The sequence below is a fragment of the Heloderma suspectum genome, chromosome 2, assembly GCF_057233095.1.
Source record: "Heloderma suspectum isolate Gila_16-S chromosome 2, 16-S_ref, whole genome shotgun sequence".
NCBI lineage: Eukaryota > Metazoa > Chordata > Lepidosauria > Squamata > Helodermatidae > Heloderma > Heloderma suspectum.
In genome coordinates, this window is record NC_139459.1 from 11,547,182 (window position 1) to 12,123,897 (window position 576,716).

General features: G+C 46.3%; 2 protein-coding genes and 1 long non-coding RNA gene across 3 annotated transcripts; 1 reads left to right on the top strand and 2 right to left on the bottom strand.

The window, feature by feature from the left end:
• Positions 1–8,531: 8,531 nt before the first annotated feature.
• Positions 8,532–418,550, bottom strand: RIT2 (Ras like without CAAX 2). Its single transcript, XM_084832009.1, has 5 exons — positions 418,448–418,550; positions 305,782–305,838; positions 213,956–214,029; positions 173,921–174,112; positions 8,532–8,786 (listed from the first exon to the last, which is right to left on the bottom strand). The coding sequence occupies exons 1-5, from the start codon at positions 418,548–418,550 to the stop codon at positions 8,559–8,561; spliced, it is 654 nt and encodes a 217-aa protein (XP_084688135.1). The 3' UTR covers positions 8,532–8,558.
• Positions 111,999–162,906, top strand: LOC146351915 (uncharacterized). The gene is made up of 4 exons (XR_014787335.1): positions 111,999–112,177; positions 146,070–146,255; positions 160,183–160,290; positions 161,842–162,906. It is a non-coding gene; the product is annotated as an uncharacterized LOC146351915 (long non-coding RNA).
• An 86,938-nt stretch (positions 418,551–505,488) lies between the features above and the next one.
• SYT4 (synaptotagmin 4) lies at positions 505,489–519,504 on the bottom strand. The gene is made up of 4 exons (XM_084832010.1): positions 519,471–519,504; positions 515,272–516,086; positions 508,852–508,972; positions 505,489–505,796 (listed from the first exon to the last, which is right to left on the bottom strand). Exons 1-4 carry the CDS (start codon positions 519,502–519,504, stop codon positions 505,489–505,491), a joined length of 1,278 nt encoding a protein of 425 aa, XP_084688136.1.
• Between the last annotated feature and the right edge of the window lie 57,212 nt (positions 519,505–576,716).

Sequence of the window (576,716 nt, forward strand, 5' to 3'; positions counted from 1 at the left end):
TTCCTGATGTTCAGCCAGAATCTGGCTTCCTGTCACTTGAGCCCATTATTCCATGTCCTGCCTTCTGGGATGAGCAAGAAGAGATCCTGGCCTTCCTATCTGTGGCAACCTTTCAAGTACTTGAAAAGCGCTATCATATCTCCCCTCAGTCTTCTCTTCTCAAGGCTAAACATGCCCAAGTTCTTTCAGTCTCTCTTCATAGGGCTTTGTTTCCAGTCCCTTGATCATCTTCATTGCCCTCCTCTGAACCCTCTCCAGCTTGTCTGCATCCTTCTTAAAGTGTGGTGCCCAGAACTGGACACAGTACTCCAGATGAGGCCTAACCAGTGCTGAGTAGAGGAGAACTAGTACTTCTTAGGATTTGGAAGCTATGCTTCCATTAATGCAGCCCCAAACAGCATTTGCCTTTTTTGCAGCCACATCACATTGTTGGCTCATATTCAGCTTGTGATCAACAACAATTCCAAGCTCTTTCTAGCTTGTAGAGTTGTTGAGCCAAGTATCCCCCAGCTTATAACTGTGCATTTGGTTTCTTTTTCCTAGGTGCAGAATTTGGCATTTCTCGCTATTCAATTTCATTCTGTTGTTTTCTGCCCAGTGCTCCAATCTACCTATCAAGATCACTTTGTATTTTGTTTCTGTCTTCCAAGGCATTAGCTATCCCGCCCAATTTTGTGTCATCCGCAGATTTGATCAGCATCCCCTGCACCTCCTCCTCATTAATACAAATGTTGAAGAGCACTGGGCCCAGAACTGAGCCCTGCGGTACCCCACTCATTACCTCTCCCCAGTTTGAGAAGATCTCATTGAGAAGCACTCTTTGAGTCCAATTCTGTAGCCAACTGTGGATCCACTGGATCATTGTTTCATCTAGCCCACTTTGAGCTAGTTTGCTCATCAGGATATCATGGGGCACTTTATCGAAAGCTTTGCTGAAGTCAAGGTATATTATGTCCACAGCATCCCATGGTCCATAAGGGAGGCGACCTGATTCAAAAATGAGATCAGATTCATTTGGCAGGATTTGTTCTTGACAAATCCATGTTGGCTTCGAGTAATCACTGCATTGTTTTCAAGGTGCTTACAGATGGATTGCTTTATCACCTGCTCCAGAATTTTCCCAGGGATTGATGTCAGACTGACTGGTCTGTAGTTCCCAGGTTCCTCCTTTTACCCTTTCTGAAGATAGGGACAACATTAGCCCTCCAGTCATCTGGCACTTCCCATCCTCCATGATTTCTCAAAGGGAATAGACAGTGGTTCTGAGAGTTCTTCTGCCAGTTCCTTTATTGCTCTAGGATGAAGTTCATCTGGCACTGGAGATTTGAACTCGGGATGGACGAAAGTCCCTTACCTGGTCCCGCAGCTGTTTTTGGTGGGGAGGGGTTCTCCCCCTGAAATTCTTGGTGGGGGGGAGGCGCCACACCCCCCCCCCCGGCGAAATTCAGGCCTGGGGGGAGCGCCTCGCCTCTTCGGCCGTGAAAGAAAAAAGTTATGTAAAAAAAAAAAAACGTGATAGGTTATGTAACGATTTACATAGCCTATCATGGCTGACTTTGAAAATCTAGCCGTGATAGGCCACGTAAATCGTTACGTAGCCTATCACGTTTTTTGTTTTGTTTGTTTTTTACTTTACTGGGAAATGGTGGCGGCGGCAGCCAGTGGGAAGACCGGTCGCTGCCGCTGCAACGCCGCCGCAATGCCACCAAACACCGCCGAAATGCCGCCAGGACCCGCCGCCGAGAGGGACATTTGCACAAGGTAAGTCCCATCCTGGGGGGGGGGGGCGGGCGGGTGTCGGAGAATTTCCTAGGGATGTACGAAAGTCACTTACCTGGCCTCGCAGCTTTTCGAGGTGGGGGGGAGGCGCTTCGCTGCTCCCCCCGTGAAGTTCAGGCCGGGGGGGGAGGCTTCCTGCCTCGTCCAGCCGAAATTCAGGCCGGGGGGGAGGCTTCCCGCCTTGCCCAGCCGAAATTCAGGCCGGGGAGGAGGCACCTCACCTCGCCTGGCCGTGAAATTAAAAGTAAAAAAAAAACAAAAGAACACCCCCTAGATCTGCAAAGTCAGCCGTGATAGGCTATGTAAATCGTCACGTAGCCTATCACGGGTGACTTAAAAAAAAAAAAAAAAGTGCGTACGCAAATGGCGGCCCCCATAGGGAGCTGCCATTCGCGTTCCTTATTTGGTCGCTGTAGTCTACATAAAGATTTACGTAGACTACGGCAAAAATAAGGGTAACGCTATTTGCGTTGCCCTTATTTTCGCTGTAGTCTACGTAAATCTTTATGTAGACTACAGGGACCAAATAAGGAACGCGAATGGCGGCTCCCTATGGGGGCCGCCATTTGCGTACGCGCTTTTTTTTTTTAAGTCACCCGTGATAGGCTACGTGATGATTAACGAAGCCTATCACGGCTGACTTTGCAAATCTAGCCATGATAGGCTACGTTAATCGTTACGTAGCCTATCACAGGGGCGTTTTTTGTTTTTTTTTTACTTTTCTTGTAATGGCGGCGGCGGCAGCCGGTCAAAAGACCGGCTGCCGCCCCCGCCCCTGACGAAGACCTGCCGAACTGCCGCCGGGACCCGCCGCCGGGAGCGACATTCGTGAAAGGTAAGTCCCATTCCGGGGGGGGGGGCGGGGGGCGGAGAATTTCTCCCCGAACAACCTTCGGAGGACCGAATGCATTGGCACTCAGCCTCCTAAAGTTTCGGGGAGAAATTCTCCCCCATCCCTAGAATTTCCCCACCAATTTCGGGGGGCCGAATGCATTGGCATTAGGCCTCCCAGAGATTCGTGGAGAAATTCTCCGACATCCCTAATTTGAACTCATTCAAAGTAATTAAGTGTTCCTTGGCCATATGCCTATCAATCTCAAGCTGCAATCCTCCCCCTTCAGCCTGTACTCTGCCTTTGCCAGGGGGGCCTTTGTCCCTCTTTTGGGAGAAGACTGAGCCAAAGTAGGAACTATGCACTTCTGTCTTTTCTTTGTCATCTGTTATCATTTTGCCATCCTTATTTAATAGTTGAACCACCATTTCTTTCCTCTGTCTTTTACTATCCATGTATCTGAACAAAGCCTTTTTGTTGCTTTTAGCATCCTCCACTAACCTCAGCTCGTTCTCAGCTTTAGCCTTCCTGACACCATCTAGGGATGGCGGAGAATTCTGCCACGGATTTCAGTGAGGCCAAATGCACTGGCATTCAGCCCCCTGAAACCCGTGGCAGAACGGCCTCCCCCCGCCCCCCCCGGAATCCCCCCCGGGACGATGCTTAACTGGGGTGGATGTTCTGGTGGCAGTGGCTCTGGCAGCGGCTCCAGTCACGGTGGCAGCATCTGGTCTCTTAGCCGGCTGTTGCAGACTCAAATGGCGGCCGCCATAGTGGCTGCCATTTGTGTCCGGCCAGGCTGCTGTGATAGGCTACGTAAGTATTTACGTAGCCTATCACAGCAAAGGAGCCACGCAAATGGTGGTCACCATGCCATTTGCATAGCTGCCTTTGCAATACTTACGTAGCCTATCATGGCAAGCTAAAAAAAAAAAAACGCCTACGCAAATGGCGGCGGCTACTGCGGCCACCATTTGCATTCCCTTTTTTTTGCTGCTTTAGCCTACGTAAATATTTACGTAAGCTATTACAGCGAAAAATGGGGACGCAAATAGCGTAGTGGGCGCTATTTGTGTTCCCCTTTTTTTCGCTGTAATAGTTTATGTAAATATTTACGTAGGCTAAAACGGCGGGAAAAAAAGCAACGCAAATAGCACCCGCTACGCTATTTGCATTCCCCTTTTTTTTGCCGTAATAGCTTACGTAAATATTTACATAGGCTAAACAGCGAAAAAAAGGGAACGCAAATGATGGCCACCATAACTGCCGCCATTTGCGTACACTGTGTTGTTGTTTTTCCGGGAGGCTGCCCAGTGGCTGGATGTCCGGCTGCAGGTGTCCCCGGCTGGCAGCTCTGCGGAACCTCCGCGGAGTGGAGCCAGCCAGATTAGGATTTCGGGGGGAGGTGTTGAGTGCTTCCCCCCCATTGCGAATCACCCCATTGAAAAGGTAAGTGACTTTCGTACATCCCTAACACCATCCCTGCAATTATGTGCTACCTGCCTGTACACTTCCTTTGTTGCCTGGCCTTCCCCCCACTTCCTACACATGTCCTTTTTTGTTTTCAGGTCATCTCTAATCTTTTTTTGAAGCCACATTGGCTTCTTCTCTTGTCTTACACCTTTTTTTCTTGTTGGAATTGTGCCTTTAGAATTGTCTTTTTTTTAAACTCCCACCCATCTTGGACTCCTTTTCTCATTAGAGTCGCTAATGCTAAGACCTTACTTATCATTGTTCTGAGTTTATTAAAATTGGCTTTCCTAAAATCCAGGGTATGGGTTTGGCTATACTCAGCTTTTGCTTAATTTAGAACCAAGAACTCAAGTATAACATGGTCGCTTTCCCCCAGAGTTCCTGTAACTGCTACTTTATCCACTAAGTCATCTCTGTTGGTTAGGATCAAGTCAAGGATAGCCGATCCTCTAGTTCCTTCCTCTACTTTCTGTAGGAGGAAGTTCTCTGCCACACAAGTCAGGAATTTCCTGGAGGGGCCATGTTTTGCAGAATTTGTCTCCCAACAAATATTGCTGAAATTGAAGTCCCCCATTACTGCTACATCATGCTTCCTTGAAACCTTGGCAATTTGCTTTTCAAAAGTTCCATCCTCGTCTTCTCCTTCATTGGGTGGCCTATCAACCTATTACACCTATCAACCTTCACCATTGCATTGCCTATGCTGTTTAGGGCTGATGGGAGTTGTAGGCCAAAGCATCCAGAGGGACACCAGTTGCCCACCCCTGCTCTATAAACTCATCATCAAGGGATGAGCTAGCTGCATGTGTGAAACAGCTACCACAGACTGAAGACTGAAGATAAGGGTTTTCACATCATCTCACATCACATAAAACAGAAGGGCTTGTTTCCAAAGAACTGTATTTTGGCTGTGAAGGTGGTGGTGGGAACTTCCTTCATATCTGGGGTTGGTCTGGAGAAATTCAGACAAAAGCTGCCCACAAACGGGGGACTTGCATTTTGGAGACACCACCAGAGGTGTCTTCTTTTTCTTTCTTTTGTTCTAAGTTTGAATGAAATGGCAGAAGAACTGCCAAAATGGGTCCAGCTGTTTGGACAATTTTAGCTTGGCAGACCCATTTTGTTGGGGAGATGAGTACTGCTAGCTCCAAATGCTATCATCAACAGAGGCCCTTCTCACTAGCCCACCACCAAGAATCATTAGGCTGGTGAGTACAAAGAAGAGGACCTTTTCAGTGGTCCCCCCAGATCTCTAGAATCAGCTTCCACCAGAGCTTCCTCAGGCCCCTCCTTTGCAGGACTTCAGGAAAGCTTTGAAGATGCACCTGTTTTCACAGGCCTTCCCATAATGTCTTGGGCTGCTGGTTTCATTGGTAATTTCTGTTTGTCTTGATTTTTATTGGTAACCTGCTTGTATGGATTTTTACTGAATGTGTGGTTATTGATTTTTATTGTATCCACTTTATGTGTGTTTATATTGTATGACACCTTGAGAGGGTTCCACCCTTAAAGTCCCCCCCCCAATAAATTTAAATAAATACATACATAAATAAACATGCTGGTTTTGGGGTGACCAAGGAAATGGCCAGAGATGTTTGTAGAAGGGGGATATGTCTTTCTTCCCCCACATTCCCCTCCCCCAAAGGAATGTGTCGGTGATCTCTGTAACAGCAAGCAGCCTGTCAGTTTGGAGCAATGAGACAACAGAGTCAGTTTGAGGAAGAGTCGGTGTTGACAAGTTTCAGATGATCGGAAGGTGCTGAACCCACTCCCAGGAATCCAGGTTGGGAGGGGAGTGTCAGTGCACTTTGGGACATCTGTTGGAGGGGTTTAAGCTGTGAACCTCCAGCTATGCTCAACTCATACATTTGTAAATAAACAGATATACTACAAAATATCAGTGAGCCTCCAAAGACCTGAACCCAGGTAAGCTCTGGACCCCCTGAAATCTCTCACTGTTCAGAGGATTGGGTTGTGCACAAAACTCTCTTTTTTTGCTTTCTTTTCTTTTTCTGTAAAACAGTTCTTGCCACTGCTTCCCCACAGTAGCAGTGGTCCTCCACCATCTGGGCCCACCTCACCCCACAAAGCTTCTCAGGGAGGATGCCATGTTGCAGCGTCCTTCCTGCAATGCATTGTGGGGTAGGATGGCCCCAGAAGCAGGATTCCTGCCAACACGGGGAAGCAGTGGCAAAACCTGTTTTAAAGAAGAAAGAAATCAAAGAAAGAAAGAAAAAGGAATAAGCCCCCAATTCCTACTATCTTCTAAATATGCAAGCCCCTACACTCAAAGAAAAGTGCCCCTGAAACTCAGCAGAAGTTCTTCACCCCACTTGTTTTCCAAGGGGGGGTGGAAGATGATGTCTCATCTAGTGAAGGACAAACCCCCCACTTTCTGGTCCAGGGGTTTTCGTAGAGGGGCCCTCCATGCTGCTTAGGGTCCCTCAAAATCCTTGGGAACTGCTCCGCATCCAGGGCAGTTTGTGGAGCAGCTCTCTGGCCCCCTATACAAGGCGATACGCTAATGGCAACTGCCATTAGCCTATCATGGGGAAAAATACAGCCATAAATGGCTGCAATTAGGTCAAAGTCAGGGCTTTACGGCAGCAAGTGGTGTCCAATACACTATTTACGTCTGTATTTTTCCCCGCAATAGGCTAGTGTATCGCAGGAAAAATTAGCATATTGGATGCCACTTGTGGCCATAAAGCACTGATTTAGACCTAATTGCAGCCATTTATGGCTGTATTTAGGTCAAAATCAGTGCTTTACAGCCACAAGTGGTGTACGATACATCATTTTCATCGGTATTTTTCCCAGTGATAGACTAATGGCAGCTGCCTTTAGAGTATTGCCTTGTATTGTATAGGGAGCCAGAGATCCACTCCACATGAAATCCTCCAGAGCTGGTGGTAAGTGATGCCATTCCACCAAGGAATCCAGAGCTTGGATTCTCTGGAATCTGGCCTCATTTGAGTCCATGGAAGAGTTCTTTGCCATCTCTAGTCTCATCATGCCTGCTGATTAAAAAAGAAGTGCTGGTGCTACATCCCTGGGAGCCCTGGCTCCGTTATACCACTGCTGTTCATTTCCCCACTTACCACTGCAGCCCTTCATGCCCTTTGGATAATTTGCCCCTGAGGAATAGGGCACCATCCAGAATGTCATTCAGGAGTGCAGTGCCAGGGTGGAAAGCAGGAATAACTCACTCGCCCCTTGTATTACTCTCATCCAAGTAGTAATCTGGATCCCAGCAAATACTTTTCACTGAAGGCGTGGTCAAACTGTGGGTCATTGAGTGCCGTGCTAGCAAAAATAGATATGGAGACCCACACACAGCACATATGTAACTGCTGGCAGTGCACGCTTCTTGTGCTTGTTGAGTTCTAGACTGTAGAAATGCCCTTTGCATTTAGTTTGCATTTCATATCAGTCTCTACAAGGTCTTATAATATGCTTTATAACAGGGGTGCAGAATCTATTTCAGCCTGGGGGCTGAATTTCATTTTGGGAAAGATCTAGGGGGCCACATTCCAGTGATGGGCGGGACTGAAGACAGTGCTCCAACCTTTGACCCAGCGGTCCAAGCTCCCCACCTCTTCCCCCTCCCCTGAACAGCTGGCACAAAGGCAACCTCAGAGAGGAGGGAAAGGGGGAGGTTCTGAGGGCATCGAGGGGAGGCTGGAGAAGCGGGGATACAAGCTATCCCTAATCCTCCCCAGCATTCTTCTCTCCCACTCCACAGAGCCCTAGCTAGATGGGAGCATCTGAGAGCATCTCTACACCAGCCTAAAATCCCCCGTTTAAAATGGGGCTTTCTGCCTCTGTTTTAAATCATGACGATTCCCTTTACATGTGCTTCCTCCCCCCTTTCCCCCCTTATCTGAGTCTTCCATCTGTTTCATTATACAGCTGCTAGATGGCACTGTGGCCTAGATCCTCTTATTGTGGCTTTTCCTTTTTCACAAGGGAACTGAAGTGGAACACAAGTGTGGCAATTTGATAACTCATTATCTTCAATCTTTAAAACAAATGGAATAAAGGTCATGTAGTACGGGAGATGCCCTGGAGGTTCACGACGTCATCTAAAGGGCCCACAAACTTCCATGAGTAACCAATCTTAAGAGCAGGATAAAAACTCCACATGAAGAAGCCCTGACTCTTACTGACAGGCATCTGGATAGCTCTTACTGGCAGTAATGAAGCCTTAGGAGAAGCATTTTATTCTTTTAGAAGAGTATCCCCCACCACTCCCTGTTAAAATATTAAATACATTTCAACCTTCTCTTTACTAACACATTAAGAGGGACCATTTCTCATCTTGCACATACCTCACCCAAAGTTAGAAGACTGACCATGTGTGAAAGGAACCCTGGAAAATAAGACCACATAAGATGATGCCTTTTGGAATCGCAAAGGGCAGTAAGCTCTGAGCAATTCCCAAACAGTGCAGATTACTGTATGGGGAGTACCATCAAGATGGGCTTTCCCTTTTCTTCTTCAAAGATCCTTTCAGTTTCTGCCACAGACTGTCTTTGCTTTTCGACTTCCCCTCCGCCTGAGGCACAGACTTCTCCCTCTTGCGGATTTCCCTCACTAGTTTGTGGAAGACATCATCAATGTAGAAATGCAAGGCGGCAGAAGTCTCAAAGAAGGGGCAGGCATACTCCTTGGCCAAGTTCATGCCTTCTTCTCTGGAGACCTACAAGAAAAAAATAGAGAGGCTCTTTTAACTGTACCAAGCACCAGAAAGGCATTGACCATGGGCCTAGCCGGGTCAGATCCCAACAAATGCCATTAAAATATGCATACTATGCCAGTGGCCCATTTATAATTGTGATGGGTAGGGATGGACTGACTCACCTCCGCCCGGTCCCTTCAGGTGGTTGCTGAACTGCAGTTGCAGCCCACCTATGCGAGTCATGCTGCAGGAGCTACAGGACAGCTTGGCAACTGCCCAAAAAGCACTGCGAGGCCATCTGTCCCCTTACCAAGCTGCAATTGTGTGCAAAATCGTGGCTCTCGGTTACTTCCGCATATCTAAAGTTGCATCTATGGCTGCCCTATGTAAAGGGCCCTTTACGCCTGTGAACTTGAGTCATTGCCCCTTTAAGGCAGCCACAGATGCACTTTTAGATATGCAGAAGTAACCAAGCTGCAATTATGTGCACAACTGCAGCTCAGTAAGGGGCCGGCCGGCTTCACAGTGCTTCCCACCAGTCACTGAGCAGGCAAGCGAGCCCCCAACGTCCAGGTGAGCAGGGTGTCCATTGGACTCCACCCCCTGCTTGGTGTCTGGACTCATGCACCACCCCTACTTATGGGCTGTTCATACCTTGACACTTAACATTTATATAGTGTTTTTAGAGTGTATCTCATAAAAACCTTGGAAATACATTGTGTGTGTGTGTGTGTGTGTGTGTGTGTAAAAGACATAGCCCAGCTATTTCATTTATTTTTCATTCCAGTGAGCTATTTGATAACTAAGCCTATACAGATCTACATTTTACATTGTATAACTACGCCTATGCACACACTATGTCACATGCATTCTTCCACCTCTCTCAGTTCCCTTTGTCTGTTTTTTTTTTTTTTAATTGTTAGCACCTTGCAGCAGGGACCTCTTCATTACTTATTAAAATGCCAGGCACATTGATAATGGCATGTAAATGAATGAATGAATTATTGGAACTCAGGCCATGGTCTCAAGGCACCTGTGGAAGCAACCTCAGGGCTGGAGCACTGCCCAGATTTAGCGTGGGGAGGGGGGGAATCACCCAGAAATGCTATTAGGATCAGGGATAGACAAATCTGTTAGTTTCACTTTATCACACATCATCGTCACCATCATCGTCGTTATTATAGATTTCAAGTTATTTCTCTGAAGACTGTGAATAAAATTTGCGAATTTTGAAAAATTCTTGAACTGAAACAAATTTTTCACCCAGTTAGACAGGCCAAATTCAATAGAAATGGCTCTTCCAAGCATGGAGAGGACCATATCGTACCTGCCTGCCATGTAGTTGTTAAAGATATGGATACTGTCCTTACAAAAAAGAGGAAGCAAACCCAATTCAGCATTAACATGGTAGAATATATGGGGATTCAAACCAGGACTTTTTAGAGTAAGCCCCTTGAAGCCCTGGGCCTGGATGGATCTGTCTCTTTTAGTTTCTGGGACATGATAGAGGTGTGCAAAATTACGCATGGTGTGGAGGAACTGGATAGGGAGACCTTTTCTCCCTCTCTCATAATACTAGAATCCAATGGGGTCATCCAATGAAGCTGAGTGGTGGGAGATTCTGGACAGATAAAAGGAAGGACTCCTTCACACAGTGCGTAGTTAAACTATGGAATTTGCTACCACAAGATGCAATGATGGACATCATTGCTTTAAAAGGGGATTAGATAAATTTGTGGGTTGATGGCTATGTATCACCTCCGGAATCAGAGGCAGTATGCCTCTGTATACCAGTTGCTGGGAAGCACGACTGGGAGGGGGGTATTGCACCCATGACTGAGATGTGTAGTTCCCACAGGCAGCTGGTTGGCCACTGTGTGAGTAGAATGCTAGATTAGATAGGCCTTTGGTCTGATTTAGCATGGATCTTCTTATGCCCTTATGTCCACTCTCAGGGGAAATGAGCTACTATCCTCAGTTAGGGATGTTGGATCATTCTGTTAGAGGGTGGAGCTCAGTGAATTTTTGACCTCTTGGCCCCCAGACCCCGGCTTGATTATCTGCAAGTTGGCCCAACTCGGCGAGAGACAAGTCAGGCCAACTCATAGATTTTGGGGGTGGGTTTTTTGTGCAAATCATGATCAAAATGGCAGCTGTAAATAGCACAATTTGTGCAAAACTGTGCCCCAAATGGTCTAATTTGCACAAATTGGACCATCTCCACCTGCAATTTTGTCCCGATTGTGCTATTTACAGCAGCCATTTTGCTCAAATCGGCCCCTGATTTTGTGCAAACCCCCCCCCCCATAACATTCCTGGGTTTCAGGGATTGGCATGAGGCTCAGTTCACAAATGCAAGCCAAGCTGGGTTTGTCACAAAGATCCATCAGGCCCTAAATGTTCTAGGTTTCCCCACAATGGACAGCCCTATCCTCAGTCCAGAACAGAATTGCCTGGTTAACCAGCAATGCGGCTTCCCATTGGTTCCCCATAAACAACTATGGCTGCCTCGTAGACATTTTTGTCTGTGGAGCCAGTCTCCTAATGGATTCCCTGTGTTGAATTTCACCCCAAGCTTCCTGTCCTGCCCCTAGTGTTGCAACTCCTGCATCTTAAACCTTGAGACTTAGACAGTGAAATGTTAAAATTGTGGATGGTCCTGGTGGATAGGGACAGATCCTGGCTGTGCCTAGAGGTTCAGGGAGGGAGCCCCATGGAAGTACAGGTGGAGCTAAGAGCAAAAATACTCAAGTGAAACAGAAAATTCCCTACTTATTCCTAGGGATGTACGAACCCCCCACTGTCCGGTTTGAGGGGAGGGGCCCACTGCGGGGCAATTCGGGCAGCTTGGTGGCTTGTGGAGTCCTCCAGAGACCTGCCACATCCGCCAGAGTTGGTGGAGCAGCTCTCGGCTTTCCTCCAAAATGTGATACTTTACTGGCAGCTGTCATTAGCTTACTGCAGGAAAATTACACCTGTAAATAGCATATTTCACGCCATTTGTGGCTGTGAAGCACTTTTATCTAAATTGCTACTGTTTATGGCTGTATTTAGGTAAAGGTAAGTGCTTTATGGCTGCAAATGGTGTACAATATGCGATTTATGGCTGTAACTTTCCTGCAATAAGCTAATGGTAACCACCATTAGCATATCAAGTTTTTTAGGAAGCTGGAGAACTGCCCCTCAGGAACTCCTGCAGACTTGGAAGTAAGTGCAGATCATCTGCAGTGGACTCCGGAGCCGGAGGTTGGATTATTTTGAATCCAAACTCATTTGAGTCTGTGACGGATTTCTCCAGCATCCCAACTTATTCCTTAATGCTGCTTATTCAGAAATTGAACACTTTCCCATCAGCCTGAGACCTGGCAACTTTACCTGTCTCTTGCTTGTTGCTTGGCCCAGCCTACACTCAGCTCCAGCTGCTAGATTGTCTCTCCATGCTTCAGCCTCTTCCCTTTCTCTAGATCCAGCTCATTATACCACAGGGTGTTGCTGTTTATTCACTCAGTTGCTTCCGACTCCTCGTGACTTCATGGACCAGCCCACGCCAGAGCTTCCTGTCAGCTGTCGCCACCCCCAGCTCCCCCAAGGTTGAGTCCTTCACCTCCAGAATATCATCCATCAATCTTTCCCTTGGTCGACCCCTCTTCCTTTTTCCTTCCACTTTCCCTAGCAATACCACAGGGTAGAATTCAAGAATGAGATTACGCCTACTGCTTCACTGCTGGTAATCTTAAACTAGAGATCTTAATGATATATGGCAGGATACACATGTTTTAAATAAAATAAAATAAAGTAAGTAAGTAAATAAATAAATATATAAATAAATAAAAGTCCCGTCCAGATGAACTTGATTCTGTCTAGGCCAACTTTGTCATGCCTGGAAACAAACTTCTAGTTCTACTGACACCATTGTTGTTTTTTCAAACCTTGTACTAGAACAGGGGTTAGCTGCACATGGACCATGTGCAACCTCCCAAGGTGTTACATGTGACCTCCATGGATTGCCCTGTTTGCTGCAGAAATACTGCTGAGCACCCAACTATTGTGATCTTTGCCAAATTTTCTAGGCTGTCGCTGCTGGCAAAAGGATATTTTGTTGGGGAACAGGGCTCATGGGGATGACTCTCCTCATACGTCCTGTTTCCGAACAGAATTGGGTCCCCACCAGTCTGCCAAACAACTGTTGGGCCAGTGGGAGAGATGCTGCTGAGAAATAGGGCATGTTGGGATGAGAATGCTGGAAAAGAAGGTGCACAAGGAAAGTAACCCCCATGTGACTTCTTCCATGGCATGACCATTGGGAAGAGGGCCAGGGAAAAGCCTCTCCCTCCTCCCAGTGAATATGAGCAGCATTGCCAAGATGGGACCAAAGTTAATGCCTATCCCACTGAACAAATCTGTGTGGATGTGATGCATGCATGCACACCACCCAACACCACATTCGACCCCGACCCAAAGGAAGCTGTCCAACCCTGTTCTAGAAGCAGAGAGTATGGGGAAAATGCTTCCACTTTCGGTACGTATTGGTAGCCCCATGACCTCATAAAGCAAAGAAATATTTATTGGCTCCCGAGCTGCATTTTTTTAACCCCATTAAAATTCTGCTTGTGACTTTTGCCAGCCTCCCCTCAGAAAATTACAAGTGAGATTAAATGGAACGCTGACAGCGCATGGAGGCAATGATGGATGACATGCCATCTTTAAAGACAGCTAGCGCTATGCTAAGGTCAGCTGCCGCACACCAAAAGGACACAAAGGAGAGGGGGGGAAATGCCAAGTGTGGGGTGCAGCTTGTCAGGCACCGCCACTCTCTGGGTCTCACTTGACAGGACTTTTCAGTTTTCTGCATCACCTGGGGAAGAAGCAAGCAAACAAACACATCAATACCCTAACTGGGGTTTTGGGATATATCGTTGACTAAGAAACCCTTTTCCATGCCCAATTGCTCCCCTAGTGTGTTTACATCGCCTTCAAACTTTGCTGGAACAGCCTCAAACTCACATCTGAAGTGTGTTTTGGCTTGGAGACTTATCATTAAGTAAAGCAGCTAAATCAGTCTGGCACATTTGGAAGCTGGTCTCTCAAGCAGGCAAGCAATAAATCTCGCCCTACACACCACACACCTGCAGCCGCAGCAATCAGTGCTCTCGGCCTGAGACAGGCTGCCCGTCATTAAAGGCAAAGAGGTTGCCATGACAAGAATCTGTAGGCCACAGGTGGAATGATAATCAGTACAAAGCTTCTCTTAAAGTTTATCTTTCAGCCTGGCTGCCTTTCATTAGCTATAAAACTTCTCTGGTTAACTTCCTTTCATTTATTGTTTAGATCTATATCTTCCTTCACCCTGGAATGGAGAGCGAAATTTTGGCAGGATTTAGATTAGGATAATGTATCTCCCACAGCTGGGCTGAGTTAGGGATTGGAAAGAAACTAGTTTGGGTTGCATTTTAATGTGCTTACCTAATGTCCCACTCTCAAATCACTAAGTGTACCGAAGCTCATTATACGTACCTTTGAAATCTGCACTTTAAAAAAAAAATGCAATGGAGTTTCCAATCAATAGATGTGTTAAAAATGAATATATCAGCAAAAAGAAATGTTCAAATATGCATTATATTTGGAAAACCAGATGTAATAAATGTGAATATTAGGCAGAACTATATACATAAATGCATGTGTTAGGAGAGATGCACACAAAAATGATTATGAATTTTCATGCAAACTTTTTTTAAAAAAATAAAAATCTCAGTGTTTAGAACAAACCACAGTTAAGACTGGAGAAATTATCAAAGATTGATATGAACTGAATTTAAGCTTGGAAAAGTGAGAAGCTGAGAGAAGCCAACATTGACAGATTCATCCATCTCTACGTTGAATATTCCACACTCAGCTTCCGTGGGACTATTTGTTCTCCATGAAAGGGGGAGGGCATATCTGGTCATTTTTTAGGGAGGGGGCGGTTCTAAGACCTTTCTTATAATTCTGTTTCCCCAAAGGATCAAATCAATCTTAGGGAGGGGAAGTTTTGCTCCTCCTCCATGAAATCACCACTACCACCACCACCTAAGCTGGGTCAGATACATCTGGTGCAGCTTCAGCAGATCAGCAGTGGGCAACTAGGAGGTAATTCAGGGCATATTAGAAGCCAGGATTAATTCTCCTATAATGGACAAGGGTTTTGCTCCTTTCACTTCTCCAGAACAGGCAGTCCTTCAGTTTTTTGGTCCTTTATTTATTTTTAAATGTTCCTGATTTTTAGATCTTAGCACTGCTGTCAGTTTTACTTTGGTTTTATTCTGTAGCTGCCTTTTTATTTTCTGTTTTTATCTTTTTATTTTACACAAATACCCACACACACAAACATCTACCAAGAGAGCTTAAGCTAGTGGCTGGCTTAGACATGTAAGAAGTAAGAAGTAACTAAATAAAGACAGATATTACAGATATGGATATTCCCCAGTAAAATGCAGTGATGGCAAATGATTTACTCATTGATTTCTTCCTGCTCTGCAACTAATCCTAGCTCCCTTTACACTTACCTGTGGCAATGTAGTTTGAGCTTCCTTCCCTGTTTGTGCAACAGCCAAGCAATGCTTTGTCCCTTCGGGGTGTCCATCATTGCATGTTATGTCAACATGAAATAGCGCCCAAAGACATGGGCAGATATTATTTCACACAACCTCAGAAGAGATGCGTGAGAAACCATAGAGGTAAATGTAAAAGAGCTGGCAAAGTTCATATCCATAAGAAAGTTAACAATCCAAATGTGGCCCACAAAAGAAGTTTGGGTGTACTCCTAGATTTAGCCCTAAACCTGGATGCCCAGGTTGAGGTTGTGGCCAGGAGTGTTTGCACAGCTGAGGCTAATTCACCAACTGTGCCCAGTTCTGGAGATATCTGCTTGGGCAGCAGTGGTGACATATACCTTAGTGACATCCTGTTTGGACGACTGTAGCACACTCGACAAAGGGCTGCCTTTGAAAAGTGTTTTGAAACTTCAGTTGGCCCAGAATGCTGCAGCCAGACTACAGGGGCTGGTAATAGGGAATCACATAACTCCCTTGTTGCCACAGTTTCATTGGCTACTGCTATGTTTCCTGGTGCAATTCGGAGTGACTATGACTATAAAGCCCTATGCTGTTTGGGACCTGACTGTTTGAAAGACTAGATTCTCCTATATGAGTCTGCCCGGGTTGTCAGATCCAAGGGAAAAGCAGCCCATCTCTTTGCTCCACCATTATAAAAGGCATACTTGGTAGGAACACACACAAGGAATGAGCAATCAGTATCGCTGTGTGCTTGCGTGCCTGTGTGCATGCCCCCAAGCCAGCATCACCTATGGCCCTTGGGGGCTGAAAAGGTTGCTCATCCCTGTGTTAGAGGATTTTGGATAGAAGGGTGGAGAAAGACTCTGCTTGTGGTCCAGAGGGCTTCTATCAATCTTATAGGGATAGGCAGCCTCCTCTGAACTTGGAGGCAACCTCCTATCCAATGCAGGGCAGGAGAAGCACGGAGGGGATTGTTCCCTCCGCACTTTTCCTGCCCTGCATTTGCAGCTAGACAGCCTATTTCAGCTGTCTAGCTGCAGGAAGGCAGAGCAGGGGAGGAAGCTGCCGGACAATGCATAGGATGTGTCATACTGGCATTTCCACCTTCCCTGCCCCGGAATGCCCCCCAGAATGCCCTGTTTTGGCTGCTCCGGGCTCCTCTTCTGAGCGGGGAGCACAGGGCCATTCCATGCTGCATGCAAGGCAGTGTAGAAGTGGGGGGAGATTGATGTCAGGGTGGAAACTGAGCCCATAGAGCCCCAGGGCAGTTCTGATTCTGAGGAAGAGCAACAACCCATGGGAGAGGAGCTCGCTCATTGCTCACAGGCACAGCGGCAGGGAGAGATTCCTCCTGCCTGCATTCCTGAGAGGGATAGTGACCCTGGCAGTGAGAGAGCGGGGGAGGGGTCTTGCTGGATGCTCAGCGCAGACACAGGGAGCGGCGCCAGATGGAGGGCACCGAGAGGAGGCGCTCTGCTCGCTTGGCGCTAAAACAACAGTCGCGTCCCGAGGACCCAAGGGTAAGAGGGAGGACCTTTCCATAGCTCTTAAGTTCAGAGTCTTCCCACCCTCCTCCTTCAAATGGGGACCAACTGCCTTACCTGGATCTTAGGCTACTCTGCTAACTACCCCAGTGCAGTTCCTTGCTTAGTCACTGGTGATTAGCATCTGAAAGAGTCATTAAGTTGTAAAAGGAATAAAGCCTTGGAAAGAATCATTTTCTTCTGTGTCTTGAGTTGGCTATTGGAGGGGACTGTAAGAGGCGGCTAGGGCGCTCCTGACAATCAGTTCTCCAGGAACCGACTTCTGAGCATGGGCTCTGAGGTCAGTTCCTGGAAACCCAGATATCCTATGTCCATCTAGCCACTGACTAGCAGCCATAGGATTGTTCCCTCCAAGAAGTAAACAATAATTTTCTAGATGGATGACTTGCCTAAGCATCTTCATATGTTCAAAAAATATCCACACTATCACTCTCTCACCTTGAAGTCCCTACCTCTTACCCTTTCCTAGCTACACAGGACCAAACTCCACCAACCATTTTACCAAAACTAAAACAACCCTTCTGTCAAGAATGGACCCCTTTCCTAAAACAGGTGGATATTTGTATCAAAAAGGAGGATGATCTGTAACTCTCAATTGATCTGCAACCCAAGGAAATAGTATCCCTCCAACTGTCAGCTACATGCATCAAGAATCATAGACTGAGCACTGTTAATCTATATAGACTTGGTGTTAAGGAGACCACTAAATCAATCTACACTTAAACACGGCAAAGATTAGAGAAACCCAGACACATCTTGTGTCTTGGCTCAGAAGTGACACTTTCTTACACCTCACATTTTATTCCTCAAAGCTTCTTCTTGTCGAGGGCAGGATTGATGGGGGAGTTTAAGGCAATATTATACTAAAAAAATGTTTCAGGAACAATGGCCCAAGGGCTCAAACACATAAGACACTCTGATCTTGTAGCATCCCTCAGTAATTCTGTGTATAACACGGACTGTGAAGATTTCAGCATCAATCTTCAAGGAGAGTGATTAAGGGTCAATTTTCCCCCAAAAGCATTTTGCACATTTTCAAAATTATCTGTAATCTATAAAGCTGTACTGATTGCAATGCCTTCACCAACATTATTGATGATTGGAAAGGTTTGCAAAAATACTTTAAAACTATCTCTCAACATGCACACCTATGACGAAGTAAACAAGGGATTGGATAATATGGCTATGATCATTCTTCTACATGGGATGAGAGTACCTTAGCTTCCAGATGCTTTTAGATAAAATTCAGGAACAAACTGCGCGATCTGATCCCATGTGAATTAAATTTTCTATGTCTAGGTGCGAAGGTTTGAGGATGACAGAGGCAAATGGGGAAAGAGTCAGGTTTAGAGGCCTGGGGTTTTTGATGGGTGGGGGTATCCCTGAGAGGAGTAATTTCATTTTCCCATTTAAGTGTAAGTTTCATTTCCCCAATTAAGTTCCATTTCTTCAGGTTTGGAACAGTACTTTTGGTTTTGAGAGAAGAGTGCATATAAAGAGAGAGTCAGAGCAGAGAGAGCAGAGTCAGAAGACCAGAGAAGGAAGGAGCAGTCTAGAGGAGTCTAAGTACAGCTAGGGTAAAGGAACTTGCATTTGGCAACTTTTATTTATTATTTTTTTCTTTTAAGGCCTTTTGTATCACTCAGTTCTACTGTGTAAATACCTTTAGTTGTGATTTGCTAGCTTTAATTTACCAGTAAACTGTTGTGGTTAAACCCAAGTGTATGGTGTGTCATTCACCCCACATCTACCGCCTAAACCCCATGTTATTAGAAAGGGAAAGTTTAAAAGAAAGAAGGTGGGACTCTTAAGGAGGCAAGAGATCCTCAGGGGGTCAAGGTCATAAGGGGAACCCTGACAATAGGCCAAATTTGAATACCTTCACATGGATAGCTAGTGGTACTGGAGGCTAAGCAGCTGAATCAGGTGGGCAAGGGAGGTAAGAAGACATATTCTCACTTCCGCTCCCTGCCTTGCATAGGGGAGCCATTGGAGCCAAACATATGATCATGAGTATATGTGAAACCAACCATTGATATTTTTGCCTTCCCACAATCATTACATGCTGAGGACAGTTATCTGCAAAAGAAGATATATGTTGTTCTGTGCTTTGCTTCCAAATTATTGTTGCATGGTGTATATTGTTTTCTGCAGCATCCTCACCTATTCATTAAAAGCAAAGGCAGTGCAATGCAGTTCTGAATCACAGGAGTGCATTTGCATGAGTGGCTGGCTTAGGGTGCAATCCTATTCAGATAGGCAGCCACCTCCAAACTTGGAGGTGACCGCCTATCCAATGCAGAAGCACAGAGGAGATCGTTCCCTATGCACTTCTCCTGCCCTGCATTTTCAGCTAGACAGCCAATTGTGGCTGTAGGGCTGAGCAAGGCAGGAGTCTGCTGTCCGACACATTGGATGTGTCGGACCAGCATTTCTGCCTTCCCCACCCCAGAGCGCCCCCAGGAATGCCCGTTTTAGGCCACTCCTCACTCCTCTTGCGAGCGCGGGGCTTGGGGCTGCTCCGTGCTGCCTGTCAGGCAGCATGGAGGTGGGGGGAGGTCGGTTCTCTGGGAATGGACCTCCGAGTGTGGGCTCCAAGTCAGTTCCCAGAAAACCAGGTGTCCTGTGGCCGTTTAGCCACTGTCTAGAGGCCATAGGATTGCTCCATCCATTGGCTATCATCTGCCTTTTTTTGTGGTTTTACTTAAACAAAAATGACCACACATCTAAAAATAATTGTTTTCGAACATGGTACTTGTTCAAGACACTTGTCTGAAACTACATATGTGTAGTTTTTGCATTGGGAACAGTAACAAAGAATCATATTTGCAGGATCAATAGAACAGTCATGAGGTAACAGAAGAAATGTTTCCCCTTACTAAACTATTTAATTTAATTTTCTGCCACAAAGCAAGTTATATCAAGTCTTACTTAAAGATCTGCTACTGACAGATGACGGGGGTGGGGTGCGGGGGGATAAACACACTATGCACAGTATCCAATGGTGTCCCAGCACTAGTGTTGCACTAATGTAAACTGATGCTTCTGTAACAGAACCAGCACAATGGCAAATCACCGTTTTTCACATTCTACTAGTTACATTGTGCAAACAATGGTTTACACTAACACAATATTGTTAGTGCAAGTGGGGGCACACCACTGGATCCTTCCCTATGAGGGGCGCACTTTCATGTGAGTTTGTGTGGGGTTTTCCACATTGATCAGATGGACTTATTTATATGCCACATGGTCCATGGTGGTTGTCTCCCTATTTCCTCTTGTGGAAGAGGGTGGCAGGCATTCTTGCCCCTTTGATACCACCACCATATAGGCAACCCTAGGATAGGGGCTGAATGGGAAACCCCTGCATGACCAGTCGACCACCCAAAATGAAGCTACAGTATGAGGACCTAGCAGTAGTATGAAGGCCAGTGTCTCCCAATGCTGCCCGAGGGGCAGCCTCAGGCCCAAGTTCTCTTAAGAACATAACATCATTAGAAGATCCCTGCTGGATCAGACCAAGGTCCATCTAGTCCAGCATTCTGTTCACACAGTGGCCAACCAGCTGTCGGCCAGGAAACCACAAGTAGGACATGAGTGCAACAGCACCCTCCCACCCATGTTCCCCAGCAACTGGTGTATGTAGGCCCACTGCCTCTGGTACTGGAGGTAGCACATAGTCATCTAGACTAGTAGCCACTGATAGCCTTTTCCTCCAGGAAAATGTCTAACCCCCTTTTAAAGCTACCCAAATTGGCGACCATCACTACATTCTGTGGTAGCAAATTCCATAGTTTAACTATGAGCTGTGTGAAAAGTCCTTCATTTTATCTGCCCTGAATCTGCCCACCAATTAGCTTCATGGGATGACCCCAGGTTCTAGTATTTTCAGAGAGGGAGAAAAATGTCTGCTTATCCACATTTTCCACACCATACATAATTTTCACACCTTTATCATGTCTCCCCTTATCTTCCTTTTTTCCCAAGCTAAACACTCCCAGCTGTTGTAACCCTCTATCATAGGGGAGATGATCCAACCCCTGGATCATTTCAGTTGCTCTTTTCTGCACTTTTTCCAGTATCTTATTTTAGGTGTGGTGACCAGAACTTTACACAATATTCCAAGTGTAGTCTAACCATAGATTTGTATAGGGGCAGTATGATGTTGGCAGTTTTATTCTCAATTCCTTTTCTAATTATGCCTAACATGGATAGGGATGTGTAAAATCCGCTCCATCTGTGTTTCGCGGATTGTCAGGTGCCTTTTCTTCCATCGTCCACCCACGCATGCATGCATGCATGCATATATATATATATATATATATATTTATATATGTCATGCGGAAAAATATGCAAATAATTACGTACATATTTATGTAAGTATTTACATAATTTACCTCAGTAGGTAACATTTCGTATATTGTCCCCCATTCCATTCAACATTTCCTCAGCAGAAACTTAAGTATTTTACTATGAATATATATGTGTACATTTTGGGAAAGGGAAAAAAAAATCATCCTAAATTCCACGGACTCTGTGCGGCCTGAGGGGTGTGCTCTGCAGTAGATTCCGCAAGTCAGATTCTTAGAAATCCAAGCTCATTTTCATCCTTCTTGAATTTATCCAGCATCTCTAAACATGGAGTTCGCCTTTTTTACAGTGGCCACAAACTGGGCTGACATTTCCATCAAGTTGTCCACCACAACCCCAATGTCTCTTTCTTGGTTGGTCATTGCTACTTCAGATCCCATCAGGCTATACTTGAAGCTGGGATTTTTTGCCCCAATGTACATCACTTTACACTTGCTTACATTGAACTGTGTTTGCCATTTAGATGCCCATTCCCCTAGTTTGGAGAGATCCTTTTGGAGCTCTTCACAATCCCTTCTTGTTTTAACCAGCCTAAATAATTTGGTGTCATCTGCAAACTTGGCCACTTCTCTGCTAGCTCCTAATTCCAGATCATTTTTGAACATGTTGAAAAGCATTGCCTCTTGCCACCTTAGGTGGGAGAAAACACACACCGCTGCCACCACATCATGCCCCCTGCCCCCGCCACAACATAGGCAACCTCTTTTCCCCTGTCACACATTCCCCTTCCCCTTACCTTTGCTGCTGCTGCCATGTCAGCTCTTCCAGCTGTGGGACTCTTGTGAGAACTCAGGCAGGTTTCACAAGAACTCACCCAGCTTAGTCTTACGAGACACTCCTGAACTCCCAGGAGAGCCCTGCAGTTGCTGCTTCTAGCTGTGCAGGGGCAAAGATGAAGGCATGTGGCAAAGGAATCAGAGAACAGGTGGCTGCTCTAGAGAGCCCCACCAGCTGCACTCTCACTGCAGCAAATGCCACAGCATGAGAGCAGCTGGAGGGTCCTTCCAGAGCATCCACTGGAGGTGGTGAGGCAGAGGTCATGGTGGGCTCTCATGGCAGAGGCAGGGAACAGCACAATTCACCACTCCTTCTGCTCTGCCACTTGATATGTGAGTCTCACACTGCTTCATGATAGGGTTGGCCCTGCAGAAGGGCCCTTTGCTCCAGCTTCAATGACCTGCTTCTTTGGCATAGCAGATCATAAGGTCAGGACATAGGAAACCTAACAAATCCATGTTTGTATGTCACTATATTCACCAGAGAACCACCCAATTAATGCCTTATTAAAGGTAATTGGATTGACTTGGTAGTGAACCGAGTTCTTCCCCCTACAAAAATAATGTCCTTTGAGGTGGGCTTTTAAAACTTCCCATTTACTTCTCTGAACCAGTTTGGGGTAAAACAACAACAACAACACCAGCAACAACCTTTCCCAACATGTCTATTCCATATGCCTAAGGCAAACATTTACTTCCACCAAGTGTAAGCCCTTAAGATCAGTTACAGTAGTCATTTGGATCCCGGCCATTATATATAAAGCTTCAGTTTCATAGAGGTCCTCATTAATATGCATCCTTTGTTGATACTGAACATATGCAGAATACAGGAGAGCATGGAAAAGGATTTAGAAGTAGAGAGCAATGGGAAAAATTAATGTGAAAGTGGGGGAAACGATGATATTAAGGAGTGTTATTTTTTGTAAAATAAATGCAATACATAATTTAATTTTGGGATTTTTCAAAATGTCAGAGTTTATTGAGAAGGTTTCCCCATCGCATTAAGTGCAGCAACACTTGAGGAGTGTGTTCATTAAACTAATGTCATTGATTTCTCCCGTGATGCCGCTAGTTAAAGCAAAATGCCACACATTTTGAGAGAAATTGGCAGATAAAGATGAATGGGTGGTGCACTCAGGTTATCCTTCTCAGCCCCCTTTTTTATTTTAGTATTTTGGCAAAGTGTGTGAAAATAAGAGCACATACTTCAAATACGTATGTTGAGGACACATCCTCATAAATGTCCATTCCAGTGCATTTGAAGTTGCAGTGGAAATCTGAAGGCAGGTTTCACAACAGTAATGAGTTGAAATTAATGGGAAGAGGGAAGTTCTAAACTAGAACCCACTGAAAGGGCCTTCTCAATCATACTAAGTGGAGAAGGAGCTGTTTTCCTGTGACTTCATCAAATGACACCCATTGTTTCAATCACATGGCTTCTTTTGTATTGTTGATGTTGTTGTTCAGTCGTTAAGTCGTGTCCGACTCTTTGTGACCCCATGGACCATAGCACACCAGGCTTTCCTGTCCTCTGCTCTCTCCTGGAGTGTGCTCAAGTTCATATTCATTGTATCGATGATGCTATCTAGCCATCTCATCCTTTCCCATCCCCTTCTCCTTTTGCCTTCAATCCTTCCCAGCATCAGGGGCTTTTCCAGTGATTTTTCTCTTCGCATTTGGTGGCCAAAATATTTGAGCTTCAACTTCAGTATCTGTCCTTCCAATCACATGAGCAGTCAGGGTTGATTTCCTTTAGGATTGACTGATTTGACCTCCTTGCAGTACAGGGAACTCGTAAGAGTTTTCATAGAATCATATAATAGTAGGGTTGGAAGGGGCCTACAAGAACATCGAGTCCAACCCCCTGCTCAATGCAGGAATCCAAGTCAGAGCATCCCTGACAGATGGCTGTCCAGCCTCGTCTTGAATGCCTCCAGTGTGGGAGAGCCCACCACCTCCCTAGAGAATTGGTTCCATTGTCGTATTGCTCTAACAGTCAGGACGTTTTTCCTGATGTTCAGACGGAATCTGGCTTCCTGTCACTTGAGCCCATTATTCCGTGTCCTGCACTCTGGGATGATCAAGAAGAGATCCTGGCCTTCCTCTCTGTGACAACATTTCAAGTACTTGAAGAGTGCTATCATATCTCTCCTCAGTCTTCTCTTCTCAAGGCTGAACGTGCCCAGTTCTTTCAGTCTCTCTTCATAGGGTTTTGTTTCCAGTCCCCTGATCATTTTTGTTGCCCTCCTCTGAATCCTCTCCAGTTTGTCTGCATCCTTCTTAAAGTGTGGTGCCCAGAACTGGACACAGTACTCCAGATGAGGACTAACCAGTGCTGAGTAGAGGGGAACTAATACTTCCCGGGATTTGGAAGCTGTGCTTCTATTAATGCAGCCCAAAAGAGCATTTGCCTTTTTTGCAGCCACATCACAATGTTGGCTCATATTGTTGGCTCTTCTCTAGCACCACAGTTCGAAAGCATCAATTCTTCAGCGCTCAGACTTCCTTATAGTCCAGTTCTCACAGCCATATGTTACTACTCAGAAAACCATAGCTTTGATTATGTGGACCTTTGTTGGCAAGGTGACGTCTCTACTTCTTACTATGCTGTCTAGGTTGACCATAGCTTTCCTCCCAAGGAGCAAGCGTCTTTTAATTTCATGGCTATAGTCACCATCTGCAGTGATCTTGGAGCCCAAGAAAGTAAAATCTGTCACTGCTTCCCTTTCTTCCCCTTCTATATGCCAGGAAGTGATGGGGCCAGATGCCATGATCTTCGTTTTTTTAATGTTGAGTTTCAAACCAGCTTTTGCAGCCTCCACTTTCACCCTCAAAAAGAGGCTCTTTAGATCCTCTTCACTTTCTGCCATTAGGGTGGTATCGTCTGCATATCTGAGGTTGTCGATAATTCTCCCACCAATCTTAATTCCGAACTGTGATTCATCCAACCCGGCGTTTCTCATGATGTACTCTGCATATAAGTTAAATAAGCAGGGCAACAATATGAAGCCTTGTCGTCCTCCTTTCCCAATTTTGATCCAATCGGTTGTTCCATGTCCGGTTCTTACTGTTGCTTCTTGACCCTCGTACAGGTTTCTCAGGGGACAGGTAAGGTGGTCTGGTACTCCCATCTCTTTCAGAATTTGCCACAGTTTGTTGTGATCCACACAATCAAAGGCTTTAGCGTAGTCAATGAAGCAGAAATAGACATTTTTCTGGAATTCTCTTGCTTTCTCCATGATCCAGCGATGTTGGCGATTTGATCTCTAGTTCCTCTGCCTCTTCGAAACCCAGCTTGTACTTCCAGTAGTTCTCGGTTCACATACTGCTGAAGCCTAGCTTGTAGGATTTTGAGCATAACCTTGCTGGCATGTGAAATGAGAGCAATTGTATGGTAGTTTGAACACTCTTTGGCGTTGCCCTTCTTTGGAATTGGAATGTAAACTGACCTTTTCCAGTCTTGTGGCCACTGCTGAGTGTTCCAAATGTGTTGGCATATTGAGTGCAGCACTTTAACAGCATCATCTTTTAGGATTTTAAATAGCTCAGCTGGAATACTGTCATCTCCGCTAGCTTTGTTGTTACTAATGCTTCCTAAGGCCCACTTGACTTCACTCTCGAGGATGTCCGGCTCAAGTTCAGTGACCGCACTATCATGGCTATCAGGGCCATTCAGATCTTTCCTGTATAGTTCTTCTGTGTATTCTTGCCACCTCTTCTTAATCTCATCTGCTTCTGTTAGGTCCCTGCCTTCTTTGTCCTTTATCATGCCCGTCTTTGCACAAAATGTTCCCTTGATATCTCCAACTTTCTTGAAGAGATCTCTAGTCTTTCCCATTCTATTGTTTTCCTCGATTTCTTTGCCTTGTTCATTTAAGAAGGCCTTCTTGTCTCTCTTTGCTATTCTCTGGAACTCTGCATTCAGTTGGGTATATCTTCCCCTTTCTCCTTTGCTTTTCACTTCCCTTCCTTCCTCAGCTACTTGTAAAGCCTCATCAGACAGCCACTTTGCTTTCTTGCATTTCTTTTTCTTTGGGATGGATTTCGTTGCTGCCTCCTGAACAATGTTACGGACTGCCGTCCATAGTTCCTCAGGCATTCTGTCTATCAGGTCTAATCCCTTAAATCTATTCCTCACCTCCACTGTATATTCATAAGGGATATGATTTAGGTCATACCTGAATGGTTTAGTGGTTTTCCCTACATTCTTTAATTTAAGCCGAAATTTTGCAACAAGAAGCTCATGATCTGAGCCACAGTCAGCTCCAGGTCTTTTTTTTACTGACTGTATAGAGCTTCTCCATCTTTGGCTGCAAAGTACATATTCCATCTGATTTCGATATTGACCATCTGGTGACGTCCATGTGTAGAGTCGCCTCTTGTGCTGTTGGAAAAGGGTGTTTGCTATGATCAGCATGTTCTCTTGGCAAAACTCTATTAGCTTTTGTCCTGCTTCATTTTGTACACCAAGGCCATGCCTGCCTGTTATCCCGGTGATTTCTTGACTTCCTACTTTAGCATTCCAATCCCCTATGATGAAGAGGACATCTTTTTTGGGTGTTAGTTCTAGAAGGTGTTGTAGGTCTTCATAGAACCTATCAACCTCAGCTTCTTTGGCCTCAGTGGTTGGGGCATAGACTTGAATTACTGTGATGTTGAATGGTTTGCCTTGGATTCGTACTGAGATCATTCTGTCATTTTTGAGATTGTCCTCCAGTGCTGCTTTTCCCACCCTTTTGTTGACTATGAGTGCTACTCCATTTCTTCTAAGGGATTCTTGCCCACAGTAGTAGATATAATGGTCACCTGAATTAAATTCGCCCATGCTTGTCCATTTTAGTTCGCTGCTTCCCAAGATGTCAATGTTCAATCTTGCCATCTCATGTTTGACCACCTCCAGCTTACCTTGATTCATTGATCTGACATTCGAGGTTCCTAAACAATAGTTTTCTTTACAGCCTCGGATTTTCTTTTCACCACCAGACACATCCACAGCTGAGTGTCCTTTCGGCTTTGGCCCAGCTGCTTCACTCTTTCTGGCGCTACTTGGAAATTCCCTCTGCTTTTCCCCAGTAGTATATTGGACACTTTCTGACCTTAGGGGTCATCTTCCGGTGTCATATATTTTAGCCTTGTGATACATTCCATGGGGTTTTCTTGGCAAGAATACTGGAGTGGGTTGCCATTTCCTTCTCCAGTGGACCACATTTTTTCAGAACTCTCTGTCATGACCTGTTTGTCTTGGGTGGCCCTGCACGGCATAGCTTATGGCTTCACTGAGTTACGCAAGCCCCTTCACCACAACAAAGCAGTGATCCATGAAGAGGCTTATGTATTGTACTTGTGATGAAATGGTATTTTGTTTTGCTGTTTAATTGTATGTTTGAATGTTTGTTTGCATGGTTGATGTGTTTTAACATATCCTTTCTCCTAAAGGAAGAGGGCCTTTTCTGCTGCGGCACCCCACCTGTGGAATGAGCTCCCTAGAGAGGGTTGCCTGGCACCTACATTGTACTCCTTCTGGTGCCAGGTGAATACCTTTTTAATTCTCCCAGTATTTTATCATTTTAGCTTCCTAGTCTTTTAGCTCTGGTGTTTTAAATCTGTAATTTAAATCTCCACATTGCTGGTAGGTCTTATTATTCTGGTCACACTGTTATATTGTGGTTTTAAGCTTTCATATTTTACATTGTTTTATGCTGCGTTTTGTGGTTTTAATTTTTGTGAACCGCCCAGAGAGCTTCGGCTATTGGGCAGTATAGAAATAAACAAATAAACAAACAAACAAAGGCTATGCTAAGTTGGTTGGAGGTGGGAGTTAGAATGTTCAGATTTTAAATGGTGTCTCCTGATCAGCCACTCCTTTTTCAGTTGGGGGAGTGAGGAAATAACAGGCAGTTGGCTTGGCTTTTCTTTAGAGGCTGAGATAGGGATTGGCTTTCTGAGGGGTAGGATTAGGGCACCGGGCATTGTGGGTGGTTAGGTTCCCCTGGGAGGTGGAGGGAGGTATAATTATTATGTTGTAGCTTCATTATTAGAAGGGGGAGATTGGTAAGGAATTAACTAAAATGAAAGAAAAAATAAACTTGAAACAATAGTTTTACCACATGAAACTCAGACTACATTGAAACTTCTGACAGCTTGTAAATAAAGTTTCATTTTTGATTTGTTCTTTCAAACCGCAGCATTCTGGGTCTCATTTGTTACCAGAAAAAGGGTTCGATGAAATTGTGAAAGAAATCAGCCTTAGTCTGTGAATTTACATCTATCTCCCCCCCCCCTCTCTCTCTCTCACACACACACACTGAAGGTTCTCTTCTCATGAGGAGGAGTTTGGTGGCAGCATCCTAAAAAGTTTATAAAAAAAGTTTTTCTACTAAAACAAACACAACAATAATGGCTGCTAGGGTTATAGTTCATGTATTCCTTCCACACACACTCGCTGTAAGGTATTACTTCAAAGAAGAGGTTGGGAGAATATAGAGATACTGAAATTCAGGAGCTAAAGTCAGTACATGGTGTTGTAAAAATATGTATGAGGAGTGGTGATGATATAATGATCACAGGTGCGGGGAGGTTGATACGTCACAACACTTCTCATTGGCTTCCTCTCACTTCTTGTCTTCACAGTAAGTGTCTTGTTCTCACTTTTGAATGGTTTTGTTCCATAATACCTATCTTCTCTTCATCCTCTATATCAGAGGTGGGGAACTGCAGGCCCATGGGCCAAATTCCTCCCAGCTGGTTTTCCTGACTTTTGCACAGTTTTCTCCCCATTCTAAAAGGTTGAAATGCCTTGCAGATGGCTTGGTTACTGGCAATAAAAGCATCAAGCTAAAATATGTGGGGATTTGGGGTGTTTGGAGCCCCATATCCTCCCCACCCCTTTTGCTTTTGACCCCATCCACCACTCATTTGTGGCCCCCAAGAGCTTCCCCAAAATTGAATACTGCCCTCAGGCTAAAAGAGATTCAGCACCGCTGCTCTACACGCTTGCACCATCCCTCTTTCCTACTGCTGTGCCACTTCCCTTCCTCAATTTTCCCAGGCTGAGCAACAACGGCCCTTCCCTAATTGTGCTGCCACATTTACAGGCAGCTGGCAGCAACGTGGGGAAGGGGTAATTTTGGAAACGTACAGGCAGCTGGCAGCAAAGTGGGGAAGGGGTAATTTTGGAAATTTTCAGGAGAGTGAAATGTACCAGTAGTCTCTGTGGCCAGTGGCCATCATTTTATTTTGTTTTATCATTTCCTTTGCCAAGCAATCCTGTGACTTCAGAACTGTACCATGTGATTCGCCCACAATAAAATGGGCAGCATCAGCAAAAACATAAAATAAAGGGTTTGGGAGCAGTTTGGGGGGATCCCCCCCCATTTGAACTGAAAGTTAGATTAAATTCTTGCACTCAGAATCTCCTAAAGAAACACATATACTTCACCCTGGCTTTCCCTAGCTAACCCTTTTACTTCCTTTTCTTGTGAGGTTTGGCTGTTGTTGTTTCCCCCCCCCAGTGTTGCTATTGAACTTGTCCCAACTCCCACCAAGTGGTGCTCAGGGAGCAGGGTGGTAGCCCCCTCTAGATTCTCCAGCATCCTCAGATTTGGAGGAAAGTAGGTTCTCAGAACCCAGGGTCCGTCTCCTCCATCCCCAGTGCATTAGCAGTGGCTTGAAGGGGCACCAGGTAAGCTCCCTCCTGGCCTTCTCCCACCTTTTAAAGAGAGCAAAGCAATCAATGCAGGTATGGTTGCTGATCTACATCACTTACATTTTAAGAACTAAGAAGAGCCCTGCTGGATCAGACCAAGGGTCCATCTAGTCCAGCATTCTGTTCACACAGTGGCCAACCACTGTCGACCAGGAACCCACAAGCAGGGCATGAGTGCAACAGCGCCCTCCCACCCATGTTCCCCAGCATCTGGTGCACACAGGCTCACTGCCTCCAGTACTGGAGGTAGCACATAGCCATCAAGCCTAGTAGCCACTGATAGCCTTCTCCTTCAGGAATTATTTCAACATACTGGACCTCACTCTTAGAGTAGAAAATGCAACAGTGTGTTGTTGTTTTTAATGAAATAAATACAAAACACCAAACCTTTCTTACCTTGAGTTTTCCTGCAACAAATCCAGTTTAGGAATGTGGAAAACTCTCTTTTGGCTTTCTTAGAAGTTTGCCACATGTTTTCCCTAAGGAGGAACCTCCACATTCATTGCCAGTTTGCTTTATGTGACATCTGGTAACGGTCTAGGGATGCTCACACGCGCACATGTGAGGCCAGTTTAGGAGTGTGGGAGGACATGGCCCTGACCCTGTAGCCAAAGCCTGCTAATGCCCTCAGCCCCACACACTACAGCAGGGGTATCAAACCCCCCCTGAAGGAGCAGGTTCGTAGCTTGGGGGTCCTCCTGGAGCCATCCCTGAAGGAGCCATCTTTGTCTCTTGAGGCTCAAGCAGCCTCAGCGACAACGGAGTGCCTTCTACCAATTTTGGTTGGTGTCCCAGCTACACCCCTATCTGGACAGGGATAATCTGGCTTCAGTTGTCTATGCTCTGGTAACCTCCAAGTTAGATGACTGTAATGCTCTCTATGTGGGGCTGCCTTGGAAGATGGTACGGAAACTGCAGCTTGTGCAAAATGTGGCAGCTAGACTGATAATGGGGACCAGAAGGTCTGAACATATAAGACCGATTCTGGCCTGCTTGCACTGGCTGCCTATATGCTTCCAAGCCCAAGTCAAAGTGCTGGTTTCAACCCATAAATCCTTACATGGCTGGGGACCACAGTACCTGACAGCACGCTTCTCCCGGCACGAACTGACCCATATACTACTGTCTACATCTAGGGCCCTCCTCCGGGAGCCTCTTCTGAGGGAGGCTTGGCCTTCTCGGTGGTGGCTCCCCATGTATGGAATAATCTCCCTGATGAGGCCCACCTGGCACCAACATTGTCATCCTTTCTGTGCCAGGTTAAAACTGCCCTCTTTTCTCAGGCATTTGGCAGCATATAAAGGAGTCTCTTTGACTGTCTCTGGGTGATTGTTTTAAACTGTCTTAAATATATGTTGTTGTTGTGTGTGTTACTTGTTTTATGTCATTACATGAATGGTTTTTATATTTTATATAATATCAGAGAAGCTCTAGGGGGGCAAAATCCACTGGTGGGCAGGGCTGAAGGCAACAGTCGTGGAGCCAAAATTCCAAAAATGCCAATTTTTATTTTAGCTTAGGACTCTTATTGCCACTAACTAACCGTTAGGAGAAACATTATTTCAACCTTTTAGAATGGGGGAAAATGCACAAAAAACTGGGAAGCCACCAGAGGAGTATCAGTGACAGTGGGGTTGGGACAGGGGATGAGGGCATGGCCTTCTGGGGAACCCCAGAGGGCCAGGTTTGGCCCACAAGCCTGAGGTTCAACACCCCTGTACTAAGGTTTCCAGAAGAAAAGAAATTGGTTGTATCATTTCGTGCATTGGAGATCCAGTGTGCCTGTTGGAACAGTCCTCATTTATCCACTTCCCAATATGACTTTTTTCTCAGGGGTGAGGTGGGCATGGGCTGCTTTGAGGAAGGAAGGGATGGCTCCCTGCCAGTTTCCTTCACCACTCCCCCTCTAAAATGCCTAGAGTGCCAAGGTATACCTACCCCAGTCCCTCCAGCTGTCTTTTTTTAGTCAGCTCCTTCTTTTCCTCCCCCTAGTATCCAAGGAAAGACCCTGTTAAGAGTGCTGTCCATGTATTAGCATAGACCTTCTGGCTTGGCACATGCCAGGTCTAGCTTTGATACCATGTAATCATCCATCCAGACAGATTGGGTGATGGAGCCGTGGGAGAACCAGAAGCAGTTTCCTAAGAAATTTCAGGAGACTTATTGAAACTCATAGGGCTTTCCTTGGAATTGGTTTTGGTTTGGTTTGATTTGGTTTTGTCCAAGGACGAGGAGGAATTCCTAAATTTGCCTCAAATGTTGTTTTGCAGGACTAAGTGGACCTTTGGTCTGATAGGAATCCTGAATATTAGCAAACATTTATTTCAGCACCAATTAGAATTGTGAAGTGTTGAAGGCTGAAGGCTGAAGGCTGAAGGCTTCCGGTGGTGCCCACGAGAGAATGAATGAACTGATTTGTCTGTTTGTTGCAAGGAGAAAGCAAGTTGGATGCAAGGGATGGGCGGAGGGGGAAAGAGCTTTGAATGACAAGGTTTTGTGTGCTGGCTTCAAGTCAACACCTGCCAAATTATGTGCTTCTGATCTCTTCAGAGTCACCTGCAGTTGGGGAGATCACAGAAAAGCTCAGGGCAATCTGTCAGCAACCAGGCTGTCACATTTTCCAGCATTAGTGCTCTGAATTCCCACAGAAATAGACTGTTTCAGCATAGGCACTTCTTCGGTAACACGAAAGCTCCACATGCTACACACAAGCTGTGGCAAATACCATGCATGGCACGAACCCTGTGATTCTCACGTGACTTAGTACTCAGACAACACTTCAGAGCATGCAAAGTACTTCACATACCCTAGGGGTGGGCACAGCCCTCAGCCTAATTTGAAAAGCCTTCTGCATGTGATCTGTTCAGCACCCTCTGGCAAGAGCCATCTGTCATTTTCCTAGTGGCCTGCTGCATAAAAGGAAGAAGAAGAGAAAGGAAAGTGGGTGGCAGAAAGAGGGAGAAACAGTGGAGAAACACAGAAAAAGGAGTGACCCACTCAATTTTGGTTCTGTCCCACTGCAGGCTTTGGGCCCATGTATGACTGGCATAAGGCCCCAAACACATTACTTATGAGGAAATACAGCCATTGACAGGGGAAACAGGGGAGGGTGAGATATGATAGAGCTCTTCAAGTACCTAAAAGGTTGTCACAGAGAGGAAGGCCAGAATCTCTTCTCCACCAGAGTGCAGGACACAGAATAATGGGCTCAAGTGACAGGAAGCCAGATTCCGGCTGAACATCAGGGAAAATTTCCTGACTGTTAGAGCAATACGACAATGGAACCCATTCCCTAGGGAGATGGTGGGCTCTCCCACACTGGAGGCATTCAAGATGAGGCTGGACAGCCATCTGTCAGGGATGCTCTGACTTGGATTCCTGCATTGAGCAGGGGGTTGGACTTGATGGTCTTATAGGCCCCTCCCAACCCTACTAGTCTATGATTCTATGATTCTCTATATTGGGTAGACAGCTACCTCAGCAATTATTAAAACTAGAGTTGTGTCCAAATGGCCTCTGAAAGTTGTCTGCCCTGTTGGAGGGCAATTAGGGATGCCCAGCATCGGGAAACCTGGCCCTTTTGGGGCTGGATGGAGATCCCCAGAGACCCTGGCTTGGCTTGCATTTGTGAGCCGAGCCACAGGCTCCCTGCCAGAACTCACAAGTTCCCCGCTGCAGTGGCCGCTGTGCACAACTTGTCTCTCTTTCTCCCTGCCGGGGCAGGGTCCCAGAAGGGAGAAGGAGACTCTTGCACACAGTGACCAGTGGTGACAGGAAGAGCAGCACCATGGCTGCTTCCCTCCCTCCCTGCCACCACCACCGCCATTGCCCGCTGGCTACCCTGCACAACTCTCTCTCAAGAGTTGTGTAGAGCGGCCGGCAGTGTCAGCAGCGGCAGAAGCCCATGAGCTGGCCCGACTCGGTGCAGGCGGAGTTGGGTCAGCTCACAGACAAGCAAGCCAGAAACCCAGGGGCCAAGCCACCAAAAGCTCAGCAGACTTGACCTGGTGGATGGATTCTTCAGACATCCTTAGGGACAATTTCACCCATTTTCTCTAGGGTGAGGAGAAATTCTTCAACAGTTTTCCACCACTGGCAGCGGTTGTAGCACAACTTCCTCCTTTCTTCTCCTTGGTTTTTTTTTTTTTTTTTTTTTGGCAGGGATGGATGCATGAGAAATTGGTTTTTTTCTTGTAAAACATGCAAGCATGTTGTATGAAATTAGTTTTTTCTTGTAAAACATGCAAGGGCTCTGGATAGGGGCGAATGCTCCTTCCTTGTTCTCCTTGACCTCTCAATGGCTTTTTATACCATTGACCACAGTATCCTCCTGGACTGTCTGGAGGGGTTAGGCATTGGAGACACCATATTGCGGTGGTTCCGGTCCTTCCTCTCCGGCAGGTACCAGAGGGTAGCACTGGGAGAGGAGGTTTCGGACCTGTGGCTGCTCACTTGTGGGGTGCCACAGGGATCCATCCTCTCCCCCATGCTATTTAACATCTATATGAAGCTGCTGGAGGCTATCATCAGGAGGTATGGGGTCCAGTGTCATCAATATGCGGATGACACGCAGCTCTACCTCTCCTTCAAATCTTCACCAAGGTTGGCCGTAATGTCTAGAGATGGTGAGTGGCTGGATGGGGAGGAATAAGCTGAAGCTGAACCCTGACAAGACCAAGGTACTTTTGGTGGGAGACAAGAGGAGGTTGGGGGATGTTGACCTGGGGTACGGCTACTCTTTACAGACCAGGTCCACAGCCTGGGGGTCATTTTAACTCCCAGCTGTCCATTGAGGCTCAGGTGTCAGCTGTGAGCCAGATAGCGCTGTACCAACTCCATCTGATATGGTGGCTGCGCCCCTACCTTCCCGACCATCTGCTCCCATTGGTAATACATGCTCTGGTCTCCTCTCATTTAGACTACTGTAATGCGCTCTACGTGGGGTTACCCTTGAAGACAGTTTGGAAGCTGCAGCTGGTACAGAATGCAATGGCTCACCTGGTTACAGGCAGCTGCCGGCAAGATCACATCACTCCAGTGCTGAAGGAGTTGCACTGGTTACCAGTTGTGTTTTCCAGGCCAAATTCAAGGTGTTGGTTTTGACCTTTAAAACCCTATGTGGTTCCGGCCCAGCCTATCTTAAGGATGTCCTCCAGCAACACCAGAGAGGCCGCTTAACAAGATCAGCCTCGGATGGCCTTCTCTCTGTCCCATCAGCCAGGACAGCTAGACTGGTGGGGACGAGGGAGAGGGCCTTTTCTGTGGTGGCCCCCACTCTGTGGAACTCCCTCCCTAGGGAACTCCGCCATGCCCCCTCTTTAATGAGGTTCCGCCATGCATTAAAAACGTGGTTGTTCAGGCAGGCATTTGGGGTGGGTTGGGGTATTTTTTTATGATGTTTTTAATGTAGAATTTTATTGTTTTAACTGTTTTGATGCTGTACATCGCCCAGAGTGGCTGGGTGACCAGCCAGATGGGCGATTAATAAATTTAATAAATGAATGAATGAATAAATAAATAAATAAGCATGCCACACTTGAAGCCCTGAAAGTGAGCACGAGCACGTGTCCACCTTTTTCTTTCTTTTTTTGCAAAATGCCAAACATAAGTTTACATTCATCTCGTTCCTGATTCTCAGTTTGATTTGTGCAGATTTCCTAATTTTGTGGAAATTCCCTGAGTAGCCTGAATCAGCCCTGCATTAGTCTATTGAGGAAATTTGTGAAAATTTGGGGAGATTTGCCCAAGTTTCGGGAGATCTGCACAAATCTCCCCTTTTATCACTGCTCAGCTTGTGCAAATATCCTGAGAGAAGCGGCAAGATGAGATTTGGAGAATCCTAGCGATTTCAGACATTGTTCATGAGCCCCAAATTTTCTTCACTTCTGATTTTCTTTTTGAAAGCAAATTGAATGAGAATGGTCAAAAATGATATGGAAGACATTTTCAGCAGTAATTAAAACACCACTCTAAGATAAGGCAGTGCCCTGGCATTGCTAGAGCTGATAATTCCTTGGTTTGGAATACCAGTTCCACATCTTGAAATGATTATGACCCCCGAGTTCTTCTCCAGCTCAGATTTTAAACATGGAGTATGAGCAGAAGGATCAGAGACCCTTGCTCATCCGATGAAGCCACTGGGAGCATAATAGGTTAGGTTCTGATTTTGGACTCTGATTGGTTCAAGAGAAATCAAGATATTGCCCATTGTGCGTGCGGGGGAGATATTCAGTTTTCCAAGCCCAACAATGAATGAATCAAACTGTGTGTGTGGGGTGTGTGTCTGTGTCTGTCTGTCACTAATAAATGTCCCCATGTTACAGATGGGTGGGTGGTGGTTAGAGAGATGAACTTGTCTAAGCCAACTGAGGTTATAGGTCAGATGTCATTTGAATTGGGGACTTACAGAGTCCGAGTCATTCTTTCCACTACTGTATACATTCAGAACTCATCTCCCCCCCGCCCCCGCTCTGGACTCCGTGTGTGTAAGGCATGCATGCAGTGAAAATGACAGAATTAATTAGACAGCACCGTCTTTGTGTGCCTTTTATCAGAAAACTTTTCATCATTACAGTGCTTTCTCCCCCCTCCCACTGCCGCCCACCCATTGCTTTGTGTTATCTCCATAGCATGCTCTGCAACAGCCTGCTTTGATTTGTCGCATTTTTTTTCCTTTTCAAACGCTGAAAGAGAGAGAGCCCAAGGAGAAAAGGAAAGAATACACACATATACACACACACACACACACACACACACTACTGGAGGAAGTGATGCGTATCTCCCAGGTACATTTGCTCTTCTCTGTAGCCAGCAAAATTTGGGAGCACTTGGCATTTCCTGTTATAAGTCAATGTATTTATCAGATGAAAGAGACATCAAAGGGCCTTTTGTGTGCCACTGAAATACTATCATGCCAGTGACATCTTTGTTCCCGAGAAGGAATCCACTGTCAAGAGTTTTATACTACCCCTCGCAACTTCAGTTTCCAGACCTGCTGATATTCCTTTGACATCCTTGTGGACCTGTACACTTCTTTTGTCTGAATGCATGCACTTTTTTTCCCCAGCTAACCACCTCCTTTCTGTTGCAGCTATGCTGATATTAATACAACACATTTGCTTTGATGCTGAAGCATCAGTGGCTTTTGGGATGCACAAAACCTACCATATTATTTCTGTGAATATTTTTGCCTCACCAAAATGTGGCAAGGCAGATGCGCGTGCATGTGCATGTGCGTGCGTGTGCGTGTTTAACTAAGAATGAGCTGAACGTTGTCAAATAAGAACTTTTGGGCTTTGGTGTATGTATCTTGTGTATATGTGTGTGTGTGTGTGTGTGTGTGTGTGAGGGGGGTATTGCTGGGGGCCTTTATTTCTTTGGAATGTTGAGGGGATTACCCTTGGTAGCAAAATATGTTTCCCTTTTTATCTTAGGGTCAAACTACACATGGCATTAAATGCATATTGCATCTATTTTTATTTTTTATTATTAAATTTATTAATCGCCCATCTGGCCGGTCACCCAGCCACTCTGGGCGATGTACAGTGTATAATAAAACAGTTTAAAACAATAAAATTCTACAATAAAAACCTTTTCTAAAATACCCTAACCCACCCCAAATGCCTGCCTGAACAACCACATTTTTAATGCACGGCGGAAGCTCATTAAAGAGGGGGCATGGCGGAGTTCCCTAGGGAGGGAGTTCCACAGAGTGGGGGCCACCACAGAAAAGGCCCTCTCCCTCGTCCCCACCAGTCTAGCTGTCCTGGCTGATGGGACAGAGAGAAGGCCATCCGAGGCTGATGTTGTTAAGCGGCCTGTCTGGTGTTGCTGGAGGCGCTCCTTGAGATAGGGATCTAATACGTAAGTTGTTGTTGTTATTGTTGTTCTTATCTGATGTAAGTTGCCTTAGCTGGGGGGGGGTACTGATAATTAGCAGGCACACTACAGCTGTGATGGAGGAATTTAACCCTCTTCTCCCCTGTTCAAATCCTGAGGGATAGCCCTCTTCTGAATCCGGTATTTGCTTTGGGTTTACATTTCCTCTGCATGCCTGCTCTGATCCAATTAATTATCATCCCGCCCCTCACCACACACACACATAAACATGCTATCTGATAGAATTTGTGTGATGCACAGACACTTTTAATTCGTGTCCAGTAGTTTGGCCCAGAAATGCACATTAGCTTTCCCTTCTGCGACACAGGCTCTCAATGGATTCCAGGGAATGGCCACTGCCATTTTGTTTTCTAGAATGCTCCAGATGCAGGGGCATTCTGGGGGCATTCTGGGAGAGAAAAAAAGGCTGTCTCTAGCTGATGGCAAGGAGAAACTCTGCTACCACATGTGGCTGAGCCAATATAAAGGGCCATTGTGCCACCAAAATGGCAAGCCCTCTGAGATATCTAAGGACTGTCCCCGACCACACACACACACGTGGAAAAATGCCACCTCCACCCCATTCAGTGCCTGCAAACATGGTCGTTAATTGGGATTTTCAACCAGTACAGATGAGGGGAGTGGAACCATCCACCTCCTAGGAGCATAGGAAGGCCCCTTACACTGGGTATGACCACTGGTCTATATTGCTGCATATGTTCAACACTGGCCATGGCTCTCCAGGGTTTCAGGCAGGAGTCTGTCCAGCCCTACCTGGAGATGCTGAGGATCAGATCTGCAACCTTTGGCATGCAAAGCATCTGCTAGTGCTTCTAGGGAAGGATGTACAAGAATTTCAGTTCAGTTCATTTAATATCAGAACTTGCCCTGTTCACACCCCTGAACATGAATGCAATCGCATTTGGCGGGCAAAGCTCACATATCCCTGAACTTGTGATCGTGTTTACAAAATGAGTTCATTAGAAAAATGCACACTTTTACAAATGCACACCTTAAGAATTTGGAAAAGGGGGGGGAAAGGCATTTTCTTGCCTTAGTCAACGGGAGGAAAATATGCATCTGGGCGCACGCTTTAAAACAGCAGCAGCAGCAGCAGCAACACAGAAACAGCTTACATTCAGGAACAGGAATGAGGCAAGCTCTGAGAAGAACCTTGACAAAGTTGAGCCTTGCTGATTCTTTCTTTCCTGCTACTAACCTCCTTGTGCTGCATTCGCCTTGGACATGTTTCTTCTGGTATTGGAAGTGAGCTGGAAGACGTGATGCCAATGTGGCAGTACAAGGAAGACAGCTGAGCTACAATCTTTCTCTTCTGACATATAGTTTTCTAGGAGCAATGTGTGTGTGTGTGAGAGAGAGAGAGAGAGAGAGAGAGAGAGATGGAGAGACAGAGACAGAGAGCACGCACATGGACCTAGTTTGAAATGGTACAGTCCAGACACGGGTTTACTACCTCCTATGCTTTTTCTCAGAACTAGACCAAGATCTAACTCAAACTTTGCACTTTTATCCCCAAAGGTCTATGTAAGCAGTTCTGGTTGTTTTCTTGACTTGAGATGATTTGTTGAAGGAAATAACTGACATGTCAGTTCTTTCATGTACAATACAGGACAAGGGATTTGGGATTTGTAGTTTACAGCATCACTGATTTCCACCACGACTGAGAAACACCCACGGTCGCATATCAGCGCAAGTAACTCTGGTAACAACTGAAATTCAATAAAGCGTATGGCATTATTATTTGTTGCCCTTTTATTATGGAAAAGCATTTCACAGTGTGAGATATAACCTGATTTATACCCTGTCATTTATCAAGAAAACATCTTGCTATTACACCTTGTTAACCAGCGAAAAAAATACCCTTCTTTCAGCATTATGAGAGGTAAGGCATGATAAATAATAACAGGGGAAATAATTGTCAAGTCATTTACAAATTGATACGTTGTGAAAATATGATGCCTTGATGGTTTCTGCTAGAAAACATGTATGCAGTAGTAATCCCCAAACTTGCACGGCTTTTTGCCTACAATACATTATAAAATGGGCTGAGAAAATGTGTAAAAAAAAAAAATCTAAATTCAGAATAATTCACATGAGTAAAATATTGTTCTGAAGCATTCAAGAAAAATCACAAGGAAGGATCCATGGCAGCTGACTATGAGATGGACCCAGATACTGCCATCCATGGACAGAAGGGCTCTGTTAACAGAAGGTGTGTCCATTTAATTTTCAGAAAATCCCCCCTTCTTCCTCACTGTAGCCTCCCCCATTCAGCTTGGCTACCCAAGCCTGTGTGTAGCATTTTGCGGAAGCTAGAGGGACTCCTGTGGGGAAGAGACGTGGGGAAATCTGCTTCAGCCAGCTCAGTTGCACATGTCTAAATCTGGATCCAACCTTATTTCAGTAGGGTTTTGCTCGTGTTGTTTTTGCTTTTCTGTCCCATAGTAACATGTCAACAGAACCTCCACAAAATGTCTTGCATATCCTTACTTTTAGGAAATGAGGGCATAAATGAATACACATCTGAAGATGAATGAATTCAAATGCAATTGCTAACCACTGCTCCAGTGGGATGCACTGTTAGAGATACATCTCCAGGCTCAAGCCCTGCTAGCTTCTGCATCAGTGTGGGCTTCCAGCCTCCAATATTTTGTAAATTTGTGTATTTATTTATTTATTTATTTATTTATTTAAAACATTTGTATCCCGCCCTACATCATTAAGATCGCAGGGTGGCATACAGATAAAATCATTGTAAACAGTATAAAACAAACAAAATTAAACAGCTAAAAACATATTAAACCATTAAACAAACTAATACCAATTAACATCTAAAACAAGAAAACAGTTAAAACAGTGTGCAACTTTAGGGAATGTATTTAGCCCTCAAAGCCTCAAAGGCTTTGGTAAAAAGCCATATTTTTACATGGCGCCGAACTGAAACCAATGTACTCTCCAACTGGGCCTCCAAGGGGAGGGCATTCCACAACTGGGGTGCCACAGTAGAGAAGTGCCTTGCCACACAATGGGACATCATAGAGGGGTTCAGTCCCTCCTCCAGGACATTCCATTCTTTTATGCCTCCTGACCCATTTTTCATCCCTGCCTCTCTGAGGCAGTCAGCATTCTGTGCATACTAAGCAAGCTCATTGGGCTTTTCTCTGTCTCTCTCCCCCCCCCCTTCTTCTTTTTTGAGGCAGAAGGTTTCCTAAAGATTTTTTGTATGTCAGAAAACATTAAGAGCCCTGCTGGATCAGACCAGAGCCCTATTCAGTCCAGCACCCTGTTTCCCCCAGCGGCCAACCAAATGTCTTTGGGAAGCTCACAAGAAGAATGTGAGAGCTGCTGATCCTGGAGTAAGTATACAGCTGTGATGGCAAATAGTTGGTTCCCCAAAGGCTGCTGATACCTCCCTCTTGCGTGTTGATGATGATGCCAATTTGGCTAAATGAGTAGAGCAATGTCACTTGAGGAACTGAGATCACTATCAGTATACATGATTAAAGTTAATCCAGTTATAGTAAAGTGGATAAAACTTGACAACCATTTTATTTCATGGGGTGGTATCCAACTTGGAGAGGCGGATTGGGGGCCTCTCTTGAAACCCCCCTAGAGCAGATGGGGGGGGCATGAGGAGGCTGTAAAGGGAGGCAGAAAGCCTGTCTGCCAGCAGTTCCCTCCTTTTGGTGGAACAACACAACTGGATACAACTCATCATCCACACATGTGAAAGTACAGCATCTGTGTCAGAAACTGAATCGACTAGTTGACCGTGGCACACAGAGCTGAAATTGGACTGGAGACTGCATTTTCCTATGGAACTTCAACAATTAAATATGACTTCAGTTGTCTATGGTGCCTAGGCATTCGGTTTCTGGGACCCGAGGTCAGAGCCAGGACTCTGACCTCAGTTCCTATAAATTCACTCCTCCCCTCCCCCTTGTAGCCAGCAGGGTTCTCTCCGTGCTGGATACATCTCTGCACTTGGAAACAGAGCGTGGAGATGGGGAAAAAGGGGCAGTCCTGGGGGTGGGGAGGGGAGGAGACCATAGAAGCTGCTTTATGTATCTTCTTATTGGGTCTCAAGGCCCCTTCCACCCCTCCCTGAAGCCATGCTTAGACAGGTGAAATCACCCACCTCGGCAAAAATGCAGAGCATCCCATCCGTGCTCCAGCCACCCTGCATAGGATAGTCAGTAGCCTCCAATTGCAGAGGCTGGCGATTATCCAGATGGGATTTATTTATTTATTGCATTTATACCCCGCCTTTTTTCCTCTTGCAAGGAACCCAAGGCAGCTTACATTATCCTCCTCCTCTCCATTTTATCCTCACAACAACAACCCTGCGAGGTGGGTTGGGCTGAGAGTGTGTGACTGGCCCAAAGTCACCCAGTGAGCTTCCATGGCCGAGTGGGGACTAGAACCCGGATCTCCCAGCTCCTAGTCCAACACTCTTGCCACAGATAAATTCTATGGCCAGTAGACATTGTCTGGAAGGACATAGGGTACTTGGGCTTTACCCCTCCAAGGCGGTTCCCCACTTGGATTTCCCATCCTCCACAACCATTACCACTCCCAGCTAGGGATGTCAATGGAATCCATCCAGGAGGTCAAGTCCGTCGAGCTTTTGGTGGCTTCCTCCACCCCTGGACTCCACGTCACTTGTCTATGAGCTAGCCTGACTTGACCTGTGTGAGTTGGGTAGCTCGCAGACTTCCGCTCCTGACACCAACATCCACAAACCCCTCATACTCTCTTGACTGATGCCGACACTGGTGAGGAGAGTGTGAAGGGTTTGTGCATGATGGTGGCAGTGCCAGCATGGGTGGCAATAGCAGGAGTCCCTGGCATCACCGCCCGCTGCTGCCAGCATTGCCACCACCGTGAGCAAACCAGTTGCACTCTCCTTGCTGGCACCGGCAAGGAGAGTGTGAGGGGTTTGCGCACAGTGGCGGTGGGCAGCGATGGCAAAAGTCCCCACTGCCATCACCTGCCACCCACTCCTGCTGCCATATGCGCAGCCCTCACGCTCTCCTCACCGACACTGGAAGGCAAGGAAAGCCAGAGGGGATTGTGCACTGCGACACTGGGTGGAGATGGCAGGATTCCCCACTGCTGCCACATGCCACTGACAGCACCACCACCACCATGTGCAAGCTCCTCATTGTCTCCTTGCTGACACAGGCCAGGAAAGAGGTGGGCAGCAATGGAAGGAGCCCTTGCCACCCCCACCTGCCACCACCCCCACCATGCACAAATCCCTTGCGCTCTCCCTGCTGACACTGACAAGAAGAGCATGAGGGGTTTGCACATGGTGGCAGTAGCAGGGGGTTTTCCCCCTTTTGTGGAAGTGCTGTTTTCTGCAAAACTATGGGCTTGCAAAGGCGAGCCAAGCTGGGGGAGCCATGGGGGTTCGTCGGGCCCTTAAAGGGCTGGATTTAGCTGCGATGGACATTCCTACTTCCAGCTGCTACAGGAAAGCTCTGTGATGGCTCCCTCTCCTGAGGTTGGTGTCATGACCACAGGAAGGGAGGAAATTGGCATTTGGGCACAGAACTCTGGATCTGCCACATTCAGGAGCCTTTCAGTTCCTGTCAGATCCAGAGCCAGGTAGGTGAGCTAGGTGAGTCCAGGCACTGGCCTATCTCAAAATGCAAAAAAAACGAAGAGAGTTTGGAGAGGCTTTAAATACCCATGCCTCTCCTCCTGCCTGGCTCTTGCTGGCAGGACTTAGGATACACAGAGGGCCTCAAGGTCAGAGCCCTCCATTTAGTGAGTATCAGTCCTGTTAGATTGCATCTTCAAGGAAGTTCATGAAAGGAAGGAAGCTTGTCATCCCCTACTCCTCCTGCACCAGCCTGTGTCCCCCCAAGAACCTCTCTGACAGATGGGGGGCCTTCCTTAACAATGGAAGATGGAGCAGGGGTGAGGATTGCTGGGGATAGGAGAAGATGGGAAATGTTCCTTCTCTGAACTTCCTTAAGTGAACTTAGGTCCCAAGCCCAATTTGGGGCAAATCTCCTAACACAGCCATCTGATCTCACATTGTTCAGGAGCCCCCCCCCCCCAGACCTGAACCTCCAGGGTGGCTTTTGAGGAAGTGCAGCTGGGTGTGGAGATGGGGCACTTTCCTTGAGAACTTCCTTAGGTGATCTTTGGATCCAAGCCACTGAATGGAGGGGGCTGAGGATCATGAGTATTCTCCAAATTTGGAACCTGGATATTGATATGTGAACCATGGAAGGACCTCCCTATTGCACGGATAGCTAGGCCCATCATAGTGTGTCTGGTATAGGGGATGGATGGACTCATCTCCGTCCGGGGCTGTCAGTCGCTTGCCAAGCCACTGCCCACACATGCTTGCAGCACCATGCGAGCTCCTCAATGGTTCGGTGAGCAACCAACAAGTACTGCAGACCCACCTGCTGCTTCCCCAAGCTGCCATTTTGCACAACAGTGGTGCCTCTGGCATTTCTGGGAAGGAAATGTTGTATAGATAGTGGCCATAAAAGTTGATCTACTCAACATTACAGGCATGAATGGCCCATTCACGCCTGCAATGTTGCTTAGATCGCCCTTTACGGCTGCAATCTATGCAACATTTCCTTCCTGGAAATGCCAGACATGCCACTGTTGTGCAAAATGGCTGCTTGAGGAGGGAGCGGGTGGACTGCTGGAGCAGTGCTCACAGGCAGGTCCAGTGAGTGCTACATGGTCTTCGAATGAGGGTCCAGGGGGCTGAATGTGTGTGTGGGGAGCCCATTGGATTCCACCCTCATACCAGGCACCCACAACATCCCTAGTCCAGTAGAAGATCCTCCTCGAGGGCCAGGGGAATCTCAGTAGTGTCTGTGTGGAGTGCCCCTTCTCATGCCTGCAGCTCTGCCCAGGAAAGAGAGCATGGATTGTGTCCTCAGTAATCTTCTGAGTTATCAAGCTTTTCTCCAACAAATGGTTTCCAGAAGTCCCTAGCTTGTATGAAGACGTAGGGCTCTCCAGAAAAAGGCTGCTTTCATTTCATGGCTTATAGAATGGTCAATATCTCTAATTTCAAGGTTCTTGTTGATGTTGCCATTTTGCTGTCTATGTCCCCCAATGAGAATGCCCATGCTCCTCAGCATGGGAAATGTGGGTTAAAAAACATACACAATACAGTCTAAAATCTCACATTAGATGAGTGACTGAGATGCTCCATGCCATTCCAATGCACCCCGCCCTTGGCCGCCTTGGCCCCCTGGACCCCCATTAGTGGACCACACAGGACTGACTGAACCCATCCCTTTTACCAGCTGGTTCGCCAGCTACAGCCTCACCTGGACAGGGATAGCTTGGCCACAGTGGTACAGCTTGTGGCTGGTCCAGAAGCTGGAGCTAGTGCAGAATGCAGCAGCTTGGCTCTTGTTGGGAGCTGCCCTTTTTCAGCATTAACTCCTTTGCTGAGGGAACCGCACTGGCTGCCTATTCACTACCAGGCCAGGTTTAAGGTTTTAGCACTAGTGTGCAAAGCCCTAACCAACTTGAGACCAGGGTACCTGAGAGAGGCCTTCTCCCTTTCCAAGCAGCCTGGTTACTGAGGTCATCACAGGGCATGCTCCTGGTGGTTATACGTGGACCTGTGGCCCAATTGGAGTCCACCAGGAGAAAAGCCTTCAGTGTGTTGGCCCCCTTCCTATGGAACTCCCTGCCCCTGGAGGTCAGGCAGGCACCAACATTGTGTTGTTCCCAATACCTCCTGAAAACAGGACTGTTCCAGGAGGCATTCTTTAACTGACCAGTCATTTTTTCTATTGGCATTGTTTTTTAAAAGCATAATTTTTATATGGTGTTTTAATCTTCTTTTACTATTATTCTATTACTATTTTACCTTTTATGTCCATGGATCCAAAATCTGTTTTAGATATGGAGTGGTATACAAATATTGCAAACAAACAAACAAACAAATACATACATACATACATACATACATTCCTGTGTGTTCTTGCTGAGGAAGCATTAGGACCGGGCTGTGGTGTGTCTATATTGATAATGAAATAGCACATTAATAAAGGGGGAAAGCAAGACAGAGAGTTAATCGAGCCCTGACATTTACAAAGATCTCAGAATGACAACTATTCTCTTGGTTGTTCATTATTGTTATTTAGTGCAAAATACTAAGCTGAGCCCTGGAAGTTTATTAAATAAGAATCTCCTCTATATTATTGCTTTCCTCTAAGATAATCCATTTTTAGATGTGCATCGCTGGCGTAATGCTGCAATTTATCCCACTTAGGTCAATTTTGAAACTTCTTTTCCTTTAGATATCTCTTACAGTCTTGCCTACTAAATCTCTCTTTTGCCTGCTTTACATAAATATGTTTTTATCCGCCGGCCACATCCGAACTCACAATCCTTTGCATTATTTATACAGTAGGTCCTCCTCAATATTTGTTGTTGGAGGGGTGTGTGTGTGTGTGTTTTCCCAACTTCTGTCTCTTTGACACACCCTAGAGTCACATGAAACATAACCCAAGTTAGGCTATGCGAGTGCATAGGAAATGGCCTGTTGGTTGCAGGGAGATCAAACTAGCTCACCACAAGAAACTGAGGTCACCAGGGATGGTGCTGCAGTAGGATAAACCATGCATTCCATGCCTAATACTGGATGGGCAAGCTCGACTGAGATCAAAAACTTACAGATCAGGGCAGTTAGTTACTCCTGAGAACTGCCTCATTGAGGCTCATCTCATTAAGCATTCTGTAAGATATCCTTCTGTATTAGTAGGGTTGGCAGAGAATTTCTCCCCGAAACTTCGGGGGGCCGAGCGCCAACGTGTTCGGCTCCCTGAACAAGTTTCGGGGAGAAATTCTCTGCACCCCCCCACCACCCGCACCCCCCCCGGGACGGGACTTACCTTTGCCAAATGTCCCTCCCGGCGGCGGGTCCTGGCGGCGGTTCGTCGGGTCTTCGTCAGGGGCGGGGGCGGCAGCCGATCTTTCGACCGGCTGCCGCCACCGCCATTCCAATAAAACTAAAAAAAAACCAACGCCCCCGTGATAGGCTACGTGACGATTAACGTAGCCTATCATGGCTAGATTTGCAAAGTCAGCCGTGATAGGCTACATAAATCGTCACGTAGCCTATCACGGGGGCGTTTTTTTTTTTTTAACTTTTAATTTCGCGGCCGGGCGAGGCGAGGCGCCTCCTCCCCGGCCTGAATTTCGGCTGGGCGAGGCGGGAAGCCTCCCCCCCGGCCTGAACTTCGGGGGGAGAGCAGCGAAGCGCCTCCCCCCCACCGCGAAAAGCTGCGAGACCAGGTAAGTGGGTTTCGTGCACCCCTATGTATTAGCTATGACAATGAACAAGTGGGACCTGGAGTAAAATGTTAAAGTGTGCTCCTGTTGAGGGTGCCAGTGAACCAGCTTTTCATCTATCTATCTATCTATCTATCTATCTATCTATCTATCTATCTTTCTATCATCTATCTGTCTACTGTCTTGCACAACACAAAAATACTGTATTGTGCAGTAGTACAATCTATATTGTACTATTGCAAACCTCGGGATTACCCCAAGCCCACTGATGCCTCCCTGTTGTGCATAGATGGTGGCATTTTGGTTACATAAGTATCAGCACTCAGAAAAACAGATTTGCTATTTGCATATAGGGATGTCTATTGGTAGACCTATCCTTTATTGGGTAGACTTATCCTGAATTTGCCTACCAGACAGGATTTTATACATTGTGACAGACAAGTTCATGGAAACTAAAGGGGCAACACTTTGCATGCTTAGGTGGAAAAAAGTCCTACAACTCCCAGCATTCCCCAGTCAACCATACTGACTGGGGAATGCTGGGAGTTGTGGGAGGGTTTTCCCCCCCCCGTCTAAACATGCATAGGATTGCACCCTTAGTATATCAACAGGTATCAGTTCTGATAGCTAAATGCAATGGATTGAAAGGCCATGTACCACTGAATCCCAGTAGGTGTGGAATAAACAACTGGAGAGGGCTTTTACTGTCATACCTTCTTATGTTCTTGATCCCTCAACACTTCAGAGAAACAATCATAAGAATGTAAGAACCAAGAAGAGCTCTGCTGGATCAAACTTGGGATGTTGGAGAAATCCGCCACAGATGCTTTGGAATCCGCCCCCCCGGAGTCCGTGGAGGAATGGACTACCCACCACACCACCCCCTGAAATCCCCCTCGGATGGACCCTACCTGGTGGTGGATGCTCTGGGTTGGGTCGTCCTTCTTCCGCAGCTGGCCTGCGGAACGAAATGGCTGCCATCGTAGCGGCTGCCATTTGTGTCCCTGCCCGTGGCCATGATTGGCTACGTAAATATTTACATAGCCTATCACGGCAAAGAGAAGGGATGCAAATGGTGCCTGTTACACCATTTGCATTTCCTGCTCTTTTCGTGATAGGCTACGTAAATACTTATGTAGCCTATCACGAAAACAGCAGGGACGCAAATGGTGTAATGGGTGCCATTTGCGTCCCTCCTCTTTGCTGTGATAGGCTACGTAAATACTTATGTAACCTAATATGACCTAAGGCAGGAATGCAAATGGCAGCTGGCGTAGCAGCTGACATTTGAATCCACAGTGCAGCAGTAGAAGGTGGAAGTCCAGCTGCGGCTGGCCCCGGATGGATCGCCTCCACCCCCCAGCGGATGCCCCTACTGGAACCAGGTAAGGGATTCATACATCCCTAGATCTAACCAAGGGTCCATCTAGTCCAGCATTCCTTTCACACAGTGGCCAACCAGATGCCCTTGGGAAGCCCACAAGCAGAACATGAGTGTAATAACAGCCTCCCACTCAAGTTCCATAGCAAATGGTATACAGAACCTATGAATGGACCCTGTTTTTCACCTGAACAATCATACAAATAAGTGTCCAATGTGAATGTTTGGAGAAGAAGCTCAGTCAAGTTTCCTATTCTTGAAATACAAAATGATGGCATTATTTTGGGTGGGGCTTGGCAGCAAAGCCCAGATCAGTTACACAATCATACAAAAACTGATCTAATGTAATCCATGGGACAGCAGGGCCCACCTACCCATTCACTGAATGGTTGAACCCATCTCCCAGGTCCACACCCTTAAGCAGTCTACCAAAGAAGACCACTGAGGTTCCTGTCATAGCTCACTGATAGATTTCTCTTTTATAGTTCATGTTCATCAGAGCCTGCAGGATATGCCTGACAAATCTTCTTTCTCCCCCCTCCCCTCCCCTCTCCTCCCCAGAAAAATTCAATTGTCCTGAATGAAATTTGAAAATAAATGTCTTCATTTGAGACCCAGTGATGCAGATCATCACATAGTTTATGGCTCCACTAATGGCCATCACCTCGGGCAGTGGAATGCCAGAAGACTGCAGAGCATGGCCCATATTAATTGTCCTATAAACCATCCTTTGTTTTGTCTGACTGCTGAAAATTAAGGGCTGGGTTACCCTGCCATGCTGTCTCTACTGGTGCTAAATTTTGTACTACACTTACCGAAATGTTAATGGGTCATCTGTGAAAAAGTTGCTGCGGGTTATTTCTGAAGTTCCCATCCACACATGTATACACAGAATCTGTTCTTATGTATGGGGTAGATAGTGTGAGCAACTACGTAACTACTGTGCAGTTGGATATTTCCACGTTCACCATGTTAGCAACAGTTGTTTTAAGAGGGATACATATCCTGCAGGAAATGGATACAACAGAGCAGGGGCCATGAGCCTGTGGTCCTCCGGCCACACGTGGACTACAGCTTAATTTTATGCAAGTTTGGGGGCAGAGGGAAAGAACCAGGGTGGGAGGGGAAATGTGGGAGGGGGGAAACAGATGAAGCAATTGAAGTGGTGGTGGGGGGAAGCACTCTTCAAGTGACCAGTTCAGACTTCTCTCATGGAAAAGAAGAACAGGCTGTGGGGACCCAAAATGGGGGGAATGATGTTGGGATGCAAGAGAACATAAAAACATAAGAAGAGCCCTGCTGGATCGGACCAAGGGAGGTAGACTGGCATTCTGTTCACACAGTGGCCAACCACCTGCCCACAGGAAACCTACACACAGGGCATGAGCGCAACAGCACCCTCCCACCCATGTTCCCTAGCAACTGGTGTACGTAGGCTCACTGCCTCTGGTACTGGAAGTAGCACATAGCCACCAAGACTAGGGAGCCCTCTGCAAATGATTTGGCTTCTGACAAGAGGGATATGCTCCTGTCAGGTCCCTTGGTTCTCCCCATTGGCAATCACACACTCCAAGGCACCAGGCTTCAGGCTCACTACTTTATTAGTTAACTACCAGGTTCCTTACAAATGCAAATCCTCAGAGACTGTCAGACTACAAAGGAAAACAGCACTCCACATAATTACAAATATCAATAGAGGAGCCAAGTGGGATTGTAGGGATGTACGAAAGTCAGTTACCTTTTCGAAGGGTGACATTCGTGGTGGGTGGGAGGTGCTCCGTCCCTCCCCCCGAAATTCTCCCCGGCCTGCTCCGCTCTGCAGCAACTCCACAGAGTCGCCGGCTGGGGCCACCTGCAGCCAGACATCCAGCCGCTGGGCAGCCTGCACAGGGACGCAAATGGCGGCCGCCATAGCAGCCGCCATTTGTGTTCCCTTTTTTTTTTGTTGTGATAGGTTACGTACATATTTACGTAACCTATTACAGCAAAAGACAGGGGCGTAAATGGCAGCCACTACGCCATTTGCGCCCCTGTCCTTTGCCGTGATGGGCTACATAAATATTTACGTAGCCTATTACAGCAAAAATAAAGGGAACGCAAATGGCGGCGGCTACGGCGGCTGCCATTTGCGTTCCCTTTTTTTGCCGTGATAAGCTATGTAAATATTTACGTAGCCTATCACGGCCTCCACAGGGACACAAATGGTGTCCCTGCATTAGCCGTGATAGGCTATGTAAGTATTTATGTAGCCTATCACAGCTATATTGAAGAAGCAAATGGCAGCCACAGATGCAGCCACCATTTGCAAAGCAGCGTGAATGGCAGCAGGTAGGTGCTCCGTTTCGCGTACCTTTCGCGGGGTGGGGGGGTGGGGGGCTTTGTTCCGCCATGGATTTCGGGGGGCCAAATGCACTGGTATTTGGCCTCACCGAGATCCGTGGCGGAATTCTCTGACATCCCTAAGTAGGAATCAGAGACATTGCAGCAGTTTGAACAAGAACTTGCCAGCCAGAATAACTTAGGGGGGAATGCCCCTCCCTTAGAGTTGTGCCCCCCTATGTAGGCTATCATGCATAGTCAACTGCGTGGAACATCAGAGCTCCACCTCTAACTTTTCCCACTTCACTCTGCGCCAGACTCTGGCATCTCTCAGGTCGCACCCTGCACTCTCCTCCTCCTCTTCCGAGACTTGGGTTCTCACGGGGGAGGAAAGGGAAGGGCCTTCAGGTCAAGCCATCTGCAAGCCAAGTTCCTGAGAAGAATGTCTCTCCATATCTAAGCTCATTAGGGAGGAAACCTCCCCCAGTTCTGGCTGTTCCAATCTGAATCTGAGCTGCCAACTATCTCCACATGCTCAGAATCATTCCTGACAGCTCCTACTCCACCAACAGCCTACTTGGCAGGGATGAAAAGGGAGGGAGGGGTGAGGTGGCAGAAAGTCAGATCAAAAGATTGACCCTCCCTTGTGCTCCAGTTCTGCTCACTGCTGACATGCAGTCCACAACAGATTACTCCCAAGTAGGGATGGATTCTGTCTAGTGTAGTGTTTGCACTTGTTTAAGCACAAGTTCTTTCCTTCCCATTTCCACATCAGTTTGCGAGCGCGCACACACGCACACACGCACACACTTTTGTGGGCAGTTTTGCAAGCACAGGAAATAGTATGCGTATTTGTATGTATTTCAATATGGTGGTGGACCATAATAAACTGATTTGGATTGGTATACATTTCCCACCTACCATATGCATTTTTGCAAGCAATTTCCCTTAATGTGTGCCCTTCGGAATGCTTCCTACCCTAATGTATGCATTGTTGTACACCTTTTTTGATCAGAGAATGGAATCACAAAATACAGGAGAGTGTAAAATGCAAAGGATAATTGCAATCCAGTTTGCATATTAATTCGGGGAGTGTAAATTGCATCAGCTCATATTCAAATGAGAACCAAATGAATTTCTCCCCTGTCTCCACCCGAGAGAGAATGCAGAAAAAAAGGGATCCCTATTCCCACAGTAGAGGGAGGCAGTCCCCCTCTATTCCTTCTGAGTTTGGAATTGGATGGGCTAACCCTCCCACTCCACTCACTGCTCACCACTCGCCAGACCCATGTTTCTTACCTGACCCTTTTCAACATGCTGGGCAAGTTGCTGGTCAGGCTGTGGTTGCCCAGGAAGTGGTGTGCAACTCCTCTTCTTCCTGTGAGCTGCCATTTTGCATAGAAATCATGGGTAAGCGACTTATGTAAATCATGCTTTCTGAAAAAAGGTGGCCATAAATAGCACAATTCATGCAAAATTACAGGGCAAGTGTGGGGATCTATGGACTGACATCCAGGGGTCCAAGCTGGCAAGAAATTGCTGAGCTTGAGCCCCAACTGGATACCCTCCAACATCCCTACTTCACAGTGCTTATATCTGGAAAGTGGAGTCAAATTCATTTGTACGCACATGCACGCACACACACACACACACACATGCAGGCACACACACATACACACACAATGCGGATAGTGTACAAATCTGAACCTGTAGGAGAGCAAGTAATAGTTCCACTTTAGAAGCTATGGCATATCCATGCTCCTCAAATACGCAAATGCTATGTGGAATTGCATTTATTATGTGGGTTAATCCTTTGCTCTGCCCAAATCTTTCAAAGTTTTTGCTCATTCCTAGTTCCTAATGATACCTTGCGGATACATTATGAAACAATCACACCATGTGGTGAGATCAGCTCTCAACTATGCATCCAAAAGTGGTTGCATCGAGATACGGTGCTGGAAAAATTAAGACTAAGCATATGCCAAATTAATTTAAAATAGTGTAATGGCTTAGTTTAATTTTAGTTCTGTTCATTTGTGTTTATTATTTTAAATTGTTTTGTAGTTTGAGAGCTTATGTTCTTATTAGCTTCGATGGCTTTAAAATAAGATTAGAGAAATTCACAGAGTAGAAGCTATCAATGGATATTAATCCTGATGCTCCATGGAACCTCCATCTTAACAGACAATAGTGGGGATCACATGACCCCCCATATGTTGAAAGAACACATGAGGCAGGCCATGGGGCCATTCAGGCTACCCCCCCCCCACTGACAGTGCATGCCATTGCCACATCTCCTGCCTCCAGCACTGGAGATTCTTCCCCAAAGTCCACACATTAAGATGGCATGGGGAAGGATTCTAAACTCATACTGATATGCATGCACAGAATTCTTCCATGCAAGGCAGGATACTGATTGGGCCAGGTCTCAGTCCCCCTTTATGTGGTGGATCTCTATGCATGTGTGTTCCTTTCCAATGTGTTTTGAACGTGCAGAAGGCAGAGCTGCTGACTGCAGCAGGGTCAGGGCGGGCCCACACAGCCCCAATGAATGGCATGGCAATAGGGGTGCACGAAAGTCCCTTACCTGTCCTCGAAGCTTTTCACGGTGGAGGGGAGGCACTTCGCTGCTCCCCCTGCGAAGTTCAGGCCGGGGGGGGGGAGGCTTCCCGCCTCGCCCAGCTGAAATTCAGGCCGGGGGGGAGGCTTCCCACCTCGCCCAGCCGAAATTCAAGCTGGGGAGGAGGTGCCTCGCCTCACCTGGCTGCGAACTAAAAAGTTAAAAAAAAAAAAAAACGCGCCCGTGATAGGCTACGTGACGATTAAGGTAGCCTATCACGGCTAGATCTGCAAAGTCATCCGTGATAGGCTACGTCAATCGTCACGTAGCCTATCACGGGTGACTTTAAAAAAAAAAAAAAGCGCATACACAAATGGCGGCCCCCATAGGGAGCCGCCATTCCCATTCCTCATTTGGTCGCTGTAGTCTACGTAAATCTTTACGTAGACTACGGCGAAAATAAGGGCAACGCAAATACCGTTGCCCTTATTTTCGCCGTAGTCTACGTAAAGATTTATGTAGACTACAGCGACCAAATAAGGAACGGGAATGGCAGCTCCCTATGGGGGCCGCCATTATCCGTACGCGCTTTTTTTTTTTTAAAGTCACCCGTGATAGGCTACGTGACGATTTACGTAGCCTATCACGTCTGACTTTGCAAATCTAGCCATGATAGGCTACGTTAATCGTCACGTAGCCTATCACGGGGGCGTGGGTTTTTTTTATTGGAATGGCAGCGGCAGCAGCCGGTCAAAAGACCGGCTGCCACTCCTGCCCCGGATGAAGACCTGCCGAACCGCCCACCGGACCCGCCGCCAGGAGGGACATTTGCCAAAGGTAAGTCCCGTCCTGGGGGGGGTGCGGGGGGCAGGGGGGGTGCGGAGAATTTTCCCCGAAACTTGTTCGGATGGCCGAACACGTTGGCGCTCGGCCCCCCAAAGTTTCGGGGAGAAATTCTCCGCCAACCCTACATGGCAATTGAGCCAGTTACCTAGGGAGGCCTTCAAGACGAGGCTGGACAGCCACCTGTCAGGGATGCTCTGACTTGGATTCCTGTATTGAGCAGGGGGTTGGACTCGATGGCCTTGTAGGTAGGGATGGATGAAAGTCCCTTACCTTATCCTGCAGCTTGCTTCGCGGTGGGGGGGAGGTGCTCCATTCCTCCCCCTGAAATTCTGGCCAGCGGGGAGGCGCCCCGTCCCTCCAGCCGCGAATCCTGCTGTCCTGCTGGGACACAAATGGCGGAAACCGTAGCCACCGCAATTTGTGTCCCTGCAGTCAGCCGTGATAGGCTACGTAAATCCTTACGTAGCCTATCACGGCTGACTTTGGGGAGGGGAAGCACGTACGCAAATGGTGGCGCCCATGGGCGCCACCATTTGCATTCCTTATTTGGGCACGTGTAGTCTACGTAAACATTTACGTAGACTATGGCAAAAATAAGGGCAACGCTATTTGCGTTGCCCTTATTTTCGCCGTAGTCTACGTTAGGGATGGGGGAGAATTTCTCCCCGAAACTTCGGGAGGCCGAGTGCCAACGCATTCGGCCACCCGAAATCGTCAGTGAAATTCTCCGCCACCCCCCGCCACCCCCCGGGATGGGACTTACCTTTCACGAATGTCCCTCCTGGTGGCGGGTTCCGGCAGTGGTTCATCGGGTCTTCGTCAGGGCCAGGGGCAGCAGCCGGTCTTTCGACCGGCTGCCACCGCTGCCATTACAAGGAAAGTAAAAAAAACACGCCGTGATAGTCTACATAACGATTAACATAGCCTATCACAGCTAGATCTCCAAAGTCAGCCGTGATAGGCTACATTAATCGTCACGTAGCCTATCACGGGTGACTTTGGGGGAAAAAAAGCGCGTACGCAAATGGCAGCCCCCATAGGGCGCCACCATTTGCATTCCTTATTTGGTCCCTGTAGTCTACGTAAAGATTTACGTAGACTACGGTGAAAATAAGGGCAACGCAAATAGCGTTGCTCTTATTTTCACTGTAGTCTGTGGAAATCTTTACGTAGACTACAGGGACCAAATAAGGAACGCAAATGGCGGCCCCCTATGGGGGCCGCCATTTGCGTACGCACTTTTTTTTTTTCAAAGTCACCCGTGATAGGCTACGTGATGATTTACGTAGCCTATCATGACTGACTTTGGAAATCTAGCCGTGATAGGCTACATTAATCGTTACGTAGCGTTTCACGGGGGTGTGTTTTAGTTTTCGCGGCCGGGTAGACGGGGCGCTTCTACCCGGCCTGAATTTCGCTGGCGAGGGATGGGGTGCCTCCCCCCCGGCCTGAATTTTGGCCGGGCGTGGCGGGGCGCCTCCCCCCCACATGAACTTTGGGGGGAGAACTGAAGCGCCTCCCCCCCACCGCAAAGCAAGCTTCGAGGACAGGTAAAGGACTTTTGTCCATCCCTAGTCTATGTAAATGTTTATGTAGACTACACATGCCCAAATAAGGAATGCAAATGGCGGCGCCCATGGGCGCCGCCATTTGTGTATGCGCTTCCCCCCCCCCCCCAAGTCAGCCATGGTAGGCTACGTAAGGATTTACGTAGCCTATCACGGTGTTTTTTGAAAATCTAGCTGTGATAGACTACGTAAATCTTTACGTAGCCTATCATGTTTGTTGTTGTTGTTGTTGTTGTTTTTACTGGGAAATGGCGGCGGCGGCGGCAGCTGGTCAGAAGACCGGCCGCCACCGCTGCCGCTGCACCACCGCCGGGAGCCGCCAGCGCCAGGGACATTCGGGAAAGATAAGTCCCATCCCAGGGGAGGGCGGGGGGCGGAGAATTTCTCCACCAATTTCGGGGGGCCGAATGCGTTGGCATTCGGCCTCCCAGAGATTCGTGGAGAAATTCTCCGACATCCCTACATAGTGTCTGCATAGAAATGTGTGTGCATTTTCATATACCTTTATCCTAATGTACGTATATTTGTATGCAATTTCCTTTAATATACACACTTTTCAGAAGCAATTTCCTTAATATATGCCTTTTTGAATACAGTTTTCCCTAACACACACACACACATACACACACACACACAATATGTGTTTAAAAATATTATTGTAGAACTGCATTGCAAAATTTGGTGAACTGCAAAAATAGAAGGAAACTTGTGTTCTGGTTCATGTAGGGATTGGTGAAAATTTTGTTTGTTTGGTTTTCATTAGAATTTACTCAAATTCTCAAATTTATCCATATTTGGGACAAAAAGAACTTGAGATTAAACAAATTGGAATGTGGAAGAAACTGAAACCGACACATTCATTCATCCAGGCCCAGAGCTTTTAATGCTTTGCTCTTGAAGGTCTGTATTCAACCATATGAGTGCTAAATTGGCCTGCCTCCTCTTTTTTTTTTGGGGGGGAGGATCTCCTTATCTTTAACAGCTATATGGCAGACAGGCACAACACGGTCATCTCCATGCTAGGAAGGCCTATACCTGCTGACGTTGGCTAGTGAAGATGAGTGCTAATTTCATTTCAGTTCAATTTTTATAAGAACTTACCAAAATTTGTGAAGTTCTTTATTTACAGGAGAAATAGAAGTTGACAGATTCACCCATCCCTGGTTGCCTATTAATTCAAGAAGTGCAAATTATGTCACCTCATATTAAAAGGTGAGCAAAATGAATTTCTCCCCCATCTCTAGTTGTAGTAGCTAAAATGGTAGAGTAGGATCAAAAAAGCCTGCATCCCAATTTCCACTCAGCCAAGAAGTTCACTGAGTGGCCTTGACAGAGTTGTTCTAGACAGCTTACCTCACACAGCTGTGGGGGAATAAAATGGGTAGAGATGGTCATCATGGGGAAATCCAGCCCTTTGGAGGCTCACCAGATTTCCCTGGATCCCCTGGCTCAGCTTTGCAATTTGCAGAAATTAAGTATATTACAGCCACAGTTTGCACAAATTACAACCAAAATTTGTGTAACTTATGCAAATTATGACCACAATTTGTGTAAATGTACAATTTGTGTAAATGCACAAAGGGGGCACCTGAAAATCTGTGAGTTGGTCTGACTTGATAAAGATCAAGTTGGGGAGGCTGGGGGGCCAAGCTGCTGAAAGCTCGGGGAACTTGACAGAAGGATCATCCGACATCCCTAAAAATGGCAGCATGGGGTGGAAAGATGGGAGAGAGAGACCATATGTGTTTCATTGAAGGAAGAATGGGATAAAAATGCAAAATAAATAAATAATTGATTATAAATTCCATGTATTTTTTTTTTAAAAAAAATGAGCTCCAGGTGGCTGTGTGCCATATGAATGGAATTGAACTGAAACATATAAAAGCATGCTCCTTCATTCCCCCAGTTTGTAATTCTACTTCCCTAACAAGTACATCTCAAAAAGAACTGAGCATGTTTTCGCAGGAAATTATTTGTTGTGGCTTTTGCATTATCTGACCTCTCTGATAAATGTCATGTCTAATCTAGGAAAGGCATGCTCATTAGTGTCTCTGACTTGGCTTCAGAAATTGCTGCTTATACCAGCTGCCCAAATCAGTGGAAAGCATTGTTTTGTTAGCACATTAAAATGAATGTGGGTAAAACAGTTCTATCCACATATCACGAACTAAAGGAGCAACCTGGGGCACCGAACTGGAGACCTGAATGCATCCGTGAAGGGTTTGGAACATGGTGATGCTGCAAATGGGTGATTGGTTTTGCACATGGACAGTTTGCAATTGAGTAGGGATGTACGAAAGGGACTTACCTTGTCCCGCAGCTTTTTTCGCGATGGGGGGGAGGCGCTTCGCTTCTCCCCCCGAAGTTCATGCGACGGGGGGGTGTCTTCCCGCCTCGCCCGGCCGAAATTCAGGCCGGGGGGGAGGCTTCCCGCCTCGCCCTGCCGAAATTCAGGCCGGGGAGAAGTGCCCCGTCTCCCCGGCCGCGAACTTCAAAAGAAAAGTAAAAAAAAAAAAAAACCCGTGATAGGCTACGTAACGATTTACGTAGCCTATCACGGCTAGATCTGCAAAGTCAGCCATGATAGGCTACGTGAATAGTCACGTAGCCTATCACGGGTGACTTTGAAAAAAAAAAAGTGCGTACGCAAATGGCGGCCCCCATAGGGAGCCGCCATTCGCGTTCCTTATTTGGTCGCTGTAGTCTACGTAAATCTTTATGTAGACTACGGCGAAAATAAGGGCAACGCTATTTGCATTTCGTGAAAAAATGCAAATAGCATTTTGCGTTTTGCGTTTGCTCCCTATGGGGGCCGCCATTTGCGTACGCGCTTTTTTTTTTTCAAAGTCACCCGTGATAGGCTACGTGACGATTAACGTAGCCTATCACGGCTGACTTTGCAAATCTAGCCATGATAGGCTATGTTAATCGTTATGTAGCCTATCACAGGGGCATTTTTTTTGTTACTTTTTTTGTAATGGCGGCGGAGGCAGCCGGTCGAAAGACCGGCTGCCGCCCCCGCCCCTGACGAAGACCTGCCGAACTGCCGCCGGGACCCGCCGCCGGGAGCAACATTTGTAAAAGGTAAGTCCCATCCCGGGGTGAGGGGCGGGGGAGAATTTCTCCCCGAACATTCGGAGGACCGAATGCGTTGGCACTCAGCCCCCCGAAGATTCGGGGAGAAATTCTTCCCCATCCCTACAATTGAGTACACAGGTGGCTGCATGAAATATCACCCACTTGGTACACAGCAGTCATGTAGACCATGACAACTGGTGATCCTTCACCACATGCATGCACATGTCCTGATTCCACAAGAGAAATCACCTCTCTTGGTTATTAGACTGAGAGAGCAGCAGATGTCTACAAAGACAGGGCAGCTCCATGCCCCTCATTCCTCTCCTGCCACTGTCTCCTTGAAGGATCCAGAGCTAGCCCATCTAGCCCTGGTTTGTCTCTGCTGACCAGCAGTAATTCTGGAACATTCTCCCTGAAGACTTTCCTTCCTTGCCAACTGCCCCTTCATGACCTTGCATCAACTTGTGCCCTCGCTGTTGCGGGTGGGGGGGGGAGGATGGGACAAGGGCGAAGGCCATTGGCCTTCACCCCTGGCATCACTGAGGGACAGGTCAAGACGGCCGCTATTTAGGCCACGCTGCCCTGCTGCCTCCTCATTCCGGCCATTTCAGCTGGCATTTCTTGCGCCCTCTTTGTCAGTGTCAGCGTCAGCGCAGTGTCAGCATCCTCCGTCTTCCGTCCTCGACTTCTACCAACACTCGGCGGCAGTGGTGCGGTGGCGGCAGCACGGCAGCAGCGGCATTCCTGGGACGAGGCAGCTACTCAGCAGCGTGATTTGCTCCCCTCTCCCCCGCAGCACAAGCGCAAGGCTTCTCGCACCTCCTTCCCTTTCCTTTACCCGCTTGGGTTGCTGCGGCATTTCAGGCCCCCCTCAGCTGATTTCAGGAGGGGCAAAGTCTCTTGTCTTGCTCCTTGCGCACTTCCTGTAGGATTAGCATTATGCCAGTTTTGTGTGTGTGTGTGTGGCGGTCTCCATTTGGCTTCCCGGTGCTTCCAGGTTAGGGAAGTACGAAAGTCACTTACCTTTTCACGAAATGTGATTCGAGGTGGGGGGGAGGCGCTCCGTCCCTCCCCCTAAAATTCTGGCTGGGGGGGAGGCGCTCCGTCCCTCCCCCCCCGAATCCTGGCCGGATTCATAGCAAATAGATGCTACGCTATTCGTAGCAAATAGATGCTACGCTATTTGCGTTCCCCTTATTTTCGCCATAGTCTACGTAAATGTTTACATAGACTAGATGTGCCAAAATAAGGAATGCAAATGGCAGCGCCCATGGGCACCGCCATTTGCGTATGCGGGATTTTTGTTTTGTTTTGTTTTTACTCAGCCGTGATAGGCTACGTAAACATTTACGTAGCCTATCACGGTATTTTTTAAAAATATAGCCGTGATAGGCTACGTAAATCTTTACATAGCCTATCACGTTTGTTTGTTTTTTACTGGAAATGGCGGTGGTGGCAGCCGGTCGGAAGACCGGCCGCTGCCGCCGCACTGCCGCCACCGCCAGGAAGATTCGCCCAAGGTAAGTCCCGTCCCGGGGGGGGGGGCGGGGGGGTAGCAAACCATTTTGCCACCGATTTTGGGGGGCCGAATGCGCTGGCATTCAGCCTCCCCGAGATTCGTGGCGAAATTCTCTGACATCCCTATTCCGGGTAGCCATTAACAAGGGGAGGGAAGGGAAAGTGTTCCCATGCCTTGTTGTTGTTCAGTCGTTCAGTTATGTCCGACACTTCGTGACCCCTTGGACCATAGCACGCCAGGCCTTCCTGTCCTCCGCTCTCTCCCAGAGCATGCTCAAGTCCATATTCATTGCATCGGTGATGCTATCCAGCCATCTCATCCTATGCCGTCCCCTTCTCCTTTTGCCTTCAGTCTTTCCCAGCATCAGGGTCTTTTCCAGAGAGTTTTTATCTTTGCATTAGGTGGCCAAAATATTTGAGCTTCAGCCTCTGTATCTGTCTTTCCAATGAGCAGTCAGGGTTGATTTCTTTGAGGATTGACTGATTTAACCACCTTGCAGAGTCTTCTCCAGCACCACAGTTCAAAAGCATCGATTCTTCAGCACTCAGCCTTCCTTATAGTCCAGCTCTCACAACCATACATTACTACTGGGAAAACCATAGTTTGATTAGATGGACCTTTGTCCGCAAGGTGATGTCTCTGCTTCTTACTATGCTGTCTAGGTTTACCATATCTTTCCTCCCAAGGAGCAAGCGTCTTTTAATTTCATGGCTACAGTCACCTTCTGTGGTGATCTTGGAGCCCAAGAAAATAAAACCTGTCACTGCTTCCATTTCTTCCCCTTCTATATGCCAGGAAGTGATGGGGCCAGATGCCATGATCTTAGCTTTTTTAATGTTGAGTTTCAAACCAGCTTTTGCACTCTCCTCTTTCACCCTCAACAAGAGGCTCTTTAGATCCTCTTCGCTTTCTGCCTTTAGGGTGGTATCATCTGCGTATCTGAGGTTGTTGATAATTCTCCCGGCAATCTTAATTCCGAACTGTGATTCATCCAACCCGGCATTTATCATGATGTACTCTGCATATAAATTAAATAAGCAGGGCAACAATATACAGCCTTGCCATACTCCTTTCCCAATTTTGAACCAATCGGTTGTTCCATGTCTGGTTCTTACTGTTGCTTCTTGACCCTCGTACAGGTTTCTCAGGAGACAGGTAAGGTGTTCTGGTACTCCCATCTCTTTATGAATTTTCCACAGTTTGTTGTGATCCACACAATCAAAGGCTTTAGCGTAGTCAATGAAGCAGAAATAGATGTTTTTCTGGAATTCTCTTGCTTTCTCCATGATCCAGCGAATGTTGGCAATTTGATCTGTAGTTCCTCTGTCTCTTTGAAACCCTGCCTCCCCCGTTTTCACCTCCGTAGGCTGTTTATCTGCAGCTGCCTGCAGCATGCCACCGGCTGCTCCCTGCCTTTCGTCCCCGGAGTACACTTGGGATTTTCCTGGGCTTTTTTAGCTCTCTGCCACCCCCTGGTGGCCTGTTGTGCCTTGAACCCCCTTTGCTATATAAAGAAAGAAAGGGGGGGAACACAAGGGGGAAAAATGGGGGGTTGAGGGGAGCTATTGTAAGGCGGAAGGCATTGCCTAGGAAGTTAATAGGGTGCGATTTAATAATAATAATAATAATATACATTAAATAAATATATAATAATATTACCAATAATTAAATAAATAAGAATTATATAAATAAAGAAATGGGAAACACTCCAAATATATACATACATAAATTTCTTGAAGGGAAGTAGGGTTAGCACATTTCATCCAGGGTTCCATTCTAAAGTTGGTTAGCACATTTCCCAACACACAGCGATGCCACCCAAGAAGGGTTCGGGAGGTAAAAAAGTCAAAGGCAAAGTTGCTTGCCCCCTGGCCGAAGCCCCCTGCCCCCCAGCTAAGTGCCATTTCCGTAGGGCTGACTCTTCTTCATCCGACAATTAGGATCAAGACATGGCCCTCATTCTGGCCAGACTGGAGGCTGCTGAGCGGGACTTAGGGATCCCTGCATTAACCACCCCTGCCAGGCTGGCTCCCCAGACTTCGGGTTCAAGGGTTACTAGAGGGCAAGCTCACAAGGATCTATTGCTATCTATTTCAGAGAGGCTGGAAGCAATCGAGGCTTCCAGGGCGGTCGTCACTGGGCAAACAGCATTTGCACCGGCCTCAGAGCCCACATGCTCACTTTCGGAGCAGCCCCTTCCGGTGCAAGGGTCACTGGCACCCGTCTCACTGGCTCCTGCAGTTTTGGACTGCAGCCAGATACCTGACATTGCAAACAACCTTGGTCCAGGTGAGGTTCCTGTACCTGGGGGGTTAGTGCCACCAACTGGCTGGAACCAATTCCCGCCATACGGGTGTTTCCCCATTATGGCAGGGATGAGTTGGCCTTTTCACACACCAGCAGGGGGCATCCAGGGTGCCCTCCTCCAGGTGTATCACCCCATTGCTTCAGCCCTGGTTACACACTCCCGGCGCTAAGCCATGCCGCAATGGGTGGGGCCGCCATTATGGTGGGCATCCCTGCGTCTGCCCGACCCCATGGGGCCCCTGTCCCTGCTCCGAACCCCGCTGGTGGGGTTGATGGGGGGGAGCACCCATGGCCCCTTTGGCTGCTGAGCCTCCTTTGGCTGGCAACGGGGTGGCTCCTCAGCACACCCCATCTGCCATTGCTGCTTGTGCAGCTGTGTGGCATGGCTAGGGATGTACGAAAGTCACTTGCCTTTTCGCAGCTTTGCTTCATGGTGGTGGGGAGGCGCTTTGCTTCTCCCCTTGAAATTCAGGCCGGGGGGGAGGTGCCCCACCTCGCCCGGCCGAAATTCCGGCCGGGGGGGCGTCCCGCCTTGCCCGCCCAAAGTTCAGGCCGGGGAGACGCACCCCGTCTCCCCGGCCGCGAACTACGAAAGTAAAAAAACAAAACAAAAACCCAGTGATAGGCTATGTAACGATTTATGCAGCCTATCACAGCTAGATTTGCAAAGTCAGCTGTGATAGGCTACGTTAATCGTTACATAGCCTATCACGGGTGACTTTGAAAAAAAAAAGCACATACGCAAATGGCAGCCCTCATGGGGCGCCGCCATTTGCGTTCCTTATTTGGTCTCTGTAGTCTACATAAAGAATTTCACTGCCGATTTCGGGGGGCCGAATGCGTTGGTGCTCGGCCCCCCCAAAGATTCGGGGAGAAATTTTCCGCCATCCCTAGGCATGGCCCCATAGGCAAGAGCTCTGAGGAGCTTAGGGTGGGCGGCAAGGACCCTTATGCCCAGGTAGAGAAAGGGGAAATCCCATCCAGGGGTACATCCACTCCCCTGGGAAATCACCTATTTCTGGCAACAAAAGAGAAAATACTCCAGGGAGAATTCATTGATGTCTTTTCCCTGTTATTCCGAGAGTCTGAAACAAAGGAGGGGGAGAAATCTGGCGATAGAGATCAGGAGAGGGTCAGGCATAAGAAGGTGTCATGCACTTGGGCAAACTGGCTGCCCAGCTTCTTAATCTATATGGGTGTCATTCAGCAAAAGCACCTAGCGATTGGGTCTTCACTAAGTATTTGGATATTATATATAGGGCCTATACCTAATATGAGGGTGGAGCCTGGCTGGCCTTTGATGAATCCTTTCATATGCGGGCGGCATTTGACCCCACATTGCACTGGAACGCCAAAGTTCAGGATCTTTGGCTACAGTTTATGACCCCTGCCAGGCCGGGTTTTGGCGAGCAATCTGATAGTGGGCACATATTAGCTAAGCCAACGCCCACCTCAGCCCCTAAGATTTCAGCCCTAAGAAACCCATGCAGATTTCACCATGTGTGCTCCATCTTTGGGGGACAACATGCCTTCATTGGCTGCCCAAAGGCCAAAGGTCAGCGGGGCCCAAATCGGGAATGGCAGGGTGGTAGGAAGTCCATTGGCAGCGCACAACCACTGCCAAAAGCGGCCCAGTCCAATTAAGTTGGGGCTGCTACGGCGCCTTTTGAAGCGCTACCCGCTCCAGGAGGATGCCCGCTACTTGGAAGAAGGATTTCCCCTGGGTTTCAGGATTATGTTTCCGGGCCAACTCAGAATCAAAAATCTATTGCAGGTTTCGAACAGCTAGTCTTAGATAAGATCAAGAAGGAAGTGGCCGCGGGGCAGGTCATTGGTCCATTTGATTCCCCCCCTTTCCCCGACCTCAGGGTCTCCCCTTTGGGCATTGCGCCTAAAAAGGCCGCAGGTGAATACCGGTTGATCCACAACTTGTCCTTCCCCAGGGGGGAGTCCGTAAACGACACCATTCCTGAGCACCTGTGCTCTGTTCACTACACACCATTTGACACAGCAGTATCCATGGTGAAGGCACCGGACCCTGGGACCCTCATGGGGAAATGCGACATTAAATCCACATTCCGCCTCATGCCAATTTTCCCTGATGACTTCGACCTTTTGCAATTCAGTTTTTCTGGTCAGTTTTATGTCGACAGGGCCCTACCCATGGGATGTTCTGTGTCCTGTGCTATGTTTGAGAAGTTCAGATCCTTTTTGGAATGGGCTCTGATTGATAAAACCGGGTCCCATAGCGTCGTGCACTACCTTGACGACTTCCTATTTGCGGGTCCATCTGGCACCCCTCAGTGTACACGGCTAATGAGGGAATTTTCCGCCCTTGCAAATGGGCTGGGTGTATCTTTGGCGGGGGAAAAATCTGAGGGCCCTTTCCCCACTATTAAGTTTTTGGACATAGAACTGGACTCTGTGAATCAGCTGTGTAGGTTCCTGGCCGACAAAAATTACAGGCCCTAAAGGACAGGATTCTGCACATGCTTCATTCTAAGAAAGTCACGCTGTTGTAATTGCAGGAAGTTGTTGGGCACCTTAATTTTGCCTGTCGGGTAGTTAGCCCTGGCAGGTCCTTCCTTAGACGCCTTTGTAACGCCATGCGGGGCCTGCACTTGCTGCACCATCGCATTCGGGTATCATCAGCCATGAAAGATGATCTTTTGTGTGGCTGCATTTCCTTAACACATTCAATGGCGTTTCCTTCTGGAGGAAGGAGTTACTATTGGAAGCAGAACTACAGATACATTCCAATTCATCTGGGGCCCTAGGCTTTGGGGTTCTGTTTCGCGATCAATGGTGCCACACACGTTGGCGAGTGGTTTGCGCTAGGCATGGGAAGAGACCTTACCTTCTTAGAGTTCTTTCCGATATATGTTGCCGTGCACCTGTGGCAGCTTGCTAATTCTGTTGTGCATTTCTGGTGCGACAACCAAGCCACCATCCAGGTCATTAATTCTTCGTCATCGCACAACAATAGGGTCATGGCCTTGCTTTGGGCCTTCACTCTGCAGTGTCTCCGGTATAATATTTTATTCCGTGCAAGGCACATTCCCGGCATGGATAATGCCTTGGCTGATGCATTGTCACGTAACCAGGTGCAGCGTTTCTGAGAAATGGCCCCCTAGGCACGTGCTACACTGGACACCATGCCAGCCACTCTTTGGGAAGTTGGCTGGAAGAGGCAGAACAGGCCACCCTGCAGACCTTAGCTCCTAGCACGAGAGCCGGTTACGCCAGGTCAGGTAGGGAGTTCTTTTCATTCCGGGTGGCCGCACATCTCCCACAGTGGCGGCCAATACCGGTTTATCACTTAATGCAGTTTTGCGTGGATGCCCACAGGGAGGGTCTAACGGCCCAGACCATTGGGGGTAGGCTTGCTGCACTTGCCTTCTGGTCTAAAATGAAGGGTGTAGCAGATAACACTGTGGACTTTGGGTCCGGTGGATCCTTCAGGGCTGGTCCAGGGGGTCCCCGGTGCCTCCTGACCCTAGACACCCTCTGTCACCAGACATGGCTGGGCTTTGCGGGATCTGTGGCCTTCCTTGTGCAAATCTTCTCATGAGGCCACTTTGTTTCATGCTGCGGCTCTTACAGCATTCTTTGGGGCATTCAGGATATCGGAGTTGGTGGTGTCTGCTAGGGGTGACCTGTCGGGACAAGACTTGCAGTTTAATGACTTACAGTTTTCTCAGCAGGGGGCCCGTATTCGGCTTAGGAGGTCCAAGACTGAGCGGGGGGGAGGGGCGTCAGTGTGTCCCTGTTTCCAGCCACTGTGCCGCACCTCTGTCCGGTCACTGCATTGAGGGACTTCCTCAAGGTTCGGGGAAATCTGCTCAGCCCCCTTTTTTGCCATAGTGACTCCTCTCCTTTAACCAAATATCAATTTTGGGCAATCACACAGTGAGCATTAAAGGTGCTGGGTTTGGGTGCTCTTTGCTTCAGCACACATTCCTTCTGGATTGGGGCCATCTCTGGGGTTCACATCAGACAAAGTGCATTCGGTCAGCAGGTGGCGCTCCAAGGCGTATCGGGCATACGTGAGGCCACTGCCGGGCCTTTAGCCTGTGTGGACGTTTCCGTTCATTGCTTTTCTTGTTCTTCTAGATGGCTGGAGTGTGAGTGATCCACTGAAGGTGCTCCTTTGCGGGCACAGCATGGTTTTCTGGGCCTGTCGGAGGGCCTCCTCCAGCTGTGGATCCCAGCTAGGGCTCAGCCGCTACCCCACCGTTCAGTGGTTGGGCAGATGTGGGATGCGCTGTTATTCCAGCAAGGGCTGATGAAGGTTCCCCACAGATTCTAGTGCTGCACGTAGGAGGGAACCATCTAGGCCTGCTGAAAGGCAAGGCCCTGATTCTTCAAGCTTGGGAGGACTTGCGGCTGATTTGGCGTCACTGGCTGGGAATCACCATTATCTGGTTCAACCTGCTGCCCAGAGTGGCCTGGAGGGATGGCTTGGATCCTTGTGCCATGCATAGGGCCCATAAGAAGGCCAACATAGAGATCAGGAACTTTCTAGTCAAACAGGGCAACCAGACCATCACCCACCCTGACATTTCTCCTGTACGGGGGATGCTCTACAGAGTGGATGGTGTTCATCTCACCCAAATAGGCAATGATGTCTTTTTGGCCGATCTACAAAGGGGCATTTGGGAGTGTTTACTGTGCAGGTGGGGGGAGGGTGAGTAAGCAGAGGCTTGTCGCCCTCCTGCGGCAGCTCCAGGCAGGCTCTCCGCTGGGCGAGTGCACAGGTGAGCATTCGTAGGCACCGTTTCAGGTGACTGGTAAGGCCAGAGGCTTCCGGCTCTGGATTTTGTGGCCTCAGTTGGGTGATACGGCTTACTTTTGAGGCCAACCCTCCTCACCGACTCGGGTCCTGTGGCTCGAGGAGGGGTGACAGGGGAAGGTCTCCCAGCCCAGAACTGGGTATGTCCGATTGGTGGGCGAGGGTGAACGCCTCGCCACAGACAATTAATGCCTCACTCTACACCTGTCATGTTGGTCTTGTTGGTGGTGTGCCCGCTGGTGCTTTCTTCGCAGATTGTAATCTGTCAATGAATGTGGCCCTGTTTTATCCCAAATCGATTGGTGTCATCTCGTCATTTCTCCCCCTGTCCACTTGCAAAACCATGCATAAAGCTGCTTTATACCAAGTCAGACCATTGGCCAATCTAGTTCTAGTATTGCCTGCTCAGACTGGCAGCAGCCCTCCAAAGTCAGAGGATAACAAAGAAATGCCAGAGGTTGAACCTCACAGGAAGCTGCCTTAACCACACCACATGAGACTAATATTATAGAATAGCTATGTTAGCCTTCTCTTTACACATTCAAGGGTGACATGTAGCACACACACATATAGACTAACTGATTTAGTTGCTCAGGTAGTTTAATAAATTAGCATGAGCTTATGTGGGTTACAACCCACTTCGTCAGATGCTGTAAGTGGAATAGGGAGCTTTGAGTCTGAAAAAGACAGTTACATCTGCAGCAAGCATTCCTTTCTGGTAAAGCAACAGTTACAAACCACAAGGTGCTCTAAGAGTCTCTATAATGTGCATAGAAACCACTATCCCTATTGAGTCCCTGATTAACACAATACAATTGCTATTTAACTATTTTGCCCCATGCTTTCTACTATATGGGTGGTGGCTCTTCTGGGTCTCAGGTAGGGATGTACGAAAGGGACTTACCTTGTCCCACAGCTTCTCCCCCTGAAGTTCATGCGAGCAGGGGGTGTCTTCCCGCCTCGCCTGGCTGAAATTCAGGCCGGGGAGAAGTGCCCTGTCTCCCCGGCCGCGAACTTCAGCAGAAAAGTAAAAAAAAAAAAAAAAAGCCCCGTGATAGGCTATGTGACAATTTACGTAGCCTATCACGGCTAGATCTGCAAAGTCAGCCATGATAGGCTACGTTAATCGTCACGTAGCCTATCACAGGTGACTTAAAAAAAAAAAAAAAAGCGCGTACACAAATGGCGGCCCCCATAGGGAGCCGCCATTTGCGTTCCTTATTTGGTCGCTGTAGTCTACGTAAAGATTTACGTAGACTACGGCGAAAATAAGGGCAACGCAAATAGCGTTGTCTATCACGGCCTATCACGGCTAGACTTTGCAAATCTAGCCGTGATAGGTTACATTAATCATCACGTAGCCTATCACGGGGGCGTTTTTTTTTTACTTTTCTTGGAATGGCGGCGGCGGCAGCCGGTCGAAAGACCGGCTGCCGCCCCCGCCCCTGTCGAAGCCCTGCTGAACCGCCGCTGCTACCCGCCACCGGGAGCGACATTCGGGGAAGTTAAGTCCCATCCCAGGGGGGGGGGCGGGGGGAGAATTTCTCCCCAAAACTACTTCAGGGGGCCGAATACATCGGCACACGGCCCCCCGAAGTTTCGGCGAGAAATTCTCTGACACCCCTAGTCTCAGGTAGAGGTCTTCCCCATTACCTGCTACCTAACCTGACTCTTTTAACTGGGGATGTCAGGGATCAATCCTGGGACCTTCTGCATATAAAGCAAGTACTCTTCCACTGAACTATGGTCCCTCATCCTCCAACCACAAAGTTTTGTAGGAGCTGACTATCTATATAAGACCATTTTAATCATGCATTATTACTGGGCATATGGAGTTTCCTGAAACCAAGTCCATCCATTTGTCTAGCCTTGTGTTGTGTTGTTATATAGCTGTCTGGGGTCTCAGGCAGAGATCTTTCTTCTACTACCTAACCATTCAACTGGAGATGTTCAGCTGAACTTGCACCCTTCTGCATGCAAATCTTGCACTTTACTACCTAACTACCCTCCCTGAAGACTTTCCTTTCCTGTCAAATTTCCCTTCATAATTTTGCTTCAACTTAAACATGCATGAAACAACTTTACACCAAGTCAGTCTATTGACCAACCTAGTCTGGTATTCTCTGGTCTGATTGTTCTTCCCATCCATGTTCATGCTATTATATAATGTTAGCTTCTGAGAGTATGTGGGACGTAACATGTTTTTCAACTCAAGTCCTTAAATAGTTGAATCAATGTGATCAGAAGACACGAGACAAACTGTGTTCTTGAAGGAAAAGCTTCATGATGCTCAGATGTCCAGACACTGTAGTGGCTTAGAGGTCCATCTTATAAATACGCCACCTTGGCAGAGTAACATAATGTGTTTCATTGATAAAATACAACTATGATCAGAACAGATTTTTCCCACTTAAATATTTCATGAATGTCAATAGGACAAGAGCAAAGTTGTATTTCTGAGAATATTAAAATTTATAATGCAAAGTTGCCAATTTAATGCTAGAGTTATGAGCAGATGGTTTAATAAAAGAAAGAACAATGCAGAAAAAAACCCTAAAAAACCTAACACCATGTGAGGATTCTTACAGCCATCAGCAAAGGTTAAGCTTTAAAGTCTCCGCAAACAAGAAAATCAGTGTGCATCTGAACACAAATAAAACAGAGGCTGCTGGATCTAGGGATGTATGATTAATTTCATATTTGCTTTCAAAACATGCGAGCATGCCGCATTCAAATTTTCAACTTGTTGAACACGTGCTCACATTCATCTCACCACACACACACAAATGGTAGAGAACCTGTGAATTTTGCAAAGTGTCCTTTTATTTCGGGGGTGGGGGGAGGAAAAAATCCTAATTTGTGCAAATTTCTCAGTAGAATGGATCAGGCCCACTTTAGTGTCTGGAGCAAATTTGTGCAAATGTTGGGAGATTTGCACACATTCCGGGAGATTTGCACAAATCTCCCATTCAATCACTGCTCAATGATCATATGGAGTTGGACCCAGTGGTCTTATATGCCCCTTCCAACTCCACTATTCTATGATTCTATGATTTGCACAAGGTTTCTATTTGGTCAAAGCGAGCAGCAAAGGCAAATGGAAATTGGGCACAAGATGAATGGCAAGATAATGTTCAGAGAACCCTAACGAGCTCAAGCATCACTTGTTGGCCCATCCCTAGCTGGATGATCCCAGAAAGGACATTCTGCAGTCTAGGGACCAACAGATGGAAGGCCTTTTCTCTCATGCCCACCCACCATACCTCTAGTAATGACCCATAATGGAGAAGAGCCTCCAAAAAAGACCTTATAGTTTGGTCAGAGTCATGTAGTATACTATATCTCCACTTATTCTACTGTGGGAATAATACAACTAGTGGTGTGCTGAAAAATGTCTCGACATTTTTTGACCATTCTTATTCAATTGGATAGAAAAAAATGCTTTTGAAAATCAATCCAAAGGAGTAGAAATTTCAGAGAAATTTTCATGGGCTGGGTTCAGGGTTCTTGTGCTTACCTTACTTACAAGGTGGCCATAAGTAAGGTACAGTAAGTAAGGTAAAAAAAAAAAAAAGGGGGGGAGCAAAATGGCTGATGCTAGCTGGAAGAGGCCAGGGTGAGTGTGGGGAGTGTCCGGGAGGATGCCTGTGACTGGTGCCTCCTCCTGCTGCTGCTGCCAGGGTGACTGTTAAGGACAGCTAACCAGTCAGCCAAGTCCAAGCTGTTCCTAGCCACTCACTCAGCTACAGGGCACTCGTTGGCCAGGCCCATCAGTGCCCTGGAGTTTGGTGAGCAGAGGCCAGGGGGCCAAGTGTGAGGGATTTCGCCAGCCTTCCAGACTACGTTGAGTGTTTGCAACATCCCTAGCATCCTCATCCTGTCTTTCACTGTACAATCATCTCTCCAGCAGCCTGTAGCCACCTCAGCTTCCTACACTTCAATTAAAGTGCAGGGGCAGGAGGAAACATCATGAGGCAATTCTTCCCATAGGGCTTTTTCAGTCTGAAGAGCAGAGGAGAGATGTGTAATGAAAATTAAACACACACACACACACACACAGAGCACCCTCAGGAACTTCACAGTGATTAGGTAAGATCAAAAACACCACTAAAAGAAATGCAAACTATAAATGCCCCAAGGATGAGGCAAAATAATAAAATAAAATGATAGCCTTATTCATGGGGGAAGAAAACTTTAAGGAATTTGGAGGACAGATTTTGGCACAGCATTAGTACCACCTCTTCCATGGAGCTGGACATAACAGTAACCCCATCACACTTGCCTTCAGGTATTTAGTGGTAGTATAAGCAAAGAATCATAGAATCGTAGAATAGTAGGGTTGGAACGGGCCTACAAGGCCATCGAGTCCAACCCCCTGCTCAATGCAGGAATCCAAGTCAGACCATCCCTGACAGGTGGCTGTCCAGCCTCATCTTGAATGCCTCCAGTGTGGGAGAGCCCACCAGCTCCCTAGGTAATTGGTTCCATTGTTGTATTGCTCTAACAGTCAGGATGTTTTTCCTGATGTTCAGCCAGAATCTGGCTTCCTGTAACTTCAGCCCATTATTCCATGTCCTGCATTGTGGGATGATCGAGAAGAGATCCTGGCCTTCCTCTCTGTGACAACCTTTCAAGTACTTGGAGTGCTATCCTATCTCCCCTCAGTCTTCTCTTCTCAAGGCTAAACACGCCCAGTTCTTTCATTCTCTCCTCATAGGGCTTTGTTTCCAGTCCCCTGATCATCTTTGTTGCCCTCCTCTGAACCCTCTCCAGTTTGTCTGCATCATTCTTAAAGTGCAGTGCCCAGAACTGGACACAGTACTCCAGATGAGGCCTAACCAGTGCTGAGTAGAGGGGAACTAGTACTTCCCAGGATTTGGAAGCTATGCTTCTATATTAACGCAACCCCAAATAGCATTTGTAGACAAGACGCATCCACAGTCACCCCTCTGAACTATAATATGTGGTAGATTGATGACTACAGCTGAACCAAATTTTCTCTGAAGTCATTTCCCCCCCCACAAAACTTCTAAAAATTTGCTTTTCTCCCAGCTCCCCTCAAATAAAGGACCACTTTGCAGAATTTTCTCCAAATTTTCTGCACCAGTTTTTTTTTTGGGGGGGGGGGTGCTTTCCCCTGCCAATTGTGAGTTTTACATTTGAGAAACTGATGAGAATTTCTCCACCACCTGGAGAATTTTGGTGAAATTGTTCCTCCAGTTTCTCTGCCCAGAGAATTTGGTGGAGAATTTCAAGAGGCCATTTGCACACAACTCTAAATAAAAATATCCAGAGGTCCACTTCATGCCATCTCTTTTGAAGAACACATACTCATGTGTTCCATGACAGCCTTCTCTAGGAATCTTGGTCTCAGACTTAACATGTATCAACACTGACCTTCCCAAACTATGCAGTAGCATCCTAATACTTATGTTACCCTGATCTGCTACTGAATGAACCTCAAGTATCTGTATATATAAAATATTCTGATTATTTCCACCATTAATAGTTTTAGAGGTCCACCTGCTCCTATTGTAGCCCAAAGTTACTCAAGGTGTGGCTAATTAATTGATGGATACAATTTAAGAGAAGTAAGTGACCAATTCACTGAGAATAGGAGCCTGCATGATTCTTGGCTTGCTGAGACCCACTGAATGGAAATAAATTTCTGTGCAAATCAAACAGGAGCTGCAGTGGTGGGCCTGAAGACGTCATTTGGAATTGACTCTTGTTTGGTGAAAAAAGGCAATGGTCGCCGTGGCTGTTTGTGGCAAAAAAGAAGCAGCAGCAAAGTACTGGGAATGAAGCAGGAAAGCCTCAAGGAGAGATAATAGGTCAAGGAATCAAGATCTAGAAACAACATAGATTACTTGTTGCTCAAGGTATAGTTTGGAAAGTTACCAGGATATAATATATTGAGCTTGAATGAGCAGGAAGCCTTGACTAGAGAGAAAGAGAGAGGTGGATAGAGCTCAGATGAAGATATCTAAGATGAAATAGCGTTAAGGCTGCAGCAGTACTATATCCACTTACCTGATAGGGATGTCGGAGAAATCCACAATGGAACCAAATGAGTTTGGTTTTTCATGACTCTGACCTGTGGGTTCTGCAGCAGACTAGCTTCTCCTATATCAGGGAGATTCCATGTGAACCCATTTTCTAACTTTCCAGAATTTTGTGCAAATTTTGTCATAGAAAAATATGCATTAAAAAAAACTCTCAAAAAATGTGTATTTCCCCCATACGCTAAAGTGTAAAAATGTGCATTTGGGGGAATTTGTACACTTTTGTGTGTGCAAAATTGTGCAATTGCACATTTGCACAAGTATGAATTTCTGCAAATTCGGAAACAAAAAAATAAGTTTTCTTCGATGGGTGGAAAATGGAACAAAAGGCGCCTGACAATCTGTGAAACATAAATGGAATGGGTTTTACACAATTTGTACATGCCTACCTGGGTCTAACTCAATGGGACTTACTTAACACATTTGGACATATTTCTGAGTAAACATGTACAGAATTGCTCTGTAAGTAACGATTTATTTTGTTTATTACGTTTCTATAGTGCCCATTAGCTGAAGCTCTATGGACAGTTCACAAAATGCACTTCAAACCATAAACTAAAATAACATACTAAAGCATAATATAAAAATAGTAAGTTTAAAACAGAATAAAACCAAAGTAGGGACCAAAATAACAGCCAGCACCTGAGCAAAGACCTAAAGACACACTAAATGCAGTTCATTGGTTTGTTTGTTTTTTTAACTAGCTGAAAGGCTAAAAAGCCTGCAGAAATAATTTTAAGAAGTCTTTACCAGATGCCTGAAAGACTACAATGTAGGTACCAAATGAGCCTCTCTTGGGAGGGCATTCCACAGCTGGGCTGCCACCACTCAAAAAAGCCCTCTCCTTAGTAGCCATCTGCCCCTCATCTCATTCAGCAGGGGCATCCAGAGAAGCAATTTGTGGTTGCTGATGAGAAATTGGTAAGCTTAGAGTTAGTGACCACTTGATATGCCCATGCATGGATGGGAAGCAGGGATGGACACATTAGCTCCACCCACATTCTCATTGTACTCTACCAATCGAGGGTGACTGTGTGCAGGAAACCCTCAAGGTTCAAAATTACAGGGAGCACACAGTTGCCCACCACATTTAGAGGATGATGAGAATGGTGCCAGAGGGGGCAGAGCTGGTGTACTTGTCCCCACTCACCCTCCTCACGGGTAGAGCTTACACACATGGGAAATATCTAAAAAGGGCTCGAGGGCACAGTCTTATGCATGTTTAGACAGAAATAAGTCCTACAAATCCCAGCATCCCCAAGCCAGCTAAGTTCTAGAGTAGTGAGTCATGAGAGTATGCTGATACAATGTATGCTTTGCTTTTTTATTATTTTTTACCATCTTTAAACAAATCAGTTATGGAAAAGGTTGCTACCATTCTCCCCTCCCCCCCCCAAAAAAAAAATCCACCCAGGGAAACTTTAACACACAGAAATGTGGCGGGTGAAGCTTCTTCTATCATTTAATCTCCATGCCAGTAAAACAAACAAACACTCCACCTGTGTTATTTCTGTGTATCAGGCTTAGGGATGGGCAAACTCATTGGGGTCCAAACCACCATTTTGTGGGAAAATGATGGCTCATCCTTGTTCGTAAACTTCCATCTGATCTAACCACAGCCGTAAAGGAGCCATTTATGCAAGATTAAAGGCGTAAATGGTCCATTTACACCTGTAATCTTGTGTAAATGTCTCCTTTATTGATGCCATTTGTGTAGATGGATGTTTAAAAACAAGGATGAACTGCCATTTTTTCTACAAAATGGCGCCTCAGGGAGGAAGTGGGCAGCCGTGCACTCACCCAGCTTGGTGCACACCAAGCCAGGTAAGCAGAGGGGATTCACAGTATGGGGGGCCAAGCTGGAGATTTCTTTCTGGGCTTTGAGCCCCAGCCAAATGCCAGTGACATCCCTAATCAGGCTGGCTTAGAAGTGCAGTAGCCAGACCAGTAAAAAATAAATAAAAATTCCCTGAATTTTCAATTTCCTGAAAAATGGAGAATAGAACAAAACAATGCTTTTCATCACTCAAAACAATTTTAAAACCACTGAGATTACAGAAAACACTCCCACTGCAACGGGCCTGTACCTGGTACATGCACTAATTAGCTTTATTATGATATATAAAATATTTGTAAACCATTATTTGGTGGAAATAATCACATTTATGTCAATAAAAAGTCTTTTCAAACAATTATTTGTCCACTCTGAGCAGTTGCCACATTAAAACAACAACAACAACACCCTGAGTTGAGACAAAGAAAGAGCCAAATGGAAGCTACAGACTGAATTGAAGCCAAAACTGAAGGGAGCCATCTGGTAGTATTGCCCCCGGGAACCCGAAAACTACAGATTTAGCTTTATGAGAGGAATTACATTTTATCTCCTTTTGGGGAGGGTGAAATGTGAAACAGTTGCACCAAAGTAATATTGTCTTCTGGATCGTCTTTACTTGCTACTAAAAAAAAAATAAAAAAATAGACCAATTCTAAGGAAGTTAGCTCAAAAATATAATAGATACTGCCAAAGCTTTGCAAATCCTGATACTCCCCACTCCACTCCACTCTACTCCACTCCTCCCCACTCCACTCTACTCCCACCCAGAAACAAACAAAACAACCATTGGTTTGAATAAGTTGTGATAACAAGGATTGTATTAATATTTGGGGAATGTTGCACATAAGGTCATTTACACAATTTGCCCTAGTCAGGGAAGTGAAACAGTAGCTGTGTCACAAAAGCTCATTCACTGTAGGCAAACACTATATCTAGATAGCAAAATAGCTCTTGCTATTATTATACTTAAGCATATGATTTCTTATGGGGTTGATATGTTAAGGGATTTACGTTCCATGGTATGAAGGCATTCAAGCGGTGATTAATGGGGGTGACACATGGATGCAAATTCATGGGCTCTGTATCTAGCCTTCCCAACTTTTCTGTTTGCTGTGCTCCTGTGTCAACAGCACTCTAACACATGGACATGGAACAGGTGAAGCCTTTCCTAACATGATGGTAAATGGTGGGTACATCTTCTTAAGTTATGTGAGAAGCATGAAGCCAAGTGATGGTTTTGTCATGATGTCTGAGCCAACACCATCTGGCAAACTGTGGTTTTACAAGTGGTCACTAAATCAGGATTTAAAATCATGTTTTTTATTGGGATGAACTGTGGTTTGGCATTATGTATGAACTGAAAACTAAGGATGGGCAAATCTGTCAATATTGATCTCTTCAGTTTCTCATTTTTCCAATCTTAAGTTTGGTTCATCTTGAACTTTGGGAATTTCTCCATCATGAGTTGGTTTGAAAATTGGTTTGAAGTTTGCATGAAAATTCATATGCACTTCTGTGCACATTTCTCCTAATACATGCATTTGGTATGCATGTTGGCCTAATATACAAATCTTTTGCAAGAAATTTTCCCAATGTAATGCATTTCTAACATTATTTCCCCCCCCCCAATATATGCATTTTTGTATATATGTTTTTGATTGTCAAACTCAAACTCCATTGCAAAATTTGGGGAAGTGTGAATGTCGGAGGATAATTGAGTTTTGGTTCACATGGTGGTTCAAAAGTGCTAAATTAGGTAAGTTCGCATTAAAATGTGGACTGAGCTAATTTCTCCTCCATATGTACTGACAGTCCGTAGTCTGGGATAACGCTCCACCTCCTTGAGACCATTGTTTGGGACAGCATCTGAGGGGGAAGAGGGAAACCTTATAACCCATGCGTTCTCTGTACATCTGAAACACCAATCATGGTTAGGAATCTAAGCTATAGAAAGTACAAACCATGGATTGGGATTGTCTAAACCAACCCTTGTCTTGCCAATTGATTTTTTTAAAATGGGCAATGGTTCTTTGTGGATGTTCAGAGGCAAAGAACACACCAATGGATGAAGGAAAGAAGTTTATTTAGCCAAAATAGGCCAATAGAGCAAGAAAATGCAGGACAATACATTCAGAGCATAAAAATCATACGTTATTTCAGTCACAAGCAACCCTGTACTCTTAAGATCAACAAATTAGAAAAGTGCAGTGACAAACGGCTCCAATGGCCTAGCCTGTAGGACCTGTCTGGCTCAGCCCACGGTGGGGTTCTGAGCCTCAAACCTTCTTCAGAGATCTATAGTGGGCTCTTTCTCAGTGGGCTCTTTCTCCCCACCTCCCATTGGTAGAAATGAACTAGCCCTCATCACTGGCAGGCAGCTAAGCCAGGTCGTGATAGCAACCTACAGCTGACTTGGGGTTTCTTACATTAAAAATAACACTGATAGGGATGGACGAGCACCCCCCATCTGGGTTCTCTGGGCACCTGCTCAGCCCCTGCCCCCACTTGCTGACCCCCCGGGATGCACTCAAGGCCTCCTCTGTGCTCAGTAAGCAGCCCACAACTTACCAGCCCACAGCCCAGGCCAGTGAGCCTCTGTCCCAATTGCCATGTTTTTAAAAAAACATGGTGATTGGAAGCCCATGCCCCTAGACTTATCCATGCAAAGTAGCCCTGTGACTCTAGAGTATATGGGCGATTCACAGTGCTTTTTGCGTATAAGTCTATGTGGGCGCTGGCTGCCGATCGCCATGTTTTTTAAAAACATGGTGATTGGGACAGAGACAGATGGGCCTGGGTAAGTTGCAGGCTGTTTATCGAATGCAGGAGGGTGGTCCAGGGAACAGCAAGTGGGGGGAGGGCTCGGTGGGCCCAGCTTGGGGGGCACGGGCACTGGCAGTCTGACAGATTTGCAGACTGAAACGGGTGCCCGTGCCATCCCTAAACACTGACTTTTTCCCAGGCAGACAGCTGAAGCTGGAGGCTGGGCTAATAGCATACAGTTGACGGGGCATAACACATAAGGTCTATCAGCCCTGGATTAGAAATCCAGGCACGTAGGCCAGCTAGGCTCTCATGTGCATTTGGGGCATAGACAGGAACCATTGTGATGCTCCACTAGCTCCTTGATATATAGTGGTCTTCTATGTTTCCACCACAACCCTATATCCCATGGGGTTGCTGTTTAAGACATATTACCAGGGCCATGGCGAAAGCAGTGGTCAAGCTGCATCACTTGGGAAGCTGTTTGGGTTGAAGTGGATTCTCATGCTGATTTCAACTTCACAAATTCACATTTTGAAAGTAGGGTTGCAAACCAGAGATGGGTCTGGACCAGGGGTAGTCACCTGACACCTTTCTTGGTGCCTGCCAAGGTGTCCTACCCCTCCCACTTTAATAACAACAACAACAACAACAACAACACATTTTCTTACAAGCAGGTGGGATTGCTATGAAATAGGTTTCTGTTAGTGCTGAAAACTGTGGGTTCAGATTAATTATTTAGTGTGTTGGGGCTCTGATCCCACCTCTGCCTTGTACTCAGTCTTTTGGGCCAGTTACTTGTCCTTTGCCATGACTCTCCTGGCAGCCATTTTCTGTTGGTGCCCAGGACAGATTCTCAAATTTCCAAGAGTGGGCACAGCCCATAAAGTTTGCCTACCTCTGGTCTGGATTATTTCTGACACCAGTTCCATGGGTTTGTGGAGGTTGGCATTGCTTAGGAATGTGCAAATCAGCAAAACTCGACTTTGCCAAAATTCTCTGAATTCCACCCTGAAGCTCATTCTGACTCGAATCCATATCAGATTTCAAGCTTTGTAGGGTTTTTTTTCCCTGATGAAAATCCTTGCATATTTCTGTGCACATTTTTCCAAATACACACAACAATTGTGTATATTTTGAAATGCATGCATTTTGAAATGCACACATGCTGTTCAACCCCCCCTTTTTTCATCTGCAAACATTATTGCAAGTTCAGAAATGTATGGACTTCTACCACAGACTGCATCTGAGTCTATATTTTGTCTGGAAGGTGTGAACTGGGTAAAATCCTGATCCAAAATTAACAGAAACAAATTTCTCATAGAGCCCTAGCACTGCTACACTTCCCTGCCTTCCTGTGCAGAGACAGATGAAGTGTCAGCTTCTAGTGTATCTCTACAGCAGTGTCCCCCCACCTGGTGTCCTCAAGGCATTTGCAAATGAAATGGACTTTAAGCTGCAGATTGAAGGGTGATATGTTGGGCAAGGGACACTAGATAACCTGGAACGCTCTGCAGAAATCATTGGAACAACTGGTATGAACAGCACAGCCAGAGCAAAAAATAGCACTCTCACATTACCCTGTGAAAATAAGTGGGTGAAGCTGATTAGCACAGCAACCTGTTAGCTGAAAAAGTCTGTTCATGTTATGAAATCAACAATGGGGGGGGGGAGCCTTTGCCTGAGGAATTTGATTATTTGGCTACAGTTTTTTCCCCTGGATAGAAGGCTTGCTGCAATTGGGGACAGTTGTGTGATGGAGTTTAAAAACAAAACATGATAACTGCTCAAGAGAGTCACTGGAGTGGAGGAGACAGGGTAGACAAATTGAATGCCTCAAGGATTTTGTGGCACACAATCATCAGAAAAACACAACAAAGATGTGCTTGTTTGCCAATGAACCTTTTCTGGGGTGTCCCCCTCACACAAATGTATCTATTTTGGAAAAATCAGCACCCAAAATTGTGTGGAGATCCTCCATTGATATGGAGGCTCTTCTCTTCAGCACATCACCCTGCATGCCTCCAGGGTAGGGATGAGCGAACAAGCAAGGATTCAGATTGCCAGGAATTCCTGAACTTCGGCTTGCTGCTTTTCTCATGTCTGACTCCCATTCACATTTGGGATCACCATTCAGTCTGCACAAATGGGAAAATGGTGCCAATTGAATTGAGCAGCGAACAAATTTGAAATTTGTGCAACTTTTCTCTGTTTGATTTGTGCAAATTTCCAAAAGTTACACAAATCCCCACAATGTATTCAAGTTTCCTAAATTTCCTTCACAGATTAAAGCTGGGGTGATTCAGTCTATGGGGGAAATTTGCACAAATTTTAAAATTTGGGAAAACTGTACCATTTGCATACATTTAAGGAATGTGTACAAATTGAACACAAGCACATGTTTGGCAATGTATGAATATTTTCGACAAACACATGGTTGCAATTGCAGCAGAAGTTGTGAACAGGGCATGCTTGCATGTCTTGTAAGTAAAAACAAAAATTTGCATAATCCTTACTAATGGTAGCAATGTACGAACTAGGGATGTACGAAAGTCACTTACGTTTTCGTGGATGTGATTCGCGGTGGGGGGGAGGTACTCCGTCCCTCACCCCCGAATCCTTGATGGGGGAGAGGTGATCCGGTCCTCCCCCCTGGAATCCTGCCTGGCTGGCTCTGCTCCGCGGCAGCTCCGCAGAGCAGCTGGCCAGGGCCGTTTGCAGCCAGAGTTCCAGCTGTGGACGGGCTGCTGTGGACGCAAATGGTGGCCTTTGCCGAATGTCCCTCCTGGCAGCGGGTCCGGCCGGCAGTTCGGCGGGTGTTCGTGTGGGGCGGGAGCGGCAGCCGGTCTTTCGACCAGCTGCCGCCGCCGCCATTCCAATAAAAGAATGCCCACCCAGCCCCTGCCCCTGCTCACTGGTGCCTGGACCATGCTCGAGCCCCTGCACTCTGTGAGCAGCCCACGCTCACTCTGGTGGCCTTGTCGAGCTTGACGGTTGCCATTTTTTGAAAAATAAAATGGCACTGCAAAATGCACATATTTGTGTATGTGCAAAAAAACATGCAGATTTGCATGTGTGCAAAAATGCACATGTACAAAAATGCATATTTTTGTGCATATGCAAATACGCACATTTTTGCGATTACCATTTTATTTCTCAAAAAATGGTGACCATGAAGCTCAACAAGGACTCCAGGATGAGTGCAGGCCATTTGCCAAGCATGGGCAAGGGGTGATCAGGGGCAGGGGCTCAGCAAGCAGGGGGCTCAAAGGGTGGGTAGGCAGGGGCATTTCCACTGGATTCCTGGATGAAATTTGGTGCTCACACCATCCCTAACTACAGGGCAAACATAGGAGGAAGTGTGGGTAGTGCACTCCCTCTCCCCACATGTTTAGCCTACTCAGATTCGTAACACTTGAATTGGGTTCATCGCTTCCCAAATTGTGTGGGGCACCATCCATCATGCTCCAGAAAAGTAGGGATGGCGGAGAATTTCTCCCCGAATCTTCGGGAGGCCGAATGCCAACGCATTCGGCCCCCCGAAATTGGCAGTGAAATTCTCCGCCACCCCCCGCCACCCCCCCGGGATGGGACTTACCTTTGGCGAATGTCCCTCCTGGCGGCGGGTCCCGGAGGCTTTTCGGCGGCATATCGTCGTGTTCGGCGGCTGGTCTTCCGACCGGCTGCCGCCGCCGCCGCCATTACAAAGTAAGGTAAAAAAAAAAAAAACCCGTGATAGGCTACGTAACGATTAACGTAGCCTATCACGGCTAGATTTCCAAAGTCAGCCGTGATAGGCTACGTTAATCGTTACGTAGCCTATCACGGATGACTTTGGAAAAAAAAAAGCATGTACGCAAATGGTGGTGCCCCATGGGCGCCACCATTTGCATTCCTTATTTGGTCCCGGTAGTCTACGTAAAGATTTACGTAGACTACGGCGAAAATAAGGGTAACATAGCGTTGCCCTTATTTTCGCCGTAGTCTACATAAACCTTTACATAGACTACCGGGACCAAATAAGGAATGCAAATGGCGGCGCCCATGGGGCGCCACCATTTGCATACGTGCTTTTTTTTTTTCCAAAGTCACCCGTGATAGGCTACGTAACAATTAACGTAGCCTATCACGGCTGACTTTGGAAATCTAGCCATGATAGGCTGCGTAAATCATTACGTAGCCTATCACTTTTTTTTTCCCCCACTTTTTCTTTCGCGGCCGGGGAGACGGGGCGCTTCTCCCCAGCCTGAATTTCGGTCAGGCGAGGCAGGGTGCCACCCCCCCCAGCCTGAATTTCAGCTGGGCAAGGCGGGGCGCCTCCCCCCCACTGCGAAGCAAGCTGCGGGACCAGGTAAGTCCCTTTCGTACATCCCTACAGAAATGGTTAATCATTTGTGCACTGTTCTCTCAGCTTTTATGTGATCTATTCTACAGCAGTAAATATTCCTGTTGTAACTTTATTCCAATATGGTCCAATCAAGTTCTCTTAATCAAGGATAACTTCTCTAAGTGAAGCTACTTGCCACACCAATTTTCGATGCTATGATACCTTACTTGAGTCTGTAGTACGGATGGCTGGAATGCTTACCTGCCATTCCGGGGGGGGGGGGGGTTCTGCAGGGGTGGAGGCGATCCGTTCCTTCCCCCTGGAATCCTCTTCGGCTGGCTCCACTCCACGGCAATTCCACAGAGCTGCCGGCCGGCTCCAAAGCCCCAGCGATACGGCCACCATTGCTATATCACTGGGGTAGGTAAGGTGAGTCTCCGGACATAAATGGCATCCCAGATGCCATTTGCAGTCATAAAGGCCTTAGTTTAAGGTAAATGCAGCCGTACATGGCTGCATTTGCCTTAAATTAAGGCCTTTACGGCTGCAAATGGCATCGTGGACGCCATTTGCATCCGGAGACTCACCTTACCTACCCCAATGATACAGCAATGGTGGCCGTATCGCTGGGGCTTTGGAGCTGGTGGCAGGGAGGATCCTCCAGTGAGGACTTTGCCCTTCAGGCGAAGGTAGGGGATCCTCTACGGACTTCGCAGAGCCAGATTCAATAGAATCCGGCCTCATTGGGGACCGTGGAGGATTTCTCCAACATCCCTAGTCTGTAAATCGGGATATGGGTTCTGTGTAGGCTGACCATATTTCCTTGAGGCAAAAATGGGATATTGGGATGACAAAAATGGGATGGGGTTATGTAATATTCCGTATTCATGAAAAAGTAAGACGATAAAAAATATATTAGAGAAAGAATTTCTATGGGTGGAATGATGGTAGAAATAACAGTAAGACTCACCCTTCTGGCTCCCACACGCTGAATGGGGCTTAGCGACCGCCTCTTGAATTCCCTGCTACTACAGACAAGCAAGGGGGCGGCGTCTGATCGTCGCTAGCTCAAAAGCCTGGCCCTGGCTGGATAAAGGAAATGGAACTTCCTCTTTCGTCACACTAGCAGTTTTACTGCATGCATTGATTAGCATAGAGCCTTATGATAAACGCGTTCAGTTTTTCACAAAAAAATAAAAATGGGAGAAAATTGACATTTATATTAAAACACCAGTACAGTCAGGAAATATGAAAAAAAACGGTACTGCTCCATTTAAAACGGTGCGCTTGGTCACCCCTAGTTCTGTGGCTATTATCCCTCAGACCAAACTTTTTGTTCTTACATTTGTTAAGATTATCCCATTCCATCCTTTTGAGCCTGGTCTAAAGGATGCATAAAATATATATGACAAATCCAAAGCATTTGAGCAGGGGGAAGATAATAACTGACATTTCAATTTACTAATACATGGCTATAAATCAAGTAATTTTATATTGCTGCAGATTTATTCCTCTGAATAACCCATCAGAAGCAGTACAGTTTTAATAATGATATTCACATTAAATTACTTTCCAAGGCTAACCTCCAGCTAAAACTACTTTTTCAGATGCACATTTTTTTATTAGACAGAGAGAGAGAGAAAGAGAGAAAAAATTAAATGAAGATGAAAAGTGAAACATACCACCAACTTTTGAGTACTCCTTGACGAGTATGTGTGTCTCTGAAAAGAATGCTGTTAAGTCCCAATTGTCTATGAAGTGCTTTCCTTGGAAAAAGACCATTGTTGGTTCCCAAAATCAGAGCTGAGCAGGAAGTTCTTAAAACAATTTTTCCAACTTGAATTTGGGTGTCAGGGGAAGAGAAACCCAAATTGCACTGCCTCAAATCAACCTTTTTCTGCTGCTGTTTCTGCTACCTGCTCATGAGAACATTTCTGTCCAGAAGATTCCAAAGCAAGAGAAAGAAACAAAGTGACAGCTCTTATTCTGATATGATTTCAGGTCAATACCATTAGAGTGAGGGCCAAACAGGAATCAATGTTTCCTTCCTTCCTTGGATGTGAACAGAAATAAAAGAAAATGGATCCCAGCAACATGGTAGAGAGTGAACGCTACTAGTGGTAAATGAAGCAAAGAGTTGTCAAAGTCTGCATTCCCATCCACAGCCATATTTGCAACCCAAGAAAGGGGTGGTGAAGTGAGGGAGACATTTCAGCTCAAAACAAGCAAGCAAGGAAACAAACAAAAACAGCTGGACAGCTACACCTTGTAACTTGAAAGTCCATCCTAATACAACTATGGTTGTTTCACATAAACAAGGGGTGGCTTTCTAAACTTTGTGCTCAGGCTGCAGTCCTATATGCACTTATCTCAGAGTAAGCTTAATTCATCCCAGCGGGACATGCTTCTGAGTAGATATGTATAGGATTGCCCTTTAAGACTGTTAGAAGTCTGATGTGTTTCAAAGAGACCTGTGGCTGTGTGTATACCACAGTTCCAGGGAGCAATAAAATGCACAACATGTGGTAGGGTTGAGCACATCTCACAAACATTTTCACCCCCTGCTCTGATGCCTGGTGTGGTCCCTTGGCTCTGGCTCCCTGGTACAACTCCTGATTCCTGACTCCTGTCTGATCAGTGTTTGTATCTCAGCAGTGACACTGCCATCCTTCGGAATTGGCTTCATGCTAATACTTGTGCTTGCTATAGGAACTCTGATTGGTTTGGATCACTTGGATAAGGAAGATGACCAGCAGAAAAAAATGGTGACAAAACAGCAGCAGAAAGGGGAAACAACTCCTGGAAACAGAGGGAAAAATATAATAATGTTACAGTGAAGGGATTTATCCCCCAGGAAGCTTGGGATGGTGCAGGCATCTGATTGGGTCCAGAAGTCTGGTGGACTCCCCCCCCCATGCCCCCTGAGCCATGCCAGCTGATTACAGGTGTAAATAGTCCATTTACGCCTGTAACCTTGTATATGTGGGCCATTCACAGCACCATTTTGCATACAACTAGATGTGTGCATATTTGTGATTGCCAGTTTTTGCAAAATGGTGCTTTCAGATGGGTCCCAGGTGAGTCTGGGTGGCTGGATGAGCAGAGGAGAGCTCAAGCATGGGTCCAGGGGTGTGTGCGTGAGGGCAGGGGCTGGGCAGACACCCAGAGAGCCCAGATGGGGGGGGGCCATTCATCCCTACTAGAAACATTCTAAATCCCACAAATTTCACTCCATTTTTTTCAGGGTTTCTATTCTGTGAAGCCCTATACTATGGTAGTGTGATGCAAAATTCAACTGCCAGAAAAAACTCATCTTTCTTTTGTTTGCTAAATCCTCATTTTCAAAACTCTCTGTGTTGGAAGCAGCCCCTCTTTGCAGGATCAGGGCTCCAAGGCACCAGTTTGAACATCTTTTCAGGAGTCAGCCAAATGGCTGGACAAATCCACAGACCAACAGTGTGAGTAATACAACTCTAAGGAGTGCAAAGGATATTTGCTAGTAGAGACACAACATCCAAGATCACAGATTTGCTAGTATAAACACAATGTATCATATTTTGAGGCATTTTTTTCCAGTGGGTACTTCGAAGTACTGTTTATTTCACTGCATCCTTTGTCCAGTTAAATATGTCCCTGTGCATTGAATAGGAAGGAAGCCTGCTGACACTGTAGTGGATGCTATGAATCTGAAAAAAAGCACTTCTGACATGTCCGACATAAATTAGTCATATAAAAGGCATCATTGCTAAACTGTCTGAACATAAAACAAAGTTCACTTAATATTACTGAATGAGCTGGCCTGATAAGAGTCCTCTAGCTGTCCTTATTCCATCAGTAACTGAAAGCAGGAAAAGAATTATGGTGGGGAGAGTAGCACAAAGCATTATGTTTCTCAGCCGAGCAGAACCTAGCGGTCCAAACTTAGGATTCAATCCATCACTTCCCAAAGTTCTTTGAAGTTCGTAGGCTGTTTTGCTGTAATAAAAGTTGTTCAATGGATTAACTTGTCATTATGGCTGCACCATTGTTTGCATTGAAGCACGGGCAGTCAAGATGATGCCCATGGGCACCAATATGACTCCAGACACCTTCCTTTGGTGTCCACCAATATGCCTTACACCTCCCAATTTTCATTTTAACAATATTATTTTTACATTTTCTTACTGGCAGCTGAGATTGCTTCAAAGTGAAGTGGGAGCCTCCAGCTGCTGCCATCTTAATTTCCCATGAAAGTCCTATTTGGCCTAATCAATGGATTGCCACTTTAGCATCTGTATCTGAAGCATCTAGGGATCTCTGGTTATGCCTTATTAGGCAAAAACTATGTTTTGTACCTATCAGATGCCACAATGTCTCTTTAAAAAGGACTTGTCTAAGTTGGATAATTGCTGGAGGTATAACGCAGCCAATGCTTCTTTCAGCCATATTTTTTGGCAATGCCCAATAGTTGCCTCTTTGGGGGGAAAGGTTATTATATGGATAAGCTTTGTAGTGGAACATGCTTTAATCTTTACTATGAGCATGCCCTCTTGAATTATCTACATGTTTCCTGGAAGTTAACACACAGTCAGCACAAACTGATTGTCCACACCCTTTTGACAGCTAAAAGACTGATATTACAGCATTGGAAGGATAAACACTCACCTTCTATAATACCCTGGATTGAAGACCTCACAACACTTTCAACATGTGAACTGGTGGCATATACATGAGTTGTATCACCTAGAAACAGAATGCGAATACGTGTGCACCAGTGTAGCTGTTGGTACAACAATGTCCTTTTGCAGACATTCATCACCAGAGAATCATGCCAGTTGTCTCTAAGGAGGATGTGATCAAATATCCACACTCTGCTTTGAGACACCACCTCATATCATGTAACCAGGAATGCATATCGGGAAAGATTCCCTTTACATCATTCAAATCCAGACTTTTAAGAGCAAAGCCCTGGGCCTTGGTGGACGAATCTGACAGTTCTGGTTTCTCCAGAACTTCTGGTTTAATTTGATTAAAAAACAACAACTGTCAAATTCCTTTTTATCCCAAATATAAAGGACATATGAGACATGGAAAAAAATATGTTTAATTGGGGGGGAGATAGATAGATAGATAGATAGATAGATAGATAGATAGATAGATAGATAGATAGATTCAAAATCCAAACTGAAAAAAAATTCTTATTCATCCCTAGGCAGAACCACTCTGAGATATGTTGTGACTCTACTTCTGACTGATCTAACAAAATAGGGAGTAGGGATATCAGAGAAATCTGGTTGCGGGGTGGAGCTCAATGAGTTTTCATCAGCTTGCCCCCCCCCCATACTCTGTCCTGACTTCAACCAGCTGCCCAAATTGTTGTTCCACAATGAATTGGGCCAGCTTGAGAAATTTCTGTATTTTAAAAAAATTGTGGAAATAGACATTTGTGCAACTTTCTGCAGCAATTCGCATAAATTTTGCAAATTGTGGTTGCAATTTGCACAAATCACTTATTTCTGCATTTTTATTTTTATTTTTTTTAAAGGAAAAGGTCCCCAGAATTCAGAGAATACATATGGCTCAGCTCACAAATGCAAACTGAGTCAGGTGTGCTGTGGAAGTCCAGCAAGCCCCCAAAGGACTGGATTTCCTGGTGACAGACATCCCTAACGCACAGCCATCCATTGCAATAATCCAATACATACTAGAAATTGAAAGAGGCATTTAAAAGAGGCATCAGCTGAGAAACGTATGTAAAAGCCAACGTGACAGTGCTTGTACACAACTTTTAATATTTCATGGCATATCAAAGAGGCCTGTGGTAAAAATAAGTCAATTCCAAAACTGAAAATGAGAAAAACAAAATCCCAATGAACACAAATTAACAAAAATCGAGAAGGGCAAGGCCATACTATTGACCTTAGTTGACCCCCATTAGAGGGTAATTACTACATGATCAATATGCCTTATGAATAACTATGGACACAAGTAATCAATGGAAAGTGATAAAAGAAAAAGTAATCAATAAACATTAGAGTCTAGAAGGCAAAGGAAGAGCGCAAACTATCGCCTTCTAAGAGATGCTGAGATTTTGGGCTTTGGAAAGGGCTGCACACAACTTTGGGCAATCTTTTATTTAACCAGGGGAGGGGCCATAGCTCAGTGATAGAGCACCTGCTTTCCAGGCAGAAGGTCTCAGGTTTGATCCTCAGCACTCCTGTCTGAAACCCGGATATCCACTGCCAGTCAGTGCCGACAATGCTAGGTTAGATGGACCAATGGTCTCACTCAGTATAAGGCAGCTTCCTATGTCCCTTCCCCTGCTCCTATTTCTGCTTGGATTAGTTCAAAATTAGCTAACCTATTCCCTCCAAGAAATGGGCAATTGTTCATCTTATTCCAAGACAGCTGAAGATATATCAGGCCCCATTCCCCCCCCAAGTATATAATGGGGGTGTGATCCCTTCCCTTCCTCCCCCCAAAAGCCTCCAGACAGCCACTCCATTGTGAGATTGGGCTTCCAGGTATTTGAGGATAGGATCACAAGTCATCAAGTCTCATAATCCTAACCAAGGAATTGTAACGCTCAGGCACAGTTCTAGTCATCAGACAGCCACGGGTCTCCTCTTGACAGGATCTTGCTGTCCTACTCTTGCCCGGAGGTTTGTTGTTTATTCATTCTGTTGCTTCCGACTCTTCATGACTTCATGGACCAGCCCACGCCAGAGCTTCCTGTCGGCCGTCACCACCCCCAGCTCCCCCAAGGTCAAGTCTGTCACCTCCGGAATATCATCCATCCATCTTGCCCTTGGTCGGCCCCTCTTCCTTTTGCCTTCCACTTTCCCTAGCATCAGCATCTTCTCCAGAGTATCCTGTCTTCTAACTCAAAAAGACTGGCATGGTCCAAGATTGTGACAAGTATAGAGTAGGAAGAGGTATCTTGTGTGTCCAACATCTTTAAGGGCTTTCTAGGTGAAGAGAGCAATCCTATGGCCCCTAGACAGTGTTGGGGGAGGGTAGGATTGTATGGTTTGCTAGCTCTGAGGTCAAAGACAGGGCTCCCACATCAGAGCCAGGAAACCACACTGCCTGCCCATAATCCCTCCCCCCTTGTAGCCAGCACAGAGACAACCATGCTGGCTACCTGTCTGTGGTCAGAAACCTGAATGTGGAGATGGGGAAAAGGGGTCGCTCCTGGGGGTGGGGAAGGGAGGAGGCCAGGGAAGCTGCCTTGTACAGCTTCCTACGCTCACCCCAGCCTCCATCCCTCCCACTCTGACGTGCCGTGGCTAGACAGATGAAATCGCTCAACTAGCAAAAATGTAGGCTGGCTGGAGCACAGAGGCAGGGATCATCTCATTGCTCTGGCTGCCCTGCATTAGGGTCCTTGGCAGCCTCTGACCTCAGAGGCTGCCGACTATGGAGACGGGGTGTCCCTAAAACATTTTGTGCAGGAAGCCAATTCGAATGATGGAGCAGAGCACTGGTGTTATTATTACTATTTTTCTTTATCGCTATTATATTCATTCTTAAATAATGGGGCAATGAACTATCAGTGTCCCGTGCCTATTAGGTTGTGGCACCCTGAACAATCTTGCCAGCCCATTAAGTTGTTGTTGTTAACATCACCAAATACATCACCAAATACATCACCACATCTGTTCTTTGAGCTGCTGGCTAAGCTGTTGTATGCACACTGTCTCCATTAACGTGCACTGTGTATAAATAAATTGGCAGTGTGCCTCAGAGGCCTATCACCCAGAGAGAGAGAGAGAGAGAGAGAGTCTTCTGATGGTCTTACCTTATTCAGCTTCACAATGTCCTTGTGACTGTTAGTACTTCCATTTTACAGATGAGGAATGGAGGCTTAGAAGGTAACTTGGACAAGACACCCACTGAGTCTATAACTGAGTGTAAGGATGGTGCGGGAGCTTGATTGGGTCTGGGAGTCCATCAGACTCCCCCCACCGCCCATGCCCCTGAACTTGGCTTGGTGAGCCATGGCCCCACCCACCAAGGGACCGAGTAGCTGGGTCTTGCTTGGGCTGTCCTCTCATGCCCCCACAGCCACCCATCCTCCATGTGAGCCTCTAATTTAATCTAAGATGGGGCTCTGTCATGAATGAACTGCTCACTGAGCCCTCCAAGGGCTCCCGCTTCCTGGCTCGTGCTGGTGGGCAGCAACGGCACCTCCTTGAGTTCCCACCAAGCTTGGTGAGTCCATCCATCCCTAAGTGAATGGAATTTTAGTGAAGGTCTCCATCTCCAAACCCAAAGATGTCCTAGTCTGATGGCCAATGTTCTTTTCACTTGACAGCACCAGCTCTTAAATGTCACTATTTCTTCTGCTTCCCTTCTCATCCACTCAGAGCCTTTTTGTGATTAATCTGCTATTGCAATCCATCACTTTGCATCTGGACATGAAGAGCAGAATGACACTCGTTTCTGAATAATTTTGCCCCTGGGAATTCATATCACTCTGTCCCACCATTACCCACATTATCTAAATTGCTTTAACATGTTTGTGCACAACTAATGGATAATATTGTAAGAAATAATGCTTTGACATGACATTAATCTAGTTGCAGGTCTTCCATCCCATAATGAATGCAATAATGGCCTTTACGCATCATTTGTTTATATCACTGCACAAGGTGCAATTGGCAAATCATTTTGTGAGACTGACAATACCTTTAGTTTGAGTTAGCTGGTTGTGATTTTTGCTCAACACCTATTGAAACTTATAACCATACTCTCTGTTCAGTGATTCTGGAATAGCATAAAATTGCCTCAGTAACCCTGAAAACTGGAGTCTGTTTATTTATTTCCTTTTATATTTGATTTATCATCCAAGTTATCTGTTTATATTTTGAATGTATTATAGCTTGACTGGAGTTGCACAATGATTTTGATAAATTATTATACTTATTTCTAATTTCCTGTTCAAATAAATAAATAAATTGCTTCAAGAACCCATCCTGCAACTGTCCACACAAAACACCTCCGAGTGCAGCCTGTTAATTTCAATGAGACACAACTAATGATGTTAGGATTGTATTAAATTTTGTTCCCATCAGTCTCCAGATGACCAGAATCTTTCTGAATTGTAATTGTTGCACATTGGTAATCCTAACCATGAGCCCAACTGTTCCTAGTGAACGTCCTGTCCCTCCCTCCACAGGATGTTTTTGACCATCATCAGGTACTTTGCCCCAATCCTGCTGCACCTCTATCTACGTGGTGAAGAAACACAGACATTGCCAACATCGAGTGTGCCTGAAGGGCTGTCAAAGAGATCTAGAAACCTTTGATTTTCATCTTCTCCTTGCCTTCCCATCAAATCTCAACAAAACTGGCAAGAACTAAAGGTCACCCAATTCATCTCATGGGCTCCAGCTGACCCGTACCAGCCAGAGGCAGAAATCTTCAGACTGTGCTGTTTCCAGGTGATATTACTGCACAACACAGGTCAGTTTATTGATTTTTAAAAATGCAGAATTGGGATGGAATGAGACCTAAAAAACCAGACAATCTCAGCAAGACCAAGACTGACAGATCCATCTATCCCTATTCACAACATCACTGGTTTTCCCCAATCATTGCTGTTCTGGTGAATTCATTGAGGATTAGTGCATACGCTGCACTCTTTCCAGAAATTTCCAACTCCACTAAAGTTATTATGGTGTCTTCACATCTTTAAATGTTACTGCATGCAATATTAAGCCAGTTATATTATGATGAGTGCATAAGTGTGTGACCCTTTCCTATAATCTGGCAACTCACCCTCTTTGAATTAAAACTGGGGGTGATAATTTTTCCTTACATGCATGAGAGGTGGGAGGGAAGGTTAAAAAGTGAAAGGAAAATTGCATCATACAAAAGAAGAGCTGAAATGTCCTTGGCACACTCATATTTCACCAAACAGATCAGGTGACAAAATCCCACGATAATTCACTCACCATGACAAAACCCATAATGAGAACAGAAAATTGGGCCAATTCATTCATTCACCTGACATACATTGCAACTCCTAAGATGGTGGAGTTGCAAAAGGGATGAGTTACAGCAGGGAATTAACCCACTCATGTAATAATCTCACATAGTTTTTGACAGGGCTGTGTGTATGTCATACCAAAATAAAAATAAATTCTGCAATCCCAATTCTGCACACATGAAAAAAATGGAATTTGGAAACCTGGATAAATTATTCAGATAGAACAATTTGCATACTATCTCTTATTTTTGCATAGATTAATCTGCATTTTTTCATAATTGACTTTGTTTTTTGTAATCATGGGCAGAGGCAATGAATTATACAGGACAATGATATCCTTCCACACTGGAAATCTTATCCATCCATCCATCCATCCATATGACTTTGTACAGATTTCATCAGATATTGTCAAAACACTTACAAGCATACCTTTTCAATCTCAGGGTCTAGAAACTTGCTTGTTTTATTATTATTTTTTAAGTGAGCTTCTCAAACTCATGACTTCTGCACCCAATGAGACACTGTGTACTTTTTATGTGCTTCTCTAAAATTGAGACATGCACACGAGCCCTGAAGAGATCTTTCTTTTGGCTAGGGCCAAGTTCATGCATAAAGAAGTGGTGAAGCTGTTCCTGGACTGTACCACTTCAGATTGCAACTGGAGGATCACATATTTGAAAGCTTTCCTAAGGGGGGGCATTGTATAACGATGACAATGACATCTCTCGCAGTCGAATCTAGGCTGGAATTTTCTTCTTGACTTCTAGCTTTCTATGTGCAGGGTGCTTTTCTACCTTTCTTTCTTTCTTTCTTTTCTATGGAGGGGGACATGGATTTAGTTCAAACTGCCTACAAATGGTGATTAGCACTGTAACACTAATGACATCAACAATCCATTTGGCATTGCACATGTGACAATGCATTATGGGGAACAATGCATTATGGGGGAAAATGGTGGCCTGGGCCATTGGTAGCAGCTCCATTGGCTCTTCTGCTAGCTGAGTAATTAAGGGCACAATTCTATGGATGTTCAGTCAGAAAAAAAGTCTTATAAGCCCTTTCCAGCCCTACTATACTATGAGTCTATGATTCATCCCTCCAGTCAGCCATGCTGGCCGGGGCACGCTGGGAATGGTAGGACTTTTTTCTATCCAAACATGCATAGGATCACATCCTTATTTTAATTAGAGATGTATGGACTGTGTAAAATTCCGTCCCATCAGTGTCTCGCAGATTGTTGGGTGCATTTCATTCTGCAGTCCACTCATTGAGGGAATCTGATTTTTCTTCTAGTTCCCAAATTTGTGCAAATCAAATTCACAGGTGCACACATTTGCATGTGCAAAAATGTGCAAATTCCCATAAAATGTGCATTTCCAGCATTAGCAGATGAGGGGAAAGTGCATTTTGGCTGTTTGCTTGCTTGCTTGTTTGTTTTTAATGTTTTGTATTTTTCTGTGACGAAATTTGCAGACAATTTGGGAAAGTTAGAAAACCTGTCGGCAAGTCCGTGGAATCTGCCCAACAGTGGTAAAGTCCGTCCACTGTGGAATCCGTGGGTCCCTTTCATGAAAATCTGAACTCATCTGGTTCCATTGCAGATTTCTCCAACATCCCTAATGGCTTGTCTAATGCAGGGGTGGGGGAAATCAGGAGGTCAGATTCAGTCTTGGAGAAGGTCTAGAGGGCCAGATCCCAGTAGTGAGTGGGGGTGAAGACAAAAGTGGGTGGGGCCAAAGCTTAAAAGTGCTTTTAAAACTTAAAGTGGGGAAGCTTCAAGGTGCTTAAAAAAACTTAGCATGTACACACACCATTCATGCTTACTCAGAAGTTATGGTGCATTAAGAGTCATAACTCTATGTGCACGTGCGCGCACACACACACATCTCTACTCAGACGAAAGGTACATCAAGCAACAATCAGAGGCACAAAGAGATGGTATACATGTCTACTTGGAAGTAAGCAACAGCAGCCATAGAGTAATGCATTTGCTCTGCAGAAGTAAGCCACAATTAAAAGAATGAGCACAGAAAGGTAAGCGCACAGAAAGCAAAGTGGAGTACTTTAAATTCTAGGCAGCAAAGTTCTCCCCACTACAAGCTTGCTCATAATCATGTGCAGAAGCATAGCTGTAGAGTTCGTACATGTGTTTTTTAAAAAGCATTCTTCACAGCTTTAGAAATTGTACCTATGATGGCACAAGGTTTTACTTGCTATGAATTATTTGAAGTATTTCAAAATGTCCCCAGGAAAAAAAACACAAAAACAAAAACAAGCACTTCTTAACAAGTGAATGGACACAGGAGGCCTTGATGAACTTGAATATTGATGGTATCACTGGGTTGCTCCGGAAAGGCCCGAGGTTGCCTGAAGTCAGCGGGTTGCAGGAACATAGTCACGTTTAGCCCCACATGCTCTGGCTTCTTCCAAAGTTTTTTAGAGGGACATGAAGTTAGCAAGACAAAACAAGCCAGAACATGTGGGAAAGATCAGGACGCATTCTAGTCAGTATACATCAATGGGCAAAGAAAGGAACAAAGAAGAAAACAAAGGGGAAAATGAAGCCCTGGTCCAAATGGCACTGTGCACATCAAAGCAGAAAAGTAAGGGGAGGGGGTGTAATGATGGGAAGGGGGCATCCCCACCCTGGAAAGATTGGGCGGGGGGTTCAGTTGGGAACCACAATGAGTAGATGAGGCCTGTGGACCATTGTTTGAACACCCCTGGTCTAATGTCATAAGCGATCTCTCCCTTTCACCCCTTGCTTTCCCCCACAAAAGTGGTTGCGAGAAGCTCTGACTCAGATCTATAGCAATATTATAATACATGGATAATAATCCCCAATTCTTCCCAACCTCAGCATAGTTTATATACATGAGAAACCTACCACAAAATATAAATATGTTCCTAACTCTTTTTATTGTTGGCCCAAATGAGGGTCCTTCTACTAGATAGATTTGTCGGTTATAGCTGCTTTGTAATCACAGGTAGAAAAACTCCAGTGAGGGGGTGGAAGGCACCAAGAAGCCATGGAATGACCTCTGCCACCACATGTCACATTGCATCAAATTGGCTATTGCTGTGCCATGCACTGACAGTACATTACGTGATGAGATTTGACATAATTTGGAGGAAAATATGGAGAGAAAATATAACCTTTCCTGACATGCATTACATTAAAGCATCAATAGCTTGAAGAACTGATAACACTTCTATCTTTTTGGGGGAATTAGGCTCCAGAGAAGGACTCTTAGGGAGTGGGTGAATACAGATGCTGGGTGAAAGGTGTCCCCCAGGGTAATAAGGCAGATATTCTATTCACTTTCAAGGATACTTCCTGGATTGCAATTTTTATTTGATTTTATCCGCAGCATTTCCCACCACTGTTAAGATCTCACCAGATGCACATTAATGCAAACAGCTTGATTCACATCTGCTTTAGCACGGGATTAGGTCTATATGGAAATTTCACATCGGTCATATTTCATGCTGAAATTCAACACATAAAATGCAAGAGGAATTTTCAGAGAATGCTCTACTGAGAGGCAAACTATCCATTAAAAAAAAAAAGGATGTGAAAAGTATCACTTCAGGTTGCTGGTTGTGGGAGGAGTTGGAGGCACGTTGAATGTTCCCACTTGCCAAAGTTCCCTGAATATAGAAAATCAGCACATCAGGGAAAAACTAAGGGTGGATTATTCTCTCTGACATGATTTCTTTGAGAAATCATGGAGGATGGGTGTCCTCCACTTGTATCTTGGAAGAACCAGCTCTCACTTTAGCCTTCTCTGATATCCCAGTTGTGTCTCCTTGGACTACTTCTATAACCCCATCATTGCACATTGTCTTGGATGACTCCATGTTAAGACAAGACTTCCATGTAGAATTGCCTGGTTTGGGATGCTGCCAGGAATGTCAAAATCCAGGAGCCTTGCTCACTCCCCACCTCAAATTTAACCCACTAGAGTGGCTAGTCCCTATGGCATGTGCTTCACAGCCATTGACAGCAAAAGTAAAGCTTTGAGTGGCTGGCTGGCAGCACCACACAGAAATGTGATTGGGCTGGAACTGCTGCAAGAAGCCACTTCATTGGTTAGAAGTGTCCCCTGGAGAATCTTGGCAGCGCAAAGCATAATTAATACACTACTGGTGCAAAGCTGGAGCAGGGCCCAGATGTGGTTGGCTGTTTGGCCCCAGTTTGTGTGATTACAATATAAATTGTCAACAGGCAGCTGCTAGAAAAGCAAGAGCCAACTCCAGGGCCCGTTGCTTCATTGCAGAGAGATTAAGCATGTAGGGGAAGAACCTTAGGACAGAGCACCATATGGGGGCCCTCAAGGTACAATGGGTGAGTCCAGTTCTTGCCACAAGAACCATATAGAGTAATAAAGGAAGTGGCAGAAGAACTCTCAGAACCACTGTCTATTATCTTTGAGAAATCATGAAGGACAGGTGAAGTGCCAGATGACTGGAGGAGGGCTAATGTTGTCCCTATCTTCAAAAAGGGTAAAAGGAGGAACCTGGTAGGGATGGCGGAGAATTTCTCCCCGAAACTTTGGGGGGCCGAGCGCCAACGTGTTTGGCCCCCCGAACAAGTTTCGGGGAGAAATTCTCCGCACCCCCCGCCCCCACACCCCCCCGGGACGGGACTTACCTTTGCCGAATGTCCCTCCCGGCAGCGGGTCCGGCCGGCGGTTCGGCGGGTGTTCGTGCAGGGCGGGAGCGGCAGCCGGTCTTTCGACCGGCTGCCGCTGCCGCCATTGCAATAAAAGAAAAAAAAAACGCCCCCTGATAGGCTACGTGACGATTAACGTAGCCTATCATGGCTAGATTTGCAAAGTCATCCGTGATAGGCTACGTGACTATTTACGTAGCCTATCACGGGTGACTTTAATTTTTTTTTTAAAAAAGCGCGTACGGATAATGGCGGCCCCCATAGGGAGCCGCCATTCCCATTCCTTATTTGGTCGCTGTAGTCTACGTAAATATTTACGTAGACTACGGCGAAAATAAGGGCAATGCTATTTGCGTTGCCCTTATTTTTGCCGTAGTCTATGTAAATCTTTATGTAGACTACAGCGACCAAATAAGGAACGCGAATGGCGGCTCCCTATGGGGGCCGCTATTAGCGGACGCGCTTTTTTTTTTTTTTTAAGTCACCCGTGATAGGCTACGTGACGATTAACGTAGCCTATCATGGCTGAATTGCAGATCTAGCCGTGATAGGCTATGTTAATCGTCACGTAGCCTATCACGGGGGCGTTTTTTTTTTTTTTTAAGACTTTGGAGTTCGCGGCCGGGCGAGGTGGGAAGCCTCCTCCCTGGCCTGAATTTCGGCCGGGGCAAGGCGGGAAGCCTCCCCCCCCCGGTCTGAACTTCACGGGGGGAGCAGCGAAGCGCCTCCCCCCACCGTGAACAAGCTTCGACGACAGGTAAGTGACTTTCGTCTACCCCTAGAACCTGGGAACTACAGACCAGTCAGTCTGACATCAATCCCTGGGAAAATTCTGGAGCAGATGATAAAGCAATCAGTCTGTAAGCACCTTGAAAACAATGCAGTAATTACTCGAAGCCAACATGGATTTGTCAAGAACAAATCCTGCCAGACAAATCTGATCTCATTTTTTGATCAAGTAACTTCCCTTGTGGACTGTGGGAATGCTGTCGACATCATATACCTCGACTTCAGCAAAGCTTTCGACAAAGTGCCCCATGATCTCCTGATGAGCAAACTAGCTCAAAGTGGGCTAGATGACACAACGATCATGTGGATCCACAGTTGGCTGCAGAATCGGACTCAAAGAGTGCTTATCAGTGGGATCTTCTCAAACTGGGGAGAGATAATGAGTGGGGTACCACAGGGCTCAGTCCTGGGCCCAGTGCTCTTCAACATTTTTATTAAGAACTTGGAGGAGGAGGTGCAGGGAATGCTGATCAAATTTGCAGATGACACAAAATTGGGCAGGATAGGTAATACCTTGGAAGACAGAAACAAAATTCAAAGTGATTGTGATAGACCGGAGCGCTGGGCAGAAAACAACAGAATGACATTTAATAGGGAAAAATGCCAAGTTCTGCACCTAGGAAAAAGAAACCAAATGCACAGTTACAAGATGGGGGATACGTGGCTCAACAACACTACAAGCGAGAAGGATCTTGGAATTCTTGTTGATCACAAGCTGAATAGGAGCCAGCAATGTGATGTGACTGCAAAAAAGGCAAATGCTATTTTGGGCTGCAATAATAGAAGCATAGCTTCCAAATCCTGGGAAGTACTAGTTCCCCTCTACTCAGCACTGATTAGGCCTCATCTGGAGTACTGTGTCCAATTCTGGGCACCACACTTTAAGAACGTTGCAGACAAGCTGGAGAGGGTTCAGAGGAGGGCAACAAAGATGATCAGGTGACTGGAAACAAAGCCCTGTGAGGAGAGATGGAAAGAACTGGGCGTGTTTAGCCTTGAGAGGAGAAGACTGAGTGAAGATAGGATAGCACTCTTCAAGTACTTGAAAGGCTGTCACAGAGAGGAAGGCCAGGATCTCTTCTTGATCATCCCAGAGTGCAGGACACGGAATAATGGGCTCAAGTTACAGGAAGCCATATTCTGGCGGAACGTCAGGAAAAACATCCTGACTGTTAGAGCAATATGACAATAGAACCAATGAGCTAGGGAGGTGGTGGGCTCTCCCACACTGGAGGCATTCAAGACGAGGCTGGACAGCCATCTGTCAGGGATGCTCTGACCTGGATTCCTGCATTGAGCAGGGGGTTGGACTCGAAGGCCTTGTAGGCCCCTTCCAACCCTACTATTCTATGATTCTATGATAGTTTGCTATTGGCACTGAGTTTTTGACCTGGGGTAGCATTTGAATATGCAATCTTCTATGTAACTGCTGATGGGAGTCGAGCAGATAAAGTTGCCTTCAGAATACATTTGTGCATGCAGGTACATGTACAGTATGTGCCTGGGAACAAGTACAGAGGGTGTTAATATTTTTTAACCCTTTCAGAGTCAAGGTGAAATGCTGGGACATCTTACATAGGCCTTCAAGGGGCCAAAATAGTTCCCATCATCCTGGAGGTTTAGGCAAGTGACCTCATAGTCACTCCATGCAGGCCTGCCACACCATAAACACTGATCATGTCCCAGGAACATCCAAAGCATCACTGAACTCAGTGCTTGTCCTGTTATGCACCATAACCTCTTTCTGCTCTTCTCCATCATTCATAAGTATCATAAAGTGGAAATTGGATGACAGGAAGGTTCCAATCCATACCGGGAAGATTTAGGGTACGGAAATTCTTCCTCACACACTGATGACATCATTGGACATGTAAAGAGGCTTAGTAAGTAATCATATGTAACCCAGAAAAACTGCACTGATTTTCAGATATTCAATGTACATTTGGTTAATTAATCATCTCCCCCCCATAATAATTACAAATAAGACTGGGAAGGAGTACATATCGCTAATAAAAAAAAGAACAGATTACTACTTTGTCTTAACTGCTTCCCTATTGTCTTACAGATAGCTCACTATAGAGAAAGGCCATACCTCACTGTTAGAGCACATACTTTCAGCTTTGCATGCTAAAAGTCCAGAGTTACTACCTGGCACCTCCAATTAAAAGGATTTCAGAGAACCTAGCTGTGAAATACCTCTCCCTTCGTCTGGGAACTGGGAAATGCCACTAGAAGATAGAGTTACATTGGACTACTTCCTGGAGTAGTGAAGAAGGAGATGGAGATGGAGATGGAGATGGAGATGGAGAAGGAGAAGGAGAAGGGGAAGGGGAAGGGGAAGGGGAAGGGGAAGGGGAAGGGGAAGGGGAAGGGGAAGGGAGGGAAGGAAGGAAGGAAGGAAGGAAGGAAGGGGAAGCATGGCTTTCTCGAATATAAAGATTAATGTGTTCAATATAGGGATGTATGAAAGTCAATTACCTTTTTGACGGGGTGATTCGCGATGGGGGGGAGGCGCTCCGCACCTCTCCCCAAAATCCTAATCCGGCTGGCTCTGCTCCGCGGAGATTCCGCAGAGCCGCTGGCCAGGGCCGCCCGCAGCTGGACATCCGGCCGCTGGGAAGCCTTCTGGGAAAAAATAAAAACTGTGTATGCAAATGGCGGCGGCTACGGCGACCGCCATTTGCGTTCCCTTTTTATAGCTGTTTTAGCCTATGTAAATATTTACATAAGCTATTACAGTGAAAAAAAGGGGAACGCAAATACGGTAGTGGGCGCCATTTGCGTTCCTTTTTTTCCCGCCGTTTTAGCCTACGTAAATATTTACATAAGCTATTATGGCGGGGGAAAAAAGGAATGCAAATTGTGCCCACTAGGCTATTTGTGTTCCCCTTTTTTTCACCGTAATAGCTTATGTAAATATTTATGTAGGCTAAAATGGCAAAAAAAAGGGAATGCAAATGGCGGCCACTGTAGCCGCCGCCATTTGCATACGTTGTTTTGTTTTGTTTTTGCTTGCTGTGATAGGCTACGTAAGTATTTACGTAGCCTATCAAGGCAAAGGCAGCTATGCAAATGGCATGGTGGCTGCCATTTGAGTCCGCAGCAGCCAGCCAAGAGACCAGCTGCTGCTGCTGCTGCCGCCGCTGAAGCCGCCACCACCGGAACATCCGCCCCAGGTAAGCTTCGTCCCGGGGGGGATTCTGAGGGGGAGTGGGGGGTAGGAGGCTGTTCAGCCATGGGTTTCGGGGGGCTGAATGCCAGTGCATTTGGCCTCACTGAAATCCGTGGCGGAATTCTCCGCCATCTCTAGTTCAATTAGGGATGTACAAAAGTCACTTACCTGGTCTCACAGCTTGCTTTGCGGTGGGGGGGAGGCACTTCGCTTCTCCCCCTGAAGTTCAGGCCGGGGGGGGAGGCTTTCTGCCTCACCCAGCCGAAATTCAGGCCGGGGGGGAGGATTCCTGCCTCGCCTGGCCGAAATTCAGGCCGGGGAGAAGCGCTCCGTCTCCCCGGCCGCGAACTTCAAAAGAAAAGTAAAAAAAAAAAAGCCCCGTGATAGGCTACGTAATGATTTACGTAGCCTATCATGGCTAGATCTGCAAAGTCACCCGTGATAGGCTATGTTAATCGTCACGTAGCCTATAACGGGTGACTTAAAAAAAAAAAAGCGCGAACGCAAATGGCGGCCCCCATAGGGAGCTGCCATTCGCGTTCCTTATTTGGTCCCTGTAGTCTACGTAAAGATTTACGTAGACTACGGCGAAAATAAGGGCAACGCAAATCTTGGTGAGGCCGAATGCCAGTGCATTCGGCCTCACCAAGATCCGTGGCGGAATTCTCAGACATCCCTAGCCCAAAGGACACTCAGCTGTGGATTTGTCTGGTGGTGAAAAGAAAGTCTGATGCTGTAAAGAACAATATTGTTTAGGAACCTGGATTGTAAGATCAATGAATCAAGGTAAGCTGGAGGGGGTCAAACATGAGATGGCAAGATTGAACATCGACATTTTGGGAATCAGCGAACTCAAATGGACAAGCATGGGCGAATTTAATTCAGGTGACCATTATATCTACTACTGTGGGCAAGAATCCCTTCGAAGAAATGGAGCAGGAATCATAATCAACAAAAGGGTGGGAAAAGCAGTACAAAGGCAAACCATTCAACATCACAGTAATTCAAGTCTATGCTCCAACCACTGAGGCCAAAGGAGCTGAGGTTGATCGGTTTAATGAAGACCTACAACATCTTCTAGAACTAACACCCAAAAAAGATGTCCTCTTCATCATAGGGGATTGGAATGCTAAAGTAGGAAGTCAAGAAATCACCAGGATAACAGGCAAGCATGGCCTTGGTGTGCAAAATGAAGCAGGACAAAAGCTAATAAAGTTTTGCCAAGAGAACACGCTGATCATAGCAAACATGCTTTTCCAACAGCACAAGAGGTGACTCTACACATGGACATCACCAGATGGTCAATATAGAAATCAGATTGATTATGTCCTTTGCAGCCAAAGATGGAGAAGCTCCATACAGTCAGTAAAAACAAGACCTGGAGCTGACTGTGGCTCAGATCATGAGCTGCTTCTTGCAAAATTTTGGCTTAAATTGAAGAATGTATGGAAAACCACTAAACCATTCAGGTATGACCTAAATCATATCCCATATGAATATACAGTGGAGGTGATGAATAGATTTAAGGGATTAGAGCTGATAGGCAGAGTGCCTGAGGAACTATGGACGGAGGTCCGTAACATTGTTCAGGAGGCAGCAACGAAATCCATCCCAAAGAAATGCAAGAAAGCGAAGTGGCTGTCTGATGAGGCTTTACAAGTAGCTGAGGAAAGAAGGGAAGCGAAAAGCAAGGGAGAAAGGGGAAGATATATCCAACTGAATGCAGAGTTCCAGAGAATAGCAAGGAGAGACAAGAAGGCCTTCTTAAATGAACAAGGCAAAGAAATCGAGGAAAACAATAGAATGGGAAAGACTAGAGATCTCTTCAAGAAAATCGGAGATCTCAAGGGAACGTTTTGTGCAAAGACGGGCATGATAAAGGACAAAGAAGGCAGGGACCTAACGGAAGCAGATGAGATTAAGAAGAGGTGGCAAGAATACACAGAAGAGCTATACAGGAAAGATCGTAATGTCCCTGATAGCCATGATAATGTGGTCACTGAACTTGAGCCGGACATCCTCGAGAGTGAAGTCAAGTGGGCCTTAGGAAGCATTAGTAACAACAAAGCCAGTGGAGATGACAGTATTCCAGCTGAGCTATTTAAAATCCTAAAAGATGATGCTGTTAAAGTGCTGCACTCAATATGCCAACACATTTGGAACACTCAGCAGTGGCCACAAGACTAGAAAAGTTCAGTTTACCAATTCCAAAGAAGGGCAATGCCAAAGAGTGTTCAAACTACCGTACAATTGCGCTCATTTCACATGCCAGCAAGGTTATGCTCAAAATCCTACAAGCTAGGCTTCAGCAGTATGTGAACCGAGAACTACTGGAAGTACAAGCTGGGTTTCGAAGAGGCAGAGGAACTAGAGATCAAATCGCCAATGTTCGCTGGATCATGGAGAAAGCAAGAGAATTCCAGAAAAACGTCTATTTCTGCTTCATTGACTACGCTAAATCCTTTGATTGTGTGGATCACAACAAACTGTGGCAAATTCTTCAAGAGATGGGGGTAGCAGACCACCTTACCTGTCTCCTGAGAACCCTCTACAACGGACAAGAAGCAACAGTAAGAACCGGACATGGAACAACCGATTGGTTCAAAATTGGAAAAGGAGTATGACAAGACTGCATATTGTCACCCTGCTTATTTAATTTATATGCATAGTACATCATGAGAAATGCCAGGTTGGATGAATCACAGTTCGGAATTAAGATTGCCGGGAGAATTATCAACAACCTCAGATACGCAGACGATACCACCCTAATGGCAGAAAGCAAAGATGATGTAACGAGCCTCTTGTTGAGGGTGAAAGAGGAGAGTGCAAAAGCTGGTTTGAAACTCAACATTAAAAAAATGAAGATCATGGCATCTGGCCCCATCACTTCCTGGCATATGGAAGGGGAAGAAATGGAAGCAGTGACAGATTTTATTTTCTTGGGCTCCAAGATCACCGCAGACGGTGACTGTAGCCATGAAATTAAAAGACACTTGCTCCTTGGGAGGAAAGCTATGGCAAACCTAGACAGCATAGTAAGAAGCAGAGACATCACCTTGCTGACAAAGTCCGTCTAATCAAAGCTATGGTTTTCCCAGTAGCAACGTATGGCTGTGAGAGCTGGACTATAAGGAAGGCTGAGTGCTGAAGAACTGATGCCTTCGAACTGTGGTGCTGGAGAAGACTCTTACGAGTCCCCTGGACTGCAAGGAGTTCAAATCAGTCCATCCTAAAGGAAATCAACCCTGAGTGCTCATTGGAAGGACAGATACTGAAGCTGAAGCTCAAATATTTTGGCCACCTAATGCGAAGAGAAAAGTCACTGGAAAAGACCCTGATGCTGGGAAAGACTGAAGGCAAAAGGAGAAGGGGACAGCAGAGGATGAGATGGCTAGATAGCATAATGGATGCAATGAATATGAACTTGAGCACACTCCGGGAGAGAGCGGAGGACAGGAAGGCTTGGCGTGCTATGGTCCATGGGGTCACGAAGAGTCGGACACAACTTAACGACTGAACAACAACAACATTTGCTAAGCCCTGTGCTTGCTAGATTTGATCGGCTTTATTCATCCACTTCTGCTAACTCTATTGATGAACCAACTCAGTCTCATAGAGTTTTATATGTTTATAAAGGCTGGGCATGAAGACAATAGCATCTCCCATTCTTGCTCCCTGGGAAGTGATAGTCAGAGGAATACTGCCTTTAAATCTGGGGATATATATATAGATAAATGAGTGAATGAATGAGTGATGGAATGAATACCAGCCAACACATGGGATGAGGTCCAAGAAAAATTAGTGGCAATTAAGACCCTTTAAAATCAATGGGATTTGCATTTGTCATGAGTAAGTCATATTCTCTTGCTTTCAAAAGGGCTTATGGTGCAATCCTATGCATGTTTAGACAGAAAAATGTCCTACATCTCCCAGCATTCCCCATCCAGCATGGTTAGCTGTGGAATGCTGGGAGTTATAAGACTTTTTCTGTCTAAACATGCATAGGATTGAATCTTAAGTCATCGTAACTAACTTTGGTTGATTGTGCACATGAACTCTCTTTTGCCATTTATTTCCTGTATGATGCAGTCTTTGAAATATGTAGGTTGCACTAATGTTGTCTATAAGAGAATGAGTGTTACTTAATGATAAGACCCAGGTTAAGCTCTACATTAAGATGCAGATAGAGATTGTGTGTGGTATTAGACAATCAATGTCCCCCACATGGATTCTAATTAATATTATGGCTGAAGGGGAAATGTAACTCATAAAACGTATTCATCCAAGTTCTCACTGCCTCGGAGCTGAACAAATAAATGTGGCTGAAATTCCATCATCAAAATACTTCAGGCACTTTCAGCCACTTGCTTTTGCCATAAAAAAGAAGAGCCATTTACTTCATTCCATTTTGAATGTAGTTGCTGTGAGAGGTTGGTTGCCCTGAAGTCTTTATCCCTTGGACAGCAGAGCAGTTTGCTGGCTCTGTTGCCACAAAATAGCTTCAAAATCAGAAATCATTCAACAGAATTTCTGGGAGAGCCAACTTTATTTGAGCAAATAAAATCGGAGTTAGAGAACGGGAGATGCAGATCACAGTTGAGTCAAAAGCTGCCTCTGTGGCATAAAGTACAATCCTGTACATGTTTACTCAGAATTAAGTCCCACTGAGTTCAATGGCACTTACTCCCTGATGAGTGTCCATTGGACTGCAGCCTTAGAGCACAAATGATGTGCTCTAAGCTTCTCAACTCCATAAGTAACGTTCACAGCAAATTTTGGCTAACGTAAGATTCTAAAGCACATTTGGAGGTTTCTGCTTGGGCTGCAGAAGAAGTGATGTGGGAAGAAGCACCATGGACTAACAACAAAGAAGGGGGAGGCAAGCTCCAGAGCTTAAAAAAGCAAAACTTACTGTGTTCTACACATTTCGGAATGCCTCCTCCTTCAGGAGCTGTTAAAACCATTCAGTCTCTTGTTCTAAAATGAACAGTAATTCTTTTCTTTGGATGCTTGCACATGCTACTCCTAAAGTAATAGGATTTAGAAGCAGTGTGTGCAAGCATCCAGAGGAAAGAACACCTGTTCATTTTAAAGTAAGAGACTGAACGGCTTTAAACAGATCCTGAAGAAGAAGACATTCCGAAACGTGTAGAGTTAAAAAAAAAAAAAATGCTTTTGTGAACACCGGAGCCTGCCTCCCCCTTCTTTGTGGTTTCTGCTTGGGGCAAACATCTGGGGAAAAAAATCAAGCCAACCAGAGTCATTTCATTATGTTGAGTGAAATTCTTCAGGAATCTCAGTGCACCTCTGCTCCTAAGATACATTATCAGCTGCTCCCTACTCATGGGGGATAGAATCACACAGTGTCACCAATAAGTGTTGGGTTTTACAGTTACCAAGAAAAAATCAAGTATCTATTTGAAGAGTACCAGCAACTGTACCAAGTCCACAGTTACCATTGTGGTGTGCAAGATGCCAAAAATCTAGCTTATCCAACAAGATATGGCCATTGTTGTAGTGGAACCAGGGTTCACAGGGAGACACCACCAGCACTCTTTTATTAGCAGGGTATTGACATCATCTGCCAGCCACCTCCCCTTAGACTTCTTGGTTCCCTCTAAGCTTAGCTGCAATTCTTTAAGGCCCTTCTCATTTGCCCATCTGTGAGAGCAGTCAGGTGGGTGATCACATGTGAGAGGGCCTTCTCTGCAGTGGCCCCACACCTTTGGAAGAAGCTCCCATCAGAGGTCCGCCATGCTCTGTCATTGCAGACTTTTAGGAATGCCTTGAAAACATAGTATTTTACCTTGGCCTTCTTGTGATATGATTGCTATTGTTGCTGGTACTGCTGTTTGTTTGTTTCTATACTGCCCAATGGGACCGTGGTGGCTTAGTGGTTAAGATGCTGAACTGCAGACTGGAAGGTCAGCAGGTCAGCAGTTCAAGACCCGAGTGCCGCGTGACGGAGTGGGCTCCCATCTTCGGTCCCAGCTTCTGCCAACCTAGCAGTTCGAAAGCAAGAAATTGCAAGTAGATAAATAGGTACCGCCTTGGCGGGAAAGGTAACAGCGTTCCGTGCACCTCGGTGTTCAGTCATGCCGGCCACATGACCACGGAAGCATCTTCGGACAGTGCTGGCTCTTCGGCTTAGAAACGAGGATGAGCACCGCACCCTAGAGTCGGACACGATTGGTTGGGGACACCTTTTTATACCACCCAATAGCTGAAGAACTATTGTAAATAAATAAATAAAAATAAGAACCTCTCTGAAATGGGATTTGGCCATCAAGCTGAAAGAGCTTCAACACCCCTGGCTGAAATGATTGTCATAGGAAGTCACACCCCAACTTGCCAAACATTATGAGAATTGTCTAGGGATGGCGGAGAATTCTGCCATGGATTTTAGTGAGGCCGAATGCACTGGCATTCAGCCCCCTGAAACCCGTGGTGGAACGGCCTCCCACCCCCACCCCCCCAAGGAATCCCCCCCGGGACGAAGCTTACCTGGGGCAGATGTTCCGGTGGCAGCAGCTCCTGCAGCGGTGGTGCGGCGGCGGCTGGTCTCTCGGCCAGCTGCTGTGGACTCAAATGGCAGCTGCCATAGCGGCCACCATTTGCATCTGGCCAGGCTGCCATGATAGGCTATGTAAGTATTTACATAGCCTATCACTGCAAAGGCAGCCACACAAATGGCGGCCACCATGCCATTTGCATAGCTGCCTTTGCCGTAATAGGCTACAAAAATACTTAGTAGCCTATCACATCAAGCTAAAAAACAACAACAGCGTATGCAAATGGCAGCGGCTACGGTGGCCGCCATTTGCGGTCCTTTTTTTTCGCCGTAATAGCTTACGTAAATATTTACGTAGGCTAAAACGGCGGGAAAAAAAGGAACACAAATAGTGCCCACTACGCTATTTGCGTTCCCCTTTTTTTCACCGTAATAGCTTATGTAAATATTTACATAGGCTAAAACAGCTAAAAAAAGGGAACGCAAATGGCGGCCACCATAGCCGCCGCCATTTGCGTACACTGTTGTTTTTTTTCCCGGAAGGCTGCCCAGCAGCCGGATGTCTGGCTGTGAGCAGACCCGGCCAGCGGCTCTGTGGAATCTCCATGGGGTGGAGCCGGCTGGATTAGGATTTTGGGGGGAGGGGCAGAGCCCCTCCCCCCTACTGCGAATCACCCCATTGAAAAAGTGACTTTCATACATCCCTAGAATTGTCCCTAAGTGGCACATATAAAATACGTATATAAAAAGCACACAAACAGGAAGGATTTTGCAGGTGGTGGTGGGGGGAGATGAGCGTAAAGCCATTGGCATTTCTGGGTGGCACCACCAGAGAGGGGAGGGGCTTACCAGTCATTTTCGGCTGAGGGGACCCTCCCTTCTTCCTCTTCAATGTACTGCTCCCTCCCACCCACCCTGTATGCAGTGTGGGTTATACTGGTCATCCTTTTGGGGGCTGAGTAGGAATTTTTGGATCATACTAGGATTGGCTTTGTCAATGCGTCTTTTTGCCTACTTCACACTGTAAGTGGGGTTTGGGAGTTTATTTTAGGGATGTCAGAGAATTTTGCCACGAATCTCGGGGAGGCATTCGAAATCGGTGGCGGAACGGTCTGCCCCCCCACCCCCCCCGGGATGGGACTTACCTTGGGCGGAACTTCCTGGCGGCAGCGGCTCTGGTGGTGGTTCGGCAGCAGTGCGGCGGCAGTGCAGCGGCGGTGTGGTGGCGGGGCGGCGGCGGCGGCTGCGGCGGCCGGTCTTCCGACCGGCTGCCACCGCCACCATTTCCAGTAAAAAAACCAAAAAAACAAAAAAACGTGATAGGCTACGTAAAGATTTATGTAGCCTATCACAGCTAGATTTTTAAAGAAGACCGTGATAGGCTACGTAAATGTTTACGTTGCCTATCACAGTTGATTTAAAAGAAGAAGAAAAACGCGCATACGCAAATGGTGCCTATGGGCACCTCCATTTGCGTTCCTTATTTTGGCACGTCTTAGTCTATGTAAACATTTACGTAGACTAAGACGGTGAAAATAAGGGGAATGCAAATAGCATAGATGCGCCAAAAAACGTGCCAAAAGACGTGCCAAAAAAATAGCGTAGACGCGCCAAAAAGACGTGCCAAAAAAAGGAACGCAAATGGCGGCGCCCATGGGCACCGCCATTTGCATACGCATTTTTTTTCTTCTTTTAAATCAGCTTTGATAGGCTATGTAAACATTTACGTAGCCTATCATGGCTGTCTGCAGGGACGCAAACAGCAGCGGCTATGGCCGCCGCCATTTGCGTCCCTGCTAGCCAGCGGCCAGATGTCCGGCCGCTGGCTGTGCCAGCCGGTGGCTCCACAGAATCCCTGTGGAGTGGAGCCGGCCGGCCAGAATTTCGGGGGGGAGGGACAGAGCGCCTCCCCCCCCACGAATGTCATCCGTTGAAAAGGTAAGTGACTTTCGTACATCCCTAGTTTAGGTTGCTTCAGTTTTATTTAATCACTTAGGCTGATTGGACACATTTAAATAGGTGGTTATGTGCAGGCACCTTTGGTGGGTTATAGGGTTGGTAAACATTTGGACCACCATTTCAGGTGACTCATAAGGCCTGAAGCTTCCAGCTCAGGGTTTTGCGACCCCAGATGGAAGATCGGGATTATCTTTGAGGCCAACTCTCCTCCCCCACTCAAGAGTTTTGTGGCCCAAGGGATATGTGTGACAGTTTTCTCTGTCTGAAAACTGGAGAGTCCTGAGGGGTGGTGATCAAAGATGCCACTCTATGGGCATCAAATGTCTCAAAGTCAACCAGTACAATGCAAGGTTACTCTGGCTTAGAGAACATGCCCGCTTAGTTTCCCTTTCGCAAATCAGAGCATTGTCAATAAATGTGGCCCAAAGTTTATATCAACTACTTGTGTCTCGACTCTTTCTCCTCCCCGCCCTTTCACCCACAAATTGCTTTGGCAACCTTACTTCTGGCAATCCTATTATAATATTTGAATACATTTCTTCCATTCAGTCTTTGCGTCAGTATTTTTAAACATCGGGTATAATTGTAATTTCTATCAATTATATAAGGCTTTTCTCCTCTCTCTCTCTCTCTCTCTCTCTCTCTCTCATTCATTCAATAGAGAAAAGCTTCAAGCTTTCTTATTACCATTGTGAAAGAGGGCCATGAAATATTAAAGAGATGCCTCACTTCATATTTGGGTGGCTGGCTGGCTGGCTCCCCCCGCCCTTATTTAATGAACACAATTGCCTCAAATGATGGTTCTGAAATATTGACGGTATTAATTATAGAGGAACATACCAAAAAACTGCTCATCTGTAACTGAGAAAACACACAATGCCCCTAGTTTGCTTAGGAAACAGGGGCCTGCACACAGAGGCCTCAAAGCAACTGAGTAGGGGACCAAAGAGGTGGCCTATTTTTTGTCAGCTCCAGCATGGCTCCACCCCAAACAGCTGATTGGTTCTCCCTGGCATGGCCTAATTATACATGCTTCCAGAGGATGCTTGGGCTGGTATTTAGGCCATTATCTAATTTAGGCTTTGTTTATGTGCTTCATGCAGCTTCCATTATAAAATGTACAGTACTTTGCAATTGTTTTACAAGGGGTTGGCAGCAGGTTGTTTTCAGAATGCTTTGGGGAGGCATAGAATCATAGCATAGTAGGGTTGGAAGGGGCCAACAAGGTCATCGAGTCCAACCCCCTGCTCACTGCAGGAATCCAAGTCAGAGCATCCCTGACAGATGGCTGTCCAGCCTTGTCTTGAATGCCTCCAATGTGGGAGAGCCCACTACCTCCCTAGGTCATTGGTTCCATTGTTGTGTTGCTCTAACAGTCAGGAAGGTTTTCAAGTTACAGGAATCTGGCTTCCTGTAACTTGAGCCCATTATTCCGTGTCCTGCACTCTGGGATGAGCGAGAAGAGATCCTGGCCTTCCTCTCTGTGACAGCCTTTCAAGCAAACTAGCTGAAAGTGGGCTAGATGAAACTACGATCCGCTGGATCCACAGTTGGCTACAGAATCGGACTCAAAGAGTGCTTATCAATGGGACCTTCCCAAACTGGGGAGAGGTAACGAGTGGGGTACCGCAGGGCTAAGTCCTGGGCCCAGTGCTCTTCAACATTTTTATTAATGACTTGGAGGAGGAGGTGCAGGGAATGCTGATCAAATTTGCAGATGACACAAAATTGGTCGGGATAGCTAATACTTTGGAAGACAGAAACAAAATTCAAAGTGATCTGGATAGACTGGAGCACTGGGCAGAAAACAACATAATGACATTTAAAAGGGATAAATGCCACGTTCTGCACCTAGGAAAAAGAAACCAAAGGCACAGTTACAAGATGGGGGATACGTAGGGATGGCGGAGAATTTCTCCCCGAAACTTCAGGGGGCCGAGCGCCAACATGTTCGGCCCCCCGAACAAGTTTCGGGGAGAAATCCTCCGCCCCCCCGGCCCCCCGCCCCCCCCGGGACAGGACTTACGTTCCCTGAATGTCCCTCCCGGCGGCGGGTCCGGCTGGCGGTTTGTCGGGTGTTCGAGCGGAGCGGGAGCGGCAGCCGGTCTTTCGACCGGCTGCCGCCCCCGCCATTGTAATAAAATAAAATAAAAAATCCCCTGATAGGCTACGTGACTATTCACGTAGCCTATCACGGCTAGATTTGCAAAGTCAGCCGTGATAGGCTACGTGAATCGTCACGTAGCCTATCACGGGTGACTTAAAAAAAAAAAAGTGTGTATGGATAATGGCGGCCCCCATAAGAAGCCGCCATTCCCATTCCTTATTTGGTGGCTGTAGTCTACGTAAATGTTTACGTAGACTACGGCGAAAATAAGGGCAATGCTATTTGCGTTGCCCTTATTTTCGCCGTAGTCTACGTAAAGATTTATGTAGACTACAGCAACTAAATAAGGAACGCGAATGGCGGCTCCCTATGGGGGCCGCCATTCGCGTACGCGCTTTTTGTTTTTTTTTAAAGTCACCCGTGATAGGCTACGTGATGATTTATGTAGCCTATCACGGCTGACTTTGCAGATCTAGCCATGATAGGCTACGTGAATCGTCACGTAGCCTATCAGGGGGCGGTTTTTTGTGTTTTTTTTTACTTCCGCGTTCGTGGCCGGGCGAGGCGTGGCGCCTCCTCCCCGGCCTGAATTTCGGCCAGGCGAGGCAGGAAGCCTCCTCCCCAGCCTGAATTTCGGCTGGGCGAGGCGGGAAGCCTCTCCCCCCGGCCTGAACTTCCCGGGGGGAGCAGCGAAGCGCTCCCCCCCACAGCGAACAAGCTGCGAGAAAAGGTAAGTGACTTTCGTCCACCCCTAGGGATACGTAGCTCAACCACACTACAAGCAAGAAAGATCTTGGAATTGTTGTCAATCACAAGCTGAATATAAGGCAACAATGTGATGTGGCTGCAAAAAAGGCAAATGCTATTTTGGGCTGCATTAATAGAAGCATAGCTTCTAAATCCCGGGAAGTACTAGTTCCCCTCTAATCAGCACTGGTTAGTCCTCATCTGGAGTACTGTGTCCAGTTCTGGGCACCACACTTTAAGAAGGATGCAGACAAACTGGAGAGGGTTCAGGAGGGCAACAAAGATGATCAGAGGAGAGTGGAAACCAAGCCCTATGAATAGAGACTGAAAGAACTGGACATGTTTAGCCTTGAGAAGAGAAGACTGAGGGGAGATATGATAACACTCTTCAAGTACTTGAAAGCTTGTCACAGAGAAGAAGGCCAGGATCTCTTCTTGATCATCCCAGAGTGCAGGACACAGAATAATGGGCTCAAGTTACAGGAAGCCAGGTTCCAGCTGAACATCAGGAAAAACTTCCTGACTGTTTTAGAGCAATATGACAATGGAACCAATTCCCTGGGGAGGTGGTGGGCTCTCCCACACTGGAGGCATTCAAGAGATGAGGCTGGATAGCCATCTGTCAGGGATGCTCTGATTTGGATTCCTGCTTTGAGCAGGGGGTTGGACTCGATGGCCTTGTAGGCCCCTTCCAGCCCTACTATTCTATGATTCTATGAGTCTATAAGTACTTGAAGAGCGCTATCCTATCTTCCCTCAGTCTTCTCTCCTCAAGGCTAAACATGCCCAGTTCTTTCAGTCTCTCTTCACAGGGCTTGGTTTCCAGTCCCCTCATCATCTTTGTTGCCCTCCTCTGAACCCTCTCCAGTTTGTCTGCATCCTTCCTAAAATGTGGTGCCTAGAACTGGACACAGTACTCCAGATGAGGCCTAACCAGTGCTGAGTAGAGGGGAACTGGTACTTCCCAGGATTTGGAAGCTATGATTCTATTAATCATAATAGCCCAAAAGAGCATTTGCCTTTTTTGCAGCCGCATCATATTGTTATTGAGGCAGGTGTAGGCCTCACTTATGTTCTCAAAAGCGAGGGGCTGGGCCCTGTCTGGGTGGGGATGGCGCAGGCGCCCTACTCAGTCCAGGAGTTTGGAGGACCCTCCTCTGCCTGCACCCCTGAGCCATGCCTACTGAGCCCCTGACCCTGCTTGACTCCCCTGTGTTCGCTGAGTAGGGGTGGATGAAAGTCACTTACCTGTCCTCGAAGATTTCCCGCGGTGGGGGGGAGGCGCTTCGTTGCTCCCTCCACGAAGTTCAGGCCGGGGGGGGGAGGCTTCCCGCCTCACCCGGCCGAAATTCAGGCTGGGGGGGGAGGCTTCCCGCCTCACTTGGCCACGAACTAAGCAGTTAAAAAAAAAAAACGCCGCCGTGATAGGCTACGTGATGATTAACGTAGCCTATCACGGCTAGATCTGCAAAGTCAGCCGTGATAGGCTACGTAAATCGCCACGTAGCCTATCACGGGTGACTTTAAAAAAAAAAAGTGCGTACGCAAATGGCGGCCCCCATAGGGAGCCGCCATTCGCATTCCTTATTTGGTCACTGTAGTCTACGTAAATGTTTACGTAGACTACAGCGACCAAATAAGGAACGCGAATGGCGGCTCCCTATGGGGGCCGCCATTATCCGTACGTGCTTTTTTTTTTTTTAAAGTCACCCGTGATAGGCTAAGTTGCCCTTATTTTCACCGTAGCCTACGTAAACATTTACGTAGACTACAGCGACCAAATAAGGAACGCGAATGGCGGCTCCCTATGGGGGCCGCCATTATCCGTACGTGCTTTTTTTTTTTTTTTAAAGTCACCCGTGATAGGCTAAGTGACGATTTACGTAGCCTATCATGGCTGACTTTGTGGATCTAGCCGTGATAGGCTACGTTAATCGTCACGTAGCCTATCACGGGGGCGTTTTTTTTTTCTTTTATTGCAATGGCGGCGGCAGCAGCCAGTCGGAAGATCGGCTGCCGCCCCCGCCCCTGACGAACACCCGCCGAACCGCCGGCTGGACCCGCCGCCGGGAGGGACATTCGGCAAAGGTAAGTCCCGTTCTGGGGGGGGGTGCGGGGGGCAGGGGGGGTGTAGAGAATTTCTCCCCAAAACTTGTTCGGGGGGCCGAACACGTTGGCGCTCGGCGCCCCGAAGTTTCGGGGAGAAATTCTGCGCCATCCCTGTCGCTGAGCCACCAGCGCTCCCCTGGGACCTATCCATGAGCACCATGGCAACGTGAATGGCTCATATATGCAAGATTAGAGCATATGACCTGTAATTGCAGGTCCTGGAGAGTGCAAGTGGGGGCAGGAGCTTGGCAGTGGCCTGAGAACCCAGACACCTGTCCATCCCTAGTTCTATATGTTCTTAGAGGTATTTTGATTTATTATGCAACTACTTTGTTACTTTTATATCTCATCCTTTTTCTAAGGAATTTGAGACAACATACATAAGTTTCCCTCCTTGTACATGAGGTTCCCTTCATTGTTCTTACAACAATCCTGTGAGGTAAGGTTAGGCTAAGAAATGGTGACTGGCTCAAGGTCATCAAATGAGCTTTATGACTGAGTGGGAATTTGAATCCAGGTCTTTCTGTTCCAGCACTCTAACCACTACACCTTACTGTCTCCCAATATTATTTCCTATCTTGTTCTTTAAAGATGGATGTCTGGCCAAGAATGGGAGGGGTGGTGCTAAATGGGCATGGATAAGAGAGAAGTGGCGTTACAAGAACAAGTTATTTTGGCAAGTGAAATGTAGATAACATGATTCTGAATCCTTGGTGTTTTCAGCTCCTGTGAAATCTTTTATGGAGTTCCAGCTGGTCATCCCCTCACCTATTATTTTCGAAAAGGGGGGGTATGTCCCTGACACATCTAGCTGGCTGACTGCATTCTCCTTCCTTTCTGAAAAATAATCACTGAACGCTGAAAGAGTGCCAAAGAAATTCCAATTACTGTATTGACGATAACGCTGGTGGAAGGCTTTGAATAATTAACTGATTATTGTGTACAGGGGCTTCATTGGGATTTGTAATGTGCAAAAGTTTTTTTCAATTATTTAACCACATAATGTGGAAAAAAGAGAGCAAGACTGAAAAGCAAATTGAAAATCCCATTAGCTTGCTCCATCTTTTCTGATGTGCCAGGTTAAGAACCTTTTGTATTTGAATGCACTGGAAGACAAGATAACTTTGAGGGAAAGTTGCCAAATAAATACAGCTGCCTTTCATCTTACTAGGCTAAATGACAAGATGTCTTTCTTGGATCAGGGAATCATGATTTTGCCCAGCATTATTTGTGCCAACAGCCCTCTCACAACCTCTTGGTTTCCCTGCGAAAGAGACCATCATTTTTCCATCTCTTGGGCAGGGACATCAAGAATTTCTGAGAAATTTCTCAGGATGCAGGGCTTCAAGGCTTACCTTCCTGTAAGGAAGTGGCTAAGGCAGGTGTATTTATGCTCTTTATTTATGTGTGTGCTCTTTATTTTACAACTTTGATCCCAATCTCTCCTTGCAGCCTCTCCAGCTGTTTGTGCTTCCTGGGAAGTGCCCTAGAGGTCTTAACCAGGACTTCCTCCCTTGCAACTTTCCAGTGCTTCTGCCTGCTAAGGCCCTGGAAGCTGAGGGAGTTGTGATTGTTGTTAAAAGTCAGAAGAAGAAGAAGAAGAACTCCTAGCTCAGCTTTCAAGCAGTGAACAGGCCAGAAAGCTGCAAATGAAGAATTCCTGGTTAAGTCCTCTAAAGGTTTTTTTGGAAATCTCAAGCAGCTGAAGAGACTGCAATGCGAAAATGGAATAAAACTGGTAAATTAAAGGGTGGGCACACCACCACCTCCACTAACTCCTTACAGTAAGATAAACCAGTAAGATAAGATAGAAAATTTCTCCAGAAATTCTCAGGTGCAATTGCTTTCAACCCTTTCCCTCCCTTCCCTACCCCACCAATGAATAGTAAAAAGTGAATAGGTTAAAAAAAAAATCAGCACGGTCCTATTGGTGAGAAACTTACAGAGTATGGAGGCAAGAGTGTATCCCTTTTTAATCACTGGTATGTAGCCATCACTGTGTTGTGTGTTAATGTATCCCATAAATAAATTTTAAGTAAATAACTCTTCTTTACAGCATTTGATATCCCAATCTTCAATCCAGTAAATAGCTTAAAATATAACTCTCTCTCTCTCTCTCTCTCTCTCTCTCTGTCTGTCTGTGTGTGTATGTGTGTGTGTACACACACACAGAGGTGTACACACACAGAGGTGTACAAAGAATCATAGAATAGTAGGGCTGGAAGGGGTCTACAAGGCCATCAGATCCAACCGCCTGCTTGATGCAGGAATCCAAGTCAGAGCATCCCCAAAAGATGGCTGTCCAGCCTCATCTTGAATGCCTCCAGTGTGGGAGAGCCCACTACTTCCCGAGGTCATTGGTTCCATCGCCCTATTGCTCTAACAGTCAGGAATTTTCTCCTGATGTTCAGCTGGAACCTGGCTTCCTGTCACTTGAGCCCATTATTCTGTGTCCTGCTTTCTGGGATGATTGAGATGAGATCCTGGCCTTCCTCTCTGTGACAGCCTTTCAAGTACTTGAAGAACGCTGTCCTATCTCCCCTCAGTCTTCTCTTCTCAAAGCTAAACATGCTCAGTTCTTTCAGTACCTCTTCATAGGGCTTTGTTTCCAGTCTCCTGATCATCTTCGTTGCCCTCCTCTGAACCCTCTCCAGCTTGTCTGCATCTTTCTTCAAGTGCGGTGCCCAGAACTGGACACAGTACTCCAGAAGAGGCCTAACCAGTGCTGAGTAGAGGGGAACTAGTACTAGTCAGGATTTGGAAGCTATGCTTCTATTAATGCAGCCCAAAGTAGCATTTGCATTTTTTGCAGCCACATCACATTGTTGGCTCATATTCAGCTTGTGATCAACAACAATTCCAAGATCCTTCTCGCTTGTAGAGTTGTTGAGCCACGTATCCCCCATCTTGTAACTGTGCATTTGGTTTATTTTTACTAGGTGTGGAACTTGGCATTTATCCCTGTTAAATGTCATTCTGTTGTTTTCTGCCCAGTACTCTGGTCTATCACAATCACTTTGAATTTTGTTTCTGTCTTCCAAGGTATTACCTATCCTGCCCAATTTTGTGTCATCTGCAAATTTGATCAGCATCCCCTGCACCTCCTCATCCAAGTCATTAATAAAAATGTTGAAGAGCCCTGGGCCCTGGACTGAGCCCTGCGGTACCCCTCTTGTTACCTCTCCCCAGTATGAGAAGATCCCATTGATAAGCAGTCTTTGAGTCCGATTCTGTAGGTTCTGTGGATCCATCGGATCGTTGTTTCATCTAGCCCACTTTGAGCTAGTCTGCTCATCAAGATATCATGCGGCACTTTGTTGAAAGCTTTGCTGAACTTGAGGTATATTATGACTACAGCATTCCCACAGTCCACAAGGGAGGTGACCTGATCCAAAAATGAGATCAGATTCATCTGGCAGGATTTGTTCTTGACAAATCCATGTTGGCTTTGAGTAATCGCTGCATTGTTTTCAAGATGGTTACAGATGGATTGCTTTATCATCTGCCTATCAATCTCAAGCTGCAATCCTGCCCCTTCAGTCTGTACTTTGCCTTTGCCAGGGGGGTCATAGAACCTGTTTTGGGAGAAGACCGAGCCAAAGTAGGAATTGAGCACTTCTGCCTTTTTTTTTGTCATCTGTTATCATTTTGCCATCCTTTTTTAATAGCTGAACCACCACTTTTTTCCTCTGTCTTTTACTATGCACATAGCTGAAGAAAGCTTTTTTGTTGCTTTTAGCATCCCTTGCTAACTGCAGCTAGGGATGTGCGAAGGTCACTTACATTTTTGAAGGGGGTGGGCGGGAGGCGCTCTGCACCTTCCTCCGAAATCCTAACCCGGCCAGCTCCGCTCTGTGGCAACTCCGCGGAGCCGCCAGCTGGGTGCAGTCGCAGGCGTGTGGAGCCTGCGGACACAAATGTGCCATTTGCACCCCTGTCTTTCACCGCCATAGCCACTGCCATTTGCATCCCCTATTTTAAATATTTACATAGCCTATCACGGCCTCCACAGGGACGTAAATGGCAGACGTGGCTGCTGTTCGCAAAGCAAGGCACCAGTTAAGTGCTCTGTTTTGCACACCTTTCGCGGGGTGGTGGGGCGGGGGGCTTCGTTCCGCCACAGATTTTGGGGGGCCGAATACACTGGCATTTGGCCTCACTGAGATCCATGATGGAATTCTCTGACATCCCTAACCACAGCCTAGGGATGTACAAAAGTCACTTACCTTTTACGAAATTTGATTTGCGATGGGGGGGAAGCGCTCCGTCCCTCCCCCCGAAATTCTGACCGGGGGGAGGCGCCCCGTCCCTCCCGCTGCGAATCCTGGCCGGCCGGGTCTGCAAATGGCGGCGGCTGTAGCCGCCGCCATTTGCGTCTCTGCAGTCAGCCATGATAGGCTACGTAAATGTTTACGTAGCCTATCACGGCTGAGTTAAAAAAACAACAACTGCGCGTACGCAAATGGCGGCGCCCATGGGTGCCGTCATTTGCGTTCCTTATTTTGGCACGTCTAGTCTACGTAAACATTTACGTAGACTACGGCGAAAATAAGGGGAACGCAAATAGTGTAGACGCTACGCTATTTGCATTCCCCTTATTTTCGCCGTAGTCTACATAAATGTTTATGTAGACTAGACGTGCCAAAATAAAGAACGCAAATGGCGGCGCCCATGGGCGCCGCCATTTGCGTACGCGCGTTTGTTTGTTTTTTAACTCAGCCGTGATAGGCTACGTAAACATTTACGTAGCCTATCACGGTATTTTTTAAAAATCTAGCCATGATAGGCTACGTAAATCTTTACGTAGCTTATCATGTGTTTTGTTTTGTTTTTTAACTTGAAAATGGCAGCGGCAGCAGCCAGTTGGAAGACTGGCCGCCGCCGCCGAACTGCCGCCGAACTGCCGCCGCCGCCGCCAGGGAGATTCGCTGAAGGTAAGTCCTGTCCCGGGGGGGGGTAGGGGGGCAGACCGTCTCGCCACCAATTTCGGGGGGCCGAATGCGCTGGCATTCAGCCTCCCTGAGATTCGTGGCGAAATTCTCTGACATCCCTAACCGCAGCTCATTCTCAGCTTTAGCCTTCCTGATGCCATCCCTGCAATTCTGTGCTACCTACCTGTACTCTTCCTTTGTTGCTTGGCCTTCTTTCCACTTCCTATATGTGTCATTTTTTTTGTTTTCAGGTCATCTCTAAGATTTTTGTGATGCCACATTGGCTTCTCCTGTTATCTTCCACCTTTTTTTCTTGTTGGAATTGTCTGTAATTGTCGTTGTATTGTGCCTTTAGAATTTCCTTTTTTAAAAGCTCCCACCCATCTTGGACTCCTTTTCTTGTTAGAGTCACTTGTCATGGGACCTTGCTTATCCTTGTTCTGAGTTTATTAAAATCAGCTTTCCTAAAATCCAAGGTACGCGTTTGGCTACACTTGGCTTTTGCTTCATTTAGAACCAAGAACTCAAGTATAACATGGTCGCTTTCCCCCAGAGTTCCTGTAACTGCTACTTTATCCACTAAGTCATCTCTGTTGGTCAGGATCAAATCAAGGATAGCCGCTCCTCTAGTTCCTTCTTCTAGTTTCTGTAGGAGGAAGATATCCACTACACAAGTCAGGAAGTTCCTGGAGGGGCCATGTTTTGCAGAATTTGTCTCCCAACAAATATTGCTGAAATTGAAGTCCCCCATTACTGCTACATCATGCTTCCTTGGAACATTGGCTATTTGCTTTTCAAAAGTTTCATCCTCGTCTTGATTGGGTGGCTGGTAGTAGACTCTGACCACCATGTTCCTTTTATTCTTTGCTGCTTTTATTTTAACCCAGATTCTCTTGATGGGTCTACCAAGCTCCTCCTCCTGTATTTCTGTGCAGAGATATGTATTTTTGACATACAGTGCAACCCCGCCTCCCTTTCTGTTCCTCCTGTTCTTTTTCAACAAGTTATATCCTTCAATTGCTGTATTCCAGTCATGAGAGTCATCCCACCAAGTCTCAGTTACACCTATGAAGTCATAATTTCCCTCTTGTATTAAGAGTTCAAGTTTGTTCTGTTTGTTTCCCATACTCTGGGCATTAGTATATAGATGTTGAAAGCCATGCGCTTCATGGTCTGGCTTTCTTCCTACATGTTTGTGTAGACTATTATTGGGTGCAATTAGAGCTGTTCTCTCGTTGTGGTGCATGAGCCTACGTCCATTGTTACCCCCAACTTCATGTCTCCCTTCCCCACAGCATTCAGTTTAAAGCCCTCCTGATGAAGTTCTTCATGCTGTGGCCAAACACATTCTTCCCATCCTTTGTGAGGTGCAACCCTTGCCAACAGCCCATCTTCCAGGAAGTATAGCCCGTGGTCCCAGAATCCAAATCTCTCATGCCAGCACCACCTTCATAGCCAGTCATTCACCCGGAGTATTTTTTTTTCCCCCTTTCGATCCCTCTTCTAACTACTGGAAGGATGGATGAGAAAACTATCTTGACCCCAAAGTTCTTGAGTTTCCTTCCCAAAGCTTCAAAGTCTGAGGTGATTTCTTTGTAGCTCTGCTTGGCAGTATCATTTGTTCCCACATGGATGAGAAGAAAGGGGTACCAGTCAGTGGGCTTTATGAGTGCAGGCAACCCTTCAGTCACATCTCTATAGGGGTGTACAAATTAGTTACCCCATTCTGGGTGGGGCCATCCACTGGGGCGGGAGGCGGTCCGTCCCTCCCCCCTGGAATCCTCCCTGGCTGACTCCGCTCCACAGCAAGCCCATGGAGCCTCCAGCCGAGCCCGCCCGCAGTGGCCACAAATAGCCAAGTACACTAGAGGAGCTGGACACCTCTAGATGAACCCAAGGAGCTTTCAGTTGCTGATCCTTTGTTTAAGGTGAAGGTTAAATGTAGGGATGTACAAAAGTCACTTACCTTTTTGAAGGGTGACATTCATGGTGGGGGGGAGGCGCTCCGTCCCTCCCCACGAAATTCTTTCTGGCTGGCTCTGCTTTGCAGAGATTCCACAGAGCCGATGGCCGGGGCTGCCCACAGCCGGACATCTGGCCGCTGGGCAGCCTGCAGGGATGCAAATAGCGGCTGCTGTAGCCGCTGCCATTTGCGTCCCTGTATTTTGCCATGATAGGCTACGTAAATACTTAGGCAACTTAGTTAAATACCTAACTAAATACTTAGATAAATACTTTTAGCAAAAAAACAAAACAGCGAACGCAAATGGTGGCGGCTACAGCGGCCGCCATTTGCATTCCCTTTTTTTTTTTTGCCGTGATAGGTTATGTAAATCTTTACGTAGCCTATTATGGCAAGAAAAAAAAAAGGGAATGCAAATAGTGGCCACTACGCCATTTGCACCCCTCTCTTTTGCTGTAATAGCCTACGTAAATATTTACGTAAGCTATCATGGCCCCCCCCAAAAGGAACGCAAATGGCAGCCGCCGTAGCCGCCGCCATTTGCGTTCCCTTTTTTTTGCCATGATAGGCTATGTAAATACTTAGGCAACCTATCACGGCTTCTGCAGGGACGCAAATGGTGTAAGTATTTATGCCATTTCATATTTACGCCAAGTATTTACCTAGCTGTGATAGGCTACGTAAGTATTTACATAGCCTATCATGGCTATAGTGATGAAGCGAATGGTGGCTGTGGACGCGGCCACCATTCGCAAGTCAACGCAAATGGCAGCAGGTAGGTGTCCTGTTTCACACGTCTTTCACTGGGTGGAGGGCGGGGGGGCTTTGTTCCACCATGGATTTCGGGGGGCCGAATGCACTGGCATTCGGCTTCACCGAGATCCATGGCGGAATTCTCTGACATCCCTAGTTAAATGTATTCAGCATGTTGAAGGAGCCAATCACTCTTGGAGATGGACAAATTTGTCAATTTTGGTTTGGTTTCTCTCGATTTCTCAGTTTTCAGCACTTCAGTTCAACTTGTTCCAAACATTGAGATTTTTCTAATCTTGTGTTTGATTTGTCCTGAAGGTTGATTCTTTTTTTTAGGTTGGCATTAAAATATATATTCATCTCTGCTGTGTTTCTTCTAATACAGGCAATTTTGTATAGAATTGTATCTAATATACACATTTTGGCAAGCATTTTTTTTTAAAAATAACTTTTTTAACCATTATTTTCAACAATACATGCATTTCTATGTGCACTTTCCCTGAATATACTCAATTATGCATGCTTTTTATTATTTGATAACTCTTTTGCAGAATTCTGAGAAGTTCAAATTTCGGTTTCAGTTCGTATATCCATTTGAAAATGTAAAATTAGGTCAGTTCTAACCAAACAAATTTTCCCCGTATCCCTACTCACTTGCTTCCTAAAGAGAAGCTACTTCAAGGAACAAGGAATGACACTGGAAACCTGTTAACAACATGTCTTCCTGCCAACCCAAACAAAACAAGGGTGTGTGCTGCAAAGTAATTAGAAACAGAAACAGACACCTGCTTATATTATGGCCAAATCAAAATGGAAGAATAGTCTCCCCCTTTTTGTTCTGGAAGCAAAAATCATGGTGAATGCAAGCAGTCTGACCTTTGGTGAACTGATGTCATTTCCTCTCTGATAGTTATCAAGTTTGAAGTAGGAAGAGCTTGACTTCAAATAACAAGTGTGAAATAAGGCCTATTACTGTAGCACGGCTTTCTCCCTCCACAAGAGAGACTGATGGTAACAAATTATAAATCAACATAACCCCCTGCTCTTGCCTCTGAATTATTGAGTGGGAAACTAAAACCTTGGAGAGGCTTAAGCAATCTATCAGTCGCTAAGCTTGTGTTGGAAAATTAGCTCGTGATATGTAATGATCTTTCCTATACATTTTAATTCCTTTTAACTGTTTAAATAGAATTTGAGTAATAGCTTCTTAATGTTCACTATAGAAGGTAACTAAATCTTTAATGGACTCTCATTGCAGCCAACTTAATATCATAATTTAATTGAAGATTCAACATGCATGCATGCACACACTGAGAGGAATAACAGCTATATTTTCCTAACCTTGCTTTCTTTAATATTTAGATTTATGGAGGGAGCAATCCTATGGCTATTAGACAGTGGCTAGATGGCTATAGGATATCTGGTTTTCCAGGAACAGACCTCTCCCCACTTCCACACTGCCTTAGAGGCAGCGCGGAACAGCCCCATCCTCACAAGAGGAGTGAGGAGCGGCCAAAAAAGGGCATTCCAGGGGGCATTCTGGGGTGGGGATGGCGGAAATGCTTGTATGACACATCTTATGTGTCATCTGGCAGCCTCATCCCGCACTCAGCCCTCCTGTGGCTCAACAGCTGCAATTGGCTTTCTAGCCAAAAATGCAGGGCAGGAGAAGCCTGGAGGGACTGATCCCCTCCAGGCTTCTCCTGCCTTGCTTTGGATAGGCAGTCACCTCCAAATTTGGAGGTGGCCGCCTGTCTGAATAGGATTGCACCCTTTGTTGTTGTTGTTCAGTTGTTCAGTCATGTCGGACTCTTCCTGACCCCATGGACCATAGCACGCCAGGCCTTCCTGTCTTGCGCTCTCTCCCGGAGTGCTCAAGTTCATATTCATTGCATCGGTGATGCTATCTAGCCATCTCATCCTCTGCTGTCCCCTTCTCCTTTTGCCTTCAGTCTTTCCCAGCATCAGGGTCTTTTCCAGAGAGTTTTCTCTTCGCATTAGGTGGCCAAAATATTTGAGCTTCAGCTTCAGTATCTGTCCTTCCAATGAGCACTCAGGGTTGATTTCCTTTAGGATGGACTGATTTGACCTCCTTGCAGTCCAGGGGACTTGTAAGAGTCTTCTCCAGCACCACAGTTCGAAAGCATCAATTCTTCGGCGCTCAGCCTTCCTTATAGTCCAGCTCTCACAGCCATACATTACTACTGGGAAAACCATAGCTTTGATTAGACGGACCTTTGTCGGCAAGGTGATGTCTCTGCTTCTTACTATGCTGTCTAGGTTCGCCATAGCTTTCCTCCCAAGGAGCAAGCGTCTTTTAATTTCATGGCTACAGTCACCGTCTGCGGTGATCTTGCACCCTTAGGTAAAGGTAAACACACTTAGCTAAAGGTAACACACCCTGGAACTGTAGGGATTTTTGTTGTTGTGTTCTTACACAATGTTTATTTTTATATATGTCTGAAGTAGACTTTTTTTTCTAAAAAGGACTATTAGTTCTCTCTCTCTCTGAGTTCTTCATTTGAATTCCATAAATCACCATCAAATAACTATTCCAGGAGGCAATATAGCGAGTAAAGCCATAGAAGACCCACTGAAAGTGTACCAGTTTTAGGATGCTTTTCCAAAATGGTTCAAGCACAAGAAACCACCCTCACAATACACCAATCACTGCTGTTTATAGTAAGGAAGCATCTACTCTACATTAATCCCATAAGTAATAATTAGAGGATTGCATTTAATTGAAGAACATCCTTTGGTGAGAATATATGTAAGCCTCTAAGCATTAGGGAACTTTATAGAAGTAGATCTCTGTGAAACTGGAAGGTTGAAAGACCATGGGTACACACTATGTGGGTTGATCTGTTACTTGGGATGGGTGAGTTTGCTATCAGAAAGGGAACTTGATTGGCTGGACTTTTGGCCCTTTCCGATTCTGTTTCAATTATGAACAGGATGCCAAAGAAGACAGTGTGAGTCAAATCTTCTTTCCATCCACTCATCTATCTTGAGGTCCTATAGAATTTCACCTAAATGGGAATGTTAAGGTGAATCTGAAGTTCCCTTATTTGGCAGAGTATCAAAGGAATGGAGGAAAGGAAAATGTTTCAACAAGAATAGCAAAACAAAAGACAAAACAGAACACATGGATGGTATGAGGAACATGATCTGTACCTCCCTAACTTAGGGAAGGGATGTTGCTCAGTGGTACAGCAGTGGTTCAATTGCTGGCACGTCCATGTAGGCCTGGGGGGGGGGGCTGCCTGAGGGTACTTCCAGGCAAGGCCTTTATCCTGCCATCACCCGGTCACATTCACAAAATTTTGCAGGGTCCATACAATGGCATCTTCCAGTCATAGCCCTCCCATATTTTCCTGTCACTTCTTCCATCTTCTTTCTTACTGTGGTTGGCCCATCGAGGGGGAAAAAGAGGATGAAAAAGCTGCGCAATGCCTTCTGAATGGTAGTGCTAGGTGGCCTCTGTGTGAAAGCACCCTGAAACCCTGGTGTCTGCCAGTCAGTGTTGACAATACTGAGCTAGATGGGCCAATGGTCTGACTTGTTATAAGGCGCCTTCCTAGGCCCCTAAATTGCCACTGAGTTCACCTAAAGCAAAATGCCAGGCCAAATTAGAGATTAATCTGAGGAATTTTAAGAGAAGCCAAGAAGAGGAAGAAGAATTGCAATTAGAAAAGCAATACTTACATCCTTCCTTACTCTAATGTTAAACAGGTAGAAGAAAGAAACAACATCTCTCTTTCTGCTGTTTTACCCCATTTCTTCCTACCAATAGCTTAATTACACCTATCTGACCTTTGTTTAACCTCTCTCATGTGTAACGTCTAAGCTGATTGTAACAGACAGAAAATTATGAAGCAACAAACTGTGAAGTAATGGAGTGAAAAATGTGAGTTACGAATTAATGGATTGGAAACTAACCAGCTGTGAGCTAGGTCAATTGCATATCTCAAGCCATTGTTTGGACATCATTGATGTGATCTGAATTTCAGACTTGACTTCACACCTGGGAATGGGGGAGATCCGTCAGATAGTCACATTGCTTCAAATAATTAAACTGAACTCTAACAAATACAAAGCAAAAAGAGACACATTTTAAGATAACCATGGTCCCTAGAGTGCTATACCTACATCTACATCATCTATACCTACGTATCTTCTACGAATTGTCATAAAAACTACAAAATTGAAGGTCATCAGAAAAAAAACAAACAAAAAACATGCTACCCAATGTGTTCTACTACACTTATAAAGCCTTTCCCTCTCCCTTTGAAGAGCTCAATGCTGATGAATCTATTAATTTTGGTTTCTTTCAATTCCCCATTTTTTTTCCAATCTTGAATTGGAAATACAGGATTTCCTCTCAAATAAACCCTGTTTTCCTTAGGACTAATATTGCTTGATTCTATGAGCATTTAGATTATACTCAATCTGCAAAGCTCAGGTGAGCTATAAACAGCCAATTGCAGTGCAATCCTACACATATCTACTCAGAAGTAAGTCTCATTGAGTTAAACTGAGAGTTACTCCCAGATAAGTGTATATAGGATTACAGCCTTAATGTATTTCTGATGGACCTATGGCCCGATTGGAGTCCATCAGGACAAGAGCCTTCAATGTGGTGGCCCCCTTTCTGGAACTCCCTGCCCCTGTTGGCCAGGCAAGTTCCAACACTATGTTGGTTGTGGCGCCTCCTGAAAACAGTTCTGTTCCAGGAAGCATTCCTTAAAGGACCAGCCATGGTTTATATTGACATTCTGGTTTTAATGTGGTGTTTTAGGGAGCAATCCTATCCAGATAGGTGGCCACTGAACTTGGAGGCGACCACCTATCCAAAGTAGGGCAGGAGAAGCATGGAGGGGATCATTCCCTCTGCGGTTCTCCTGCCCTGCTTTTTCAGCTAGACAGCTGATTGTGGCTGTCTAGCTATGAGAGGATGGAGCAGGGAAGGAGGCTGCTGTACGACACATAGGATGTGTTGTACAGGCAGTTCCACCCTCCCCACCCCGGAAAGCCCCCAGCTATGCCCCTTTTCAACCACTCTGCACTCCCCTTGAGAGCATGGAGGATGGGGCTTCTCCGCGCTGCCTTGGAAGCAGCGCAGAAGTGGAGGGAGGTCAGTTCTCCAGGAACCAACCTCAGAGTGCAGGCTCCGAGGTCGGTTCCCAGAAAACAACATATCCAATGGCTATCTAGCCACTGTCTAGTGGCCATAGGATTGCTCCCTTGATTTTTTATCTATTTTACTAATGTACCTCTTATATTCACCACTCTGGAATCTGTTTTAGGTGGGGAGAGGTATACAAATGTTGTAAATAAATAAAGTAAAATAAATAAATTAAGCTCAATAAGTGCTGTCCCCTCTGCTCATCCACTAGACTGTCAGCATGAAGCCCAAATACCAAACTGTTACATTTTTGAAAGACTTATTTATGTTTAGCCATCTCCAAGTTCTTGCTCTAATTCATGGACATTTAATTTTAGATCTGTCAGCTATGTCTGTGCAAACACCTTACTTCTTCCCTGCTTCAGAGAGGGAAGAAAACTCTTTTTATTCTATTTTCCCCCCCTCGAAATTAGCCCTCTGGTTCCAATTCATCACTTGCTTTCATAGACAAATGGGATTTTTGCCTTCCATTTGATTAGCCTTAACTATTTGCTGCCATTCAAGTTTATGACCGTGCCATAAAAGACGGCTTAATAGGCCACTAGTCCAGGATGAGGAAATTATCCCGTTACTGAAGCACTGAGGATATCAAATTAGCAGCTCTATGGATTTCCTCACTTGACATCTGTGTGCAACTTTTCACAGACCAAAGTGTTTTGAACAGGGAAGATCAGTTTTACACACCAATCCTAAACTCACTGGCTTGGAAATAAGGGAAGGGAAGAGCAGAACCAAGTGATTCCTTTTTGAAAACTTTTGCTAGAGAGTGAAATTGATTCATTCCACATTCAACTTTGCAGAATGCTGCTCAAATCTGAGTCCATTCCAAAGATGTTCAGGAGATTTGGTGTGGCTAAGTCTCATTGTGCACACACCAGGACCTCTCAGCCTAAAATCCTGCATTCATTTATTTATTTATTTATTTATTTATTATTGCATTTATATCCCGCCTTTATTCCTCTTGCAAGGAACCCAAGGCGGCTTACATTATCCTCCTCCTCTCCATTTTATCCTCACAACAACAACCCTGTGAGGTAGGTTGGGCTGAGAGTGTGTGACTGGCCCAAAGTCACCCAGTGAGCTTCCATGGCCAAGTGGGGACTAGAACCCGGATCTCCCAGCTCCCAGTCCAACACTCTTGCCACTACACCACACTGGCTCTCAATTAAGGCTTTTGGGGCTGTTTACTTCAAACCTTACAGCTGTGACAACCAAAACAAAAAGACATAGGACACTTTGTCAGTTTTTGGAGGTAGGCAATTCTGTTAGAAAATTTCACCCTCTCATATTGGCTATCTAGACTGCTCAATCTCTGATCAGGAGATTAAAGAGGCTGTAATGAAACTTAAACCTGGAAAGTCAAGCGCAGTTCAGGGTTTGGGAATTCATCGAGCAACCACCGCCCATGACCCCCAAACTGCGCCCGACAAGACGCTGTCCTTGTTCGCCCCCCACTCGTGCCTGCTCACGCTCCAAAGTACTCACCGCAAACACGTTCGGTGAGTGCTGCCATTTTCGCGCCTTTGCTTTCTAGGAAAAACAGGAAGTTAAAAAAATGTGCATATTCAAATATGTGCAGTTTGGAGCTGGGAAAGCTAAATAAGCACAATATTAGAGGGATTATACCTCTAATATTGCACTTATTTAGCTTTCCCAGCTCCGAACTGCATATTTGAATATGTACATTTTTAAATTCCTGTTTTTCCTAGAAAGCAAAGGCGTGAAAATGGTGGTGGTCACCGAACGGGTTCGCAGTGAGTGTGGGGAATTCACCAAACTCGTGGGTGGCTCGAGAACAGGTTTTGGGGGGGAAGCGAGCAGGGACGCTGCTTCGGCAAGTGCACGGAGAACCGAACTAGGGTGAGTTCTTACATCCCTAATTTAAAATGGGGCTTTCTGCTGCCACTTTAAATGGGGGATCACAACGGACTCCCTTAACCTGTGGTTCCTTTCCCCCCTCCCCTTTCCCTCCTCCCCTTTCCCTCCCCTTCTCCCCCTTATCTGAGTCTTTCATATGTTTCATTGATCTCTCTCCTCTTCTTGTGTCTTTCCTTTTTCACGGAGGGAACTCAAGCAGAACACAAGATATTGATGTCTCATTATCTCCGATCTATTTAAACCTGGAATAAAGGTCATTTAGTGCAGGAGATACCCTGGAGGTTCATGACGTCATCTAAAGGGCCTGCAAACTTCTGTGAATGAGCAATTTCAATAGCAGGATAAAAGCTCCATGTGAAGCAACCCAAGGTGAAAGCTGAAATGCTCCCACCTCAATTTTACCACTCCATGGGCAGAGAGCCTTTCAGCAATTCTGGAGGTAGGGATGGCAGGTGCCCATTTTGGTGGGCACATAGACTTATGCGCAAAAAGCACTGCGGATCACCCATATACCTTAGTTTCATGGTGCTATTTTGCGTATAAGTCTATGGGCAAGCTCTGCCGATCGCCATTTTTTTAAAACAACAACAATATGGTGATAGGGACAGAGACGAACAGGCCAGGGTAAGTTGCAGGCTGCTTACTGACCATGGAGGAGGGCTTGACTGCAGCCCAGAGGGCCAGCGAATGGGGGAAAGATCAGCTGGTACCGCTTCTTCATCCGCTTCTGAACTCGGAGTCAACCACCTATCCAAAGCAGAGCAGGAGAAGCACGGAGGGGATCATTACCTCTGCACTTCTCCTGTCCTGCTTTTTTGACTAGACAGCCAATTGTGGAGCATGGAGAGGGGAAAGAGGCTGCTATACAACACATGGGATGTGTTGTACAGGCAGCTATGCTTTCCCCGCCCCAGCCATGCCCCTTTGCAGCAGCTCCTCATTCCTCTTGTGAGCACGAAGGATGGGGCTGTTCCACGCTGCTCCTGAGGCAGCATGGAATTGGGGGAACATTGGTTTTCCAGGAATCAACCTCAGAGCACAGGCTCTGAGGTTGGTTCCTGGAAAACAGCAAATCCTATGGCTGTCTAGCCACTGTCTAGTGGCCATAGGATTGCTTCCTCTGAAAACTAGAAAGAAAAATCAGGGAGAAAGGTGATACCCCAGCCTGCTTTCTGCTATACTATTGTTGGGTTGTTGTTCTTTGAATATGGATGGATTTGTTTTTTTCTCTTCTTCTTCTTGGAGGAGCAGTCAAATATTTTATGTATGCATGTATGTATGTATGTATGTATTTTATACCCCATCTTTCCACCAAAAAAAAATGGCACACATGGCAGCTAATGAAATACAGGTTAGAAACTGAAGTCCATATCAGATTGCAAACTCCGCCCCCCCCCCGCCGCGCCACATAAAAATCAACCTGCATTTTTTGGGCATATTTTTCCAAATGTACGCATTAATTATTTGCATCTTTGAAATGTACACATTAATTATGAGCATCTTTGAAATGTAGGCATTCTTCTCCCATGAATTAAAGTGTATTTGTGCACATTTTTCAAAAGTGCACATTTTTCATGCACATTTTTCAAATGCATGCATGCTGCTGAGTGCACTTTTTTTTAGGCCCATGAATCACATTGCAAGCTCAGAAATGTATGGACTTGACTGCAGATTGTGTCTGAGTCTGTGTTCAGCCGATAAAATGTGAACTGGGGAAATCCTTATCAAAAACAAACTGAAACAACTTTCTCATACATGCCTAAATAAAAAACAACATGTTTTGGATGCAGGTGAATTGCACTTTAGCACTAGTTGCACTTAAGGCGCAAGATCAGAGAAAAGACTTACAAGGGAACGGATTGTGTCCCTCATCCAGAGGAGTCACTGCCACACATCTTTCCCCTACCATACCCTGTTCAGCAGGGAGAAAGGGAGCAGATCCCTCCTTCCAGACCACACAAACTGGAGAGAGTTCAGAGGAGGGCAACTAAGATGATCAGGGGACTGGAAACAAAGCCCTATGAAGAGAGACTGAAAGAACTGGGCATGTTTAGCCTTGAGAAGAGAAGACTGAGGGGAGATAGGATAGCACTCATCAAGTACTTGAAAGGCTGTCACAGAGAGGAAGGCCAGGATCTCTTCTCCATCATCCCAGAGTGCAGTACATGGAATAATGGGCCCAAGTAACAGGAAGCCAGATTCTGGCTGAACATCAGGAAAAACGTCCTGACTATTAGAGCAATACGACAATGGAACCAATGACCAAGGGAGGTGGTGGGCTCTCCCACACTGGAGGCGTTCAAGACGGGGCTGGACAGCCACTTGTCAGAGATGCTTTGACTTGGATTCCTGCATTGAGCAGCAGGTTGGAGTCAATGATCTTGTAGGCCCCTTCCAACCCTACTATTCTATAATTCTATACCTAGGGAGTAGGGGACGGAAACATCTGTCAGCTTTGTTTTCTCCTACATCCATTTAAATTAATTAATTAATTAAATCTCAAGGTGGTTTTTTTTTCTATTCTGTATAGGAAGACATTTGTGAATTTTGGTAAATTCTTATAAAAAGCAACAAGCTGAAATTAAATTTTCACCCATCTGCACCAGGTAATTCAATAGGTCTAGCTATTCTTAATGTAGATAGGACCATGTTTTACCTGCCCGCCCTGTAGCTGTAAATGAGGAGGTTCCTGCTTGGGGGTGGGGGATTTATTTATTTTTTTATTTCATTATTAAATTTATTAATTGCCCATCTGGCTGGTCACCCAGCCACTCTGGGCGATGTACAGCGTACAATAAAACAGTTTAAAAAATAAAATTCTACAATAAAAACATTTTCTAAAATACCCTAACCCACCCCAAATGCCTGCCTGAACAACCACGTTTTTAATGCACAACAGAAGCTCATTAAAGAGGGGGCATGGCGGAGTTCCCTAGGGAAGGAGTTCCACAGAGTGGGGGCCACCACAGAAAAGGCCCTCTCCCTCGTCCCCACCAGTCTAGCTGTCCTGGCTGATGGGACAGAGAGAAGGCCATCCAAGGCTGATCTTGTTAAGCGGCCTGTCTGGTGCTGCTGGAGGCGCTCCTTAAGATAGGCTTGGCTGGAACCAATTCTGTACCATAAACATGTTTGAATAAAGCAGGGATTCAAAGCCCGACTTCGAAGAGCTAAGCACCCAAAGCTTTAGGTCTGGAAGTGGTGATCCATCAAGCAAGAACTGCAAATCTCTTAAAAGGCATTAGCTTCTTTAAAAAATATTCCCACCCCCCACCCCATTCCCCACTTTGATCAGCAGCTGATTGCAAATCTATCCCTCATGTCTCTACTCCATCAGCCTTGGCTGACATTTTGGTCAGAATGTGTTTGTTCCTTATATTCATATGTGCTGAAAACAAATAATGGATGGTTGGAATTAATCAATGAGTTCATTAATCACCATTTAAAATGTGTGTGTGGGGGGGGCGTTGGGGTTGGGATGGGAATCAGATTTTTCATCACAGTGATCACCCATGAAAGAGGGGGTTTGTTTGTTTTACTGCTGGTGGACCTGTTGGAACCAATCTCTCTCTCTCTCTCTTAATTGAGGCAGCAAAGTATTGATGGGTTTTCAAACTGTAACTGATTTGTCTGTATTACATTACTAGGAGAAACCACTGTCTTCCTATGAGGGTCTCAAAATATCACCCATGTTCAGATAGTGTGGTGTAGTGGCCAGAGTGTTGGACTGGGAATCAGGAGATCTGGGTTCTAGTCCCCACTTGGCCATGGAAGCTCACTGGATGACTTTGGGCCAGTCACAGACTCTTGGCCCAACCCACCTCATGGGGTTGTTGTTGTGAGGATACAATGGAGGAGGTTTATGTACGCTGTCTTGAGTTCCTTAAGGAGGAAAAAAGGTGGGATATAAATGTAATAAATAAAAATAATAATAAATAAATATTGCATTTAAAATTGCTGTTTCATCAATTAATTAGTTAAAGCAAGTCAGTTAAAATAATAGTAGGAAACATGGATGATTTGATCCTCCAGAGCTACTTTTGCAAATCTATAATGTCAGTATGAATTACATGCGTATAATACGTGTCAGAATTTGTTGTTAACTCGCCTGCCTGCTTTTCTCTTTATTTCTTGTCCCCGCTCCCCGAGCCCCTACAAGCCATTTCTGGAAGGTGAACTGCCATGGGATTTATTGCAATTGAAATTCGTAGAGGATTTTGGAGGGCCTTGGTTAGCCAATCGTGTTTGGAAGTGCTGCTAAACATTTGAGTGCTAAACAAAGCTCACTGGGCAACCTTAGACTAGAAGTGGGGAATCTTTGGCTCTCCAGAGTTACTCAACTCCAACTCCTATCAGCCCCAGTCAACATGGCAAACTATCAGCAATGATGGGAGTTGTCATCCAGCAATATCTGGGAGGCCACATGCTCCCCAACCCTGCCTTGGGCCAATAACCAGGGCTGGCCCGAGACATTTCACTTCCTGAGGCAAAGGATAAAATGGTGCTCCCTTCCCATTCCACATACAGAAGCCAGCTGGAGAGGTAGTTGAATCACTGTCTGTGGGGTAGTGTCCTCTGCCACACTTGAGGACCCCAAGCTAAATTATGGATTGCAGGACAGAGGTTCTAAAGCCCCACAACTCTTTCCTCTAACACCACACTGCTGACCCCCCCATCCTCAGCATCTGGTGCCCCTGGCAGCTGCCTCACTCTGCCAAATAGTAGGGCTGGCCCTGTCAATCACCAACTCTCAACTTTACCTACCTCAGTTCTGAGGTTGTTGTAAGGTTAAAACAGGAAGACGAAGAACTATATATGGCACCTTGAGCTGTTTGGAAGAAAGGTGGGATTCTATCTATCTATCTATCTATCTATCTATCTATCTATCTAATCACAACTGTGACCCATAGTTGGGTGGCTGATGTCAGGTAAGGAATCTACATGTGTTTAACCAGCTAGCTTTGGCCAAAGGAAAGCAGCTGAGAAACCTGAAAGATCAAACATGGCAGCCTGACAGGTCAGAGTAGTCATGTGATAGCCCAACACCGATAAAGGGTTCCGGGTCAAGCTTGCTCATCATTCTCAGCAACTAAGTGTAGCTGCTCCTTATGCTGGCCACAGATTGTCTACTCCCTTATCCCCAGTTTCATAGTCTCACATGGGAGGAGATACATTTTCCACTTTGGAAAATGTATTTTTCCAAAGGTTTTTGGCCCATGCACTTTTTAAAATTGCTTCATCTCTAGGTTCCTGGTACAGTTCAGTTATTACCTTTCCGATGTACTCTTCTAATATACCAGCCTTCCCCAACCTGGTGCCCTCCAGATGTGATGGAATACAACTCCCATCATCCTCATCCAGCACTGCCAGTGGTGATGTTGGCTAGGATGCTGGTAGTTGTTGTCTAGATAACTGGAGAGCACTGGATTGAGGGAGGCTGCTATATCCAATACTTGAAAATAAGTGCCATTGAAACGAATGGAGATTTTTTCCAAGTACTCTGTTTAGGATGGGGTGATTATCCACTGCCCCATTTCATTGCATTAATTTCCTTGATAATACATTAGAGTATCCCCAGTGATACCTCTTCCTACAGATTTTGGATGAGGCTTTCATTGCTTGATAGCTTTGCAGCCATCATTTGCTGCTTTGATCATCAAATGAAAATGACCACAGCTCATTCCCATCCCATTTTGCTTTCATGCCACACACTTCATGAAACAAAAACCCCAGACACCCTATTTATATGGTTCTGAAACTTGCTAATTAAATTACAAGAATGAAATAGGTTTTTGCACGATATTAAAAAATCCAGCACTCTCATTTAAGTGAAAGGCGGGGGGGGGGGGAACTATCAAAGAACCCTGTTAGAGGTCTCCCATTGTCCTCTACATGCACTCATTTTAATAACATCCTCTTCTCCTTACTGTCAGTTCTTGGATGATAAGCAATTATTTTCTTCCTGTAGACATCCTACATGAAAAGTGTCCTGCTGTTTGGACAAAAATATCACACATTTGCCATCCAACAGGAATAAAATGAGTTCAAGTTTTTAATTTAGGATAGAGAACATGCAACAAAACTTCTGCTTGGAGTGGATGTAAGATTGTACTTGGGCTTTCAACTTTTTAATGCAACAGTGACAAAAAGAGTAGCCCATAGCTGGATCTTTCCGAACTTGCTGAAACATAGGTCAGGGCAAGACCTCTGCCACAATGCAACCATCCCATCCAAACCACTCCATTCTGACCACATTTTACATCTGAAAAAGGGCTTGTTTCCCAGCTTTGCCTGTTGCTCATGAGCAAGCTGCAGCCTGTTAGGGTGACTTAGCAAACCCTTTGAGAAATCCAGGCAGGCCTTGCATCAGATGACAAACCACTAAGAAGGTGGCTTAGGTCAGGGTCAGGCAAAATTCCGGCTTGTGAGACCGACTTTGTTTTTTTTTTTTTTACTGGAACTTTTTGATCCACCAATTGGAGTCAATTGCAAAACAGTGGCTCAGAGAGCCAACATACTGTGAGAGTTAAGGAACAGGGATGGGTGAGCATTTCGTTTCCATTTGGCTTTGAGAAGAATTTATTACAATTTTCAAAGTTCTCCATACTCAAGACAAAAAGAACTTGAGATTTTTTAAAAAATGATAATACTTAAAAAAGAAAGAAAGAAATAATGTGAATCCAAAACTGACAGATTCATCCATCCCGGCCCTGGGCTGTAAGAGCTTTGCTCTTAAAAGTCTGGGACTGAAGCCCCGTCTATTCAGCTATTTCAGTGCTGAATTAGGGTTGCTACCTCTTGTTTTTTTCTGAGAAACCCCTCAGCTTTAACAGCGATATGGCAGGCAGGTACATCATAGTCCTGTGGTGCACATAGGGATGTTGTGGGAGTCCGGGTAGGGGGTGAATTTGGCAGACCCCCCCCACTCGGCCTCCTGGACTCCAGTCCATGGATGATGTCACTTACCCACCCCTGCTCTGCTTTGTGTCTGAGCCACTGCACTGTCCTCAGGCACCCGGGGCATGGTGTGTGGGTCCCTGACCTCTCAGTGAGCCAGCATTTTGCATAAAAATCACAGCTCGTTTTTTTTAAAGGCCTTTTTCATGAATGGCGGCCATAAAGTGTCCATTTATGCAAGATTACAGGTTTACATGGTCCATTCATGCCTGTAATATAAAGGCCTTTTACGAAAAAATGCAAGCTGCCATTGTCTTGCAAAATGGCAGTTTGCTGAGTGGTCATGTGGTTGCATGTAGCTCCCCGAGCCCCCCACGGACCACACGATGGTGTGTCCAGGGAGCCAAGCAGGAGCAGGCAGATGGCAGGGGTTTGGTGAGCAGCACATGGCATGGATGGAGGTGAGTCCGTCCATCCCTAGGTGTAGATGTTAAAGGGAGAAAGAAGGAAAGAGAAAAAGAAAGGGAAAGAAGGAAAGAAAGAAAAAGAAAAGAAAAGAAAGAAACAGAAAAAAGAAACTTACATGGAAGTTGTGAAAACAAAAGGAAAAAAGAAAGAAAGGGTGGGAAGGAAGGAAGGAAAGAAGGAAAGAAGGAAAGAGAGAAAGAGAAGAAAGAAAAAAATAGAAAAAGGAACTTACATGGAAGTTGTAAAAGCAAAATTGTATGAAATGTGGTCTAGGATTAGAAGCCCAATTTCATCCTTGCCTTTATTGTTGTTTGTATTTTAAAACATTTATACCCTGCCTTTTCTCTTGGGAGCTCGAGGCATCTGACAATAAAGTCATAAATATAACAATGAAAAGCATCCTTACAGTTTAAAACAGAACCCACTACAGGTTAAACAGTAACAGAAACCCCCCAGATGGTAGCAGAATAATAAACTATAACAGATGTCAAAATATTTAAAATGTAAAGAAAAAGAAAAAGCAAAGACTGATGAAGAGCGCAGTCCTATTCCAATGATTGTAAGCCCCTGAACCTGCAGGTTTGCACTCAGTCATCCTATGCAGGGTGGGCGGAGCGGCAGAGGTGATCTTCGCATCGTCATCATCCTCGCGTCCTGCATTTTTGCTAGATGTGCTTCCCCCCCCCCGTTTGTTGAAAGTGTTTTGGAGGGGGAGGGAAGGAGGCTGGAGAGGCCTCAGGAGAGCTCATAGTCTGGCCTCTCCAGTCTCCTCCCCTCCCCACCCCACCCACCAAAATGCCCCCTTTCCTTCCTCTCCAAGATTGCGCTCCTGACTTCAGAGAGGCAGCCAGCATGATACTGTCCATGCTGGCTGTGAGGGGGAAGGTGGATGGATCTCGGCTTTCCACCTCCAACTTCAGAGTGCTATCTCTGACCTCGGATCTGGGAATCCAAAGTATCCGATGGCCCCTCAAACGCTGCCAAGGGGCCAAAGGATTGCTCCCTACAACAGCAGGTTCAGAATGACATCGTAAATGCCTTCCCAAAATGGATGGTCTTCACCAGATTCCAGAAGGTCATGAGGAAGTGAGACAGCCCTCACATGGAAGGGCATTCCAGAGCCTACATACAGCCACTGAGAATGCCCTCTCCGTAGGCCCAAGAAAGCATATTTCGGGGGCATATCTTGTTGGGATATCGAAGAGGGCCTCTGGAGGTCATCTCAGCTGCTGTGCAGGCTCACATGAGAGGATGTAGCCCTTGAGCTCTCCAGGTCCTAAAACAGGGGTGGACTACATATTGCCCATGGGCCACACCTGGCCCTCCACTGCTAAAGAGCCAATTGTCCTACTGCCCCCCACTGCTTCTACACCACCAAATTTTAGTGACAAGCCACCACTTTGGGCTTTTAAAAGGAGACTCTTTTTCTTCCCTGCCACATCACTATAATGTGGTTGTTTAGTGGCAGTGGGGGTGCATCTCCTGGTGAGGTCTGGCAGGGAATGCTGTCCCCCAACCCCTGAATGTTGCCCAACCCTGTCTTAAAATGTCATTACCACCCAAACCTGTCTTAAAATGTAATTACCAGGACTTTGTTTTGTAACCAGGTGCAGGAACAAAACGAAAGCTGGTGCAGCAACAGAACGAAAGTCAGTGCAGGGACAGAATGAAAGCTGGTTCAGATGTTTCAAAAAGGAGTTGCATGCACCCTATATATGACCCCTATTAACAATTGGACTACTAAATTCTGGACCAGCTGTAGTTTCCAAATACTCAGAATGAGAAAGCAACTCCTTTTCTGTCCTTTGACATCCCACTGGGATCCAAGCCACCAAACTTAATCTGAATAGAAGCTTGCTTGAGGGTTTCAGACAGTTCAGCTAAGTGCCTCTTTCTATTCCTCATCTTAATGGTCTCCCGTGCATCATTATTTACCTATCGTCATGAGTGTTAATGGTGCTGAACACCAGACCATTTTTGCTGGACAAATAGTGCTGTTCACAGTCGAAAGGCACAATGTGAAAATGATACAGTACAGCTCCTCTTGGAGCAGATGCAGAATTGTGTATGGTCAGCTGAGTGCAAATGAGGCATGAGGTGGTAGTTGTTCAAAAATGGATTTTTAAAATAGGCTTGTTTTATTTGCAGGAAGGGAACTTGGTGCAGATTGGCTGACAGGCTCTTCCAGAGCTGCACATTTCCCATGCTTGGAAATGAAAAGACAATCTCTCTGTTGAGGAGAGGGGAGGGCTAACAACCCAGAAGTGGAGCATGAAACACTTATGCAAGAGACCAGTAATGTGTGTGTGTGTGTGTGTGTGTGTGTGTGTGTTTAAATGTGGGCAGCATTTGCTTTGACTGCAGTCCTATGCAGAATTATTTGGGAGTAAGCCCCATTGAGTCAACATGCTTCTGAGTAGGCATGTTTAGGACTGTGCTGTTAGTCCTCATTGAGTTCAATAGGAGAGACTGTCTGATGGATCAATTTGAATTCTACTATAGCCATCCTCCTCTCAGTTTCAGGTTGGGTTACAAAAGCAGAACTCAGTAAAATCTAATTCAGCGTCCAACGGATAAACCTTGCTTTCCTTATCTACAGATATTAATGAGTAGGGATGTCTGAGAAATTCATTTCAGTTCATTTTTTTATCAGGGTTTACTCTGTTCGTACCTTCCAGATCAAACATTGACCTGGATGCAGTCTGCGGTTGAAGTCTGTCAGTTTGTGAGCTTGCACTGTGATTTTATTTATTTATTTTATTAAATTTATCAGTCGCCCATCTGGCCGGTCACCCAGCCACTCTGGGTGATGTACAGAGTGTACAATATTACAGTTTAAAACAATAAAATTCTACAGTAAAAGTATCATATTTCTAAAAATACCCTAACCCACCCCAAATGCCTGCCTGAACAACCACGTTTTTAATGTGCGGTGGAAGCTCATTAAAGAGGGGGCATGGCGGAGTTCTCTAGGAAGGGAGTTCTACAGAGTGGGGGCCACCACAGAGAAGGCCCTCTCCCTCCTCCCCACCAGTCTAGCTGTCCTGGCTGATGGGACAGAGTGAAGGCCATCACATGATTCATGTGATAGTTGGTTTTTTGTACTATTCTTTCCTAGATCCAAGGACACTGATGAATGATGGGAAAGAATATGCAGATCTAGGGAACTGCTGAACTCTCTGGAATGCTGGGACACTATTACTATATCTTCCCCCTCAGGACAGAGAGAAAATGATTCCCTCTCTATTTCACTTTGGTTTCTCTCCCCACCCCCTTTCCTCCAGTGAAAGATTGTGTTTAAATAAATCAGTTTATTCCCTCCTCCCAGTTGCCACCTTCTGCAATACCACTTCCTGCTCCTACAATACTGCATGAAAGGAATTAATTTCCTCTTCATTCATTCTCAAGTAAATACCCAGGGGGAAATTGCCTAATAACCCAGAAAATTCTTGTGAAGAAGTAGTATGTGACAGTATAATTAAAGATTATACCACACAGTTATGGCTGTCTGGACAGTCTAGGATTTATTTATTTAAAATGCATTTATCCTGCTTTCTTAGCATGTACTCAAAGCAGACCATCAGAAAAGTCCCTGTAGGAAGGAAATGGCAACCCACTCCAGTATTCTTGCCAAGAAAACCCCATGGAACGTATCACAAGGCTAAAAGAGATGACGCCGGAAGATGAGCCCCTCAGGTCGGAAGGTGTCCAATATGCTACTGGGGAAGAGCAGAGGGTATTTCCAAGTAGCGCCAGAAAGAGTGAAGCGGCTGGGCCAAACCCGAAAGGACACTCAGCTGTGGATGTGTCTGGCGGTGAAAAGAAAATCCGATGCTGTAAAGAACAATATTGTTTAGGAACCTGGAATGTCAGATCAATGAATCAAGGTAAGCTGGAGGTGGTCAAACATGAGATGGCAAGATTGAACATCGACATCTTGGGAATCAGCGAACTAAAATGGACAGGCATGGGTGAATTTAATTCAGATGACCATCATATCTACTATTGTGGGCAAGAATCCCTTAGAAGAAATGGAGTAGCACTCATAGTCAACAAAAGGGTGGGAAAAGCAGTACTGGGGTACAATCTTAAAAATGATAGAATGATCTCAGTACGAATCCAAGGCAAACCATTCAACATCACAGTAATTCAAGTCTATGCCCCAACCACTGAGGCCGAAGAAGCTGAGGTTGATCGGTTCTATGAAGACCTACAACACCTTCTAGAACTAACACCAAAAAAAGATGTCCTCTTCATCATAGGGGATTGGAATGCTAAAGTAGGAAGTCAAGAAATCACCGGGATAACAGGCAGGCATGGCCTTGGTGTACAAAATGAAGCAGGACAAAAGCTAATAGAGTTTTGCCAAGAGAACATGCTGATCATAGCAAACACTCTTTTCCAACAGCACAAGAGGCGACTCTACACATGGACGTCACCAGATGGTCAATATCGAAATCAGATTGATTATGTCCTTTTCAGCCAAAGATGGAGAAGCTCCATACAGTCAGTAAAAACAAGACCTGGAGCTGACTGTGGCTCAGATCATGAGCTGCTTCTTGCAAAATTTCGGCTTAAATTGAAGAACGTCGGGAAAACCACTAAACCTTTCAGGTATGACCTAAATCATATCCCTGATGAATATACAGTGGAGGTGAGGAATAGATTTCAGGGATTAGACCTGATAGACAGAGTGCCTGAGGAACTATGGACGGAGGTCCGTAACATTGTTCAGGAGGCAGCAACGAAATCCATCCCAAAGAAAAAGAAATGCAAGAAAGCAAAGTGGCTGTCTGATGAGGCTTTACAAGTAGCTGAGGAAAGAAGGGAAGCGAAAAGCAAGGGAGAAAGGGGAAGATATACCCAACTGAATGCAGAGTTCCAGAGAATAGCAAGGAGAGACAAGAAGGCCTTCTTAAATGAACAATGCAAAGAAATCGAGGAAAACAACAGAATGGGAAAGACTAGAGATCTCTTCAAGAAAATTGGAGATCTCAAGGGAACGTTTTGTGCAAAGACGGGCATGATAAAGGACAAAGAAGGCAGGGACCTAACAGAAGCAGATGAGATTAAGAAGAGGTGGCAAGAATACACAGAAGAACTATACAGGAAAGATCTGAATGTCCCTGATAGCCATGATAGTGCGGTCACTGAACTTGAGCCGGACATCCTGGAGAGTGAAGTCAAGTGGGCCTTAGGAAGCATTAGTAACAACAAAGCTAGCGGAGATGACAGTATTCCAGCCGAGCTATTTAAAATCCTAAAAGATGATGCTGTTAAAGTGCTGCATTCAATATGCCAACAAATCTGGAACACTCAACAATGGCCACAAGACTGGAAAAGGTCAGTTTACATTCCAATTCCAAAGAAGGGCAACGCCAAAGAGTGTTCAAACTACCGCACCATTGCGCTCATTTCACATGCCAGCAAGGTGATGCTCAAAATCCTACAAGCTAGGCTTCAGCAGTATGCGAACCGAGAACTACCGGAAGTACAAGCTGGGTTTCGAAGAGGCAGAGGAACTAGAGATCAAATCGCCAACATTCGCTGCATCATGGAGAAAGCAAGAGAATTCCAGAAAAACGTCTATTTCTGCTTCATTGACTACGCTAAAGCCTTTGATTGTGTGGATCACAACAAACTGTGGCAAATTCTGAAAGTGATGGGAGTACCAGACCACCTTACCTGTCTCCTGAGAAACCTGTACGAGGGTCAAGAAGCAACAGTGAGAACCAGACATGGAACAACCGATTGGTTCAAAATTGGGAAAGGAGTACGACAAGGCTGCATATTGTCACCCTGCTTATTTAACTTATATGCAGAGTACATCATGAGAAATGCTGGGTTGGATGAATCAGAGGTCGGAATTAAGATTGCCGGGAGAATTATCAACAACCTCCGATATGCAGACGATACCACCCTAATGGCAGAAAGCGAAGAGGATCTCAAGAGCCTCTTGTTGAGGGTGAAAGAGGAGAGTGCAAAAGCTGGTTTGAAACTCAACATTAAAAAAACTAAGATCATGGCATCTGGCCCCATCACTTCCTGGCATATAGAAGGGGAAGAAATGGAAGCAGTGACAGATTTTACTTTCTTGGGCTCCAAGATCACCGCAGACGGTGACTGTAGCCATGAAATTAAAAGACGCTTGCTCCTTGGGAGGAAAGCTATGGCCAACCTAGACAGCATAGTAAGAAGCAGAGACATCACCTTGCCGACAAAGGTCCATCTAATCAAAGCTATGGTTTTCCCAGTAGTAATGTATGGCTGTGAGAGCTGGACTATAAGGAAGGCTGAGCGCCGAAGAATTGATGCTTTCGAACTGTGGTGCTGGAGAAGACTCTTACGAGTCCCCTGGACTGCAAGGAGGTCAAATCAGTCCATCCTAAAGGAAATCAACCCTGAGTGCTCATTGGAAGGACAGATACTGAAGCTGAAGCTCCAATATTTTGGCCACCTAATGCGAAGAGAAAACTCCCTGGAAAAGACCCTGATGCTGGGAAAGACTGAAGGCAAAAGGAGAAGGGGACGGCAGAGGATGAGATGGCTAGATAGCATCACGGATGCAATGAATATGAACTTGAGCACACTCCGGGAGAGAGCGCAGGACAGGAAGGCCTGGCGTGCTATGGTCTATGGGGTCACGAAGAGTCGGACACGACTGAACGACTGAACAACAACAACAAGGAAGAAGTCCCAAAGAGCTGTCAAAACAATGGAGGGTTTACCGCATGTGAAGGAACAGATCTGTCCTCCATTTTTATATGTAGTTTGGCATTACAATATTATAGAGTTAAATCTTTGTGTGTGTCGTGTGTGTGTGTGTGTGTGCGCACGCGCTAGTCAGTTTCAACCAAAGGTTAATAGTCTATAGGTCAAAAATATTTAGTGAGAATGTAGAGGCCAGGGAGTTTGCTCAAGAAGCCAGGAGGTTATAGAGTTCAACAAAAGGTCAGAGGAAGATAGAGAAAAAAGGGGTTCCCATTCAGAAAATAGTAGAAACATAGTCTGCAGAAATAAACACGAACCTGTCCTCCTGATGGGCTGGAACTGAGGAGAGAAAAGAATTAATTTTAAGAGATAAATTCCAAGGTAAAAAAGCAGATGGGTAGAGAAGCAGAAAGGAAGGAAGGAAGGAAGGAAGGAAGGAAGGAAGGAAGGAAGGAAGGAAGGCAGGCAGGCAGGCAGGCAAGCAAGCCAGCCAGATTCTTAGAGAAAAGAAAGACTCAGAGTTGCTAGAATGGGAGAAATGACTGAGAGAGCTGGACCAATGGCAGCAAGATATTGCTTGGAAGGGACCTGGATAAAACAGGGACACAGATTAGCTGGGTGTATTTATCCCTGGTTGTTTTATCATCCTATAGCTCATAAGGTTCTTATGGTCTGGATTTAGTATCCAGATTTTAGATTTCAGAACTCCCCCCCCCCCTATTTACATTTTTCTCCATTAAAATTTAAACTTCATTAGTTGAAACTCAGTGGTCTGTATGTTGTTGTTGTTGTTGTTGATGTTGTTGTTGGGTTACCTACCCCACATCTAATAGCCAACCCCCACACTGCCTAAAGTAGATACCTGCGAATCAGAGTTTCAAGGCAGGTTTGGTGGAGGCATCGGGGGGAGGGGATTTCTATCTAGTGCCAGCAGAGAAGGCTACAGGAAGGGAATGGGAAGTGGAGTGAGTGTACTCTCTTCTGCTTGTCCTTCCTTCCACTCACAGAACAGGGCACTGCTGGTCCATGACACAGCCATTCTGGAATTCAAGCAAAGAGGCAGAATTGCTCAGTCCCACAGTGCTTAAACATACAATGACTTCTGGAGGGGTATCCATGTTAGTACTGTTGCAACAAAACAACGACAATCAACAGTCTTGTGGTATGTTAAAGACTAACAGATTTATTGTGTCAAAGATTTTGTGGATCACCCATCAGATGCATGGACACTTGCCCTCAGTTGTCAGTAATACAGCCCACATGCAATCTTGTTCCTGAGCAAATGGTATTCAATGGCATACTGAATCTAGCCGGATTCCTGCTGTGCTAATGCACCTTTCCTGTAATGGACAGAGATGGTACTATGGCTTTGTCAGCCCAGACAGACCAGGCCTCTTGAGGAACCTATGGGGCCCTAGGGATGCCAGAGAAATCTGTTTGTAGGGGCGAAGCTTGGTGAGTTTTTGCCAGCCCCCCCCCCCACGCTCTGACTCCGACTTGCTCAATCAGAAGCTGACTCATCTCGGTGTGTGATGCATTGGGCCAGCTCACAGTTTGGTAGGGATGTACAAAAGTTCCGCCATGGATCTCGGGGAGGCCGAATGCCAGCACATTCAGCCCCCCGAAATTGGTGGCGGAACAGCCTGCCCCCCCGCCCCCCCCCCCGGGATGAGACTTACCTTGGGCGGATCTTCCTGGCAGCAGCGGCTGCGGTGGTGGTTCGGAGGCGGCGGCTGCGGTGGCCGGTCTTCTGACCGGCTGCTGCCACCGCCATTTCCCGTAAAAAAAAAAAAGTGATAGGCTACTAGGGATGTACGAAAGTCACTTACCTTTTTGCAGCTTGGCTTCGCGGTGGGGGGGAGGCGCTTCGCTTCTCCCCCTGAAGTTCAGGCGAGGGGGGAGAGGCTTCCCGCCTCATCCAGCCGAAATTCAGGCCGGGGGGGAGGCTTCCTGCCTCGCCCGGCTGAAATTCAGGCCGGGGAGAAGTGCCCCGTCTCCCCGGCCGCGAAACAAAAAGTAAAAAAAAAAGACCCCATGATAGGCTATGTGATGATTTACGTAGCCTATCACGGCTAGATTTCCAAAGTCAGCCATGATAGGCTACGTAAATTGTCACGTAGCCTATCACGGGTGACTTTGGAAAAAAAAAAAGTGCGTACGCAAATGGCGGCTCCCATGGGGACCGCCATTTGCCTTCCTTATTTTGACACATCTAGTCTACGTAAAGATTTACGTAGACTACGGCGAAAATAAGGGCACGCTATTTGCAAATAGCGTTGCCCTTATTTTCGCCGTAGTCTACGTACATCTTTATGTAGACTACCCGGGACCAAATAAGGAACGCAAATGGCGGCACCCGTGGGCGCTGCCATTTGCGTACGCACTTTTTTTTCCCCAAAGTCACCCGTGATAGGCTACATAACGATTAGCATAGCCTATCACAGCTGCCTTTGGAAATCTAGCCATGATAGGCTACGTTAATCATTACGTAGCCTATCACGGGTGTTTTTTTTTCCCATTCACGTTTTCTTTTGCGGCCGGGGAGACGGGGCGCTTCTCCCCAGCCTGAATTTCGGCCGGGCAAGGCGGGGCGCCTCCCCCCTGGACTGAATTTCAGCCAGACGAGGCGGGGCGCCTCCCCCCCGGCCTGAACTTCGGGGGGAGAACCTAAGCGCCTCCCCCCCACCGCGAAGCAAGCTGCGGGACCAGGTAAGTGACTTTCGTACATCACTACTCACAGATAGGGCTCAGTATTGGCAGGGGTTGTAGCACAGCTTCTGTCTTTTCTCCTAAGGGTTTTTGGTTTCTTGCACTGCTTCTGTAGGTGGCAACAGCATCAACAGTGGTGAGGCTTCCACTTTTTTGAGGCAGAATTTTGCATTTCTTTCGGTGGTATTTTTGAGCTTGCCTAATCACTGTGAGGTGTCCAAGTGTGCTGTGTGTGTTTCCTCTCTCTATTACACATCTTTTCCTTGCACTGCAGCCTCCCAGGCCACCTATACTTTCTGGAGTGAGAAGGCCCCATGGCAGGAATTGCCTCATGATGTCCTCCTCATGATGGCTTTCACTGAAGTGTGGGAAGCTGAGGAGGCTACAGGCTGCCACAGAGATTATTGTACAATGGAAGACAGGACACTCACGCACACCCCTCAGCCACCTCACAAGGAAGGTAAGCCCAAGAACCCCAAACCCAAGCAATGAGAATTTCTCCAAAATTTCTCCTCCTTTGATTTTATTTTCAAAAGCAATTTATTTTCTATCAAGTTGAATGAGAATGGTCAGAAAAAATGTGGGAGAAATTTTCGACATAGCAGTAGCACTGGCCTCTTTGTGGCTGTTAAGGATGAGGAGGCTGTCAGAAAAAAATAGGTGGCAACCTTAACTCAGCACCACAAGTATGGTTGAGTATTCAGGGATTCAAACCTAGACTTTTAAGATCTAAGTACTCAAAGCCCTCTGCTTGGATTGATGAATCTGGCCGTTTCTCTTTTTCCTGCATTGGAGGGAAAATTAAAAAAAAAAAAAATCATCTCAAGTTCTTTTTCGCTTATTTTTATGAAAAAATCTCATCAAAGAAATGAACTGAACAAAAGTGAACTGACCCCTACCAGGCACCCAGGATTCAGTTTTACAGGGATGTGCTAAATGGTTGTGAACATGGTATTAACAATGCAAAGTTTGATGAGGCCAAACCACGTAATTGGTGGCAATACCAGTCTTCTTGGTATCTTGGGTTGCAGGGACAAAAGAAAAGGGAAAGAACAGTTGATGCAGAGAGACACAAGCTAAAAGTTGTGCTTTTTATTGACTGCAGTTGCAAATTAAAACCTTAGCTATTGCCTTGGTAAAGAAAGAAAGAGAGAAAGAGAGAGAGAGAGAGAGAGAGAGACTAGATTTAGTAAGATTAAAACACTGCTAGGAAAGTTTCTTGTTGGTGCTTGAAAAACAACATATGGCATCACCATCTCTTGTTATTTATCCAATTCCTCTGGAAAGATCATGATCAATATTGTCTTCTGGGTAATTTGATTCTGGTTATTGATATGGATCACTGCTTGTAAAATATGAGGGGGGGAAAGAAACTTCTTTTTGAAATAAATTTTATTTTGAAATAAAGATAAAAAGAATACAGGCAACAAAAAGAGAAACTACACATAACAATACAAGATCACTAATTTAGGAGAAACTCAATTATTGCTGTCCTTAGTATATCATGGATGAGTTTGGGGGACAATTATAGAAAACAGACTAAGGAGAAGCTCTAACTATTGGGTATAATACAAAACAACAACAAAACAAAACACTATTTAACAGGGTGCACCAGCAGAAAGCGAAGAGGATCTCAAGAGCCTCTTGTTGAGGGTGAAAGAGGAGAGTGCAAAAGCTGGTTTGAAACTCAACATTAAAAAAACGAAGATCATGGCATCTGGCCCTATCACTTCCTGGCATATAGAAGGGGAAGAAATGGAAGCAGTGACAGATTTTACTTTCTTGGGCTCCAAGATCACCGCAGACGGTGACTGTAGCCATGAAATTAAAAGACGCTTGCTCCTTGGGAGGAAAGCTATGGCAAACCTAGACAGCATAGTAAGAAGCAGAGACATCACCTTGCCGAAAAAGGTCCGTCTAATCAAAGCTATGGTTTTCCCAGTAGTAATGTATGGCTGTGAGAGCTGGACTATAAGGAAGGCTGAGCGCCGAAGAATTGATGCTTTCGAACTGTGGTGCTGGAGAAGACTCTTACGAGTCCCCTGGACTGCAAGGAGGTCAAATCAGTCCATCCTAAAGGAAATCAACCCTGAGTGCTCATTGGAAGGACAGATACTGAAGCTGAAGCTCCAATATTTTGGCCACCTAATGCGAAGAGAAAACTCTCTGGAAAAGACCCTGATGCTGGGAAAGACTGAAGGCAAAAGGAGAAGGGGACGGCAGAGGATGAGATGGCTAGATAGCATCACTGATGCAATGAATATGAACTTGAGCACGCTCCGGGAGAGAGCGCAGGACAGGAAGGCCTGGCGTGTGATGGTCCATGGGGTCACGAAGAGTTGGACACGACTGAACGACTGAACAACAACAACCAGCAAAGAAAAAAAAGGCATATATTTGCATAACATTTTGCAAAGGATAATTTATATGTATAGAATATTTGCAAATTTGGAAATGATTACTATAATTTAAATAAATATATATATATATCACCATAGTGAGGCAGGTGATGACCCATATGCCTACTCAACGTGCTGTCCAAGTATTACTAACAGTTGATGGGCAACTTCAAGATACCTACTCTCCTTTTTTATGGCTCTTTTTAAATCTTCAAACTGGATTTAGATTGGACAGCCCTTCAAAGTGAGGACACCCTCAAATAAAGGAGTGTTCTCTGACAACCTTCCAAATAAAGGATTGCAAAGTAGGATGCATGGCTTTCCTTCTTAGTGAGAGAGCTTGGAAGTGTACATTACATAGCCACACTATAGTCCAATTTTTGATTGGAATTTGATCTGAAGCTTGAAGGGTGTTTCCATATAGGAGATCAATGGAAAATGTGGCACCATTACAACCTTTTAAAAATGGGATTCCTTGTTTGCTGCACTTACTAAGTCTGTATAGATGGCCTTCTCTGTGATTGCACCCCAGTTATGGAATGCCTTCCCCTGAGAGGCTCACCTGGCACCTGGATTTTTTTCTAGGTGTCAGATCTTCCAGGCTTTTAAAGAGCCCTTTAATGGCTTTTAAATGGCTTTTGAGAGTTTGTTATGTTTCGTGTTTAATTTTCTTCTTTCATCTTTGTTATGTGTTTCATACTGTGATAGTATTTTTTTTTAAATCACATTTGTCAACCTTTTCTGTATACCACCTAGATAATGTTGGTTATGGAGCAGCATAGAAAAGTAAATAAATAAATGTGCTGTCTCAGCTTTTTTATTAATTCATTGCTGTTTAGAAAGTTGCTTGGGAGACATCCAGTGATGTGCTATACATAACATTGTTTAAGGAGGTTTTTATGCAGGAATCCGGGATAATTAGGTTCAAAACAATGAAGAAGCATAGCTTTAGGAGTTATCTGTGTTCTAATGTGGATAAATTCCTGGAAGTAATCAGCAACTATGTTCCAGTACTCCCAAAGGAATTTGTTCAATATAGTTTTGCACTTTGTACAGTCTAATGTCTTGTGCTGTACAGAAAATTCTGTACGCTTTTTCATTGGCCATTCTCAAAGAGGTTTGGGGTGAATCAAATCATTCTAAATCCAAAATCATGTGAGAGTAGGGATGGAAGAACTTACCTATGATGGCTCTGTGTGCCACTCACTCAGCTCCTGCCACTTGCCCATCCCCAGCAGGTATGCAGGGCTGGCTGCCGGATGGCCTGGTGGGCACCCAGCAAGAACTTGCAGCATGCCATTCACCCACGAGCTGCCACTTCGCAAAAAAAACCACAGGTGAGCTTTTTTATGTAAATCAACATTTTACGCAAAATGGCAACCATAAATAGGCAAATTACACAAGCTTGCAGGTGTAAGTGGCCCATTCTCACCTGCTATTTTGCGCAAATGACCTATTTACAGTCACCATTTTGCATAAAATGGCAATTTACATTAAAAGCGTACTCGTGTTTTTTGGCAAAATGGCAGCTCGTGGGTAAGCAGGGATCCCCACATGTGTCCAACTTGGTGCATCCTGAGTTGGACAAGCATGGGGGTCTGGCGCCTGGCATCCCAGGGGCCAAGCAGTAGGATATCCACTGGACTCCACTCCCTTCCTGGATTTCTGTGACATCTCTGTGCAAGGGTTAAATAATTTTCTCTAAAATCTTTCCAGGGACAGGTCCTGCCATTTAGCTGTGGGTTTTGTGCTATTTTTGTAGCTTTGCAACAAGAGTCCCCCACAGCTGCTTTTAACCATTCCTCCCATAGGGTTTTTCATATCAGGAAGCACAGGCAGGCTGGGATGCTGCCAAGCAATGGAGAGACATGTAATGAATGAAAGAAAGAAAGAAAGAAAGAAAGAAAGAAAGAAAGAAAGCAAGCCCACACACAACATCTTCAGCCACCTCACAGTGAGCTCAGAAACACCACCAAATTAAATCTGAAATAAATGATGAAATGCCCTGGGAATGAGGCAGAGCAGTAGAAGGCCCTTTCATGGGGGAAGACAATTTTCAAGAAATTGGAGGACAGTTCTTGGCACGCACAACACCAGCTCTACCTCATCCCTGGAGCGGGACACAACACTGCCTCATACATCTTCATCAGAGATAAGATATATCCGCCATTGCCCGTCAAAAATGTAACACTGGAAGACCCTGGGAAGGTGCGGAACCCTGCAGCTTCTGTAGTTCCTCAGGTAGAACTGAACTGAAGAAGAAATTTCTCAGAAGACATTGTTCTCAGAAATCTTCTGAGATATTTCCTTTCCTGATGTGGAATTCGGAGTGAGCAGTGAAGTGGCCAAGTTTGCGGTTGACACCAAATTATGTAGGGTGGTTAAAACAAAAAGGGATTGTGAAGAGCTCCAAAAAAAGGAACTCTCCAATCTGGAAGAAAGGGCATCTAAATGGCAAATGTTGTTCAATGTAAGCAAGTGTAAAGTGATCCATGTTGGGGCAAAAAATCCTAACTTCAAGTACAGCCTGATGGGATCTGTGCTAGTGGTCACTGACCAGAAAAGAGATCTTGGGGTTGTGGTGGACAGCTCAGTGAAGAAGATGTCAACCCAGTGTGCAGCCGCTGTGAAAAAGGCAAACTCCATGTTAGGCATAATTAGAAAAGGAATTGAGAATAAAACTGCCAACATCATACTGCCCCTATACAAATCTATGGTGCAGCCACACTTGGACTACTGTGTACAGTTCTGGTCACCACACCTCAAAAAAGATATTGTAGAGCCAGAAAAGGTGCCGAAAAAGGCAACTAAAATGAATAAATGATACAGGTGCTGGAGCATCTCCTGTATGAGAGAAGGTCACCACAGCTGGGATTGTTTAGCTTGGAAAAAAAGAGGGTAAGGGGAGACATGATAGAGGTGTACAAAATGATGCATGGTGTGGAGAATGGGGAAAGGGAGACCTTTTCTCCCTCTCTCATAATACTAGAATCCAATGGGTTCATCCCATGAAGCTGATTTGTGGGAGATTCAGGACAGAGAAAAGGAAGTACTTCTGCACACAGCACATAGTTTAACCATGGAATTCGCTACCACAGGATGCAGCGATGGCCACCACTTTGGATGGCTTTAAAAGGGTGTTGGACAAATTTCTGGAGGAAAAGGCTACCAATGACTACTAGTCTTGATGGCTATGTGCTACCTCTAGTACCAGAGGCAGTGAGCCTATGTACACCACTTGCTGGGTAACATGAGTGGGAGAGTTCTGTTGCGCTCCTGCCCTGCTTGTGGGTTCCTGGTCAACAGCTGCTTGTGGGTTCCCGGTCGACAGCTGGTTGGCCACTGTGTGAACAGAATGCTGGACTAGATGGACCCTGGTCTGATCCAGCATGGCTCTGCTTATGTTCTTATGTTTTTTCTTAAATTCCAAAAACTGAGAGGCCACTTTGCAGAATGTTCTTCACCATTTTGTGGGGTGGACTCTTCCCCTCCCCCCACCCCCCAAATGACATTAGGTATGAGGTATTATGGCAATTAAAAAAAAAATGTGGGCCAGGCTGCCAACACTTTTGAAACTGATGCATTTACAGGTGCAGCACAACCCCCCAAAAAAACTTTTAAGAAAAAAACAGAGAGAAGCTTTCCCACAATGCCTGCCAATAGTGAGCCCTACTTGTGAGAAACTGTTGGAGAATTTCTCCTCCCGCTGGAGACATTTAGTAAAGTGTTCACCCAATTTCTCTGTCCACCAATAGGGTGGAGAATTTGGAGAGGCCATTTGTGCACAGCTCCAGTAAATGTTGAAGCGCAGGCGCTCCTCATGACAGTCCACATAGCCACAACCACAAAGAGAGACCAAAAAATCAGGTAGCTGTGTTGATCCATATCAACAAGCCAGTTCCAGCAGTATTCATCTTCACCGGAAGCAGGTCTGTTGTAAAGCATACGGGTCTTAATTGCCCATTCAAGTCCACACCACCTCTAAACGTTGTGTGCTACAACAGGGAAAAGCATATTCTTGTTGGGATAATTCATTTCCCCCAGCTCCTATGAGGATTGCAGCTAACTCAGATGGAACAGGAAAGCCCAAGGGGGTGGCAGATGATTTCAGCATCCCTGCCAATAATAACAACAACAACAACAATAACGATGACGACGACGATGATGATGCTAATGCTGTGTCCCTGTGAGCCCTGGGTCCTGCAGATAAACCTTATGCCTGCCTCAGAATAGGGATGTTGGAGAAATTCACAATGGAACCAAATGAGCTTGGATTTTGGTGGATCCAACCTGTGGATTCCACAGCGGATCAACTTTTCCCCTATCAGGTGGGGAACCATTTTTCTAACTTTCCTGATTTTGTGCAAATGTCTTTGTAAAAAAAAAAAAATGCAATTAAAAAACCCCAGCCAAAATGTGCTTTTCCCCACAGGCTAAAGTGTGAAAATGCACATTTGGGGGGATTTTGCACATTTGGGGGGTATTTGCGCATTATTGCATTAGCACAAAAGTGCATTTGCGCTAATTCGGGCACTTAAAAAAAATCAGTTCTGTCAATGAGCAGACTGCGGAATGAAATGCACCGGACAATTCATGAAACATAGATGGAATGGATTCTACACAATCGGTACATGCCTACTTCAATTCATACCCACTAGGGCATGCCTGCTAGGTGTACCCTGGTTGGTGTTATTGTATTTTTAAATATTTACACTGCTGCTGGTTTTTACTTTGGTTTTACACTGTAGTTTAGTACTTTTAAAAGTTTTGTATTATATTTTACTGTGCTGTATTTTATGGTGTTAATTGTTGTGAGCTGCCCAGAGAGCTTCGGCTATTGGGCAGTATAGAAATGCAATGAATAAAATAAATACAAAAAATAATAAATAAATGGACATATTGTTCCAGCATCACTGCAATCTGGAAACCAGGTCTACCTATGAGAAGAAGAAAAGAAGTCAATGTCCTGGCCTGGTCACAAACTAGTAACTTTGGAATTAATGGCATGTGGGATAGTGTGGGATATGAAAGGTATATCTGTGGTGTTGGGTCTGTGGTGGTCCATTCACACATGCATGTCACCACTTGGTGCTGAATTCATCAAGTGCTATGCACATGTGAACCAGGCTGGAGAGGATGCTTAAGTGATCTGGAAAGGAAACCCTGGTGAAACATATCGAGAAGTCAATCAAGTGTGGATATATATTAACTGTTCTGAAAAACGTAAAATGATGATACTGAAAAAAGAATGGTAATAACTGTTCCCTCCATCTGCTGAGGGTAGGGCAAGAATTAACAACAGTAGATTTGTGATGAAAATGAAAATGTTACAGAAACACATAAAATCCACATTTTTCATGCATAATTTTCGCAACTGAAATACTTAATTATGGTGAATATTAGGAAACATGTCACATCAGTAAAGAAATAATAATTCTTAGCAACAGTTATTATGCACCTTTTATGTTCAAAACAATTACCTTTGATATCTGATTAAACTGTTATGCTAGACTGATCTACACAAGGAAATGTCAAAAGACATATTGCTTGTATCAGTCATAACTACATTAAAATGAGAACAAGAGAGATCCAAACAGGAATATTCCTGTTTTGGAAGGTAGATGGATTAAAGTCTAATTAGCATGTGTTATCTCTGAGTGATACAATGTCTACACCTGTAAACTCTGATTGTGCATTAGAACAGGACATGTTTGAACATTAAAGATGGCAGTTCCACTGTGAAGACACTGAATGGAACAGCATTATAGAATAGATTGTTTGGCATATCAGTCCCTATCAGTATTAGTAGAAATGGCATTGAATTCCACATTATGGGGAACCAAGGGTGTCATGCTATAGGCTTGAGTCAAAGGGGGGGGGGTGAAAGGAGAGCCAAAGTTGTACCCTTAAGCTTGCCCAACTTGCTGCCTGTTTTTCAGTGTGACCCTTGGTAGCCACTGTTCCCCCAACAGAATCCCCCTTGAGACAGTGCTACATGATGACATAGTCTCATTCCAAGTGGTATTTTTGAAAATAAAAATGGCAGCCATTCTGATGAGTGTTGCATAAATTCCTCTCCTTCCCCTCCCCCATCCCCAATCCCCTGGTCTCCAAGAATTACTGAAATGTCCTATTTTCACAGTCCATGAATAAGTCTGTGAAGTTTGGGGTGAGGGAGGTTAGGTCTGAAAACTTTTCAGAATGGATCTAGGACCTGACATGTTATGGAGGGTTCCAGCTTCATTCCAGATACAACTGGAGGCTTCCAGCATGATGAGGGAGTGGTGAAAACTGATCCCTCTGCTTGGGCCTTGAGGATGTGGGTGTATTGGCCCCAGGCCTGTAACCAAGTCACCTGTAGTGGTAAAGGGGCCTAGAGATCCATAATGTTTTGCTTAGGTTCATTATATGTGAAATTTTATTTATTTATTTATTTATTTATTCATTCATTCATTCATTCATTTCATTTCATTTCTATGCTGCCCAATAGCCAAAGCTCTCTGGGCGGTTCACAAAAATTAAAACCAAACAGCACATAATAAAACAATTTAAAATATATAGAACATTAAAACCACAATATAACAATACAACCACAATAAAACCTAGCAGCAGTGCAGGAGTTTAAAATATAGATTTAAAACAGCAAAGCTAGAAGTTTAGAAAGCTAAAATGCTAAAATGCCTGGGAAAATAAAAAGGTCTTCACCTGGCGCCGAAAGGAATACAATGTAGGTGCCAGGCGAACCTCACCAGGGAGCTCATTCCAGAGCCGGAGTGCCACAGCAGAAAAAGCCCTCCTCCTAGTAGCCACGCGCCTCACTTCCTTTGGCAGGGGCTCACGGAGAAGGGCCGCTGCTGCTGATCTTAAGGTCCAGGCAGACACATATGGGAGGAGGCGATCCTTCAGGTAACCTGGCCCCAAGCCGTTAAGGGCTTTAAATGTTATACCAGCACTTTGAATCGGGCCCGGAAACGGACTGGCAGCCAGTGCAGCTGGAAAAGTACTGGTGTAATATGAGCTCGCAGGCCAGTCCCTGTTGACAATCTTGCTGCCCTATTTTGGACCAGCTGAAGTTTCCGGACCGTTTTCAAAGGCAGCCCCACGTATAACGCATTGCAGTAATCCAGACAAGAAGTTATCAGAGCATGGATAACTGTAGCTAGGCTATCTCTGTCCAGATAAGGGCGTAGTTGGTATACCAGCCTAAGCTGATAAAAAGTGCTCCATGCCACTGAGTTCACCTGTGCCTCAAGTAACAGTTCTGGATCCAAGAGCACCCCCAAACTATGAACGTTTTCCTTTAGGGGGAGTGCAACCCCCTCCAGAACAGGTTAAACATCACCTAGCCGGGCAGACGAACAACCCACTAACAGTACCTCCATCTTGTCTGGATTGAGTTTCAGTTTATTGGCCCTCATCCAGTCCATTACTATGCCCAGGCACTGATTCAGAACAGCCACTGCCTCACCTGGTTTTGATGAGAAAGAGAGGTAGAGCTGAGTGTCATCCACGTATTGATGGCACCTCAGCCCACACCTCCGGATAACCTCCCCCAGCAGTTTCATGTAGATGTTAAACAGCATAAGGGATAAAATAGAGCCCTGTGGAACCCCATGGCACAATTGCCATGGCACAGAGCAATAATCCCCCAGCACCACCATCTGGAATTGGCCATCCAAGTAGGAGCGGAACCACTGTAGTGCAGTGCCTCCAACTCCCAACCCAGACAACCTATCCAGAAGGATACCATGGTCGATGGTATCAAAAGCCTCTGAGAGGTCCAGGAGAATCAACAGGGTCACAGTCCCCCTGTCCCTCTCCCAGCAGAGGTCATCCCACAGGGCGACCAAGGGAGTTTCCTTTCCAAAACCAGGCCTGAAGCCCGATTGAAATGGATCTAGATAATCCATTTCATTCAACAGTGCCTGGAGCTGTCCTACAACCACCCGCTCAAGCACCTTGCCCAGGAAGGAGATGTTGGCCACTGGTCTATAATTATTAACATCCTCTGGGTCCAGTTTAGGCTTTTTCAGGAGTGGTCTAATTACCACCTCTCTTAAAGCGGCAGGCACCACTCCTTTTCCTTGCTGGTGGGCCTCTGAGCATGTGAGATGAGTCAAAGGTCGATACCGCGGCCTCAGCACATTCCATGCTAACGAAGGCTAGTATCTTATCAGGGCCTAGGATGTGCCTGAGAAATGAGGCACTGTTTCTGCCGAGGTACAGGTGTCTGTGCTGGGAAAAGTCTGATTGTTTTCCTTCTGAACGTACACTGTTAGCCTATGCTGGCAAACATAGCTATGCTGGCAAAGTTGCAGATGAACACTAATTAACACTTGCTGCTGTCATGCTGCCTCACTGCTGACATGTCTGGTATAAAACCCATCTTACCCCTTGGCTCTGGGTTCAGAGAAGCTGTCTGATCCAACCGTTGGGTACTAGGGATGTACGAAAGTCACTTACCTTTTTGCGGATTGTGTTCACGGTGGGGGGGGAAGGCGCTCCGTCCCTCCCCCTGGAATCTTCGATGGGGGGGGAGGCGATCCGGTCCTCCCCCCTGGAATCCTGCCTGGCCGGCTCCGCTCTGCTCCGCAGCCGGCCAGGCCCATCCACAGCCGGAGTTCCGGCCGCAGACAGGCTGCTGTGGAGGCAAATGGCGTCCGCCTTAGTGGCCGCCATTTGTGTCCAGCCAGGCAGCCGTGATAGGCTACATAAGTATTTACGTAGCCTATCACAGCTGGGCAAGAAACAACAACAACAACAATGGTGTACACAAATGGCGGCGGCTATGGCAGCCACCACTTGCATTCCCTATTTTTCTCCGTTTTAGTCTACGTAAATATTTACGTAGGCTATTACGGTGAAAAAAAAGGGGAAAGCAAATAGCATAGTGGGCGCTATTTGCGTTCCTTTTTTTCACTAATAGCTTACGTAAATATTTACTTAGGCTAAAACGACGAATAAAAAAGGAACTCAAATAGCGCCCACTACGCTATTTGCATTCCCCTTTTTTTCACCGTAATAGTCTATGTAAATATTTACATAGACTAAAACGGTGAAAAATAGGGAACGCAAATAGTAGCCGCTGTAGCCGCCACCATTTGCATACGCCATTTTGTTTTTTTGGTTTTTTGCCCAGCTGTGATAGGCTATGTAAATTAGGGGTGGACGAAAGTCACTTACCTGTCGTCAAAGGCCGTTTGCGGTGGGGGGGAGCGCTTCGCTGCTCCCCCCGTGAAGTTCAGGCCGGGGGGGGAGGCTTCCCGCCTCGCCCGGCCGAAATTCAGGCCGGGGGGGGGGAGGCTTCCCACCTCGCCCGGCTAAAATTCAGGCCGGGGAGGAGGCGCCTCGCCTCGCCCGGCCGCGAATGTGAAAGTTAAAAAAAAAAAAAAAGCCCCCTGATAGGCTACGTGACGATTCACGTAGCCTATCACGGCTAGATCTGCAAAGTCAGCCGTGATAGGCTACGTGAATCGTCACGTAGCCTATCATGGGTGACTTTAAAAAAAAAGCGCGTACACGAATGGCGGCCCCCATAGGGAGCCGCCATTCGTGTTCCTTATTTAGTCGCTGTAGTCTACGTAAATGTTTACATAGACTACGGCGAAAATAAGGGCAATGCAAATAGCGTTGCCCTTATTTTCGTCGTAGTCTACGTAAACATTTACGTAGACTACAGCGACCAAATAAGGAACGGGAATGGCGGCTCCCTATGGGGGCCGCCATTATCCGTACACTCTCTTTTTTTTTTTTTTAAGTCACCCGTGATAGGCTACGTGACGATTCACGTAGCCTATCACGGCTGACTTTGCAAATCTAGCCATGATAGGCTACGTTAATCGTCACGTAGCCTATCAGGGGGCATTTTTTTTTTTCTTTCATTGCAATGGCGGCGGCGGCAGCCGGTCGAAAGACCGGCTGCCGCTCCCGCCTCGCTCGAACACCCGCCGAACCGCCGGCCGGACCATCCACCGGGAGGGACATTTGGTGAAGGTAAGTCCCGTCCTGGGGGGGGGGTGCGGGGGGCAGGGGGGGTGCGGAGGATTTCTCCACGAAACTTGTTCGGGGGGCCGAACACGTTGGCGCTCGGCCCCCCAAAGTTTCGGGGAGAAATTCTCCGCCATCCCTAATGTAAATACTTACATAGCCTATCACGGCAAAGGCCTTGATGCAAATGTCGGCCGCAGCAGCCGGTTGAAAGACCAGCCACCGCCACCGCTGCTGGAGCTGCCGCCATCTGGAACATCCGCCCCAGGTAAGCCTTGTCCCGAGGGGAATCCGCGGGGGAGCAGGGGGTGGCAGGCTGTTCCGCCATGGATTTCGGGGGGCCGAATGCCAGTGCATTTGGCCTCTCTGAAATCCGTGGCGGATTTCTCTGCCATCCCTATTGGGTACACCTGTGTGCTGTAAGTACTCAATAAAATCTCCTTGTAAGACAACCTGGGTCTGGCTTATCATTATCTCGGCACCTCCAAACCTTAGCAGCCCATGGCCAGGACAATACAGTAGGCCATCCAGAGGAACATCTCAGAGTATTTCCTGTCCTGTGCTAGAAAGCCTTGATTGGTTGAATGGATAGTTATTGAAGTGGATATAGGCAGCTCCTGAAGGAGACTTCTTCTCCAAAACGTTCGGTGAGCACACATTAAACAGGTACTTTTGTCACTTGTTTTTCTGCTGTGTGCTAGAATCTCACCATCTCTGATGCAGCAAGGGTCCCTCATTTTCATCTCTTGCACAGAACTCTCTAGCACAGAACTCTCACTCCATCTAACAAAAGTGTTGTGAGGCTAAAATAGGAGTGTTTTGTGCAATCCTAAACCAACTTCCATGGAAGTAAGCCCCATTGAATTCAATAGGACCAGTGATGCTACCAAATTTCATAATTTTTAACTTCATCACGCAAAACTCATCTGTTCATAATGTTCACCTTTGTAGCAACCCTGGATCAATGTATTACAAATTTGCTACTAAGTTTGGAATTGACTGCGAGCTTTGGAGCATGCACAGTAAAGTAGTACACAGATCTCCCCCCCCAATTCAGTCATCCTACCATATAGACTCTGCCCCCCTCCAGCCTTACTTGAAGCAGTCTCATTAGCTTCTTCCCTCATTGTTTCTGTGACCACAGCTCTGAGGAGGGCAAGCCTGTGGGTCTATCTCTATACCAGGAATTGGTGTCGGTGAGTAAACATCACATGACATCATTACAAGGCAGACAATGTGAAAACAACCAATAAGAAAGGGGACACATACTATGGTGGAGCATGACATCATACCACGTGATTGCGACTTACAGCATGTGCTAAGACACGTAAATATGGAATAAGATTTTGTACTAAAGGAGATCTCTTGTCCAAGGTCACATGGAGAAATTTGTGACTAAGTAAATAAGAAATTCATTGGGGAAACATTCACCCATTGCTAAATAGTATTTACTTCTGAGTAAACATGGTTAGGATTGCACTGTTAGAGAAAGGTCAACATACAAATTTAGCAAATAAAATATATACTTCATGCATTAAAAATGACAAAAGGTTAAGTTATTAGACTAGAATTAAGGTTTGTTTACCCTCTCATGAGAGAAAAATGGGTTAGTTTACATGACTGAAACTTCTTGTCATTATAACTTCTATGCAGCCAAGCAGTGGATTAAGGAAAGAATTCAAGATGTTGAAAGAAGAGGTCTGATGACTGATATCTGATTCTTGACACGTCTGTTCACCATTGGCTCTGGGGATGAACATTCCTAATCCCTGTGAATCCTTTGTATCTGCGGTTTTTAGTGGTCCTGGAATATAGAAGAGATTTTCCCAGCACCACCTGCCTCTGGCCACGTTTAATGTAGCCAGGTTGTAAGGTACTGAATGGTATTTATTTTTTAGGAATTCCAATGGAACTAAGATTTGTTCCTGTAATTCTAGGGAGATTAACTTTATTCCTGATGCTATTTTATTGTAGCTAGCTACTGTAAATGTTTCTTTGCAGATGTCCCTGCTCAATACAGAGATATCGGAAGGCAGGACCAGCCCAGGGATACAATGTCAGGGGTGAGACCCCACTTCGCCATGGGAGTGTTCTCCACATGAGTAGTATGTGAGTAGGGTTTCTTTCTTTATAATGAGTTTTTCCTCTTTGATGCCCTAGAGGATCCAGTTGCTAAAGAGGTCCTTCTGACTTTAGGGTCCTCATGTTGTCCCACCATTGGTGCTATGTTGCATCTTAGGCCGAGGAGGCTTTAATTATGCCTGCTCTGCCTCCAGGCATAGCTGCTGTGTACATGTATGGTTTTAATTTTTGTGAACTGCCCAGAGAACTTCAGCTATTGGGTGGTATAGAAACAAACAAACAAACAAACAAACAAATGAGAGGCTTCCTACTCCCTTCTCATCCTTCTGGACCTTCCTTTCTTCTTTGTCTGACCTTTGCCTCTCTGGAAGGGTTAGGACTAGGTCACCCACAGTTGCAATTTACCATTAGCACACTGCCACTATCTCTATTTTTGGCAGGGTCAGGCCAAATGGAGCAGTACCATGTGGTCCCTCTGGCTATGCTTCTACAGAGTCCCAGAATACAACTTCATAAACTTTGGAGAGCCACTGATGCTGTGGTCTCTGATATGGTGTCCATGAACACCTCTCTTGGTGTTCACCAGGCTCTCTGCCCTCCAGCACCATCTTTATTTGGTTTCAAAAGAGTGGTTTTGCCTTCTCATTAGGTTCTTTTCTTTTAGTCTCGCCAGTTTGTCTAGCAAAATGAGTGTTTTGTGACCTCTCATACACAGCATGGCAGCCATTTTATGAATGGGCAGGCCCCTCATGGCAGCCATTTTGTGAGAGCACCCACAATACATCTCTCAAAAATCCAAATGTGCCCACCAACTAAACCCCTGTAGCGTTGGTATCTACAGCTCAGCTGTAGCACACATGTTTTGCATGCAAGAGGCCCCAGGTTTAATTCCTGATATTTCTAGCTAGAAGCTCATGATGTAGAAGATAACTATCTGAGAATGCTGGAGAGTAGACAATGCAAGGAAATATGGACAAATCACCTTACTGCTATGAGAGAGCACTGGACTATAGCATTTGGCAGGACAACCATTATTCTATCACAGTTTCATTGTTTATGCCACAGGATTTTGGAGTTCCATATTAATGCCATAGATTAGAACCGAGAGATTTAAGGGACTAAAGAGACATTGAGCATTTATTTTTGGCAAGAAACAATATGTATCTCCAAGGTTCACCCTATTTTTACATGATAGAAATGGGACTGCAAATTCAGAGGTTTCTCTACCAGATGTTCAGGGAGCTGAGTTTATCTAGATAATGTCACTGAGGCAGCAAAAATAACTGCTTATGTTAGCAGAGACTTCACAAATGAAAAATAAGAGAATCAAGGAGAGGTGATACTCCATGATGTACAGAAGGACGGTTGGGGAAAGGGTGTCTTATCTGAGTTTCCTCAAATGTAATTTGCTTCCTTCAACATTTACATCAGTAAAAAAGAGATTTGTCTTGAAATCTGCTGCAAATTGACTCAAAGGGGGTTTAACTGAAGGGCAAAATGTTAACTGATTCCTTCAAAACTCATACCCTGTAACATTTCATAAAGACAAATAAATGCACTCATTTTATACCAATGCAGAAGGGCTCCATGGTAGAACAGCTCATCTGATGTACTGCATACAACGTTGGACTTTGATATGAGTTTGAATCCCCTCTAGACTGCTTCCTTGACTGATTCCTGGTGTGAGTACTTCTGGACATAGATTTGACTCTCCTTCTGCATGCTCCTTGTCTGCTGTGTTGCTTTGGAACCTTTCTGCCTATGGCCTGGACTGTTGAGACCTTGCCTTTTGCCTGATCCCTGTTTGTGCTGACCACCTTGGAACTCCTGAACCCTTGAACCTGCAACTGCTAGGCTCAGGCTCTGGAAATGTGACACCTCCCGTCATCACCTGGGGACTTCCTCCAGACACCCCTTTCATTTGAGGTGTGGTGGATGGTGACTGGAGAAGAGAGCTTTTTTAGTGGTAGCTCCCCGCCAATAGAATGTCTTCTTGAAGGCAGCAGACTTGGAACCCGCATTGATATCTTTTTGGCATCACATAAAAACCACAGCGTACTTTGTGGTGGTGCGAGTGGAAAAGAGACAGTTCTTTTCCACTCGCATCTTCATCATCTTCATCATCATCATCATCATCGTCGTCGTCATTGCTGCCACTGCAATCTTGTGGGAATATGAAAGAAGACCAGATTTGGGTCTGGGGTCTGAGGTTTTACACACCTGAGATAGGCCTCTGACCCAGCAAGCCTTTACTTACGTTCTTGGTTTATTGTGTCCCATCATCTTCAAATATGTTCTGAGTCATTACCTTTCCTCCCCAAATATGGTGATTTTCTGCCTGGTTGCATGATCTTTGCTGATCCTTCGGGGACACTTCATATGTGTTCTGGCATTGTTTTTAGCCATGCAATCTTTGTTCTAATTAAAGATCGCAATTTAATTAATAAGAAGAGATGAGAGCCAAAGGCTTTCCAAAATACGTATTCCGAATGAGTGGTAAAGATGATAATGTGCCTATTTCTTTCCCTGATCTATTTGTAAGATAGATCATACCATTGTTGACCTCTATTTGATCCAATCTTAAAAATGATAAATCTTTGTATTGCATTGTAAAATGAAAGAAAAAAAATCTAATTAAATGTTAATAATAAAAAACAAAAAACAAAAAAGATATATCCTGCTTATCTACCCAGAAGGTGCAGGAACTCAAGAACGGAGAAAAGCCAGTCCATCTTTTGAACTGTGGCAATTATCTCCTTTCTTGAAAAGAATATTAAGAAGATTAGACAATTCCCTGAGCTGAAACAATAGTGTTTCCTTCTTTTATAATGGATAATTTAAATATGTATGTAATTGCACTCTAAGCAACTTACTCATGTTCCTAATTTGGGCCTAATTAAGAATGTCAACATGCTTAAGTATTGAAACCATGAGATAATGTTTTCTTGGAAAGCAGCAAGGACCAATTTTCAATGCAATTCACTTAGGCTCCAACTTTTTCAACTGAGTGTTAGGGATGGCGGAGAAATCCGCTACATACTCCAATGAGGCTGGATTCTAAAGAATTCTAAAGAATCCCCCCTCCTGGAGTCTGTGGCAGAACAGACTGCCCCCCCACCCCCCCACCCCGCAAAGCCTGGTCAAGACGGACCCTACCTGGCGCCAGCCGGTCCGTCCTCCTCATTCTGCAGCCGGCCGCTGCCAGGCTGCGGCCACAAATGGCATCTGGCGTCACGGATGCCATTTGTGTCCCTGCCCTTTTCCATGATTATCTACATAAATATTTATGTAGCCAACTGAAGTCCGGCTGCGGGCGGCCCCGGCCGGTAGGGATGCACGAATCCCTTACCTTGCTCCGCTGAGGGGCATCCACAGTGGGGGGGAGGCGCTCCGTCCCTCCCCCCGGAATCCATGATGGGGGGGAAGGCACTCCATCTCTCCCCCTGGAATCCTGGGAAAAAATCCCCCCCCCACACCGTGATCGGCCATATAAATACTTAGGTAACCTATCATGGCAGGGGGGAAAAAAACCCAGCGTACGCAAATGGCGGTAGCCGCAGGCATTTGCGTACACTGGGGTTTTTCCCCCTGCCGTGATAGGCTACGCAAATATTTACGTAGCCTATCATGGCTCAACACAGGGATGCAAATGGCGGCGGCTACGCCTTTTGTGGGTTGGGGGGGTGGGGGCTTTTTTCCGCGATGGATTTCGGGGGGCTGAATGCACTGGCATTTGGTCTCACCAAGATCCGTTGTGGAATTCTCTGACATCCCTACCATCTGGGGAGAATTCTGGGCGGAGAGACGGATCACCTCCCCTCCCCCAGCGGACCCTCCCACTGAGAGCGGAATGGTAAGTGGGGTTCGTACACCCCTACAGTGAGTGTAGATGTGGCGTGGGGGGAAATATAGGTGAAATCCAACATCGCATAAGCTGAAGCCTGCTTGCTCAATGATTATTTCCCTTCCCCTCCTTCCCTTTGCAGCCTTTTGTCCCCCATCAAAAGCTTTCCCAGAGGGTTGGGGGAACAACTGAACATTGTGGTCTGTGTCTTTGGGGGCTGTGGACAGAGGAGATAATTGCCTAATATGGGGGGGAGGATGTTGCAAAGCCTGCACAGGTTTACGGACTTCTGCAATTCTCCCCTTCTGCTGCTCTCCCTTGAACTAGCATTTATATTAGTGGCATTTCTCATCAAGGAATCGTATCTTCTACTGAGTGAGACCACTGATTCATCTAGTTCAGCACTGATTAATTTGGTTGGGAGGGCTCTTCTGTTTTTCCTGTCACCTGCTGGCTGAGGTCCTTTGACTGGGGATCTCATGGGTTGAACTAGGGATGCTTCCTAAATGTGTAAATAAATAAATACTATCCCAGCAAGATTGCTTTTTTGCAGCCTTTGTTTGATGCAGATGTGCATAACACACACCCCTTTCAGATGTTACACTAAATCACAGTTTAGTATTATGTGAGTGCACAGGCATAAGCTCACCTGGGCTCACCTGTTCACTCACCCCCCTCAGTTCCTCCAGTGCATACATGTGGAAATGGAGGGTGCAATCCTATCGGGATAGGTGGCTGCCTCCAAACTCGGAATTGGAATTATCCAATGCAGGGCAGGAGCAGCGTGGAGGGGATCTTCCCCTCTGAGCTTCAGCTGCCCTGCATTCGCGGCTAGACAGCTGATTTTGGCTGTCTATCTGCGGGAAGTTGGAGCGCAGGGGGGCAGTGCGGACAACAGACAACACATAGGAAGCATTGGAAGGGCGCTTCTGCCCTCCTCGCCCCGGCCCACCCCCAGGAACGCCCCATTTTTCTGCTCCGTGCTGCTCTTATGAATGCAGAGTGCAAGGCCAATCCACGCTACTTACTAGGCAGCCTGGGAGGGGGTGAAGGGCGGTTTATCCTAACCACAGTTTTTGAATGTAGACTGTGCAAACTATAGGGATGTACGAAAGTCACTTACCTGTTTGTGGATTATGCTGATGCTGTGGGGGAGGCGCTCCGTCCCTCCCCCTGAAATTCTGGCTGGGGGGGAGGCGCTCCATCCCTCCCCCCCGAATCCTGGCCGGCTGGCTCCGCTTCGCAGGAATTCTGCGGAGCCGCTGGCTGGCTCTGCCGGCGGCCAGACATCCGGCCGTTTGCGTCCCTGCAGTCAGCCATGATAGGCTACATAAATGTTTATGTAGCCTATCATGGCTGATTAAAAAAGAAAAAAAATGCACGTATGCAAATGGCGGCGCCCATGGGCGCCGCCATTTGCATTCCTTATTTTGGCTCATCTTAGTCTACGTAAACTAAGCATCTATGCTATTTGCATTCCCCTTATTTTTGCCATAGTCTACGTAAATGTTTACGTAGACTAAGACGTGCCAAAATAAGGAATGCAAATGGCGGCGCCCATGGGCGCCGCCATTTGCATACGTGCGTTTTGTTTTTTTGTTTTTTAATCAGCGTGTTTTGTTTTTTAAACATTTACGTAGCCTATCACGGTGTTTTTTTTAAATTTAGCTGTGATAGGCTACATAAATCTTTACATAGCCTATCATGTTTGTTTTTTTTTAACTTGGAAATGGCGGCAGTGGCAGCCGGTCGGAAGGCCGGCCGCCACAGCCGCCACCACCGCACCGCCGCCGGAGCCGCCGCTGGAGCCGCTGCCTCCAGGAAGATCCGCCCCAGGTAAGTCCCATCCTGGGGAGGCGGGGGGGGCGTTCCGCCACTGATTTCGGGGGGCCGAATGCGCTGGCATTCGGCCTCCCCGAGATCTGTGGTGGAACTTTTGTACATCCCTAAAACTGCACTTACTTAAAAACAGGAAGCAGATGCTTCCAATCATAGAATCACAGAGTCATAGAATAGTAGGGTTGGAGAGGGCCTACAAGGCCATCGAGTCCAACCCCCTGCTCGATGCAGGAATCCAAGTCAGAGCATCCCTGACAGATGGCTGTCCAATCTCCTTCTTCCAGCTGTGCCCTGACTAGGGAGGGAATGAGCACATGAGCATTAGGTTTGAAATGGGCCATAGAACTGAAGGACCAGAAACTGAAGTGAACTGTGCATGCTCTAATTTGGGAATTTATTTTAAGAAATTATCTTAAGCCCTATGCCTGCTCATGTGTAGGGCAAAAGTATGGAGGGGGACAGCCATTCACAGAAGCCCCACCGCTAATGTCCTGTGTGCTCAAATACCAGTTAGACTTTTGCATGTTGAGCACAAAGGTTTGTAAAGGGCTCTGTCAGCATGTTCAGCTGAATGTGCTTACAGATATGCTGTGATGGCATACCGTGCTTTATCCAGGTTTCTGAACATGGAACCTCCACCAGGGCATTCAGCTAAATGCTCTCACAAAGCCCTTCACAGGCCTTCATGCTCAACATGTCCTGGTGTAACTGGTAGCTGAGTGCATGGGATTGTTGGTGGCGAGGCTCATGTGCAGGCCCACATCCCCCTCCACACTTTTGGCTTACGCACAAGTGGGCAAATGCCTGCATAGGATTTCAGCTAAACTGGAATCCAGGATAGGTGTAATGCAGCACAGAATGAACCTATGGAACAATAGAGGAGTAGAATGTGCATAATCCAACATTATCTCTAGACTGCACCTGGGAATTATTGTGTGCGAAGCATGCATACAAAGTATATGCTTGACCAATGAGCTATGCCCAACCCCCCCCATGTATTTGTACATCATCCAGTCAATGAAAGTTATTTGCATATTATCAAAAACATTGCAAAACACCACTAAGTCTTCTTTGGTGATGGTGTACATGGTTCTCCGTGCAAATTCTTTGCAGTCATTTACTCAAGTTTTCCAGAGGTAGCAAACAGAGCTTATTCTTTCTCAGCCTTTTAAATTCCAATTTATCTTAAGACAGTGAAAAGATACACCCCACATTCCAGGGATAACAACATGACATACTTAAAACCAACAAGACATACTTAAAGAAGCAGCAATGATGATTTTAAAGGGGCTATCAGAAAGGTGAAACATTATTTCAAACTAATAAGCTTGCTTGTTGTAGTGAAGTTCCCCCTGATGTGTCATTTTAATTGCAGATTAGTCTTGTTCCTGTACCACCACAGATAGATTTGCAAGTCAGACGACATACATCATTAATTGTGTTGTGGAGGGGGACTGCATATCAAATAGTGGCTTTGTCTGACCCAACTCGTACAGCCTGTCTGACTGTTATGAAATTGTTGTCAATCGGAAAACAATGCCAAGGAACACTGGAGCTGAGATTATACCCCCTGCCCCTCTCCAGACACTGTAAATAATATTACAATATATGGTACATGCAAGAATCTTACAGCAGCATTCAGACCTGGAGGATGAAGATACTGGTATTAGCAAGAGCACTTTAATTGAGTTGGATTTTTTAAAAAGAAACAACCCCCCTCCTGTATGAATGTTTCAGCAGCCAGTTATAGTGGTTTGTGACACAGCCGATCAAGTGGTTATTTGACATGACCCCTTAGTCCCATATCCCACTGTAGACTTCTGAAAAATCTAAGTAAATGTAACCAAGACAAATGCATTTTCTTCCCCTTTCAACTCCAGCCTCGATATCCCCTCCTGTTTTCCCTGTTGTTTCTGCAGTGTTTTATCTTAGACTGCATGTTCCTTGGGGCAGGGACCTGTCCTCTGTTAAGTGCCATGCCCATTAATGGTGTGACAGTATTTTTATAATGAAGTATTTGATTGTTTGGTAACGGGTTGGGTCCAAAGAATGCTGAGTAGAAGACAATTAGTGCTGTTCCTTAAAGCCTTGCAGCATATCTTGCAGAGAAAAGCAATTTTTTATTGGGGATATGTTATAGTATGAAACATGCTGATGAATAAGGTAGATGCAAGTAGGGATGCTGGAGAAATTCAAGATGGACTAAAATGAGTTCAGATTTCTAAGAATCCGACCTGCGTACACAATCTGCTGCAGACCAACTGAGTGGAGTACGTGGACTTCAGGATGATTTTCTTTCTTTTTAAAAAAACTTTCCTAAAATTTATGCACATTTATTTGTAGGAAAATACACATGTTTCTGCTAAGGAAAAGTTGAATGGAATGGGGGACTATATGCTAAATGTTACATACTAAGGTAAATTATGCAGGAAGTACTTCTTCATGCAGCACATAGTTAAACTATGGAACTCACTACCACAGGATACATACATTCAGTTCCTTCAGATACTTTGGTCTGCCTCTGAGGATCATAGGGTGGAGCCAAATGTTTGGCAGCATACTGAAGCCACAGCCCTCTTCTCTGGAAGTCCTGCTCACCTCCCTCCCCCTTGTCAGGGGTGTTTCTGAGCACAGGGAGTGGATAGCAGTTCAGATTCTAAAGAACCACCAGACATGGGGGAGGTGTTTTCCCAGGCTAGTCCAGATATGAGTAGGCCTACTTCTTAGGTTACAAAGATCTAGGGTTGGTGGAGAATTTCTCCCCGAAACTTCGGGGGGCCAAGCGCCAACGTGTTCGGCCGCCCGAACAAGTTTCAGGGATAAATTCTCCGCCCCCCCGCCCCCGCACCCCCCCCGGGATGGGACTTACCTTTGGCGAATGTCCCTCTCGGCCGCGGGTCTGGCCGGTGGTTCGTCGGGTCTTCGTCTGGGGCGGGAGTGGCAGCCGGTCTTTCGACCGGCTGCCGCCACCGCCATTCCAATCAAAGAAAAAAAAAATGCCCCCGTGAAAGGCTACGTGATGATTAACGTAGCCTATCATGGCTAGATTTGCAAAGTCAGCTGTGATAGGCTACGTAAATCGTCACGTAGCCTATCACGGGTGACTTAAAAAAAAAAAACATGTACGGATTATGGCGGCCCCCATAGGGAGCCGCCATTCCCATTCCTTATTTGGTCGCCGTAGTCTACGTAAAGATTTACGTAGACTACAGGGACCAAATAAGGAACGCGAATAAGGAACCCCTATGGGGGCCGCCATTTGCGTACGCGCTTTTTTTTTTTTAACGTCACCCATGATAGGCTACGTGACGATTAACGTAGCCTATCACGGCTGACTTTGCAGATCTAGCCGTGATAGGCTACGTTAATCGTCACGTAGCCTATCACGGGGGCGTTTTTTTTTTTTTTAACTTTTTAGTTCGCGGCCGGGCGAGGTGAGGCGCCTCCTCCCCAGCCTGAATTTTGGCCGGGTGAGGCAGGAAGCCTCCCCCCCGCCTGAATTTCAGCTGGGCGAGGCGGGAAGCCTCCCCCCCCAGCCTGAACTTCGCGGGGGGAGCAGCGAAGCGCCTCCCCCCCACCGTGAAAAGCTTCGAGGACAGGTAAGTGACTTTCGTCCATCCCTACAAACATCCAGATGGCTGAGCTTGAGGGTCCCTCCTCACACACACACACACCTGTGAGAGGCAGTGAACAGGAGGAGGTGGGGTTTGGGGAGAATGACCTAATAGATGCCAGATGCAGGTGCAGAGCAAAGAGAGAGAAGGCAGGGGCAGAACTTAGACGGTCTACCCAATTGGCCTTGCATGAAAAATGGCACTTAGAGGCCTCACGACAAGAGAGGGACCTCCCCCCCTTAAGTTAGGCTAGCGAGACATCCTCCTTCTTTAAAGGGCAGGCAACTTTCATAAATTCCATTTGGATCCCCTGAAGGCATTCCTTTGTAGACTGAGAGTCTCTGAGAATTTGCATCTGTATGACCCTGTGAAGTAATAGATTAAAAGCTGTAAACCGAAACCTCTCATCTGTGTATGTTTGGGCGTTGAAGTAAAGTGGGGGCTAAGGGAATCCTGGCACTCCTGCTCAACACACCTCTGAGATTCCATCAGTCATTTCTCACATGTTTACAACCTAGCCTTAAGGATGTAGTGATGGAGAAGATTATAAATGGCTACTAGTCCTGTTGGCTATGTGCTACCTCCAGTACCAGAGGCACTGAGCCTATGTACTCCAGTTGCTGGGGAACATGGGTGGGAGGGTGCTGTTGTGCCTATGCCCTACTTGTGGGTTCCCGGTTGACAGCTGGTTGGTCACTGCATGAACAAAATGCTGGACTAGGTGGACGTTTGGTCTGATCCAGCAGGGCTCTTCTTATGTTCGTATGTAAATTTTTATGAAACCTCTTACATAATCATTTGCGTATTTTTCTGAATGACAAAAAAAGCAAATTTGTATCCATGTGTGAGCGGATGATGGAACAAAAGGTGCCTGACAATCTGCGAAACACAGACGGGGCAGATTTTACACAGTCCGTACATCCGTAGATGCAAGCTGTGGGCCATAAAAAGGTCCTGAGAAAGAGCTTGTGGAAATGGAAGAACGAGTGTGGAAAATGGGGGTTGGTTTTGTCCTGCAACACTCTTCTGCTATGTAAGGAACAGTCCTTCATTGAAAAGCAGTAAGAAACAGGACTCTTTGGGAACCAAGCCACTAAATATTATTACTTAAATTACGCCATCCATGTTCATCAACCTGCACAGCTTATGATATGGTACACAATGGTAGGAGAAACCACATATCTCAATGACAGAGCACATCCTTTCCATCCTTTCCATGCAAAAGATCATAGAATCATAGAATAGTAGGGTTGGAAAGGGCCTACAAGTCCATTGAGTCCAACCCCCTGATCAATGCAGGAATCCAAGTCAGATCTGAGCTTATGTCTCTGGCATCTCCTGTGGTCACAGGACTGACAGAAGTAAAGGCTTACTGGCAGAAAGAGTTTTAAGCTACAATATGCTGGTATTTTTGGAATTTTTGGTCCTGCTCCTTTTGCCTTAGGCCCTGCCCACCACTAGAATGCAGCCACTGAGAGCTTCTCTGAAACTGAATTTCGGAGAAACGGAAGGAGGGCTGAAGGAGGTTAGACATCCCTGCTTTAAAGTAAGATGCAGTGATGACTTTAAAGTTAAAGTTTTCATGGAAGACCAAGCTATCAATGACTACCAGTATAGCTGTATGGGCTGTGTAAAATCCATTCAGTCAGTGTTTCGCAGATTGTCGGGTGACTTTTGTTCCATGGTCCATTCACAGGCAGATGTAAACTTTTCCTTCGTCATGTGGAAAAATACACAAATAATTCCATAAGAGTGTTTGCAACAATTTACATAGTTTTTCTTAGTATGTAAGATTTAGCATCTTGTCCCCCATTCCATTCAACTTTTCCTCAGAAGAAATATGCATATTTTCCTATGAATAAATATGTATAAATTTCAGGAAAGGAAAAAAAACCCTGAAAGTCCATCGACTCTGTGCGACCTGAGGAAGTCATTCTGCAACAGATTCTGCAGGTCAGATTCTTAGAAATCCAACCTCATTTTAGTCCATTTCAGATTTCTCCAGCATCCCTAATTACATCCCAGTATTAAGGCAGCCACTTATGAGGTAGCCAGTTTTCCCTGTGTATATGTACCAGTCTTAGAAGAAACATGTGTATTTTCCTACAAATAAATATGTGTAAATTTTGGGAAAGTAAACACACACACACACAAACACATCAAAAAGTCCACGGACTCCATGCAGCCAGAGGGGTTCTCTCCACAGCGGATTCCGCATGTCGGATTCTGAGAAATCTGTAGGGACGTCAGAGAATTTCTCCATGAATCTCGGGGAGGCCGAATGCCAGCGCATTCGGCCCCCCAAAATTGGTGGAAAAACGGTCGGGATGGGACTTACCTTGCTCGAATGTCCCTGGCGGCGGCGGCTCTGGTGGAGGTTCGGCGGCGGTTCAGCAGTGGTTCGACGGTGGCTGCCGGTCTTCCGACCAGCGGCCGCCGCCGCCATTTCCAAGTAAAACAAACAAACATAACGTGATAGGCTACGTAAAGATTTACGTAGCCTATCATGGCTAGATTTTTAAAAAACACCATGATAGGCTACGTAAATGTTTACGTAGCCTATCACGGCTGACTTTGAAAAAAAAAAAAGCGCATACGCAAATGGCGGTGCCCATGCGCCGCCATTTGCGTACGCGCTTTTTTCTTTTTTTTTAAAGTCAGCCGTGATAGGCTATGTAAACATTTACGTAGCCTATCACGGCTGACTGCAGGGACGCAAACGGTGGCGGCTATGGCTGCCGCCATTTGCATCCTGGCAGGAGACGAGGTTTCACGGCTGGAGGGACGGGGTGCCTCCCCCCGGCCAGAATTTCAGCGGGGAGGGATGGGGCGCCTCCCCCCCAACGCGAAGCAAGCTTCGGGATCAGGTAAGGGACTTTCGTCCATCCCTAGAAATCTGAGCTCATTTTAGTTCATCTTAGGTTTCTCCAGAATCCCTAGCTACTAGTCATGATGGCTACATGCTACCTCCAGGATCGAATCCTTTAATACTAATTTCTGGGCAACAAGACGAGGGCTATTGCCATAACAAGTCCTGCTAATGGGCTCCCTAGGGGCATCTGGGAAACAGGATGTTAGACTATACAGACCTTTGGTCTGATCCAGCAGGGATAGCTGAAGGAGGAGGAGGAGGTGGAGGAGGGGGATTAAATGAGGGGATCCATGTAGGGCTGTACAGATCATGTAAAATCTGTTCCGTCCATATTTCATGGGTTGTCAGGCACCTTTCATTCTGTTTTCTGCCCATCAATGGAATCTGATTTTTTTTTTTTTAGGTTCCAAATTTGTGCAAATTTGCATGTTCCGAAATGCACAAATTCCCACAAAATATGCAAATCCCCCCATACATATTGTCGTGTTTTGGCCTATGGAGGAAATGCAGATTTAAATGCATATTTTTCTATGGCGAAATTTGCGCAAAATTCCTGAAGGTTAGAAAACCAGTCCATAAGTCCACAGAATCTGCCCAACAGGGGGAAAGCTGGTCTGCTGTGGAATCTACACATCAGATTTATAACAATCTGAACTTATTTGGTTTCATTGCAGATTTCTCCTACATCCCTAGGTCCATGTCACCTAGAGGAGAGAGTCGAGTGTTGGGGAAGCTGGGCCAAGAGATAAGGCAGCGGAAGCACATGAATTGAAAAACAGAGGTCTATGGAATTAATGGCTTATGGAGACACGGAGCTGAAGAAAGTTGAAATTAGGTATGGGGCAAACACCTTGCAAATAGCCGAGGGATAGGAGGGGAGGGAAGTTAACTCTTGGTGGGAAAGACATTTTGAGGGACTGTAGTCTCCGGAGGCAATGAGGTACAGGGTTGCTAGATCTAAAATACCCTGGCATAAATACCCTCCACTGGAATGCCCCCCACCCCCGAGCGTCTTCAGACTGGAATTTGGCCCACAGGCTGAAACTGGTTTAACACCCCTGGTTTAGAGTCACGCTGACATGGCTGCTGGGCATTTATGGGAAAGGGGGCGGTCTGCCAGTTTCAGCTTCTACTATCACTGAGCATTGTGACCTAGAAACCCTAAGCAGGCAACTAAGGCAAGTGAGCAATATGGATTTGGGAAGGCTAGTAGAGTTTTAGAACTGAAGGCTACCTAATAAATTGAACTCTAATTTAAAAACTCTTGGATTAAGGCTGAGGAAAGGGGACTGTCTTGCATCAAAAACGCTGCATGTTGTTTTGGGCTCATCCCACCTAGAGGAAGTGTTGCATTGCACACACTCACTAGAGAATAGCTCAGGATATAGCCCAGCTTCATTTATTTATTTATTTATTTCATTTCTATACCACCCAACAGCCGAAGCCCTCTTTAAATGAAGCTCATTTAAAAGGCAACACTTTGCTTACCTGCCTAAACTCCTTGAGATCGATTTTGTTCCCCACCAACACCAAGGGTATGTTGTAGGTGTGCCGGACGCGATAAATGAGCTCCTTGAATTCCGCAGCTTCTTGAAAGGACTGGCGGTCCGTGATGGAATAGCAAATAATGAAGCCTTCTCCACCTCGCATATATTGGTCTCTCATGGCCGTGAATTCTGCCTGCAGAGTAACATTGAGATGCTATATAATTTAGTAAGCAAAATAAATGGCCTATAAAGAGCAGAGCTGCTGAGACTGTGTTTCTCAGGTCATTTCTTTTTCTTTTCTAGTTTGTTTGTTTGTTTGTTTCTCTTTGAAAAGTGAGTTTGTTCACAGGTTTAACTAGCACAAAACCCAACTTTCCCTTTTATTATTCACAAAGCATCTCCCAGTGATCCATGACCTACCTTTCCCTTGAATTGTTTTTTTGTTCTTTTTTCTTAGAGTAAATAATGCAGAATTGTTAATTAAAAAGAAAAAAAAAGAAATTAGCATTCTGCCATTTCTCACTTATCTTTAAGGATATACATATATTTTCTTTCTCTTTTCAAATCATGCAAACATGTCCTGTTTGCAATACTCAACACAAACGTGAGCAGGAGGAGCGCTTTGGGGGCGGCAGCAGGGGGAAGTAATGTTTGCTAATTACTTGTTTGCAATTGCATTCGAGCACTATGTTTGTTTTTAAATGTACATTTTTTTTGTAGGGATGTACAAAAGTCACTTACCTTCTCATGAAATTCATTCGAGGTGGGGGGGAGGTGCTCCGTCCCTCCCCCTGAAATTCTGGCTGGGGGGGAGGCGCTCCGTCCCTCCCCCCAAAATTCTGGCCGGGGGGGCACTACGTCCCTCCCCCAAAAAATTCTGGATGGGGGGGCGCTCCGTCCCTCCCCCCCGAAATTCTGGATGGGGCGGGAGGCGCTCCGTCCCTCCCCCCCCAATCCTGGTAGGCCGGCTGCGCAAATGACGGTGGCTGTAGCCACCGCCGTTTGCATCCCTGCAGTCAGCTGTGATAGGCTACGTAAATGTTTACGTAGCCTATCACAGCTGAGTAAAACACAAACAAATGCACGTACGCAAGTGGCGGCACCCATGGGCACCGCCATTTGCGTTCCTTATTTTTGCACGTCTAGTCTATGTAAACATTTACGTAGACTACGGCGAAAATAAGGGGAACATAAATAGCGTAGACGCTACGCTATTTGCGTTCCCCTTATTTTCGTCATAGTCTATGTAAATGTTTACGTAGACTAGATGTGCCAAAATAAGGAACGCAAATAGCGGCGCCCATGGGCGCTGCCATTTGTGTACGCGCATGTTTTTTTTTTTAATCAGCTGTAATAGGCTACGTAAACATTTACGTAGCCTATCACGGTATTTTTTAAAAATCTAGCCATGATAGGCTACGTAAATCTTTACATAGCCTAACGCTTTTTTTTTTTTTACCGGAAATGGCGGCGGCAGCAGCCGGTTGGAAGAACAGCCGCCGCCGCCACAATGCCGCCACCGCCACAATGCCACCGCAACGCCGCTGGAGCCGCCGCCGCCGCCAGGAGGATTCGCCCCAGGTAAGCCCCGTCCCGGGGGGACGGGGGCGTGGCAGACCGTTTCGCCACCGATTTCGGGGGGCCGACTGCGCTGGCATTCGGCCTCCCTGAGATTCGTGGCGAAATTCTCTGACATCCCTAATTTTTAGATGCAGATTTTTACGCTTTAGGGTGCAATCATGTCCACATAGGTGGCCTCGTCCTGACTCGGAGATGACCGCCTATCCATTGCAGGGTAAGGATGTACAAAACTCACTTACCTTTTCACGGATTGATTCGCGGTGGGGGGGGAGGCGCTCCGCCCCTCCCCCCGGAATCCTCGACGGGGAGGAGGCGATCTGCTCCTCCCCCCTGGAATCCTGCCCGGCTGGCTTCACTCCGTGGTGGCTCCGCAGAGCAGCCAGCCAAGGCTGTCCACAGCCAGATTTCCGGCTGCGGACGGGCTGCTGTGAACGCAAATGGCGGCCGCCGTAGCGGCCGCCATTTGCATCCAGCCAGGATGCTGTGATAGGCTACATAAGTATTTATGTAGCCTATCATGGCAACCTCCCACAAAAAAAGGCGTATACAAATGGCAGTGGCTATGGCAGCCGCCATTTGCATCCCCTATTTTTCACCATCCTAGCCTAAATAAATATTTACGTAGGCTATTACGGCGAAAAAAAGGGGGAATGCAAATAGCATAGTGGGCGCTATTTGTGTTCCTTTTTTTTTCGCCCTAATAGCCTACGTAAATATTTTTGTAGGCTAGGAAGGCGAAAAATAGGGAACGCAAATGGCGGCTGCTGTAACCGCTGCCATTTGTGTATGCTGGGTTTTTTGGGGGGTTAGCTGTGATAGGCTACATAAATACTTACGTAGCCTATCACAGCTGCAAGGTCACCAATGGTGGCCTCAGCAGCCCGGCTGCGGCCGGCCAGGAGACCAGCCGCCAGAACCACCGCCGCCACATCCGCCACATCCGCCAGATCCACCAGATCCGCCACATCCGCCACATCCGCCACATCTGCCACATCTGCCACATCCGCCCCAGGTAAGTTCCATTCCGGGGGGATTCTGCAGGGGGGCGGGGGCAGGAGGCCGTTCAGCCATGAATTCCGGAATCACTGGAATCCGTGGCGGAATTCTGTGCCATCCCTAATGCAGGGCAGGAGAAGCATGGAGGGAATTGTTCCCTCTGCACTCCTTCTGCCCTGCATTTTTGGCTAGACAGCCAATTGTGGCTGTCTAGCCACAGGAGGGCTGAGCAGGACATTGGATGTGTCGTACAGGCGTTTCTGCCCACCCCACCTTGGAACATGCCCAGACACGCCCCTTTTTGGCCACTCCACACTCCTCTTGTGAGCACGGAAGACGGGGCAGCGCAGAAGTGGGGGGAGGTCAGTTCCCAGAAAAGAAGGTATCCTATGGCCATCTAGCCACTGTCTAGCGGCCATAGGATTGCTCCCTCCATCAATGGGGGAAAAGTGTATTTGAACAAGCTGAAAAAATAGGTCAAAAACTAGGGATGTATGAAAGTCACTTACCTTTTCGAAGGGTGACATTCATGGTGGGGGGGAGGCGCTCCGTCCCTCCACCCGAAATTCTGGCCGGGGGGAGAGGCGCTCCGTCCCTCCCCCCCCTGAATCCTGGCTGGCCGGCTCCGCTCCGCAGGGATTCTGCGGAGCCGCCGGCTGGCTCCGCCAGCGGCCGGTCATGTGGCTGCTGGCTAGCAGGGATGCAAATGGCGGCGGCCATAGCCACCGCCGTTTGCGTCCCTGTAGTCAGCCGTGATAGGCTATGTAAATGTTTATGTAGCCTATCATGGCTGATTTAAAAGAAAAAAAACGCGCGTACGCAAATGGCGGCGCCCATGGGAACTGCCATTTGCGTTCCTTATTTTGGCACGTCTTCGTCTACGTAAACATTTACGTAAACTAAGACGGCGGAAATAAGGGGAACGCAAATAGCGTAGCATCTACGCTATTTGCGTTCCCCTTATTTTCGCCGTCTTAGTCTACGTAAATGTTTACATAGACTAAGACGTGCCAAAATAAGGAACGCCAATGGCGGCGCCCATGGGCACCGCCATTTGTAGGGATGGGGGAGAATTTCTCCCCGAAACTTAGGGGGGGCCGAGTGCCAACGCATTCAGTCCTCCGAAGGTTGTTCGGGGTGAAATTCTCCGCCCCCCCGGCCCCCCCTGGGATGGGACTTACCTTTCCCGAATATCCCTCCTGGCGGCGGGTCCCGGCAGCGGTTCGGCAGGTCTTCGTCAGGGGCGGGGGCGGCAGCCGGTCTTTTGACCGGCTGCCTCTGCCACCATTACAAGAAAAGTAAAAAAAAAACAAAAACGCCCCTGTGATAGGCTACGTAACGATTAACGTAGCCTATCACGGCTAGATTTGCAAAGTCAGCCGTGATAGGCTACGTTAATCGTCACGTAGCCTATAACGGGTGAGTTAAAAAAAAAAAAAAAAGCACGTACAGCTAATGGCGGCCCCCATAGGGAGCCGCCATTCGCGTTCCTTATTTGGTCCCTGTAGTCTACGTAAAGATTTACGTAGACTATGGCGAATATAAGGACAACGCAAATAGCATTGTTTTTTTTTTTTTCCTTTTGAAGTTCGCGGCCGGGGAGATAGGGCACTTCTCCCTGGCCTGAATTTCAGCCGGGCGAGGCGGGAAGCCTCCTCCCCCCGGCCTGAACTTCAGGGGGAGCAGAGAAGTGCCTCCCCCTTACCGCGAAGCAAGCTGCGAGACCAGGTAAGTGACTTTCGTGCATCCCTAGCCATTTGCGTACGCACGTTTTTTTCTTTTTCTTTTAAATCAGCCGTGATAGGCTACGTAAACATTTACGTGGCCTATCACGGTGTTTTTTTAAAAAATCTAGCCGTGATAGGCTACTTAAATCTTTACATAGCCTGTCACGTTTTGTTTTTGTTTTTTTAACTGGAAATGGCGGCGGCACTAGTTGGTCGTAAGACCGGCCGCTTCAGCTGCCGCCGCCAAACCACTGGCGGAGCCGCCGCCGGAGCCGCCGGAGCCGCCGCGAGGGAGATCCGCCCAAGGTAAGTCCCATCCTGGGGGGGCGAGGGGGGCAGACCATTCCGCCACCGATTTCGGGGGGCCGAATGCACTGGCATTTGGCCTCCCCGAGATCCATGGCAGAATTCTATGATATCCCTATCAAAAACAAAAATAGAAGTGAGCCCAAATGAGCTTTGACTTGATTTCCAGAGAATTTAGGCAAGCTTGAAAATTGTTGGCTTTCCCATCCCTATTTATCTTTTGCTTCTTGCTTTTCTTCTTTTTTCTTTTTTTTCAAGATGTTTATCTCCACAGTAGATTTTGGGAAGGTAACCAGAATAGTCTGGATGATTCCTTGTCATAGACAAACCTGGAGGTCCTTTGAGAGCATATAAACGTACGAAGCTGTCTCAACCTGTATCAGACCTTTGTCCATTCTGGTCCAGTGATATCTACTCAGATTGGATCTCCGAGGACAGCTGGGCCGAAATTTTCACCCCCACATTTTTTGACCATTCGGGGGTGGGAGTAAAGAATGAAATGAAATTGCCTAGAAAACTGGGAAAGGCACGATACATTTGTGAGACATTTCTGAGCAGGGTGGGGGAAGCCATGGATACTTTTTTTTTTCTTTTTTTAACCCTCCACATGGAGGGGGTGGAATTTCAGCATGGAATGGGAGGGGAGAAGCTTAAATCATTCCTGCCAAATCAGGGCAAAGCATGCTTACACAGAAGTAAGCAGAACATTCAGTTTGGACCTCACAGACAGCACCTTAGAGAAACTCAGGAACGTTCCTCTCCTTGATTCGAGGCAGGGAATCGCAGTGGGGATTTTTCCCAGCTGTGAGGAGTCATCAAGAAGGCTTTTTAATAGGCATTCTTTAATATTTTAATATGTTAAAGACAGAAAATAAATAACACCCTCAACCACCTCATCCTAATAAGTAAGCTAAGCCCACCCCACCCCACCCCACCCCACCCCACTCCACCCCACCCCACTCCACTTCGCTCTCACCAAAAATAAATTTATCCTGCTCTCCCAAAAGCCATGGGTGGGTACCCCCTTTGTCAAGCAGGCAAATGGACCTGCAAAAATCTGGGTGGCGTTTTGGCCCAGTACTGCTCGAAAGTCACAGGGCAGGAGCCCTGCTACCTGCCATCTCTCTGTGAATAGAGAAGTGACAGACAGAACCTGAGTCACTCTGCATGCAAAGCATTTGGTCTCCTACCTTGACCTCTTCCTGAGCCATAGCTCAAACTGCGGATGTTTTATTGTAGCGCTTTCTAGCATGACTGGAAGTCCAGATTATAGTCGGGCTTAGACCCAATTTACTGTTATCATCATTAGCAGTGTGAGTTCTTTCCCTGGCAATTTGGTGACATTATGCAAGAAAATATGCAACCATTATCTTCCCCCCAACCAGGCTCATTTCCCCCCAATTAGGTTCCTTGCAGGGATTTTGTATGCAATTCTTAATATGCAAGGGGAGTAAAAGACAGAAATGCACATTCTTTGATTCCTCTGTTGTATACAAAACCAGGGTAATTAAACACACACACACACACACCAGGAAAGGGTTGATTTTTCCCATTGCTGAATTGAGGAGTTTAATCATTATTTCTAATTGTGGGGGCTTAGTTTTTACTAAGTTCTAATTAGCCCTAGTTCTAATGTGTTCTGTTTAAGCCAGCAAGTCCTGTTGTTGCAGGGGCACTAAGTGAGGGCCTCGTGTCACGGGGGTCACTCGAGGTCTGGTTCACAATGAGACTTGGGGCAAGTTCTATCCAGTGAATTCTGGTCAAGCAAGAGTCAGGGGTAGGATCCAGTGGTGCCCTACCACTGGTGATGAGCACCACTATTTCCAGGTGGGCATGCAGGTGACACTGGTGGCAGCAGTGCACGTGCAGCCCCTACGACCAGTGGCGACGATGAAGTGCTTCCAGGGGTGCAAGTCCCCAAATGACTGGAAACTCAAGTTTCTGGAAGGTGGGACCTGCCCCTTCCAGACACTTGCATTTCCAGTCATTTGGGGGGCTTCCCTCCAGAAGTGCTATATCACTGCCAATGGCAGTAGGAGCTGTGTGCATGCTGCTGTTGCCGTGCCCAGACATGCACACCAGGATCCAGTGGTGCACGCCACCAGCAGTAGGGCACCATTGGATCCTACTCCAGGTTTCCCAGAGAGACAAGGAATAGAGCAGCACTGCAGAGAGCTCCAAGTGCTGCTGGGGCTGGAAGCCAGACCAGCTTTTCCAACAAGCAGCAGATTGTGACTGAGCCTTAGGTATGGTTATGGTGTCCTTTAGGCTGGTTAGCCCTGCCTACCTATTGACTGGTGCCTTTTCCCTTAAAAAGACCTGGTCTGTTTCAGCAGCCTCAACCTGTGAGGACCCAGAAGTGGCATGGTGGAATCTTCAGGCTAGAGTCCTCCAACCTGGAACATGGCAATGCAACCTCCTCCTGACCCAGAGGATGAGGCTTTCCTTGACTGCTAGAACCTCAGGAGGTGGAAACCTCATAACATTCCCTTCTGTAATGCAGCTCTATCCCTGAGCCATTAACTCAGAAGCCTCATCCTCTGAGGACAAGGGGTTGGAGTCCTAAACGATGACATACTGTGTGAACCAGTAGAGCAGCATTTCTAGGGGGGATTTGGAGGGTAATGGGGAGTGCTCAGCCCATTCCTTGCAGTTACTCCTTTGAGTACCCCACCCCACCCAACTGTTTCCAGCCAGGTCTGAGATCGGAAATAAGCCTGGCTTGGGTGGGGTGGGATGGGGGGACTGAGAGAGGATTGCAGGGGGAATCTTTGAGTGGGGGAAAGGTTAAGCATTCTCCTCCCACCTGCCAAGTCAAATGCTTCTTACCTGAGCATAACCACTAAATGGCAAACATATGTTTACTACGGTAACATGTAGTTCTATCCTCAGTATGGAAATGGGGGGCTGGGAACCTCATCTGCTTTTGTTTACAAGTAGTACAAACATGTGATCTCATGTACATGGGGAAAGTTCCAGTGCTGTGAACCATTTCAGTCCTTGCGTTCTGAGAACACACCTCTTTAAGAACACCGATTACTCTGCAAGGGCTATATTTTGAATTTTCCAGTGCAGGACTTCCTTTATTTTATTTCTTACAAACAAAGGACAACAACCAATGGTCTTTTACTAATTAACCAAAATACAACATTCGTGGCAGGAAACGGTCAGAAGACATTACAGTCAGGATGCACGGAACGTGAGTAGAATCACAGACTCATAGAATTCTGCCATGGATGCTGCATTTTGCAACATGCCACAATCATATTCTGCACTCTGGGATGATTGAGAAGAGATGCTAGCCTTCCTCTCTGTGACAACCTTTCAAGTACTTGAAGAGTGCTATCATATCATACCTCAGTCTTGTCTTCTCAAGGCTAAACATGCCCAGTTCTTTCAGTCTCTCTTCAGAGGGCTTTGTTTCCAATCCCCTGATAATCTTTGTTGCCCTCCTCTGAACCCTCTCCAGCTTGTCTGCATCCTTCTTACAGTATGGTGCCCAGAACTGGACACAGTACTCCAGATGAGGCCTAACCAGTGCTGAGTAGAGGGGAACTAGTACTTCCCAGGATTTGGAAGCTATACTTCTATGAATGCAGCCCAAAATAGCATTTGCCTTTTTTGCAGCCACATCACATTGTTGGCTTATATTCACCTTGTGATCTACAACAATTCCATGATCCTTCTTGCTTGTAGTGTTGTTGAGCCAAGTATCTCCCATCTTGTAACTGTGCATTTGGTTTCTTTTTCCTAGGTGCAGAACTTGGCATTTATCCCTATTAAATGTCATTCTGTTGTTTTCTGCCCAGCGCTCCAGTATATCAAGTTAACTTTGAATTGTGTTTCTGACTGTCTTCCAAAGTATTAGCTATCCCACCCAATTTTGTGTCATCTGCAAATTTGATCAGCATTCCCTGCATCTCCTCCAAGTCATTAATAAAAATGTTGAAGAGCAGGACTGAGCCCTGTGGTACCCCACTCGTTATCTCTCCCCAGTTTGAGAAGATCCCATTGATAAGCACTCTTTTGAGTCCAATTCTGTAGCAACTGTGGATCCACTTGATAGTTGTTTCATCTAGCCCATTTTTAGCTAGTTTGCTCATCGGGCTATCATGGGGCACTTTGTCAGAAGCTTTGCTGAATTTGAGGTATATGATGTCCACAGCATTCCCACAGTCCACAAGGGAGGTTACCTGATCCAAAAATGAGATCAGATTCGTCTGGCAGGATTTGTTCTTGACAAATCCATGTTGGCTTTGAGTCATCACGACATTGTTTTCAAGGTGCTTACAGACTGATTGCTTTATCATCTGCTCCAGAATTTTTCCAGGGATTGATGTCACACTGACTGGTCTCTAGTTGCCAGGTTCCTCCTTTTTACCTTTTTTGAAGTTAGGGACAACATTAGCCCTCCTCAAGTCATCTGGCACTTCACCCGTCCACCATGATTTCTCAAAGTAACATTGTTATCTCATGTACACATGAACTACATGAAATGTAATGTTGAAAATGCTAAATGATAGGCAGTGGAATAGAGAAGGGCCCAGACAGAGGCATCGTGTAAGGCTTCACTTTTAAAGCATCATCAATACAATGGGACTGAGTGCGGACGGGGGAGGAAAGTGTCTGGATTGGGTCTGGCCAAATTTGTGTTTTCAGTGTCTGGAGACCAGACATTGGACTAGAGATCAGAAAATTCCACCCCTATCAGATGGTCAAAATTATTTCAAAAGTTAGAAGCACCCAGGGCTTAACAAATATATAGACCATACAGTACATATTCAGTTAATAATATGAGGTTATCAACTGGGGATGCAAAAGAACAAATATGGGTCATAGACGATCCCCTCAAGAATCAGTTGGTGGTGTTCCGGTATTTCAAGAATGCAAAAAAGATAGCAAATGAATATAAAGAGGGTCTCTTTGTTTCCTTCCTTTACAAGTGAAATGGTAGGCTTGTATTTTTGGTTTTTTTTACCATACGTTTAGTAAAATGTGATAAGCCGTGAGGGGGAAAGAATGCAGAAACAGCTGCTACTGTGCCTTTGCACAGACATGGACATATATATTTGTTGTTGTTGTTGTTGTTGTTCAGTCGTTCAGTCATGTCCGACTCTTTGCTACCCCTGGGCTAGATTTAGGAATGGGTAATCTGTAAATTTTGGCTGTGTTCAATTTCTCATTTTTCTGACCTTAAATTCGGTCGGGCCCAATTCCACATCGATGTACCCATTTTATTTTTTTAAATACATTTATGTGTGCACGTGGAAATTCATATGCATTTTCGTGGAGACTTTTCCTCAATGTGTGCATTCTTTGCAAGCTGTTTCCCCTATAATGATGTATTTTTGTGCATTATCTACACCAATGTGGGCATTTTTCTATGTACTTTCTCTGGTGTGCCCATTTTCATATTTATTTATTTATTTATTTATTTTAATAGAGAATTGTAGCATTAAGTTTGGTAAAGTGCTAAATTCTCAAATCATCTCTTGTCTGGTTTGCTCATCATCTGGCAGGTGCAAATTCTCTATCTTTGCATAAAAAATTCAGATGGGACAACTTTATATTCAATCCCTAGCTAGATTACAGATGAATACAGTGGAACATGTTCATATGGCATGATCCAATGAAATGAAGTTTAAGCACAGACTGATAGGAACAAGCATCAGATCCTAAGGCATGATTGACACATCCATTATCATTGGTGCTTCTGTATTGGCAAATGCTTCCTTGCCTTGGCATGGCTATGTCACATTAGGACATCATGATGCTGCTTTGGTGGGGAATGAAAGGAAGAGTTGGGTTCCTCCCCTACAGCAACCATGCCCATCAGAGAGGTATAAACTGGCACAGACATATACGTTGCAGGGTACCTTCCAGATTCCCTGACAAGGAAGGTAAGACCAGCTGTGGATGTGTCTGGTGGTGAAAAGAAAATCCGATGCTGTAAAGAACAATATTGTTTAGGAACCTGGAATGTAAGATCAATGAATCAAGGTAAGCTGGAGGTGGTCAAACATGAGATGGCAAGATTGAACATCGACATCTTGGGAATCAGCAAACTAAAATGGACAGGCATGTTCAGGAGGCAGCAACTCAATCCATCCCAAAGAAAAAGAAATGCAAGAAAGTCAAGTGGCTGTCTGAGGAGGCTTTACAAGTAGCTGAAGAAAGAAGGGAAGTGAAAAGCAAGGGAGAAAGGGAAAGATATATACAACTGAATGCAGAGTTCCAGAGAATAGCAAGGAGAGACAAGAAGGCCTTCTTAAATGAACAAGGCAAAGAAATCGAGGAAAACAATAGAATGGGAAAGATTAGAGATCTCTTCAAGAAAATTGGAGATCTCAAGGGATCGTTTTGTGCAAAGATGGGCATGATCAAGGACAAAGAAGGCAGGGACCTAACAGAAGCAGATGAGATTAAGAAGAGGTAGAAAGAATACACAGAAGAACTATACAGGAAAGATCTGAATGGCCCTGATAGCCATGATAGCGTGGTCACTGAACTTGAGCCGAACATCCTCAAGAGTGAAGTCAAGGGGGCCTTAGGAAGCATTACTAACAACAAAGCTAGCGGAGATGACAGCATTTCAGCTGAGCTATTTAAAATCCTAAAAGATGATGCTGTTAAAGTGCTGCACTCAATATACCAACAAATTTGGAACACTCAATAGTGGCCACAAGACTGGAAAAGGTCAGTTTACATTCCAATTCCAAAGAAGGGCAAAGCCAAAGACTGTTCAAACTACCACACAATTGTGCCCATTCCACATGCCAGCAAGGTGATGCTCGAAATCCTACAAGCTAGGCTTCAGCAGTATGCGAACCGAGAACTACCGGAAGTACAAGCTGGGTTTCGAAGAGGCAGAGGAACTAGAGATCAAATTGCCAACTTTCGCTGGATCATGGAGAAAGCAAGAGAATTCCAGAAAAAATGTCTATTTCTGCTTCATTGACTACACTAAAGCCTTTGATTGTGTGGATCACAACAAACTGTGGCAAATTCTTAAAGTGATGGGAGTACCAGACCACCTTACCTGTCTCCTGAGAAACCTGTACGAGGGTCAAGAAGCAACAGTAAGAACCAGAGATGGAACAACTGAGTGGTTCAAAATTGGGAAAGGAGTACGACAAGGCTGCATATTGTCACCCTGCTTATTCAACTTACATGCAGAGTACATCATAAGAAACACCGGGTTGGATGAATCACAGGTTGGAATTAAGATCGCTGGGACAATTATCAACAACCTCTGATATGCAGACGATACCACCCTAATGACAGAAAGCGAAGAGGATCTCAAGAGCCTCTTGTTGAGGGTGAAAGAGGAGAGTGCAAAAGCTGGTTTGAAACTCAACATTAAAAAAAACTAAGGTCATGGCATCTGGCCCCATCACCTCCTTGCATATAGAAGGGGAAGAAATGGAAGCAGTGACAGATTTTACTTTCTTGGGCTCCAAGATCACCGCAGATGGTGACTGTAGCCATGAAATTAAAAGACGCTTGCTCCTTGGGAGGAAAGCTATGGCAAACCTAGACAGCATAGTAAGAAGCAGAGACATCACCTTGCCGACAAAGGTCCGTCTAATCAATGCTATGGTTTTCCCAGTAGTAATGTATGGCTGTGAGAGCTGGACTATAAGGAAGGCTGAGCGCCGAAGAATTGATGCTTTCGAACTGTGGTGCTGGAGAAGACTCTTATGAGTCCCCTGGACTGCAAGGAGGTCAACTCAGTCAATCCTAAAGGAAATCAACCCTGAGTGCTCATTGGAAGGACAGATACTGAAGCTGAAGCTCCAATATTTTGGCCACCTAATGCGAAGAGAAAACTCACTGGAAAAGACCCTGATGCTGGGAGAGACTGAAGGCAAAAGGAGAAGGGGACGGCAGAGGATGAGATGGCTAGATAGCATCGCGGATGCAATGAATATGAACTTGAGCACGCTCCGGGAGAGAGCGCAGGACAGGAAGGTCTGGCGTGCTATGGTCCATGAGGTCACAAAGAGTCGGACACGACTGAACGACTGAACAACAACAACAAAATACATACTGCTTCAGCGGGAAAGGTAATAGCGTTCCGTGCACCTCGGTGTTCAGTCATGCCTTTTTACTTTTTTACCTTTTTACCTCATTAAGAGTCCCACTTTCCTTCTTTTACCTTCCCCTTCCCATAACGTGGGGTTTAGGCTGTAGGTGTGGAGTGATTGACACTCTAGACACAAGTTTAACCACAACAGTTTACTGGTAAATTAAAGCAAGCAAATTACAACTAAAGGCTGTACTCAACACAATGGAGCTGAGTGATTAAGAGAAAATAAAAGTTGCAAAACATAAGTTCTTTTACCCCAGCTGTACTTAGACTTCTCCGTACTGCTTCTTCCTGCTCTTGCTTCAGGCTCTGGTCTTCCTCTTTCTGGTCTTACTGGTTGTCTTGCTCTCTTTTTATACCCTTCTCCCTCAAAACTGAAAGTTCTGCTTCAAACTTTAATAATAAATGAAACTTAACCTGGGAAATGAAATTATTCCTCTGAGGGATACCCCTCCCAACTGAGAAACCCAGGCCTCTAAGCCTGACCCTTTCCCCCTTTGCCTTTGTAGGCCTCAAATCTTCACAATATTCATCAGAACAGAAATTGCTGAAGTTCTGGAAGAATTTGTTTCAATCAGAATTTCTGGAGACCCAGGATGTTCACAGATGTTAAAAGATTATTACTAGAAATGGACACCTCTAGTGTCATTCATCTTTGGGGGGGGGACTAGATTAATTACCCCAACTTCCACCAGAGATGAACCCAGTTTTCCCCAAGTTAATTCTGAATATACCTGGCATGCAGAAGATTCAACCCTGTGTGTGTGTGTGTGTACTTGCATCTGTGCGTGCATGTGTGTGCGTGAAGGGGATCTCCTTGCACCTCATCTCCTGTCTGACATGCGCTGGAACTCCTTCAGTCGCACTCCTCTGCACCATTCTGTGAGGTGGAGGTGGCAGAGAAGGTCCCATCCCTTCCTTGCCATGTCTAGACATATAGAATGGGAGGCTTAACATTCATTCATTCATTTTTAAAATATTTGTTCCTCAGACAGACGAGGTATTAGGTTGGCAAGTTCCTGATTGCCTGCTTTGGTGTGAAGGTCACACAAGTTGAAGGCCTTTAGCCTATCAGCAACACAAAGTCCCTGATGCTACATGGAGGATGATGGTGCCAGAGTCTCCCAACCATCTGAGATTCTTAGGCTCTTTTTATTAGACCAGAAGGTTGTAAATACAGAATCTGCACTGGCATGTTTATATGCAGACACCATCTGTGTGAAAGAACGAAATCTGTGTGGGTTGGTGGTTGCTAGGGCAAGCAAGGCAGAAATAGCACTCAGCAAACATGATTTCAGTTTTGTTTTTCTTCCTCTTAACAAAGTTACAAAGGCAGAGAACAAAAGGGAGAAAAAAAAAAAGAAACGGAAAGAGCAGGCAGCAGGTGGTATCAAGGACATAGGCTAGTTCATGCCATCTGTTCCTGGGGTGGAAGGTTGAAGAATTGGTCATAGGAATCTTCCAAGAAAGGACCAGACAGACAACTGTTCTACGATCTCCATCGGATCTCTTCCAATTCTAAGATTCATTGAGTTCATTCCAGTTCTAAAAATCCTGCCTCCTGTGGAGCCTATTCCTATCTACATTTACTCAAATGTAATCCTACTAAATTTAATGGGCTACCATGAGCACCATTGTTTTTGGTAGAAAGGTGGGGCATAAATAAAATAAACGGGGGGGGAAGTTACTCCCAAGTAAACATGTACAGGATCTGGATCTGGAGCCTTAATCTGGATAGGGATGGAGGAATCTGTCTATATTATTTACTTAAGCATTTATTTGATTTCTATCCTGCCTTTCCAACAAAAATGCTGCTCAGTGCTGCTAACAATAACATCCAGATTAAAATCAAAATATTAATGAAAACATAATGTTACAATTGAATACATTAACATACAGTTAAAACACAGTAATAAAAGAAATAATCAACACCAACCAATCAAAGCTCACTTCAGTAACAGACCAGTTTATATGCTGCCTGAATAAAAATATCTTTGCCTGCTGGTGGAAGAACAGTATCTATTTCTGCTGGTCCTTGTCACATGCTATGCCATTTCTGCCTTACTCTGTGATTTCCCCACTCTAAAATATGTATCTAAATCCACTGTAAACTATGCAGTTAAAGCGGTATAGTTCTAACAGATAATATAATATTCTGGATCCTTGCAACGTGTTCTTGCAACAAAGCTGAAATGACGTTGGAGAATTCAGTCTGAGAACACAACATAATTGCATTGTAAGCAAAAGCAGGGCATGATGGGAAATGTAGTTTAGGGCTCTTGTTCTCTTTTAAGAATATGGTGCCAAACAGGTCAGACTCATAAGAGCTGAATTGGTATCCAGTGGAGGCTGGCAGCTTTGATTTCGGTGGGGCTGTGAATCCATTCTGGGAAATAGTCAGAACCAGTCAGAACTCTAAAGGAGATATCTAAGGTGCTGAACCCTATCCCCAAAATAGGTTCAGCAGCTTGGAAAGCTTCTTTAGAGTTCTGGATGAAGGCCAGGATCTCTTCTCGGTCATCCCAGAATGCAGAACGTGGAATAATGGGTTCATGTTACAGGAAGCCAGATTCTAGCTGAACATCAGGAAAAACTTGCTGACTGTTAGAGCAATACGACAATGGAACCAATTCCCTGGGGAGGTAGTGGGCTCTCCCGCACTGGAGGCATTCAAGACAGCCACTTGTCAGGGATGCTTTGACTTGGATTCCTGCATTGAGCAGGGGGTTGGACTTGCTGGTCTTGCAGGCCCCTTCCAGCCCTACTATTCTATGATTCTATGGTTTGATGAATCTCTGTCCCCCCAAAATCAGAGCCACCAGCCTCTGCTTCTCATGGCTAACAGGTCTTTTGTTGGCTACCATCCATTAATTGTCAAACATTTTAACAGTTCGATCTAATATATGTCTGCCATCGAGTTCAATTAGATGTAGTTCCAAGTAAGTATATATCGGCCTTAAAAAGCCATATATGCCAGTGGCCTTCACATCATCCATTGGCACTGAACCTCAGAATTTAATTATGTGTTGGGTGAATTAGTTAAATTTGCCGGGACCTAATGCCCATCAACATGGTTGGATTGAGGGAAAAAGTTGGTGAGGGACTGAAAAATCATTCTGCAGAAGTGGATACAAACTCAGCAACTTGAGAACGGTACCTGATGCAGGAATTCAGCCTGTTCAACTGAGAGCTGCAAGGGTGTGTGTGTGTGTGTGTGTAGATATTGGAGAAATCTGAGGTGGATTCAATTTCAAATGACTTCATTTCTATTAATCTGACCCATGGATTCCACAACAGACCAGTATTTTCCAAGTCACAGAAATTCCTTTTTTAAAAATATTTTTTATTTAATTTATCTTTATAAATGATATAATACCAAACATACCAACAACCTGATCGATACTAGAATTTCCCAACAATACAAACAATATTCTGATGAGGACACCATAATAACAAAAAAAAGAAGGGGAAAAAAAGGGGAGGAAGGCAAAGGGAGGAGGAAAGGAGGTGAAGAAACAGGAAGAAGATTCTTTCCCCTTCCCCCTCCCTCCCCCTCCCCCTTAAAGAATTAAATTTAAACTCCAATACCCCCAGCCTCTGATGCCATTCTGTTTTACAAACTACATCTATAACCTTAATAATCTTACAGTTTAATAAACAACCTTTACATATCATATCATCAATCTTATATCCAAGAAACAGGTCTACAGTTCATTCCCAGTAGCCTAGATTATTACTAAAAATAACAATAATAATAATTAAAAAGAATATAGTGTTATATAATAATAAAACTTAAAATAAACCTTCAACATTCAGTAATATATTTTATATTTTATACTAGATATATCAGTACACATTTTACCCTCAAACAATTAATTTAAATACAGCATACCATATCTATTTTGAAATAAAAAATATAAAGAAAAACAAGAAAAAACAAAAGATGAAAGAGAATATGTCCGACTCTTTGTGACCCCATGGACCATCACACGCCAGGCCTTCCTGTCCTGCGCTCTCTCCCAGAGAGTGCTCAAGTCCATATTCATTACATCGGTGATGCTATCTAGCCATCTCATCCTCTGCCGTCCCCTTCTCCTTTTGCCTTCAATTTTTCCCAGCATCAGGGTCTTTTCCAGGGAGTTTTCTCTTCGCATTAGGTGGCCAAAATATTGGAGCTTCAGCTTCAGTATCTGTCCTTCCAATGAGCACTCAGGGTTGATTTCCTTTAGGATTGACTGATTTGATCTCCTTGCAGTCCAGGGGACTCATAAGAGTCTTGTCCAGCACCACAGTTTGAAAGCATCAATTCTTTGGCACTCAGCCTTCCTTATAGTCCAGCTCTCACAGCCATACATTACTACTGGGAAAACCATAGCTTTGATTAGACGGACCTTTGTCGGCAAGGTGATGTCTCTGCTTCTTACTATGCTGTCTAGGTTTGCCATAGCTTTCCTCCCAAGGAGCAAGCGTCTTTTAATTTCATGGCTACAGTCACCATCTGCGGTGATCTTGGAGCCCAAGAAAGTAAAATCTGTCACTGCTTCCATTTCTTCCCCTTCTATATGCCAGGAAGTGATGGGGCCAGATGCCATGATCTTCGTTTTTTTAATGTTGAGTTTCAAACCAGCTTTTGCACTCTCCTCTTTCACCCTCAACAAGAGGCTCTTGAGATCCTCTTCGCTTTCTGCCATTAGGGTGGTATCGTCTGCATATCTGAGGTTGTTGATAATTCTCCCAGCAATCTTAATTCTGACCTCTGATTCATCCAACCCGGCGTTTCTCATGATGTACTCTGCATATAAGTTAAATAAGCAGGGTGACAATATGCAGCCTTGTCGTACTCCTTTCCCAATTTTGAACCAATCGGTTGTTCCATGTCTGGTTCTTACTGTTGCTTCTTGACCCTCATACAGGTTTCTCAGGAGACAGGTAAGGTGGTCTGGTATTCCCATCACTTTAAGAATTTGCCAGAGGTTGTTGTGATCCACACAATCCAAGGCTTTAGCGTAGGCAATGAAGCAGAAATAGCAGAGCAGAGCCAGTGGCAGAGCCAGTGTGGTGTAGTGGTGAGAGTGACGGACTGGGAGCCGGGAGATCCGGGTTCTAGTCCCCACTTGGCCATGGAAGCTCACTGGGTGACTTTGGGCCAGTCACAGACTCTCAGCCCAACCTACCTCACAGGGTTGTTGTTGTGAGGATACAACGGTGAGGAGGAGGATAATGTAAGCCGCCTTGAGTTCCTTGCGAGAGGGAGAAAGGCGGGGTATAAATGCAATAAATAAATAAATAAATAAATAAATAAATAGACGTTTTTCTGGAATTCTCTTGCTTTCTCCATGATCCAGCGAAAGTTGGCGATTTGATCTCTAGTTCCTCTGCCTCTTCGAAACCCCGTTGTACTTCCGGTAGTTCTCGGTTCGCATAATGCTGAAGCCTAGCTTGTAGGATTTTGAGCATCACCTTGCTGGCATGTGAAATGAGCGCAATTGTGCGGTAGTTTGAACAGTCTTTGGCATTGCCCTTCTTTGGAATTGGAATGTAAACTGACCTTTTCCAGTCTTGCGGCCATTGTTGAGTGTTCCAAATATGTGGGCATATTGAATGCAGCACTTTAACAGCATCATCTTCCAGGATTTTAAATAGCTCAGCTGGAATACTGTCACCTCCGCTAGCTTTGTTGTTACTAATGCTTCCTAAGGCCCTCTAGGATGTCTGGCTCATGTTCAGTGACCGCACTCTCATGGCTATCAGGGACATTAAGATCTTTCCTGTATAGTTCTTCTGTGTATTCTTTCCACCTCTTCTTAATCTCATCTGCTTCTGTTAGGTCCCTGCCTTCTTTGTCCTTGATCATGCTGGTCTTTGCACAAAACGTTCCCTTGAGATCTCCGATTTTCTTGAAGAGATCTCTAGTCTTTCCCATTCTGTTGTTTTCCTCGATTTCTTTGCATTGTTCATTTAAGAAGGCCTTCTTGTCTCTCCTTGCTATTCTCTGGAATTCTGCATTCAGTTGGATATATCTTCCCCTTTCTCCCTTGCTTTTCGCTTCCCTTCTTTCCTCAGCGACTTGTAAAGCCTCATCAGACAGCCACTTGGCTTTCTTGCACTTCTTTTTCTTTGGGATGGATTTCGTTGCTGCCTCCTGAACAATGTTACGGACCTCCATCCATAGTTCCTCAGGCACTCTGTCTATCAGGTCTAATCCCTTAAATTTATTCCTCACCTCCACTGTATATTCAAAAGGGATATGATTTAGGTCATACCTGAATGGTTTAGTGGTTTTCCCTATGTTCTTCAATTTAAGCCAAAATTTTTCAAGAAGCAGCTCATGATCTGAGCCACAGTCAGCTCCAGGTCTTGTTTTTACTGACCGTACAGAGCTTCTCCATCTTTGGCTGCAAAGGACATAATCAATCTGATTTCGATATTGACCATCTGGGGATGTCCATGTGTAGAGTCATCTCTTGTGCTGTTGGAAAAGAGTGTTTGCTATGATCAGCATGTTCTCTTGGCAAAACTCTATTAGCTTTTGTCCTGCTTCATTTTGTACACCACGGCCATGCCTGCCTGTTATCCCGGTGATTTCTTGACTTCCTACTTTAGCATTCCAATCCCCTATGATGAAGAAGACATCTTTTTTTGGTGTTAGTTCTAGAAGGTGTTGTAGGTCTTCATAGAACTGATCAACCTCAGCTTCTTTGGCCTCAGTGGTTGGGGCATAGACTTGAATTACTGTGATGTTGAATGGTTTGCCTTGGATTCGTACTGAGATCATTCTATCATTTTTAAGATTGTACCCCAGTACTGCTTTTCCCTCCCTTTTGTTGACTATGAGTGCTACTCCATTTCTTCTAAGGGATTCTTGCCCACAGTAGTAGATACAATGGTCACCGGAATTAAATTTGTCCATGCCTGTCCGTTTATATAATCATTTATTTTCTGACCTAACCTGGATCATGTAGACTAAACACAAACAGTTAACAAAGTTTGTTTAAAGATTCCAGTTCATGGGGTTGTAACAGGAATCTCACGCATTTTTACATTCAGCCATGCCTCCACCATTTCATGATTTATAAACTTCTTCATGTGACCTTCAGACATGATGCAAAGTGTAGCAGGATATTTTAAGTAATATTGTAAGTCCATTTGTTTTGCCATATTTTTTGCTTTGATAAATTGCCTTCTTTTATTCTCCACCTCTCTGATGTAATCTGGAAACAACATAACTTTATATTGTTTCCACGAAAGCTTCCACCCTCTCTTGCCAAACTCAGGATATAATTTTTTTTGGAGAATTTTGCAAATTGGACTATGATAGTATAGTCAGTCCCTCTCGCATTTGGCACACGAAATGCCTCCTCAATATCAAGTAAATAAACAGATGGGATAGGGAGTATCTCATGCAAAAGTTTATCCACAAATATAGGCAATTTTACATCATTAGACAGATTTTTAATCCCAATAATATGTACACTGGATCTTCTCATGAAGGCCTCGAGTTGAGAAATTCTGTCAGAGGTATTTTTAAAACAAATTTGTGTCCAAGTTTCATTCACCCCTACTCGGTCTTCTAGCTCGTTAATTCTCGTCTCCATTTTTTGCCATGATGCATTAATTAAATTGACAGCTCCTTGCAAGGGGGTGATGGAATTTTGGATTAAATCCAACCTTCTGGCTTGCTCCATAAATTGTGAAGATCAAGTTTTTAGCAGAGTAACTATTTCCCCTATATCTTCTGTTTTCAAAACTTTTGACACCGGAGGTATGGGGGGAGTTGGTGGTGAAGCCATCCCCTTTTTTCTCCTCAGTGCATTCATGTTTCTCTCAAACAAATCTTACAGGTCCTCAGATGTTCTCAGATGTTGTTAATATTTCTTAAATCATCCCACCGGAGTGGTTGATATTTCTTGTGGTGTAGTGGCTAGACTGTTGGACTGGGAGCCGGGAGATCCAGGTTCTAGTCCCCACTCGGCCATGGAAGCTCACTGGGTGACTTTGGGCCAGCCACACACACTCAGCCCAACCTACCTCACAGGGTTGTTGTTGTGAGGATAAAATGGAGAGGAGGAGGATAATGTAAGCCGCCTTGGGTTCCTTGCAAGAGGAAAAAAGGTGGGATATAAATGTAATAAATAAATAAATAAATAAATATAATATTATGGAACTAGGAATGCACGAAAGCCACTTACCTGGTCTCGCAGCTTTTCGCGGTGGGGGGGAGGCGCTTCGCTGCTCTCCCCCCGAAGTTCAGGCCGGGGCGGGGAGGCTTTCTGCCTCGCCCGGCCAAAATTCAGGCCGGGGGGGAGGCTTCCCGCCTCGCCCGGCCAAAATTCAGGCCGGGGAGGAGGCGCCTCGCCTCGCCCGGCCGCGAAATAAAAAGTTTTTTAAAAAAATGCCCCCGTGATAGGCTACGTAATGATTAACGTAGCCTATCACGGCTAGATCTGCAAAGTCAGCCATGATAGGCTACGTAAATCGTCACGTAGCCTATCATGGGTGACTTAAAAAAAAAAAAAGCGCGTACAGCTAATGGCGGCCCCCATAGGGAGCCACCATTCGCGTTCCTTATTTGGTCGCTGTAGTCTACGTAATCTTTATGTAGACTACAGCGACCAAATAAGGAACGTGAATGGCGGCTCCCTATGGGGGCCGCCATTAGCCGTACGCGCTTTTTTTTTTTAAGTCACCCGTGATAGGCTACGTGACGATTTACGTAGCCTATCACGGCTGACTTTGCAAATCTAGCTGTGATAGGCTACATTAATCGCCACATAGCCTATCACGGGGGCGTTTTTTTTTTTTTTACTTTTATTGGAATGGCGGTGGCGGCAGCCGGTTGAAAGACCGGCTGCCGTCCCTGCCCCTGACGAAGACCCGACGAACCGCCGCTGGGACCTGCCGCCGGGAGGGACATTTGGGAAAGGTAAGTCCCGTCCCGGGGGGGGGTGCGGGGGGCGGGGGAGTGTGGAGGATTTCTCCCCGAAACTTGTTCGTGGGGCCGAACACGTTGGCGCTCGGCCCCCCGAAGTTTCGGGGAGAAATTCTCCACCATCCCTATATGGAACACATCAGGCCTGTTTTCTCCTATGAAATAATAGGAGTCTCATCACAGGTTTTTGCATTGGTAAAGATCTGGGGAGGTAATCCTGGAATCCGGCCCCCCCACTATCTTGAGGGGGGTACGTTTCTCCAAGATTTTGTCCAGATGCCGCCTTTTAAAAAGCTGTTTGAGAAAGCTCCCATGGGAGGACCTGTGGGAAGCTGCCAGAGCGACATCGGTTCCAACCAGAAGCTCCAAGTCACACAAATTCCATGGATTTGTGGACTTAAAAAAAAAACAACTTTCCGGAATTGTACACAAAGTTAGTCATATAAAAGTACAAACATTACTGGAAAAGATACCAGTATATATACATATTTAAAAGACATACACATGCAACGTTGTCTACATCTCTGTTCTCCCTTCAGCTTCTGCTGTGTAGCACTCTTTGTGTGTGTGCATGCATTCTGCTCATTGATTGTATACTCAGCTAAGGAAAAAAAAAAAAAAGGAAAATGTTACGTTCCAGCATCTTTTACGTAAATTGTGGTGCATAATTTTCCAAAAGGGGAAAAAAAATCTGATTCCATCAATGAGTGGCTGACAGAATGAAGAACACCTGACAATCTATGAAACACAGATGGAACACATTAAACAAAATCCTTGCATCGCTAGGCAGGCGTACACACACAAGTCTTTCCCCCAAAAACCTGTCCCTGCCCACTCACCCTTGACTTTCCTGAGTTGGCTAGGGATGTTGCAGGCACCCGACTGGGTCCAAGAGACTGCTCCCCCTGAGTACCCCCTCCAACCCAGCTTGGCAAGCCCCCACCCCTGCCTACTCAGTCGTGTGAGCAGTCAGGAGTTGCCAGACATGTCTGGGAGTGCCCTGCAGCCATCTGTCCTCCATTTGAGCTGCCATTTTTGTATATCTAATTTTGCATACTACTTACGTTTGGTTCAATGCAAGTAGAGGCCTCTATGTGACTAAGGACTCTAATAAAGCAGGGTTAATTAATGAACAATCAGAGAGGTGCACAAATAGTCTCTTAAAAGTATTCACCCTATTCATGGACAGAAAAATTGGAACAACCATTTCACCATTTTTTTTCAGGGACAGGAAAAAAAAAATCCCACAGTTTCTTGGTGGTGGGACCCACCATTTAGAAGTGGTAGTGGTACCACACCTTTCATTTTCTTTCCTAAAGTTTTTTTTTAATGTTTGCTGTTTCTGCAAGGCTCAACAGCAGCAACCTTGTCTGCAACCTGTCCTCTATTTTGCATCCTCTGCAAGGTGCTGGGCCTCATGTCATTCCAGGCCATTGTGCAGGAGAGAGGGAATGTTGGTTATTACAATAAATAGATAGATAGAGTGAATAATATCTGGAGAAAGTTCTGAAAATTAGCCCTCTTTTTATGGAGCTGGGGAGGGGGAGCTGGGGAAAAGGAAAATCTCAGAGGTTTTCTCTGGGAAAAAAAAAAGTGTTCTAAAAAGTTTCATCTCAGTTCTAAAATAAATGGTGTGGTTCCATCCAGACTTTCCATTCACCCTCTTAAAGAGGGACACCGGTGCTTCTTTGCACTTGCAGTAAAACAGTGCTGTGGAACAATGCCCTGCTTTGCATATTTTGCCTTTTGTATTTATGCAAATAGCTTTTTCCATAAGGAGAAACACCTTGATCATTTTCTCAAAGATGCAGTCATTGAAGCAAGATTCACTGTAAAATCTCCCTTTCTCTCTGTCTTTCTCTCTGTACTTTTTTGTTTTAAATCCAGCTTCATTTGGTTTACTGCGTGCCATAAAATATGTGCTCCCTTCTCATTTGCATGCAGGATAGTATATAACACGGATTTTCACCTTAAATCACAAAATGCATCATTAATGGTAAAGGGAAAGAATTAATAGCTCAGTCATTATGTTTTAGGGAAGAGCAGAAAGGAGAAGGACCGTGAAGAGATCCTTGATAGTGTGAAGGTGATGGCTATAGCTGGCAAGTAGCATGTCACTGGAGACTTGTGAAGCCCTTCACCCTTTAACACTGAAATGCCTGCTCAGGGGGCAATTCAGGGGGCAATTCTAAGTGCCCCAGGTGGGCTGCCAAGGAGCCATGAGGTGATGCAAATGTTCCTTTCCGCAGGCAGAGAGGGAGGTCCATGTTATCCTCATTTGAATGTGGCCCTTTTTTGCAGAAAAAAGGTTCCCTAACCCTGGGGTAAAGATTGTGCAGACCTAGGTGGATTCATGGTCTGACTCCAAATAAGGCAGCTTTCAATCTCCCTAATTTGCTCCAGCCCAAATTCTGCACCAAGAACAGCAGAATTGTGTCTATGCATATACATGGGGGGGGGGATGTCTGTGCAAATTCTGCAACAATATTAGGGATGTCAGAGAATTCCGCAACGGATCTCAGTGAGGCCAAATGCCAGTGCATTCGGCCCCCCGAAATCCGTCGCGGAACAAAGCCCCTGCCCCCCCACCCCACGAAAGGCGTGTGGGACGAAGTCCCTGCCGCCCCCACCCCACGAAAGGCACGCGAAATGGAGCACTTACCTGCTCCCGCTCGCGCTGCTTTGCGAATGGCAGCCATCCTGCGGCCGCCATTCGCTTCTTCTTCATACCATTGATAGGCTAGGTTAATACTTACGTAGCCTATCACGGCCTCCGCAGGGACACCATTTGCCATGGTATTTACATAAGTATTTACGTAGCCTATCACGGCAGGGGGGGGAAAAACCAGCGTACGCAAATGGCGGCAGCTACCGCCATTTGTGTATGCTGGGGTTTTTCCCTCTGCTGTGATAGGCTACGTAAATATTTACATAGCCTATCACAGCTCAATACAGGGATGCAAATGGTTGCAGCTATGACAGCCGCCATTTGAGTCCCTGCAGGGCTGCCCAGCGGCCGGATGTCCGGCTGCAGGTGGCTGGAAACGGCCGGCGGCTCCACGGCTTGGCTGCAGAGCGGAGCCGGCCAGGCAGGATTCTGGGGGGGAGGACCAGATCACCTCCCCTCCTGTCGAGGATTCCGGGGGGAGGGACAGAGCGCCTCCCCCCCAAAATGGATTGCCCGGCGCGGAGTCAGGTAGGTGTTTCGTACATCCCTAAACAAAATATTTACCATTTACATAGCTTATTCTAGCATTGCTAGTCCTGTCTCCTTTGGAAATCGTATTTGACCTTTTTTTTCCATTTCCTTCTGAAATGTCATTAGGGCATGTAGTTGAAGAAGAAAGATCTGTTGCTCAAGAAATTCTGAGATTATCAGATTCTGTGGCTATTATCTGTAGCTATACTGTGGTTATTTTGCCTTTTTCTGAATTTCTTTCTCTGTTTTTCTAAGGTCAGGACATACACTCAGCTCTGAGCAATGAAACTCAAACAAACAAAGAAAAAGACATCCCACTTGTTCTCCACAGTACACATATCCATGATGGAAAATATAATAGTCTGCGTTTGCATTTTCCCTTTTCCCGGGAAGGATTACTTGAGCATCCTCCCGGTGTTGCACTAATGGTATGCTGCTACAACAATATGTTCTCATTAGCTGTTGCTTGGCTCCTTACAATAGCAGAAAAAGAAAATCTATCTCAACTACAAATTGCAAAGGGACAAAAAAAAAAAATCTACATCTCAAGTAAGATGGGTGGGTACGAATTACAGAGTTGTATGAATGCACTTCTTTAATAAGGTCCACATCTTTGCTAACCTTGCCTTATGATGAGATGAAAATGTGATCCAAGGTTCAAATTGGGACCGGCCAAGCAAAACCAGTGTGGTGTAGTGGCTGGAGTGCTGGACTGGGAGTCAGGAAATCTGGGTTCTAGTCCCCACTAGGCCATGGAAACTCACTGTGTGACTTTGGGACAGTCACAGACCCTCAGCCAGGGGTGTACAGACTGGGTAAAATCCACTCTGTCCGTGTTTTACAGATTGTCAGGTGCCTTTTGTTCTGTTGTCCACTCGCAGATGAATGAATGCGAATATTATTATTTTTTGTCATGTGGAAAAATATGCAAATAATTACGTATTTATGTAGGTATTTATATAATTTGCCTTTTGTTGTTGTTTATTCGGTCAGTCGCTTCTGACTCTTCATGACTTCATGGACCAGCCCACGCCAGAGCTTCCTGTCAGCCATCGCCACCCCCAGCTCCCCCAAGGTCGAGTCCATCACCTCCAGAATATCATCCATCCACCTTGCCCTTGGTCGGCCCCTCTTCCTTTTGCCTTCCACTTTCCCTAGCATCAGCATCTTCTCCAGGATATCCTGTCTTCTCATGATGTGGCCAAAGTACTTCAGTTTTGCCTTTCATATCATCCCCTCAAGTGAGCAGTCTGGCTTTCTTTCCTGGAGTATGGACTGGTTTGATCTTCTTGCAGTCCAAGGCACTCTCCAAATTTTTCTCCAGCACCACAGTGCAAAAGCATATATCTTCCTTCGCTCAGCCTTCCTTATGGTCCAGCTCTCACAGCCATAGGTTACTACGGGGAATACCATTGCTTTAACTATGCGGACTTTTGTTGTCAGTGTGATGTCTCTGCTCTTCACTATTTTATCAAGATTTGTCATTGCTCTCTTCCCAAGAAGTAAACGTCTTCTGATTTCCTGGCTGCAGTCAGCATCTGCAGTAATCTTTGCGCCTAGGAATATGAAGTCTGTCACTGCCTCCATGTTTTCTCCCTCTACTTGCCAGTTATCAATCAAGCTGGTTGCCATAATCTTGGGGTTTTTTTAGGTTTAACTGCAACCCAGCTTTTAGGGGATAGGATGACTGAAAACCTTGGGAGGGAATCTGTGTACTACTTTGCTGTGTATGCTCCAAAGCTTGCAATCAATTCCAAACTTATAACATATTCATACTGCATCTATCCAGGCTCACTACAAAGGTGAGGATCATGAATGGACAAGTTTTGACCTACAAGCCAACTAATTGTAAAAATCATCATCTTCACTCCTGGTAACCCCCTTGGTCAGCTACTTGCATGACTGCATCACAAACAATCTACCTTATGAGGGTCCCCAGTGTCCTCAATGTGACCTATTCACATTATTGGATTTTGCAGATAAAATTACTCAGAACTGCACCAACTTGGATGCCATATTTTCACCGAGTCAGAGATGGATGCAGCTAGGACACCAACCTAAGGATGTAAGCATGCTTTTTGGAGGACTGAAGCATACCACCTGTATCATAGATCCATGCTCATCTTGGCTTTAAAAACATGCCAGGACAGGACTAGCTGTCTGGATCTCAGAGGTAATAAATACTTCTTTGAGCAAAGCCATGGGGCCTCCTGTCCCTAATGAGGCAGGACTTAGGCTCAGACTGAAAGAGCCAGTTCTACAGTCTGTGGTAAAAACTGCCCTGTGGCTAATCTTCCATTTATTAGGAAGTTTCTGGAATGGGTGATGGCCTTCCAAAGCCAGGTAGTCTTCAAGGATATTACTTATTTGGATCCATTCCAATCCAGGTTCAGACCTGGTTTGGAGAGGGAAAGAGCCTTCGTCATAGGGTGGTATGGATTTTTTTTTAATCCATTCCATCTGTATTTCATGGATTGTCAGTCTTCTTTCATTCAGTCACCCACTCATAGATGGAATCACCTCCCCCACTTGGAAAAGTATCCCAAAGTGTCCAAAAATACATGAAAATTAGCATATTTTCCAGTAACTTTTGTTTTCATATGCCTAAATTTGCGTACAGTTCCTGAAAGTTTTTTTTTAAAAGTCCAAAAGTCTTTGGAATCTGCGTGATGCACAGTGAAATCCATGTGTCAAATTCATAGAAATTTGAAGTTCCTTGAATCCATTTCATATTTCTCCAATATCCCTGACATGGTCACTCTGGTGAATGACTTATGCTGGGGAACAGTCAGGGAGAATGTGACCCTGTTAGTTCTCCTGGACCTCTCAATGGCTTTCCTTACTATCAGCAATGGTATTTTTCTGAATTGCCTGCCTGGGCTGGTTTTGGGCGCATGGTGCTATGATGGTTCTGATCCTACCTGGCTGGTCAGAAGGTGGTGCTGGGGGATGTCTCCTCTGCCTGACGACCTTTGGCCTGTAGGGTACCTCAACGTTCTCTGACTTTGTTTTCCACCTGCTAATCCTAGGGAGGCTGTGGAATTCCTGAATAAGTGCTTAGAGGGGTTTTGGAGATGAGAGTAATCAAGCTGAAGGTTAATCCAGGCAAGATGGAAGTACATTAGGTAGGGCAATTCTGGATGGAGGGAATCAACTGATATTGTATGGAGTTACACTTCCCCTGAAGGACCAGATCTGTAGTATGAGTGGCCATCTAGACTCATCACTGACTGTGAAAGCACAGGTAGCAAGACAAGAGTGCCTTTTGCCAACATTGATTTGGACCCTATCTAGGGAAAGCGGATCCAGTTTCAGTTATACATGCTCTAGTTCCATCCAAATTGAACTACTGTAATGCACTCTACACAGGGCTGACTTCAAAGAAAACTCTGAAACCTCAGCTGGTACAGAATGCAGCCACTCGCATCCTTGCACAAGTAGACAATCAGATTATAATACACCTATTCTGCACCAACTGCACTGGTTGGCAGTGTATTTCCAGGCCCAATTCAAATTACTGGTTTTGATCTTTAAAACTCTAAAAAGTTTGGGTCCATCCAGGTTATTTGAAGGACCACCCAGAGTACAGGTCCTACACCCATATGAACCTGTCCATATCTTAAAATACTCCTCAAAGGTCCTACTTACTGGCCTACTTGTAAGATGAGCATGGTTGGTGGGCTCTTAAGAGAGTGGTGGCTCCTACCCTATGAAATTCCCATCTGAGAGATACTCAGCTCAGCTGGCTCTATCTGTAGCTGCTTTTAAAAGGGCTTTACTTGTTACTTCTGGCTTTTAATTGAAAAGGTTTTGTGGTATTTGATGCTGTTAGATATTTGAAATTGTATTTTATCTAACTGTCTTATTTTAACTTTTAAGGTACTTTTCTAATTTGATACTGAAACTTGCTGTTTTTGTAATGTAAGCCTCCTTGGAAAGGCTACAGTCTTAAAGGGTGTCTAGAAATATATCCAATAAGAATATAAAACAGGAATAAATAAACAGGTTCAGTTCATGTAGACCCCAAAATTCTGAACTGGGTGAGCTTGTTTTCAGATCTCCCCTTTTCTGAATCTCACTAGGAAGGATTCAAACCCCCTCCCCTTGCACTCCAAGAATCTGTGTGTGTCTAGTCACATCAAATGCCCCCATTCTTATGTATATATGTAGAGTTCCTCCATGCAAGAAAGGATCCTGATTGGACCAGGATCTGCCCTCATGGGGAGGAGCTCTAAGTGCATACCGGAATGCATGGACAGCAGCGTTGGCTGCCTGGTATGTTGGAGGTGGGAAGTAGAGCCAGTCCACATAGTCCTGCAAATTATCCTAGTACCGTCACTAATTGCTTAAGAAAATTAAGCACAGAAACCACCCACTGCATAGGAATGTTCCCATTTTTAAGGGAGCAATCCTCTGTGAGGATAGGCAGCCACCTCTGTCTGGACTCAAAGGCAACTGACTATCCAGTGCACAGGAGGAGAAGCATGGAGGGGATCCTTTCCTCCACACTCCAGCTGCCCTGCATTTGTGTCTGGACAGCCAACCGTGGCTGTCAAGCCATAGGACGTCAGAGCGTAGGATGGGGAAGCCAGAGGATGCACAGGAAGTGTCATACCAACTCTTCCACACTCCACTCCCCACCCTGCCTCTGGGAACATCCCCTTTTGCCCTGCTTTGCACTGCTCTTAGGAGCACAGGGCCTGGGTATGATCCACACTGCCCACAAAGCGGCAGGGGAGGGGGCGGAGAGGAGGTTCTCTGGGAACTGACCTCAGAGCGTGGGCCCCAAGGTCAGTTCCTGGAAACTGACCAACCTTATGGCTGTCTATCTGCTGTCTAGTGACCATAGGATTGTGCCCTAAATTACTTTTATTTAAAATATGTATACCCCATCTTTCTTCAAGGAGCCCATGCATCCCAGCTGTGAGCTTTTCTCTCTCTCCATCTCAATCTCTCCCTCCCCATTTTTTTTTAATCTGATGGGTTTTTTTTTAAAACAAACAAGCAAACAAACAAACATATGTGCTCTTAAGGAATGATCCACTGTTGGTCACTATTAGGTATATATTTCTCTTCCACCTCCACCTTTGATTCTCTTGAAAATAAATTTCAAGAGAAATTTGAAATAAAATACATTTCAAACAGATTTTAATATGATTTGATTTAATTCTACTGTATTATATTTATGTACAATTGCCAAACTATCAATGGGTGATAAGTGGTGTGCTATATAAAGAAAATTACCATTTAAGTAAAATATTACAATTATTCTTAGTCAATGTTGGAGGTTTAATGAATGAGTGGAGATAAATAAACAGCAAACAAACAAACAATGAATGCTACTTTCACTGCAGCAGTGAAATGATATTTTCCACTAATCATAGACCAGAATAAGGAAAGAACAGCAGTAGGGTTGGCGGAGAATTTCTCCCCGAAACTTCGGGGGGCAGAGCGCCAACGTGTTCGGCCCCCCGAACAAGTTTCGGGGAGAAATTCTCCGCACCCCCCTGCCCCCTGCACCCCCCCCCGGGATGGGACTTACCTTTGCCGAATGTCCCTCCCAGCGGCGGGTCCGGCCGGCGGTTCGGCGGGTCTTTGTCCGGGGCAGGAGCGGCAGCCGGTCTTTTGACCGGCTGCCGCCGCCGCCATTCCAATCAAAGAAAAAAAAAAACGCCCCTGTGATAGGCTACGTGACGATTAAAGTAGCCTATCACGGCTAGATTTGCAAAGTCAGCCATGATAGGCTACATAAATCGTCACGTAGTCTATCACGGGTGACTTAAAAAAAAAAAAAAAAGCGCGTACGGATAATGGCGGCCCCCATAGGGAGCTGCCATTCCCGTTCCTTATTTGGTCGCTGTAGTCTACGTAAATCTTTACATAGACTATGGCGAAAATAAGGGCAACGCTATTTGCATTGCCCTTATTTTCGCCGTAGTCTACGTAAAGATTTACGTAGACTACAGCGACCAAATAAGGAACGGGAATGGCGGCTCCCTATGGGGGCCGCCATTTGCATATGTGCTTTTTTTTTTTTTAAGTCACCCGTGATAGGCTACGTGACGATTCACGTAGCCTATCACGGCTGACTTTGCAGATCTAGCCATGATAGGCTACGTTAATCGTCACGTAGCCTATCACGGGGCCTTTTTTCTAAAAAAAAACCTTTTTATTTCGCGGCCGGGCGAGGCAAGGAGCCTCCTCCCCGGCCTGAATTTCGGCCGGGCGAGGTGGGAAGCCTCCCCCCCGGCCTGAATTTTGGCCGGGTGAGGCGGGAAGCCTCCCCCCCGGCCTGAACTTCGCGGGGGGAGCAGTGAAGCGCCTCCCCCCCACCGCGAAAAGCTTCGAGGACAGGTAAGGGACTTTCGTGCACTCCTAAACAGCAGTCCTTGGAAAGAATGCAGTATGCGGGAAAACAGTGCGTGAAGATTATAATTTTCTTCTTAGATGAACAAGCTTTAAAAAGCCCATTAACATATAATTACTGCCCCAAATGTAATGTCCTGAACAACCACAAAAGCTTGATTTAAAATCAAGGTTTACATTGATTGTGGAATACACACACACACACGCACACGCACACACACACACAGAGTGGCCCAAAAGTAGGTATACAGTATAGTTTATTTGCATTTTATTACATTGTTTATTACATTTACATTTGTTTAACACTGTTTAATCTCGTAAGCGCTTGAAATGTATTCCATTACATGACGTTTATTACATTTACACTCACTCTTCCCAACTGTCATTCTGACTCCACCCACACAACTTCTACTCACACATTCTCTCCCCCTCCCATCAACATTCTGAACAACTGTATACCTACTTTTGGGCCACCAGGTGTGTGTGTGTGTGTGTGTGTGTGTGTGTATCACTGTCTTGTGGTGAAGAGGCTTGCGTAACTCAGTGAAGCCATAAGCTATGCCGTGCAGGGCCACCCAAGATGGACAGGTCATGGCGGAGAGTTCTGACAAAATGTGGTCCACTGGAGAAGGAAATGGCAACCCACTCCAGTATTCTTGCCAAGAAAACCCCATGGTTTATCACAAGGCTAAAAGATATGACGCCGGAAGATGAGCCCCTCAGGTCGGAAGGTGTCCAATATACTACTGGGGAAGATCAGAGGGAATTTCCAAGTAGCGCCAGAAAGAGTGAAGCCAATCCTTTTGGCGGGGCCAAAGCCGAAAGGACACTCAGCTGTGGATGTGTCTGGTGGTGAAAAGAAAGTCCGATGCTGTAAAGAACAATATTGTTTAGGAACCTGGAATGTAAGGTCAACGAATCAAGGTAAGCTGGAGGTGGTCAAACATGAGATGGCAAGATTGAACATCGACATCTTGGGAATTAGCAAACTAAAATGGACAGGCATGGACAAATTTAATTCCGGTGACCATTGTATCTACTACTGTGGGCAAGAATCCCTTAGAAGAAATGGAGTAGCACTCATAGTCAACAAAAGGGTGGGAAAAGCAGTACTGGGGTACAATCTTAAAAATGATAGAATGATCTCAGTACAAATCCAAGGCAAACCATTCAACATCACAGTAATTCAAGTCTATGCCCCAACCACTGAGGCTGAAGAAGTTGAGGTTGACCAGTTCTATGAAGACCTACAACAACTTCTAGAACTAACACCAAAAAAAGATGTCCTTTTCATCATAGGAGATTGGAATGCTAAAGTAGGAAGTCAAGAAATCACCGGGATAACAGGCAAGCATGGCCTTGGTGTACAAATTGAAGCAGGACAAAGGCTAATAGAGTTTTGTGTTTTGTCAAGAGAACACGCTGATCATAGCAAACACTCTTTTCCAACAGCACAAGAGGCGACTCTACACATGGACATCACCAGATGGTCAATATCGAAATCAGATTGATTATGTACTTTGTAGCCAAAGATGGAGAAGCTCCATACAGTCAGTAAAAACAAGACCTGGAGCTGACTGTGGCTCAGATAGGGATGGCGGAGAATTTCTCCCTGAAACTTCGGGGGGCCGAGCGCCAACGTGTTTGGCCCCCCGAACAAGTTTCGGGGAGAAATCCTCCACACGCCCCCCGCCCCCCCCCCCGGGACGGGACTTACCTTCCCTGAATGTCCCTCCCGGCGGCGGGTCCAGCCGGCGGTTCGTCGGGTCTTCATCCGGGGTGGGAGCGGAAGCCAGTCTTTCGACCGGCTGCCGCCGCCGCCATTGCAATAAAAGGAAAAAAACCAAAAAACGTCCCCTGATAGGCTACGTGACGATTCACATAGCCTATCATGGCTAGATTTGCAAAGTCAGCCGTGATAGGCTACGTGAATCATCACGTAGCCTATCACGGGTGACTTAAAAAAAAAAAAGTGTGTACGGATAATGGCAGCCCCCATAGGGAGCCGCCATTCCCGTTCCTTATTTGGTCGCTGTAGTCTACGTAAATGTTTACGTAGACTACGGCAAAAATAAGGGCAACGCTTTTTTTTTTTTTTAAAGTCACCCGTGATAGGCTACGTGACGATTGACGTAGCCTTCCACGGCTGACTTTGCAGATCTAGCCGTGATAGGCTACGTGAATCGTCACGTAGCCTATCAGGGGGCATTTCTTTTCTTTTTTTTTACTTTCGCGTTCGCGGCCGGGTGAGGCGAGGCGCCTCCTCCCCGGCCTGAATTTCGGCCGGGCGAGGCGGGAAGCCTCCCCCCCAGCCTGAACTTCGCGGGGGGAGCAGCGAAGCGCTCCCCCCCACCGCGAACAAGCTGCGAGAAAAGGTAAGTGACTTTCGTCCACCCCTAGGCTCAGATCATGAGCTGCTTCTTGCAAAATTTCAGCTTAAATTGAAGAACGTCGGGAAAACCACTAAACCATTCAGGTATGACCTAAATCATATCCCTTTTGAATATACAGTGGAGGTGACAAATAGATTTAAGGGATTAGACCTGATAGACAGAGTGCCTGAGGAACTATGGACAGAGGTCCGTAACATTGTTCAGGAGGCAGCAACTCAATCCATCCCAAAGAAAAAGAAAGGCAAGAAAGCCAAGTGGCTGTCTGATGAGGCTTTACAAGTAGCTGAGGAAAGAAGGGAAGTGAAAAGCAAAGGAGAAAGGGGAAGATATAACCAACTGAAAGCAGAGTTCCAGAGAATATCAAGGAGAGACAAAAAGGCCTTCTGAAATGAACAATGCAAAGAAATCGAGGAAAACAACAGAATGGGAAAGACGAGAGATCTTTTCAAGAAAATTGGAGATCTCAAGGGAACGTTTTGTGCAAAGACGGGCATGATAAAGGACAAAGAAGGCAGGGACCTAACAGAAGCAGATGAGATTAAGAAGAGGTGGCAAGAATACACAGAAGAATTATACAGGAAAGATCTGAATGTCCCTGATAGCCATGATAGTGTGGTCACTGAACTTGAGCCGGACATCCTAGAGAGTGAAGTCTAGTGGGCCTTAGGAAGCATTAGTGATAACTGCAGACAGTGACTGTAGCCATGGAATTAAAAGACACTTGCTCCTTGGGAGGAAAGCTATGGCAAACCTAGACAGCATAGTAAGAAGCAGAGATCACCTTGCCAACAAAGGTCCACATAATCAAAGCTATGGTTTTCCCAGTAGTAACATATGGCTGTGAGAGCTGGACTATAAGGAAGGCTGAGCGCCGAAGAATTGATGCTTTCGAACTGTGGTGCTGGAGAAGACTCTTACGAGTCCCCTGGACTGCAAGGAGATCAAATCAGTCAATCCTAAAGGAAATCGACCCTGACTGCTCATTGGAAGGACAGATCCTGAAGGTGAAGCTCAAATATTTTGGCCACCAAATGCGAAGAGAAAACTCCCTGGAAAAGACCCTGATGTTGGGAAAGATTGAAGACAAAAGGAGAAGGGGACGGCAGAGAATGAGATGGCTAGATAGCATCACCGATGCAATGAATATGAACTTGAGCACGCTCCGGGAGAGAGCGGAGGACAGGAAGGCCTGGCGTGCTATGGTCCATGGGGTCACAAAGAGTAGGTCACGACTTAACGACTGAGCAACAACATACATATACATATACATATACGTATGTATGTATGTATGTATGTATGTCTATACATGCATAGAAGATCAGTGACATCAGAATAAGGATGCTTGGTGTGCAGAAAAGCATGCAATGAAGAGCTTGTTGGTGCATTTTGGTACATGTTATAGCCAATAACTCCAGTCTTCTTGGATAGCTGAGTTCCAATCTGTACCATGGATAATGTGTGGCCCTCCAGATATTTTACCCTGCAACTCCCGTCAGCCCTAGCCAGCATAGCTAAGGGTGGAGGCTGATGAGAGTTGTAGGCCAAAACATCTGGAGGGCCACACGTTGCCCACCCCTGCTACAGATGCTCATCCCAGGGGGTGACACAAAAACACAGAGACTCAAATACATATGAAAATTGCACAAAAACACAAGCCACACCACCAGCTGTCTCTGGAAACTCTACCAAAGCCCACTAAGCAGGGGCTGTGCTGGTGATGATGCCCACATGTCATCAATAAATGGAGGTAGCCAATGAGTTCAGGTGCACCAGGGGTCTCCACTATAGCGGGGGCCCCACTGGTGGAAAGCTCTTGACTTTAATGGGATGGGCGGAAATAGCCACCCATAAGAACATATGAAGAGTGATGCTGGATCAGACCAAGGGCCCATCTAGTCCAGCATTCTGTTCACACAGTGGCCAACCAGCTGTTGACGAAGAACCGAGAAGCAGGGCATGAGCGCAACAGCATCCTCCCACCCATGTTCATAGCCATCAAAACTAGTAGTCATTGATAGACTTTTCCTCCAGAAATTTGTCCAACCCCCTTTTAAAGCCATCCAAATAGGTGGCCATCATTACATCCTGTGGTAGCAAATTCCATAGTTCAAATATGCACTGTGTGAAGAAGTCCTTCTTTTTCTCTATCCTCAATCTCCCACCAATCAGCTTCATGGGATGACCCCTTTGGGTTCTAGTATTTTGTGAGAGGGAGAAAAATGTCTGCTTATCCACATTCTCTGCACCATGCATAATTTTGTAAACCTCTATCATGTCTCCCCTCACCCTCCTTTTTTCCAAGCTAAACAATCCCAGCTGTGGTGACCTTCTCTCATACGAGAGATGATCCAGCCCCTTGATCATTTTAGTTGCCCTTCTCTGCACTTTTTCCAGCTCTACAATCTCTTTTTTAGGTGTGGTGACCAGAACTGTACACAGTATTCCAAGAGTGGTCACACCATAGATTTGTATAGGGGCATTATGATGTTGGCAGTTTTATTCTCAATTCTTTTTCTAATTATGCCTACCATGGAGTTTGCCTTTTTTTTTACAGAGGCCGCACCCTGAGTTGACCTCTTCACTGAGCTGTCCAACACAACCCCAACACTGATGATCACCCCAGCTATGTCACTCTGACAGGGCATAGGATATGAGGTAGCTCAAATGTTTGTTTGTTTGTTTATTTATTTATTTATTTCATTTCTATACCACCCAATAGCCAAAGCTGTCTGGGCGGTTCACAAAAATTAAAACCAAACAGCACACAATAAAACAATATAAAATATATAGAACATTAAAACCACAATATAACAATGGAACCACAATAAAACCTAGCAGCAGTGCAGGAGCTTAAAATACAGATTTAAAACAGCAAAGCTAAAAGCTCAGAAAGCTAAAATGCTAAAATGCCTGGGAGAATAAAAAGGTCTTCACCTGGCGCCGAAAGGAATACAATGTGGGTGCCAGGCGAACCTCGCTAGGAAGCTCATTCCAGAGCCGGGGTGCCACAGCAGAAAAGGCCCTCCTCCTAGTAGCCACCCGCCTCACTTCCTTTGGCAGGGGCTCATGGAGGAGGGCTGCTGACGATGATCTTAAGGTCTGGGCAGGCACAGCAAGAGGGAGGGCAGGCACATGTTCAGTTACAGCACCACACCACAAAGATCGTATAGACCCCACACAGGAAAACAACAACTCAGGAATAGGATGTATGGCACGGGGCTATATCTCTCTGCAAGTTTCTGATTATTCTGTATGTTTCTGTAATAGCTCTTCTTACTCAATTTACAAAAACTGTTGCATTTTTTCTAATCAGCAATAATAGAACATATGAACTCTTAATAGAATTCTTCTGAGTGCAGAGCACAGTGCCGTTCCATGCTCCAAGGCAGCATGGAAGGAGGGGAAGGTCGGTTCTCTGGGAACCTATCTCAGAGTTCGGGCTCTGAGGTCGATTCCCAGAAACCCACATATCCTATGGCTGTCTAGCCACTGTCTAGTGGCCATAGGATTGCCCCCGTAATCAATTTAAATGTGTCTCAGTTTGAAGCCTGTGGTAGCATCATTGACCACTAGGTGTCAGACGTCCCTAACCAGCACAAAACTTTGTAGTTCATACAGTTTGCAACTTGGGGAGGTAGTCCAAGGGGCACAGTCCTATGCCTGCCCTCCCTCTTGCTGTGGGGCAGAGCCCCTCAGGGGAATGGAGTGGCGGGAGTCCTCCCTGAAGGGGCTTGTAGGGGCGTACCATGGCAGGGGTCATCTCTAGGGGTTCCAGCAGCCCTGGCACTTCCCAAAGAGTTCAGATTGCACTTAGCCATTAAGAAACTAGAAATGATACGTAAACCCACACACTTGGCAGGAAGCCCTGTTGAATACACTGGAACTTACTTCTGAATAGGCATATGTCGGATTGCACTTTTAGTCACTTTAGATGCCAGTAGTACCAACTATTGTCATGCATACTTACCTCACTAGACATACTATTAAAGATAAAGATCAATTGCATTTATTTGCTAACACATCTTTGAGAACTGGAATTCAAAATGGTTAATTAGCATCGCTGAACATGAGTCCATGTAGTCAGCACCAGACAGATTCAATAATGTTCAATTTCAGGGAATATGATGCTTCAAAGGAAAAGAATCCTAGGTTTCTCTCAGTGAATTAATAAAGTCCACCTTCTGCTTCTATTTCCTTAGACAAAAGCAAGTCTCTCTGGACTCTGAAATTGATTTTCCACAATAGCTAGGTGCATTTTCAGACACTCTCTTCTCTGCTTGTTCTTCCCTCCATTCTGCTCTTTAAGTGCTTTGGTGATTGCCCCTTGGCATTTACCAAAGTGCCATCTTGGCAGCCATCACTGTTGTTATAATGCAGAAACTGCACATTCCTGAAGCTAACTGTCAGGGTGCTGCTCTGTTTTCTGATGGACATCCCAACCTATGGTGAAGGGGCCAACCATTGTGCTGCAGCCAGGAAGGGGGTGGGAGGTTAAAATAGGGATGCGGAAAAAAAATGTTCAGTTCATATTTTAATGCAAACCTCTCTGATTTTGCACTTTCAAACCATGATGAGAAACGAAACTGAATTGTCATTTGAACTTGACAGATCTCTAAATTTTGCAATGAAATCCCCCTCCCCCACCCAGAAATGTGTATAAATATGCATCTATTAGGATAAATGACATTTAGGGCACAGTCCTATTGGGATAGACGGCCGCTTCCAAACTTGGAGGTGACCACCTATCCAATAGGGGTGCACGAAAGTCACTTACCTGGTCTCGCAGCTTTTCGCAGTGGGGGGGAGGCACTTCGCTGCTCTCCCCCCGAAGTTCAGGCCGGGGGGGAGGCTTCCCGCCTCGCCCGGCCGAAATTCAGGCCGGGGGGGAGGCTTCCTGCCTCGCCCGGCCGAAATTCAGGCCGGGGAGGAGGCACCTCGCCTCGCCCAGCCGCGAAATTAAAAGTTAAAAAAAAAAACTGCCCCCGTGATAGGCTATGTGACGATTAACGTAGCCTATCACGGCTACATCTGCAAAGTCAGCCGTGATAGGCTAAGTAAATCGTCATGTAGCCTATCATGGCTGACTTTAAAAAAAAAAAAGCGCGTACGCAAATGGCGGCCCCCATAAGGAGCCGCCATTCGCGTTCCTTATTTGGTCGCTGTAGTCTACGTAAATCTTTACGTAGACTACGGTGAAAATAAGGGCAATGCAAATAGCGTTGCCCTTATTTTCGCCGTAGTCTACGTAATCTTTATGTAGACTACAGCGACCAAATAAGGAACGTGAATGGCGGCTCCCTATGGGGGCCGCCATTATCCGTACGCGCTTTTTTTTTTTTTAAGTCACCCGTGATAGGCTATTTGACGATTTACGTAGTCTATCACGGCTGACTTTGCAAATCTAGCCGTGATAGGCTACGTTAATCGTCACATAGCCTATCACGGGGGCAGTTTTCTTTTTCTTTTATTGGAATGGCGGCGGCGGCAGCCGGTCGAAAGACTGGCTGCCGCTCCCGCCCCGGATGAAGACCCGACGAACCGCCGGCTGGACCCGCCGCCAGGAGGGACATTCGGGAAAGGTAAGTCCTGTCCCGGGGGGGTGCGGGGTGCGGGGGGGTGCGGAGAATTTCTCCCCGAAACTTGTTTGCTGAACACGTTGGCGCTCGGCTCCCCGAAGTTTCGGGGAGAAATTCTCCCCCATCCCTACTATCCAATGCAGGGCAGGAGCAGTGCAGAGGGGATCTTCCCCTCCTCGCTTCAGCCACCCTGCATTCATGGCTAGACAGCCGATTTCAGCTGTCTATCCATGGGAAGTCAGAGCAGGGGGAGGGATGCTGGATGAGTGGACAACACATAGAAAGCATCAGAACGGCACTTCTGCCCTCCCTGCCCCAGCCCACCTCCAAGAATGCCCTGTTTTTGCCACTCCGTGCTCCTCTTACGAGAGGGAGGGGGTGGAGGTTGGAACCAACCTATCCTATGGCTGTCTAGCTGCTGATTGGCAGCTATAGGATTGCACCCTTAAACATGTTTTCAGGAAAATTGCTTGTAAAAAAGGTGTCTATTAGGTAAAAGTGCATGCCAAAATGCATGTATTAGGAGAACTGTGCAGAATAACGCTCATGACTTGTGATGTGAAGGGTTGTTTGTGCTGTTTTGGTTTTGGTCTTTAAATCTCAACGTTCATGATGAACTTGGAGAAATTCTCCAAGTTTGGGATGAATCTGATTCCCACTGGGAAAAATGAGAAATGCAGATAACCCAACACTGACAGATTTCTCAATCACAATTAAAAAGGCTATAGAGGAGGGGATGGTCTCATGTAACAGAACCTCTGTCCCTAACATGCTCTCTCTCACTTCCACTCACATTGTTAAAACTTTTGGGGGTTCCCTTGAAATTTACAGTTTCATTGGCAGCTCAGGTCGTTCATACAGAGAAACTACTCACTTGTCCAGCAGTATCCAGAATGTCCAAATATGCAGGTTCATCATCTATTCGTACTTGTGTTTTATAAGCATCCTCTGGGTAGGGTGTGGGGGAAGCATAAGAGAAAGAAAATAAACATGATGGGCAGGATTCTATAAATTCTAAGCTAAAGGGGGAAACGAAACAAAATTCAGTGGCAATGCAGCTTTACATTCTGTGACAAGAAAAGAGGAATTCCACAATCTTTGTGAATTATGCATATTAAGAAAAATGCATCATTTGCCTTCCTTTGCTTAATTTCTTCTGCTTCTACTGAGAGTGGAGCAGGTATAGGCACTATACTGTACACTGACTTTGACGTCAACATTTGAAGATTGAAAACCTTATGCAGATACTCTGGTTCCTGAGAATAAATGAGGCATTGCCCAGACAGTTTCTGGGTTATTTCTACTTCGACAGCACAGGCTTAAATAATCACTTACAGATCAGGAAACTCCATCTGATTTATATATATATATATATATATATATATATATATATATATACACACACACACACACACACACACGCACACACAGAGTCAGGGTGATAGCTACAGACCTTTCGGGGGGGGGTCAAAGGCAAACAAGGCATGACGGCTGTTGCACTCCACCTCAAATGGCTACAGAAGTAGTTGCTTGACCATCCATGTGAAGCTGTCCTATAGGATAGAAGGGTCCTATAGTCTAAGCCTGTGCACTGAGGCAGGTTTGAAGGTTCACATCAAAAAAACTCAGCCCTAATATTTTAGACTCCTCTGTGGTTTCAAACGTTCTACCTTCAGAAACATGCCCCCTCCACCTGTCCATGCATTCATTGAATGTGTGAGAGAGGATTGGGTCCCTGCCAACTAGCCATTCTTACTGACATTGTGTTGTTGTTGTTTTTTACAATGGAGTAATCTTTATTGTACAGAAACAAAAGCCATGAGGATGAAATAATATGGAATAAAATACCATTGTATAATATCAGCAATATACAAAGAGCTACTAGCAGAACATAAGTGTATATTAGGGCTGTGCATGGACCTCTCGCTCTGACTTAGAAGCTGCTTTGGGGCTTCCAAGGAGGGCCCAATTCGGCTAAGGCTAAGTCAGGGGCCTACGAAGCCAAAGAGGGATTCGGACATCCGAATCCCCCTTCGCCCCTACCCAACACGCTGTGCAGCCCCCAGCTTCTTACCTGGGTCCTTGTTCCATGAGGGGGGGGTGCCACCGCCAGGGGAGCCACGGCTGCTGGTGCCACCAGGGGAGCCACTGCCGGGGCTGCTAGGGAAATTGCTGCCCATCGCAGCCTGCCAACCGCTGACGGGCACAAGGGCAGGAGTCGCCCTCCAACTACGCTCTCCCCTTCCTTGGAAGGAGGGGCAGGCATCTGGTTAGAGGCTAACTCCTGCCAATGGGGGAAGCAGCTGCCACTGCCACCACCAGCTCCTAGGCCCCCTGGATGCACCCCAGCAGCCATCTTGTTCTGGGGAATGGGGGGAGCCATTTCCCCCTGCTTTTATGCCATGGCTGTGCCCATGAGTGGCAGATGCACGATTTTTCTGGTCCAGTCCATGGAGGAAGATGTGCTCTGTGATTGGATGGTGGTCTGGGGGATTTGCTCTGCAAAAATTGTATGAAATCAAGAGGACTGCTTTTTGATTCTATGGATCCTTCTCTTACCCAGTCCCCAAAGCATGCACTTTCTTCTCAGCTGCATTCTGCCAAAGGAGAGTGGGAAGGGTGAAGGCTTCCTCTGCCATGCCTGGCAGAGACTGGGGCAGTTGCTCCCAGTGGCCACAGCAGAGTTAGGATAGGACTGGAGCAGAGAGAGGAATGCCATGGAGCTTCCCCCTCAGCTCCTGTCCCATACTGCTGCTGCCCCTGCCGCCACCACCATTACACAGAACGGCAGCTTGTCAGGGCAGTGTGTTCAAGCTGTGGTCACTATCCCGAATCTCTGCTGCAGGTTTCTTTGAAGTGCCAAACAACCCTGATTCAGAAGAATCACCCGCTCAGCCTCTCTACAGCTGGATACACACCTTACCTGGCAGGCAGGCAGGCTGGAAGAGGTTATGTTTTAAAAATCTGCTTTTATTTATTTCTAGCACACCCTGAACGAGTACTTTGAATGCATTACACCCAGTGGGTGCTGCTCTGAGTGCAGCAACAGTCTGATTTTCTCCTTGAAAACTGGGGCTGAGTCTGAGAAAGACTGTGGGGAAGGGGGCATTGTCGTCGTCTCTGACATTTCTGCTTATCGGACTGCTCCAATGCCTCCGAGATGAGTAAAACCTGGAGGAATGAGGGGATGAGCACAAGTAAAAGGAAGAGGGCCAGTCCTTTCTGGAGAAGAAGGAATGTTTGGGCAAACGGGCTCCACTGAGCCAGTGTGCGTTTAAGGGAAAGCTCAGAGTCAGGTAGAGGCAGGCAGGTGGAAGCTGGAAGACAGACCCCCACGTGCGCTGGATGGTGCAAACAAGCTATAGCCACCAAGCCCAGCTATTCCACCCAGGCATGGGGCACGGGGCAGGCAGGCGACCTGGTTGATCCCACAAGGCTTGTGTGAAAGATAAGCCATGCATACACATGGCCATTACAGTGAAACTGGGAAAGGCTCGTTAAATCCGTTACGGTTTGAGAGCCAGCGTGGTGTAGTGGCAAGAATGTTGGACTGGGAGTCAGGAGATCCAGGTTCTAGTCCCCACTCGGCCACGGAAGCTCACTGGGTGACTTTGGGCCAGTCACAGCCTCTCAGCCCAACCCACCTCACAGGGTTGTTGCTGTGAGGATAAAATGGAGAAGGAAGATTGTGTAAGCTGCCTTGGGTTCCTTAAGGAGGAAAAAAGGTGGGATATAAATGTAATAAATACATAAATGGTACCTTTGGGTGGGGCGGGGCAGGCAGGTGGATGTGCTGAGGTTTATATCAGATTGTGGTAATGAAAATGTGATGCCCTTCCTGACTCAGAGAATGACAGAAACTAACCAAAATAAAGAGAAACAGCAGGCTGAGTGAGTTTGCCGCTCAGTTGCTTGAGGGCTGGAGGGAGAGGTAGCCCCGCCGGTGACCCAGGGAGTTGACGACGAATAACAATACAGGACTCTTTTGAGGCCCACTAATGGGAAGGAATGACTACACTTCCCTTAAAGTAACATCCCTGGGAGGACAATTCTGATGCCAAGGGAGCTGTGGGGGAAAACAAATCAATTATGGACAGTATGACCGGCCATGACTACAAAGGAGGGAATGTAATAAGAGGAGATTAAAATGCAGTAATGAGATGGCCCTGTCTGGATGAGTACATGGTAAATCCTTTAACAAAAGTCCATGGGAGGGCAATTCTGTGGCCAGGGAGGCAGTGGGGGTTGGTAATGCTTATTTATTGTTTTCTTATTCTTCTTTTTCTGCTCATGAAGCCTATATTATAGGTCCTGCCATTAAACATTCCGTACTCTGAATACTGAATGTAATGCAGAGATGGCAGTGGGTACCTGGGTTGCGCTTTGGCCAATAAAGAAGATTGAGTGTGAGACCTCCCACCCTTAGTCTGCAGAGCAGAAGGCTCTCTCAAGTGGGTATACAGGTGAGGAGACATGGGCAAGAAAAGGACAGCAGTGCCTCAAAAGCCAACAGTGCCTTGCCCACTGGGGGATCTGATGCTTGTCAAGGGAAGCATGACGGACAGTACCTTGCCCACCGCGCAGCAGACTCTTGGCAGCAGAAAGTGCTGGCTCTCGGGAACAGTTTAAGTTGATAGTCATAATGGCTGTCTTATCGATATAATCTTTGTGGTTTCTGCTCCTGTTACATGTACTAGAGTTGCCCCAGTTAAAAAGGTCATAGTTCTTTCCTTATATAACTTGCAGTGTTAACACCAAGCTGGGACTGGGTAACTGGGAGAGCAGTGGCTTGCCCACCAGAACATCTGAATCTTGGTAAGGGAAGCAGGACAGACAGTGCCTTGCCCACTCAAAGTTATTCTTGAGATGGGACTAGTAGCCCAACAGGGCATATTCTTGCTGGAAGACCCGCCTGTGGTCAGGCAGTTGGACATGGAAATAAACCAAGGCCAAGACCTTCAGGATTGCACTTACACAGGGGAACACCCTGAGGGGTGACTGCAGCTCTTGGGCCCAACACCAAGAGCAAACAAAGGAGCAAAACAGAAAGAAAACTGACTTCAAGCCAAAGGGAAGAAGGAGGGGATTAACACTGCATTGTTCACTGGGACTTGAAACTGGAGAATGAAGCACTCTCTTATTGCCTCAGTAATTAGGGGTGTATGAAAGTCCCCTTACTTGGCTCTGCCAGGTTCTGCTGGGGGGGGGAGGTGCTCCGTGCCTCCCCCCCCCCCAGAATCCTGGCTGGCCAGCTCCGCTCCGCAGGGATTCCACAGAGCCGCCGGCTAGCTCCGCCAGCAGCTGGACATCCAGCCACTGGCTAGCAGGGACGCAAACGGCGGCAGCCATATCCACCGCCGTTTGCGTCCCTGTAGTCAGCCGTGATAGGCTACGTAAAGACTGACATAGCCTATCACGTTTGGCTTAAAAAACAACAACAACGCACGTATGCAAATGGCGGCGGCTACGGCCGCCACCATTTGTGTTCCTTATTTTTGGCCGTCTTAGTCTACGTAAATATTTACGTAGACTAAGACAGCGAAAATAAGGGGGAACGCAAATAGCACCCGCTACGCTATTTGCGTTCCCCTTATTTTCGCCATCGTGGTCTACGTAAATATTTATGTAGACTAAGACGGCCAAAAATAAGGAACGCAAATGGCAGCGGCCATAGCCGCCGCCATTTGCGTACGCTTTTTTTTTAAAGCCAGACGTGATACACTACGTAAGTCTTTACGTAGCCTATCACGTCTTGTAAAAAAACCCCAAAAAACAAAGCAACAAGAAGACTGCAAATGGCAGCGGTGGCAGCTGGTCGGAAGACCAGCCGCCGCTGCCGCTGCTGCCAGAGCCACCGCCGCCCGGAAGATCTGCCCCAGGTAAGTCTCATCCCAGGGGGATCTGCGGGGGGGCGGGGGGGGCAGGCCGTTCCGCCACAGATTTCAGGGGGCCGAATGCACTGGCATTTAGCTCACTGAGATCCGTGGTGGAATTCTCTGCCATCCCTATCAGTAATGCAGGAATCTACTGTTTTGAAACAAAAAAACCACCAACTCAAGGTGGGGACATTGACATTAGAATACCACCACCACCACCAACAACAACAACAACAGAGTCTGTTCTCTGGAGACTCTTTCCCTGAGGGCGGAAGACAACACAGCCTGCCTGTCAGGAGGGCCCATCCACATACCAGACCCATGACATCTCAGGAGAATTGGAGGGAGACATAGAGATGCTATGGCATCCCCTTACATTCAGAGCTAGCTTCTGTCACTGAGCGCAGAGAATGACATAATTAAGTATGGAGGAGGACGATATACTCTGATACATGCAGATACTTGCTGATACAGACATGATAGCATCATCCCCTTGGGTAAAACCATTGTTGGGTTAGTGTACTGGAGCTCAGCAAAATGGTAATACCAAAAACAGTACAAATAACTCCTAGTTATCACAATTGCAAGAATAACTGGAATGCCACATCTGACTCAAAGAAAGACAAAGGAAAGCAGCTCAAAGAAGGAGAAACAGCTCAGTTAGTGTGCTTGTGTGTGCAGGTGACTCACCTGAGGGATTGAGCGTGGGGTAGCCTAGCAGGGGCAGGTTGACTGTGAGGAAGACCACCTGCTCCACTAAGACAGCGTCCAAGCAGGAATGGTGGGGTGTCACCACAACACCCTCCATGGAGAACACCCTTGGGACATGGTGGGTGGGTAGCTGAGTCTTTCCCTGGCCACAGAAGCCAAGGCCAGCCAAAATAGGCTGCAGGGTGACCAGTAGGCCATAGGGTCTGTGGAACGCCTCCCCCCCCCCCACCAATCACCCTGTCAAAAAGGTAAGTGACTTTCGTACATCCCTACACACAGTGAAGTGTTATTGGAATAGGAAGGTAACTAATATATACTATGTGTCTCTAGGGATGGACAAAAGGGACTTACCTTGTCCCGCAGCTTGCTTCGCGGTGGGGGGGAGGCACTTCAGTTCTCCCCCCAAAGTTCAGGTGAGGGGGGGAGGCGCCCCGCCCCACCTGGCCGAAATCCAGGCCGGGGGGGGAGGCGCCCCATCCCTCGCCAGTGAAATTCAGGCCAGGGAGGAGCGCCCCGTCTTCCCGGCCGCGAAAAAAAATGTAAAAACAAAAACAAAAACACACACCCGTGATAGGCTACGTAACGATTTGCGTGGCCTATCACGGCTAGATTTCCAAAGTCAGCCATGATAGGCTACGTAAATTGTCACGTAGCCTATCACGGGTGACTTTGGAAAAAAAAAGCGCGTACGCAAATGGCGGCACCCATGGGCACTGCCATTTGCGTTCTTTATTTTGGCACGTCTAGTCTACGTAAAGATTTACGTAGACTACAGCGAAAATAAGGGCAACGCAAATAGTGTTCCCTTATTTTTGCCATAGTCTACGTAAATCTTTACGTAGACTGTTGTTGTTGTTGTTGTTCAGTCGTTCAGTCGTGCCCGACTCTTCGTGACCCCATGGACCATAGCACGCCAGGCCTTCCTGTCCTGCGCTCTCTCCCGGAGCGTGCTCAAGTTCATATTCATTGCATCCGTGATGCTATCTAGCCATCTCATCCTCTGCCGTCCCCTTCTCCTTTTGCCTTCAGTCTTTCCCAGCATCAGGGTCTTTTCCAGGGAGTTTTCTCTTCGCATTAGGTGGCCAAAATATTGGAGCTTCAGCTTCATTATCTGTCCTTCCAATGAGCACTCAGGGTTGATTTCCTTTAGGATGGACTGATTTGACCTCCTTGCAGTCCAGGGCACTCGTAAGAGTCTTCTCCAGCACCACAGTTCGAAAGCATCAATTCTTCGGCGCTCAGCCTTCCTTATAGTCCAGCTCTCACAGCCATACATTACTACTGGGAAAACCATAGCTTTGATTAGATGGACCTTTGTCGGCAAGGTGATGTCTCTGCTTCTTACTATGCTGTCTAGGTTGGCCATAGCTTTCCTCCCAAGGAGCAAACGTCTTTTACTTTCATGGCTACAGTCACCATCTGCGGTGATCTTGGAACCCAAGAAAGTAAAATCTGTCACTGCTTCCATTTCTTCCCCTTCCATATGCCAGGAAGTGATGGGGCCAGATGCCATGATCTTCGTTTTTTTAATGTTGAGTTTCAAACCAGCTTTTGCACTCTCCTCTTTCACCCTCAACAAGAGGCTCTTTAGATCCTCTTCGCTTTCTGCCATTAGGGTGGTATCGTCTGCATATCGGAGGTTGTTGATAATTCTCCCAGCAATCTTAATTCCGACCTCTGATTCATCCAACCCGGCATTTCTCATGATGTAATCTGCATATAAGTTAAATAAGCAGGGTGACAATATGCAGCCTTGTCGTACTCCTTTCCCAATTTTGAACCAATCGGTTGTTCCATGTCTGGTTCTTACTGTTGCTTCTTGACCCTCGTACAGGTTTCTCAGGAGACAGGTAAGGTGGTCTGGTACTCCCATCACTTTCAGAATTTGCCACAGTTTGTTGTGATCCACACAATCAAAGGCTTTAGCATAGTCAATGAAGCAGAAATAGACGTTTTTCTGGAATTCTCTTGCTTTCTCCATGATGCAGCGAATGTTGGCGATTTGATCTCTAGTTCCTCTGCCTCTTCTATACCCAGCTTGTACTTCCGGTAATTCTCGGTTCGCATACTGCTGAAGCCTAGCTTGTAGGATTTTGAGCATCACCTTGCTGGCATGTCAAATGAGCGCAATTGTGCGGTAGTTTGAACACTCTTTGGCGTTGCCCTTCTTTGGAATTGGAATGTAAACTGACCTTTTCCAGTCTTGTGGCCACTGTTGAGTGTTCCAGATTTGTTGGCATATTGAATGCAGCACTTTAACAGCATCATCTTTTAGGATTTTAAATAGCTCGGCTGGAATACTGTCATCTCCGCTAGCTTTGTTGTTACTAATGCTTCCTAAGGCCCACTTGACTTCACTCTCTAGGATGTCCGGCTCAAGTTCAGTGACCGCACTATCATGGCTATCAGGGACATTCAGATCTTTCCTGTATTGTTCTTCTGTGTATTCTTGCCACCTCTTCTTAATCTCATCTGCTTCTGTTAGGTCCCTGCCTTCTTTGTCCTTTATCATGCCCGTCTTTGCACAAAACGTTCCCTTGAGATCTCCAATTTTCTTGAAGAGATCTCTAGTCTTTCCCATTCTGTTGTTTTCCTCCATTTCTTTGCATTGTTCATTTAAGAAGGCCTTCTTTCTCTCCTTGCTATTCTCTGGAACTCTGCATTCAGTTGGGTATATCTTCCCCTTTCTCCCTTGCTTTTCGCTTCCCTTCTTTCGTGAGCTACTTGTAAAGCCTCATCAGACAGCCACTTTGGTTTCTTGCATTTCTTTTTCTTTGGGATGGATTGAGTTGCTGCCTCCTGAACAATGTTACGGACCTCCGTCCATAGTTCCTCAGGCACTCTGTCTATCAGGTCTAATCCCTGAAATCTATTCCTCACCTCCACTGTATATTCATCAGGGATATGATTTAGGTCATACCTGAACGGTTTAGTGGTTTTCCCGACGTTCTTCAATTTAAGCCGAAATTTTGCAAGAAGCAGCTCATGATCTGAGCCACAGTCAGCTCCAGGTCTTGTTTTTACTGACTGTATGGAGCTTCTCCATCTTTGGCTGCAAAGGACATAATCAATCTGATTTCGATATTGACCATCTGGTGATGTCCATATGTAGAGTCGCCTCTTGTGCTGTTGGAAAAGAGTGTTTGCTATGATCAGCATGTTCTCTTGGCAAAACTCTATTAGCTTTTGTCCTGCTTCATTTTGTACACCACGGCCATGCCTGCCTGTTATCCCGGTGATTTCTTGACTTCCTACTTTAGCATTCCAATCCCCTAAGATGAAGAAGACATCTTTTTTTGGTGTTAGTTCTAGAAGGTGTTGTAGGTCTTCATAGAACCGATCAACCTCAGCTTCTTCGGCCTCAGTGGTTGGGTCATAGACTTGAATTACTGTGATGTTGAATGGTTTGCCTTGGATTCGTACTGAGATCATTCTATCATTTTTAAGATTGTACCCCAGTACTGCTTTTCCCACCCTTTTGTTGACTATGAGTGCTACTCCATTTCTTCTAAGGGATTCTTGCCCACAATAGTAGATATGATAGTCACCTGAATTAAATTCGCCCATGCCTGTCCATTTGAGTTCGCTGATTCCCAAGATGTCGATGTTCAATCTTGCCATCTCATGTTTGACCACCTCCAGCTTACCTTGATTCATTGATGTGACATTCCAGGTTCCTAAACAATATTGTTCTTTACAGCATCGGATTTTCTTTTCAGCACCAGACACATCCACAGCTGAGTGTCCTTTCGGGTTTGGCCCAGCCGCTTCACTCTTTCTGGCGCTACTTGGAAATACCCTCTGCTCTTCCCCAGTAGCATATTGGACACCTTCCGACCTGAGGGGCTCATCTTCCGGCGTCATCTCGTTTAGCCTTGTGATACATTCCATGGGGTTTTCTTGGCAAGAATACTGGAGTGGGTTGCCATTTCCTTCTCCAGTGGACCACATTTTGTCAGAACTCTCTGCCATGACCTGTCCGTCTTGGGTGGCCCTTCACGGCATAGCTTATGGCTTCATTGAGTTACGCAAGCCCCTTCGCCACAACAAGGCAGTGATCCATGAAGGGGTTACGTAGACTACCCCTGTCCAAATAAGGAACGCAAATAAGGAACGCAAATGGTGGTGCCCTTGGGGTGCCGCCATTTGCGTATGTGCTTTTTTTTTTCCCCCAAAGTCACCCGTGATAGGCTACGTGATGATTCACGTAGCCTATCACGGCTGACTTTGGAAATCTAGACGTAATAGGCTATGTAAATCGTCACGTAGCCTATCACAGGTGTGTGTGTGTTTTTACTGTACTTTTTTATTTTGTAATGGCGGCGGTGGCAGCCAGTCGGGAGACCAGCCGTCGCCTCCACCCCTGCCAAAATGCCGCCGAACCACTGCCGGGACCAGCCACCGAGGGGGACAATCGCCGAAGTTAAGTCCCATCCCGGGGGGGGGGGCGGGGGGCCGGTGGAGAATTTTCCCAACACTTTCAGGGGGCCGAATGCGTCGGCACTCTGCCTCATGAAGATTCGTGGGGAAATTCTCCGCCACCCCTATGTGTCTCATGCTTTTTCCACACTGCCTTGAAATTTGAATTTCTAGTGTTGGTGTAACTACAACTAAGCATGCACACATACATGTGCACAGACTCACAAGTGATAAAGAAAGGCAGAGCTACCTAAGCATATGATGGGTGTCTTTAATTTATTGTTTTGTATTTCATGTTTTTTTTATGAAAAGCAGGTTAACTTTAAGAAATACAGGATGACAGTGCAGGCGATAAGAGCCAAGAGCAAGCGAACAACAATAATAGTAGTAGTAGTAACAAAAACAACAACAACCTTCTTTAATTTCTATTTGGGGAGGATCAACACAGAGAAGAAACAGATGTAGGGATGTACGAAAGTCACTTACCTTTCTGCGGATTATGTTAATGGTGGGGGGGAGGTGTTCCGTCCCTCCCCCCGGAATCCTTGACGGGGGGAGGCGATCCATTCCTCCCCCCTGGAATCCTTGAAAGCCAGCTGTGCTCTGCAGCTGCTCTGTGGAGCAGCTGGCCAGGCCCAGGCCAGGGCCATCCACAGCCAGATTTCCGGCCGCAGAGGGCTTTGGGTAAGGAAAAACAACAACAACGTGTACGCAAATGGTGGCGGCTACGGCCGCCGCCATTTGTGTTCCTTATTTTTCTTCGTCTTAGTCTATGCAAATATTTCTGTAGACCTGTAGGCCATTTGCGTACACCTTTTTTTTTTTTACCCAGACGTTTAGGCTACGTAAAAACTTACGTAGCCTACCACATCTGGGGAAAAAAAAAGTGTATGCAAATGGTGGCAGCTACAGCTGCCGCCATTTGTGTTCCTTATTTTTCTTCGTCTTAGTCTATGCAAATATTTCTGTAGACCTGTAGGCCATTTGCGTACACCTTTTTTTTTTTACCCAGACGTTTAGGCTACGTAAAAACTTACGTAGCCTACCACATCTGGGGAAAAAAAAAGTGTATGCAAATGGTGGCAGCTACAGCTGCCTCCATTTGTGTTCCTTATTTTTCTTCGTCTTTTTTTTTTTTTTTTACAGAGACGTGATAGGCTACGTAAAAACATATGTAGCCTATCACTTCTGTGTAAAAAAAAGAAAAAGAAAAAGATAAGACTGCAAATGGCAGTGGCGGCGGCCAAAGCTGCTGCCGAAACCGCCTCCGGAGCCGCTGCCGCCCGGAACATCCGCCCAAGGTAAGTCTTGTCCCCGGGGGTAATCCGTGGGGGGGCGGGGGGCAGGCCGTTCTGCCACAGATTTCGGGAGGCCGAATGCACTGGCATTCGGCCTCACCGAGATCCATGGCGGAATTCTCTGACATCCCTACACAGATGGTTTTCTTCATCACGGGTGTGGGGGGACAACCAAACACTACACACATAGGCTGCTATAATATGTCTTTCTTTAGGGATTTAGAAAGCAAGAAAAAACTAAATGCTTGAATATGACTTAAAAGGGGTGCGGGGGGGGGCATGCCCAGAAATCAACGTTTGCTTTTAAAAATTGAGATAAGACTGGGTTTTTAAAAAACTAAAAGGGACAGAGTTGACAGACAAAAAAACACACACAAGGAAATAGAATGAAGAAACCAGAAATGGGGGGGTCGATCTTACAACAGACACAGCCTTTTCTGGAGTCCAAGCAACATAAACAAACACAGGAATGCCTGGGTAGTGGGGACCGTAGCAGCAACAAGTGAGGGAAAGTTATGCTTATTTGAAAAAAATGGAAGGGAGAGATGAATATGTCTAATACAAATAATGAACGAGTTGGAGGTAGAAAGAAATAGGTGAAGGAGGCTGGAAAGGGTGCTGCAAAGACACCATCCCAAAGGGGGTGGACAAGCAAAGGAGCAAGGGAATGATCCCACTGCAACCAAGCTGTTCTTTTTTAATTTAAACATTGAGGAAAGCCTAATGGTGATCAAAAACGAAGAAATAGAAGGAACAACTCCAAGGAATGTGCATGCATGTGCGGACACACCCACACCCACTAACATCTACCCATACACCAACCCTCTCCCAAAGACACGGCTAGTGTAATAACCTAATGCAGCCTTTTGTTGAAGTATATATACCCCCTTCTCCACCACACTCTCTGATTGGAAACTGCTGGAGTCAGTTCTGGCGGAGAGTTCCTGTTCACCAATGCACACTCCGTCCTCCTCCTGCTCTCGCCTTCCCACCTCCCGCTGCCTCCCTGTGTCCACTGGCCTGCCCCCTCCCTCCTCTCTCCTCCTGCCCCTCTGTGTGAGCTTTCAGAAGTTGGTTGGTACATTTAGTTGATAGACACATGCCTGCGCTCACATTCAGAGCTTCTAACAGGGCATGCCTGCATGCTTTCTGACCAAAAATGAATTTTTCATAACCCCTATATGGTGCCCAGTGATCCACAAATGCAGTTTGAAACAGCACACACAAGACACAGGATTATGACCTCAGGTGTGATCCATGCTGTCTTTCTGGGAGGTTTTTGTTTGAATGTATGGGTGGTCATCCTTTGGTCCTCCAGACATTTTATGCTACAGCTCCCACCAGTTCTAGCCACCATAGCCAATGGTGGGGGTGGCATGAAGGGAGGGCTATAAGTTGCCCATCACTGTTTTAATGGACATATTCTATTTTAACTAGGGATGTCAGAGAATTTTGCCACGAATCTTGGGGAGGCTGAAAGCCAGCGCATTCGGCCCCCCGAAATTGGTGGCAAAACGGTCTGCCCCCCCGCCCCCCCCGGGACGGGACTTACCTTGGGCGAATCTTCCTGGTGGCGGTGGCTCCGGTGGCAGTTCGGTGGCAGTTCGGAGGAGGAGGTGGCTGCGGCGGCCGGTCTTCCAACCGGCTGCCACCGCTGCCATTTCCAGTAAAAGAAAAAACACGTGATAGGCTACGTAAAGATTTACATAGCCTATCACGGCTAGATTTTTAAAGAATACTGTGATAGGCTACGTAAATGTTTACGTAGCCTATCTACACTATTTGCATTCCCCTTATTTTCGCCATCTTAGTCTATGTAAATGTTTACGTAGACTAAGACGTGTCAAAATAAGGAACGCAAATGGCAGTGCCCATGGGTGCGTACGCGCGTGTGTGTTTTTCTTCTTTTAAATCAGCCGTGATAGGCTATGTAAACATTTACGTAGCCTATCACGGCTGACTGCAGGGAGGGACGCAAACGGCGGTGGCTACGGCCGCCGCCATTTGTGGACCCGGCCGGCCAGGATTCGGGGGGATGGAGGGATGGAGCACCTGCCCCCCCGACCAGAATTTCGGGGGAAGGGACGGAGCACCTCCCCCCCACCTCAAATCAATTTCGTTAAAAGGTAAGTAACTTTCATACATCCCTAGTTTTTTAACGAAATTTGATGAGAGGGGAGGAGGAGGAGATGCTTAATGCATACCGCCCCCAATGTGAGGATGCCAACGTATTTTTATTTTATTTTATTTTATTTTTATAATAGGTTTATAACCTCAAGGTACAGATGGCCTTAACTGTGTAGTTCTGCACTTGAGTGTAGCTTTTCCCAGAAATTTTGTGTCTATGTGTGTGTGTGTGAGGGGCAGATACAGATGAAGACCATAATGTGTGAAGGAGTAGGGAAGGGTTAACTCTTTTCCTCGTCTGTAGTCCCAGTCCAGATTGGCCCTCCTATGCCTGCAGTTTGCATTGCGCAGAAGAGTCCACATTCACAGAATCATAGAATCATAGAATAGCAGGGTTGGAAGGAGCCTATAAGACCATCCAGTCCAACCCCCTGCTCAATGCAGGTATCCAAGTCAGAGCATCCCTGACAGATGGCTGTCCAGCCTTGTCTTGAATGCCTCCAGTGTGGGAGAGCCCACCACCTACCTAGGTAATTGGTTCCATTGTCATACTGCTCCAACAGTCAGGACATTTTTCTTGATGTTTAGCCGGATTCTGGCTTCCTGTCACTTGAGCCCATGATTCCGTGTTCTGCACTCTGGGATGATCAAGAAGAGATCCTGTCCTTCCTCTCTCTGACAACCTTTCAAGTACTTGGAGCGCTATTCTATCTCCCCTCAGTCTTCTCTTCTCAAGGCTAAACATGCCCAGTTCTTTCTGTCTCTCCTCATAGGGCTTTGTTTGCAGTCCCCTGATCATCTTTGTTGCCCTCCTCTGAACCCTCTCCAGCTTGTCTGCATCCTTCTTAAAGTGCAGTGCCCAGAACTGGGCACAGTACTCCCGATGAGACCTAACTAGTGCTGAGTAGAGAAGAACTACTACTTCCTGGGATTTGGAAGCTATGCTTCTATTAATACAGCCCAAAATAGCATTTGCCTTCTTTGCAGCCACATCACATTGTTGGCTTGTATTCAGCTTGTGATCGGAATATTCTTTGTAGTAGGACCATTTGTGCAATGCAAATGTCAGGCTAAGGGGGCCTTCTCTGTATCAGAATGCAGTAGAGGGGAGGGTGCTGATCTGCACTGACAATTTATGGGGCTGGAGAGACAAATGCACTAAAGAATAGATATAATGTGGTTAATGTATGTGCAGTTTGACACTCAGTCTATTCTGTTTGTAAGCTTAGTAAAATCTGTGGGTGCATGCATGCTTGTGTGTGTGTGTGTGCATGTCCGTCTATCTGTCTATCTGTCTATCTGTCTATCTGTATTAGGGATGTTGTGGGATTCCAAAAGGGGAGAGGAGTCTGGCAGACTTCCCCCCACTCAGGCCCCTGACCCTATTCATTGAGCCACCACCACTTACCTGACTTGTTTGCTGGGTGCTCACACAGTCTGCAAGTGCCCCACAGCCACCCATCCATTTAGCAAGCCACCATTTTGTGTAAAAATGGTGGCTTGGGTTTCTCCGTAAATGTAACGTTTAATAAATAGCCTCTTTACAGCAGCTATTTACAGAACATTACTTTTACAGAGAAATCCAAGCCACCATTTTTACACAAAAAGGTGGCTTGCAAAGGGGATGGATGGCCTTGCAGCACTTGCTGGGTGGTCGCTGAGCCATCCAGGGGCTTGTGCAGCATGGCGAGGGGGCAGTGGCAGTGCAGCTAGCAGGTGGCGGTGGCACAGTGAGCGGGCTGTGGTGGTGTGGCGACCACCCAGCGACCATGGATGGAGGTGAGTCCATCCATCCCATATGTGTGTCTCTCTGTGTGTATTAGGGATGGCATGGGCGCCCAATTCAGTCTGGGAATCTGTTAGGGATGGCGGAGAATTTCTCCCCGAAACTTCGGGGGGCTGAGCGCCAACGTGTTCGGCCCCCCGAACAAGTTTCGGGGAGAAATTCTCCACACACCCCGCACCCTGCACCCCCCCGGGACGGGACTTACCTTTGCTGAATGTCCCTCCCGGCGGCGGGTCTGGCGGGTGGTTCGGCGCGTGTTCGTCTAGGGTGGGAGCGGCAGCCGGTCTTTTGACCGGCTGCTGCCCCTGCCATTCCAATAAAAGAAAAAAAAAACAAACGCCCCCATGATAGGCTACGTGACGATTAACGTAGCCTATCACGGCTAGATCTGCAAAGTCAGCCGTGATAGGCTACGTAAATCGTCACGTAGCCTATCACGGGTGACTTTAAAAAAAAAAAGCGCGTACGGATAATGGCGGCCCCCATAGGGAGCCGCCATTCCCATTTTTTATTTGGTCGCCGTAGTCTACGTAAATCTTTACGTAGACTACAGCGACCAAATAAGGAACGCGAATGGCGGCTCCCTATGGGGGCCGCCATTTGCGTACGTGCTTTTTTTTTTTTTTAAGTCACCCGTGATAGGCTACATGACTATTTACGTAGCCCATCACGGCTGACTTTGCAGATCTAGCTGTGATAGGCTACGTTAATCGTCACGTAGCCTATCATGGGGGCGTGTTTTTTTAAAAAAAAAACTTTGGAGTTCGCGGCCGGGCGAGGCGAGGCGCCTCCTCCCCGGCCTGAATTTCAGCCGGGCGAGGCGGGAAGCCTCCCCCCGAGCCTGAATTTCAGCCGGGCGAGGTGGGAAGCCTCCCCCCCGGCCTGAACTTCACGGGGGAAGCAGCGAAGCACCTCCCCCCACCGCGAACAAGCTTCGAGGACAGGTAAGTGACTTTCGTCCACCCCTAGAATCTGGTGGACCTGTTCCTGTCCGCACCTACTCACCCTGCTCACTGAGCCCCTGCTCGCCCCCTGCCTGTGCTCAGCGACTGGCCTGCAATCACCCCGGCAGCCTTGTCAAGCTTTGCAGTCACCATTTTCTGAGAAATAAAATGGTGATCACAAAAATACGCAAAGTCGCGCACATGCGGAAATGCACATTTTGCGAATGCGCATATGTATGAAAATGTGTATTTTATGAAAAATGCACATTTTCATACACACACTAATGTGTGCCTTCACAAGAATGTGCATTTCACACATGAGGATATGCACATTTGCAAAATTGCACATTTTCACGCATACAAAAACTTGCATTTTTGCGATCGCCATTTTATTTTGTTTTAGAAATGCCGACTGCAGAGCTAGACAAGGCCACTGGGCTGTGTGCGAGCTGCTTGCTGACAGTGGGTGGGGGTCAAGTGCAGTCCGAAGACTGGCAAGCCAGGGCAGGGGTTGGGCAGGAGTCTGGAGTACCCGGATAGGGGTGAGTCCTGAAATCCCTAATATATATGTTGTTGTTCAGTTGTTAAGTCAGTTGTGGTATCTGTCCTTTTTCTGTATAGAAATAAATACATAAATAAATAAATAAATAAATAAATAAATAAATAAATCTCATCCTCTGCCATCCCCTTCTCCTTTTGCCTTCAGTCTTTCCCAGCATCAGGGTCTTTTCCAGAGAGTTTTCTCTTCACATTAGGTGGCCAAAATAATTCAGCTTCAGCTTCAGTATCTTTCCTTCCAATGAGCACTCAGGGTGGATTTCCTTTAGGATGGACTGATTTGACCTCCTTGCTGTCGAGGGGACTCGTAAGAGTCTTCTCCAGCACCACAGTTGCTGGAGAACTGAGAACACCACACGAAGGCATCAATTCTTTGGCGCTCAGCCTTCCTTACAGTCCAGCTCTCACAGCCATACGTTGCTACTGGGAAAACCATAGTTTTGATTATACGAACCTTTGTCGGCAAGGTGATGTCTCTGCTTCTTACTATGCTGTCTAGGTTTGCCATAGCTTTCCTCCCAAGGAGCAAGCATCTTTTAATTTCATGGCTACAGTCACTGTCTGCTGTGATCTTGGAGCCCAAGAAAATAAAATCTGTCACTGCTTCCATTTCTTCCCCTTCTATATGCCAGGAAGTGATGGGGTCAGAGGCCATGATCTTCGTTTTTTTAATGTTGGGTTTCAGACCAGCTTTTGCACTTTCCACTTTCACCCTCAACAAGAGGTTCTTTAGATCCTCTTTGCTTTCTGCCATTAGGGTGGTATCATCTGCGTATCTGAGGTTGTTGATAATTCTCCCAGCAATCTTAACTCCAACTTGTGATTCATCTAACCCAGTGTTTCTCATGATGTACTCTGCATATAATTTAAATAAGCAGGGCAACAATATGCAGCCTTGTCGTACTCCTTTCAGTTGGATATATCTTCCCCTTTCTCCCTTGCTTTTCGCTACCCTTCTTTCCTCAGCTACTTGTAAAGCCTCATCAGACAGCCACTTTGCTTTCTTGCATTTCTTTTTCTTTGGGATGAACTAATATATATAGTCCTGGCATATAGAAGGGGAAGAAATGGAAGCAGTGACAGATTTTACTTTATTGGGCTCCAAGATCACGGCAGGCAGTGACTGCAGGCATGAAATTAAAAGACGCTTGCTCCTTGGGAGGAAAGCTATGGCACACCTAGACAGCATAGTAAGAAGCAGAGACATCACCTTGCCGACAAAGGCCCATTTAATCAAAGCTATGGTTTTCCCAGTAGCAACGTATGGCTGTGAGAGCTGGACTATAAGGACGGCTGAGTGCCAAAGAATTGATGCCTTCCAACTGTGGTGCTGGAGAAGACTCTTACGAGTCCCCTGGACTGCAAGGAGGTCAAATCAGTCCATCCTAAAGGAAATCCACCCTGACTGCTCAATGGAAGGACTGATACCGAAGCTGAAGCTCAAATATTTTGGCCACCAAATGCGAAGAGAAAACTCCCTGGAAAAGACCCTGATGCTGGGAAAGATCGAAGGCAAAAGGAGAAGGGGATGGCAGAGGATGAGATGGCTAGATAGCATCACCGATGCAATGAATATGAATTTGAACACACCCCGGGAGAGAGTGGAGGACAGGAAGGCCTGGCGTGCTATATGGTCCATGGGGTCACAAAGAGTCGGACACGACTTAACGACTGAACAACAACAATATATATAGGGATCCCTAATATATATCTCTAATATATATGTTTCAAAACATTAAAAACATATTTTTGTTGGCCCTCCCTCATAGTGGTACGCCACCTTCCTCCCCTGAATCCCAGTGGAAAATAAGGCCAGCTAATATGTGTATAGATCATTTTGCTCCAATGTATGTTTCATGCCCTGGCTCGTTATTCATATTTTCTTGTTAAGGTTAAATGGAGCTGAAGCATCAGACAATATTTATACTGCAACAAGGGCTCGAAATTATCTGTGTTGTTTAATTGAATAACAATGCAAGGCAGGCAGTATTTTACGGTGACGGATAGCATGCCTCGGTTGTGCAGTGAGCTGTGAGGTGAGAAGAAGGATTCCCCCCCCCCCAAAAAAAAAGAGAGCTTCCAACCATCTGCCTGGGAAAGACTATTTTATTATCAGCAGAAGCATATGCCCAGCCAGGTCCTGCAATCCGATCTGGCAAGCCCTCTTGGCACCTCAGCTGTTACTGGAGCTGCCTGATATAGGATGTTGCCAGTGCCAGTCATGGAAGTTGCTGGATTTAGAACATTCACAAAAACAGTGTCCAATAGAGCCGTTGTTCGGGGAATGACCATAGATGAGTGGCAGTGCATATGCACTACATAAGGAAGATCCCATTTCCACACATTTCCCATTTAAAGGATCTCAGATAACTGTTAGGGATAGATGAATTCGTCAATTTTTGTTTCTCTTACTTTCTTGTTTTTCCAGTCTTCACGTTGGTTTATCTCAAGATTTGAGAATTTCTCCACTCTTAAGTGTGGGTTGTCCTGAATTTGGATTTTTTTTTTTTAAGTTTGTATGAAAATGCCTAAGAATTTTTGTGTACCTTTTCCCTAACATGCATGCATTTTTGTATGCATGTTTGCCTAATATACACATTTTTGCAAGCATTTTCTTCATTTAATGCATTTTTGAATGCTATTTTCTCTAATATACCAATTTTTACCCCATGCTTTGACTGGCAAACTCCACTGTAGCATTTCAGTGTCTGCCAGTTTTGAAAGATGACTGGATTTCAGCTCACATGGAGGTTCAGAAGTGTGAAATTAGGTTAGTTTGCATTAAAATGTGAAGTGAACACATTTCTCCACCATCCTTAATAGCAGTGTGGGAGAAAGACCCAGGGTCTGAGATCTTGGAGAGTCACTGCCAGCCAGGGTGAATACTGTCTGATTGTATTTGATCCTGTGGTTTGAACAGATATACTACAGTTTCATATGTTCATCTGATCCATCTGTACAGCACCATGTACGTTGTTTGTGCTGCATGAATAATAGGCAGTATCCAATGCTGCCCATTTGCCAGCAGGTCCCGCTGCCACTCCCCTTCCACAAGCAGCCAGTCTCACCAATTCTGTTGCACGAGCGGTGCAGATTTAGTGCTTCCAGGGGCAAGCCCCGGAATGAGTGGAAACATTAATTTCTAGAATGGGGTAGGTTGGAGGAGGTTCCTTATGCAAGCTCTGCTAACCTGCCCCATTGCAGAAACATCTTTTTCCCTTCATTTTAGGCTGCTCCTGGAAGCACTAAACTGGGTTCTGCAAATGGTTTTGTCTAGGGATGGCGGAGAATTTCTCCACGAATCTTCAGGAGGCTGAGTGCCGACACATTCGGCCCCCCAAAAGTGTTGGGGAAATTCTCCGCCGGCCCACGGCCCCCCCCCGGGATGGGACTTACCTTCGGCAAATGTCCCTCTTGGCGGTGGGTCCCGGCGGCGTTTCGGCAGCGTTTCAGTGGGGGCAGGGGCGGCGGCCGGTCTACCGACCGGCTGCCGCCGCCACCATTACAAAATAAAAATGTAAAAACAAAAACAAAAACCACACACCCATGATAGGCTACGTGACGATTTACGTAGCCTATCATGGCTAGATTTCCTTGCCTCGCCTGGCCGCGAAATTAAAAGTTAAAAAAAAAAAACCGCCCCCATGATAGGCTACGTGACGATTAACGTAGCCTATCACGGCTAGATCTGCAAAGTCAGCCATGATAGGCTACGTAAATCGTCATGTAGCCTATCACGGGTGACGTAAAAAAAAAAAAAGCGCGTACGCAAATGGCGGCCCCCATAGGGAGCTGCCATTCGCGTTCCTTATTTGGTCGCCGTAGTCTACGTAAATGTTTACGTAGACTACGGCGAAAATAAGGGCAACGCAAATAGCGTTGCCCTTATTTTCGCCGTAGTCTACGTAATCTTTACGTAGACTACAGCGACCAAATAAGGAACGGGAATGGCGGCTCCTTATGGGGGCCGCCATTATCCGTACGCGCTTTTTTGTTTTGTTTTTTAAAGTCACCCGTGATAGGCTACGTGACAATTGACGTAGCCTATCACGGCTGACTTTGCAAATCTAGCCATGATAGGCTACGTTAATCGTCACATAGCCTATCATGGGGGCGGCTTTTTTTTTTTTTAGTTTTATTGGAATGGCGGCGGCGGCAGCCGGTCGAAAGATCGGCTGCCGCCCCCGCCCCTGACGAAGACCTGACGAACCGCCGCCGGGACCCGCCGTCAGGAGGGACATTCGGGAAAGGTAAGTCCCGTCCCGGGCGGGGTGCAGGGAGCGGGGGGGTGCGGAGAATTTCTCCCTGAAACTTGTTCGGGGGGCCAAACACATTGGTGCTTGGCCCCCTGAAGTTTCGGGGAGAAATTCTCCGCCAACCCTAGTTTTGTCCCCCGCTGGCAGACAGGCAACATTGGATACTGCCCATCATGCATGTAGCACAGTAGGGATAGATGGATCCCGCCCCCCGGTCTGGATACTCCGACCACCCACCCAGCCACTACCCCCGCTCATGCACCCCCAGACCTGCTTACATCCCCCATACTCACAGAGCCCCAGCATCTACTTGGAGCTGTTCCTCCGTGGCCATTGCTCCCATGGTCACAATTTTTTTTCCACAAAATGGCGACTCAGGAACTTCTCTAATGTAATATTGTGCACATAGCAGCCGTAAAGGCCCCATCTATGCAATATTAGAGGAGTAAATGGCCCACCACTTGCAGAATGGAATCAGCGGAGCTCGCCTCTCCACTGGATACTAGCCAATAACAAGACAGTCACACCAAATGTTCCCTCCATTCCCCCTTATTCACGCATTAGCTTTCCACATAGCAAAGACATGAATAGGGCTATAATGAAATGGATAACGCCACAACACCCCATAGCTAAAGTACCCAGTCCTGTTTGGCTACATAATGACAGCACAAAGAACAAATAAACCCAAATGGGAGTGCCGACAATGGTTCCTGGAGCATGTAGAGCAATACGACAATGGAACCAATGACCTAGGGAGGTGGTGGGCTCTCCCGCACTGGAGGCATTGAAGATGAGGCTGGACAGCCATCTGTTGGGGATGCTAACTTGGATTCCTGCATTGAGCAGGGGGGTGGACTCGATGGTCTTGTAGGCCCCTTCCAGCCCTACTATTCTATGATTCTATGATTCTGTCCAATCAGGAATCAAGTAGTGCACAGCATGATGATGTGATGCTACATAGCCAGTTTGATTTGGCTATAGTACTGTTGCCAATCATCTAACGAGCACTAACTTACAGTTGAGGCTGAAGTATTTCAGTTTCTTTAAACATCCCCATGGCAATATAAGAGTCTAGTATAAGAGACTGAGTACTTCTGTTCTGGTCACTATGTTTAGCTAGTACACTTTACTGTTGCTACGATTTAACCCTCACCTTTTTCAGATGGACAGAATCAAATTAATGCCAGGTTATCATGTACAAAATCCCTCTTCCTCTCCAAAACACCCAGCTCTGGCAATCAAGCAGGATTAAGTGGTGCCTATTATACAATACTGTTTTCATTATTGATTTTCATTCTAAGCTCATTAGCATTCCATAGTGCAAGCTCTTGAAGATGTTGATGGAGCAAAACAGCCCATCCTCATTTGCTCCGTATCTCTGCTCTTTAGCTTATACCACATTTAGCTAGTTAATTAGAATTCTCCATGAAGAGCTTTGATTAGGTACGTTTTAGCATCTCTTAGGAGTCAGGGCAGGGCATCAGCACAGCACAGTGCATGGCCAACCAGCTCACATTATGCCAGTACCTTTCCAGCTGCACTGGCTGCCAGTCCATTTCTGGGCCTGATTCGAAGTGCCAGTATTAACATTCAAAGCCCTTAATGGCTTGGGGCCAGGTTATCTCAAGGATCACCTCCTCCCATACGCGTAACGCGCCTTCCCGGACCCTAAGATCATCCTCAGCGGTCCTTCTCCATCAGCCCCTGCCAAAGGATATGAGACTGGTGGCACCCCAGTCTTTTCTGATGGTCTTTTCTGCTGTGGCACCCCAGTTGTAGCATGAGCTCCCTACAGACGGTCACCTGGCACCTACGCTGTACTCCTTCCGGTGCCAGTTGAAGACCTTTTTATTCTCCCAGTATTTTAGCATTTTAGCTTCCTAGTCTTTTAGCTTTGGTGTTTTAAATCTGTATTTTAAATCTCTCCATCGCTGCTAGGTTTTATTCTGGTTGTACTGTTATGTTGTGGTTTTAAGCTTTCATATTTGATGTTGGTTTATGCTGTGCTTTGTGATGTTAATTTTTGTGAACTGCCCAGAGAGCATTGGCTATTGGGCAGTGTAGAAATAAATAAATAAATAAATAAATAAATAAATAAATAAATCTTTCCCCAGTGCAATCCTCATGCAAGTGTCACATTACATGAAACTTTGTGTAACATACCATGGGGAAGGGCAATAGCTCAGCAGTCTAGTACCTGCTTTGTGTGTGGAAAGTCTGAGATTCAATCCTTGGCTGCTCTAACTAAAGGGAGCAGGGAGCAGGTGATGGGAAAGACCTCTGACTGAGACCTTGGAGAGCTGTTGCCCATCAGAATAGACAATAATGGGCTAGGTGGGCAGTCAGCTATGTGATCTCTTACTGTACCACCAGGCACATCAGTTAGGGATGGATGAATGTGTCAGTTTCACTTTGTCCCACCTTTGGATTTTGTTTTGTTTTGTTTTAAATCTTAAGTCCTTTCCATCTCAAGTACGAGGGGAAACAATCATTTGGGTCAATCCTTATCAAAACTGAACTGAAACAAAATTGACTTCACACCTTCCCTAATTTCAGCCAGCTTCCTTCCATGTTGCCTCCTTGCTGCCTTTCACTCAAGATACTGACCTGCCCCTGAGCTTCAGGGCCTAATAACTGTCAACAGATCAGAAAACAACAACAACAACAACAACAATGACAACACCTTGGACTAGCCAATCTTTGTATAAAAGTCTTTTGTGTAAAATCCACAACATGTGGGACTTCTTGTCACAATACTTTTTGTGTAATATTTGCATTTTTTCAGCACCATCATTTTCTGCATCATGCACATGCTTGAACTGTGTAATCTGCACATGCGGCATGCCCACAAAAGAGCCAGGGTGTTCCCCAGTCCACCATCAAACATGCTGCTATGGAAGACACTGTGGTGTGCACATGCATGCTTGTTCCATAGCTAAACCTAGAGGATTTGGAGCCCTGGGAGTGGACTAAGTCAGAGGTCACCAACGCAGAACCCACTTGGGATGTGCGAACCCACCCCTGTCCAGGGTCGGCGGGGTCCCGCTGAAGCTCTGCCCCAACTTGAGCCTCCCCAGGCCTGCACTCGAGCCCCCACAAAGTCAATGAGCCGCCTGCATGCACCCTGGGTCCTGTCCACAAGCCCCTGCCACTTTGTCAAGCTTTTTTAAAAAGAAAGGAAAAGGGAACTAATTAAAATGCATGTTTTATTTTTCATTTAAATATGCACACATTCAGGCTGGGAAAGCTTGATCTATGCAATATTAAAGGCATAATGCCTCTAATATTATGTAGATCAAGCTTTCCCAGCCCAAATGTGTGCATATTTAAATATGCACATTTTTTATTACCTCCCTTTTTTTGTAAAGACCTCGGGAAAATGGCAGGCACTGGGTCTGGATGAGGGTAGGGAGTGTCTGGGATGGTGTGAGCAGGGGTGAGCAAGGCCAAGGGCTCAGCGGGCATGGTCTGGGGGTGCAGGCAGGGGGAGCACAACAGACTCCCGGACCTCGTCAGGCATCCACACCATCCCTAGTACCCACAAGTACCATCACACCCAAGAGGGCCAGACAAGACTCAAGGACTCAATCCAGGACAAGGACTCAATCCAGTCAAGATGGAGGTACTGTTAGTGGGTGGTTCGTCTGCCCAGCTAGGTGATATTCAACCTGTTCTAGAGGGGTTGCACTCCCCCTAAAGGATCACGTTTGTAGTTTGAGGGTGCTCTTGGATCCAGAACTGTCACTGGAGGCACAGGTGAACTCAGTGGCACAGAGCACTTTTTTATACCAACTACACCCTTATCTGGACTAGGGATGTACGAAAGTCACTTACCTTTTCAAAAGGTGACATTTGTGGTGGGGGGGAGATGCTCCATCCCTCCCCCCGAAATTCTCTCCAGCCAGCTCCATTCCACGGTGATTCCACGGAGCTGCTGGCCGGGGCTGCCTGCAGCTGGACATCCGGCCACTGGGCAGCCTGCAGGGATGCAAACGGCGTCCCTGTATTTGCATCCCTGTATTTTGCCATGATAGGCTATGTAAATATTTACGTAGACTATCACGGCAAACAAACAAACAAACAAACAGCAAATGCAAATGGCGGCGGCTACAGTGGCCACCATTTGCGTTCCCTTTTTTTTTTTGGCCGTGATAGGCTACGTAAATATTTACATAGCCTATTACAGCAAAAGAGATGGGAGCAAATGGTGGCCACTACTCCATTTGCGCCCCTCTCTTTTGCCATAATAGCCTACGTAAGTATTTATGTAGGCTATCACGGCCAAAAAAAAGGGAACGCAAATGGTGGCTGCCGTAGCCGCTGCCATTTGCGTTCCCTTTTTTTTGCTGTGATAGGCTACATAAATACTTACATAGCCTATCAGGGCAGCCTGGAAGGACGCAAATGGCGGCCACTACGACGGCCGCCATTTGCGGCCACAGCAGCCAGCCAAGAGACCAGCCGCCGCTGCTGCCTCCGGAGCTGCCTCCACCCCAGGTAAGCTTCATCCTGGGGGGATTCCACAGGGTGGCAGCGGGTGGGAGGCTGGTCAATGCATTCAGCCTCACTGAAATCCGTGGCGGAATTCTCCGCCATCCCTAATCTGGACAGAGATAGCCTAGCTACAGTGATCCATGCTCTGATAATGTCTTGTCTGGATTAGTCCAATGCATTATACATAGGGCTGCCTTTGAAAATGGTCCGGAAACTTCAGCTGGTCCAAAAGGGCAGCAAGATTCTTAATAGGGACTGGCCAGTGAGCTCATATTATGCCAGTACTTTTTCAGTTGCGCTGGCTGCCAGTCCATTTCTGGGCCTGATTCAAAATGCTGGTATTAACATTTAAAGCCCTTAACAGCTTGGGGCCAGGTTATCTGAAGGATCGCCTCCTCCCGTATGTGCCTGCCTGGTCCTTAAGATCATCCTCAGCAGCCCTCCTCTGTGAACCCCTGCCAAAGGAAGTGAGGTGGGTAGCTACCAGGAGGAGGGCTTTTTCTGCTTTGGCACCCTGGCTGTGGAATGAGCTCCCTAGTGAAGTTCACCTGGCACCTACATTATATTCCTTTTGGTGCCAGGTGAAGATCTTTTTATTTTCCCAGGCATTTTAGATTTCTAGACTTTTAGCTTTGCTGTTTTAAATCTGTATTTAAATTTCTGCACTGCTGCTAGGTTTTATTGTGGTTGTATAGTTATACTGTGGTTTTAATGTTCTATATATTTTATATTGTTTTATTGTGTGCCATTTGGTTTTAACTTTTGTGAACCACCCAGAGAGCTTCGGCTATTGGGCAGTATAGAAATGAAATGAAATGAATGAATGAATAAATAAATAAATAAATAAATAAGTAAATGAGCCTCCAATGGTGCTGCAAACCTCTTCATTCCCGGTCCCTCCAATATATGTATATATATTATTTTCTTAAAAAAAAACTGCACCATAATTTGCAGAAATTGGGGTTTATGGCAGGGAGAGAGAAAAAAAGAACAAGTTCCCACATTTGGAGAGAAAAAAAACCCAGCTTGTCTTCCAAAGGCAAGTCAAACCAGGGGTGCCATGGTAATCCATCGGGCCCTAAAAAGGCCGTATTTACCTGGAATGGACATCCCTAGAACAAAGGGAGAAAGGTCTGTGTGGCTTAAAGCAGATTGGGTGGGTCCAAGAAGCAATTTCCTTCTTGTCTTCCTTTGTTATTGTTGTTGTTCAGTTGTTCAGTCGTGTCCGACTCTTCGGGACCCCATGGACCATAGCACGCCAGGCCTTCCTGTCCTGCGCTCTCTCCCGGAGCGTGCTTAAGTTCATATTCATTGCATCAGTGATGCTATCTAGCCATCATTTTTGTGAACTGCCCAGAGAGCTTCGGCTATTGGGCGGTATAGAAATAAATAAATAAATAAATAAATAAATAAATAAATCTCATCCTCTGCCATCCCCTTCTCCTTTTGCCTTCAGTCTTTCCCAGCATCAGGGTCTTTTCCAGAGAGTTTTGTCTTCACATTAGGTGGCCAAAATATTTCAGCTTCAGCTTCAGTATCTGTCCTTCCAATGAGCACTCAGGGTTGATTTCCTTTAGGATGGACTGATTTGACCTCCTTGCAGTCCAGGGGACTCGTAAGAGTCTTCTCCAGCACCACAGTTCGAAAGCATCAATTCTTTGGTGCTCAGCCTTCCTTATAGTCCAGCTCTCACAGCCATACATTACTACTGGGAAAACCATAGCTTTGATTAGATGGACCTTTGTTGGCAAGGTGATGTCTCTGCTTCTTACTTTGCTGTCTAGGTTTGCCATAGCTTTCCTCCCAAGGAGCAAGCGTCTTTTAATTTCATGGCTACAGTCACTGTCTGCGGTGATCTTGGAGCCCAAGAAAGTAAAATCTGTCACTGCTTCCATTTCTTCCCCTTCTATATGCCAGGAAGTGATAGGGCCAGATGCCATGATCTTCGTTTTTTTAATGTTGAGTTTCAAACCAGCTTTTGCACTTTCGTCTTTCACCCTCAACAAGAGGCTCTTGAGATCCTCTTTGCTTTCTGCCATTAGGGTGGTATCGTCTGCATATCTGAGGTTGTTGATAGTTGTCCCAGCAATCTTAATTTCGAGCTGTGAGTCATCCAACCCGGCGTTTCTCATGATGTACTCTGCATATAAGTTAAATAAGCAGGGTGACAATATGCAGCCTTGTCGTACTCCTTTCCCAATTTTGAACCAATCGGTTGTTCCATCTCTGGTTCTTACTGTTGCTTCTTGACCCTCGTACAGGTTTCTCAGGAGACAGGTAAGGTGGTCTGGTACTCCCATCACATTAAGAATTTGCCACAGTTTGTTGTGATTCACACAATCAAATGCTTTAGCATAGTCAATGAAGCAGAAATCGAAGTTTTTCTGGAATTCTCTTGCTTTCTCCATGATGCAGCAAATGTTGGCGATTTGATCTCTAGTTCCTCTGCCTCTTCGAAACCCAGCTTGTACTTCCGGTAGTTCTCGATTTGCATACTGCTGAAGCCTAGCTTGTAGGAGCATCACCTTGCTGGCATGTGAAATGAGTGCAATTGTGCGGTAGTTTGAACACTCTTTGGCGTTGCCCTTCTTTGGAATTGGAATGTAAACTGACCTTTTCCAGTCTTGTGGCCATTGTTGAGTGTTCCAAATTTGTTGGCATATTGAAAGCAGCACTTTAACAGCATCATCTTCTAGGATTTTAAATAGCTCGGCTGGAATACTGTCATCTCCACTAGCTTTGTTGTTACTAATGCTTCCTAAGGCCCACTTGACTTCACTCTCTAGGATGTCCGGCTCAAGTTCAGTGACCGCACTATCATGGCTATCAGGGACATTCAGATCTTTCCCATATAGTTCTTCTGTGTATTCTTGCCACCTCTTCTTAATCTCATCTGCTTCTGTTAGGTCCCTGCCTTCTTTGTCCTTTATCATGCCCGTCTTTGCACAAAATGTTCCCTTGAGATCTCCGATTTTCTTGAAGAGATCTCTAGTCTTTCCCATTCTGTTGTTTTCCTCGATTTCTTTACATTGTTCATTTAAGAAGGCCGTCTTTCTCTCCTTGCTATTCTCTGGAACTCTGCATTCAGTTGGATATATCTTCCCCTTTCTCCCTTGCTTTTCGCTTCCCTTCTTTCCTCAGCTACTTGTAAAGCCTCATCAGACAGCCACTTGGCTTTCTTGCATTTTTTTTTCTTTGGGATGGATTTCGTTGCTGCCTCCTGAACAATGTTACAGACCTCTGTCCATAGTTCCTCAGGCACTCTGTCTATCAGGTCTAATCCCTGAAATCTATTCCTCACCTCCACTGTATATTCATAAGGAATATGATTTAGGTCATATCTGAATGGTTTAGTGGTTTTCCCTACGTTCTTCAATTTAAGCCGAAATTTTGCAAGAAGCAGCTCATGATCTGAGCCACAGTCAGCTCCAGGTCTTGTTTTTACTGACTGTATGGAGCTTCTCCATCTTTGGCTGCAAAGGACATAATCAATCTGATTTCAATATTGACCATCTGGTGACGTCCATGTGTAGAGTCGCCTCTTGTGCTGTTGGAAAAGAGTGTTTGCTATGATCAGCATGTTCTCTTGGCAAAACTCTATTAGCTTTTGTCCTGCTTCATTTTGTACACCAAGGCCATGCCTGCCTGTTCTCCCGGTGATTTCTTGACTTCCTACTTTAGCATTCCAATCCCCTAAGATGAAGAGGACATCTTTTTTTGGTGTTAGTTCTAGAAGGTGTTGTAGGTCTTCATAGAACCTATCAACCTCAGCTTCTTCGGCCTCAGTGGTTGGGGCATAGACTTGAATTACTGTGATGTTGAATGGTTTGCCTTGGATTCGTACTGAGATCATTCTATCATTTTTAAGATTTTACTCCAGTACTGCTTTTCCCACCCTTTTGTTGACTATGAGTGCTACTCCATTTCTTCTAAGGGATTGTTGCCCACAATAGTAGATATGATGGTCACCTGAATTAAATTCGCCCATGCCTGTCCATTTTAGTTTGCTGATTCCCAAGATGTCGATGTTCAATCTTGCCATCTCATGTTTGACCACCTCCAGTTTACCTTGATTCATTGATCTGACATTCCAGGTTCCTAAACAATATTGTTCTTTACAGCATCGGATTTTCTTTTCACTACCAGACACATCCACAGCTGAGTGTCCTTTCGGCTTTGGCCCAGCCGCTTCACTCTTTCTGGCACTACTTGGAAATTCCCTCTGATCTTCCCCAGTAGTATATTGGACACCTTCCGACCTGAGGGGCTCATCTTCCGGCGTCATATCTTTTAGCCTTGTGATACGTTCCATGGGGTTTTCTTGGCAAGAATACTGGAGTGGGTTGCCATTTCCTTCTCCAGTGGACCACATTTTGTCAGAACTCTCCACCATGACCTGTCCGTCTTGGGTGGCCCTGCACGCCATAGCTTATGGCTTCACTGAGTTATGCAAGCCCCTTTGCCACAACAATGCAGTGATCCATGAAGGGGCCGTCATCCTTACTGAACAGCTTATCAGTGGCAGGTTCACAAACAGTAAGTAATAAAACCTGATGCCCCAACATTCAAAAAAGTTTTGTTTGAATTAAACATTTGCATAATTTGTGCAAATTACAGCTATTATTTCTACAAATTTTGACTGTGACAGCCATAATTTGTGTAACTTGAGGAAATCACAGCCATTATGTCCACAAATTGCAACTGTAATTTCTGGAGTTTACAGTGTGTGTGTGTGTGTGTGTGTGTGTTGGGAGGGGAAGTGCCCACCCTGCCACTCCACAACCTTCCCTGCTGCTGTCAGCCCCCAGCCTGGAGAGAGCCCCTATGTCGGAAAGGTAAGGAAGTCAGCTTTTTGGACCGGGGGCTGGTGGCAGCAAGGGGAGAAGGATGGTTGTGTGGTGGTGCCAGTGGCGGTAGTAGTGAGTTGCCAGCGACAGGGTGGCATGAGAGTGCCATGGGAGTGCTCCCCCATACTGGTGGGAGCTCCCTGCCACCCTGCTGCAGCTACCACACTGCCACTGCCAAGCAACCATTCCTCTCTCCCTGCCTGTGTTGGCACTAGCAAGGAGACAGCAAGTGCTGCACTCTGGCAGCATGGTGGTAGCAGTGGCAGAGTGAAAGGGGAGGAGTGGGGGGGGGAGTTCCCAGCCTGCAGCATGAAATCCTCCCTCTCTCCCTGCCACCATCAGACCCCAGCTGTGAGAGCCTCCATGCATCTGAAAGGTAAGGTGGTGGGCTTTTCTGGCTGGGACCTGACTGTCAGGGTGGACACTGAGCCCATAGAATCCCAGAGTAGTTCTGATTCTGAGGAAGAGCAGCTGCTCCTGGGAGAGGAGCGCACTCCTCTTTCCCAGGGCCAACAGCTGACGGAGATTCCTCCCACCGGCATTCCTAGCTTAGATAGCAGTCCTGGGAGTGACAAAGCGTGGGAAGCAGACTTGGTGGATGCACGACACCGACGCAGAGAGCGGCACCAAATGGAGGGCGCAGAAAGGAGGCATGGTGCCCGGTTGGCGCACAAACAACGGCTGCACCCAGAGGATCCAAGGGAAAAGGGGAGGGACTCTCCCTAGTCCTTAAGTTCAGGGGTCTGCCAATAGTTCCCTTTCAAATGGGGACCAACTCTTCCAACGTAGGGCATAGGTACTGTGCTGCTCAGATCTAGTTGCTAACGGTAGAGTTGTTAAGTTGTAAAAGAAGAATAAAGCTTTGAAAGGAATCCCTTTGTCTGTGTCTGGACTTGGCTACTGGATTAGACTAAGAGAGGCCTCCAAGGAGCCCTTGACAGCAACAATGGCAGGGGGAGAAAGATGGCTGTGTGGCAGCAGCGCTCCCCTCCCCTCTATGACACCCTCCTCGCACCCTGCTGCCACCGTGCAATGCCCCCTCTGTCCTTGGTACCAGGAGGGACAGAAGGAGCATTGTACAGTGGTGGTGGCACTGGCACAATGGTGGCAGCAGCGTGGGAGGGCACTGGTCCCTCCCACTAGGGGTGCACGAAACCCACTTACCTGGTCTCGCAGCTTTTCGTGGTGGGGGGGAGGCGCTTCGCTGCTCTCCCCCCGAAGTTCAGGCCAGGGGGGGAGGCTTCCCGCCTCGCCCGGCCGAAATTCAGGCTGGGGGGGAGGCCTCCCACCTCGCCCGGCTGAAATTCAGGCCGGGGAGGAGGCGCCTCGCCTCGCCCAGCCGCGAAATTAAGGTTTTTTTTTTTAAAAAAAACGCCCCCGTGATAGGCTACGTGACGATTAACGTAGCCTATCATGGCTAGATCTGCAAAGTCAGCCATGATAGGCTATGTAAATCATCACATAGCCTATCACGGGTGACTTAAAAAAAAAAAAAAAGCGCGTACGCAAATGGCGGCCCCTATAGGGAGCCGCCATTCGCGTTCCTTATTTGGTCGCTGTAGTCTACGTAAATCTTTACGTAGACTACGGCGAAAATCAGGGCAACGCAAATAGCGTAGCCCTTATTTTCGCCGTAGTCTACGTAAATCTTTACGTAGACTACAGCGACCAAATAAGGAACGGGAATGGCGGCTCCCTATAGGGGCCGCCATTTGCGTACGCGCTTTTTTTTAAAAAAAAAATTTAAAGTCACCCGTGATAGGCTACGTGACGATTTATGTAGCCTATCATGTCTGACTTTGCAAATCTAGCTGTGATAGGCTACGTTAATCGTCACGTAGCCTATCACGGGGGCGTTGTTTTTTTTTTAGTTTTATTGGAATGGCGGCGGCGGCAGCCAGTCTTCAGTACAGGCTGAAGGGGCAGGATTGCAGCTTGAGATCGACAGGCATATGGTCAAGGAACACCTCATTACTTTGAATGAGTTCAAATCTCCAGGGCCAGATGAACTGCATCCTAGAGTAATAAAGGAACTGGCAGAAGAACTCTCAGAACCGCTGTCTATTCTCTTTGAGAAATCATGGTGGATGGGGGAAGTGCCAGATGATTGGAGGAGGGCTAATGTGGTCCCTACCTTCAAAAAGGGTAAAAAGGAGGAACTGGGAACTACAGACCAGTCAATCTGACATCAATCCCTGGGAAAATTCTGGAGCAGATCATAAAGCAATACATCTGGAAGCACCTTGACAACAATGCCGTGATTACTCGAAGCCAACGTGGATTTGTCAAAAACAAGTCCTGCCAGACAAATCTGATCTCATTTTTTGATCAAGTAACCTCCCTTGTAGACTGTGGGAATGCTGTTGACATCATATACCTCGACTTCAGCAAAGCTTTCGCCAAAGTGCCCCATCATATCCTGATGAGCAAACTAACTCAAAGTGGGCTAGATGAAACAATGATCCGGTGGATCCACAGTTGGCTACAGAATCGGACTCAAAGAGTGCTTATCAATGGGACCTTCTCAAACTGGGGAGAGGTAATGAGTGGGGTACCACAGGGCTCAGTCCTGGGCCCAGTGCTCTTCAACATTTTTATTAATGACTTGGAGGAGGAGGTGCAGGGAATGCTGATCAAATTTGCACATGACATAAAATTGGGCGGGATAGCTAATACTTTGGAAGACAGAAACAAAATTCAAAGTGATCTGGATAGACTGGAGCACTGGGCAGAAAACAACAGAATGGCATTTAATAGGGACAAATGCCAAGTTCTGCACCTAGGAAAAAGAAACCAAATGCAGAGGTACAAAATGGGGGATACGTGGCTCAACCACACTACAAGCGAGAAGGGTCTTGGAATTGTTGTCGATGACAAGCTGAATATGAGCAAACAACGTGATGTGGCTGCAAATAAGGCAAATGCTATTTTGGGCTGCATTCATAGAAGCATCGCTTCCAAATCCCGGGAAGTACTAGTTCCCCTCTACTCAGCACTGGTTAGGCCTCATCTGGAGTACTGTGTCCAGTTCTGGGCACCAGACTTTAAGAAGGATGCAGACAAACTGGAGAGGGTTCAGAGGAGGGCAACAAAGATGATCAGGGGACTGGAAACAAAGCCCTATGAAGAGAGACTGAAAGAACTGGGCATGTTTAGCCTTGAGAAGAGAAGACTGAGGGGAGATATGATAGCACTCTTCAAGTACTTGACGGGTTGTCACAGAGAAGAAGGCCAGGATCTCTTCTTGATCATCCCAGAGTTCAGGACATGGAATAATGGGCTCAAGTTACAGGAAGCCAGATTCCGGCTGAACATCAGGAAAAACTTCCTGACTGTAACAGCATTACGACAATGGAACCAATTACCTGTTGAGGTAGTGGGCTCTCCCACACTGGAGGCCTTCAAGACGAGGCTGGACAGCCATTTGTCAGGGATGCTCTGACTTGGATTACTGCATTGAGCAGGGGGTTGGACTCGATGGCCTTGTAGGCCCCTTCCAACCCTACTATTCTATGATTCTATGATTCTATGAAATAGATATTTTTCTGAAACTCCCTGGCTTTCTCCATTATCCAGCGGATATTGGCAATTTGCTCTCTAGTTCCTCTGCCTTTTTGAAACCCAGCTTGTACATCTGGTAATTCTCGTTCCATGAATTGCTGGAGTCGACCTTGCAAGATCTTGAGCATTGCCTTACTGGCATGTGAAATAAGTGCCACTGTTTGATAGTTTGAACATTCTTTGGTGCTTCCCTTTTTTGGTCTGGGGATATAAGTTGATTTTTTCCAATCTGTTGGCCATTCTTGTGTTTTCCAAATTTGCTGGCATATGGCATGCATCACCTTGACAGCATCATCTTGCAAGATTTTATACAGTTCAGCTGGGATACCGTCATCTCCTGCTGCCTTGTTATTAGCAATGCTTCTTAAGGCCCATTCAACCTCACTCTTCAGGATGTCTGGCTCTAGCTCACTGACCACACTGTCAAATCTATCCCCGATATTATTATTCTTACTATACAGATCTTCCGTATATGTTTGCCACCTTTTCTTGATCTCTTTTGCTTCTGTTAGGTCCTTTCCATCTTTGGCATCATACCCATTTTTGCCTGGAATTTACCTCCGATGTTTCTAATTTTCTGGAAGAGGTCTCTTTTCCTTCCTATTCTATTATCTTCTTCCACGTCCGTGCATTACTTGTTTAAAAATAATTCCTTATCTCTTCTGGCTAACCTCTGGAATTTTGCATGTAATTGGGCATATCTCCCCCTATCAATGTTGCCTTTTGCTTTCCTTCTTTCTTGGGCTGCTTCCAGTGTCTCAGCAGACAGCCATCTTGCCTTCTTGGTTTTCTTTTTCTTTGGGATGTTTTTTGTTGCCACCTCCTGAACAATGTTGCAAACTTATGTCCATAGTTCTTCTGGGACCCTATCTACTACATCTAGTCCCTTAAATCTATTCTTCACCTCCGCTGCATATTCATGAGGAATATTAGTGAGCTCATATCTAACTGATCTGTGGGTCTTCCCTATTCTCTTTAGTCTGATTAAATAATATTAAATAATATTAAATAATAATTTAATATTATTAAATTGTGTAATAAGAAGTTTGTGATTTGAACTACAATCAGCTCCAGGTCTTATTTTTACCGACTGCATAGATGCCCGCCACCTTTGGCCTCTCATAGAATCATAGAATAGTAGGGTTGGAAGGGTCCTACAAGGCCATCAAGTCCAACCACCTGCTCAATGCAAGAATCCAAGTCAGAGCATCCCTGACAGATGGCTGTCCAGCCTCATCTTCAATGCCTTCAGTGTGGGAGAGCCCACCACTTCCCTAGGTAATTGGTTCCATTGTCGTATTGCTCTAACAATCAGGAAGTTTGTCCTGATGTTCAGCCAGAAACTGGCTTCCTGTAACTTGAGCCCATTATTCTGTGTCCTGCAGTCTGGGATGATGGAGAAGATATCCTGGCCTTCCTCTCTGTGACAGCCTTTCAAGTACTTGAAAAGTGCTATCCTATCTCCCCTCAGTCTTCTCTTCTCAAGGCTAAATGTGTCCAGTTCTTTCAGTCTCTCCTCAGAGGGCTTTGTTTCCAGTCCCCTGATGATCTTTGTCACCCTCCTCTGAACCCTTTCCCGTTTGTCTGCAGCCTTCTTGAAATGCGGTGCCCATAACTGGACACAGTACTCCAGATGAGGCCTAACCAGTGCTGAGTAGAGGGGAACTAGTACTTCCCAGGATTTGGAAGCTATGCTTCTATGAATGCAGCCCAAAATATCATTGGCCTTTTTTGCAGCCATGTCACATTGTTAGCTTATATTCAGCTTGTGATTGACAACAATTCCAAGATCTTTCTCACGTGTAGTGTTGTTGAGCCATGTATCTCCCCCATCTTGTAACTGTGCATTTGCTTTCTTTTTCCTAGGTGCAGAATTTGGCATTTATCCCTATTAAATGTAATTCTGTTGTTTTCTGCCCAGAGCTCCAGTCTATCCAGATCACTTTGAATTTTGTTTCTGTCTTCCAAAGTATTAGCTATCCCATCCAATTTTATGTCATGTGCAAATTTGATCAGCATTCCCTGCACCTCCTCCTCCAAGTCATTAATAAAAATGTTGAAGAGCACTGGGCCCAGGACTGAGCCCTGTGGTACCACACTCATTACCTCTCCCCAGTTTGAGAAGGTCCCATTGACAAGCACTCTTTGGTTCCGATTCTGTAGCCAACTGTGGATCCACCGGATCGTTGTTTTATCTAGCCCACTTTGAGCTAGTTTGCTCATCAGGAGATCATGGGGCACTTTGTCGAAAGCTTTGCTGAAGTCCAGGTATATGATGTCTACAGAATTCCCATGTTCCACAAGGGAGGTTACTTGATGAAAAAATGAGATCAGATTCGTCTGGCAGGATTTGTTCCTGGCAAATCCATGTTGGCTTCGAGAAATCACGGCATTGTTGTCAAGGTGCTTCCAGATGGATTCCTTTATGATCTGCTCCAGAATTTTCCCAGGGATTGATGTCAGATTGACTGGTCTGTAGTTCCCAGTTCCTCCTTTTTACCCTTTTTGAAGGTAGGGACCACATTAGCCCTCTTTCACTCATCTGGGATTTCACCCATCCTCCATGATTTCTCAAAGAGAATAGACAGCGGTTCTGAGAGTTCTTCTGTAAGGATGCACGAAAGTCCCTTACCTGGTCCCACAGCTGTGTTCAGGGGGGGGGGAAGCACTCCGTTTCTCCCCCCAAAATTCTTGGTGGGGGGGAGGCGCCCCATCCCTCACCACCGAAATTCAGGCCGGGGGGAAGCGCCCCGTCCCCCCGGCTGCGAAATAAAAAAGTAAATTGGAAAAAAAACCGTGATAGGCTACGTAACTATTTATGTAGCCTATCACGGCTACATTTTCAAAGTCAGCCGTGATACGCTATGTAAATCTTTACGTAGCCTATCACGGCTGACTTTGAAAAAAAAAACCACCTGTACGCAAATGGCTGCGCCCATGGGCGCCGCCATTTGCGTTCCTTATTTGGGCACGGGTATTCTATGTAAGTCAAGTGGGCCTTAGGAAGCATTACTAACAACAAAGCTAGCGGAGATGACAGTATTCCAGCCGAGCTATTTAAAATCCTAAAAGATGATGCTGTTAAAGTGCTGCATTCAATATGCCAACAAATCTGGAACACTCAACAGTGGCCACAAGACTGGAAAAGGTCAGTTTACATTCCAATTCCAAAGAAGGGCAATGCCAAAGAGTGTTCAAACTACCGCACAATTGCGCTCATTTCACATGCCAGCAAGGTGATGCTCAAAATCCTACAAGCTAGGCTTCAGCAGTATGTGAACCGAGAACTACCGGAAGTACAAGCTGGGTTTCGAAGAGGCAGAGGAACTAGAGATCAAATCGCCAACATTCGCTGCATCATGGAGAAAGCAAGAGAATTCCAGAAAAACGTCTATTTCTGATAGATCATGGCATCTGGCCCCATCACGTCCTGGCATATAGAAGGGGAAGAAATGGAAGCAGTGACAGATTTTACTTTCTTGGGCTCCAAGATCACCGCAGATGGTGACTGTAGCCATGAAATTAAAAGACGCTTGCTCCTTGGGAGGAAAGCTATGGCAAAGCTAGACAGCATAGTAAGAAGCAGAGACATCACCTTGCCGACAAAGGTCCGTCTAATCAAAGCTATGATTTTCCCAGTAGTAATGTATGGCTGTGAGAGCTGGACTATAAGGAAGGCTGAGCGCCGAAGAATTGATGCTTTCTAACTGTGGTGCTGGAGAAGACTCTTACGAGTCCCCTGGACTGCAAGGAGGTCAAATCAGTCCATCCTAAAGGAAATCAACCCTGAGTGCTCATTGGAAGGACAGATAATGAAGCTGAAGCTCCAATATTTTGGCCACCTAATGCGAAGAGAAAACTCCCTGGAAAAGACCCTGATGCTGGGAAAGACTGAAGGCAAAAGGAGAAGGGGACGGCAGAAGATGAGATGGCTAGATAGCATCACAGATGTAATGAATATGAACTTGAGCATGCTCTGGGAGAGAGCGCAGGACAGGAAGGCCTGGCGTGCTATGGTCCATGGGGTCACGAAGAGTCGGACACGACTGAACGACTGAACAACAACAATTCTACGTAAAGATTTACATAGACTACGGCAAAAATAAGGGCAATGCATAGCCCATGGATGCCCTCATTTGCATACGGGTTGTGTGTGTGTGTTTTTTTTCAAAGTCAGCCATGATAGGCTACTTTGAAAATCCAGCCATGATAGGCTACGTAAATCGTTACGTAGCCTATAACTTTTTTTTTTTCACTTCACTGGAAAATGGCGGCGGCCGGTAGGAAGACCGGTTGCCGCCCCTGCCGCCGCCAAAACGCCGCCGGGACCCGCCGCCGAGAGGGACATTCAACAGAGGTAAGTCCCATCCCAGAGGGGGTGGGGGGGCGGAGAATTTCCTCAACAATTTGGGGGGGCCGAATGCATTGGCATTCGGCCTCCCAGAGATTCGTGGAGAAATTCTCTGCCATCCCTATTCTGCCAGTTGCTTTATTACTGTAGGATGCAGTTCATCTGGCCCTGGAGATTTGAACTCATTCAAAGGAATTTGGTGTTCCTTGACCATATGCCTATCGATCTCAAGCTGCAATCCTCCCCCTTCAGTCTGTACTTTGCCTTTGCCAGGGGGGTCATAGACCCTCTTTTGGGAGAAGACTGAGCCAAAGTAGGAATTGAGCACCTCTGCCTTTTCTCTGTCATCTGTTATCATTTGCTATCCTTATTTAATAGCTGAACAACCATTTCTTTCCTCTGCCTTTTACTATGCAAGTATCTGAACAAAGCCTTTTTGTTGCTTTAGCATCCCTCACTAACCTCAGCTCATTCTCAGCTTTAGCCTTCCTGACACCATCCTGCAATTCTGTGTTACCTGCCTGTACTCTTCCTTTGTTATTTGGCCTTCTTTCCACTTCCTATATGTGTCCTTTTTTGTTTTCAGATCATCCCTAAGCTTTTTGTGAAGCCACATTGGCTTATTCTTTTGTCTTCCACCTTTTCTTCTTGTTGGAATTGTTTGTAATTGTGCCTTGAGAATTTCCTTTTTTAAAAGCTCCCACCCATCTTGGACTCCTTTTCTCGCTAGCATCGCTTGCCATGGGACCTTACTGATCATTGTTCTAAGTTTATTAAAACCAGCTTTCCTAAAATCCAGGGTACGTGTTTGACTACACTCAGCTTTTGCTTCCCTTAGAACCAAGAACTGAAGCACAACATGGTCGCTTTCCCCCAGAGTTCCTGTAACTGCTACTTTATCCTGTCTCCCTGCTTGTGTTGGCACTGGCAAGGACAGAGGGAGCATTGTGCCCTGCCTGCTCCCTCTCTCCCTACTAGTGCTGTCCCTGCCGGTACCATGGCACTCCCTTCCTACCCTGTGACCACCGCTACCACCATGTAGAGGTAGGAAATCTGCCAGCTGGCCCAACTCGCTGCAGATGAAGTTAGGCAAGCTGGCACATGTTGGTCGGAGTCCAGAGGGCCGAGCCAGCAAAGGTTTGCTGAGCTCCACCCCTCAAATGGGTTCCTCTGACATCTCTATTTTGCTCTCTCTATCTCTCCATTCCCAGGCTCTAACCTTGCTCTTTCTCTCCCACTCCCCCATGTATCTTGCTCTTTCTCTCCAATTCCAGGCTCTAGCCATGCTATTTCTCTTCACCCAACACCTTTCTTCACTCTTTTTCTCTCTTCCGCATTCCTAGCCTTCTTCTTTGTCTCCCTTTCTAGTCCCTAGCCTTGCTCTTTTTCTCCCACTCACCCATGTATCTTGCTGTTTCTCCCAGCCTCTAGCCTTGCTCTTTCTCTCCCCACAACCTCTTTACCTCACTGTTTTTCCCTCCTCTGAGGCTCCAACCAGCTCATTCTCTTCCTTCGACCCCCTTTGCCTTGCTATTTCCCTCTCCCTCCCAGCCTAGTAGCCTCACTATTTTTCTACCTCCAACCTCTTTTAACTAGCCAGGTTCCCACAGCAGCTATTGCGTGACTAGCAACATTCTCCATGGGATCCATTTTGTGGTGGTGCTCACAGCAGTTTCTCAAATTCCCAAATGTGCCCATGGGTCCAAAAAGGTTGGGGACCCATGGCCCAGGTGGTCAGCTGTAAGGAATCCAGCAAATGGGAATTTCTCTAAGATTTTCTTCTCCTCTGAATTTCTGTTTGAAAGCTTTCTTCTTCTTCTCCCCCCCCCCCATATCAAACTGAAAGAGATTGAGAATGGTGGAAAAAATGTGGGAGACATTTTTCAAGCTCAATGAAAATGTTGAGGAAATGTGGAGCTGTATGAAAATGGCAAATTCCACATTGGGGATCATTAGGAATTGAAAATGAAACTGCCAACATCATAATGCCCTTATAGCAAGCTATGGCACAACCACGCCTGGAGTCCTGTGTATCTCTAGTCACTGCTCCTGGAAAAGGATACTATAGAGCTAGAAAAGGTGCAGACAATCATAGAATCATAGAAAAGTAGGGTTGGAAGGGGCCTACAAGGCCATCAAGTCCAAGTCAGAGCATCCCCACCTTGTCTTGAACACCTCCAGTGTGGGAGAGCCCACCACCTCCCTTGGTCATTGGTTCCATTGTCGTATTGCTCTGACAGTCAGGACGTTTTCCCTGATGTTCAGCTGGAATCTGGCTTCCTGTAACTTGAGCCCATTATTCCGTGTCCTGCACTCTGGGATGATCAAGAAGAGATCCTGGCCTTCCTCTCTGTGATAACCTTTCAAATGCTTGAAGAGCGCTATCATGTCTCCCCTCAGTCTTCCTTCTCAAGGCTAAACATGCCCAGTTATTTCCGTCTCTCCTCAACCAAAAAGGGCAACCAAAATGATCAAGGGGGTGGAACAACTTCCCTACGAGGAGAAGTTACAATATCCGGGACTGTTTAGGTTAGGAAAAGGAAAAACAAACTGTGAGTAAGAGTGGACATGATGCATGTATAAAAAATCATGTACCATGTGGAGAAAGTGGGTAGGGATAAGGGCTCCCCCCGCCTCTGTTCTCATAACATTAGAAACTATGGTCATCTAATGGAGTTGAATGCAAGAGATTAAAGACAAATAAAAGGAACTATGACTTCACCTAGCATATAAACTACAGAATTTGCTACCATAAATGTTAGTGATGGCCATCAACTTGGGTGGCTTTAAAGGGGGATTAGACTAATTCATGGAAGATAATACTACAAATGGCCACTAGTCATGATGGCTGTATGATACCTCCAGTAGCAGAGGCAGCACAAGAGGCATCTCAACACAATTTGCTGGGGAGCAAGAGTAAGAAGATGCCATTCCTGCCTGCACTCTTATGCTTCAAAGAACAGCTGCTCAGTAGCAGAAACAGAAATAAAGCATTTGCTATTAGTTGTGGTCCCACCAGTCTCCATCACCTGACCTGTCCCAGGATCTAGCCCTGGGCCCCAATCATATTCCAGAAAAGTTGTAATAAAAAGTTGGCAGTTCTATGCTATAGTGCACACACATGTAGACTGCATGTATGAGATACTATTTGTACAAATGGGTTGGGAGTCAGTCCATTATAAACACTTTCATAGCATACTCTGGGCCCATATGAACTTTGTTGTTGTTGTTCAGTCGTGTCCGACTCTTCGTGACCCCATGGACCATAGCACGCCAGGCCTTCCTGTCCTGCGCTCTCTCCCGGAGCGTGCTCAAGTTCATATTCATTGCATCGGTGATGCTATCTGGCCATCTCATCCTCTGCCGTCCCCTTCTCCTTTTGCCTTCAGTCTTTCCCAGCATCAGGGTCTTTTCCAGGGAGTTTTCTCTTCGCAGATATGAGAATCTGCGCATATGATCTCTTCGCATATGAACTTGCCAAGGCCCTAAGATTGACCATGGAGGCCCTGCTCGCCAGTAAAACCTATTAGCTTGGTGGGCACAGGACCTTTTCTGTGGTGGTCCCATTGCTATGTGCATGGCTCACTCCCTGACATTTTTTAAATGGGCCTGAAAGATCTGGATGATGCAATCTGCTTCTAAATGAATGTATGCCCATTTTTATTGTATAAATGCAAATTTTATTTTAAATCTCTTATTTTAAATATATTAGGCTACTGTTTCCATTAGTTCCATTTATACAACTAATGTTTCCATTAGTTGCATTTATACAATTTAAAATATCATATATTTTACTGTTTTTTATTTGTTTTATTCTTGTAAAGCACCTTGAGGAGGCTTTGCCTCAAAAGACAATGTCGATCATCGACAAACCAGCATAACGATGATACTCAGCTTTATTCCTCCATTACATCTGAATCAGGAGAGGGTGTGCATAACCTAGACCGATACTTAGATACAGTGGTGGGGTGGATGAGGACCAAAAAGCTGAAGCCAAATATAGATGAAATGGAGGCACTGTGGGTAAGTGGTTCCTGAAGTTTACCTGTTCCAGCTGGGGCTGCATTCCCACTGAAAGAATGGGTACACAGTTTGGGGGTGCTCCTAGATGCTTCATTGTCATTAGAAACCCAAGTGACTTCTGTGTCTTGGAGCGCTTTTGACCAACTTTGGGTGGTAAATAAACTGCACCCATTCCTGGGCAAGAATAGCTTAACTAGTGTGATCCATGCATTGCCAATTGGTCACCTCGACAATGGACTACTGTAATGCTCTCTATGTGGGACTGCCCTTGAGGCTGGTTCAGAAGATGCAGTTAGTGCAGAATGCAGCAGCAATGTTGTTGAATGGAGGGCCTTGCCGTGTGCACGTAATACCTCCGCTGAAATGCTGCATTGGCTGTCAGTTTGCTACCGAGTTAAGTTCAAGGTATTATTATTTATTTATTATTTATTTATTATTAAATGTATTAATCTCCCATCTGGCTGGTCACCCAGCCACTCTGGGCGATGTACAACATACAATAAAAACAGTTTAAAACAATACAAGTCTACAATAAAAACATTTTCTAAAATACCCTAACCCACTCCAAATGCCTGCCTGAACAACAACGTTTTTAATGCACGACGGAAGCTCATTAAAGAGGGGGCATGACAGAGTTCCCTAGGGAGGGAGTTCCACAGAGTGGGGGCCACCACAGAAAAGGCATATATTATTATTGACATATCAAGCCCAGAACAACGTAGGACCAGGTTACCAGAAAAAATTATCTCCTCCTATATAGACCCATTGGAACACTACAGTCTTCAGGGGAGACCTTGCTATGTGCGTGCCACACTGTCCTTGGGAACTGAGGCTGTTTTAGAGCGGCCCCAGTCAGTTGTGTGCTGGTTGCTGACAGAAGATTAGGAAGGCAACGAACGTCAGGTCAGTTGCTGTGGGGACTGGAATTCCAAAGCATAGGATGTATCAGTAGAGTGGTCAAGAAGTGTGCCGAAGTCAAAAGTCCAAGAAGAGATAACTGTCTGAAGAATAACAGGGAGTAGGCAATTAAAGGAGGTTGTAGATGGTCTGGGTCATAAATCAGGTATTCCAGAAGAAGCAAGGAAACAAGGTGATGTAGAAACAAAGCTAGGCACAGATTATTGTTTCTAGCCAAGATGACACATCCTCGCAAGGCTTTTTAAGGCTGCATGTTCCTGACTCCACCCAGCCTGCAGCTGCAACTGATCAAGGACCTCCTCCTGAGAAGACCTTGACTCAGGCCAAGAACTGCTCCTGCTTGGTGGCAGCTGAGCAAGCTTCTTCAATTGACATCTCTCCTGAGGAGTTATGGGGGAGTTATCCCCCTTATGGGAGGATCCTGCTCCTGCTCAGACTCTGAGCTCTCTGGTGAAATGTGAGATGGACTTAACTGTTCATTGGCAGTCTGGCAGGGTGCCTCCTGGATCTCCTCTGCTGCTTCCTCTTCCTTATCTGACAATGAATCTCCAAGGCTAGGGATGGCACACACCCTGCAGAGTCCAACCTTTTTGCCTTATCTGTGGTGGCACCATTCCTTTGGAATTACCTCCCTTCTGCAGTATGTCAGGCACCAACAATCATGTGCTTTCAACCATCTCTCTTTCTCTTTCTCTTTCCCTGGCTTTTCCCAACCATTAAATTATCTATATACTGTTATGCTTTTAATGATGTATTGTTTTGTATGTTGTGAACTGCTTTAGGATATTTAAATATATCAGGAAGCAGTATAGAAATTTCCCTAAAATAAATAATTGCATAAATATTTTTAAATAAAATAATCAATAAATATTGACATGAGGGAGCATCCATTCATGTATTCCTCACCTGCATTTTGATGGGGCCATATAACACCATGTGTTTATCCTGTAGATCAGTTTAGGGTCTTTTTTCAGCCCAAGGACAGAATTCCACTCTGGGAAAGGTTTTGGAGGGCACATTCCATCTGTGCAGGGGTCCAAAGGCAAAGTGGGTGGGCCAAAGTGTGATCCTTACCAATTTTAAATCTACTCTGAAGTGAGGACAAGCATCTGTATGTCTACTCAAAAGTAAGCAGGGCTGAATCACTTGGCAGAACTTTCAAATAGCATCCCAAATACAAAGCCTCTGCATGTCTGCTCAGAAGGAAGCATGGGTTGCATTTCTACTCACAAGTAAGCAGGACAAGCCTTTCCAGGAAAGGCGCATGCCATCTGTGCATGTGTGCTCAGAAGGAAAATGAGCTGCGTTTCTACTCACAAGTAAGCAGGACAAGCCTTTCCAGGAAAGGTGCATGCCATCTGTGCATGTGTGCTCAGAAGGAAACATGAGCTGCATTTCTACTCACAAGTAAGCAGGACAAGCCTTTCCAGGAAAGGTGCATGCCATCTGTGCATGTGTGCTCAGAAGGAAACATGAGCTGCATTTCTACTCACAAGTAAGCAGGACAAGCCTTTCCAGGAAAGGTGCATGCCATCTGTGCATGTGTGCTCAGAAGGAAGCATAAGCTGCATTTCTACTCACAAGTAAGCAGGACAAGCCTTTCCAGGAAAGGCGCATGCCATCTGTGCATGTGTGCTCAGAAGGAAGCATGGGCTGCATTTCTGCATTTCACAAGCAAGCGGGACAAGCCTTTCCATGAGAAGGCTAAAAAATGAAGGGGGCCGAATCACTCAGCAGCTTCCTCCACTGTCACCACCTGCTCTCTCACTCACAGCGGAACACTCTTATGTCTGATCAGCAGCTGATCATAAGAAGAGAAGTTACCCACTGTCTGAGCTCAGAGCAGCACTTCTAGTGGCAACACTTCCCATGCAAAAATGCTAGGGAAAATTGTGGGGAGGGTGGAGGACAAATCAAAGGTTAGAAGGGGAAGGTTTTTGAAAGTGTGTTTCCACTGGCAAGGGCTTCACGGGCCAGATTAGAGAGCCCCCGAGACTGGATTTGGGCCAGGGGGTGGAGGTTCCCCACGCCTGCTCTAGGGAGTAGTGATTTTAATGTGATGAACTTTAAATACAGAAAATGTCCACATCTGTCTAAATATAAGAGAACCGGCCTCTGATGATTTCCAATAACCCTTACTATGTGTTGCAATATATGTTGATCATTACACAAATTGATCCTCATTAATGTTATGGCAACTATATAAATGCAAATCAAGCTTGGGATGGGAATAGCTTTCTTCCTGCTATCTATATAGGTTTGTACTTGCATTTACTGCTCAATCGCTCAGAAGTTAATTCCCTTTGAAAAGCAAATTGTACCATTGGATATTATATTAAAATTAATTAAGTCCTTGTAATTCAATAGGTACCACACACAGCTGAAGTGCTTAAGTCCCTGATAAGGAAACAATACACATGCAAATAAAGAAAACAACTTACCAAGCAGTATCCAGAGTAATTCTTTTTAAAAAATATACTGACACTGCTCTAATTCTAAATCTTTCTCTCAGATTGTAAAGGCCTGACATGCGCTTCTTTCAGATTTGCTTGGGGCATACTCCATTTCAGCAGGCCTTAACAAGACATTCCCTGTGGCATTTTCCTTCTAAAAATATCAAACTGATTTTGTACTTTGAAATTCTTCTGGCAGGTTTCAGTTATTTAAGGTAACCTGGAGTACTGTGAATGGTCTCTCACCCAAGAACTGGGTGGCCAGACACCTAGAAAAAATAATATTTATTTATTTATTTTCTTAATTGCCCATCTGGCAAGTTCATGGCCGAAGGCCCCGCCACATCTGCTGCATCCGCTGCAGGTAAGCTTTGTCCTGGGGGGTTCCACCAGGAGGACGTTTCGCCACAGATTCCAGGGGGCCGAATACCAGTGCATTTGGCCTCACTGGAATCCGTGGCAGAATTCTCCGCCATCCCTAATCACTGCCTCCTTGATTGCTGATGGCATCATCCCTTCCTCAAGGGAGGCATACCCACCACCCTGATCCCCTCATCCAGCCTCTCTCTGCAGCTCATAATGAGCCAAGATGGGCAAGGATCAAACAAGCAGGTGGTTGGCCTTACAGATGAAAGCACCTTCACGATTTCATCAGAAGGAAGAAGTTGGAACTGATCCCACAAAAGTGGTTTGCCACAGACCACCTCTTGCCGCTATTTGCGTTGCCCTTATTTTCACCGTAGTCTACGTAAATCTTTACGTAGACTACAGGGACCAAATAAGGAACGCAAATGGCAGCTCCCTATGGGGGCCGCCATTTGCGTATGCGCTTTTTTTTTTCTTTTCAAAGTCACCCGTGATAGGCTACGTGACAATTAATGTAGCCTATCACGGCTGACTTTGCAAATCTAGCCATGACAGGCTACGTTAATCGTTACGTAGCCTATCACAGGGGTGGTTTGTTTTTTTTTTTTTTTTTCACGGCTGGGTAGACGGGGCGCTTCTACCTGGCCTGACTTTCGCCGGCGAGGGATGGGGCGCCTCCTGCCCGGCCTGAATTTCGGCCAGGCAAGGCGGGAAGACACCCCCCCCTTGCATGAACTTCGGGGGGAGAAGCGAAGCGCCTCCCCCCCACCGCAAAAAAAGCTGCTGGACAAGGTAAGTCCCTTTCGTACATCCCTAGTCTTAGTCTACGTAAATATTTATGTAGACTAAGACGGCCAAAAATAAGGAACGCAAATGGCAGTGGCTGTAGTCGCCACCATTTGCATACACTTTTTTTTTAATGCCAGACGTGATAGGCTATGCAAGTCTTTACGTAGCCTATCACGTCCTGGAAAAAAAAAAAGCGATGAGACTGCAAATGGCGGCGGTGGCAGCCGGTCGGAAGACCAGCCACTGTCGCCGCCGCTGCTGAAGCTGCTGCCGAAGTTGCCACCACCTGTAAGATCCGCTCCAGTTAAGTCTCATCCTGGGGGGGATCCGCGGGGCATGGGGGTGGCAGGCCATTCCGCCACAGATTTCGGGGTGCCGAATGCACTGGCATTCGGCCTCACTGAGATCAGTGGCAGAATTCTCTGCCATCCCTACCGACCAGGCTCCTGACCACTTGGAACAGCCTTCTGGGACAGCACTCTGCAGATGTGATAGAGGCAGCATAATATTCCTTTTTTGCTGCCTTCACTGCCACGTGGTAGGCTGAAGATACAGCTCTAGCCCATGTTTGATCATCTTTGGAGTGAGACTTCTGCCACCAGCGCTCTAGCCATCTCACCTCCTGTTTCAGAGCTCGTAACCATGGATTGAACCATGGTGCAGTCCGAGCCCTGTTCAGGGGGAGAGGGCATTTCGGAGCCACCCGATCTAATGCCCCAGTGATTGCAGCATTCCATCCACCCATCAGGGTCTCAACTGAGTGGCCATTTGCGTGCTCCAGAGAATCCCCAAGCACGTTCAGGAATCGATCAGGATGCATAAGATGCATGGGGTGGGCCATTTAATAGAACTGTCCCTTGATATGTGGGAATCTATTTCCAACCTTTCAAATATAATACCCATTAGAGTTGGGGAAGGTGAGAATCTGCAACTTGTCATGGGTGGGGGAAAGCAGAAAAAAACATCCAGAGTCAGTCTTGTGTCTAGTGAACCTTGAATACTAATTCTGACTCCATACAACTCTTGGTAGCATGAGAACATGGTAAGGATGTTAATACAGCTAGGGATGGTGGGGGAATTTTGTTTGGTGCACATTTTTAAGTGACCTGACCTATTTCTAACTTCTCAGACTAATATATGGATCAGATGTCAATTATCCTTTGGATGGTACACTGCTTCAAATTTTGCAATGTACTTCTCAACTCAAAAAGCACATACAAAACATGATTTAACTTCAAAAGTTGCATACCAAAAAGGCACGCATTAGGCAAACTTGTGTACAAAATGTTGTGGCTGTGCAGGGATTCCTCAATCCAACTCGGAAGCCGTTTTGCGCCCGATCTGGCTGGGGCAGATTCGGGGGGGGGCTGACCCTTCTCAGCCCCAAATCCAAAGCAGGTTCCCCCCCATGCCACCCCCAGCTAATTATTGGGCCACCACCACCTCTTCCACCACTGCCTTCTCCAGTAAGACATGGGCCAGTAAGACATGGTCCTTCCCACATACCCATTGGAATTCTCACCCATCTGCACAGGCCAAATTTGTTTCAGTCCATTTTTGTTAAGCATTTACCAAAAATCATTAATGTCTTCATAGTCAGGATAGAAATAATTTGAGATTTAAGAACATTTAATGCAGAACATAGCAAATCTGACAAATGGGTTCATGCCTACCCTACATACATTGCAGTTTGAATTAGTACGGTGACATCTGTCACATAATCTGCTAGCCCATGCAAGGGGCGCTGAGACGGCTCAGGACTGTAGCATGTGGAGAGGGGCTTTAAATCTTTCTCCCCAATATGCTCTCAAGCAGAGTCACTCCCACCCCTTTCTCCTACAATGGGAGCACACAGACACACACCCATACACACCCACACACCCATACACACACACATCAACTGATGCCAGCATGAGCTTTCCTCCAACTGTAAAGAGCAGGCCACAGGAGGATTGTGATCACAACTGTGATGGAGGAAAAGCTTAACACTCCCCCCCCATGCCATGGTCCCAATCTGGCTCAGGCCACTTCACACTGGCTACTTCAAAACACACACACACACACACAAGTTCACGATGACAATTGTCATGTGACAATGTGAAAATGTCACACCTAGTTTGACCCCTGAGGAACTAGTTCAGATGAAGCGTTTTAGCTGGAGTGAGCTAAAACTGGGATGCAGCCTTAGAGCACAATCCTATGGGGATAGTTGGCTGCCTCTGAACTCAGAGGCAACCGACTATCCAATGCAGGTCAGGCGGAGCACGGAGGGAATCTTCTCCTCCATGATCTGGCTGCCCTGCATTTGTGGCAAGACAGCCAGTTTTGGCTGTCTAGCTGGAGCAGTTCAGAGCAGGGGGTTGGGGAAGCCGAACGGTGCATAGGAAGCATTGTACCAACACTGCTGCTGTCCCCTCCTCTCCTTGCCTCCAGGAACATCCCCCCTTCCCCCAATCCATGCTGCTTTTCTGAGCACCGGGGATGAACCTTCAAGGCAGAGAGGGATGGGGCAGTAGCCAGTTTTCTGGGAACCAACCTTGGAGCACAGGCTCCAAGGTCGGTTCCCGAAAACTGAAACATCCTATGGCCTTCTAGCAGCCGTCTAATGGCCATAGGATTGCGCCCTTAGGGGCTGAAGCTGTGGCTGTTTGGGAATCTGATGCAGAGGCAGAGGTTTTCTTGCCTGGTTTCTGGAGTTCCCTGGCTTCCAAAAGGTTCTGCAAATAAAGCACATCATAGAGAAACCCCACAAGTTTCTACAGCATTAGTTTCTATACCCAGTAGTGTTGCCCCTAAGACTCATCCCTCTTTGAAGTGGGGAACACACAACAGTAGGATTTGCGTAACAGACATTGTGCATTCTCAAGTTAGCTTTATATCTGGAGGCCAAAGGATGGCTAGATCACAGCAGAATGATCAAACACTTACAAATTGCAGGCCTACACCTCTCTCCTAAGTGCAGCTTACACAGAATGTAGGCCACCTTTCTCAAAGCTGGTTCCCCCCAGATGTGTTGGACTGGATGCATTGCACTGGCTGAGAATGATGGGAATTGCGGTCCAACAGATCTGGAGAGCACCAGCTTGGGAAAGGCTGGAATGGACCAGGAACCTGTCTTTTAAAGAGACAGCGATAATTGCATTTTAATGAGCTCCATTCAGATGTGCACAATTCTAAGATAAGGGATAATTGCATTAAAATGCAATTATCCCTTATATTAGAATTGTGCACATCTGAATGGAGTTCCTCTGAGCATGTGCAAAGAAAACTCAGACTGATAATTCCCCAGCCCCAGCATACACTTTGGAATATGGGAAAGGATTCCTGGTATCAAAGAAGTCCCTGACATGCAGGGAATGCCCCTTCGGGCATGTCATCTTTCTTCTTATAAATGAAGGACAGTGGTCCCATCCAGCTGTAGTAACACAGAGGTAGTTACATGTTGGCCCAAGTGTGCTACAGTGACTTGACTTGAGTGCCAGGGAGACTTGGGTTCAAATTTTCATTCTGCCTTGATGATCACCGAGAGACCTTGGGTCAGTGAGTCATTCTTTCTCTCAGCCTAAGAGACCTAGCAAGGTTGTTGTGAAAGCAAAATGGAGGGGAAGGGAGAATATGCATGCTACCTGCAGGAAGGGTATGAAAAAAATGTAATAGATAGATTTGCAGAAACCAGCTTCCTTGCATGCAACTCACTGACTGGATTAGGACGTATTAATCCACTGAAGGAGATAGGAGGGGAAGGGCTGACCAACGTATCTTATCACATTCAAGACAACACCTCATGGACACATTAACAGGACCATTGAGGTTGCACCGCATCTAACAGAAACAATCTAAATTAGTAAAATAAACTGAAGTGGACCACCATCTGAAGGGATGCTCACTTGGTACCACCTCACCTTTCAGGTACCAGTCAAAGTCTGTCCAGTTTATCTGTCTGAGCCTTTGGTGGTTAAAGGTTTGGTTGCTGATTATCTTGACTCGGGGGGGGGGGGGGAGATGTCGTTATTTGATTGTGTTTGGTTATTGCTCTGTAATTGTACTGCTGCTTTAAATTCTGTTTGCTCCTATGTGTCAACTATACTGCTGTTTTCAATTATTACCTGATGCTTCTCATGATCAATTTCACTCTGCTTTAAATTGTCTTGATCTGCTGTCTATTATAGTGTTGGTTTTGCACTAGTGTTTTTCTTTTATGATGGAGTGATGATTTTTTATGGATCTGTCTAAACTGCTTTGTATGCCATGCTTTGGCAGAAAGGTAGAACAGAATTTTGAATATGGTTCAAAATGTTCCTCTTCCAAAATGTAGGCACCTGAACTGATGGGATCTGGTGTGTGTGTGTGTGTGTGTAAATCAGTGCAGAATAGCCAGAATATAAATACTAGGGATGTACGAAAGTGACTTACCTTTCCGCGGCTTATGTTGATGGTGGGGGGGAGGCGTTCCGTCCCTCCCCCCGGAATCCTGGCCGGGTGGGAGGTGCTCCATCCCTCCCCCCCGGAATCCTGGCCGGCCGGCTGTGCTCTACAGCAATTCTGCGGAGCCGCCGGCCGGTTCCTCCAGCAGCTGGACATCCGGCCGCTGGCTAGCAGGGACGCAAATGGCGGCAGCCATAGCCACCGCCATTTGCGTCCCTGCAGTCAGCTGTGATAGGCTACGTAAATGTTTACGTAGCCTATCACGGCTGATTTTAAAAAAACAAAAACGCACGTACGCAAATGGCGGCGGCCATGGCCACCGCCATTTGGGTTCCTTATTTTGGCACGTCATAGTCTACGTAAACATTTACGTAGACTAAGACGGCAAAAATAAGGGGAACGCAAATAGCGTAGCATCTACGCTATTTGCATTCCCCTTATTTTCTCCCTCTTAGTCTACGTAAATGTTTACGTAGACTAAGACGTGCCAAAATAAGGAATGCAAATGGCCGTGGCCATGGCTGCCGCCATTTGCGTACGCACGTGTTTTTTTTTTAAGTCAGCCGTGATAGGCTACGTAACAATTTACGTAGTTTTTTTGAAATCTAGCCATCATAGGCTATGTAAAACTTTACGTAGCCAATCACTTTTTTTTTTTTAACCTGGAAATGGCGGCGGAGGCAGCCGGTTGGAAGACTGGCCGCCACATCCGCCGCCACCAAACTGCCGCCGGAGCCGCCGCCAGAGCTGCCGCCGCCAGGAAGATCCACCGAAGGTAAATCTCGTCCCGGAGGATGGGGGGGCAGGCCGTTCCACCACCGATTTCGGGGGGCCAAATGCACTGGCATTTGGCCTCCCCATGATCTGTGGCGGAACCTTCGTACATCCCTAATAAATACAGGCATCCTAACTAGGGATGTTAGAGAATTCTGCCGCGAATCCCAGGGGGGCCGAATTCCAGTGAATTCGGCCCCACGGAATCTGTGGCAGAAAGGAGCAACCCGCCCCGTCACCCCATGAAAGCCCCCCGGAACGGAGCCTACCTGATGGCTGCTCCGACTGTGGCTTCAGCTCCGGCAGTGACTCCAGCGGCGGCGGCTCCAGCCGCTGCCGGGCTGCTGCAGATGCAAATGGCGTCCTGAGTAGGGGATGCCATTTGCGTCCCTATGGTAGCCCGTGATAGGCTATGTAAATATTTAAATTCTTTATTTAAAAAAATATTTTAATAAAGTCATTAGGCATCATAGGCTACGTAAATATTTACATAGTTTATCACGGAGAAAACGGGAACGCAAATGTCGTAGGGGATGCCGTTTGCGTCCCTGCTTTATAAATATTTACGTAGCCCATCACGGGCTACCATAGGGACGCAAATGGCGTCCCCTACTCAGGATGCCATTTGCGTCCACAGCAGCCCGGTAGCAGCTGGAGGCCCCACTGTGGGTTGGCCCGGCCGGTGGCTCTGCCGCCTGGCCGTGGAGCAGAGCTGGCCGGGCAGGATTCCGGGGGGGAGGAACGGATCGCCTCCCCCCCATCAAGGATTTAGGGGGGAGGGATGGAGCACCTTCCCCCCACCACGGATGTCCCTGGACGAAACCAGGTAAGTGTTTCGTACATCCCTAATACTAACATGTTTTCATTAAACTGTAGATAGGTAGATAGATAGATTCATACCTTGTACTTATAAGTTGTTCAATAGACTTTACACTCATTGGCATAAAATTCGATCTTGGGAGCAGCATTCTTTTAGATATGGATGAATTTGTCTATTTCAGTTTCTCTCAGTTTCTACTTTATTCCAATCTTAAATTTGGTTCATCCAAATTTTGAGACTTTTTTAAAAGTTCACATTAACATCCATATACATTTCTGTGCAAATTTCTCCCAATCCATGCATTTTTCAAGCAGATTTGCCTACCATACACGTTTTTGCAAGCAGATTTCCTAATAAAATGCATTTTTGAACATTATTTTCACTAATATAAACACATTTGTCACACTCCACAGAAGTTTTATATGGTCTTTTTATGACCTTTATATGGTTTGGAAAACTCCACCATAAAATCTGGAGAAGTTCCAGTTTTGAAGGATCACTGGGGTTTAGTCTGCATAATCATCCAGAAGTGTGATATTAGGTAAGTCCACATGAAATTGTGAACCAAATTAATTTCTTTCTTATATAGCAGTTGGATATAATGGCCCTGTTCAGATGCACATGCATCCAACCATGATGCAGGGTCATTATACCACTGTGCACTAACCACTGTGAGAGCGTAGAATCATAAAATCAGAGAATCAGAGAACAGTGGGGTTGGAAGGGGCCTCTAAGACCACTGAGTACAACCCCCTGCTCAATGCAGGAATCCAAGTCAGAGCATCCCTGACAGATGGCTCCCACATGTAGGGATGTCAGAGAATTCCGCAACGGATCTCGGTGAGGCTGAATGCCAGTGCATTCGGCCCCCCAAAATCCATCGCGGAACGAAGCCCCCAGCCCCCGAACCCACGAAAGGCACACTAAATGGAGCACTTACCTGCTTCCATCCGCGCTGCTTTGCTTTGCGGCCGCCATTCACTTCCTTTTCCTAGCCATGATAGGCTATGTAAATACTTACGTAGCCTATCCCGGCTAATGCAGGGACACCATTTGCATCCCTGCGGAGGCTGTGAGAGGCTACATAAGTATTTACGTAGCCTATCACGGCAGGGGGAAAAAGCCCAGCGTATGCAAATGGTGGCCATTTGTGTACGCTGGGTTTTTTTCCCCCTGCCGTGATAGGCTATGTAAATATTTACGTAGCCCATCACAGCTAAATACAGGGACGCAAATGCCAGCAGCTATGACAGCCGCCATTTGCGTCCCTGCAGGGCTGCCCAGCAGCCAGATGTCTGGCTGCGGGCGGCCAGAGCCGGCTGGTGGCTACGCGGCTTGGCCGGGGAGCGGAGCCGGCCGGGCAGGATTCCAGGAGGGAGGACTGGATCACCTCCCCCCCTGTTGAGGATTCCGCGGGGAGGGACGGAGCGCCTCCCCACCACCGTGGAAACAGAATGGAACGGAAGGTAAGTGTTCCGTCTAGGGATGTATGAAAGTCACTTACCTTTTCGAAGGGTGACATTCGTGGGGGGGGGGGAGGCGCTCCGTCCCTCCCCCCCAAAATTCTGGCTGGCCAGCTTTGCTCCGCAGGGATTCTGCAGAGCCGCCGGTCGGCTCTGCCAGCGGCCGGACATCCGGCCGCTGGCTAGCAGGGACACAAATGGCGGCGGCCGTAGCTGCCGCCGTTTGCATCCCTGCAGTCAGCCGTGATAGGCTACGTAAATGTTTACGTAGCCTATCACAGCTGAGTTAAAAGAAAACAACAACAATGCATGTACGCAAAGGAAGCACCCACAGGCGCCGCCATTTGCATTCCTTATTTTGGCATGTCTTAGTCTACGTAAACATTTACGTAGACTAAGACGGCGAAAATAAGGGGAACGCAAATAGCGTAGCGTCTACGCTATTTGCGTTCCCCTTATTTTCACCGCCTTCTACGTAAATGTTTACGTAGACTAAGTCGTGCCAAAATAAGGAACGCAAATGGCGGCGCCCATGGGCGCCGCCATTTGTGTATGCGTGTTTGTTTGTTTTTTCTTAAATCAGCCGTGATAGGCTACATAAACATTTATGTAGCCTATCATGGTGTTTTTTAAAAAATCTAGCCGTGATAGGCTATGTAAATCTTTATGTAGCCTATCACTTTTTTTTTTTTTAAGTGGAAATGGTGGCGGCTGGTGGGAAGACCGGCCGCCGCAGCTGCCACCTCTGAACCACCACCGAACTGCCGCCGAAGCTGCCACCACCGCCAGGAAGATCCGCCCAAGGTAAGTCCCGTCCTGTGGGGGGCGGGGGGCAGACAGTTCCACCACCTATTTCGGGGGGGCGAATGCGCTGGCATTCGGCCTCCCCGAGATTCGTGGTGGAATTCTATGACATCCCTAGTTCCGTCCATCCCTAGGCACACGTTCAGCAAACCATGGCCGCAGTGTGTTTAGCCTAACCACTCTCTAACCACTCTCCTACCTGCAGTCCTTCAACTGCTCCATCATGTATTCCAGCAGCCTCAACAGCTCACATGACCATTACAGAAGCAAAAATTGTGCAAAAATTGCCATATCGCTAAAATGTGCATTTGCACATATGCATATTTGTGCAAAATTGCTGCATATGGCATTTTAGTGATATATGGGGATAATGCATGTTTTAGCAATATACAACAATTTGAGGCAAATGTGCGTTTTAGTGATACGGATTTTTTTGCACAATCCTTCTGCAGTTTTCTTTTTCTTTCTTTTTTTTTTTTTTTGCTTCTTTCTGTAAGAGGATCAGAAAGAAGGAAGAAAATGGCTGCCAACAGCCGACAGCAGCACTGCTCCTGTAACAGCCATGTTTGCCCTCTCTTGCCTCGGAGCTCCATGGAAGCATTCTGTTAACATGGGGCCTGTTTGGAAGTCCTGCTAAGCCATGGTTAGCACCACTAACCATCTTGCAGCTGGTAGTTAGCAGGGATGTCATGAGCAGAGGACTTAGTCTGGGAGGCCAGCGAATTCCCCCGCACCCAGACCCCAGGATCACACTCCCCAAGCTTCAAGGTTCTGATGCACCCAGAGGACAAACATCCTGGAGCTGGGCGAGCAGCCAGGAACAGTTGCCGTGCCCACCCCATGGCAAGAGCGGCTGGGGTGTGCACCACGCCTCCTCCTGCCCAGTTTCCTTGACAGCTGACTGGGCAGAATGGGGCCTCAGCCAGAGCCCCAGCCACCAGCTGTCTCCTGCTCCTGGCTAGTGGCTCACGGCTGGGCCATGCATGCTGACAGAAGGGCTTGACTGCTGGAGTCCTCAGTGGGGTGTCTGGGGACATGTAGCCCATATGCACACTTGGGTGTATGGGCTATTCACAGCCCCCTTTTGCATATATAGAAATATGCACTTTTTTTGCGATTGGCTTAAATGCCTGTAATCTTGCATATATGTGCTATGCACAGCCCCTTTTGCATTGATACAAACATGTACATTTTCGTGATCGCCATTTAAGGTGATCATGAAAATGTGCATATTTCATGAGTGACATTTTTTCCTTAAAATGGAGCCTGCGGCCCTCGCCGACTGCTCCCGGGTGAATGCAGGTGGCTTGGTGAGCATGAGGGGAAGTTGGGGGAGTGCTGGTCCAAGGGGTATGGGAGTGGGGGTAGGGGCTGGGTAGGAACCAGGGAAAACTGGGCAGGGGGTGCCCATCCATCCCTAGTGGTTAGTGAATGTGGTTTGTCTGTGGTTAATAAACCACCATGGTTGGTTCTGACCCCCATTGAGATGTTATGCTAAGCCACCATGGTTAGCTCTAAAATGCTAACCATCATGGCTTAGTGTGACATCTGAACTGGCTCAGTATCCTGTGCATGTATCTCCCTTATCTTACACATAAAAGGGCTGTGTTGAACTCCTCTCCCCAACTTTACAAACCCATCAACAGGCCATCATGTGTGTGTTTGTGTGTGTGTGGGGGGACTTTCACAATTACTTTGCTGATGCCTGCAAAAAGGGGGCAGCCGTGAAACCTACAGCAAGCAGCAGAGCTGTTTCTGGGGGCCATCACGTGGCAATCACAAATTTTATTTCCCAGAATCTCCTCTCAGTAATATTTCATCATGAATTAACATTCTGAGATTGGTTTGGGGTGGTTGGGGGGTAGGGATGCATGGCTGCCATATTTCCCCCCAAAAAACTGAGGCATGTGCTAATATTTTTTTTCTTCCTCTAAGGGATCTCTCAGTGATTAAAAGAAAAGAAAAGTGGGTAAAGGGTTCCAAAGTAGATACAGATACTGTGGAAAAGTTGTTTTTTACTACCAGTTGCCTCAAGAAATGAAGGTAAAAAACAGGGAACCCCAAAAGGTTGGATCAGATTGCAGAGATTCCAGACCAGTTACTCTTAAACCATGAGGGATGTCCAGTGAAATTTTCACAAACTGAGGGAAACAAAAACAGTTCTTTTTATGGGAAAAAGAGTGAGTTTCCTCCAAAAAGAGAGGGGGAAAAAATCATACAAAGGAAATCCTCCTAAGAAGGAGATGGAGATTCTTACATGGAAGGAAAGAGTGTGCCATGATTGTGGTCAAAAAGGTCATTTCGAAAAAGAGTGACCCATGTCGAAAACACTCTTCGATAGTAAACCTGCTCACCAGACAAAATAGTGAGTGGCAGTGAAAAATGAAACAGAAGTTACTCAGAAGGTTAAACAAACTTGTTCATATGTAATAACACTGAGGAGGTAAATACAATGTGTAGAGAACTTCTTCAAGTGAAAGGCAATACAGTATTGGGGATATTAGGCACTGGTTCATCAGTGATCTTAATAAGACCTGATTTGGTTTCTAAGAGCGATATAGTATCTGGAAAAGCATCTGTAGTTTTGGAAATACTAGGGATGTACGAATCCCTTACCTGGCTCCACGTCAGGGCATCTGCAGTGGGGGGGAGGTGCTCCATCCTTTCCCCCGGAATCCTCCCCAGCTGGCTCCACTCTGCAGCGGCTCCATGGAGCTGTCGGCCGGGGCTGGCCGCAGCCGGAGTTCCAGTCGTGGCCGGGCTGCTGGCTGCGGCTGCAAATGGCGGCCGTTGTAGCGGCTTCCATTTACGTCCTTGCAAGCAGCCGTGATAGGCTATGTAAGTATTTACGTAGCCTATCAAGGCAAAGAGCAGGGACATTAAATAGATAGAATTAAATAGATGCTATTTAACATCTATGTGAAAGTCCCCCCACACACACACACACACAAACACATACACGATGTCCTCCTCGACCTTTCAGTGGCTTTTGATACCATTGACCACGGTATCCTCCTGGACCGCCTGGAGGGGTTGGCCATTGGAGACACCGTATTGCGGTGGTTCTGGTCCTTCTTCTCCGGCAGGTACCAGAGGGTAGCACTGGGAGAGGAGGTTTTGGACCCGTGGCCGCTCACTTGTGGGGTGCCACAGGGTTCCATCCTCTCCCCGATGCTATTTAAAATCTATGTGAAGCCGCTGGGGACTATCATCAGGAGGTTTGGGGTGCGGTGTCATCAATATGCGGATGTCACGCAGCTCTACCTCTCGTTCAAATCTTCACCAAGGCTGGCCGTAGAATCCCTGTCCAAATGTCTGGAGATGGTGAGTGGCTGGATGGGGAGGAATAAGCTGAAGCTGAACCCTGACAAGACCAAGGAACTTTCGGTGGGAGACAAGGGGAGGCTGGGGGATGGTGACCTGGTGTTGAATGGGGTACAGCTACCCTTGAAAGACCAGATCCGCAGCCTGGGGGCCATTTTGGACTCTCAGCTGTCCATGGAGACTCAAGTGTCAGCTGTGAGCCAGACAGCGCTGTATCAAATCCATCTGATACGGTGGCTGCACCCCTTCCTTCCTGACCATCTGCTCCCATCGGTAGTACATGCCCTGGTCTTCTCTCGTTTAGACTACTGTAATGCACTGTACGTGGGGTTTCCCTTGAAGATGGTTCAGAAGCTGCAGCTGGTACAGAACGTGGCGGCTCACCTGATTAAAGGCAGCCGCCGGCGAGATCACATCACTCCAGTGCTGAAGGAATTGCACTGGTTACCAGTTGTTTTCTGGGCCAAATTCAAGGTGTTGGTTTTGACCTTTAAAACCCTATGCGGTTCCGGCCCAGCCTATCTCAAGGAGGTCCTCCAGCAACACCAGACAGGCCGCTTAACAAGATGAGTCTCGGATGGCCTTCTCTCTGTCCCATCAGCCAGGACAGCTAGACTGGTGGGGACGAGGGAGAGGGCCTTTTCTGCGGTGGCCCCCACTCTGTGGAACTCCCTCCCTAGGGAACTCCACCATGCCCCCACTTTAATGAGCTTCCACCGTGCATTAAAAACGTGGTTGTTCAGGCAGGCATTTGGGGTGGGTTAGGGTATTTTAGAAAAGGTTTTTATTGTAGAATTTTATTGTTTTATATTGTTTTATTATACACTGTACAACGCCCAGAGTGACTAGGTGACCAGCCAGATGGGTGATTAATAAATTTAATAATACATAAATAAAATACGTAAGTATTTACGTAGCCTATCACGGTAAAGGCAGCCATGCAAATGGCGGCCGATACTCCATTTGCATGGCTGCCTTTACCGTGATAGGCTATGTAAATACTTACATAGCCTATCACGGCAAAGAGCAGGGGCTCAAATGGCGTAGCGGCCACCATTTGCATCTCCGCTCTTTGCCATGATAGGCTACGTAAATACTTACATAGCCTATCACAGCTGCAAGAACACAAATGGCGGCCCCAGCAGCCTGGCCGCGGCCAGCCGGGAGAACAGCCAGAGCCGGCGGCGGCAGCAGAGCTGCTGACGGAGCCGCCACTGCCTCCACCACCGCCGCATCCGCATCTGTCCCAGGTAGGTTCCATCCTGGGGGGATTCCACAGGGTGGTGGAGGGCGGGAGGCCGTTCCACCACGGATTCCACCACGGAATCTGCCACAGATTCTTTAGAATCTGGCCTCACTGGAATCCGTGGCGGAATTCTCTGACATCCCTAGGAAATACCTTTGAAGTTTGGGAAAGACATTTTGATATCCTGATAGGTAGACTCTCAATAGGATAAAGAGGATTCTGTGAAGTGCTGGGGAAAGTTTGAACTCCACAGGTGGAAGGAAAGGAGAGGAAGTGGAAGGAGGGATTGCCAAGTGGTTAGGGGTGATTCTCAACATTTGTTGGGGTGGGGGTTGCCATAGTGTAGAGGCACACACTCTTACGGAGATGTTTTCCACATATGGTAGCCAATGGAATGCAAATCTGGTAGTGACCACACACAAAAAAGGGATGGTTAGTCACCTCCACCCAAAAATAAAGAATTCAAGACAAGAGTGTTCAGCTCAGCCTTACTTTTAAAATAGAACCTGGACATTAAGGGAAGAGTCCTTGGTATCCAATATCATATACCTCGACTTCAGCAAAGCTTTCGACAAAGTGCCCCATGATATCCCGATGAGCAAACTAGCTCAAAGTGGGCTAGATGAAACAATGATCCGGTGGATCCACAGTTGGCTACAGAATCGGACTCAAAGAGTGCTTATCAATGGGACCTTCTCAAACTGGGGAGAGGTAATGAGTGGGGTACTGCAGGGCTCAGTCCTGGGCCCAGTGCTCTTCAACATTTTGATGAATGACTTGGAGGAGGAGGTGCAGAGAATGCTGATCAAATTTGCATATGACACAAAATTGAGTGGGATAGCTAATACTTTGGAAGACAGAAACAAAATTCAAAGTGATCTGGATAGATTGGAACGCTGGGCAGAAAACAACAGAATGACATTGAATAGGGAGAAATGCCAAGTTCTGCACCTAGGAAAAAGAAACCAAATGCACAGTTACAAGATGGGGGATACGTGGCTCAACCACACGACAAGCGAGGAGGATCTTGGAATTGTTGTCGATCACAAGCTGAATATGAGCCAACGATGTGAAGTGGCTGCAAAAAAGGCAAATGCTATTTTGGGCTGCATTATTAGAAGCATAGCTTCCAAATCCCGGGAAGTACTAGTTCCCCCCTACTCAGCACTGGTTAGGCCTCATCTGGAGTGTTGTGTCCAGTTCTGGGTGCCACACTTGAAGAAGGATGCAGACAAGCTGGAGAGGGTTCAGAGGAGGGCAACAAAGATGATCAGGGGACTGGAAACAAAGCCCTATGAAGAGAGACTGAAAGAACTGGGCATGTTTAGCCTTGAGAAGAGAAGACTGAGGGGAGATATGATAGCACTCTTCAAGTACTTGAAAGGTTGTCACAGAGAGGAAGGACAGGATCTCTTCTCGATCCTTCCAGAGTGCAGGACACAGAATAATGTGATTCCTCCATTGAGCAGGGGGTTGGACTTGATGGCCTTGTAGGCCCCTTCCAACCCTACTATTCTATGATTCTATGATCCCTGATGTTTCCCTGAGGGCCCTTTGTGGCTATCTCTGCTCTTTTCCCAAGACATTTCCATAGCGCTCTCTCTCTCTCTCTCTCTCTCTCTCTCTCTCACACACACACACACACACACACCATATTTGCCACCCTCTGCAGTTTTAGAGATGTCAGAGGAATCCGTTTGGGTGGTGGAGGATCACAGCCAGCTCTAAGAGGGCTGGATTCTCATATGACAGACATCCCTAGACAGTTATCTTTTCTGCCTCTATATTTGGACTCAATGTGGGAAAGGAGTAAGAAAAATCTTTATTTAGTTTATTTACTGGAAACTCTTCTCAATATAAGGGTAGGCATGGCTTTAATTGATCTCCCTGAGATGATAGTAAGTGAATCATTGCCACCTTAATCTCCACTCGGTAGAAAAATGATAGGGTTGAAAGTGGAATGAAATTGCTACCTGCTATTCTCGTGCACAGAAGGAAGCGGTTCTGATTAACTAGGAAAGCCTTGCTCACGTACCCCTTTGAAGTGAATGACACATTCTCTGCTTCTGAGGAAATGTGACTCTGGCAAGATTAATTATTATTATTAAAGTCTGTGTGGCAAGTGGGTTCATACTGTGTATGTTAGAAATGACTCATGTTTTGAGGGGAGGGGAGCATGTTTTCATATCTTCTATTTTCCTTTGAAGAGTTTCTTCCTAGAAGCATAATAGACCCTGGCAGCTTAAATCCCATCCACTCTGGTGCCACACTTTAAGAACGATGTAGACAAATAGAAAGAGATTCTTAGGAGGGCAAGAAATAGGGATGTCAGAGAATTTCGCCACGAATGCCAGCGCATTTGGCCCCCCGAAATCGGTTGCAAAACGGTATGCCCCCCCGTCCCCCCCAGGTTAGGACTTACCTTGGGCGAATCTTCCTGACAGCGGTGGCTCCAGCGGCGGCGTGGCAGCGGTGCGGCGGTGGCCGGACTTCCAACCGGCTGCCGCTGCCGCCATTTCCAGTAAAAAAAAAAAACCACGAATCAATTTTGTAAAACGGTAAGTGACTTTTGTACATCCCTAGCAAGAATGGTGGTCAGGGCACTAATTCCCTCCCTAGACTAAATCATGGCTGATTCAGTTTACTGTGGAAATTTGCACAAATTAGGAAATTTGGGCAAATTGAACTGGGAGTCAAGAACGAGATGAATGCAAGGATAGGTCTGACAATTTACAAATGCTTCTGGTGGACACATTGTTTGCACTCATGTTCGGAGTGACATTCTCATGCATCCCTAGGCAGGCTTACGGAAACCAAGTCCTATAGGGAAAGATTGAAGGAACCGGGTCTGTTTAGGCTGATAAAGGAAAGGGGAGGACCTGAAGAGCTGTCACATGGAAGAGGGCAGAGATTGCTGCCCCAGAGGAAAAGATTAACTCTAACGGACTGACATTACATGAAGGTAGATTTCAGTTGAAGATAAGAGCAGTTCAACAGTTGAACCAATTACCTGGACAGATGGTGGGCTCTCTGCCTTGCTGGAGGTTTGAAAGCAGAGACTGGACAACCATCTTTTGTGGGTGCTGTAGTTGCAGCCATCTGGATTTCCTACATCCAGCAGGTGGTTGGACTGGATGGCCTTTAATGCCCCCTCTGCCAGTGCTTATGATTCTACTTTTCTTCCCCACCAATACAGCAAGAACATCCAGAGTGCAGCCTCAGCCATGGAGCACAGGTAGGGAAAGGAAACCATGGACTCCCAGCCCACCTTGGCAAAAGGAGGAAGACATTTGATTTATCAGCCCTATTGTGTCATGATCTAATTGCCAGATATCTGTGCAGACTGTAACCAGAACCCCACGGATGCTGCAGGACGTTCCCAAACTTCATCCCTTGCCTTATGCAAACTTCAGTTTCTCTGGAGCACCCCTCCTTATGTCTCTGTACTTACACCCCCATGATATGTGATCTTTGCATCTCCAGCTCTTCAACTTTCCTCTGCCCAATGATCTCCCATAAATGACTGTGCCCATTCTCCTCCATGACCCTTATGCTTGGCTCTGCTTCCCTGAATACCCCATTGTAGCCTGATTATTATGGTGCTTTGTCTCTCCTGTCAGCTGTTTCTCCATCCTTCCTATGCACAAGGAACTCTGGGATGGGTAGTTCTTGAGAGAGCATGCTACAAAAAGAAGCACTCTGTCTCTCAAATTGCAAGTCCTAGTTTGACTACACAAACACACACTCTCTCTGTTCTAAGGAAGGGCAGCAAAGCTCTGTTCAGAATGTTGCTTTTTCTGCTCAAGCTCTGCTTTTGATTTGGCTCCAGCAAATCCATCAAGATCTGGACAAAAGGTGTTTAGATACAGGGACATGCATGTCCGTACATATCTTCAAGCATGATCTTAGCCTCAAATTGTTTCCTGATGGTAATGGAGTACCAGCCTGGACAATCCCATCCCCATCCCTGGATCTCTAGGTCCTGGTCAATTCCACCACCACCCCTTCACCAGGCCTCCCCATACTTGGGCCCTGGTTGTGTGAGCTTGTGAAGGTTTCAGGACTACAAAGGCAAGGTAAGAAGGTCAGACTTGGAGGCCTGAGTTTCCCAGTTGGGAAGAGTATCCCTGAGAGGAGGAGTTTCATTTCCCTGATTAATTTTCAGTTTTATTTCCCCAGTTGCTTCATTTCTTCAGATTTGAAGCATTATTTCCGGGTTTGGGGGAGGAGGTTATAAAAAGAGACAGTCAGAAACGCCAGAGCAGTATAAGTAGGGATGTACGAAAGGTACTTACCTTTCGCGGATTATGCTGATGGTGGGGGGGAGGTGTTCCGTCCCTCCCCCCGGAATCCTGGCCGGGGGAGGAGGCGCTCCGTTCCTCCCCCCCCCCGGAATCCTGGCCGGCCGGCTGTGGTCCGCAGCGATTCTGTGGAGCTGCTGGCCGGTTCCGCCAGCAGCCGGACATCCGGCCACTGGCTAGCAGGGACGCAAATGGCGGCGGCAGTAGCCTCCGCCGTTTGCGTCCCTGCAGTCAGCCATGATAGGCTACGTAAATGTTTACGTAGCCTATCACGGCTGATTTAAAACAAAAAACAAAAAAGCGCGCGTACGCAAATGGCGGCGCCCATGGGTGCCGCCATTTGCGTTCCTTATTTTGGCACATCTTAGTCTACATAAATGTTTACGTAGACTAAGACGGCGAAAATAAGGGGAACGCAAATAGCGTAGCGTCTATGCTATTTGCATTCCCCTTATTTTCGCCGTCTTAGTCTACGTAAACATTTACGTAGACTAAGACGTGCCAAAATAAGGAACGCAAATGGCGGCGCCCTTGGGCGCCACCATTTGTGTACGCGCGTTGTTGTTTTTTTAGTCAGCCGTGATAGGCTACGTAAAGATTTATGTAGCCTATCACGGTGTTTTTTTAAAAATCTAGCCATGATAGGCTACGTAAATCTTTATGTAGCCTGTCACGTTTCGTTTTTGTTTTTTTAAACTGGGAAATGGCGGCGGCCGCCGAACCACCGCCACCGAACCGCCACTGAACCGCCACCGGGGCCGCCGCCACCAGGAAGATCTGCCCCAGGTAAGTCTCATCCCGTGGGGGGGGGGAGACCGTTCTGCCACCGATTTCGGGGGGCCGAATGCGCTGGCATTTGGCCTCCCCGAGATCCGTGGCAGAATTCTCTGACATCCCTAAGTATAAGCAGAGTCAGGAACAGCACAGCCTGAAGAAGGAGCAGGAAGAAGCAGCCCAGAGAAGTCTAGGTACAGCTGGGATAAAGGAACTTGTGTTTTAAAACTTTAATTTCCTCTTAATGCCTTTTGTGTCACTCAGCTGTACTTTGTAAATACATTTAGTTGTGATTTGCTTGCTTTAATTTACCGGTCAACTGTTGTGGTTAAACGCTGTGTCTGAAGTGCTAATAACCCCCCATTTACAGTCTAAACCCCACATTATTGGAAAGGGGGAGGTAAAAGAAGGAAATTGGGGCTCTTGAGGAGGCAAGCAATCCTTAAGGAGCTGCTCAGGGGATCCAGGTCAATGATGGAACCCTGACAGAGCTACACCACATCTCTATGCTAACATGGACCCTCCATGTTAAAAGGCAGTGCGGGTGGGTGAACAAGCAATGCTCAAGCTCATCAAGATTCTCTGAACTTCAGCCTGCTGCTCATCTCTCCTTGATTTACACCTTTTTTTTTTGCTCTTCATTTTGCATGCATAGGAAAATTGCACAAAATGAACTGCTATCAAACATGGAAGTTGTGCAATTTTTTTTTCCAAGTTTGCTAACCTTTCCAAATGTGCTCACATTTCTCTCATCGACCAAAGAGTGGGTGATTTAAAAGTTGTGCATTTTGAGAAAGCTGTGCATTTTTCAAGTACATATTTTGCCTTTCAGGGAAAAAACAAACGAACACCCCCCCCCCCCCCGCCCCGGCTCAGCTCACAAATGCAAGCTGAGCCAGGTGGGTAGCAGGAATCTGTTGGGCCCCAAAAGGTATGCATTTTCGAACAACGGGCATCCCTAGTGAACACCAATGCAAATTCAGGAATTTGCAAACATTTTTGAAGGAAATGTTGTCGTTCAGTCGTTCAGTCGTGTCCGACTCTTCATATTTGGGATTGTGAATGGAGCATTTCTGAGTGATTTGCAAACTGAAATGAAATTCTCATACATCTCCAAGAGGCAGCATGCCTCCAAATATCTGATGCTAGGGAGAGCAAACAGGATGATGGTCAGACCCTTCATGAGCTTCCCAGTAGCATCTGGCCAGCCACTTTGGAATTAGCACACTGGATTGATATGATCCAGCAAAGTAAATCTGAGGAGTGGGCATGCTGCCCCAGTGTATGTGAGAGGACAATCAGCACCACTGGAATCACTCACACCTGCAACAGTGTAGGGATATTTTGAGGCCGGGTATGCCTTGCTCTGGCTGATGTAAAGAACTCCATACATTAAAAACCTTGGAGCGCATGATTAATGATGACACTTGATGGACTGTGTCTCTTGTGCTCCAGTAGCTTTTTCATTCCTTAAGCACTTCAGGCATGAATGATCAGTGCTGACATGCAATTGTATTTCTGAGCCAAGAGGGATGGGTGAAGTGCCCCCAAAGGAAAGTTACCAATTAACCCTTCACCTTGATGCAGTTCTGTTGGAAACAAGACTGAAAAGGGAGGGAGGGAGAGAGAGCTACAAGAAGAAGATCTAGGAATAAGCCAGACGTCTTCTATTATTTCCCACAAATATTTTCTTATTGTCAAAGAAGGGGCACTGCATAATTCAGGGCAGTTACCTGGAGGCAGGGGAGCAGATACACCAAATTTGCTCATGTGTTCGGTCCTAGGATTAGTGCACAGAGTTCCCTATTCATATGAAGAACCATCCCATGCATGTTTACTCAGAAGTGAATCCTGCTGTGTTCAATGCAGTTTACTTCAGGTAAGTGTGCATAGGATCACAGCTTTATTTTTATTTTATTTCATTTCATTTTTATATGAAAGCACATATATGTACATCCTTAATACTTAATAATATAATACTTAATAATATAATAAAATTTATATTATTTTATTATATATAAATTTATATTATATTTTATTATATTATTATATTATTTTATATAATATAAATATTATATTTATATTATTTTCCCATATAAAAAAATTATTCAGTCAAAGCTAGGAGAAGTAAGGAGAGAAGCAGCTTAAGTGAGCATAAGTGACCATTCTGAACATGAACCAGCTCACAGATGCTCATTAGAATGAGGACATTATTGATGTAATTACGTATTTATTTTATAGGTGACAAGAAATGCCTTTTAACAGGTAAGAATGATATGCCGTCTGCATCCCTAATTTAGAGTTATTGTGCCTAACAATGTTAGGGATGTACGAATTGTGGACCTTCCGTGCCGCTTGACTTCTGCAGTTTGCGGCCAGTGCTCCGTTCCGTTGTTCGCAAGCCCCCGGAATTCTCCTCTTTTTTTTTTCTGCTCTGAAAATTACAAAGGTAAATCCATACCAAGAGCCGTAATTCTGCATAACTTCCGTAAGAAAGGCTATTTTTCGTAGATATTTACGTATTTTTTCCCCTGCCCTGAGACGTGCAGTAATTACTTTCAGCCAAAACACTTCCTCCTCCTCGGGGCTTCCCAAAACAAGGCTGCCCTAGGTGTGCCTGAGCAATGCACTCTTGGTTTAAAGCAACGCTGTTGAAAGAAAGAAAGAAAGAAAGAAAGAAAGAAAGAAAGAAAGAAAGAACCTTTTAAAATGACCATGCTGGTCTGGAGCCCTGCACAAGTATTTTTCCCCCTGCTAGGCTTTCTATTTCCACATCCAGCCTTGTTGGTGACATGGTGAGGCTAAAATGGAGAGGAGAACCAACTCTGTGCATGTCTACTCAGAAGTAAGTCTTACTTAGTTCAATGCAACTTACTCCTACACATGTCAGCACCCCACTTGCCCCCAGCTCAGCTTTGTATTTCCACATCCAGCTCATTAGCAGACCTCCTGTTAGTTATCTCTAACTAACAGGTGACTTTGGGCTGGACTCTAACCACTAGATCATACTTCTGTTATGAAACTCATGAAGAAAAAGAGACAGTATAATGGAAAGTTCTTTCTGAAGCAGTCACACTTCACTTGTACAAATGCAGCATGAAGGGAAAGATCAGCAACCTTCTCTTTGTTTGAATAAAAAGCACACTCTGCACATGCTCAGGGAATGGACAAAATGAGGAATAAACATACCAGGGAATATGAGGAACTATATTCTTCCATTATGTGTGTGTGTGTGGGGGGAATCTCCCTCAATCCAGCTGTTCCCTGAAAAAAAAAAACCCTTCACCCAAGGGTCTTCTGAGATAACAAAAATAAATCCCAAAGTCCATGGACTCCATGGGGCCTGATGACGTCACTCCATAGTAGTTTCTGCAGGTCAGATTCTTAGAAATCTGAGCTCATTTTAGTTCATCTAGAATTTCTCCAGCACCTAGGGATGGCAGAGAATTCCGCCATTCTTAGAATCCCCCCCCCCAGAGTCCATGGCAGAATGGACCACCCCAGGCCTTCCTGTCCTGCGCTCTCTCCCAGAGCGTGCTCAAGTTCATATTCATTGCATTTGTGATGCTGTCTAGCCATCTCATCCTCTGCCGTCCCCTTCTCCTTTTGCCTTCAGTCTTTCCCAGCATCAGGGTCTTTTCCAGAGAGTTTTCTCTTCGCATTAGGTGGCCAAAATATTTCAGCTTCAGCTTCAGTATCTGTCCTTGGCTGGATACAAGTACATAATAAACTCCAATAACCAAATGAATGAAGTACATAATAAACTCCCACCACCCAGTGAAGTCCAACCCGGCCAGATACTACCCGGCACCACCAGCTCCGGATCCAGCCAGGTCTATCCGCTGCCCCGTGCGGATGCAAAATGGCATCCGTCATAGCGGACACCATTTGCATCCTTCCTTTTTTGCTGTGATAGGCTACGTAAAGATTTACATAGCCTATCACGGCCAAAGGGAGGCATGCAAATGGCGTTTGCTATGCCATTTGCATGCCTTCCTTTTCACCATGATAGGCTATGTAAATCTTTATGTAGCCTATCATGGCTAAGGAAGGCACGCAAATGGTGTCCACTATGCCAGAAGCCATTTGCGTGACAGCGGCTGGAAGGCAGCCTGCGGACGGGCCTGGCCAGAGGATCCATGGACTCGCAGCAAAGTGGAGCCAGCCGGGAAGGATTCTGGGGGGAGAGACAGATCACCTCCCCCCCAGCAGATTCCCCAGACCGGATGGGTGAGTGGGGTTTGTACACCCCAGCACCACCTCTAACACACACACACACACACACACACACACACACACACACCTTTCTCTGCATATGAATTGGGTGGAGAAATCTGAGAGGCCATTTGTGCACAACTTTACTTTAAAGCTGGGACCAAGATACCTAAAGAACCACCTTCTGTTAGGGGCTCTGCTTGTGTGCCCACCAGTTAAAGCAATGGGCAGGGCTTTCTCAGTGGTGGCCCTTCCATCATGGATTTACCATTGTGCTTCTTTGTGACTTGCACCATCCATGCAGGCCTTTAAGAAAACTTTAAAACTTATTTGTTCTACTGACCTTTTTTTGAGTAGGCACTGAGTACATGTATTCCCCTCTCAGCAACCTCAGACGTGGATTAACTTTCTCCATTTGGTTATTGGAGTTTATTATGTACTTGTATCTGGCCAAGGACAGATACTGAAGCTGAAGCTGAAATATTTTGGCCACCTAATGCGAAGAGAAAACTCTCTGGAAAAGACCCTGATGCTGGGAAAGACTGAAGGCAAAAGGAGAAGGGGACGGCAGAGGATGAGATGGCTAGATAGCATCACCAATGCAATGAATATGGACTTGATAGGGATGGCGGAGAATTTCTCCCCGAAACTTCGGGGGGCCGAGCGCCAACGTGTTCGGCCCCCCGAACAAGTTTCGGGGAGAAATCCTCCGCCCCCCCGCCCCCCGCCTCCCCCCCGGGACGGGACTTACCTTCCCTGAATGTCCCTCCCGGCGGCGGGTCCGGCTGGCGGTTCGTCCGGTGTTCGAGCGGGGCGGGAGCGGCAGCCGGTCTTTTGACCGGCTGCCGCCCCCGCCATTGCAATGAAAGAAAAAAAAAAAACACGTCCCCTGATAGGCTACGTGACGATTCACGTAGCCTATCACGGCAAGGTTTGCAAAGTCAACCGTGATAGGCTACGTGAATCGTCACGTAGCCTATCACGGGTGACTTTAAAAAAAAAAAGCGCGTACGCGAATGGCGGCCCCCATAGGGAGCCGCCATTCGCGTTCCTTATTTAGTTGCTGTAGTCCACGTCAATGTTTACGTAGACTACGGCGAAAATAAGGGCAACGCAAATAGCGTTGCCCTTATTTTCGCCGTAGTCTACGTAAACATTGACGTAGACTACAGCAACTAAATAAGGAACGCGAATGGCGGCTCCCTATGGGGGCCGCCATTCGCGTACGCGCTTTTTTTTTTTTTTTAAAGTCACCCGTGATAGGCTACGTGATGATTCACGTAGCCTATCACGGCTGACTTTCCAGATCTAGCCGTGATAGGCTACGCGAATCATCACGTAGCCTATCAGGGGACGTGTTTTTTTTTTTTTTTTTACTTTCGAGTTCGCGGCCGGGCGAGGCGGGAAGCCTCCTCCCCGGCCTGAATTTCGGCCGGGCAAGGCGGGAAGCCTCCCCCCCCGGCCTGAATTTCGGCCGGGCGAGGCGGGAAGCCTCCCCCCCCCGGCCAGAACTTCGCGGGGGGAGCAGCGAAGCGCTCCCCCCCACCGCGAAAAAGCTTCGGCGAAAGGTAAGGGACTTTCGTCCACCCCTAGGACTTGAGCACGCTGCGGGAGAGAGCGCAGGACAGGAAGGCCTGGCATGCTATGGTGCATGGGGTCACGAAGAGTCGGACATGACTGAGTGACTGAATAACAAATCCAGCCCCATTCTTGTTTTTAAGCTACCTTGTGAAGGTGTGTATCTCTGAAAAGTGGGATATAAACTAGGGGTGCACGAATGTCACTTACCTGGTCTCGCAGCTTGCTTTGCAGTGGGGGGGAGGCGCTTCGCTGCTCCCCCCGAAGTTCAGGCCGGGGGGGGAGGCTTCCCTCCTCACCCGGCCGAAATTCAGGCCGGGGGGGAGGCTTCCCGCCTCGCCTGGCCGAAATTCAGGCCGGGGAGAAGCGCCCCGTCTCCCCGGCCATGAACTTCAAAAGAAAAACAAACAAACAACGCCCCTGTGATAGGCTACGTAATGATTTACGTAGCCTATCATGGCTAGATCTGCAAAGTCAGCCGTGATAGGCTACGTTAATCGTCACGTAGCCTATCACGGGTGACTTTGGGGAAAAAAAAGTGCGTACGCAAATGGTGGCCCCCATAGGGAGCCGCCATTCGTGTTCCTTATTTGGTCCCTGTAGTCTACCTAAAGATTTACATAGACTACAGTGAAAATTAGGGCAACGCTATTTGTGTTGTCCTTATTTTCGCCGTAGTCTACGTAAATCTATACATAGACTACAGGGACCAAATAAGGAACGCGAATGGTGGCTCCCTATGGGGGCCGCCATTAGCCGTACGCGCTTTTTTTTTTTTTTAAAGTCACCCGTGAAAGGCTACGTGACGATTAACATAGCCTATCATGGCTGACTTTGCAAATCTAGCCATGATAGGCTACGTTAATCATTACGTAGCCTATCACAGGGGCGTTTTTTTTTTTTTAACTTTTCTTGTAATGGCGGCGGCGGCAGCCGGTCAAAAGACCGGCTGCCGCCCCCGCCCCTGACGAAGACCTGCCGAACCGCCGCCGGGACCCGCCGCCGGGAGGGACATTCGTGAAAGGTAAGTCCCATCCCGGGGGGGTGCGGGGGGCGGGGGGGGTGGAGAAGTTCTCCCCGAACAACCTTCGGAGGACCGAATGCATTGGCGCTTGGCCCCCCGAAGTTTCGGGGAGAAATTCTCCCCCATCCCTAATATAAACACATTGAATAGATCAACTGAATACATTTGCAAATGATGCTTTGACCCTGTTCAGTTCCTTATTTTTTCTTATCTAGCTCATCATTCTAACTCCCCTTCATTCTGAGCTAGGGCTGGCCTAAAATGGCCCTGCTTGGCACCTGGTGGGAAGTGCTGTGGGGCCATCCATCCCCTTACTGAACTGCAATCCTGCACAGAATCATGGCTCAGTTACTTCCACACATTTAAAGTTGAGTCTATGGCCACCTTAAAGGGGCAATGACTTGAGATTACAGCATAAAGGGCCTTTAAATATGCAGAAGTAACCTGAGCCAGGATTTCGATAAGGGGTCAGATGGCCCTGCAGCACTTTTTACGTGATGATCACTGAGCTGTCCTGCAGCTTTCTCCTCACAGCTCACATGGGCGGGCAGCAAAGACGGTTTGTTGACTGCCTGAAGGGAGCAGACGGAGGTGTGTCTGTCCATCCCTATGCTTCACCTTGAAGTTCGGACCGCCTCACTCCCATTTTCTACTGCAGTCTGTTTTCCTTGTCATTTGTTAAGTGGAAAAATTCACATTTTGGTGTGCATGTTTTGAAAGTGAACACGCACACACATCTTGCAAATGAGATTGCACAAACTCGGGACTGCGTGAGCTTTCCCCCCCCAATGGCGCTCTCTTTCACATTCACATCCAGGGTTGCAGACATGGCAAATCTGAGTTAAAAATACAACAAAATGAAATGGTTGCACATCCCTCGTCATATAATGAAGTAAGGCTGCTGGTGGTGGGGAAACCACTTCTCCACAGTGGGTAAAGCCAATAAGGGCTAGACTAGAGTTTCAACAGAATATCAGGGGGAAAAAATAATAATAATCAAGAAGTAGGTTCTGGTTGGGAAGAATGCCTAAGTTTCAGTTGTGAACTTCAAAGCTTCCAAGATCATGCCTTAATTAGAAAAAAAAAACCTTGCGGAGAAGCCCCGATCCTGCGAGCATACCGCCTGAATTTTTTTAAAAAAACATCCGGAGCGGGGGATAGGAGGGGGTAAAACTTAGTCTCATTTGAAGGGATACAACAACCCCCTTCTCAGTGCAGGAAGCCTGATTCCCAGGCGGTGACCCATCCAAGTACTGGCCGGGACTGACCCTGCTTAGCTCCCAAGATCAGACAAGCGTGCGCACATCCAGCCCTTTGCTTGTTGCTGAGGAAACAGGTTGCTGAGGAAGCTATGCAATTGGTAGCCGGAAGAAGACATGGGGCCGTCAAGAGCTGTGATTGGACAGGAGGGAAATAAGAGAGCTTCGGCTATTGGGCGGTATAGAAATAAATAAATAAATAAATAAATAATACAAACACCGCCGCATATGGACAGGTGGGGGAGGGGACTACAACTGGATATGGTAGCGAAGGCGGAAAATCAGAGCACGTTAAGGGGAAATACCGGGATATTAGTATATTGAAAGCGGGAGCACGGAAGTGGGAAATTCCTGTTCCAGTTCGAGGCGGCTACTGCTGCATAGCGTGAAAGGTGGGCAGTAAAACCTCATTGGAAGCGAAAAAAGGCGGTAAGTGTAGATCCAGCCTTGAATGCCAAACTTGTATAAGAGAGATAAAGGATCAAGAAGACATACTGAGGAACCAAACCAAACAGGCATTCTGTTTTTTTTTGGTAGGCGTACAGTAAAGACATGAAAAATGACTACATAGCCAGCTTTGGCAGCAATACTAACTTTTTGTAAAGTTGGCCATGTATTCCACTTTTCTCGAAACTCCCAACATTGGTTCAAACTCCAATTCCAATTGCATTTTGAGTCACCCCTATTCCTGTATGTTCTTGCAGAAAAGAAGAGAGATGTGTGAGTGGAGAAGGATGCTTGAAAGGGCTAAGAGTTCTGGCCCCGTGGTTTATCTACTCTTATTCTGGTGTCCTAGCCATCTACCTAGTACCCTGAATTCCTTCTTGGGGTAGCAGAAGTCACACCTACCAAATGGACCTCATTGTTGGGTGAAAGAGTGTTAATTTGAGGTCATTCACAATCAACAATCAGGGACTAAATCCATTACCTAATGGTGATTCAGCATAGGGGAACCCTGGGGATGGTCAACACAGAAGCATAAGTAGTCCAAGTATTTGGAGTTGCTGGGGATACAACGAGCAGGGATGGGCAACTCTGGGGGGAGGAGGGGGCTTTCAACCTCAGAGACCTCTCTGAGGGCCAGATGCCACATTTCAGCAGCAAAACACTCTGGAGGGCAGGGAAAGGACAAGTTTATCATGTTTTCAAGAATGGGGGTCTACTTGTGGCCCCAGGCCACACGTTGCTCATCCCTGACATACGGAATCAGGAATATCATATTTTGTGATAATGGGTTCTACAATCAAATTGTTTTTATGTGTGTATGCCTCAGTTTATTTTCAGTTTTCTGGGGGACACATTGGATGCTGATCTTCACTTTGCTCTCTTTCTAGTTTTATCATATATCCTCTCACTTCCAGCTTTCCTCTTTAAGTAAACAATCTTGTCAATCTTTCTTCAGTGTGAGTGCTTCTGCTTAATCTCTTTTTTTGTTGTTGTACTCTCTTGTTTCAATTACCCTCCAGCCCTGCAATTTCATTTTGAAAATGCAGTGACCTATGCTGCACAGAATGCACCAGTTAAGACACTGAGAGAATAAGGCACATTCCCAATGAGAGGAGCCAGGAATAACAGATAACAGTGGTGGTGTTTTGGAACATGAATTACCAGGTGCACCATTATTTCCCCCCACAATTGTATCACAAGTCATTCATATTGATGGCTTCCAAAACCCAACCTGGACAGCTTTATGGTAACATGCATTCCAGCTTTGTTTCCTATTTAGCAGAGACAGGTAAACATATTTCCTGGTACCTATTCCTGGTAAATCATTGTCTCTGATTCAGTTCAGAAGGAGATTTTGGGAGATGCATACATTTTAAAATGTGTTCATATTGGCACAAATGCATCAGCATGGACAAGCCACACTGCTTTTCTATCTCCCTCTAAACTGCCAATCCAGATACTAAGTCCCGCTGAATGTGCTTGAGTTGTAGCTATCCTATAGTCCATGCAGCCAGATCTATTGTGAGACTAAGGATTCCTGGGGTTGGATAATCATCTGAAGTCCATTTTTGCCCCGTGTCCTCCAGGGTCCCCAAACACTACCCTATGCTGTTTCCATGTGGATTTTTTTTTTTTTTTTTAAAGAAAAGGTGTATGAAAATCTGAATTTTTAAAGCAATTGAAGTATATATTATGCACTTAAGAGGTGGTGGTCCAAGGATTGCCCTTTAATGTTTTGTTCTTTCTTATACAGCTTAAAGCTGGTTGGACCAGCTGGAAAGCTTGGTGCCTGTGCATGTGTTGAAAAATGTTTCAGGTAGTGGCCACATGACATAATATACCATCACTTCTTGAGTAATTGTAACCCCTCAAGAAGAAGAGGAGGAGGAGGAGGAAGAAGAAGAGGAGGAGGATGACGAAGAAGAGGAGGACGAGGAGGAGGAGGCTGGCCCCATCTACCAAATGGGATATTCACTAGGAATGGCTTGAGCAGCCACTTCTGCTGCGCGCCTGCGTGCGGCTGCACGAACCCCTGGAGGGCTTGGAGAGCTGTCTGGGAGCACACCACAGCTGCCCACTCCTCCATGCAAGCTGCCATCTTTTACACAAGATGGAACACAGGAACATAGGAAGCTGCCTCATACTGAATCAGACCTTTGGTCCATCTATCCCAGTATTGTCGACACTGACTGGCAGCAGCTCTCGAGGGTTTCAGGTAGGGATGGCGGAGAATTTCTCCACAAATCTCTGGGAGGCCAAATGCCAACGCATTCAGCCCCCCAAAGTTGTTGGTGAAATTCTCCGCCCCCCCACCCCCCCCCGGGATGGGACTTACCTCCTTCGAATGTCCCTCCCGGCGGCGGGTCCCGGCGGCATTTCGGCGGGGGCGGCGGCCAGTCTTCCGACCGGCTGCCACCGCCGCCATTACAAAGTTAATGTAAAAAACAAAACAAAAACATGATAGGCTACGTAACGATTTACGTAGCCTATCATGGCTGACTTTGGAAATCTAGCTGTGATAGGCTACGTAAATTGTTATGTAGCCTATCACATGTGTGTGTTGTTGTTTTTTTTACATTTACTTTTTTATTTCGCGGCCGGGGAGATGGGGCGCTCCTCCCCAGCCTGAGTTTCGGCGGCGAGGGATGGGGCGCCTCCCCCCCTGGCCTGAACTTCGGGGGGAGAACCGAAACACCTCCCCCCCACCGCGAAGCAAGCTGCGGGACCAGGTAAGGGACTTTCGTCCATCCTTAGTTTCAGGCAGGATTCTTTCCACACCCTACCTGGAGAACCCAGGGCTCGAACCTGGGACCTTCGGCATGCAAAGCATAAGCTCTATCCCATTGAGCCATGGCCCCTGGACATTGAGCTATATTTCCGTATATTTACTGTTGCGCATAACAGTGGCTGTAAAGGGTCATTTTTACAACAAATAGAGCCCCATCTCGCATAAAAGATGGCGGTGTGAGGACAGGCGGCTGTCAGGCATGAGCAGATGGGTCCAGTAAGTTCCAGCCATGCATGTGGCTTGGCAGGCAGGGGTGGCAGCTCACCAGGTTGGATTCGGGGGTGGGGAGGCAAGTGGCAGGGGGGAGTCTAATATTCACCTGTATGCACATCCTAACAGGGTCTACTTCCACCTGGCAGTCCCATCCATCTAACTTCAAGGGATCTGGAATGGATCCCAGAGAGGACTAATGATAGGGCATCATTTTAATATTTTGGATTGCCAAAAATGTCTGAAGATGGCCCTCAATATTGTTCTCCTGATGACCCTGACTGTCCCAGTGCTTCCTAGCTGGCACAACCTCCTCATGCTGTTTTACATTCTTAAAACCACCCAGCTGCTTTGCTGTCTAATTCGCATGCTTCTGTATTCATTTCCAAATTAGTCGCATGGCTCCTCAGTGTTTTGGAGCCTGTCCAGTTTGTTCCTCCTCCTCCTTATCTCTGCCTGTCTACCTATGTCAATGCCCAGCAATATTGCCGGGTAACTGCTCTGTGTGTAACATCATTTGCACTCCATTTGTTCCAGAAGAAGATTGCTTCCACTGGTGCTTGGAAATGGTTTCAATTGCCCAGTGTAATTAAATATGAAATGTACAATGAAAATCGTTGTGTGTGTGTGTGTGTGTTTTCCAAGGGTCATCCTTTGAAATTTTGCCTGCATATGGTCTAGTAAATCATGCAAGGAACATTTCTTCTACTAAGACCACCCCTCCCATCACACGTCTGCTAAATAAAACACAGCCTGCCTAGATATTATTAATGAGAAATGCTGTGGAAAATATGTTGCAAACATGCATATTTATTGGGCAAAACCAATAGTCCGTCTAACAATATTGCTTATTACAGCTGTAATGAGTTAAAAAGGGTCCTTCAGTACTTGGTACAATAATGGAAATTGGCATTGCTTATATTTCATCACATACCTCAAAATAAAGTGTTTCTAGAATGGGATGTACTTTGTAGCACTGTTAGTTTCACTCTTTCCAGCATCCGTTCTTTCCTTTTCTTTTTAATGTCAAGTTCTTTCTCTCCCAAATATAAGCTTTGCATTAGTTTTTTGTTTGTTTGTTCTTTGTTTGTTTTGGTAAAGTCTTGGTTTACATTGTTGAACACATGGGGTTCAACCCCAGACTTTTAACTAGGGCTGTGCATGCCCCCTCCGCTTCACTTCAGATGCCAATTCAGACCTTCTGAATCAGTCCACTTCACTTTGGACTGATTCGGACCCAATCCACTTCACTTCTGATTCGAAGCGAGGTTTGGATATCCCAAGTATTAGGAAGTGATGTTTTCCCATTGACTTGCATTGAAAAACAGCGTTCTGATCAGCACCAGTCAGCAAGCCACCATTTAATTTCCCACAATGTCCTAGAGCAGTGCTATGTCAGGGGTATTGTGGGAAACTGAAATGGTGGCTCCCAGGCTGAGTCTAGGGATGGACGGAACACTTACCTTCTGTTCTGTTCTGTTTCCGTTGGGGGGGGAGGCGATCCGGTCCTCCCCCCTGGAATCCTGCCTGGCCGGCTCCGCTCCGCGGCCAAGCCGCCGAGCCACCAGCCGGCTCCGGCCACCCGCAGCTGGACATCCAGCTGCTGGGCAGCCCTGCAGGGATGCAAATGGCAGCTGTTGTAGCCACCACCATTTGCGACCCTGTATTTAGCCATGATAGGCTATGTAAATATTTATGTAGCCTATCTCGGCAGGGGGGGAAAAAAAACAGCGTATGCAAATGGCGGTAGCCACCGCCATTTGTGTACACTGGGTTTTTTCCCCCCGCTGTGATAGGCTACGTAAATACTTACGTAGCCTATCACGGCCTCCGCAGGGATGCAAATGGCATCCCTGCATTAGCCATGATAGGCTACATAAGTATTTACATAGCCTATCACAGCTATGAAGAGGAAGCGAATGGCGGCCGCAGGATGGCCGCCATTCGCAAAGCAGCGCGGATGGGAGCAAGCAAGTGCTCCATTTTGCGCAGCTTTTGTGGGTTGGGGGCAGCGGAGACTTCGCCCTGCACGCCTTTCGTGGGTTGGGGGGGCAGGGGCTTTGTTCTGCGATGGATTTCGGGGGGCCAAATGCACTGGCATTTGGCCTCACCGAGATCCGTTGCAGAATTCTCTGACATCCCTAGCTGAGTCTGCCTGGTGTGGATAAGAGCACTGGGAAAACCATCTAAAAGGGGCACATGGCAGACATCAATACTAGGCCCTGCTGAGAAGTTGGCCAGCAAGATGCCATAAGATGTCATAGGCTGATTAGGGATTTTAAAAGGATGGCAATTTACCAGGGACAGACAGAGAAAAAACAGAACTGTCAGTGGTATACAGTGGATGTCGGGGTGTGTGAAATAGCAGACACCCTAAACCCCAGGAGAAGTTCAAACTGCTGCTATGTGAGTTTCAACTTTTTTTTTCTTTGCCAATTCATTGACAAAAAAGAGTACTATATAATAATATTCCAAACCCTGCATAAAATTGGAGATAACATTCAAGGAACGCTAATGCAAATTTGCCTGCTTTGCATAATTCCAATCACAGATTTTTGTCTGTGATCCCAAATTTGGGATATTTTGCTACAGAACGTTGACTTCATGGTTATATTTAGGATACAGTCAAGCAACGGGGGAACGGTAGATGGAAGTATTAGTCATATTTTTGGCAATGCAAAGAAATCAAATCTTAATTACTTATGGGGGGAAAATAGACTGCTGCTGAAAATCAACGTATTTGTTTTGCAAGAAGCACCTTGAGACATTTTTGTCATTCTATTCGCATCTAGGCTTGCCAGGTCTCTGTTGGTATGGATGTTATTTTATATTGCCTCACTTTTTCTTGTTGAAATGAAAAATTCTGGTACAAGAACAAGGGTGAACCCTCTGGGTCTGGGGGTATAGCCTGGAACAGATCTAGGGGTAGAACAGTGGTGGTGGGAAGGTTCCAGTGATATGGGGGAGGCCTAGAGATGCAGCCCAGGAATTTTGGGCAGACGGGGGGGGGGGTAGATCCCAGCATTTAAAGGCAGGCCTAGTGGTGGATCCTTGTGCTAACCTGTTTATTCACCTAAGGCATCCTATCCAATAGCTGCAAAATGAGGCAGCTGTGCTGCTGAACAGTGCACAGTACTGGGATAATATTATTAGTGCTGTGCTGGAAACACAGGGTAATGAAGCTGATTGGTGGGAGATTCAGGACAGATAAAAGGAGGTTTATCACCCAGCACACAGTTAAACTATGGAATTTCCTACCACAGGGTGTAGCAAAGGCCACCAATTTGGATGGCTTTAAAAAGGGGTTAGATGAATTCCTGGAGGAAAAGGCTATCAGTGGCTACTAGTCTTGATGGCTATGTGCTACTTCCAGTACCAGAGGCAGTGAGCTGATGTACACCAGTTGCTGGGGAACATGGGTGGGAGGGTGCTGTTGCGCTCATGCCCTGCTTGTGGGTTCCCAGTCAACAGCTGGTTGGCCACTGTGTGAACAGAATGCTGGACTAGATGGACCCTTGGTCTGATCCAGCAGAGCTGTTCTTCTGTTCTTGTGACTAAATATATCCAGTTCTTTCAACCCTTTCACACACGACTTGTTTTGCATACCCCTGGTTTGGTGCCCCCATAATAAAAGTTCAGAGAAATTAGGAGGTGGCTAAGGATGTACGTTTTTTTAATGTACTATCATCTCTATGGCAGTCGATAGTGTCCCCGGCTTCCCACACTTCGATTCAAGTCCAGAGGAAGACATAATGACATAATGAGGGGAAGGAGCTTGTGGGAAAAAAGACCAGCTGCACCAGGTGGACACTGAGCCTGTTTCTGCCCCTGGCCCCAAAACAGGTACTTAAGGCGTGGCTGCCAGAGTCAGCACCTCGGCATCGCGCCAAGTGCAATGCTAAGCCAAGTGTTGATGCTACGTGCGACGCTAAGTGCTAAGCGTCACACTTGCATGGAGGAGCATATGAAGACCCACTCATCACATCTCCAGAGATACCAGCAGAGGGCAGCAGCTTTAAAGACAAGGAAGAAAGGGGCAAACACAGATCTTATCTGTTCCTTCTTAGCTGCTGCTCGCTTTTATATTCTTTTATACTTTTTATATTTTACATCTTAACATTTTAATATGAGCCTGGGAAGTCCATCGAGCAACTCAGGGGTCGGGAAGGTGCCACCATAACCGTGGTTACAGGTAGGGGAAGGTATAGCATTGGGGGATTAACAGGCCAGCTGAGGAGAAGAGGGGCTAGACACCTTATGGCTACCCCCTCCTCTGGTTCTTCCCCCAACCGGATGGTTCCTGGTTAGGGATGTACGAAAGTCACTTACCGCTTCGCGGATCTGCTTTGCCGTGGGGGGGAGGTGCTCCGTCCCTCCCTCCGGAATCCTCGATGGGGGGGGAGGCGCTCCATCCCTCCCCCCGGAGTCCTGCCCAGCTGGCTCCACTCCGTGGGGATTCCGTGGAACTGCCGGCCGGCTCCGCCCGCAGCCGGAAATCCGGCCACAGGGCAGCAGGGACGCAAATGGCGGCAGCCGTAGCTGCCGCCGTTTGCATCCGTGTACTTAACCATGATAGGCTACATAAATATTTACATAGCCTATCACAGCAAAGTAAAAAGAACACATACGCAAGTGGTGGCGGCTACAGCGGCCGCCATTTGCGTTCCCTATTTTTCGCCGTTCTAGCCTAAGTAAATATTTACATAGGCTAGAATGGCAAAAAACAGCAAACGCAAATGGCAGCCACCATAGCCACCACCATTTGCGTACGCTGCACCCGGCCACGGCCGGCCAGGAGACCAGCCGCCACCACCACACTCGCCACCGCCACCACTTCGCCGCACCTGCCGCTGCTGCACCCACCGCGGCTGCCACCCCGCCGCACCCACCACACCCACCGCCGCACCTGCAACTGCCGCACCCACCGCCACCACCTCGCCACCACTGCCCCTGCCGCCACTGCCGACCCGCCACGTTCCCTTTTTGCGTTCCCTTTTTTGTGTTCCCCCTTTTTTTTTTTGCCGTAATAGGCTACGTAAATATTTACGTAACCTATCATGGCAAAAAAAAAAAAAAAGGGTACGCAAATGGTGGCTGCCGTAGCCGCCAGCATTTGCGTTCGCTGTTGTTGTTGTTTTTTCCGTGATAGGCTATGTAAATACTTACATAGCCTATCACGGCAAAATACAGGGACTCAAATGGCAGCGGCTATGGCAGCCACCATTTGCGTCCCTGCAGGCTGCCCACCGGTTCGATGTCTGGCTGCGGGCGGCCCCGGCTGGTGGCTCCACGGAATGTCCGTGGAGCGGAGCCAGCTGGAGAGAAGTTTGGGGGGAGGGACGGAGCGCCACCCCCCCCCCCACTGCGAATGTCACCCTTAGAAAAGGTAAGTGACTTTCGTACATCCCTAGGTGGGGGACCTATTAAAATGGTCTGCCCTCAGAGGCTAATGGATTCTGATGGATTCCACAGGGCTCGGGGATTTTTGTGCTGGTATGGCTGGTGCTCCTGTCGAAGCCCAGGTCGCTCTGTGGAATGCAGAGATTAGGGATGTATGAAAGTCACTCACCTTTTTGCAGATGTGATTTGCGGTGGGGGGAGGCTGCGCCATAGGGGCCGCCATTTGTGTCCTGTGAGGCTGCCGTGATAGGCTACATAAGTATTTACGTAGCCTATCACGGCAAAGAGCAGGGACGCAAATGGCAGCCGCTACGCCATTTGCGCCGCTGCTCTATCCATGATAGCCTAAGTAAGTATTTACTTAGCCCATCACGGTAAAGGCAGCTACGCAAATGGTGGCCACTATGCCATTTGCGTAGCTGCCTTTACTGGGATAGGCTACGTAAATACTTATGCAGCCTATCACGGAAAGAGCAGCGGCGCAAACAGCATAGCAGCCTCCATTTGCTTCGCTGCTCTTTGTCGTGATAGGCTACATAAATACTTATGTAGCCTATCACGGCAGCCTCGCAAGACGCAAATGGCAGCCACGGCAGCCAGTCAAAAGTAGGGATGTACGAAAGGCACTTACCTTTCACGGATTATGTTTATGGTTGGCGGGGAGGCGTTCCATCCCTCCACCCAGAATCCTTGCCGGAGGGGAGGTGCTCCGTTCCTCCCTCCCCCGGAATCCTGGCTGGCTGGCTGTGCTCCGCAGCAATTCTGCGGAGCCGCCGGCCGGCTCCGCCAGCAGCCGGACATCCGGCCACTGGCAATCAGGGATACAAATGGCGGCAGCAGTCAGCCATTTGTGTCTCTGCAGTCAGCCGTGATAGGCTACGTAAATGTTTACGCAGCCTATCACGGCTAACTTAAAACAACAACAACAATACATCTACGCTATTTGCGTTCCCCTTATTTTCACCGTCTTAGTCTACGTAAATGTTTACATAGACTAAGACATGCCAAAATAAGGAAAGCACATGGCGGCGGCCATGGCCGCCGCCATTTGCGTATGCACATTTTTTGTTTTTTTTTTAAGTCAGCCGTAATAGGCTACGTAAACATTTACGTAGGCTATCACGGTTTTTAAAAAAAACCTAGCCGTGATAGGCTACGTAAATCTTTACGTAGCCTATCACGTTTTTTTGTTTTGTTTTTTTAAACTGGACATGGCGGCGGCGGCAGCCGGTCGGAAGACTGGCCACCGCAGCCACCGCCGCCGAATTCCACCAGAGCCACCACCGGAGCCGCCGCCGCCAGGAAGATCCGCCCAAGGTAAGTCTCGTCCTGGGGGGGGGCGGGGGAGCCGCAGGCCGTTCCGCCACTGATTTTGGGGGGCCGAATGCGCTGGCATTCGGCCTCCCTGAGATCCGTGGCGGAATTTTCGTACATCCCTAGTCAAAAGACCAGGCGCCGCTGCTGCCGCCGCCGCTGCAGCCGCAGCCAGGGTCCCAGGTAAGTTTCGTTCCGGGGCTGTTCCGTGAGGTGGCAGGGGGTGGGAGGCCATTCCGCCATGGGTTTCGGCGGGCTGAATGCCAGTGCATTCTGCCTCACTGAAATCCGTGTTGGAATTTTCCGCCATCCCTAGCAGAGATCACTCGGGTGGTTGACATGATTGCGCCCAAGTGCCTTCTCCCTCTGAGCAGAGCCCAGCGAGCTCCTTGATATACACCTGAGCTGAGAGCAATGAAGCAAGAAGGGAGATGGCTTGAACGCAGGTGGGGGAAAACTTGTGCCGAGTCTGGCCAAGCACAGATTAGAGCTCATTATCGAGCCTACTCTGTGGCAGTGAGGGTGGCAAAAAGACAGTTGTTTTCCACCAGCACTGCATCTTCTCAGTGTTGCCCAGTGGAGCTTTTTGGAGTGGTTTGTTGCCTGTTACTTTCTGGGCCAGGGAGAGAGACTGTGGAACCCTGACAAGTTTGCGCGGCACTTTGAAGATAAAGTCACTCAGATTCGTCATGAATTGGACACCACGATTAATGCAGTTCCATTGGTAGAGGCGTTCAAAGCACTGTCTAGTCCAGTTTTATTGGATGAGTTTCGGTTCTTGAGGCCTGAGGATGCAGACAAAGTTCTTGGCCAAGTCTGATGGACCACTTGTGCGCTTGACCCTTGCCCTTTGTGGCTTATTAAATCACACAAGGAGGGGATGTCCGGCTGGGTCCAGGAGGTTGTAAATTCCTCCTTGACAGAGGGAGTGGTGCTGACCTCTTTAAAAGAGCCAGTAATCAGACCACTCCTGAAAAAGCCTAAACTAGACCCAGAGGTTGTTAATAATTATAGGCCAGTGCCCAACGTCTCCTTCCTCAGCAAGGTGCTTGAGTGGGTGGTTGCAGGCCAGCTCCAGGCACTCTTGAATGAAATGGATTATCTAGATCCATTTCAATTGGGCTTCAGGCCTGGTTTTGGAACAGAAACTGCCTTGGTCACCCTGTGGGATGACCTCTTTCAGGAGAGGGACAGGAGGAGTGTGACCCTGTTGATTCTCCTGCACCTCCCAGTAGCTTTCGATACCATCGATCATGGTATCCTTCTGGATAGGATGTCTGGGTTGGGAGTTGGAGACACTGCACTACAGTGGTTCTGCTCCTACTTGGATGGCTGATTCCAGAAGGTGGTGCTGGGGGATTATTGCTCTGTGTCATGGCAATTATGCCATGGGGTTCCATGGAGCTAGGGATGATGGAGAATTCCCACACGGATTTCAGTGAGGCCGAATGCACTGGCATTCGGCCCCCTGAAACCCGTGGTGGAATGGCCTCCCCCCCCTGCCCCCCCCCATGGATCCCCCCTGGGACAAAGCTTACCTGGGGCGGATGTTCCAGAGGTGGTGGCTTCGGTGGCGGCGGCAGCAGCTGGTCTCTCGGCTGGCTGCTGCGGACTCAAATGACGGCTGCCATAGCAGCCGCCATTTGCATCCGGCCAGGCTGCCGTGATAGGTTACGTAAGTATTTACATAGCCTATCATGGCAAAGGCAGCCACGCAAATGGCAGCCACCACGCCATTTCCATAGCTGCCTTTGCCGTGATAGGCTACGTCAATACTTACGTAGCCTATCACAGCAAGCTAAAAAAAAAAAAACAGCATACACAAATGGCAGCAGCTACGGCGGCTGCCATTTGTTTTCCCTTTTTTTTTTTTGCTGTTTTAGCCTACATAAATATTTACGTAAGTTATTATGGCAAAAAAAAAAGGGGGGACGCAAATAGTGTAGTTGGAGCTATTTGCGGTTCCCTTCTTTTTCGCCATAATTGCCTAGGTAAATATTTACGTAGGATAAAATGGTGAAAAATAGGGAAAAATAGGGCCGCCATAGCCGCCACCATTTGTGTACACCGTTTTTTTTGGGGGGGGCATGCCATGATAGGCTACGTAAATACTTATATAGCCTATCACGGCAGCCTGGAAGGATGCAAATGGTGGCCGCTATGGTGGCCGCCATTTGTGTCCGCAGCGGCCCATCCATGGCCAGAAGTCCGGCTGCGGCCGGCCCTGGACAGCTGCTCCGCGGAGCCGCTGTGGAGCAGAGCTGGCCGGGCAGGATTCTGGGGGGGAGGACCAGATCGCCTCCCCCCATTGAGGATTGCAGGGGGAGGGATGGAGCGCCTTCCTACCCCCCAGCGGATGTCCCGACCGGAACCAGGTAAGTGATTCGTACATCCCTAGATGACACCCAGCTCTACCTCTCTTTCTCATCAAACCCAGGTGAGGCAGTGGCTGTTCTGAATCCATGCATGGGCATGGTAATGGACTGGATGAAGGCCAATAAACTGAAACTCAATGCAGACAAGACGGAGGTACTGTTAGTGGGTGGTTCGTCTGCCTGGCTAGGTGATATTCAACCTGTTCTGGAGGGGGTTGCACTCTGTCTAAAGAATCATGTTCGTAGTTTGGGGGTGCTCTTGGACCCAGAACTGTCCCATGAGGCACAGGTGAACTCAGTGGCATGGAGCACGTTTTATCATCTTAGGCTGGTATATCAACTACACCCTCATCTGGACAGAGATAGCCTAGCTACGGTTATCCATGCTCTGATAAGTTCTCGTCTGGATTACTGCAATGCATTATATGTGGGGCTGCCTTTGAAAACAGTCCGGAAACTTCAGCTGGTCCAAAATAGGGCTGCAAGATTGTTAACAGGGACTGGCCTGTGAGATCACATTATGCCAGTAGTTTTCCAGCTACACTGGCTGCCAGTCCATTTCTGGGCCTGATTCAAAGTGCTGGTATTAACATTCAAAGCCCTACATGGCTTGGGGGCAGGTTATCCAAAGGATTGCCTCCTCTCATATGTACCCACCCGGTCCTTAAGATCATCCTCAGCACCCTTCTCTGTGAGCCCCTGCCAAAGGAAGTGAGGCAGGTAGCTACTAGGAGGAGGGCCTTTTCTGCTGTGGCACCCTGGCTGTGGAATTCGCTCCCTAGTGAGGTTCGCCTGGCACCTACATTGTATTCCTTCCAGTGCCAGGTGAAGGCCTTTTTATTTCCTCAGGGATTTTAGATTTTCAGCTTCATAGACGTTTAGCTTGGTTGTTTTAAATTTGTATTTTAAATAGGGATGTCAGAGAATTCTGCAACGGCTCTCGGTGAGGTCGAATGCCAGTGCATTCAGCCCCCTGAAATCCACCGCGGAATGAAGCCCCTGCCCCCCACCCCACGAAAGCCACACGGGATGAAGTCCCCGCCGCCCCCAACCCACAAAGGCATGCAAAACAGGGCACTTACCTGCTCCCGTCCACGCTGCTTTGAGAATGGTGGCAGTCCCGTGGCCGCCATTCACTTCCTCTTCTCTTCATAGCTGTGATAGGCTACATAAATACTTACGTAGCCTATCACGGCTAATGCAGGGACACCATTTGCGTCCCTGCGGAGGCCGTGATAGGCTACGTAAGTATTTACGTAGCCTATCATGGCAGGGGGAAAAACCCAGCATACGTAAATGGTGGCTATCGCCATTTGTGTATGCTGGGTTTTTTTCCCCCTGCTGTGATAGGCTACGTAAATATTTACGTAGCCTATCACAGCTCAATACAGGGACGCAAATGGTGGTGGCTACGACAGCCGCCATTTGTGTCCCTGCAGGGCTGCCCAGTGGCCAGATGTCCGGCTGCGGGGGGCTGGAGCCGGCCGGTGGCTCCACGGCTTGGCCACGGAGCAGAGCCGGCTAGGCAGGATTCTGGAGGGGAGGACCGGATTGCCTCCCCCCCCGTCGAGGATTCCGGGGGGAGGGATGGAGCACCTCCCCCCCCCCACCGCAGAAACAGAATGGAACGGAAGGTAAGTGTTCCGTCCATCCCTAATTTTAAATCCCTGCATTGCTGCTAGGTTTTATTCTGGTTGAATTCTGGTTGTATTGTTATACTGTGGTTTTAATGTTTTATATATTTTATATTGTTTTATTGTGTGCTTTTTGGTTTTCATTTTGGTGAACTGCTCAGAGAGCTTCAGCTATTGGGTGGTATAGAAATGAAATGAATAAATAAATATATAATTCCTCCCATAGATTTTTTCCAGTTCAGAAAGTGCAGGTGGTCTGGGAGTAGGGATGTACGAAAGTCACTTACCTGGTCTCGCAGCTTGCTTCGCGGTGTGGGGGAGGCGCTTTGCTTCTCCCCCCGAAGTTCAGGCCGGGGGGGAGGCTTCCCGCCTGGCCCAGCCAAAATTCAGGCCGGGGAGAAGCGCCCCGTCTCCCCGGCCGCGAACTTCAACAGAAAAGTAAAACAAAAAACAAAAACGCCCTGTGATAGGCTACGTGATGATTTACGTAGCCTATCACTGCTAGATCTGCAAAGTCAGCTGTGATAGGCTACATTAATCGTTATGTAGCCTATCACGGGTGAGTTTGGGAAAAAAAAAAAGCACGTACGCAAATGGCGGCGCCCATGGGCGCCGCCATTTGCGTTCCTTGTTTGGGCAGGGGTAGTCTACGTAAAGATTTACGTAGACTATGGCGAAAATAAGGGCAACACAAATAGCATAGCCCTTATTTTCGCCGTAGTCTACGTAATCTTTACGTAGACCACAGCGACTAAATAAGGAACGCAAATGGTGCCTCCCTATGTGGGCCGCCATTAGCCGTATGCGCTTTTTTTTTTTTAAGTCACCCATGAAAGGCTACGTGACGATTTACGTAGCCTATCACGGCTGACTTTGCAAATCTAGCCGTGATAGGCTACGTTAATCATCACGTACCCTATCATGGGGGCGTTGTTGTTTTTTTACTTTTCTTGGAATGGTGGCTGCTGCCCCCACCCCTGTCGAAGCCCTGCCGAACCGCCGCTGCGACCCGCCACCGGGAGTGACATTCGGGAAAGGTAAGTCCCATCCTGGGGCGGGGGGCGGGGGGCGGGGTGTGTGTGGAGAATTTCTCCCCGAAACTACTTCAGGGCGCCGAATACGTTGGCACTCGGCCCCCCCGAAGTTTCGGTGAGAAATTCTCTGACACCCCTATCTGGGAGGCTGCAGAGCAATGGAGAGATGTGTAATAGAAAACAAACGCTCAGCTTCCTCGGCCACCTCACAATGACTTAGTAAGCTCCAATACACTACCAAAATAAACTATACCACACCCTGAAAATGAGACAGAACAATGGAAGCCTCTTTCATGAGAGAATACAACTCTCAGGAAATTGGATGGCAGATTTTGGCACAGCGTTCCCTGTGGATGTAACACTGCCCCCTCACACCTACATTGTGGAGAGTGCAAAATGGGGACTAACCTGCCCCCACTGGGGGCTAGTTGATGCTGTTGGCAACTTGTTGCCCCTTGCAGTGGCAGCAAAAAAACAAACAAAAAAACCTTAGAAAAAGAGATGCTGTGCTACAAGCCAAGCCAGTGTTGAGCCCTATCTGTGAGAAACTGTGGACATTTTTTCCTCCCACTGGAGAAATTCAGTGAACCCTCCCTTTCTCTGCCCACAAGTAGGGTGGATACTTTTGAGAGGCTATCTGCACACACCTCTAAATAGTACAGCTTCCTTGAAAAACCTTCCCTGCTGGCAAATTGCTTTCTAGACTTAAATCTAATTATTGGTCCTAACCTTTAAAGCTCTGTGTGGCTTGAGACCTGGCTATCTAAAAGGGCAATCCTATGGCTGCTAGTCAGTGGCTGGATGGCCATAGGATAGGTCAGTTCCCAGGAACTGACCTCAGAGCCTGTGGTCCGAGGTCAGTTCCCTGAGAACCGACCCGCACCCCCTCCCGCACTGCCTCGTAGGCAGTGTGGAATAGCCCTGTGCTCCACACTCGGAAGAGGAGCGTGGGGTGGTGAAAACGGGGTGTTCCTGTGGGTGGGCTGGAGCAGGGAGGGCGGAAGTGCCATTCCGATGCTTCCCATGTGTCATCCGCCCCCCCCCACTCCAACTTCCCGTGGCTAGACAGCCAAAATCTGCTGCTCCTGTCCTGCATTGGGTAGGTGGTTGGCTCGGAGTTCCGAGGCAGCCAACTATCCCAAGAGGACTGCACCCTCTGGGATAGACTGTCTCGGTCTGATCCTGGCAGAGTACTAAGATGGGCAGGAGAAGCCCTTTTGAGGGTGGCTTTACCGTCAGAGACCTGTTTGTTGGGCACATGTGAAAGCACTTTCTCCTGTGTTGCCCCCAAACTATGGAGAGCATTCCCTCAAGAAGTACAAATGGCCCCCACTCTCTTGGCCTTTAGGGAGGGTAGAAAAAATGTATCTTTTCCATTTAGCCCTTTAAAATGTGTTGTTTTATTGCGGGGGGGGGAGTTAGTGTTCTGGTTTTTATTGCTTTAAATGATTGTATACTGCTTTATGGTTTTTCAGTATATTATAGAATCATAGAATCACAGAACAGTAGGGTCGGAAGGGGCCAATAAGACAATCAAGTCCAACCCCCTGCTCAATGCAGGAATCTAAGTCAGAGCATCCCTGACAAATGGCTGTCCAGCCTCATCTTGAATGCCTCCAGTGTGGGAGAAACCAACACCTCCCTAGGGAATTGGTTCCATTGTTGTGTTGCTCTAACAGTAAGGAAGTTTTTCCTGATGTTCAGCTGGAATCTGGCTTCCTGTCACTTGAGCCCATTAGTCTGTGTCCTGCACCCTGGGATGAGTGAGAAGAGATCCTGGCCTTCCTCTCTGTGACAACCTTTCAAGTCCTTGAAGAGCACTATCCTATCTCCCCTCAGTCTTCTTTTCTCAAGACTAAACATGCTCAGTTCTTTCAGTCCCTCCTCATAGGGTCTTGTTTCCAGGCCTCTGATAATCTTTGTTGCCTTTCTCTGAACCCTCTCCAGTTTGTCTGCATCCTTCTAAAAATGTGGTGCCCAGAACTGGACACAGTACTCCAGATGAAGCCTAACCAGTGCTGAGTAGAGGGGAACTAGTACTTCATGAGATTTGGAAGCTATACTTCTATTAATGCAGCCCAAAATAGCATTGGCCTTTTTTGCAGCCACATCATATTGTTGGCTCATATTCAGCTTGTGCTCTCCAACAATTCCACAATCCTTCTCCCTTGTAGTATTGTTGAGCCAGTTATCACCCATCTTGTAACTGTGCCTTTGGTTTCTTTTTCCTAAGTGCAGAACTCGGCATTTATCCCTATTAAATGCCATTCTGTTGTTTTCTGCCCAGCACTCCAGCCTATCAAGATCACTTTGAATTCTCTTTCTGTCTTCCAGGGTATTAGCTATCCCACCAAATTTTGTGTCATCTACAAATTTGATTGGCATTCCCTGCACCTCCTCCTCCAAGTGATTAATACAAATGTTGAAGAGCGCTGGACCCAGGACTGAGCCCTGCAGTACTCTGCTCATTACCTCTCCCCAGTTTGAGAAGATCCCTAGACAAGGTGATATATGCTTGTAAATAAATAAACAAACAAACAAACAAACAGAAAAATAAATCTCTTTTTAAAAAATAACACATGAAAGGGGAACAATTCAGTGCGCTTCTTCTTGCTTTTCTAATTATTGATGCAAAAGCAGAAATCACAGCCCTCTTCTCCCCTCCCTCCACTCCCAATTTCAGTTGGGTCGGTGGCAGCCCTATTCCCACCAGGATTTCTTTCCCCTGCTCTGGAGAGTGAAAGATACAGAAACAGTTAAAGCCAGAAGAAAGCCATGCCATGAAATGCTGTTCCCAAACTTCTGTCGTTCATTGTTTTCAAGCTATCACCTTTTATAGCCAGATAAATGTTTGCTCTCAGCCATCTGTCAGCACAGAATGCTCAGCAATGTTAATCCCAAGTGATGGATGTGCCCTGTGGACATGGAGAAGGGTACCCCTGGGGTCATTACTCACTGTTCCCTTTTAAAGGTGATACTAAGAATTTATAATGATGCCCAGTCTCTCCGGGATCAAGTGGAAGGGCCTGATGGACAACAACATCCACTGCTCCGGTTTCAATGAAACGTCATTGTAATGGCAATCGCAAACTAATAATTCAGAAGATGCAAAAGACATGGGGTTACAATTTGCATTGCCCTTTCCTTTCTAGCAGAATAGGCAAGGCTCTCCTATCTCACATTTCCATAGGAGGGCGGAAAAAAGGGCAAAATGCGGTAAATGCCAATGGCATCATATTCAAATGTCTGAGAATCTTGGACTTTAACATGAAAGCAAGTTTCTACCCTTATGCTTGTTGAAAATGTCTGTGCAGTGACTGCTGACATCTCTGGTGGGGTGGCTGAAAAAGATTTCCAGGACTTGAAGTTGGGATCCTCCATAGCTCCTGCCCTTCTCCCTGACTGGAAAACCAAGATCAATTAATTACACTTTTTTTTCTTTTTTTCCCTTCTTTTTTTTTTAAAAAATACAATCATTTGTGCAAAAGAAGAGAAATGCTGAATTTCCACAATTCATGCAGGTTGCATATTCCAGTTTCCTGTGGCACCGAATCTGGGTGCAGAATTGTGATTTTTAAAAACAGAAGAGACATTGCCTTGACCTTAAGGTGGCTTTACATCATGGTGGGCAACCTGTAACCCATGGACTTGATCTGCCCAATGGGTATTGCCCAAATGACCAAAAACAACAACAACAACAACAAGTTAACTTACCTATGGTGGGATCATGGTAGTCAGGGAACCGATGGCTTGTGAACTGCATTGTCATTGCTGGGAAGACATAAAGGGAAAGAAGTAATGATAGCGAGATGTCATTTGGGAAAGCGAACACTATGTTATCCCCCATTGGGAATAAAGACAGGAGACAAGAAATGGAGTAAAATCAGCACACCTTTATTGTATAATAGAATCTGCAAAGAGGTGGAGAACTAATCTTTGGTGGGGGGGGGGCTGAATTGCTTCCCACTAAGGCATCTGTGGCCTAGATGATGTCAGTGACATCACCCTACCCATTTTCACTTTTGCCATGCTAAGGAGAGGCACAGAGTTCTGTGCCTCTCAGCATCGGGAAAGGGATTTGGCTCATTGGCTGGCACTGGGAGGAGCAGGAATCCCACCCAGCACGGAGTGGGTTGATTGCCTCCTTCACATCTTGCCATCCCCTTGGAGGTGGTGAGAGGCCCACTAAGGAAGACTCAGCCGGCACTGAGAACAGTGGCCACTCTTCCTAGTTCTGGCAGTGTCCCCAGGCACCCACATCCCAGGTGTTCTCTCTGATCTCAGATTGGAGATAAGTGTTGGGAAACCTCCAGGGGGCAGTGTTTGGATATCAAGCCCCACCCCCTGGGGGAAACCAAGGAGGCTCCCTGAGCCAGACTGAGGAAGCCAGGAGACTGGATTAGGCCTGCAGGCTGGGGGTTCTGTGCCCCTGCCTTAGCCTCATCGCTAACAGACCTTGAGTGCAGGACCCTGTCTTTCAGGTAAGAATGGGAAGGTTGTTGCTGATGATGTCAATCTGCAGGGTGGGTTGGATGAGCTGCGCTTTGTCATGTGGATGCCTCCAGCAGCTCACTGAGGTTGTTGTTGTTCAGTCGTTAAGTCGTGTCCGACTCTTCGTGACCCCATGGACAATAGCACACCAGGACTTCCTGTCCTCCGCTCTCTCCCGGAATGTGCTCAAGTTCATATTCATTGCATCGGTGATGCTATCTAGCCATCTCATCCTCTGCCGTCCCCTTCTCCTTTTGCCTTCAATCTTTCCCAGCATCAGGGTCTTTTCCAGGGAGTTTTCTCTTCGCATTAGGTGGCCAAAATATTGGAGCTTCAGCTTCAGTATCTGTCCTTCCAATGAGCAGTCAGGGTTGATTTCCTTTAGGATGGACTGATTTGACCTCCTTGCAGTCCAGGGGACTCGTAAGAGTCTTCTCCAGCACCACAACTCGAAAGCATCAATTCTTCGGCGCTCAGCCTTCCTTATAGTCCAGCTCTCACAGCCATATGTTGCTACTGGGAAAACCATAGCTTTGATTATATGAATATTTGTCGGCAAGGAGATGTGATGAGAGCCAGTGTGGTGTAGTGGTGAGAGTGTTGGACTGGGAGCTGGGAGATCCAGGTTCTAGTCCCCACTCGGCCATGGAAGCTCACTGGGTGACTTTGGGCCTGTCACAGACTCTCAGCCCAACCCACCTCACAGGGTTGTGGTGAGGATAAATGGAGGAGGACGATGTACACCGCCTTGGGTTCCTTAAGGAGGAAAAAAGGCGGGATATAAATGTAATGAATATATAAATGTAATGAATAACAAAATGTCTCTGCCTCTTACTATGCTGTCTAGGTTTGCCATAGCTTTCCTCCCAAGGAGCAAGCGTCTTTTAATTTCATGGCTACAGTCACTGTCTTCCGTGATCTTGGAGCCCAAGAAAATACAATCTGTCACCTCTTCCATTTCTTCCCCTTCTATATGCCAGGAAATGAAGGGGCCAGATGCCATGATCTTCGTTTTTTTTAATGTTGAGTTTCAAACCAGCTTTTGCACTCTCCACTTTCACCCTCAACAAGAGGCTCTTTAGATCCTCTTCGCTTTCTGCCATTAGGGTGGTATCGTCTGCGTATCTGAGGTTGTTGATAATTCTCCCGGCAATCTTAATTCCGACCTGTGATTCATCCAACCCAGCGTTCCTCATGATGTACTCTGCATATAAGTTAAATAAGCAGGGCAAAAATATACAGCCTTATCGTACGCCTTTCCCAATTTTGAACCCATCGGTTGTTCCATGTCCGGTTCTTACTGTTGCTTCTTGACCCTCGTACAGGTTTCTCAGGAGACAGGTAAGGTGGTCTGGTACTCCCAAATCTTTAAGAATTTGCCACAGTTTGCTGTGATCCACACAATCAAAGGCTTTAGTGTAGTCAATGAAGCAGAAATGAAGACGTTTTTCTGGAATTCTCTTGCTTTCTTCATGAACCAGTGAATGTTGGCGATTTGATTTCTAGTTCCTCTGCCTCTGCGAAACCCAGCTTGTACTTCCGGTAATTCTTGGTTCACATACTGCTGAAGCCTAGCTTGTAGGATTTTGAGCATCACCTTGCTGGCATGTGAAATAAGCACAATTGTATGGTAGTTTGAACACTCTTTGGCATTGCCTTTCTTCGGAATTGGAATGTAAATAGCGTTGCCCTTATTTTCGCCGTAGTCTACGTAAATCTTTACGTAGACTACAGCGACCAAATAAGGAACAGGAATGGCAGATCCCTATGGGGGCCACCATTATCCGTACGCACTTTTTTTTTTTTTTAAAGTCACCCGTGATAGGCTACGTGACGATTTACGTAGCCTATCATGGCTGACTTTGCAAATCTAGCTGTGATAGGCTACGTTAATCGTCACGTAGCCTATCATGGGGGCGGTTTTTTTTTCTTTGATTGCAATGGCGGCGGTGGCAGCCGGTCGAAAGGCCGGCTGCCGCTCCCGCCCTGCACAAACACCCGCCGAACCGCTGGCCGGACCCGCCGCCGGGAGGGACATTCGGCAAAGGTAAGTCCCGTCCCGGGGGGGCGCGGGGGGTGGGGGGGTGCAGAGAATTTCTCCCTGAAGCTTGTTCGGGGGGCCGAACACATTGGCGCTCGGCCCCCCGAAGTTTCAGGGAGAAATTCTCCGCCATCCCTATAAATAGCTCAGCTGGAATACTGTCATCTCCTCCTGCTGTGCTGTTAGTAATGCTTCCTAAGGCCCAATTGACTTCACTGTCTAGGATGTCCGGCTCAAGTTCAGTGCCCGCACTATCATGGCTATCAGGGACACTACGATCTTTCCTGTGCAGTTCTTCTCTGTATTCTTTCCACCTCTTCTTAATCTCATCTGCTTCTGTTAGGTCCCTGCCTTCTTTGTCCTTTATCATGCCCGTCTTTGCACAAAATGTTCCCTTGAGATCTCCGATTTTCTTGAAGAGATCTCTGATCTTTCCCATTCTGTTGTTTTCCTCGATTTCTTTGCATTGTTCATTTAAGAAGGCCTTCTTGTCTCTCCTTGCTATTCTCTGGAACTCTGCATTCTGTTGGGTATATCTTCCCCTTTCTCCCTTGCTTTTCGCTTCCCTTCTTTCCTCAGCTACTTGTAAAGCCTCATCAGACAGCCACTTTGCTTTCTTGCATTTCTTTTTCTTTGGGATGGATTTCGTTGCTGCCTCCTGAACAATGTTACCGACCTCCATCCATATTTTGTCAGGCACTCTGTCTATCAGGTCTAATCCCTTAAATCTGTTCCTCACCTCCACTGTATATTCATAAGGGATATGATTTAGGTCATACCTGAATGGTTTAGTGGTTTTCCCGACGTTCTTCAATTTAAGCCGAAATTTTGCAAGAAGCAGCTCATGATCTGAGCCACAGTCAGCTCCAGGTCTTGTTTTTACTGACTGTATAGAGCTTCTGCATCTTTGGCTGCAAAGGACATAATCAATCTGATTTCGATATTGACCATCTGGTGATGTCCATGTGTAGAGTCACCTCTTGTGCTGATGGAAAAGAGTGTTTGCTATGATCAGCATGTTCTCTTGGCAAAACTTTATTAGCCTTTGTGTTGCTTCATTTTGCACACCAAGGCCATGCTTGCCTGTTATCCTGTTGATTTCTTGATTTCCTACTTTAGCATTCCAATCCCCTATGATGAAAAGGACATCTTTTTTTGGTGTTAGTTCTAGAAGGTGTTGTAGGTCTTCATAAAACTGATCAACCTCAGCTTCTTCGGCATCAGTGGTTGGGGCATAGACTTGAATGACTGTGATGTTGAATGGTTTGCCTTGGATTCGTACTGAGATCATTCTATCATTTTTGAGATTGTACTCCAGTACTGCTTTTCCCACCCTTTTGTTGACTATGAGTGCTACTCCATTTCTTCTAAGAGATTCTTGCCCACAGTAGTAGATATAATGGTCACCTGAATTAAATTATCCCTTGCTTGTCCATTTTAGTTCGCTGATTCCCAAGATGTTGATATTCAATCTTTCCATCTCATGTTTGACCACTTCCAGCTTACCTTGATTCATTGATCTGACATTCCAGGTTCCTAAACAATATTGTTCTTTACAGCATCAGATTTTCTTTTCACCACCAGACACATCCACAGCTCAGTGTCCTTTCGTCTTTGGCCCAGCCGCTTCTCTCTTTCTGGTGCTACTTGGAAATTCCCTCTGCTCTTCCCCAGTAGTATATTGGACACCTTCTGACCTGAGGGGCTCATCTTCCGGCATCATATCTTTTAGCATTGTGATACATTCCATGGGGTTTTCTTGGCAAGAATACTGGAGTGGGTTGCCACTTCCTTCTCCAGTGGACCACATTTTGTCAGATCTCTCCACCATGACCTGTCTGTCTTGGGTGACCCTGCACGGTATAGCATATGGCTTCACTGAGTTACACAAGCCCCTTCGCCACAACAAGGCAGTGATCCATGAAGGGGTGCTCACTGAGGTAGCCAACTCTTAAGCCTCTGCCAGCCTGCACTGTATCCACCTGTCATGCCAAGAATACTGAAGCCAATTAGACCAAACAGATGCCTATAGTAGATACCCTGTCCTTTTTGCAGCAAACCCCTACTTAGCCATGGGAAACCAGCAACTAGGGATGTGTGAACCCGTCCCTGTCCAGGTCCTCCGGGAGCCTGCCCAGCCCATACCCCCACTTGCCAGTCCTCGGACGATGCTCGAGCCCCTCCCATGCTTGGCAAGCAACCCACACTCACCCTTGCAGCCTCATCACGCTCCACAGTCACCAGTTTTTGAACACTAAACTGGCGATCGCAAAAATGCATATGTTTGCATATGCGCGGAAATGCAAATCTCTGTGAATGTGCATATTTGCGTATGTATGAAATCGTACACTGTCACAATAATGTGCATTTCACGCATATGCAAATATGTGCATTTTTGCGACTGCGATTTCATTTTTCAAAAAATAGCCATTTTGGAGCTCAGCGAGGCTGCCGGGGTGAGTTTGGGCCGCTTACTGAGTGCAGGCAGGGGTGAACTGAGGAACTTGTCCCTCAGCTAGCCACTGGGATGGGGCCCCAGAGTCTTCATTTATGAAAGATCAAAACTACAACACAGTCCTAGGAATGTTTTCTTCCCAAGTAAGTATGTTTACATTGCAGTTTCAACAGATAATTCCATGCAGGAAAGGGAACTGCTTATTTAGAACACACCCAGCCTAGAAATAAAACAAACATCAGGACAAAATCCTCAGCCTAATTCTTCTTACTCTACATTTGCTTCCAATATTCTGCAATGTATTGCATTTGCGATGAGACAAACTCTGACCTTGAGCTGATATCATAATGCAGAATATTCATGAATATTCCAGCTTCCCAGGGCATGTTGCTGCCTGAAGTCCACCTAGAGAGTGGAACACCATTTGTGAGGTGGCTGAAGATTGGAGGGAGGTATCCTCAAGAGTTAGGGAAGCTAAAAGGCCAAGGGGTCCAGTAGGAAGATGGCTAGATGGAAGGGAGTGGCCAGTGGGATGAGCCATTTCTAATTTAAAATTAATTGCAGAGTTAATGCTACTTGATTGCAACCTTTCCTTATTGGATCATATCTCAGAGCATGAAGCGTTAACCAGCTGATCAAAAAGGTTATAGATGATCAAGATTAAACATTTATTGCTATGTAAATAAATGATTGCATCTGCATTGTGGGCAAATATAAATGTTAAGGCTCCTCATTATAAATTCATAGTAGCTCTGCAAGATAAGTATTTAAAGAAACTCATTTATAATACAGGTATCATCACGGATGAGCAAAAAAAAAAAAATCTACCTGGCCCTTCATTCTTGCTCTCTATCTTATCTGGTCTCTGTTTTCTTTTCTTATCCTGGGCTTCTTCTTTGATACTTTCTCAATGACATTTGTTGTTTATTCGGTCAGTCGCTTCCGACTCTTCGTGACTTCATGGACCAGCCCACGCCAGAGCTTCCTGTTGGCCGTCTCCACCCCCAGCTCCCCCAAGGTCGAGTCCGTCACCTCCAGAATATCATCCATCCATCTTGCCCTTGGCCGGCCTCTCTTCCTTTTGCCTTCCACTTTCCCTAGCATCAGCATCTTCTCCAGGGATGCCCACTGCCATCTCAATGACATACTGACTTGTTTTAGCCAACTTTTACCAGATTTACTGTGCATATCCCTGCCCCCAATTGAATTCAATAGGGTTTACTCCCACATAAGTGGGTATAGGATTGCAACCTGAAAAGCTTAAGTGGATGCATTTGGTGGTGCTTCAGGAAGGAATGTACTGGGCCATATACTAGAGATGCTTGAGGAATTAGGTCTCAGTGATTTCTAATACAAAAAGAACAGAATAATGTGCAGATCTAAACTTGTTATCCAGTGGCTTTGCACCTCCCAAATGTCCTGATGCAGCTGGCATATTTTGAGAGAGAATGCATTTAAAATATTCAATCAAATGTGACTTTATGCGGGGGTTTTCTTTAAATCACAAATTAATATAGAAATGGGACACAATGGGACATCCATGCAAAAGTGACACAGATCGGAAATAGACTGATTTGACCATCACGATATACAATGAACTTCTTAGCTATTGTGTTCACTTAGCGAATAATCACCACAACTGGAACCCCAAAATCTGGGGTAGAATTCAATGACAATACATCCCCCACCCCTCATCTTCCTATTGATCACAAACCTGGCCCCAGTTCATTTTTTGTTCTGTGAGAAAGAGGGAGATTAAATGCAAAGAGGGAGATTAAATGAATACCTTAAATAGGACCAAGTAAGTTTCACCATGTAATTTTCAACGTGGCAAACCAAGTTTCACAGGACTCTGGATGTTGGGGCACCTTCTCTACAGCAGAAGGCTGGTGCATTTAGTGTTTGTTTGCTTCTCTTAAAATAATGCATGCAGATAAGCAAACAGTTGCTGAACCCAGATTTAATTTAACAGCCATTTTATGGCCCTCCGATGCTATGGAAAGGGGGGAGATAGCTGACTAACTCCACACCCTTCTTGTGGCCTTTGGAAATGGGATGCTGGACTTGAGGGGCTTTTGGCCTGATCCAGGAGGTCTCTTTTATGGTAAGCAAAAATAGCATAAAGGGAGAAAAGGATTGCCTGATAGAGGGCATGGCATTTGTCTGCAGTTCGATAGTATGGTAATGGAGGAATCTCTTGCTGATGGTGTGCCTTTTGGACTCCTCAGAATAATAAGCCTGAGTGCAAAACTGCACCTATAGATAAATTAGAGACACTTATATCTGAATTATGTGCACAGAAGAAGAGGCACTGTATTAAAATGAGGCTTTAAAACTAGAATGAGTAAATGAAAGACATGGGTAAGGCTGGAACTGAAATAAATACATGCAGATGCAGAAGATAATTATTGTAATATTGTACCAAAGGAGGTGGGGAGCCAAGATTCCAATTGAATTGTTGTTATTTCCTAAAATCTAGAATTGCAAGTCATCATATAGATACTTAATGAATTTTTATCAGGCTTTGAAGAGCTCTCTGTTTAGAAGGCATGGGCTAATTGCATGTCACCCAATGGAAATAGAAAGATAATTATTTCTGATGATGGGGCAACTTCTTTAGCTGTTGTATGGCTGATGATTTGTTGATGGTCTGAAGCATATGTGGAAAGAAACATTTAGCTTTGCTTTCCAGCACTGGCTGCCAAATTCACATTGTGCAACAAGAAAGCCAACGTTCTGCAATCCAACTGGGGAAAAGAAGTGCAGGATAGGAACAATATAGGAAAAACATGGAACTTTTTAGTTCTGCTCATTTCCACAAAATGTTTTCTCCTTTGGTACAGCATGTGCTTTGACTACAGAAAGTTCCAGGTTAAATCCAAAGAAGTGTCCATTACATTTTAATTAATTCAGTTAATAGACTCAGGTAGCAGGTGATGAGACAGACCATTCTTAGACTCAGCACAGTTGCTGCCAGTCAAAGTAGTCAATATTGGCTTAGATGGTGAATCATAGAATCATAGAATAGTAGGGCTGGAAGGGGCCTACAAGGCCATCGAGTCCAACCCCCTGCTCAATGCAGGAATCCAAGTCAGAGCATCCCCGACAGATGGCTGTTCAGCCTCGTCTTGAACGCCTCCAGTGTGGGAGAGCCCACCACCTCCCCAGGGAATTGGTTCCATTGTCGTATTGCTCTTACAGTCAGGAAGTTTTTCCTGATGTTCAGCCATAATCTGGCTTCCTATCACTTGAGCCCATTATTCCATGTCCTGCACTCTGGGATGATCAAGAAGAGATCCTGGCCTTCTTCTCTGTGACAACCTTTCAAGTACTTGAAGAGTGCTATCATATCTCCCCTCAGTCTTCTCTTCTCAAGGCTAAACATGCCCAGTTCTTTCAGTCTCTCTTCATAGGGCTTTGTTTCCAGTCCCCTGATCATCTTTGTTGCCCTCCTCTGAACCCTCTCCAGTTTGTCTGCATCCTTCTTAAAGTGTGGTGCCCAGAACTGGACACAGTACTCCAGATGAGGCCTAACCAGTGCTGAGTAGAGGGGAACTAGTACTTCCCGGGATTTGGAAGCGATGCTTCTATGAATGCAGCCCAAAATAGCATTTGCCTTTTTTGCAGCCACATCACATTGTTGTGTCATATTCAGCTTGTGATCGACAACAATTCCAAGATCCTTCTCGCTTGTCGTGTGGTTGAGCCACGTATCCCCCATCTTGTAACTGTGCATTTGGTTTCATTTTCCTAGGTGCAGAACTTGGCATTTATCCCTATTAAATGCCATTCTGTTGTTTTTCGCCCAGCGCTCCAGTCTATCCAGATCACTTTGAATTTTGTGTCTGTCTTCCAAAGTACTAGCTATCCCGCCCAATTTTGTGTCATATGCAAATTTGATCAGCATTCCCTGCACCTCCTCCTCCAAGTCATTCATAAAAACGTTGAAGAGCACTGGGCCCAGGACTGAGCCTGGCGGTACCCCACTCATTACCTCTCCCCAGTTTGAGAAGGTCCCATTGATAAGCACTCTTTGAGTCCGATTCTGTAGCCAACTGTGGATGCACCGGATCGTTGTTTCATCTAGCCCACTTTGAGCTAGTTTGCTCATTAGGATATCATGGGGCACTTTGTCGAAAGCTTTGCTGAAGTCGAGGTATATGATGTCTACAGCATTCCCACCGTCTACAAGGGAGGTTAACAAACAGTCTGACCTTCAGTAAAGCAGCTTTCTATGTATGTTCTTGGCATGTGGTATTTGGAGATGTACTGTCTTGGAACATGGAGTTTCCATTTAGGAATATTTTAATAAGAGTAAACCATTAATGCAGAAGGTAGGCATGCTGCTGTTGAGCCACAACAACAAATACAATTGTTGGAGCCTCTGGAAGGACAGAAATGAAATAGAGTTAAATACATGGCAGAGGCGTGGGTGGAGAACCATACTGGTTGTGACTAGTTACAATAAAAACAAAAACAAAAAACTAGGGATGTCAGAGAATTCCGCCACGGATCTCGGTGAGGCTGAATGCCAGTGCATTCGGTCCCCTGAACTCCATGGCGGAATGGTGGCTGCTGCCGCCGCCATTTCCAGTCTTGTTAAAAAAAAAAGAAAAAAAAGACATGATAGGCTACGTAAAGATTTACGTAGCCTATCATGGCTGGGTTAAAAAAAAAAAACACGACGTGATAGGCTACAGAAATCTTTACGTAGCCTATCATGGCTGGGTGGGTTTAAAAAACAAACAAACCGCATACGCAAATGGTGGTGGCTACAGCCACCGCCATTTGCGTTCCTTATTTTTGGCCATCATAGTCTACGTAAATATTTACATAGACTATGACGGCGAAAATAAAGGGGAACGCAAATAGCGTAGCGGGCGCTATTTGCGTCCCTTTTTGATTTGCCGTTTTAGCCTACGTAAAGATTTACGTAGGCCAAAACGGTGAATAAAAAAGGGACACAAATAGCGCCTGCTACGCTATTTGTGTTCCCCTTTGTTTTTGCTGTCATAGTCTATGTAAATATTTACGTAGATTCAGATGGCCAAAAATAAGGAACGCAAATGGCGGCAGCTGTAGCCGCCACCATTTGCGTACGCAGTTGTTGTTTTTTCCCCCAGAGCCCTCCGCAGCCGGAAATCCAGCTACGGACGGCTCTGGGCTGGGCTGGGCCTGGCTGGCTGCTCCACGGAGCTGCCGCAGAGCACAGCTGGCCATCGAGGATTCCGGGGGGGAGGACTGGATCACCTCCCCCCCGTCAAGGATTCCGGGAGGAGGGACGGAACGCCTCCCCCCCCACCATCAACATAATCCGCGAAAGGTAAGTCACTTTCGTACATCCCTACAAAATCCTGTGTGTCCTCCTTGAAGCAATTAGACACCATAATGCACAATCCATCACTATTGAAATCACAATGGAACTGCAATAATATAATATCCCAGATATGAAATGTTAAACCTTGAAAGAAATATCATAATTGAGTGGCTATTAGGTACAGGGCTTCAGCTATTGGGCAACACAGAATAGTGAGGAATAAATAACTTGTTCATTGGTGCCATCACACTTATGGGATGCTCTCCTGCTCTCCTCTGAAAGGCTCACCTGCTTGTAGTTCCTTCAGCACCAGGAGAAGACCATATCCATCCATATCTATCTATCTATCTATCTATCTATCTATCTATCTATCTATCTATCTATCTATCATCTCCAGGTTTTTCAACATTAAAACCTTTTAGCAATTCATTGTCATCAACATCATCTCTCTGGGCAGTTGACAACAGTTTATATATCCTTGGATACTTGCGGTTTTTAAGATTTTTGTGACATTTTGGGACTGCTGTGTACTGTGCTGTTTGGATGCTGTCTTCTGTCATTGCTTTGATGTTGTATTAGGGCCAAGCTAAACATTCAGCTAATCATGATGGTGGGGGTATTCATTCATCATAGTTTCATTTCCTTGTGTGTAAGTGCACACAGCCTCAATTTGGATTGGTACCACAGCTCTCTGAGAGGGGTAGGTTAAACCTCCCCCCACCCATTTTCCCCAAATCCCCCCCCCCCGGTGTGTATTTTTTAAAATTGAGTCTGTTTTACTTCTTTTACCTCCCCTCACCCATCGGTTTCACCCTCCATTCTGGATCACCATGGTACTGCTCCAAATGAGAGCCATGTGTACTTGCACAAAGTAAAGAAAACTATCACACATGGCTCCACAATTTGTGATCGGCCAAACATTTTGTTTGGCCCTTAGATGTTATGGTTTTATGGTCTTACTTTGTATTGTAAGCCACCCAGAAAAAGCTTTTTTGGGGGGGAGGGGGGGATACTTGTCATAAATAAATAAATAAATAAATAAATAAATAAGCAAGCAAGCAAGCACATCCAACTTCTAGGTAATACGTGTGGGCTATGTTCAACAAATCAGAATGTAAGAACAGTCCTGCTGAATCAGAACAAACTTCCACAACCCAGCACCCTGTCTCTCCCCCCCCCCCCGCCACAAAAAAAAATCCCTCTGGAGGAAAACACCGAAACAGGGAATAAAGCTAACAGTAGGGATGCACAGATTTTGTTAAATCTGTGGCTTGTCAGCTGTCTTTCATTCTGTTGTCTGCTCATTGATGGAATCAGGTTTTACAAATGCATATTTGCACAATTCCCCACCGCCACCCCAAGTAAAAAAAAGAAAAAAAAACTCCACAGAATCTGCATGACAGAGAAAAATCCAGTCCACTGCAGAATCCTGAAGTTGGATTCACAGAAATCCAATCTCATTTTGGGGCAGGGGAGTGGATTTCTCCAGAATCCCTAGCTAACAGTCCATAAATCCTCAGAATATATTCAGAGGTAAACTTCCTCCAGACATGGAGGCTTGACTTAGCTCTCATGGGTGTCCAAAACTGTATGCAGTATTGCAACACAGAATACACATAGGAAATAAATCCATACTAATTCTGCAAAACAAAACAAATCACCACCTGGCCATGCAGAAAAGCTCTGTATGTCTGGGAGAACACTCTACCATGTTTTTGCACATTTTTGTGTTTTAAAACTGCATAAAATATTTGGGATTCCTGCTGCTTCTGTTTCCTAGACACCTGAGCTTTGCAATCTTCTAAGCAATCACAGCTGCTGACTTCAGAGAGCCCCAAGGTTGAAATCCCAAAGGCTATCCCTCCACTTTAGAAATTTATCAAATGTGCTTATAGCTAACCAGGTGGGAGTTCATGCCTTAACTTTCTGATGGACTTCTTTCCAGTTCACGATGATTCTTCTCTTGACCATCGATTTCCTATCACATGGACTTTGTGCAATAACCACGTGCATATATATAATAAATGATGGCTACCAAAAGGCACAACTAGTCTCTCTTTGTGAGCTCTCCATGGTACCTGAAACTTTATTGATTGTGAGGGGGCAGTTTGTACTACAAGGGATAGCAATAAAGCGAAGAAGACAGATGAGGTGCATTTGAATGATGTGAGAAGGCAGCAACAGTCTGTATATCCATACCCTGCTGTCATAGAATCTGAGGCTGGATCTACACATGCAGAAAAATGAATGAGATAGAAGATGCCTAATGGACTGTACCATTTCATCTGTGTGTGTATGGGGGGTGGGTGCACACAATTTTTAATACTTCCACATTAAATCCCCCACATTAAAAACAGCTCCACGCACCTCTTGAAATTTTCTACCTTATTTGAGGGCACAAGGGGGGGGGGGTTCACAGAATTTCTCCAGGGGAGGATAAATTCTCCAATGTCAGGATGGGGTTTACCATTAGCAATGGCAGTAGCACAGCTTCTTTCCTTTCTCCTCAGGTTTTTTGTTGCTGTTGCAACTCCATTGACAGCCTGGCCACCATTTTGCATCCCCACAATTCCCCAGACCTAGAGCTGATCCAAGGCAGTGGGGAGGGGGCAGGGGCATCTACCTTTGTGCAAGCACACATGACTCTCATTTGGAGCAGTACCACGGTTAAACCCATGGGTGAGGGGAGGTAAAAGAGGTCACCCCCCCCCCGTGGAGAATATTTGGAGAAAATTCTGCAAAGAGGCCTTCTTTTTTTCTAGTGGGGTGACCAAAAGAAAAACAAAACAAAACATTTATTAGAAAAATGTCCTCTGAGAAATTTTGGCTGAACTCTAGCTCTAGTAGGTGTTTTGTTTTTTAAAGAAAAGAACACTAAAAAATCATATTCCTTAGGGATGCCATGGAAAGCTGTGGGGGGAGTGGAGTCCAGCAGACATTCACCCACTTGGTCCACTGGACACAAGTCCACAGACCCCCAAGCTTGTCCAATGTTGGCCCCAGAAGCACTAGTTCTCCATTCCTCAAATGGTGGGTGTAGCTTGTGGGAAAGAATGGATGAGACACAACACAATCCGTAGGGGAGGGGGGTGAGCATCCCATTGGCTGCTGCTCTATAACTCCCCACTTCATTTCATTGAAAGTTTGAATCCACCCTATGGTACTTCCTTCCAAACAAATTCCCATCTCCCTCCTCCTCTTCCTCCTCCTCCTCCTCCTGCTATTGGTATAACCGAGTCAAAAGTTCTCTATACACATGTTTCAGCTTAAACTTTTAGGAAGTGGAGGAATGAAAACTATCACAAAATAAGGATGCTCAAGGATTTTGGTCGGCCCATATTTTAAGTGAATTGGAGTAATTTACACTTCCTGTGATAATATACAGATTGAAAAGCAGTCATCCTTTCAGTTTTCTCCCGTTTCCAAATTTTGTGATCCAGTGCTCAGTTCGAAAGACATACCAAGATGTGTGCAAGAAATCCATATTGTAGGATACCAAGCTTACAAAAATGTGCATTTTGTGGAAAATATATGTTTAAAATAACGTACATTTCCATCCACCTTTTTTTAGAAAACAAGAACAACCAAGACTGATGCAGAAACAGAACGGAACAAACTTATGAATGAAACATGAAACTCACATGGACTGGAAATATAGTGATCTGACCATCTCTACACTGAAACTGTTATACCGGTCACACCTTTTTGGCCACTGCCTGTATGCTCATGTTGGCACCAAGTAGGGCTGTGCACAGCCCCCAAACCCACTCTGGAGGCCAATTCAGAGGTCCTGAATCAGCCCCAAACCATCTTGGCCTGCTCTGGAACTGGGGTGCCCCACTTCGGGCTCCAAATCCAAAGATCTGGAGGCCCGAAGTACCCCCTCCTGCCACCACCAGGCAAACCCCACCACTGCACCCCCATGCCGCTTCCACTGCACCCCCACTACCACCGTGCCTCCTTCCGCCACCAAGCCATATGAGACACACACACCCGCTCCTTACCTGGACCTGTCAGGAGCACGTGCAGCCATTAGTCTTTGCAAAGGAGTCACTTAAAAAAAAAAAAGGTGACTTCTCTTACTAGAAGAAGAGTCACTATTTGAAAGAAAATGGATACTCCCTCCAAGATGGTGATGGCTGCGGGTGCTCCCCGGGGGTCCAGGTAAGGAGTGTGGGCCTTGCATGGCTGGGCGGGGTGGCTGTCCAGATCAGGCCAAAGTACCCTTAAGCACTTCAGAGTGATCAAGCCCATTTTGGAGCACTTTGGCCTGATCCTGACCCACTCTGGAACTGCACTGCTTTGGTCCAAAGTGCCCTGATCCACTTCAGGGTTTTAGATTTAGACCAAAGCTGTGCACAGCCCTAGCACCAAGTGGGCACCATTTTTTCCTCTGCCAGCCAGCAAGGAGAATATAATTGCTGCTGCCTCTGGTTCAACTAACATTTGTCCTTCCCAATTTTCCCTCCTAATTTTGCTGCCAGCGAATATGGTGGTGAAATGGGAGGAAGTTTTTGGCTTCAGGATAGAGGAATCTCAGCAATCTAAATGCAGTTGAATTTGCTGCTGCTAAGCTCTAATAAAATAGAGCAGTCATTGTTTTTTCTCAGCCTTTCTGCCTTCCAGAGACCTCTTCAGTACTGACTGACTGCTATACCAAACCTATCCTTCTGTACATTATGGAAGACGTTATGGCATGTTTTAGAGCATGCACTTACATCATGTACGGCCTATGCCTGTTGGTCCTCATCATTGCCATGTGTACAATGTGCTCTCAAACGCAACCAGCTAGGGATGGACAGATCAGTCACTTTCAGTTTCTCTCAGTTCCTCCCCCCCACCCCCAAATCTTAGGTTTGGGTCATCTCAGACTTTGAAATTATATCCAGTCTTAAGTTAATTTCATTCCAAATGTTGAGCCCTTTTCAAAAAAAAAATTCAGTTTGCATGAAAATTCCTAAACATTGTTGTGCACATTTCTCTGAATGCCTGCACTTTTCTATACAAGTTTTGCCTAATATACACATTTTTGCAAACACCTTTCCTAACACAATGCATTTTTGAACATTATCTTACCTAGTATATGCATTTGTGTACACATTTTTTGATTGGGGAACTCCATTGCAAAATTCAGAGAATTGCAATATCCGAACATTAATTGAATTTTGGTTCGCAAAGTTGTTCAAAAGTGCGAAACTAGGTAAGTTCCATTTGAAATGTGAACTGAAAGAATTTGTGCCCCATCCCTACACCTAACTGTAGTAGACATACGTTGTAAGGAAAGGTTTACAGTAATAGGGAAGTTGTCTTTCAGAGAACCTTGTTCACCAGTAATGATATTCTCGTTGATGAACTCATGAGAAGTTGCTACAATACCCCAGTTTTCCCTGGAACACAGTTTAAAGACCATTCACAGGGCCTCTTATATTTGGAGAGAGGAAAGGGTAAATTATGCCCCCACCCCTCCTGTGGGGAAAGACACTGTCAATCCTCGACAAGGTTCAGGCTCCAGGTTGTTGGATTCCAGGACCCATGAGGAGGGGAGCTGGCAATTGGCTGTGCAGTCCAAAACAGCAAAGCTCAGAAATGAAAAGGGCTGAGGTAGAGATGTGCAAACCAGCAAAACTCAAGCTCACCCAAGTTGTCTGAATTCCATCTCAACACAAGCCCGGAGATTTTTCTTTCTCTTTTCTTTTGTTTTCACATGAAAATCTGAGTGTATTGGCATGCGTATTTTTCCAAATGTACACCTCAGCTGTGTGCACCTTTGAAATATACACATTCTTCCCCCATTGATTAAAGTGTATTTGTGTGTATGTGTGTGTGTGTCAGGGTGGACACTGAGCCCATAGAATCCCAGAGTAGTTCTGATTCGGAGGAAGAGCAGTCGCTCCTGGGAGAGGAGCGTGCCCCTTTTTCCCAGGGCCCGCAGCTGACAGAGATTCCTCCCACCAACATTCCTAGATTAGAAAGCAGTCCAGGGAGTGACCCAGCACCGATAGCAGACTGGTTGGATGCGCGGCGCAGACGCAGAGAGCGGCGCCAAATGGAGAGCGTGGAAAGGAGGCGTAGCGCCCGGTTGGCGCTCAAAGAACGGTTGCGCCCAGAGGATCCAAGGGAAAAGGGGAGGGATTCTCCCTAGTCCTTATATTCAGGGATCTGCCAGTAATTGCCTTTCAAACAGGGACCAACTGTTCCAACTCAGGGCATAGGGATGCTGCTGCTCAGATCTAGTTGCTACCTGTAGAGTTGTTAAGTTATAAAAGAAGAATAAAGCTTTGAAAAGAATCCCTTTGTCTGCATCTGGACTTGGCTACTGGATTAGACTGAGAGAGCCCACCAAGGAGCCCTTGACAGTGCGTTTTCAAAAGTACACATTTCTTCATGTGCATTTTTCAAATGCCTGCTGTTGAACATATTTTTTCAGGTCCATGAATCACAAAGAATATCTGTCACTGGGAAATCCAGCTGTTTGGGGGGGGGTCACCGGATTTTTGCAGTGCCCCCAACACAGCTTGCATTTGTGAGCTAAGCCATAGATTTCTTCCCAAGATTTGGGAACTTTGGTTTAAAACAAACAAAAAAATGCATCAATAGCAATTTATGCAAATTCTGGCCATGATTTCCCTAATTTGCACCAATTGCTGCTTCAATTTGGGCATATTTCTATTTACGCATATTTAAAGAAAACCAAAACTCTGCAGACTGGCCCAGCTCAATGCACATCAAGTCAGGCCAGATCACAGGAAAATGAGCCAAAGTCTGGGGTGGGGAGGAGCTGATGAAAGCTCAGTGAGCTCCACCCCCGGGTGGATTCTGCCAACATCCCTACAGATGACATTGCAAGCTTGGAAATGTGTGGGCTTTGACCACAGATTGTGTCCAAGTCTGTGTTTTGTCTGGAAAGTGCAAACTCAGCTGGGTAAAATCCTGATCAAAAATGAACTGAAATGGATTTCTCATACTTCATTATGATTAGCCAGACACAAGTGAGTAATCCACAACAGGGAAGAATTGAGTCCAGAGCAACCATCAGTGATAAGGGAGCAGAACCTTATGCAGACAGTGTCTTTGCTTGGGCCAAGGGACTCATTCTGAGATTAGGGTTTTATAGGGCATGGAGGATCATGTGAATTGGTCCTTGGGGTCAGCTCACTGAATGCTCAGGCAGGCTGATACTGCAGTGGAAATAGAGGACTCCTGGCACAAAAGGGGAGGTAAAGCACTAAAGTCTGAGTGCTGGGAGCTCTGGTTTGAGAAGTGCATGGCACCTTACACAGCCAGCATTGGGGAACTGGGGACTAAATGGGACATCCCCACCTTTTCTGCCTAGCTCAAAATATAGATGGAGGAATCTAGCATTTTGTGGGGATCACTAGGAAAGCAACTATGGCCTTGCTTTATGAACTTTCTCTTTTATCTGAGCAAGACACAGGAGGCTGGAATGAGTCCCATTAAGGAGAAAGAATAAAGGAAGACCAGTCTCGATCTCTTTAGAAATGCAGCCTGGCTGGGGTGTGTGTGTGTGTGTGTGTGTGTGTGTGTGTGTGTCATTGTCCAGTTCACCTACTGATCTTTGAGAGGTACCATTATGGTTTTAAAGGCCACCACTGATCAAAATGACCTTGTTTTATTTCTCTGGAGGCAAGACCATGACAACAGCAATATAGTGACCTCTAACACCATAAAGCACTTTTTAGATCAAGATAGATTAAATGCTGTTTTCTGCAAGATTTCCCTCCTCTTTGTTCTGCCCTGCAAAGAGGTCTCATTTAGATATTGTAAACCAGAGAGATGCTTCTCAGCTTAGAAATTTGATAAAATAAGTCGCAATTACACCATAAAAGTGGCTCATTTAGAACAAGTTATGAAACTATTTTCTCTGTTGGTGAAGAATTGGTGTGATGTTTTCCCATACCATAGAATCTCCCACCCCACCCTGACAGTAGTATAGACAGAACTGACAGAAATAAATACACACACAAAAATGGAATATTAATGGAAACAGACTTCACCTTTCCCATCACAAACACTTCTCTCCATGTACTTCAGGCTCAGAGTAGATAATTTATACCAAAAAAATCAACATGAAAATCAATCTGCACTAAGAAATGAACCCTCTCCCTCTGTCAGACATTAGCCCAAACAGAAAAGCATTCCAATGCTTTTCAGAGGGCTTAAGGTAGGCCCTTCTGTAAATCTCCATAGGAAAGTATCTCCACACTGAGAGTACATCTCAATTTCTTCTTGTCACATGGATGGAAAATGATCAAGGAGGTATCAGAATTTGGCCTTCGCTAACTCAGGCCTATACTCCAGCTGGCCCAGTCCTGTCTGTTCTGACTGGCAATGACTCCCAAAGTTCTGAGATACAGGTCTCCTTTCCAAGCTCTGTTCTTTCCAAGCTCTTGACAGAGATGCCAAGGACTGAACCTGAGACCCCCTGGATGCAAAATATTGACTTGCGTCATTTCCACGTCCTCCATCATTCTCCTAGACTTAAGTTGAGCACCATCATCATACATGTAAGGTAGCTGCAGCAGCAGCCAGAGAGAGAGAGAGAGAGAGAGAGAGAGAGAGAGAGAGAGAGAGAGAGAGAGAGATGGTGCAACTGTTTACAAGTTCATTCTAGAAAGAATTAGGGAAGTTGGAGGAATCCATTGGGGGGATGGAGCTCAGCAAGCTTTTGACAGCTTGACCCCCTGGACTCCAGTTAAACATCCAGCAGCTGGCCCGACTCAGGCCACAGCGAGTTGGGTCAGGTGGCAGATTTTCCACTGCTGCCATGTGCACCCTTCCTGCTGTTCTTGCTGATGTCAACACCAGCAAGGAGAGTGCACAGTGGTGGCAGGGAGAGAGGAAATGTGAGGGGTACACACAGCGGCGGTGAGCAGGGAGGTGTCAGCATTGGCAGGAAGAACGGGAGGGGTGTGCATGGTGGTGGTAGTGGCAAAAGCAGAAAATCCTCTCTCCGTGCCACCACTGCTGCTGTGCACACCCCTCCCACTCTTCCTGCTGATGTTGACACTGGCAAGGAGAGCGGGAGGGGTGAGTGTGGTGGTGGCGGGAACTTTTTCTCTTTTGCTGTGGTGTTCCACAAAGTACAGCCATAATTTGCTGAAATTACAGTAGTAATTTGCAGAACACCACAGTTCCACAAAAGAGAAAAAAAAAGTTCCTGGATTTTGGGAACGAACCCCTGGCTCTCCTCACAAAGGCAAAGCAAGCTGGGGGCATTGTGGGAATCCATAGGGCCCTAAAAGGGCCAGATTTTCCCAGGATGGACATTCCTAGAAAAGGATAAGAAGGCCATCTATAGTGGAAGGTGAACAAATGTTCAAATTGGAGCATCTGTCATGTGAGTATGTCTTGGGTCTTAAACCACTAGTATTCAGTCTCTAGTATTAATGTTGTTACTTCTATGCTCCATCCCCTTCATCACCAATGAAATCCTAAATCCTAACTTGATGCGAGACCATTTCCATGACTACAGATGCCTGCTGGTGGGTTTGCTTGCCCATTTTGTTTCCTCAGTAATTCCTTCAACTATTTATATTTTTCCAATATTTCCCCGTCTTCCATCCCTACAGTATAATATAAGTTCTTTCTTTCTTTCTTTCTTTCTTTCTTTCTTTCTTTCAGGAGAAGATGTCCCCTGTCTTGTCATTGTTCTGTGGCTTGGCTCTTCCCCACAACCTACTCTGTCTGCCTTCTGATTTAACTTGGAGAACATATTTATGGCCTGGAAAAAAGAAAAAGAAAAAAGTCCTGTTTGCACAGCATTTTTAGTCAATGTGCATGTGCTCTTTTGTACATCAGCCTGCAAGGAAAACTTTTGCAAGCTGCATGTGCTGCTGTCTGAATGGAGTCCAATCATAGAATCATAGAACAGTAGGGTTGGAAGGAGCCTATAAGACCATCGAGTCCAACCCCCTGCTCAATGCAGGGATCCAAGTCAGAGCATCCCTGACAGGTGGGTGTCCAGCCTCGTCTTGAATGCCTCCAGTGTGGGAGAACCCACCACCTCCCTTGGTCATTGGTTCCATTGTCGTATTGCTCTAACAGTCAGGAAGGTTTCCCTAATGTTCAGCCAGAATCCAGCTTCCTGTCACTTGAGCCCATTATTCCATGTCCTGCACTCTGGAATGATCGAGAAGAGATACCGGCCTTCGCCTCTGTGACAACCTTTCAAGTACTTGAAGAGTGCTGTCCTATCTCCCCTCAGTCTTCCCTTCTCAAGGCTAAGTATGCCCAATTCTTTCAGTCTCTCTTCATAGGGCTTTGTTTCCAGTCCCCTGATCATCTTCATTGCCCTTCTCTGAACTCTCTCCAGTTATAATAATCAAAAAGCCCTGAAGGATAGCTTCACAAACAAGGTCAGATATTTTGGTACCCCCAAGTCCAGGGTGAAATCAGATGTGGAAAACTGGAGGCTCTTAAGGCTGAAAAAAAGTATATACATACTTGAGGTATAACATTTCCTTAAAAAAAAAAAAACCACGTGAAGGCTACAGGTTTATGGCTCCAGTGGTCTCACGCTGGGGGCTATGGCAGTGGATGGCTTTAGATGTGTCATAATTGTGCCACTTTTCCAGAGGATGGTTGGTACATCTGACTTGTTCTCAGCTGCACTGCATTGCCACCACTGCAGATGGACAGGAGGGGCATTGCAGCTATCAGCTCTGAAGGACCAGGGAACAGACAGGGTCAACAGCAGTCCACTTGGCCCTATAACGTTGCTGACACCATCTTGCTTACTCAGGACAAGCCATCCATTCATTTCACAGACCTCCCTTTCTCCCTCTTCCCTGCTCAACATTGCTTCCAGACCACCATCTCTGGCAACAAGAGCTCTGATCATCTTTTTAACAGCTAATTCATCCCAGTGTTTAAATACAAACCTCTAATTTCCTAACAGGATTTCATATAATTTCATATCATACTATCTTTTCATGTTCTGAATAGGTTTATCGCTCTTTTGGGGAATAGTAAACAAAGTCTTTATAGGAAATGCAAGCAGTTATTTGGTCCCCAGGCTGCCTCCCATATTAAATTACTCTCTTGGTTTCAAGCAATGATGAAACAGCTGTGACAGGCAATGACAAACCCTTTGAATGGGAGCAGAGCCGCTTCTCTACAGAGCTGAATGTAGGGATGGCGGAGAATTTCTCCCCGAAACTTCGGGGGGCCGAGCGCCAAAGTGTTCGGCCCCCCAAACAAGTTTCGGGGATAAATTCTCCGCACCCCCCCACCCCCCGCAGCCCCCCCAGGACGGGATTTACCTTTGGCGAATGTCTCTCCCGGCGGCGGGTCCGGCCGGCAGTTCGGCGGGTGTTCGTCCGGGGCGGGAGCGGCAGCCGGTCTTTCGACCGGCTGCCGCCGCCGCTATTCCAATCAAAGAAAAAAAAAACGCCCCCGTGATAGGCTACGTGACAATTAACGTAGCCTATCATGGCTATATTTGCAAAGTCAGCCGTGATAGGCTACATAAATCGTCACGTAGCCTATCACGGGTGACTTAAAAAATAAAATAAAAGCGCGTACGGATAATGGTGGCCCCCATAGGGAGCCGCCATTCCCGTTCCTTATTTGGTCGCTGTAGTCTATTAAAGATTACGTAGACTACGGCGAAAATAAGGGCAACGCTATTTGCGTTGCCCTTATTTTCGCCGTAGTCTACGTAATCTTTACGTAGACTACAGCGACCAAATAAGGAACGCGAATGGCGGCTCCCTATGGGGGCTGCCATTTGCGTACGCGCTTTTTTTTTTTAAGTCACCCGTGATAGGCTACGTGACGATTAACGTAGCCTATCACGGGGGCGTTTTTTTTAAAAAAAAAACTTTTGAATTCGTGGTCGGGCGAGGCGAGGCGCCTCCTCCCCGGCCTGAATTTCGGCCGAGCGAGGTGGGAAGCCTCCCCCCCGGCCTGAATTTCGGCCGGGTGAGGCGGGAAGCCTCCCCCCCCGGCCTGAACTTCGCGGGGGGAGCAGAGAAGCGCCTCCCCCCCACCGCGAACAAGCTTCGAGGACAGGTAAGTGACTTTCGTCCACCCCTAGCTGAATGGCAACATGCACTCTGCAGACTGGGGGAGGGGGGATCATGGGAAGTGTCAGGCCGCTGAATACCATCATATAATCTCAATACAGAAATCGTACTTCTGTTTAAAAAGTGTGTGGTGTAGTGGCAAGAATGTTGGACTGGGACTTGGGAGATCCGGGTTCTAGTCCCCACTCGGCCACGGAAGCTCACTGGGTGACTTTGGTCCAGTCACAGACTCTCAGCCCAACCCACCTCACAGGGTTGTTGTTGTGAGGATAAAATGGAGAGGAGGAGGATAATGTAAGCCGCCTTGGGTTCCTTGCAAGAGGAAAGAAGGCGGGGTATAAATGCAATAAATAAAATAAATGAAAAATGCTCCTTTGGACATGTTGCAACATCTGTTGGAACTTTGAAGGGAAGGTTTGAAAGATCAGGTCAACAAGGTTTAGATTACTATATGGTAGGAATCTTTACTGGAGCATGGGCTTAAAAACATCTTTACCCCTCAGGATTGTTTCTTCCCATATGAACTTGTTGCTCCCTGAGATTTTCAAGGTAGGTATGACATTCCTGCCTATTTCCAGTGAGAATTCCCCTTCTCTAAATCATCCAAGCAGGAAACACCTTCCCCACACACAATGACACTGCCACCGGGACCTTTAAGGCTCAGGTCCAACTCTTTACTCTGTTCCCAAACTGTGAGGTCACACTTGTTTATATTACCACTGGTATTGTTTCCTTTATTTCCTCTCCCTTACATAGCCAAGAGCAAAAGGTGTAGGATTTGGTTCAACAAATAAACTTTATTAATTACAGCAAATATTATTATTATTATTATTATTATTATTATTATTATTATTAAAATATTTCTTGGCTGCCTTTCAGTGCAGAAGCCCACCCAAGGCAGCTTACAGCACTAAGATACATAAAAACAGTTAAAATATTAAAAGTGATTTTAAAAAGCCAACAATAAAACCGGCAACAACGTTAACAGCCTTTGTACAGTAAATAAGCCACTCTTAATGGTACTATTAATGTATATTCTCTTATGCACAGTACTCTAGATCACACTCTCAAACAATCACTTCACAAATCACCACAGACCTCTCTCACACTTCTAAAATCTTAACACATCAGCCCCCTCTCTCTGATCACTGTCTCTGTTCTAAACGTGGTCTAACACAGCCCACAGTTTATATAGCACACACACTTCACCCGCCTTCACTCATTCAGCCAATCATCACACATCTGCAAATCCACCATTCTTCCTGCCACTCATCCTACTCTAACCCTAGAGATACTCAGCGTAAACACAGACTTATAACAGGAATACATTATTATATGCAAGAGATCCATATATGCAGATGTGTAACGTCACAGTAGGCGTTTCTCTGTGACAGAGAGAGAACCTTTTCTGTGGCAGCACTCAGTGGGTTGGATCCATCATCGCTGCTCCACCAGGAGAAGGATACTGCCCACAGAATGGGACTTCCACATCCTCTCCTCCCCGCTAGAACGCTGGCTTTCTGGAGCAGATTTGGAAGGCACATTGGGGGTTGCAGGGGGAGGAGAGGATGTGGGAGTCGTGTTCTGCCAGTGATAACCTTCTGCAGGCAGAATGAAGATGCTACATCCACATCAGACTATGAAACTCTCTGCCACTATAGCTTCAAGTTTCTATAGCTTCAAGTTTGTGAAGCTATAGAAAGACTCACGTGCCCCCCTCAGTCTTCATGTTTTGTCAGTTAGTCAAGAGATTTCTGTTCTGATAGGTTTTGGCCTGCCAGGTTGAAGAATATTTAGTGGATTATTCTCTGCTGTGATATTCTTTCATCTTCAGCATTTGTTTCTGTTTAATGGTTGAGTGGTTTGCTGTTTATTTGATTTTTATGAATTCTTTGTCATTTTTAATTTACTATAAGCCATGCTGAATATTGCTACTCAGGCAAGGAGGGAGGGAGAAAGATAAAGATGAGAGGGAGAGGGAGAGGGAGAGGGAGAGGGAGAGGGAGGGAGAGAGAGAGGGGGGAGAGAGGGAGAGGGAGAGGGAGAGAGAGAGAGAGAGAATCACTGCTTTGCTGAATCCCAAAATTCATTCTGAGGTAGCCCACTTTAATATCTGTTGGCTTCTGCTGCTTCCCTCTTTTGATCCTTGGAGATACTTCATCCTGGGTTCTCCTGCCTCATCAAAGGATGGACAAATGAGTCTATCTTGGTTCACTTCACTTTCACTCATAAGTTAATTCAGTCCTGTTTCCACATCACACACACACACACACACACACACACGTCTGTCTGTCTGTCTATCATCTATCAGAGTACTGCAAATTTACACTTAAAAGTACATTTCAATATGCATCTCTATATGTACTAGCTCTCAAAATACATATTTTTATGCATTTTGATACATTTTATAACTAAGAACTGTGTATCGACACTGAGAGACATCTCCAATCTTCTTGGATAGCTACGTTCTGATGTGCACATTACTCTAAAGCAGGGGTGGACAATGTTGGTCCTCCCGATGTTTTGGACTACAGCTCCCATCAGCTGTAGCTGGCATAGCCAATGACGAGGGACACTGGGAGTAGGACTGGTGCAGGTGCCCAATTCTGTCTGGGAATCGGGTGGAGCTCCCCTGCCTGCATGCCGAGTCATGCTTGTCGAGCTCTTGCCCCCGCTCGCCCCCCTGTCTGCACATGCTGAGCCACCTGCACTTACCTGGGCAGCCTCGCACTTGGGCGTTTTAATTTTTAGCATTAAAAATTGTGATCACAAAAATGCGCATATTTGCATATTAAAAAACGTGGCCTTGAATGGCCAATATATGCAATATTACAGGCAAGCAAACACCTGTAATCTTGCATATATGGGCGATGCACAGCCCCATTTTCCATATATGCAAATATGCACATTTTTATAATCACCATCACCCCCTCCCCCCCAATGATGATCACAGAGCTTGACGAGGCCACCCGGATGAGTGTGTTTGGCAAATGGCGGGGAGCTCAAGCATGGGTCCAGGAGTGCAGGAGTGGGGTAGGGGCTGGTGGGTGCCTGGAGAACCCAGATGGGGGGCATCTCTAAATGGCAGTCGCAGGCCAAAACATCTGGAGGACCACAAGTCGATTATCCCTGGTTGAAGTGGTGCTGATCAGGAAATTTCATATAGGAATTTGCAAACACTGAATTCCTTAAGCATCCCTACACATTTGTCATGCAAAACTAGAAGGAAACAGACCCAGGTGCAATCCCTGTCACTTGTGATACTGTTAAACTATCTCATATGGAAGGTACTGGTGACGGTCTGGAGAAATGCACCAAGAGAAATGTTATGACTAATAATCCATTGCTTCAATTCTGCACATCACAGCTCTATTTTTGGGGCAGGGCATTACATTATTTTGGATTTATTCAAATAATCCTATTTCTAACAGCAACATTCATAAATGTTGAATTCATAAAAAACATAAGAAGAGTCTTGCTAGATCAGACCTAGGTTCATTTAGTCCAGCATTCTGTATTTGACTCCCCCACCACCTCAAACTGTGCAGGGCAGGGAAAAGAAATACAGCAGCCACAAAAAAAGCCTTTAGCAAAATCTAACCGTGTAGGGTGGGGGGTGGGGAGCATTCAAACAATGATGGTTGGTGTGAGAATAGTGGTACAGAAAAGCATCCCTACATTCAACTGTGAAATACTGGAGGTTATGCATTAGCTAGCTACTGGTTTTTCTTCTGATAAAGAGCTTCTATTATATTTACGGTTCAGATACAATAAAATAGCTACTTATCCCTTCATCCACCCCATTCTGCTTCCCACAAAAGGGCGTTTGCATGGCCTCACAGATATATGTGCTCTGTTTGGATGAAATATTGACTAAAGAAACAATGGTTGGATGTATTCTAGGGTGAAAGGGAGCATTTCAAGCACCATGGAGGTGATTCATTTGTAGCTTTTATGTGTGGCTGAAAAGGTCAGAAATCTACAAATGCTGAAAGACAAAAAGTTAGTTCAGATTTTTTTTTATTTTTTCTTTTACCGGATGGAATCAGCACATTATTCAGTTTAGTATCATTTATGTAAATAGCACACGTTACAGTCATTCATCTGATGAGCACAGAGGAAACACATCTATCTATCTATCTATCTATCTATCTATCTATCTTCATCTTCATCATCATCATCATCATCTGTCTTAGGGATGTCCATCATAGGAAAATCTGGCCCTTTTAGGCCCCAGCAGATTCTCATGATGCGCATATCATGCTCACCTTGCCTTTGTTCAGCTTTCCTTTGCAAACTGATCCAGGACCCCACCCCACCCCCCTGTACATACATTTATGGAAGGAAACAAAGAAAAAGAAAAGAAAAAAGTTCCTGCCACCACTGTTGGGTAACCAACGCTCTAGCTCTCCACTGGAGCCCGCAAGGAGGATCAGTTTCGCCATGGTGTCAGTGGTGTCATGGTAGCCAAAGTGGTGGCAGGAGAGTGAGAGGGGAGCACCTTGGCTCTCTCCTCTCATCCTCCCATAACCGCTGCCAGACCACCATCATGAGCTACCGTCATCCCTCTCTCCCTGCCGGGGTTGGCCCCAATAGAGAGAGAGGGACAACATCTGTGCTGTAGCATGGCAGCAGGGGTGGGAGGGTGAGAAGGGAGTGTCATGGTGATCCCTCCTCATCCCCCCCCACTGTGCTGTGCCCCCCCCATAGCCATCATCTTTCTCCCTCTGCCTGGGCCAACTGCAATGGAATCAAATGTGGTTTGGATTTCTACAAATCTGACACATGGATCCTGCAGCGGAACTGCTTTTCCCAAGTCGCACAGATTCCATGGACTTGCGGACAATTTATTTATTTATTTATTTTTACCTGCCGGATGTTTATACAAATTTAGTCAAAGAAAAAAATGTAAAACATTAAAAAAAACCCCAGCCCCCAAATGTGCATGTCCCCCACAGGGCAAAGAATGAAAATATACATTTGGGGGGAATTTGAGCATTGGGGGGGATTTGCGCATTTTTGCAAATGCAAATTTGTGCAAGTGTGAATATTCACAAATGCAAATTTGTGTAAATTTGGGAAATTGAAAAAAAAATCTGATTCTGTCAATGAGAGGATGAAGGAACAAAAGGCACCTGACCATCTGTGAAACACAGATGTAATGGGTAGGGATGTCACAGAATTCCACCACAGATCCCTGAGAGGCCGAATTCCAGTGAATTCGCCCCCCCGGAATCTGTGGCGGAACAGAGCAACCCACCCCACCACCCCAGGAAAGCCCCACGAAATGGAGCCTACCTGGCTGTGGATCCAGCGGTGGCAGTGGATCTGGCAGCGGTGATGGCTCTGGCCGCTACCGGGCTGCTATTTGTGTCCCTTCGCTGAGCCATAGTAGGCTATGTAAATATTTACGTAGCCTATCACGGCAAAGAGCGGGAATGCAAATGTGTCCACTGTGCCATTTGTGTCCCCATTCTTTGCTGTGATAGGCTACGTAAATATTTACATAGCCTATCACAACTCAGCGAAGGGATGCAAATGACGGCCGCCACACAGGCCACCATTTGCTTCTGCAGACCTGCCGCAGCCAGATGTCCAGCTGTGGATGCACCCAGCTGGCGGCTCCACAGAGTCGCCGCAGAGCAGAGCCGGCCAGGGAGGATTCCGGGGGGGAGGGATGGAGCGCCTCCCCACCCACCATGGATGCCACTTACAAAACATGTAAGTGGTTTTGTACATCCCTAGTAATGGGTTTTACAAAAAACATACATTGCTACCTAAGAGTCCCACTTGCTTCAGGGGGAAATATTATAGTACTTAACTCTCCCATTGAAAACAACTCATTTAGTACAAAGATAAGATGCCCTTCCCAGTTTTTCTTCCTGATTAGTGGACAGGAAGATGGAAGGGGCATCTTGGAAAAAATGTTTCACACACTGACCACTGCTTCCAGATCTCCACTCTTGGAAGATCCCATCTGAGTGATGCTTCATCAGCCAGTCATCCCAATTAGAGGAGTTCTGATGGTGATGCATTTCTAAGAATGTTGTCCCTGAAATATGCCAAGGGATTTCCCCTTCCTCAGCATTCCCAGACTTTTGAGTGAAGCATTCTCTGGCAGGAACATTCAGCTCTGTATTACTTCGAAGTGGCTTCATTTTGTCTGAGTCATGACAATGATGTTTACCAAAGTAAGGGACAAAAATAGCTATGAACATACGGAAAATCATAATTAATCAAAATTATGATTCGGGAACACGTACCTTCCATTCCATTCTGTTTCGGCTGGGGGGGAGGCACTCCGTCCCTCCCCCTGTAATCCTTGACAAGGGGGGAGGCGATCTGGTCCTCCCCCCCAGAATCCTGCCTGGCCAGCTCCGCTCCGCAGCCAAGCCATGGAGCCGCCGGCTGGCTCCAGCTGCCCGCAGCCGGACATCCGGCCGCTGGGCAGCCCTGCAGGGATGCAAATGGCGGCTGTCGTAGCCACCACCATTTGCATCCCTGTATTTAGCGGTGATAGGCTACATAAATATTTATGTAGCCTATCATGGCAGGGGGAAAAAAACCCAGCATATGCAAATGGCGGTGGCTACCACCATTTGCGTACGCTGTTTTTTTCCCCCCCTGCCGTGATAGGCTACGTAAATACTTACGTAGCCTATCACAGCCTCTGCAGGGACACAAATGGCGTCCCTGCATTAGCCGTGATAGGCTAAGTAAGTATTTACATAGCCTATCATGGCTATGAAGAGGAAGTGAATGGCGGGCGCAGCACAGCTGCCATTCGCAAAACAATGCAGATGGGAGCAGGTAAGTGCTCCGTTTTGCGTGACTTTTGTGGGTTGGGGGAGGTGGGGACTTCGTCCCACGTGCCTTTCATGGGTTGGGGGTGGGGGCTTCGTTCTATGATGGATTTCAGGGAGGCGAATGCACTGGCATTCAGCCTCACTGAGATCCATCGTGGAATTCTCTGACATCCCTAATTATGATAAGTTTCTCCCTGTGACAAAACTAGACAGGGTGCCAACTGTGGCTTTCTTCTGAAAATCGCAACCCTATATCAGGTTCCATCTGTTCTCCCCATAACTAGTAGTTATGGAAACACATGACAAGACATCATCATGTTATAGGTTTCCTTCCTCCTGATCCATTGGTGGTTCATGCTAGGGCAGATGGAGGAAAGCACATAACCTGAAGATGTCACACCATGCATTTTTATTACTGGGTGCTCTTGTGGACAGACGTGTCCATCTGTCATTCTTGTCATGACAAGATTGTCATTTTCAATGCAGGTCCCATGTCTTTGGAAAGTTCCAGTCCCATTCTCAGAGCGGGGTGTCTCTCAGGTCAAAAGCAGCATGAGAAACTCAAGTAGCAACATGGTAGTAAGGAGGATTGGGGCCAGGTGTCCTACAGGTCCCCAGTTAGCCAACTCTTTAGGCTAACTCAGCCCCAGCGAAAGAAAGCTTCAGGTCACAGGGAAAATGCGTCATAAAAAGGGTAAAGCCATTTGTGTTCTTCTGCCTCCATTTCCAATTTACAAATTTCTTTTCGTAATTATTTTCGTAAAATCTGCTGATTCATAGACAAAAAAAAAAAAGGGTCCATGTGAGCTCCGGTCCGGGTTGACTGGGCCGCTCTGTTCCGAGGAGGATTCCACAGACCGGATTTGTCAGAATTTGATCCCATTTAAAATTCTTGTGGAATTCTCTGACATTCCTACAGTTTGCTCAAGTTATACAAACACTTGATGTCAAACAAATTTAGGGATGGACAGATCCAGCTCCGTCCAGTCCCTTCTGGCAGTTGCCAAGGCACTGTTGCTGCCTGCCCATGCCAGCCACGTTGTGGGAGTGAAAGGATGGCTCAGCAACTGCCTGAGAAGTGCTGTGAGGCAGGCTGGCCCCCACCAAGCTGCAATCGTGCACACAATCACAGCTCTTGGTGACTTCCATATAACTAAAGTTGTGTCTATGGCTGCCTTAACGGGGCCATGTCTCAAGATTACAGGCATAAAGGACTGAGCAGGCAAGTGAGGCCCCCGCAGCCCATTGAGTGGGGTCAAGGTGGCCTGGGGGAGGGGGAGTTAGTTGGACTCTATCCCCTGCTTAGACTCCTGCAACATCCCTAATCAAAATTCCTTAGACATTTCTGTTAAAGCAGAATTTCTCTTTTGGTAAAACCTGGTGATGAGCAATAGGAAATATATGAAATACCACACAGAAATTTTGGCTGTTTTTGGCTTGTCAAACCACTCTTGCCTTCCTTACATGTTTGTCTGAAAAGGTACCCTCTAAGTAGGTGTGTGTGTGTGTGTGTGTGTGTGTGTGTATATATATATATATATATATATATATATATATAAAGTTTCAGTTCATTTTTTATCAGAATTTACTGAGTTTGCATGTTCTGGGCGGAACACAGACTCAGACACAATCTGAGATCAAGGTCTATACATTTCTGAGCTTGCACTTTGAGGACCCCCCCAAATTTGAGGATTTGAGGACCCCTCCCAATGCATTTGACAGCATAGGGATGTCAGAGAGTTTCTCCACGAATCTCCGGGAGGCCGAATGCCAACGCAATGTGGAGAAATGGTCCGCCACCCCCGGGATGGGATTTAACTTGGTCGAATGTCCCTGGCGGCGGCGGCTCCCGGCGGCAGTGCGGCAGCGGTGCAGCAGCGGCGGCGGCCGGTCTTCCAACCGGCTGCCGCCGCCGCCATTTCCAAGTGTAAAACAACAACAACAACAACAAACGTGATAGGCTACGTAAAGATTTACTTAGCCTATCATGGCTAGATTTTCAAAAAACACCGTGATAGGCTACGTAAATGTTTATGTAGCCTATCACAGCTGACTTTGGAGGAAAAAAAAGCGTGTACGCAAATGGCGGCACCCATGGGCACTGCCATTTGCGTTCCTTATTTGGGCACGTGTAGTCTACATAAACATTTACGTAGACTACGGCGAAAATAAGGGCAACGCTATTTGCATTGCCCTTATTTTCGCCGTACTCTACGTAAATGTCTACGTAGACTACACATGCCCAAATAAGGAATGCAAATGGCAGCGCCCATGGGCACCACCATTTGCCTACGCACTTTTTTTCCCCCCCAAAGTCAGCTGTGATAGGCTATGTAAACATTTATGTAGCCTATCATGGCTGACTGCAGGGATGCAAACGGCGGTGGCTACGGCCGCCGCCATTTGTGACCCGGCAGGAGAAGAGGATTCGCGGCCAGAGGGACGGGGCGCCTCCCCCCTGGCCAGAATTTCGGTGGGGAGGGATGGGGCACCTCCCCCCGGCCCAGAATTTCAGGGGGAGGAATGGAGCGCCTCCCCCCCACCGCAAAGCAGGCTGCGGGACCAGGTAAGGGACTTTCGTCCATCCCTATGACAGCATGCATACATTTGAAAAATGTTCATGAAAAAAGTGTGTACTTTTGAAAAATGTGCATGAATACGCTTTAATCAATGGGAGGAGAATAGGTACAGTTCATAGATGTGCAACATTGATGTATAAATTTTTAAAAAATACACACAAAATATGTATCCATTTTCATGCAAAAAGAAAAAAAAGCTTGTGAAATAATCAGGAATGGCGCAGGAGCCTGATTCAGTCCAGGAATCCATTAGAACAGCTCCTTCCTGCACCCATGAGCCCTGCTCGCTGAGCCCGTGCCCCTGCTTGCCCCCTGCCTGTGCTTGGTGAATGGCCTGCACTCACCCCGGAGGACTCATTGAGGTTCGCGGTCTCCATTTTTGAGAAATGAAATGGCGATGGCAAAAATGCACAGATTTGCCTATGCGTGAAAAAACACATTTTTCAAAAATGCACATTTTTGCACACACACAAATGTGCACCTTCACAAAAAATGTGCATTTCACTCATGAGAATATGTGCATTAGCAAAAAATGTGCATTTTCACACAGACAAAAAGATGTGCATTTTTGCCATCACCATTTTATTTTTCAATAAGATGAAAAATAAAATGGTGATGGCTGCTTGAAGAGGCTGCTAGGGTGAGTGCAGGATGCTTTGTGAGCATGGGAGGGACTCAAGCGTGGTCCGGGTACCGGTGAACGGGGGCAGGGGCTGGGAGGGCATCCAGAGAACCCGGACGGGGGTGAGTTTGCACATCCCTAAAAGTGATATGGACTTAGGTCAGAATGAGCTTTGACATGAAATTTGGAGAACATCAGTGAGCTTGAGATTTGCTGATTACCACATCCTTACCCCCATATTTGTTTTGGATTCCGTTTTTGGCCAAATTCCTGTGTAGAGGCTACCAATCAAGTTTGCCCTTGACAGCAAATAGAACCCCATTGCCTCTTGTTTTGCTATTTTAAATAGTCTGTGGACAACAAGAGCACCAACAACTTGGCTTCTGCTTGAATGGCAAAGGTGCAACCAACAGAAGGTATGACTGAACAAGTGAGATATAAATCACCCGTGTAAGGGGGAAGAAGACGAAGGACAAGAATGCTTTATTATGGGATTAAAAAGACTTTGAGTGCACACTTTATAGGCAAGTGAAGTAACAAGTGGCAAAACAACATGAAATGTTTATGCAGGCCTGTGGAATCTGGCTCTTTGCCTCTCCCCCTTTTCTGTCTTGCCTTAATTTACTGTTCTAATCAACAGACTTATTTTCTGCCCTCTCGGAGGCTCCTATCCTCCTCATGGGCGGGAGTAAATCACACACAGATCCAACCCTTTGGCTGCACCAATATGAAACACTATACATACAATGAGTTACTGCAAATAAGGCAAGGGCCAGTGCCATAAAGCTGTCACCTTCACCTCCAGGAGTTTCTTTACTAATAGGCCTACACCCTTCCTTGCTATTACATGCTGTATTTTTTTTTTATTTTTTTATTTTTTTTACAGCTGACACTGCGATTAGACAGATGCATAATCGTTTAGGGATTGCATGCTTAATTGACACTGGGGAACACCCGACGTTCTACTGCTACTGAGTGGACACTGTAGGGATATAGAAGAATTTCATTTTTGCTCACAAAACAGGTGGGCATGCCCTGTTCAAAGCTCTGAATGTGAGCATGAGCCCATGTCCCCCACCCAATATTTGTAGATTGTCAAACAGGTGCTCACGTTCATCTCGTTCCTTATTCCCAGTGTGATTTGTGCAAGTGTCCTCTATGTGCTGAATCAGCCCCGTTTTAGTCTATGGAGGAAAATTGCGCAATTAGGAAATTTACGCATATTTGTGGAAACTTGTACAAACCTCCTGTTCAGTCACTTGCAGAAGTTTCCTGTTTGCACAGAGTGAGCAGTGATTGCAAACTCGAATGGGATCAGGCAAAAGATGAGCGGGAAGGCAATGTTCAGAGTAACCTGCTGATCCTGAACGCCCATCCCTAGGACATTGGCTCTAGGGATGTATGAAAGTCACTTACCTGTTTGCAGATTATGCTGATGCTGGGGGGAGGTGCTCCGTCCCTCCCCCCGAAATTCTAGCTGGGGGGGGAGGTGCTCCATCCCTCCCCCCCCCGAAATCCTGGCCGGCCGGCTCCACTCCGCAGTAATTCTGCGGAGTCGCCGGCCGGCTCCACCAGTGGCCGGACATCCGGCCGCTGGCTAGCAGGGACACAAATGGTGGCGGCCATAGCCACCACCATTTGCGTCCCTGCAGTCAGCCGAGATAGGCTACGTAAATGTTTACATAGCCTATCACGGCTGCTTAAAAAAACCCAAAAAAACGCACATACGCAAATGGCGGCGCCCATGGGCACCGCCATTTCATTCCTTATTTTGGCACGTCTAGTCTACGTAAACATTTACGTAGACTACGGCGAAAATAAGGGGAACGCAAATAGCGTTGCCCTTATTTTCGCCGTAGTCTACATAATCTACCGGGGGCGTAATCTACGTAATCTACCGTAATCTACCGGGGGCGGTTTGTTTTTTTTACTTTTCTTGGAATGGCGGCAGCGGCAGCCATTCGAAAGACCGGTTGCCGCCCCTGCCCCTGTCGAAGCCCTGCCGAACCACTGCTGCGACCCGCCACCGGGAGCGACATTCGGGAAAGGTAAGTCCCATCCCGCGGGGGGTGGGGGGTGGGGGGCGGAGAATTTCTCCCTGAAACTACTTTTGGGGTCCGAATACGTTGGCACTCGCCCCCCCGAAGTTTCGGGGAGAAATTCTCCCCCATCCCTACATTCACGGTGGGTGTGAGGCGCTCTGTCCCTCCCCCTGAAATACTCTCCGGCCGGCTCCACTCCGTGGCGATTCTGCGGAGCTGCTGGCCGGGGCCGCCCACAGCCAGACATCTGGCTGCTGGGCAGCCTGAAGGGACAGAATTGGCAGTGGCCATAGCCGCCACCATTTGTGTCCCTGTATTTTGCCGTGATAGGCTACATAAATATTTACGTAGCCTATCACGGCAAAAAAAAATACATACAGCCAACGGAAATAGGGATGTATGAAAGTCACTTACTTTCCACGGATTATGTTCATGGTGGGGGGGGCGTTCCGTCCCTCTCCCCGGAATCCTCGATGGGGGGAGGCGATCCGTTCCTCCCCCCCGGAATCCTCGACGGCTGGCTGTGCTCCGCAGCGGCTCTGTGGAGCAGCCGGCCGGGCCCAGGCCAGGGCCGTCTGCAGCCGCATTTCTGACCGCGGAGGGCTCTGGGTAAAAAACAAACATGTACGCCGCCATGGTAGCGGCTGCGGTGGTGGCTGCGGCGGCGGTGGGGGTGGCTGGTCTTCCGACCAGCTGCCGCCGCCATTTGCAGTCTTGTCATTTTTGTTTTTGTTTTTTTACAGAGACGTGATATGCTACATAAAGAGTTACGTAGCCTATCACGTCTGGGTAAAAAAAAAAGCGTATGCTACAGCTGCCGCCATTTCCATTCCTTATTTTTCGCCGTCTTAGTCTACGTAAATATTTACGTAGAATATTATGGCGAAAATAAAGGGGAATGCAAATAGAGTAGTGGGTGCTATTTGCGTCCCTCCTTGATTCGCTGTTTTAGCCTACGTAAATATCAAAAAGGGATGCAAATAGCACCCACTACGCTATTTGCATTCCACTTTATTTTCCCTGTAATAGTCTACATAAATATTTATGTAGACTAAGACAGCAAAAAATAAGGAACGCAAATGGCGGTGGCTGTAGCCGCCACCATTTGCATACGCTTTTTTTTTTACCCAGACGTGATAGGCTACGTAAGTCTTTATGTAGCCTATCACGTCTCTGTAAAAAAACAAAAACAAAAATGACAAGACTGCAAATGGCGGCAGCAGCTGGTCAGAAGACCAGCCACCCCCACCGCCGTTGCAGCTGCCACCGCAGCCGCCGCCACAGCCGCCGCCGCCCGAAACATCCGCCCTGGTAAGTCTTGTCCAGGGGGTGATCCGCAGGGGGGCGGGGGGTGGCAGGCCATTCCGCCACAGATTTTGGGGGGCCGAATGCACTGGCATTCGGCCTCACCAAGATCCGTGGTGGATTTATCTGACATCCCTAAACGCAAATGGCGGCAGCTATGATGGCTGCCATTTGCGTTCCTTTTTTTTTTGCTGTGATAGACTACGTAAATACTTACACAATCTATCATGGCTTCCACAGGGACGCAAATTGTGTCCCTGCATTAGCCGTGATAGGCTACATAAGTATTTACATAGCCTATCATGGCTATAGTGAAGAAGCGAATGGCAGCCGCAGACACGGCCACCATTCGCAAAGCAGTGCGAACAGCAGCAGGTAGGTGTCCCGTTTCGCGCACCTTTCGTAGGGTGGGGGGGCTTCGTTCCGCCACAGATTTCGGGGGGCCAAATGCACTGGTATTCGGCCTTACCAAGATCCGTGGCAGAATTCTCTGACATCCCTACCCAATCTATATCTGCTGGGATGATGAACATTGTACCCAATGCACCTGGAGGATACCAGGTTAGGGAAGCTTGGGTCGCACAATGCCATGTATTGGTTGTAGGTTCAGGTTCTGGGCAGTCAGAAGGAAATACTCTATGCAATGCACATTTAACTTCATTCATTCATTCATTCATTCATTCATTCAATCATTCTATTTCTATACCGCCCCATAGCCAAAGCTTTCTGGGTGGTTCACAAAAATTAAAACCCATTAAAACATATTATATTATATTATATTAGTATGTATGTATGTGTATATATTCACGTAATGACATAAACGAAAGACTGAAGGCAAAAGGAGAAGGGGACGGCAGAGGATGAGATGGCTAGATAGCATCACGGATGCAATGAATATGAACTTGAGCACGCTCCGGGAGAGAGCGCAGGACAGGAAGGCCTGGCGTGCTATGGTCCATGGGGTCACGAAGAGTCGGACACGACTGAACGACTGAACAACAACAACAAAAATGACATAAACAAATAACACACACAACAACATATATCTAAAACAATGTAAAACGATCAGCCAGAGACAATCAAGAGACTTATTATACACTGCCAAATGCCTGGAAAAAATGCCGCTGACTGGCCGGTGCGGACGAAAATGGCAGCTGCTGTAGCAGCCACCATTTGCGTCCACCCAGGGAGCCATGATAGTCTACGTAAGCCTTTTTGTAGCCTATCACGTCTGGGTAAAAAAAAAAAGGCATACGCAAATGGCGGCAGCTACGGCGGCCACCATTTGCGTTCCTTATTTTTCGCTGTTTTAGGCTACGTAAATATTTACATAGACTATTACGGCAAAAAAAAAGGGGAACACAAATAGCGTAGTGGGTGCTATTTGCATTCCATTTTATTCGCCATTTTAGCCTACGTAAGTATTTTCCCAAATGTATGCATCTGTTGTGCACATCTTTAAAATGAACACATTCTTCTCCCATTGCTTAAAATGTATTTTTGCTAGGTATGTACGAAAGGGACTTACCTTGTCCCGCAGCGTTTTTCGCGGTGGGGGGGAGGCGCTTCGCTTCTCCCCCCGAAGTTCATGCGAGGGGGGGGTGTCTTCCCGGTCAAAAGACCGGCTGCCGCACCTGACGAAGACCTGCTGAACCGCCGCCAGGAACCGCTGCCGGGAGGGACATTCGTGAAACGTAAGTCCCATCCCAGGGGGGGGAAGGAGAATTTCTCCCCGAACAACCTTCGGAGGACCGAATGCGTTGGCACTCGGCCCCCCGAAGTTTCGGGGAGAAATTCTCCCCCATCCCTAATTCGGCCTCACTGAAATCCATGGCGGAATTCTCCACCATCCCTAGAATGAGCAGTGATCACAAACATGAATGACAACTGGACACAAGACAAGTGGAGAGATGATGGAGCAATACGACAATGGGACCAATGACCTAGGGAGCTGGTGGGCTCTCCCACACTGGAGGCATTCATGATGAGGCTGGACAGCCATCTGTTGGGGATGCTCTGACTTGGATTCCTGCACTGAGCAGGGGGTTGGACTCGATGGTCTTGTAGGCCCCTTCCAACCCTACTATTCTATGATTCTATGGTGGGAGAATCCTGGATATCTTGCATATTGCTCATTTGCCATCCCTAGAAATAGATGACAGAGTCATTCCTATCCATCCCAGGCAGCCATCTGGGGGAGGTTAGGAAGGGGTGGAGGGGGGCTTGTCTGCCCAGAGACCCAGTTACACCTGGGTGGAACTCTACCACTGCCAGTGTACCTGCCAGGACTACAGAAGCAGGAGGGGGTTTATCAAGGTGCAAGAAAAGGGCAGGGGTGGGAAAGACATACACTTAATCCAAGGCCCCTTTGTCCATTGGAGAGACTGAAGGATTGCATTGTACATGGATGGCTATAATATCTATCAATGGAGCCTCCATGTTCAGAGGCAGTATACCTCAGATTACCGTGGTGGTGATGGAGACACACAATGGTGGGGACACACAATTTTCCAAATACTCAGCAACATTTTTGATAGTGCTTTTTAAAAAAGTGCAGTGATATTTGATTTATTTGGCAGTATTTGACACTTGGCACACAGCTGAATTCATGGATCACTGCCTTGTTGTGGCGAAGGGGCTTGCGTAACTCAGTGAAGCCATAAGCTATGCCGTGCAGGGCCACCCAAGACGGACAGGTCATGGCAGAGGGTTCTGACAAAATGTGGTCCACTGGAGAAGGAAATGGCAACCCACTCCAGTATTCTTGCCAAGAAAACCCCATGGAACGTATCACAAGGCTAAAAGATATGACGCCGGAAGATGAGCCCCTCAGGTCGGAAGGTGTCCAATATGCTACTGGGGAAGAGCAGAGGGTATTTCCAAGTAGCGCCAGAAAGAGTGAAGCGGCTGGGCCAAACCCGAAAGGACACTCAGCTGTGGATGTGTATGGCGGTGAAAAGAAAATCCGATGCTGTAAAGAACAATATTGTATAGGAACCTGGAATGTCAGATCAATGAATCAAGGTAAGCTGGAGGTGGTCAAACATGAGATGGCAAGATTGAACATCGACATCTTGGGAATCAGCGAACTAAAATGGACAGGCATGGGCGAATTTAATTCAGGTGACCATCATATCTACTATTGTGGGCAAGAATCCCTTAGAAGAAATGGAGTAGCACTCATAGTCAACAAAAGGGTGGGAAAAGCAGTACTGGGGTACAATCTTAAAAATGGTAGAATGATCTCAGTACGAATCCAAGGCAAACCATTCAACATCACAGTAATTCAAGTCTATGCCCCAACCACTGAGGCCGAAGAAGCTGAGGTTGATCGGTTCTATGAAGACCTACAACACCTTCTAGAACTAACACCAAAAAAAGATGTCCTCTTCATCATAGGGGATTGGAATGCTAAAGTAGGAAGTCAAGAAATCACCGGGATAACAGGCAAGCATGGCCTTGGAGTACCAAATGAAGCAGGACAAAAGCTAATAGAGTTTTGCCAAGAGAACATGCTGATCATAGCAAACACTCTTTTCCAACAGCATAAGAGGCGACTCTACACATGGACGTCACCAGATGGTCAATATCGAAATCAGATTGATTATGTCCTTTGCAGCCAAAGATGGAGGAGCTCCATACAGTCAGTAAAAACAAGACCTGGAGCTGACTGTGGCTCAGATCATGAGCTGCTTCTTGCAAAATTTCGGCTTAAATTGAAGAACGTAGGGAAAACCACTAAACCGTTCAGGTATGACCTCAGTCATATCCCTTCTGAATATACAGTGGAGGTGAGGAATAGATTTCAGGGATTAGACCTGATAGACAGAGTGCCTGAGGAACTATGGACGGAGGTCCGTAACATTGTTCAGGAGGCAGCAACAAAATCCGTCCCAAAGAAAAAGAAATGCAAGAAAGCCAAGTGGCTGTCTGATGAGGCTTTACAAGTAGCTCATGAAAGAAGGGAAGCGAAAAGCAAGGGAGAAAGGGGAAGATATACCCAACTGAATGCAGAGTTCCAGAGAATAGCAAGGAGAGACAAGAAGGCCTTCTTAAATGAACAATGCAAAGAAATCGAGGAAAACAACAGAATGGGAAAGACTAGAGATCTCTTCAAGAAAATTGGAGATCTCAAGGGAACGTTTTGTGCAAAGACGGGCATGATCAAGGACAAAGAAGGCAGGGACCTAACAGAAGCAGATGAGATTAAGAAGAGGTGGCAAGAATACACAGAAGAACTATACAGGAAAGATCTGAATGTCCCTGATAGCCATGATAGTGCGGTCACTGAACTTGAGCCGGACATCCTCGAGAGTGAAGTCAAGTGGGCCTTAGGAAGCATTAGTAACAACAAAGCTAGCGGAGATGACAGTATTCCAGCCGAGCTATTTAAAATCCTAAAAGATGATGCTGTTAAAGTGCTGCATTCAATATGCCAACAAATCTGGAACACTCAACAGTGGCCACAAGACTGGAAAAGGTCAGTTTACATTCCAATTCCAAAGAAGGGCAACGCCAAAGAGTGTTCAAACTACCGCACAATTGCGCTCATTTCACATGCCAGCAAGGTGATGCTCAAAATCCTACAAGCTAGGCTTCAGCAGTATGCGAACCGAGAACTACCGGAAGTACAAGCTGGGTTTCGAAGAGGCAGAGGAACTAGAGATCAAATCGCCAACATTCGCTGCATCATGGAGAAAGCAAGAGAATTCCAGAAAAACGTCTATTTCTGCTTCATTGACTACGCTAAAGCCTTTGATTGTGTGGATCACAACAAACTGTGGCAAATTCTGAAAGTGATGGGAGTACCAGACCACCTTACCCGTCTCCTGAGAAACCTGTACGAGGGTCAAGAAGCAACAGTAAGAACCAGACATGGAACAACCAATTGGTTCAAAATTGGGAAAGGAGTACGACAAGGCTGCATATTGTCACCCTGCTTATTTAACTTATATGCAGAGTACATCATGAGAAATGCCGGGTTGGATGAATCAGAGGTCGGAATTAAGATTGCCGGGAGAATTATCAACAACCTCAGATACGCAGACGATACCACCCTAATGGCAGAAAGCGAAGAGGATCTCAAGAGCCTCTTGTTGAGGGTGAAAGAGGAGAGTGCAAAAGCTGGTTTGAAACTCAACATTAAAAAAACTAAGATCATGTCATCTGGCCCTATCACTTCCTGGCATATAGAAGGGGAAGAAATGGAAGCAGTGACAGATTTTACTTACTTGGGCTCCAAGATCACCGCAGACGGTGACTGTAGCCATGAAATTAAAAGACGCTTGCTCCTTGGGAGGAAAGCTATGGCCAACCTAGACAGCATAGTAAGAAGCAGAGACATCACCTTGCCGACAAAGGTCCGTCTAATCAAAGCTATGGTTTTCCCAGTAGTAATGTATGGCTGTGAGAGCTGGACTATAAGGAAGGCTGAGCGCCGAAGAATTGATGCTTTCGAACTGTGGTGCTGGAGAAGACTCTTACGAGTCCCCTGGACTGCAAGGAGGTCAAATCAGTCCATCCTAAAGGAAATCAACCCTGAGTGCTCATTGGAAGGACAGATAATGAAGCTGAAGCTCCAATATTTTGGCCACCTAATGCGAAGAGAAAACTCCCTGGAAAAGACCCTGATGCTGGGAAAGACTGAAGGCAAAAGGAGAAGGGGACGGCAGAGGATGAGATGGCTAGATAGCATCACGGATGCAATGAATATGAACTTGAGCACGCTCCGGGAGAGAGCGCAGGACAGGAAGGCCTGGCGTGCTATGGTCCATGGGGTCACGAAGAGTCGGACACGACTGAACGACTGAACAACAACAACAACAACAACACAGCTGAATAACATTTGGCATGAGGCTGTATTTGACTGCTGAAATGCAATGATAATTAGTAGGAATGGTAATTAGGCATAACATATTCACAGGTGAATGTTCACACTTGTAAAATCTGAAATGCTGTTGGATTTTGATTGATTGATTTATTTTTGTCTGAGTCTGGAGAGAGAAGGGAAGAAATATATTCAGGGCAGATAGGAGTACATCTTTATACACAACAGTGAAGATCCCAGGAAAACATAATGGATGTTCTGGCAAAATGTTTCATTCATGTTAATCCCTGTTACAACCTCTCTCCTAAGGAAAAGAGGCTTGGGGCTCAAGCAGGTTGGGTGCAGGGAGCCACTCCCAAATGTGTTTTTCTTTGTTCCACCAATTGCATCACAAACTTGGAAATGTACAGACTTTGACCACAGTTTGTGTTCAAGTCTGTGTTCAATAGCAGGAGTTGCAAACTGAGTAAATTCTGGCCTAAAAAAGCCTGAAAGACGTCTCTCATGCATCTCTAACTCCAGCAGGGTCATTCTCAATCCATTTGAACAGGGCAATATGGTAGGGATGTCAGAGAATTTCACGACAAATCTCGGGGAGGAGGAATGCCAGCGCATTCGGCCCCCCAAAATCGGTGGCAAAATGGTCTGCCCCCCCGGAACGGGACTTACCTTGGGCGAATCCTCCTGGCAGCAGCAGCTCCGGCGGCGGTTCAGCGGTGGCGGCTGCAGAGGCTGGTCTTCCGACCAGCTTCCGCCACCGCCATTTCCAGTAAAAAAAAAAAACACACCAAAAAAAGTGATAGGCTACGTAAAGATTTACGTAGCCTATCATGGCTAGATTTTTAAAAAATTCCGTGATAGGCTACATAAATGTTTGCATAGCCTATCACGACTGAGTAAAAAAAAAAAAAATGCGCATACGCTTTGGCATGTCTAGTCTACGTAAACATTTACATAGACTATGGCGAAAATAAGGGGAATGCACGGTTTTGGTTTTGGTTTTTTTACTCAGCCATGATAGGCTATGTAAACATTTACGTAGCCTATCATGGCTGACTGCAGGGACGCAAACGGTGGCGGCTATGGCCGCCGCCATTTGCAGCCCGGCCGGCCAGGATTCGGGGGTGGAGGGACAGAGCGCCTCCCCCCTGGCCAGAATTTTTGGGGGGAGGGATGTAGCGCCTCCCCCCTGCCAGAATTTTGGGGGGAGGGACGGAGCGCCTCCCCCCCCACTAATCAAATTTCATTCAAGGTAGGTGACTTTCATACATCCCTACAATATGGCAGGAGAGAAAGCCACCTACAAGGACAGTACATTAGAAACATGAATGATATTAGCAACATAGGAAAGTGCCTTATACCAGGCCAAACTATGTGTCCATCTCAATCAGTACTGTTGGCTCTACCTAGTAGAAGATCCTAGTAGAAGGATCAGCAGCAACCTGATCCTTCTACTAGGAAACACCAGGAATAGAACCTGAGATCTGCACCTATATGTCCGGCAGGCACCACATGATTCTCCCCATTTACCTGCTGAATTTGGTTGGTGCAGATGGATAATAATTTCATCTTGGTTTGTTTTTTTACCAAAATTTGAAAAATTTCTTCATATTTGAGATGGAGCGAACTTAAGATTTTAAAAATTTGAAAGCAAGAGAAAGCAAAACCGACAGATGCACAGAAGTACAGAGTAGGCTGTACTATGGAACTATGACCCCTGCCCCCAATATTTGCAGCAGAAATAGAATGAAAGTGAAACATCTATCAGATTTAACCAGCATTTTCTTGTCAACGTGGTTGCACCTTTGTTGATTTGTGGCAGGTGGGATGATTAATACAATAGTTGTTTATTTGTTTGTTTGATTGCTTTCGTTAGCTTAGAAATGCCTTGCTCAGTCAGCTAAAGGCCATGTTGAAAGCTCAAACAATGTAGAGTTCAGAATGTAATGATAGCCATCAACTGGGATGGCTTTAAAATGGGATTTGACAAATTCATGGAGGATAAGGCTACCTTCTTTCAGTGCCATTTCTGGCAGAAAGGCAGGATATAAATAAAATATAAATTTGATGTATACATTCATTCATATATATATATATATATATATATATGTATGTATATGTATATATATGTGTGTGTGTGTACAATATATGTGTGTGTGTGTGTGTGTGTGTGTAAATATATATATATATATATATATATACACACATATATACACACACACACATGAACCTGTCCTGAGCACACTCCAGGAGAGAGCGGAGGACAGGAGGGCCTGGCATGCTGTGGTCCATGGGGTCACAAAGAGTCGGACATGACTGAACGAATGAACAACAACAACATATATATATATCTACACTGTATATCTATAATATATATCTATATATATATATAGATATATATCTACTTGCCCTGATGGCTACATATTACTTCCAGTATCAAGGGTAGTATGCGTCTCAGTACCAGTTGCTGGGGAACACTACCGGGAGGGTGTTACTGGGCTCATATCCTGCTTGTGGGCTTCCCATTGTGTCATCTGGTTGGCTATTGCATGAACAGAATGCTGGAGAGATCTTTCATTTAATCTAGAATGGCTCTTCTTTTGAGTGAAGGGGCAGGAAATTCTGCTTCAAATCGGAACACAGGGACCAACTGCTTTGGAGTGATGACACTTTAGACAAGTGACGATATCTCTCAGAGCTATTGTCCCCAGCCCCAATTGGTAATGAAGTACAATACTTGTGTACCTTCTAAGGCTACTGTTGGATAAATAATGGTCTATGTGACATACCTAGGAAAAGTGTCATGAATTCTGTTCAGGACAACAATACCCTGCCTCCATCATCATGGCTAGCCAGGGCAAATTAAAAAGCATTATTCCCTCTTTGTCCCCAGCACCTTGTGCTCAAGAGATCATGGTGAGCTTTTCAGAGGCATCTGGTTGGCCCCTGTTTGAAACCAGAGTGCTGGACTAGATGATGTCTGACCCAACAAAGTAAGTCTTAACATGAAGGCAATAAAATACTTTTCATACAAAAGGAGAAAGAAATGCTGACATTAAAAAGAAAAGAAACACACACACACACACACAAGCTTCTAAAACTGCACTTGGAGAAGGAGGTTTCAAATCACTGGAGCTCTGCTTATGATTATCTGCTTGAGAAACCCCATAGTGTACACACTGTGGAGTGTAAAATCCAATTTGGTTGCTGCTCTTTGCTATTTTTGGTGCTTTTCTTTGGGCTGAAATTGCCCAGAAGCCTCCATCTATTCAGCCTTGATCCGCTTGTTATCTGGGATATTTGTACCCTGGAGCTTTATCAATCACAGAATGAAGACCATGCAGTACTGAGGCAGTAAAATATACAGGGGAAAGAATAACTCCAGCACTGTTCATAGACTCCACAAAGCAGTTGAAGACATTATTATTAAACCTGGGTGGCAGGAAGAAGTCTGAAGCTGTACTTCTAAACTGCCCAACATGGATTGATAGTCTAGCAGCTGAAATGAGTGGGTGGGAGATGAAGTTAGTGCTCCATTTGTGAGAAAAGTGCTTTATGGCCATTGGGACTCACTGCTGAATTTTCGTTAATGTATGTAGTGAAACTGCACTAGCAAGAGAAAATACACTCAATTGCAATAGAAGAAGCATTCCTACTGGATCAGAACAAGGGCCTGTCTAATCTGGCATCCTCTTCCAACGAAAGCCAGCCTGATATCCCTAGCAAGTCCATGAAAGGACATGAAGGTCATAGCCCTCCCCTGTTCTTTACTAACCACATACCACAACTAGTAGTTTTTATGTGAGTTTTTAACAAACAAAAAGCCATATATATGTATACACACACACACACATACATACACACACACACACACACACACATCTCAACATATTCTAATATCCTCAGTTTCAAATATTACAATATTCTAGGGAGAGAGAGAGAGAGAGAGAATAGGTTACATGTAGACTTCAGTAAAAACAGACCAGATATCCAAGTATAAGTCCATTTGCAAGTTACACCTATATACCACTCTTTCAAATGTTGCTAGCATTGGTAAGTCTTCAATCCATTGCATAGGTGGTGAGCTTTTATCCTTCCAATATTGTAGTATCAGTCTTTTAACAACCAAAAGGGTGCAAAGAATCCATTTATGCTGACCATGTGTTACATTCCAAAAAGCAGGTGAGTAATTTAAGAGAACATATACATCAGAAAATATTAAAGAGCTTTCCGATACAAAATGTATTTGTATAATAGGGATGTCAGAGAAATCTGCTGCGGATTCAAATGAGGCCACATTCTTTGGAATCCGACCTCAGGAATCCACAGAGGATCGGGACCACTTTCCTCTGCTCCAGGAGGATTGGAGGCGGAAGGGCACTCGGCTGCTTCTTCCAGCCAGAGCCATTCGCCTCCTCCCTGTCCCTGCCTATTGCCTTTAAAAAAAAAACTGTCTTTAAAAAAAAGGAGATCTGTTGAGGGGGGGGGGAATGTGCCCATAGACTTATATACAAATGGAGTCACAAATCTTGCGTATAAGTCTATGTGTCCATAGGCTTATATGCAAGATTCACCGCTCTATTTTGCGTATAAGTCTAAGGGCACATCCTGCTGATCAAATGTGCCCATAGACTTATACGCAAAATAGAGTGGTGAATCTTGCGTATAAGCCTATGGACACATAGACTTATACGCAAGATTCATGACTGTATTGACGTATAAGTCTGTGGGCACATCACCCCCCTCCATCGCCATTTTTTAAAAGACTTTTTTTTAAAGGCAATCAGCAGGGACAGGGAGGAGGCGAACGAGTCTGGCTGGCAGGAGGGAAGGTAAGCGCCCCCAAGCCAGCCCCCCCCCCCAGAATCCAAGTGGAGCAGAACTGCTCTGAAGGATTCTGGGGGGGGGAATGGATCACCCCCCCCCATGGATTTTCCACCAGAACAGATGCTGGGGAATCCATACACCCCTACTGTATAATATAACTTCCTCCCCAAAGGATGCAACTATTGGGCATTTCCAAAACATATGAATAAGAGAAGTGTTAACTGCATTGTACCTCCAACAGTTAACTGAGTTTGACAAACCTTTATTAAAGACACTGTGATGTCCAATAGACCCCAAACAAAAATAAGGCATAACTGGAGATCCATTGTTGTTGTTCAGTCATTAAGTCGTGTCCAACTCTTCATGACCCCATGGACTATAGCATGCCAGGCCTTCCTGTCCTCTGTGGAGATCCATAGAGATCTCCAATACAGACACCCAAATGGCAGTCCATCGTTTAGACAAAATAGGACATTCCATTTCCCTGTTCCATTTCTGCTGTAGGCCACATGTGTAATATTTATTCATTACTAATAAGTATTCGTAAACATGAATCGTGGGTTGATGTATCTGGTCAGCTTCAGTAAGTGTTTCTAATAGCAAAGGAGACTCTGAAGCAGTAAAAGCAGCAGGACCGAATCTAGATACTAAAAAATGTCTCAGTTGCAAATACTGCCATTCCTCTGTGGCAGGCAAATCAAATTTACCTTGCAATGTTGAAAATGACAAAAACTCATCATCCACACCCAATACAGATAATTTTATCTGTCCAGGTCCACCACAAAAACATTTTCTGTCCAGGTCCACCACAAAAACATTTTCTTCCCAATTCTTAAATCTGGATTTCCCCATAAAATCTATTTGGCATGGAAAAATGGGTCAAACTGTAATTGGCATGACATTGTATGCCACACATTTCTAACTGCCAAGATCATGGGAGGAGCTCTATCTGCCTTAATATGCTGAGAACCTAATGCCATCCATTTAGAGAGAGTCTCCAGACAAGAAGATTCCAATGCTGGCCAAGCTGGAAAATCAAATCGGAGTGGAAAAGATCAAAATTTAGTACAGGTCAACAAATAAGACCGACGGTATGTAGAAAGATCCCAAAACCCGAACCCACCTACATTAATTGGAAATTGCATCCTTTTCAAAGATATTCTTGGTGGAAAGGAACCCCAAAAGAATTTACAAAAGAAAGTGTTAAGATTTTGGAAATATTTGCCAGGTATAAGTATGGGGATCCCATGTATAACATAAATAATTTGAGGTATAGTATTCATCTTAAGTGTATTATCCTTACCCCAATAACTCAATTTAAAGATGCCCATCTATCAATTCGGGCTGTGCACTGCCTCATCACAAAGCCCAAATAATTAGGCAAAGTGGGCTGTTTTGGAGCAAATGCCTCATGATACGAGGTGGATCAGAGCAGTACAGAGGCGCCCTGGGGTGAAACCCCCCCCCTCAACGAAGCACCTCCTTTGCCTTGTATATTCGGCGGTCTCCTGAATGCCACAGAATTCTAGACAGGCTGTCTCCCAAATGTATCTTCTCTCAATGCTCACATGGAGGAGGAGGAGGAGGAGGAGGAGGAGGGAGGGAGGGAAGGCACGTTGATACAGGAAGGCTGGGGGAGGCGGGGAGGTGAGCACAGGATGATGAGGGAGTGTGCTTTGGCGAATAGGAACCTTCAGCCAGAACTGACAGTAGAAGTCTCCAATCAGAGAGAGCAGTGAAAGAAGGTGTGTGTGTGTGTGTGTGTGTGTGCACGTGCACGCATGCGTGCGCAAAAAGCTCTGTTCAGTCACTGCACTAGCTATGTCTTTGGGAGAGGGCTGGTCTTTGAGTTGATGATGGTGCATGCGTGTGTGTGTTTGTGCACGCATGCATAGCTTGGAGTTGATCCTTCCTTCGATGTCTTCATGTTTGGTCTCCATTAGGCTTTATTATTTAAATATTATTTAATATTTACGTAGGCTAAAACAGCGAATAAAAAAGGAACACAAATAGCGCCCACTATGCTATTTGCATTCCCCTTTTTTTCCACCGTAATAGTCTACGTAAATATTTACGTAGCCTAAAACGGTGAAAAATAAGGAACGCAAATGGTGGCCGCTGTAGCCGCCGCCATCTGAGTACGCCTTTTTTTTTTTTTTACCCAGACGTGATAGGCTACATAAAGGCTTATGTAGACTATCATGGCTCCCTGGCTGGACACAAATGGCGGCTGCTATGGCAGCCACCATTTGCATCCGCACCAGCCAGTCAGCGGCCGGAAATCCAGCTGCGGACGGCCCTGGCCTGGCTGGCTGCTCCGTGGAGCTGCCACAGAGCAGAGCCAGCCATCGAGGATTCCGGGGGGAGGACCGGATCGCCTCCCCCCCCTGTCGATGATTCCAGGGGAGGGACGGAGCGCCTCCCCCCCACGAACACAATCCGCGAAAAGGTGACTTTCGTACATCCCTAGATTCATCTCCCCTTTCCGTTTCTGTTCAAACTACTGTAGCTTTTCCTTGCAAGTAGCTGCAACGCTCCCCCTCCCCCAGCAGTCCTATAATACAAGGCATATTATAGTAGCTTATGTGTGTCCCTGCCTGCCCCCCCCCCAATGCTGAAGTGAACCATCTGTGTCTTTTCTGTGTTGATTCTCCCAAAACAGAAATCAAAGAAGGTTTTTTTTTTAAAAAAAAAAATAGGGTTTGATTTGGCTGTTATCTAATTGCCTGCGCTGTTGCCCTATACTTCTTGAAGTTATCCTGCCTTCCATAAAAGAACATGAAATATAAAACAATAAATTAAAGACACACATCATTTGCTTAGGTAGTTCTGCCTTTCTTTAGCTCTTGTGTGTGTGTCCGTGTGTGTGTGCTCAGTTGTAGTTCCAGCAGCACTACAAGTCCAGATTTCAAGGCAGTGTGGACTGGAAAAAGCGTGAGACGCATAGTATATATTAGTTACCTTCCTATTCCAATAACACTCCACTGTGTGGCAAAGCAATCCAGCGTGCTATGTGGCATCTTCAGGGTGTTGACAGGGGCAGAGGTGGGCGAGGTGCTGCTGTCAGCATCAGCACCGTTAGGCAACTTGTCTGACCCCTAGTCCAGATAGTGTGTCCCAGTGCAGTAGGGCAGCAGAGTGCAGAGGCCAGTTGCAGTGCTCGGAGGTCACTGTTTGAGGAGGCTGGCATGGGCAGGTACAGTAGTCACTCACATTCTTGCCCAAGGTGGAGCAGCATCTTCTGTAGTGGAAGAGGGGAGTCCTCTGATGGATGTTAGGTCAGAGGTGTCTGACGTCCTCAGTATGGTGGAGAGTGAAGAGGAGGAGATCCTCCAGGGTGTGTTGGAGGAGGTGCAGCAGGCAGAGGCTCCAGCACCCCACCCCTCTCCCATTGTTCCCCCACGCATGTGGTGCCCCTCCAGACTCAAGGCAGGCAGTCTGCGTCTCCCCCCCCCCGAAACATTAGGGCTGCATTGTGTGTGACCACTTTGAGTTGGGAGCAGATCCCAGCACTGCCGTGTGCTGCCACTGCAAGGCATCTCTGAGCAGGGGAAACAGCCAGGGCACCACAGCACCAGCAGCCTGCTCCTGCACTTGAGGAGGCAGCACCAATCAGTCTTGCTCAGGGAAGAGCCCCCCCCCCCCATGTCCCAGCAGGACGGCAGCAGGGGCAAGCATAAGGCTGGTAGTGCCTCCAGAACTCCTGCAAGCTCTCCGTCTCTCACCCCCTAGAGGTTCAGGCAGGCCACCATGGAGGAGATGGGGTGGGGGAAGTATGGGTCCACTGGGTTGAGGCTTCCAGCACCCAACCAGATCACCAACTGCATTGGTGAGATGGTGGCATTGGATGACCAGCCATTCTGCCTCTTTGAAAATGCGGGGTTCAAGAAGTTGATGGCCCTGGTGGGCTGCATTAATAGAAGTACAGCTTTCAAATCTCATGAAGTGCTGGTTCCCCTCTACTCAGCACTGGTTAGGCCTCATCTTGAATACTGTGTCCAGACCAGTTCTGGGTGTCATACTTTAAGACAAATGCAGACAAACTGGAGAAGGCTCAGAGGAGGGCAACAAATATGATCAGGGGACAGGAAACAAAGCCCTATGAGGAGAGACTGAAAGAACAGGCCATGTTTAGCCTTGAGAAGAGAAGACTGAGGGGAGAGACTGTAGTGCTTTTCAAGTACCTGAAAGGTTGTCACAGAGAGGAAGGCCAGGATCTCTTCTCCATCATCCCAAAGTGCAGGACACAGAATAATGGCCTCAAGTTACAGGAAGCCAGATTCCAGCTGAACATCAGGAAAAACCTCCTGACTGTCACAGCAATACAACAATAGAACCAACTACATAGGGCTCTCCCATGCTGGAAGCATTCAAGATGAAGCTAGACAGCCATCTGTCAGGGATGCTTCTTAGATTCCTGCACTGAGCAGCGGGTTGGACCCGATGGTCTTATAGGCCCCTTCCAATCCTAATATTCTATGATTTTATGATTCTATGCTTACAGATGGATTGCTTTATAATATCTGCTCCATAATTTCCCCAGGGATTGCTGTCAGACTTACTGGTCTGTAGTTCCTATCTTTGAAGACAGGGACAAAAGTACCCCTCCTCCAGTCATATGGCACTTCACCCATCCTCCCTGATTTCTCAAAGATAATAGACAGTGGTTCTGAGGACTTTGGATTCTAAATGTGCTTCCACATTTACAATCCGATGTCCTACTTGAGGGTTTTCTATAGGCAGGTGGTTGGCCACCATGCGAACATAATGCTGGACTAGAGCAACCCTTGATATGATCCAGCAGGGCTTTTCTTATGTTCTTATGTTCATAACTCCCACCTGAATCCCTGGAGAGCTGCTGCCAGTCAGTGTTGACAATTTCGGGCAAGATTGACCAACGGTCTGACTCAGTATAAAGCACCTTCTGATGTTCTTAAAGAAAGAGGTGAGGCATGGTTCTTTGGTAAACTTGGACTACGTTTATTAATTAGTAGAGCTCAGCAGCACAAACTCATTTGCTATGGAGGCTTTGGTAGAGGAAGGAACACTTCTGGGCCTCCCCATCCCATGGCACTTTAGCTGGGGAGCAGTCCCTGCTCTTTGCCATAGCCAGTGTCTTTGAGGCAAAGGGTGAGATGCCTCCACATGCAGAATCCAACTGGACTGGCCGTTGAATTGTCTCTCCACACTAGTGACAGGACATTGCCCTTCACCACATATGAAGGCAGAAGATCAGCTTAGGGAATGCAGGTCAGGCTAGCTTGGAGGGAGGCAATGGGAACTGCAAGGAGATCTGCCAGTGGAACAATATCCTACAGCATCCACTGCCAAAGGTAGCCACTTCAATCAGCCTAACGGTAGGGCTGGCCCTGGCATGGGGGGAGCCTGGGTGTCCTCAGAAGACTACCAGGTTGGGATGTACAGATTTTGTAAAATCCATTCTGTTTCCATTTTGTGGATTGTCAGGTGCATTTTGTTCCATTGACCACTCATTGATGGAATCATATTTTTTTCCAGTTTCCCAGTTTTGTGCACATTTGCAATTGCACAAGTTTGCACTTGCAAAAATTAGCACATGTGAAAAGGCACCAATCCCCCCTGCACATTTTCATGCTATAGCCTATGGGGGAAATGCATGGCTGATTTTTTTTAAACATATTTTTCTACAAGTACATTTGCATAAAATTCCAGAATGTAAAAAAAAAAAATGGTCATCAAGTCCATGGAAACTGCGCAACTCCGGAAAAGCCGGTCTGCTCCAGAATGCACAGGTTGGATTCATAGAAATCCAAACTCATTTGATTCTGCTGTGGATTTCTCTGACATCCCTAATACCAGGGGTCCTGAAGATTTGTAATAGGGGCCAAGCTAACCTGAAAGACTGTTAGCAATGTCCTCCTAAGTTTATTGTGGAGCAAGTGTATTGTGGCCTGTACATTCCACCTACATGAGCTGTCTACCCGAGACCTATAAGCTGTGGATCAGTGGTGCAGAACCTTTTTCATGGTGAATTCCATTCCAGAGAAGTTCTTGGGGGCTGCATTCCAGTGGTGGACAGGCCAAAGGCAGAAGGGGTGGGAACAAACACACCCCAAACACTAGCATATTTTGTCTTAAAGGTCTTACTGCCAGTAACTAAGCCTTAGGAGAGACATTTTAACCTCTTAGAATTAGGTAAAAACACCACAAAAGCCAGGAAAACACCAAATGGGCAGTAGTTGGGGAAAAGAGGCTGAGATCAGGCAGTGGGGCATGGCCTTCTGGCGAAACCCAGAAGACCAGTTTGGGACCTCCCCCCGCCCCATCCAGAGGCCTGGATTTGGCCCCCAGGCCTGGTGTAGATGCACATTGCCTGGGTGATATAGAATGTTCAACATGGTGGAGGAGGAGGGAGGCAATCATTTGGCTCATTTCTGAAGCTCTCTCTGTGTATACCATCCACACCATGGTGAAATTTGAACTGCCCTTTAGAGGCCAGCTTGATTTAAGGCAATCATTTAGGAGAGTTGTCCACAATTGGCAGCCCTGGGACAAACCTGGCCTTCTGAGAGACAGTGCCAACTCTCCATAAACTTGGAAACCCTGGGATGTGTTGGCAGTATCATAGAATCATACAATAGGAGGATTGGAAGAAGCCTACAAGACCATCGAGTCCAACCCCCTGCTCAATGCAGGAAATGGAATCCAAGTCAGAGAGCTTCCCCAACAGATGGCTGTCCAGCCTCATCTTGAATGCCTCCAGTGTGGGAGAGCCCACCACCTCCCTAGGTCATTGGTTCCATTGTCACATTGCTCTAACAGTCAAGAAGTTTTTCCTGATGTTCAGCCAGAATCTGCCTTCCTGTAACTTGAGCTCATTACTCTGTGTCCTTCTGGGATGATCGAGAAAAGATCCTGGCCTTCCTTTCTGTGACAACCTTTCAAGTTCTTGAAGAGTGCTATCCTCTCCCCTCAGTCTTCTCTTTTCAAAGCTAAACATGCCCAGTTCTTTCCATCTCTCTTCATAGGGCTTTGTTTCCAGTCCCCTGATCACCTTGGTTGCCCTCCTCTGAACTCTCTCCAGCTTGTCTGCATCCTTCTTACAGTATGGTGCCCAGAACTGGACACACTACTCCAGATGAGGCCTAACCAGTGCTGAGTAGAGGGGAACTAGTACTTCCTGGGATTTGGAAGCTATACGTCTATTAATGCAGCCCAAAATAGCATATGCCTTTTTTGCAGCCACATCACATTGTTGTGTCATATTCAGCTTGTGATTGTCAACAATTCCAAGATCCTTTTCGCTTGTAGTGTTGTTGAGCCACGTATCCCCCATCTCGTAACTGTGCCTTTGGTTTCTTTTTCCTAGGTGCAGAACTTGGCATTTATCCCTATTAAATGTCATTCTGTTGTTTTCTGCCCAGCGCTCCAGTCTATCAAGATCACCTTTAATTTTCCAAATCGACACTAGTGCTAACACCAAGTACAGTGCATTTGCATAAGCAGTAGTACTAGTTGGTGTGATGGGTTTCTCTGGAAAACCTGTAGAACCAGCTAGTGTTATAGGTTTTGCACATATGCTTGAGGTCACTTATGCTAGTGGAACATAATTGATGCTACTGCTAGGTCGACTTGGATACTGTCTTGTGTGTGTAGGCACTAGGCAGCAATAGCAGCATCAGCTAAGGCCATGGGACTAGGTTATAAGATCCCCCCCCCCGCCAACATTAATTTAATGAAATTAAATTAAACATGCTGCTCCATGATTACTGTTCTTTGTATTAATTTTATTGGAATTGTACGGATTTTATTATCTTTAGTGGTATATAAGGTCAGAAATAAATAAATACACAGAGAGACAGACTCAATATCCTCCCCTTAAAAGTGTCAGTCCAATAACACTAGTTTCTCCCCACTTATTTCAGAAAGACAGCAGGATTTTTGGTGTTTTGATCATGGAACTGAGGTAAGAGTGTCAAAATATATGTTATATAACCCAATCGCTAGCTATAAAATGCAGGTTTGGGGAGATTTTTTTTTTTAAAGAAACCTAGATAAATGAGTTGAGATAAGAACTGGGATATTTCCTTTGAGGTCCGCAAAAACGTTTTGACAGAAAATTAAAAAAGTCCTCCAAGATTCAAGCCAAGAGACAGCTTCTCACAGAGCCAAAAACTGAATTATCTCTCCTGTATCCCTCTCTAGAGCTTGGAAAGTTACCAGGGTGTGCAGCTTTACAAATATCATTCTGCTTTTCACTGCTGAAATGAAGTCTTATATGGCACTAGAAGAAATAGGGTTTTTTTTATGTGATTGTTTTCGAGATGAGTCAGGGAAGCACAGCGCATGAAGATATTCAGCTCCTTTTAACCCAGGAAGAATTCATTGAGTCATTGCACTGGAAAAGATAATATATTTTAACCATAAAATCATCAAATTTTAGGCTGCAATAAAATGTGCATAAATTCATGGAAGGTGTTCACTGAACTTAATTTAAAACTTCTTTTTTATAATACTAGTGGAGAAAAGTGTACTGATGGTAGCAAAAAAAAAGCATGGGGGTGGGGGACCAAGGAGTGCTAGAGCTCCAGGAAATACATTTTCAAATCCAGAATTTATTCCCTCTATTTCTGAAGTTCAGGCTGTGAGTGCCGTTGTTCATGTACCCAAAACAGCACCACCCACACACAACAAGGATGTATCAGTGGGCTTGGGGGAAACCCAAGGTTTTCAGCAGTACCCCCCCAAAAAAAAAATCTTTAGAAATACAAACGCTGAGGGGAGGAAGCCCAAGACTGCCCAGTGAGAACTAAGCATGCTCAGAATTTTGAATAGGGAACATTTTGTTACAGGTCCAGCTTTTGTATGCAATAGGGGTGTGCAACAACTATGGATGTGCAAATCAGGAAAACTAAGCTTGCCAAAGTTCTCTGAATATCTCGAAGCCCTTTCCACCTCAAGCCCATATCAGATTGTGAAGTCTCTTTTTTCACATGGAACTCCATGCATATGTCTGTGTGCATCTTTCCCAATGAACACATCAATTGTGCACATCTTTGAAATGTGCAGATACATCTCCTATTGAATAAAGTGTGTTTGTGTGCATTTTTCAATAGTACACATTTTTCATGCACATTTTCAAAGTGCACGTGTGCTCTTAAAAGCATTTTTAGGTCCATAAATTGGATTGCCACCTTGGAAATGTACAGACTTCAACCGCAGATTGTGTCTGAGTCTCTGTTCACTCCAGAACGTATGAACTGGGTAAATCCTGATCAAAAACAAACTGAAATGAATTTCTTATACATCCCTAGCACCAGCCTCAAGATTCAGTTTGGACCCAAATTCAGCTCAGGGCCTGAAGCTGAGGTGAGATGCGGAAATCTGAAGCTTCATTGCTCCCATCGATTTTCGTGGAAAATCCACAAATGGCAGCAACTTTTTGGCTGTTTGACAGAATGGGATCAACTTGGCAGGCATACTAGACCAGCGTGTGTGTGTGTGTGTGTGTGCACGCGCTAAATTTCAAACAGAAAAACTGCAGAGATAAATGAACATAAGAACATAAGAAGAGCCCTGCTGGATCAGACCAAGGGTCCATCCAGTCCAGCATTCTGTTCACACAGTGGCCAACCAGCTGTTGACTGGGAACCCACAAGCAGGGCACGAGCGCAACAGCACCTTCCCACCCATGTTCCCCAGCAACAGGTGTACATAGGCTCACTGCCTCTGGTACTGGAGGTAGCACACAGCCATCAAGACTAGTAGCCATTGATAGCCTTTTCCTCCAGGAATTTGTTTAACCCCCTTATAAAGCCATCCCAATTGGTGGCCATCACTTCACTACACCTTGTGTTAGTGAATTCCATAGTTTAGCTAAGTGCTGTGTTAGGGATGTTGGAGAAATCTGCAATGGAACCAACTGAGTTCAGGTTTTCATGAGTATGAAACAGATTCCACAGCAGACCAGCTTTTCCCCTCTTGGGGAGATTCCATGTACTTGGGGACCATTAAAAAAAAAAGAAAAAGAAGGAAATCTCCTAAATTGTACACAAATTTCGTCATAGAAAAATATGCAAATTTCTTTTTTTTAAAAAAAAGCCCAGCAACAGTGTGCATTCCCCCCATAGGCTTAAGCTGAAAATGTGTATCTGGGGGGAAATTGCACATTTTCACAAGTGCAAATTTGCACAGATTTGGAAACAAAAAAACCCTGATTCCTTCGATGGGCAGAAGATGGAACAAAATGCATCTGACAATATGTGAAATATAGAACTGACTTCACATAATCCATACATCCCTATAGTGTTTGAAGAAGTGCCTCTTTTTATCTGTCCTGAATCTCTCTCCAATCAGCTTCATGGGATGACCAGGTTCTATAGTTATGAGAGAGGGAGAAAAATGATAAATATCTCCCTGTCCACATTCTCCACATCATGCATAATTTTGTAGACCTCTATCATGTCTCCCCTTACCCTCCTTTTTTTCCAAGCCAAACAATCCAAGCTGTTTTAACCTTCCTTCATAGGAGAGTTGCTCCAACACCTTGATGTGGATGCCTTTACTATTTTCTGACAGACTATAATCTTTCAGGCATAGTTGCCCCACTGAAAGAACTGGGCATGTTTAGCCTTGAGAAGAGAAGACTGAGGGGAGATCTGATAGCACTTTTCAAGTACTTGAAAGGTTGTCCCAGAGAGGAAGGCCAGGATCTCTTCTCGATCATCCCAGAGTGCAGGACATGGAATAATGGGCTCAAGTGACAGGAAGCCAGATTCCGGCTGAACATCAGGAAAAACTTCCTGACTGTTAGAGCAATATGACAATGGAACCAATAACCTAGGGAGGTGGTGGGCTCTCCCACACTGGAGGAGTTCAAGATGAGGCTGGACAGCCATCTGTCAGGGATGCTCTGACTTTGATTCCTGCATTGAGCAGGGGGTTGGACTTGATGGCCTTGTAGGCCCCTTCCAACCCTACTATGGTATGATTGTATGATTCATGAGGGGATCAAGCCAGCCCAAATTCAGAAGAGCAGGCAAAGAGAATTTTGTATAAGAGCAGCATTTAAAGCTCAGGGGTTCTAAAGAATGACACACTTATCCCCCTATAATCTTTGAGAGTAATTATGAAAATGGCATGCAGCATAGTGAAACTGGCAAAATTTCAGAAAAATAGGTGTGTGTGTGTGTGTGTGTGTGTGTGTGTAAGAGGAGTGTTCAAACATTTTGGTGGGGAGAAATGATTCACTTAGAATCATAGAATCATGCAACAGTAGGGTTGGAAGGGGCCTATAAGACCATCAAGTCCAATCCCCTGTTCAGTGCAGGAATCCAAGACAGAGCATCCCTGACAGATGGCTGTCCAGCTTTCCTCCCACTTCCTATATGTGTCCTTTTGGTTTGTTTTCAGGTCATCTCTAAGCTTTTTTGTGAAGCCACATTGGCTTCTTCTGTTGTCTTCCACCTTCTTTTCTTGTTGTAATTGGTTGTAATTGTGCCTTTAGAATTTCCTTCTTTTAAAAACTCCCACCCATCTTGGACTCCTTTTCTGATTAGAGTCACTTGCCATGGGACCTTACTTATCATTTTTCTGAGTTTATTAAAATCAGCTTTCCTAAAACCCAGGGTACACATTTGGCTACACTTGGCTTTTGTTTCCCTTAGAACCAAGAACTCAAGTATAACATGGTCGCTTTCCCCCAGAGTTCCTGTAACTGCTACTTTATCCACTAAGTCATCTCTGTTGGTTAGGATCAAGTCAAGGATAGCTGATCCTCTAGTTCCTTCCCCCACTTTCTGTAGGAGGAAGTTATCAGCAACACAAGCCAGGAATTTCTTGGAGAGGCCATGTTTTGCAGAATTTGTCTCCCAACAGATATCGGGAAATTGAAGTCCCTCATTCTCCTTACCCACTTCTTGGTTGTGTGTGTGTGTTTTGGACAATTTACCTGAAAATAGCATATGTAATAGAGGTGTTCCTTCCTGGGCAAGAATACTGCAAGATATGATGAATGAAAAACAGTTTAAGCCTGTTTTAAATCACAGAAAGTGTAAAAGGGCATGGCTGTGTGATGGATGGAGAATATAGTGGCGGAGGAAGAAGGATTTGAACAGCCAGCATTTTCCAAGCAGGCATCCAGTGCTACACCCCTCCAGGTCCAACAGATTTCCCCAAAAGTATAATGTTCCTGCTCCTGGGAGAGAGAAACAGCAAAGCACACTGAATGCTGGATCAGTCCTGCAATAGTATATTACTTCAACATTCTTCCCCCAAAGCACAGTGATTGTACAGTTTCTTATTTATTTATTTATTTATTTATATATATATATTCTGTGATTAGAAGATGGACATATCAGTCACCGTCCCACTCTCTACCTCTTTCCACCCCCCCCAACATTTATGAAGAAAAGTAACATAAAGAGGACATGCTTGTTTGCCTTTGTGTTGCCCTCTGAAGCACAAAAGCAGAACTTTTGTAGTGTAGTGGTAAGAGTGATGGACTGGGAGCCGGGAGATACGGGTTCTAGTCCCCACTTGGCCATGGAAGCTCACTGGGTGACTTTGGGCCAGTCACAGACTCTCAGCCCAACCTACCTCACAGGGTTGTTGTTGTGAGGATACAACGGTGAGGAGGAGGATAATGTAAGCCGCCTTGAGTTCCTTGCGAGAGGGAGAAAGGCGGGGTATAAATGCAATAAATAAATAAATAAATAACTGATGCTTCATGAAAGCTCATCTTGAGTTCTTGTCATATCAGAGGGAATCTGTTTCACCTCAGGAAGCCAAACAATCAGTCCGAGGGAAACCTGTTTCACCTCAGGAAGCCAAACAATCAGTCTGAGGGAAACCTGTTTCATCTTAGGCAGCCAAACAATCAGTCCAAGGGAAACCTGTTCCACCTCAGGAAGCCAAACAAACAGTCTGAATTGGCCCAGTTTGGCTCAGGATTCAACCAAATCCTATGCAGACCCTTAATATAGAATATATTTTTAAAAAAACAGATGCAGAGGTGTGTGTAGTGTCTCTAGTCTTCACACAGTTACAGCAATGGTGTGAAAGCCATTTAGCTATGGCTGGTTCATCTCACACTGCAGTCATAATGTTCAGAGATATAATATGAGAGAACTGGAAGCAGAAATTAGTATGAAAAGAGCACAGCATGGACAAAGAGAAATAAATACTGTAATTGTTGTACAAACAGTGGTGTGTAGCGGAGCCATGACTCACAGGGAAACAGCACTGGCATTGCTTTGTTTAGCAAGAAAGCTGATGTCATCTGCTCCCTCACCTCCAATTCCATGTTCCCTCTGAGCTTTGCTGTAATCTTCACAGTAAGGGGTGTGTGTGTGTGTGTGATGATTTTTCCCAGCAACAATATATTGTTCTCTGTTGTAATAATAATAATAATAATAATAATAATAATAATAATAATAATAATAATAATAGGAAGAGGTGTGTGTGTGTGTGTGTGTGTTCCTTGGTCTTGAATGTGCTATTCTGACCCATTAGCTTTACAAAATACCTGTTCCTTAATAAAATAAAGGAGGGTAAAATTGCTGGAACTGTGTTTGTTTGTCACTTCCTGGCATATGGAAGGGGAAGAAATGGAAGCAGTGACAGATTTTATTTTCTTGGGCTCCAAGATCATGGCAGACAGTGACTGTAGCCATGAAATTAAAAGACGCTTGCTCCTTGGGAGGAAAGCTATGGCCAACCTAGACAGCATAGTAAGAAGCAGAGACATCACCTTGCCGACAAAGGTCCGTCTAATCAAAGCTATGGTTTTCCCAGTGGTAACGTATGGCTGTGAGAGCTGGACTATAAGGAAGGCTGAGCACTGAAGAATCGATGCTTTCGAACTGTAGTGCTGGACAAGACTCTTACGAGTCCCCTGGACTGCAAAGAGGTCAAATCAGTCCATCCTAAAGGAAATCAACCCTGACTGCTCATTGGAAGGACAGATACTGAAGCTGAAGCTCAAATATTTTGGCCACCTAATGCAAAGAAAAAACTCCCTGGAAAAGACCCTGATGCTGGGAAAGATTGAAGGCAAAAGGAGAAGGGGACGGCAGAGGACGAGATGGCTAGATAGCATCACCGATGCAATGAATATGAACTTGAGCACGCTCCGGGAGAGAGCGGAGGACAGGAAGGCCTGGTGTGCTATGGTCCATGGGGTCACGAAGAGTCGGACACGACTGAACAACAACAACACTGCTGGAACTGTGTTTGTTTGTTTGTTTTTAATATGGATAAACACAGCTGCCAGCATTTTTGGAATCTCCTTGGGGGGGGGGGTGGCTATGGGGACTGGCAGGCTGAGTCCCTGGACTTCAAATTTACCGCTACACCACCCTTTAGAAGTGTTAGCTTTTCTTTATAAACCTCTGGAGCTGGTCCTTCAGCTGAGCCTCCTTCCACTGAAACCTGATGTAATGGCTTCTGCTGGATGACAGTTGAGGGAGGGAAGGAGCCAAACAGAGCCATTGTCTCAGCAGAACTGATGAAGCAGGCTCTACTTCTCATCCCATTTGAAGCTCTTTGAACATTCTAAAGCTTCATACAAAAACCAAGTATCATTACTATTACTTTCCACAACCTATTTTCCTTTAGAAGCCAGGCACATTTATTTTGTTGTAGATAAGTCACCTTCCTCGCTTTCCCTAAGTGATGCCATTCTGCTTGGCATAATCTCTGAATTATGTAACAACCTGCAATTTTGCAGAGAATACATGGTATCATCAAAACACTTAATACACTTCATCTTGAACCGTTTACACAAGATGAGTGCTATGATCTGCTGAAATGACTGTTTTTTGCTATTTCAGTTCATTTGTGCAGTCTTTGATTTTGAAATCCATTTTAGAAAGGGTACCCTTATGCTTCAGAAAATTGTGGTCCTGCTCATCTATTAAGGCGGGATCTTTACGCACACACAGCAACCTCCATTCATGGATTTTAACTTCGTTCAAGATATAACAGGTTCCATCTGTCTATCGCATCTCTTTCTGGGGACTCCCAATGCAAAAGTTACTATAGTAAAGGTGTAGAATGAATAGGAACTTCAACAGACAATTTCTGTAATGCAGTCATTTAAGGGTTTGAAAGGGACCTGAAATGAACACAATGAAAGAAAGGAACACAGAGTTTGGGGAAAGAATACTGCATTATTCTTTTTGGGTGATATCTGCAGCCTTCAAATATCTCTCAGATTGAAAGAGTCTCTATAAGCCCATAGAAATTCCTATATAGTGGGTAGGGAATGGTGGTATAGGAATCAACTAATGATTCCTATCCATCATCAGTTTTCCACAGATTCCATCAAAATCAAAAACTGAGAGGAATCCAAAGGTTTCTGTTCAGGCAAAACTCTGAGGAAACTGGGGAAAGTTTAGTTTTGATTAGGGATGGTGGAGAATTCCTCCACAGACCACAGTGACACCGGATTCAAAAGAATCCGGCCTCCAGAGTCCATGGAGAAATGGAGTACTTACCTCTGCCTCCCTGAGGAATCCTTCCCAGCTGGATCCTCCTTGCCGCCAGCTTTGGAGCGCCAGCGATATGGCCGCCATTGCCTTATCGCTGGCTGAGGCTGACTGACTGATAGGCTAGCCTATCGCATGAAAAACCACAGACGCAAATGGTGTAGCAGATGCCATTTGCGGCTGTAAAACCCTTGTTGTTGTTCAGTCATTAAGTCGTGTCCGACTCTTTGTGACCCCATGGACCATGGCACGCCAGGCCTTCCTGTCCTCTACTCTCTCCCAGAGTGTGCTCAAGTTCATATTCATTGCATCGGTGATGCTATCTAGCCATCTCATCCTCTGCTGTCCCCTTCTCATTTTGCCTTCAATCTTTCCCAGCATCAGGGTCTTTTCCAGTGAGTTTTTTCTTTGCAATTTACGGCTGCATTTAGCTTAATCTAAGTGCTTTACGGCCACAAATGGTGTAGTGGACACTACGCCATTTGCAAAATGGTGATTGCAAAAATGTGCATATTTGTGTATGCACAAAAATGCACTTTTTTGCAGATGTGCATATTTGTCTATGCACAAAAATGTGCACTTTTACTAAGGTATGCATTTTGCATATACGCAAATATTCACATTCACATAAATGTACATTTTTGCACTTACGCAAATATACACGTTTTTGCGACTGCCATTTTATTTTTTAAAAATGTTGACCACAAAGCTCGACGAGGCTGCCAGGGTGAGTCCTGGCCTCTTGCTGAGCATGGGCAGGGGGCAAGCTGGGGTAGGGGCTCGGTGAGTGGGGCTCGAAGGTGCTGCAGGGGTGGGGGTTCTTCCAGATTCCCAGGTGGAATTGCCCACCTCAGCCACCCCTACTTGCTCAAGCTATGAGGCCATGCTTAGGAAAGACGGAATAAAGCAGCAAGCAAAATGAAATGGAAAAAATCCATCATTTGCTAAATCAGAAATAATAAATGCATTTTTTAAAAAACCACAGTTACATAATTGATTGAATTTTTACAATTATCATCATGCTTTGGATGTTTTGAAAGGTACTAGAGAATGAATTGCTCAATTTTTATATTGCACAATTTAGAATAAGAATCAAACTAAAGAGAATAGGGAAGACCCACAAATCAGTTAGATATGAGCTCACTAATATTCCTAATGAAAATGCAGTGGAGGTGAAGAATAGATTTAAGGGAGTAGATTTAGTAGACAGGGTCCCAGAAGAACTATGGACAGAAGTTCGCAACATTGTTCAGGAGGCGACAACAAAAAACATCCCAAAGAAAAAGAAAACCAAGAAGGCAAGTTGGCTGATTGCTGAGACGCTGGAAGTAGCCCAAGAAAGAAGGAAAGCAAAAGGCAACAGTGATAAGGGGAGATATGCCCCATTAAATGCAAAATTCCAGAGGTTAGCCAGAAGAGATAAGGAATTATTTTTAAACAAGCAATGCATGGAAGCAGAAGAAGATAATAGAATAGGAAGGACAAGAGACCTCTTCCAGAAAATTAGAAACATCGGAGGTAAATTCCAGGCAAAAATGGGTATGATCAAAAACAAAGATGGCAAGGACCTAACGGAAGCAGAAGAGATCAAGAAAAGGTGACAAGAATATATGGAAGATCTGAATAGGAAGGATAATAATATCGGGGATAGATTTGATGGTGTGGTCAGTGAGCTAGAGCCAGACATCCTGAAGAGTGAGGTTGAATGGGCCTTAAGAAGCATTGCTAATAACAAGGCAGCAGGAGATGACGGTATCCCAGCTGAACTGTTTAAAATCTTGCAAGATGATGCTGTCACGGTGATGCATGCCATATGCCAGCAAATTTGGAAAACACAAGAATGGCCAACAGATTGGAAAAAATCAACCTATATCCCCATACCAAAAAAGGGAAGCACCAAAGAATGTTCAAACTATCGAACAGTGACACTTATTTCACATGGAAGTAAGGGAATGCCCAAGATCTTGCAAGGTCAACTCCAGCAATTCATGGAACAAGAATTGCCAGATGTACAAGCTAGGTTTCAAAAAGGCAGAGGAACTAGAGACCAAATTGCCAATATCCGCTGGATAATGGAGAAAGCCAGGGAGTTTCAGAAAAACATCTATTTCTGTTTTATTGACTATTCTAAAGCCTTTGACTGTGTGGATCATCACAAATTGTGGCAAGTTCTTGGTGGTATGGGGATACCAAGTCATCTTGTCTGCCTCCTGAGGAATCTGTATAACGACCAAGTAGCAACAGTAAGAACATACCATAGAACAACGGACTGGTTTAAGATTGGGAAAGGAGTAGGGATGGGGGAGAATTTCTCCCCGAAACTTCGGGGGGCCGAGCGCCAACGCATTCGGTCCTCCAAAGGTTATTCGGGGAGAAATTCTCCGCCCCCCTGCCCCCCGCCCCCCCCAGGATGGGACTTACCTTTCACGAATGTCCCTCCCGGCGGTGGGTCCCAGCGGCGGTTCGGCAGGTCTTCGTCAGGGGCGGGGGCAGCAGCCGGTCTTTCGACCGGCTGCCGCTGCCGCCATTACAAGAAAAGTAAAACAAAACAAAAACGCCCCTGTGATAGGCTACGTAACGATTAACGTAGCCTATCATGGCTAGATTTGCAAAGTCAGCCATGATAGGCTACGTTAATCGTCACATAGCCTATCACGGGTGACTTTAAAAAAAAAAGCGCGTACGGCTAATGGCGGCCCCCATAGGGAGCCGCCATTCATGTTCCTTATTTGGTCCCTGTAGTCTACGTAAAGATTTATGTAGACTATGGCGAAAATAAGGACAACGCAAATAGCATTGCCCTTATTTTCGCTGTAGTCTACGTAAATCTTTACGTAGACTACAGGGACCAAATAAGGAACGTGAATGGCAGCTCCTTATGGGGGCCACCATTTGCGTACGCGCTTTTCCTTTTTTTTGTCCAACGTCACCCATGATAGGCTACGTGATGATTAACATAGCCTATCACGGCTGACTTTGCAGATCTAGCCATGATAGGCTACGTTAATCGTTACATAGCCTATCACAGGGGCGTTTTTTTTTTTCTTTTGAAGTTCATGGCCGGGGAGACGGGGCACTTCTCCCCGGCCTGAATTTCGGCTGGGCGAGGCGGGAAGCCTCCCCCCCGGCCTGAATTTTGGCCGGGTGAGGAGGGAAGCCTCCCCCCCTGGCCTGAACTTCAGGGGGAGCAGCGAAGCGCCTCCCCCCCACCGCAAAGCTAGCTGCGAGACCAGCTAAGTGACTTTCGTGCACCCCTAGAAAGGAGTATGGTAGGGTTGTATACTCTCACCCTACCTATTCAACCTGTATGCAGAACACATCATGTGACATGCTGGGCATGATGAATCCAAGGCTGGAGTTAAAATCGCTGGAAGAAACATTAACAATCTCCGATATGCAGATGATACCACTTTGATGGCTGAAAGCGAGGAGGAGCTGAGGAACCTCATGACAAAGGTGAAAGAAGAAAGTGCAAAAGCTGGGTTGCAGTTCAACCTCAAAAAAGCAAGATTATGGCAACCAGCTTGATTGATAACTGGCAAATAGAAAGAGAAAATGTGGAGGCAGTGACAGACTTTGTCTTTCTAGGTGCAAAGATTACCACAGACGCTGACTGCAGCCAGGAAATCAGAAAACGTTTACTTCTTGGGAGGAGAGCAATGACAAAAATCTTGATAAAATATTGAAGAGCAGAGACATCACACTGACAACAAAGGCCCACATAGTTAAAGCAATGGTATTCCCCATAGTAACCTTTGGCTGCAAGAGCTGGACCATAAGGAAGGCTGAGTGAAGGAAGATAGATGCTTTTGAACTGTGGTGCTGGAAGAAAATTCTGAGAGTGCCTTGGACTGCAAGAAGATCAAACCAGTCCATACTCCAGGAAAGAAAGCCAGACTGCTCACTTGAGGGAATGATATTAAAGGCAAAACCGAAGTACTTTGGCCACATCATGAGAAGACATGATACCCTGGAGAAGATGATGATGCTAGGGAAAGTGGAAGGCAAAAGGAAGAGGGGCCAACCAAGGGCAAGGTGGATGGATGATATTCTGGAGGTGACAGGCTTGACCTTGGGGGAGCTGGGGGTGGTGATGGCTGACAGGAAGCTCTGGCGTGGGCTCGTCCATGAAGTCACAAAGAGTCAGAAGTGACTGACCAAATAAACAACAACAAAGGGAACAAAAGCATTATGCAAGCGAGAACACCTGCAAGGAAAGATCACCCCGGCCCGAACTGCATTTAAATGCCCCCTTTACAGGTCCCCTTGTTCTGGCCTTGAAAAACTGTTGTCCCTCCTCTTCCTTTTCCCTTCACTCCCCTTCCCATGTGTATCTTGTCATTTTAGTTTGTAAGCATGAGGGCAGGGTCTCTGTCTCTGTCTCTTTTATTGATGTGAGCCATTTTTGGAGACAACAACTGCCTGAAGAGCAGGATAAGAAAAAGAAAAGAAAATACAGTAAATAAAATAACACAATACCCACACTGGAAATCAACCCTGACAAGTTACAGCATCTTTAATTGCAACATAATTTGCAAATGAAAATTGTTTGCGAAGTATGAATCATATGAGAGTCAGTGTGGTAGCAATTAGACTGCTGGATTAGGAGTTGGGAGAAGCAGATACATAACCCCTCTCAGCATGTAGAAATCAGCTAGCCTAGCACAAACACACCTTCAACACAAGCACATCAAGTTAATGTGAAGTAAAGCATCCCATCTTCACCAATTATTGTCCCTCATTCTTGGCTCTTCCCTGCCCCTTTCAGTCTGTGGCATTTGTTAGTGCTCAGATAGCCCTAAGATGCAATCAGCTCAATAATATATAGACAGTAAATGTGACAGGCAGACAAATGATGGGCCATCGGACTTAATTCGGTCAAAGATTCTGTATATGTCAATCAATGAAATCTATCTGATTGCCGGTAAAGGAGCCCTATACTTCTTTCTGCCGTTGACTGACATGCAGAGATGGGGCAGAATAGTGATGAAAGACAAGGGGAAACATTATTGGCATACATCTTCTTCTGTGTTACCATTTTCTTTTTTCTTTTTTTTGTGTTCTTTTAAAACACAAAAGAAGAGATGTTGCTATTTATTGAAACAGATCTTCTCAGGACCAGCAATAGCATTTATGAATGATACTTGCTCTGATCAGTCCTGATCTGTTCTCACGTCATGGGTTATTGAAGTGTAAGACTGCACCTGAATATGCAGAAGTAAGTCCCTTTGTCTTCAACAGGACTTACTCCATAGTAAATGTGTTTATAGGGATGGCATGGGCACCAGATTGGGTCCAGGAGTCCAGCAGACTTCCCCTGGCCCATGCCCCCCTGCCATGTCCACTGAGCCCCTGCTTCCCGCTCAATCCCTTCCTCATGCTTGCTGAGATGCCCACACTCAACTGGGACCTGTCCTTCAGGACTGCACTTGCTATTCTGCAAAAAAGCACGTCAATTGTCAATACGCTCACATGAGCACCGTGCAAAATGGCACTGTGAATCACCAATATACGCAAGATTACATGGAGGGGGGTTGCCATGTTTTTTCTCATAATGGAGACTATGGCACTGGAGGATGGGCCCTGGGTGAGTGTGGGCAGCTTGGCAAGTGGCGTGGAGCTCAAACATGGGTTTGGGGGCAAACTAGCAGGGGCAGGGGCTTGGTGGGTGCCTGGAGAACCTGGATGGGGGGGGCACCTATCCATCCCTATGTGTTTAGGCTTATTTCCTAAGGCCCCTTTCACATATTATGAAGAAACAAACCTGGGATTGCAGTTGTATGCAGATTCAACAGAGCCCCACATCCAATCTCTATTCCCTGGATGATACATTTTTCAAAACATGTTCATGAGATATCCGTACATATTTGTAACTTGCATTCTTGGGTGCAAACTTAAATTATCTTAGGTGTACACCTAAACTTGTAATGTCTGAAGAGGCCCAAAGGAAGAATCCAGATGGCAGCTGTTCTGACCCCCAAACCAGATGGGTTTTCTAGCACAGCAGAAGGAAACTTGTATAGATTGGCTTTGTTCTTCAAACATGTATGTCCTTTGTGGTTATCCCTCTGCCTCGGGAATGTGCAAGTCCCCTACCCCCCAAAGGTGATCTCGTTCACATTTGGGGTTTTAAGCAGGGCAGGTTCTGGTTATTTATGAAATGAAACAAAATTCTTGACAATCCCTACTGGGGACAAGAGTATCTGAAGAATCACCTCATGAACATCGCCAATCCATGAGATCATCTCCTGAGGCTCTACTCTGTAGTCCCTCAATATGTGAAGAATAGCAAAAGGCTACACCAAGATCACAAAACACCCTGCCAAAGGAAGTCCACCTGTGCCCAAATATAACAAGAACAACAAAACAGACACCTTCTCTGTCTGTCTGTCTGTCTGTCTGTCTGTCTGTCTGAGTCTCTGTCTCTGTCTTTCTTTTGGAGCACCAGTTCATCAGGAAACAAAAGCCTTTGAATCAGCAACACCCTTGTCTTTAATAGTGTGAATGTATAATGCTGTATATGTGTGAAACACTTTAATTTGCTAAAGCAGATTTTTGTCTTCCTGCATGCTGTCATTATATGTTTGGAACTGAAAAATGTGTGTGTGTGTGTGTGTTTGTGTATGGTTATTATGATACAGATTCAAATTCTGTTGTCAGATGGCATGTATATTACTATCCACAATAAGAGCGTGCTGACTGGAGAATCCTGGGAGATTTATTTATTTATTTATTTATTTGATGTATTAATCGCCCATCTGGATGGTCACCCAGCCACTCTGGGCAATGTACAATAATAAAAACAGTTTAAAACAATAAAATTCTAAGTTAAAAACAACATATTTCTAAAAATACCCTAACTCACCCCAAATACCCTAACTGCCTGAACAACCGCGTATTTAATGCATGGTGAAAGCTCATTAAAGAGGGAGCATTTATTTATTTATTTAATTTCTATACCGCCCAATAGCCGAAGCGCTCTGGGCGGTTCACAAAAATTCTCTGGGCGATTCACAAAAATGGTGGAGTTCCCTAGGGAGGGAGTTCCACAGAGTGGGGGCCACCTGTCAGAAGCGCCCTAGCTGCCTCTTTCAATCCCCTCCAATAGCCAACTCAGGACTCAGACAACGAGGATTCTTTCCAAGACTTTATTCCTGTATAACTTTATGACTCTTTCAGATACTAATCATTAGCAACTAAGCAAGGAACTGCACTGGGGAAAGATAGCAGAGTAGCCTAAGCTCCAGGTAAGGCAGTTTGTCCCCATTTGAAGGAGAACCATGGGAAGACCCTGAACTTATGGGCTAGGGAGAGATCCCCCCTCTTTCCCTTGGGTCCTCGGGATGTGACCACTGTTTGAGTGCCAAATGAGCGGTATGCCTCCTTTCCACGCCCTCCATCTGTCGTCACTCCCTGCATCTGCACCGAACATCCAGCAAGCCCCCCTCCAGTGCTCTCTCACTGACAGGGTCAGTATCTATCCCAGGAATGCTTGCAGGAGGAATCTCTGCCAGCTGCTGTGCTTGTGAGAGATGAGCGAGCTCCTCTCCCACAGATTGCTGTTCCTCCTCAGAATCAGAACTGCTCTGGGGCTCTATGGGTTCAGTTTCCACCCTGACACCACCACAGAGAAGGCCCTCACCCTCGTCCTCACCAGTCTAGCTGTCCTGGGTGATGGGACAGAGGGAAGGCCATCCGAGGCTGATCCTGTTAAGCGGCCTGTCTGGTGTTGCTGGAGGTGCTCCTTAAGATAGGCTGGGCTGGAACTATATAGGGTTTTAAAGGTCAAAACCAACACCTTGAATTTGGCCCAGAAAACAACTGGTAGCCAGTGCAACTCCTTCAGCACTGGAGTGATGTGATCTCGCTGGCAGCTGCCTTTAATCAGGCGAGCCGCTGTGTTCTGTACCAGCTGCAGCTTCCGAACCATCTTCAAGGGTAACCCCACGTAGAAGGCATTACAGTAGTCTAAATGAGAGGAGACCAGGGCATGTAATACCGATGGGAGCAGATGGTCGGGAAGGTAGGGGCGCAGCCGCCGTATCAGATGGAGTTGGTACAGCGCTGTCTAGCTCACAGCTGACACCTGAGCCTCCATGGACAGCTGGGAGTCCAAAATGACCCCCAGGCTGCGGACCTGGTCTTTCAAGGGTAGCCGTACCCCATTCAACACCAGGTCAACATCCCCCAGCCTCCTCTTGTCTCCCACCCAAAGTACCTCAGTTTTGTCAGGGTTCAGCTGCACCTTATTCCTCCACATCCAGCCACTCACCATCTCCAGACATTTGGACAGGGATTCTATGCCAACCTTGGTGAAAATTTGAATGAGAGGTAGAGCTGCGTGTCATCCAAATATTGATGACACCACACCCCAAACCTCCTCTCCCAGTGCTACCCGCTGGTACCTGCCAGAGAGGAAGGACCAGAACCACCGCAAAAGGTGTCTCCAATGCCCAACCCCTCCAGGTGGTCCCGGAGGATACCATGGTCAATGGTATCAAAAATTGCTGAGAAGTCAAAGAGAACAAGGAAGGAGCATTCGCCCCTATCCAGAGCCCTCGTCATATCATCCACCAAGGCGACCAAGGCCGTTTCTGTCCCATGCCCAGGCCTGAAGCCTGACTGAAATGGATCTAGATAATCGGCTTCTTCCAAGTGTGCCTTCAACTGCATCGCCACCACACATTCAATCACCTTGCCCAAAAATGGCAGATTTGAGCCTGGGCAAAAATAGGGATGTACGAAAGTCACTTAGCTTGCCCGAAATTTGATTCCCGGTGGGGGGGAGGTGCTCCGTCCCTCCCCCCGAAACTCTGGCCAGGGGGGGAGGCACACCATCCCTCCCCCCCAAAATTCTGGCCGGGGGGAGGCGCCCTGTCCCTCCCCCCAGAATTCTGGATGGGGGGGAGGCGCCCCATCCCTCCCGCCACGAATCCTGGCTGGCCGGGAATGCAAATGGCAGCAGCCGTAGCCGCCGTCGTTTGCGTCCGTGCAGTCAGTCAATTTAGGGATGGGGGAGAATTTCTCCCCGAAACTTTGGGGGGCCGAGCGCCAACGCATTAGGTCCTCCGAAGGTTGTTTGGGGAGAAATTCTCCGCCCCCCCCCGGGATGGGACTTACCTTTCACGAATGTCCCTCCCAGCGGCGGGTCCCGGCGGCGGTTCGGCAGGTCTTTGTCAGGGGCGGGGGCGGCAGCTGGTCTATCGACCGGATGCCGCCACCGCCATTACAAGGAAAGTAAAAAATAAATAAATATGCCCCTGTGATAGGCTACGTAACGATTAACGTAGCCTATCACAGCTAGATTTGCAAAGTCAGGTGTGATAGGCTACATTAATCGTCACGTAGCCTATCACGGGTGACTTTAAAAAAAAAAAAAAGCGTGTATGGGTAATGGTGGCCCCTATAGGGAGCCGCCATTCGCGTTCCTTATTTGGTCCCTGTAGTCTACGTAAAGATTTACGTAGACTACGGCGAAAATACAGCGAAAATAAGGACAACGCATATAACGTTGGCCTTATTTTCGCCGTAGTCTACGTAAATCTTTACGTAGACTACAGGGACTAAATAAGGAACGCGAATGGCGGCTCCCTATGGGGGCCACCATTTGCATACGTGCTTTTTTTTTTTTTCAAAGTCACCCGTGATAGGCTACGTGATGATTAACGTAGCCTATCACGGCTGACTTTGCAGATCTAGCCATGATAGGCTACGTTAATCGTTATGTAGCCTATCACAGGGTCGTTTTTTTTTTCTTTTGAAGTTCGCGGCCAGGGAGACAGAGTGCTTCTCCCCGGCCTGAATTTCGGCCAGGCGAGGCGGGAAGCCTCCCCCCCGGCCTGAATTTCGGCCAGGCGAGGAGGGAAGCCTTCCCCCCCAGCCTGAACTTCGAGGGGAGCAGCGAAGCGCCTCCCCTCCACCGCAAAGCAAGCTGCGAGGCCAGGTAAGTGACTTTCGTGCACCCCTAGTCATGATAGGCTACGTAAATGTTTACGTAGCCTATCACAGCTGAGTAAAAAAAAAAAAACCACGCGTACGCAAATGGCGGCACCCATGGGCGCCGCCATTTGCGTTCCTTATTTTGGCACATGTATTCTACGTAAATGTTTACATAGGCTAGGCATGCCAAAATAAGGAACGCAAATGGCAGCACCCATGCGCCGACATTTGCGTACGCGCGGGTTTTTTTTTTTTTTACTCAGCTGTGATAGTCTACGTAAACATTTACGTAGCCTATCATGGTATTTTTTTTAAATCTAGCTGTGATAGGCTACGTAAATGTTTACATAGCCTATCATGTTTTTTGGGGTTTTTTTACTGGAAATGGCGGTGGTAGCAGCCGGTCGGAAGACTGCTCACTGCAGCCGCCACCACCGAACCGCCACCAAACCACCGCCGGAGCTGCCGCTGCCAGGGACATTCGCACAAGGTAAGTCCTGTCCCAGGGGGGCAGGGGGGCAGACCGTTTTGCCACCAATTTCGGGGGGCCGAATGTGCTGGCATTCGGCCTCCCTGAGATTCGTGGCGAAATTCTCTGACATCCCTAGTTGTTCAGAACTTGGGGATCCAAGGAGGGCTTCTTTAAGAGTGGTTTTATCAGTGCATGCTTGAGGGCTGATGGCATCACTCCCTCCTCAAGGGAGGCATTCACCACCACCCTGATCCCCTCACCCAGACAATTTTTTTTTTGTCTAAATATGTTTAAACATGTCTAGGATTTACGGATAGCGGAGAATTTCTCCCCGAATCTTCGGGGGGCCAAGCGCCAATGCATTCAGCCCCCTGAAATTGGCGGTGAAATTCCCCGCCCCCCCGGGACGGGACTTACCTTTGGCGAATGTCCCTCCCGGCGGCAGTTCGGCGGCGGTTCGTCGTTGGCGGGGGCGGCGGCCGGGCTCCCGACCAGCTGCTGCCGCCGCCATTGCAAAAAAAAAAAACTAAAGTAAAAAACAAAACAAAACCCCGTGATTGCTACGTAATGATTTACGTAGCCTATCACAGCTAGATTTCCAAAGTCAGCCATGATAGGCTACGTAAATTGTCATGTAGCCTATTACGGGTGACTTTGGGAAAAAAAAAAGCACGTACGCAAATGGCGGCGACCCATGGGCACCGCCATTTGCGTTCCTTATTTTGGCACGTCTAGTCTACGTAAAGGTTTACGTAGACTAGGGTGAAAATAAGGGCAACGCAAATAGCGTGCCCTTATTTTCGCCATAGTCTACGTAAATCTTTACGTAGACTAGACGTGCCAAAATAAGGAACGCAAATGGAGGTGCCCATGGGCTGCCGCCATTTGCGTATGCGCTTTTTTATTTTTTCAAAGTCACCCGTAATAGGCTACATGACAATTTACGTAGCCTGTCACGGCTGACTTTGGAAATCTAGCCGTGATAGGCTACGTAAATCGTCACGTTGCCTATCACGGGGTCTTTTTTTTTTTTTTTTACTTTTTGTATGGCGGCCGGGGAGACGGGGCGCTTCTCCCCAGCTTGAAGTTCGGCCAGGAGAGGCGGGAAGCCTCCCCCCCTTCGCCTGAACTTCAGGGGGGAAAGCGAAGCACCTCCCTCCCACCGCAAAGCCAAGCTGCGAAAAGGTAAGTGACTTTCGTACATCCCTTCTAGGATTGTGAATTTAACTGTGAAAACAAATATGTGTGCCCATATAGGAGAGGGAGGTGTTGTGGTAAATTATGACCTAGGAATGGACACATCTGTAGATTTTGTGGTTCTTTCAGGTTCTCATTTTCCCAATCCATCTTGAGCTTTGAGGTTGTTTTTTCTTTTCTTTTCTTTTTTTAATGTTCACATAAAATGTGTATATATTAATAAATCATATTTTGCCTAATATACAAAACTGTGCAAGTATTTTTTTTCTAAATATGATGCATATTTTAACATTGTTTTCATGAATCTATGCATTTTTCTTTGAACTTCTGGTATGCATTGTTTAACTGAAGAACTCCACTGCAAAATTCAGAGAAGTGTGAATTTTGAAGGATAACTGAGTTTTGGTTCACGTGCTGGTTTAAAACGGTGAAATTAGGTAAGTTCACATTGATATGTAAATGGAATTAATATCTCCCCCATCCCTACTATGGAGACAATTTTATGTAACTATTAACAATAAAATGATCCACACTGAGGTCTACAGTGCATGGGAATAAACCGAGGCAAGATCCTGTTAAGTACTTCACCCTGCAGTGGTTGTGAGAAAGCCACCACTGCCCTGGATGCAAGCCATCATGTATGTCTCGAGTTCAGTGAGCCACATTTTGTTGAGGGAAAATCTTTCACCTCACAATTTCCCAAGCCCCGAGGCTTTGAGTGTGCTATGGCCTCAAACACTGTTCCTTTACCCGCCCCCCCCATGTCCCACATTTCAACGAAGAAGTCTGGAAAGCCATCTTTCACCATGAGGATGCCACTGGATGGTTACCAGAGATCGCCTATTAATCCTTTTCCTGCATAACCCTGCTTTGTGACTGACCTATTCAATATCATACTTCATTTTTCGATCTCCCAACTTCCCCTTTTAGGTCACTGCAGGGTAAAAGCCTGCCCCAAATATGCCAAAAGGAGGCAGGTAAACAATCCCTACCTGGCCCAGAAGTGGCCAGCAAAAGTCTGCACTGACAATCGGAAATAGGTGGCTGGGCACCAAACAGAATGGAAAGAGACAGCATAAGGAGTGGAGTGGGCCTTATAGCCTTCACCTCCAAGCCCACATTGGTTGCATCATGCTGCAGCATGTGTTTTATGAAGCATGTACCCGGCATTGCTTCCCTCCAGACGTGGCACAAATTCCCCACCCACCACCCCCATTCAGCCAGATAGTCTCTGGGCATGACCTCAGGGAGCCCTAATAATTAAGTATCATGTTCAAAACTACAGATACTATCTTTCTAACAGCTGAGTCCTATACTGAGATAGATCCATTGTTTTTGATGGGCTTAGGCTTGCCTATGTCTTATAGCAATGTTGAACATCGTTCAGCTTGGGGGAAGAATGACATTTCAGAGAAGCTCTTGGAGGCCATATTCCAGTGGTGAGTGGGGCTAAAGGCAATAATGTTGGAGCCAAAAACAATAGCGCTGGGGCCAAAAATATCAAAATATGCCAGACCAGCATATTTTAGTTTGAAGCCCTTCTCCAATGTTTCTCCCCTAAGGATGGGCAAGTGACTATGGATGTACGGATTCCCCACTGTCCATTCCAGTGGGTAATCTGCAGGGGGGGAGGCGATCCATTCCTCCCCCCCCCCGGAATCCATGTGGAGCGGTTCTGATTCCGCAGAGCTGAGGGCCACCTCGTTCCGCTATCCACATAACCTGTATTCCCCCGATTTTTTCCCGGCTCCCCAAACCTACGTAAATAATTCTGTAAGTACCTCCAAAAAATCCTTTTCATGTGCCCACCATCGGTCTCCATAAGCCTCGGGTCATAGGGAAAATGCCTATTTATTTTAGTAAAAAGGGTAAAGCCCTTTGCGGGGATTCCCCACGTAACTTCCGGTCACCTGACCTCACCAGACCTGTCCTGACCTCACCGGACCTGTCCTGACCTGGCCTCACCTGACCTCCACAGACAATAAACAGAAAAGATGGAGGATTTCCATGGACTTCGCGACTCAACCCCAGCGAAAGAAAGCCTCGGGTCACAGGGAAAATGACTATTTATTATTGTAAAAAGGGTAAAGCCATTCACATTCTTCTTCCATTTCCGATTTATGGATTTCTTTTTGTGATTATTTTAATAAAATCTGCCGTTTCACAGACCAAAAAAAAGGGTCTGCGTGAGCTCCGGTACACGTTGACCAGGCCGCCCCATTCTGAAGATTCCATGGACCGGATTTGTCAGAATTCAATCCCATTTAAAATTTGTGTGGAATTCTCTGACATCCCTACAAATGACCGATATTTGAGATCACTAAGATTCTTCACACACCATCTCACCACTCATCTTGTGCCCAATTCCTGCTTGTGATTGTGATATCTCAGGCAAATTACATACATTGAGCAGCTATTGAATGTGAATTTTGCACACATTTTGCCAAATCTGCACAAATTGCCCAATTTGTGCAACTTTCCCTGATAGACTAAACTGGACAGATTCAGTCTACAGGGGAAATGTGTACAAATTATTGTGCAAAATGAAACTGGGAAATTTGTGCTAATCAAACAAGACCGTATGTCTGGCAATTTACAAACATTTTTGGGGGACACGTGCTCATGTTTGTCAGTTCTTGCCAGCTGACCACACCTGGCGGTGGTAACTCCCTAGTTGATAGCAGGGTCGTAAACCTGTCCAAGGCTGAGAGAGGAGAAAGGAGGCTGAAGTGGGAAACTTTACCAGGTCAGTCAAATCCAAGGTGATGTGGCAAAGAGAAGTCTGTTTTCCAGTCCAAAGTCCAAAACACAAGGGAACACAAGCAAGGTTCAGGTTTGGGGTCAAGGTGAGAATGATGAGATCCAGTGTGTGTGTGAAAATAATGTTGTTCTCCAGCAGCATTGCTCCTGTCCTGCCTGCTTCCTAGTTTTAACTGCAATTAGGGATGGTGGAGAATTCTGCCATGGACCCCAATGAGGCCGGATTCTAAAGAATCCTCCCCCCCCCCCGGAGTCCGTGGCAGAACCCCGGAGTCTACTACGCCATTTGCAGCCCTGTTTTTTCACACAATAAGCTATGCAAATATTTGCATAGCCTATCGCATGGGATAGGGAAAAGCAGGGATGCAAATGGCATCCAGTACACCATTTGCAGTCATAAAGGTCCTAGTTTAAGCTAAATGCAGCCATTTACAGCTGCATTTAGCTTAAACTAAGACCTTTATGTCTGCAAATGGTGTACTGGATGCCATTTGCATCCACATTCAATCCCCCTCAGCGATATGGCAATGGCAGCTGTATCGCTGGTGCTTCAGAGCCGGCTGGCAGCTCTGCAGAATCACTGCAGAGTGGAGCCAGCCAAAGAGGATTCCGGGGGAAGGAACGGATCTCCTCCCCCCAAGGGCAGATTCCCAGCCTGAATGACAGGTAGGGAATCCACACATCCCTAACTGCAATGTCCTGAAGAAGTGGCTTGTAATCAGTCCTCTGGCCTCTGGGAGCCTCTCTGTCTTAAATGGACAGAGGGTCGCCTATGTTGTCCATTTACATGCAGCCACCTTCACTTTGCTGGGGTTGGTGGAACTTGGTCCTCTGAATCCTCTGGGGAGGCTGCAGCCAGGCATGGCACATCCACAGGGGGCTCGGGCGCTCGGGCTTCTTTTGTGCTGGTCCCTTCCCCTGGGTCTGGAGCCTTCCATTCCCCTTCATCCTTGGAGGAGTCCAAGGGAGGCATGACAGTGCTTGTGACCACATTCGGGGCTTCAAACAGGGCATTCTCACATGTTTTGCAAGCAAGATCAAAATTCTCCTACATTCCTATTCTCTGCTGCAATGTTTGCCAAACTGAAAATGATATCCTGAAAATACTGACTGGGACACTCATTAGGAACAGTGAATATACTGCAGGTTTTGTTTTTAGTTTTTAGTTGTTGTTGTTGTCTGCTTTTTTGTATGGGGAACCGGGAACTGGAGGCATGGATGTGGTGATTCAAGAGGTCATACAAGGACATTACTGATCAGAACCTAGTTGTTAAATAGTAGGATTACTCCTCACAACTGCATGAAAGGGCTCTTTCATCTCTTCAAAAGAACTTCACCACAAAGTCCATAAAACATGGGCATTTCCACTGGACATGCCTAGATGAAAGACAAGTAGTGTTACACCAGAAAGGTAATTTGTGTCCATCCTTTCTCATTCTGAAACCATTGAAAACAACAACAACAACAACCAGAGGACAACTAAGAGTGCCTTGTTCTCATGAAGCCTTAGTCTTTCGCAGGAGAGTGATCTCTGCTACCTCAATTTTTAAATTTCTGCCAAAGGACAAGGAGCTTTCAAGATTTCAGAAGAATGAGTGGATGAATAACTAGATTGAAGAATGGGATGAGATTCGGGGCATCCCCATCTGAGCAGTGATAAGCACAAAAGGAGCTTTGAGAGCTGGGATTCTGAAGTTTCAGTGTCTGGCATGAAAGATACATTCATACTGGGAAAACAGCGACAGGGAAACTTACTTGTTCCTTCTCAAGACGTTGTAACCTCAGCAGCGCCTTCCCTGATGTCACTAGCTTGCTTCTGCAGTAGGGGGAAAGGAGTGTAAAAAAGTCCCGCTGGGGGCTTTTGTCTGTTCTTTTGCCTTCAGGCATTTTTTGCCTGTATCGTGGTGTTTATGTATAGGCAACCACTTCCTGACTGATGACTTAAAACTAAGGCCACACAACTCTTTGGGGAGAACAGGCTACTTCTCTTATAGCAAACTACTGCTGTCAAGTCATTTTACCTAACCAATTGGTGACTCATTTCCCATGCATCTTAGTAATATCTCTACAGTGCAATCCAATGCATGTCTATGCAGAATTAAATCCCATTGTGTTCAAAGGGGCTTACTCCCAGATACATAGATGTAGAACTGCAGCCAGTTGTTGATGGAAAGGGGGAATTAAAGAGACAGACACAAGTGATTAGTATTAAATTGGGCCATATTTCTTGATCAATCTGGAAAAGGGAAAGGCCTGGATGGGCAACTAATCTACCTAGCCACTAGGTAGACACTGTAATGGGCAAAAACACTCAAAGCCTGTAGAGTAGCATCGCAGCTCGCCACCCTCCAGGGCTACCCAGTTTGGGGGAGGTAGGCTTTCCCCTGTCACACACACCCTTGGGTTGCAAAACACTGGGTGGGTGAGGTGAGTTGGCCTCACAGGTAACCCTTATCTCTCCAATGGGCCTCAAAACCCAGAGCAGGAGGGCTCAGGCATCACCTGTCACCTGATAGGGATGTCAGAGAATTTCTCCACGAATCTTGGGGAGGCCAAATACCAGCCTATTCGGCCCCCCGAAATTGGTGGAGAAATGGTCTGCCACCCCCCCGCCACCCCCGCCGGGACGGGACTTACCTTGTGCAAATGTCCCTGGCAGCAGTGGGTCGGCAGCAGCGGCTGCGGCGGCCAGTCTTCCGGCCGGCTGCCGCCGCCGCTATTTCCAAGTTTAAAAAAAAACCGTGATAGGCTACGTAAAGATTTACGTAGCCTATCACGGCTAGGGATGGCGGAGAATTTCTCCCCGAAACTTCGGGGGCCAAGAGCCAACGTGTTCGGTCCCCCAAACAAGTTTCAGGGAGAAATCCTCCGCACCCCCCCTGCCCCCCGCACCCCCCCCCAGGACGGGACTTACCTTCGCCGAATGTCCCTCCCGGCGGCGGGTCAGGCCGGCTGTTCGGCGGGTGTTCGAGCGGGGCGGGAGCGGCAGCCGGTCTTTTGACCGGCTGCCGCCGCCGCCATTCCAATAAAAGAAAAAAAAATGCCCCCTGATAGGCTACGTGACGATTAACGTAGCCTATCATGGCTAGATTTGCAAAGTCAGCCGTGATAGGCTACGTCAATCGTCATGTAGCCTATCACGGGTGACTTTGCAGATCTAGCCGTGATAGGCTACGTTAATCGTCACGTAGCCTATCAGGGTGTGTGTGTGTGTTTTTTTAAACTTTCGAGTTTGTGGCCGGGTGAGGCGGGAAGCCTCCCCCCCGGCCAGAATTTCGGCCGGGGCGAGGCGGGAAGCCTCCCCCTGGCCTGAACTTCGCGGGAGGAGCAGCGAAGCACCTCCCCCCCACCGCGAACATCCTTCGAGGACAGGTAAGGGACTTTTGTCCACCCCTAATGATGGCTAGATTTTTAAAAAACACCGTGATAGGCTACATAAATGTTTACGTAGCCTATCACGGCTGACTTTGAAAAAAAAGCGCGTACGCAAATGGCGGCGCCCATGGGTGCCGCCATTTGTGTATGCGCGGTTTTGTTTTTTTTTTCACTCAGCCATGATAGGCTACGTAAACATTTATGTAGCCTATCACGGCTGACTGCAGGGATTGAAACGGCAGTGGCTACGGCCACCGCTATTTGCGTCCCGGCAGGACAGGAGGATTCGCGGCCGGAGGGACAGGGCGCCTTCCCCCGGCCAGAATTTCGGGGGGGGACGGAGCGCCTCCCCCCCACCGCGAAGCAAGCTTCGAGATCAGGTAAGGGACTTTTGTACATCCCTAAAACAGTGCCTCTGAATGCTCACCATCCCTGTACTCATCAGTATTGCCCATCCCTGGCAGCCTACCTGGAGAAATATGACCTATCAGATAAAGCCAAGTTCACCTAAAGGACACACCCACCCCACCAACAGTATGAAGTAGGCAAAAAGACACGCAGCCCCAGCCAATCAGACTGTGAGCCAAAAATTCCTACTCAGCTCCCAATTGGGCAACCAGCAGAACCCACACTGCATACAGGGAGGGAACAGAGCATCAAAGAGGTGTTGAGGAGAGGCGTGGAGAGCTAAAAGCACCTCTTGGGCCCCTACCATCCCAGTGGCACCACCTGAGACTGCCAATGGTGGTTGCCCACATCTTCCTCTCCCCCACCACCCACAATGCCCCCCCCCCATGGCCAGGCAAACCGGACGTGGGTTAGGGCATTTCTCATTACATATATGCACACATTCATACATGCCTACTACAAGGGTGCTTCTAAGGATCTGCTGACTGCATTCCTTTATGCAGCAGGTGGCCACATCCTTCCTATAAACATGTGGGGTTATTGTAAGGCCAGAGAGATACAGATGCTATGGTAACACACCAGATTTGATTTATGATACAGGCATTGCAGTTCTGCTGGCTTGGATATGTGTATTGGGCCTTCGTTATGTCCAGCTGTATCCAGTGTAATTCCCACCCAGAAAACAAACAAACAAATACTAGTAGTTGGGTTTGCAATGACTTGCACAAGCTCGGAGGGTTAGATATGCAACTTCGTAAGAGACAAAGTATATTGAATGAAGAATATACACAATATTGTTTTAATGTTTCTGATTTTTGATTCTGCACATTCTCTGTGGTTCCATGGACACTATGCCTATTGCATGGACAAATTTCAAAATTATGATCAGATTATCTTGAAGTATGTACATTTCTCCAGTGTTTCTTGGAGACCATGTGTATTGCTTGTTGGAGATTATGCACAATGGCTGGAGAATGTGCACAATTTCCTCTTCATGAACAGATGATATGTGGTGCCATGAACATGCTCACATTACTCCTAACATAGCCTATACAAAGCTTGAAAAACAACAGTTGTGAAACTGTCAATGTCCCCCCTACCCAGTCATGTGGAGCCAGAAAATGCTTCTTCACTGCAGAAATGGAATTGACTAAGAGTTTGCTTTCTAAAACCTATCCTTAGTTGTAACTCTGACTTTCTGCATGTGGTAAGTTGAAAGCCTGTAAGTTTTTCCTCCTTTGCAGCCTTTGAACCCAATACATGAAACAGTTCATGTTATCTAGTCCCATTGATGAAGCTGACACATGCTGAGTCAAGAGAAGCCCATTTGGACCCTCTCTAAATTTTACCTCTACAGAAAAGTACCTTCCAGATTGGCAGCAGCAGTGGTGAAGAGAGAGTTTCACTGGACACTAGACAATGCACAATTTGTGCTGAACTTTCCAGGATGGGCAGCAGAAGTGACAGAGAGGAGGAAAGTAGGGAAGGGAGAAGCAGGGATCCTCAAGCTCACTGAAATTCTCCAAACTTTACATCAAAGCTCAGTTCAGCTTGTTCTCATTCTTCTTTGAGACCTTTTTTTTGATTCGTTCAAATGGGAAAAGTTCATTTTTCAAAAGCTGCACATTTAGAGGAAGTTGCACATTTTTCAAGTGTACATTTCGCAAAAGCAAGTTCAGGAATTTACAAGCATTTTCGGAGAACATGCCCTCGTGTTCATATTTTGAGGTTGTGAACTTGCGAACAGGGCGTTTGCAAACTGAAATGAAATTCTCAAATATCCCTAGGGGATAGCCAGATTATACGGGGGCAGGGAGGAGTCTCATGCATGGACTAAGGTCGTTCTGAAACTCTGCAGATATCCAAGATACTCTACAGAGTTTCAATGCAGGCCGGGCAGCATGGAGTGGAAGAGCAGAACAAATCCACAGAAATAAAGGGATATGTTCCACACATCTCTAGTAAGAGTGTGTGGTTTCTCGTCTGTTTTGAACCTAGTCAGGCTTAATTCCTTTTTTGTAGAAATGGAATACTGTTCACACACACACACACACGCACGCACACCAGTCAGTTCTTTCTCCCAATTCCCTGCCAATGAAATGAATGAAAGAAGCACTCAGACTGAATGGCAGGATAAACTCGGTTAAAAGGGAATATTTGCTCTCAGCTCACACAGAGCAAATTTATTTCTAACAAGGATGAGTTAGATGTGGGAGCAGAGGGGAAGCCATTACTGATCACATTATTTCTATGAAACATGGTCCTGTATTTACCACAGTGCTCATTAAATAAACCAGTGATTAGCTAGTAAATCCCCCACATTGCAACATGCATCGATTCCAGCTGAAGTCAACCTTGGCAACTCCTTTGCATGCTGTGTGTGTGTGGGGGGGGGGACGTTGAACAATTGAAACTGCAGCAGCCAAAGGAAAAGTGCAGCATGGCTTTATTATTTCCTCCCACTGAAGCCTCAAGCTTGCAGCAAAGTCACACCTGACTAGAATGACTTTGACAGCAGGGCTGATCCTGGAGGCAAACTGGGGTGTCAGCGTTCCAGAGGCACTTTTCTCAGCTGTGCACGTCTTTTGGAAAGAGAGTTACAGCCCGGATTTTTGCAGGAGAAACACAAAGGCAGCACAGCAGTATTCAGTGATATCCTAACCAGCACTTTGAATTGTGCTCATCTATAGGTATGGTTGCAGATTATTTATTTATTTAAGGCACAATCCTTACTAGATAGGTGGCCGCCTCCAAACTCAGAGCAAGACAGGAATCCAAAGCAAGGCAGGAAAGGCACAGGGGTATGGTAAGTTCAAAAGTTTGTTTGTGTGATTGATGCATTCCAACACATCCTTTCTTCTAAAGGCTATGCTAAGTAGGGGGGAAGAAGGAGTTAGAACATTCAGATTTTAAATGGTGTCTTCTGATTGGCTGCTCCTTTGTCAGTTGGGAGAGCAAGGAAATAAGAGGCACTTGGTTTTCTTTAGAGTGGGAGATAGGGATTGGCTTTCTAAGGGTAGGATCAGGGCACTGGGTTCTAGCCTGGGGGGCAGTTAGATTCCCCTGGGAGGTAGAGGGAGGTATATTCATTATTTTAAAGCCTTATTATTAGAAGGGGTAGAGTAGGTCAAGAATTAATGAAAACGTGAAACAATAATTTTACCACATACTCATATTGGTAATAGTTTTACCAATAACTCAAACTGCATTCAAACAGCTGATACCTTGTAAAAGAAGTTTAATTTTTTATTTGTTCTTTCAAAACACATTTTGAAATGTTCAAAACATATTTTGAAGAACACATTTGTTCTTTCAAAACACACCATTCTCGGACTTGTTTGTTACCAGAAAAGATGAAACTATGAAAGAAATAAGCCATAGTCTATGAATTTACATCCACTCTCACACACCAAATGGGAGGTTCTCTCCTCATGAGCGTCCTAATAAAGTTTTGTAAAATGTTTTTCTAAATGAGAGAGAGAGAGAGAGAGAGAAACACAGGAGTAGTGGTTGCCAAAGTTAAAGCTGATGTATTCATTCCACATGCACTTTCTCTAAAGTATTATTTCAAGGAAGCGATGGAGAGAATGTAGAGTTACTAAAATTCTGGAGCTAGAATTTGTACTTGGTGTAAAAATATTTATGAGGAGTGGTGATGATATAATAATCACTGTTGGAGGGAGGATGATACATGACATCATACTACAGAGGTGATACAGTAGATAACAGTTGGCTAGATGGATTAATGGTCTGTCTTGGCATGAGGCGGGTTTATAGTTTATGTCCCCCCCTGAAAGCAACTCACATTTGGGTTAGGGATGTGGTATAAATTTGTTTCTCATGTCCAAACCACTGTGCAAACAAAAACTCTGTGATCTTTCAAAATTCTTCTCTGTATTTTCTAATGGAGTTCTCCAATAATATATATTTTTAAAAAGCTTACAAACAAGTGTACATTAAGGAAAATAACTTTCAAAAATGAATCATATTAGGAAAATTGCTTGCACAAATTGTGTATTTTAGGCAAAACAGAATGTATTAGGAGAAACACGCACAAAAATGCTAATGAATTTTCATGTGAACTTTAAAAACAAAATTCTCAATGTTTGGGCTACAAGCCTAAGCCTGGATAAATTCAAGTTTAAAATGAACCAAGACAATTCATCCATCTCTAATTAATACGTAGCATATTTTAATGTATTAGTTATTTATTAGCTCTCTTGTCCAGTTAAATATCTTTCAGTTGATTAACTATTTAACTTTTAATTGATGACTCAATAAATTAACCAATTAGATTTGCATACATTTACATAGTGTACACTTTCCAAAAAAACTGGTCTATGTCCTCCCTGAAAGGCTCAATTTGCATACGATCATCATTCACATTGAAGTCCAGGGGAAGACATAGAGCTATACATTTTGATTGCTTTTTCTATTCTTGGAACCCTCCTCTTCACTCTCCACCTTGATATTTTTGCTATGTCTGGAATCTACATATGTACTAGCATAGCCTGTGGCTGCCCTTCCAGGCAATGTATGAAGAATGAAATTACCAAAGAAGAGTGACGAGAGGGGAGGGGAAGTAATTTGCAAGATGAAAGAGTAACCAAGGGGAAAATATGGGAGGGGATGTGTTTGAGCTTCACTACACTGCCTCCGAAGTTCTATCCAAGTTGTTTTAAGACATTTCACATACAGGGATAAATTCCTTGTTGAAGCAAACTGGAATGCTCCCATTAAGGTCAATGGGATATCACTGCTTCTACTAGGTGAAGCTGAGGCCAGAATTCTTTCCATCTACTCAGGAAACGTAAAATCAGTCCACATGGCTGGCTCATATTTAAACACAACAGTTCTGATCCAAGTCTGTGCACACAGAGCTGCTAGAGTTCCATGCACATAGACTTGGTTAGATTCTCTGATACCATCAAAACTGTACAAAGCATCAGAGCTTCCACCCATCACTAGAACTGGAGTGTACTATTTTCTTCCCCTTCCAGCAAAGACATGGGTAGAAGGAGTAACTCTGGAAGACAACCCACATTGGTTGTAGGGATAGTTGATGAATGGGTATCCAGTCTCCTCACTTCTCACCCTCTCCTCAAAGTTCCACTCACCCACCCTGTGAACCAGCTATCAGGAATGGAATTCATATATTTGCAAGTTGTGTGTAGTTTGACCCTCTTCATATATATCCCAGTCTCATATTGCTGCTTTGTTTTTGTGTCATTTTTTAAAAAATTCTGTTCCATACATTTTCATAGTGCCAACCAGTCCCAGGCGTGCATTTCATCTGCCACAGATACAATACCAGCCTCTCAGTCAAGGCTCAAAACATAACCTACATTAGAAGAATGCGTCTCCTGCTCACCAGAGCATCTCACAAATCTTGAATAGATTCATCCCCGGTGTCTCTCCACTAAACATGAGCATGTGACTCCTCCTTATAGACATCAGATATGAAACAAGATGGAGACTGAAGGTCTACTCATTCCAATTCATTTGCCAAAGCTATACAGGGCAGAAAAAGAGAAGGGGGGATTCTTAGGACATTCCAATCCACACATTACATGGCAGGAAACCCAGTTGCTAATGAGGGGGCTGCAGTAGGGTTCTCAACTTTTCAAGCAGCCACCGTAGCTGTGCTTTAGTCATATCTTGATGTGGTGACAGTAGTAGGTAACCATGTTTATCTTCATGCTGTGGAAATCATCAATACAATTCTACTAAAGACACACAAAAATAGAGGCCATTTTTTCTGATCAGTTGGCAACTCTAAGCTTCAGTTTAGTACTATTAAATTAGGGATGGTGCAGATGCAGACTGGGTCCAGGAGTCCATCGGGCTTCCCCCTGCCCACACCGCCTGCCACTGAGCCCCTGGCCTAGCTTGTCCCCTCCCAGATGCTCTCCACACAGACCCGGACCAGTCCATGGGTGCCTGCCATTTTGCCAAGCTTTAAAAAAAAGAGCTAATTAAAAATGTGCATATTTAAATATTGGCATATTTGGGCTGGGAAAGCTTGATCTATGCAATAATACAGGCATAGGGACCCAGGGTGAGTGCAAGTGGCTCACCAAGATGATGGGGGGTCAAGCATGGGTCTGGGGGCACTTGAGCCAGGGGTGGCTCTTCAGCAGGTGCCTGCCATTACTGGGTGGCAGTGGGTTCACACATCCCTGTATTAAAAACACATTTCCAAACACACTGGTCCCATTCAAACCCTACAGTGCATGCCTTAACAGATGTAATGTGGGAAATGCTTGAAGGGTGAATATTTGACTGGTCCACACAACACTGGCAAGGAGGAGTTTGGGACTAGCTATATGGCAGACTCACAGGGATGGGTGAATGATCAATGTTTGAGATCGCTAGGATTATTTGAACACCGTCTCACCACTCATCTCATACCTGATTCCCTTTTGTGATTGGTATTTGCTTTGCGTGAACCTGAAACGTGCACAAATTGAGAAGCGATCAAAGGGGAGATTTGCACAAATCTCCCAAAATGTGTTCAAATGCCCCCAAATTTGCACAAATTTCCTCCATAGACTCAAGTGGGGCTGACTCAGTCTACTGAGGGAATTTGCACAAATCAAACTGGGCACTGGGAATGAGATGAACGCGAACATGTGTTCGACAATTTGCAATATTTTTGGTGGGCACATTCATATGCTCACATTCAGGGCTTGGAATGGGACATGCTTGCATGTTTTGCAAGCAAAATCAAAATGCTCATACCTCCTTACTCACCCATCACTCTTCCTGCAATGACATGAAGTAAAATTGTCACCCTTCCAGAACTGTACTGATCATTGCCAAAATTGGAGGAGCTAGGAAAATGGGGAAAATATTATGTACTCAATATTTCGTTATTGTCCAAGTGTTGAAATAAACGTGGTGTTTGTTTCTTTTTAAGTGCCCTCTAAGGTGCACATGCTCAAAAAAGGTGGCAGCCCTATTTTGTGGAAAACAGATGAGAATTACAAAACGTGGTCTCCACATCCACTTTTGGCTGTTGGACTAATTTTAGCTTCATAATCATAGGTCAAAAGTTGTTATGGTCATCAGAGTTCATTCATGTACTTTAAAGTCTCCCAGTTCTGCAGGAGATAAGGCAGGCATGGTTTTCCTAGCCATTACCTTTCCAGTCGTGTCATCCACCCCCTCCCCTGTTTACTGTGAGGCATAACTGGAGCCCTGATCATTTGTAGTAGTTGGGGGTGGGGGGTGGATGGCAGTGCTTGTAAAGGAATGGGCAGAAGAAGACATAGGTGCCTGCTCTTCAGTTTTGAATCCTGCAAGTCATGCAAGTCTGTTCCGAAGCACCTGATGCTTTTGGCAGAGTTGCAGAATCCTACCTTATAGCTCAGCCATGCATAGTATTTGAGCCATGAGGCCAAACAGAGGCCACAATATGTTACAAAAAGCAGGGTGTTCAATAAACTCCTGGTGAGACACGCAATATTACTGATGGCCTGATGAATTACATGTTGGCCAGGTGTGATGTAAATGAGAAAACAATGGTAGGTATGAAACTACAACAAAGACGCTCCTCTTAAGAATTTTATTTCTATTTGTAAACCATGCTAATGTGTTCTGGTCCCAATCCCGAGGATGAGCCAGCGGGCTTTGCTTTTCTTTCTTTTTTTTGAGAAACATTTACAAATTTCTGAATTTTCAATCAAGTTTAGGGGAAAACAAAAAAAGTGTGTGTGTGTGTGTGTGTGTGTGTGTGAAAATACACATGTTGAAATGCACATTTTTCAACAGAAAAAATGCACATTTTCACACTTTAGTCAATGGGGGTGCATCTTTTGAAAAATATGCACAGAAATGCAGACTTTTCTTGTTCAAAATGTGCAATTTCCCCATTTAAACATGCTGGGGGGGCAGTATGAAAATGAAAATGGAGTGAGCCAAGAAGAGCTTCGAAGGTGTGTTTGTTGTTGTTGTTGTTGTTGTTAGAATTTAGGTGAGCTCAAAAATAGCCAGTTCTCCCATCCCTAGTTCCTCTTACCCTACTGAAAATACAGAATAATGTACTCCTTCACATGATGTATAATTAAACTATGGAATTTGCTAGTGCAAGATGTGATGTTGGCCACAGACTTAGTTGATTTACGGATGTTGTGGAAGTTGGAGAGGGGGGTGGATTCTGATGGAATCCCCCTCCCACCCAGCTTCCTGGACTTCCATCCATGGACTGCCACCACTTTCCCATCCTGTTCAGTTCCCTGGGCGAGCTGCTGAGTGGTCCCATGGGTGCCTGGCAAGCCAGTGTGGACACCCAACTCCTCAGCAAGCTGCCATTTTGCATAGAAATGTCAGCTCACTGTTTTCTGTAAAAGACATCTTATGCAAATGGACCATTCATGCCTGCAATCTTGCATACATGGCCCCTTTATGGCTCCATTTGCCTAAGATGTCTTTTACAGAAAACATGAGCCACCATTTCTATGCAAAATGATGCCTTGCTGAGGATTCAGCTGCCCACTTACTGGGCACCCATGGACTGCCCAGCAGCTTGCCCAGGGAGCTGAACAGGGACAGATAAGTGGCAATGGTTCAAAGAGCTGTGTGCAGGGTGGGCATGGGGTGGATGCGGGTTGGTTCATCCACCCCTAAGCTGACTTTAAAAGGGGATTAGACAAATCCACAGAGAATCAGTCTATCCAATGGCTATTAGTTATGATGGCTACATGCTACCTCTAGGATCAGAGGTAACATGCATCTGAATTATGAATGGACAAATCTGTCCGTTTCACTTTCTCCTGTATTTGGATTTTAAAATCTCAAGGTCTTTATCTCCTGAATACGAGGCACTTTGTGAGCAATGGTTAAATTCTTATCAAAAACTGACTGAAACAAAATTCTTACCCATCTGCACCAGCCAAATCCAGTAGGTACAGCTATTCCCAGCATGGAAAGGACCATGATGTACCTGCCAGCCATGTAGCTGATGAGAATTAGAAAGCTGTCAGGGGGGCGGGGGGGATTCAGCACCACAAATATAGTTGAATGCACAGGGGTTCAAATGCAGATGTTTAGGAGCTAAGCGTTCAACCAACTGGGCCTATATGGATGAATCTGTCAGTTTGGGTTTCTCCCACAGCATCGTCATCATCATCATCATCATCATCATCATCATCATAATTAGCGCTGTACCGAAAATTTCTTCCACATTTTTTTGGCCATTCTCATTCAATCTGATAGAAAAGACATTGCTTTTGAAAAGAAATTCAAAGGAGGAGAAATTTTGGAGAAATTCTCATGGGTTGGGTTTGGGGTTCTTATGCTTAGCTTACTTATGAGGTGGGTGAGGGATTGTGCATGAATGTCCTGTCTGCATTGTACAGTCATCTCTGTGGCAGCCTGTAGGCTTCTTGGCTTCCCGCACTTCAGTTAAAGCTATCGTGAGGAAGATATAATGAGGCATTCCTCCCATGAGTCTTTTTCAGTTCAAGGAATGCACATGGTCTGGGAGGCTGCAGGGCAAGGGAAAGATGGGCAATAGAGAGAGAAAACACCCATAGAACCTTCAGCCACCACTCAGTGATTAGGCAAGCTCAAAAATAGGGACGTACGAATCCCTTATGAACTTGAGCACAGTCCAGGAGAGAGCAGAGGACAGGAAGGCCTGGCGTGCTATGGTCCATGGGGTCACGAAGAGTTGGACACGACTTAACGACTGAACTACAACAACAACAACAATGAATCCCTTACCTGGTCCCGGTCGGGGCATCTGCTGGGGAGGGAGGTGATCTGTCCCTCCCCCCCGGAATCCTCTCTGGCCAGGTCCACTCTGTGGCAAAGCCACAGAGCCACCGGCTGGGGCCAGCCACAGCTGGACTTCTGGCCACTGCTGCCGCGCTACAGACTCAAATGGCGGCCGCTACACCAGCTGCCATTTGCGTCCCTGCCTTAGGCCGTGTTAGGCTACGTATTTATTTATTTATTTATTGCATTTATACCCCGCCTTTCTCCCTCTCGCAAGGAACTCAAGGCGGCTTACATTATCCTCCTCCTCACCGTTGTATCCTCACAACAACAACCCTGTGAGGTAGGTTGGGCTGAGAGTCTGTGACTGGCCCAAAGTCACCCAGTGAGCTTCCATGGCCAAGTGGGGACTAGAACCCGGATCTCCCGGCTCCCAGTCCGTCACTCTCACCACTACACTACACTGGCTCTCGTAAGTATTTCCGTAGCCTATTACGAAAAGAGCAGGGGATGCAAATGGTGTAATGGGCGCCATTTGCATCCCTGTTCTTTGCCGTGATAGGCTACGTAAATATTTACATAGCCAATCACAGCCATGGGCAGAGAGGCAAATAGCAGCTGCTACGATGGCCGCCATTTCATTCCACAGGCTGGCCGCGGAAGGAGGATGACCCGACCCGGAGCATCTGCCGCAGGTAGGATCTGTCCCAGGGTGATTTTGGGTGGTGGTGGGGTAGTCCATTCTGCCACGGACTCCGGGGGTCCATATTCCAAAGAATCTGGCCTCACTGGAGTCCGTGGCAGATTCCTCCAACATCCCTACTCAAAAATACCACCAAAATAAATTCAAAATTCTGTCTCAAAAAAGTGGAAGCCTCACCATGGTTGATGCTGTTGCCACCTACAGAAGCAGTGGAACAAACAAACAAACAAAAAACTGAGGGAAAAAGAAAGAACCTGTGCTACAACTCCTACCAATAGTGAGCCCTATCTGTGAGAATATGTTGGAGAATTCCTGCTCCCCTTGGAGAACTTGGGTGAAATTGTCCCCCCAGTTTCGCTTCCCACAAATAGGCTGGAACATTTTGAGAGGCCAGTTGTGCACAGCTGCTATCATCATCATCATCAAATTCTTTTTTGTGCTGAATAAGACACACTTTGTGAGTTTTGTAAATTCTTTTCAAAACAGAACTGAAACAAATTCTCGCCCATCCCTGTTCTGAATTACAGCCACTGGAGGACATGAGTGTGTGGGCAGTATTATTGATCTCATGTCCTACTAGTGGGCTTCCCTGGGGCATCTGCTTGGCTCCTGCAGGGATTGGGAATGTGATGTTGGACTAGATAGGACTTTAGTCTGATCCAGCAGGGCTTTTTGTATGTTTTAGCCCCACAAGATAAATGAAACTATCAACACAACCTTGATGGATACATTAAGGAGAGTGGTCATTAATTATTTTGACAGTTCTGTGAAATAGGTTGCCAAGTGGCCCAGAAAAAGAAAAGCAGCAACAGGCTTCCTTCTCTTGCACCTTTAACATCTATTTGATATGCAGAAATCAGCAGGTGATGCTTTTTACTGGGACAGAGAGAAGCCTGAACACTCGTTAATAGCTGCATGTCAATTGGCAGTTACAACACAGCTGCAGGGCAAATCCAAAAATTTGGCTGCCTTTACTTAGAAGGGGGAGATGCAAGGAGGATCTCTTTAAGAGCAGCTCCCCACATCCTATCCCAGAGTAGTAACTACGTTTCTCCAGGTTACAGGTTCAAAGAGCTGTGTCTTTACCTACGCTTTGTAACAAAGGAGTTGTGCTTCTCTGCCAATGTTTCACCTGCACTTTAAATTAAACTGAACAACAGACATGGCCTCACCAAAATCAGTGTGATTACAGTGATTAATGCCTATTTAAGTATGATCAGGTGGGAAATGCTTGCCTAGTATAATGACTCATTAAAAGGAATCAGGTGCTGAGAATCACAAGGCTGGCTTAGACCAGGAAACTCCTAGATTTTGCAAACACCACCTGGGAGTTTATCAGCTCTTCCAATATCCTGGAGACAAGAGCAGGTGCAGCCTGAAATTGGTTTATTACAGCATTCACAAGCCTTATGTTGCAGTCATTTCCCTCCCATGCCTGCTGGGTTTCCTTCTAGAACTGAACAAACTCTGAACTTCCCTCTCAGGAATTTGTCTGTGTCCATTAACTTGATCTTCCACTGCAGACTGCAGTGGTCAGTACTAGAGATGAGAGACAATTGCATTTGTACCACATTTTTAAGTGAACCACCAGCCCAAACCACATTTCCCAAACTAATATGCAGATCAGAAGAAAGTTATCATCTGGATTTTGCCATATATTTTTCTGCTCAAACGCTGCATAGAGAAATGCGTATATTAGGAAAAGTGGCATACAAAGGGCAGTTGAAATAGTGCTAGAGGAGCCCTGTTGTCTTTTTCTGTTGTGCTAGTAGTTATGCATTACACTTGTGCAACTGGTTGTGCAACTGGTTGTGCAACCGCTTGCACAACCATGGTTGCACAAACTTAATTTTAGTTGGAGACTTGGAGTCTCCTCTTGTACATTGTTTGTTTGGAAACTTGTTTCCGCTGGCACAGCTTCATTTGCACTAGCGCCCTGACACAGTTGGATACTGCCCAACATGTATATGTTTGGGAAAGTTCTCTGTGGAAATGAATGCAATTTTTTTGTTCTTGTTTGTTTGTTTGTTTTAAAGTACAGAGTGATGTGGAAATTGGAATGGAGTTAAGATTGAACACGTGTGAAACTGACACAAACCAGATACGGGCTGATTCAACCACTCTCCCTTACTATGTCGATGACTCTCCATGAATGAGGCCCCAGGCTAAATTAGGGATGTCAGAGGATTCTGGTTTAGGGCTTGAGCTCAGCTATTTATTGCCAGCTCAGTCCCCTGGATGCCAACTTGTGGACCTCTGAGATTCCCCTACTCACACACTGCCATTTTACACAAAATTGTGGGTAAACCTTTTATGGAAATTGCCATATTGTGCAATGCAATTTTCTGTAAATCACGCTATTTATGGCCGCCATTTCTATAAAAGGGTTACCCACAATTTTGCTTAAAATGGTGGCTTGCGGGAAAGTGGGATGCCACTCGCCACTTGCTGGACACTCGTGGACAATCCCACGACTCACCCCGTGTACCTGCCAGGGTTGAGCAAGAGGTAGAGGTCCAATGGGCGGTGCACAAGGTGGGCGTGGGGGAGTTTGTCCATACTGAGGCTAAAGTGCTTCTTTGAGCACCAGCAAATGGGCAACTATACCACCCTTTGGAGCTAGGAACGGGTGAATGATTGATATTTGAGATCACTAGGATTTTCTAAGCATCATGCTCATCTCATGCTTGATTCCCATTCACTTTTGCAATCGCTGCTTACTTTGTGCAAAAAGGATATATGCGATCGAACAGGAGATTTGTGCAAATCTTCCCAAGTTTGTGCAAATTTCCTAATTAGTGCATAATTCTTCCAGGGACTAAAGTGGCCCTGATTCAGTCTACTGAGGGACTTTTTGCAAATGAGGAATTTGCATAAATTGAACTGGGAATCAGGAATGTGTCTTAATACTTCTATAGTCATTGGAAAGCATAAGCAATATCACAGTTGTTCTTAAGAATATAAGTTAGAGCTCTGCTACATCAGACCAAACATCTCTTTATTCCAGCATTCTGCTTTCCAGAGTGGCTTACCTGATGCCTCCCAGAAGCCCACTCAACAGAGCATGGAGGCAACAGCTAGGGATGTCATGGGAGTCCAAAAGGAGGTGGGGTGTCTGGCGGACTCCCCACCCCACCCCACTCAGCCTCCTGGATCCTGCTTACCAAGTCACTTACTGGACCTGCTGGCAGAATCACCTCATGGTCCATGAGTATGCAATGGCTACCCATTCTCTCAGTGAGTGGGTGGCAGGCATGCTAGCCCCCAGCTAGGCTAGGGCATTGAAACAGCACCTTAAGTGAATAGGAACCCAACTATGCTTTCACATGCTATGGATCTGGTCCAGTGCCAGCCAGCACCTGCAATGGGAAATTGTTACAAAACTGTGGAACACATAATTATCCATCCATCCATCCATCTATTTAAAATTATGTTTAGGCTACCTTTAAGGGTAGAACACTCTTAATGTAGCATGCAACATTTTAAAAAATGCAAAACTATGCTCATGCATCATAAAGAAATAAATAACCAATCCATATTGCTATGGAAGGGGGGAGCAACATCACTGAGCCAATCACAACTGTGTGTAAATTTCCTCCCCAGTTCCAACTGATAGCTAATAATTGTCCATAGCAAGGTGACATGTGCTGAGAAAATTAGGTTGCAGGGAGGGAAGTCACTGATTGCGATGCTGAAACCTAGATCAGGCCCCCTCTTGATAGCATAGGGTTAGACCAGAGGAACTAGGGCTAGGAATGTATGAGAATTTTGGTTTTGTTCACAAAACATGTGAGGGTGTCCCATTTGAAGTTCCAAGCACCAACAGGAGCACATGTCCGTCAAAAAATATTTAACTGCTGAACATATGCTTGAGTTTGTCTTGTTCCCCTTTCCCAGTTCAGTTTGAATAAATTTCCTCCATAGACTGAATCAGCCCAACTAACTTTACTCTATGGGGGGAAGTTGCACAAGCTTGGGGAAACTTGTGCATATCTCCCATTCAGTCGCTGCTCAATTTGCTCAAGTTCCCCATTCACACAGAGCAAGCAGCGATCACAAGCGGAAATGGGAATTGGGCACATGACGAGCATCAAGACAATGTTCTGAGGATCCTGGCCATCTTGAACATTGCTCACTCACATACCCCTACTTGTGTGACCCTCTCCCTGGACCCAACCAGCTAAGCCAATTGGATCCTGGGGCAGAGTCTAGGTTTCAGGGCACCCAAGGAGGAAACCCATTTTGCAGTGCCACCTGCTGCGCAAGAAAGAGGATCAGATCAATTCTTTCACTCCCTGCCCCCTCTGTGATAGATGCATTGACACCCTGCCTCCCATATGAGCAGGAACCAAGTATTTCCAAAGACACTGCCAAAGAGCAAGGGAAGAGCCTATAGCATAGTGATGGAGCATGTGCTTTTCAAGCAGCAGGTCCCAGGTTCAGTCCTTGGCATTCACAATCAAAATGATTCCTGGTAACAGGGAAAGGCCCATGTCTGAGGCCTTGGAGGACGACTGCGGGTCAGATGGTCTAGGTTAGGGATGGCGGAGAATTTCTCCCTGAAACTTCAGGGGGCCGAGCGCCAACGTGTTTGGCCCCCCGAACAAGTTTCGGGGAGAAATTCTCCGCACCCCCCTGCACCCCGCACCCCCCTGGGACGGGACTTACCTTTGCTGAATGTCCCTCCCGGCGGCGGGTCCGGCCGGCGGTTCGGTGGGTCTTCGTCCGGAGCGGGAGCGGCAGCCGGTCTTTCGACCGGCTGCCGCCGCCACCATTGCAATAAAAGAAAAAAAAAATGCCCCCTGATAGGCTACGTGACGATTAACGTAGCCTATCACGGCTAGATCTGCAAAGTCAGCCGTGATAGGCTACGTTAATCGTCACGTAGCCTATCACGGGTGACTTTAAAAAAAAAAAAAAAGCGCGTACGGATAATGGCGGCCCCCATAGGGAGCCACCATTCGCGTTCCTTATTTGGTCGCTGTAGTCTACGTAAAGATTTACGTAGACTACGGCAAAAATAAGGGCAACGCTATTTGCGTTGCCCTTATTTTCGCCGTAGTCTACGTAAATCTTTACGTAGCCTACAGCGACCAAATAAGGAACGGGAATGGCGGCTCCCTATGGGGGCCGCCATTTGCGTACGCGCTTTTTTTTTTTTTTTAAAGTCACCCGTGATAGGCTATGTGACGATTTATGTAGCCTATCACGGCTGACCTTGCAGTTCTAGCCGTGATAGGCTACGTTAATCGTCACGTAGCCTATCACAGGGGTGTTTTTTTTTCTTTTATTGGAATGGCAGCGGCGGCAGCCAGTCGAAAGATCGGCTGCCGCCCCTGCCCCTGACGAAGACCCGATGAACCGCCGCCGAGACCCGCTGCCGTGAGGGACATTCGGGAAAGGTAAGTCCCGTCCCGGGGGGGGGTGTGGGGGTGCGGAGAATTTCTCCCCAAAACTTGTTCGGGGGGCCGAACACGTTGGCGCTCGGCCCCCCGAAGTTTCGGGGAGAAATTCTCTGCCATCCCTAGTTTGGGGTGTGTGTGTTATCATCAGTACACCGATGACACACAACTCTATTTCTCCTTTTCATCTTCTTCAGGTGAGGCTGTGGATGTGCTGACTCAGTCCCTGGTTGCAACAATGGACTGGATGATGGCTAATAAACTGAAGCTCAACCCAGACAAGACTGAGATGCTGTTGGTGGGTGGTTCTGCTGACCAGACGGAGGGTGCTCAACCTTTTCTGGATGGGGTTGCTCTCCCACTGAAGGAGCAGGTCCATAGCCCGGGGGTCCTCCTGGAATAATCATTGTCACTTCAGGCTCAGGTGGTCTCAGTGGCACAGAGTGCCTTCTACCAACTTAGGTTGGTGGCCCAGAGACACCCCTATCTGGGAAGGGATACCCTGGCTTCAGTTTTCAATGCTCTGGGGATCTCCAAGTTAGATTACTGCAATGCACTCTACGTGTCCTGCTCTAGAGCAAGTCTTGGCTGTTTGCAAGCGAGTACAGGGAGCAAGGCAATAGAATAGTAAAGTTGGCAAGCCCACAAGTTTCAGTACAAGGAGTTTTAAGCTAAGGCAGAAGGGTCCAAATCCAGGCAGAGGTCAGAACACCGGCAGTCAGGCAGGCAACAAGGATCAGGCAGCAAGGATCAGGCAGCAAGGATCAGGCAGCAGCGGAAGGAGTCAAGAGCACAAGCAAGAGGTCAAACACAGCAAAGCAGTCAGGTATGTTCCGCAGTCCAGAAGCAGGGTTGTTGAGCAGTCCAAATGGTCAGAAAACAGAGCATCAGACACAGGAGACAATTCAAGAGGCAAAGCACCCAGCAGAGACTGGAAGGACAAAGTTGTTCCCATGCTGGCTGGGTTTCCAGTGAAGGCTTTTAAGCTCCAAGCAAGCCAGACCCCACCCAGAACTCAGCTGTAGCAATCAGAGTGCCCTTCCCAGAGCCTACTCCCATGGAGTCCCTTTCTCCTGAGGACACCTCCTCTGCAGGAAGAAGACTCCTTCACACAGGAGCCCTGCTAGCCTGCCTCTTCAGGCGATGGTGCTCCCAGGGATCAAGGGGTGGCTCTGCCTCTGCCTCAGAGGCAGAATCCCTCTCTCCCGACCTGGATGGCCTAGCAGCCACTTCCCCCGAGGGTTCAGGCTCCTCTGCATCTCCTGGCAGTCCCTGGTCTGGGGTATCCTGGGCTTCTGGGACCTCCAGCTCCTCCTCTGAGGAAGATTCCTCCAGCTGGGGCATGACACTATGTGGGGCTGCCTTTGAAGATAGTTCAGAAGCTGCAGCTCATGCAAAATGCAGCAGCCAGATTGATAACGGGGACCAGAAGGTCTGAACATATAAGACCAACTCTGGCCCACTTGCACTGGCTCCCTGTATGTTCCTGAGCCCAATTCAAGGTGCTGGTTTTAATCTATAAAGTCTTATGCAGCTTGGTACCACAATACCTGACAGAGTGCCTCTCCCAACATGATCCAACCCGCATACTATGCTCAACATCTAAGGCCCTCCTCTGGCTGTGACAAGGGAGAGGGCCTTTTCATTGGTGGCTCCCAAATTGTGGAATGATCTCCCTGAGGCCTGCCTGGCACCAACATTGTTATCTTTTTGGCACCAGGTGCCAAAAAACCTGGCACCTTTTGGCACCTTTCCCTTATCCCAGGCATTTGGCAGCATATGATATGTTTTAATGGATCCTTGAATATCTTCTGGGCTGTGTTTCCACCAGGCTGCGCAGTGAAGACTCTGTGTTTCCATGTTGTTGTGGCACCAGCCTTGCATTTTGTTGCTGAAAACCCGCTTCTTCTGAGACTGCTTATAGTCTGACTTTTTCCGCTTACGGCGGCTCCATTACTGACCTGTTTCCACAATCGCACTGGGTCCACTATCATAGTCCTGCCCATGGAGCGTGTAGCCCAGCCTTTGTGGGTGCGGCACTCTGACCTCAGTGACCCAACCCTTTCCCTCCCTGTTTTCTGGAAGTTTCATCACCATTTTGGAGCAGGATGTTGAGGGACTAACTTTTAAAACATCATTGAAAATGAGCACTAGAACACAGCCCATGACCCCAGTTGAGGGGTGTTTTCTCCCATTGTGCTGAATAAGGCTTGCCCTCTCAATGACCACATAAATAACTGAGAAGCCCCTCACCTCAATTGACATGGCACATATCAAAGCCCAGTTCCTTAAATGTGATTAAACACGATCTCGAGGCTTCGGTCCACTGCCTTAGGACTTAACTCCTTCACAGCTTCCTTATAGAGATCCTGTGCATTAAAATGGGGGCTGCTTTCAGTCTCTTTCCCACAACCCATTAGTGTCTCCTCAGAAGTAGCTCCCATTGCAGTGGATGAGGTTGAGATTCCCCTTCAATTGAAATGGCACACATTAAAGCCCAATTCCTTAAATGTGTTTAAGCAACCAAATGAGGCTCCGATGAATTGCCTTAGGAAGAAAGTATTCACAGCTTCATTATAGCTATCCTGAGGGTTACAATGGGGTCTGGATTCTATCTTTGTCTTTATTACTCTCTTTCACACAACAAACCCATTAGTGTCTCCTCAGAAGTAACTCCCATTTTGCTGAATGAGGCTTGCCCTTGAATGCCTACATCAGAACTTACAGAGATTCCCTGTCAATTGAAATGGCACACTTTTAAGCTCAATTCCTTTCATGCAATTAAGCGTGATCTTGAGGCTTTGGTCCATTGCTTTAGGATGTAACTCCTTCACAGCATCTATATAGAGATCCTGTGCATTAAAATGGGGGCTAATTTCCCTCTTTGTGTCCCCCCTTTTCCCAGCACAAGCATACTTGTGTCTACTCAGAAGTAACTCCCATTGCACTCAATGAGGCTTGCTCCTGAAATGCAGGTGCATCTGGGCTTTCACGGGAAAGGAGAAAGGCGGGGGGCGGGGAGGGGGAAATCCTCTCTTCCCAGCAAAGCTGATTCCTTTTTAAAAATCCCATGCTCCTCCATTAGCTTCTCCTTCCGTTATCCTGGAAACACAGCCGAGGAGGCGGGAACACGGATGAAGTAATCAGACCCAACCCAGACTCCACCCAGACTCCACCCAGCCATCAAGAAAATAATTTGATTAGAGCTCAGTGGAAACTGCATAGAGCCCTGGCTACAGCGATAAGCCAGGACTTTAAGCACTGTGGAAACTGGAAAAGGAGAAGATATGATTGGGGAAACAAACATTGCAACAAAATTGCAAACGTTGGGGCAACATTGCAACACTATTGCAAACAAAGTGAAGCTGTTAGCGTGGAAACACACCCATGGTTATGGTTGTTTGCTTTTGAGATTGTTTGAAGTTGTTTTAGATATATTGTTCTTTTGTGCATATTGTCTGTTCATTTTTTAATTGTAAATGGTTTTTAATCTCTGTATATTGTATTTTTATTTTAATCTTTGTAAACTGCCCAGAGAGCTTTGGCTATTGGGCAGTATAGAAATGTAATTATTATTTATTATTTATTATTTATTATTTATTATTATTATTATTATTATTATTAACTGGTAATTTCTTTTTGAAAGCTATATTATCAGTGAAAAGTGGTTGTCTTAGTAGTTCTGCTTTCCATAATTCACCCTCCTCTCTTATTCCATCAGAGCACCCTAGCACGCCCCCCTCCCCATTAAGAGGCTAGAAATTTGCTTGGTGAAATTTACAATTACATAAAGCTTACTCAGATAAATTATGGTCACTGGCCATTTGTTTTTATTGCTGCCTTTGCTGCCATGATCTCTCCTTGTTTTAATAGGAGGAGTTTGCTTCAAGTCGATAACTTGATCCTCACACCCTCCATCTGTGTCGTTCCCATCCAGCATAAACTTCCTGTTCTCTCTTTAGGTCTTGCCATAACCATATCCTCATCCTAATGATTAGCCGTGATGCTGCTAAAGCTCAGCAATAGCAGGCTTTAACCATTTAGTCTCAGTGGAAGCATCTTTGATTGCTTTTGTTGGCTAGAAGTTTGTTTTTAAAAATACACGTGGAAGTCCATTTCTTTTTTGGAGCTATGGATTTCCCCAGTGGGCCCAACTCAGCTCACATTTGCAGCCTGAGACTATGTGTTTTTCCTGAAATCTGGAAACTTTTAATGTATTTTCATTCACACAAGTAGAGTGTTGCACAAATTGAGGCCTGCAGTTTACATAATTTGCACAAATTTTGGCTGTGATTTGTGTGATTTGCATAAATTGTCACAAGGATACAGAAAAACTGCAAACTGGCCTGACTCAATGCATATTGAGTCTGGCCAGTTTATGGAAAATGGATTGAAGTGCAGGGGGGTGAACCAAGGGAAGCTCATCAAACTCTGCCCCCCAAACAGATTTCTCCAACAGCCCCAAAACTGACAGGAGTGCATCCTGAGAAGAGCAACCAGGATAGTGAGGGGTCTGGAAGTCCTATGAGGAATGGTTGAAAAAGCTGGGTATGATCAGCCTGGGAAGAGATGATTAAGGGGAGACATGATAGTGGTCTTCAAATATCTGAAAGGCTATGCAGAAGATGGAGCAAGCTTGTTCTCTGTTGCTCCAGGGGGCAGGACTAGAAAGAACAGATGGAATTTGCAGGGAAGCATATTTTAGCTTAACATTAAGAGAAACTTCCTAAAAGTGAGGGCTGTTGAGCAGTGGAAGAGATTGCATCAGGAGATGGTGGGTTCTCCTTCACTGAAGGTATTTAAGCAGAGTCTGAGAGATCATCTGTAAAGGATGCTGTAGCTGCATCTTGCATTGGAGAGCCTGCACTGAGCAGGGGGTTGGATCTCTAACCTACCTTCAAGGTCTATAATTTTATGAAAGGAGTAGAAGTTCCTGCTGATTTTTCTTTCATGCATCCAAGAATTTATAGGCATATGTACACAGCTTTGGGGATGCATTCTAGGAATCCGATGGACACCTCAGTACTCTATCTATCTATCTATCTATCTATCTATCTATCTATCTATCTATCTATCTATCTAATCTAGCTATCATCTAAAATTACTTCTAGACCACCTTTAAGGGTGGCACCATTGAAAGGAAGCTAGTGGACAGGCAAGAAAAAGAATGGGAGACAGGATGGCAAGTGCATGACCCACTCTCTCCCTGGCCAACATTAGAATGTTTTGCTGGAGAGCACAGGGCTTTACCCATACTTGCTGTCCCACTGAAATCAGTGGGACTGAAATTGGTGATGAATAACTTCCATCCCTTTGATTTCACTGGGCCTCCTCTAAGTATGACTACATCTGGATCCAACCCATTGCATTGTGCTTTTCTTTTTCTTTTATTTCTTCAGTTCGATTTGAAATGCAGTGGGTTTTCTACAAAGCTGCTCCCCTGGGAGAAAATCCCACAGGCTGATTGATCTTTCTGTTAGCAAATGTTTGCTGATAATTACCCTCCCTCAACAGGCACAGAAAGTGAGTACCTCATAGCCAGATTTAATATTCAGCCTACCTGCTCCTTGGTTTGAATTCAATCATTTCATCCCATTACCCCATTGGTGATTAAAGGCTCCACTCCCTTCTCTTACCAGGGCTCCTTTGTTAATGCTCAGATTCCCTTAAAGTCTTACAAATTTCATGTGCTGTTGAGACATCTGGCCTAATTCTCCATCATGTTAACACAAATGTAAAAAAAAAAAAAAGTAGTTAGCTGATAGAAAAGAATTCAGAGTCTATTGTTTGTTGAAGCTGTACATGTACAGGGCCTGTAATTTCATCCTCATAAATCAGAATCTCCAGTCTTTAATAATATTTTGTTGCTCTCCTCTGACCCCTATTCAATTTGTCAGCATCCCCCCCCCCAGCCCTGTCCCTGATTCTGATGGGAGAAAGGTTCATGCCATGTTCTCTCAACAACCCATCAGTACTGGACTTACAGAAACTAACTTATTAAATGTACACATGGGAACCATATTGGAATCCCACTAGCCTCTGGCATGTGAATCACGGACGCTGGCAAAATAATGAAAGGCTTTATACTTGCATTCCTGAAGTGGAAAGAATTTTGACCATCGGTTCTGTCCAGATTTGTAAAAAATAATGCTAATACAAAACTGAATGCAAATGAGCCTGCCAGGATGATGATCGGTTCAAATGGAGTGATGGCATTTTCTTTCTAGGGCTAGGAGGAGCTCTCTCTGTTTATTCATAGGCATCCCTGCTGTTAAGAGTTTTTAAGCAAGTGTCAACAAGGCAAGTATGAGAAATTAGTTTCAGCTCGTTTTTCACCAGAATTTACCTAGTTCAGACCTCCTGAAATGGAATGTGGACCCTATAGTTGAAGTCTCTGCGTCTCCAAGCTTGTAATGTGATTTCCACCGAACACATTGTGGGTGGGTAAACATGCCCAACTATTTGCTGCATAGCTCTCTCACTGACAGCAGTGGGACTTTAAGGGGCTTAACCTTTGCTGATTATCAAAGGCCCCTTTAAACTTACCTCACATTTCACCTTTGCTGAAATTTGGTGTCATGTTCCAGAGATAGGAACATGAGGGAGCTTACCACTGGTTTGTCTCATTAGGGATGTTGGAGGAAGCCATCTAGGTGGTGGCATTCACCAAGCTTTCAGTAGGTTGGCACCCCAGTCTCTGGCTCACCTACCTGTAAGCTGGCCTGACTCGATCACCTCAAGTCGGGCCAGTTTGTGGATGTTCCTCCCCCCCTCACCAGCCATAGAGCTGGGATCCCCCCCTTCATGCGGCCTCCACCACTACTGCACAACCCTCCCTCTCTCCCTGCCACTGCCAACCACAGCCTGGAGAGCTTACCACCTTTACTTTCTGATGCATGGGGGGTCTCTGGGCTGGGGGAACCAGAGAGAGACGGAGGGTTCTGGAGCAACAAGAGCTGGCAGCAGGGCAGGAATTCTCTGTGTGTGTGTTTTAGTCATAAACATGAATTTGCACAAATTGCAGTTGTAATTTGCAGAAATGATGGGTGTAATTTCCACAAATGATGGGCACATTTTATGCAAATTAAGCCACGATTTGCATAATACACTCAAACTGTGGCTGTGACTTGCGCAAATTGGTGTTTACCAAAAAAAAAAGTTCCCAGATTTTGGGAACTCCCCCCCACCCCCCAGGCTCAGCTTGCAAAGGCATGCCCATCTGGGGGTGCTGTAAGAATCTATTGGGCCCCCAAATGGCCAGATTTACCCACAACCGACATCCCTGTTTCTACACCCCTAGTGACGAGTGAGCCCCAGAGTAAACGAATTAGCTTCTGGTACAACTTGCTCATAAAATTGTTACCTTTAAAGTGCTGCAAGATCTTGGACCAGCATAACTTAGGGAAAACCTTCCCAATAACACACCTTCCATCGCCCAGTGTTTTAAATTGATATGTGTAAACACCTATTGACACCAGACATTTCAGTTGTATTTATTTCTCACTTCTGCATTCCATCATCATTCCAATGAGCTTAGGGCAGCATAGTGGGCATTAGCCTGTTTTTATCCTTACAATGACCTTGTGAGGTAGACTAATTTGCGATCAGCTCATGGCCACTCAACTTGCTTCATGGATTAGCAAGGGTTTGAGTCCATGTCTGTCCAGGTCATGTCCAAACACTCTCTCCACTTCATTTCCACAGCTGTTCAGCAACATTTAGCTTTGGCTTCAGCTATTATTGGGGCATAGGGGAGTCGTTCATCATTCTCATTAAGCCAAACCCAGGTGACACTTTGAGGCTATGAAAAACTGATGCAACCTGCCTTTGTGTTACAGCTCTCCTATTTCATCCCATCCTGAGTCATAGAGGTTACTTATGCATCTGATATCAGTTTGCCCCAGCTTGTTTTAGAGCTCTTTCCTTTCATTCTTAACCTGATTCTTTGTGCAGCCCTCATAGCTAATTACCACAAATGTTTAGCAGAGTGCATTGTAATTAATTATAGTTATTAGTGTGATTAGCATAGTAAATTCAAGCTTGAAATGCACAGTGTTTTAAGTATATTTTGTGTATTGCATGTTTGTGGCTAAATAAGAGGTTAGTAAAAGGAGGCTGTTTCTTCATGTTTTATAGACATGGGCTGTTTTTGTAGTAGGGCAGCTGTGACATTGCAGATGCATTACTCCTTTCTCTTGTAACTGTGCCAAACCTCTCTTCTCCTGGTACACAGTCATGCATCTCCATACTGGTGCATTTCCTCCAGACAGACTGTCCTTCCTCCTCTCCCCACTGCTGGGGCTTTATTCCCCTTGCAGGCTTAGCTGACAGCCACCATTTTTATTTCCCCATAATGCCCCTGATGAAGTATTGCTCCAAGATATTGTGAAAAATTTAAACAGAAGGTGCCCACTGCTAAAGGGGACCCAGGGCATTAATCAAAAATGGGCTTTGCTGGGATACTGGGACGATAGCAGCTGCCCAAAAATGTGGCATGGTGATACTAGGCCTGCATAAAGAATATGACAGAATGGGGACTGCGATCTCCATTTTCAGTATGTTAATGAGTCTCTATGTATTATATACCTTTTTCTGTATTCAACCCATCTATTAACTGAGGTCATAGGCTGATGCTCTTCCCTATCTAGAAGTGAAGTGAGGGAGCTGGCTTTGATTGTCTGTGACACCAGCATTATGAAATTCTCTTCCCTGGGAGGCTTCCCTGGAGCCAGCATAGATTTTTGCTAGCTGCCAAGCAAAACCCTTTCTACTTGCTGGGGCTTTTTAAAAAAGTACTATTTATGTCAACTGCTCTTGTATCTGTTGGTCTTAGGGATGTATGAACCCCCATGACATCCGGTCTGGGGGAGGGGCGGTCCGCAGCAGGAAAATCCAGGCTGCTTGGGGCACTGCAAATTTCCCTGGAGCCTTACCGCATCCATCAGATTTTGCAGGGTGGCTTTCCTCCATTCTAAATGCCATTTTAACCTCTCCTCCATTCTAAACGCCATCAGTCATTGGAGAATTGTATTTGTGCTACAATTTAAATAGAAGTAAGTGCTGTACGGCCACAAATGCTGTAAACTATGCAATTTACAGCTGGCACTTTCCCACAATCGGCTAATTGCAGCTGATGTTAATCTATTGCAATGTTTAGAATGGAGGATAGCCACCCCACAGGGAATCCAGTGGACCCAGAGGTCAGTAGAGCCAGCCCACTGAGGACTTTGCAGGTAAAAAATTGAGAGAACCCAGCCTTATTATAGTGTGCAGCAGATTTCTCTGTCATCCCTAGTTGGTCTCAGCTATGGATCCATGAGAAATTTGTTGGTTTGGCAATTGCATACTAACTTACCAAATTCACACATCCTATAGCGAGGCATGAGAATCCCGGGGGCGGGGGGACTCAATGGATTTTCCAATTCAGCCCTGGTGGATTTTGTTCCATTCCCTGCCCCCCCAGTGTCAACTTGATCTGTAGCAAGTCAATCTAGGGATGTATGAAAGTCACTTACCTTTCCATGGATTATGTTGATGGGGGGGATGTGTTCTGTCCCTCCCCCCGGAATCCTCAGCGGGGGGGGAGGTGATCCGTTCCTCCCCCCTGGAATCCTCCACAGCCGGCTGTGCTCCACGGCAGCTCCGCGGAGCAGCCAGCCAGGCTAAGCCAAGCCAGGGCCATCTGCAGCTGGATTTCCAGCCGTGGAGGGCTCTGGGAAAAACAACAACAACCACGTATGCAAATGGCGGCGGCTACGACCGCCGCCATTTGCGTTCCTTATTTCTGACCATCTTAATCTACGTAAATATTTATGTAGACTATGACAGCGAAAATAAAGGGGAATACAAATAGCATAGCGGGCGCTATTTGCGTCCCTTTTTGATTCCCCGTTTTAGCCTACGTAAATATTTACGTAGGCTAAAACGGCAAATCAAAAACGGACGCAAATAGCACCCGCTATGCTATTTGCGTTCCCTTTTATTTTCGCCATCATACTCTACATAAATATTTACGTAGATTAAGATGGCCAAAAATAAGAAACGCAAATGGCAGCGGCCATAGCCGCTGCCATTTGCATACGCGGTTGTTGTTGTTTTTAAACCCAGCCATGATAGGCTATGTAAATCTTTATGTAGCCTATCACATCATGTTTTTTTTTTTTTTTTTAACAAGACAAGACTGCAAATGGTGGCGGTGGCAGCCGGTCGGAAGATCAGCTGCCGCAGCTGCCACCAGTGGAGCTGCTGCTGCCCGGAACATCCGCCGCCCGGAACATCCGCCCCAGTTAAGTCTCATCCCAGGGGGGATCCGTGGGGGGGGCGGGGGGCAGGCCGTTCCACCACAGAGTACAGGGGGCCGAATGCACTGGCATTCGGCCTCACCAAGATCCGTGGCGGAATTCTCTGACATCCCTAAGTCAATCCAGTATGTGGCTTCAGTTGTTTGTTTGTTTGTTTGTTTTTAATGATGGCAATCTGTGCAAATTGGCTTTCTTTTGGGGGGATCTTGAAATTTGTGCAAATGGGGTTGCACTCTTTATATTTTTTTTTATTTGGGATCTTGTGCAACTGTGCATGATTGCAATCTGCCTGTCCATGATGCAGCCCACAGAGACATATTCCCCTCTTGTAAATATCCTTGTCAGTTTCATCCTCTCCACGCACTATTTAATTTATCCCAGCAAAGCCATCTTCCATACTTGTCAAAGAACTTGTCAATTCTATCCTCCACTTCGGCGCTTCCCAAATAGACATTGTATGTCATAAGCCACACTTTGAATTTTTCACAGAAGTAGACTTGTACCTAGGGATGTCAGAGAAATCCTCAATAAAATCCAATGACTTCAGATTTTAATGGATCTGACCAGCAGATCCTGCAGCAGACTGACTGCCTGTCAGGCAGATTCTGCAGACTTTGGACTGTTTTTCTAAGTTTCCAATTTTTGCGTAAATTTCACAATAGAAAAATACATGAAAACTAAGAAAAAATGGCCAGAAATGTGCATTTCCCACATACCCTAAAGTGTAGGGATGTATGAATCACTTACCTGTTCCAGTCGGGGCATCTGCTGGCGGAGGGAGGCTCTCCGTCCCTCCCCCTAGAATCCTCGATGATGGGGAGGTGCTCCATCCCTCCCCCCAGGAATCCTCAATGGATATTTACGTAGACTAAGGCGGCGAAAATAAGGGGGAACGCAAATAGCGTAGCGGGTGCTATTTGCATTCCCTTTTATTTTCACCGCCTTAGTCTAAGTAAATATTTACATAGACTAAGACAGCAAAAATAAGGAACACAAATGGCGGCGGCCATAGCCGCCGCCATTTGCGTATGCGTTTTTTTTTTTAACCCAGACATGATAGGCTACGTAAGTCTTTATGTAGCCTATCACATCTATGTAAAAAAAAAAGAAAAAAAGACGAGACTACAAATGGCGGCAGCGGCAGCTGGTCGGAAGACCAGCCGCTGCCGCCAAAGCCGCCACTGGAGCCGCCACCATCCAGAACATCCGCCCCAGGTAAGTCTCATCCCGGGAGGGATCCACGGGGGGTGGGGGGGCAGGCCGTTCCGCCATGGATTTCGGGGGGCCAAATGCACTGGCATTCGGCCTCACCGAGATCTGTGGTGGAATTCTCTGACATCCCTACTAAAGTGTGAAAATTCACATTGGGGGGGAGGTATGCATTTGGGGGGGATTTGTGCATTTTTGCATGTGCGCATTTGCACAAATTTGTGCAAATTCAGAAATGAAATGAATCCGATTCCATCTCTGGGTGGACGGTAGAATAAAAGGAGCCTGACAATCCATGAAACACAGACGGAGGAGATTTTACACAATCCATACAACTGTACCTGTAGCCAGTCAAGCCGTTGAAACAAGGAAGTTATGTTCTCCCTGGAACTGGCCCTGATCAACAGTCTGGATGCCACATTCTGGACTAGGGATGGACAGACTCACTGGTGCCCAGCTTCCTCGGGTGCTTGTCGAGCCACTGCCACTGCTCATAGTGCTGTGTGAGCTTCTAAACAGCCCCGGTGAGCACCCGATGAAGCCGTGGGGCAGCTGGCCCTTGTAGCGAGCCACCATTGTGTGCCGAGTCCAGGAGTACATCCAAACTCAGTGCATCCCCATCCAGCACAGGCTGAATCCCTATTCCCTGATTGGTCTTTCAACTAACCAGGAGTACCTCTGTCTTTTCTGGATTAAGCTTCATTTTGTTCACCCACAACCAGTACATTACCATCATCAGAGACACTGATCTGGAATGAGAACAGCTTTCTTGGATTTAGAGATAGGGCTCCTTTTTGTTTTTGGATTTAACATGGCCTCTTTGGGACAAGATGGAATTGCACATTGCCATAAAGAGATCACTACCTTTGCCCAGTCGGCCACACCCTTCCCACCACCCCCAGCCACTTTTATAAATGAGGAAGGGCAAGTGTTCAGCACACAACCTTTAGGTCTCATTTCCCCAAGGATCCTGTCTACATGCTCGGACTGTAGAAATTGAAAAGTGTCCATTTTAACTAGACAAGTAGAGATCAAAGTGACATCCACCAGACCTATTAACATCCAGCAACTATGGCATCTAAGATGGCACAGATAGATGCCAACTTATAATTATGGCCACCAGCAATCTGTTCAAGCTTAAATCCCTCTAAACAGCTTATTTCATTTCATTTAAAAATGGGTATACTGCCCCCCATCAAAATAGTTTACAAGTAGTTTACAAGTTAAAAAACAAAACAAAAATGTAGTAATAAAACCACAAATAAAAACTGAGGGTAGGGGTACATGGATCTGTCAAGTTCAATTACATTCAGCTTCCTATTTTTCCTATTAAATTCATTATCTCCTATATTTTCACATCAATTTCTGACTTCTGCTTTCTAATGCACTTAAAAAAAAAAAAGTATTCATCCCCACCTAAGGATGGTGTGGGGGACTAATTCCATCTGGGAATCCAGCGGACACCCACCCACCCATACCCCTAAGCCCTGCTGTCCAAGTCTCTGCCCCCGCTCACCCCTGCCCACTCTTGGTGAGCTGCCCACACTCACTCTGGTGGCCTTGTCAAGCTCAGTGGTCCCCATTTGTTGAAAAATAAAATGATGATCACAAAAAAATGTGCATATTTACATGGGTGTGAAAATGCACATTTCTGCAAATGTGCACATTTGCATATGCACAAATGCACATGTTCACAAATGCGCATATCCATACATACGCAAACATGCTCATTTGTGAACATGCATGTTTTCACGCATACGCAAATGTGCACATTTGCAAAAATGTGCATTTTTGAGATCGCCATTTTATTTTTCAAAAGATGGGGACAGCTGAGCTCGACAAGGCTGCTGGGGTGAGTGTGAGCTGCTCGCTGAGTGCAGACTGCAGAAGGGGCTTGAGTATGGACTGGCGAGTGGGGGCAGGTGCTGGGCGGGCTTCACACATCTGTATCCCCACCCCTATTAGCTAAAATGATATTGTGCATGCTTTTCCCTACTAGACACATTTTGTCTGCACTTTTCCTTAATGTACACATTTTTGCGCTTATGTTCTGATTGCCAAATATGAATTCAACATTCAGGAACATACAGATTTTAGAGCACAACTGCATTCAGAATTCAGCTTTAGTTCAAGGAGTATGAATTACATATGTTTGCATCGAAATGCAAACCCAACAAAATTCTCACCCAATCTTAGTACAAAGTAGGTAGAGGAAAAGCTTATTATACCCTACGGTTTTAAGTAGGTCCTCTGTTTCCCCATGCCCTTGGCAATGATGCTCTTTCCCCTCAAATATGCAGATAATCTGAGGCCATGGAAGCTCATTTTGCCACTCACCACTCACCACTCATGTTGCCACTTCAGTCTTCCTTGTGCCAACATGTCACCTCCAGGTACAGGCATAGATATTTGGCAAATCTTATGCAAAATGATTTTACCTTTGCTTGAAATTCCTAGAGATAAGAACCTAAGCTGCCCAGCCCTTCTAAATCAGATGCCAAAGGTCAATCTCATCCAGCATGCTGTTCTCAGCACTGGCCAATCAGATGTTTCTGGGAAGTCTGTGCAACCGTGATGTTCAACAGCCCTCCCCTGCATGGACAGGCTGGCCCGTGCCCGGCTTCATCAGGTGCTTGCCAAGCCACTGCTGCCCCCTGTCCCTACTCGTGGCAAGGCATGAGCTTCATCATGGCCCGGTGAGCACCTGGCAAAGCTGCAGGCCTGCCCATCCTCCCCAGTGAGCCGCCATTGTGCGCAGCACTGAATTACAGGTGTGAATGCTCCATTCATGCCTGAAATGTTGCGTAAACGGTGACTTTATGGCTGCAAAGTATGCCAGATTACCTACCAAAAAGCACTCCACCTGCCATTGTTGCGCACAATGGCAGTTCACTAGGGAGGACAGGAAGCTGGGTGCTCGCCGAGCTGTGGTGTACTCGCCGAGCGGATCTGTGAGTGACCTATGGTTTGGCAAGCAGGGTCCAGGAGGGCAGGCAAGTGGGAATCTCTCAGGCTCCCCACCCCCACCCCCCACCCGTGGGCTCTTGTGACATCTCTAATGATGGCTGGGTATAACAGAAGTTGCAGTTCAGTGCCTCTGGAGGGCACCAGGTTGGGGAAAGCTCATCAACACCGACTGGAAACATCTCCCTAGGGTTGCAGACATGAGTCTTCCCTGTGTCTACCCAGAGATGCTGGGGATCTTTTGCATACAAAGCATGCTCTCTATGAGCTATGGCCCCTCCCAAACGTATCCCCCTTCCCCCATGCATCTTCTGCATCCCTCTAAGCCATCTAAAGAAGCAGCGACTGTCACGCTGCATCTTGTAGCAGCAGATTTTATGCATTTACTATCTGTCAAACAAAGAAGTTGGTTAGAGGCACGGCGGGGGGGGGGGGCGGGCACAGGGGAGAGATCTGCTGCTTATCCATTTCAGTGGGCGACATAAAAAGATGCAGTGCAATCCTGCATTGTCTACCCAGAAGTAAGTCCCAGTGCATTCAGTGGGACTTACTCCAAGGTAAGTTAGAGGACTAGAGCCTTAGTGTCAAAACTGAGAGAAATGTGCCTCTACCCACTTCCTGCCCGCTGTGCATCACAGATCTCTGATGTGTGCCCATCTTTTTTCTCAGTGCAAAAGCTCCAAACACATCAACCATTCTGCATATTTCACCTGACTACTGTCCTCCAAATTCACCTCTGGTTCGGCTATAGTTGTTGTTTAGGGTACGTTTGGTAGCAACTTGGAGATGAGTGATGACATTGCGAAAACTTCCCATGGCAGCATCCTAATTATTGCAGCTTTTCTTGCTTTTCATTCTGATGCCTTGGCTGTGCAGGATGATCAACATTCACTATAGGTGTAAAACTTCCAGATGTTCCCTACTGCTGTGTCAGCCTTCAGGGCATCAGAGGTAGCATTCCCCTCCCATCTCCTGAGATGGCATTCCTCTATGGATTGCCCCCCTGCCCTGAGAGACGCTTGCCCAGTCAATAAAATGTAACTCCTTCTACTTTGTCTTGCCAAGGTAGTTAAAAAGAAAGCACAGTTCATATACAAAATATGTATGCCTTGATTCAGCTGTTTGTTCAGTCTAATAGTTCTGAGCCTTAATAGAGTGTACTGGGCTTAGCAGATGTAATTATAGGCATGTTGCACAGACAGGTTCATCATCCTGGGAGGTGAGTGCTGAGACAGGTGCCGCGTGCTCAGCAAAGTGCTTTTAAGATTAGGGGATGTTAAGTTTCAGCAAAGATAAATCAAAAGGTTACAATCTTTGGCACGAGACAGAACACTGGACAGAAGTAACAGCTCCTCGGAGTATTCTGCAACCCTTGGACAACAGCATCTTTATCTCTCCCTCCCTCTAGATCATCATACTGTGTCTCTGATGACATCAAACTTCTTCTCTAGACGGACAAGGAGAATATTAAACATACATCCTATAATGTGGCAGGCAAGAGGTGACTGTATTATGAGTCAAGGTCTAATGACAGGCAGTAAAGAAGTTGAGAAAGTGAGCTGTAGGCATCCTGTTCATATTTTCACTGCCAAGTTGACTTCTTAATCAGTTTGGTGGGTGGTCCCCCTTACACACCCCTGTCTACAACAGACATGTATCAACAATAAATCCTGTTATAACATGTATCACTTGAAAGATGCTTAACAGCAGGAGGGTCTCAGATCCATCCATGTCACTCAGACCTTCAAGGTGATATACAGGGGATTACTCTATAACAAGCCCATTGATGTGAATGGGAATTGTACAGGTGTGCTTTGATTCAACTCCTACCCCCCACCCAAGATTTATGCACAAGTAAGCTCCAGCGGATTGGGCCCCTGGCCTGATGAATAAAATAATTCAAAACCCTTTTCTTTTTCTTTTCTAATTCCAGCAGAAGCTGACTCATTAATTGAAATCATGGGTGTTTAACAGTGTTTTTAAGCAGACTTTCCCCTCGATGCTTCCATTCTGTTCTTAAACATGCCCCCCCATGTGATAATCCTCTCCCTCATTCCTTTAAAATTCAGCCACCCACTTCCACCACCACCCCTACACAACTTACCGCTTTTGCCTACTCCACCTGATCCAAGCATCACCACCTTGTACTCCCTGGTGCTTCCGGGAGATGTGCTGGGGGAGTTGGTGATTTCACATTCAAGCTCCATCTTCTTCTGGGCACAGGGGTACAGAACTGGCAGATGCTTTCAAACAACTCTGAAAGCAATTGGGGAGGGGAGGAGAAAGCGAGGTCTATAGGAGAGGTACGATTTCACAGCTCCACTCACTTGCTGCTGTGTCTGTGTTAGCTGCAGAAGGTCTCATAGCAACCAGTTTAAGAGCTTCCAATAAAAATCCAGCTCGTCACCCCCACCCCTTCCTCCCTTCACCATATCTCTTTCTCTTCCACTGTCTCTTTCCAGACACATGAAGATGTGCATTGAGCGAGAACCGAGCACCTTTGGAGTGTATAGGGCTTGTTTCTACTATAATAGCAGAATATGTATTCTGCTAAAATAGAATATAGTAACTATTACTATACTCCAATAGTGTATAGTTCTGCTATACACTATTGGAGTGTATAGGGCGTGATTCTGAGATAACAATTTTATTTATTTATTTATTTATTTATTTATTTATTCATTCATTCATTCATTTCATTTCATTTCATTTCTATACTGCCCAATAGCTGAAGCTCTCTGGGCGGTTCACAAAAATGAAAACCAAAGAGCACACAATAAAACAATATCAAATATATAAAACATTAAAACCAAAGTATAGCAATACAACCACAATTAAACCTAACAGCAATGCAGGGATTCAAAATACAGATTTAAAACAGCAAAGCTAAATGTCTAGAAAGCTAAAATGCTTGGAGAAATAAAAAGGTCACCTGGAGCCAGAAGGAATAGGTGCCAGGCGAACCTCACTAGGGAGCTCATTCCACAGCTGGGGTGCCACAGCAGAAAAGGCCCTCCTCCTAGTAGCCACCCGCCTCACTTCCTTTGGCAGGGGCTCCCGGAGAAGGACCGCTGAGGATGATCGTAAGGTCTGGGCAGGCACATATGGGAGGAGGTGATCCTTCAGATAACCTGGCCTCAAGTCGTTAAGGGCTTTGAATGTTAAGACCAGCTTCTTCACAACAAAAGGGTTAATCCAAGTTTAAAAGTGAGATGACAGCCAGGAAAAGAGCCCCTGAATAATTAGGGGGCCTTGACTTACCTCTCTTTCACACATGGGGAACAGACTCTATAAATAGTAGGATCTTTATTTATTTAGGGATGTAAACATAAGTGGAATTCAGAATTCACAGAAATCTATGAACTGATTCACCCAAGAAGCTCTTAATTTGGGTATGCATGAAACTCAGCTCACCACTGTCAGCCATACAGAAAAGACAAGTTTTGGGGATCCTGCATTAGGACCCACAGTCACTTTGCGCACCACTAGTCGGACCCTCACCGGCTGCCTGACCCTGCTTGGCATGCAGCGTGAGGTGCCACACAGTCTGTGGGTGCCCAGTGAGCTGTGCATGGCATGCCTGCTTACCCATGAGCCACCATTTTGCAGGAAACCACAGGTAAGCTTCTTTTCATAAATAGCCATTTTGTGCAAAATGGTGGCCATAAATAGTGCCATTTATGAAAATTGCATATGAAAATGGTCTAATTAGAATGGCCATTTATGTAAAAAACTTACCCGCAGTTTTCCGGAATATGGCACCTTGCAGGTAACCATGGCAGTCTGTGGACTGGTGTCCAGGGGCTGAGAAGGAGGATGTCTGTTGGACTCCACCCCCTTCCCAGACTCCCGTCACATCCCCATCCTGCATTGGTCACAATGACAGGGCAATGCAAGGAATCAAATCAGTGTGGTATCATTGGTGAACAACCTGAAGCATCTTCTGGTGAATGGAGTTTCCATAGACTTGTCCTTTAGGGCTCGGGGACATGGGGGCAAGAGAAAGGATCTCCTTTGAGCTCTCCCAGGGGACACACCCAAAGTTTTGAGGCTTGGAGTGAGGGAGTCAGGAGGGCCTCCCTCAGCCAGGAGATGTCCCACTGGGTAAGGCTGGCCTTAGTCTTAAATTTCTAGTAAAATTTAAAGGACCCTCCTCTGGGTTCTTTATGGCTATGAACCTTCCTTTCACATCTTCAAAGTAGGGATGGACGAAAGTCCCTTACCTGTCCTCGAAGCTTGCTTCGCGGTTGGGGGGAGGTGCTTCGCTTCTCCCCCCGAAGTTCATGCGAGGGGGGGGAGGTGCCCCATCCCTTGCCGGCGAAAGTCAGGCTGGGTAGAAGCGCCCCGTCTACCCGGCTGCGAAAAAAAAAACACCCCCGTGATAGGCTACATAACGATTAACGTAGCCTATCACCGCTAGATTTCCAAAGTCAGCTGTGATAGGCTATGTAAATCTTCATGTAGCCTATCACGGGTGACTGGAAAAAAAAAAAGCGTGTACGCAAATGGCGGCCCCCATAGGGAGCCGCCATTTGCGTTCCTTATTTTGGCACGTCTAGTCTACGTAAAGATTTACGTAGACTACGGAGAAAATAAGGGCAACGCAAATAGCCCATGGGCGCCGCCATTTGCGTACACGCTTTTTTTTTCCCCCCAAAGTCAGCCGTGATAGGCTATGTGACGATTTACGTAGCCTATCACGGCTGACTTTGGAAATCTAGCCGTGATAGGCTACGTAAAACGTTACGTAGCCTATCACGGGTATTTTTTTTTTTTACTTTACGTTTTTTTTTTGCAATGGCGGCGGCAGCAGCTGGTCAGGAGAACGGCCGCCACCCCCGCCGAAACGCTGCCGAAACGGCACCGGGACCCGCCGCCAAGAGGGACATTCGCCGAAGTTAAGTCCCATCCCGGGGGGGGCGGGGGCCGGCGGAGAATTTCCCCAACACTTTCGGGGGACCGAATGCATCAGCACTGTGGAGAAATTCTCCGCCAACCCTATAATTTTGGCATGTGTAGTCTACGTAAACATTTACATCGACTACGGCGAAAATAAGGGAATGCTATTTGCATTCCCCTTATTTTCGCCGTAGTCTACGTAAATGTTTACATAGACTACACGTGGCAAGATAAGGAATGCAAATGGCGGCACCCATAGGCACCGCCATTTGCGTATGCGCTTCTTTTTATTTCACTCAGCCGTGATAGGCTACGTAAACATTTACGTAGCCTATCATGGTGTTTTTTAAAAATCTAGCCGTGATAGGCCATGTAAATCTTTATGTAGCCTATCACGTGTTTGTTTGTTTGTTTGTTTGTTTTACTTGGAAATGGCGGTGGCGGTAGCCGGTCGGAAGACCGGCTGCTGCAGCCACCGCCGCCGAACCACCGATGAACCACCGCCGAACCGCTGCCGAACCGCTGCCGGAGCCGCCACCGCCAGGGACATTCGCCCAAGATAAGTCCCGTCCCGGGGGGGGTGTGGAGGGACAGACCATTTCTCCACCAATTTCAGGGGGCCGAATGTGCTGGCATTTGGCCTCCCCGAGATTCATGGAGAAATTCTCTGACATCCCTAGTCTCCAGTAGGGATGGCGGAGAATTTCTCCCCGAAACTTCGGGGGGCCAAGCGCCAACGTGTTCAGCCCCCCAAAGAAGTTTCGGGGAGAAATCCTCCCCCCTCCCCCCCCGGGACAGGACTTACCTTTGCCGAATGTCCCTCCCGGCGGCGGGTCCGGCCAGCGGTTCGGCGGGTGTTCGTGCAGGGCGGGAGCAGCAGCCGGTCTTTCGACCGGCTGCTGCCGCCGCCATTCCAATAAAAGAAAAAAAACGCCCCCGTGATAGGCTACGTGACGATTAACGTAGCCTATCACAGCTAGATTTGCAAAGTCAGCCGTGATAGGCTACCTAAATCGTCATGTAGCCTATCACGGGTGACTTAAAAAAAAAAAAAAGCGCGTACGGATAATGGCGGCCCCCATAGGGAGCCGCCATTCCCGTTCCTTATTTGGTCGCTGTAGTCTACATAAAGATTTACGTAGACTACGGCGAAAATAAGGGCAACGCTATTTGCGTTGCCCTTATTTTCGCCGTAGTCTACGTAAAGATTTACGTAGACTACAGCGATCAAATAAGGAACGCGAATGGCGGCTCCCTATGGGGGCCGCCATTAGCGTATGTGCTTTTTTTTTTTTAAGTCACCCGTGATAGGCTACGTGATGATTAACGTAGCCTATCACGGCTGACTTTGCAGATCTAGCCATGATAGACTACGTTAATCGTCACATAGCCTATCACGGGGGCGTTTTTTTTAAAAAAAAAAACTTTCAAGTTCGCGGCCGGGGCGAGGTGGGAAGCCTCCCCCCCGGCCTGAACTTCGCACGGGGAGCAGCAAAGCGCCTCCCCCCCACCGCGAACAAGCTTCGACGACAGGTAAGTGACTTTCGTCCACCCCTAGTCTCCAGTACTTCCACAAAGGAATGTCAGAGAAATCTGCAATAGATTCAAGTGAGATCAGATTTTTATTAAAGTGACCTGCAGATTCCACAGCGGTCTGGCTTTTTCTGAGTTGCATGGATTCTGTGGTTTTGTGGACTGATTTTTTAAAACTTTTTTTGGGGGAGGATTTGTGCAAATCCACACTTGTGCTAAATGCACATTAGCACAAGTGCACATTAGCACAAATATGCACTCGTGCGATTGGAACAAAATTCTCATACATTCCTAAAAAAAATAAAAATCTGATTCCAGACGATGGAATGAAAGATGCCTGACAATCTGTGAAATACAGATGGAACAGACTTAATAAAATCCATAATCCCTATATTCTCATATGGAAGGATCTCCATACCTTTGATAATTTTGTTTGTGATTTTCTGCACCTTTTCTAGCTCTACAATGTCCTTTTTGAGATGGTAGGCACACAGTATTTGTCTCCATGCCTATGTGCCCTGCATATAGACACTTATCAGCCAGTTTAACTCAAGCCTATCTTTAAATCCAACAAACAATTCTTTACTGAACAGTCTTTTTAAATGGAACAACAAAGAAATAATAACTCAGAGTCCACAGGAAATAAGGAGGTTGTCAGAAATGAGGGTTAGGTCCAGTGGGGAATTATTGGTGGATGCTGGATAAAAAATGGGTGATGCCTGGTAAAAACAGAGAATTTCAGGCTCCCAAGACTTCTGAGCCTCATGCTTCTTTGCTGGCTAGGCCAAAAGTAGAATCATAGAATCATAGAATAGTAGGGTTGGAAGAGGCCTATAAGACCATCGAGTCCAACTAGGGATGTACGAAACACTTACCTGGTTTCCTCCAGGGACATCCACGGTGGGGGGGAGGCACTCCATCCCTCCCCCCGAAATCCTCGACGGGGGGCAAGGCGATCCGTTCCTCCCCACCGGAATCCTGCCCAGCTGGCTCCGCTCTATGGCCAGGCTGCGGAGCCACCGGCCAGGCTAACCCGCAGCGGGGCCTCCAGCCGCTGCCGGGCTGGTGCGGACACAAATGGCGTCCTGAGTAGGGGACGTCATTTGCATCGCTATGGTAGCCCGTGATAGGCTACATAAATATTTACGTAGCCTATGACGGCTAAAACAGGAATACAAATAGCATCCTCTACGCCATTTGCATTCCTGCTTTAGCCGTCATAGGCTACATAAATATTTTCGTAGCCTATCATGGATAAAACAGGAATGCAAATGGCATAGGGGACACCATTTGCATCCCTGCTTTAGCCATGATAGGCTAGGTAAATATTTATGTAGCCTATCATGGGCTACCATAGGGATGCAAATGGCGTCCCCTACTCAGGACACCATGTCCGCACCAGCCTGGGAGCAGCTGGAGCCGCCGCCGCCGAAGCCGCAGCCAGAGCCGCAGCCAGGTAGGCTCCGTTTCGCGGGGCTTTCGCGGGGTGGTGGGCGGGTTGCTCCATTCCGCCACAGATTCTGGGGGGCCGAATTCACTGGAATTTGCAGATCCCCCTGGGATCCGTGGCAGAATTCTCTAACATCCCTAAGTCCAACCCTCTGCTCAATGTAGGAATCTGAGTCAAAGCATCCCTGATAGATGGCTGTCCAGCTTCATCTTGAATGCCTCCATTGTGGAAGAGCCCACCACCTCCCTAGGTAATTGATTCCATTGCCATCTTGCTCGTCAGGAAGTTTTTCCTGATGTTTATCCAGAATCTGGCTTCCTGTAACTTGAGCCCATTATTCCATGTCCTGCACTCTGGGATGATGGAGAAGAGATCCTGGCCTTCCTCTCTGTGACAGCCTTTCAAGTACTTGGAGATAAAGAAAGACTCCTACCCAAAGGAAAGTCTCTGCTAGTTCATCTCAGCCTGCTAGGATCCAGCTACAACAGGCCTGGCTAGCAAATCCTTGATCTGCTACTTTAGTACAATACAGCGCTTGGGGCAGCACAGTATTCCAAATATGACAAGAGATAGTCAGTTTATACAAAGACATTATAATCTTGGTTTCAATCGCAAACCTTTTCAAAATAATTCCCAGCAAGGAATTTATCTTTTGCACTTCCACAACCAATTAAACGGACATTTTTATCAAGCTGTCTACCACAACCCAAAGACTGGATAGTTGAACCTTGTTTAGATCTAACTAGTGTATAGGTGAAGTTGAGATTCATTTCTCCCAGTATGCATCACTTTACACTGAATCTTATTTGCCATTTTGATGCCCATTTTCCAAGTTCAGAGAAGTTCTTTTGGAGCTCTTCATAGCCTTCTTGAGTGTTCAGTAGCACTAGGCTAAATCTGCCCCTCCCGGGTTGTCATGGGTCAGCTTGTGGCTTGCAAAGGGAGAGCAGCATTCTCCAGCCACTTTTGTGGGGATGAATTCTATAATATTTTGGAAATGGACAGCTTGCTGTTATCATATTATAGGAATGTACGAAAGTCACTTACCTTTTGCGGATTATGTTGATGGTGGTGGGGGGGGAGGCGTTCCGTCCCTCCCCCCGGAATCCTCACTGGGGGGGGAGGCACTCCATACTTCCCCCCCGGAATCCTCCGTGGCTGGCTGTGCTCCGCGGCAGCTCCGCGGAGCAGCCAGCCAGGCCCAGCCAGGCCAGAGCCATCCGCAGCTGGATTTCCGGCCGCGGAGGGCTCTGGGTAAAACAAAAAACAAAAACCCGTGTCCAGAAATGGCGGCTGCTACAGCCGCCACCATTTGCATTCCTTATTTTTGCCTTCTTAATCTACATAAATATTTATGTAGACTATGACGGCGAAAATAAAGGGGAATGCAAATAGCATAGCCATGATGCTGCTAAAGCTCAGCAATAGCAGGCTTTAACCACTTAGTCTCAGTGGAAGCATCTTTGATTGCTTTTGTTGGCTAGAAGTTTGTTTTTAAAAATACATGTGGAAGTCCATTTCTTTTTTGGAGCTATGGATTTCCCCAGTGGGCCCAACTCAGCTCACATTTGCAGCCTGAGACCATGTGTTTTTCCTGAAATCTGGAAACTTTTAATGTATTTTCATTCACACAAGTAGAGTGTTGCACAAATTGAGGCCTGCAGTTTACATAATTTGCACAAATTTTGGCTGTGATTTGTGTGATTTGCATAAATTGTCACAAGGATACAGAAAAACTGCAAACTGGCCTGACTCAATGCATATTGAGTCTGGCCAGTTTATGGAAAATGGATTGAAGTGCAGGGGGGTGAACCAAGGGAAGCTCATCAAACTCTGCCCCCCAAACAGATTTCTCCAACAGCCCCAAAACTGACAGGAGTGCATCCTGAAAAGAGCAACCAGGATAGTGAGGGGTCTGGAAGTCCTATGAGGAATGGTTGAAAAAGCTGGGTATGATCAGCCTGGGAAGAGATGATTAAGGGGAGACATGATAGTGGTCTTCAAATATCTGAAAGGCTATGCAGAAGATGGAGCAAACTTGTTCTCTGTTGCTCCAGGGGGCAGGACTAGAAAGAACAGATGGAATTTGCAGGGAAGCATATTTTAGCTTAATATTAAGAGAAACTTCCTAAAAGTGAGGGCTGTTGAGCAGTGGAAGAGATTGCATCAGGAGATGGTGGGTTCTCCTTCACTGAAGGTATTTAAGCAGAGTCTGAGAGATCATCTGTAAAGGATGCTGTAGCTGCATCTTGCATTGGAGAGCCTGCACTGAGCAGGGGGTTGGATCTCTAACCTACCTTCAAGGTCTATAATTTTATGAAAGGAGTAGAAGTTCCTGCTGATTATTTATTTATAAATATTTACGTAGACTATGATGGTGAAAATAAAGGGGAATGCAAATAGCATAGCGGACGCTATTTGCATCCCTTTTTGATTCCCCATTTTAGCCTATGTAAATCTTTACGTAGGCTAAAACGGTGAATCAAAAAGGGACGCAAATAGCACCCGCTATGCTATTTGCGTTCCCCTTTATTTTTGCCGTCATAGTCTACGTAAATATTTACGTAGATTAAGATGGCAAAAATAAGAAACACAAATGATGGCGGCCATAGCCGCCGCCATTTGCGTACGCGGTTTGTTTGTTTTTTTAACCCACCCAACCATGATAGGCTACGTAAAGATTTACGTAGCCTATCACGTCTTTTTTTTTTTTTTACACAAGCCTGGAAATGGTGGCAGCGGCAGCCAGTCGGAAGACCAGCTGCCACAGCTGCCACTGCCGAAGCTGCCACCAGAGCTGCCGCCGCCCAGAAGATCCGCCAAAGGTAAGTCTCGTCCCGGGGGGGATCTGCGGGTGGGGGTGGCAGGCTGTTCCACCATGGAGTTTGGGGGATCTCACCGAGATCCGTGGTAGAATTCTCTGACATCCCTAATCATATAAGATCTCAGAGGGGTGTTGCGGGTTTTTTTTTTAAAAAAAAAACATTATTTCATCAAATGCAAATTGAAGGTTTGCCACACGCCAGCCAGTGGTGGAGATAAGCCCATCTGCATTCTATCCTCTGAAATGCCCAGTGGGAATGACAGCAGACTAGGTGTAGTTCACATGGAATATCATATGTAGCTTGGCCCTCATAGGAGTCATCTTGCATAAAGAGATGAGGGGGATTACAATAATGAAATCTTATTGATATAGCCCATGAAGAGCACTGTATGGAACATGAGACTGTATCAGAGATCATTTTGTTTTTAGGAGATCTGCAAACGTCCCCATCAATTACAATGGATAAATATACCTGCCATTGACTGATGAACTTGAGTGTTTACCAACTCCAGTCCTAAGCATTATGCAAATCTTAAGTGATTTTGTGCCAGAAAGTGTCATGTGAAGACATGTGAATCATTTAAAATACATGAATATGGATACCTGGATATGGATAAGTACATTAGGGATGGCACAGAAGTCTGAAGAGGGAGTGGAGTCTGATGGACTCTTCTGCACCCAGCCACCCAGATCCCACTCACCAGGCTGCGGGGAGGGGGGATCACTTGCCTACTCAGCTGTCAGTGGGAAGCTATGTGAGGCCACCTTTTGCCTTACTGAATCGCCATTGTGTGCAGAAATCATGGTTCAATTACTTCCGCAAATCTAAAGTTACATCTATGGCTGCCTTAAAGGCTAACATTACAGGCATAAATGGTGACTTACCATAAATGGTAAGGTGACTGATGGCCTCTCGGTGCTTCCCAGTCGGTCACTGAGCCTTCCTGTAGCTCCTGCGGTGCAGCTTGCATGGACGGATGGATGGTGATGGTGGCTCATTTATCTCCTGACGGGAGTGGACGGAGATGAGTCCGTCCATCCCTAAAGCATATATATGGGGAAGATTCTACTAAGAGACAAACACTGGCCATTCTTCCACTTCTTAAGTTCATAACTGTTGGGAGATACAAAACAAAACAACAACAACAATGTGAAAGAGTGTTTTGGAAAGAGGTTCCAACCACCTTCCCTTCAAGAGGTTGGAGCCAGAATTGTTGTTCTGCTAGCAGAAGAATACCACTGGTGGAACAGGACTTTTGTGTCCTCTCCTCCCACCCTCCAAATCTTCCACTTACATATACATTAAATTTGATATCACTATAGTCACCATTTTCAGTTGGTTCAACAACACTCACATCTCATACTAGGTCCTGGGCAGCACCACTAATGTTTAAGTCCCGGGTTTTCTTCCCTCTGGTTGGTTTCATGACCAACTGTTCTAGGGCACAGTCATTTAGGGTATCAAGACATGTAACCTCTTTGTCATGAGTAGAAATATGCTTTTATCCAGTCCATGTAAAGGTAATTGAAATCTACAACATTCCCTCATTTGGATGACTCCTTGATTTCATTCTCCATCTTAAGATCACCCTGAATTTTCTAGTCTTGGGGACCATAGAATGTTCCTAGTACTAAATTGGTCTAGGGGCCTGGTATTGCCACCACAGCACTTCTGTGGAGGACTCTGCTTCTTTTAGTTTTTCTTGTCTGTTTGACACTTTGCTGTACAGATCAGCACCTACTCCAGTATGCCCTTCCCTATCCTTCCTATACAGTCTTTATCCAGAGATGACCACATCCCACTGGTTCTATCCAGCAGGTTTCCATTATGCCTACTACTAGGCATGGCGGAGAATTCCGCCACAGATTTCAGTTAGGCCAAATGCACTGGCATTCGGCCCCCCGAAACCCATGGCGGAACGGACTCCCACCCCCCACCCCCCCACGGAACCCCCCCTGGGACGAAGCTTACCTGGGGCGGATGTTCCAGTGGCGGCAGCTCCGGTGGTCGCTCCGGTGGTGGCTCCGCCGGCGGCAGCCCTGGCGGCGGCTCCAGCGGCAGCAGCTGGTCTCTCGGCCGGCTACTGTGGCCACAAATGGTGGCTGCCATAGCAGCCACCATTTGCATCCTGCCAGGCTGCTGTGATAGGCTACGTAAGTATTTACGTAGCCTATCACGGCAAAGAGCAGGGGTGAAAACAGCGGCCGCTATGCCGTTTGCGCTGCTGCTCTTTCCATGATAGGCTACGTAAGTATTTACGCAGCCTATCACAGTAAAGGCAGCCACTTTGCATAGCTGCCTTTACCGTGATAGGCTATGTAAATACTTATGTAGCCTATCACAGCAGCCTGGCAGGAAGCAAATGGCAGCCGCAGCAGCCGGCCATGGCCGGAACTTCGGCTGCGGATGGCCCTGGCTGGTGGCTCCGTGGAGCTGCCATGGAGCAGAGCCAGCCCAGGGAGGATTCCAGGGGGAGGGATGGCGCGCCTCCCCCCCACCACAAATCAAAGCTGCAAAAAGGTAAGTGACTTTCATACATCCCTACCTACTACTGTCAGGAATGCCCCTGCTGCCTAGGGATGCACGAAACACTTACCTGGTTTTGTCCAGGGACATCCGTGGTGGGAAGGAGGTGCTCCGTCCCTCCCCACGAAATCCTCGATGGGGGGGGAGGTGATCCGTTCCTCCCCCCCAGAATCCTGCTTGGCCGGCTCCACTCCGCAGCCAGGCTGCGGAGCCGCCAGCCCGGCTAACCCACAGTGGGGCCTCCAGCCTCTGCCAGGCTGCTGCTGATGCAAATGGAGTCCTAAGTAGGGGACGCCGTTTGCGTCCCTGTGGTAGCCCGTGATAGGCTACGTAAATATTTACATAGCCTATCACAGCTAAAGTGGGAATGCAAATGGCATCCCCTATGCCATTTGTGTCCCTGCTTTAGCCTTGATAGGCTACGTAAATATTTACATAGCCTATCACGGGCTACCATAGGGACGCAAATGGTGTCCCCTACTCAGGACGCCATTTGCTTCCACAGCAGCCCGGCAGCAGCCGCCGCTGCCGCCACCACCACTGGAGCTGCCGCCAGAGCCGCAGCCAGGTAGGCTCCGTTTCACAGGGCTTTCGTGGGGTGGGGTGGTGGGGGTCTCCGTTCCGCCACGGATTCTGGGGGGCCGAATTCACTGGAATTTGGCCCCCTGGAATCCGTGGTGGAATTCTCTAACATCCCTACTGCTGCCTTCTGAAATCCTCCAGTAGCCAGAATCAACACAGAGACAAAAGGGCTCCTTTCCAAGGCTTTATTTCCATTCAACCTAATGAAGCTTACAGATTCTAATTGCCTGAGACTAACTGGAAATACAAAGGAGCAGCCTACTAGGGGAATCTAAGAGTAGGACGTCAGTTGGTCTCTATTGGAGAAAAGCGCGGCAAGTCTCTGAACTTAAGGAGTAGGATAGGAGAGTCCCTCCCTATCCCATGGGGCCTCGGGGCACAGCTGTTGTCATTGCACCAGTCGGGCTGAGTGCCTTCTCTCGGCGCCCGCAACCTCTCGCTTGTCTCTGCGCCTGCCCCTGTGCCTGGCGTCTAGAACCTCAAGTTGTCCCTCCCTCTCCATGCCAGGGTCACTGTCGCTCCCAAGAATGTGAGCAGGGGGGGGCTCTCCCTCCATCTGCGCCTCTGAAAAATGAGCGGGTTCCTCTCCCACGGATTGTATCTCTTCCTCAGAATCAGAGCTGCTTTGGGACTCTATGGGCTCCGATCCAATCCTGACAACTGCATCTAATTCTTCCTTTAAATCCACACATTCCAACTCTCAGCTTGGAGGCCTCTAGCAATAGACAGAAACACCTATACAGTGTCCCTCCCCAGATGTCTCTGGCATGTGCATTTTCCACTATGACCCTTGGGCCTTTTTGCCTGGCTGTTTCATTGTATGCTCATGGCCTATTTCTATCTCATCCCCACTTGGGCAATCAGAAACGTTTTCAACTTCACCCTTGTGGCGTGGGGCTGTGCTGTCTTCCCATGCCCGGTTTCTTCTATCATCTCTTTTGAGATAATCGATTTGTTGGAACTGGGCCAAGTATCTTTCCTTTAATTAACAGCTGGCCTCTTTCTCATTCCAGCCTAACCAAAAGCAAGTGTGTGCTCTTGTGTAGGGGATGTCCAATTGATTGGTGAGTCACAAAGATGTGCGTGACTCCTTTGCCCTCCTTGTTTAGCTAGCCCTTATCAAAGGATGCAGAGTCCCTGCTCCTTTGACAATGGGGGTCCATTGGAGACTGAATGTGTTATCATCTGGACCCTGGCTCCACTCCTGACAAGGCAATAGAGGTTTGTGAGGTTTTCCCCGGTGACTGTTGTGTGGTAGTAGATTTGGAGTCTGCACATGTTAGATAGATAAAGGGCTTAGATTTGTTTTTGTTTTTGTTTTTTTTAATGTATCCTCTGTTCTCCTTTTGTAGTGATGGATAGACTCACCTTCATCCATCCCTGCCGGGTGCTCACCAAACTGCTGCCACCACCTGACCCTGCTTGCCGTGCTGCACAAGGTGCTGAACAGCCCTGCGAGCACCTGGCAACAAGCCCACAGAGCCGCCATTTTGTGGAAGAATGGTGGCTTTGGGTTTTCTGTAAAAGTAATGTTGCATAAATGGCAGCTGTAATGGGGCCATTCACATGACATTGCAGGAGTAAATGATCCATCTATCCCTGCAATGGTGCATAAATGGCCACTTTATGGCCACCATTTATGCAATATCACTTTTACGGAAACCCCTGAGCTTCCATTTTTTCCAAAAAATGGCGGCTCAGTGAGGGGTAGGGATGTTGGAGAATTTCACCACAGATTCCAGGGAGGCCGAATGCCAGTGCATTCAGCCCCCCGGAATCCATGGCGGAATGAAGCCACCCACCCCACCACCCCACGAAATGGGCCCAGAACGGAGCCTACCTTTGTCAGCCGTTCTGGTGCTCCTTGAATGGTGGCCGCGTCTGCAGCCATCATTTGCCTCCCTTCAAATGGCCGTGATAGGCTACGTAAATATATACGTAGCCTATCATGGCAATAGGCAAGAACGCAAATAGCGACCACCGTAGCCACTGCCTTGTGTCCCTATCTTTTGCTGTGATAGGCTACGTATATATTTACATAGCCTATCATGGCAAAACTCAGGGACGCAAATGGCAGCGGCTATGGCGGCCACCATTTGCGTCCCTGCACAGCTCAGTGGCCAGATGTCCGGCTGCATGCGGCCCCAGTTGGCAGCTCTGTGGAGTCACCACGGAGCAGATCTGGCCAGGTAGAATTTCAGGGAGAGGAACGGAGTGCCTCCCCCCCACTGCGAATGACCCTGGACAAAACGGTGAGTCAATTTCATACATCCCTAGCGAGGGGACAGGCGACCACTGAACGGTCACAAGGTGCTCACCAGGCTTTTCGGCAGCTCACGCAGTACAGTGAGCAGGGCCTTCACAGCAGTTTCGTGAGCAGGGTCCAGGAGTCCAAGCGGGTTGCAGTCCACCAGACTCCACCCCCTCTTGGGTTCCCACGACATCCCTATCCCTTCATTGCTGTAAAAGCACTTTTGATAATAAATGCATTTTTTTGTTCTAGTTTGTGAAACGTGTGATTGAGGTTTCCAAGCAAGACCCCAGAGAGGGGGTTTTCTCTCCCCATATGGCCCGATCACTCAAGGACACTGCCAAGGCATTTGCTCAGGGTGGGGGGAGTTACTGCATAAGGGGGGTTGAGCCAGATCCAGCTCCATCCTAATAATCGAGTAGGGATGGCAGAGAATTCCGCCACGGATCTCGGTGAGGCCGAATGCCAGTGCATTCGGCCCCCCAAACTCCGTGGTGGAACTGCCTGCCACCCCCCCGTGGATCCCCCCTGGGACAAGACTTACCTGGGGCAGATCTTTCAGGCGGCAGCGGCTCCAGCGGCAGTCTAGTTAAAAAAAAAAAAAAGACGTGATATGCTACGTAAAGATCTACGTAGGCTAAAACGGTGAATAGCCCGCTACGCTATTTGTGTTCCCCTTTATTTTCACCATCATAGTCTACGTAAATATTTACGTAGATTCAGACGGCCAAAAATAAGGAACACAAACGGTGGCAGCATTAGCCGCCGCCATTTGCGTACGCGGTTTGTTTTTGTTTTTCCCCCAGAGCCCTCCGCGGCCGGAAATCTGGCTGCGTATGGCTCTGGGCTGGGCTGGGCCTGGCCAGCTGCTCCACGGAGCTGCCGCGGAGCACAGCCGGCCATCGAGGATTCCGGGGGGGAGGAACGGAGCGCCTCCCCCCCGTTGAGGATTCTGGGGGGACGGACGGAGTGCCTCCCCCCCCACCATCAACATAATCCGCGAGAGGTAAGTCACTTTCGTACATCCCTATAATCGAGGGATGATTCTGTCCAAACCAGATGCTTCCCAGCTCCTTTCATCTTTCCCCCAGGGTTCCGTTTAAAAACTGCTCAGCCACCTTGTTTATGTTAAGTGCCAGCAGCCTGGTTCCATTCTGGTTCAAGTGGAGCCTATCGCTTTCGTGTAGGCCCAGCTTGTTCCAAAATGTTCCCCAGTGCCTAACAAATCTGAATGCCTCTTTCCTGCTAGGGATGTGCGAATCAGCAACATCCAAGGTCATCCAGCTTCTCTGAATTCCAATGAAAAACTTGTCCAGCTTGCGAGCTTTGGGTTTTTAGCTCACCAAAAGTTGTGCATAGTTCTGTGCATATTTTTCCAATTGTATGCAGTTTTTGAAATGTTTGCATTTTCTCCCATTAATAAAAACATGTTTGCACACATTTCTCAAAAGCATGCATTTTTTAATGCACATTTTCCAAACGTCTGCATTTGTAACACGTTTTGCTGTTGTTCCACAAATAGTGTTGCGAGCTCGAAGATGTACAAACTTTGACAGCAGAATGAGTTTGGGAACACATTTGGTTCTGGGACATGTAAACTGGTAAATTCTGGTCAAAAACAAACTGAAACAAATTCATCATATAATCCTACTTGCTACACCGCCATTTCATCCATGCATTGAGACTCCTCAGCTTCCCTTGTCTAGGTGGCCCTTCACATGGAACAAGTAGCATTTAAAACTACCTTGAAGGTCCTGGTTTTTAACATCCTACCAAGGAACCTAAATTTGGGTTCCAGGACATCATGACTATGTATACTCACATCATTGGTACTGATAAACCCCACAACCGCTTCCTGAACCCCAGCACTATCATAGGGTTGGTGGAGAATTTCTCCACGAAACTTCAGGAGGCCAAGCGCTGATGCATTCAGCCCCCCGAAAGTGTTGGGGAAATTCTCCGCCAGCCCCCCGCCCCCCCGGGATGGGACTTACCTTCGGCGAATGTCCCACTTGGCGGCGGGTCCCGGCGGCATTTCAGCGGAGTTTTGGCGGGGGCGGGGGCGGCGGCCAGTCTCCTGACCGGCTGCCGCCACCGTCATTGCAAAAAAAAAAAGTAAAGTAAAAAAAACCCACACACACCTGTGATAGGCTACGTGACAATTTACGTAGCCTATCATGGCTAGATTTCCAAACTCAGCCATGATAGGCTACATAAATCATCACGTAGCCTATCACGGGTGACTTTGAAAAAAAAAAAACCTACGCAAATGGCGGCTCCCATGAGCGCTGCCATTTGCGTTCCTTATTTTGGCACGTCTAGTCTACGTAAACATTTACGTAGGCTACGGCGAAAATAAGGGAACGCTATTTGCGTTGCCCTTATTTTCGCCATAGTCTATGTAAATCTTTACATAGACTAGACGTGTCAAAATAAGGAACGCAAATGGTGGTCCCCATGGGAGCCGCCATTTGTGTACGTGCTTTTTTTTTTTTTTCAAAGTCACCCGTGATAGGCTATGTGATGATTTACATAGCCTATCACGGCTGACTTTGGAAATCTAGTCATGATAGGCTACGTAAATCGTCACGTAGCCTATCACGGGTGTGTGTGTGTGTGTGTGTGTGATTTTTTTACTTTTTTTTTCATGGCCGGGTAGACGGGGCGCTCCTACCCAGCCTGAATTTCGCTGGCGAGGGATGGGGCGCCTCCTCCCCGGCCTGAATTTCGACTGGGTGAGGCGGGGAGCCTCCCCCCCTCGCCTGAACTTCAGGGGGAGAACCAAAGTGCCTCCCCCCCACCGCGAAGCAAGCTTCGAGAACAGGTAAGGGACTTTCGTCCATCCCTATCTACCAAGCTATCTAGATGATCGGTGATATATGCAGCCTTTACACCAGGCAGGCAGGTAATTTACTATATGGTCCAAATGAATATCACAAACCCAGCTATGTTACCAAAAATCAAAACTCCTACTACAACAATCCCCTTGTTCCCTGGAGGCATATCCTAAGTGTAAGAGGATATCTGTTCCTTCTCTAAGGAATGAGTCTCTTCTAAGGGATCATTTCCCTCTTCATTGGATGAGACCCTCTTTTCCCAAGATCAGTGTTCCCATGACTGCTGAGGAACTGTCACCCAAGTATCAGGTCCCTGAAAGTCTCATCCACAAACTTCTCTGCCTCTCTCATGTTCTCCTGGTAAGCCACCTTGGCTTCCAGGGAACAAAATTGTTCCCTGAGAGGCAAGAGCTAATTGAACTAGACAACAAACCTGTTACTTCTGTCCAGGAGGGAGATAGTCATATATGTAGGGATGTCCATCACTGGGAAATCCATTTTGTTTTTGGCTTGATGGAGTTCCCTGGCATGCCTAGGGATGTACGAAAGTCACTTACCTTTCGCAGATTATGTTGATGGTGGGGGGGAGGCACACCATCCCTCCACCCAGAATTCTGTATGGGGGGAGGCACTCTGTACCTACCCCCCTGGAATCCTGGCCAGCTGGCTGTGCTCCGCAGGGATTCTGCGGAGCTGCCTGCAGGCTCTGACAGCAGCCGGACATCTTGCTGCTGGCTAGCAGGGACGCAAATCACAGCGGCCGTAGCCATAGCCGCTGCCGTTTGCATCCCTGCACTCAGCTGTGATAGGCTACATAAATGTTTACGTAGCCTATCACGGCTGACTAAAAACAACAACAACAACGGGCATATGCAAATGGCGGCCGCCACGGCCGCAGCCATTTGCATTCCTTCTTTTGGCACATCTTAGTCTATGTCAAGATTTACGTAGACTAAGACAGCGAAAATAAGGGGAATGCAAATAGCGTAGACAATACGCTATTTGCGTTCCCCTTATTTTCACCGTCTTAGTCTACGTAAATCTTGACGTAGACAAAGACGTGCCAAAATAAGTAACGCAAATGGCGGCGGCCGTGGCGGCCGCCATTTGCATATGCCCATTGTTGTTGTTGTTTTTAAGTCAGCCATGATAGGCTACGTAAACATTTACGTAGCCTATCACGGTTTTTTTTTTAAACTAGGGATGTCAGAGAATTCCACCACGGATCTCGGGGAGGCCGAATGCCAGCGCACTCGGCCCCCTGAAATCGGTGGCGGAACGATCTGCCACCCCCCGCCTGCCCTGGGACGGGACTTACCTTGGGCAGATCTTCCTGGGGGCAGTGGCTCCGGCAGCGGCTCCAGAGGCGGTTCGGCCAGCTGCCGCCACCGCTGCCACCATTTCCCAGTTAAAACAAACAGAAAAAACGTGATAGGCTACGTAAAGATTTACGTAGCCTATCACGGCTGAGTTAAAAAAACAAAAACGCGCGTACACAAATGGCGGCACCCATAGGCACCACCATTTGTGTTCCTTATTTTGGCACGTCTTAGTCTATGTAAACATTTGCTATTTGCGTTCCCCTTATTTTCGCCGTCTTAGTCTACGTAGTCTTAGTCTTATGTAGACTAAGACGTGCCAAAAATAAGGAACACAAATGGCAGCGCCCATGGGCGCCGCCATTTGCGTATGCACATTTTGTTTTGTTTTTCTTTTAAATCAGCCGTGATAGGCTATGTAAACATTTACGTAGCCTATCACGGCCAACTGCAGGGATGCAAATGGCGGCGAAATTTGTGTCCCTGGTAGCCAGCGGCCAGATGTCCAGCCACTGGCGGAGCCAGCCGGTGGCTACGCAGAATCCCTGCGGAGCGGAGCTCGCCGGCCAGGATTCCGGGGGGTGGAGGAACGGAGCGCCTCCCCCCCGGCGAGGATTCCAGGGGGAGGGACGGAATGCCTCCCCCCCAACCATTAGCATAATCCCCGAAAGGTAAGTGATATTCGTACATCCCTATTTTAAACTTAGCCATGATAGGCTACGTAAATCTTTTAAACTTAGCTGTGATAGGCTTCGTAAATCTATGTAAACTGCCGCCGCCGCCAGGAAGATCTGCCCCAGGTAAGTCTCGTCCCGGGGGGGGCAGGGGGCGGACCATTCCGCCACTGATTTCGGGGGGCCAAATGCGCTGGCATTCGGCCTCCCCAAGATCCGTGGCGGAATTCTCTGACATCCCTAGGCATGCCCGACATAGCTCACATTTTGGGGCCAAGCCACAGGTTTTTACCAAAATTTGGAAACTTTTTCTGTCTTTCTTTAAATTTGCACAAATAGAGTTTTGTGCAAATTGCAGCCACAATTTCCGCAAACCTCTATTTGTACAAATAAAAACAAATACGGAAAATTTGTGAACTGGCCTGACTTGATGCAGATTGAGTCAGGCCAATTTGCAGAAAACACCTAGAGTCCAGGGGGCCTAGCCAAGAGAAGTTCATCAAGCTCCACCCCACAAATGGATTGCTTCAACATCCCCACATATTTGTGACAGTGAAACAAACTTGATAACTTCTATACCCCAGCTGCCTATCTACCTGCATAGTTATTTCTTTTATTGTTATTATTGGGTTTATTGGTCTTTTGCAATGATAAATGGACAAGTGCAATCCTACTGGTCAAAATTTTAGGCCATGGAATTTCAGTACAATGGTTAACCTTACAATGTTGTGGGGGGGTTGTTTTGTTTTGTTTGTTTTTCTTCCTATGTTTCTGTCCGTTTCTGTTCTGTTGCATTTATGTCCAATAATGTCATAAGAGACAGCAAGTGTATTTAAACAAAACAAAACAAAAACAAAGACACTGTCAACCTCTTAGCATAAACACACAAAATATGTCAGATTTGTGTCCCCTTTGGGATTAATTCTCTGTGGGATTTACAAATGTGTTTCCTGTACTGGGGACCAGAGGAGGTGAGATGGGCCAACTCCAGTAACAGTGTGATATTCTGAAAGACAACACACCAAGTGGTATTACCTGCAGTGACTGTGAGCCTGTGGGTGGCTTGTGCTGAGAAGCTAAAGGTACATTGGGAAAAGAAATAAGCACCCGATACAAAATGCTGAACAGCCATATGGAAAGCAGTGAGCTATGAGAGAGGCCATAATATACTAATTAAGATCTAGACACCAAGGTCCAATGAATCTTCACTGGGTGCATTATATGAATTTGCATATAAATGTGGGTACCAGAGGAAACATTTGTGTTTCGCTACATAAGCCTGATATGAAAACTCTGAAGTAAAAATAAATTCTGGTAGGTTTTTGTTTGGTTGGGTTTTTTTTTTTTTAATACAGAAATGATATTTAGACAGAAAAAAATTTCGGATTTTCATTTAGCTCTTTCCATCAATTTGGTTTCAATAGTATAGAAACTATACCATTTTTTTTTTTTACATTGTGCAATGGTATTTATGACCCTAGGGTGGAGCTAAAACTACCCATTATATTTCAGAAACATTTTTGGGCAGTATCAAAAAGTGCCCACCTTTCTGATTAGGGATGTATGAAAGTTCCACCACGGATCTCGGGGAGGCTGAATGTCAGCGCATTCGGCCCCCCGAAATTGGTGGCAGAACGGCCTGCCCCACCCCAACCCCAAGACGGGACTTACCTTGGGTGGATCTTCCTGGTGATGGTGGCAGCTCTGGCGGCGGCTCTGGCGGCGGTTCGGAGGCGGTTCGGTGGCAGCAGCTGCGGTGGCCAGTATTCCGACTGGCTGCTGCCACCATCATTTCCAGATTAAAAAGTAAAACAAAACAAAAAAATGTGATAGGCTACATAAAGATTTATGTAGCCTATCATGGCTAGATTTTAAAAAAACACCGTGATAGGCTACGTAAATGTTTACGTAAATGTACGTAAATTTACATAGCCTATCACGGCTGACTTGAAAAAACAAAACACGCGTACACAAATGGGGGCGGCCATGGCTGCCGCCATTTGCGTTCCTTATTTTGGCACGTCTTAGTCTACGTAAACATTTACGTAGACTAGGACGGCGAAAATAAGGGGAACACAAATAGCGTAGATGCTACGCTATTTGCGTTCCCCTTATTTTCGCTGTCTTAGTCTACGTAAATGTTTACGTAGACTAAGATGTGCCAAAATAAGGAATGCAAATGGCAGCCGCCATTTGCATATACGTAATTTTTTTAAAAAATCAGCCGTGATAGGCTATGTAAACATTTAGCTAGCCTGTCACGGCTGACTGCAGGGACGCAAACGGCGGCGGCTACGGCCACCGCCATTTGCGTCCCTGCTAGCCAGCAGCCGAATGTCCGGCTGCTGGTGGAGCCAGCCGGCGCCTCCGCAGAATCGCTGCGGAGCACAGCCGGCCAGCCAGGATTCCGGGGGGGAGGAACGGAGCGCCTTCCCCGCCGGCGAGGATTCCGGGAGAAGGGATGGAACACCTCCCCCCCACCATCAGCATAATCCCTGAAAGGTAAGTGATTTTTGTACATCCCTATTTCTGATCCAGAGAATCGACCCATTTGTTACGTGATCCTTGACTGGTATGAATTAAGGATGGAAGAATCTTTCAAACTCGGTTTCTCTCAGTTCCCCATTTTTCCAGTCTTAAGCTAGAGATGTACAAAAGTCACTTACTTTTTAACGAAATTGATTCGAGGTGAGGGGAAGGCGCTCTGTCCCTCCCCCAAAAATTCTGGATGGGGGGGAGGCGCTCCGTCCCTCCCCCCCGAAATTCTGGCCGGCCGGCTCCGCTCCACAGGGATTCTGCAGAGCCGCCAGCCAGCTCCGCCAGCGGCCGGACATCCGGCCCCAGGCTAGCAGGGACGCAAATGGCGGCGGCCGTAGCTGCCTCCGTTTGCATCCCTGCAGTCAGCCGTGATAGGCTACGTAAATGTTTACATAGCCTATCACAGCTGATTTAAAGAAAAAAATGCATTTACACAAATGGTGGTGCCGATGGGCGCCGCCATTTGCATTCCTTATTTTGGCACATCTTAGTCTACGTAAACATTTACGTAGACTAATATGGTGAAAATAAGGGGAACGCAAACAGCGTAGACTCTATGCTATTAGCGTTCCCTTTATTTTTGCCGTCTTAATCTACGTAAACGTTTACGTAGACTAAGACGGCGAAAATAAGGGGAACGCAAATAGTGCAGGGTCTATGCTGTTTGCATTCCCCTTATTTTCGTCATCTTAGTCTATGTAAATGTTTACATAGACTAAGACGTGTAAAATAAGGAACGCAAATGGCAGAGCCCAGTTGCGTACGTGCGTTGTTTAGGGATGGTGGAGAATTTCTCCCCGAATCTTCAGGGGGCCGAGCGCCAACGCATTCGGCCCCCCAAAATCGGCGGTGAAATTCTCCACCACCACCCCGCCACCCCCTGGATGGGACTTACCTTTGGCGAATGCCCATCCCGGCGGTGGTTTGTCAGTGGTTCGTCATGGGTGGGGGGCAGCAGCCGGTCTCCCGACCGGCTGCCGCCACCGCCATTGCAAAAAAAAACACCTAAAGTAAAAAAAAACCCACACACCCGTGCATAGGCTACGTAACGATTTACGTAGCCTATCACGGCTAGATCGTCACGTAGCCTATCACGGATGACTTTGAAAAAAAAAAGCGCATACGCAAATGGCGGCAGCCCATGGACGCTGCCATTTGCGTTCCTTATTTTGGCATGTCTTTTCTACGTAAAGATTTACGTAGACTACGGCGAAAATAAGGGCACGCTATTTGTGTTGCCCTTATTTTCGCCGTAGTCTACGTAAATCTTTACGTAGACTAGACGTGCCAAAATAAGGAACGCAAATGGCGGCGCCCATGGGCTGCCGCCATTTGCGTACGCGCTTTTTTTTTTTCAAAGTCACCTGTGATAGGCTACATGACAAGTTACGTAGCCTATCATGGCTGACTTTGGAAATCTAGCTGGGATATGCTACGTAAATCATCACGTAGCCTATCACGGGGTCTTTTTTTTTTTTTACTTTTTGTTTCGCGGCCAGGGAGATGGGGCGCTTCTCCCCGGCCTGAATTTCGGCTGGGCGAGGCGGGAAGCCTCCCCCCCTTCGCCTGAACTTCGGGGGGAAAAGCGAAGCACCTCCCCCCCACCGCGAAGCCAAGCTGCAAAAAGGTAAGTGACTTTCGTACATCCCTGGTGTTGTTGTTGTTTTTGTTTTAAATCAGCCGTGGTAGGCTACGTAAATATTTATGTAGCCTATCACGGTGTTTTTTAAAAATCTAGCCGTGATAGGCTACATAAATCTTTACGTAGCCTATCACTTTTTCTTTTTTTTTAACTGGAAATGGCGGTGGCGGCAGCTGGTTGGAAGACCAGCCACCGCCGCCGCCGCTGCCGAACCGCCGCCGAACTGCCGGCGGAGCCGCCGCCGCCAGGAATATCTGCCCATGGTAAGTCCCATCCCGGGTGGGGGGCAGGGGGGCAGACTGTTTTGCCACCGATTTCGGGGGGCCGAATGCGCTGGCATTCGGCCTCCCTGAGATTCCTGGCGAAATTCTCTAACATCCCTAGTTTATCCTGAACTTTGAGAATTTTTAATTAAAAGTTTGATTAAAAGTTTTGATTAAAAAAATTAAAAAATAGGGATGGACGAACTCACCCTAGCCCACCCTGTGCACCATTTGCTGGACCCCCTCTGGCCACCCAACCCTACTTGCTCTCCGCAGCAAGCTGCCAGGCAGTCCATGGGTGCCTGCATGTAGTACACAGCTACCCGCTCCCTCAACCAGCTGCCATTTTGTATAGAAACAGTGGCTCAGCTTTCTTCGTGAATAACCATTTATACAAATTGTGGCTGTGAAGGGGCCATTTATGCAACATTACAGGAGTAAATGGTATATTTATGTTACAATTTGTGTAAATGGTTTTAGATACATGTTGTTGTTGTTGTTGTTGTTTGCTCTTTGTTTTGGGTCCTTATGTGATTTATTTATTTATTTATTTATTTATTTATTGCATTTATATCCCGCCTTTTTCCGCTTGCAAGGAACCCAAGGCGGCTTACATTATCCTCCTCCTCTCCATTTTATCCTGACAACAACAACCCTGTAAGGTAGGTTGGGCTGAGAGTCTGTGACTGGCCCAAAGTCACCCAGTGAGCTTCCATGGTCGAGTGGGGAGTAGAACCCGGATCTCCCGGCTCCCAGTCCAGCACTGTCATCACTGCACCACACTGGCTCTTATGACTGTTGTATCATATTATAGGGATGTACGAATCCCTTACCTAGCTCCGAAGTGGGGGATCCGCGGTGGGGGGGAGGGACTCCGTCCCTCCCCCCAGAATCCTCCCTGGCCGGCTCCGTGGAGCTGCCTGCCAGGGCTGTCCGCAGCCAGAGTTCCGGCCATGGTCGGGCTGCTGCAGCCGCCATTTGCATCCTGCCAGGCTGCCGTGATAGGCTAAGTAAGTATTTAAATAGCCTATCACGGCAAAGAGCAGGGACGCAAATGGCGGCCACTACAACGGCTGCCATTTGTGGCCACAGCAGCCCTGCCACGGCCGGAACTCCATTTGTGCCCCTGCTCTTTGCTACGCCATTTGCGTCCCTGCTCTTTGCCATGATAGGCTATGTAAATACTTATGTAGCCTATCATGGCAGCCTGGCGGGATGCAAATGGCAGCCACAGCAGCCGGCCGAGAGACCAGCCGCTGCCGCTGGAGCCACTGCCGCCGGAGCATCTGCCCCACGTAAGCTTCATCCTAGGGGGATTCCGCGGGGTGGCGGAGGGTGGGAGGCCATTCCACCATGTGTTTTGGGGGGCTGAATGCCAGTGCATTCAGCCTCACTGAAATCCGTGGTGGAATTCTCCGCCTTCCCTAATAATATATAATATATTTTAATGGTTTTTAATTTCTGTGAACCATCCAGAGAGCTTAAGCTATGGGGCGGTATAGAAATATAATAAATGAAATAAATGAAATGAATGGAGAGAGCAGCCATGCACTTGCCCGTCTCAGCACATGCTGAGTCGGGCAAGCATGGGGATCTGTGGACTGCTGTCCAGGGAGCTGAGCCAGTGAGAAATCGCCAAGCTTCTAGCCCAAACCAGACACCCATGCGACCCCTAATCCTAATGTACACACCTTTGTTTGCAGTTTTTGATTAGAGTACTCCATTTCAGAATTTGGCAAAGTGTAAATGTTGATGGGTTTGTGTATTGGTTCAAAAGTGTGAAATGAGGTGAGTTCACTTTAAAATGTGAACCAAATGAATTCCTCCCCCAACCCTACCTGGGATTGCCCACATGATTAATCCATGAAGGAGAAAGGAGCAGTAATGTGAATTGAAAAATGGACTGGAAGCATCAGGAGATAAGGGAAACAGTGGCCCCAAAGAGGAGGACTCTAGATATTCTCACAGACAAAAAGGGTTTGGTGAGGATATAACTCCCTGATGAGAGGCCCCAGTCTGCTAAATAACCAAGGCTGAAACTCCTTGCTTTACAGGGAGATCCACATGACTTGGATCTCTCTCACTGGTCTTTCTCTTTTAAGCTCATCTGTGTTAAGGCTGTCAGCTATCTCAGACTGCATGCTGGATGATTTATTGCAAAACTATTGTCAGGTGTATGCTTTTGATACAGCTGGAAAGAAAGAGCCCATGCAACAAACAAACTATGAACATTTTCCGGTGTACAATGGAAGAAGGAAAGAAGTAAGCACCTACTTTCTGAACTGGAGGTATTAAAAACTGGAGTTGCCCTGGGACTGGGGAGTATAAGGAAAACTCACTCTGGCTTCTGCCATCAGCCAGGAAACCTACAGGCATTGGGAGGCTGCACCTAGGGATGTCAGAGGAACCCACAATGGATTCAAATGAGTTTGGAATTCTATGAATCTGACCTCAATAGTACAGCTTTTTCTGAGACATGCAGGCCAGTTATTTACTGGGGGGGGGGTGCAAAAGTGGATTTGTGCAATTACACACTTGCACAAATGTGCATTAGCACAAATGTGCATTTGCAACCAGGAACAAAATTATCCTGTTGTTGTTGTTGTTCAGTCATTCAGTCGTATCCGACTCTTCGTGACCCCATGGACCATAGCACACCAGGCCTTCCTGTCCTGTGCTCTCTCCCAGAGCATGCTCAAGTTCATATTCATTGCATTGGTGATGCTATCTAGCCATCTCATCCTCTGCCGTCCCTTTCTCCTTTTGCCTTCAGTCTTTCCCAGCATCAGGGTCTTTTCCAGAGAGTTTTCTCTTCGCATTAGGTGGCCAAAATATTGGAGCTTCAGCTTCAGTAACTGTCCTTCCAATGAGCACTCAGGGTTGATTTCCTTAAGGATTGACTGATTTGACCTCCTTGCAGTCCAGGGGACTCTTAAGAGTCTTCTCCAGCACCACAGTTCGAAAGCATCAATTCTTCGGCGCTCAGCCTTCCTTATAGTCCAGCTCTCACAGCCATACATTACTACTGGGAAAACCATAGCTTTGATTAGACGGACCTTTGTCGACAAGGTGATGTCTCTGCTTCTTACTATGCTGTCTAGGTTGGCCATAGCTTTCCTCCCAAGGAGCAAGCGTCTTTCAATTTCATGGCTACAGTCACCGTCTGCGGTGATCTTGGAGCCCAAGAAAGTAAAATCTGTCACTGCTTCCATTTCTTCCCCTTCTATATGCCAGGAAGTGATGGGGCCAGATGCCATGATCTTCGTTTTTTTAATGTTGAGTTTCAAAATTATCCTACATCCCTTTAAAAAGTCTGATTCTGTCAATGAGCACATGATGGAAAGAAAGATGTCTGACAATCTGCAAAACACATATGGAACCGTTTTAATAACATCTGTGCATCCCTAGCTGCACCCCCTACTTCCCAGGAATAACGTCTAGCTGCACCCCCTACTTCCCAGGAATAACGTCTAGCTGCACCCCCTACTTCCCAGGAATAACGTCTAGCTGCACCCCCTACTTCCCAGGAATAACGTCTCGCTGCACCCCCTACTTCCCAGGAATAACATCGCCAAGGGAGAGACCAGCCAGGCCCATCCACTGGCCAGAGAAGGAGCAGTAGCAAGGTGCTTGATTCCCCTTCCTGCCAGAAAGGATGCTTGGATCCAGCTGTCAGTTGCCCTTGGACTGCAGAAGTAAGGGGAAACAACTCTGTGACCCCATCCATTGGCCAAAGGAACAAGAGCCTCATTCTAGTAAGCAAAGGAAAATTAGTCTGGCCTAAAGTGCATGTAAATGCCCATGGATCAGCTGATGATGATTGGAGCTGGGAAGGCTGTGTTTATGTGTGAGAGAGTGCAGGTGTAATGCATGAGTTTTAGGTGGATGGTACGTGATGTGAATGGTGTAGGTGAATAGTGTGGCTGGTGTGTGAGACTGTGACGTGGCCATACCCACTTTGAGCCCTGGCTATGCCCACTGGTAGAATGCCCCCCACCCATCCGAGAGGTTTCTTTGGTGCCAATCTAGACCTCAGACTAAAAAATGGTTCCCCACTCTTGTGCTATACAATATCTTTACAAAACCAATTCAGAGTGAGGACAGTTCTTCTCACCCTCACTCTGGGTAGATTAATAGTTTCACTTCCACCAATTCAGAGCGAGGACAGTTCTCTGCACCCTCACTCTGAATGGATGAATGCTTTCACTTTTTTCCACAGATCCCTACACGGCATCATTTCCAAAAAGTGGCTGCTTTTTTCCAAATGATCCATGCTTCGCTACAACACTGTCCCCTGCCCCCTCCTTTCACTTAATCTTCTTGTGCATGGTATAAAAAGGTAGACACTATTAAGAGGCACTCTTTGTCATTTCTTTCAGTGAGAGATGCATGCTGTTTTATATCTGGTACAAGCAACTTTCCATTGGAACCACACAGAGTGCAAATAGAAAACTCTGTATTCCTTTATCCAAATGCCTTCATGAAATTAACCTAGATTGGAGGATTAATACCTTGAAGATAGTAATGGTTTCTACACTGACTCCCATAGTTGTTGTACCTGCCTTTTATAACAATACAGAAACCCCGAAGCCTAAAGTATGGCTGGTTATTTCAGATCAGTATGTGAACTTTAGGCCTTGTTTATCTCTGCAAATTCTGGCTATGTGCATTCCTTTCTGCCCATTCTCAAACCAAGCTTCCCTTCCTCTCCCAGATTCCTTCCATGGGCCTTTCCCTCTTGCTATCATTTCTTGAACCACAACCACCTACTTTCCCACATTTGTATGTTTCCCCAAGTTTGCTATCCTGTTAGATCCCATTTGCTCTTTTCCTAGGCCCTACAACCTCCACTTATCTCAGCACATTCCTCTCCTGCCCGTTGTAGGGTCTGAGAAGCTCCACCAAGGCTTCCTTGCCTTCTCCACAGTCAGCTCATTGCAATACAGGTAGATGAGAAAACTGTTGAAAGCACAGGTGTGTCTGTTTGGTGGGTTCTCCCCTGTGCCTGTGAAAAAGGCAAATATTATAAGATTTTCTCGCAGAGCTGTGTTATGAATGCCACCAAGATTAACTTATCCATGTTTAACCGGCTGTTCATAGCATACAAATTTAATTTATTACATTGATGTGTTTATGTGTGGTTGGGAGAACAAGCTAGGGTAAAAATCAATTCTACATCAAATTACATAAAAATATTAGAAATCTGATGGATGAGACCAGTGGTCTACTCAAGCATCTGGCTTTCTTTAGAGGATAACCAGATTCTGTCCTGTGTGGTTTTCCCCCAGTAACTGATACTCAAGGTAGGGATGTCAGGGGAATCCATCTGGGGGAATGGAGCTTGCCAAGTTTAGCGTAAGTCCCCCCACCCCTGGCTCCAGGTTGCCTCTGTGTGCTGGCTCAGCCCAATCACATCGAGTCTGGCCAGCACACAGATATTCCTCTTCCCCCCACCAGCCAAAAAGCTGGGAGCCCTCCCTCCCTGCCACCACTGTGCAATGCTCTCTCTCTCCCTGCCACTGTCAGCCCAGGCCAAAGAGGCCTCATGCATCAGAAAGATGCATGTTGCATTTTGTGTTGTTATTCGTATTGTACGCCACCTAGAGTGGCCAGCTAGCTGGCCAGAAGGGCGGCTAATAAATCTAATAGAAAATAAATAAATAAATAATAGAAGGTGGTGGGTGGGGGTGTATGAAGCCTGCAACTTCCAGTGTGGGGTGTCCTGCAGTGGGGAAATACAGGCCGCTTGGGGTCCCACAGCTTTCCCTAGAGCCTTACCGCATCCAATGAATTTTGCGGTGTGGCTCTCCTCCTGGCCACACCGTGGCCCTTGTTCCCCAGCAAGGGGAAGGCCTTGACAGCTGGCATGGGGCAGAGGGGCCTCGGTAGCACCCCAGCACTCTCTCCCCGGTCCCCTCAAGAGGAGTCCAGGGTGAGGACATTGGGGGCTGGCCGTGCCAGGACCCTTCGTCACTACACCGGCTGTTAAGGAAGCCCTGGACAGCCAACGTGGGGAGGAAAGGCCTTGGCGGCACTGTCAGCACTGGAGAGCCACCCTGCGGGAAATCCGATGGACCCAGAGGTGAGTGGGGATAGTCTGCTGCAGACACCACAGGCCGGATACTTGAGAATCGGGCTTGATTTGAATTTCAAATTTGGATTTCTCTGCCACCCCTAGTGGTGGGCTGCCCAGGCTGGGGGCTGATCGCAGCAGGGACAGAGGGAGAGCTGTGTGGCAGTGGCAGCAGGCAGGGAGTGTTCCCAGATTGCACGGTTTCCCCCCGCCAGCTGTAGAGCTGGGAACCCTCCCTGCCATGGCCACCATCGCTGCCACTGCACAACCCTACAATATGATGGAATGTTTGACATTTTTGCTCCATCCCTTCTGCTCTTGGCCCCTCCCACCAGTGGAATGCAGCCCCCAAGAGCGGCTCTGCGCTTTCCTCTGGCTCTCAGACTGGAAGAGTTTAGACTAGAGCTGTGCACAAATAGTCTGTCAAAATTCTCCAGCCAATGATGTGTGTGCAGATAAGGGGACAATTTCACTGAATTTCTCCAGAGCGAGGAGTAATTCTCAACAATTTCTCGCAGGTAGGGCTCACCATTGGCAGGGCTTGTAGCACAGCTTCCTTATTTAAAGTGTGTTTGCTTGTTTTTTTTAGCTGCCACTGCAAGCAGCAACAGCATCAACTAGCCCCCACTGGGGGCAGGTTAGTCCCCATTTCCCATTCTCCACAGTGCAGGTGTGAGGGGGCAGTGCTACGTCCACAGGGAATGCCAAAATCTCCCTTCCAATTTCCTGGAAGTTTTATTCCCCTATGAAAGTGGCTTCCATTGTTCTGCCTCATTCTCGGGGTGTTTTGAAATAATTGTGGTGTATTTGAGTTCGCCTAATGACTGCAAGTTGGCCAAGGATGCTGCGTTTGTTTTCTTTCTGATCTACATCTCTCCATTGTTGTGCAGCCTCCCAAGGTGCCCACACTTCCTGATATGAGAAGGAAAAAAAAGCCCCATGGGAGGAATTACCTCATGATGTCTTCCCCTGAAGTGTGGGATGCCAAGGAGGCTCCAGGCTGCTGGAGAGATTATTGTGCAATGAAAGACAGGAGGTAAGTGAAGTAACACAAGAAAGCCAAACCCAACCCATGGACTACGAAATTTTCTTCACCATTTAATTTCCTTTCAAAAGCAATTTATTTTCTACCAAACTGAATGAGAAATGGTTGGAAAAAATGTGGGAGAAATTTTCGGCATACCACTAGTTTTGACACCCCAGATTTGTCTAATCCCCTGTTAAATCCATCTGTGCTCAGGGCCATCACTACATCTTCTGGCAGCTCATTGCATAAAGGACATATGCACTGGGTGAAGAAGTACTTATTTTGCCTGTCATGAATCTACTGCCAATCAAATTGCATTAGATGACCCCAGTTCTAATAATCTGAGAGAGTGAGAAAAGGCTTCTCTTTCTCCACTTTCTCCACACCCTGCATAATGTTATAATCCTCATACTATCGTTCTCAAATGAGTTTTACTTCCTGCCAGGAAAGATTATTATTAAGAATGAATTTGTTCAACCATCACATTAAGATCATCAAACTTGGCTTCAAACTGGGTCAAAAAGTGCTTTAGGGTCAGTTTATTTATTTTATTTATTTATTTATTGCATTTATACCCTGCCTTTTTTCCTCTTGCAAGGAACCCAAGGCGGCTTACATACTGTGGTATTGCTAATGCCAAGTACGTGTACATCTACTAAATCAGTCCTGTGGATGTAAAACTGTTAGGAAACCAATGTAAGAACTGATATAATGAATGAATAAATGAACCCACACCCAGGGATGTCACAAGCATCTGGCTTGGTCCAGGAGGCCAGTGAACTCCCCTGCACCCAAGCCCCTGGGCCCGCTCGCTGAACCGTGGGGTGCTGATGGACCTGGTCGCCAGCACCCTGGAGCTTGGTGAGCAGCCAGGAGTAGCCTGGACTTGTCACTGCAATGTGTGACCCAAGCACTCTCACTATTTTCTTCTTGCAAGGAGGAGATGGCAAGAGCAGCTGGGGTGTGCACTGCACCAAGGACTCATCCTACCCCAGCCAGCTATCAAGCAAACCCCTAAGAATCAGTAGGGGCAGGACAAGGCCTCAGCACCACTCATGCCCCAACTGTTCTAGCCATCTCCTCCTTGCAAAGATAAGTTGGCTAGAGTGCTTAGGGCATGCATGGCACTGAGGACTCTGGCAGTCAAGCCCTTGTGACCATAAAGTGCTTGTGCACACAAGGGCTTGACTGCTGGAGTCCTTGGTGCACAGAAGAGGGGCAGCTTGCATGGTTCAGCAGGTGGGGTGAACAGGAAGGCTCACTGAGCAGGACTGGGCCGCATGAGTGGGGGTGGCAGCTCGCTAAGGTGCATTCACGGGCAGAAACCAAGACCTCACCTTGGCTACTGTCCCCCCAGACTAAGGTCTCAAGAGCTGGGGCTGAAACCACCCCCACTCCACGCACCCCCGCTCAAGCACTCCTTGCTCTCACCCAGGGAGAACCCATAACTAACAGCCCACTTAAAAGCATTTACTCTGCAGGGGGATGTGCACTCAGTGAAGCTGGCAGAGTGGCCTCTCCTTGGAAGCAGAAGACCAGGTGTACTCAGTTCCAGGCTCCGCTGCATGCCGCCCACTGCATCTCATGTCCCGTGCAACTGTGAAGTGCATTTGGTGACCAGGGGCCAGTCACTGTCTCCGAGACTAACCTGCATTACAGGATTGTTGTGACGATGCATGGTAGAGGGAGAAGAAAAATATACCTTGACTTGGGCCCCTTGGAGGAAGGACAGGATATAAATACACCAAGTAAATATTTTTTAAAAAATATTCCAACACTCCTGAATCAAAACAGTGCTTTCTGTTTGGTTCAATGAGTGTATAGTTAATATAAAATTGACTGTCACTGTTACACATTGACAGACGCATTATGGGGCAACAGACCATTTAGATCAGTTTCAGCATCTATCCGAGAAACCTCCTTGAACGTTCTGCACAGATGGTATTGCACACTGATCCAGCCAGTGTTCATTACTTCAACATGAAGCCCCCTCTGTTTGAGAGGCTGTGGGGCAAAAAAAAGCATATACTCTCACTTATGGTGGATGTGCCGACAAATGCAAGGATTCTGGTTGCTGGTACATAGAGAAATAATGACTATTATCAGAGAAACGACTGTATATGAACCAGAACTTTTTAATTATCATTTCTAAAGGATCTAATGGAAGTATTAAATATAAAGATTTGCTATCGTTCTTGTTAATTGCCGCTCTCCTGACAATTACACAACAGTGCAAAAAATTGGACAGTTTGAACCTACCTGCATGGTACCAGAATATATGGTCTGTGGCGATATCAGAAAACATAACTCATGATTTACTTTTGATTCAAGGAAAGACAGAACAGCTAGCAATGTATGCCATATGGAGGAGTTTTATTCACCATACATCACGGCTGGATTTAAAACAATATATGCCTACTTCTGCCCTGAGCATCTGGACATTATAACAACTAAACAAAGATTATATAGCATAGAACACTTTTAGTATTAATTGTATTAATATGTTTCTGGTGACAAGCCATTGTGCCCCAGTTGTAAGGGGACTATTCTCAGGTGTGTGTTTTTATTGTTATGTTATATTTGGGTTGTTGTCATCTTTCCTTCTTTTTGTTTTCTAGTAGATATATAATGAAAATATTGTTTTAAAGACTGCTACTGAGAAGTCAGTGAACACCAAACACTTGAATATCAAATATTTGCTGGCCACATATTCAGTCATTTTAAAGGTGGAGAAGTGTTTTATGCCGCCATCTGCAGCAGAGAATTTTGAAAGTATCTTGTGTGGGACTGCATGTGGGTTTGGGGGGGGGGTAGTTTGTTTGTTTGTTTGTTTATTTATTGCATTTATATCCCTCCTTTCTTCCTCCTTAAAGAACCCAAGGAGGCTTACACAATGCTCCTCCTCCATTTTATCCTCACAACAACAACCCTGTGAGGTGGGTTGGGCTGAGAGTCTGTGACTGCCTAAAGTCACCCAGTGAGCTTTCATGTCTGAGTGGGGACTAGAACCCGGATCTCCTGACTCCTAGTCCAACACTCTAGCCACTAGACAACACTGGCTCTAAGTTTCTTTCAACCTTAGCCTAGGACATTAAAGATGACGGCATTAGGGGTACTCCTTAGCTTAAAAATGGGATTTGTTGTATTTCCTATAAGTCAAGCTGAATCTACTTAGCACCAGCATACTAAATGGGAACAGCACTCAAGTTGATGTTGAACAAGACCATATAGATTCTGGAGCAAACATCTGCCCCAAGATTCTTAGTACAGGTGTTAACATTTTTTAGTTGAAATGTGCATGTTTCAAAATGATACTTATAAAAATGTGGCTGGCCAAGGTGGCTGGGGGTGGGGGAATGAACTTTGGGTATTTGAAAAAGTAAAAACAATGTTAGTGATTAAAAAATAATAATCCTAACTCTAGTAATTATTGAGAGTTATATGCAATGGACTGGTGCTAGTCCTAAAAAATGGTGCATGTTGGGGGTGGGCTGGGGATTGAAAATGCTGTTGTAGGGCTATTGGAAACAAACAACAAAAAAGGTAAGATTTTAAGGAGGAATGATCCTTCTACCAAAGTGGAGACATTCTCAGAGTACTCCCTTTTTCAACAGTATAGATTTGAGAAAGACACCTTGTATCACAGCGTGGAGGTGCTTACATGGGGATTTTGAAAGAGCCATGCCTTAGTGGCAATCAACACTTGACTTCCAATTGAAGATCTTTCTTTTCCCTAACAAAGCTATTGGAAGGATCGCAGTCTGTCACTTTGCTGCAAATCAATTTGAAGAGGCTATTCCTCCAGTAACTGATCAATCTATTAGGTTTCTTGGAACAAGAAGAAGAAGCAGCAAAGCAGAGACACACACATGGAGGTATACTGCAGGGACAGAAGCTGAGACAATTGCTCCGTAAAGCTACTAATCCATAAAGCTGCTCAGTTGGAAGTTAGTTCTCCTGGCTGTTGCACTCGATTCTACTACAAATTAATAAAATGGGTTCTTTGTGGCTTGCAAAACCTCCATTAAATTGTCAATAACAATATTGAGAAAGGCCACTAAAGCTTGTATTTTCTGGCTTGGAAACATGGACCTCAAAGCTTGTAATGCCCACCTCAAAGACGAAACAAGCATTACAGTCCCCCCACCCCATGGCTTAGATTTGAATCCAAACTGGAGAGTTCTAGTTATTTGTTCTACTATCCAGAGCCCAGACACACACATACCAAAGAAACTCAATTCCTCCTGGATGTGTTGCAGACAGGGATGTTGCATGAGTCTGAGAGGGGGGTGGAGAATGGCAGACTCTCCTCTGCTTGGCCTCCTGGACTCCAATACACAGCCTTTATGCAAGATTACAGGTGCGATGGTGTGGGGCTTGTTTTCCCCACAATGGTCAATTCATGCCTGTAATCTTGCATAAATGGCTGCTTTTACTTAAAACAATGAACTGCCATTTTTACACAAAATGGCAGCTCACTGAGGGGTCAGGCAGCCAGGTGCCACTCACCCGGCACCAGTAGACAGCCCAGCAGTTCATCCAGGGAGACAAACAATGGCGGGTGAGTGGTGGCAGTCGGGTAAGTGGGGCACAGGGCAGGCATGGGATGAGATGGTCCATGAAGTCCTAGTTGCTAGTACAGCTGTCTGAGAAACATCCATACTTGCAATGGATTCATATGATTTTGGATTTCTGTGGATCCAACCTGTGGATTTCATAACAGAGCGGCTTTTTCCAAGTCACATAGATTCCATGGATTTGTGGATCAGGTTTTTTGCAGGGGGGATTGCACAAATTCACACTTGTGCCAATGTGCACTTGTGCCAATGTGCACTAGCACTAATGCACACTTGTGCAAATGGAACAAAATTCTCATACATCCCTAAAAAAATCATATTCCATTAATGACCAGATGATGGAATGAAAGATGTCTAACAATCCACAAACCACAGATAGAACAGATTTAATAAATCTGTACATCCCTGGTTACAAGCATGGGATTTCATTGCATATATTCGATTTCCTTCTGCTGGTTCTAGTATTAGCATGTGGATCATTTCTCCAGAATAATCAGGAGGTTGGGAGGTATGGGGTGGAAATATGGTTTTATCTCCAAATTCCCAGAATCTTCAGTTCTCTCTCTCTCTCTCTCTGTCTCCTTCCCTCAATTCCACCCGCACCTCTCTCTTTCTTAAATTCTGTCTTTGTGAATTCTGAGATTTATTTATTTATGTCTTGACTGACTGATTGATTTGATTTGATTTGATTTATCCCCCACCATTCTACCAAAAAAATGAGACTCAAGGTGGCTTACAAAAAACAATTTAAAATAGATTAAAAATAAACACATTAAAATGCAATAAAAATAACTCTGATATAAACACAACCAATACACACCACATTTACTAATGTGCTTATGAACCAACTTGCACATTTCCTGAATGTTTCAATGCAATTCTCAGCTGGGAAAAAAGTAGTACTGTATAGTTAAATGTGTAGAGATGCATATCTGTGAACTTTACTCTATTTGATGGAATCAGGATTTAAGTTTGATCAAATATGCTGGTGGAAATGGATTTCCCTGCCCCATCCTTTCCACAACAGCCCATCCACCCCTTAAAAATGCTACACAGAGATTCAGGAGACCTTGCTGAATTAAATAAGTTGGGGGGGAGGGGAGGAGGGGGGAGGAGGGGGGAGGGATCCCCAACTTCAGGTGGAGGGACCTTCCATGAGAAGAGCCTTTTCTCTCACAGAACATCATTTCCTCTTGCAGAAGGCAGATCCTGGATCCAACCCTGGATCCTACTTGTGTTTGTTTCAGTGTTCACACTCTCCCTGACTGACTCTGGCTCTCATTGGCTAATCTAGCACCCATGTCATGTCTCAAGAGAGGAAGCTTGTGGATTCCATATTTGCACCAGGGATGAGAGAAGGAGGCTCAAGTTCAGCAAGATTCTTTTCACCCATCTGCACCCGGCAAATTCAATAGGCACAGCATGGAGAGAGCCATGATGTACCTTCTTGACATATAGCTTAAAGATGAGGAGTCAGTCAGAAAAAGAAAGAAAGATGTGGCCACCCTAATTCAATACTAACGTGGTTGAATATGCAGGGATTCAAAGCCAGACTTTTGAGAGCTAAGTACTCATAGCTCTCTGCTTGGATGGATGAATCTGGCAGTTTCTCCTTCTCCTATATTGGATTTTGTTGTTGTTTTTTTAAAAAAAGAAGCTCAGGTTCTTTCTGCCTATTTGTATGAAGAAATCCGAGGCTTTGGGTAAGTAAAAAGCCTTGGGCCTGGATGCAAAAATCTGTCAGATTCACTTTCTCAGAAATGCAGTGCTGCTGTTGTTGTTGTTTTCCCTAAACTCAAGTTCTTTTTTGTCTGAAATATGGAGAACTTTGCGAATTTTGGGAAATTTTTATCAAAACCAAACAGAACCCACATTTTAACAGCTCCCTATGATTTGCACCAGAGATCCAGTTCTTCAAAGACTATTGTGGAGCTTGAATCTGAAACAATCATTGGGCTATTGTTTGTTAGAGTTCTAATGTGCATCTGCACCATTGAATGAATGTGAATATCTTGAGAAATATGCTCTATACTTCCTTGTACTCAACACCCTTGAAAAGGCATTTCATTTGTCTTTGTAGTTATCCAAAGGCTCTTTTATGTACTATTGATTCTACAGGCAGTCATACCAGAAGCACTGTAGAACCTTCCAGCTATGACTGGATACGTTGTATATTGAATCTCCTGAAGTCAGCAATGCTGATATTAGAAGGGGATTGGTACTCATAAATCCAAGATTGGGATGGAGGGCTATTTCCCTCTTTGCTGACTTGTTGTTGTTTTTGCATATGGTAGCAATGCTATCTACATGGGATAAGGGGAATTGTAATCAGTCAAATTTAATTGACAACCCAGTGGAACAAATGGAGGTCTGATTTGTGTGAGCTGCAAATCTTTGGAAACCTCCAATTAAAGGCAGACAATTAAGATTAATTGAAAGAGTACTGAAGGAACCAGTGTGGGTTCATAAATATATTAAGCTTCCTAATAACTAACCCAAATCACAGTGAATCCCAGGTATGTAATATTAAATACCTTAAAAGCTTGTCTATAATTTATCTTAAAGGACATGTTTCTATATTTTCAAGAAATATGATATGTTGTAGTTGTGGGGTTCCCCTTCCTATTTAATTTGCTGACTTGAAAGGTGGGGGGTCATCAGGTACAAAATTATTTATTTGTTACATTTAAATTCCTGAACCAAAAGGTAAATAGCATGCCGAGAGAGACTGTGGTTTGGAGTATACATTTGTCAGCCCCTATGCAGACAGGGACTAAATGCATGGAGGGTGGGGGGACTGTCATGTACAACCACCATGAAGTCATCTATTCTATTCACAGATTCAAACAGTTGCATAGAGCTATAGTGACTGCCCAAAGCTAACCAAAAAAAGCCTCCTGGCTGAGTGAACTTTGGACCACACATATCCCCAATCCAAGCCCAACTCTGTCTGTTAAAATACACTGGGGCTATTCACACATGCATGGGGGGAGAGTTGCTAAGGTAACTATGGAGGGGGGTAGCAAAACCACAACACATAGACCTATCACACAAATGTGAACGTATGAGGCACGCATGGTTCCACTAGCCACAACCCCTCCATAGTTACCTACTATCTTCCCAGAGTGTTTACTGTGTATCCCAACATCCTCCAGGACACTAATGGGCTCCCGATGGATGGTTCAGCATCCCAAATGGCCGCATGGCCATAGAGAAAGTCTGTGGCAGCTAGAGCACTGCCCGCAGTAGTAGACTCTGTAGCTAGCAGACTCTATGGTCGCAGCCTGGAAGTCCTCCAGAGCCTGTTTAAACCACCCGGGAACCTGCCAGATGACACAGAAAGCCACCCCAGGGCCCCTTAGGCCTTTTTCAGTGGGGGGAGTAGTGGAGATGGCTTACTAACCATGGGGAACATGGTTTTCTCCATCCATGTGACCCTCTAAGCCACCGTGGTTAGCAAAAAGGGCCTTACCACCATGGCTCAGTGTTATACATATGTGAACAGGGCCACTATAAGACAGCATGCAATAGATCCACTATAGCATGGCGGTTAGGTCTATCTACAGATCTATATTAGTCATAATATCTGATGCAACATGCAATATCCTTTTCAGTGCAGTTATTAATACTTCTTGTAGTTGTAGGTGACCTGTCCTGGCAAGATGGAGCTCATGAGCCAGGGGAAGTAGGTCCAGAAAGTGGAGGGATGAGACAGGCATGGCTTTATCAAGGCTCCAGTAAACAAGGATGGTAGGAGACAGAACTCTCAGAACCCTTGAAAGAGATGAGGGTGGAGACAACATGCCCAAGTGAGAGTTTAGTGAACTTACCCTTCCAGTGGTGAACTTCCAGTGACACAGTGACAGGGTTGTACAGCACATGGCAGCACAATTATCATCATGGTAAATTTCAATGTAGTTAAATAATTTTAGTTTTGGTCCAATGGACTCGTAGGGCTACAATACTTCTGATGTTCCATGCTATGAAACAAATGGGGGAGGCAGCAATTAGGAGCTCTGCTGTTGAACCATATGGGGTTCAACAGCATCATACAATGTAATCATTCCAGTACATCAGAAGGAGAGGAGTTTGATTAAAAATATCTCCTTGATGTATCCCATCTCTCTGTCATACAATATGAGAATTCAAACACAGGTAATATAGTCTCAATTCTTTTAAACAATCCAAATATTGCTTTTAAGATATTTTATTGCATTTTAAAAACAACATCTTAAAAGATTTCTTAGATATCCTAAAAAATATAATCCTCCAAAAATGAAGTAGATTGATGGAAGATTTATTTTGTCTTTGACTAAAGGACAATAAAGTTTGTGGAATGGTAGCGCTAAAGGGGTTCAGAAAAGTAAAGAGGATGGAATTTCACATATTGATTCAAAATAACCAGCCATGACTGCAGGTGTCTTACTCTCAAGGATAGTCCATAGAGAGCAATTTGGAGCATGTCAGGGGATGGGGAACCAGGATCAACAACCAATCAAGATTTGAGAGCAAAAGAGAAGGCTGAACCACAGAAGAAGTCAAGGACAAAAAACACGATGAGAAACAAAAGACACACCCAGTGGAGTTTGGTGTTTGCAATACTGGTGGGGCTGTGAATCTGCTCCGGGTTTCAGTCAGAACTTTAAAGGAGCTATCCAAGATGCTTCGGAACTCTAAAGGAGCTATCCAAGGACATTGGAGCCACCAGTCTTTACTGGATACACCAGAGATCAGGTAGAACTTCTGGCTCGCTCAAGGTTTAGCTTCAATAAGAAGCCGTTTATACTCCACCCTGCCCAGAAGGATTCAATGGCCAGCCTGAGTGGGTGGAGTCAGTCCAGGTCTGAAAGGTTCTCAAGGAGATGCTGCCACTTGACATTCAGTGAATCACCACACAAGGCAGCTGCATGCAGTCCTTGACACTTCACTGAGAGGGGCAGTGGTCAGCAGCAGTTCCTGACACTACAAAGGAACTCCCATTCATGTTTAATTGGTGTTTGTAAAAGTGGACATCATCCATTGTTCATGCATTCAGTTGTAGAATTGCCACCAGCATTTCATACAGAATGAATGTTTCAGTTCCTCTTCCAGAAAAATGCCTGAGGAGTTCCATGGACTTTCAAAAGGATTCTTGAAACTTCTTGGAGGTGGGGCGCATTGCTGCCTCTGTATCAGGGGTGAGGGAAAGAGGAGAGGTGTTCTCTTCTGCTCCTCTTGTCCCTGCTACCGCAGCAGTGGCAGCAATAGGGACAGGCTGGTCATTTTATGTAAGTCTCTTACACTTACATAAAATGTTCGGCATGTCTCCAGGACTGTTGCTGCTGCTGTAGCTGTAGCGGAGGTGAGAGGAGGAGACAAAAGGAGCTCCCTTCTGTCCCTCTTGTCCCTGGTGCAGTGGCAGTGGTGGTGATGGAGACAGGCTGGTCATTTTACGTAAGTGTAAAAAGCTTATGTAAACCGAACCGACCAGCCAGGTGGCTCACTGAGGGAGCAGGTGCCCACTTACTTGCCTGGCTCAGCATGTGCAGATTCGGGCAAGTGCTGGGGTCCGAGGACTGGCATCCAGGGGGCTGAGCTGGTGATTTCTCACCATACTTCAAGCCCCAACTGGATGCCATTCCTAGTCCTGTTTGAGCTTGATCCAAGTCTGGCCCATGACTCAAATATAGTGGGGAAGCTAACTCAGAGTACAGCATGGACTTGTCAGGCCCTGGGAATCAGAGGTAGCCCAGGTGGCAAGGCCAGCCAAAAAATACAGAGTTCCAAACAGAGGCTGAGATCAAAACAGAAGGGTGAGTCCAACAGAGAGCATGTTCCATTAGAAGGGTTGTTGAGCTAGGGATGTCTTTGAGCAGGAAATCCAGCCCTTTGGAGGCTAGGGATGTCAGAGAATTCCGCCACGGATCTCGGTGAGGCCAAATGCCAGTGCATTTGGCACCCCGAACTCCATGGCGGAACGGCCTGCCACCCCCCCGCCCCCCGCGGATCCCCCCCAGGATGAGACTCATCTGGGGCAGATCTTCCGGGTGGCGGTGGCTCCGGAGGCAACTTCAGTGGCGGCTTCGGCAGCAGCAGCGGCGGTGGCCGGTCTTCCGACCGGCTGCCGCCACCACCATTTCCAGGCTTGCCTTGTGTAAAAAAAAAAAGATGTGATAGGCTACGGGGAATCAAAAGGGGACACAAATAGTGCCCACTACTCTATTTGTGTTCCCCTTTATTTTCACCATCATAGTCTATGTAAATATTTATGTAGATTACGATGGTAAAAAGAAGGAACGCAAATGGCGGCGGCCATAGCCGCCGCCATTTGCATACGCGGGGTTTTTTTTCTTAACCCACCCAGCTGTGATAGGCTACGTAAAGATTTACGTAGCCTATCACGGCTGGGTGGGTTAAAAAAAAAAACGCATACGCAAATGGTGGTGGCTATGGCCGCCGCCATTTGCATTCCTTCTTTTTACCGTCTTAATCTACATAAATATTTACGTAGACGATGATGGTGAAAATAAAGGGGAATGTAAATAGCGTAGCGGGCACTATTTGTGTCCCCTTTTGATTCCCCGTTTTAGCCTACGTAAAGATTTAAAAAGGTAAAAGGTAAAGGTGTCCCCAACCAGTCGTGTCCGACTATAGGGTGCGGTGCTCATCCCTGTTTCTAAGCCGAAGAGCCAGCGCTGTCCGAAGATGCTTCTGTGGTCATGTGGCCGGCATGACTGAACACCGGGGTGCACAGAACGCTGTCAGCTTTCCCACCGAGGCGGTACCTATTTATCTACTTGCAATTTCTTGCTTTCGAACTGCTAGGTTGGCAGGAGCTGGGACTGAAGATGGGAGCTCACTCCGTCATGCAGCACTCGGGTCTCAAACTGCTGTCCTGCTGACCTTCCAGTCTGCAGTTCAGCGTCTTAACCACTAAGCCACCACAGCCCCTACGTAAAGATTTACATAGGCTAAAACAGGGAATCAAAAAGGGATGCAAATAGCGCCTGCTACGCTATTTGCGTTCCCCTTTATTTTCGCCATCATAGTCTATGTAAATATTTACGTAGATTAAGACGGCCAAAAAGAAGGAATGGAAATGGCGGCAGCCGTAGCCGCTGCCATTTGCGTAAGTGGGTTGTGTTTTTTTTTTACCCAGAGCCCTCCGCGGCCAGAAATCCGGCTGCGGACAGCTCTCACCTGGCCAGGCCGGGCCTGGACAGCTGCTCTGCAGAGCTGCCGCGGAGCACAGCTGGCCGTTAGAGGATTCCGGGGGGAGGAATGGAGCGCCTCCCCCCCGCCAGGATTCCGGGGGGAGGGACGGAACGCCTCCCCCCCACCATCAACATAATCCACGAAAGGTAAGTCACTTTCGTACATCCCTATGGGAGGCTCACTGGACTTCCATGGCATGCCTGACTCCACTTGCTTTTGGGAGCAGAGCCAGACAGTTTCCCTGAGTTCCAGAGACTTTTGATGCAGTTTGTTTGTTTGCTTTTATCTGGGCCATAATTTGCTCAAATAGAGATGTGTGCAAATTACAGCTGTAAATTGTGCCATTTTGCATAATTTGCACAAATCTGCACACATTATGGCCATAATTTGCACAAATTATGCAATGTGCACAGTTTACAGCCAAACGTTGTGCATTTTTAATCCCCTCCCCCCAACTGTAGAAATTCTGGCAGCTGACTCGACTCATTGTGCACTGAATCGGCCCAGCTGGCAGGAGATGAAACAGAGTCCAGGGGGACAAGCTGATGAAAGTTCATCAACTCCACCCCCAACCTTCAATATCCCTATGTTGTGGAAATGCAATGTCAATCATGAAGGACAAACCCAAGTAGTGTTTACAATCTTAAGAATAAAGTAGCAGCTGGGTTACATAGAACTGATTACAGTCCTACAGGCTTACTGCTCCTAAGCAATTTCCTACTCTTGACAACCCATCATACTTCTGAGAAGCCCTCTTACTCCTGAGAAATCTGGTTTCTTTTGGCCCTGAGATGTGAGTTTCACTGACGGGAGTGTACCTGCACTTGCATCTTTTGTTGCTGATCCCCTCTAGGGCTGGGTGGTCACTCAGCCTCTGACTCCACAGGATAAGTAGGTTCAATAGGAACCCCATTCGCAGATGCTTCAGGGACCACCATTGCTAAAGGGTCAGCTCTAGCCTCTTAAGGGGTGTGAGGGGTGCCTATGGTAGTGCTGAGATTGAGGGGTTTCATCGGGACGCTGCCATCAGAATCTTCATCTGTGAAGAATCTTCATCCTTGTCTGAGCCTAGGTCAGCTCTTAAAGCTGTAACTTCTCCTAGTACTTTGTCTAAATCAAATTTCAAAGTTGATATGGAAGTCCCTTTTTAGGCAAAACAAGTGAGAAGTACGGATGGGGAAGAATTCCGCCATGGACGCCAATGAGGCCGTATTCCAAGAATCTGGCCTATTGGGGCCTGTGGCGGAATGGAGCACTCACCTCCACCTCCCCCCAGAATCCATCTGGGTCGGATCTAGGGGTGTACGAAACCCTGCTTACCTGGCTCCGCCAGGTTCTGCTGCGGGGGGGAGACACTCCATCCCTCCCCCCGGAATCCTGGCCGGCTGGCTCCGCTCCACGGCCAAGCCATGGAGCCGCCAGCCAGCTCCAGCTGCCTGCAGCTGGACATCCGGCTGCTGGGCAGCCCTGCAGGATGCAAATGGTGGCTGTCATAGCCGCTGTCATTTGCATCCCTTTCTTTCGCCATGATAGGCTACGTAAAAATTTACATAGCCTATCACGGCAGGGGGAAAACCCGAGCATACACAAATGGCGGTAGCTGCTGCCATTTGCGTACGCTCGGTTCCCCCCCCCCTGCCATGATAGGCTACGTAAATACTTACGTAGCCTATCACGGCAGGGGGGGAAAACCCCCAACGTACACAAATGGCATCCCTGCGTTAGCCGTGATAGGCTACGTAAGTATTTACATAGCCTATCACGGCTGAAGAAGGAGGAAGCAAATGGTGGCCGCAGGACAGCCGTCATTCTCACAGCAGCATGGATGGGAGCAGGTACGTGCTCCGTTTCGCACACCTTTTGTGGGGTGGGGGCGGCGGGCACCTTGTCCCGTGTGCCTTTCGTGGGTTGGGAGGGCGGGGGCTTCATTCCATGATGGGTTTCGGGGGGCCGAATGCATTGGCATTCGGCCTCACTGAGATCCGTCGCAGAATTCTCTGACATCCCTAGTCAGACTAGGGATGTACGAAAGGGACTTACCTGGTCCGTCAGCTTGCTTCGCGGTGGGGGGGAGGTGCTTCGGTTCTCCCCCCAAAGTTCAGGCCGGGAGGGGAGGCGCCCTGCCTCGCCCAGCCGAAATTCAGGCTGGGGGGGGGAGGTGCCCCGCCTCGCCTGGCCGAAATTCAGGCCGGAGAGAAGTGCCCTGTCTCCCTGGCCGCGAAATACAAAAGTAAAAAAAAAAAAAAAACCACCCGTGATAGGCTACGTAATGATTAACATAGCCTATCACGGCTAGATTTCCAAAGTCAGCCGTGATAGGCCACGTTAATCGTTACGTAGCCTATCACGGGTGACTTTGGGGGGGGGAAGCGTGTATGCAAATGGGGGCGCCCATTGCATTCCTTATTTGGTCCTGGTAGTCTACATAAAGATTTACGTAGACTATGGCGAAAATAAGGGCAACGCTATTTGTGTTGCCCTTATTTTCGCCGTAGTTTACGTAAATCTTTACGTAGACTAGACATGCCAAAATAAGGAACGTAAATGGCGGCGCCCATGGGGCACTGCCATTTGCGTACATGCTTTTTTTTTCTTCCCAAAGTCACCCGTGATAGGCTACGTGATGATTTACGTAGCCTATCACTGCTGACTTTGGAAATCTAGCCGTGATAGGCTACGCAAATCATTATGTAGCCTATCACGGGTGTGTGTTTTTTGTTTTTTGTTTACTTTTTTTTTCACGGCCGGGGAGACGGGGCACTCCTCCCCAGCCTGAATTTCGCCGGCAAGGGATGGGTCACCTCCCCCCCCGGCCTGAATTTCGGCCGGGCGAGGTGGGGCGCCTCCCCCCCTTGCCTGAACTTCAGGGGGAGAACCGATGTGCCTTCCCCCCACCGCGAAGCAAGCTGGGGGACAAGGTAAGTCCCTTTCGTCCATCCCTAACTAAGTAAGTCTCCGGACACAAATGGCATAGTGGGTTCCATTTGCTCCCGTAAAGCTGGTAGATTAGCCTAAATGCAGCCATTCACGGCTGCATTTAGGTTAATCTACCATCTTTACGGCCGCAAATGGCATCCACTACGCCATTTGCGTCCCTGTTTTTTTACTTGATAGGCTACGCAAATTTTTTTTGATGTGATGGGATACGCAAATATCAGCTATCGCACGAACAGGGATGCAAATGGCATAGTGGATGCCATTTGTGGCTGTAAAGCTGGTAGATTAACGTAAAAGCAGCCGTAGATGGCTGCATTTAAGGTAATCTACCAGCTTTACGGCTGCAAATGGCACCCACTATGCCATTTGCATCTGGAGACTTGCTTAGCACAGCGATACGGCATGGCAATGGCTGCCAGCTATATTGACATTTGCCAGCAATGCGGAGCTGGTGGCCGGCTCTGCAGGATCAACATGGAGCGGAGCCAGCCTGGATGGATTCCAGGGGGAGGGATGGATTGCAAACAGGGATGGATTGCCTCCCCCAGCGGGTGGATTCCTCTCTGGAACAACAGGTAGAGAATCTGCCCATCCCTAATGAGAAGTTTCAAGTGAAGCCAAGAAAACTTCCATGTGTGGGGGAGGGGGGTCTCACACTTAGTGGGTTCTGAATAAATGTTCAGTAAAGGATTGTGGGGTGTGGGGGTAGTAACATTTTCCTCCCCTCAAGTACTCCATCAACATTCCTACAAGGCAGCTGCAAAGTCTTATTCCAGGTCACATGTTCCCTATCCAGAAAACCTCATTAGCAAATTCCATCCAAGTATTAATGAGTATAAATTTATTGGTTTAATTTTACTAGCAAATACAGGAGATATTATATGATGTATTTCTAACCTCAGTAGATGGCGTGGTGGTATTTTTGCCTAGAGGAATTACCCGATATAATAAAAAGTGATATTCTGTGTCGCTGTAATGCATCTGATTTCATTCACAGTAGTATCTCAAAACTCATTCACAACTCCCTGCAGGTGCTATTCAGGGTGGTCCTACCGATTAGATTTTTTTTCCCCCTGCTCTATCAGTCAGGTCAGGTATCATGCTACTTTAACCAGAAGGAACACATTTAAATGGGTTGTAAATTGTGGAGGAGAAACCCATATAGTACCTACCTACTGAAATTCCATTAACCTTCAGTATGGCTGACAAAATAGAGGCCTTCAAGATGTTCATAAATGATTCATTGTAGAACTCTACCAGATGGATAACTTGAGAGAGGTCCAAGGGGGTGAGGATAAAGGCTGGGTCAGCTTCATTGCCATCAGCAGTGCTGAACCTAAACCATTCTAAATAGATGGCTTCAAATTTGTGGGTAGATTTTGATGCTCATTCCATTTGATGAATACTTTACACATTTTGTGAACCTCAATGACAAGTTTTGACTGTAATTTATAGGTGATTTGTGACTGGAAACCCAAGCGGAGGACCTGATGGGAATGTGAATTCAGTAAATGAGGGGGGGAAAGGAACTTCTGTGAAGCAGGTCATCTGAAATTCTGCAGATCCTTCCTCCATCACTTCCTCTTGGGACTCTGGACATGTAGACACTGTGATTTCACTATCAAGTCAGTTTTCCCTCCTACCCCACCCCACCCAACCTGCTTTTTGTAATATTTTCCCTGATGAAGGGATCTGGAGAACTCAAAAGCTTGCTCATTTTTGTGATAGGTTGGTTGGCCTAGTAATGGCATTACACTGATATGGATTATGGAATGAATTTTAAGCCACAAATGCTAACTCCAAATCTGACCATGTATTATATACCCCCTTTCTATACTGGATTCTGGTGTAGCATTTTGTAGCATACAATCATTGTATCCATCATGAAAGAGCAAAAGTACTTCATTTTCAACCATGTTACCTCTGCCCTCAGCCTCTCCTGCTTTTCTTTGCATTGGGATGTTCCTTAGTTCCACATCAGAAAGGCAAGACCCTCCCACAGCCACAGCTCAGTTTAATGCCTCATGTCACCAAAAGAAGAGTTTTCTTTCAACTTCAGTGAGCTCTGAAATCAGACTGAAGGATAAATGTTCAAAGCATGGTTTGGGGCAGTAGGAGAATCCTATTGACCCTATTAGAATCCATGTGGCTAAGACCCCATTGGCTGTCTCACAAACTTCAGGCAAAGCAGTTGATTTCTCTGAAATTCCACCTTAATGAATTGCTATAGAGTCTTGGTACCCCACAACAAAGCACAAATCACAGCATTAGCATATCTGTCTCTACTTAGAGAAGTCAGATAGATTTTGTTAAAGGCTGTGCAAACTCATGGATTTAAAACTATGATTCCCTTATAGATTTAAGCCTGCTATAGATTTTTGCAACTCATTTACAAGTGTTGACAGCATCCCCTGCCCTGGAGAAGAGGTCTTAACTGAGCTAACCTTTTTTTGATGTGTATAACGTCAAGAGTTCACCTGTGAATTATGAACACATGATGAAACTGCTCCATCTGATTGGCTCTCTGGAGTGTCAAGCAGGTATATTTCCCAGACCAGCTACTTGAGATACTTTTCATTGGAGATGAACAATCTTTTGATGAACCATCTTTTGATGAAACCCTTTCCGTTGAAGATGGACAATCTTTCCTTTTCACTGGAGATGACAGGGATTGAACAAGAGATCTTCTGTATGCAAGGCCAAACAATCCCCCAAGGTATCATTACACTGCAATGAAGAAAGCTCAGCAAATAGTAACTTCTTAAAAGGACAAAGCACATAGCTAAACTATGAAATTCACTTCCACAACAAGCGGTAGAGAGGGCAACCATTTCAGATGGCTTTAAAAGGGGATTGGACACATTCATGGAGAAGAAGGCTATCAATGGCTACTAGTCTTGATGGCTCTCATGTCCTGCTTGTGGGTTTCCTGTGGGTAGCTCTTTGGCTGCTGTGTGAACAGAATGCTGGACTAGATGGACCCTTGGTCTGATCCAGCATGGCTCCTTTTTATGCTGGCCTCTACAGGCTACTCGCCAAGCACAGGAGGGGCTCAAGCGTGGTCCAGGGACTGGCGAGTGGGGGCAGGGGCTGTGGGAGGAGCCTGAAGAACCCAGATGGGGGTGGGTTCGCACATTCCTACTTCCAAGTAGTAAGAGGCAGAGCACAGTCCATAGGATTATGCCTCATAGCTCTTGGGGCAGTGAGTTCCACATATGGGGCACTGCCAACAAGGAAGCCCTCTCATGGCTTGCCACCAACCATGGCTCTGAAGGCAACACATAAGAGGGACACAATTATCTAAAAAGGCTGTTTGATTTAGCTTGATGAGCAATTTCTTACATCCAGGATACTCTGTCTTCTCCTGTAAGAACCATGATCCCAGTGGATCTTGGTGACTATTAGTTGGCAATATGGGGAGAAGGGTGGATAAAATCCCAAGCCACCATGGTAGAAATGGCAAGTTATTATCTGCCATAAATGGAGTAACCTTGGAAGGTTGTAAAGCTATAAAATGCACATCACAAAGACAACCCTTTGGATGAAAAAGGAGTCACTGTGAACAAGCAACAGTACACCATCAGTCTTCCTGATAGATGGACAGAGATTAATCTTCTGTACACTGGTTCATAGCAAATCATGCAATGCCTACCTCTCTTTCACTAAAAGAAAAAAAGAGGGGAAAAAGAGGCTGGTCCCTTTTATGTGTCAGACTTTTCTCTCGAATACAGATTAATTTGTGCCCTCTTTCAGTGGTAAAACTCAGACTCTCAATCTTATATCCACTCTAATAACTGTCTTCCATCTTTATTCTATCACACTTCACTCCAGCTACTTGTTCTAAACAAGGAATAGGTTAGTGTTTCATTGAGCTCTTTCTGTAGGTAATTGCTGCAGGAAATAATTCATTTTTCAATAGTAATCCAATATTTAAGGACAATATATATATATAGTCATGATATGGAAGACCACAGCAAATGAAAAGTAGTGAAACTCGGTCCACCAAAGATTCATGATTTTTAGTGTGTGGCGTTGCTGAACTTCATGATTCCTTGGCTTGTAATATGAGCCTTGGTGATTCAACATGTTCACCTTTGATGCAGCAATGAACGGTAAGCACAGGGCTCACCTTTGAGGTGGTTGAGCTGGGCACTTCCCTTGGGTACCAAGATGAAGGGGTTGCCAAGCTGAGTGTGGTGACTTTTTGTTTGTTGAGTGTGCTGCTGTCCCAACTGACCTAGAGCAAAGCAAGCAAGCAAGCAAGCAAGCAAGCGAAAGAGAGAGAGAGAGAGAGAGAGAGAGAGAGAAAGAAAGAAAGAAAGAAAGAAAGAAAGAAAGAAAGAAAGAAAGAAGCAACTTTAGAGAGCAATCTTCTATCCCCCAGACAGCATCTGGGGAGATAGGATTTTTTGGTTTCCCTGCTCTGAGCTTGCAGACACAGCTATGAGCACATAGCCGGGAAACCATGCTTCCCTCCCTTCCCCCTCGCAGCCAGGGTGGAGAGAACTGTAGTGGCTGCCCCTCTGTGCCCCTCAGTGTCTGTCTGTGCTTATAACATAGAACATGGACAGGGCAAAAAGGGTGTTCCCAGGGGTGGGGAGGGGAAGAGACCATGGAAGCTGTTTTAGAAAGATTCCTATGTAGTCTCCAGCCTTGTTCCTGCCCCCTGCCCGAAGCCGCACTTAGATGCCTGAAATCAGACAACTAAGGAAAACTTCAGGGCAGCCAGAGCACAGACAGAATCCTCTCCTCCCTGCTCCAGCCACCCTGCATCGGTCCATTGCATAGGCGGTCACCTCCAACTTCAGAGGAGGTCGGATGCAGCCCTCAATTTTTGGTGGTGGTTTGGAGTTTCATTCCACCACCAAAAAACAAAACAAAAAGTCCTAAAAGGGGAGAGAAAACTAGATGTCAGAGGGAGGGTTTGGGGCCTATCCTTCTTCCTGATGAGCTAGTTCCTATATGGAGGGCCGAATAAACAACAACAACATGGAGTTTCATTGAGTCACATCAGTACCTAATCTGAGTTGGTGGTACAGCCTAGGCATGGCTTTGCTACCTCTGGAAGACAGGCCAGGGGTCAGGAATATATTTGGGTGCATTTCTGTTTCTGGGCTTTTGCATGTCTGCACAGTTCTTTCTAGGATACAGTACAGTATGCATTACCTCATGGGAAATACTTTCCTTTTAGGGACACATTAAGTGTGTATGTTTAACATGTCTTGACTTTACTGTAAAAATAACAGCCATGGTGGGATGGGAGGCAAACAGGTTCAGGGCGATGGCACCAGGGGAGGGAAGGTCTCACCCTTTCTCCATGCACTGTAGTCATACCGAAATTCACCACATGTCCCAAGCTCCTGTTTTCCTCCGGAGGGAAGCGACCACTGATTCTGCCATAATTCCCTCCTGGGGTGGCCAATTTTCATTGGGATAGTAGAACAGGGGGAAAGGGCTACCTCTATGGATGCTGGAGAAATTTGAGATGGTCTAAAATGAGCTCAGATTGCTAAGAATCCAACCTGCGGAATCCATGATGGAGCAACCCCCTCAGGCCATGCAGAGTCCGTGGACTTTGGATGGCCTTTTTTTTTTTTTTTGTTACTTTCCCAAAATGTATGCATATTTATTCATAGGAAACTACACACGTTACTGGTAGGGATGGAGAATTTCTCCCCGAAACTTCAGGGGGGCCGAGCACCAACGTGTTCGGCCCCCCGAACAAGTTTCGGGGAGAAATTCTCCTCACCCCCCCCGCACCCCGCACCCCCCCCCCCGGGACGGGACTTACCTTTGCCGAATGTCCCTCCCGGTGGCGGGTCCGGCCGGCGATTCAGCGGGTTTTCGTGCGGGGCGGGAGCGGCAGCCGGTCCTTCGACCAGCTGCCGCCGCCGCCATTCCAATAAAAGAAAAAAAAAACGCCCCCGTGATAGGCTACGTGACGATTAACGTAGCCTATCACGGCAAGATTTGCAAAGTCAGCCATGATAGGCTACATAAATCGTCACGTAGCCTATCACAGGTGACTTAAAAAAAAAAAAAAGCGCGTACGGATAATGGCGGCCCCCATAGGGAGCCGCCATTCCCGTTCCTTATTTCGTTGCTGTAGTCTACGTAAAGATTTACGTAGACTATGGCGAAAATAAGGGCAACGCTATTTGCGTTGCCCTTATTTTCGCCGTAATCTACGTAAAGATTTACGTAGACTACAGCAACCAAATAAGGAACGCGAATGGCGGCTCCCTATGGGGGCCACCATTAGCGTACGCGCTTTTTTTTTTTTAAGTCACCCATGATAGGCTACATGACGATTAACGTAGCCTATCACGGCTGACTTTGCAGATCTAGCCATGATAGGCTTCGTTAATCGTCACGTAGCCTATCACGGGGGCGTTTTTTGTTTTTTTTTTAAACTTTCGAGTTCGCGGCTGGGCGAGGCGGGAAGCCTCCTCCCCGGCCTGAATTTTGGCCGGGGCGAGGTGGGAAGCCTCCCCCCCGGCCCGAACTTCGCGGGGGGAGCAGCAAAGCGCCTCCCCCCCACCGCAAACAAGCTTCGACGACAGGTAAGTGACTTTCGTCCACCCTTAGTTACTGCTGAAGAAAAGTTGAATGGAATGGGGGACAATACGCTAAATGTAAATTGTTTCTAAACCTCTTACGGAATTATTTGCGTATTCTTATTTATTTGATTTATTTGATTTACAATATTTATATACCACGCAACAGCAAAGATTTCAGAGCTGTGAACAACAAGATAAAAAAATAAAAACCCATAATAAAAACAAATAAAACATTTTAAAAGAACATATTCTGTACTTAATAAACCACGGCTGGTCACTCAGAGAAAGCCTCTTGAAATAACCATGTCTTCAGGAGGTGCTGAAAGCTACATAACATTGGCACCTGCGTGACCCCCAAAGGCAGGGAGTTCCATGGGAAGGGAGCCACCACACTGAAGGCTCTTTTCCTGATGGACTTCAACCAGGCCACAGGTCCATGTGGAACCACCAGGGACATGCTCTCCAATGACATCAGTGACCAGGCAGGTTGGTAACAAAAAAAAAGGTGCTCTCTCAGGTATCCTGGTCCCAAGTTTTGCTGATCTGCAGACTGGAAGGTTGGCAGGTCAGCAGTTCGAGACCTGAGTTCTGCGTGACGGAGTGAGCTCCCATCTTCAGTCCCAGCTCCTGCCAACCTAGCAGTTGGAAAGCAAGAAATTGCAAGTAGATAAATAGGTACCGCTTCGGTGGGAAAGGTAACAGCATTCCGTGCACCTCGGTGTTCAGTCATGCCGGCCACATGACCATGGAAGCGTCTTCGGACAGCACTGGCTCTTTGGCTTAGAAACGGGAATGAGCACCACACCCTAGAGTCGGACACGACTGGTTGGGGACACCTTTACCTTTACCTTTACTTTACACTAGTATGGATACCTTAAACCTGGCCCAGTAGCACATAGGGAGCTGGTGCAGTTCCCTCAGCAAAAGAGTTAAATGCTGAAAAGGGGTAGCTCCTGACAACAGTCTATATGATGAAAATAAATCACATCTGTCTGTGAGTGGACAACAGAATGAAAAGTGCCTGACAATCCGCGAAACACAGGGCTGATTTTACACAGTTCGTACATCCCTAGCTACCACCCCCACACATGCTGTGCACCATTGCAGTTGTGATCCTGACTACCAGGTGAAATTTTTTTACAACAAAAACAAGACATGTTAAACACATACACTAGTTTGGCCTTTTGTTTAAGGTCCAATGTTGGTGTGCAATTCTGTCCTCTGTTCAACTTCAGGCATGCTAGACTTTGATGCTTCAGGACATGGATTCCACTTAGCTTGATGGACTCCTAGTTCTTAGAGCATTTCAGCAAGTAGCACTTCCTCTTCAAATGCCCAGAACAGCAACAAAAGAACTGCTCAAATATTTATAGAGATGTTATTGCCATAGGAGCAATGGGAAGAAAGGTATTAAATAAAACTCGTTAAATAACACCAGGCTTCATACTGCCCTGCAGCGAACGGTCTTAGTGTGGCATTTGGCTGGCTTCTCATGGATATTTCACTTCTTTGGAGAAGGGCTATAAGTGGCATCTTCTGTAAGACATAAGCAAGGCTGTGAAATGTCTCTGCCTGAGCCAATGGGGAGCCATTGCAAGTCAAAATAGATGGAAAGAACTAGATGTAAGGATCTATGAGAATGTCATTTCGGTTCACAACTCATTTGTCATTTGACAATGCCCCATCCAGAACTGCAAATGGGAGCAAATGTTCTCTGAAAATGTTCACAAATTCCAAAACTTTCATTCACATTTGCAAAATGTGCACTTTTAAAAATGAGCATTTTTTAAAAAAAAATGTGCACTTTAAAGAATGCACAATTTGAGGGGGAAAAGCACACCTTTAAAAATACACAATTTAAAACTGTGTTGGCAGCCTGGCCCCCATTTTGCATTCTCCACAATACTCCACACCTAGCATCATTCTGGGGCATGGGGAGGGGAGGGGAGAGGAAAGGTGTTCCCCAACAAAATTGGGGAAGAAATTGAAGAAAATCCTGTGAAGTGGCCTTTTATTTCTAGGGGATGAGAAAAGAAAAATCTCAGGACGTGTAGGAGAAAAGTGTCTTCTGAGAAATTTTGGCTCAGCTCTGTTCGCCATTCTTCGAGGTTCAGCACCTTCCCCAGGGTCTTCCAAATGTTCAGTCTCTGAGGGGTAATTGTGGATACATCCTGACTCTAATGCAGGTGCTTGTAAGACTGCTCTCCTTCCCTGAAAGCACTGCAGTGTGTATGTGTGTGTGTGTGTGTGTGTGTGTGTGGTGGGGGGTTGTATTCAGCTCCAGGGAAAAGTAGAGCAATTTTTTTGGCACAGCACTATTATTAGTATTATTATTCGTATCATTATTAGTATTATTATTAGTACCGATCACTGCTAAACAGTAGTATAACACATCTGAAGGTATTTGGTAGTTATCCTGCACATGTGCATTAGTAATGTGGTGGTGTGGGGGAGAGATACAAAGGGCTGCAGGTAATTAACAAAGCACACTGTACAAAATTCAAATAATATGGAATAATATGGAATAAATGCATCAGTGCCCTAGCTTCGGAAACATGTCCAGGTAATTCTGACTTCAAAAAGCAGAAGAGAAATTTGGATGAGGAGAATTTCATTAGCACACCTGGATAAAATGCCACACCTTTTCGGAGTGAATAGAATGGCAAGGGTGAGTTGGAAGGCCCACACTCATTGGCTGGCGCCTTTCTGTGCACACAGGCGTAAGGCTTCCACTTGGATTTCAAAGATACTTCTTTCTCCAGTTTTGTATATTTATGGTGGCTCAAGAAGCTACAGAGGTATCTGATGGCATAGGTGAATAAACTGGATTTGTTTTATATGGTTTGGGTCCATTCCAAAAGATTAAGCTCAGTAGCTACATGTGATGAGTAATACTCCAGGCTGCTGTTGTACAGAAGAGACAGCCTCTCTCATAAAAGAGATGAGGAAGAAAAATCAATATGATTACACGCACTGGGAAGGACATTTTTATTTTTTATTTTTGTCTTGATTGAAGAAGAGGATGTCAGTGTAATGTCATACAGTGGGCCCGCTAACCCCCATGACTAGATATGATATGATGTGTTTACTCCATTCTCGTCCACCGCCTCCTAGCAACCATGGGATACCTTGTTCTTAAGCAAAGTGAAGGAGACACCTCTAAGTAAGGATTAAGTTAGGATTTGCAAGATGGGAGCAATGCTTTCTCAAAAACGTTGCCTCTTGGTGGGGGGGGAAATCCCGACTCAAGATTATACAACAGGAATACAGTTCCAATGCCTTACCCAGACTGGTTTTGGTGGATCTGGCGTTGCATCTGGGCCCAGAGGGGAGCAAGACACACATGTGGCAGTATGTGGCAGCCCACAAGTCCCCCAGCCAGCCCTACATTTGCCACAGTGAAGACAGAAACACAGAATTTATTTGGCTTTTTTCTCTGCCGTTTTCCTGTTCATATCCTCCTTTAGCACACCTTAAACAAGGCTTGTATGATACCTTTCTTTCAGTTTGTTTTAAACAAGAATTTACCCACTTCACCCCTCTCGAACTCAAACACAGACTCAAGTGCAACATAAGGTTGAAGTCTTCACACTTCTGAGCTTCTGGTGCAATTCCACAAACAAAAATAAAAACGAATTCAACATGTGTACATATGAAAAAAAAATATGCTTAAAAAAGGCTGTCAGTGGCTACTAGTCTTGATGGCTATGTGCTCCCTCCAGTACCAGAGGCAATGGGCCTATGTATACCAGTTGCTGGGAAACATGGGTGGGAGGGTGCTGTTGCACTTATGCCCTGTTGTAGGTTCCTGGATGACAGCTGCTTGGCCAATGTGTGGACTAGGGATGTACGAAAGTCACTTACCTGGTCTCGCAGCTTGCTTGGCGGTGGGGGGGAGGTGCTTTGCTGCTCCCCCCGAAGTTCAGGCCGGGGGGGGAGGCTTCCCGCCTCGCCCGGCCGAAATTCAGGCTGGGGAGAAGTGCCCCGTCTCCCCGGCCGCGAACTTCAAAAAAAAAAAAACGCCCCTGTGATAGACTACGTAACGATTAATGTAGCCTATCACGGCTAGATCTGTAAAGTCAGCCGTGATAGGTTACGTTAATCATCACGTAGCCTATCACGGGTGACTTTTGGAAAAAAAAAAAAAAGCGCATACGCAAATGGCGGCCCCCATAGGGAGCTGCCATTCGCGTTCCGTATTTGGTCCCTGTAGTCTATGTAATGTATTTTTTTTTTTTTAAGTCACCCGTGATAGGCTACGTGACGATTAACGTAGCCTATCACGGCTGACTTTGCAAATCTAGCCATGATAGGCTACGTTAATCGTTACGTAGCCTATCACAGGGGCGGTTTTTTTTTTTTTACTTTTCTTGTAATGGCAGCGACGGCAGCCGGTCAAAAGACCGGCTGCCGCCCCCGCCCCTGACAAAGACCTGCTGAACCGCCGCCGGGACCCGCCGCCGGGAGGGACATTCATGAAAGGTAAGTCCCATCCCGGGGGGAGGACGGGGGGTGGGGGGGCAGAGAATTTCTCCCTGAACAACCTTCGCAGGACCGAATGTGTTGGCACTCGCCCCCCCCCCAAAGTTTTGGGGAGAAATTCTCCCCCATCCCTAGTGTGGACAGAATGCTGGACTAGGCTTGGTCTGATCCAGCAGGGCTCTTCTGATGTTCTGATGTTCTTATGATTTGCAACAGCTGGGATTGTTTAGCTTGGGGAAAAAAAGGAGGGTAAGGGGAGACATGATAGAGGTATACAAAATTGTGCATGGTGTGGAGAATGTGGATAGGGAGACATTTTTCTCCCTCTCTCAAAATACAAGAACCTGGGGTCATCCTATGAAGCTGATTGGTGGGAGATTCAGGACAGAGATAAGGAAGGACTTCTTCATAGGACATAGTTAAACTATGGAATTTACCACCACAGGATGTGGTGATGGCCATCAATTTGGATGGCTTTAAAGGGGGGGTTGGACAAATTCCAGGAGGAAAAGGCTACTAGTCTTGATGGCTATTTTCTACCTCCAGTACCAGAGGCAGTTGGCCTACATACACCAGTTGCTGGGGAACATGGGTGGGAGGGTGCTGTTGCACTCATGCCCTGCTTGTGGGTTCCTTGTTGACAGCTGGTTGGCCACTGTGTGAACAGGATGCTGGACTAGATGGACCCTTGGTCTGATTCAGCAAGACCCTTCTTAGGTTCTTCTAAAAAAAAAAGTGTACTTTTGAGAAAAGCACACAGGCATGTTTAATCAATGGGAGAATGATGTATGCTTTTCAGTGCAAAGCAAAATGTGCACCAAAATGAACATCAAAATACGCTCACATTTTTGGGTGAACAAAAACAAGGACAATACAAAGCTCACAATCTACAGACATGAGTCGAAGGAGCTTTGAAGTGGAATTCAATGAACCTTGACAAGCTTGCGTTTTGCTGATTTTCACATCCCTATCTTTACTAGGGATGTACGAAAGTCACTCACCTTTTACGAAATTTGATTCGCGGTGGGAGGGAGGCATCCCATCCCTCCCCCCTGAAATTCTGGCCGGGGAGGAGGCGCCCCGTCCCTCCCGCTGCGAATCCTTGCCGGCCGGGTCTGCAAATGGCGGCGGCCGTAGCCACCGCCGTTTGTGTCCCTGCAGTCAGCCGTGATAGACTATGTAAATGTTTACATAGCCTATCACGGCTGAGTTAAAAACAAAAAACAAAAAACCGCACGTACACAAATGGCGGCGCCCATGGGCGCCGCCATTTGCGTTCCTTATTTTGGCACGTCTAGTCTACGTAAACATTTAAGTAGACTATGGCGAAAATAAGGGGAACGCAAATAGCATAGATGCTACGCTATTTGTGTTCCCCTTATTTTCACCGTAGTCTACATAAATGTTTATGTAGACTAGACGTGCCAAAATAAGGAACGCAAATGGCGGTGCCCATGGGCGCCGCCATTTGTGTACGCGCGGTTTTGTTTTGTTTTTAACTCAGCCGTGATAGGCTACGTAAACATTTATGTAGCCTATCACAGTATTTTTAAAAAAATCTTTACGTAGCCTACCACTTTTTTTTTTTAACTTGGAAATGGTGGCGGTCAGCCGCCGCCGCCAAACCACCGCCGAACCGCTGCTGGAGCCAGGAAGATTCGCCCAAGGTAAGTCCTGTCCTGGGGGGTGGGCAGACCATTTCACCACCGATTTCGGGGGCCGAATGTGCTGGCATTCGGCCTCCCCAAGATTCGTGGCAAAATTCTCTGACATCCCTATCTTTACCTGCTTTTTCATCTCACAGTCCAGCCACCTCCCTAGCTAGTTCCTACTTCTGATGCATTTAAAGAATCTGAACATTCTTTGTCATTCTTTTTCAACACATTCCTTTGTTTGGGAACCACTGAGGAATTTAGGTGAAGCTGGTCATCCAGTCTCCTTCATTCACTTCTGCAGTGTTTGACTTTCTTGACACAGAGGTCCGCAAGAAGAGGAGCCTAACAAACAAAAACACATAACTCCCATGACAACTTTCTCACCTGGTCACTGACATCTTTTTGTCAAGAACTGGCTCGGGGAAGATCTATTCCCTCTGTTTCCCTGTGGACTGGGCAGCTGGAATTCCTCTCCCCTTTGGTAGAGAGGCAACAGGCAAGCCTTATTTCCATGAATGGATTGTGGCTGGAATAATAATAAAAAAGATGGTGGTGGTGGTGATGGTGAGTAGCATGCCTCAAGCATTGTGTGCTTTCTGGAAACTTTTAAGAAGGAGCATATATGCTGCAGAAGGTGGGCTGACCCTCACCATATAACCCCACCCCAAGATCACACTTCTGTGCCACCCTAATAGGGTTCCCACTTTTTCCTCCCCACTCCCTTAAAGGGGCTCCATCAGTGAATAAGCTGCATAGCAGGGAAACATTCAACAGGAAGGACTTCCCCCATCACTATAACATATTGGAGAAGCGTTTCACCTGTCGCATTTGTGCAGCAGATGTTAATGCGATTCCAAACATAAATGATATTTGGCTCAAACCTGTCTAGAATCCACTCCTGATCTGGAAGACTAATCTAGAAGGCTGATCTAGAAGACTAATAGACTAATGAGACGAATTAATAAGGACTGATAAAACTAATCTAGAAGACTAGATGACTGATCTCATGTAATTATCCCATTTCTCCAGAAGGAGTTTTGGGCATGGGGGTGGGGGAGGGGATGTGGAGATTCTGCATTTATTTTATGACTCATTGGTGGTGAAGGCTGTGGTGACTAGGGATATGCGAACCCACTCCTGTCCGGGTGCTCCGGGCGCCTGCCCAGCCCCTGCACCTGCTTGTTGGTCCCCAGACTGCGTTCAAGCCCCTCCCGCACTCGGTGAGCAGCCTGAGCTCACCCCGGAGGCCTCATTGAGCTCCACAGTCACCATTTTTTGAAAAATGAAATGATGATAGCAAAATGTGTATATTTGCACATGCATGGAAATGCACATTTCTGCAAAGGTGCATATTTGTGTATGTATGAAAATGTGCATTTTTGCAGAAATGCACATTCTCGTGTGTATGCAAATATGCACATTTGGAAAATGTTCATTTGCACATACGTGAATATGAGCATTTGCAAAAATGCACATTTTCGCAATCACCATTTGATCTCTCAAAAAATGGCGACCACAACATTCAACAAGGCCGCCAGGGTGAGTGCAGGCCATTCGCCGAGCATGGGCAGGGGGCAAGCGGCAGCAGGGGCTCTGCAAGCGGGGCGTGGGTGTGTGGGCAGGGGCAGTTTCACTGGATTGCTGGACAGAATCGGGCGCCCATGCCATCCCTAGTGGTGACTACATATAAAAGCTAAGCTGCCACTCCAAGCTCTGCATTTTGCAAATATACTAGAATGCATCTGGGAAGGGTGTGTGGCACAAGTTAGTATTTGCAGTTTAAAAATGAAAGAAAGAAAGAAAGAAAGAAAGAAAGAAAGAAAGATTAAAAATCAGTCCTCAGATCACTTTGTCATGTAACTACTCTCCCAAAGTAATACAACGTTCACAACCCCACCAAAAAGTCCTCCAAATCCCCCACTACTCATACACACACACACACACACATCGGGTGACATTCTGGAGAAGGTGAAAGGCAATGGTGCCTTGCTTAAATAAAATCTATTATTATTATTATTATTATTATTATTATTCAAAAACAATTTAAAGCAATCAACAACAAAAATCAGAGGAATGTTTAAAACCTTATTATACGCTGTCAAATGCCTGGAGTAGATGAAAGTCTTACCCTGGTACTAAAAGGAGGATAATGTAGGGGAAACTATTCTATAATCTGGGTCCACCACTGAAAAGGCCCTCTCCTTTGTTGACGCCCTCCTCATAAAGATCCAGTTTGGCCCAGTTTTCACTGAAGAGGTAAACTCTTTTGTGTGGCCCGCCTGTACCATTTCTGTGGGCTGTTGTTCCATGGCCTTGCGTACTGCACTGTGGTGAGTAGCTACTCATGAGGAGGCCTTCTCAGTGGTAGCCTCCCCATTCCCACTTATGGAATGTCCTCCCCAGAGAGATTTGCCTGGGACCTACCCTAACATCTTTTAGGTACTAGGCAAAAACTTTTCTATTCTCACATGCTTTTTAAAGTGCTACATATGCTTGCTGCCAGGTTGTATTTTAAAGTCAGTGTCCCTCTGTGGATTTGTGTTTGTTTCCTACTGTGTTTTGGTTCGGGGTGGTTTAAAATTGATTTTTTTATTGTGCTGTTTTTGATCCCATCTCCTTTCTATTGGATGTACTTGTTTTGTTTATATTGTTTGTATGCAGCCTTAAGAGCTATTTGCTATAGGACATCTAATAAATTGAAATGATGATGATATAGACTGCCAATGGGAGCTCACATGGTTAATACTCCTCCCTATCTATCATCTATCTATCTTTCCACATAGAAAACTAGATTTCAGGGAGAAGGGATCTAGCCTTCTCCATGATGAGCTAATTTTCTGCATGGGGAGGACATGTGCCTTGAGTGCCATCAGCCACCTTTACTGCCATTCCCCCCCCCCCAGTAGAAAGGCAGGGTACAAATCAATACATAAATAAACATGAGGCCCCCCTTCAAGTCTCAAGCTGAACAGCCCAGACACAGTTAAAATTCAGTTAAATTAATTTAAAATTAGGACAATTAGCCTATACAGGTGTGGAAGCAGGTTTCTTCATGTGTATCTCTAGATGGATGGAGATCCAGCCTGATCCAGCAGCCAGAGGTATGTGTATACATAGAGACCTCAAAAAAAGTGAAATGAAACAGCTGTTTAAGAACGTAAGAGTTCTGCTGGATCAGAGGTAGGGATGTGAGAACCCACCCACATCTGGGTTCTATCGATGGATGCCCACTAGGGATGGCAGAGAATTCTGCCACGGACCCCATTGAGGCCAGATTCTTTTGAATCTGGCCTCCGGAGCCCATGGCAGAATGGGTCCACCTACCTTCGCCTCCCGCTGGACCCATGAGGAGCCAAATCCTCCTCATCGGCCGGCTCCATACAGCAAGTGATACAGCTGCCATTGCAGTGCTGTATCGCTGAGCACACACCAGAGGAAGGGATTGGATGCAAATGGTGTCTGCTACACCATTTGCGTCCCTGTTTTTTCATGTGATAGGCTATGCATATCTACAAAAATACAAATGCATAGCCTATCGCGTGAAAAAACAGGGACGCAAATGACGTAGCAGATGCCATTTGCGTCCGGATCCCTTCCTGCAGTGAGCGCTCAGCGATACGGCACGGCGATGGCGGCTGTATTGCTTGCTGTACAGAGCCGGCTGGCAGCTCCGTGGAGTTGCCATGGAGCGGAGCCAGCTGGCGAGGATTCTGGGGGGAAGAATGGATCGCCTCCCCCCCTGCGGACCGCCCCCTGGACTGGCAGGCGGGGGATTCGTACATCCCCACCCAGCCCCTGCCCCCACTCTCCGGTCCCTGGACTGCACTTGGCCCCCTCCCCCACTCAGCTAGCGGCCTGCAACTTACCCAGGCCTATCCTCCAGGCGTCCGACGCCACCACAATCATGAATCACCATGTTTTTTAAAAACAAACAAACATGGCAATTGGAAGTCTATGTGCAAATAGCAGTATACGCAAAAAGTGCCATAAATCTTGCATTTATGGGTGATTCACAGTGCTTTTTGCATATACACATAGCCCTATATGCAAAAAGTGCTGTGAATTGCCCATATACTCAAGATTCATAATACTTTTTGTGTATAAGTCTATGTATGCACATAGACTTATAATATACAAAAAGCACTGTGGATCACCCAGACAGCAGGAGGAGGAGATGCGGTGCGTGCCCCAGCTACTAGCTATCTCCTACTCATGAGCAGGAGACAGCTGGTGGCGGGGGCACCGGCCAAGGCCCTGTGCTGCTAGTCGGCTGTCAAGGATAGGACAGCTGACCAGGCAGGAGGAGGAGGAGGTGCCACCATGCACGCCCCTGCTGCTCTTGCCATTGGGGCATGCACAGCGACAATCCGGGCTGTTCCTGGCCACTCGCTGAGTTCCAGGTTGCTCTTTGGCTGGGCCTGTCAGCTCCCTGGAGTTCAGCAAGTGGGGTCCAGGCGCAGGGGCTTTTGCCAGCTTCCCAGATTAAATCGGGTGCTCGTGACATCCCTAACCCTAGGGAACTCCGTCATGCCCCCTCTTTAATGAGTTTCCGTCGTGCATTAAAAACGTTGTTGTTCAGGCAGGCATTTGGGTGGGTTAGGGTATTTTAGAAAATGTTTTTATTGTAGAATTTTATTGTTTTAAACTGTTTTTATTGTATGTTGTTCATCGCCCAGAGTGGCTGGGTGACCAGCCAGATGGGCGATTAATAAATTTAATAATAAATAAATAATAAATAAATAATCAGAGCACATCAGGTCCTCCTTTCCACAGGGGCCAACTAGATGACCATGGGAAGCCCACAAACAGGACATGAAGGCAATAGCCCTTCCCCAGCATTGCCCCCAAGAAGGTGGTGCTCAGTGACACATTGCCTCTCCATATGGCAGTTTCATCTAGGCCAGGAGTGTTGAACTTATTTCAACCTAAGGGCCAAATACCATTTCAGGGAAGCTCCCAAGGGCCACCTACCAGTGATGGATGGGGCCAAAGCAAAGGGAAAGTTCCAAATAACCAAAAATGCCAGCCTTGTTTAGCCTAAAGCTCATGCTGGCAGTAACCAAGTCTTAAGAGTGGCATTCCAGTCTTTTAGAATGGAGAAAAACTGCACAAAATCTGGGTAACCACCAAACCATCAGTGCTTGGGGAAAGGAGTGGGACCATGGAAGAGGGTGTGGCTATCTGGGGAATCCTGGCAGGCCAGAGTGAGACCTCAGGTGGGCCAGAAGTGGGTCCTGCACCCCTGATATAGGCATTGTGATTAGTAGCCCTTGATGGACTTCTCCATCACCTGTTGTGGCAGCCAGTATCATAGTGCATCGTGTGAAGCTTACTTCCTTTCATCTCTCCTGCCAATGAGTGCCACTGGGTGACCCCAAGTTTCTGGTACTCTTATTTATTTTTATTTATTTATTAAATTTATTAATCACCCATCTGGCTGGTCACCCAGCCACTCTGGCCAATGTACAACATACAATAAAAACAGTTTAAAACAATAAAATTCTACAATAAAAGCATTTTCTAAAATACCCTCACCCACCCCAAATGCCTGCCTGAATAACCACATTTTTAATGCATGGCAGAAGCTCATTACAGAGGGGGCATGGCGGAGTTCCCTAGGGAGGGAGTTCCACAGAGTGGGGGCCACCACAGAAAAGGCCCTCTCCCTCGTCCCCACCAGTCTAGCTGTCCTGGCTGATGGGACAGAGAGAAGGCCATCCGAGGCTGATCTTGTTAAGTGGCCTGTCTGGTGTTGCTGGAGGCGCTCCTTAAGATAGGCTGGGCTGGAACCATATAGGGTTTTAAAGGTCAAAAACAACACCTTGAATTTGGCCTGGAAAACAACTGGTAACCAGTGCAACTCCTTCAGCACTGGAGTGATGTGATCTTGCCGGCGGCTGCCTTTAATCATGCAAGCTGCTGCGTTCTGTACCAGCTGCAGCTTCTGAACCATCTTCAAGGGTAACCCCACGTAGAGCACATTACAGTAGTCTAAACGAGAGGAGACCAGGGCATGTACTACCGATGGGAGCAGATGGTTGGGAAGGAAGGGGTGCAGCCGCTGTATCAGATGGAGTTGATACAGTGCTGTCCAGCTCACAGCTGACACCTGAGCCTCCATGGACAGCTGAAAGTCCAAAATGACCCCCAGGCTGTGGACCTGATCTTTCAAGGGTAGCTGTACCCCATTCAACATGAGATCAACATCCCCCAGCCTCCTCTTGTCTCCCACCAAAAGTACCTCGGTCTTGTCAGGGTTCAGCTTCAGCTTGTTCCTCCCCATCCAGCCACTCACTGTCTCCAGACATTTGGACAGGGATTCTACGACCAACCTTGGTGAAGATTTGAACAAGAGGTAGAGCTGCATGTCATCCACATACTGATGTCACCGCATCCCAAACCTCCTGATGATAGCCCCCAGCGGCTTCACATAAAGGTTAAATAGCATTGGGGAGAGGATGGAACCCAGTGGCACCCCACAAGTGAGTGGCCATGGGTCTGAAACCTCCTCTCGCAGTGCTACCCTCTGGTACCTGCCAGAGAGGAAGGACCAGAACCATCGCAATACGGTGTCTCCAATGCCCAACCCCTCCAGGCGGTCCAGGAGGATACCATGGTCAACAGTATCAAAAGCCGCTGAGAGGTCGAGGAGAACAAGGAAGGAGCATTCACCCCTATCCAGAGCCCTCCTCATATCATCCACCAAGGCGACCAAGGCCGTTTCTGTCCCATGCCCAAGCCTGAAGCCTGACTGAAATGAGTCTAGATAATCGGTTTCCTCCAAGTGTGCTTCAAATACTTGAAAGGTTGTCACAGAAAGGAAGGTCAGGATCTCTTCTTGATCATCCTAGAGTGCAGGACATGGAAGAATTGGATCAAGTTACAGGAAGCCAGACTCCACCGCACATCAGGAAAAACTTCCTGACTGTTAGAGCAGTATGACAATGGAACCAATGACCTAGGGAGGTGGTGGGCTCTCCCACACTGGAGGCATTCAAGGTGAAGCTGGACAACCATCTGTCAGGGATGCTTTGACTTGGATTCCTGCACTGAGCAGGGGGTTGGACTCGATGGTCTTATAGGCCCCTTGCAACCCTACTATTCTATGTTTCTATGAGAGGGGAAGCTAGGAGCTGTATTTCAGACCCCCTACTCTGCTCTCTTGCCAAATCCTGGTCATTGTAGCATCGGTCTATGGGTACTCAACTCCCTGCACATGCAACGTTAGATCATAGCCAGTGACTTCAATTGGCTGCAGCATGCACGCGCGCGCGTGCGCGTGCACGCACACACACACACACACATATATATATGTCCCCTCAGGCTTCTGGGATGAAAATAAGCATTGGGCAGTATTTCATTGTGATTGTTTTTGCATTGCACAAGAATCGAAATAGACATGGGGTTCTTTCCTTGCTGTAGGCGATGTTTTCCAAGAAGCCCGCCTTTCTTAATTTAATCTTGGAGCATGAGGCAGGAATTAACTTTCATATAATCAAAAAATTCTTAGATGGGAGGCTGGGGAGGGGAAATGGTTGCAAAATAAGAATGAAGAAAGCTCTCAACTTGAGAAAGTCCCTCAAGAAGAGCTGCAATGCCAAGGTCAAAAAGTTCCACTTTTCTTATTTTCCTATTCTGATATATTATTTCAAACGTGTCATATTATGTTGTGTCAAACAGAGCAAGCTGCCTGAGAAATGGTGATGGGACTAACGCAGATGTGAAACATCATGATATTGTATGTGCCAAAATGACTGTTGGAAGGATCAGGAAGGAGCTGGCCGTTACGTAGGCTAAAACGGCAAATCAAATATTTATGTAGGCTAAAACGGCGAATCAAAAAGGGACGCAAATAGCACCTGCTACGCTATTTGCGTTCCCCTTTGTTTTTGCCATCATAGTCTACGTAAATATTTACATAGACTAAGACGGACAAAAATAAGGAACACAAACTTGCGTACGTGGTTGTTGTTGTTGTTGTTTTTTAAAAAACCAGCCATGATAGGCTACGTAAATCTTTACGTAGCCTATCACGTCGTTGTTGTTTTTTTTACAAGACAAGACTGCAAATGGTGGCGGCCGGTTGGAAGACCAGCCGCCGCCACTGCCACCCGGAAGATCCCCTAGGTAAGTTTCCTCCTGGGGGGGATCTGTGGGGGGGCGGGGGGGCAGGCCATTCCGCCACGGAGTTTGGGGGGCCAAATGCACTGGCATTCGGCCTCACCGAGATTCGTGGTGGAATTCTCTGCCATCCCTAGTGTACACGCACACACACACACACACACACTCACACACTTAATAAGAGCTGACAAATAGTTCCTGGGTCAACCCAGTAAGGATGTATGAGAATTTTGGTTTTGCTCACAAAACATGTGAGCATGCTGTATTCGATGCCCCAAATGAGAGTGCAAGCGCGAGCATGTGTCCATAGGAAATGTTCGCAAATTGCGAACACATGCTTGTTTTCATCTCATTCCTGATTCCCAGTTCAATTTGTGCAAATTTCCTCCATAGACTGAATTGGCTCTGCTTTAATCTATGGAGGAAATTTGCACAAATTTCAAATCTCCCATTCGATCACTGTTTGGTTTGTAGAAGTTTCCCACTCGCACAAAGTGAGCAGTGATTGCAAATAGGAAGTGAGCATGAGACGAGCGGTGAGATGATGTTCCGAGAATCCTAGTGATCTCAAACATCACTCGTTTGCTCATCCCTAAATCCTAGTGAAGAGCTTTGGCTGTTGGACAGTATAGAAATGTAATAATAAATACTGAAGAGCTATTTGGCAAAGTGGAGAATTCTAGACACGATCAAGCCCATTGGTTCTAGCAGTGTATTTTTCTTCTTTTTGAAAGCCTCCATTTGGACTTGAGCTACTGTATGTGTGTGTGTGGGGAGGTCCAATTCTCTCCCCCCACCCCACAATGTGAATCCAATCCAAATCAATGGCTATTCCATCACCTCTGCTGAGAGACCAGCTGTGTTAGGCTCTCTTCACTTGTCAGCTAAGTGGAACCTCTCCATCAAGCTGCTTGAACAGTTTCCATCCCAGCTGGTCATCGTGATAAGAACTGTACCTTTAAGAATTTGTGCCTGAGCTTGCTTTATTTCCTCCTTCTCCCTCCACATTCCATTTTTTTCTTGTGTGTCACCCTAATAGGTGGCCTAACAAATAATTGGAAATACGTTTTAAATAAATTTATTTTTGATTGTGTGCCTGATGACAGGGTAATAAATTGCTTACTATTGAAATTTCAAAGCTTAGCTGGGAGCCCTTTTGGTTAAACGGCAGGGTAAAAATGCATTAAATAAATAAGAAGCAAGTAAACACATAGATTGGTCATTGTCTCCTGCAATTATGGACCATGGAGGGGAAAACATACAGGTGCAATATGTGTCCCCTCCCCTGCCCCTCCCTTTGTGGCCAGTAGGAGCTAAGAGGAGCTCTGAGGCGGGGTGCGGAGGATGGGTTTGCCTTGGGAATTAATATGAGGGAAGGGTTTATTTCTTTGTTTATGACTTTTCTATGCTGCCCAATAGCTGAAGCTCTCTGGGCAATTCACGGCAATTTAAACCATAAAGCACAACATGATAAATAGAATATGAAATTTTAAAAGCTTGAAATAAAAGTATAAAGTAAAGATGTGTACCAAAATAAAACCTAGCAGCAGCAGTGTAAAGATGTAAAATACAGTAACAGGTTCAAAACAACAGAAACTAAAAGACTAAACATTCCTGGGAAAATAAGGTCTTCACCTACAAAAATACCACAATGTAGATGTCAGGCAAGACTCTCTGGGGAGCTCATTCCACAAGCAGGATGCCACAAAAGAAAAGTTCCTCTCCTTAGCAGCCTCCAACCTCACTTCATTTGGCAGGGGCTCCCAGAGAAGGACTCCAGAAGATGATCTTAGGGTCCGGGCAGGTATGCTGGGAGATCCAGTCATGGATCTCCTATGTAATGGCTAGTTTGCCTCGAGAAATAATCCACAGTAAAATCTTTCACACTGAAATTAATGGGGCTTAAGACACTTAACTCCATCTGTATCATGTCCATAGAATCCTTCAGAAGCCAGGCCTTGCTCTGAGTGTTTGTAATAAATATTGGTGCTCTGCTCACACAGATACTGATCTGAACATATTGACACTAATGAAATATATACTGAATGTTGAGATGCTATAGTACCAAAGATCCTTTAAGTGGTTATTCCACTAGAGGCTGAACCAGGGAACTGCTGTATACAAAGTGTGTGGCTTACAGCTGACCTGTGCCCACTCCTTCACCTGTGTATGCCATCTGCTTTTTCTTTTTTAAAAAATCTCAAAATGTATATTTACAAAAAGACCAGCCTTATCCATCTGTTATAATGCCAAATAGAATCATTCCAAAGATTTACATTGGTACTTACCTCCAGCAAGACTGAAGGAGGCATATAAAAATGGAATAGACAAGTGTTGGAGATGTGATTAGTCTGGAGCTAATTTTCAACATATGTGGTGGGGGTGTCTCCCAAATTAAGGGGTTTTTTTGGAGGGGGGAGATTTCCTATATATCTGTAGCAATGGTAAGATATATGATCTCAAAGTGCCCCTTGGTAATGTTTGGATGATGTCTCAAAGACTCATTTTGATCTGATCATGAAGAATTGGTATGGAATATGCTTACAGATGCAAAACAAAAGGAAGGAAGGAAGGAAGGAAGGAAGGAAGGAAGGAAGGAAGGAAGGACTGGAACTAGCGATGCCAACAAAATTCATAATTGCTTGGCTCATTGGGCAAAACTTGTCTGTCTATAACATTCACCTTTGCAGCATGCCTGGATCAATGCATTACAAATTTGCTATTCAGTTCAGAATTGGTTGCAAGCATTGGAGCATATACAGTAAAGTAGTACACATCCCACCCACAAAAAAAAATCAGTCATCCTATCACCTGGATATCCCCCATTTTTTTTTTACTCAAAGCAGTCTCATTAGTTGCTCCCCTTAATGACACTGCCACTGTCACCACAGCTCTGGCTTCAAGGGGAAGGAGGACTATGGGAGTCCATCTTCCCACCAGAAATTGGCAACACCAAGTAAACATCACATGGTATCTTCATGCAGGCAGGCCATGTGAAAACAGCCAATCAGAAAGGGGTCACATAACTGGGGATACATGATGACATAATGCTGCAGTAAGCATTCAACTTCATCTCTCAAGATATACCATAATAGTGTGCATACACAAAAGCTTGCATATATGGAACAAGACTTCTTGAAGGAGAAGTCTTGTCCAAGGTCACATGGATAATTTTGTTAATCTGTGAGTAAATTAGGGATTTACCCACAAGTTAGAAGAAACCTGCAACAGAACCAAATGAGTTCAGATTTTCATGATTCCAACCTTTGGATTATGCAATGGACCAGCTTTTCCCCTGTCAGGTAGATTCCATGGACTTGCAGACTGGTGTTCTAACTTTCCTGAATTTTGCACAAAATCCATCATAGAAAAATACACATTTTAAACAAAAAAAACTTGGCCAAAAATGTGCATTTCCCTCATAGACTAAAGCATGGAAATGCACATTTGGGGGGAATTTATACATTTTTGAACACGTGTATTTGTGCAACTGCACATTTGCACAATGACAGATTTGCACAAAAAAACATCTGATTCCATTGACAGGTGGATGATGGAACAAACGCCGTCTGACAATCTGTGAGACACAGATGGAATGGAGTTTACCCAATCTGTACATCTCTAGAGTAAATAACAAATTCACATGGGAATAAGTTCACCCATCACTGATTGCAACCACATGGAGGAGTGAGCAGGCTCTCAAGAATAAAGTATGGCCTATGACACACACACACAAGTATATTCAAATTAGAGATGGGAAGAAATGAGAAGGCAGTCTTATACTCATTATTAAAAAAAAACCTGCCTATAATGTTTTATACATGGAGGGAATATGGTTCATAGTACATGGGCAAACACCACCAGCCTTCAACATTTGTTCTGATTTTACCCCAGTGTTTCCCATTATAATCCCTGCTTATTCCTCCTCATGGCCTGTTGGGCCCCTTGCTGAACAGAAAGGTCAATCCTGCCATTGCATATTGGCTTTTGGAACAGCTGTTCCCCAAGGTCAGATTCAAACAGAAACTCCTGCACCCTTTTCTGGAGGGTGAGAATACATGAACTCTCCTAATATTTTCTGGAGCACTTACAGGTGCATGAATGGTTGGTGGAGTAATCTTCCAGATTCGTGATGGCCTACACTTCCACTTCCAGGTCCCCAGGCTCCAGGAAATCAGGCAGAAGAGAGCTTCTCTTCTGTGTAGCCATTTTTTGAAGGTCCAACAATCCGTTCGACCAGTGGATTGCATCCAATGTTTGTCTAACTTAAGTCCCATTTATTTAAATGGGTCTGCTCTAAGTAGGACTAACAGTGGCTACAACCCAGAGTTTAGGTATTCCATAGCATTATGCAGAGCCTTTAGAAGGCCTCACCCCCATTCATCCTGTTCTGGTACTGTTGCTCTTCCAACATAGTATTTCTTCCTTATGTGAAGGAGGTTGGGACACAACTTTATTTTCTGGTGGGTGCCATGCAGTGTACTCTTAAAGCACACAATGGAGCCATAGGTCAGCTTTTTAAGTATGTATTTTTCATAAATAATTCATCCTATATTACTTACCAAGGGAAAACAAAGGAAATCAATCAGTCACGGGAGACCTTGCGTGAAGTGTGCCCAAAGATGATTCTCTGTCTCAAATGGCTATATTCATGACAACCAAGCACAGCATAGTGTTTGTGGCACACGATTTATCACTTACTAATTCCCCCTCTCTGATAATGCATTCTTATTCAAAACACTTTTGACTGGATAATAAGAATCTGCCATAAAGTCCTTCTTCTTGATTGAAGTATGATTATATTCCAACTGCCACGGTCAATAGGAAGTCCTATATTTCCAGCTTTGTCAATACAGCACCATTTCAAATGCCTGTCTGAGTTTTAGAGGTTGACATTTTGGAGTCTGTGATCCATGCTGAGCTAATTTAATAGAGATGCAAGCTGGGATGTACTAGCAAGCTGAGGGAGATCACTGGCACATTCACTGTATACAGTTAGCTCTGCACGATGCACTCACAACATAGCAGCAATCCTGTAGAATACAGGGCATGTTACTTATTTGGGGCAACAGGCACTACTCACTAGCATTGACTGTGCAGTCTGCTTTGCAGATACCCCGTTTTTTGCACAAGGATCCCTATAGGGAAGAAATAGCTGCCTTTTCCAGGAATCCTAACTATAGTTTAAAGGACACCTCTCCATGGGATACCAGTCAGGCTCCCATTCTCCTGCTTTTAGGAAGACTTATTCATCATTCACACAGGCCCTTAACGCTTACTGCTTTACAGTGTTTCAGGTTGTTTCAGGAGGGCTGCAACACTATACTCACTTACCTGGCAGTAGGGATATATGAGCATTTCTTCTTTTTTTCCTTTTTTTCTCACAGAACATGCAAGCATGCCCCATGTGAAGGTCCAAACATGAGCACAAGTGTGTGTCTACCAAAAATATTCACAAATTGCCATGTGTTCATCTCATTCCCGATTCCCAGTTCGATCTGCACACATTTCCTAATTTGTGCAACTTTCCTTCATAGACTGAATCAGCCCTGCTTTAGTGGAAGTTGAGCAAGTTAGGAAAGTTGCACAGATTTGAGGACACTTGCACCAATCTCCCATTCAACAGCTGCTCGATTTGCACAAGTTTCCCACACACAGAGAGCAGCAATCGCAAATGTGAAAAAGAATCAGACACAAGGCAAGTGTTCGGAGAATCCTGCCAATCTTGAACATCACTCCTCCACTCATCTGTTCCTGGGAGTAAGCCTCATTGAACTTAATGTGACTTACTTCCAAGTATACATTATAGTAGGAACAGGCAACACACGGCCTCACATTCTCTGGCACAGCCAAACAAAATTTGTAATTTTTGAGCCTCCATAGTAGTTTCTTGCTGAAATTTGGCAGCAAACTGCCATTATCATCGTCATCGTCATCATCATTTGCCACTGCTGAATTCTGTGACCTTCTTCTTTGGAAACAGAACCCTGGGTGAGAGCTGGAACCTCTGAAAGCCTCAGCTCTCAGAACTGAGATGCACATGCACGACATTTTGGAAACAGTGCAGTCTGCAATTCAGTCTCTGGAGTAGTACATGGAGTGAATGGAAAATGTAAATCAATTGTAGGATACAATCCTACTGCCAGTCAAAGGCCAGCTGAAGTGCCCTAGGGTGCTGCATACATCCTGCTCCAGTGGTGGAGATAGAAGCCCTCTGAAAATATGACACTCATGCACCCAGGAGTCCCCTGGTCTGCTCATGCGATACTCCACCACCCTAGATGTTCCACCAGTGCAGGGGAGATCTGAGCATGTCGAGGGTGAGCATGGCTGCATCAGATCAGAAACTGCCTTGCTCCCTCCCTCCGAAGAGAAGGGCTCACATTCCATTGCAGTCAATGGAAGGGGAAAGGGGGGAAATATTTATCTCCCAACTTTTTTTTTTACCCAAAGAACACACAGGGCGCTTTCAGGGCTGTTGAACTGCTTTTAGCCAGAGGAGCAAATTCAATTTTAGATAAGCTCTTGGGGGGGGGGGACATTCTAGTGGTGTGTGGGGTTGAATGCACAAAGGGGAGGGGCCAAAATAGCAGGATATTTTAGTGTAAGCTCTTACTGCCAGTAACAGAACCTTAGGAGAGGGAGGTAATGGCACCTAGGGAGGCGGTGGGCTCTCCCACACTGGAGGCGTTCAAGACGAGGCTGGACAGCCATCTGTCAGGGATGCTCTGACTTGGATTCCTGCATTGAGCAGGGGGTTGGACTCAGTGGCCTTGTAGGCCCCTTCCAACCCTACTCTTCTATGATTCTATTCTCCTTCTCCTTCTTATCATCATCATCATCATCATCATCATCATGCTGATGGCCCAGCTCTCTTCTGAAAGCTTCCAAGAGGATGAGTCCACAGCCTCTAGGGATGTACGAAAGTGCCCTTACCTGGCTCCGCCGGGTTCTGCTGGGGGGGGCAGGCACTCCATCCCTCCCCCTGGAATCCTGGCCAGCTGGCTCCGCTCTGCGGGGATTCCACGGAGCCGCCGGCCGGCTCCGCCAGCAGCCGGACATCCAGCTGCTGGCTAGCAGGGAGGCAAATGGCGGCGGCCGTAGCCACCACCATTTGCGTCCCTGTAGTCAGCCGTGATAGGCTACATAAAGGCTTACATAGCCTATCACATCTGGCTTAAAAAAATAACAATGCACATATGCAAATGGCAGCGACTACGGCCGCCGCCATTTGCATTCCTTATTTTTGCCCGTCTTAGTCTACGTAAATATTTACATAGACTAAGACGGCGAAAATAAGGGGGAACGCAAATAGTGTCCGCTATGCTATTTGTGTTCCCCTTATTTTTGCTGTCTTAGTCTACGTAAATATTTACGTAGACTAAGACGGGCAAAAATAAGGAATGCAAATGGCGGCGGCCGTAGCCGCCGCCATTTGCGTACGCGCGTGTGTGTTTTTTTAAGCCAGACGTGATAGGCTACGTAAGTCTTTATGTAGCCTATCACGTCTTGTAAAATAAAAAACACCTCCAGACTACAAATGGCGGTGGCGGCAGCCGGTCAGAAGACCAGCAGCCACAGCCGCTACCGCCGCAACTACCGCCAGAGCCGCCGCCACCCGGAAGATCCGCCCCAGGTAAGTCTTATCCCGGGGGGGATCCGCGGGGGGGTGGGGGGGCAGGCCGTTCCACCACAGATTTTGGGAGGCCGAATGCACTGGCGTTCAGCCTCACCAAGATCCATGGCGGAATTCTCTGCCATCCCTAACAGCCTCCCTTGGCAGGACATGGATTGACTGATGTGGATTCCTGCATTGAGCAGGGAGTTGGACTTGATGGCTTTGTAGGCCCCTTCCAACCCTTCTATTCTATGATTCTATGATTTCAACCTTTTAGAATGGAGGGGGACTTGCAAAAGCTGGGAAAGAACCAACCGATTGGTGGTTGAGGGAAAGGGGTGTGTCTAGGAGAAGGGGGCATGGTCTTCTGGGGAATCCTGAAGAGCCGGATTGAGACCACACATGGGCTGGGTTGCCCCCTGAGCTTGAGCTTCTGCATCACTATATGAATTTAAGTCTCTGGGGAAGGATGAAATGCAAATAAATAAATAAATTACATTTTAGTTTCAGAAGCTTACCTAGAAACAGCTGTGGAAGAAACAACTCCCTTCCGCCCTTCCCAGATGCTCTATGACATCTGTTGTTCTTTTTAAAGAATCTGTCATGATGATTTTAAGGCCAAGCCATGGTTGTATATCTGTGGTAAACTTTAAGGAAACTGCCGGTTTTAGATAAATGGATGCTATTAAAGTTCTAAGTTATGGCAGACAGAGAGGCCAATACAAACCTCCATTGTTTATGTGCCTTATTTCTGCCTGCAACACATTTCTGTGCTGCATTCAGCTCCTTTTATCAAATTCCTGAACGCAGCAATCAACTATGTCTAAATTTCATTTCCTTTATCAGAGGGAGGTTATGACACACCTTTGTATATTGTCTCATCAGTTGAGAAAATGCCGATGTAGTAGTTCTGGACTTTACAGCCTTATCAAAAATAATAATAAAACAAGGCATCTCCTCTTGGTGGTGCATTAGAGGCCTATAATATGGTAGGGCTATGTAGCCATGAAATTAAAAGATGCTTGCTCCTTGGGAGGAAAGCTATGGCAAACCTAGACAGCATAGTAAGAAGCAGAGACATCACCTTGCCGACAAAGGTCCATCTAATCAAAGCTATGGTTTTCCCAGTAACATATAGCTGTGAGAGCCTGGACTATAAGGAAGGCTGAGCGCTGAAGAATTGATGCCTTCGAACTGTGGTGCTGGAGAAGACTCTTACAAGTCCCCTGGACTGCAAGGAGGTCAAATCAGTCCATCCTAAAGGAAATCAACCCTGACTACTCATTGGAAGGACAGGTACTGAAGCTGAAGCTCCAATATTTTGGCCACCTAATGCGAAGAGAAAACTCTCTGGAAAAGACCCTGATGCTGGGAAAGATTGAAGGCAAAAGGAGAAGGGGACAGCAGAGGATGAGATGGCTAGATAGCATCACTGATGCAATGAATATGAACTTGAGCACACTCCAGGAGAGAGTGGAGGACAGGAAGGCCTGGCGTGCTATGGTCCATGGGGTCACGAAGAGTCGGACACGACTGAACGACTGAACAACAACAACATGCCCAAACTGCTTTAAAGCATGAAGAATCCCATTATCTACTGCTGTTGCTCATTCTCTTCTTTTATTCCTCACAATAAATTTAAATGAAATATACATCCTCTGAATTGGTGGTTGCTATCCGAGCTGAAAACAAACACATTCACCTTTAATCTTCATAGTATATATCACTAAGTGGGCAAACACACTTACCTGAGAGCACAGTGAAGAAGGGCGGGAAATTAAAACCAACTGAGACCATGGATTTTTAAATGACCCCCTGTAAATAATTTCAGCTCTGGTTCCCTGGATTTTAGTCCTCATGTTTCATGGGAGATTTGGAGAGCAAAGTAGCATCTAGATACACCGTGGAGCAGTATTTGGGAGTGGGGGACACACATTCAGTTTTCAGGGTAATGAATCTCAGGTCATTGTGCCATGTTGGGGATTATGAAGTGGAGAAGAGGATCATTGTTCAGTGCAGGGTACATTACATGCAGAAGGTCTCAGGTAAGGATGGGCAAACATGTGATGTCTGAGCTTGTTGAAGTCCTCCAGATTCCTCCTTGAAGCTCAGTTCACCTTGTTCAGATTCCTGTGTATTTTACTAAGTTCTTATAAAAAACTGAACCCAACAACATTCTCTCCCATCACAGCCTTGGTTGGAGCTACTGCCAGCCAGAGTGGAGAATACTGAGCTAAAGAATCCAATGATCGGGCTCCATAGATTGCAGTCTCTTAAGTTCTCAGAACATGGCTAGAAAGAAAAAAAAATGGGGTGGGGGGAGATATACAGGACCTGGAAAAGGGCCACATTGTGTATTATGATCTGGACTGGGGAAACAAGGGATATCAAAGCAAGTGAGAACGGCTCAAAAATTAAGCAGCCTGGGCCTGGGATCCAACAAAACAGGGTGTTAAAAAAGAAAAGAAAAAAGGAAACCTCAAACAGGGTTTAGGGATTGGGAAAGATCTGTAGGATATTAACAGAGAGATGAGGAAGCCTGGAATTCATGGGAAGTGGAACTTTGGAACCCCCACCCCACCCCTCCTAGGCTGTAGACACTGCTATGACCTCAGAAGGGGGACTCCAGAATCATACCCTCTACTGGCCCAAAGCGACCTCGGATGACTATGGAAAGGTCTGCAAGGGGGTGTTGTGCTGGGCAGGGGAGGAGAGGGGAGGGGAGGGGAGGAGGAGGAGAGGAGAGGCCAGGATATGAGAAATCCTATGGGATCTCCAGCCCAATCCTTGGCCCTGCCAGCAAGCCTCCACTAGACCAGCTTAGATGTGTGTGTGTGTGCGTGTGTGTGTGTGTGTGTGCGCGTGTGTGTGTGCGTGTGTGTGTGCGCGTGTGTGTGTGTGATGAGAATGGAGAGGTGAGAATTGCTTCAATCAATCTTTCCACCCTGCCAGCAGTAGCCTGGCAGGGCACCAGATCCTCAGAAGCCTCTGAGATTGAACACTTCTGTCCAATGAGGGTGCAACCTATGGGATTCTGCTCTTAGGGCGCAATCCTAGGTAGCCGCCTCTGAACTCGGAGACAACCACCTATCCTAAGCAAGGGAGGAGAGGTACGGGCAGGATTGTTCCCTCTGCACCTCTCCTGCCTTGCTCTTTTTCTCTAGACAGCCATTTTCGGCGGGGGCGGTCAACCAGGAAAGGAAGCTGTTGTACGACACATAGGATGTGTCGTACACACAGCTCCACTCTCCCTGCCCCGGAATGCCCCACAGCCCTGCCCCTTTTCAGTTGTTCTGCTCTCATCTTCCAAGCACAGAGGACAGGGCTTCTCCGCACTGCCTCTGAGGCAGTGCAGACATGGGGGGAGGTCAGATTTCTGGGAACTAACCTCGGAGTGCGGGCTCCAATGTCGGTTCCCGGAAAGGAGCATATCCTATGGCCCTCTAGACAGTGTCTAGTGGCCAAAGGATTGCTCCCTCCATGGTCCAAAATAATTAGCCAGAACTTTGGCTGTGATTCTCTTTCTCTAGTGTTTAGACTAATGTGTCTTTTGTCCACACTGGCTGTCTGCCCACCTGCCTTATTTGTATCCTGTGCATATGGGAAATCTGTGTGCATGTCGTGTTTTCTCAAACAACAACACAGGAATGGTAATGTAATGAATGAAGTTAAATCCAAAGACAATTATTAAAGTGCTTCTTCATGAGATTAATCGGACATGACACAGATTTTTGTCATGAGTAGCCTTCATGCATCCCTGCCTACCCCAATGGATGCCTTCCAGATGTTTTGGACCTCAAATTACACCAGCCCCAGCCAGAATGGCCAATGGTCAGGACTGCTGGGAGCTGTAGTCCAAAACATCCAGAGGGCATCCCATGCTAGCACTCTGGCCCCTTATTGTCATTGTGAGCAAAGGTATGAGTAGCTGCAGGGAGTGGGGGCAGGTGGCTCCAATTTTGGTGGGGCCGTGATTCAATTCTGGTTTTAGTCAGAACCGGCATAACTCTAATGGAACTATCCAAGGCTACTATAAACTATATGCATACAGCCATTAACAGACATGAATGGAGTTGGCAGAAAAGTTCTCCAGAGACAGGATGAGGACTTGTGAAAGCCAACACTGAATGAGAAGAATTTGGGGAAACTCCCAGATCTCTCTAACCGATTACCTATAATACAACATTGAAAGTAACATCTCATTGTAATCTTTAAATAAATAGAATATTATATACTTCAGTCATGGAATTGACAATTATACCCCAAACAAGGAAAAATATGCCCCAATTGCAAACTCCTGGTGACACAGAAAACCACATTGTAAAATCATAGAAACAAATTATGGGGTACTTTCACTATTCTAAGTATGGGTAGTATTTCTATTTTAAAAGTAGGAATTATTACCATGAGTTCTAACAAGTTATGTCCCTCCCTGCCTGCCTCCTTGACGTACAAGTAGGAGCAAGAATAGAGTCAAACATAAGTGAAGGGCAGGTCTCTCAAGAGATAAATTATTAATACATCATGATAGGTTGGCTTGATTAAGTGTGGCTAAGTTAACTGCAAAGGCGTTTGGCAGATTAACTCAGAGAAATAAAGGAGAATAGTATCTTACATTCAAAGAGAGCAACTCCCCAAATCTGTGTTGCTTATCAAAACAAAACACTCTCCTCTCTCACACGCCTGAGGGTGCAACCTGCACTTACAGAAAAAGTTTGTTGCGTGGATGAACTGAGAGATGAAAGACCTAGCTCAACCAACCAGCAGATGTGTCCCAGTTAGGGTGCTAATTTCATTTTCTTTCAGTTTTGATAAGAATGTATCAACATTTGCAAAGGTCTCCATAGTTGAGACAAAAGTAACCAGAGGTTTAAAATAATAATATTTTTTTAGAAGTAGAAGAACCCAAAACTGACAGGTTCACACATCCCTAGTCCAGATGGCTGATTAGGAAGATTACAGATCCACTGTACTAGCCAGAGTTGTTCAAAATCTCCCTGAGAAATATTGATTGTCCTACTGGAACCCTTTGGACTTCCCTTGAAATCCTTCAGATGTTTGACTCCAGGCCATACCTCTAAAGACTTGCTTCAAATTCTGCTGTTGGCAAAAAACATAGCAACTTAGGAAGGTGCAACAGTTATCTGATAAATTCTACCAGTCTTTGTTGGCTACCCTCAAACTTCCTCAAGTATTTCACTTGAGGAGGAAGACCACATTTTGCTTCAAAGTTTGCTTCAGGCAACATTTTGGCAACAGTTCTAGTCCTAACTCTTGCTTTTCAACTGAGCTTACAAAATAGGTTTTAGCTCTTCAGATCATGGGCTCAAAGAGACTCATCTGGAGGCATGGACAATTAAGAATGAAATCAGCTTTCTTGCTCATGACTAGACCTTCCTAGATCTTTCAGTTTTTAGTAGCTTAGTCCCTGTCTCCCCTCACCTATTCCTTGCCGTTTTCTTGATAAGGTCATGTCGTAAGATGTTAGGGAAGGGATGGGAAACCTGTGGCACTCCAGATGTTGTTGGACTACATCTCCCATGATCCCTCACCATTGGCCTTGCTGGCTGGGGCTGCTGGAGGTTGGAGGCAAACTATATCTGGAGGGCTAAAGGTTTCCAACCCCTGTGTTAGGGTTAATTCATTATATTTATATCCCTCCTTTCTTCCATCCAACTCAAGGTAGTGTACATGGCGGTCCCAGGCAGTTGCTCATCCTATCTCTGACCAGATCCAGACTGCTTAACTTCAGCAACATGGCTTTATCATGTACCCTCAGACCAATAGCTATCAATTGCTACTACTCATGATGGCTATATATTATAGTGCTGTGCTCTTTTTTTTTTTTTTTAATCCTCATTCAGTTTGATAGAAAAGAAATTGCTTTCAAAAAGAAACTTGAAGGAGAAGGACATTTTGGTGAAATTCTCATGGGTGTCTTTGTGCTTATCTTAGGGCGCATTCCTGTGGCCTCTAGTCAGCAGCTAGACAGCCATAGGATAGGTCGGTTCCTGGGAACTGACCTTGGAGCCTGTGCTGAAATTAGCTGTCTAGCCATGAAAGCGGGGGGGGGGGAGAGAGGGGGATATCTGCTCGTCCCCACTCCTCCCTCCCTGCACTGGATAGGCAGTCGCCCCTGGGCTCGGTGGTGACCGTCGATCCACATAGGATTACTCCCTCCCTGGCTGAGGAGAGTGTGCAAGTGTCCTGTCTTTCATTGTCCGCTCATCTCCCTGACGGCCTGTAGTCTCCTTGGCTTCCTGAATTTCAATTAAAGCTCAGGGGAAGACACCATGAGGTAATTCCTCCCATAGGGCTTTTTAGGATAAGGAAGTGTGGGCAGCCTGGGAGGCTGCAAAGCAACGAGGAAACGTATAATAGAAAACACACACACACACACACACACACTGCATTCTTGGCCACCACCACCCAATTTTCTCCACCATTTTTGTGGCGGGCCCCCTCCCTCCATACACAATGCCCTTGGATGATACAAGGTATGGAGCATGGGAAAGGCTGCAAACTGGTGGCTAAGTTGCCAAAACAGTTGCTGTGATTGTCACTTGCAGTGGCAGCACAAAATTAAAGCCCCTGGGAGAAAAGAAGAAGAAATAAGCTGTGCTCCAACCACTGCAAATGGTGAGCCCCCTCTCTGAGAAACTGAGAATTTCTCCTTGTCCTGGAGAAATTCAGTGGAATTGTCCCCCTCCCCCCAATTTCTCTACCCACAAATAGGATGGATAATTTTGAGAGGCCATTTGTGCACAGCTCTAATATATTATCTCCAGGATCAGGGGCAGTATGACTTTGGATACCAGTTGCTGGGGAACTTGGGTGGGATGGTGCTGTTGTACTTATGCCCTGCTTGTGGGTTTCCTGTGGGCATACGGTTGTCTACTGTGTGACCAGAATGTTGAGCTAGAGAGGCCTTTGGTCTGATCCAGCATAGCTTTTCTTATGTTCTAAAGCCACGCTATTAACTGGGACCTTTTCCTCTACCCTTTAGGAGTGAGCTGAGGTAGTGTAGTGGCTAAGGGAGAAATCCTATGCCCACTAGACACTATCTAGAGGACCATAGGATATGCTCATTTCTGGGAACTGATCTCGGAGCCCACGCTCCGAGGTCCGTCCCCAGAAAACCAACCACCCCCCTCGTCCATGCTGCCTTGGAGGCAGCACAGAGAAGCCCCATCCTCCATGCTCAGAAGAGGACCACAGAGCAACTGAAAAGGGGTGTTCCGGGGGGCGTTCAGGGAGGGGTGAGGGGAGCTGCATGTATGACACATCCAATGTGTCATACAGCAGTTTCCTCTCCCAGTCCCCCCCCCCCCGAGCATTAAATAGATCTGTATGATATTAACAGAGAGATGAGGAAGGCTGGAATTCATGGGAAGTGGATGAATGATCCCCCCAGAGGGAATGATCCCCCCATGCCTGCCTATACTGCCTTGCTTTAGATAGGCAGTTGCCGCTGAGGTCAGAGGCTGCCGCCTATCTAGTTAGGATTGGGCCTGTCCTCTGAGACAGAGCAATGAATCAGGAAGACCCTGGTTTAAATGTCTTCTGTGTCGTGCACATATCTGTGGCCTTGGGCAAGCCACCCTATCTCTATCTCTCTCAGCCCAGTCCCCCCACATTGAGGAATGATACAACACCTTATGGTAGTGTTATAAGGATTACAATTAGATAATGCATGTAGAACACTATATAAATTGTGAGTGTGTGTAATGTGTGAGAGTGGGGCAGAATATCTTTAAAAGTTATGAGAAATTGGATTTCCCACTCACAGTGTAATCCTATACATGGCTACTCAGAAGTCAAATGCATTGAGCTCAATGAGGCTTACTCCCAGATAAGTGTGTATAGGACTACAGCCTCAGAAAATAAAATAGAAAGCAGAGTGATATGCATTGGCAAACATATTTGTGTTGGGATGGAATTAATGAAAGTAGCAGTTTATTCTTGTCTTACATACATGGCACAACATACAGAGCCGGCACAAAAGACATACAAATCCTCCAACACCATGCTTCCTCCCAAATTACTTCTATTGAATGTACAACATCATCAACAAATTGGTTATTGAGTTACAACAGATCTCCAAACATGAATAAGCTCCCATTCAGGATAATCATTTTGTTGTTGTTGTTGTTATCTACTTAGACAAACATTATTTTACAGGTTTAATACAGGACATTATCCTTAACAGATTTCAAGATATTCACATTAAGAACCAAATACTTTATAAAACAGCAATGATTATTTTTCTTCATCTCTTAAAGGCTTGATCACATTTATTTCAATCCTATCTGGTTCCTGGATGGGTTAAGAACTGAACGTTGCAAGACAAATATTTCTTAAGATCTAAAAAAAGGACCCTATTTACAGTTTACCCAGTGTAAAAGAATTGTTCTCCCCACCCCAAGAGCTGTCATTCTACCAGTAGGAAAATTATCCCTCGGGCTACCTAAAGCAGTCTTTTAGATTGCCCACTGGGTGGCAAAATGACAGATTGTCACAACCCTAGGTTTTAATGAAAAAGAAAAAGAAAGCAAGGCATATTTTTGAAGTGAGAGTTTTGGACCCACCAGGGATTAGGGGTTGACGGCTATCATCAGACAACGTAAGTAGGGGTGTTGTGCTAGCTAGGGGTTAGACCAGAGATTTTCAAACATTCTCCCTCCAGGGAGCCCTTTCTGCATAAGCTTCTGCATGTCACAGGGGATTCTGGGAGATGTTCTAAATCATACACTCAATTGACATAGGGTTTCTGGCCAGACCTGTTGGGTTCCTGGCCATCACTATGCAAGAACATTGAATCCACCCCACCCCCACCCCACAACACATTGTAAAAGAAGATTGCTGATGATATGCAGTGTTGTTCAGTGAAGCTTGCCTACTATTATTGATCTGAGGAACTCCTGAAAAGCATACAAGGAACCCAGAATACAGTTTGAAAACTGCTGGGCTAAACAAATATTGTTCTTGTTACCTTAACTCAGTTCCAATGAAAATTCACGCTCATATAGATCTCTCAGCATGTGACTTTGATGACAACATTCTGATCAAAATGAGTAAGGGTATCTGGCTTTATGATCTAATCTTTTGATTAAGTTTAGATTGAATGTTGTTTCCCTCTGAAATCCTTACTAGTTCTACCTTCCATGTGAGCATTTATTGGTTATTTCTACTATTCAGCTCAATGGACTACACATACGCCTTTCCTCTAAAGCCCATCAAAGCCTACTGGAGTGTCTCTGCTGACTTCATTGGGCTTTGTGGTAGCTTCACGACTGATTCATATTAATTTCAGTGGGTCTACCCTGGAGTAAGCAGTCTGAGGATCTCAAGCCTGGACAGATGCTGGCCTACAAATTGTCTAAACAAAACAAAATAGATTTAAATCTTTTATACACACAAGTTGCATTGGTATTATTATTTTTACATAGAGCATTTTAATAAAAAGCATGTTGTGAAAATGCCTTAGAGCTTATATAAACACTGTTATATCAAACACATCATTCAAAAACCTGGATAAATTACCAACACAAAAACCTGAAAGACTCCAAATGGAATTCCTTCAGTAATACTTGTTGCATATTTCACATTCCAGCCTTTGCTCATCCTGTTCTGGCCAAATTATGGCTCTGGTTAAACATCCTACACAGTCTTCCAGCAGTGTTTGCTAGGACCCAAATTTCATCAGTAACAGGTATAATCTTTCTCCCATTACTTATGCTTTGGAGTACATTGGCTCTGATCTACAATTCAGTTATGCTGAAGTACTTGGATTTCAGCCGGTTGGATCCCAATGAAGTTGGAGCGGTACCATTCTCCAAAACATGTGTATCATCTCATCTACTAGGAATGATGAAGTAACATCCCAGGAACAGAGATGTCACATAAAAGGTTGTGATGCCAAGAGAACATGGATATCAGTTTGCCATAATCTAGGTAGCTATGTACTGTGAGATGTAGGGTTGGGACTTAGATTGGCTCTAAATTCCAAACACTTCAGTTTTAATGGGCAGTGGGTCAAGATATTCACACATCTCAGACAGATCTCTAGCACTACTCAAGAAATACAGTGATTCAGCATGTTGCAGAGATATCAGGAAGTAGCCCTGAAGCAGCTCCTCCTTTTCAACACTTTAACAGTCTTCACAATCCTGTACTCCGAACAAAGCATTGGGCATATCACAGCAAAAGGATGATCCTGCGACCCTTCTACAACATGAAACTCTGGCCCTAAACTTTCTACATGACCTGTGCCTCCACCGGAGTCTATTGAGAATGATTTCCATGGAGACAAATGTCTGGATAATGTTACATCAGTCTTGCTGGCTTCTGCTTGTGGGATCATCCTAGGAAAATTCATAAGGAGTCTGTGTGTCATTATGTTCTTGGCATACATTTCTCCTTGGGACTTCCTAACAGCACTCATGCAGAGGCAAAAGTGATTCCAGGGAATATCCTAGGTTGCACTGGAATGAAGAATTAGTTCAGTATCTCAAATATCCTCCCCAAAAGGATAGGATAGGAAACTCTTCTACTGCAATTGTGCTAATACGACAGCTTAACATTGTTTCTAGTGTAAACATATGAATAAGTTGCACAGCTCTCCAATAAGGGCATATTTTTGTGCATTTGTTTGCTTTGTATAGGCCTCCACAATTTGCCACCAACCAAGCTGAGTGCAACCCATCAGCTATATAAACCAACCAACCAGGGGCTCAGTAAACTGTCTATTTTCACTGTCTGCCTAGGAATGCAAAACCAGAAGGATCCTCAGGCAGGTGACAGAACACTGTACATACCTTGGTTTGGCTTGGTGGGTCATATAGTGTGCAGGCCTGGCCTTAGGTTACACTTCGTTTCCCATATCTGGCCAAAAATAAATAAATCTGATCATATGATATATGCATGTTGGACACCACAGTTTTATGCTCCTGACATTTCCCACCCACCATCCCTCCAATTTTCAACACAATCGCTCAGTGACACAAATGATATGGAACTAAGTGAATTGCTACAGTAAAACAGCTCATCCACATGTGAGTCAGCATGAGGTATAAAGCTAGCTGGGAGCTGATTCTGCTAAAATCCATCTTTAAACTGTACCCACTTAAAACGGCAAGTTTTTGCAGGATCAGTGCTTGGTACGTATCTCCTAACCTTTGATTTTTTTTATTTATTTTATTATTTATTTTATTTTTAGCATAATAAAACAAATAGAAACATATAAGGAAGAAGTTTCAGTTCAATCCACAGCGGTTCCAAAATATACAAGCTGAAAGGTCATTTTTATATAACACATTATAGTGGGCTGGTTTGCATGATCAAACCAAACCATGGTGGCTTAAACCAGCCATGGCGGCTTATACAAGCCACTGTGGATTTTTCTGAGCCATGGCACATGCCAGCACATGCCAGGCACAATATGCGTAATCTCCTCCCAGCCTCAGCTTGTCATGTCATCTGAACCCATCTGGCCTGGTTTGTTAGAGGGTTAAACAGTCCTCAGATAACCCTACAACAGACCATGGGTTATTTTAGGGTTCTTTAACCCCCCCCCCATAAGCCATGCTGGCTATGTTTAGAGGACACAGCAAGCTGTGCAGGGTGGTGATTATGGAAACTGCACCCAGCACACACCTTGGTTCACAAAAAGCCACCATGGCTTGTTTAAGCCACCATGGTTTATTTTGATTGTGCAAACTGGGTCACCATGACCAGACAAACAAGGTTAAACCAAGTAAGCACAGACCAGGTTCAGATAACATGACAACCCACACTCAAGGGTTGAGTATGGCTTGAGTGAACTAAGTTGAGTGTGGCTTGTTGATAAACCATAGGTTTTTGTTGAAACTAGGGATGGCGGAGAATTCTGCCACAGACTCCAATGAGGCTGGATTCTAAAGAATCTGTCCCCCACCCAGAGTCCATGGTGGAATGGAACACTTACCTCCACCTTCCTGCAGAATCCTCTTTGGCCGGATCCTCTGGCTTCAGATTGCCAGCGATACAGCTGCCATGCCATATCGCTGGCTGAAGAGGACTGACTGCGGATGCAAATGGCATCCAGGATGCCATTTGCCACCATGAAGGTCTTAGTTTGTGGTAAATGCAGCTGTAAATGGCTGCATTTACCTCAAACTAAGACCTTTATGGCCACAAATGGCGTCCTGGAAGCCATTTGTGTCTGCAGTCAGTCCCCTTCATCAAGTGATACGGCATGGCGGCCGTATCGCTGGTGCTTCGGAGCTGGCCGGCGGCTCTGCGGAATCGCCGTGGAGCATAGCCAGCCAAAGAGGATTCTGGGGGGAGGAACAGATTGCCTCCCCCCCCCCAGGTGGATTCCCCATGGGCCAACAGGTAGGGAATCCTCCCATCCCTAGTGAAACATTGTTATCATGTTGTCGGAACCCAGCCATGATAACGAACAATGGTCTGTTAATCATGAAGAACCCACAGTTCACAACCCAACAACAAACCATGGGTTCCTTTCATTGTTTGTTCATGGTTAACAAACCATGGTTTGTTAGCTTGACTGCATTCAGACAACAACATAAGCCACATTTCAAGAACCAACCACAGTCCAACAACAATCCACACTCAACACATACTCAACCCTTGAGTGTGGGTTATCATCTGAACCCGGTCTATGCTTACTTGGTTTAACCTCGGTTATAAATGTTCAAAGTATAACCTTTGGGGCAATAATAATCATAATCATAATAATAATAATACCATAGGCATTATGGTACAAAGCACCTTCAGTAAAATTTATACTCACTTACAGCATTATCTAAGCCCTTTATTAAACAAAAACGCATTGTTTTGGGGATGCTTACAGACTTTTTGAATGCATCTCTATCAGATTGAATGGAATCAATCCCTTTTGAAAAATTAAAATATAGCTCATGGGCTAAATTACAAATTGGACCACTGATATGCAATGTAAGTTGTCAACAATGTATTGAGTCTTTGAATTGCTCAAAATATAACCACCTAACCTTATGAAAGATGGTCAGATTTTCATAAAGGAAAGTTTGTGAGATATTATGAAGCTGAAAGAAATAGCCTCCCGACAGACCCCATTTGCTCAGCTTTTCAGAATTATTATTATTATTATAGATTTTACAAAAAACAGTTTTTTCTAGACCTAGCAACATATATTAATGAGATTATCATCATCTGAGTGACAAGAGTAATCTAGGATTCCTGGTACTTTAGTAATTAAAACAAAAAACAAACTTCTTAATTCTGTTTACAGCACTTCGCGTCTCTATAGCTGTGTAAACTCCAGTAGAATATGGACCGCTGATGAAATTATGTCATGTTCTTTAGAGTTTGGGGAGGGGAAAGCCTCAACTGAATGAGAAAATCTAGTTACTTTCTGTTCTGATAATTCCATTCAGTCTCAACAATAACAACAACAAAGGTATTTCTTTTTTTTTTTTTTGTAATGGCATAAGCCTATTATACAATGCAAAGAAAGAAAACTGATCCTTGCCTATGGATTTATTTATTTTTTTAAGTTCCAACCTCTTGTGATGCTGTTAGCCATCACACAACATGTGCCATTTGGCAATTTGTCTCCTAGGATATTCACAGATTTCCTTCCAGTGTTCTCCGGCCGTTCCTTCTGCAGAAGCCCCCAGTGTTAACCGCCCAATGATTTCATTCCGGGATCCCCTGTCTGAATCCAAAACCAAGAATTCAATGCTGATCTCTTCGAGACCTTCACAGGGAATATCGAAGACAAAGAGTTCATTGAACACTGCATTGGGGGTACACTTCTTGACGTGTGTTTTCTTTTTGGAGATCCTTTTCTTGGCATGGAATAGGTTCACTTTGACATAGGGGTCTGCAAAGACAAAGATAAGCAAAATCCAACATGGTTTCAGTGATTGCAATGCACAGACTAAATGCCTGGCTTCTCTTACCCTCATTTAGACTCAGGTTCTTACCACCATTTCTTCTCAAACAGTTACTCGTCTTCAGCAGGAGAAAAATGTGCACCAAGGCACCACTGATATTTCACAGGAACCATGTTGCATGATATCAAAACCAATTGGCCAACTCATGCTTGCATGGATCTCTGTGCACACCACAGTCTCTCTATGAAGTTTCACCTCCAGACAGTTATTTAAGGATTTAGATTAGGGACTGGCAGATCCAGTCAGTCCCATGTCAGTAACTTTTGGCTATGTATATTTATTCCACTAAAAACCTTGGAGTGAATCATGGAATCCAGAATGGCTTTCATAATTCACATTCACTGCATTACCCTGCCTCTGTCTATATTCCCAGGGAGGCATGACAACCCACTGATTCTGTAAGGAACTGGCCCAAGTAAACCTAATCTATTAGTATATACTCTATCAGTTCATAAGGTTCTTTATTTATTAAATTATTAAATTTATTAAATTTATTTATTTCTTAATTAAATTTCTTAATCACCCATCTCGCCAGTCACCCGGCCACTCTGGACAATATACAATAATACAACAATTTAAAACAATAAAACTCCACATTAAAATATTGTATTTCTAAAAATACCCTAACCCACCCCAAATGCCTGTCTGAACAACCATGTTTTTAATGTGTGGCAGAAGCTCATTAAAGAGGGGGCATGGCAGACTTCCCTAGGGAGGGAGTTCCACAGAGTGGGGGCCACCACAGAGAAGGCCCTCTCCCTCATCCTCACCAGCCTAGCTGTCCTGGCTGATGGGACAGAGAGAAGACCATCTGAGGTAGGGATGTACAAAAGTCACTTACCTTTTCGACGGGGTGATTTGTGGGGGGGGAGGTGCTCTGCACGTCCCCCTGAAATCCTAATCCAGCTGGCTCCGCTCCTCAGAGATTCTGCGGAGTCGCCGGCCGGGGCTGCCCGCAGCCGGACATCCGGCCGCTGGGCAGCCTGCAGGCAAAAAAAAACAGAGTACGCAAAGGGTGGCAGCTATGGCGGCCGCCATTTGTGTTCCCTTTTTTTCTCTGTTTTAGCCTACGTAAATATTCACGTAAGCTATTACGGCAAAAAAAAGTGAACACAAATGGCGGCCACTGTAGCCGCCGCCATATGCATATGCTATTTTTTTGTTTTTAGCTTGCCGTGATAGGCTATGTAAATACTTAGGTAGCCTGTCACGGCCTCTGCAGGGATGCAAATGGCATCCCTGCATTAGCTGTGATAGGCTACGTAATTATTTACGTAGCCTATCACAGCTATGATGAGGAAGTGAATGGCGGCCGCAGCTCAAGTCAGCGCGGATGGCAGCAGGTAAGTGCTCTGTTTCGCATGCCTTTCATGGGGGGGTGGGGGCTTCATTCCACCACAGATTTCAGGGGGCCGAATGCACTGGCATTCAGCCACACTGAGATCCATGGCAGAATTCTCTGACATCCCTAATCCGAGGCTGATCTTGTTGAGTGGTCTGTCTGGTGTTGCTGGAGGCACTCCTTGAGATAGGCTGGGCCGGAACCATATAGGGTTTTAAAGGTCAACACCAACACCTTGAATTTGGCCGGGAAAGCAACTGGTAAGTGGTACTATCTCTGAAGTCCCTGACCACGTTGAGTTGCAGGAGAGGGTCTATTTGCGTTGCCCTTATTTTTGCTGTAGTCTACATAAATCTTTACGTAGACTACCCATGCCCAAATAAGGAACGCAAATGCGTACGCCGCCATTTGCGTACACACTTTTTTTTTTTCTCCAAAGTCAGCCGTGATAGGCTACGTAAATCTTTACGTAGCCAGCCTATCACGTTTTTTTTTTTTTACTTTACTTTTTTCTTTCGCGGCTGGGGAGACAGGGCACTCCCCCCCACCTGAATTTCAGCAGGGAGGGGCGGGGCGCCTCCCCACCCGCCAAGAATTTTGGGGGGAGAAACGGAGTGCCTCCCCCACCCCCGAAAAAAGCTGCGGGACCAGGTAAGGGACTTTCATCCATCCCTATCTACAAGCACCCTTATCTAGGAGCATCCAACCCACCCACCCCGCTCACATTTGCCAAGGCTTCCAAAACAGGGATGGGTAGGTAAAATTTCTTTTCCCTCCTTGTGCTGCCAGTCCTAGAAAGCAGCAGACCCTGTAACTATTCTGGAAATGCTTCTTTCCCATCCAGAAGCTGGGGTTTCAATGTAGGATTCTCCCCCATCCCTAGTTATAAAGAAGATTGGCAGACTGTAGCAGCAAAAATTAGTCTACCTGCTCACTAACCATGGCAAGGAAACCATACTGAAGGTAGTTAATCTTGCTGGCAGCTGTAAAATGAGGTCTGTGTTTTTCCATTGACCATGTGTTACAGTGCAAATTCCATTATTGTTATCTTACATCGGTTTTATTTTACACCATTGTCTAATCTCATTTTGAATAACTATTGTTATGACTCTGTCTTGTTATGGCCTACGGCCAAAACAAATAAAAACGAATTAAACAGGAAGTTTATGAACATTCAAATTGCTATTCCAGTGTGATAATCTGTAAGGGATCCCCCCCCATTATTGGAGTACCTTAATCACCACTTCCCTGTGGCTCCATACAATGCTGCTTCTTGTAATATTAGACTATTAGGACTGGAAAAATAGCATATGGGATGCCAATGTTGTGGCATTTTCCAGACTTGTATGCCCCTGGATAATGCTGGCATGAATTGTCCCCAAACCACACCATTGGTCTCTTCATGTTGGTCCTGAATGGGTCATTCTGTAATCATGCCACTATTCCCTCTCACATCCCAATATTCCTGGGAAGGCATGACAACCCACTGATCCTCTAAGGAACTGGCCCAAGTAAACCTAATATATTAGTACATCATCTATCAGTTTATAAGGTTCTTGGTTCAAGCATTTTAAGTCCCTGGCCATGTTGAGTATAAATCCTAATATGTCACTGTAAGAAGGTCTCATTTTTGAAATTACCTGATAATCCTGAAGCATCGGCTTTGGGTAGGTGTCTAGCCTTTAAGACAACCACGGTGAGAGTATTCGTTGTGGATTGGTAACAAAGAGAAATCAGCAACTCTCCACGCCCAGAGGACTTCTAGAGAATTAGAAAGATGTTTTAGCTTAAAGCCCTTACAGCCAATTACTTACTAAGCTCTTACTTACAAGAGGCATTTCAGCCTCTTAGAATGCGAAAACAAAATCATGCAAAAGCTGGGAAACCCACTAATTGATCAGTGGTCAGGGGAAAGGGAGTGTCGCCAGGAAAAGGATGTGTGGTCATCTGACACCCAGAGGCCTTGATGGTGACCCCAGAATTTGGCCTGCCAGCCTGAAGTTCCCTACCCCCACCCTTGACTTTCATGAAGAGCTTTTCAGGAGAGGTGATAGAGAGTAGCAAGGGAGGGGAAACATTGGATCCCTGGTGTACATACAGAAAATCCTGATATGGACCTATGCATTCCTGATGGTGACTATGACCAAGTAGGACCTTTAACATACAAGAGTGAATGTCCATATTTAGGAGGACTTCATTCACTTTTTTTTTCCCTCCAGATTTTGAACAGCAGCTTTACCTCCACCCATGGCCATACTGTAACATGGTTTTAAAACTCAGCCAAGCAGAAATGGCATTGGGGGTGGGAACTATCATTTGAAAATGTTTTTTTTTTCCCCCAAGATGCTGATGAGCATGCAGATTTACTTCATGTGCACCTCAGTATTGTGATATGTAGGTTTAAAACACTCAGATATGGGATGAAACCTTTGGCCAGACAGTCTATTGAAATGTTGTCAGAAATAATAGCTGCTGAATTAGCATTTCAGTGGACTGAAGAAAATGATCAGGCACAAATCGGATTTTGCCAAACCAATATAATCACCTTGCTAAGCAAAATATATAAGTAAGGAAATGGAGACCAAACAAGCTTCAGCACTCCAGGTCACAAGTGGGGGCTTGTTGCATTAAAAACCATAAAATGCTACAGATGGGAATATTGCTTGGTAGGTACACGTTGAAGCAATTTGATTTGATGCTTGGTCTTTCAAAAGCAATTACCAAAAAGTCAATACACAGGCAGGTCCTCATGAAGGGCTGTTGGTTTCCGGGGCTTTGCAACTTCTATTAGGTTTGGAATTCTTATAAGAAATGGTCTGCCCTCTGAAATTACTTCCAACTCCAAGCTGATAGGAAACCTGATACTAAACACATTGACTTGGAAGTAAGCCCTGATGATTTCACTGGGGCTTACATCAAAGAAAAGTGTTCAGAAATGGTGCCATAAGACTAATGCCTGAACCCAAAAGCCACTTTAGAGTTCAGGCCAATTGAGGTTTAATGGACTGTTGGGAGCTTGTACTAAATAGACTGAGGATTGGAAGCTTGGTCATACAAGTACTATCTGTTAATTGCTTGTGGATCACAGCCATGGTGATGTAGGATGATACTCACATAGCCATTTAGATGAATGGAGTTTTGCCACTGACATTATTAGGAAGCTCTACCTTTACAGCTCACCACTTGGTTAATTATGAACTACTTGGATTTAAGCCAGTTTATCTCCACTGACAAAGACAATGTAACTATACTGGCCCTTGTCCAAGTATTTCAGATTAGCTTGATTGGACTGTTGGGTAGTAAAACTTCAATCACCCAATTTAGAATGGTGTTCCTGGTTGGAATAACTGAAAGAAGACTCCAATAACTCCTATTGCACATACATATGTGTGTGTGCGTGTGTGTGTGTGCAGGTGTGTGTATGTTTCATATGTTTGCTTAGATACAGAGATTGTACTTGATTGCAACCCATGAATCTTCTATTTCAACACAGGTAAATTGGCTTCAGTAGACTATGCTCTGCTAACCTCCAAATTAGATTACTGCAATGCACTCTATGTGGGCCTACTCTTGAAGATGGTTCAGAAGCTGTAGCTTGTGCAAAATGTGGCAGCCAGCCAGGTTGATAGTGGGGACCAGAAGGTTTAAGCATACAACACTGATTCTGCCCTACTTGCCCTGGCTGCCTGTGCATTTCTGAGCCCAATTCAAAGTGCTGGTTTTGACCTATAAAGCTTTACACAGCTGGGGACCACAATACCTCACAGAGTGCCTCTCCTGATATGAACCTCCACTATGCTCAACATCTGAGGTCCTTCTCAGAGTGCCCCCTGAGGGACGTTTGGAGGATGGCAATAAGGGAAAGGGTATTTTCGGTGGTAGCCCTCCAACTGTGGAATGCTCTCCCCACTACCGTCTACCTGGCACACCAACATTGCTATCTCGCTGGCACCAGATTAAGACTTTCCTCTACTTCCTGGCATTCTATGGCATATGGGGCATATAATGTCTGTTGTTTTATTGGGTCCTGGTATTTTATTGCTTATCGTTTCAGCTGTTTTAAATCATTTCAAATGTTTGCATGTGAAAGATTTTATATTTTGTTTTTATTATGCTCTTATCTATTGGGTTACAATGGGTTTTGTTGTTGTTTGTTTGTTTTTAACCACAGAAAGAGCATTCACTCTTGGGCGGTACAGCAATGCAATAAATGAAATTAAATAATCCATCACATAAACGCTGTTTTAGGGCTGATTCACATAGACATGTTCAGTCACTGTAGTATCAAGTAATAACCAACATGTCTGAGCCATCACAGATTAATCATTATAGATAACACTATTATTATTATTATTAATCATCATCATCATCATCCATTTACCATATCTAAACCCCCCCCACATCTTAATAAACACAAAAAACAACCCAGATCTTGCTAAATACAAAAAGAAAGAAAAAACCCACACAAAGTTAAACTATGTAAAAACTTTTAAAGCAAACTAAAAACACAATAGGTACTAAACAAATTAACTGGGCAGCGCAATCATTCAGGGGAAGCTTGGACAGAGATGGGTCTTTAACAGGTACCTAAAACATGCTGCAGCTGATGCCTCCTGAATACTGGTGGGGAGATCAATTCACAAGGTTGGTGCCACCACTGAGAAGGCCTGAGTCCAAGTTGCTACCAGATGACAATATGAAGGTTGCAGTACAGATCTGAGTTCCATTTTTGCTGTGAGTCACTTAAGGTAGAGGCCATTGTATTATGATCTGCATAATCTATTGACTACAGTTACAATGTATAAGCTAAGTAATTTTTAGTCCAGGAGACTTGGTAGAATCCTGAGGTGATAGAGTGGATCTCCCCTTTTCATTTATTCATTTATTTGAATGCCCCTTAAAGGATGATGATGATAATTGATGATGATTGATGATGATACATTCTGTGCAAGCAAAACATTAGCATATTGGTATGAAAAGCTGTTGCCTAGATGAGTGAATTCCACTGTTTAGTAGCTTCCTCCTTGCTGGGGGGTTGTGTTTTTTTTTTGGTAATATACAGAGGCAGCAGCCCCCTAAAAAATAAAAATGTTTATCACAGCAAGAAGAAAACCACAAAAGAGTGGAATTCAATCATTTGGGCAACAGCTTTTCATCCCAATATGCTAATGTTTTGCTTGCACGGAATGTATTATTATTATTATTATTATTATTATTATTATTATTATTATTATTATTTAAAAAAGCATCCTCCACCTGAAGCCTGAAATGGTGCAGTGTGTTCTACAACCTCCTGAAGCTATTACCTGACTTCCACCTCATCCAGCCTCCAAGATAGCTGCTTGTGGAACAAAGGAAGGCAGCTGACTTGTACTGAGTCAGACCCAGGGATCGAACCTGGGACCTTCTGCCTGCAAAGCAGGAGCTCTACCACTGAGCTATGGTCTTTCCCTGTGACTGTTTGAGTATTAATTAATGGAGTATTAATTAATGTGGAGTTAAATAATTAATTCTGATTTCATGTATACATAAGTGGGACCTGCAAGAAAAGGTTGCAATGTGGAGTGCAAGGTATCAACCAGCCAGCCAGGTCCTCTTCCAGGATTCTTCCTTGCATTCCCTGCTGGTGTTCTGTCCCCCTCCAACAATTATCCAGCACTCTGTAGCCACTGAGCTTGGGTGCTCATTGGGTTGTTTTGTGGTCCCTCCCTCCTATTAGGTTTATTTCTTTCTCTCACTTTTGGAAACTTTGGGGTTCCCCCAAGTCTGCTGAGATTTCCCTCTTGTGCATGCATGGCGCTGTTTTAGCTACACAGCACTCAGAGAATTTGGTTTATAGGATGTGGATAATCCACTGGTATCATTCAAGATGCATAGCTGAGTTCAGGATCACACTTTGGGTTGCTGCTTGTCACCAATTACAAACAGTGGGGGTCTTCGAGTACATCACTATGGGTTTTTGAGCCACAGACACTCTTGTTTGTACGGCAGATCTCTATAGTACTTTAAACTTCATGATTTACACATTTACAAACTATAGCCCTACTCTGGAGGGAAGAGGGCTTGTTTAAGTATTGAGTTGGCATGCCTTTGGAACTTTGCTTTGGAAAAGCAAAGGTGGGAGGGATGATGGGAGTGGGAAAATGGGCTAAACTCATTTAACCCATTCAAGGATTCAATCCTTCCACTCCCCATCACCCATTCCTGAAGTTGCTTTGGATTTTTAGCAAAGGTTGTTGAGATAATTCATATTATTCCAACTTAGCTCACTTAACTTAAATGTCTGCATTAGAATGGAATATGGCATTTGTTCATGAACATTCGTTTCCCCTCCTTATTTTTGCCACCCCTGCAATTGCCATGTAAACATACATGGTCACACGTATTAACTCTTATTCCAAAGCATTTTTTAAAAAAAATTTGGAGCAGATATTAGTAAGACACTTCTAGAATTTCGAATGTTGGTACTGGTGGAGTTGCATTGCTAAAAGCATTTATCCTTCAGTCACTACAGTCACTTACTCTCTTCAGTCTGTTGGGACTCCTGTCCCTACATTTGGGTCAGTAATATACAACAGTCCTGATGACCACAATATGACATCTTTATCCTATGGCAGTTCATGTACTGCTGTCTTATGTCTATGCACTGCTATACTATCATTAGGCAAAGTCTGTTCTGCTTTGCCTCCTATGAAATGCAATCATATCATTAAAGGTGCATACAACTCTGCTTAATGATTTCCTTTACAATGCAACTTAGATGAATTACTGCTGGTCTTGTCAACACCACACCCACCTATGACCACTTTTATTGCAGTTAAACAATTTCCCATGATGGCTTTTGGGCCTCAATCTATGGTGGACATTGTCATAAGAGTCCCATCCCACACAAGTGCTTTGGTGGAAATCACTTATGATGCCAGCATATGACATGTGCTTTGTGACACTCTGCTTCTGCAGAGGTTCTAGTACCGAATCCTTCTTGGTACAAGACCTGTTCTTATTAGTCAGTACAGAGGATCACAGGACTGGGTTTTATCTTCAGAGATGGGTCCTATCTCAGTGGTAGAGCTCATGCTTTGTATGCAGAAGGTCTTAGGTTCAATCCGTGGCATTTCCAGGTAGACAGTACTGAGATAGATAGCCAATGGTCTGACTCACAATATGCCAAATTCTTATGTCCCTGTGCATGGGTAACTACAGAAAGTGATCTTGTTTCTACAGCTTCTGAAAAAAACCAGCCAACCAAACAACAACAACAACAACAACAACACTGGGAGCCTGTTTGGTGTAGTGGCTTGTAATCTCTGAGTGACTGGAGATGCTCACTAGAATACACCATTAGAATACACCATTAGAATACACCATTTATTTATTTATTTATTTATTTATTTATTGCATTTACATCCTGCCTTTTTTCCTCCAAGGAACTCAAGGCAGCGTACATGATCCTCCTCCTTCCTCCATTTTATCCTCACAACAACAACCCTGTGAGGTGGGTTGGGCTGAGAGTCTGTGACTGGCCCAAAGTCACCCAGTGAGCTTCCATGGCTGAGTGGGGACTAGAACCCGGATCTCCCGATTCCCAGTCCAGCACTCTAGCCACTACACCACACTGGCGTGTTCTAATGTGTTCTACACACATTAGAATACACCATTAGAATACACCATTAGAATACACCATTCATGTGCTACAAACAAATGGGAAAAGCACACTTAGTTCTTTTTTTCTTGTTCTTCTCTCCCCCTACCATAATCAACAAAGTCCCTTCCCTTTGAGGGATTACTGAGACACAAGGTGGACTATCAGTCAAAGAGACTGTAAGAACATTTCTACCTGGGCTGATATAAATGTGAAGGGAATATTGCTAGAGATCCTTCCGTATTGTTGAGTTGCTCTAGTTTATTTATATATTCAAGGGGTGTGTGCATGTGTGTGTGTGTGTGTGTGTGTGTGTTACATGTTATTATTACATTTTGGATCTTTAACAAGATCTTAAGTGTTGAGATAGGGCAGGTGAAAGAATTAATAATAAGAAACAAGGTTTAAGATCAATTACCCTAACATTCTTTTTGATGATTTCCTTGTTCATCTGCATCCTTCCTTCAGACAATTCAATTCCTGATAGAGGAAAGATGACTTCTCCGATGATGTCATCTCGAGAAAACCGGTCAAAACTCAGGATCATAAAGTGAAGGCTCAGGTCTTGAACTTGAGTATAAGGGATCCCATAAAAGGTGAAAGTTTCATCAAAAGCTGGATCTAAGGTTTTCCTCATCACTCGAGTTTTCACCTTGTGTTTCTTCTCAGGCAGTATTGTCATTTTGATATATGGATCAGAAGTCATTGACTGCTCATCCATGGCTGGCAAGCCACATGCTTCTTTGATATTCACCATGAAAGCCTTCTTCTCAAAATTGTACTCAATGGAGAAGAAGAGAGTCCCTAATTTATCTTGCTTCTCTTCAGAAGATATTGATGTGATGGACTTCAAGCTATCAGGGGATACTGAGTCTTTCTCCCTCTCAGGAAAGAGCTTTGGAGTAAAATTCTCAACATCTGAAGAACTTGGTATTTTAGGGGTTGTTTTGGGGAAGTTGCCATTCAGATCTCGCTTCTCGAGGTCGAGATGGAGAGAGCTCTTTGGCATGACAGGCTTGTTTTTGGCTTCCCCTTTGTCCTCTGCACCAAACTTCTTCTTGCTGTTGAGGTTCTCAGGATAAATATCAACACCCTTCAACACATGGACAAATTTGTAAGGAGGGGTCTTATTTGATTTGGAAGATTTGCGTTGGCAGCAGATCCAAGCAAAGAGGGAGACAGTGAAGACCAGCCCAAAGGCACTGAAGATTCCAACCACAGTTGGAATTTCATCTGCAAGTCAAAGCAAATGGCAACAAATGCATGAATGGTAGACTTCAGAGATCAAAAGTGATAGTTAAGCTGACTTACCAAAAATTGCCCAAATGGTGAAGCAGAGGGAATGAAATGCTGGATATACTTACTACTATCCAAGAGTAAGCATATACATTTTGTGCCCCCTGCAGGTATGAACATGAATGGTAAACTCTGGCTGGGGCCGTCTGCTGTTGCATGCGTGTGACTGAGATAAACACAGTTCAGTAATCATGACTGGAATAAATGGCATGCTTCTGTTCAATTTTGCTGCTGCCCTAGATAAAAATTATGAATTCAATAGGCATATAACCACATCTAGCTCCCTTGTACACCCTCCACATTAGTCTTTTCATTTAGCAGATAAAAGATAATTTGAAATATGTGTTATTTGCATGCACTGCATCCACTTTTAATATTAGACTTTGGATTTCCCTTCATGTTCAATGAGATATATATTTTTATGGTCCCACTGTAGGGGGGTTTCAGGTTTAGCATGAAAATGCTAACTTTAATGGCAGATAACAGCAACTTAAGAGAATCTGTCTACCAACCTGGCATCAGTTTTCTATGCAAATTCAAACATAGGCAGTCATTTTTCCTTATTGTACTTGTCCATTATACATATGAATGTGAGTATATATATATATATATATATATATATATATATATGTATATACACACACACACACATACATATATATATATATATATATATATATATATAGAGAGAGAGAGAGAGAGAGAGAGAGAGAGAGAGAGAGAGAGAGACTACCTTTGATGCTCCTGAAGTACTGAAACTAGACAGGTAGGTTTCTAAAACACAATATTTGAATGAAACATATTTTCCGACCAAAGCAACTAAATCCATTCCCCCTGAACTTCTTTCCATGATTCATATGAATCAGCTCACATTCCAAATATGCAATAGGGAAAACAGCATGCAAGCTGTAATGACATCTGGTGTATGAATAAAAGGGGGGCACTGAGGATATCATTAGCATTTCATGAGTAAGCAGTGCAGGGCCAAATGAACATCACTAATTGGAAATCCAATTCTGCCCATAAGTAACATTTCTTAGTGAGTCTAAGTACCATATGTTAGTAGCAGCGATCAAGGCTAAGTCCACATTCTCCAAGCAAAATGGGGGACTCATGAAATATTAATGTGATGGCATTGCTTATGCAGAAAGGTAATCATGTCTTTTATACAAGAGCACTGGAATTCTAACAAATTATCATCATCCTCTTTCTGGTTGAGAAAGAGAGAGAGAGTTAACTATTCACTTTAACGGATCAATGCATCTGTTCTTTCTGGATGAGATGAAGAAGGATCTCTTGGATTCATATTAGCGAGACTGTAATCTCCAGTTTAAAAGACAGAGGCAAAACGCATGAGTTGCACATCCAGATGTGCTTTTAAAGCAAAGGTTTTAATTGAATCCATGGGGAAAGGAAAGGTCCCGCACACATAAGCAAGTAGTTGAAGGGTTAAACAGAACATTAGCTCTCACTAGCTATCTTGCCACTCTTATCGGAACCTAAGTGAAGTATGTGGCACCTTTTTTGTTCTGGCTGGCTGTTTTTTTATTATTATCATTAGGACTGATTTATAAGTAGGTTACTATTTGCAGGATATGGATATGTGTTAATGTGCAGAAAAGCTTGCACTGGGTTAGGACACTGGTCATTGGGTCAGTTCCATACCGCATGTGGCTGTGGTCTCTATTACAGTGTGCATGTGTTTTGGAGGGTTGGTTCAAGCAAAACATGTGGCTATGAGTTGAGACAAAACCCACTGGCAGTGAGGTAATAGCAGTTGCATAAGATGCTTTGGGAAAGAGGCCAGGTTGGATCATTAACTTGGCTGAACAGATTTTAATGGCCAGTTGACACATTTGCAAATACTCTTTTGAAGCTCTCACACAGAGACAGATTGTTTCCAACTGTAGGAATGATAGTGCAAGTTACAATCCCAGCCTCCAATAGGAAGAATGCAGCAGTTAGATATTAATTATCCTCATAAAGTCAGTTATCAGGTGAGCAAGCTGTCTCAGATAAAATGACAAGCACCCATGGGTATGGTAGAAGAAGAAATCATAACTAAATGTTCTGTACAATAACTGCCAGTGGGATTGCAATCTGCCTTTGTTGCTGTTTTCGTATGGCAAAGTGATTGCTTAGCTATTATAGCAGCTATGTAGAAAGAGTAGCCTGGTTTGAGAACATGGTAGTTCTAAAAAAGAGAGAGTAGGAGTTATAACAACAATGTCAGTCTGAAGGGGCACAATCTAGACTCAAAGAATTTAAACTTTATCCAAATGTGAACTGATTCAGTTTCCATTTAGAACCCAAAGTATTCTACTATGCTATTATCTAAAACTGTATCAACTTCTTCCACTGGCTAGTAAAACTGACATAGGTGAATTAAAGTGAGTTTCTTTCCATTGTCTTTGATGGGACCAATATCTATTTAAATTAATGTATTTTGGCTATAACAGCATTAATGAAAGCAGGCATTAACTGACCTACCCTCTAAGTGGCTGAAAAAGGAACAATTTTCATGTATGAATGTACCCATTTTTCTCCCACTCTAAAATACTATGAGCTTACTTATTGAACTTTAAACAGATCAGAAATATTGAAAAGGGAAAGATTATTATTGTTGTGATAGTTGTTGTGATTGTTATTATTATTATTGCCTGCCTTGGATATTAGAAGACAGCCGGTGCTCCTTAAATTTCTGTATGGAATATGATACTTCGTTAAAAGCATTGGAGAACACTTTGCATACACTCCCCTAGCAACATCACTGATGACAGGGGAGAAACAGACAGATGCAGAGGTAGAGAGATAGCCCGTGGATAGATGAGAGTGTGGGAGGATGACTAATCTATTTGATTAAAAAGCCATCTATTCCTCCCTTTAAGAAAGCATTTCTGAGTATTATTCTGAGAGTATTCAGAACATGGATTTGTAATAAAATAGTCCTTTCTACTCCTGAGCCCAGCTTTCTTAAAACAGAGATCACAGCAAATACAATCTTTCTCCTGACTCCCACACACAACCCTCATATTTTATTTGTGAACATTTGGAAAATATAGATGGAGCAACATGAAAATGTATTAAACTATGAAGCCAAACAAACAAACAAACAAAAACAACTACTGTAAAATCTGTACATCAGATAAAGGATGCTTTAAAGGAGACAGAAGCTACTCTGGTCAGAGTATATGCATATCCTTAGCTTCCAGCACCAGCTTTCCCCAAGAGTATGTAATGGCACCGTCATATAATTGCCTTTCCAAAGCACCTGAGTGAAATTAACCAGGACTTGAAATTGGGTTTTAAGAAGATGCTCACCAAATTCTTCTCTGCTGGCTGTAATTGGGGCCATGTTGTTTGCTGCGTGCTCTGTCCAAGGTGCTGAGAATTGTCGTTCTTTCCCCTCTGCTCAGCTGCTCACAGAGAAAACACACACAGGCACAGACAACCAGGAGAGTCTTGTTTTCCAACGTGATGAAAGAAAACACAAGCATGAGAGATTGGGAAGGTTTTAGAAAGAGGAGGAGGTAGAAAGGAATTGGAGGGGGAAGGGGAGGGAGCGTCTAGTTCATCCTCCCCTCCTGCACAGTGATTCGCGAGCCCTTGTCCTGTAGTTCAGATCTTCTGACTAACTGAGCTCTGAGACTGAAGACGTGGTTGAAACCCAAATTGACGCAATCCTGACGCTACAGAACTGAAATCAGTATATCCCCCCCCCCTTCTCCCACTCCTGGGAATCCAGCACACATTCATCAATTATTTTAACGGCTCTGCTGCAGGAGATTAGCTCACATTCTCAGTTAGACACAGATAGCAATAGCAACGCTAATTTCTAGGGTCAAATTTTCAAGCAGTTTATAAGACCCAGTCTGGCATCATCATCATCATGTATCTACATTTGCTGTCAGGATACACTAAATGGAGAGAATGAAAGCCCTAGGAGCAAATGACCCAGAATCATGCCTCTAGTCTTTTTCCTCCTCTAAGATGAAACACTTGTTTTTGACTGAATTGCCAAATGGCTTGAGTTCCCACTGGGGACTGCAGGAAGTGGAACAACTGTATTTCTGGGAGTTACTGGAATATCTGTATTTTTGCCTTCTAAACAGACTATATATATTGATTTTTTTAGATCTATCCTCTCTCTCGTCTGTCTGTCTTTCTGTCTCTGTCATACATACACACCTCTAATTTCTTTTTTAAAGTTACATTATATTTGATTCAGTGTAAACACTGAAGTTATTACAATATTTTATTTATTTATTTATTTATTGCATTTCTATCCCACTCCCCCCCCCTTGCAAGGTACCCATAGCAGCTTACATTGTCCTCCTCCTCCTCTCCATATTATTCTCACAACAACAGCCCTGTGAGGTAGGTTGGGCTGAGGCTCTGTGACTGGCCCAAAGTCACCCAGTGAGCTTCCATGGACAAGTGAGGACTAGAACCCAGATCTCCCGGCTCCCGGTCCAGCACTCTAGCCACTACACCACACTGGCTACATTCAACACAGAGAACGTATGGATTACCCAGAATGAACAAATAGTATTGGTCCTCAATTAGAATGGCCAAACCATGGGGCAGAGGCATAACAAATACTGGTTCTTGTTGATTTCATGTCAGTTCTCACTGATAGTCTCTCCTATGTATTCAGTTTTAAAATGAATCTGACATAGGGAACATTTATAAAGCAACACCCCATGCACACTTACTTGGGAGCAAGCGGCCTTAATCTCAGTGGGAGTTACTTCCAAGTGGACATGCGGAGGACTGAGCTGTAAAACATGCTGCATGGAAACACAGGGAACTGCCTTATACTGAGTCAGTCCACTGGTCCATAAAGCTCAGTATTGTGCAAATTGACTTGTAATGGCTCTCCAGGTTTTCAGACATGAGTCTTTCCCATCCCTACCTCAGGGCTGGGCAAGCTGTGGACCTCCAGATGTTTTGGTCTACAATCATTGTGTATGCTGACTAGAACTGATAGGAGTTATAGGTCAAAACATCAGGAAGACCATAATTTTCCCACCCCTGTCTTGCCAGGACACCACCAGGGAGTGAACCTGGGAACGTCTGCATACAAAGCATGTGGTCAACCACTGAACTTCAGCTCTTTCCCCCTATTCATTCTACCTGGGAGTAATGTATTCTGACCTGTGGTTTGGGGCTGGCTGTGCTTATTCGGTAATAAGGGAAAAACACTCTTCACATGCTCATAATCACTCTTTCTATTAATATTCTGACATTTTGGCTCCAACTAAACCCTGAATAGAATCAGCATAAAATCTACATTAGCCCCCTGTCCCAAATATTTTAAATCCCTGATGTGTATCACTTCAAGGCACAATCTTCTTGAACAGAAGCTTCCAACTCCCCCAGCTCCATATTCCTGGCAGGCCAAGCAGGATAGCAATACATACAAAGTTAGGCAGTAAAATGTACAGCTACATTTCAACCATCCTTCTGCCTCAAAAGTAGCATGATCAGAGAATGACAACAAAAGTCAGTTGTTGATTGTCTAATCCCTTATTATTCTCTACTGATTCTCTTGTTGAACTTATTTTAGAAACATAAGCACCCAGGACAGGAGATTCAATGCACACATGATGTTCCATGTGATCAGTGACTTCCCCATTCATTTGAGTGACAAGGGAAACTTCTGGCACACATCGGATATATGATGCTGTCATGATTGGAGAGTCCCTGTCTCTGCACTTTGTAAGTACAGAATCCTATAGCATTTTGGACTGGGGAGACTGAGACCAGATTCATTCATTTATTCATCCAAGCAGCCATGTGGAGGGTGGGTGCCCCATATGTTAAGGGAGGGGGTGAGTAGAAGGTCCCACCATGGGTTGGGAAATTTGAGTCATGACAACATTGGGGGAGGGGCAGATAGTTCAGGTAAAACTGAATATTTCAGATTTTGTATTAACATTTTTGCATTAAAACCTTTCAAAAGGGTTGAAAACATATTGCTTCAACTTCTTGCAGAATCAGTAGGCATGGGCAGCTTTCTTAAGTTCCTCCCAGTTGGGTTTGGGGACTGTTTGGTAACTGTATGGCCCAGAAAAGTGAGGAGGAGGAGGCAGAGGAGGAGGAGGAGGAGGAAAAACTACCTTAAGGACTGCCTCTGTCCATACCTCCCTACCCATGCCATAAGAGCTGACAGAAAGGCCCATTTCTATGCCCTTGTAAACTGCCCAGAGAGCTTAGGCTATTGGGTGATATAGACATGTAATAAACAAACAAACAAACAATGTTCCTAGTAGTAGCTACAGATCTTCTTCTGCATTTATCATCTTTCCTCCATTACCTCACTTCCATTTTGGAGTGTCTTGCCCTGCCCTCAATTTGATGGGTGCCAGTTCAGTCAACACCAAAGAAAACGTATTTGAATGATGCAAAAATTTAGATCTAGACAACAACAAAAAATACAACTGAGTTGTTGTTGTTGTTTTCAGCCTAAGCAAAAATTATGCCCCAAAATGGTCTTGGTGGTTTCAACTCAGCCATCACTGAAATGCACCAAACTGTATATGGTGTCATCCACACAACACACAATACAACAGGCTTTCCCTATGGATATCCCTGCCGTACAGGCTGTGTTTACAAGTGGCCACTCATGTGGCTACATCAACATGTGAAAGGGGAGCACCTCGAAGGCACTCATCCTGGAAATGTATTCCTGGAAATAAGAAGAAAAGGCATTATCCGGATTGATCCCACTTTGCCCCCCCCCCTTTCATCCACTCTCTCATTTTGTTTTGTTAATGCATTTTCTTCTTCATTCCATCTGTCTGGTCCCTCCCTGCCCTACTGACATCTGAAAGTCATGCTTTCCATATTGGTGAGCTCATGGGACATAATTACATTTAGTTTTGGGCTCCCGGCCAGGCAAAACACAGTTAGCTTCTAGCTACCCATGATCAAAATGATAGTTAAGAAACAAAGCAAAAGCAATGAAAAAAGTCAGGTTAAACAAAGTCAGGATGGTGAATGATTATTTAGTTACAACTGTAGCCAAATGTTAATACAACAAAACGAGCACATCAATATGTAATATGTTCTGCTATTGCATTGAGCTTTATTGATCTGTCCATCTAAAGAACATCAGCTTTATGTTACTGGCATACAATGAGAGGAATAATATAGATGGTCTACTTGATCCATTGATGCATGCACTGTAGTTTGCAGCAGGGGAGATCACAGAGCCTATCTGCTGTTCCCCATTAGAGTTATCTATGGAGCAGGGGGAAGCTGTCAATTAGCAACTGCCGAAGGTGTTCTCCCCTTTGGGTTTCTTGGGAAAGAGGGGAGTCAACTGCAGGAATTTCAGAGTGAAACAGGCTGTTGCACAGCTTGCAAAATACCTTGATGTCACACCAATTGGGTGTCACTTGAATTAGAATCAGAAGGGAAAAGTTGCATTTGGAGCAAACTAGAGGAAGGGAAAACAAGGTTGTGACTGAGAGAACATGAATTGCCCTGCTGGATCAAACCAGAAGTCTATTAAGGCTGCAATTCTCTATGCACAAACCTGGGACTAAATCCCACTGAACTCAATGAGACATATGCCTGAGTAGATATGTGTAGGATTCTGCTGTTAGTCAACCATGTTTTGGCTCTAACGGTGGGCAGCCAGATATCCTCAGGCTGACACAAAGCCCACAAGAAATGGACCAATAGAGGCACTGTATTCTGCCTCTAAACAGGAAAATCCATTCCTAACCAATGTCATAGCTGTTGGTAAGTCTGTCATCCATACATTTATCAACTCATAACAAAATACCTATCCTTCATAAATTAACTGTACATTGCATGAATAAGTACTTGGTTTTGCCCATCCCCAACCTGCCATTCATTGGATGACCCAATCTAGGTTTGTTGTTGTTGTTGTTGTTGTTTTTTAAATATAAATATATTATCTTTATTCACTCTCTGCAGGCAGTTCATAACCATAATTACAATAATACAGATCATTTATGTAATACTATGAATATGCATAGTGTTATGCAACTTCATCTCATATTTAAGAGTAGGCATGAAATGCATCTTAATCCCCCCGCCCTGCCCCCCTGTGTATGTGTGTGTGTATGTGTGTGTATTACCTCTACCTCTCATTTCCATCTGCACATCTGCACATCCCAGGAAGGCTGTGGAACTCTTGAACCAGTGTCTGAAAGCTGTTGTGGGATGGAGGAGGGTGAACAGGCGAAACTTAATCCAGACAAGATGGAGGTACTGTGGGTTGGGAAACCAACTACTTAGTATGGAGGTTTACAACTGGTCTTAGATGGGGTTGCACTCCCCCTGGAAGACCAAGTGCACAGACTGGGAGTCCTCTTGGGCTCTGAGATAACTGAGGAAGCTCAGGTGGCTGTGGTGTCCAGGAGTGCTTTTTACCAGCTTAGGCTGGTACTCCAACTGTGGCCCTATCTGGAGAGAATGGACCTTGCCTCAGTTATCTACACACTAGTGACATCCAGGCCGGACTACTATAGTGCACTATATGTGGGGCTGCCTTTGAAGTTGGTTCTAGGGAAGTACGAAAGTGACTTACCTTCTCATTTCACCGCGAAATTGATTTGCGGTGGGGGGGAGGGATTCCATCCCTCCCCCCCGAAATTCTGGCCGGGGGGGAGGCGCTCTGTCCCTCCCCCCCCCCGAATCCTGGCTGGCCGGGTGCGCAAATGGCAGCGGCCATAGCCGCCGCCGTTTGCGTCCCTGCAATCAGCCGTGATAGGCTATATAAATGTTTATGTAGCCTATCACAGCTGAGTAAAAAAACAAAAAACAAAACCACATGTATGCAAATGGCGGCACCCATGGGCGCCGCCATCTGCGTTCCTTATTTTGGCACGTGTAGTCTACGTAAACATTTACGTAGACTACGGCGAAAATAAGGGGAACACAAATAGCGTAGACGCTACGCTATTTGCGTTCCCCTTATTTTAGCTGTAGTCTACGTAAATGTTTACGTAGACTACATGTGCCAAAATAAGGATAGCAAATGGCGGCGCCCATGGGCGCCGCCATTTGCGTACACGTGGTTGTTGTTGTTGTTTTTTACTCAGCCGTGATAGGCTACGTAAACATTTACGTAGCCTATCACGGTATTTTTAAAAAATCTAGCCGTGATAGGCTACGTAAATCTTTACATAGCCTACCACATTTTGTTGTTGTTGTTGTTTTTACTGGAAAAACCACCACCGACCCACCGCTGGAGCCGCCGCCGCCAGGAGGATTCTCCCAAGGTAAGTCCCATCCTGGGAGGGGCAGGGAGGGCAGACCGTTTCGCCACCGATTTTGGGGGCCCGAATGCGCTGGCATTCAGCCTCCCCGAGATTCGTGGCAAAATTCTCTGACATCCCTAGTTGGTTCAGAAACTCTGGCTTGTGAAGAATGCAGCCACCCATGTATTGCTGGGGCGAGAAGATTTGATCACCTAATGCATAATGCCTATACTCTGCCAGCTGCACTCATTACCAATGTCTTTTCTGAGCCCAATTCAAAGTGCTGGTTTTGACCTTTAAAGCCTTAAACAGTTTGGAACCAAGTTACTTGAAGGGCTGCCTTCATCCATATCAGCCTTTAACATCAGAAGGAGAAGCTCTTCTCATTTGCCCACCAATGACAGCAGTTAGATGGGTGATCACATGTGAAAGGGCCTTCTCTGCAGTGGCCCCACATCTTAGGGATGGTGGAGAATTCTGCCATGGATCTCAGTGAGGCCAAATGCCAGTGCATTCGGCCCCCTGAAATCCGTGGTGGAACAAATCCCCCCACCCCACGAAAGGTGCGTGAAACGAAGCACCTATCTGGTGCCGTTCGCGCTGCTTTGCGAATGGGAGCCACATCTGCGGCTGCCATTCCCTTCCCATTTAGGCTGTGATAGGCTACATAAATACTTACATAGCCTATCACGGCTAATGCAGGGATGCCATTTGCATTCCCTTTTTTTTTTGCCGTGATAGGCTACGTAAATATTTACGTAGCCTATCAAGGTGAAAAAAAGGGACTCAAATGGCAGCAGCTACGGCAGACACCATTTGCGTTCCTGCGCAGCCCAGCAGCAGCCGGATGTTGCTGCGGGCGGCCCCGGGTGGCGGCTCCACGGAGTGGCCATGGAGCAGAGCTGGCCGGTAAGAATTTCGGGGGGAGAGATGGAGCACCTCTCCCCCCCATGGATGTCATGAAACGAAACTGGTGAGTCATTTCGTACATCCCTACCACATCTTTGGAACAAGCTGCCATCGGAGGTCCGCCATGCTCTGTCACTGCAGACTTTTAAGAAGGCCTTGGAAACAAATTATTTCACCTTGGCTCTCTCCTGATATGACAGCTATTGTTGCTGTTACTGGTGTTAACATAGTTGCTGGTTTTATTATTGGCTTTTATTGTTGTTTTTATTGGTTTTATGTTTTTATCACATTTAATATTTTAACCGTTTTATGTTATGCTGTAAGGCACCTTGGGAGGGCTTCTGCCCTGAAGGGGGGGGGGGCAAGAAATATTTTAAATACATACATACATACATGCATCAAATATTATTAAAATATATTCCTTTTTTTTAATGGCTGGTTTAAGACTAGAATTAAGGTTATCCCATGTTGGCTCAAGCTCCACGAAGCCAGGAAATTAGAAGCTAAGGATGATGCCTTAACAGATGTGCCCTGTGATAAGTAATGATGTTGTGCAATGTCACAAATAGCGATGTGCAAACCCACCCCATGCTAGGGATGGGGGAGAATTTCTCCCCAAAACTTCGGGGGTCCGAGCGCCAATGCATTCGGCCCCCCGAAATCGGCGGTGAAATTCTCCACCCCCCTGCCCCCCCCGGGATGGGACTTACCTCCTCCGAATGTCCCTCCTGGTGTCGGGTCCCGGCGGCGCTTCGGCAGGTCTTCGTCAGGGGCGGGGGCAGCAGCCGGTCTTTCGACCAGCTGCCGCTGCCGCCATTACAAGAAAAGTAAAAAAAAAAAAACGCCCCTGTGATAGGCTATGTAACGATTAACGTAGCCTATCACGGCTAGATCTGCAAAGTCACAGGGCACTTCTCCCCAGCCTGAATTTCGGCTGGGCGAGGCGGGAAGCCTCCCCGCTGGCCTGAATTTCGGCCGGGCAAGGCGGGAAGCCTCCCCCCCCAGCCTGAACTTCAGGGGGAGAAGCGAAGTGCCTCCCCCCCACCGCGAAGCAAGCTGTGAGACCAGGTAAGTGACTTTCGTACATCCCTACCCCATGCTGGGTTCTTCAGGTGCCCACCCAGCCCTTGCCCTTGCTTGCCAGTCCCCGGATTGGGCTTGAGTCCCTCCTGCACTCGGCAAGCAACCCACTCAGCAAGCAGCCTCGGTGAGCTTTGTGGTTGCCTTTTTTTGAGAAATAAAAAGGTGATCACAAAAGGCGCATATTTGCTTATGCGCAAAATGCACAATTTTGCGAGTGTACATTTTTGTGTATGTGCGGACATGCATATTTTTGCAAAAATATGCATGTTTGCGCATACACAAAACATGCATTCACAAAATGTGCATTTTGCACACACGCAAAAATGCACATTTTTGCGATCGCTGAGTTATTTCTCAAAAAATGGCGACCACGAAGCTCAACAAGGCCACCGAGGTGCAGGCCATTTGCCGAGCATGGGCAAGGGGAAGCAGGGGCAGGGGCTTAGCGAGCAGGGCTCTGGGTTGCAGGCAGGGGCAGTTCCACCTGATTCCCAGACAGAATCAGGTGCCCGTGCCACCCCTAGTCACAAATTGATCTTGTTTACAACTAACCCTCCATGTACCCACACTTTACCTTGGTCTTTCAGGCCCATCGCCAAATGGGGAGGATGGAGTTCATGTGACCAGCGAAGATGCCCCACATAGTCCTGGTCCTGTATTGCCTTATGGAACATTTGAGCCTTACTTAGGGATGTCAGAGAATTCCGCCACGGATCTCGGTGAGGCCGAATGCCAGTGCATTCGCCCCCCCCAATCTGTGGCGGCATGGCCTGCCATCCCCCCCCCCCGGATCCTCCCTGGGATGAGACTTACCTGGGGCGGATGTTCCGGGTGGCGGCGGCTGCAGCAGCAGCTGCGGCGGCTGTTCTTCCGACCGGCTGCTGCCACCACCATTTGCAGTGTTGTCGTTTTTGGGGGTTTTTTTTTTACAGAGATCTGATAGGCAACATAAAGACTTACGTAGCCTATCATGTCTGGGTAAAAAAAAAAAAAAGTACGCAAACGGCAGCAGCTATGGCCGCCGCCATTTGCGTTCCTTATTTTTTGCCGTCTTAGTCTACATAAATATTTACATAGACTATTACAGTGAAAATAAAGGGGAACACAAATAGTGTAGTGGGCGCTATTTGCGTCCCTTTTTGATTTGCCATTTTAGCCTACGTAAATATTTGCGTCCCTTTTTGATTCGCCATTTTAGCCTATGTAAATATTTATGTAGGCTAAAATGGCGAATCAAAAAGGGACGCAAATAGCGCCCACTACACTATTTGTGTTCCCTTTTATTTTCGCTGTCTTAGTCTGTGTAAATATTTACGTAGACTAAGACGGCCAAAAATAAGGAATGCAAATGGTGGCAGCTGTAGCCGCTGCCATTTGTGTACACGGTTTTTGGTTTGTTTGTTTTTTTTACCCAGAGCCCTCTGCGGCCGGAAATCCGGCTGCAGACGGCTCTGGCCTTGGTCTGGCCAGCTGCTCCGTGGAGCCGCCGTGGAGCATAGCCAGCTGTCGAAGATTCCAAGGGGGGAGGACCGGATCGCCTCCCCCCCATCGAGGATTCCAGGGGGAGGGATGGAACGTTTCCCCCGCCATGAACAGAATCTGTGGAAAGGTAAGTGACTTTCATACATCCCTAGCCCTTACTGCCTTGCTAGAGGACTCCTTCTGTGACTCACCCTGGCCAGTTTGAGAGAAGGAGTGCAGGATTGGAGCCAGTCTCTCCAGCTCCTCCTGCTTCAGCAGTCAAAAATCTGATCAGCTGAAATTCAGCTTTTTAAAAGAGTGGATATGTGCATTCGCCCCTGACTGCTCTGTGCAAGCTCTGTGGGAGTGAAGCCAGTATCTTTCCTTTATCAAAGCCAAATACTCCATCCACTGTTGTTCAGTCACAGAATTATTATCTCTGCACTGTTGTCTATTTTGCAGAGGTGATGACGTTGTGGGTTATCAGTAATTCTATTACAGTAGCACTGGAGGTGTCCATGCCATATACACTGCCTTTATGCGCTCTCCTTATCAGAGGCCTACACAGCTTGTTTCCCATCAAGCTGAATCCATCCCATCAGCAACATATTGCTTGACCACCTCCCCCCGACTGCTGATTTTGAAGTCCAAGCCCGACAGCAAAAAAAGGAGGGTGGACCATCCTTACATGGCTGTTGGGCTGCATTTGGCTTCTGCATGTATGGGCAACCTGTGGCCTGCAGATCACACGAGACATTTAGCTACCACTTTCCCTGCACCCCATGAAGCTGCAGCGGGTGGGGACATCCACTTGTCCCCATAGTCCAGGCAATCAGGCTTCAGCTGAGCTGCAGAAAAGGAGACTGCTGTTCCTGCGCTGCTTTGATCTGATCTCCCCACCACCAGCAATCTCTAGGCAGCTAAGAGAGGTAGCTGTGTGGACCCGCCCCCCCTCCAATGATCTCCAGGCAGCTGAGATTGCTGCTTCCCTGGTGTTATTTCAGTGTAGAACCAGCCATCTCAATGGGGATTGCTGGGGTGGGTGGAGGTTTTCACCTCCCCCACCCTCCAGCAGTCTTGGCAATGTTGGGATCCCATCCAAAGATCTCAGAGGGCAAGGAGCAGAGGTTTAAACATCTCCATCCCTGTGCCCTGAGATGTGTGTGGATGGGTGGGGAGAAGTGTGTGTGGGTGCACGTGCATGCATGTGTGGTTCGTGACCCACTCCCCCATGTGGCCTCCAGGGCCAAAAAGGTTGCCCTCCCCAGGCTTAGGGCATCTCCAGTTCTGCAGCTCTTTCATGATCTCTGTGAACAGTAACTCCCAACAAGACAAGTGGTTAATGAGTACAGACAGGGGTTCTCAAGAGCATCTCTTCCGCTCTGCATTGTGAGAATGCATCAAAGGGTAGGCTGTGCTGCCCTTCATGAAGCCACACCTGCTTTTCACCCACTTTAACTCTTATTAAAGAAGCATCTTTATGGTCTGGTCATGTCTGCATCATCTAAAACTTGAACTGGAAACTTCCTACTTGCAGAATGGAGGGGAAAAGGAGAAGCACTATATTCTTCAGGCTCTGGCATGGCTCCACCCACTTAAAGCTCATTGGCTCTTCCTGACCTAGCCTTCCTGAAATGCTTCCAGTTCAAGGCTGTAGCCAACAGTCTAACGGAGGCCTTGCCTCTCCGGTTTGCTACTATCTTGCACGGTGCCTTCAACTTGCTTAGGGATGGTGCAGGTGCCTGACTGGGAATCCATCAGACTCCCCCCACCCTGAATCCAGCTTGGTGAGCTGCTGCCGTTGCCCACCAAGCGGCTGGGACTTACTGGGGCCTTCCGCTCACCCTTGGCAGCCACCCATCCTCCTTTCCAGTCACCATCTTTTACGCAAGTGGGACTCTATATTTTTGTATATTTACTGTTGCACAAAATGGAAGCCATAAGGGCCATTTCCACATCAGAGACCTCTAATGTTGTGGAAATGGCCCTTTACAGCCACTGCTGTGCACAACAGTAAATATATGAAAATAGAGAGCCCCAACTTGCATAGAAGAGGTGGCTTGCACGGAGAGGAGTGGGCAGCTGTGGTGCACTCTTAGACAGCTCTGTGAGCCCTCTGGGGACTCGTGCAGCCTGGCTCAGGCAGGCAAGCAGCAGCAGCAGCTGCTTGAGCACCTGCTGAGCACAGAGTCTGGGTAGTCCATCCATCCCTAAGCTTGCATGCTTACCTGCACAATTCTACCCCTGCCCAAACCCAGAAACAACAACAAAACAAACAAAAAGAAAAGAAAAGAAAAACCCTACTGCCCAATAGGGATGTACGAAACACCTACCTGGTTCTGTGCTGGGGCATCCGCGGTGGGGGGGAGGTACTCCGTCCCTCCCCCCGGAATCTTCCCTGGCCAGCTCCGCTCCACACAGCAGATCCATCATAGCGGCTGCCATTTGTGTCCTTCCAGACTGCCGTGATAGGCTACATAAGTATTTACGTAGCCTATCACAGCAAAGAGCAGGGGCGCAAATGGCGGCCACTACACCGTTTGTGCCCCTGCTGGTTGCCATGATAGGCTATGTAAGTATTTACATTAAGAAGCTGCTGCCACCTCTGCATCCACCCCAGGTAAACTTCGTCCCGGGGGGATTCCGTGGGGTGGTGAGGGGTGGGAGGCTGTTCCGCCATGAGCTTCGGGGGGCCGAATGCCAGTGCATTCAGCCTCACTGAAATCCGTGGTGGAATTCTCCACTGCCCAATTAATTGTGGGCACCTTTCTAATGGATCAAAATAATAACTGATTAATCAACTCAATTAATCAACGCAGTCTTGCAGCCCCAATATAAATAGAGAATAGATGTATCCCAAATAGGAAGCCATCTATGCCATACTGTATTTTATCATGAAGAACTTTCTCTTCTAAACCCCTAGCTTCTTCACTATAAACTAAGTGTGTTGTGTAGTACAATTAAGTAGCAGCATGGTTTACTGAGGCAGTGAAAAGCCCTAGACAGATTATGTTATGCAAGCTCCATCTAGTGTACATATCAGATCCACCAGAGGTTCATGAATGAATGATACACAGATGCATGGGGCCATGGACACAGAAAGATAGGCGTGAAGCCAGGGGCCAAAAGACGGGAGTTATAAGATTTATATCTGTTTGTTTGTTTTTTCATGATAAGGGTGAAGCCACAAACACTGGAGGGGATAATAGATTAGCTTAAGACACCCTCCTCTCCCCACCCACTTGAAAGATTATTTCCTGCAGCTGAGAAGAGCACTTCCTTCCAGAAAGACTTAACCAGGAGCAGGAAATCCTCCAAGAGTTTATACAGCACATTTTGGATGTCCAAAGCTCAGTTTGCATACACAATCTGAACACTCTGTACAACATACCTGTAAGGTAGGCCAGTGTTATGGTCCCCAGATATTGGACATGTGGTGGCTGGGGGAAAGTGGCTTGCCTAAAGCCACTGAGTGTTTTCATGGCTGAGATGAAATCTGAGCCAAGGACCCTGAAGGCTTGCACTCTGACCCGCTACATCACACCACTCCTCATGCAAATAACACCATGAACCATCCTATTTCCTAACTAGGGGAATATGACAAATGCTCTAAGTATGACCATGCACTGAGTCCAATCCCTGCCATGAATCAGTCTTGATGCTCAGTTTGAAATGTGGCTCGCTGGTCTTAAGGCCAAGCGCCTCTTCCAGAAGTCAGGGCTCTGACTCAGGAACTTCTACTTTTGTGTCATGTTTTAGTTTAGAATAGAGATGGGTGAAACATTATTTCGGCTCACATTCCAAAGCAAACGGCAAATCTGCAGTTCCCAGATGTAAACAGCACGCAGTTGGCCGCTGAAATTTCTGTAGTTTGGGATGCAGTTCACACACATATGCAAAGCATACAAATATGTATTTATTTATTTTTAAGAGCACCAAAACTTGTACATTTACAAAAATGTGCTCAAAAAGCTATTTTATTCAAATGTGCTTTTATTAGTTACTTGCAAGAAGGAAAGAGAAATGCTAAGCCAATAGTGCGTCAGACCACTATCAGCAGTACACAGTTGTCTTAATCTCTCTCTGTGTGTGTCTTAATCTCTGTGTGTGTGTGTGTGTGTGTGTGTCTTAATCTCTCTCTCTCTGTTTCCCCCTCTGGGCTTCTTATCAACGGCTCTCTGTCCTGATCAACACTTACTAAAGATTTTGGCACTTTCTTAGAGCAGTAAAATAATAACCTTTTCAAAAAGCCAGAAAGCAGAATCATATTGTCTACACCATGCTCTGTTTCTGTAGATGGAAGCCCCCATTTGGATAGCCTGAGCAGTCCCAGTCTAGTCTACCAACACCTGACCTGTCCATGGTGGAATGAAATGCTTGATCTCACAATGTTACATAGAATTTGCATAAGCTGACCGCTTCACTTTAAGTGTTCCTGGGTGGTCTAAGAAGCAGATTATCAAGGAACAAACAGGAGCACAGCACCTTCCTGCAGCTGAAAGAGCAGGGAGTGTGGTTGCTAGGAGACAGTCCATACACTTCCTAAAGCAGCTAAGACTCAAATGAGTGTTTGTGCTGGGAAAGCACTTCCTTTTTTTTTCTTTTCTTTTTTGCTTAAATCCATATCATCTTCCCACTTGTAAATCGTAATACTGACATCACTTGGCAACTTTAAAATCCTTCAACAAAAGGAATGATCCCTCCCCTCCCGCCCCCCAGTATCCTTCGTACAGTATTCAAACTTCCATTTTTCATGCTGGGCAAAATTGTGGCAGGCCAAAGGTCATTCCCGTAACTCGGTGGTCCCCAACTTTGTTGCTTTTTTTCACTGTGTTTTTATATACTCCCTTTCTCTCAAGGCACTCAAGGTGGTTTACTGCTTAAATAATGGCTTACTTTCAAAACCAAGCCTCTGCTTTTCCTGGGAGTCCCTTTTGGTGCCCGCATCTGGGCTGAGGGTAGGAGGAAAATGATGCACCATTTCTCCATCACTGCAGTAACAGGCAGTGGCCCATGCAGCACAGCCCAATCTAAGTGTTCCACCACCCCCCCACCCCCAGCCATTCAGGAAGCACCTGGGAGGGAAGGGTGGGTGCTTGGTTCAGGTGGACCAGAGAGGGAACTGCTCTCCCTTCGTCAATCAGTAAAGGATATAAGGGAGAGGCTTTCTACAATCTCCTCATTGTATTTTGGATACAATACCCCTAACCATACTCACCCTCTTTGCTTGTTTTGATGACCATCATCACTCAAGCTAGTGTTTTGCTTGCTGTGGATGCAGAGTTACCCACTGGTTATTCAGGGCTAGGGAGGAATTTTAACTAGAATTGGAATTAGCCATAGTGGATCAGAAGGCTTTTGCCTTCTTTCATAGCAAATTTGGATCACATGCCATGATCATCGTGAGGCCACAGCAGGGACCAGAATAAATACCTTGTGTATTTAGGTCCAGAGACAGTTGTGGAAGGGAAGAGGCAAATGCTAGTTGGGACCAGCAGTCTAATGCAGGCTTCCCCACTCTTTCACCATTCCTTCTGCTGCAACTAGGGATGTGTCCATCAGCAAAACCTGAGACTGACAATGTTCTCCAAATTCCATCTCGAACCTCATTCTGACTCAAGCCTATATCAGATTACAAGCTTTTCTCTTTTTCTTTTTTTGCATGAAAATCTATGTGTATTCTCATGCATATTTCCCCAAATAAAAGCATCAGTTGTGCACATCATTGAAATGGCATGCATTCTTCTCCCGTTGATTAAATCATATTCGTGTGCATTTTTCAAAAGTACACCTTTTTTAATGCACATTTTTCAAATGTGCACATGCTGTTGAACACATTTGTGGGGGTCTGCAAATTATACTGCAAGCTTGGAAATGTATGGACTTTGACCATAGATTGTGTCCGACTTTCTCATACATCCCTAAGTGCAGCCAGTTGGAATTGCATTTCAGCTACCCAAAGCCTGATACGTTAAAAAAGAAAAGGACATAATCAGGATTCCCAACTATCTAAATAGAGTTAGGTATGTATGCCCACCTAGCCTGACAAGGTGTGTTTTCTTTCTGTCAAGTTGCCTGAATAGCAAGGGGCATGGTCATAGGGATGGACGGACTTACTCCAGTCCTCCTCACAAGCTGCTTGCCAGACCTCTGCCAGCCACCAGAACCACTGGAGGGTCCATTTTTGCCTGTAAGCTTACATAAACAACAGCTTTACAGCCTCAATCTGCATACAAGGCACTTTATGTAAAAGAATGAGCCACCACTTTCATGCAAAATGGCAGCTCACTGAGGGGACAGGCGCATGCGGACTATCCAGTGGCTCACACAATGCAGGGAACAGTGTCCAGCAAGTGTGGTGGTCCATGGATGGGGTCCAGGAGGCTGAGAAGGGGGGAGTCTTTCTCAGATGTCTGAGGGCTGGACAGGCTAAGGATGGGCAGGAAGCAAACTCTACATATGCTCAGAAGCAATTTTCTCTATTTCCACTAGGTCATACAATCTTTCTACACACCCACACCACACACAAGCCCCAATGCATCTTCTAGATCAGGAGTCAGTTCTAGACAGATTTGATTGATCCACAGATCTTTCATGCTGAAATTAAGCTCCCTGTCCCTTTAACAGCTGCTACAACAATGCAACAGCTACAGCATTTAGCTGCATTGATGGGGGAAGCTCTTTTTGTTGAATTTCTGCCTATTAGGCAGCTGAGTGAGTCACTTCAAGGGAGGGGGCTGATGGGAACCTTGTAATGGTAGGTCAGAAGTATGATCTGTGGGGGCTTGTATGGGGGGGGGGAACTCATATTGCCTAGTGTATCTGTTCCTTCTTAAACATCTCCAGAAAACACATCCTTGAGACATGCTTGTAACCATGATACATATGAAGTTTTTAGTTTTACCCCACCACAGCCAAAATCCATTCACACAAACCCTTGCCTCTATCACAGCCTTTTCAGGTGCCCTCAGGAAATTCCAGAAGGTGTCAAAGGCCAGGTGGTAAAGTTGTCATGGGAACTAAATATTTTAATTAGGCTCCTCTGCCTGCAGACAACGTTAAATGAAGGAAAGAGATTTGATGGTTGATTTCTCAAGAGGGTGAGGAACTCTGCAATGCAAAAGAATGTGCTGGAAAACAACAGCAAAGAGAAGAGAATGTTTGGATCAGCCTTACCCCTTGCAGTACTGGAGTAGTTGTGGGCAGGCTTCATACTGGCAAGATCAGATTTAGGTTTCCCTTTCACTAGAGGATCTTGAGGCCCGTGAACCAGGGGCAGGTGAAAAAAAAAGTAATCTGGGAGTGGAATCAGATGCAAAATAGTGGCTCAGAGCTAAGTGAGCTAGCTACCTAATGCAGCCTTCCAGAACATGGTGCCTTTTAGATGTTTTGGGCTGCAACTTCCAATAGCCCCAGGCCAGCATGACTAATGGCCAGGAATGCTGGGAGTTGTCTTCTTAAACATCTGGAGAGCACCAGGATGGGGAAGGCTGACCTAGTGTATCCCATAAGCCATACAGTGTGATGATCGGCATATGAAGTACAGATCTACGTCTGAGTTACTACAGATAACACTAAACACTACAACTGGCAGAGCTTCACAAAGACCTGGTCAAACATGTGTGCACACACAAAAACACTATTTGTATTTTACAGGCAAAGAACCTTGAGGCCAGGAGATGAACAATTAATTCCAAGCCAATCATGGGGGTGGGGATGGGGATCTTTGGGGCACAGACTTTTTTATGGAGATTGACCTAGGTTGGATCCCCAGATTGTCAAAGTAGGGCTGGGAAAGACAGGGGTCTAATACCAGTCAATGTGGACAATACCAAGTGAGATGGATCAACCACTTCTGATGTTCATCTACAAGGAATATAGGACTAGGAAGGTATACAGAGCAGCTGCAAGTCTGCAATGAGGAATAACAAGGTAGGGATGATGACATTTATGAAGGGCAGAGGGGAGCAGTCCCCCCATGCCCCCCCACGTTGCAGACAGTGTGTGATCAGATCTCTGAAATGTCTATAGTATCTTTTCATCTTGCATTGCATGCATGAATGTTGGTCCCCCTCTGCTGAAATTAGGGATGGACGAAAGGGACTTACCTGGTCCCGCAGCTTGCTTCGCGGTGGGGGGGAGGCACTTCGGTTCTCCCCCCGAAGTTCAGGTGAGGGGGGGGAGGCTCCCCGCCTTGCCCGGCCGAAATTCAGGCCGGCGGGGAGGCGCCCCATCCCTCGCTGCCGAAATTCAAGCCGGGGAGGAGCACCCCGTCTACCCGGCCGTGAAAAAAAAAGTAAAAAAAAACAACACTCGTGATAGGCCACGTAACGATTTACGTAGCCTATCACAGCTAGATTTCCAAAGTCAGCCGTGATAGGCTATGTAAATTGTCTCGTAGCCTATCACAGGTGACTTTGGGAAAAAAAAAAGCGCGTACGCAAATGGCGGCACCCATGGGGCGCCGCCATTTGCGTTCCTTAGTTTTGGCATGTCTAGCGAAAATAAGGGATCGCTATTTGCATTGCCCTTATTTTCGCCGTAGTCTACGTAAATCTTTACGTAGACTAGATGTGCCAAACTAAGGAATGCAAATGGCGGCGCCCCATGGGTGCCGCCATTTGCGTACGCGCTTTTTTTTTTTCTTCAAAGTCACCCATGATAGGCTACGTGACAATTTACGTAGCCTATCACGGCTGACTTTGGAAATCTAGCCATGATAGGCTACGTAAATCATTACGTAGCCTATCACGTGTGTGTGTGTGTTTTTACTTTCCTTTTTTATTTTGCAATGGTGGCAGCAGCAGCCGGTCAGAAGACCAGCCGCCGCCGCCGTCCCTGCTGAAACGCTGCCAAAACGCCGCCGGGACCCTCCGCCGAGAGGGACATTCGCACGAGGTAAGTCCCATCCCGGGGGGGGGGGGCGGGGGGCCGGCGGAGAATTTCACCATCAATTTTGGGGGGCCGAATGCGTTGGCATTTGGCCTCCCGGAGATTCGTGGAGAAATTCTCCACCATCCCTAGCTGAAATATGATGTGGTGCTCCTGTAACTAGGATGAGTTACAGGAAGGCAAAGATGGGCTGGAGAGAAGGAACATTGGTTTCTGGAACAAACAAATGGCAAAGTTGGCAGCGTACTGGGAGCTCTTGGCATGGGGAATATTCAAACACACACACAGAGACAAAAGCAAGAGAGACAGACAGACAGAGAGAGAGACACAGACAGAAAGAAAGACAGACAGAGAGAGAGATACACACACACACACACTCTCATTCTGCAGAATGTGTGGAATGGCTTAAATCTGTTTACAGGTCTATGCAGGAACTCTTTCCTCTGCTTTTTCTGAGAGGAGCGGGAGCAGTAGAGTGAATTAGCAGGAGGAAGGGAGGAGAGAGAGAGACAGACAGACAGACAGACAGACAGAGAGAGGTGGACACACACACACACACACACACACCTCATTCTGCAGAATGTGTGGAATGGCTTAAATCTGTTTACGGGACTATGCAGGAACTCTTCTGCTTTTTCTGAGAGGAGCGGGAGCAGTAGAGTGAATTAGCAGGAGGAAGGAAGGAGAGAGAGAGAGTTCTGCTGAATATGATTTGCAGTATGACTCAGCATTGCTCATCAGCCTGCAGCTTCCTGCTTTAGCATCAGCCACTCTGACCAAGACAAAACTTCAGTGAGATAGACAAGAATCTGGTTTAAAGCAGGCAGAGTTCCACTGTGCCCACGACTGCTAGGAAAACTGGCCACACTGTACAGCACAATGAACACCACAGAATCGATGTTAATGTCAGTCATGTGGGTGATCCATGGCAGCAACATCCCAGGATGTGCCTGTGTGATTGACCCTCTGGTATCCACATATTTGTTTCAGGGACAGAATGGCTCTTCATGCATGGCCTCCGAGGGGCATTTTCCAGGAATAGAACACTTGCAGATGTTTGTTAATGCAGTGCCTAACATGCTGGGTTTCAGTGAGGAAAGCCACATTAATCAGGTCCTACCTCGGAGCCATTTCACATGTCACACTAGTTGTCCATCTAACTCAACACTGTCTACTCTAATCTGACTGGCAATGGATCTTCAGGTTTTCAGGCATAAGAACATCAGAAAAGCCCTGCTGGATCAGACCAAAGGTTCATCTAATCCACCATTTTGTTCACCCAGTGGCCAACCAACTGCCCACTGGAAACCCACAAGCAGGACATCAGTACAATAGCACCATCCTGCCCAGGTTCTCCAGCAACTGGTGTGCACGGGCATACTGCCTCTGATACTGGAGGTAGCAAACAGCCATCCAGACTAGCAACAGAAAAGGTTTTCACATTATTTCCTATGCGATCCCTTTTTTAAACTGGAAAGTGGAAATGTCAAGGACTGAACCTGGAACCTTCTTCATGCAAAGCGTAAATGCTACCCCTGAGCTTAAGCTCTATCACATTATGCGGAGGCAAACATGAGCTTGCTCCTAAGGCCTGTTCTATCCATGAGGGAAGATGAGGTAGGAATGATGAAGTAAAATGCCAAGAAGGCAAAGTGAACTGCGACACTTTAGACTGTAGTTGAGAGACTGCAGGTCTGATTGTTCCTCCACACAAACAAACAGACTCCCTGCAAATAGAAAACTAGCACATCAGGAAGGAAGACTGGAAAGCAGCCCTTTGCCAGACGTTCTGGTGTTTTATTTGTAGGGAACATCAAATAAAACTAGTTAGAACTTAGTAACAATTCACCCCTTAGAGCTAGTATCAATTCACTGTCCCTCAACCTAAGCTTCCCCACATGGCTGCTGGGAAGGTAAAACGTTGGGCTGAGCTTCTCAAGTCAAGGGGGATATAGTTGTAAAACCAATACATGTGAGCTACAAAACAGAAAGGGGCCATTTCCAATGTAAATGTACTGTGACTAAACTCATCACAAAAGCTGAATGGATTTTCATTTGCAAAACAAAAGGGTCATTCTCTGTCGATGGAATCAGGGCTCCTTGATTAGGCATGGTCAAAGCTGGTTTTCAAGCATTGTAACTCCCTAGCCCCTGCACCTATCCTTTTGAAAGTTTTCAGGTTTCTTGCCCTGGGAGACCTATATGACTTGTGTTACTTTCAAATAAATTAAACAACAACAACAACAACAACAACAACAAACATGAGGGGAGACAAGGGGAAGTGAATCCCCCCCCCCGAGAACTTTCCTTGCACATGAACCACTGCACCTATCCTTCCGAATCTTTGTACTTGTCTTATATTTAAGGAAACCTCTAAACTGCATGTAATTGTTAAAACAATAATTCAAAAGGAACATAGGGGGATAAGTGTGTTCTCTTTTGGAAACCTTAAAATGTCAAGGCTGCTCTTGGACCAAATCCCCATGGCTATCTTTCTGAAATTTGGTAGGCTTGACTCCCTCAGAAGCAGTAACTATCTCTGCAATTTTCATCAAATTCTACTAAGAAATGATTACGTTATTGGCAACCCCCCTCCCCCCACACACACACTTATATGGCACATACCACAAATACCCATTTATTATATATTCAGCAGGCGTACCCTTCCTAAGGTGTACAGTGCCTGCAAATATAGCCCAGATCTGTCCAAAATTTCCCATAATAGTCAATAGAAAGCACAAAGCCTCGATTTTCCGAACCGCAACTCAGCCTCGGTACTGCATCAAAGCAGACCAATATCAAGTCAGTCCAAGCAGAAGTGGACCATTTTCTGAAGAACTGAATCAGGGTAGGAGTCAAATTGGGGTCCATGCACCACTCTAGTAAACACAATGATGCTACAACTAACCTTGCATTCAAAGTGTGTCCTTTTCCAGTGTCTCCTTCTAGATTTAAGCTATTTAAATCTTGGCAGAGTGAGAGGCTAGGTGGAGGAAAAGACAACTCAGCTCTGCAGTGAGTAAGGTATTTCCCACAATGGATTCTGAAGTGGCTGCCGTCAGTGTGCACCAGCAGAGATGATGTATTCTTGGGCCTCCACTGCTTTAGACACATTTATATAATGCAATATCAGAGAACTGCACTCATAAGCACGCTATTGCCAAGAACTCCCATGGATCCCCCCACCTCCTCTTTCCAGAATGCTTTCTGCTCAGTAAACATTAGCTTTTCTGTAGGATTAGATTCTTCATCATTTCTTTGTTTGACATTTTCATTTTGGTCATACTTAACATGCCACTCACTTCTCATGAGACTGTGTGTGTGTTTGCACGAGTCTATGGTAAGGATGTACAGATTTTATGAAATCTGTTCCTTCTCTGTTTCACAGATTGTCAGCCATTGTTTGCTCCATCATCAACTCATTGAAAGAGTCTGGTTCCCCCTCCCCTCTTCAGAAAAGTACATTAAAAACTCCATCACAATTTACCAAACTTTCCGTGGCACATAACATTTTGCGTCTTTTTCTTAGCATACCAGTAATGACCAGTCCACACAAAAGATTGCTGAAAAGAAATCAGAGACATATAAAACATTGTGTGTGCGTATAGCTGTGGTTTTGAAAGGGTGTATATAAGGGATTAATTAATGTTGTTAAATCAATTCCATCTGAGTTTTGTGGATCGTTGGGCACATCCAATTCCATTGTCCACTCATTGATGGAATCAGATCTTTTTTAGAGATGCATGAGAATTTTTTGTTCCAGTTTGTGAATGTGCACTTCCACTGATGCACATTGGCACTAATGCTCACTTGCATAAATGCCCCAAAAGTAGAAAAACGCCCTGCAGGTCCACATAATCCACTCAAGGCCACAGATTCCAGTGTTTTTAGCAACTCCAGTTAAAGAAGGGTCTCAGACAGCTGGACTGAGAGACTTTTGTCTGAGATCATTGAGAGATGCTGAAAATACTAGGCAAAATGAATTGATGATGCTCTGACTTGATAGAAGGGGCCTTCATATTTAGTGGGAGTCTGCAGCAAGTGCCTACCTGTGGAAAGGTCATGTTTAGGAGGACTTATCCATGGACTGCTATCATCAGGTTATGAGTCTCAATCCTGCAGTGGCTGGATTAGGGCTGCCACCTCTTCTTTCTTTCTTTCTTTCTTTCTTTCTTTCTTTCTTTCTTTCTTTCTTTTACAGGTTCCTCTCTCTGAGGGTGAAAGAGGAGAGTGAAAAAGCTGGTTTGAAACTCAACATTAAAAAAATGAAGATCATGGCATCTGGCCCCATCACTTCCTGGCATATAGAAGGGGAAGAAATGGAAGCAGTGACAGATTTTACTTTCTTGGGCTCCAAGATCACCGCAGACGGTGACTGTAGCCATGAAATTAAAGGATGCTTGCTCCTTGGGAGGAAAGCTATGGCCAACCTAGACAGCATAGTAAGAAGCAGAGGCATCCCCTTGCCGACAAAGGTCCGTCTAATCAAAGCTATGGTTTTCCCAGTAGTAATGTATGGCTGTGACAGCTGGACTGTAAGGAAGGCTGAGCGCCGAAGAACTGATGCTTTCGAACTGTGGTGCTGGAGAAGACTCTTACGAGTCCCCTGGACTGCAAGGAGGTCAAATCAGTCCATCCTAAAGGAACTCAACCCTGAGTGCTCATTGGAAGGACAGATACTGAAGCTGAAGCTCCAATATTTTGGCCACCTAATGCGAAGAGAAAACTCTCTGGAAAAGACCCTGCTGCTGGGAAAGACTGAAGGCAAAAGGAGAAGGGGACGGCAGAGGAGGAGATGGCTGGATAGCATCACCGATGCAATGAACATGGACTTGAGCACGCTCCGGGAGAGAGCGCAGGACAGGGAGGCCTGGCGTGCTGTGGTCCAGGGGGTCACGAAGAGTCGGACACGACTGAACGACTGAACGACAACAACAACTCTCTTTACCTACTATATGGCAGGCAGGTACGTCATGGTCCTCCCCATGCTGAAAATAGCTGCACCCATTGAATTTGGCTGCTGCAGATGGGTGCAAATTACTTTTGAGTTTGTTTTTGATAAGAGTTCATCATAATTCTTTGATTTCTTCATATTCAGAAGGGAATGAATTGGGATTTAAAAGTGGGACAAAGCGAAACTGTCTTATCTGTCCATCCCTGGCGCCAGTAGTCTTGGGTTGCTTGGATTTTCACTCCCTGTACTATTAAACTTCCTTTTTCTTCTGTCCTCTCTTCCTTTGAATAGATGCTGATTGCACCTCAGAGAGCAGAGGCAGTGCTGATGTATGCTTCACCCATGCTGTGGAAATTTCCCAATTGCAATTGGGACGCAGTCGAGTGTCTGAGTGTGGGCAAATTTCCATGGAACCTAGAGTACAAACAGCTTGGAAGAAAGTATGGGAGGAGGCGGGGATGAAAGTCAATGATATAGCTCAATGTCTAGTATAGGCTGGGAGAAGAATTAATAGCGCAGACAGGAGAAAGGTTTGCTGACAAGCAGACATGGAAATCTACAGCTCCAATTTTATCCTGCTGGATTCTTTCCTCGTTGTGGGTTGCAGCATGTTTGAGTTGCGGGTTTCATTATAGAGAGTCCACATCTTTTTTTTCTTTAAAAAGCAAGACAAAATAAAAACCAACATATATTTCCTGTGCATGGAATGTTCCAGATGTGTCTCCAGTTGATAATGACAATGGACCATCTGCTGAAAGCCAGAATCATTTAATATAGCATTCACAGCAGCATTCAAGTGGAGATTTGTGAAGGCTGGTGTGTGGTCCGAACAGATGATAATAGCTACAGGAGAAGGGAACATGGCACACAAGACAAAAGATTCTCAAGAGGAGAAGATAAATTGTGTTGAGAGTCTTATAATATAGTTCCATCACAAAATGGTGCTGGTCTTTCTTGTGTTAGGGTGGAGCCAGAATTTACCTGTTGTTCTGTTCCTCTTTATCAGACAAGAAAGTTCTTGTCTAGTTATCTGACTGGTACGTTCTCTAAGCCTTCCTTGACATAGATCACAGTTTTGTTTTGGACTACAACTCCCATCATCTATGCCCATTGCCAGTGCTGCCTGGGAATGATAGGAATTGCAGTCCAACACATCTGGAGGGCACCAGGTTGGGGAAGAGATGATAAATACATATGGAGTATCTTGTGAAATTAGAACAAAGCCCATTTTCTCCTGTATTCTGGCACAGTCTCTACACATGCAGCAAAATGAGGTGACAGAGTTCCAGAATGGGAGAATACTTGCCTGGGGAGGGGAAAACCAATGTTTTGAAGGCTTCTGTTGTTTTTAATTTTCAGGGAGTTGTTAAGATGGGGAAGCATTAAAACAAGACATCTCCCACTGGGAATCAGAATGGATCCAGTCCATTCAGGAGCAATGGAAGCTGGTGCCTCCGATGTCAGTGGGGCAGTGAATCCACTCCAGGTTTCAGTTAGAACCAGTCACAAATCTAAAGGAGCTATCCAAGGTTCTGACCGAACCCTGCAGTGGATTAACTGCCCCACTGACATAGGAGCCACCAGCCTCCACTGCTCAGGAGTTTACCAGCATATTTTGCTGTCTCTGTATACTAGACCTGGTGTCAGCATACAGCATCGTGCTGGGCTATGAGGATCCACTCTTGATGATTGTCCTGGGCTATCTGAGCAGTGTTGGCTATTTAAACTTCCCACAATTCCTCCCATCATAGCCTCATACCAGGGCAGTAGGGGCTACCATTTAAATTTCCCACCATGCACTGGACAGAAGATATGTTGTGGGCATTGCAGAAAAGTTAAAATGACAGCTTGTCTCCTAACACTGCTCAAAGCTCTTTCTCTGCCTGGTACCAGGAAAGCTAGCTAGAAGGGGGCACTGCTTTATGTGGGGACACATTACAGGACACTTTGCAGAGTGTACCTTCAAATCTGAAGCCAGCTCTGCTCGAAAGGTCAGATAAAGGGGTTGATCTTTCATAGCTCAGTCCAGCTGAGCTTTATTTGTTTGTTTCTTATATTTATTGCTCACTTTTTCCTCCAAGGAGCCCAAGGGGGAGCATACATGATCCTCTACTTTATTTTGTCCTCACAATTACACTGTGAGCTAGGTCAGGCTGAGAGTCAGTGACTGACCCAGTGATCTTCATGGTTGAGTGGGGGCTAGAACCTGGGTCTCCTGAGACTCTGTCCAATGCTCTCACCACTACACCACACTGGACATCATCTTTCAGGGGCGCCATCTGAGATCTCAAGAGTAGAGGCAAAGAGATTGCAATGAACAGGACAAGCTCTATTAGGGATGTACAAACTCACCCCTGTCTGGGTTCTCTGGATGCCTGCACAACCCCTGCCCCCCGCTCGCGGTCCCTGGACCTCACTCGAGCTGCTCCTGCTCCCATGCTCAGCGAGCAGCCCACACTCACCCCAGAGGCCTGGTCAAGCTCTGCAGTCACCTGGGGTTTTTTTTTTTGGGGGGGGGAATGGCCATTGCAAAAATGTGCATGTTTTTGTATGAGCAAAAATGCACATTTTCCCCAATGTGCATATTTGCATTGTTAAAGTGCGCATTTCGTGTGTGCACAAAATGGACATTTTGTAAAAATGTGCATTTTCACGCATATGAAAAAATGCGCATTTGCAAAATATGTATTTTCACATACACGAATGTGCACATTCACAAAAATGTGCATTTTGGGCCATGCACGAATATGTGCATTTGTGCAATTGCCATTTTATTTCTCAAAAAATGGTGACCGCAAAGCTTGATGCAGCTGCTAGGGTGAGTGCAGACCATTCGCTGCTCATGCAGGGGGCGGGCAGGAGCAGGGGCTCAGCAAGCAGGGCTCAGGGGTGCTGGCAGGGGCTGCTCCCCCGATTCCCAAACTGAATCAGGCACCTGCCTGCGCCAACCCTAAGCTCCATGCAGCTACATTCAAAGACCTACTTTTGTATAGCCATTTCCCCCGCCACCAACCAGGGAATTGGGGCAGTGGGGACAGAAGGATGTGGTTGCAGCGGAGTGAGGCAGGACACTGAGAACATTGGCCCCTGTTCATACTATCTGGTTGCTTCAGGACAAAGTAGGGATTTTATTTAACCTGTTGCCAAATTGGCCAAAGTGGCAGAGTTTTTTTGACCTACTCTACGCTGATGACTGGGGATGGATAGGGGTATTAGATTATAAGGGTCTGGTTTAGGTTAATTTGGTCACATTTGGGCAGGTATGTGCAGGAAATTGAGTAGGTGAGGTATGGGATAGGTGTACACCCTGAGACATATTTATGGGGTTGAATCCAGGATTGGCCTTTTGTGACAGGAAGGGACCTTCTGCAAGAGGAAAGGCTCTACTCATGGAAGACGCATCTGCCTGATTTGGAGGGATCCTTCTGGCACTCTGTGTAGCATTTTGAGGATGCTGGTGGGGCTGCCATGCGAAGGAGGGGGTGAAGAATTCCAGTCCTACAAGCACAGTTGATCCAGCTTAAATCTGGATCCAATTCCTTTTGATTGCTGTTTCCTGAGACTTGCAGCTCAGGACTGTGGGACCCTGGCTAGGATGAGGATTGCCTTTGGGACTCACCTGCTCAGAGTTGCAGGGCCTCAGGAGAGGGTGGCACAGGAAGACCTCCCTATGACCTGGGAAAGTGTGGCTCTGGAGACTGGTGGTGTGAATGTTCTCCATGTTTAGGATGGGCTATTCACAGGAGTGTTAGATTTTAGATTTTGGTTTCCTGCACAAATACCCTTGCAGATCCTGTATAAATTTCAAGAAATGTGGCCCTAATTCAACCCACCTCCCTGTGTCTCACCTCTTTGTTCACTTGCAAATACCTGAGGCACAATTTCAAAGAATAAATATATTTAAGAACAGTTTGTGTGGCTGTCTTATTATACCTTCTAATAACCCTTCATGGATCACTGCCTTGTTGTGGCGAAGGGGCTTGCGTAACTCAGTGAAGCCATAAGCTATGCCGTGCAGGGCCACCCAAGACGGACAGGTCATGGCAGAGAGTTCTGACAAAATGTGGTCCACTGGAGAAGGAAATGGCAACCCACTCCAGTATTCTTGCCAAGAAAACCCCATGGAACGTATCACAAGGCTAAAAGATATGACGCCGGAAGATGAGCCCCTCAGGTCGGAAGGTGTCCAATATGCTACTGGGGAAGAGCAGAGGGTATTTCCAAGTAGCGCCAGAAAGAGTGAAGCGGCTGGGCCAAACCCGAAAGGACACTCAGCTGTGGATGTGTCTGGTGGTGAAAAGAAAATCCAATGCTGTAAAGAACAATATTGTTTAGGAACCTGGAATGTCAGATCAATGAATCAAGGTAAGCTGGAGGTGGTCAAACATGAGATGGCAAGATTGAACATCGACATCTTGGGAATCAGCGAACTAAAATGGACAGGCATGGGCGAATTTAATTCAGGTGACCATCATATCTACTATTGTGGGCAAGAATCCCTTAGAAGAAATGGAGTAGCACTCATAGTCAACAAAAGGGTGGGAAAAGCAGTACTGGGGTACAATCTGAAAAATGATAGAATGATCTCAGTACGAATCCAAGGCAAACCATTCAACATCACAGTAATTCAAGTCTATGCCCCAACCACTGAGGCCGAAGAAGCTGAGGTTGATCGGTTCTATGAAGACCTACAACACCTTCTAGAACTAACACCAAAAAAAGATGTCCTCTTCATCATAGGGGATTGGAATGCTAAAGTAGGAAGTCAAGAAATCACCGGGATAACAGGCAGGCATGGCCTTGGTGTACAAAATGAAGCAGGACAAAAGCTAATAGAGTTTTGCCAAGATAACATGCTGATCATAGCAAACACTCTTTTCCAACAGCACAAGAGGCGACTCTACACATGGACGTCACCAGATGGTCAATATCGAAATCAGATTGATTATGTCCTTTGCAGCCAAAGATGGAGAAGCTCCATACAGTCAGTCAAAACAAGACCTGGAGCTGACTGTGGCTCAGATCATGAGCTGCTTCTTGCAAAATTTCGGCTTAAATTGAAGAACGTCGGGAAAACCACTAAACCGTTCAGGTATGACCTAAATCATATCCCTGATGAATATACAGTGGAGGTGAGGAATAGATTTCAGGGATTAGACCTGATAGACAGAGTGCCTGAGGAACTATGGACGGAGGTCCGTAACATTGTTCAGGAGGCAGCAACGAAATCCATCCCAAAGAAAAAGAAATGCAAGAAAGCCAAGTGGCTGTCTGATGAGGCTTTACAAGTAGCTGAGGAAAGAAGGGAAGCGAAAAGCAAGGGAGAAAGGGGAAGATATACCCAACTGAATGCAGAGTTCCAGAGAATAGCAAGGAGAGACAAGAAGGCCTTCTTAAATGAACAATGCAAAGAAATCAAGGAAAACAACAGAATGGGAAAGACTAGAGATCTCTTCAAGAAAATTGGAGATCTCAAGGGAACGTTTTGTGCAAAGACGGGCATGGTAAAGGACAAAGAAGGCAGGGACCTAACAGAAGCAGATGAGATTAAGAAGAGGTGGCAAGAATACACAGAAGAACTATACAGGAAAGATCTGAATGTCCCTGATAGCCATGATAGTGCGGTCACTGAACTTGAGCCGGACATCCTCGAGAGTGAAGTCAAGTGGGCCTTAGGAAGCATTAGTAACAACAAAGCTAGCGGAGATGACAGTATTCCAGCCGAACTATTTAAAATCCTAAAAGATGATGCTGTTAAAGTGCTGCATTCAATATGCCAACAAATCTGGAACACTCAACAGTGGCCACAAGACTGGAAAAGGTCAGTTTACATTCCAATTCCAAAGAAGGGCAACGCCAAAGAGTGTTCAAACTACCGCACAATTGCGCTCATTTCACATGCCAGCAAGGTGATGCTCAAAATCCTACAAGCTAGGCTTCAGCAGTATGCGAACCGAGAACTACCGGAAGTACAAGCTGGGTTTAGAAGAGGCAGAGGAACTAGAGATCAAATCGCCAACATTCGCTGCATCATGGAGAAAGCAAGAGAATTCCAGAAAAATGTCTATTTCTGCTTCATTGACTATGCTAAAGCCTTTGATTGTGTGGATCACAACAAACTGTGGCAAATTCTTAAAGTGATGGGAGTACCAGACCACCTTACCTGTCTCCTGAGAAACCTGTACGAGGGTCAAGAAGCAACAGTAAGAACCAGACATGGAACAACCGAGTGGTTCAAAATTGGGAAAGGAGTACGACAAGGCTGCATATTGTCACCCTGCTTATTTAACTTATATGCAGAGTACATCATGAGAAATGCCGGGTTGGATGAATCAGAGGTCGGAATTAAGATTGCTGGGAGAATTATCAACAACCTCCGATATGCAGATGATACCACCCTAATGGCAGAAAGCGAAGAGGATCTCAAGAGCCTCTTGTTGAGGGTGAAAGAGGAGAGTGCAAAAGCTGGTTTGAAACTCAACATTAAAAAAACTAAGATCATGGCATCTGGCCCCATCACTTCCTGGCATATAGAAGGGGAAGAAATGGAAGCAGTGACAGATTTTACTTTCTTGGGCTCCAAGATCACCGCAGACGGTGACTGTAGCCATGAAATTAAAAGACGCTTGCTCCTTGGGAGCAAAGCTATGGCAAACCTAGACAGCATAGTAAGAAGCAGAGACATCACCTTGCCGACAAAGGTCCGTCTAATCAAAGCTATGGTTTTCCCAGTAGTAATGTATGGCTGTGAGAGCTGGACTATAAGGAAGGCTGAGCGCCGAAGAATTGATGCTTTCGAACTGTGGTGCTGGAGAAGACTCTTACGAGTCCCCTGGACTGCAAGGAGGTCAAATCAGTCCATCCTAAAGGAAATCAACCCTGAGTGCTCATTGGAAGGACAGATACTGAAGCTGAAGCTGAAATATTTTGGCCACCTAATGCGAAGAGAAAACTCTCTGGAAAAGACCCTGCTGCTGGGAAAGACTGAAGGCAAAAGGAGAAGGGGACGGCAGAGGATGAGATGGCTAGATAGCATCACGGATGCAATGAATATGAACTTGAGCATGCTCCGGGAGAGAGCGCAGGACAGGAAGGCCTGGCGTACTATGGTCCATGGGGTCACGAAGAGTCGGACACGACTGAACGACTGAACAACAATAACCGGAGGGATAGCTGCTCCTTGAGGAGCAATCATGTGCTGTCTAACACATAGGTGGGTGGGGGACAGCTTTCCCAAAATGGTACCTGACTAGAGGCTATTCAGGCTGAGGTCAGGAGCTTCCCTGTGGTGTTCAAGGCCCTTGAAATGAAGGAATGTTTCAAAACAGGGGTACCAAAACAGACAAAAAGCAGCAGAACTTTTTGACATGTGAAAATAAGACACAAAGACACATACCAGCACATTTCAAATCAGAATCAGCAACAGCATCTTCAGAGGGGACTTAGGGGACAGAGGATCTGTTGTCCTGAATACTCAGGTGACATCTTTTATACGGGGATGACATCAGAGCTGCAGACTTTTCAACCAGCTTCTGTAGCTAGGCTATTAATGGTGGCTTGCTTCAGATGCAGATGTTATAGACAGTAAGAGGCCCTTCCACAGTTATATCCATATCCAAAATGATAAACTACCAGAGGTCTGAGCAAAGATGCTTATCCCTATCCACCAGGGGTAGGGATGGGTGCGTTTCATTTCAGTTTGATTTTGATTTTAAGAAATCACCAAACTTTGCAGAGTTCTCCATAATTGGGAGGAAAAGAATTTGAGATTCTTTTGTTTCCCTTTTTTTAACTGAATGTGGGAGAAATCGAAATTAACAGATTTGTCCACCCAGGCTCAGGGCTTTGAGTACTTAGCTTAGGGATGGGTGAAACCCCTGGCACCTGGGCCCCGCAGATTTCCCCAGAGCCCTGGCATGTCTGCCATAGTTTGTGGGGAGGCTCTCCAGCTGTCTGAAAGGTGCAACAGGCTAATGGTGGCCACTATTAGACAGTGTATTAGACAGCCAGAGACCCACCCTGAAAACTATGGCAGATGCATGCACCAGGTAAGGGGGTGTCGGTCAGCTGGGGAATCTGGAGGCTGGATTCCTTGGAATTCAGCCTCATTTGGGACCACAGCAGATTTCTCCAGCATCCCTAGCTTAGCTCAAAGTTTCAGCTCAGTGCTTGTCCATGTACTACCTTTTTCTACTAGGGAATGCTGCTTATTCCCTAGTAAATGTGTTAGCATTAGGGCAGCAGAAGCAAGCTCCATTTTGACGTCATTTCAGCACCAGGCGAATTCTTACCGAAAATAAAAAATCCCAGACATTTTCACCTTTTTAGCAGTGTAAGCATGTCTACTTAAAAGTAAGTTCCATTAAATTCAGTTGGACTTACTGCCAGGTATGCATGTATAGGACAGCAGTCTACATTGATGATAGCTCAGTTGTTGTACAGTATGAGTATACTCTGCTGTGTTTTCTTTAATTGCTGAATTCACTGCCATTTTTTAAAAAATTATTGTCATCTCGTTATGCACTGTGATTTTATTTATTGTTTCATTTTGCTATTGTTTTTGAGTTGCCCTATTTGTGCCAAAGGGGCAGGGTACAGAGTTTAGAAATAAATCATACATCACTTTGGTATTTGTATGCATCATGTTCTTGTTAGTTTTTTGTTTGTTTTAAATCTGTGTTTGCTGCTCTGAGATGCTGTCACCTAAAGGGCAAACAAACATAACCACTGGCAAGTGGTTATATTAGCAATAGGGCTCAGTTTCTAGCTTAGTTCATTGTGCAGTCCTTTATAAAGTCTGTCTGTCTGTCTGTCTGTCTGTCTCTGTGTGTGTGCATGTGTTAACAAAAATGGGGAGGAAAAAAACGGTTTCATGACTGCTAACAACATCCCTATGAATTTAGACCACAATGCCAGGACAGATGTAGATACACTCAAGCTCACTGAGTGGGTTCAAGTGTATCTAATTTGGAGTTGTACCATGGCCTTACTTATAAAGTAGTAGATTTTATGGATGGAATGTGGACAAATGGTTTCTGAGATCACCTGGTCCATCCATCTTTAGTGAGCCTTTTGTCTGTATTTTCCAGCCCTGTGGGGATGAGAATCTTACCACCATTCTGCCCCTGAACAGAACTCCAGGGAAGGAATCATATGGCAGGACAGTAAAGGTGATCATCTTACCAAGCAGTCACACACACACACAGGCACACACAATGTAGGGTAGTAGATAGTTGTCTGTATCCCTCCATTGTTAATTTCCCTACCATACAAAGCTTCACTGGCTGATTTCTGCAGACAAAACTGCTGTTAAAAGCACAAGACCAGCCCAGGCTGGTCGGGACGGGTCCCCACCCCACAAGCTCATCAGGCAACCCGAGACCACACTCCCTAAGAGATCTGTACCTCAGAATGCTCATAACACAATTATCATTGATCTAACCTTTCCAGCTATATTTGGGAATCAGTGAATCACCTAATGTGATGTGCCTCATTATTTTGACGCTTAAGATCAACCAGGTCCTTCCAGTAAATGGCTAAAAATAATGAGGATAGTCTTTTCTGCTCTTGGAAAAGGGCAGCTCTTGTAGCTTCTGGTGTTTTCTGAGGAAACGTAAGGGGCACTGAAGTTTATGAAGGTGTGGCTGTAGTTAGATGGTTGGCATGTGAGTTAGGCTGCTCCTAAAGTGGTTACAGCCAGACTGCAGGCAATGTGATTCAATCAATAGGGTTGTGGGAGAAATTAGCTCAGTTCACATTTTAATGTGAACCTACTTAACTTGCACACCCCACATCAATACATGTGTGTCCCTCCAGAAGTTGATGGCCTTGTAGGCCCCTTCCAACCCTACTATTCTATGATTCTATGACTGCAACTCCTATGAGACCTAACCAGCATAGCCAAAACAAACTTATCCTTCAGTACTATTCACACTTCTCTGAATGTTGTGATGCAGTTCTCTGTTCCAAAAATGCATACATAAATAAATGTGTTAAGGTATAGTGAGCACACACACAAAAAGTATATTATTGTATACTAGTGAAAATAATATACAAAAATACATTCTATTAGATGTCCTGGGAGAATAAAATGGTTTTTGTCTGGCCAACAAAGTCAACAAAGTAGGTGCCAGGCAGACCTCTCCATGGAGGGCTTTCCACAATTTGTGGGCCACCACAGAAAAGGCCACTCATGAGTAGTTACCCACTAAATCTCAGCTTGTGGGGGCACTTGGCGCAAGGTCTCAGAGGATGGTCTCAGAGCATGGGTAGAAACATATGGAAAGAGGCACTCCTTTAGATACTGTGGCTTCAGGTCTACTATTGATAGAACAATGAACTTCTCTAGCCCCCCTTTAATGTCATCTAAGTTAGTGGCCATCACCACATCCAGATGGGCGGCTAATAAATAAATAAATAAATCCTTTGACAGTAGATGCCATCAATTTTTGTGTTGTGTGAAGAGGTACTTCCTTTCTTTTGTGAACAGAGGGCTAACCTGGTTCCCATCCAGATCATTCCCATCCAGATAACTTGCAATCTACATTAGGAATTGATGTATCTTTCAGCGTTGCTTTATTTCCTGTTATTTTTTATTTATCTTTACATTCCTTATACTGTATGAATGAATTTGTGAAGTCTGATAAATTCTTATCAAATCCAAAATAAAGTTCTCGCCCCTCTTCACTAGCTGAATTATTGGATAGCTACACGGGAAGGACCATGATGTACTTGCCTGCCATGTGGCTCGTGAAGATGAGGAGACTGTCAGAAGAAAAGATGTGGCAACCCAGAAAAAGCACTAGCATGGTTGAATACACAGGGATTTAAAGCCAGATTGTTAAGAGCTACACACTCAAAGCCCTGGGCCTGGATAGACAAATGTGACAGTTTTGGTTTCTTACATTCATTCATGTTTAAAATCAGCAGCAGCATCTCATCTCAAATTATTTTGATCTGGGATATTAAGAAATGTGTGAGTTTTGGTAAATTCTATGAAACACAAACTGAAATGGTCTGAGTGAACATATAAGACTGATATGGGTCCACTTGCACTGAGCACAATTCAAAGTGCTGTTTTTGAACTATAAAGCCCTACTCAGCTTGGGACCCCAGTACCTGACAGAACACTTTTCCCAGAATGAACCAACCCATACACTAGGGGTGGACAAAAGTCACTTACCTGTCCTCGAAGGACGTTCACGGTGGGGGGGAGGCGCTTCGCTGGTCCCCCCGTGAAGTTCCAGCCGGGGGGGGGCTTCCCGCCTCGGCCTGGCCGAAATTCAGGCCGGGGGGGAGGCTTCCCGCCTCGGCCCGGCCGAAATTCAGGCCGGGGAGGAGGCTTCCCGCCTCGCCCGGCCGCGAACGCGAAAGTTAAAAAAAAAAAAAAACGCCCCCTGATAGGCTACGTGACGATTCACGTAGCCTATCACGGCTAGATCTGCAAAGTCAGCCGTGATAGGCTACGTACATCGTCACGTAGCCTATCATGGGTGACTTTAAAAAAAAAAAGCGCGTACGCTAATGGCGGCCCCCATAGGGAGCCGCCATTCCCGTTCCTTATTTAGTCGCTGTAGTCTACGTAAATGTTTATGTAGACTACAGTGACCAAATAAGGAACGGGAATGGCGGCTCCCTTTGGGGGCCGCCATTATCCGTACACACTTTTTTTTTTTTTTTTTTAAGTCACCCGTGATAGGCTACGTGACGATTCACGTAGCCTATCACGGCTGACTTTGCAAATCTAGCCATGATAGGCTACGTGAATCGTCACGTAGCCTATCAGGGGGCGTTTGTTTTTTTTATTCTTTCATTGCAATGGCGGCGGTGGCAGCCGGTCGAAAGACCGGCTGCCGCTCCCACCCCGCTCGAACACCCGCCGAACTGCCGGCCAGACCCGCCGCCGGGAGGGACATTTGGCAAAGGTAAGTCCTGTCCCGGGGGGGGTGCAGGGGGCGGGGGGGTGCGGAGGATTTATCCCCGAAACTTGTTCGGGGGGCGAACACGTTGGCGCTTGGCCCCCCGAAGTTTCGGGGAGAAATTCTCCCCCAACCCTACCATACACTAGGCTCTGAATCCAAGGCCCTCCTCCAGCAGCCTCCTCCGAGGGAGGCTCGGAGGGTGGCAACAAGGGAGAGGGCCTTTTTGGTTGTGTCTCTCCATGTATGGAATAATCTCCCTGAAGAGGCCCACCTGGCACCAACATTGTCATCTTTTCAGCACCAGGTTAAAACTGCCCTCTTCTCTCAGGCATTTGGCAGCATATGATGAGTCTCTTGATTGTCTCTGGCTTATAGTTTTAAATTGTTTTAGATATATGTTGCTGTTGTGTATTTCATTTGTTTTATGCCTATATATATATATATATATATATATATATATACTATATTTTAATGGCTTTTATTTTTTGTGAACCACCCAGAGAGCTTCCGCTATGGGGTGGTATAGAAATACAATAAATGAATGAAAGTGAATGAAAATGAAATTCTCACCTATTCTTAATCTATATTAGATGGATAAGACAGGGGACTAGTATGTGAGGGAAGGGATTGACAATGAGCCAGTTGTCATGGAGGGGTGGGTGGGTATCAGGTAGTAAAGAAAGAGCCTATAGTAGGGGAAGTTAGCATCTGCTATGAGAAAACATTTTTGCAATCTCCCAGGAAATTCTTTTGTGAATTAACCTTGCCCCAAGATCCCATGTTTGATTGATTATTTTACATTATATATTGATATTTTGTATTCTGTTATTATATTAAAATAATCATATGAGATCCTTTGCAAGGTGGCCCCTGTTTTGGAGTATAGGGAGATGGTTACCAGAAAGAGGGACATTTTGGTGATGCCTCCTCAACTGTGGAATACCCTCCCATGGAATCTCAACCCGGCACCTACTCTTTCACCTTTCGGACTGCCAGGTGAAAACAGTTTTATGTTCTTGTGCTTTTGGCAAGCAATAATGTGTTCTCTAATGCAAGTTTAATGATGCTGTTAGTTTTGGTCGGTATTTTTAGATGGATCGTTGTTGTTTCTAATGTAAGTGCATTTTGTGTAAACTGTTTTATTTTGGATTGGAAACCACCCTGAAGTCCTAGCAAGTTGGCAAGGTAGGGTATAAATGTTTGCTTGTTTCCTTTTAAAAACTCCCACAACCAGCTAAATAAATAAATAAATAAATGCACTCATAGATATGAGCTCCAGTACCCAATCAGGCATTCAGGAAGCTGCCGTCTGGACTTAGTCTAAAAAAGACATTTTACAAGCTGACGATCATTGTATTGTTGATGTCTGACATAATCCAGATGGCTTGGAAGAGATCTCCTGTCTTGTTCATCAGCTTGGATAAACCAGTGTTGTGTAAAATGTGACAGCAGAAGGACAGGATGGGAAAAGGAAAAAGCAGGGCCAGGGAGAAGAAGAAGAAAAAATCCTGTTCATCATCAAAAATGGAAGACTTTCTTCCAGTTACCAGGAAACTTTCCATTCCTTCTGTGTATCCACTGATATTTATGGAATCAATATGTAATTTACTGTTAGTGCATTCCATCATAATCAGCCCAGGCTCAGCATTTAGCCAACCATATAAAATCTGCTATAGTGATTTGAAGATGTTTAATTTAAGAATCGCTGCCTCATATGAATCACCGACCTGTACTTCATTATTGATAGCAATTAGTACAAGGAAGCAGACAAACAGATTCTGCAGGCAGAAGTGATTGTATTGTCTGGCCTGTACTCAGAGATTTCTTAATGAAAGAAAGGGATGATTCAGAGATTGACAATTCCCACCAACAGAGGCCTCCCTGCACCACCGCCTTGCTTTCCTGGTCTTTCAAACATGCCAGTTTGTAGCTTTGTTCCCTTTAAAATGACCCCCATAGGGATCAACAGCAGTTGAACTGACATATGATTGTTCTGTTGTGTTATCTAAGCAGAGTGTCCTCCCAAGATCCTTCCCTTGGCAAATATTGCTACATGTTTCACATACACCCTGACTTGCAGACAAAATGAAACTGCATTGGTATTCACACCTCAATGTCAGCCCATTTGAAATAGGCAGGCAACCATCTTCAGAAGGAAGATGTGAAAACAACAGCAGAGTCCGGTGGCAGCTTAAAGTCTAGCAAAGGTATTGTCCTGACATTCATGAGCTTTCAAAGGCAAAAGCCTTGTTCATCAGGAGAGCGGAGGTTTTGGTTTGTTCATTCATTCTGGCTAGGGGTGGACGAAAGTCACTTACCTTTTCTCGCAGCTTGTTCGCGGTGGGGGGGAGCGCTTCACTGCTCCCCCCGCGAAGTTCAGGCATGGGGGGGGGAGGCTTCCCGCCTCGCCCGGCCGAAATTCAGGCCGGGGGGGGAGGCTTCCCGCCTCGCCCGGCCGAAATTCAGGCCGGGGAGGAGGCTTCCCGCCTCGCCCGGCCGCGAACACGAAAGTAAAAAAAGTAAAAAAACACGAACACGAAAGTAAAAAAAAAAACAACGTCCCCTGATAGGCTACGTGACGATTCACGTAGCCTATCACAGCTAGATCTGGAAAAAAAAAAAAAAAAAGCGCGTACGCGAATGGCGGCCCCCATAGGGAGCCGCCATTCGCGTTCCTTATTTAGTTGCTGTAGTCTACGTCAATGTTTACGTAGACTACGGCGAAAATAAGGGCAACGCAAATAGCGTTGCCCTTATTTTCGCCGTAGTCTATGTAAACATTGACGTAGACTACAGCGACCAAATAAGGAATGGGAATGGTGGCTCCCTATGGGGGCCGCCATTATCCGTACACACTTTTTTTTTTTTTTTTAAAGTCACCCGTGATAGGCTACGTGACGATTCACGTAGCCTATCACGGCTGACTTTGCAAATCTTGCCGTGATAGGCTACGTGAATCGTCACGTAGCCTATCAGGGGACGTGTTTGGTTTTTTTTTCTTTCATTGCAATGGCGGGGGCGGCAGCCGGTCGAAAGACTGGCTGCCGCTCCCGCCCCGCTTGAACACCGGACGAACCGCCAGCCGGACCCGCCGCCGGGAGGGACATTCAGGGAAGGTAAGTCCCGTCCCAGGGGGTGCGGGGGGTGGGGGGGTGCGGAGGATTTCTCCCCGAAACTTGTTCGGGGGGCCGAACACGTTGGCGCTCGGCCCCCCGAAGTTTCGGGGAGAAATTCTCCGCCATCCCTAATTCTGGCCCACTTGCCCTGGCTGCCTGTTTGTTTCTGAGCCCAATTCAAGTTGCTGGTTTTAACCTATAAAGTCTTACACAGCTTGGGACCACAATACCTGACGGAGCACCACTCCTGACTAGGGATGTCAGAGAATTTCGCCATGAATCTCGGGGAGGCCGAATGCCAGTGCATTCAGCCCCACGAATTCGGTGGCAGAACGGTCTGCCCCCCCGCCCCCCCCCCCCGGGATGGGACTTACCTTGGGTGGATCTTCTTGGCGGCGGCGGCGGCACTGGCGGCAGGGCGGCGGCGGTGGCAGGGTGGTGGCAGCGGCTGCAGCAGCCGGTCTTCTGACCGGCTGCTACCACCGCCATTTCCAGTTAAAAAAAAACAACAACAACAAAAGGTGATAGGCTACGTAAAGATTTATGTAGCCTATCATGGCTAGATTTTTTAAATACACCGTGATAGGCTACGTAAATGTTTACGTAGCGTATCACAGCTGATTTAAAAGACAAAAAATGCACATACGCAAATGGCGGCGCCCATGGGTGCCGCCATTTGTGTTCCTTATTTTGGCATGTCTTAGTCTACGTAAACATTTACGCAGACTAAGACGGCGAAAATAAGGGGAACGCAAATAGCAAAGTGTCTACGTAGTAATGTTTACGTAGACTAAGACGCCTATGGGCGCCACCATTTGTGTACGTGTTTTTTTTTTCTTTTAAATCAGCCGTGATAGGCTACGTAAACATTTACGTAGCCTATCACGGCTGACTGCAGGGACGCAAACGGCAGCAGCTATGGCCACCGCCATTTGCATCCCTGCTAGCCAGCGGCTGGATGTCCGGCCGCTGGCGGAGCCGGCTGGTGGCTCTGCAGAATCCCTGCAGAGCGGAGCCAGCCGGCCAGAATTTCAGGGGGGAGGGACGGAGCGCCTCCCCCCCCCCACGAATGTCACCCTTCGAAAAGGTAAGTGACTTTCATACATCCCTACTCCTGACACAAACCTACCCATACACTATACTCAACATCTAAGGCCTTCCTCTGGTTGCCTACTCTGAGGGAAACACAGAAGACAGCAACAAGGCAGAGGGCCTTTTCAGTGGTGGCCCCTAAATTCTGGATCTCCCTGATGAAGCCCACCTGGCACCAACATTGTCATCTTTTCAGTGCCAGGTTAAGAACTTTCTCTTCTCCCATATTTTAAGTTTTAATTGATCCTGGATTGTCTTATGGTTATGGTTGTTTGCTTGAAGTTGTTTTAGATATATGTTCTCTTGTGTATATTGTCTGTTCCTGTGTGTTTTATGTAAATGGCTTTTAATCTCTGCATACTGTACTGTTAATGTCTTTAATCTTTTTAAACTGTCCAGAGAGTTTTGGCTATTGGGTGGTATAGAAATGTAATAAATAGTAATAAATAATAATTATTCATTTATTCATTTATTATATTTCTGTGCCACCCCATAGCTGAAGCTCTCTGGGTGGTTCACAAAAAATAGAAATCATTAAAATACATTATATACAGTATAAAACCATACATGTAAGGACATAAACCAAATAGCACACACAACAAGATAGATCTAAAACAATTTAAAATAATCAGCCAGAGACAGTCGAATAGACTCGTTATACGCTGCCTAATGCCTGAGAGGACAGTTTTAACCTGGTACCAAAAAGATTACAATGTTGGCACCAGGCAGGCCTCATCAGGGATATTATTCCATAATGGGAGACCACCACTGAGAAGGCCTTTGGTGTTGAGTAGATTTGCTGAAGTAAAAAGTTGACTAGCAGCTGAACTGTCCTTAGACTCCTTTATGATTCCAGGGATGGCGGATCTGCTTTGCAAGATAGGGGGGACAGATAAAGGAACACCATCATCATCCCACTTTTCTGTTCACCAATATCTGAAGTGGCTTATACAGACCTTTAAAGAAATAATAAGAGAAGAAGTGGGACCTGCAATCCTAAGAAGAGTGCTCCTGTTAATGACTCCAGTCAGCCTAGAACAAGAGCCTAGTAGTGTTGTTCAGGTTTCTCAGCAAAGAAGAAGTTTCAGAATGGGGAGGGGAAAGACATACTACTTGCCCGCCCCCTCTCCAAGCTACAGAGTTGCAAGACACTTTCAATTTGAGGCTGAACCTGGGCATTTTATTGCTAAATTGCAGGGAGAGGTTTCTGATGGGTGGGAAAGGGGAAAAGTTCCCTTGTTACTTTCTTTCCTCCTGAAATATCCCTGTATAATGTAGGGAGAAGAGGAGTATTTTTAACAGGGTACACATCCCCACACACACACACACACACACACACACACTTACTGTAAGCTAGGAGGGGCTTGAGCAGGTAGATTCCCTCATCTTACCCCTCTCAACCCCAGGTAGCTCACAGGTCTTTGTGAGGCCATTTGTTCATTTGTTTGTTTGTTTGGAGAACAACTACAACATCCTTTTCCTTTTCCTTTACAAAGCTATGTAGGTCCACATAGTTAGGGTGTCCCCTGAGTACGTAGAAATCAATATCTTAACTTTGGGTGCCCTTGTTTCACTTCCAAATAGTGGTGCCATCCAGGTAGGACTTTGGAGCAGAGGTCTGGGACCTATTTAGCAGAAGGGCCCCCGAAGCAGAACAGGGCTTCCCACAATTTGAAGTGAAGACAAGAGCTTGGGGAGGGGCTGTAAAACCATAAAGTCTAGAGCCTAAGGTTACCTAATTGCATGGGCATCCGGATGGCTCGCTGCTCAACCACCCAAGTTTACTCTTAGAGGGAAGGATCCACTGTAATAAAACACACACTACAAAGCTAATTGTACAACAAGGAAAAAGCAATGAGGTTAAAAGGCAGTAGTTTTAAAAATGGGTAACAGAAATTGGCAGAATAAAATCAAGCACTGAAGGCATGCTAGAGCCTTGAATCCATCCTAAAACAAGAAATATCAGGTATGAATCCATCAGTTGAAGTAAACAAGGCTCCATCACCAGGAGTCAGCTAGCCCAGAGATACACACGGTCACAGGAACATCCAATCCTTGTAGGCTGGTGCTCAATCTGCACTTCACCCATTGAGATAATTATCCTTTGAGTGCATTTTACTGCTATTTATCATTTTTGCAGCTCTTGTCAGACTACAGTTCTGATCTTGTTTCTCCTCCTCTGTGGGTTAAATTAGGCTGGCAGAGAGAGAAAGAGAGCATATGCTGGAAAATCTTTTGATTTAGCAGGGTGGAGTGCACATGGGGTTGCTTTTGGATTAGTGTTGCAGGGTCTAATCATACATCATAGTGTGAGGAATAGGGGGTGGTTGGTCACTCTAGGTTACTGAAGTCATAAAACTACTGAAGCCTAGAGCTAATTGTTTGCATCTCTCCTAATACATGCATTTCAGTACACTTATTTTCCTAATATGCATATACACCACCACCCAAATTATTTATTAATTAAATTTCGTAATCGTCCATCTGACCGGTCACCTGACCACTCTGGGCGATGTACAGCAGTACAAACAGTCTAAAACAGTAAAATAAACAGTAAAACATCTAGGGATGGGCAGATTCCCTACCTGCTGCTCTGGGGGTGGAAATCCGCCTGCAGGGGGAGGCGATCTGTCCCTCCCCCCAGAATCCTCTTCAGCCGGCTCCGCTTCATGGTGATTCTGCAGAGCCACAGGCCAGCTCCGCCTCCATAGTGCCAGTGATACGGCTGCCATTGCCGTATCATATCACTGGCTGAGGGCTCACTCCAGATGCAAATGGTGTCTGCCACGCGATTTGTGGCCGTAAAGCTCTTAGATTAAGCCAAATGCAGCAATTTGCGACTGTGGATATTCCCACAATAGGCTAGCCTTAGGAATGTATGGATTCTGCTCCGTGACAATTCCGCGGAGCTGCCCGGCTTGAGGGCTGCTTACCTGGACCCCTTCACCTCCACACCAATTGCCATGTTGCTTAAAAAAATGGCAATCGGCAGGATGTGCCCATAGACGTATATGCAAAATAGAGCCATGAATCTTGCGTATAAGTCTTTTTAAAAAAGTGGCAATTGGCAGGATGTGCCCATAGACTTATGCACAAGATTCACAGCTCTATTTTGTGTCTAAGTCTATGGGCACATCCTGCCAATCACCATTTTTTTAAGCAACATGGTGATCGGCGTGGAGTCGAATGGGTCCGGTTACATCTAAAGCCAAGTGCCGTTGTGCAGAGAATCATCCTGGAGCGGAGATAAGTGGGGCTGCTCTGCCCCAAATTCCAGAGGCTGGATTCCAAATTTCTCTGACATCCCTAGCTAGCCTATCACAGCAAAAACCACAGAGACAAATGGCGTCTGCTACACCGATTGCCATTTATGGCTGCATTTGGCTTAATCTAAGAGCTTTACGGCCACAAATGGGGTAGCAGACTCCATTTGCATCCGGAGTGAGCCCTCAGCCAGGGATATGGCATGACAATGGTGGTCGTATCGCTGGCATTACAGAGCCAGCCGGTGGCCCTGCAGAATCGCCACAAGAAGGATCCGAAACCCGGATGATTCCGGACGGAGGCAGAGGTGAGTTGTGCAATTCTGCCACCAACTCCAGAGGCTGGATTCTATTGAGTCTGCCCTCATTGGGGTCCATGGCAGATTTCTCTGACATCCCTAAAAAACATATATTTCTAAAAATACCCTAACCCACCCCAAATGCCTGCCTGAACAACCACATTTTCAATGCATGGCAGAAGCTCATTAAAGAGGGGGCATGACAGACTTCCCAAGGGAGGCAGTTCCACAGAGTGGGGGCCACAACAGAGAAGGCCTCTTCCTCTTCCTCACCAGCCTAGCTGTCCTGGCTGATGGGACAGAGAGAAGGCAATCCGAGGCTGATCTTGTTGAGTTGTCTGGTGTTGCTGGAGGCGCTCCTTGAGATAGCCTGGGCCAGAACCGTATAGGGTTTTAAATAGGGATGTCAGAGAATTCCACCACGGATCTTGGTGAGGCTGAATGCCAGTGCATTCGCCCCCCCGAAATCTGTGGCGAAACAAAAGCCCTGCCCCCCCAAATCACGAAAGGTGCGCGAAACGGAGCACTTACCTGCTGCCGTCTGCGCTGACTTGCGAATGGTGGCCGCGGCTGTGGCTGCCACTCGCTTCTTCATCATAGCCGTGATAGGCTATGTAAATACTTACATAGCCTATCACAGCTAACGCTGGGATGCCTTTTGCGTCCCTGCGGAGGGCATGATAGGCCACGTAAGTGTTTACGTAGCCTATCATGGCAAGCCAAACAAAACAAAACAAAACAGCGTATGCAAGTGGCGGCGGCTACAGTGGCCGCCATTCACGTTCCCTATTTTTAGCCGTTTTAGCCTACGTAAATATTTACGTAAGCTATTATGGTGAATAAAAGGGGAACACAAATAGTGTAGTGGGCACAATTTGCGTTCCTTTTTTCCCCGCCGTAATAGCTTACGTAAATATTTACGTAGGCTAAAACGACGGGGGGGGGGGAGAAATGCAAATAGCGCCCACTACGCTATTTGCGTTCCCCTTTTTTCGCCCTAATAGCTTATGTAAATATTTGCGTAGGCTAAAACAGTGAAAAAAAGGGAATGCAAATGGCGGCCGCCGTAGCCGCTGCCATTTGCATACGCTGTTGCTGTTTTTTTCCTGCAGGCTGCCCAGCAGCCGGATGTCCGGCTGTGGGCGGCCCTAGCCAGCAGCTCCGTGGAATCTGTGCGAAGTGGAGCCAGCTGGATTAGGACCGCAAATCGCCCCATCGAAAAGGTAAGTGACTTTTATACTGTCAGGGTGGACACTGAGCCCATAGAATCCCAGAGTAGTTCTGATTCTGAGGAAGAGCAGCTGCTCCTGGGAGAGGAGCATGCTCATCCTTCCCAGGGCCAACAGCTGACAGAGATTCCTCCTACCGGCATTCCTAGCACAGATATCAGTCCCAGGAGTTAGAGAGCATGGGAAGCAGACTGGCTGGACGTGCGACACCAACGCAAGGAGCGGTGCCAAATGGATGGCGCGGAAAGGAGGCGTAGTGTCTGGTTGGCACGCAAACAACGGTTGCGCCCAGAGGATCCAAGGGAAAAGGGGAAGGACTCTCCCTAGCCCATACGTTCAGGGTCTGCCAGTGATTCCCTTTCAAATGGGGAGCAACTGTTCCAACTTAGGGCATAGGTACTCTGCTGCTCATATCTAGTTGCTAACAGTAGAGTTGTTAAGTTGTAAAAGAGGAATAAAGCTTTGAAAAGAATCCCTTTTTCTGTGTCTGGACTTGGCTACTGGATTAGACTGAGAGAGGCCTCCAAGGAGCCCTTGACACATACATCCCTAGTTTTAAAGTTCAAAACCAACACCTTGAATTTGGCCCAGAAAACAACTGGTAACCAGTGCAACTCCTTCAGCACCAGAGTGATGAGATCTCGCCGGTGGCTGCCTTTAATTAGATGAGCTGCCATATTCTGCATGAGCTGCAGCTTCCAAACTGTCTTCAAGGTAGAGCTCATTACAGTAGTCTAGATGAGACGAGACCAGGGCATGTAGTACTGATGGGAGCAGATGGTCGGGAAGGTAGGGGCACAGCCTCCGTATCAGATGGAGTTGGTACACCGCTGTCTGGCTCACAGCTGACACCTGAGCCTCCATGGAGAGCTGAGAGTCTAAAATGACCCCCAGGCTGCCGACCTGGTCTTTCAAGGGTAGCCATACCCCATTCAACACCAGGTCAACATCCCCCAACATCCTCTTGTCTCCCACCAGAAGTACCTCAGTCTAGTTAGGGTTCAGCTTCAGCTTATTCCTCCCCATCCAGCCACTCACCATCTCCAGACATTTGGACAGGGATTCTACAGCCAACCTTGGTGAAGATGTCAATGAGAGGTAGAGCTGCGTGTGATCTGCATATTGATGATACTGCACCCCAAACCACCTGATGATAGCCCCCAGCAGCTTCACATAGATGTTAAATAGCATCAGGGAGAGGATGGAACCCTGTGGCACCCCACAAGTGAGCGGCCATGGGTCTGAAACCTCCTCTCCTAGTGCTACCCTCTGGTACCTGTTGGAGAGGAAGGATCGGAACCACCATAATAAGGTGTCTCCAATGCCCAACCCCTCCAGGCGGTCCAGGAGGATACCATGGTCAACGGTATCAAAAGCTGCTGAGAGGTTGAAGAGAACAAGGAAGGAGCATTCACCCCTATCCAAAGCCCTCCTCATATCATTCGTAGGGGTGCACGAACGTCACTTACCTGGTCTCGCAGCTTGCTTCGAGGTGGGGGGGAGGCACTTCGCTGCTCCCCCCGAAGTTCAGGCCGGGGGGGGAGGCTTCCCTCCTCGCCCAGCCGAAATTCAGGCCAGGGAGAAGCGCCCCGTCTCCCCAGCCGCGAACTTCAAAAGAAAACAAACAAACAAAAAAAAACCGCCCCTGTGATAGGCCACGTAACGATTAACGTAGACTATCACGGCTAGATCTGCAAAGTCAGCCGTGATAGGCTACGTTAATCGTCACGTAGCCTATCACGGGTGACTTTGAAAAAAAAAAAAAAGCACGTACGCAAATGGCGGCCCCCATAGGGAGCCGCCATTCGCGTTCCTTATTTGGTCCCTGTAGTCTATGTAAAGATTTACGTAGACTATGGCGAAAATAAGGGCAACGCTATTTGCGTTGTCCTTATTTTCACCATAGTCTATGTAAATCTTTACGTAGACTACAGGGACCAAATAAGGAACGCGAATGGCGGCTCCCTATGGGGGCCGCCATTAGCTGTACGCGCTTTTTTTAAAAAAAGTCACCCGTGATAGGCTATGTGACGATTAACGTAGCCTATCACGGCTGACTTTGCAAATCTAGCCGTGATAGGCTACGTTAATCGTTACGTAGCCTATCACAGGGGTGTTGTTTTTTTTTTTACTTTGCTTGTAATGGCGGCAGCGGCAGCCGGTCGAAAGACCGGCTACCGTCCCTGACGAAGACCTGCCGAAACGCCTCCGGGACCCGCCACCGGGAGGGACATTCGTGAAAGGTAAGTCCCATCCCGGGGGGGGCGGGGGGTGGGGGGGTGGAGAAGTTATCCCCGAACAACCTTCGGAGGACCGAATGCATTCGCGCTCGGCCCCCCGAAGTTTCGGGGAGAAATTCTCCCCCATCCCTACTCATCCACTAAGGCGACCAAGGCCGTTTCTGTCCCATACCCGGGCCTGAAGCCCGATGGAAATGGATCTAGATAATTGGCTTCTTCCAAGTGTGCCTTCAACTGCATCGTCACCACCTGCTCAATCACCTTGCCCTTGCCTCTCTCTCTCTCTCTCTCTCCCTCCCTCTCTCCCTGTAAGACTTCACTGCTCAAAGTGTAGTACAATCTAAGGTAATAGGAGCCAGACAGACTTCCACAATTTCAAGTGTCCAGCACCTGTTTCCTGCTAAGGCTATCAACCCAAAATAGTAGCAGTAGTACCAGTAGTAGTTATAGTACTAGTATCTATAGTGGTGCTGGACTATACCTTCTCAGTAGGGATTTATGAAATTGATTCACCGTTTCGTCCGGGGTCATTTGCGGTGGGGGGGAGGTGCTCCTTTCCTCCCCCCAAAATTCTCCCCAGCCAGCTCTGCAGCAACTCTGCAGATCCACTGGCCAGGGCCGCCGGCATCCAGACATCTGGCCACTGGGCTGCTCCGGGATGCAAATGGTGGCTGCCGTAGCCACCGCCATTTGCGTCCCTGTCTTTTTCAGTGATAGGCTACATAAATATATATGTAGCCTCTCACGGCAATAGACAGGAAAGCAAATGGCGGCCACTGTAGCTGCTGCCATTTGCACCCCTATCTTTTGCCGTGATAGGCTATGTTAATATATACGTAGCCTATCACGGCAAAAGACAGGGAGGCAAATGGCAGCAGCTATGCCATTTGCATTCCCATTTTAGCCGTGATAGGCTATGTAAATATTTATGTAGCCTATCATGGATAAAACGGGAAGGCAAATGGCATAGGGGATGCCATTTGCGTAGGGATGTATGAAAATCACTTACCTTTCGCGGATTGTGTTTATGGTTGGGGGGGAGGCATTCCGTCCCTCCCCCCAGAATCCTTGCTGGGGGGGGAGGTGCTCCGTTCCTCCCCCCCGGAATCCTGGCCGGCCAGCTGTGCTCCACAGCGATTCCTTAGAGCTGCCGGCTGGCTCTGCCAGCAGCCGGACATCCGGCCGCTGGCTAGCAGGGACAAAATGGCGGCGGCCGTAGCCGCCGCCATTTGTGTCCCTGAAGTCAGCTGTGATAGGCTACGTGAATGTTTACATAGCCTATCATGGCTGACTTTAAAAAAAAAAAGCGTGTACGCAAATGGCGGCGGCCATGGCCACCGCCATTTGTGTTCCTTATTTTGGCACGTCTTAGTCTACGTAAACATTTACGTAGACTAAGACAGCGAAAATGAGGGGAACGCAAATAGAGTAGACTACACTATTTGCGTTCCCCTTATTTTCGCCGTCTTAGTCTACGTAAACATTTACGTAGACTAAGACGTGCCAAAATAAGGAACGCAAATGGCGGCGGCCCTGGCCGCCGCCATTTGCATACGCGCATTTGTTTGTTTTTTAAGTCAGCCGTGATAGGCTACGTAAACATTTACATAGCCTATGACGTGCATTTTTTTTTACTGGAAATTGCAGCGGCGGCAGCCAGTCGTAAGACCGGCCGCCGGAGCCGCCGCCACCACACTGCTGCCGGAGCCGCCGCCGGAGCCGCTGCTGCCAGGAAGATCCACCCAAGGTAAGTCTTGTCCCAGGGGAGCAGGGGGGCGGGCCGTTCCGCCACCGATTTTGGGGGGCCGAATGTGCTGGCATTCGGCCTCCCCGAGATCCGTGGCGGAATTTTCGGACATCCCTACATTTGCGTCCCTGCTTTAGCCGTGATAGGCTACATAAATATTTACGTAGCCTATCACGGGCCAGTGTAGAGATGCAAATGGCATCCCCTATTCAGGACGCCATTTGCGTCCGCACCAGCCCAGCAGTGGCTGGAGGCCCCGATTTGGGTTGGCCCGGCCAGCGGCTCTGCGGCCTGGCCTCAGAGCGGAGCCAGCCGCTCAGGATTCCGGGAGGGAGGAACGTATCGTATTCCCCCCCATCGAGGATTCTGGGGGGGGGGAATGGATCGCCTCCTCCCACCTGGAGAACCCGGCGAAGCCAGGTAAGAGGGGTTTCATACACCCCTAGGCCAAAGCTGGCAAAGGGTCTTGTCATTATCCAAAGGTCAGCCTATCCAGTCTATCACTCCTTCTCCTTCTTTTCCTGGTAGCCTCCTGCCTCACGTCCTTTGGCAGGGGCTCCCGGAGAAGAATCCGTGAAGATGATACTGTCCAGGCAGGTACATATGGAAGGAGGCAATCCTTCATATAACCTTTCCCCAAACCATTTAGGGCTTTTAATGTTAATACCAGCACTTTAAATTGGGCTTGGACATGGACTGGCAGCCAGTGCAGCTGGGAAAGTATGGGCATAGTATGATCTCATTGGCCAGTATCTGTTAGCAACCTCACTGCCCTGTTTTGGACCAGCTGAAGTTTCCGGACCATTTGCAAAGGCAGCCCCACGTATAACGCATCGCAGTAATCCAGACGAGTCATATTCCACCACCACCACCACCACCACCCCTGCTCCAAGTTAATGTTATAACTTATATGGTTCTTTAGAATCAAGCTTCCAAATGAATGTAGACAGAGTCAACACAGGCAGACAGGTAACTCAAGATGAATATAATTCAACCATTTACAGCACTTCATACCTCTTGTAACACTATATTGTTGCATTATTGTTATTTTTGCATTACCATTTAAATGGTCCTCAACAAGGATCTTCTTTTGTTCCAGTTTACACTTATGCTTAGCAAACAAATAGCAAATATTCATTAAGGAGAATCCCGCTAACAACAAACCCAAGCTCAATGACTTCAGGAAATGCTATCACACTCCAGGTTCAGGGAGGGATAAATAATTTAAAAGCAGTTGGCACTTATGTATGTGTTTTTATGTTTTATGTATGTGTATTATCTCATCTCTGCCGCTGAGCAGAATCACTCCATCCCTTAAGTTGCGACAGTCTGTTACTCCACTGTGGGATCCAAAGGCTGTTTCTTCAGTTGTGGGCATTCCAGCTCACACCTTCTGAAGATTTAGACCAACTGAAATGGCTTCTATATTTTGTTCATGCACATTAAAACAGCCATTTTAGGAGGCATGGCTAGCAGAAATGACAATGCTTACTTGTCACAGAATCACCTGCATGGACCTCATATTTTATCCCTTCTTGTTCCAAGACCAGACTGTGTATACACTTCACTTGAAACACACACACACACACACACACACACCCCTGTAGGCAGATCTTGTGCACTTTCCCAAGCTTTTAAAGCAGAGGTGTTGAACCTCAGTCCTGTTGGCCAAATCTGGCCCACTTTGAGTTCCAATCTGACCCTCCAGGGTTCCCCAGATGGCCACACCCCTTTCCCTGCCCACACCCCTTTTCACCTGTCCACTGACCCTTTGGTAGTTTCCCAACATTTGTGCACCTCTTCCCCCATTCTTAAAGGTTGAAATGCCTCCCCTATGGGTTTGTTACTGACAGTAGGAGCTTTACATTTAAAATTTGTTGGCATTTTTTGATATTTGACCTGACCCCTTTGCCTTTGGCCTCACCTACCCTAGGAATGGGGTTCCCAAGAGCTTCTCTGAAATGGAATTCAGCCCTGAGGTTGAAAGAGCTTCCCCACTACAGATGTAAGGCCCTGAGGAGAAGACAGAAGAAGAAACACTCAGGTCTATGGGACAAATAGCTTTGGGAGCCTTGTCTAGTTTGACCCTCCAGGAGTCCATTAAATCTCTCCCACATCTCAAACTTGCAACTGCTCCCTAGGATCATTGTCCTAGTTGAGTGACTAGGGATGGATGGATCAATCTCCATCAGGGCACGAGGGAGCTCGACAAGCTGACCCTCCCTCACTCACATGGCCTGGACCCGCTCTATGAGCCTCCCTGCTCACCCTGCCTGTTGAGCCGTATGAGTCTCTGCAGCAAGGACTCCAGCAGTCAAGCCCTTGTGTGCTGGGGTGCTGCTGACACAGCATGGGTCCCAGTGTGGCTTGCCCCAGCATTCCTGCCCTGGCCTCCTTTTGAGCACTCTGGGGTGCTTGGCGTCCAGATCCGTCAATGACCCAGGGGCTCAGTAAGCAGGGTCCAGGAGGTGGGGGGGCAGGACTCCATCAGATTCCATCCCCTCTTTGGACTCCCACACCATCCCTAGTTGAGGGGATGTTAAAAACACTGGGTGAAATCCAGGGTCATCCCATGAAGCTGATAGGTGGGAGATTCAGGACAGAGAAAAGGAAGGACTGACACAGCACATGGACAAAGTATGGAATTTGCTACCACAAGACATAGTGATGGCCACCAATTTTGATGGCTTTAAGAGGGGGTTAGACAAATTCCTGGAGGAAAAGGCTATCAATGGCCCCTAGTCCTGATGGTTATGTGCTACCTCCAGTATCAGAGGCAGTATGCCTATGAACACCAGAAGCTGGGGAACATGGAAGGGAGGGTACTGTTGCACTCATGCCCTGCTTGTGGGTTTCTCATGGACAATTGGTTGGCCCCTGTGTGAACAGAATGCTGGACTAGATGGACTTTTGGTCTGATCCAGCTTGGCTCTTCTTATGTTCTTATGTTCAATTTTGCCTATCTACTGATGGAGCAGAATCCAACCGTGGAGCAGATCCCCCCTCCTTCTTGCAGAACTTTCCAAACCCTTCAAAATCTGATCTGGATAGTTGGGGGACCCTCCAGAGCAGATTTTGTGAGTGTGCGGGCAGCTTTAAGTGGGGAGGAGAGGATGGGAAAGTTGAGATGTACAAGTGATTGTCCATTCAGACAATCAGTCACCCACTGATGGCCCACACTGCATAAGAATACTAACGATACCTATGATATGCTGTTCAGTAAACTTCTATGTGAGACAGAGAGGTGGGGAGGATGCCTACTTTTGTGATTGGGGACTAAGAATGTGTGAGTCAGCAAAACTCGGGCTCACCAAAGTTCTCCAAATTCCACCCCATAGCTCATTATGCTTCAATTCCATATCAGATTATGAGCTTCGTGTTGTTGTTTTCTTTTCATATGAAAATCCATCTGTATTTTCATCCATATTTTTCCCCAAATGTATGCATCAATTGTGCACATCTTTGAAATCTATTCATCTTCTCCCATTGATTAAAGCATACATTTCAAAAGTGCACATATTTCGAATGTAGGCATGCTGTCGAATGCTTTTGGGGGGGCAGCAAATTGCATTGAGGCTCCAAAATTCAGATTACAAGTGGACAGGGGGAGAAATGATGAGTAGGGATGTACGAAACCCCCCTTACTTGTCTCCGCCGGGTTCCACTGGGGGAGGGATGCGCTCCGTCCCTCCTACGAGAATCCTTGCTGGGGGGGGAGGCGCTCTGTGCCTCCCCCCTGGAATCCTGGCCGGCAGACTCCACTCCACTCCGCTCCGCGGGGAGTCCGCAGAGCCGCCAGCTGGCTCTGCCATCAGCCGGACCGCCGTTTGCGTCCCTGTATTCAGCTGTGATAGGCTATGTAAAGACTTACGTAGCCTATCACGTCTGAATTAAAAAAAAAAATGCATACGCGCACTGAGGGGTGCCGGATGTACCTGCAAATAGGAAGTGGTCAAGGTAGTGCACGACGCTATGGGACCCGGTTTTATCAATCAGAGCCCATTCCAAAAAGGAACTGAACTTCTCAAACATAGCACAGGACACGGAACATCCCATGGGTAGGGCCCTGTCGACGTAAAACTAACCAGAAAAACTGAATCCCAAAAGGGCGAAGTCATCGGGGAAAATTGGCATGAGGTGGAATGCGGATTTAATGTCGCATTTCCCCACGAGGGCCCCAGGGACCGGTGCCTTCACCATGGATACTGCCGTGTCAAATGTAGGGATGTACGAAAGGTACTTACCTTTCGTGGGTTATGTTTATGACTGGGGGGGAGGCGTTCTGTCCCTACCCCCAGAATCCTTGCCGGGGGGGGGAGGCGCTCCATTCCTCCCCCCCCCAGAATCCTGGCCGGCCGGCTGTGCTCTGCAGCAATTCTGCAGAGCCACCAGCCGGCTCCGCCAGCAGCCGGACATCCGGCCGCTGGCTAGCAGGGATGCAAATGGCGGCAGCCGTAGCCGCCGCCGTTTGCGTCCCTGCAGTCAGCCATGATAGGCTACGTAAATGTTAAAGTCATGGCTGACTTAAAAAAAAAAACATTGCGCATACACAAATGGCGGCGGCCATGGCCACCGCCATTTGCGTTCCTTATTTTGGCACGTCTTAGTCTACGTAAACATTTACGTAGACTAAGACGGTGAAAATAAGGGGAAAGCAAATAGTGTAGCATAGCGTATGCGCGTTTTTGGTTTTTTTTAAGTCAGCCATGATGGGCTACGTAAATCTTTATGTACCCTATCACTTTTTTTGTTCTGTTTTTTTTAAAAAACTGGAAATGGCGGCGGCGGCAGCCAGTCGGAAGACCAGGTGCCACAGCCGCTGCCACCGAACCGCCACCGAAGCTGCCGCCGCCAGCACCCAAGTTAAGTCTCATCCCGGGGGGGTGGCGGGGGGGTGGAGGGCCATTCCGCCACCGATTTCGGGGGGCCGAATGCGTTGGAATTTTCGTACATCCCTAGTCAAATGACGTGTAGTGAACACAGCACAGGTGCTCAGGAATAGCATCGTTCGCGGACTCCCTCCTGGGGAAGGAGAAGTTGTGGATCAACCGGTATTCACCTGCGGCCTTTTTAGGCACAATGCCCAAAGGGGAGACCCTGAGGTTGGGGAAAGAGGGGGATTCAAATGGACCAATGACTCACCCCACGGCCACTTCCTTATTGATCTTATCTAAGACTAGCTGTTTGAAACCTTCAATAGATTTCTGATTCCAGGAAATTTGGGCCTGATGTTGGCCCTGAAATGAAATCCTAAAACCCAGGGAAAATCCCTCTTCCAAGTAGCGGGCATCCTCCCAGAGTGGGTAGTGCTTCAAAAGGTGCCGTAGGGGCCCCAACTTAATTGGACTGGGCCCCTTTTGGCAGAGGTTGTGGGCTGCCCCCGGACTTCCTACCACCCTGCCATTCCCAATTTGGGCCCTGCTGACCTTTGGCCTTTGGGCAGCCAATGAAGGCATGTTGTCCCCCACAAATGGAGCATGCATGGCGAAATCTGCATGGGTTTTTAAAGCAAACGCCCTTGGAGCCAAACTCCCAACAGAGAGCGCGGTGTTGAACCACCTGTCCTGCCCCAGCCTTAGGGGCTGAGGTGGGCGTCGGCTTAGCTAATATGTGCCCACTATCAGATCGCTCTCCAAAACCCAGCCTGGCAGGGGTTATAAACTGCAGCCAAAGATCCTGATCTTTGGAGTCCCAGCACAATGTGGGGTCAAATGCTGCCCATATACGAAAGGAATCATCATAGGCCAGCCAGGCTCCACCTTCGTATTCGGCATAGGACCTATATATAATATCCAAATATTTAGTGAGGACCCAACCACACTCTGGGTGCTTTTGCTGAATGACACCCATATAGATTAAGAAGCCGGGCAGCCAATTTGCCCAAGTGCATGACACCTTCTTAAACTTGACCCTCTCCTGAACCCTATTGCCAGATTTCTCCCCTTCCTTTGTTTCGGACTCTCGGAATAACAGGGAGAAGATGTCAACGAATTCTTCCCGGAGTATTTTCTCTTTTGTTGCCGGCAATAGGTGATATCCCAGGGGAGTGGATGTACCCCTTGACAGGATTGCCCTTTTCTCTACCTGGGGCATCAGGGTCTTTGCTGCCTGCCCCAAGCTCCTTGGAGCTCTCGCCTATGGGGCCTTGCCACACAGCTGCGCAGGCAGCAATGGTGGATGGGGTGTGTTGAGGAGCCACCCTGTCGCTGGCCGAAGGAGGCTCAGCAGCCAGAGGGGCTGCGGGTGCTCCCCCCCATCAACCCCACCAGCGGGCTTCGGAGCATGGACAGGGGCCCCATGGGGTCGGGTAGACGCAGGGTTGCCCATAGTAAAGGCGACCCCACCCAGTGCAGCATGGCTTAGCGCTGGGAGTGTGTAAGCTGGGCTGAAGCATTGGGGTGGTACACCTGGAGGAGGGAACCCTGGGATGCCCCTTGCTGGTGTGTGAAAAGGCCAACTCATCCCTGCCGTAAAGGGGAACCACCCGTATGGAGGGAATTGGTTCCAGCCGGTCGGTGGCACTAACCCCCCAGGTACCAGAACCTCACCTGGACCAAGGTCTTTTGCAATGTCAGGGATCTGGCTGCAGTCCAAAACTGCACGAGCCAGTGAGACAGGTGCCGGCGACCCTTGCACTGGAAGGGGCTGCTCCGAAAGTGAGCATGCAGGTGCTGAGGCCGGTGCAGATGCTGTTTGCCCAGTGATGACCTCCCTGGAAGCCTCAATTTCTTCCAGCCTCTCTGAAATAGATAGCAATAGATCCTTGTGAGCTTGCCCTATAGTAACCCTTAAACCCAAAGTCCGGGGAGCCCGCCTGGCAGGGGTGGTTAATGCAGGGATCTCTAAATCCCACTCAGCAGCCTCCAGTCTGGCCAGAATGAGGGCCATGTCTTGATCCTCATCGTCGGTGAAGAAGAGTCAGCCCTACGGAAATGGCGCTTAGCTGGAAGGGGGGCTTTGGCTGGGGGGCAAGCGACTTTGCCTTTGCCTTCTTTTAGGCATGTATAAAAGTCACTTACCTTTTCGTGGATTGTGTTTGTGGTGGGGGTAGGGATGGCAGAGAATTCCGCCACGGATCTCGGGGAGGCCGAATGTCAGTGCATTCGGCCCCCCGAAATCTGCGGTGGAATGGCCTGCCCCCCCACCCCCCGCGCAGATCCCCAAGGGATGAGACTTACCTGGGGCAGAACTTCCGGGCAGCAGCAGCTCCGGCGGTGGCTCCAGTGGCGGCTTCGGCGGTGGAGGCGGCGGCTGGTCTTCCGACCGGCTGCCGCCGCCGCCGCCATTTGCAGTTTGTTTTTTTGTTTTTTTACACAGATGTGAAAGGCTACGTAAGTTTTTCCATAGCCTAAAACGTCTGGGTAAAAAAAAAAAAGCGTACGCAAATGGCAGCGGCGATGGCCAGCCGCCGCCATTTGCGTACGCCCTTTTTTTTCTTTTTTTTTTACCCAGACGTTTTAGGCTATGTCAGAACTTACATAGCCTAAAATGACTGGGAAAAAAAAGGGGAAAAAAGGCGTACACAAATGGCGACGGCTATGGCCACCGCCATTTGCGTTCCTTATTTTGGACCGTCTTACTCTACGTAAATAATTACATAGACTAAGACAGCGAAAATAAGGGGAACGCAAATAGTGCCCGCTACGCTATTTGTGTTCCCCTTATTTTCGCCGTCACAGTCTATGTAAATATTTACATAGATTAAGACGGCCAAAAAGAAGTAACGCAAATGGCGGCGGCCATAGCCGCCGCCATTTGCGTACGCAGGTTTTTTTGTTTGTTTGTTTTTACCCAGAGCCCTCCAAGGCTGGAAATCCGGCTGTGGACGGCTCTGGCCTGGCTGGGCCTGGCTGGCTGCTCCACGGAGCTGCCGCGGAGCACAGCTGGCCATGGAGGATTCCGGGGGGGATGAACAGAGCGCCTCCCCCCGGCCAGGATTCTGGGGGGAGGGATGGAACCCCTCCCCTCCCACCATCAGCATAATCCGTGAAAGGTAAGTGATTTTCGTACATCCCTCGGTGGGGGGGGAGGCGCTCCATCCCTCCTCCTGGAATCCTTGATGGGGGGAGGCGATCCAGTCCTCCCCCCTAGAATCCTGCCTAGCCGGCGCTGCTCCACGGCGGCTCCATGGAACAGCCGGCCAGGGCCATCCACAGCCGGATTTCCACCCACGGACAGGCTGGTGCAGATGCAAATGGCGGCCGCTGTAGCTACGTAATTTTTTTTACTTTTTTATTCGCTGTTTTAGTCTACGTAAATATTTACGTAAGCTATTATGGCGGGGAAAAAAAGGAACGCAAATAGTGCCCACTACACTATTTGTGTTTCCCTTTTTTGTCCGCTGTAATAGTCTACGTAAATATTTACGTAGACTAAAATGGCGAAAAATAAGGAACACAAATGGCGGCGGCCATAGCCGCCGCCATTTGCGCATGCCATTGTATTTTTTTTTTTTGATGGCTTGCCCTGATAGGCTACGTAAAGACTTACATAGCCTATCACGGCAAAGACCAGGATATTAGTGGCGGCCACGGCAGCCGGTGGAAAGGAAAATGGAGCCGCCGCTGTCTGGAACATCCGCCCCAGGTAAGCCTTGTCCCGGGGGGAATCAGCGGGGAGGCGGGGGGGCAGGCTGTTCCGTCACAGGTTTAGAGGGGCCAAATGTCGGTGCATTCGGCCTCACTGAAATCCGTGGTGGAATTCTCCACCATCCCTACATTTTTTACCTCCCAAACCCTTCTTGGGTGTAGGGATGTACGTAACACCTACCTGGCTCCGCATCGGGCAAGCCACAGTGGGGGAGGCACGCTGTCCCTCCCCCCAGAATCCTCAACTGGGGAAGAAGCGCTCCATCCTTCCCCCCAGAATCCTGGCCGGCGGCTCCACTCTGTGGCCAAGCCGTGGAGCCGCTGGCTGGCTCCGGCCGCCCGCAGCCGGACATCCAGCCGCTGGGCAGCCCTGCAGGGACACAAATGGCGGCTATCATAGCCGCCGCCATTTGCGTCCCTGTATTGAGCCGTGATAGGCTACGTAAATATTTACGTAGCCTATCACGGCACGGGGAAAAACCCCAGTGTACGCAAATGGCAGTAGCAGCTGCCATTTGTGTACGCTGGGTTTTT

What these genes read in the sequence shown, in the direction of transcription:
- RIT2 (XM_084832009.1), bottom strand. Translation starts at nt 418,550, where the DNA reads ATGGAGCTTGAATGTGAAATCACCAACTCCCCCAGCACATCTCCCGGA. An exon ending in AGGTGGAGTAGGCAAAAGCG is followed by an intron (nt 305,839 to 418,447) that starts GTAAGTTGTGTA and finishes ATGTCTTCCCAG; the next exon opens with CAATGACAATGCAGTTCACA. An exon ending in CTACCATGATCCCACCATAG is followed by an intron (nt 214,030 to 305,781) that starts GTAAGTTAACTT and finishes CACCCTACCCAG; the next exon opens with AGGATGCTTATAAAACACAA.
- SYT4 (XM_084832010.1), bottom strand. Translation starts at nt 519,504, where the DNA reads ATGGCCCCAATTACAGCCAGCAGAGAAGAATTTG. An exon ending in AGCCAGCAGAGAAGAATTTG is followed by an intron (nt 516,087 to 519,470) that starts GTGAGCATCTTC and finishes TTTGACTTGCAG; the next exon opens with ATGAAATTCCAACTGTGGTT. An exon ending in TCATCAAAAAGAATGTTAGG is followed by an intron (nt 508,973 to 515,271) that starts GTAATTGATCTT and finishes CTAATTCTCTAG; the next exon opens with AAGTCCTCTGGGCGTGGAGA.